This window comes from Epargyreus clarus, unplaced genomic scaffold (assembly GCF_041222505.1).
Source record: "Epargyreus clarus isolate Ecla_fem2 unplaced genomic scaffold, WU_Ecla_fem_2.2 ptg000008l, whole genome shotgun sequence".
Classification (NCBI taxonomy): Eukaryota; Metazoa; Arthropoda; class Insecta; order Lepidoptera; family Hesperiidae; genus Epargyreus; species Epargyreus clarus.
In genome coordinates, this window is record NW_027332216.1 from 11,373,029 (window position 1) to 11,949,744 (window position 576,716).

General features: G+C 35.4%; 8 protein-coding genes across 11 annotated transcripts; 3 read left to right on the forward strand and 5 right to left on the reverse strand.

The window, feature by feature from the left end:
* Positions 1-430: 430 nt before the first annotated feature.
* LOC140744442 (protein eva-1 homolog C) lies at positions 431-55,739 on the forward strand. Of its 2 annotated transcripts, none has more exons than XM_073076028.1 (9): positions 431-659; positions 23,172-23,374; positions 26,359-26,497; positions 47,518-47,670; positions 50,628-50,771; positions 51,890-51,991; positions 52,444-52,539; positions 53,401-53,496; positions 54,945-55,739. In XM_073076028.1, the coding sequence occupies exons 1-9, from the start codon at positions 587-589 to the stop codon at positions 55,412-55,414; spliced, it is 1,476 nt and encodes a 491-aa protein (XP_072932129.1). In that variant the 5' UTR covers positions 431-586; the 3' UTR covers positions 55,415-55,739. The 2 variants fall into 2 exon arrangements, with proteins under 2 accessions (XP_072932129.1, XP_072932130.1); XM_073076029.1 differs by lacking the exon at positions 431-659 and adding an exon at positions 1,121-1,194.
* Positions 3,781-8,378, reverse strand: LOC140744441 (uncharacterized). The gene is made up of 2 exons (XM_073076027.1): positions 8,213-8,378; positions 3,781-8,007 (listed from the first exon to the last, which is right to left on the reverse strand). The coding sequence occupies exon 2, from the start codon at positions 7,953-7,955 to the stop codon at positions 6,873-6,875; it is 1,083 nt and encodes a 360-aa protein (XP_072932128.1). The 5' UTR covers positions 7,956-8,007; positions 8,213-8,378; the 3' UTR covers positions 3,781-6,872.
* A 69,013-nt stretch (positions 55,740-124,752) lies between the features above and the next one.
* On the forward strand, positions 124,753-131,254 carry LOC140744174 (uncharacterized). The gene has a single exon (XM_073075667.1). It carries the CDS (start codon positions 124,753-124,755, stop codon positions 130,486-130,488), a length of 5,736 nt encoding a protein of 1,911 aa, XP_072931768.1. The 3' UTR covers positions 130,489-131,254.
* A 64,758-nt stretch (positions 131,255-196,012) lies between these two features.
* On the reverse strand, positions 196,013-197,091 carry LOC140744444 (uncharacterized). Its single transcript, XM_073076030.1, has one exon. It carries the CDS (start codon positions 196,901-196,903, stop codon positions 196,145-196,147), a length of 759 nt encoding a protein of 252 aa, XP_072932131.1. The 5' UTR covers positions 196,904-197,091; the 3' UTR covers positions 196,013-196,144.
* A 21,442-nt stretch (positions 197,092-218,533) lies between these two features.
* LOC140744446 (uncharacterized) lies at positions 218,534-460,049 on the forward strand. Of its 3 annotated transcripts, XR_012102547.1 has the most exons (10): positions 218,534-218,795; positions 251,329-251,526; positions 279,893-280,110; positions 285,250-285,388; positions 286,674-286,823; positions 287,848-287,991; positions 295,158-295,250; positions 309,353-309,502; positions 312,658-315,062; positions 459,722-460,049. XR_012102547.1 is itself a non-coding variant. In XM_073076033.1 (9 exons), the coding sequence occupies exons 2-9, from the start codon at positions 251,454-251,456 to the stop codon at positions 313,173-313,175; spliced, it is 1,485 nt and encodes a 494-aa protein (XP_072932134.1). In that variant the 5' UTR covers positions 218,534-218,795; positions 251,329-251,453; the 3' UTR covers positions 313,176-315,528. The 3 variants fall into 3 exon arrangements, 2 of the variants coding, with proteins under 2 accessions (XP_072932134.1, XP_072932135.1); XM_073076033.1 differs by lacking the exon at positions 459,722-460,049 and having other exon boundaries at positions 312,658-315,528; XM_073076034.1 differs by lacking the exon at positions 459,722-460,049 and having other exon boundaries at positions 285,265-285,388; positions 312,658-315,528.
* Positions 413,762-417,327, reverse strand: LOC140744179 (ecdysone oxidase-like). The gene is made up of 4 exons (XM_073075672.1): positions 417,317-417,327; positions 416,257-416,387; positions 415,741-415,874; positions 413,762-415,420 (listed from the first exon to the last, which is right to left on the reverse strand). Exons 1-4 carry the CDS (start codon positions 417,325-417,327, stop codon positions 413,822-413,824), a joined length of 1,875 nt encoding a protein of 624 aa, XP_072931773.1. The 3' UTR covers positions 413,762-413,821.
* On the reverse strand, positions 424,185-427,475 carry LOC140744184 (ecdysone oxidase-like). The gene is made up of 5 exons (XM_073075679.1): positions 427,468-427,475; positions 427,117-427,247; positions 425,775-425,908; positions 424,585-425,598; positions 424,185-424,196 (listed from the first exon to the last, which is right to left on the reverse strand). The coding sequence occupies exons 1-5, from the start codon at positions 427,473-427,475 to the stop codon at positions 424,185-424,187; spliced, it is 1,299 nt and encodes a 432-aa protein (XP_072931780.1).
* Positions 428,348-432,545, reverse strand: LOC140744445 (ecdysone oxidase-like). Its single transcript, XM_073076031.1, has 4 exons — positions 432,470-432,545; positions 431,708-431,838; positions 430,899-431,032; positions 428,348-430,657 (listed from the first exon to the last, which is right to left on the reverse strand). The coding sequence occupies exons 1-4, from the start codon at positions 432,475-432,477 to the stop codon at positions 429,041-429,043; spliced, it is 1,890 nt and encodes a 629-aa protein (XP_072932132.1). The 5' UTR covers positions 432,478-432,545; the 3' UTR covers positions 428,348-429,040.
* Positions 460,050-576,716: the final 116,667 nt, after the last annotated feature.

A 576,716-nucleotide genomic window follows, 5' to 3' on the forward strand; every position in this document is an offset into this window, starting at 1 on the left:
AGCTAATTCGCCTCTAGGGAAAAAGGGAAGGTTTCATTGAAACGTCAAGCGAAATTGATGGGCTCGCCGTGTCGTGGCCACTGGACGAAGGGGTCGTAGCGCACGTCAGTCTAACGTCCGGAGTCAGTGTAGCCACACGCCCGCGTTTGGCGGACACGTCCCGCCACGCGGTACACACGTGACACCTGTCGCTTGCGCATTAACAAAGTTATAGTTTGATTCCCAGTTTGAATTTAATGGAACGTGACGTTTGGGAATGTGTTCGAACTTGTGGTTTGGTGACTGCGTGTCAAGTTTAAGTTGGTTTTATGTTGTGAATGACTTTGTGTGACTTTCGTTACTATGGTGATGTTTTTTATTATGTTTTGTTCCGGTGTTGTTAAATGTTATATTCTAGAACTTTCGTTCAACATTTAGTTTGTGTTTACGGTGTTTAACATTACATTACAATTTCAATGTGTAAAATAAACATTATTTATCGTTTATTTGTTATGTAAACGGAACTAAGGACAAGTAAAAGTGACTTTTGTTCTTGTAATCGTATTATAACATTAGTGTGACTGTGTTACGGGTATAATACATAAACATGTGTGCGTTCGTGGTCGTTTTAGCTCTCCTGGTGTTTCCGGACCCTTCCAGTACCAACTCAGATAACCTAGGTCAGTAGATTTATTACAGGCATAATTACCGAGGGTGCTGATGTATGACTAAGTTACTTAGTGTTACAGGTATTTCGGAAGTAATAAAGGTTGGGTGTTCATATATCATATCGTAGTGTTTATTTACAAATGTGGCATTTACACTGTACTGCGTTAAAAGGTTAAAGGGCTTCCAAGGTTGCAATCTGCTTTTTCTATAGTATAAAAAATGATGAACAAGTAAAACATTGTTAGGAATCCACGTGCTTTAGCTATCTTAACAGCAACAATATATGTGTGAAGTTTGTCAACCCATACTTGGACAGCGTGGCGGACAATGGCGTAAATCCTACTTGTGTGACCTGAGCTCTGTGCTTAGCAGTTGGAAAGAGAAGAATAGATGAAGAGTAGATGATGACTATTAAGTATTAACAACAAGCTTTGCATTTATGAAGAGCGCATATCTCTGTGAATTGTGTATATTATACTAATTTACTAAGTTAAGCGGCGGCGGCTGCGGTCGGGGATTGGATGGGTGACGGCTCGTGGTGACAAGGTATTTAAAATTGGATTGGAGGCCTTCTGTAAAGTATTAAACATTGCCATACGTTATGCACTTTTACTATTTGCACTGGAGCAGCGTGGTTGAGTATGCCCCAGGTCACATTTCATTATAGTATTTTATATTATCAACATCAACTTATTATGCTCTGGTGAGTATGGGTTTCCTTTGCAGCATGTGAAGGGTGTAGGCCATAGGCCATCTACCACGGAGGACACCTATGTATTAGTTTCATATGCTTTTGATTTTAGAGGTTTCACTATCATGTTCTACTTTACCGTTTAATTGTGTAATAATTAATGAAGAAGTAAGTAATTTCGAAAAATTACGGTTGTGAACCCCGGCCTTCCACTGTTAGTAGAATATACAAGGAAGGTGGTAGAACCCTTTGTGGTTCGACTCCAGAGGCACCACCGCCACATCTATTTCTGCCTAATAACAGCAGTGTTAGGCGCTGCGCGCGGTGGACTGCCTGCTCGTCTGGTACTCCTCAATTATAAAAAAAAAATATAAACCACTATGTTTTCGCTGCTAATGCTAATATTTTACATATTCCGAACGTATCTCTCATTATCAGTTTGGTTGTACTCTAATCAGCATTTCAGGATGAAACTAAACTTTGTGCTTGTTAAAAAGGATGGGTATAATTCCATATAATTGTATTAGTATTTCATTCAGGGAATTATAATTACGTTACGACGGCCCAATTGTGTAGTTAGCGATTCTATTTGAATTTATCGCACGTACAACCCTATTCCGTTTGTGATACGGTACGTTTTGTATTTACATTTTTAATGTAAAATGACATTGGTTTTAAAATTATAAAAATTAATCACTGTTTATTTTTGTATTAATTTGCTTAAGTAAATGTAATGGGGTAATTTTTTTTTTGATATCCTGAACAACACAGTAAAATGTGTTAATTTTTATATTATGGTTCTAGATGTTACGTATTTTTCTTTGCGAGGGTTCAATGTAGCCACGTCATTATTAATCACACAAACACACACACACACACACACATACACACACACACATACACACACACAATTGGGATATCGCCATCCAAAGCAATCTACAAAGCTACTTTTAAATTAGATTAAAAAGGAACTTTAATAATATTATAATTAAAAAAAAAAAACAAATTTTAATAACCTCTTACGTCAAAATATTTAAGATTAAACACCGGACCTCGCTTTGTTTAACCAAATCCAATAGGAAATATAAAAAACTTGTTTTTGGCGCCAACATGTTTCATACGAACGCAAACCGCTTTGAAACCGGTCTTTTAACGCTTTCATTAAACGTTTAAACCTACCACTCCATATTTCATTGAATGAAACCCGCAATTTAAGCTTTAAGGCACAAACGTGAAACGAACATGCTTAGAATGTTTCTGCAGTTGCATATAATTTCATTTCAACGAATATGTATTTGTATATATGTTACTGGTATTTAGTCCGCAAAGAACCTACGCTTTTGAATTTAGTTCACTATGTATATTTTATTTAACTACTAAGAGGTTTATAGAGTAGCGATAGTCCAGCTGCGAAACAGTTTTGCAAACGCATTTCATAAATTACAATTTTAGTAGCGACAGTCCAGCTACAGCTGAAGCAATTTTGCAAACACAATTAATTTCATAATTTGAGTTTTGAGTTGCAAAATTGTTTTCGTAATTATTACAAGTAAATTTTGTGCTACATCTTATATATAAAATTCTCGTGTCACAATGTTAGTTACCGTACTCCTCTGAAACGGCTTTACCAATTTTCACCAAATAGTAGCCGATTCTCAGACCTACTGAATATCATATAAAGATATTCAGTAGGTCTGAGAATCGGCTACTATCTATTTTTCATACCCCTTAGTGATAAGGGTTGTTCATCCTTAACATTCTTTTATTTAGGCAACACAATGTTTGCCGGGTCAGATAGTATCATACAAAAATCCTATCATATCTTACAAATGTGTTTTTCAGAAAAAATATATATTGAAAAGATATAAATTGAGATTGAATACAACATAATCTTAACATACTATATGTTAGAAAAACATCAGTAACATCCATTGTTACTTAACTAATCTAAGACTCAATTTTCTAATAACAGTCAGTAAGAAATTCTTAGAAATAGAAATGGGATGAAGTTTGCTACAAGATGCTACGATAAAGGCTACGGGCGCTACGAAAAGGCTTTCCGGCTACGACGTAGCTTTATTTATTTATTTATTTATTTATTTATTTAAGGATCATACACAAAATTACAAAATACAACAGTTCTTACAGATCTAAGTCTTAAAGTTAGTCTTTTTGTAATTTTAGTTACGTATGAACACAACATGCGTAGCAATTAAAGGTGCATTAACAAGAATCTTACTAAAAAATAGGAAATTGATGTTTATAGATAATAAATATATATAAATGTTATGCATTATTAAATGGAAATATGTACTATAACAATGAGTATATGGCATGAATAACATATATAATAAATATGATATTTATGATGGCGATGCACTTATGATATACATATAATATAATTGTGATTTAAAAAAAAAATAAAAAAAATAAAAAAAATGTTAGTGTTTGTACATATTATAAATATTATGATATTACTTTACATACGTGCTTAGATTTTATAATAATTTGGGTTCAAAACCCTATAGATTTTATTTTTAAACACTGCAAGTTTATCGTGAAAGATGTCTAAGGTGTCGTCCTTGCTTAAAAACTCTTGTAGCAATTTACACAGTCTAGGAATGAGAGAATTACGTCCTAAGTTAGTTTTGTATATTCTATGGGTAAGTATAGGTCTTGGATACCGTGGTAAATTATTTGGAACAGCGAGTGAGAAGTGATGTAGTAGGTTAGAATTGTCGAGGATGCTATTTAATTGCTTAAACAAAAATGTCAGGTCATGCATTTTGCGTCTGTCCGACAGCATCATAAGATTAAAATTTTGGAGACGATTGCTGTACGGTTCTCGTTTATTTGATCCGTGGAAATAGAAAGAAGTAAAGCGCCTTTGTATAGACTCAATGCGGTCCTTATGAATTTGGTAGGTAGGGTTCCAAATAACAGAGCAGTATTCGAGTTTACTTCTAACGAGAGTAGTAAATAGTAGCTTTCTCGTGTTTATGTTCTTAAATTCCTTGGAGTTCCTGAATAAGAAGCCTAACATACTTCGAGCAGATTTACATATGTTTTCGACATGATTGATAAAATTTAATTTGGAGTCAAATGTTACGCCTAAATCACGTATAGTCTGTTGTTGTTGGAGTTTAACACCATTTATTTGGTATGCCATATCAAATGATTTACGGTTTCTAGTGAATTTAATAAATGAGCACTTATCAGGATTAAGGAGCATTCCATTGTTACTGCACCAGTCCGATAATCTATTAACGTCGTCTTGGAGAGCTTTGGCATCCTTTTCAGATTTTATTTGTTTTGCGATCTTAAGGTCATCAGCAAATATAAAGTACTTAGAGTTACGCATGCAGTTAGTAACATCATTGAGAAAAATGTTGAAAAGGAGGGGTCCTAGAATAGATCCCTGTGGGACTCCTGATGTAGCATAGTACGGCGATGACATGTAGCCCTTAACTACCACCTGTGATGATCTACTCTCTAGGTAAGAGGATAGCCATGACAGCAACGATCCTCCAAATCCAAAATTTGAAAGCTTCTTTATAAGTAGTGAGTGATTGACCTTATCAAATGCTTTAGAAAAGTCTGTATATACAGTATCAACCTGAATGCCCGAGTCGACGGAACTGGAGACGAACGTAAAGAAGTTAGCTAGGTTAGTCACAGTAGATCTGGAAACCATGAAACCATGTTGTTCCTCTGATATAGCTTGTTGCACGTGTCGGAGGAAAAGAGGGTGTAAAAGGGATTCAAACATTTTAGGCAAAATGGATATTATTGAGATAGGCCGATAATTGGATATATTATTACAGCCACCTTTTTTATAAATTGGTACAATTCTTGCTCTCTTCCATAAATCTGGAAAGATTCCGGCTTGAAGGGATTTGTTGTAAATGATGCAAACTGGTAATGAGAGAGGCTCGGCACATTTGGCTATGAATACCGCAGGTAAGTTATCTGGACCAGCGCCTTTCCGTGTGTCAAGTCTTTTTAGTTTTTTAAAGACTTCAAACTGTGTGAAATGTACTGTGCACAGAGAGCCACGTCCAATTGACTGGATTGTATCCTTATAGGGTGGACAGTGCGTATCGAAGACCGAAGAAAAATGTTTCGCGAATAAATTGCATATACTCTCTCCATCCGTAGCCACCTGACCTTCGAGAGACATATTCGATGGATAAGAGTTAGAAGATTTTTTCAGATTTTTAAGATGCGTCCAGAAATATTTAGGGTTTTTAGATATATTTGTCTCTATAATTTGGATGTAGTTTTTATAGCTTTTTTTTATTAGTTTATCACAATAATCACGGAGCGATTCGAACTTCAGGCGATCAAGAGGGTTTTTATGAAATTTATATTTTAGTCTGTATTTATTTTTGTAATGTAATGATGAAATAAGTTTTTTACCAAACCAAATAGGATACTTGCTGCTTTTATACGAAGTTTTAGGAACATATTTTTTTATGATTACGTTCAACTTGTTATAAAATATAGCTAACATGAGGTTGACGTCCTCACAGTCAAGCAAGAGATCTAACCATGGTGTTTTATTAAGTTCGTTTATTATATTATTGTAATCTGCCTTATAAAAATTTAATCGAGAATCTAATCTTTCGGTAATTACCTTCTTTAAGTTACATGTTAAAGTTATATCTAACGGAGGATGGTGTTTATCTACGATACATATAGGATTTAAATTTTGTGTGACAGTCAGTTCATTCGAGTTTGATAATATTAGGTCCAGCATCCTTAGGTTAATGTTAGTTACTGAGTTGTACTGGTGAAGATTGTTTTCCTCAATAAAATCAATAAACATAGAATCTAAGTTAGAACTACTAGATGGGCGCAAATGATTGACGCCAGGTTGTTTTGTCCAGGCTAAGTTCGAAAGATTTAGGTCCCCTGCAATTATGACATGATCGTTTTGATGAATTATATTATTAGTGTTTGTTAAGAATGACTCCAAAATGTCCCGTTTAATGGGTGGTGGTAAATAAATGGCACAGAGAGCTATATGATTGAGTTTACCTAACCTAGTTATTTCGATTGTCACCCATAGGTCCTCACAGTTGCTTTCCCAGTGAGTCATACGTTGAGATATAAAATTATTTCTAACTGCTATAACTACCCCTCCTCCATTTTTAACTTTTCTGTCTCTCCTATAAGTTACATAACGACTGTCAAAAATTTCAGTGTCATATATGCTATCGTTAAGCCAACTTTCCGTTAATATTAATACATCAAAATTATTGTTTAATATATTGAGTTTGACATCACGGCACTTGCTGCGTAATCCTCTTACATTTTGATAGTAAATTTTTAATAATTCCATAAAAATGTGTTATAAGTAACGTATGTCTTTGTAAATATGTAAATTTGTATATAAAGTGTAAAATAAATATTAAATTAAGTTTACTGTAAATATATAATTGATTAATTTAAGATTCAATATTGTATAAGTGTGTTTATAATTAAATAAAATAAATATTCTAAATAATGTTCTAATAACAAACTCTAAATTCTACGAAAGTGATTCTAACTGACTAAAGTCTCGTATCATGATGTGTTCCGATGATTCTGTTTTTCTCATAAATATCCGACCGTTTTTCACCCAAACGAACTTATATTGAAGTTGTTTCGCCTTATCTCTGGCTAACGCGTGCAATCTCTTCGTTTCAGGAATAAGATGGTCAACGACATATATAGGTTTCTTCTCCCCTGCAATCCCGATATGACTGGTGTTTAGTTTATTATCCCGGTGTTTTTTGTTGTATTGTATTACGTTAGCCATAAATGTATCGCGAACACGAGGGTTGGAAAACTTAACCACAACTGAACGAGGGCGTTTATTTTCCGGATTAATTTTAGCTATCCTTGTGCATTTGTGTACATCTCCTTCTTGCAAGTTGTGGCCAGTAACTTTGGCTATTTGAACCATCACATTCAACAGATTTTCATTTTTATGTTCGGGTATACATTGAACTTCGAGATTGCATAATCGTGAGTGCTGCTCCATAATATTTAAGCGGTTGCCAAGGTCTTTAATTGTTGACTTCAATATACCATTCTCCTCGGTGAGTTTTTCCACCTGATCACATCTCAGTTGAAGTTGTTTTTGTATGTCTTCATGTTGCGCATTCAGGTAACTAATAGAATCCTTTATATCATTTATCTCAGAAAATATTTCCTTTGTCTTTGTTTCCACAACTTTTGTCATCCTTCTCTCCATTTTGTCCAACAGGTCATCCATAGCTTCTTGAATCAACTCTTTAACATCATCCAAAGAAAAGTCCCTTGCGCTTTGAGTGGTTGTACTGGGATTAGCGCGACGGAGGGTAACATGAGTTGTGGGGCTCACTTCGCTGGTTGTACCAGTATAGCGTACAGGAGTATTAGAGTTGTCGCCTTTCGGTACTTTCGAACGACATGTCGGACAAACCCAGCTGCTTTTGAAGTCTTGCGAGATTTCTTTGAATTTTCTCTTCGAGGTGTTAATACACTCAAAATGATATCTTAGGAAACAGGTATTACATTTGAGTTGTTCTAAGGTTAATAAATCCAGCGCACATCCAGCGCATTTTTTGTTTGCAGTTTTAGAACTCATTATGTATATCAGTGTTTAGTGAAGAAACACCGGAACACAGGCAATAAATAATCTGCAAGTTGCGTTGAAGTATAATTGCGTGTGAATAAGCAGTAGGAGCTTCCTTAATAAGCGGCAAGCAAGCCGATAAACTGGTTTAGCGAGCGGCGCGCGGGTAACTTAGCAGTGTGACATTATGCGGCTGCCAGCTGATAACGCAGCGCTACGAATGCAGTTTTATGCACTAAATGATGCAAATAGAAACTGTTGTTACTCACGAACCACTGGTTGGAAGTTTACCAAATAAACACTATTGCTTGCTTTGTAACTCGCACTACAGCAATAACTTAGTAATTGAGAATTTAGGTCACTTTTTACTAGTTTTTAAGCAAAAAACGTAAGGACGGGTTTACAATCAATGTTAATGCACCGACGGCGGGGTGCGGAGTGAAAGTTTATAAGGAATTAAATCTATTGAAGCTGCGACAGCGCCACAAGTCTTTGTTCTTGAAATTTAATCTTTTTTTACTTGTACTGATTGTTTCAATTCTAAAAATTATCTTATATTTTACTACAAAAGTAAAATATCTATATGTCTTGTTTAAATCAGTTATATCTAACTTTCGTGCCTTTCGATATCTTGTTGAAACAATGCATGCATATTTGTAAGCATTTATTTTCATTTTAGTCTAGTATTTTTTTATTAAGTAGCGTCTAGTCACAATGTGAACTCCGGGAGGGGAGGAAGGGAGTCTTAACGCTAATGTCCACAACGGCCGCTACAAAGGATTGTAGAGTCACTTAGAGTACCAAAGACTTGATTATTTGTGTTGGCGAAAGGCCTAACCTTCAAAGCGGCTTAGTTGTTCCTAAAAGTACGTTAAAAGCCAGTTTGTTATATGTGATTCCATTGTAATATATTGAAACGCATAAATATATCAGAATAGTATGGCATATAATATTGTTTTAACCTAATTATTAATTACATCACGAGGATAGTAGTGCAGCTATACTATTATTTATAGTTTACCCGTATGGTTCCAGGTATTATTCCCAGAAGTGATAAGCTTACACGTCATTTTTACTAATCTACGATACATTTTCCATGATATATTTTTAACGGCATCATTGCACAACTGATACTATCTTTCTTAAATACATCTTACGCTGTTCTACAAAAATAAAACGAAAACTGCAAAAAAATAAGGAAAACATTATCTTACATTATGGCACGGAGTTAAGAGAACAAACTGCAAAAAAGACACGATTTTATCTAACCGGGTTACCGAGGCAATTTGGGTAATAAATCCGGGAATGCTTAATTTCAGTCAACATACATATATTAGAGGGAGTCATTGTTTCTAACATGATTCAGTCACGGTATGAAAGGGGCTAAATTCGGGGTTGTCACGTTTTTAATTAATATACGAGTGGGCAAGGCCCGAGTACGCACGACCTCTTTGTTTGGTGTATGAAATTCATCAATGTTAATGTTACTAAACATAGTTTATTTTACGCGCGCACACATGTAAAACGGAGGTTATTTCAGCATTATAATAGTAGTGCTATACTATTGTGTTGCGTTTTATACGATGTGGTAAGGTGTCCAAACTGTGTCGTCAATGATAGCAATGAATCTGTGATAGAGAAGGTTATAGATCTGCCTAAGGTCGTTACATAACCTAACCTCACCTTACCTAGAGATGAACAATTGTTTACTAGTAGCAGTGGCCACTTAACGTCAAATGTCTTCCTAAAATTTTGAATGGTGCAAATTACTGAATTAGTTAATGGTACTTAGCGTAATTGTTGAGTTTGAGTTTTTATTTAAAGCGGGGAAGATAAAGTACCTTCGCAATTACTTATGGGTTTGCTGGATGCAGGTTTAAAAAGGGAGTTATCTGGTACATTCTCAACTAAGCTGCTTCAAGATTGTTGGCAGCATAAAGTAAACGTTAATAGTCAACATGTGTCCGACGATTTCGTCTGTCTTAACGTCTTCGACAATATCGAGACTCATGCGGCGACAACTCAATGCACCCATTGAAGCTCTAAACGAACTTTAGTCACTAGTTACTCGTTCAACTCGACCGCGGTAGACATTGCTGAACTTTGTAGATTGATTACATTCTAGACAAGCTGCACGGATAGGTATGTACTTCGATATCCATTTGTAATTGACTTCAAATTTAACTTCTTTAACAACACGTATATTACGTGTTAACCAAGTTAAATACTTTTGTATTGGTATGGGCTGCGTACAGTACGTAACCAGGAAAGTTAGTTCTAACAATAAAGTTGGATACTTTAATCAAGACTAACTAAATACTTCTCGCATACAAAGGCCTGACTAACTAAACTACTGGAGCAAATAATAAGAAAGTGTTCAACCAATCCCAAGTTATCAGCGGCTCTGTCTACAATTATTTTGTAGGTAACAAGTCTGAAATGTTAGAAGTTAGTTAGAGTGTTTTAATCCGTAATGTGGGTGCGACAGGTCTTCAAAATGAAGATAAATTAGCTCTAAGCTAAAGTTTGTGATAAAATCTACTCCGAAAATTAAGTAAAACTTAGTTATTATAACAATATTCATCGTAGCGTTGTACTGCATTTTAATCGAGTTATTTTAATACTAATGTATTTTTTTATGGAAATATTATATTTTAAAACAATCTACTTCGAAAATTTATTGCATTTATTGTATAGTAGAATCATATTTTAATGTCATATAGTTATATAGAGAATAAGAATTTCAATTTTCCAGGATAGTGTATTTTTTTTATGGAAATATTATATTTTAAAGCAATCTACTTCGAAAATTTATTGCATTTATTGTATAGTAGAATCATTTTTTGAAAGTCATATAGTTATATAGAGAATAAGAATTTCAATTTTCCAGGATTTTTTCTAGGTAGGTCATTTCTCTAATTTATGAATCTAAGAATTCTAACATGTTTGTATTATAATAACTGTCATTTGGCTTTTGGAAGGATATTATTGTTTTAATATGAAAACAATAGCAAGATAGGAAAATATAAATGGTTGAAATACTAGTAAGTTTGTACATACATAGATTCGAGGATGTTATGTACAATATCAGATATATTAATATTATGACCACGCAAACAATAGCTTTAGTTCCATACCTACCTGATAACTGTTATCCATTACGCTAATTGTCTCACCGCTGGTGGATAAACTACAAGCGATATATATTTAACTATCTCGGGTAGTGGAATTCGAATAATAGATACCTTTATCCGTTCTGCGTACTTATTGGCGTAATATATTTGTCTTGTGTACTATAGAGATAACAAAGCCAAAAATAAAATCGTATAGTGGTCAAGGTTTGACCAGTTGATCAAGTTATCTTGAATAACCTGACATCAAACAAAGATATTTTTTTTATAATATAGGAGTAGCAGACGAGCATGCAGTCCACCTGATGGTAAGTGGCTACTGCCGCCCATGGACATCTGATATCAACCCCAGATAGGAGTAGATATTTCTACCTGAGGTCGGCCACAGATGCGCCGCTACCCCTGAGGACTAAGCTGGAACGCCTCGGAAAAGTCTGTCTCCCTTACGACACCCTTCAATACGGAACACAGCAGTACCGAACACTGCTGTTATTAGGTAGAAATAGGTGTGGCGGTGGTGCTGCCGGAGTCGAACCACAAAGGGTTCTACCACCTTCAAATATAGGAAGAAACGAAAGTAAGATATTATTTTAATCTTATGAAAACCGCTAGCGAGCTGTCAAATGTTATGCGGTCACTGCCGCCCATAATCGACTGGAACCGAAAGAAAATAGAAAAAGACTTCTAACTAAACTTTACAGCGTTGCTTCTCCTTAGAATTTATATAGTTGCAGTTTTCAGAAGAACCAACACTGGAACGTCTCGTATTCATTCCAAGCTACATTGGTTCGTAAAGTTTTATATCTGCTCGTTGCTATTCAAGCAGGTACCTTATTCGTACTCCGGATACTGAGATAGTTATTGTTTATACTTCCTCTGCCAACGGGTTAATCGATACGATAAGACCAACTTTACCGAAATTCTCTTTTAATGATAACAAATGCAAAGGAAAATCCTGATTTTGGGTTCAATTCACATACTACGTTTGAAAGGAGTTGGGGTCGTTACGACAACGGCTAGCAGATAAGTGTTAATGGCAGTTTAAAGTCTCATTAGTTGAAGCTCTTTCGATTAGCTAAGTTTAATGTAGGTTTTTAAGCGGGTTTTTGTTGTTTAGAACCCTATTTCACGAGATGGGTTGTAACAAAAAGTTAATACCGATATTTACAATGTTTATTTTAGGTCATTGTTTAAGATTAAAAAATTTAAACTCTTTAAAGGATAAAAAATGATATTAATTTAAGTTTAAGGTATTACCATTTTTTAATTATTTATTATCACCATTTTGCTTATTGTGAGCCTATATCTTTAATTATATTTTAACCGTATATCACTATATTAGCTTTGTTGTACAGTTTTATGCGTTTTACCCATGTTTACAACATTTTCCCACACTTTCATTATCCATTTAGAACCCATTGTGGTTCGACTCCGGCGGCACCACCGCCACATCTATTTCTACCTCATAACAGCAGTGTTAGGCGCTGCTGTGTTCCAGTTTGAAGGGTGTGGTAAGGGAGACAGACTTTTCCGAGGCTTTCCAGCTTAGTCCTCAGGGGTAGCAGCGCATCTGTGGCTGACCTCAGGTAGGAATATCTAATCCTATCTGGAGTTGATTACAGATGTCCATGGGCTGCAGTAGCCACTTACCATCAGGTGGACTGCATGCTCGTCTGCTACTCCTATAATATAAAAAAAATCCATTTACCATTCACCCCACTCTTCTCATATAAAAAGAAACATTAACCATTCCAGTGACTCCTGCGGATATGGCGGCTCAACCTACAAAGAGTTCAAGCTGGACTTATAGATTCAAATTATTAATTTTCGATTTATGATTATCGGTTATTATAATCTTAATCTTTTCACAGTAAATGACATATCGAATTAAAAAAAATGTCTTCTACATCAGACATTAGCGCGTTCAATAAGCTCATTAGTTTTATCATATTAGTACTGTTTGAATATACCAATGAGTATGATTATGCAGATTTCGAATCAATTTTGAAGTATAGTAGATTTTTATATCCGTCGTTTTTATCGATGAAACGTCGGTCGGGTGTCTTAGCCCCCTTACGTAGATAAGCGTATATCATTATTCCTGTCTCGCGTCTAATGTAGGTGTACTTACCTAACCCTTACTTTCGCTAGCGAGAGATACACACATCTACATAATGTATGTAGTATTTATGAGCATTAAGTCATTATCTTCACTGAGTACCGCAACAAGAGACATGAAGGCTAAGTTTGTTGGCCTTGGAACTTGCTTATTAGTAAATGTGTAATAATCTTCGTTTGATATCAATTCTGCCTTATACATTAATGGGGTACTTGTATCTAATGTTGCGTACTTTCCAATTATTGGATCTGGTTCAGAAGTTTGCGATATGATCTTTCCAAGAAGTCCAATGTTAGATACGAGTATATAACCAACAATGTTACGTATATACGTAATATTGTTGGTTTTGATTGTTTTATTTGTTAGTGAGCTTCTGTTTGTGACGAACTTTCCCGTACATTGGACAGGATAACGTTACTTTTTGTGGCAATTTATAATTTAAAATTTATCACACGTTTAACATAGTAAAATTATGCATATTAGCAAGTGTCAAAGTTCAATTACCATTGAACCCTACCGGGTTCGTTTGGAAGGAAAAAAATAGATAGATTGAGCGTAAAAACGGGTGCTAGTTTATACCAAAATTGAAGACAGACTATAGGAGTGTAATGTTAATTTTTATAACAGCGAATTAGCAGAGAACTTTAGAAACATCTGAACTTTCGCTGATGGATGAAAGTATTCATCATTCTCGATTTACTTACATGATGCATTGTAATATAACCCTTGGAGACGGCACAGTGTTAGACCTACAATAGATTTTCTATTCTATTTGCTATACACATAAAAATACGATTAACTTCAATGAAATCCAGACGAAACAGCCGGCGGGTATTTCATTCCACTCGTATTCTTGAAAGAAATTATGATCTCAGTGGAAGATGGCATGGATCTAGTAAATAACAACGATATAATTTTATTTCTGAGTATTCCGCTTTTAATAAAATTGCAAAGGCGGCCGCTTCTTGTCACGCTTGGAGAAAAAACGCGAAGAAATGAAAACATGTAATAAATTTTGTTTTGTTTCATGCTAATGAAAACTTCTCCTCCTTTTGAGAGGCGTTGATTTACGAACTGTTGCTAGGCTTTGTCTTATGCGATTGTCATAGTAACGACGATAAGTGAAGACGAGGAGATATTTATGTTTTTATTTTTACAAAATTTTGACAATACAGTTACTTTTATAACAAGTGCGGAACTAGCTTTCCGACTTTAACGCCGCTACTAAAGGTAATCAAAACAATTCCAAAAACTAAAGTTTTTGGAAATTATTTTTAAAATAATTACTTGAGGGTTCGTTTATATAAGACATTGAATATGTCAGATATGGCCCGTGGCAGGCAAAATCATATTTTTCTATATCATATTTCTGTGTCCGCACAGTTGTGTTTCAGTACATATAATTATGTTAAAGTTATATAAAGACGTTGTATAGATAAATATATTTTTTCTATGACAGCACGCGTATGATACGCTCTAAAATGTTAAATGTAAATGTTTTGTATTTAGGTTATTTGTATTTAGGCTTATAATTTTCAAAAAATATAATCATTCATTTACCTGTTAACATGGTAATACTGGGGAACTTTATTTTTCCGTAGTATGCAGCCGACAAGTGACAAAACTCTTATTACAATAACATTATGAAGACTAAAACAGACCTCACATACTTCCCGAAACGGTTCTTCAAATATTCCCTTTCACAGGCAATTTGGGACTGCTTGAATATTTGTTCTGATGAAAGTCAATTTAAGTTTTCGTGAGTCAATCTTGATTCCTTTAGAAAACAGGTAAAGTTGGAATATCTAGAACGTACCGGATCGTGTCGTTAGAGGAACTTTTTGTAACTTTAATGTTTGGGTACGAGAAAACGTTTTCTGGTCTGAATTGAAAAAAAAAATGTAAATAAAATTAACCCTCTACTCCAAACGTTCTCAAACTTACTTCATATACCACCCTCTTTTTAGAATCAATTATTTTCTAGTGTCCCCAAAGGTCCCCGAAAAAAAAGCTTCCTATAGTAATAATCCGTCCCTGAAATAAGTTTGAAGGAAAGGTTTTATTTCTGCTTAGAAAAAAGAGACCTCGGCCTAAAACCTAAATCAACCTTAGCCCTTATTTTCGTTGTCCCCTTCACTTCACTTCACTCCTCTGTAGGCTTTTGGTGTCCATGAGAGAGTGTTATTTCCCACTTTGAGAAACACTGCTCTAGTGTAATATATTTAGATTAAACTATAAATCTAAAAAAATAAATATAACATACTTGAGGATTACTGGAGACGTAGTCTTGTCACAATTTTTTTTCTTTTTTATAATATAGGAGTAGCAGGCGAGCATGCAGTCCACCTGATGGTAAGTGGCTACTGCCGTCCATGGACATCCGTAATCAACCCCAGATAGGATGCGCCGCTACCCCTGAGGACTAAGCTGGAACGCGTCGGAATAGTCTGTCTCCCTTACCACACGCTTCAAACGGGAACACAGCAGCGCCTAACACTGCTGTTATTAGGTAGAAATAGGTGTGGCGGTGGTGCCGCCGGAGTCGAACCACAAAGGGTTCTACCACCTTCATGGTTCGAGATCTCGAGGAAAGCGCCACCTACCGCCACAGTTTTATAGAAAACGATGTAATGGTAGATGATCCCGATATAAGACGACCTTCACCGAGCTGCTTAATAGATGTAACGTTTTTTTTATATCAAATTAAATATGTCAAAAAGTATATTGCAAATGGATTGACTAAAAAATTTCAGTCCAGAATAGTTTTTTTCTTAAAAAAATTCACTTTTTTTGTTAATAGAAAAATTACATAGTAATCGAAAGTATGAAGCCTTATAATATGCAAACGTTAAGTTGATTATTTTTCAACTTGTTTTTTACCTGTTTATACTCGCCTACCCAAGGGTTGTGACAGGAAAAGAATAGTCAACCTAACATTTGCACATTCTATAGGCTTCATTCTTTCGATTGGTATGTAATTTGTCCAAAATTAAGACCAGAGAAATTTTCAAGATTTTTTTTTAATTGTAAAAAAATCATATTCCGGACTAAAATTTTTTAGGCAACCCATTTGCAATATACTTTTTGACATATTTAATTTCATATAAAAAAATGTTTCATCCATTAAGCAGCTGGGTGAAGGTCGTCTTATATCGGGATCTTAGACCATAAACGGTTTTGCTGTTTAGAGTATACGACCGTAGTGTCACTTGATTTATTGAAATTACGACAAGATTATTCCGTTTAACTCTAAATATTTGTCTCCGACAATAATTAAATTTGTATATTTTATCATAATGAAATTGATTAAATACACTATTAGATAAAATAAAATAAAGGCCGTTGTTCAATGTTTTTATGTGCCTGTACAAGAGGATTTTAGAAACGTCTGAACTGATGTTTACTGGATTTTCACCCAAATATTGGCGTAAAGAAAGGCTTGACAGGAGTGACATGGCAGGTTACTTTTTAGCAGGAACATTATCGGAATTTTGTTAAAAAATTGAAATATTGTATATAGGTTGGGCGCCACTGGTTTGTGGGTTTATGAGAAGATATATTAACATTATTTACAATTATTATGTTTTGATAACGATTTTATTAATACTATTATATTGTGAAAATATTCATCTTTAGATGAATATTTTCACAATATAATAGTTTTAATTAAAGGTTCTCAAAAGCTATATTTATATATAAATACTTTTAGATTTTTTTCACTATTTGGATTTGTAAAATATATTATTTCCTTTACAAATTAATTTCGAAATTGTTGCGAAAGTTATAACATTATATTGATTTACATGTGACAGCCTAGGTTTAATGCCTTAAACCGGGCATAGGTGACCTATATTCACCCCCTTAATGCGATAAAAATAAATAACGAGGTGAGTGATGTAGCGCCTTGGCGTTAGGGAATTTCGATGTGTTTACAGAATGTACGTAGGTACACTGTTATACTGTTGTACACAGTAAACATGGATTAAAGATATAGACAGAGTATATAATACGCCTGAATGAAGTCAAAAGCACACTAAGCGATTTGAGAAACAACAAAGGAGTATATAATCTATGTGATGGTAAGTGGCTACTGCCTCACATAGACATATTTAATCAATCTCAGATAAGATAAGAGTCCTATCTGAGGCTGGACACAGATGTGTTGCTGTCCCTGAGGACTAACTTGGAACCCCTCGGGTAAGTATGTATCCCCTATCCAATCCAACACACTCAGTGCTTAACACTGCTGTTATTAGGCAGTATAAGGTATGGCGGTGATGCCGCCGAAGTCGAAACAAAAATTGATAGTTTTTTAAAAATTTAATGTACTATTAATTATTCAGTTTTATCAGATTTTAGCTTAAAAATAAAGTCTATTAAAGGACTAGGCTATAGTCTAGTAAGCTTGACTTAATGAATCAATCATCTATCAATCTATGTTCCTAAATTCAAGGAAGTGAATTTATATTATTCAACTTATTGACCTTATTGAGAGATAATTTATTGAACTGCCAACAACATTGTCTAAACGCCCCGAGGATTTCAACCCAAAGAGCAGAGTAGAGCATTGTTTATGCGAACTTGTATTTCGAAGAATTATTGGCATAACGACGAAGTTAACTTGTTAAGAATTTTAATCAAGAAGTCGAGTTGAGCTATTCATGGTTTAACTACGCTAGGAATACTAGAAGTGCGTACCGTAGCTGTCATCATAGCGGTCTGAATTGCGGAAGTTCTAGGTTTATTTCCCGGCCTAACATACACATAGCGGATTTTTTTTAGTTCTGTTGATAATAGTTGTGTATTGTTGTGTCCACACTCCTGTATCTAAAAACAACTACAGTACCCTTACCAGGAGTTTTTACGTTTCGACAAATATAAATGTTTTGGTATTTGTTTACGTATGGGCCAATACGATTTCCTAGTTCTGATACAATCCGCTAGGGGCGCTGATTGGAATTTGTATGGGCAAATACGTACAGGTCTGTGGTTGTACCCGACTGCATCAAAATAATTAACTAAAAAAGCGTATACCGTCTCCGTTCCGTCGCGGGTAAAAAGGGAAGTAACCTAGCCTATGCAATTATGCGTAAGAGGGCGGCGTCCAATTTACATCGCTTGCGTAACAGCCCCAACAGCATCCTAAAGATGATTGCCGCTAGACCGTACATCCATTCAAAGGCACTGTATGGAGATAGCCATTGGTCTAAGATAAATGTATAAAAATTGGTATGTAAGAGATATATAATAACTAACAATACTAACATAATATAAGTACAATTGTTACTAACACACTAACGACATATGGATGTACCAACGTCTGAAATGAACGTATTATTATTATAATATGTTAAGATCCGTCAAGCCATTTGATGCAGGTGGTAGAGCGTATCGTACATATATAGATACCCCTGAAAATATTACTCCTAAAAAAGATGTTGTAGGGTAACTTAATGAGAGAAAAAACATAGTTTTGATAAATAACATAATTATATTTTGTGCTCATCTGGAATAATACCTGTTCTTTGTATTTAAAATTACATATATCCATGTACAGGATTGATGACTTATCATTTGGTAAATGACATACCCGTTTCCTACTTCTATTACTTCAAAAGCTATACGATCCTCATGTTATTTCTTTCTTATTCTAATCTTGCGCTCGGTTATGCCTTGTACGATATCGCGTTTCGGATATCTTACTACAAGTGCCGTTTTGAAGATATGAGAATTTCAAAATCTAGTTCACTTCTGAACATAGGTAAAGTTGACTGAACTTGCCATCTTTTTAGATATCTACGGTTTTAGTAGAATAATTTCACTGTCAAAAGTTACGGCTGTGCCTTGGACAAATTTTAGCTGTTCGAATGCGCTAGCCTATGTGTATGCTACATATGCATTTAAGCTGGATAACCTAGTGGTTGAAGCTCGGCCTCTCAATCAGGAAGTTCGAGGTTCAAACACCAGGCACGTACCTTTGATTTTTAAGGTTATGTGTGATTCATTTTGGATAGAAAGCCTTGGTGTAAGGATTAGTGTACTTATGAGTAGTGAAAATGCATTCTTGTTATCCGACTGTGGAGGGTAATGTTTTTCGAGTGTATTAATGTATGTCTCATTCTTTCACAAGCACAGCCCAAACGAATTGACGGAGTTAGACGTAATAAAAGTATCGTTGAACCCAATGACATTTTATATGGTTGGACCCGCCTTATTGTGTGGGAGTGATATTATAGGCATTTTTTTATTTAGTTTTTTTTTAAAACCGTCTGGTGTGTTTTTATATGGTCTAAGATCCAGAAGGATCCAACAAGATCCAGAATTTGCATATTCTGTAAGTTTCATAATTTCGATTGGTCTATTAACCAAAATAGTGAAATGTTTAGGAAATGATTTAGTCGTATTTTTGAAAATTTTTAGTCAACCCATTTGTAATATATTTTTTGACATTTTTTTATATATTTGAGCCTAACGATAAAGCAGACGTGCTACATGATGGAAAGTAGTCAACGTCGCCTATGAACATTTGCAACACCAGAGGAGTCGCTAATGAATGGCTGGCTTTGAAGGCTCTTTTTGCACTTTTTTGAACAGCCCCGTGTCATAGCGCTCTGGGAATACCTCAGGAGGAAGTTCATTTCAAATCTTGCACGTTCGTGGCAAGAACGTCCGTGTAAACCGAACCTTGGAGGACCGCCACGGGTCCAGTTGGTGTGGATGGAACTTCATCCTTCGGCGAGTTGCACGATGGAGGAATGGTGACGTAGGCACCAGGTCAAATTGTAATAGTTGGTGCATATTGGACATATTTAATTTGTTATAAAAACGCTTCATACATAAACCAGCTCTGTGAAGGTCGTCCTATACTGGGATCTTAAATACAACTATTACTATATACGAGTACTAAAATAATTGCTATTACTCATTGTTGCATTGATCTACTGTCGCCAAAATTACGTGCTCTAATAAGCAACGTCAGTTGCTCTGCACCTAATTAGATGTTACCTTATTCACTCGAGTTAACCAGCCTGATATCTCGTCTTGCACACGACTCCTACGTCTTGTAGCAATTTAATGTCTATATGACTATGGAATTGTTTCGAAGTAGTCGTAGAAACTGAGCATATAGCTCTGAAGTTAAATGTCTTCTGCCCACGGATATTTGTAAGCAATGAATGAAAGAATGTGTTACACCCTTTGTTTGTAGGCAAAAATTGCCTATAGGAGAATGTCAAAGAGATCGACTTGTTTTATTTATTTTTGGTTTATTACGACTCCATGTCAGAAATGTTTCGATATTGAATTTTTCAGTTGATACTACCAGGAACCTTTAATCTTCTACATATTTCGTGGTGTATCTAGTGACAAATGTGTTTTATTTCTTTTTTTGAGTGTTCTATCAATCTAGTGCTGTAGGATAGCTTTGAGTGCGTAAAGCAAAAATATTATTATAATTTTGCATGATGCGCTTGATTTCGATGATATTCGCATCATCACCTTTGACACCACGAATAGAATATAACAAGTTGGTTAATTGGTAGACTTCACACACCTTAGATTTCTTACGATGTTTTCCTTCGCAGTTATATCAGTCATAATTAATTTTTAACTATGCCCTGTTCTAAGGGCTAAGGGTTTGAGGGTCTAAGATTTTAAGGGTTTGAAAAAAATATATATATTGAACTTTTTTGTGAAGCGATCACATTTTTAATTTATATTTTATTTACTCAGTGCCGTACGCATTCAACGTACGTGGTCTAATATTCGCGATGCCAAGTTGGGAACCTAGTTTAGTGTTGGCTAATTCAGTTGAGTTGGCTTGCGTGTGGCGGTTATCTGGCGCGGTATTAGTTAATAATGGGCTGCAAATTGGAGTGCACCGAATTACGGTTAATGGAATTACATATAACTTTTAGTAGGACGCTAGTTTGAAAGCGTCAGTTATTGTGTGAATAGTATTGTGTATTTGGGATGCGGTTTCATAATTGATTTTGGAGGCTTATTAAATATTAAATCACTCTGTTTTACATGTTGTGTTAGCTGTAAGTAAGCAGTTCCCTAAGTTATGGAAGCCCTACGTTATATTATCATGTCATAGAGATATGTATGTATACACAGTTTTGTAAAAATATAATTAATAAGTAGGTAATTGTAAAGGCAATTACTAAATTGATAAAAGTAATATTACTAATGTTACACGTTTTTAATAAAATAAACAAAATTACTCGTCAAACTAAAAAATACCATGACAGGTGTCCGCAACGAAATAGCAAATTCTAGTTTAAATTAAAAAGTGTTAAAAGTGTTAAAATATAATAAAACTCCGTCCGCATTGTTAATACTGTATAATATTTTAAAACATTAAAACTTGTTTAGTAATGTAACAAACTCAGCCCTGGTAACGTCACACGTGACCTCTTGGGCCGGTCGCTCCCTTGGGGCTGACCTGACACGGGTCGATGGATGACAAGCGAAGCCTTTTAACACCAAGCATTAGGGCACATCACTTTTGTTTCTTGACCAATGTGAAGGTATGTTATCTACAAGATTGTGAGGTGTTACAACTGTTTTTCCATGGCTTGTATAGCTTAAAGTAAATAAAAAAGTTCAGGAACTACGACTCCGGTTGCCATTTAGATGGATGATGATATTTACGGATGATGTCTTACGCTCCCATTGTCTGCAGAGATTGAAAGTGTCAGATACGTGTTGTGGCTATGGTACTTTTTTAGAATAGTTTGAAATGCACGTCCCATGTCTTGTTGCGTTGTTCTAGCTGTCATAGGATGTGATAGTTGGAGGCCTTATTAGGCAGATAATTATATTTAGATATTTCTGTATCGTATATAGGAAATTTCAAGTAACTTATAAGGAATAGTAACGTACTTGCAGCTTTAGCCTATACTTTTGCCCTATTTCGGTTTAGTGACATATAACCGTCAATCAGTTAATTGTGCACCATTAAGATATTACTTACATCGAATAAAAAATATGACTAGTGGGATGATATGATTGATTTGATGTAAATAAGCATTTATTTCGTATGACCCTTCTATAAAGGTCAGTAGGTTATCAAATTGATTATGTACTACATAAACGTCTGTTGTCTAAACTTTTCATTTCTAACATTAAAATTAGCCGCAAAAGGGATTAAGATAATTTACGGCATTTTTGCCTTACTTGACATGGGTACTTGTTTATCTGATTTATGTATGAAAAATTAGCTTTATCTTCAAAAAGATATAGGGCTTAATTAGGAGTAACATTTAGGATCACGCAGTTTTAAGTGATTCAGTCAATTAGATAAGCAAGGCCTATTTTTGTATTCAAGCGAGACCATAGGCCGAAAGCTAGTGTAATTTCGGAAAATAATTTTATTACAAGCTTTTATTTAACTTGCTTTTTTAGTTCAGATTTGTATGAAGGGATCAAGTTTTGCAACAGAATTTTAAACCCATTTTATCAGTTATTCTTAACCGATTAGTTGAAATCTTGCAAATGTTTAGTTTTAATGACATCGAATGATTGTTAATAAGGTCATTAAACTTCATTTTTATAATGTTGGACATGCCAAGATAGTATACAATTACTTCTTGTGCACTGTATTACATGGGTATGAAAAGGGATTCCTTAGAAAATTAAAGAACAAAATAAATTAAAAATATAAAAAAAAGCTTTTTACTAACCTAATTTAGTTTACACTATTTTTGTTTTACATTTTAAGAGTAATTATTTTTGGTATTGTATTTTTATAACAAAATTCATTAATGTGGCTTGCGGTGGGAGCTGAATGGGGAAAAATCGTGCCTTGAGGAAAAAGCTATATGTCATAGGACTTTTTCCCTACCTCTTTTCGAAAGCAATTTTGCAATGAAGATTAAAGAATTTCGTTTCTTACTCAGATTGTCCAAGAACACACATACACATAATATATCAACGCCTGTGATTACACCACTAATGTATCTTTATTTCTTACAGCGCTTCTAGCGGGTACATTGAAGACGATGCAGCGTGCAGCGTGTGACGAGCAGATGGTAGCCCTCTCGTGTCCTCGGGGAACATCCATCAGCATCCAGGTCGCGCAGTACGGGAAGGCAGCGACTGACACGCACAGGTGCATCGCGGAAACCAGCCCCGCTGAGAACGAAGAGGATAAGTGCCTCTGGCCGAATTCTATGCAGGTTTGTATGTCATTTTAGTGAGTGTAGAGTTAAAATGATCTTAAAGAATAAGTAAATACATAAGTTTCATATTTTAGATTTTTTATCTCTGTACATGTAATATTAATAGTTCAGAACATTTTTGGATGTTAAACATTACATGAAGAAACTCTAAGCTACATCTAAATACAGTTACAGGTGGTAGAACCCTTTGTGGTTCGACTCCGGCAGCACCACCGCCACACCTATTTCTACCTAATAACAGCAGTGTTAGACGCTGCTGTGTTCCGGTTTGAAGGGTGTGGTAAGGGAGACAGACTTTTCCGAGGCGTTCCAGCTTAGTCCTCAGGGGTAGCGGCGCATCTGTGGCCGACCGCAGGTAGGAATGTCTAATCCTATCTGGGGTTGATTACAGATGTCCATGGGCGGCAGTGGCCACTTACCATCAGGTGGACTGCATGCTCGTCTGCTACTCCTCAAAAAAAAAAAATCTAAATGAAAACATTCACAAAAAATAATAACTATAATTATAGGTGTAGTTATTAAAAAAGACAAGCTCGACTTGGCGCCTGGAGGCACGGCAGTGCCTCCGCCAAGTGTATCAAGTAAAAAAAAATATCAAATAATGGAAGGTCTAAAAGTAGATAATAAGTTTAAGAATAGTTGTAACCTACCTGGTTGTTCAATGTATACCCAAATATTTAGGGACAATAATGACGCTTGGCATAATTACTCCGACTAGCAGATGTTACCGGGTTCGAATTAGACATGAATTTCTATTCTGGGTGTTTATATGTTCATATATATGTGTATGTGTATATCTATAGGCATCCACGGTACAAAGATTCAGTACGAAAATATTTTCTTGCAAATAATTCACAAAATGTCAGTCGATCGAACCTTCAGTAAATGATTCATTGTAGCGTAATGTTCACTTATTTCACTGTAAAAGGCGTCCTTTAATTTAATAACGTAAAATTAATGTAATTAATTGGACTCATTAAAACAGTTATGAATATAAGTCGTAGCTATTCATCTCGCTGAAAGTTTTAATGGGTTGTTCTTTCTATTCCCATTTGACACATTCTAACTGGAAAGTTAATAGTGCCGGATTATTTCGGGATGGTTCCTCGGTAGTTTTCGAAATTATTTCCCTCGAACTTCTGCTCGTATCTTCGCCCGCGTGCACGCTTGATCACGGTTTATAATTTTTTTTAATAATCGCTTATAGTTTTAGTACCTTTTATATTTTGGCAGATACTTTTCGATGTCCCACTGCTGGGTATTGATCTCTCCACATGGGAGGCTTGGAGTAAACCCGTATTTTAGCAGCGTTTTCGATATTTTGGCAAAAAGAAGTAACAAAGGACAAATCTCGTTATTAAATGGAATCCATAGACATCGGCAATTAATCCCAGATATGATTTGAATTAGTAAAGCCGCAGATGCGTTACGATGATATAATACTCTCACTTTACTATACTTTTTAAAGCAAAACACAACAGTACCCTTACCACGAGTTTTACGTTTTGACAAGTACGACTGTTTTGGTATTTGTTTACGTATTGGCCCATAAGATTTCCAAGTTCTGACACAATCCTCTAGGGGTGCTGATTGGAAAATATATGGGCAAATACGTAAATAAATACCAAAACAGTCATATTTGTCAAAACGTAAAAACTCATGGTAAGGGTACAGTACTCAAAATGCCATTGTAAGACAGAAATTGGTGTGGAAGTGACGCCGCTGCCGAATCACAAATGTTTCTTCCACCATAGGAGTAAACTATCTATCCATGACACAGGTAATACCGTAGCTCCATTCCAGCGAGCTACATGGACGGGGTAACGTTACCTACGGATCCATTTTATTCGTTCTAAGATATCGTATAATTATGTTCTGCGCTAGAAATTCTCTCCTATCGGTTTCAACTCATAGGTAAAATGAAGAGGCTTTTGTTCCTCGTGGTTTAACCCTAAGCTGAACAAAGGATACTTTGGCTCTATTCAATGAAGTGGTATCACTCCGGACGTACTAAGTGGAAAGCTCTTCTATTTTAAATAGTCCGTGTTATAGAAAAGTGAAGTATATTTCGGGTAATGTTTTAAGAAATAATTACTATATTTGGAATTTTCTACGACTATAATTCTCATATTTTGGAATGTGACTTTATGATACAGTACTGTAAGGAAGTAGACAATTAGATGATTTTTTCAAATTGAGTTTTTAACAAACGCCAACTCACATTAGAATCTAATTGAAAAATGATTGGATTCTTTCCTTGACACCTACAAATATGTTGTTAGTATGTAGGCCAAATTTGGAACACCTTGTGTAAAAGTCTCTGGCATACCACACCCTCCAAACAAAAACACAGCAGTGCTTAATAGGTATTGTGTGAATAAGTCAAAAACAACTGGGGTGATAGTATTAAGTGGATGATAGCGGAGTCAAGCTGCGAAGCTGTCAAGCTGCGTCTACCACCTTTAATATTAAGTAGAATCGACTCGTTGTTTTGAATAATATTTTCGTTTATGTTTTTCTGACCACTACTTTTTTCTTTACACACACTCACATGTACACACACACACATACACTCACTCACTTTTTTCCTTTTATAACATAGCTCTGCACCTTTTCTCCATTGTAACCAATCTTATTTTTGTAGACTACATTTAGATTTCAAATTGTTAATATCGCCTGTGTTTGGAAGAGCGGGGTACCCAGTAACAGGTTTTTCAACCCAATACAGTACCCTTAGTATGAGTTTTTACGTTTTTACAAAAATTACTGTTTTTTGTATTTGTTTATGTATTTCCCGTACATTTACAATCAGTTCTGATACATTTTGCTATGGGCGCTGATTGGAAATGTATGGACAAATTCGTAAACAAATGCAAAAACAGTCATTTTTGTAAAAATGTAAAATCTCATTTGTTTGGCGCCCTTCCCATTTGTTTTGTTTGATACTAATTTGACAGAAATAAACATTTTTTTGTTACCAGTATTCGCTGCTGCAAACGGTGGTGGAAGCGTGTCAGAAGAAGCCTAATTGCGTGTTCAGTACGAAATCGAAGCCGGGACTCGTCGACCCATGCCCTCTCGCTCGGAAGTTCGTTGAAGTCGCCTATAAGTGCCGACCATGTAAGTTTCATTATATATTTAACTATCTATGTGTTATTTATTATGCAACCTTCTGAAGGATAATGAAATATTTTTACTTTAATTTTGTATATGAGTTACCCATATATCCCTTTAATACGCGGTAATAGCTGGTAACAGCTCAAATGGACGATCCAAAAGTAAATAAAACCAAAAGGCCATGCCAAGGTATAACAATCTTGTCTCGGTAGAATATTTAGATAGATTTCAGGAAATGGAAATCTCACTCATTGAATAAATGCGGAATCCAAGTATGTTTAAAAACGAATGGCTAAAAAATTGTATTCTTCACTATATTTGACCAAAACCAAGGATTTTTAATATCTATAATTTTGAATAGGTTGATATCTGGTACTAAACAACACCGAAAACCTAAAATCAACCACCTAAAATCGTGGAAAGTGTTGTTAACTTAACAAAGAATTCAATTTAGAAGCTGCACTTATAAGAATATATTTGCGAAATGGTCGTGAAAATATGAAATGGCTTGGTCCCTATGAGTACCTAAACATATTCGGCTGTATCGAATGGAAATAATTTCCTTTCCCATTTCTGATATTACTAGTACTTTATCATTAAAATTGAATTTTCTGTTGGTGATTTAAAAATAATAATTTTATAAGAATTTCAATTGATTTGTTCGATGCCAATATTATAACGGTTGAAGTAATTTTGATAGAAACTTAAAATAATAATTATTTCCTGGAGAAATGCAATAACACAGCACACACTCACAGACCGTGCACAGTGTGTCATCATGTTTTTTTACACAATATTTTATGATACATAATATAAACGCCTTAATATATGTTGAATAGGTCTTCAATATATCCTGCTACGGCACACGCCAGACAACCTCTATGTAGATGCAAATGAACCCGTAATTAATCCTTAGTAGTGGAATGTTATACTCGTATTCCTGGTCAAAAAAGTAAATACTACTAAAAATGTTACTATGATATATCCAAAATACGATGTGAGATGATCCAAAAATATGCACCGTATATACATAAGTACTCAGTTATTGTATTAGGAAAAACGGCAACATCTAAAAACACATAAAGAAAACCATCATTAGGTTAACATATACTTACTTATTTTGAAATAGAACATAAAAAGAAACAAATTATCTGCGAGTTTTGGAAAGGATAACTTCTTAAAGAATAAAATAAGAACAACTTCTTAATACTATTCTCGGTCATTCTCGTATCGCACGAAAATATTTCACACTTTTAGATATTGCGATTCAATCCCTTTTTATTATTTTTTTTTTTTTTTATCGAGGGGGAAACCTTCAAAAGGTACCCGACAACGTGGGAGCGACGCCGGGTTATGTGGGACTTTTACCGCACTAAAACCCCCCCGGTGGCCGTCCTCGGCGCTACGTAGGGGACATAACATATACTTATTTTGAAATAAAACATAAAAAGAGACAAATTATCTGCGAGTCTTGGTCTTGGAAAGAATAAGTTCTTTTAAAGGATAACATAAGAATAACTTAATATACTATTCTTGGCTATTCTCGTATCGCACGAAAATATTTCACACTTTTAGATATTGCGATTCAATGCCTACGAAAACGTTACGGTGAATAAGTGCTATGATATTTTCCCTTTATGAGCGCAAAAGCCTATGTAAGTCGAGACCATTATTGAAAAGTTATTGCGTTTTTTGCTTTTCTTCTCTTTGCCAATGGTTTTTAGGATCTAAGGATAGATATTACTTGAGTTATGTGCAGATAAGCTTTATATTTGTAGTATGATGTCCTCCCGCGCTGTTTGTCCGAGTTCAAATCCAAGGTATAGTATAATTATCACTAGATTTAGTAGCGAAGGTAAATTGCGAGAAAATGTTATTGTATGACAATTCTTTATGCTATGTATTTACGAAAATGTGCGATTACTTCACACGGAATACGAGTATACTTAATGTAGCCCCACGGAACAATGTAGTTGTTTTTATTCTGCGTGTAGTCGATAGTAACTTAGTACAGTAGTATGTGATAGGTAGTGACATAGTAGCTCTTTATTCTCACTATTTGTGGTATGAGAACGTAGTTTTTTGGGATTAGTGGTACAATCTTGAACTGACGGTGGAGCTTATGATACTCGTGTATATCTAATTTTGTCTCCTCAGGAATTCCGTGACAAGTTTAAATGTGATAATAACAACATGTATCGTAAGCACATATGAGAGGATACACGAAGATAAGAGATTAATTATTCAGAAATACACATGATTAAATCCGGAACCCTCTGTGTGTATTATTATTACTGACACCCATACAACACAAGTTTATTAAACCATTACCTGTTATACTATTGTCTACTGAGCTGTAGACCAGCAGTCACTATCAACCAAAAGTACAGGTAGATTCCACCTCTTGAAAAATACAATAACATTACTATTCACCCTTCCTTGGTATGATTTTAGGAAAGTGCCGCGTAATCGCTTAAGCGAAACAATTGAGGGGTAGATGGTAGATTCACTAAGCTCGATGCTACGGTTATTTTGAAGGTGTTCTGATTGAAATGAATTATTCAATCCGTAACTTCCTCAGTTACTGGTTGAGTGGTTTTAGTAAGTGATTTAGTATTTTGAGCAAACCAACTCAGATTTACTTTATGTAGAAATAGTTTTGGTGTCGTCTAATTAACCACAAATTTGATTGGCGTTTTACCGTTAGGAAGTCCGCTCTGTCTAAAAGTTAGGTTAGAACGCTTACTGTGTCCCTGGTAATACATGCTTCAAACTAAAACTCATCTTAGTTTGATTTCAGAAATAGGTACAATTACAACCCAGATGATGAATTTGAAGAATGTGGTAGGTAAAGACATACTTCTTAAGGACAGCGACGTCCCCCATAGGGCCGACTTCACCTAGTACTGAACCTCTATTTGGAAATGATAACATAGATCGGCAGACAGCAGTGGCGACTAACTAATTTGAACAGAATTTTATTTCATGGTGATCTGAAATATAATTGAGAATTACAATGTAGTATCCTTCTTCCCACTCGTCGGCATCGCGATTGTTTAGCCTTTAAAAACAAAAAAAGTTTAAAGACCACTGACACTGCGTATGACAGTGACAGCTCCGGATTCCTCACTTCTTTTTCGCGCTTCCAAGGCATCGTGATACTATTTTTTCAAAGTTTTGTTAAACGTGTATAGTGAAGCAAAGCTAGTGAAAAAATGAAGAAAATGGAAACTAGGAATGAAGAATCACGTCCGCGTAGTTGTAATCGCAGTAGCAGGAATTTACGAAGCAATTCTTCGGATTGGATCACCGGTTCAGAGGTTATGTACAAATTACTTACCAGGTATGTAAGAAAATAATGCATTATTCACCTTTTACAGTATGTGTGCACGACTATAAAAATGCCTAAATAACTAACATATTCTCAGAAAGAAACTATATTGTTCGAAAAACTTTCTCGTATCTACAACTTCAAAACTATTCATGCACGCCAATCTCGCTGTTGCACATTACAGACACCAAACGGTGCTCATATTCGCCATTAACCGTAAGATGCTTGCATTTTTATGCATATAATTTAGCAATTAATGGTCCAAATATAAAATGCACCCGAGCCATTGAGTACGAGATACTCGTTGCGTCGCTTTGTCGACACTAAATGTTTCCCATGTTCACCATTAAGCACGAGATGCTGGCCCTAACATTTATATGTGGCAAATATTCAAAGAGTCACAACCGTCGAGTACGAGATACTCCTAGTGTTACTTTGTTGACACTAAACGGTTCACTCATTCGCCATTGAGTACGAGATACTCGCGCTAACATTTCTATGTGGCAAGTGGTCGAATATACAAAGCATCAGAACCGTCGAGTACGAGATACTCCAAGTGTTACTTTGTTGACACTAAACATCTCACTCATTCGCCATTGAGTATGAGATACCTGCGCTAATACTTATATGTGGCAAATGGCTTGAATGCTTCCATCACTAGCTATTGCACTAACAATACACAGTATAAAGCATGAATGATTTATAAGCACCAAGCTAGAGCTGCTACAACACAAGGTTATGCCAACCCTATAACAGGGTAATAACCAACTCTGACAAAATAATTTTCAGAACCAGCTATAATTTCAGGAATCATTCATGGAGTTATTGCAAATAGCAAAACATATTTGTAACTTTATGACAAAACAGTGTCGTAACAGAAATGGAAAATATTATGTCAACATACTGGGACAACGAGTGAATACAATAATATCATCAGAGTTCTCTAAAATTGGGAGGTATGTGTGAAGCAACTGGATGAATAACATATTCCAATGAGAACTGAGGAAATCAACCTGGTACATTTTGATGCTCTTCTCAGAATAACACTTTAACTAGTGCTACCTATAAAGGTCATAATAGGTAATTTATGCTCCACCACAATACACACGATAAAAATATGTGCAATACATGGTGGAGAACAGAAAATAGGAATCATCACATTGCTGGTGCGCTAACCCATAACAAATATAACCCCGTGCATATAAGAATCTTATCAGGATTCACCGCACAGCATGATGCTCATGAGCTCATGTATCGGAATCATACTGAAGACATTGAAACTCACTTAGCTGCATTACAAATGATAGAAGACTAACTATCTTATCAGAAAACAATGTCTAAAATAGACATTTGTGACATAAATGTTTTATGCAGCACCCCGTTGCCAATTTGAAATTGGTTGAGATTGGTCGTTCCACACAAATCAATTGTGTTATATGATATTAAAATTTAATATATGGCGTCAAGATAAAAATCTTACAACATTGATGACAAAATTATCTTTGTATACTAGTTAATCCAATGCTCGATCTCAAATGGTAATAGATGTGCTCCTCACATTATCACATACACACTGGTGTATATACATGACAACTGGTTCATGTTAACCTGAAATAGAACAGAAGGCATGCTCTCTCAAAAGAACCACCTCAGGAGGACAATGATTAAGCAAACAAGACTCCGGCTTATTGATACTGACACATATCTGTCCAATATATTTTTAGTCACATGAAGAAAGAATACTATAAGTATCTCATATATTGGAACTAGCGTCTGAAGTCCTAGCTTTGATAGTAGCATTCTGTGTTAATACCTCAACACAATTGAGCAGAGTTCATTGATTTGTTATGGATACTCTATAGTTCCTACTCAATTTCAGCTGTTTTATAAGCAAATAACAGGTATACATGGCTATACATGGCTCAAAGTAAACAATATTACATGGGTTATATTGTAGTACCTCTTACTCACATATATACAAATTATGTATAATAAAATTTAATCAGTTACCAGCTATATAAAGCTGTTTGATTTGATATCTTGTGGGCTAGGTATATGAATATCCTAACATCCAGATTAGGTGTATTTCAAGATATTGCGGATTTCAGGAAATACTTGTATTATTAAGGTATAACTCTAAGGAGATTTGTATTAAGGAGTACAATCAGAACTATAATGCACCACTTAACTACTGGTACAGAGTACCTACTTAAAGTCATTGAGCTTACATAACATATATAACTCTATTATATATAGATGTAACTTGAATTGAAGTTTTTAAATTATCTATTTAATACACTGGTTTACAGTGATAATCAATCCAGAAGTCTGGAGTTGTCTTTGGACACAAATACCTTTATGATTTATTCTAAGGCCAGGTACTATAACAATACCTGCAATACTATAACAATACAAATGTGCTAAATAATAAATGTCCATACTTGTAAATAATTCAAAAACCTTGTTTAGTATTACTTATTTATATGGCATATGTGACATAAATGCAAATATGTGAATGTCAAGAGTGAACTTTATGTACAAATGTGAGAATTTATACAAAATTAACACTTTGGATTTCGATACACTTATGTTTCAGTGACTCAATAGGAATAAATACAGTAATAATTAAAGGTTTGGAAGTTCAGTCCACAAACATATGGGTAATTATTAAATATCTGCACATATTTTTCACTTTTACATGTACAGTAAAACTGCTTAAAATATGAGGCTGATCATCATGAAAAAATTGACTAAAGATTATTGGTGCCTATGTAATGCTCTACAACAGAAGCCTGGTACTCCCAACATTACAAAAAGCAATCAAATATTAATATACTACTTATATTGTTGCTTAAACATTTCCTTTAGCAACACCAGGTTTATATAGAAACATGCATCATACATTTATACACCAGTCATCAGGTCAAAAAATAACACAGCAGTCCATTAATCCTGGAATAAAGACAAGCATAATATGAGAATTGTTATTGCACTTAAGTCTTCATAATGTCTATGTTAGTTACACTAAAACTGAAATTGTTCTCATTTCATAATGAAGCTTAGGCTAAGGGTAAATAATGTCCACCATGGTAATATGTGACACATTAATGATATAAAAGTAATAACAATATTATTATATCATGTGAATGGCCAGCCATTAATATGATATCTTCTTTGGGTCTTTTATGCCTAGTGTGTATACCTAGATGCTCTTATAAAACATAAAACAAAGAAAGTAAGCTGCATGTCCAATCAATTTTCAAATGTAAATCTAGCATCCCTAGAATTAATAGGAATTCCTTAGGGGTATGTGTGATGAATGTTACTATATAGGACACACATGGCAGACATCTGGCCTGGAACAAAGAAAACTATATTATATAGACAAATTATTATTATAATTATTATATATAGAAGATTTATCTACTTTCCTTTTCTTAAAGAATTAAGATGGAGAAAAATGTGGGTAATAACTTTATAATTTATCACTGTCAGAGTTGTAACTAGAACCAGTTGTGTTAGTAATCATTACAGGCTAAGTAAGCCAGAACCCCATGGAAGTTATAAAATATTTGACTTATTAAAACTGAATTAATCCTGGGAATGCTCAGCATAAATACTTTTGAGTCAAGATAAGCTTTTCTGGTCTAGTCATGAATGGGGTTTGAAATAATCATATACATAAATACTGCTATGAAAACTGATATCAACTTTTACATACACATAACTGATAGTTACACACATTTTTAGGAAAAGATGTTAGATGGAAAGTCAGATTGGATTTCAAAAGGAAACATATCATAAGCTTTCCAACCAACCATATAGATATGTAACTTTATAGAGGGCATGCATAAGCATGGTACAGCAAAAAGTATAAGTAACTTTTGCAAATCTGATATATACCTACAAAAACAGGAAGTCATATAAAACTAAAATGTTTCATTGATCTAAGAATGATCATGTCCCTCCGGAACATGCACACTAATATAAAGAAACAAAGTAGGTATAACACCCAATATTATACCGGGTATACCTACAACATAAAATATAAATTTATCTCACATGGGGCATATATCATCCCAAGATCAAATCAAATACCCAATCATAATTTGTCAATAAATAATGGTATTAATTCCTTAATATTCAACATGGGATGGCTTCCTATTTTAATAATATTGGAATACATACAATGTACCTACTGGTACATTTAAGTATAGTATTATATAAAAGTACATAATTATATAATGCACATCACATATGAAACATATTTATACACATATTGCTATATAGCAAAGGAAATAGTATTATTTGTGTCAATAAAATTGACCAAGTAATTCATTCTACACATAATTATGACATACTATGCAGGGTAGAAAACATATTTTCGACCTTGTATGTATTTATTTTTTGCAAGGTGCAAAAGCTTGAATTGAATAATTATTAACACTGACTAAATTACAATATTACTATTATTATTATTATTATTTATGTCTTTATTTTTCGCAACAAAATTGTTGGTATATCTACTGTTGTGTACGGGCCAAAGTATTATTATTGGCCAATTTTAGTAATAATATATTTAGAGAAAAATATTGCATTATTATTGCACTGAATATTATTTCATCTAATTCAGAGGGAATCTCACTTAGTACTATGTGTTTCAGAACATTTCATCCATATTATACAGTAAGAGTAAATATTCAGTTAGCAATCCTAATAATTATATATATTTTATAATTATACCTAATTAAGAGAAAAAACTCTTATTAATATGATATTTGTATATTGTATTTTTATATATATATATATTTTATTATTGAGAATAAATCTCACTAAGCACTATGGATTTCACAACATCTCATCCATATGATGCAGAACAAATAAATATTCAGCAATGTAATTAAATCCATATAATAATATATATGTATGGTAATAAATCTTTAATTTAATTACATGTCCCATTGTTGCAGTTGTCTCTAAACATCTACATTGTAATTCTCAATTATATTTCAGATCACCATGAAATAAAATTGAAAATTAGACGAGCTTACCTGTAAGCGAAGTCTGATTATAATTTTATGAATGGTGATCTGAAATATAATTACCCACCCTCCCAAAATCAAAACCCATACTGCAACAATAAGAACAAGAGTCTCCTAGATATAGACAGCATGCATATTATCAAGGAGACTAAGTTGGAAATGATAGACTCTAAATTAAGTGAGGAATCCGGAGCTGTCACTGTCATACGCAGTGTCAGTGGTCTTTAAACTTTTTTTGTTTTTAAAGGCTAAACAATCGCGATGCCGACGAGTGGGAAGAAGGATACTACATTGTAATTCTCAATTATATTTCAGATCACCATTCATAAAATTATAATCAGACTTCGCTTACAGGTAAGCTCGTCTAATTTTCAATTCTCATTCCCTACTTCAAATTTATGAAAAAAATGAAATATCTAATCAAAAACCGTTGGATAACCGTTCAAAAGGAACGGCTAATCGCATAGCGTTTTTATGGGGGTCCTGTGAGTGTATTGAAGTGATTTACGTTGTTATTAATTTCCGAGGCAGGTCGCCGCACTGGGCGCGGCTGGGCGCGGTGTGGGCGCGGTCGCTCATTACGTGCAATAGATGAGGGACGCTAAGGGTTCCGTGCTAAACGGAACTCTTTTACTAAGTCTGTGCTTTTTATCCGACTGCAAGCGTACGTATGTATAGTCCGCGTAAAACTACTAGTCCGCTCTGAATATAGAAATGAATCGCGTCGGCATAGTAAATTGTATGTCTACACCTGCTCGCAACAACTTTAGAGTGGACTAGCAGTTTGGCGCAGACTATACGTCTCATTCTTTGGCTGGTTGGCGTTCCAGGTCAAACGGCTTAACGAATTCTAGCATAGCTGGACACGTCTAAAATTTGGAAGTAACACATGCTATAATTTTAAGCAGTCGTATTTTTGTATTTAAAATAGTTACTGTCTATTTATTTATTGTCCTATCTGAGGAGGGCTACATCTTTTGTAAAAGTTAACCAGTTGGAAGTTAGTAGGATATGTGTGATACATACAAGAAACTGGATTTTTTAACATCACTGCTGGTCGTGGAGTGGGTGCGGTCTCTCATTACGTGAAATAGATGAGGGAACGCTAAGGGTTCCGTCCTAAACGGAACTCTTTTACTAAGCGCTGTTTGACCGTATGTTTATGCATGTCTTACTGTCTTATCTCTACAGGGCTGTATCTTTTGTAAATGTACCCGTTCGGAAGATAGTAGGATACGTGAGATACATACAAAGAAATTGATTTTTTAATGTCCACCGCATTGCTAATGGACGCGGTCTGGATGCATGTCGAGGACGCAGTCCATCTTATGGTATGCGGCCAATCAACTTCACATAAGATTAGAGTCCTACCTAAAGTCGGTCGTAGAGGCATTGCTACACTTGTGGACTAAGAACACCTCGGGTAAGTATGTCTCCCACACCCTTCAAACTGGAAAAAACAGCTTTTTAATACTTAAAATACGCTTAAAGACGCTTTTTATACTCAAACACACTAGGAGTCCCTGTATCATATATAATACATGTTTATGTATTCGTGGGTGTTTACCCAGACCCAGAATTCTAAATTCATCATTCAGATATTTGACCGGCTGGAGATTGAACCCGAAACCCTCTTTAAAGTCTTTGTTCTTCTTTTTCATAGAATATCCTTAGAGATAAATAGAGTTTGATTACAGCGAAGACTAGGTTTAAGAGTCCACATTTTAGAAGTTCAAAGCTTCGAAATAGCTGAATAGAATATCAATGAGATCTTAATTCTCTTATATTATTAACGACCAACTTTGTTCATGTAAATGAAGCATTACTGTTAGCTACTTCCGATTTTCATTTGCATTATTTTCATTTTTTTAACAAACCTTCATACCTTTATCGAAAAAATGAGCCTGTGCTAGATACTTTCTGCAAGGTCTTCTATCTTTTAAAACTGTCAATATGGGTCTAGAAATTCCTAAAATATGACTGCAAATTCCAGTAACATAAATACATTTTTAAAACTATTTGAGCTAAATGAGATTACTAATCGAATAGTACAAAATAACATTTTTTGAACATAGCAGTTATTTCAAAATCGCTGACAGCAATTCCAATTTTATTACGTACATCGGCGTTCAATCAACATCCTTACTAATATTATAAATCCGAAAGTAACTCTGTCTGTCTGTCTGGTTGTCTCTTCTTCACGCCTAAACCACTAAACCGATTTTAATGAAATTTTGTACAAATATAGTCTGAGACCCGAGAAAGGACATAAGATAGTTTTTATCCCGCAAATCCCACGGGAACTAGGGATGGCGATCTAAGATCGATTAATCGGAGAATCGATCTTTTGGACCCAAAACATCGATTATTTAATCGATATTAGTAAGGATTGAATCGTAAACTATGCATTTAATCAAGTGGATGATCTTTAGGAAAGTTGAAGGTACGAATTTTCAGTTTTATGTATGTTAGTATGTTATATTTATTAACGCGGGCGAAGCCGCGGGCAAAAACTAGTTATAACATAATTTTACTTAAATTACAAAGTTGAAATGAAATCGAAAGCATTATCTTCCAAACTTCTATAATGAGGCCATAAATTAATTAGGGAACAAACGAAAAAATATCACTTCCATCAATACGATTACTTTGATGACATTTTAATGAACGATATCCATCTCTTTCTTACAAACGGCTAACCGTTTCTAATTCCCGACTCTAATTACAGTAAAAAGGGGATCGCTTAAAGCATTTTTAATTTCACAAATCCTTTGTGCAAACGGAAACTATCGGATAATGCCTTTCCTTTTGAAGGCCAGTTCAATTTTATCTTACCCCTCTTTCAAAGTTAGATACCTACTTTTTCTTAAAAGCCGTTTCTAATAATCTTTTCTTGTTTTGAACTAGCTAGGGCTTAGGATTATGCTTGTTATGAAGATATAGAGATGTAATACATCGATAGAGAGTATCGATGTATCCATGAGCTTTTAGAAGTTAATAATATGGAAGTAGCATGTATTCAACTTGATGGTAATTGGCTACTGGACATCTTGAATACAGATGTCCCCATAGAACCCCAGATAAGATTTTGTAGAGTCCTACTTGACGTCGGCTACATATGGCGTGCTTCCCTTGGAACTTAGCAGCGCTTAATATTGCTGTTATTAAACAGGTGTGACGATGTTGCTACTTGAATCAAATCACAAAGGATTCTAACAATTCCAAGAGTTTCAGGGGAAAAATTTAGCTTTCGTCCATGGCTGTCTTCGTTGTATATGAGCTTTGTATTGTGGGTTGCATAGCCCATATTCTGGATTGAAATTCTTCCTCGTTCCAAGACAGACACGGGAAGTGTGGTCATATTCTACCTTACCTTATTATTCGATTTAACAAAGTAGATAAATATCTTTATTATAGTTACAATTTAAATAGCCAACAAGATAATATTACGCATGTAGTTTATGAATCAAATTATAACAAATCATTCCTTAAGAATAGAAAAGCTCCAAGTACTTTGTTGGAAGCAAAGTTCAAGTGTTTTTTACCGTACTCTACAAGTGTACTTGGTTATTAATGTCCTTTTTACTTTCCTAGTCTTAGCTCACAGTTTATTAAAAAGATTAACTGTTAATCTAGAGGAGTGAACTCAGTTCAGTACGTTGTTACACTTCCTAATGACCCATGTACTTTTGTAGAATTACCAAATGTGTTTACTTTGTAACATATAATTTTGGGGAATAACATTAATTCGCAATCTATCGGGTTTCAATAAATCAGTTTCAAATTAGAATTTCATGGAATTACACTATTTAGTATTATCGTTACAATATTTTGATGGTTAGTTTGATATATAAAGTGAATATTAAAGTGTGTAAAAGTGGTAAACACGTTCGTCGACAACTTTTTACTGTAAAACTGCTGGGCATGAGTTTCTTTTTGTAGTGAGAGAGGTTTAAGCTAGAGCCTGTCGCGCTGACCAATTGCGGATTCACGCAGCTTTGAAACTTTTTTAAAAGATCCTGCTCTAAGTTTGGTCACAATGTTTTCCTTTGCAAGCAAGCAAGCAAGTGATAATTAATTTCTAATATAATACGCATGGTTCAAGACATATTTGTCCCTTAAAAGTAAACTAAAAATAATAGTTAAAAATACAATTTAACAGAAAACTTACAATTATTTAAAACGAGTGACAAGAACATTTACGCTCACTTATACCCCCACATGTTGTTTAAAATGTTATACAAGAAAACTAGAAAATTTCGGAGTAAAAGTAACAATGTTCATACAAGTAAAATTCCCGCCGATTTTGGGATAGTCTTTTAACATTTTTATATAATTTTGTTGTTTCTTTCTTATTTTTAAATTGTTGTGTTTTATTTACTGTTTCACTTTTTTTTGTTTAAAAAATAACTAAACATAACAGTTAAAAGTACAATGGTGATTTTCATTACTTAACACTGAAGTTACGTACAATAGCGACTTCTATTTCTATTTCTCTATACCATCATAAAAGCAGAGATAGAGAGATAGAGCCTAGTGGTTAAGAAACTCTTCTTCTCGATCGAGGGGTCCGAAGTTTAAATCCCAGGCACGCACCTCTGATTTTTCAAAGTTATGTGCGTATTAATTATCACTTGCTAAACGGTGAAGGAAAACATCGTGAGGAAACCTGCATACCTGAGAAATTTATAAAAAAAATAATCTCAAAGGTATGTAAAGTCTATCAATAGCACTTGGTCAGCGTGGTGGACTATAGCTTAATCCTTCTCATTACGAGAGGAGACCCGAGCCCAGCTGTGGGACATCATTATTGTCCCATGTATATTTTTACCATCATATATTATTAGTTTTAATTAATTACCCAGTGACTTCCGTAATTATGCACTAAAGTTACAAGTACAATAGTAACTTATATTGATATACCCAAACACAATATCAGTAATTAATAAGCGGACATACACTTTCAATGGAACCCTTTCAAGTTTATAATGAAAAGGGTTAGCGGTGGAAATTAATATAACCAATTTAACACCCTGTTTACATTGGCAAGTAGTTTGATAATTAAGTGGTGACGGAATACGCATATTATAACCGGTATACCTTTTTAACAGAGTTCAGTAATATACATATATTTTTATTACAATGCAATATTTTGTATGTTGTGGAGGGGAGTGTTTTTCGAGTGTTTTATGTTTGTATTTGGCACGCCCTAAACCCCAAACGGCTTGATGGATTTTAACGCAAGGTGTCGTTGAATTCGTTTAAATTGTAGGAGTATAGGACAATATTTTCAAAAATAATCGGGTTTTTTTCGAATCATTTATTAGCTAGTATTTTACTTGTCTTTTTAGTAAGTGCGGGTCAAAATGAGCGGAATTTTGCATACACATCAGTTACATATAGTTTGCATGATAATGTATGATTAGCTAAATAAAATTTAAATGAACAATTGTATACCTTAGTTTTAGAATTAAAATGTAAAATACCTTTGACATCAGTAGTAAGTAACTAAATTTCAAATTTGATTCAGGTAGGTATGCATATATTCTTAATATCATCATTTGTATTTAGTATAATTAAAAATAACTGAACAAAAATTTACTACGCTAAAATTATTCAGGATGCCTGGGAAATATTAAAATCCATGCATGGCGGTGAACACAGGCTAATCCGCAAGCTTTTTATAGTAAAAAATGTGTGAATTTATTTAATTTATAGTGTAAAATTAAATACAAGCTGCAAAAACTGAAGTTAACATTTTATACTTTTATTTGCGTTTGTTCAGTTCAATTTCAAGCCAGGATAAGGTGGGAAAGGCGTTTAGGATCTGAGTGATTTTTTTAAATGAATTGACTTGCAAGATTTTGTTTCTACTATATACAGGGTGAATTTTTCAAACGGGCCTTCAGGGCCAAATCCGAAACTATAAGGATTGGCGAAAAATGCTGAAAGGAGTTACGAGGCCGATTTTGATAAAAACTAAAACTGCATCATTAGTTTTTTAAAATACCTTTTTTCTTCGCCGGGAATCGAACGAGTACATTTTGAAAAAAATTACACCCTCTATATTATTCCACTATCTGATAGTGTCGCTTATACGGATCAAATTCTGGGAAGTAATGTTATGTGACAAATTAAAGGAAAAGGAAAATTTTGAAGAAATTACATATTTTTCCATACACTGGCATACTAATTCTTAAGGATTATACATAACAAATGATTTATGTATATTTTTTTAGAAACATACATAAGTCATACAATTGAAGAATTTGTTGGTTAATCAACTAATTATTCGATGTTATGACCATGACATACTAGTATAGACATGGCTTAGTATGAGACAGTAATAGTTTGGCAAATAAGTAACCGCCGTTTTTAGGATTTATTTTTTAATAATAAAATAAATATAGTTTAAAAAACTAAAAAACACGCTTTTATGTTAAAATCAACTAAAAAGCAAAAAATAATCTTCAATCTAGGAATCAATTAAGGAACAGTAAATAGTATCATTGTGGAAAAAGTGTGGGGTGCTCCATTTATCAGGTTCGAAAAGCGCCCCACACTTTTTCCACAATTATACTATTTACTGTTCCTTAATTGATTCCTAGATTGAAGATTATTTTTTGCTTTTTAGTTGATTTTAACATAAAAGCGTGTTTTTTAGTTTTTTAAACTATATTTATTTTATTATTTTTAGTATTTGTTGTTATAGCGACCACCATCATGCATCGTTTGTAAAAAAATCAAGTGTCTATCTATTACGGTTTAAGAGATAAAGCCCTGTGACTCAAGAACAGACAGCGGAGGGTTTCGTTTTATCCTTTGAGTACGGAATCCTAAAAATCATTCTACAAGATGGCATTATAGATATGTTTCAGTACATTTGAGTTATAGGGAAATAATATTATTATTTTCCAAAGCTAAAAATCAATCTAGTAACTTTGCCTGAACGCTCCATAAGGCGCTTTCTCTCGCCTCGAAAATCGTTAATCCTGAGGATATTGATAAGGACAATGGTACAAAATTATTAAAATCGTGTATTTTCATCGGTCCTCAATAAATCTACAAAGTTTGAACGAAATCTGGCCGTTTAAAGTGGGTCAAAATCGCGCCCAAAGAAGTCGGTTACAAACATACAAACAAACATACAGGTGAAGCTAATAAAAAGCGTGTAAAAATAGATAACTGATTAAATAGTAAATTCTTGTTGTTTGTTGTTTACAACTTCGTTTCAACGTTAAATATGATTTTCTATAACTCTCTGTTATCTCTCTAATCACTCGGATTTGACTCGAAAAAGTCATTCTCGCACATTGTCAACTTTACATCTGTATTAAACAAACTCCGCCCATAGCAAGTTAAATCTATTATAATGGTCCTAAAAATAACCTTAACTAAGTCGGACATAAAAATATAAATTCTTGGAGAACAAAACATCAGTTTCGAATGATTTGAAACATTGAGCCAAAAAAAATGTTAATACGCGAAATGTTTAGATTGATGAATGGCGGGAACTTAACTGCCAAATTAATATGAAAAAATATGTATTTTCTTAAAATTGAGGCTTTTCCTTTAGTTTGTCATTTATCATTACTTCCCAGATTTTGATCCTTATAAGCAACACTATCAGATAGTGGAATAATATAGAGGGTGTATTTTCAAAATGAACTCGTTCGATTCCCGGCTAGGGAAAAAGTTATTTTAAAAAAGTAATGGTGCAGTTTTAGTTTTTATCAAAATCGGTCTTGTAACTCCTTTCAGCATTTTTCTCTAATCCTTATAGTTTCGGATTTGGCCCTGAAGGCCCGTTTGAAAAATTCACCCTGTATATTTATTGCTTATCTTAGGTGTTAATTACATCATGGCGTTTTATTTCTCCCTATTAATAGTAGTGTTAAGTGCTGCTGTTTCTGCTGCGCTGTTCTGGTTTGAAGGGCGTGGTAAGAGAGACATACTTTTCCGGTTAGGTTAGGTTAAAAATCTGGTTGATAAGTGCGTCGTAGGCCCGCGAATGGATAAGGTCATAAGGACACATTCTTCTTCTTTCCTATACATCTGCAAGATTTATAGCAAAACTCTGGCATTCCTGCTCAATTTACTTGTGAACATTGACACACATGCCAGTACCTAGGTGTATAAAACGTTGTCCCTGTCCCAGGACCAGAATAGGGCTACGGTATCCCCTGCCTGTCGTAAGAGGCGACTAAAAGTGGGCCTCTAGGGTCGCGGGTGACAAGGTTGGGAGCTCGAACCGTTCGGCCAGCGACCCCGGGAAGGACGGCTGTATGTGTGGTCGCATACCGCGGTACGCATCATACGGTGTGGCGAGCGTCTAGCTCAACGGGGCGGGCCTGACGGGGCAACGCGCTAAGAGGACTCCGGTTGCGTTCCTTTGGTGATCCCGGAGCCTTCTACGCAGCGCCGAGGACGGCCACCGGGTGGGTTTTAGTGCGGTAAGAGTCCCATATAACCCTGCGTCGCTCCCACGGCACCGGGTACCTTTTGAAGGTTTCCCCCTCGTGAACAAAAAAAAGGTGTATAAAACATGGAGATACTATGCAAAGAACAAATAGCTAAACACAAAACACTGACTCTAATTGATAAACGGATAGCGTTTACGACGCGGTGTCGGGTTGCTAATGGAAAGGGTTGCGTTTGAAATGAATAACGCCAATTTCACACCCTGTACATTAGCAAATACAGCGTGCTTTAGAACGTAACTGGAATTAATTGACATGGAATATTTTTACGTGTAATGTGTGGGCGACATCAATTACTGTATAAATGGTGTTTAAATTTACAAATTAACGATCAAAACTTATAGCTAATACAATTAATTAATGTATTTTGATAACGCAATGTTTTTGTTATTGTAAAAAAATATAATCTTTTAATATCTTGTTTTTATGAAAATTTAATCCGTAATATAAAAATAGCATTAATAAGATTAATAGGAAATTTTTCGGAAAAATGTTATTACATTAAAATTACTTATAACATTGATAAATTGAAACATTACGATTATTGCTATCGTGGGCGGGGGGTTAGACTTGTAATATTTTACCGTCAATAAGGAAAAGGTCCTGGGTTCAAAGCGACCGAGTAACGAGTAAGACGTGACTCTGAGATGAGTTTTGAAGTACGTATAAACCAAGCCAATAATAAAAGAGATTCTTAAGACTTGCGAGAAAATGTTTTCAAAGATGCGCGTTTTAATGATATTAATGTCGTTAGTTGTAAATTACCAAATTTTATGATCCTCCTAATTTTTGTCAAAAAGATTCAATCACAGTTCATTTTGAAATTAAGTCTGTCCTTCTATCACAGACCTCTATTTCCTGTAACAGATAAAAAAAATCGCAATACTTTCCTTTTATAACTGAAGTAATAAACAAACTGACATACAACCTTCCGAGTGCGTGTTCGTGTGTCTGTGTCCGAGCTTGACTCTCATTTGGTTAATCTTTAAAAAAATCAAATACAGGTGTTTGTTGAATTATTTTATGAAAAATTGCTTGTCATCAATTTATCGTTTACCAATTTAAGGTGGGACACGTCGGTAAGGCAGGGGTACAAATTACACCGATTAGGGTCTTTTATGTTAGCTTATATGGGGTCATTTGTTACACGGCACGTTTCCTTAAGATGTAATGAATTATACAAAAAACTAGCCACTTTCGTTGAATAACCGTTTTATATGGAGGTCTTATTGAAAATTTCATGGAAATAATAAAAGTCAAAAAATTTTTAACAAAAAATACAACCGACTTCTATGTCACTACAAAGTAAAAAATAATTCGAATAAATGTTGGTTTAGTACATATTTCTGAAGTCGGCGCTCAATATATTTCGTTGGATAACGATGTAAACAGCGTGTCTAATATGTGTGCGTGTCTAATTCGGCGCTCAATATATTTCGTTGGATAACGATGTAAACAGCGTGTCTAATATGAGCGCCGACTTCAGAAATATGTACTAAACCAACATTTATTCGAATTATTTTTTACTTTGTAGTGACATAGAAGTCGGTTGTATTTTTTGTTAAAAATTTTTTTTCACCCTTTTTAGTGATGACATAATAACATTTATATTAATACAATATAAAATTGTATAAGCGAGATCATGAATTAAGGTAAGGTCTGAATTTACATTGATTGGAACCGCCCGCTCGCAGGGCGCTGCCGCGCCCTGCTCGCTTAGTTTTATATTGTCTTATATGTTCCAACCTAACCTAACTAAATAGTCAATGATGAACTGGCTTTGCAATTTCATTAGAACCAGTAAATATCTTCAAACACAACTCAATTATTCCCATTGGTTGAGGAGTTACATATTTTGTCTCCGAGCCACATTATCAGACCCTTAAATAGTCAATGATGAACTGGCTTTGCAATTTCGTTAGAACTTTCACCAAATATCTTCAAACACAACTCAATTATTCCCATCGGTTGAGGAGTTACATATTTTGTCTCCGAGCCACATTATCAGATCCTCAAATAGTCAATGATAAACTGGCTTCGCAATTTCATTAGAACCTACACCAACATTCTTCAAACACAACTCAATTATTCCCATCGGTTGAGGAGTTACATATTTTGACTCCGAGCCACATTATCAGACCCTTAAATAGTCAAAGATAAACTGGTTTTTCAATTTCATTAGAACCTACACCAAATATCTTCAAATACAACTCAATTATTCCCATCGGTTGAGGAGTTACATATTTTGTCTCCGAGCCACATTATCAGATCCTCAAATAGTCAAAGATAAACTGGCTTCGCAATTTCATTAGAACCTACACCAAATATCTTCAAACACAACTCAATTATTCCCATCGGTTGAGGAGTTACATATTTTGTCTCCGAGCCACATTATCAGATCCTCAAATAGTCAATGATAAACTGGCTTCGCAATTTCATTAGAACCTACACCAAATATCTTCAAACACAACTCAATTATTCCCATCGGTTGAGGAGTTACATATTTTGACTCCGAGCCACATTAGCAGACCCTTAAATAGTCAATGATGAACTGGCTTTGTAATTTCATTAGAACCTACACCAAATATCTTCAAACACAACTCAATTATTCCCATCGGTTGAGGAGTTACATATTTTGACTCCGAGCCACATTATCAGACCCTTAAATAGTCAAAGATAAACTGGTTTTTCAATTTCATTAGAACCTACACCAAATATCTTCAAACAAAACTCAATTATAGCCATCGGTTGAGGAGTTACATATTTTGTCTCCAGAACCCACTCTGATCCTCATCATATTTAAATGGGACCAACTTGTAGCAATTGTCCACACACGAAATTAAAGGCATTAAAATAGGTTCATAAATGGCGAAGTTATGGCTGTTATATTTACATGGGTGGAGGAGTTCCCCTCTTTTTCTCCAGAACCAATCGATGGATCCTAACCATATTTAAATGGGACCAACTCGCAGCTCGTCTCTACACAATAAAAAAAGAATTATTAAAATCGGTCCACTAACGGCGGAGTAATTGCTGTACATACATAAAAAAAAAAAAAAAAAAAAAAAAAAAAGATACCGGCCGAATTGATAACCTCCTCCTTTTTGAAGTCGGTTAATAAACGAAGCGAAAAATAATTTATTATTAATCATAGACTCTATATTGATGTCTGGTATGTATTAATGTTCCACATGGGCACAGTGTTGGCAACCGTACGATAATTATCGTACATGTACGATAATTTGATACCACCGTACGATGTACGATTGCGAGTCATTATCGTACGCAAATGTACGATAATTGGCTACTTGAAACTTTTTGGGAAACTGTTTTAATGAATTCATAAACGTATTATATATGCCTTTCATTGAAAATTTTTATTACGGTAAACGGAACGCGTGCATCGCGCCTAATGATGTGCGGAGTCGGCCATTTTTGGTATTCGAGTACTTTAGTACTCATATAAAAAAGAATCGAGTCAGTACTCGAGTCCAAAGTACTCACAAAGTACTCGAGTACTTTGCACACAACATACAGTCCAATAGCACGGAAGAGCAAAAAAAAAAAAAAAAAAACGCCACTCACAACACAACATTAAACAAGTTTTTACTTGTCGAGTTTGCGTAATACTCGAAATATGAAATGTACGATAATTTTTCCGCAGATACGATAATTTTACGCCCCTGGTACGATCGGCGCCATCTCACAGGTTGCCAACACTGCATGGGCATGTTTCTCCACCGGAGAGAAATGACTTTTATATTGGTCCATCTAGGGTATATTCATGTCATAGTAGTCATAAAAGTTTAGCCAGTAGCCGGAAAGCGATCAGATTTACAGTAATTTTCCTATTATATGAGTTTAGATTTCAATTATATGTGATTTATCGGTCTTATGTGATTTTAGATATCAATTTGTAATGTTATGTATATTAAGTTGTAGTACGTAATATGTTTTTATAAAAAAATCTCTTACAAAATATCTTGAATCACTTTAGAATAAATTTTTATTTATATATTTCATTCCCTTCGCTAAATATTTTTATTTAGCGAAGGGTATTAACGTCCAAAAAACAATTTTGTGAATAACCTCCGCATTAAAACAATTGATTGGTTCAGTTTATTTTAATCGTCGTAATTGATCACGCAATAACTCAGATTTTTATTTTAGATGAGTTTCGAAGCCGAACGGGTTGCGAGGATGACGTCATCAAGCTGAGATGCAAACCCCATTCAAGGATAGCGATATTCGATGCGCAGTATGGACGGACTGCTTACGAATCTATTACGGTATGCCCCCAGACGCAAGGTGTGAAGGAAGAAAGTAAGTATGGGTTCTCTAATAGTTGTCTGAAACTATGTTTAGAGTTACGATTTTGAAGATGTTAAATACTCAGAGGATAATACCCCCTAGGGTATAATGTTACCTGGCGTTGGTTACAGACATCCATGGGCGGCAGTGGCGACTTATTACTTATTACGATGGATTGCATGATCGTTCAATATTATAAATACATTATGGCGCCTTGATTTTCTTTTGACATGAATTAAGTTTGTTATTACTAACGCCCTAAGTTACCAACCTTATCAACATTTGTACCATAACTTAGTCATACAATCGATTTCTATAATAAAAAAAGTATAATATAAATTGGACCAGTAATTCCAGGGCAAAAAAAAAATTATAACATAACGTATGTATGTAGGTAAGATTTTCGTGACTGAAGGGTTTCTCGCTATTTTTCCTGCACCGTTAAAACAAATGCTTATTGATATAAAAAAAAACATAAGAGCTTCATCCTTTTGCCCCAATATGAGGCTGTTATGCTCCCAAGCTAACAATGCTCTTCTTAATGCCACTTGTTAAGTTTATTGTGCAATATAAACCCTTTGAGACTAAGAGTAATTTTGGGCTTTGGATTTATCTTAGCATCTGAGGAATAATGCACCTGTTTCCTTGAATTCATTTCCCTCAGTGAGTCCCTTTAGTATCATTTCCTCGTTTGCCCTTTCTTTCTCTGTTAACCTTTTTCCTCATGACAGATAAGTCTGCGAAATTTCGTAGACAGTCTATTATAACGGAGTACCAAGTCTATGTTAGTTAAAAGAAAGTGTACCTACATATGTATGTGTAATTTATGTAAGCACGTGCGAAGTTATACGAGTACTTCTTTGAAAACATTAAGAAAATAATATTTATTATTCGCGCGCAAATTCGTTTCGCGCTGAACCAGTGCGTTTGAAATGTAATTTAATTTTTTTTTTAATAAACATCCCAAAGTTTTTTTTTTATTAACGGCATTTTGTACCAAGACACTCCCATAATTTGAATTAACATTTTATCATTATGTAACTTTTCGTGTCATCGTGTGATCCATTAATTTACATTAGTAGATTATTCCTATTCATAACTATATAGATTAGGTTTGTTTGTTTCAAACGATTATTACTCATTAACACAATATGACACATATTTAACACTTCGGTGATTACTTTGTTTACTTTTGATTAACTTATTTATATAAAAATAAAGTCTGTTATTTTATTTGATATAAAACTTCCATATTAAATGTAGTAAGCTTAAAAGTATAATAATATGGACAAATTTAGAGGCGAAACGCTAGTAATATTACATTTTAAAAGCACCTCCCATGTAGGTATGATCGATGATCTCGACATATTATTATAAAATCCAGCATAAAATGAAAATCCGTGTTCTGCCGAACCTATCAAATATGTAGCTGCATCTTGAAACGATTTCCCTATGGATTAAGGAGATAGGCAGCGCTGCACCGTACCGTGTACATTAAGTTAAATTACACAATGTAGGTACTCTGTTATAAAACTACATCTAGAAGCTTTTACGAAGAATTTCGTATGTACGTGTATTATTTAGTTAGTTACTGGGAAACGGTTCTAACTATTTGATCAAATTTTGTAGTTATATTCTAGAAGCTTTTTTTTCTAAAGTGTAGGGTTCTCGAAATATTTCATTTATTCTATGTTATACAACTAATGCTTTTTTTTATACTGTGTTTGTAATTTGATAGTAGCTGTGATAACGATGACGACGATGATAATGTTATCGCATTTTTGCAAGTCTTTTAAACAAAATCCGTCTGATTACTAGAAGAATAAAGCGATGATCTATCGCTTAAATATTTTTCTCAAATAGTAAGTAAAACGTATAAGTATTGCGTTAGAAGGTCAGAAAGTCATTATTTCTTAATTCCGCGGAACGTATGTAAATCCTTAAAAAATTAAGAAATTTGAAGGTACACCAAAGTAACTCACTTATTTTTCTAGAAAACAATGTAAATCGAAACACAGATTAATCCATTAACACCCTGATGTGTATAATATGCAATGTGCTTTAATGACCACTACACATGCTCTGTGAACATCAGTGCAAATGTCGTCGTGATCAGTTATAATGGCCGGACGTGTAATGCGCCATTGATATTTAATGAGTAATACTAAGACTGTCTTGGTAAATAACTAAGGATAGAAATGCTTGTACTCGTGTACATACATCGTACATTATATAGTATTGTTGTAAATATTTTTGGTTATCGTTTCAATGTAAACAATTTATAATAAAAGTTGATTATAATATTGACATGATTACTTAAAGATCTAATTAAACGATTAACGGTTTTTTTTATTAATTTTGAAAGTATAAAACCTGGTGGGGATTGTTAGTTCTTTTTCCAGAAATCCCCACTAGCTGAGTTAGTTTTATTAGTGGGGATTTTTGGCAAAAAAGATAACAATCCCCACTGGTAGGGATTTTTCGGTGGGGATTTCCGGAATAAACCTATTTATCGTGTATATCTACGATAAATACTTGTCTAAAGGTGTTTTAAACTTGTATCGGTATGCGTAGTATATTTCCATTCAATAGAAGGAGTAAGCAGATATATAGATTGAAATTGATAGTGATTCATAAAGAGTCATACCTGAAGACGACTACACAAATGTTGGTATAAATGAGGAATAAGTTGGAACGCCTTATGAGCTTTGGTATTTGCGCATTTTTCATTTAACTTAACATTGTTTTTATGAGCCTGAAATATACTTCGGCTTGGATGAATATATAACAAGCGTATAAAACATTATAAACGAATAGACCACACCTTCATGTTACATGCGCATTATCCCACCATATCTGTGACCCCATTTAGAACCCCCCTTAGAACAAAGAATCGCTACACAATCAACATAGAAAGAAACAAGGAGTGTGAAGTCTACAGCATTCACGAAGTAAATAACTATTTACAGCGTGCATAGCGCCTTACGCGGTGGAAATGGTTATGCAAATCTGCCACGGCAAGCGGCGGTGCCAAATTGTGGCGAACAGCAAGACGTTTGGCTCGCCTTGCAAGCCGGACTCCAAGGCCTATCTGAAAGTCATTTACGCTTGTGGTAAGTGAAATATGCCTTAGTTTGGTAATTTGTTGACTGAGCGAGCGCCGTTCACACCTCAGGACATAAATATGTAAACCGTGTTTCTAGTTAACTTGCGAGGTATTTTGGTCGTGTTAGTTTAGTTTTATGACGTCACCGTACCAGCCTGACGTGAGTGTTCCGGGTTCAATCCCCGGCCAGGCAGATATCTGAAGAATTTAGAGTTTGCGGATTTCGTCTTTGTGTGTTCATTGTATCCACGACTCAGAGAATCCTAGTGTGGAGCTGTGAATGTAGAAAGCGTCTCTTTATCCACAACCAAGTTAGTTTGCTTTTGCTCGACTTGGCCGGGACACTACCATGCCTCAGGATTTTAATATGGAAACGAGATTTGATGAATTACTTTCTTTTCGGTAACTTATTTCGTCTTTTAAATCCAATGTAAATATGAATAGTATAACAAAGTTTTTGTGAGCTAATTTAGATGTTAATTACTTCTTGTGAAGTGTAAATTTTCTGAATTACAGTCATATTGTAATTTATTAGCTAAAATTTTGATAGCGAACTATAATGATAATGTTAATAACTTTGTTATTTCGTAGTGTTTTAGCTTCCTTCATATTACGGTACAACTTTAGTTCAAAGCTTTATGTTAATGCATTAAATCGGAAAGTGTGTATCTCATTTATATTAACGTGTAAATAATCTAGCTTGGTATTCAAGAACAGAACGCTGGTGCACTGGAGTGCTATAAATCTTCATAATAAATCTATTAAATCCAGCGTGGCTGTAATGAGAACACTATTTCATGAACAATTTCAGGATAGATACAGTTTAAAAGTATATTATGTACTAATAGAAAATATTTTTTATCCGACTGCCGAGGGTAACTTTTTCGATCATATGTATGCATGCATGTAATGTATGTATGTATGTCTCGTTCTTTGATACACCCTGCAGCCCAAATTGTTTCACGGATTTCAATATATGAGGTATTGTTGGATTCGTCTAAATTTTATGCTTGATTTGTTTTTTTTTCTTTTTATAATAATTCTCTAAGTCTCTAACTATATAGTAAACTCTAGTTAAAGAAACTTATGAGTATTAGGTATAATTAATTATTGTTTTTGCCCCAGTTCCTCTTGGCGTGCTGACAGAAAAATATGAGAGTGCAGCAGAAAGGGATGAATTAGTAGGTGGTAAAGAAACCGAAGGAGATGATCTTTTCGACGATTCAGGTATTTAATGACACCGACCATTTTGAGTAATATTTAGATATATATATATTTCATATTCAAGCTTATTGTTTCTTTTTGTTTTTATGTAACTGTAAATTCTGTAAACTTGAAATGTGACTTGTATAAACTTGAAATGTATTGATTATGTTTCTTAAACAAATATGGGAGTGGAATTATTTTATATTTTATTTTATTTTATTATTTTTTCATTTATTTTTACTTCTCCCGGTGTCCATCTATAATGGAGTCTTAAAAAGTAATTCAAAATTTTATTTTAAAACGATTTCATTCCAATCGAAATAATATTTCTTTTAACTTTTTAGTTCTCATTTTATTAACAACCCATAAAGCTTGTTTAATTTTTTTTATTATTTATTCGTACTTTGATCTCATATTAAAATGCGAGTTTGAGGTTAGTATTGTGCTGCTGAAACGTTATAAACGATTTGCAGCATCACCGATAGCCAATGCCGCACTGCAACCACACATCGACGAAGAAGACATGCTTGACGAGAGAGAGGCCACTACAATGTTTGATCCTAGGAAAGGTAAAAAATTAATCATGCAATATACATATAAGTGAGTGAAATTGTCGCTTGCTATAATGTTGATGGGAAATAGTGCTGGAACATCTTCCTGTCTGGGAGTTTGGAAAAAATCTAAAAGGTCCTCAAGTCTATCAAATTTGCACTTGACTAGTATTTTGGACTGTAGTCCAAATAGCCCGTAGGCTATTTGGCTAAATCTTCCCACTCTGTGAGGAGACCTGAGACCAGCGGTGGGACACAAATGAGTTGATGACGATGATGATAATATAAAAGTCAATGTTAGATTCTCAATTCCTAATTCTTACAAATTGATAAAAATCTATCGAAAACGCTCCAAACGTAGACATCTAATGCAATCCAGTTTTCCGAACAAAGAGAGAATATTTTCTCAGGTTTTTGGAAGCATTTTAACTTCAAACTAAAATTAAGTTAGAGCAGGAAGGAATAGAAATGTTCCACGCCGTAGAAACGAGTTGTGCAAATGGAAGCACTGACAGGTGTTATCTGGTTAAATAAAAGAAAGAAAGTAAACTTGAAATGAAAGAGGAAGAAGATTTTTATTGTCTTGATATTTTATTTATTAGAAACATATTTTAGAAAGCTTTATCACCTTATAGCTTTTTCAGATTAAAATATGATTGTTATTTACAAATAATAACTATATTTAGTCCGTTTTTTAGTTCATCTACCCCTTTCTAATTTGGATGCCATTTATTCATAGTAACATTTGAAATAGGTATATTATTATGTACCACATATGTCAACTGTGTTACCGTTGTCTTACATATTTCTTTACCATCAACAACAATTCAAAGAGATATTAAGTTTGGTATTGGTGAAAATTTTGTGAACAAATTGCAGAATTTCCGATCATCAATACTGCGATAAAGTCAACTAAAGGAGTTAACGTGAATGCACCTGGAGAAAGAGAGGCTACATTGCACGAGAGTAGAAAAGGTATGGATTATGATAATAGTAACTATTATTTTACACAAATATTTGATTACATATCGTCACTGGCTAAAGGCTAAAAGTCTAACACACAAAGAGACCCCTTATGCGTGTTCTGTGACGATATGAACTTACTTTCAGTGAGAAGAATAAGAGTAGTTTCAGGTAGAATTTGTTCTATATGGATTTGGTTATAAATGTCCATGGGTAGCAGTGTCCACTTACCATCAAGTGGACTGCATGCTCGTTTGCTAATACAGCCTTGTGGATAAAAAGTGGTGACGGTAAAAGAAAGATATTAAGCCCGAACGAAGAAGTAATGGTTTGCCACAGTAAGCGTACCAAAGCTTTAGAAGTTAAACCATAATTTTCGTATTTTAACCAATGATGATTATATGAACTGACCGGCTTATAAATTATGTCAAGTATTAATTAACAGGATTTATAGAATTCAAATATACAATCATATGCAAATGAGGTTGGGAATATGATAACTCACGCATTGAACTCGATCAAGCACTCCAGTTCAATTTGAAAATCAAATTTGTTATTGCAGCTATTAATTTGCTTTAATTCCCACAGCATTCAACATGTAAATTAGGTTCGCTTAATTTAGGTATTCGTTTTAAATATAAAGATACATTTTATAATGTATTTAAATGCAAAGTAGAGGTTATACGAAATAAAATTGATGTTCTATTTAATCATAGTTCTTTCCATTCTTGTAAGAATACACGTAAGGCTCCATTTCCTCGTAGGTATATTTATAGACATTCAACGTAACGAGTCAGACAAAATAATATTTATCTAGCAAAACCGGTCTCTGAACGTGTAGACCGCTCCAGTAACAGAAGATATAAATAATATAGACCGATATGATGTGTTGCCACGGACCGTGTCTGATACGTACGATGTCTGTAGATGTCCGTAGATGGCTTATAGGGATAAACAGGCTTTAATCAGAATCAATCTATCCAATGTTTGCGTACCAAAGATTGGAATTTGCCAATGTCTAGAATGTTACGATCATCAAATTTCAACTTCGGTGGGTAAACTGGCGTTAAAGTACTAGAAAATTGAAAAAGAAAAGCCACACAAGTTTTTGTGAGTCGTTTGTTTCGGCCAAGTTTCTGAAACAGTTGCCTAACGTTGTTTTTATAAAGCCTTGCAGCAGTTTTAACGAAGTTACGGCGACTGCCATACAAAAAGCTGGGAGCCGGTTTGTAAACTAAGCTCAATAGTTTTTCTCATTGTTACTGGAGCTAAATAGATTTTATTTTGCTCGCAAATAGGTTAAGAGGTCTTGACATGGAAATCTATTAATTTAATTGTTCAATTAGCTGAACTTACTTAATTGAGTTGTTTACATTTCACTTCATTACGCAGGCGAAAATAGTTGAAAGCAAACGAATGCAGTTTGCGCGCTGAAGTATTTAAAAAATCTTTTGTTTCAGAGATCCCACGGTCGTACAACGTGTATATTTATATTGGTGTCAGTATCCTCATATTACTTATAATTGCTTCCTCGATAGGACTATTTTATTATATGAATAAGCGAAGAACAGATAATTCTAAAAATGGTGACATGTTTACCACAGAAACACCTAATGTCTTCAACGATGCGATGTCAGACATAGATAATGATGTTGACGTTAGTCACATTTCTGGAACGTTTTACGATACTGATCATCCTGACATGATTCTATATCGAGATGTTCCTGGAAAAGGAACACTGAGAGCTATGAGGCCACTCTCTACTATATATCCATGTGCTGGAGCTAGTATGTACGGAAATGTGGATTATGTGCCGTCCCAATCAAGAGATACTGCACCAAGGTTCACAAGAAGTAAGGAAGACCCTGAAGTAATGATGAGCCCGAAAAGCTTAAGTGGTTATTCAAATTCCCAGTTCTATTACGGCTGACAACAAGAGGCTGGAGGGTGTGAAGACACCTCCAGAACATATTGTTTTTGAAAATACATGTAGAATAGGAACAGACTAAACGTTTAAATGTTTTAAATTTACCCAAATTGTACGAAAGTGAATTAATTTTAAGACTGAAATATTTTGAAGGTACGTATCATGATGTGAAGTGTTATGGAATGTGATGAAAATGATAGGGAATCTTGGATCATTGCGAGGGGTTACAAGATTTTTTATTCCTTGTTCTGCGAACGACGAATAGGCATATAGAATATGTTTTTACTCTACTACTTCATTGTTTTAAGTGAGTGCTCGTATAATACAATACTCGTAAAATTTACTACTAAAGTCAAGAAATACATTTTTGTCGTCGTTTCAATTCTATATGTATATGTATAAATTCTCTTATTATAACAATAGTTAATTATAGTAACATCTCTCTCTCGTTGCTCAGACGCGATGAACCAAGTTTTTAAGGCCTCATATTATTAAGTATTTTTATTTAAAATACGAAACGAATTTTACCATTTTCGAATTTACATTGACTTCGTGTCAAATTGCCGCTAGTTTAAGGCTTCTCTCGTTTATCGTCACAATATATAGTATCGCACATTTACTATTTGAATGTAACGCCTCAAAACTCACACTTTATTATAACTATTGTTATTCACTCAAGCTAAGAGGTTATTGTATAAAGTTAAGATTACAATAGAAAGATATAATGTGACGGAAATTTTATTTTGAGTTGCCTAAGAATTTGATAAAATTGTGTTTTTCTTCTAATAATAATTTTTAAATATCAAAATATTCATAAACTCTTCAATTATTTTATTACTGTCTATTACCAATAACATTATTCTTCAGAAATTTATAATTATATATCACATTTATTTTTTGTTGTTACTGTTAATAATTACTGTTCTTTTTCATTGAGATTGTTGTTTTTGGTTATAAAATTCAGATTATTTTAATTTTTTGGGATAATTATAATGAACATTGTTCAAATAATAACCTGTAGTTGTATGATATACATATTGGATTGCTATGTAATATATCACAAACGTAAATATAAATGTATATACTATACTTAAATTGTCTAACCGTACTTCAAACAATCTTCGTACCCTACATGTTTCAAGAGTTTAATCACACACTACGCTGATTTTCCATTTATTTTCGCTCAACATATGTAGTGGAAAATGTACATTTTTTAATTTTTTGAATAAAATATTTGAAAGAACGTGTTTTATTTGACGTTAAGTAATAGTCAACAAGTAATGGGTCGTTAACCTTAGGGTGAGTGCAGGGAAATGTTTATTACCGTTGTTTTACTGCACGGATTTTATACACGTAGTACAGTCCGCGTAAAACTGCTAATCCGCTCTGAATATAGAAATTAATTGCATCGCCATAGTAAATTGTATGACTACACCTGCTCGCAACAACTTCAGAGCGGACTAGCAGCTTGGCGCGGACCTATACAGGTAATATGTAGTGTACTCCTTAGATGCTTCATTTTTCACATTGCACTTTTAGGACAGAGCTTATATCTCTAAAAATATCTGAAAACATAGTAATTATACTATTTTTATCTAATTATTTAGAGCAATTAGAATGTTCTAATAATAATTTTAGTATATAAATTTACAGTTATTCTTTTTTAATTTGAATAAATTTATTCATTATTTCTTAACGAACGAACTAAGGACCTAACCTTATCTAACTTAAGTACTAAGTTACTAATAAATAGTTAATTATTAGTAACTAATACTTAAGTTACTAATAATTAAGTTGTTAAGTACCCATCGTTCCATAGGAATAATAGTTAATATTCTTATATTTAGAATATAAAGTGGCTTTACGATAAAATGGATTTCTCTGTTCTCACCCTTATTGATACGCTTACTTTTTCATTTCGTCAGAAAAAGCAGTAATGGTCGCGTGTCTGCTGGTCATTATTCATGGAAATAAGGGGATGTACTGAGATATCATTCAAGAAGTTGAATGGGCAGTATTAGGGGGACGTCGGCCATCATAAATAAAGTGCATTTTAAAATTAATGTTGCGTATTAATTTCCATGATTTATATCATGATTTAATGGAATATGTTGTAATTTATTGTTTAATTATTTAATAAAATAGAGAGAATATATTGTTACGTGTAAGAAGTAGATTTAAAGTCGACTTATTGAAAAGTTATTTCTATACCTCAAAAAAGATTACACAATCTTAACCCCATATTAGCATTCGCTATGTAATGAGTGTATTAACATGTACTGGTATATCTTGATCCAAAAAACCAAAAAAGTGGTTTTATAACAATTATGTTTTCTCAAATTGTAGGTATAACAGAAATAGGAAGAAACAAAGTTTACGTCATTTTGATTTAAAATATTAATTCGTCATGTTTATTATACATATTTCGGTATGTAAAGATGATTAGTCTTGTGTTTCATGACGTGTAACTAAAAATATACAAACGAATTAAATGTAGGGTAGGTAGATTAATCGACTACCCATCAGTGTCAACGGTTCCTCTCTAGCGCAGTTACACCGTAGTCACGATCCATGCCACTGGATCGAAATATCGGTAATAATAAAATTAGAAAACCGCGCATTGTGAGTGCCTGTTACATTAATATAATATTTCAATTCCGCAATAATCTTAGTTTAAAATGATTATGTATTTCATAAAGAATACGAATACTATTATTCAAGGTAAAATGTGCACAATTTCTTAAACTATAACCAAATATAAAACGTTATTCACAATATAAAAATCTTTCATAATTTATAAGCTAAGGTTACAACATTAATGAAATGCTTATTTTTCTGGCAAAAAATATCTTCTGCACGTGACTACAAATTGACGGCAATTTAATAAAAATCGTTTGTACGCGAGAGTAATGTGCAATATGTGAAAACCTGAAATTAAGCTTTACATTTTTTATCTGAAATCAATAAGTTTGGTAATTTGTAAGTGAAGTTAAAATAATGTTTTATATAGTCCACTAATAAAAGACGTGTGTGCATCGTCATACCCAAGGACTTCTAGTATGTAAGTACCTGAGTCTTCATTTTTATATTAGAGAAGTTCCAAATTAACCAACAGCCCAATTCAGTCTCTGCCCCTTACACATCCTGAAAGTCAATTCCTGAAGTAGACCATTGATTCATTGCTATCGCTGAGAACTGAATTGGAACGTCGAAAAAATGTCTCACTTTATCACACCCTTAAGAATTAATAGCACTTATACTGTTGTTATAAAGCAGAAATGTGGGGATGATGCCTCCAGAATCAAACCACGAACATTTAACCACCATCATACAAATTCCTTAGCGTTCTCAACAAAACGCCAACAACACCTTGTAATATTCAATGTTATGATTTCGGTAAGCACACTACTTACCTATTAATGCTTACATTATACTCAATTAGTGTCAACAGATCTCAATACATATTAAATGTAGGCGTCTAATTAATAAACCCATTATCACTTCGCGAGAATGGATTATGTATTGATCAGAATAAGCACCATGAGTAGGGATTAGGTACGGGTGTTAATTATGCTAATTTCTACAGAGGACTCTTCATAATATCCTTTACGAGGCTGTTTCGGAGAATTGAGTGAGGTATTGTATTATGAGTAGATACCGTTATATTAAATTAGGGCTCATCTATACGCCAACTTCCTTAGAATATGTTTTTTTATTCCGGGCCTAAAGGTAACGGGGCCATATTACTAAGCCTCCGTTGTCTGTCCGCTTGTCTGTCTGTCCGTTTGCCGTTTTATACAAGGTTATAAATAAAGATGATTATAGTTATATCTTAAACATCTGTAGACACTTTATTTTTTATGTTTTCCTATACCTACTTTCACAATATTTAAAATCAAAATATTTTATAGCACTCTGTGACCTAAACCCGCATTTTAGCTACGCATTTCTGTGTCCAAAGTAGCCGATTTTTACACCATACGAATATTAATACACTACCCTCACAGTTGGTAAAAAATAAACATAGCTATGAACGTTTCATACTTTTAAATGCCATTTAAAAATTAAAAGTGAGTAATGAGTATTTTGTTTAAAGCTATAATTATTTTAATATTTTATTTTAGACGTATTTATAAATGTTTTTGCAATTGTGTACATACTAAGCAATAGCATCACTATAAGACTAACTATTGGGCTTTATCGAGTTTTATTCTTTGTTTTGACTGTGTATTTTCGCTACACACCATAGTAGGAGATATTTAAATTAGGAATCATTATCAAAATTACTATTAGCCATAATACTACTCCAGTAGAATCTCGACTAAGCGACCTATTTGTTGTCGTATTTGTGGCATTCGGATTATCGGAAACTTGGATAATTGAGTTTATGAAGAAAAGCTATTTAAACCGATTTAGGAAGGTGATGTTTTTCGACTATATGTTTGTTACGTATGTATTTTTCATTCTTTGGCAAACTCAAACGACTTCATTAATTTTGATACATGATGTGTCGTTGGATTCGTCTTAATTGTGGCGATAACAAAGGTTATATTTTTAGCAATCGGGTTTTTGTTTTTTATAGTAACTATTTTGTTGCGATTTGGCGACTTTCCGGAATTTAAATGCACATGTCACACAAAATATGGCTGATCTGTAAGGGTTATTACAAAGTTACTTGTTCACGTTTCACAATCCGAATAATCGTGAATATTTATAACTGATTGTCGATTTTCTACTGTATCACTAGTATTAGTTATGTATTAGTACATTATGTGATTGCTTATCATATGTTTCTTTAATACGTTAAGGTGGAGTTCCCATTATAAGTCATTGGTCTAGACGCCTGTATGTAGCCTAAATGGCTTGATAGATTTCGACGTACGTGTGGTGTTAGATTTGTCTTTATCACAAGAGCAGAATAATTACTAAATTTCAATGGTTTTGGTTGTGTCACATTTTTATTGCTTTTTTAGTTCATAATTTTTAGTTTCAATCATTTATAAGTTTCAAAATAATTATCATATTTTTTCACAAGTATAAGCGGGTTTATGTCACACGAGCTATAAAATAGTATACGATACTTGTGACAAAAGTAGCCTATTATCTGCACGGCGTTTAGCACCCTCGCTGCGCTCGGGCGCTAACTTCACGCCGTGCAAAAATAGGCTACTTTGGCCACGCGTATCGTAATGTACTATTTGTGCACACTTTGCCGATTTTATTTAATAGTATAGATTTAACAAAGCAACTATGAAACGGGTATCAACGAAAGTGTTTGCTACGAAAAAGAAAAAATAAAGTAATTTTTATAAAAAACAGGTTTTTAAATATTTATGTTCTAACTAACAACGCCATTAGTAAACACAACACAATCAATTTAAAATCATTATTTTGCGTTGATGTGTATAATCTTTGAGGTAAAATTAAACCAATTTCTCATTCACAATATTATCATGCATTAGTAAATTTAATGTGATCTCAGTTATGCTATTAATAAAGCGTGGAAATCCCTGGAACCGTTGAATTTCTAATTAACGTACTTGAAATTTCCTTCTCGGAAACAACTTGCTTTACCAGCGAGATACTAATTAATTTATTTATCTTTTTATATGATCCATTAAAAATTTTAAGCAGTAATGATTTTCAGTGATTTTACTGCCTATTCACATTTACCATAATCTCACCACACGGCAGCGGAAATATATCAGCAAGCAATCAACAATTACTTTTGAAGGTGGTAGAACTCTTTGTGGTTCAACTCCGGCGGCACCACCGTGACACTACATCTAGTGCTGCTGTGTTCTGGTTTGAAGGGTATGGCAAGGGAGACATACTTTTTCGAGGCGTTCCAGCGTAGTCCTCAGGGATACTCGTGTTTGCTTCTAGTGTCATTGTGGTCAGTATAATCGACACTTGATTTAGACGACAAAGTTTAGTCAGTATGTATGTAAATAATAAATAAACAAACACTTTCTAGACTTACAGCCCCACACTACGATTCCCTGTGTCGTGGGTGCCATGGACACACACATAGACAAATACACAAACACTCAGACCCAGAAACATAAATCTGAATCCATCATTTAGATATCTGTCTGGCCGAGGATCGAACCCGGGACCTTTTGCGTGTCAGACCGGTAAGGGGGCCGCTCCGGCAGCGGGTCGTCGAAAATATGTATGGCTCATTCCATGGCACACCCTGTAGACCATATCATGAGGAGCCGTTAGACTCGTCTTTTTTTTTTTTTTTATAATATAGGAGTAGCAGACGAGCATGCAGTCCACCTGATGGTAAGTGGTTACTGCCGCCCATGGACATCTGTAATCAACCCTAGATAGGATGAGATATTCCTACCTGAGGTCGGCCACAGATGCGCCGCTACCCCTGAGGACTAAGCTGGAACGCCTCGGAAAAGTATGTCTCCCTTACCACACCCTTCAAACCGGAACACAGCAGCGCCTAACACTGCTGTTATTAGGTAGAAATAGGTATGGCGGTGGTGCCGCCGAAGTCGAACCACAAAAGGTTCTACCACCTTCATCGTCTAAATTCTGAGAGGGCCATTGGTTATATTTTAAAGCACTGTGATATTGTTTTGTAATAATTTGTAATAATGTAAGTGTATTATGGCGCATACCAATGGCAACGATTTTAGTAGGGATTATAAGCATTAAATACTGAAAATTCTACTGTGGTATGACTATAAAAAAATAATGATTATTTTTCCCACATGCGTTTTCACTATTCATTTTACTATTCATTCGATTACTTTGAAATTTCGGCGAGTTGTAATTTGTACCCTGGTCACGATTTTTGAATTAGTATAACCATTTGACAACAGATGGCATACGATACGTTCACGCACTGCTATGTAGGTTTGTAAAACAAATGGAATTTTGCACAGAAGATTTCGTAGAATATAAATAACTGAGAACTAAGCTGGAACGCCTCGGAAAAGTATATCTCCCTTATCACACCCTTCAAAACGGAACACAGCAGAGCCTAACAATGCTGTTATTAGGCAGAAATAGGTGTGGCGGTGGTGCCGTCGGAGTCGAACCACAAAAGGTACTACCACCTTCAACACAACTTTCACAAAGAGATCTACCAATTTACTAAGTTTTTAATCGAAAAAAGACGCTATCTTTTAAGCATCATCCTATTATAGAGTGATTACTCAAAAGTTACGTTTCAGAACATAAGGCGGGCAATCAAACCAACATCAATCGAGCTCGATATTGTATCAGGTTCTATGATTTGATACGTTGACTTCGAAGCGTGTACCGCTAATGCTATTATTTCTGCGCTCAATATTACCGGTTTTCTTCGCGAAAAATGCAATTTTCTCAACTGGTCTATTTCCTAAAAAGTTACTGCAAAACACCTTATCCTTTCTATGCTAATCGATGTGAGTTCAATTCTCGATAACTGTTATTTTTAATAGTGTGTTTTCAGCTCGTTGTGACCTTATATATTCTATACGGAACACAAATTAACTATCAGAACCACAACGTTAAGAAAATTATAACCGGGTAGTGACGTCAGCAATATACTCTTTCGAACGGTGGCTCAACGTTACCCGGCTTGGAACATAAGGCGTGCAATCAAAACAACATCAATCGGGCTCAATATTGTATTAGACCCGATTCGATACTTTGAGGGGTTCCTTTAAAGATGGCAACATGAAAAATATTTTAACGAATTTTCCTTGTATCTACAAGATGGTAAAAAAATACACTTTTTTTGTAAAAATAATGTAGGTGTATGGATGGATTTCGTCACAGAGTACTTTATTACAATTCAGTATAAAAATATATCTAACTAAAACAGGGAGACGGGTTATAACAACAAGTAACTTATTCAGAATATATTATTAATAATCTGTTTTCACACTACACGCAGCAAGATCAGGTGTTTGTGATATCATTAAGTTTTCCAATATGACTCGGATTGGTTTTACAAAAATAAAGGATTTTCGATAGCATATCCTATTACTACATAGGATAATCGTTTTTTATCCTCTTAAATATTTATCGTTTCGTTGAAAAACAATATGCATGCAAACTATGCACACGTATGCACGTGGGTGGAGCTGCATGGTAAAACATATTTTTCTATCCCTGATAATTAAGATAGATAGATATTCTCATGGATTTTCTCTACATAATAAGTAAATTTTTACCTTAACCACACCCACTATTAAACACTCTTCATATTAGAACACAGCAGCGCTACAGTTTAAATCACAGAACTTCAAACAAGGAAGGGTTCTACATTTAAATATTAATTATTTGTTACCACCAGGTACTTAATTGCAACAGCTAATATAAAAAACCCATTTTCAATTTCACTCCACAGTTTTTAAGTTGCAAAAAGTGAACACGAGTTGGAAATGGCAGACAAAAATTTACGAACGCTTGTAGCATTAGTTAATTGCTTTCAGGAACGAAACCAACTATTTACACATGCTGTTTTAATTACTACTAACTTAGTTAGTACTCACAGTTAGTAACTTACTACTTATTAGGCCTTTTTTTTTGTTTTCTAGGGGGAAATTCTACCTTCGAAAGGTACCCGGTGCCGTGGTAGCGTCACAGAGTTATGCGCTGCGTAAAGGACTCCGGGATCTCCAGAGGAACGCAACCGGAGTCCTCTTAGCGCGTTGCCCCGTCGGGCTCCGTCCAGGTGAGCATGCCACTCGCCACACCGTCTGTTATACACGGTATGCGACCACACAAACCGCCGTCCTTCCCGGGGTTGCTGGCCGGGCGGTTGAGCTCCCACTCTTGCCGCCCGCAACCCCGGAAGACCCTTTTAGTCGCCTCTTACGACAGGCAGGGGATATCGTAGCCCTATTCTGGTCCCCGAACTACAGGGACAACTACTTATGAGGCCTAGTGGTTGAAATTCTGTCTTTCGATCGAGGTGGCCGAGGTTCAAATTTCAGACACGCGCCTCTAATTTTTCAAAGTTATGTGCGTAATAGAAATTTATTATCACTTGCTTTAGCGGCGAAGGAAAACATCACGAGGAAATCTGCAAACCTGAGACGTGTATAGTCCTTAAGGTATGTAAAGTCTTCCAATACGCACTGGCCAGCGCGGTTGACTGGTCTAGTCTTTCTCATTCTGCAGGAGACCCAAGACCAGCAGTGGGACAATAATGGGTTGGTGACAACTCATGAGCTTATAAAAGGTGGTAGAACCCTTTGTGGTTCTACCACCACACCTATTTCTACCTAATAACAGCAGTGTTAGCTGCTGTGTTCCGTTTTGAAGGGTGTGGTAAGGGAGACATACTTTTCCGAGGCGTTCCAGTTTAGTCCTCAGAGGTAGCGGCGCATTTGTGGCCGACCTCAGGTAGGAATATCTAATCCTATACGGGGTTGATTACTGATGTCCATGGGCGGCAGTAGCCACTTACCATCAGGCGGACTGCTTGCTCGTCTGCTACTCCTGTATTAAAAAATATATATAATAGTGAAGTAGCAACTGAACATGCTTTCCACGTCATGGTAAGTGGCCCGTGGACATCTGTCAACCCCAGATAATATAAGAGTCCTACAATCCTACATGAGTCCGGCCACCCATGAGTTACTATCAGTACGGACTAAGTTGGAAGGGTCGTGTCTTCGAAATCGAACCAAAAAAAGGTAGCGCCTTTAAACAAATAACAACTTCAATATGATTAATAATTATTACTATTAGAAAAGTAAAATAAGTAAAATTGCTAAATTTGTTGCTAAATTCACTGCGGTGCGGTGAACATAATTCTAGCACAAATAATAGAAAATATAATCGTCCAGTACTTTGGACAACATTATAGTGAATAATACTTTTTATTCTTCGAAATATTCCATAATGAGACTGGAGAACACGTCCTGTGCACCTCGGGACAGGTAATAGCCACTTAAAGGTCTCGCAGGTTCTCGAAAGTTCCGTTGAAGAAGGAATTTGGATGGCTTCCAACGACTCCAACTTAAGAAAAGAACGTTAAATCTCTTCACAGATAAAATTTTAATTTCACTAAGTCACTTCTTTCTTCTATTGATGCTATCATTTTTTTTATGTTAAAGGTCTTTGTAAGTAATATTTGGATAAGACAATGTGTCATGAAAAGTAATATGTAATTCTACAAAATTGAAGTTAAGTTTCGCAGTCTTCAGAACAAGAAATAATTTGTATCATTGACAAAGTAAACTATTCCGCGCAATGTAAGTAAAATATTTCGCACATATCAATGAAAGAACATTGCATTTGGTACAGTCAGTTTCAAAAGTAGATGAACATAGCGAGATTTCGATATTACCTGTACCATAATTAGATGCACGTCGTATCGTGCATCTAATTATGGTGCTTAGATGTTTTCAACAACTTATGTTTCGTTGTATAGATATTTTGGGAATCACAATGTTTTCATCTACTTTAGGAGCCGACTGTACGTTAAAATCAGTTCAACGTTAGACACGTCCATCTAGGACATCCGATATCGGACACTCAATGGCGACACATTCGTGGTAATAGCGGACACTTGGTTGGCGTAGTGCCAACGGTAGGTGTCTAAGAAAGGCTTCAATGAAAAGTTTTAACTTTTAGATTTACAGCTCTCGGGTAGTTAGAGATAGCTATTCCATTTTCCACTCCGCCTTTGCCAGTTAAGTTGGGTTAAGTTAGTAAAACACTTTTTATTTGTAGAGTCGAAATAAAAATGGTGTTGTATCCGGTGACATATGCGTTTCTGTACATGGCTTTTAATTTGGAATACCTTATTCTTACCTTAATTTGTTAGTATATTGACCCGCGTGGCGGAGCGGTCACCATACCGGTCTGACGCGCAAAGGGTCCCGGGTTCGATCCCCGGCCAGACAGATATTTAAATGATGAATTTAGATTTCTGTTTCTGGGTTTGGGTGTTTCTGTCTGTGTGTGTCCATGGCACCCACGACACAGGGAATCCTAGTGTGGGACTGTGAGTGTAGAAAGCGTTTATTATTATTATTGGTTTTATCACACCTTTTAAATCTGAACATATTAGCTTTAGGCTGAATTTTTTGGTAGGGGTTTTTGTGGTTCTACTGCAGTTAGACCGAAAATCCTACGAGTACATTCTACCCACACTAATTTTGATGGAGGGGTCTCTATACCAGTCTTACGCGCGATGTATTGTGGGTTCAATCCCCGGCCAGACAGACATCTGAATAATGAATTCGGGTCTGTTCTGTGTCTGGTTGTTTATGCATTTGTCCTTGCGTGTATCCATGGTACCCATGACACTTAGTGGTCGTTATTAATTAATTCTACTAATATCCAGTGAAATACAAATATTATTCGTCGTAGTAAATTAAATGATATAGTTACACTGTTGCATTTTAAGGATTTTAAGTATAAGAGACGCAAACATGATAACAACAGGAAGCTTCACTCAGCTGAATGATAGTATGAGATCAACGTAATATCAATACTTACCGGCGACAGTCCGTCTGTCAAAACTTCGGTCGCGCTAATCTCTGTAACCACTGAACGACTATGCGGTTTTTACTTACAAATAAAGCATTTTACTACTAAGAGTTTAGTGTAATCGTAGATAAATATGATATTGGTTAGAAAGGAAGTACATATACAATGCAAATGTATGTTAAAATATGTGTGTATGTTTTGTACTTGTATATTTGTTTATGAACCCACATATTTATTTATTTATTTGTTTGTTTGTTTGTTTGTTTTTTTGTTTGTTTGTTTGTTTGTTTGTTTGTTTGTTTGTTTGTTTGTTTGTTTGTTTATTTGTTTATTTGTTTATTTGTTTATTTATTTATTTATTTATTTATTTATTAAATCATAATTACAGCTAACATTACAGGTTTATACCTAATGCGTTAGAGATAAGAGTAATATTACAATGTATTTCTTAATTAATTATAAGTTTGCGTTAAAAGTTTTCCGCCTAAAAGGAGCAAGGGTTATGCGCATATTTTTAAGTAATACTATAAAAGAGAATGTGAGTTTGTTTGTTCGTACGTACGTTTGTCCGTACCCATTACACTATAAAACCCATTGTATTTATGAAAGTTTGCCCGCATGTGTTTCTTGGTTTAGAAAAGGACATAGGGTACTCTTACCCTAAAATGAGTACCATTCTCGAGGAACAGAAAAACCTTTGATCGCGAGTGAAGCTGCGGGCACTATCTTCAAGAGCCGTGTGGTGGTACATACAACATATATGTTTCACTAACAAACCCGTCATTATTAGTCTCAAAGCTCAGGCATATCTCTGCGGTGCCGTAACTGGAGTTAAACGTAAGGGGATATCTATTCTGATCGCTAATAACATTACTTTGGGTTAGCAATATCGAGTGTTCCTAGATGGGGTCGTTAATGGAATTTTTAAGCGTTTTCGTGCTTTCGCAAACTTGAGGCATGGATTGATTTTTGATTTCCTGTAGTGAGATGACATGAGGCTCTTCCACAAGAAAATATAATTTTCCTTTAAAAATATACGCCAGATTACTGGCGGTATTTTTGTGTGAAAGTATATTGAAAACTAAACACTATACTGACATGTTATTTTAAGTTGGTCCAAAAAAATCATAATTGCTTTGTCAGATAGTTATGTGAAACCATTCAAACAGACCCCAAATTTTGCAGACGAGCATGAAGTCTACTTATCGCTAAGTGGTCTCTGCCGCTTATGGATCAACTAAAATATATTCAAATTGCATGTTGTAGTAATTGTATGTGGGAGAATGCTTCATTTCATATATATAAATATTCCGTTTTTAAAATCACATGATATTAATTTCGAACTACCGCTCCGTATTAACAATTGGCTACCTGTATCATGGTATAAAAAAGGGGCGCGCAACTGTCAACAGATCAGAAGTTGTCCAATAGTGGGCACGGCACGGTGGTGCTCTGAACTGTTTGGTGTTTTGCTTGGGTGTTATTGTTACTATGGTGGCATTAACGCTTATTCATTTAATTATTTTAACTATATTTTTATAAATATTGGTTAAATTAGTTGAATCGAAATACCATTGTAGATCTACCTACCGGCGCGCCCACATCAGAATCGGGATAGGATACGCCCTTTTATTACGTAATAGTTTTAAAGTAACGGTAACAGAAGATAATCAACCGCGTGTGTAGGAAGTGTTCAACTGAAGAATTTATCGTGGCTGTACTCCTGACGACAGTTTGGGACGCGCAATGGAGGCGATATTGACGAGGCCTTCGACATTGGAGGAGCTGTGTGTGAAACACACGATGAACCGGTTACGTGAGTAACGTGTACGGTTTGTCTAAATGTTGTAATAATTGTATGTGCATTATTTTAGCTACCGCAAGCGTGTGAAGTAGCTTGGGTATGAAAATTGAGAAGGTGGAAGGTAGTCTGCATCATCCATGTTAACCGTCTTCGTAATTAAGACTCATTGGCGCCGAGACTCATTGGCGAACGATTGGCGCTCCGGTATGATCAAACCAATGGTTTTTATATTTTCAATTTTGCTATTTGAAAGTTGTTAAAGATTATAAGAATCACTAATATGAAAATATTTGGTTATGCGCGAAAATTTAACAATCACACTCGTAGGTACCGACATTTTTTTAGAAATGTTTTGGGTTTTTAAAATCTTCGAGTAATTTCAACTATGCTTTTCACAGTTTCGTTGCTTATATCAACTCTTTAAGAGTCGACGCTTGCTTATGCTAAATAAGTAAATGAATAACGATCATATTGTTTTAAATGATTGCGCTGCAAAAAATATTTTACGATTGTGAATACAAGTTCTGAAATCTACCCTTTTGTATGTACCTATTCGTTGTAATGCATTTAACATTCTTAATAAACTCCCAGTCTTAAAACTAGTCACAATGAAGATTATTATTGAAGTAAAAGGTTTGATAAATCAGGTAGCATACTTTTTGCTATCGCAATTCCATGGCCCGTGAATTTCGTAAGTTTTATTTCTAGTTTCACCTGGAACACCGTGATAGTGAGATATATTGTGCTCATTGAAAGGTGTACTCTCAACCAGCGCTTGTCATTTTTAGTAGGATGCTATCTAATAATATTTACCTAGCGCTTGTTCCCAGAATCTGTAACTAAAATGAAAGCTGCTTATTGGGGGTTTTGTAACAACACTTGACTTGTGATGGCCGTAGACGTGGACCAAAATTGAATGAAAATGTAACATTTAGATTCTGGTGGTGAGTCAGTAAGTTGTTTATCGGTAAGCGACTTTGTGCTCTTACAAATTTGTGTATTTAAAGTTATTGATAAAGGTTACAATTTGCGAAGGATACATTAAGGTAAAGCTGAAGAAAAGGAGTTTGGTAACGTTCGCATCACCCCAAATGGTGTATTGGACTAAGCAAAAAAAAAGGTGAATAAAGTTATAACTTATTAATAAACATTTAGTCTTCTGTGTTTTTTAACATTGTTTTGTGACATAATGTGTAACTATTACTTGCTATTCACTTTAAAAATTGCAGAAGTAAAGAGAATCGAAGCTTAGCTGACTGTAGAAAAAAAAAAACAGTTACTATAATGGTGCAAATCTGTAAGCATTTTGATCGGTCAAATGTGTTTAAAGGTTTAATTTAATAAAGACTATTCATCAGCCTCGCTCGGAGTCGATCAAGTATTTTTAATAATAACTTAAAGTTGAACTTGTTTTACAGTAGTTTAAATTGTTATTGGATCTTCTTTCTTATTTTGTGTCATAGTAAATAATACCTTATTATGTTGGTACCTTTAGTGAATACTTTAACAGTGGTAAGTCAACTATATCATCATGTAATCTAGCTAACAATCTAAACGTTTTAATTATTCATTGACATAAGGAGTTTAATGTTATTTTATTTAGTTTTGTAACTGTGCAGATGACGACATTACGTCTAGATATACGGCTGTGGATATAACAGATTCAGAATATTCATGCACGCAATGTTTATATTATACGAAACAATTCGGCGTGTTTTTCTTCTATTCATAATTTTGTAGTCGTTACACTCAAGCAGATAAAGGTTATAAAGGTGGTAGAAACTTTTAGGGTCCGGCAATACCAATATCATACATCAGTGTTAGGCTCTGCTGTGTTGAAGATATTGATGGCCCTCAGTAGCCACTTACCATCAGGTGGACTGCATGCTTGTCTGCTACTTCTAAAATTAGGTTTAAAGTTTTTGTGTGTGAGCGAATATTATGTATAAATCAATCCGGGACGAAATAACGGTATTCGTAGGTATACTTATTATTCTTGCAAATGGTTAATTACAATAACTTTTGGAAGTTATTCACAATTTCTGGTGATAACAGATACTGTAACGTATGTGTTATATTAAATTGAAATAGGTAATTCTATTATTATCAGATATTGTATTGGAACTCGCGGTTCATACCAGAAAATATTCGTTATTATTTTGTGCTCATACTGTTTCGACCGCTGTTTGTTATTCTACGAATTAAAATGTATATCTTTGCAGATTTATAAGTCAAAGTCAGGTTCGGACGAGCAATTATATACCTACTGCAAGTTCTGATAAAATTCGAAAAAATCGAATACTGCAAAAAGAAAAAGAGACAAGAGTACATACACTACTGTCAAATTGGACTCTGCAATGTGTGATCATTATTGTGTGGTAAAGACTTTGTTTGCAGCAATGCCTATCGCACAAACGAAGGTAATTGTAATAATCAAGGTAAAAGTAAAATGATATAAGGTAAATAATATAATGAAGGTAGGATGACTCCAATAACTTTTTACGTTTAATGACCTGGTTTTCGTTGTAATGTAACTGTGGACTTCAGAGTGTTATTTCGTTGGCATTTGACGTCATCACATGAACGGTACGAACTATAGCTCATGTTATGGTAAGGCAATAGTATTTTAATTATTTTATTAAGAATAACGACCACGGAGTACTTGCTGCTCTGATATTTTCCTTACTGTATGTAAAGTTGACATTAAAACTGTTTTGAACGTGACAATTCACTTTATTATTATTTTCACACATTTGTGTTGTAGACATTAGGTTTTTCGGTTTGAAATTAACTTTTACTTTTTTATTTTTATGCTTGTTACAGCTTATTTGTTTACAGTTCTAAATAAGAAAAGCACTCGTGCATGGTTTCGAGCAGGTCTCGAATAGTTTCGTATAAAATTCTGTCATAGTCAAATGAGTTGACTTAAAAGGCATTAATGATTTTCAAGAAATCCTGTCTGAGATAGTCAGGCACATTTACAACAAATTCGGTAAAGGAAGACATTGTGAAGAACTACACATCGGGGATCTTACAGGAAATATATTCTCAAGGGTATCTGGAGTCTACCCAGTGTACGTTTGTACGACGCAGAAGACTATGCCATAGATTTAAGCGAGCCAAACGAAAAGATCTGTAGATTTTACTCTCAAACCATGAACGAAACGCGGAGGTCTCTCGTTATTTCGTATATAATAATTGATTATACATATAATGTAATGTGTTTTCAGACTACGAGAACAAGTGCTATGGAAAGGAAACTATTTGAACATGTCAGATGACTGTGAACCCTGTGAAGCAATGACAGTATCGACAGTCAAAAATCTGGTAAAATCTTTGTGTTTCTCTTGAGTACCTGCGAACTTTGGAACGGTATGTGGATTGTAAGTTTTGTGTTATCGGGATTGTCTTGCATATCGATGATTGTCTGGCCAACAGTCACGTTTATGTTTGATAATAACCCGAGTGCCATGTGATTTGGCAATTCTTTTCATGAAATAATCAATTATGTACGTACGCTATGTGACTTAGCGAATTTATGATGTCATGTGACTTGACATCAGCCATGTGATTTGGCAATCCTTTTCAGATAATAATCAATTACGTACGTAAGCTATGTGACTTAGCGAATTTATGATGTCATGGGACTTGACATCAGCCATGTGATTTGGCAATTCTTTTCAGATAATAATCAATTACGTACGTAAGCTATGTGACTTAGCGAATTTATGATGTCATGGGACTTGACATCAGCCATGTGATTTGGCAATTCTTTTCAGATAATAATCAATTACGTACGTAAGCTATGTGACTTAGCGAATTTATGATGTCATGGGACTTGACATCAGCCATGTGATTTGGCAATTCTTTTCAGATAATAATCAATTACGTACGTAAGCTACGTGACTTAGCGAATTTATGATGTCATGGGACTTGACATCAGCCATGTGATTTGGCAATTCTTTTCAGATAATAATCAATTACGTACGTAAGCTATGTGACTTAGCGAATTTATGATGTCATGGGACTTGACATCAGCCATGTGATTTGGCAATTCTTTTCAGATAATAATCAATTACGTACGTAAGCTATGTGACTTAGCGAATTTATGATGTCATGTGACTTGACATCAGCCATGTGATTTGGCAGTTCTTTTCATGTGACACGACCATTTATTTACACTATTAGACACTGGTTATGGGGTTAACCAATTAAAGTTACGTGTTTTGTGTACCATGAGATTTGGCTTCTGTGGTTAAAATTGAGACTATATTATCCGCGAATCTAAAGTAGTTTATCCACTTCTTTAATATTATTGAATTTGATTTTTTTAAACTTTTGTTCGCGAGCCGTAACGGCTGCTCGTCAGAATGGCCGTGTGGGAGAATGCTTCATTTCATATATATAAATATTCCGTTTTTAAAATCACATGATATTAATTTCGAACTACCGCTCCGTATTAACAATTGGCTACCTGTATCATGGTATAAAAAAGGGGCGCGCAACTGTCAACAGATCAGAAGTTGTCCAATAGTGGGCACGGCACGGTGGTGCTCTGAACTGTTTGGTGTTTTGCTTGGGTGTTATTGTTACTATGGTGGCATTAACGCTTATTCATTTAATTATTTTAACTATATTTTTATAAATATTGGTTAAATTAGTTGAATCGAAATACCATTGTAGATCTACCTACCGGCGCGCCCACATGTATAGCATGTGGAAAATTTTAGTTTTTGAGAAAATCGCGGACATACAAATACAAACATACATAGCGGTCGAATACAGTACCTTTACCGTGTGCGTTTACGTTTTGCCAAATATTAATGTTTTGGTATTTGTTTATGTATTTGCCCATACAAAAACCAATCAGCGCCCCTAGCAGATTGTATCAGAACTATAGTGTCAGTAACGTAACATTAAATGTCTAAATTGAGTAAATGGCGCTTTATGTTTTATCTCTCTTTTTGCGAACATGTGAGGCAAACAAAAAGACTTGAGCACTAACTTATTGTTACGTCTACTCAGTCTACTAAGTAAACGGAACAGAATAATGGATTGAGTAAACGTTGCGTAAAATTGTGAAAACTCATGGTAAGGGTACAGAATCTCCTTTTTGAAGTCGCCTAAAAATGTAATATGTTTTGTATATTTTAGCTTTCCTAGCTGGTAGAATTAATTTACTCCGACTGCAGTGACGTCATCGTGTAACCGAAATTGAATTGTAATCACCGATATTGTGTAACATTAATTAGTTTGATGTGTTTTGGTTTATTGTGCTCGAGTACGCTTCTATTGTCGTGAACATCTCATGACATGAAATTTAGTGAATAATTGGTATGTGTTTTGGTTTGTAGAGATGTAAGCCAGTTAAACTCAACTACGTGAAGGATTCTAGGTTTGTCTTTATCTGGCAAAGGGAGAACACCGCCGAGCTAGGTGTTTATATCCGGGGAGCGTCCGTGCTTCAACAGTCTCAGCTCAGAACTTGTATATATGCAAGATGTTGAGAAAATTTCGATAGCGTGATTCAGAATATTCGTGGCGCCATCTCGAATTGCGGGAAGTCGTCACGAATAGCAACATTATATATGATAAAGTAAAAAAACCTCTTCAATTTTTAATGCGATTATAAATATACTGAGTGCGATGTAGCTTATGCTAATAATTCCACTGCCGGGTAAGGGTTGTTTTTTCATGACAAAAAGAGGCTTAGATTCTACCGCGTTGCTAGAAAATAATGATCTCTATCTAAGAGCCAATATGAGCGACAATAATCTAATACAGGCAATGACAGTCGGCGCCGGTCGTCTGCGACAGCTCGCGATAGTCGGTGGCAGTAGGCGACAGTCGCCTGCGACCACTCGCGGTAGACGGGGGCAGACGGTAGCCTTCGTCTAGAATAGCTTACGATAGTCGGCGGGAGTCGGAGGCGATTGACTGCCACAGCTCGTGATAGTCGGCGACAGTCGCGTGCGCAGACTTTCGCTGGTATATTAGAGCCATAAGCTTATAATAATATTCGCTTATTAAAAATACCGAGGGGGAAACCATAACTAGAGAAGTAAAAATCATTTCAGTACTGATGCGTACAGTAGTCACAAAACTTTTTAGCATTTACCCACCTTATTAATAACAATTGGAATAATGTAAATCTGTGTGCATTTAATAAGAGTTGTTTTTATGTGTATGCTGAACTGTACCTAAATTGTAATTTAGAATAAGTACCGAATAATAATATGTTCTCATGTAAGTGATTTTCTTGTAATTCTTAATGACAATTAAGTTTCTTAAACCATATTTTACTTAATCTTAAAACAAAACACTAGGTGACCATTAAAACCCGTTACTAAAACTACTATTGTCTTACAGCACAATCCGTATTAAAACTTGATTGTAGTTCCCGTCACTAATTCCACGATGAATTGCATTATTATCTTTCCCGCCACGTTCCTTATAAGTATTGAGCCTTGTGGAAAGTTTCGAAGTTGGACAAAAACGGTTAACGATCATCCGAGACCAAACTAAGAAAAACCGGGGAACAAATTCCTTGTGTGTTCATGATGGCTTTCCCTGTACTTTACAAGTTACGTCTCGTGTTCAGGTAATAATTACGTAACTTTTAATATTAGGATTTTATTTCTTTCTTTTGTACCTTGCTCTTGTTTAAGCAAAGATTTGAAGCTATGCGATTTTGAAGATTTGAAATGTAGTTATTATAATTGCTTTTATTAAAATGTATACCGAGACGGAAATAAAAATGACTTGCTATAATGGAGAAGGAAAACATCGTGAAGCCTACACGCCTGTGATTTTTTTTATTGTTTTTATAATGTAGGACTAGCAGACGATCATGCATTCCACCTGATAGTAAGTGGCTACTGCCGCCCATGGACATCTGTAATCAACCCGAAAGGAATAAATATTACTACCTGAAGTCGGCTAAATATGTGTCACTATCCCTGAAGATCAAACTGGAATGCTTTGGAAAAGTATGTCTCCCTTACCACACCCTTCAAACCAGAACACAGCAGCGCTTAATACTGCTGTTGTTGGGCAGAAATAGGTGTGGTGGTAGTGCCGTCTGAGTCAAACCACAAAGGGTTCTACCACCTACGAAATTCTAGACAAAAACCAAAAAGCACTCATAGGTGTGCAAAGGCTTAAGCTCCCCTTACTTTGATAGAAGACCTGTGCCCGGCAGCAAAATAATAAATCGACGACCTCTAATAGAACACGTATTTAGGACCTCTCCAGTGCTAGGCGCAACTTATAATTTATTAAACGGCGTATAAATGCAAAGGGAATATGTTATGAAGTTCTTAGTACGGTACGAAAGTATCTTAATGACTTAAGTCAATAGCCATTACTGTATATTTTGTAATTAATTTTAGCATGAGGTATCTCTTACTTTTATTCCATTTAATGTTATATATACATTTTAGTCGTATTTATATCATCTTAAATATTTTTTAATTACATGAAATTAGGCAAATAGTTGTATTACATGAATAAATGCATATAAAATTTATTTATTTTTATTTTTATGTACATTTTTATAATCGTATATTTAAGAACATTCGAATATAGTAGTAGTAAGTAGTAGGTAGGTACTACCGAGATTACTCTAATAAATTTAAATAAAAAATGTCTGTAAAGGAAGTCTATATTAGTCAAAATATACCTATATGTTACAGTTAAAACCCGTTTTTAGATAGAACGCTTTTTCCCTAGTTAGCTACTGGTGCTATTGACAACTGTAATCAACCTCACATATGATTAGTGTCCTATCTTAGGTCAGCTACAGATGCATTAAACCTATGGCCCTTGAGAACAAATTTGGAATACTTCGTATAAATATTCTCTTTTACCACATAAAAGCGCTTAACACTGATATTACTAGACATAAATGGGTGTGACAGTGGTGCTTTGGGGTTAAACCACAACGGTTTCCACCAACTTCAAACATAAAATAAGATCAGATAAGATTATATGAACTTACATATGTTCACGTTCCCAAATTATATATTCCACGCATTTTAATTATTCATCCAACCTAAAAACGTACTGACAAGAATTCTGAACTTCATATAGTATGTAACAAATGTTAACTGTTTAACAATCTTCAAACACTGGCAGTATCTTGTTATAAACTTGGGCATGAATATTATTACTTAACATCGGGCATTTTAATGTTATTACTTAACATTGGGCATGTTAATGTTATTACTTAACATAGCTATTGTTTTATACCGGAACGAAACGAAACTGTTTGCTTTCAAGATCCTTATTATTCAAATTATCTAAATTTGGAATTGTGATATCTGGTATTATTATCTTTTGTCGTCTATATGTATAAAGCTGTTGTTTGTCTGTTTTTAAAATAATGACAACAGATGACAATTGGAAAAACAAAAACAAACCTTTATTTCATTTAGAATTTAATAAAAAGCAGTAAAGTTTTAGTCAATTTGTACCTCCTACTATGCCAAATAGATAATACTGCTGGCATTAGCTCGTATACTATAGAATTTTAAAAAATCCTTAATTTTTTTTAAATCTACTTAATGTCGCCCAGGTTACATTTGTATCGCGAGTCTTAAAAAATCGATTGAAATTTAATTTTCTTTAATATACAATCACTGTACTACGAGTATAACAGATTGCCAACCGACATTGGCAAGTCGATTCACGACGCCGTATAATTTGTATTTCGACGTCACCTCTTCCCTTTTCGTTGGGAAAATATTTTCTTAACTTATAAGCGGGCCGAGGTTCGCTTAGCATAATGTATTCAGGGATCCAATATGTGAACAACACAGATCCAATAGAACTGAAAGTTGTCTCGGGGGGCACGAGACAATATACGTATCGTATATGTTTCTTGGAATATTGCTGCGCTTAAACATGTTATGGCGATCGTAAGCGTAAGGGTACGACTTGATCCCGGAAGGATTGCAGAGTTCTTTTTTAATATAGATGTAGGAAACTTGAATGCAATTCACTTCACTTCATTCAACACCAGTTAAAATTTGTCCTATGGTTTTAGCTACGTTGAGGACTTTTAAGATTGAGTTGGAACGCCTCGGATAAGATGTTTTCCTTACAACACCTTTCAAATTAGAACACATAATAGGAGACACGAGACAATATACGTATTATATACGTTGTTTCCTGGAATATTGCTGAGCTTAAACATGTTAGGGCGATCGTAAGTGTTAGGGTACGAATTGATCCCGGAAGGATTGCAGGGGTTTTAATTTTTTTAATATAAAAGTAGGATATACGAGACAATATACGTATCGTATATGTTTCTTGGAATATTGCTGCGCTTAAACATGTTATGGCAATCGTAAGCGTAAGGGTACGAATTGATCCCGGAAGGATTGCAAGGTCTTAATTTTTTTTTAATATAGCAGTAGGAGACTGGAATGCAATTCACTTGATGGTGAATGGTTACTGTCCATAGACATTTGTAATAAACTCTAAGATTTATGTTCTACGGTTATAGCAGCGTTGTGCCCCTTAGGAATGAGTAGCAACGGCTCGGAAGATTTTTTCCTAACAACATCTTTCAACTAGAACACATAACATGTAATATAGTAATGAAGAAATATACTTTTTGTTAATTAATATTAAGATATTGTATACATACGTTTTAAGAATCAGTGATATTATCCAGACATTTTCACGATAAAATTATTTCTTAAGATTTGATTTAGAAAGCACTATGTTGTTTCGGGCAATTTGTGACGCAAATTACTTCGAAATTATAGGATATTTTCATGTTTTTATTATGTAATGGAAGTGCCCTTGAAGTCTAGACAAACTAATTTGGTTTATATGTTGAGAGATAAATGATGAAGGTCAAATATGATATAATTGTCGATATACTGAAACTTGGGAGTAATTGACTACGAATCATAAAGGTTCTATATTATATGTCTAGAAACTTAGATATTGTCTTTAGATAGCATTTATGTAGATGTGGTGTTAAACATTCAAGTATTGTGAGACACCTATAAATTTAGTAATTAGGAGTTTATCATCTTTGTTTAGCGTTGGAAAAGAGAATACATTATTAATTTAAGTTGTAAACTATTTAATATTGATCCTTTAAGAACGGCCAAAGCTTAATTGCCACAAATGCCAGTAAGAATATGCGCTAAAGGTGGTAGAACCACCGCCACACCTATTTCTACCTAATAACAGCAGTGTTAAGCGCTGCTGTGTTCCGGTTTGAAGGGTGTGGTAAGGGAGACAGACTTTTCCAAGGCGTTCCAGCTTAGTCCTCAGTGGTAGCGGCGCATCTGTGGCCGACCTCAGGTAGGAATATCTAATCCTATCTGGGGTTGATTACAGATGTCCATGGGCGGCAGTAGCCACTTACCATCAGGTGGACTGCATGCTCGTCTGCTACTCTTATATTATAAAAAAAAGTACATTAATCTATAGGTAGAACCCTCTATGGCAAGACTCCAGTAGCACCACCATAACACCTATTTCGGTTTAATAATAGCAGTGTTAAGCGTTGCTGTGTTCTGGTTTGAAGGGCGATATACAAATATCCGAGGCTTGCCAACTTAGTCTTCAGGAGCAGCGGCGTACCTATGGCCGACCTCAGGTAGGAATCAAATCTTATTTGGGGTTGATTACAGATGTCCATGGGCGATAGTAGCCACTTACTAACAGAGACTGCATGCACGTCTGCTAATCCTTAATTATAAAAAATAAGTTAAAATTAGTCCAAATTGTGTGTACTCTGTTGTCCCATTCTTGATTTAAATTCCGTAGTCTGATTTCATCAGTTTGTTTTGTACATCGAGTTTCATTGGAATTAACCCCAAATTTAGTAGAAAGATTTTAACAAGTTTGTCTTATTAATTCAAGTTTTGTTGCTTTTTCGCTGGTCGCTTGTCGGGAAGTTTTGTTCCTCAGAGAAAGGATATTATGTAAAACTTGTTAAGAAGTCTGTTTACTATTTTAGTAAGTACTAGTTTCGGTTGCTGTTACCAAATAATGGAATAAGTTTAATAACTAGAGTATTATTATTAAATAAAAAAAACAAACTGTTCAAAATACAGTCTATGTCACTATAATTTAGACGATTTCTAGTTCAACTTCATATGTTAAAATCTGTTAAGCCGTTGGGGATGTAGAGCGTACTAAAGAATGAGACGTACATAACGTAAAATACGCTCGAAAAATATTACCGTCGGCAATCCAGTAAAAATATATTTCTTTATGTGAAAAATAGCGAGTAGCGTCTGTTAGTGACAAAATTAAAACGTACTCGTACATTTGGCGCTAAAAATGTATATGTTTTTTACCTTAATTGTGGGGTAACTCACTCCCTTCACACTTCACTTATACAAGAGTATAATTTGAATTATAAAATATTTATATAATTTAATATATAGGGCTTTAAGATGATACGTGTCCATAATAAGTTGTGGGGGAATTTCTTAGAAAAATGCCGACAAAGATTCTAGGTTTTTGTTGAAAGGCACATGAATATAATATAACAATAGTATAATCTATGAAAGTGATATGTCAGTCCTATCAGGGCTAGCTATAAATAATTTCTCAACATAATATCCGAAAATATAACGTAGGACATTACAGCAGAATAAAGCTACCTACACTAAAGGTCTACCTTTTGAAACTAGCAGCCATTGTGACCGCGTAACATAAATCTCGTGTGCGGCGCGACTTACACTCTTGTTTTCTCAGATAAATTGCATTCTATTATTAAAATTTATTCAGGCATGCACAAATGTCGGAAACAGTGTCGGTATTTATTTTTTCTTTATGGAAATCGAGGGCGCTTGCCTCTCTGGAGATTTTCTTTTGTAATTGCTATTTGTTTTGATGTAAGTTGCGCAATCGTAAATTTAATATTTTTATTTACTAACTTTTAAACGTGGCATTGTTCAACTATTAATATTTACAGTAATAAACAAGGAGCATAAATAGACGCTTTAAGTGTTTTTTACACTCACAGCCCCTCTCGAGGATTCCATATGTACACGGACACACACAAAGATGAAAATACAAACACCCCGACCCTGAACAGATATATATATTCATCATTCAGATATCCGACTGTCCCCGGATCGAACCTGGGGCCCTTTGTGCATCAGACCGGTATAGTGACCACTTCGCTGCGAATAAAGCTATATTCGCAGCTAACTATGAAACTTTATAAGAAAACACTGAGCACGTTTTATATAAGCACCCTAAGATCCAGTCTTATATTATTTACTCTAAACAAAAGCCAAGCAAACAATACTTAAGTAAATTTTAAATTGAAAACCTCGTAGAGAGTGGAAAAACATGTTTCGCTTCGTTCATGAAACACGTAACAGGTAGTACAGCGCTGAACGTGCGTACGACCGTCAACTGTTAATAAAGCGGCCATTGCACGTACTCGCCTCGGATCGCGTGGTATCTGAGAAAGCTTTTGGATGGAGTCATTTTGGATGTCGATATTCTATTTGGAAAATAGAGATATTAATGTTGGTGAACTCTAGTAGAAGAGAACTTACTTCAGTTCAGTGGAGTACATAAAAATACTCGTATTAAGTGTAATATTCATATTTATAAATTGCTTTGAAAAATACTTATAGTAAGGTTGAAAAGATACAGGAGACTTATGGATGGAATCTGGAAGTGAAAGACTGGAGTCAATTAAAGATACAGAGTATATACAATAATTTTTCAAACGTGTGGACGAATCTAATTAATGTGTGAAAACATATATTGAAGCCATATTTGCAGCTAACTATAATTTTAACAAATAAAGAATAGCAAGATTTTATTACTAACAGCTTAAGATGCAAAGTTTCATATTCTCTAATCAAAAGCAAAGCTAAGACACATAACTTAAGTAAATTTTAAATTGAAAATCTCGTAGAGAGTGGAAAAACATGTTTCGCTTCGTTCATGAAACACGTAACAGGTAGTACAGCGCTGAACGTGCGTACGACCGTTAACTGTTAATAAAGCGGCCATTGCACGTACTCGCCTCGGATCGCGTGGTATCTGAGAAAGCTTTTGGATGGAGTCGTTTTAGATCCAGAAAGCTTATTCTATCTGGGATATTGAGACACTAATGGTCGTGCAATTCAATATTCAGTAAACTGAAATATTCCGTTTTGTAAATAAAAATATGAATATTTAAATTTGTTAATTGTCTTGGAGAACTAATGATGGACTCATGGATGGAAATCGGAGACGACAGACTGGGCCAAATTGAAACTGCAGCGTATTTTATATAACTTTCCAGTTACCTAGGAAGACCAAGCTAAGCCTTGAATGCATTGACGAAATCATCTTAGCATCCAATTATGATTTTTACAAAAATACTCTGCACGATTTTATTATTACCACACTAAAATATAAACCTTCATAATATTTACTCTAAACAAGAGCAAAACCAAGCAAACAATACTTAAGTAAATTTTAAATTGAAAACCTCGTAGAGAGTGGAAAACCATGTATTTTCGCTTCGTTCATGAAACACGTAACAGGTAGTACAGCGCTGAACGTGCGTACGACCGTCAACTGTTAATAAAGCGGCCATTGCACGTACTCGCCTCGGATCGCGTGGTATCTGAGAAAGCTTTTGGATGGAGTCGTTTTGGATCCCGATAGCTTATTCTATCTTGGATATTGAGATACTAACGGTCGTAAAATATAATATTCAGTTGACTGATGTATTCGGTTTTGTAAATAAAAATATGAATTTTACTTTGTAGAATATATTTGGTAATGCTAGAAAGATACAGGAAACTGATTAATGAAAATTAGTGACGAAAGACTGGGCCAAATTGAAAATGCAATTTATATTAAGTAACTTCCCAGATGCATGGGAAGATCTAGCTAAGCCCTGAATGCATAGACTGAAGCCATGTTAGCAGTCAACTATGATTTAAACATTAAAATATTCAGCACGATATTATCATTAACACCTTAAGATGCAAAGTTTCTTATTATTTACTAAAAAACAAAAGCAAAGCGTGAGTTAAGTAAATTTTAAATTGAAAACCTCGTAGAGAGTGGAAAAACATGTATTTTCACTTCGTTCATGAAACACGTAACAGGTAGTACAGCGCTGAACGTGCGTACGACCGTCAACTGTTAATAAAGCGGCCATTGCACGTACTCGCCTCGGATCGCGTGGTATCTGAGAAAGCTTTTGGATGGAGTCATTTTGGATGTCGATATTCTATTTGGAAAATAGAGATATTAATGTTGGTGAAATCTAGTAGAAGTGAACTTACTTCAGTTCAGTGGAGTACATAAAAATACTCGTATTAAGTGTAATATTCATATTTATAAATTGCTTTGAAAAATACTTATAGTAAGGTTGAAAAGATACAGGAGACTTATGGATGGAATCTGGAAGTGAAAGACTGGAGTCAATTAAAGATACAGAGTATATACAATAATTTTTCAAACGTGTGGACGAATCTAATTAATGTGTGAAAACATATATTGAAGCCATATTTGCAGCTAACTATAATTTTAACAAATAAAGAATAGCAAGATTTTATTACTAACAGCCTTCGATCACAAATAAGAACTAGATACACAATCCCATACAAAAATTAACTTCAAAAGTGGCGTCAAACGTGTTTATAAAATTCTAAGCGACAGAATCTAAAATTAATGCAAAATCAACCTTATCACTATTATTTAAAGGTGTTAAAAACTGCTTACCAAAAGCAATAAATATTTACGACATAAGCTAGCTGTCATAAGCTGTCACTTTGACAGGTTTGTGCACCCAAATGTCTATTTGGGTGCTCTTTTCGCTGATTGTGTATCTAGTTCTTATTAGTGATCGAAGCTAACAGCTTAAGATGCAAAGTTTCATATTCTCTAAACAAAAGCAAAGCTAAGACACATGACTTAAGTAAATTTTAAATTGAAAACCTCGTAGAGAGTGGAAAAACATGTATTTTCGAAACACGTAACAGGTAGTACAGCGCTGAACGTGCGTACGACCGTCAACTGTTAATAAAGCGGCCATTGCACGTACTCGCAACGGATCGCGTGGTATCTGAGAAAGCTTTTGGATGGAGTCGTTTTGGATCCAGATAGCTTATTCTATCTGCGAAATTGAGATATTACTGGTAAAATTGAATATTCAGTAAATTTACTTAGATTCAGTGAAGTAAATAAAAATGTGATGTGAAATATTTGAATTTATAAATTGCTTTGAAATTCTCCGGTGTGGATGCAGCGGACTTTTAAATCGGGTCAATTACAATTTTTGAAAAATTGTAATTGTTATTTGTAATTTTCTACAAAAATTGTAATTTGTAATTGTAATTGAAATAGAGTGTAAATTTTCATAATTTCATAATGCCATATTGGTCTATCACAAAGTGTTCGAGGTTCTATTTCCGGACAAGCAAACATGTGAATGTTTTATTTAGGTTATCTATTTTGTTTTTGTACACTTACACAATAATAATGAATTAACTATTACATTTTTGACATCTTTAGGGAGGTTACTTTTTTTATCACAAAATATTCCTCGTAGGTTTTCCGTTGCACATTAAAAAGTATATCACATGTTTTCAAATACAAATCTAGCAATTTCCTTGTGGAATTTTGAGTGGAGTAGAGTTAGTTCAAAAGTAAATGTATGCTTTTTATAATAAAAGAGTAGCAGACGCATGTCCACCTAGATGCTAAGTGGCTACTGCCGCCTATGGACATCTGTAATCAACCCCAGGTAAGATTGGATTGCTACCTGAGGTGGGCGTTAGATGTGAAGCTACCCCTGAGGACTAAGCTGAAACGCCTCAGAAAAATATTGCCCTTACCCTTCAAACCAGAACACAGCAGCGGTTAACACAGCCGTTTTATGTAGAAATAGGTGTGGCGGTGTGCCGCGGGAATAAACCCCAGAGAGTTGTACTACCTTAAAATATTCCAATCGATATACAATTACCTTTTCTAATTAAAATTTTCAATTTATTGATATTTTTATCACAAGCTCTATGCTTTTCCGTATTTTACAGTTCCTGTGAAGGTAAACACACACAAAGTGATTAATGGTACTGGCGCCTGGAACTAAACCAACCTATTAATTCTAAGTTCTACCAGAATTAACCTCTACCTCTTGGACGCACATGTTCTTATATAAATGTTTATGTATGCTTTGTAGCCGTGACTTTGTAAGCTTGACTTTTGGGTGAAATGAACTGGATATAAAACAAATTAAGGATTTTTTTACTTAAATGATAACATTTAGACTATATGTGCTTGAGTAGTATGTCTTAATTTTAACTTCATGCTATGGAATCCGCTTCCGCTATCGAATATAAAGACGAATATAAGACCATCGATCAATATTTTTTGGAAATTTAAAATCATACTTTGCTTTATATGAAATTGTAAGTAAATTCGGGGCCTCTCCAATACTTAGATAATTTATAAATTATACGAAAGTTTACTGTGTCCATGATGCAAGTTATGACCCTTTAATTCAGAGAAAATACCAGTACACAATAACCAAGACATATGATCACAAAGGTTTGACGACAATTTAGTCACACAAGTGAATAAATTAAGTTATGAATTCCAACTAAGCGATCACTAAGGTACTGAAGGTCGAGCTCGTCCTAATCAGAACCGAGATGGGATCGAACAAAGCAATATAACTTTCCTTATTGGGCAGAACAGGTGAAGTCGGACTCAGTCGAACGTATAATTAGAATCTCACTCAAACTTGGACCGGCTTTGTGACGCCATAAACACAGGGTATAGGGAGTTGGTGAGTTTTGATGTGATATGCATTGTTGAGGAGTCTTAGTGTACGATGAAATTGTTGTTGTTAGCGATAAAGCGGTTTGAGACCAAAGTATCTAAATTCTGAAATAGTACAATAACTGTGTACTTTACCCTACAGTATTATAACTTTGATCGTTTTTGTGTATCGATTTTGCTTTCCATTTTTATATAATTACAAAGGATTTTACCACGCTTTTATTAGCTTGACCTATATTTATGTATGTATGTATGTAACGGAATCTTTGAACTCGATTTTTACCCACGTTAAACAGTCCGATTAATTTAAGATTTTGAACAGTTATTAAGAACCGATGGGAATACACAATTTTAATAATTTTATCCCATTCTCCTCACCAGGACCGTCAGGAATCAGGATTATCGATTTACCTTGTGCGCTTTTAGCATGGTTTTTAGTTTTTAAACTACTATTTTTTTAATTGAAGTTGTTTCAAACAAACTTGCAGTCCACCTGAAGGCAAGTGTTCACTCTCTCATGGACGTTTTTAGCCAACCGTATTTGTATTTGATTAGCGTAGACTAGTTATAGATAAGTTACTATTGAGGACTAAATCCAAATGTCTGGGGTACATGTCTCCGTCTTGCAAAACCGTTCTAGTAACACAGCAATACTCAGGACCACTGTTATAAAGCATAAATAGTCCAAAAACAAAATGTAAAAGTCCGATCCTACCGGCCTTTGACATACAACATGATATGTAGTGAAAAACTGAGAATTCTCTCATATCTTTACATAGATGATTTCACTTCCTATCTATTGATGTTCAACGTGGGATTATTTCATATTCTTAAAAAGATCAAAGGTTTATAAGAATAACTGCTCAAAGGGACCAATATTAATCCGTGTATCGTTTACTATGTTTACGAGTACACATGTTTCAGTTTGTTGTAAGGAAATGTGACGGAAATATTTGACATCGAATATTTGAAAGACTCATGTTGCTATTAACTGGATATTTATTTTTCTCCTTATAATATAGGAGTAGCAGACGAGCATGCAATTTACATATTGGCAAATGGCTACTGTCGCCCATGGATATCTATAATCAACCCCAGATAGGATTAGATTTCTATCTGAGGTCGGCCACAAATGCGCCGCTATACCTGAGGCCTAAGTTAGAACATCTCAAAAAGTATGTTTTCCTTACCATACCTTTGAAACCAGAAATACTGCTTTTATTAGCTAGAAATAGATGAGGCGGTTGTGCCACCGGAGTAGAACCACAAAGGGTTCTACCACCTTAAAAGTTGTTTGATATATTCTAAGATATTTAAATACATGGTAAAAGTAGATATAAGGAGGAAAAGTACTATCCACGAGTTATTACCAATTAGTAACAAGTTCAAAAATGCTTGTTAAAAAAAAAAGTTCAAAAATGTTTATTGAATTGTCAGGTATAACTTGTGTAAATAAAGTCAGCAAAACCAATTGGCAAAGGCTGAAAAAAAAAACATACTTTATCGACTCAATTTATACATAGTATGGAACAAGATCGTCAACTCGTTAATAATATGGATAGACTTACTACTTGTATAACTATAAGAGGCGGTCCGTATGCCTAAGCACTTACAAGTTATAGAGGTCTCCGCAAGGTTTACGGTTTGTTAATGGGCGAAGCATCTTCCACGAACCTCGTAAAAGATGTTCTACATATAAGGGTTGCTTTACCATGATTATAAATGTCTAGGGCAAGGGGTATCCTCATTTCCATAACCGTAAGATTGCCATATGCATTCAGTGTTGAATAAGTTTATGTACTTTTGAATTTCGAAGACATCGGCAAATGTATGGTAAGGATTTTGTCGTGTACTTTTTTTTTGTATGCCTAATGCCTCAATAGCGTGTGTTCCAAGTTTTAATACACTTTTGAATTTCGAAGTAATGGGCATGGCAAAGATTAGAGACGTTGTTTTATTGTTGTTACGTGTCTAATACGATAATAGTGTGTTCCAATCTTTGAATATACTTTTCAATTTCGAAGATATTTGCAAATGTGTGTGGCAAGGATTAGGCACATACTTTATTTTTTTATGTACCTAATACCATGATAGAGACGCAAAAGCGTCGATATTTACGTCTATACTAATATTATAAAGAGCTAAACTTTGTTTGTTTGTTTAATTGTAATGAATAGGCTCAATATACTGGACCGATTTTAAAAATTCTTTCACCATTTAAAAGCTACATAATCCACGAGTAACATGGGCTATATTTTATATGAAATATATTTGATAAATAGATTTTGAGGCGATACAAAGTTTGCCGGGTCAGCTAGTATGAAATAAACTTCAAACGCAATGTCAAATACTAGTTGTCTTTTTATCACATTGTTCCAATAGTTCTGTCTTGTGCACGTGTGTGCCAATGCGCTCGCGTTACGTCGATTTTTTGTGTTGTTTAGTGGGCATGTAACGTATCAATAGTTTTAATATATCATTGCCTACTACGGAAATAGTGTAGGTATATTTCAAAATTAGAATAGATTTTCTAATCATGTGTGCATTTAAATTCAATAGCACTTGGTTTATCAGTGAAGCAGAATATCACGAGGTTTAAGGACTATTAGCTTTAGCACTAAGACTGCAATTTGCTTTGACCTTTAGTTAACGACATGTTGGTATTTTACTGCGGACCTAAGACGTTTAACTGATACATGACTGGTATTAAAGGGTCTTGGGTTAGAAATCTTAGGTTTTACGATTAACATTATTAAGGTATTTTAATATAGTATGATCGATTGTCGGAGGTTCTAATTAATTAAAGAACTTTCATATATTTTTATTATAGCTGTGCCTGCGTCTTCATTCGCGTGCGTTCAGAAGTTAGGATTATATACAACGCATTTATTAAGTCACGCAACACGTAAACTGAAATTCGCGGCGTTGCATATGTATTGGAAAAAATATTTCCAATACCAACAAAAAAAAAAAATTCAAATACATTTGACTTCCGTTTGTGTCCACAACTCTACCACTACATACATTTCTATCTAATAAAATAAATATAAAGGGCTACTGTATTTTGATTTGACGCGTGAGGTGAGGGAGACATACTTATTTGAATCTTAGTCTGCTGGCAACCTCATATAAGAATGTAACTTATAATAATAATAATAATAATATCATTTATTCAAGATTATCGCAGCACACAATACATTTTTATATAACAATACAAAGATTAAAGATAAAACAAATAAAAAAATGGAAACAAGACACAGACTAAACAAATATATAATAAACACGTTAACAACTTATCGGATATCATGTGGCGGTAGTAGATAATTAACATTAGGTGGACTGCATGCTCGTTTTAATTCACATTATATGTAAAAATGGATGAAAAAGACAAAACCCACTGAGTTTCTTACCGGATCTTCTCAGTAGACGTCGCGTTCAGATCCGGTAGTAGTTTAAGAAAATTATTGTAACTGACAATGTCAGTGGCGTCGTTGGCCTATACAAAATAAATATATTTCATTCTATTCGTTTCATTTCATTTCATTTCACCCTTATTTGCTCAAGAAGCCACATGGTTGGACTGTAACACCTTGGTGAATACAGATTGAATAACTGTGTAGGATTTCTTCAAATGGTCTTTTATGGCCTCTGAAAAAGTTAAGCGCCTGCAGTACAATTTTGGCCGCTAAGACTGACGGCTAAACATGAACGACAGACTTCTGAACCACGGAATCTTAACGGAAATTTAACTAGGTACCATTCACCCTACTCTTGACCCCACCTGCAAATGCTTAGCTCTGTTATCAACTACAATTGCAAATTAGCAAAGAAATAATCAATCAGTTAGTATTATATTTTCTTTAGCGCCCTAACTTCCGTACTTATTAAACATTTAACTTTCAATTACTCAACATAAAACACAATTCAGATGGCCAGAATGCTCGGTATTAATTGGTAAAGTACAAAAATCAGCGTTAATTGGATAAAATATTTACTTAGGACCGGTTAAGCCGTGGACAAGGGCCGTTTCCGAGAAAATTAAAATTAAAATGTTCTGAACGTTTTCCAGTGCAAATAATCAATTAAAGGGTTTCGTTAATTCTCAAGGGCGTTATTTATTTTCGGAAAAGAACTTTGAAGTCGATTTCGTGGAAAAGTTTTAATAGATAATATTTAAAAATTTAAGGATGATGTCAACATATCAAGTTACGTAAATCAAGGGGTGAAGGTTGTTGTATATAATAAAGAGGACTTAGGTTTTGATTCGATGGAGCACCCAGAGACCACATAGTGAGGACGGCTACCAAGGGACTTTGTGGGTAAAATAATTTTACTAATATAAAATGACATATCTCTCGGTGACGTTACTATGATACCGTGCCCGGTATTAACTTTTGAAACTTTTCGCCCATTGCAAAAAGGGGAGATAGCACTTTAATTTTACTATACCTATATTAAAAAATAGAAGATTAAAATTTAGCTTGAATTTAATGAAAATAAAAGTTTTTCGATTTCCTATCATATATATAAAATTCTCGTGTCACAATGTTAGTTACCGTACTCCGAAACGGCTTTACCGATTTTCACCAAATTTTATATGCATATTCAGTAGGTCTGAGAATCGGCTACTATCTATTTTTCATACCCCTAACTGATAAGGGTTGTTCACCCTTAACATTTTTATATTTATATGGCAACACAACATTTGCTTATAATGCAATATTTTTGCGCGAGTGAAAAAACATTATCATCATTACCTAATTTGAGGGTATTTCCATCACTCGATATTTGGGACACAAAGTGTGTCCCTTGCGACAATATTTCTGTCCGGGCCTCTTCACATCCAAATCTTATTACGATGGTTATTGCGAGGGTTTAATCAGCCTCTAAAGGTGTCAGCACACGCGCTACTTTTTGTACCGAAATATTCATTCGGTTGAGTGAATTTCGTGTGATAAGGTATGTTTATTAAGTTTGTTACCCATACTAATTTATTAGATTTATTATTAATCTTAGTATTAGTTGTGACAACAGTAATTTAATTGAAGTAATTGTACTTTATACTGGTGTGATAGGCGGAGGGTTCCAAATGTAATCTTCTACCAGGTAGATATTTTAAAACGAGGTTTAGGTGCCTATTCTGGGTCTGGGTGTTCGTAAATTTGTGTGTATATTGCTTTCATTATATATGAAAGGAGACATGTAGTTGTAGAGCCATTAATGTCAAAAGTGTTAATATTAGATTAATTATTAATTCTCCGCATATCAACATTAATAGTCTTAATAAACATAAACATAAAGATTTTATTACTATTTCAATATTTAATATATTATACGAAAGAATCATTAAGAATCATAATATCATCATAATATTAAGGATCTCTAGTGAGTTGATATATTTATTTTCGGTATGATACTTGTGACCAAAATTGTAAATTTTAAAGTAAAAAATAAGTAGTGTGTCGTCGTCTTAACAAGGCGAAAGACCGACGAATTCTCTTGGGCGACTTCTTTTTCATGAAGCCACTTATATGGTTTATTTTATAACAAACACTTGTAAAAAGTAATGTCATAAGAATTCATATAACGTTATGCCTTCAGTTAAATTAACAATAACGTATTTATTTAAACATTTATTTTTAATCTTGAGTTTAAAGTTACATATGAGTGCAGGCTATGTATTGGAGCACTAAGGAACTTTTATTTACAGTTTTAGGATATGATTGTGAAAAATATAATTATGTTTATGAAATGTTTAGATTAATTCCCGTTCCTATTAAGTCATTTTTTATATTATAGGAGCAGACGAGCATGCAGTCCACCTGATGGTAAGCCCATGGACATCTGTAATCAACCCCAGATAGGATTAGATATTCCTACCTGAGGTCGGCCACAGATGCGCCGCTACCCCTGAGGACTAAGCTGGAACGCCTCGGAAAAGTCTGTCTCCCTTACCACACAAATGTTAATAATAATCAGTTGAAATCAATTTTACCTACCAAGATGTAAATTTGCCAAATTTTCTTGGCATAAATTGACATGTCTATGAAATTCTCAGTTGTTTAATTTCGAGGGCAAAAACTGGTCTAGATTAATAATTATTTATTACTATAATCCACTTTATAACTACATGCCATCTAATGGTTCGTAATTTCAATGATTGCTCAAGAGATGGCGCTGTATGTATCTTTTATAGAACCATAAGGATTTTTAATAGACTTCGAAAAATAACTATTTACAAAGTAAAGCGTATTTTTAATTTACTATAGAACCAAGAATTTAATTTTTACCGTCAAAATAACTTCTAGTTTAAAAATAGATCTAGGGGTCTTGCTACCTAGAGCTTATCTTAATTTACATTTACAATAAGAGAGCAGATGTTCGAAATAAACCTTTAATTTGGTGGGGTCCTTACCTGACGCGAATATTAACCATGTCCTTCCCGAGATTGACTAAATGTTCGCCTTCAGAGATTTAAATGGCAGTCTATTAATTTCTCTTATTCATTGTCTTATTGTCATCATCAACCCATTAGTCCCACTGCTGGGCACGGGCCTCCTCTCATAATGAGAAGGATTAGGCCATAGTCCACCGCGCTAGCTAATTGCGTATTGGTAGACTTCACATACCTTTGAGATTATTTTTTTATAAATCTCTCAGGTATGCAGGTCCTCACAATGTTTTCCTTCACCGTTTAGCAAGTGATAATTAATTTTTAATACGCACATAATTTTGAAAAAATCAGAGGTGCGTTCCTGTGATTTGAACCTCGGATCCCTCGATCGAGAGGCCGAATTTCTTAACCACTGGGCTATCACTGCCATAACTGTCTTATTGTGTGTCAAATTATTTCATATGCTTCAAATTACGTTATATTACGAGTATATCATTTGACAAATCCAAAAGCTTGGATTATTATTTTTTTAAGAATCTGATATACCTTTTTTTTTGTTGACTAGGGGGAAACCTTCAAAAGGTACCCGACGCTATGGGAGTGACGCCGGGTTACTCGTATGTGGGATGTTTACCGCACTAAAACCCCCCCGGTGGCCGTCCTCAGCGTTTGGTGGAGAACTCCGGGATCTCTTGGGTGATGCCCTTCTATCTCTCTGCTCTCGGCTCTGCCCTGGGATGAGCAATTTACGCTCCTATCACATCCCCTGGTGATTACAGCGATATGCGACCTCACAAACCGCTGACCTTCCCGGTGTCGCTTGCTGGACGGTTTGAGCTCCCACAACCCCGGAAACACAGTATCACATGCTCCATGAAGACGAATGTAATGACACATGATATTAAGTTGCGATACTTTTACCTAGTCGTAAATAATGATTTTTATAACATTGGGTACTACTAAAAAAGTGAATATAAATATTTGCTTTTATTTGAAAAACTTATGTAAGTGAATGTACCTCCCTATGTAGAAGTTGGAAAAAATATGCAGTCTTTGCCGAATTAATTTTAAATTTCGATAAACTACCACCCTTTTGCAGTTTCATTGTAAGAAATAAACGGCAAAAGAATATAGACATAATATACTTTGTACAAAAATAAATGAAGCCTGCATTTTATTACAGATTGTAATTTTATTTTAAAGTAGTTACATTTTTTGTAAAATAAAAAACTACATAAAAAGTTCATTACATTTATTTCAGGCGCTAAAAATACAAAATAGTAAATGGAGAAAGGAAAAGATTCGCCTATTTTTGTATTCAGCTCATGTTAAACTGGTCGTTAAAGGTATTTAACTCTGTAATTAATAGTCAAGAAGGGACTTCAAAGAAAATTGAAGCTTTTTAAATTTAATTGTTCGGTTTAAAAATAGAAAATTCATTTTACAAAGACGAATAAACTTGTTAATGTTTATTTTTGTAACATTTTAAGATCAAATGTGAATGCCACTTTTTATAATCACCATTGGAGCCCATCGACTGATGTAACTGACCTCTAATATTATCGGAGGTGGTGGAAGAACCCTTTGTGGTTCGACTCCGGCGGCACCACCGCCACACCTATTTCTGCCTCATAACAGCAGCGTTAAGCACTGGTGTGTTCTGGGTTGAAGGGTGTGGTATGGGAGACTTACTTTTCCGAGGCGTTCCAGTTTAGTCCTCAGGGGTAGCAGCGCATCAGAGGCCGACCTCAGGTAGGAATATCTAATCATATCTGGGATTGATTACAGATGTCCATGGGTTGTAGTACACTTAGCATCAGGTGGACTGCATGATCGTCTGCTAATCTAATATTATAAAAAAGTTTTATTTAATGCCGGACACATATGCATGGTTATGCCTGAGAACTAAATATTGTAATACCTTCAGATAACACAATAGGCTTCATAACTACTCATTCTATCTTACGCATATCATCAATTTAATTAATTTTAAGTAGAGCTACTGCAGGATTATATTGCAGATGTTATATTGATGATCCATTTCATGGAAATCTGTAATCCAATCCTAGACAAGATTACAGTTCTACTTGAGGTTGGCCACGGGTTCGTTAGTAACCGTGAGCACTAAATTGAAACGCTTCGGCTAAGTATGTTGTTGCCAAACCCATCAAACCGAATAGTAGAAGCGCTCAACATTGTTGTTGGGAAGAAATTAGTAAGGCGGTGGTTTCTCGTGATCTCGGACTATAAAAGGTTTGCAACCTTTAAAATATTTAGTAGTTATGTAAATATACATGTGGTTCCACGATATAAAAAGGTTTAAAATACCAAAAATCATTTCTATATTGCACTTGCCTTTACGCATCAATTCAGTAGGCCTGTCACGTTTTTGTATGAATTTAGTACAAAGTAAGATGAGTATGTGCCCTCCATTTTCCTTGTCAGGCGATCTCGACGCCGAATTTATGTTTTTACGTCACATACGTGGAGACTATTACCGAATTGTCTAACTAAAATTGGGTGAGAGATGAGCGATTAGATGTTTTCTGTCTCTCAAATGTAGCTAAGCAAAAGGTAGTAAGCAAGCAATGGTTCAAAGATCTCGAAAAAAAATTAAAAAATGTGATTTTTTATCGTAGCGTCTCTATTATTAGACCTTACTAGCTGACCCAGCAAACGTTGCGTTGCCAAATAAATAAAAAAAATTAAGTGTGAACAACCCTTATCACTTAGGGTTATGAAAAATAGATAGTAGCCGATTCTCAGACCTACTGAATATACATATAAAATTTGGTGAAAATCGGTAAAGCCGTTTCGAAGGAGTACGGTAACTAACATTGTGACACGAGAATTTTATATATATGATTATGCTAGTTTTGTTTCATGGTAAAAATGTATTATTATTGTACGAGTATGTATATAAGATTGACGCAGAAAACGAGTTTACAATCCATCTGACGGTGAGTGGTCAACGGCATCTGTGATTGACTATCGATAGTCAATCACAGATCGACAGATAGTCAATCCCTACTCCCGGGGACTAAGATCGTCGCCTCAGATAGTCAGCCGGCACCCACACCATTCAACCGAAACGCTAATATTGGGTGAAGCGGTGATCTTCCTGGTACCATCACCTGGTACCAACCATATTGATTCTACCCGCGACCCACGTGGCGGAGTGGTTACCATACCGGTCTGACGCGCAAAGGGTCCTGGTTTCGATCTCCTGGCAGACAGATATATTGATGATCAATTTAAATATTTGTTCTGGGACTAGGTGTTTGTGTATTTGTCTTTGTAGTGTCTATACTCGTAGCTCCCACGATACAGGGAATCCGAGTGTGGGGCTGTGAGTGTGGGGCTGTGTCTTTTATTTATTATTTACGAGTCTGTTACGTTATTTAGTCCTTGGCTAGCATTGCTTACGTCAAAAGTAAACAATAATCTATTTTACAGTTTAAACTAACAATTTAGTTACTAAACTATTGTGTAACTTGTAATAACTGTATCAGAATAACAAATAAAACTGTTACGTATATATTTTACCTTTTTGATTACCCTTGTAACTCCGGCGGCACCATGGGCGGCAGTAACCACTTTTTTATAATATAGGAGTAGCAGTCGAGCATGCAGTCCACCTGATAGTAAGTGGCTACTGCCCCCCATGGACATCTGTAATCAACCCCAGATAGGACTAGATATTCCTACCTGAGGTTGGCCACAGATGCGCTACCCCTGAGGACTAAGCTGGAACGATTCGGAAAAGTCTGTCTCCCTTACCACACCCTTCAAAACAGAACACAGCAGCGCCTAACACTGCTGTTATTAGGTAGAAATAGGAGTGGCGGTGGTGCCGCCGGAGTCGAACCACAAAGGGTTCTACCACCTTCATAATGCCACTTACCATCAGGTGGACTGCATGCTCGTCTGCTACTGTTATATTATAAAAACACGTTTTACATATCTAGTGACCTTATCGCTACTCGGTCCTCGTCCGCGGTTGCGACATCCCCTAACATTGGGACAGAAATGTCAAATGACGTTTCATAATAAAAGGTAAATTGTGCTTGGCTTGCGTTAGATAAATTTAAATTGGGCTGCGCAAAAAATACCTTAGCTTTTTGCTTAAACGGTTTTGTTTTGTTAAACGTACGCTCGAAATAAAGAAGATCTGGATTTACGTCTGCGATCTGGAGACCCAGGTTTGAATCCGCGGCAAATTTATTTTTTTAAGATATTAGAAATGAAATCTCACTTGTTTTAATGGTGAATCAATTGAAATAGTTAACAGTTACAAGTAAAATATTATTATAATGTAAACCAACTACTCTATAATTTTTTATGAAGCACGACGGTTTAGTCTCTTGCAAAAACGATGTGTATTTTCGTAAATAATGTACATAATTGTTTATTTCAATCTGGATCATTGTTTATTATGTGATAGAGATGGCATTAGAATATAAATAACATTCTCTAATAGACTTTAAATACGTACGAAATAGTTTCGCTATGTTCCGTATACTTGGTGCCGACCTCCGTACTTAGTTTCACGACTTTGCCACTAGATGGCATTACTAGTATGTGTACCTATGAGTGTTTTTCACTTTCGTAGTGTAAACGGGTTTATTTTGTTTTCCGATTTCTAAAGAACCTTCACCATGTTCTTTTTATTAAAAACGTCGTATTAAATTCATTTTGGTTTTCGAATAAATCATTTTTATATTAACCAAAAATGTAATTTATCCAAAAATTGAGGCGTTCTTACATAAAATATTTTGTATTTAAAGCTATATTCGTAATTTACAGCGCCTAATTATATTTAACAACTTGACAAACTTGTGAAATAAGTTTGAAACAGAATGCTAAGTAGGCCATACCCTGAATTAACACTTCTTGTATTCACTGAAACGCTGTGGTACAATTAGTTGTTATTTCCTCGTAATAATTCATCGAGGATTTGGGAATTTGTCTCGAAGGACATAGTTTTTAGTTTCAGACTTCAAAATTTTAATAATGAATAAATTAATTTGGGAATTTTGAAATTATTTATGTTTCTTTCTTAATTAGGTTCTACTTCTGCCCTAAAACAGCAAGCTCGATAGCGCTGCTTTGTTTATGTTTGATATACAGGGTGAATTTTTCAAATGGACCTTTTTGAGCATTTTTCGCTAATCCTTATTATTATAGATATGTATTCGACCCTGAAGGTCAATGAAGTATAGTTTGCTTTGGTTTTTGTTTGGAGACATTCTAGCTTAGTTCTCCATCATATCGTCTTCCATCATATCAATTTATAGAGAGTATTAGAACACCATAATACTCTCTATATATTCGGAAGGAAACACGTTTCCATCAGAGATATGCGAGGTAGCTATGACATCAAATCCACAAACTGTTGCTGGATTTCCATAGAACGTAACTCAACTAAAAGAAAATAAACACGTATGATATAAAATGAAATATATTTATTTTGTATAGGTCTGAGGAGGCACTTACAAATTGTCATGTGGTGGATTTCTTACATAACCATCCAACCAACCAGCTAAGTTAAACAGCTTCGCACATCTCTTGAGGAAAGGCACCCACAAAGAGGTAGTAGAATCAAGCCTAGTCACACCCACATTATCGTCACGTGAAACTATCTAGTTCTTAGTAAGATTGAGCACACAACAAGCTATTCGTTTTCGATAGCAGAAATCATTATTTATTATTATTGCGCCCATTCCACCCGGAGTCGCAGTACTTCGCTTCCGATTGCTTGACCGTTGTTTATTTTCGTTAAGGCATGATATTTGACATTTATTCGGGACCGTATAGGCTCCTTTATGAGGCACTTGTCTCACCTTTTGTGGAGAAGCAAATTCCAATATCATTCTCTAAGGAAGCAATGCATGTATTATGTTTTCGAGAGGTCCGGTTGAAGCTAAGTTCGAATTTAATGAAGGATTTTTGAAGGTGTTAGAACCCATTGTGGTTCGACTCTGGCGACACCATTGCCATTATTTTACCTAAAGATAGTAGTGTTATGTACTGCTGTGTTCTGGTTTGAACAGAGTGGAAAGGAGGAGAAAGAGAAAAGCGTTCCGACATAGTCCTCAGAGGTAGCGGCGCATTGTGGCCGGCCTCAAACAGGAATTTAATTTTTCTGGGTTTACAGTATACAGACGTCCACGGCCGTCTGTAGCCAATTACAATCAGGTGATCTGTTACTCCTATGTTATAAAAAAAAACAGAAATACGCTTCATACTAAAATATTGATCTCAAGGCAAAAATAGATATGCAAATGACAACGCTGCACGCTGCAGCCAAACTACAAAGAACATGTCACCTTGAAAATCTTTTGAAATTTTATTAACGGGTCAAATCGTTTGTTCGCTAGTCTAATCGCAGTGAAACAAGTACCTAACTCTTGGCTTACTACACGCAATGTTTGCCCAGTCGAATATTGTAGATGATCAATGATATGTTATTATTTTTCTTATTGGATGCGTGGAGATGTTACTTGCTTGACTTTCCTCAGTTGCCTCCAACAATATTTGATGTAATATACATGATAGGTAATGAAATATTTTCGCCGTCACTAGGCCTTTGACGCCAATATAGAAATAATGGGATATTTTCCTTTCATTTCATATGTCTGAAGTTCTACTCTACGGACTGTAATAATTATGTACTATGTACTAATAAATATTGTTATAACGACAAATTTCTAAATAATATTGTCGTGGTTATTAAAATACTCGTTCAATTAATATTTTATTTGTTACTAGGGTTTCGTTATTCGTTTAAAATACCTCTAACAATATTATAAGATATCTAAATAAACGACGTAAGAAAATCATTATACTAAAGTTGATAATATAATATCACATAAACATGTACAAAACTGACATTTTATAACATTTTTCATTAAAATATAAATATACCTATAGTTTAGTATCGCTAACTATATATAATATAAATATATATTAGGTATGTTTGGACATATTTTACCGCCACATCTATTTCTAATAACAGCAGTGTTTAGCGCTGCTGTGTTCCGATTTGGTAGTGGTAAGAGAGACATACTTATTTGAGGCATTCCAGCTTGGACCACAGGTAGCAATGCATCTGTGGCCGACCTCAGGACACTATTATCTGGGCCTGCCTACAAATATCCATGGTCGGCAATGGCCACATACTATCAGGTGGACTACAAGCTCGTTTGCAATAACAAGCCATCCATTGAGGGGTTGCAGTCAGTACAGCGTTATAAGGTTACTTTGGAACTTGTTGCATGGTTCAGATCACGCGTCGTATCTGTCGAGCGGCCGCCACGTTGCGTTATAATTGCGTTTTCAAGCGCATCGGTATGAATTAGTATTCGCACGGCGTTGCTAATAACCACGCGTTCATGCTATGCTAGTTATTGACCATAGTGCTCATTCGAGTGGATTTTGTATTTAAAGTACCATTGAATTTACTTTTAAATAAATAATAATAAAATACTATAATGGTCGGCATTGGTCTCTTCTCAGAATCAGCAGAATTAGAAGATAGTCCACCGTACTGAAGGCGAATTGATACATTTCACAAAGCTTAGAGATTTTTTTGTTTTATATTTTTTAATAATATCAAGTCTGTAGGTTTCCTCGCGATGAATCTTCACCATTATAGCAAGTGATCATTAATTTCTAACCTGCACGTAACTGAAAAATCATGTTCGTATCTGTGGTTTACAGCTCGGGTCCCCCGATGGAGAGGCCGATTTTCCACCATTTAAGCTAACTACTGCATAATATTCATCAGTGGACGATAATAGCACCTATTATAACGTTATAAGGTTACTTAGGAACTTGTTGCATGGTTCAGATCACGCGCCGCATCTGACGAGCGGCCGCCACGTTGCGTTATAATTGCGTTTTCAAGCGCATCGGTATGAATTAGTATTCGCACGGCGTTGCTAATAACCACGCGTTCATGCTGTTCTAGTTATTGACCATAGTGCTTATTCGAGTGGATTTGGTATTTAAAGTACCATCGGATCTACTTTCCATGATATTACTGTCCCTGCTGGGCTCGGGTTTTCTCTCAGAATGAGAGTCAGGGAAGGTACCACTGTCACACCTATTTCTAGCGTGAAGCAGTTCTACGTATTGATGGAAGGGTATATATGGGTACTGGCTAACTTACGGTTGCCTACATCAGGTCCTGAAGACCAAGACGGCCACCACAAAGGTCCAACGCATTTATGTTCGGTTTTAGGTAGACGCCTGTTCTATAATGGAGATGGTTACAGATGTCCATGTGCGACGGTGTCTACTAACCACCTTGTGGACTGAATGCTTGTTTTATATTTTAATCTTATAAAAAAGGTTACAGTTTTCCATGTTCTCATAATACCAACGATTGCTAAAATCCACAGATAGGGAGTGTGAGCTGTAAAAGGATATTTTCCGGGATAAGTACACGTTCTGGACTTATAGCCCACTTTTTATCCGGGCAAATCGCACAGGTCTCCGGGGACAACTCAAAAAATCGGTGTCAGCTGTTTGCGGCTACATATTTTACGCTTTAAATCTAGAATTTGCTAAATTTATGAGTTGTACTAAATCGAGTAAGTTTATAAATTAAAATTATTTTTTACACTAATAGCAGATATAAGTAATGCAAATGTAAGATGTTTCTTTATTTTTATCTCCGGATAATATCATCCTGAATTAGATATCCAATATTGTTCATTCTGTGTGAGCGATATTTTGCGATAACAGTAAAAATATGTACTTAAATATTTTTGTATCTAATATTATTATTTTGAATTGATCCAAATTATTTAAACATGTTAGTACGTGTACGTATGTTATCACTTATCAATATATCAATATATCCATTTTTTATCTGCCAAAGATCCACATTTGTTTGCAACAATTGATAAAGTTCATTCTTTGGTAGGCGATATTTTGGATGAATGATTGGATTGGATTGTACAGATTATATGTAACGGGCATTAAACAGTTGCGAATTTAAAAAAGGTAAAATAAACAGCAATACTAAAACAACACTCCGTTTAATCTTCCTAACACTTGGCGCTAATGGTAGTTCCTTCAATTCATTATGACTTCAACTTCTAAAGAAAAGTTAAACATTTGCTGAATAGACACATGAGACTTACACTGTCTGCAGATTGAACGTGCCACGGTCATCAAATTGTAGGCCATGATGAGTAGAGAACCAAAGACACTAGAAGAGACATGTGAAAGTATTAAAAACAATTAAAGTAAGTGTTTATAATGGGATTATACTGAAGATAATAATCATGTAGGATCTTATAGTATAAATGAAAGATACATTTAAGTTCAGTGTAGTAGTAGTTTTGAAACCAATTTTAGAATTTTGAAACTTTTACAAGTTATTAATATTTATTTGTATATGTATGTATATCAGGTTTTTGTCGACTACGGTATTATTTTTGGTGGAATAAAATAAACCTAGCGCCTTCGTTGTATTTTTTTTCACTTAATGACCTTGTTTTTGTTTTATGTTAAAAAATGTTTTTTGTGCAAAAGTATTTTTTGTAAAGAACGTGCAAAATGTGTCGTGTAACAGGGGGAAAGATACTGCGTAAACAGTCTTCAAGAAAAGTGCAAAAAAAAAACTTATCCTTTAAAGTCAGACATTAGCCATTCCTACTATACGATACTCTGACTGCATTCCATTCGATAGTGTGTTTTGTTTATCAATAGGCTACTCTCTCATAAAAGTTTCCAGAATGATACTTGAATATTAAATGCTGCAAATTCTCTTCATCCACCCATGGTTGACTGGTAGAGAATGCCATCAGGCATTATGTTTGCCCTTTTGTACATTACTTTTTAGAGGTGATGCAATAATTTTTTAAATAAATAAATAAATGAATATTAAAGGCAGTTCTAGAATGTCTACATCATTGGCAGCTTCAATTTGATTGATGTTGCGGCGTGTCAGTGCGAGAGGCGGCGGTACATCGCGCAGTGATTGATTACTCGGAGCCGCCTCTGCTCGCAACTTACTCAGTTTCAGTTAGTCTGGTATTGCAGTCGAACTGCTATGAATATGGCATAAAATTTTGTCTTTTCTAGAGGATGACGAGTTGTTGAGGTACCAATCCTTACTGGGATATTGTTCGGACTTGTGAAACATTGAAGACGTATCTAGTGAATCTAAAGATTTGAAAAAAAGATAAAATACCGTTTTTTTTTTAATTTAATAATATAATATTGACACATATACTCACATACCTATATATATATTTTGTCTCTCACTTTGACACACCCATACACAATTGTTTACATATTGTATCTTTATTAATATTGAGCTTAAGAAAATGGTATACTTGTACATAATATAGCATAAAAATCAATAATCAAATACTTTGCCTGTAAAAAATAAGTTACTTGGTTTATTATAAAGTATTGTAATGAGAGATAGATACGTCTGAAATCTTTTTAACGTGTTTGATCAATAAAAAACATTTTGAGTACTTAATATACAGATTACACACCATCCAGAATATTTTTATCATCTGCAGTGTCACTTTGATTGATGACGTGTGTGTCAGTGCGAGAGGCGGCTCTGCTCGTTTCACTTTGCTCAATTTTAGCTCTTTATGCATGCGTACGCTGGAAGGGTTTAAATTTGAACTAAGGTTTTTCTGAACAAAAGATCATTTACATAAAAAAAAAATTTAGATGTTTACATTAGTTTTTTTATGGTAACCCGGTATTTTCTTTTTATACGTGTATGTTACACACCAACCAGAATATTTTTGTCATCGGCAGTGTCACTTTGATTGATGACGCGGTCTGTCAGTGCGAGAGGCGGCTCTGCTCGCTTCACTTTGCTCAATTTTAGTTCTTTATGCGTAGGATGTGTTGAAATTATGAATTTTAGACTAAGTTGTCGATTTATGTACAATATTTTTAAGATGTTTTTTATCAGTCATTGATATCTTAGTATTTTAATGACATTTTTTCTTCATATCTATCTATTAAATGATAAGTTCCAAACTATCGGAAAACGCGAATATCCAATGTGAACGCGAAGATCCAATAATTAATTAATTAATTAATTAATTAGTTTTATTTATTTATTAATTAATAAATAAATAAAACAAATTATTAATTATTATTATTATTAATTATTTTTGTTTTATTAATTAATTAATTTGTTTGATAATCTCATCAATTAAATTAATTACTGTTTTTAAAAATAGAGTATTGGCTTTAATTAATGCAACCATTTCGTTTGAAAAGAAAATCAGTGGAGCGATTTTCTTCCTTCCATTGAAATTTACAACGATTTTATTCTAATTTGTAAGAAAATAAAGAACTAGAATAGTGTCGCAGGTGTCTCAACGACTCCCGGGAGCAGTTCCCATGATTGAAAAACAAAATGAGGGTCAGAAAGCACTTACGGTTGCCATAAAATAGACCTCTTATATTTGCTGAATGACACTAGACCCGTACTTTTCCGTGATTCTTACTAACTTTTATGGCTTATGTAATTGGATGTCTATAGGCTTTTAGTATATCTTGAAGGTAGAACACCAAATTCTGTTGCAACACCCTTGCTTTTTCTACTTCTAACAACAGTTACTGTGGTCCGATTTTAAAGTGTGGAAAGCGAGACATATTTATTCAAGGCGTTCCAACTTAGTCCTCAGAAGTAGCAACCCATCTGTGGCCAAATTCAAGACGTAGGAGTCATTCTATCTTTTTTTTTTCTTCTCGAGGGGGAACCTTCAAAAGGTACCCGGCGACGTGGGAGCGACGCCGGGTTATGTGGGATTTTTACCGCGCTAAAATCCCCCGGTGGCCGTCCTCAACGCTTGTTGGAGAACTCCGGGATCTCCGAAGGAACACAACCGGAGCCCTCCAAGCGCGATGCCCCGATCGGGCTCTACCCTGGGGAGCCGATTTCGCTCCTCCCACATTATGTAGTGTTTACGACGGCATTCGAGCACACATACCGCCGTCCTTCCCGGGGTCGCTTACTGGACGATTCGAGCTCCCGCTCTTGTCACCCGTAACCCCAAAGGCCCCGTTTTAGTCGCCTCTTACGGCAGTGGATACCATAGCCCTATTCTAGTCCCGAAACTACAGGAACAAGGAGTCATCCTATCTAGGGTTTATTAGATGTCCATGTGCAGCCGTACCTGCGTACCTGAACACTGCGCCGCCGAACACTATGCTTAATAGATACTTTAATGTTAAAAATAAGTATATATATGGTGAAATTTATGATGAATTTGCGTGATAAAGCTCTTATGAAAGCTCAGAAAAACCGCAAAGATTCCTCAAAAGAGTACTATCGAAATCTCAAAAACTGGGTGACGGCTACCATAGAGCGCGAACGAAAGGCATACTTCAACTACTTTATAAATAAAAACATAAAAAAAACCCTCGGCATTGTGGAAAAACTTAAAAAACGTTAGTCAATCATGTAATAAAATTAGCACAGATTTAATACCCGACCATTTAAATAACCCAGATGAAATTAATGACCACTTTTTGAAACTACCATCTAAAAAAGATCTTGGAAAAAAAACAATTACCATTGAGACATCACCTCTACATGACACATTTAAGTTGAGACCGACGACAGAGATTGAAGTGAGGAAAATTATTGACAACATTAAGACAAAGGCCGCAGGACATGACGGCCTCGATATAGAAATGATTAAGCTAACTCTTGATGTTACGCTTCCCACTCTGACAAGGATATTAAATAAGTCAATTGAAAGTAACATTTTCCCATCTTGCTGGAAAAGAGCACTAGTCAAGCCAATACCGAAGAAAAACCCTGTTACCGAAATAAAAGATCTACGGCCTATTTCAATCCTACCAGTCCTGTCTAAAGTTTTAGAAAAAGTAGTATTGGATCAACTACTGAATTATTTAGAAAATAAACCCATTATCCCCAAATTTCAATCCGGCTTTCGCAAACAACATGGTACAGAAAGCGCTCTTCTACACGTTAATGATGATCTCACGGAAGCCTCGGACATGGGTTTAAGTAGCATACTGGTTTTGCTTGATTTTTCACGAGCTTTTGACTGCATTCTCCCGGAGTTACTCTTACCCAAGCTAGAGCATTACGGTTTCTCTAAAAATGCCTCTCACTGGTTTAAAGACTACCTTACAGGTAGACAACAAGTTGTGATGACAGATAACAAGGATGGTTCTAAAAGATATTCATCTCTGAGATCAGTCCAATGTGGTATGCCTCAAGGGGCATTATTAAGCCCAATTCTCTTTTCAATATTCACAGCAGACTTACCAAAGGAAATAAAAAACTGTAAGTATCACTTGTATGCCGATGATACACAAATTTATTATTCCTTCAATAGTAAGGACACACAACATGCCATAAAGAAAATTAATGAAGATCTCAAAAATGTATATGCCTGGTCCCAAAATAACTCGCTAGTTCTTAACCCGAGTAAATCTCAAGTGTTGATTTTAGGCACTAAAAACCAAATAAAAAATGTCCAAGCCTATGAAGACAAAATAAATATCAACAATGTGGTTCTTGAGCAAGTAAACTCTGCGCGCAATCTAGGTGTTATTATGGATGGGCAACAAAAGTTTACTGAACATGTAAGCGGCAAAATTCGAACTGCTTTCTTTAGATTGAAGACGTTATATAAAATAAGGCCATATATTAACGAAGAGCTTCGTCTTATTTTATGTAACTCTTTGGTATTGTCGCATTTTAATTATTGCAGTTCTATCTTTGGACCAGGGCTAAACACAAACTTAGAGAGAGCCATACAGCGGGTTCAAAATGCCTGCATTCGTTTTTGTTTTAATGTGCCAAAAAGAGAATACATTACCCCATACTTGAATAGGAAAGGCATCCTAAATATGAAATCGCAAAGAGAACTGCAATATGCTTGCACTGTTCACAGGATTATCTGGAATAAAAAACCCGAATACCTTTTCGAAAAATTACGTTGGGCAAAAGATACTGGTAATAATAGAGGTTTACGCTCAAGTTCTAAAAATCATTTAAAAGTGCCTGCACATAAGACTACCCGATACAGAAGGTGCTTCAAGTTTACTGCAGCAAGTATATGGAACGACCTGCCGCCTCCCTTAAGGAACAAAATGAGTACGGAATGTTTTAAAATAAAATATAAGACTGCATTGTTGAGAAAGCAACTTGCTGCCGTAAATTTGAATCACACTCACTGGAAGCTATTATCATTAAAGAATTTTTTCGACCCTAAATAATTCATTACTCACACATGTTACATATACATACACGCGCGCACACACACACACACACACACACACACACACACACACACACACACACACATATATATATACACATACACAGTCACCCCGTACTCGAAGAGTCATATTATTTTTAATATTTAGTGTTGTAGCTTGTAGAATGTAATTATTATTAGTTGTTACCCAAAATATGTTATTTAGTATTTATCTTCATTTTTGTTTGAAAATGAACGAATTGACCGAGGTAGGGGAGCCAAGTCCTGAATTCCCGCATAACAACTCAGGGAGGAGGGAGTGGCTGAAAAACAGCGCTCCATGGGATTGTAATCCTGTGGTAGCAATAGCTGAGGCACTTCCTTTTGCCTAGATTATAACCACAAGTAGTAAGCAAGTATTATTATTTCTTTGTTTTTTATCTCTTTTGTGTATTTTTATTATGTTATATTTAAAGAAAAAACATGTTTAATTTTAAGTTTAGATTATGTTGTTGTAATTTTTAAGGCAATAAAATGTTTTTATTTATTATTATTTATTTATTTATTTATATATATATTTTTGGGATACAAAACTTCAGCCAGCAGATATGTGGAGTGCATCCGAAAATTTCAATATCCTTGTACAAAGTGAAACGTTGTGAGTGAGTTCGGGTTAGTGGTTAGGAACTTGACCCGTTTACCTTTGAATCCTTTGGCTTTTAACCAAAACTGTAACAATATTCCCTGCCCGATGTACCGTCCGAAACTCTTTTGCTTTTTGTAATCCAAAAATGTTTTGGTATTGCAGTAGTCATGCAATACTGGTCCTTTTTACTAGGAAGCGTATCTATCTCAGTCATAGTGATGGTATAGAATGGCATCGTTGCACTTAGTTTTGATCCTTACATATAAAAACAAGCTGACCCGTTTTGATATAAGTATCATAATAGGTATATTAAATAAATTAACAATATTTAAGAGTTAAATGATAAATGAAATAAGTGAAGGAATACTGATAAAATCAATATTTTATTAAAATTATGAATATAAACATTTTGTTTTAATTATAATCGCGCGCGTTGTCACTGTCAAGAGAGTGAGAGAGAGACCGAATAAGTCGAATCCTATACTCGGCCTGTAAGTTTAGTTAAGTATAAGTTCTATGACCCTTATCCATCTTCTTGGAAACCAACAAGTGAACTTGAAACTCGACGCAGGAAATCTGTACACGGCTTCGCAGCCCAATGATTGATGCAGCATTCCTAATTAATCTTGCTCAAGTCAGTTCGGCTCTTGATTACGCCTGAGATATTCGCACGAGTCTATCCGGTATGATAATTGAGAACCATTCTGAGGCGTCTATTCGAAAACGAGCAATCAATTCTCACTAGGACTCCAACTATTGCCCAGACTATTACCAGTAGTAAATCTCGAACTGTACGTACCTATTTCAGAATTCAAAGATTAAATTAATTGTTTGAACAAGGTACTGAACTATCCATTATAAATTGGTCGATGAGTTCATGATCGGGATGTCTATAGTGCATCCGTTTATGAGGTTTCGGATCCGACTAAAAAGCTTTTTCTATTACACCGTTATGAAATTTAAAATAACCACATGTAAAACGTCGTCTATTTATTTTCGGACGGGATGAAAATTATTTAAAGTGGGGTTTAGCTGTTAAATAATAGCAATGATTTTCGAGCGTATGTATGTACCTATGTTTCATTCTAAACGTTATTTTTCTTTTCTCTACAGCTCAAAAGGCTTATGGATTTTAACATAATATGAGGTGGAGTTGAATACGTCTCTGTTGTGGAGGTGACATAAACTTTAAGATTATTTCATAAATTACTCGATTGGATTTTTTGTTTTTACTATAATTTTGAACTTTATACAACCACCATGGTTTATAAAGAATGAGTTTTGTCAAAACGTGAATCAAATTAACGCTACCTCACGAAACTGAAAAGGCAAAGTATTCGTGTTCTAAAATTCAATTCGCAGTACAAACTTGTACAAAAGCTAAACAAGCAATTAACTCGTACGCAAAGTTGCAACGATCTCACGCGAAAGTTAACGAAACTTGAAGATGTCATGCGAGAAAACTGAATAAATGTGACAATAGAAGCCAAGTTCAGTATTAAGATAAACGTAGATACTTAACTAGTTGACTTCACCGAAATAATGGAAATGTGATGGATACAAATTCTGTAGGTGATCTTGAAATTTCAGTTATAGAAATATACAATGTAAATGTATGTAAAATAGATTTATATACAATTTTACGTTTCACTACTACATATATCAAATTTCGCTATTATATATACAAAACATTTATTTAACTTAAGATAAATTAAATTTCTCGCTACTATAACTGCTATTTGGTATTAGAACTTGTCAAATTTTATCAGTCTATTATACACACGAAACATTTATTTAACTTACGATGTATTTTAAGGGCGAGATTTTATCCCCTTTTTGAGGACTTGGCTGCCACACTACCGCGTGCCTAGATGTCATGCGAGAAAACGGAATATATTAACCGACGATATTGTAGGACAACATCTCGATATTAGGTCGTCCCTGAATATATTAGGCTAGACTACCAAGAAGGGTGGAAAGTCAATAAGATCCGATCGAATTTCATGTCATACATAAAATTATATTTGTATTCAGCGATGGATTTGAGAGAGTTTAGTAACTAATTTCTCTGGTAAATTATACTTAAGTTTGAAACTTAGTATTATAATTGAAATTTTACTATTAAGGTTTAGTGGTACATAAGTGATGTGGTATAACAAATAATGCGGTGCATGATTAGTTTTGGACTATTTCAATTTCATTTCAATCTGTTTATTACAATATTATATTATGCTGACATAAAAAACACAATTTGAAAATGAGAGATAAACAATTGTAATTTGATAGAGTAATAACATATTTACAAAAATAACAATTATATACCGATTTTATGTTTATCCTATAGGAATAAAAGACTCAGAATATCACAAACCCAAAAATCCCAAATTTTGAAAGTGTTACTTTTTGTGCGAGAATTCATTGTAAGAATTTTGCATAGATAGTATAGATATCTCACCATCAAAACCATCCCATCCCAACCCATCGAATGGCTGACTAGGTGTCAACCTGTGTTACGTCTCCGACTGTCATGGTGTAATTTACGCGGAACAATGCCGACATGTGCACTTGTGCAGTTAAGTGCAAAAATGAGAGATGACAGTGACAATTTCAATTGTCAAAGCTGGTTACATTTTATTGTTAGGAGTGAATAATCTTTACTAATCTATGGAATTTTCGTGTTGTTTTTGCACTTAACTGTACATGTTGACATTATTCCGCGTGAATTACACCATGACAGTCGCAGACGTAGTGGGAAAACAGTCGGCCATTTTATGTATGTGTCAACCAATTATGACTTCCTTCAATTACGAGGCGGTGAGAGATCTATACTTATGTATGATTTAAAGCGAAACCCACCTAGATACTTACTTACTTAAAAAGTTCGTTTACAATTAACTCCACAAATGCCTTGAAGCGAGTCGTTTCAACTTTTATTGTGCCTACATTCCACTTACAAGTTACTTCACTCAACGAGTCCTTTGTTAAGATGTTAATAGGATCACAAACAAGTAAATAAGATTTTATTTATTCATTTATTCAACAAAATCCACAGCTACTTAAATGACATATATAATACTTTCTATGTTAAACTAATTAGCCAATTACGGATTTACATTTTACGGACTATAACATTCAATTGTACTGCAACACTAAGTATAATCTGGCCTTTTGTGCGCATAAGTAATATTATAAGGGTGTGTGTGTATGTGCGCGCGCGCGCGTGTGTGTGTGTGTGTGTGTGTGTGTTTAGACAAGCATTTTTGTATGGGTAAGTTTGTTTGTGTTGTTTGTGTATAGCAGTGATGACCTAGTGATTTGAAGCATCTCTCATGTCCAAAGTTCGAATCCCAGATTCTTACCTTCCTCAATTTTTTTTAATATATGCGTATTAGTAATAATGGATTATCACCAATTTAATTGTGAAGGAAAATATTTTATGAAAGCTACATACTTGAAAGTTTAGAAATGGCCAAGTGCGAACCGGACTAGCATATGGAGACACATTTTTTTTATTTCCCAGTGTAAAGTAATCGAATGTTTTGTTGGTACGGTTTAAAAGGTAGACAATTGAATGAGACATACATAGATAGTATACTCAATAAATATTCCCCTTCGCAGGGTAAAATACACGAAAAGAAGGTGAATGGAAGGTGGTAGAACCCTTTGTGGTTCGACTCCGGCGGCACCACCGCCACATCTATTTCTACCTAATAACAGCAGTGTTGTGACCTCAGTTAGGAATATCTAATTCTATCTGGGGTTGATTACAGATGTCCATGGGCGGCAGTAGCCTCTTACCATCAGGTGGACTGCTTGCTCGTCTGCTACTCCTATATTATAAAAAAAAAACAAGTAAGACTTCAATCCTACGGTTAATTATCTGGTTCATAATTTTCATTTTTCAAGTGCTGATGAAGTTATAAGATAAGCGTAAAATAGTTACATCATATAGTACGTGAAAACAAAATAAACTTTAATATTGAAAACGGTTTTTAATTGAAGATCCATTATGAGTAAATATTTTGAATTCAATCCAAGCGAAAATTGATTGCGCATTTTCGAATGGATCTGAATGAATCCCAATTATCATAGTGGATAGACTCGTGCGAATATTTCGGAGTGGCTGGGTACAGGCGTAATCAAGCCGAGCTGACTTGAGCAAGATTAATTAAGATTTGGAGCATCAATCATTGGTGCGCACGGATTTTGCGTTTCAAGGTCACGTAACCTACGGAAGAGGCTATAGGCAACCCATTAATGTCTGCTGGGTATGAGTTTTCTCTCAGAGAGAGGGGTTAAGGCTATAGTTCACCGTATTAGTGAGTGCGGTGGTGGTTAGTGTGTGGTAGACTTAAAACATATTTTGAGATTTTCTAAGAACTCTAAGGCATTCTTCTCGATGTTTTTGTTCACCATAACGATAAAGGTGAAGCAAGTATTTTTTTCTAATACGCATATATTAGTAAAGATTACTCACTACTAACAAGAAAACTATATTAGTGTTTGAAAAATATTAAAAAAATGTAGTTTTTAGAGCATTTACGAATGAAACAAAATTTCTCCGCACTTTTTCTTCGATTTGGTGTTTTTGCGCCACAGTTGTGCAGTTAGCACATGTCGGCATTGTTCCGCGTAAATCACACCATGACAATCGGAGACGTAACACATAGGCTGACACCTAGTCAGCCATTTTATGGCTTCCTTCAATTACAAGGCGGTGAGATATCTATACTTATCTATGCTAATATGCATATTATTTTGAAAAATTACAGGTTTGTACTTCCGACCCCTGATGAGGAGGCTAAGTTTCAACCGCAGTCACTGCATTCAATTCATGCTAACATACGTATCATGTCGTAACTAATAATAAATATACTTCAAAAAACTAAAAAACACGCTTTTATGATAAAATCAACTTAAAAGTAGAAAAGTATTCTATTTCATTCTTTCATACATGCAGGGTAAGATAAGGATGTATGTTGATTTCTTTCTACTGAAAAACGGAGTTACTCACTGACAAACATACAAGTGAAGCTAATATAAAGCGTGTAAAAACAGTTTTCATTAGTATATCATACCATATCTGTATAATACTTAGACATATCCAACTGTTTTATAAAAACTGCGTCAATGAACGTACAATAAGCACAGACAAAGGGGGTTGTCTATCTCAATTCTCATGTAAGACATGAATATTACGAATATGAATATTCACTACGCTCTTCGACTTTTGACACCCGCTTCTGAGAAAGACGTCAAGTGAATGTAGGTAATTGAGTTTGCAACTGAATTTACCAACTGGATATCGGTTACAAGCTTTGCTCAAATTAACGATATAAGAACAGTTTTTTTTTATGTCGATATGAAAACCGAATATCGACTATGTAACCGTTTTCAAATAAAACTGGAATTTATATTGTTTAATCTTTGACAACTTATTGTTTAAAAAATCAGCAAAGTTGTACTTTGATGTCGTTTTCTTTAGTCGCCTTGCGCTCAGTGAGATCATACAGACGTTCTGTACCCTTACCATGAGTCTTCAAAACATCTCACAATATTACGTTACGTTTACTCAATCCATTATTCTGTTCCGTTTGCTTCAGTAGACTAAGTAAACGTAACAATAAGTAAGTGCTCAAGTCTTTTTGTCTGCCTCACATGTTTGCAAAAAAGAGAGACAAAACACAAAGCGCCATTTTGTCAATTTAGACATTTAATGTTACGTTACTGACAATATAGTTCTGATACAATCCGCTAGGGGCGCTGATTGGTATGGGCAAATACGTAAACAAATACCAAAACAGTCATATTTGTCAAAACGTAAAAACTCATGGTAAGGGTACTTGTACTGCCCTATCGTCCCGGTTTTGCACGTGAACCAGTGCTACCGCGTGTGCTTAGTAAAGCGCAGAGACTACTCAGCAACTCCTACCCGTCGTCCTACTTCTTTCCCTACTTCTACTTCCTACCTACTTCTTTGACTAATGAGGAAGCGCCGTGACATCACTCCTGAGAAGATTTGAGTCTACAGACAGACTTGGAAGGCAAGGTAAGTGGTTTTATCTAAAACAATATACTGTCACTCGTTATTTATAATAAATCTATCCAGTGATGTCCATTATGTGTTAATTTTATAATAATAAGTTTCATTTATATAATCACTGGCTGGCAAGATTTTATGAGTTTGCGTAAAAATGAAAGAGTTCGGGTAGTACTTTGAGCGGAAATAAAAAAGTTGTAGCTTTATTGAAGTAATAGTTTTATTTTTACAACTCAGAAGTGGGATAATGTCAACATAGTCAGTTGCTATTGTGTCGTAGCGTAACGGTAATAAGTTATAATAATAATAATAATAAACGCTTTCTACACTCACATCCCCACACTAGAATTCCCTCTGGGTGTCATGGACACACACATAGACAAATACACAAACACCCAGACTCAGAAACAGAAATCTAAATTCATCATTTAGATATCTGTCTGGCCGGGGATCGAACTCGGGACCCTTTGCGCGTCAGACCGGTATGGTGGCCGCTTCGCCACGCGGGTCGTCATTAAGACCACACAGTTAACTAAATGAACTCAGCTACCTAAAAAACACTCAGTAAAGTTACATTTAAGTTAATCGGTGAGATAAGCTTGGTTCTTTAAAAGTTCTTTAAATCTAAACAGTTTGATAACTTACCTAAAGTAGAATAAAGAGTATTTTATCTAACATATGTTTATTTTAGAATTTCACAGTACATGTACGAATCCCATGTAACAGGACATGTACAGGACATGTCTCTAAATTGTATTTAAATGTATAATTTAAATGTGTAAAATTATTGTATAGTTGTAAAAAACAATAACTTTACCATTCGTTTATCAACTATATCTGATGTAAAACGAAGGCGGTTAACTAAAGCTAAAATATTAATAAAAAAATTGCAGTAAAATTATAGTAAAAACCGAGTAAATGAGACTGATGATAGAATAATACAGGTATGTTGTTTTTCAAAATAAACACGTCTGATTACCGGCGAGGGAGATAGTTTTTAACAAAATCGGCCTCGTAACACCTTTCAGCATTTTTCGCTAATCCTTAAAGTTTCGGATTAGGCCTTGAAGGCCTATTTGAAAAATTCATCCTGTATACCGTTAATGTAGTAAAACTTCTCACACGCTTTAATACGATACATTTCTTTATTTAAAAGTGTCATGTAACTTTACAAACCAAATTTGACAAGCAAATTTTTTATCCGTTGTACATTCCGTACAGAATAATTTTGTTCGTCAAAAACCTGCGTTTGTTATTTTGCTAGCGAACAATTTCTATTTTCTTTGTACTCGCTAAAGCGGGGTATGGGTGACCGAAAATATTGCGTGTACTGGCAATACACAACGCAACACCCAATACATCGGCATCACGAGGGAACACCAATATATCGCCAGATGTCACTGGCACACAAATAAACGTGATATTGCAAGGAGCTGGCAGATTTGGTGTGACTTGAAGAATCGTACTATTTCTTTTTTTAAGATTTAAGTGGCAAACATCAATATAAATACAGAATTGAAGGTTGAAGGTGGTAGAACCCTATGTGGTTTGACTCCAGCGGCACCACCGCCACACCCATTACTACCCCATAACAGTGTTAAGCGCTGCTATGTTCTGATTTGAAGGGTGTGGTAAGGGAGACATACTTTTCCGAGGCGTTCCAGCTTAGTCCTCAGTGGTAGCAGCACCTGTGGCCGACCTCAGGTATATTTAATCCTACCTGGGGTTGGTTACATGTGTCCATGGGCGGCAGTAGAAACTTACCATCAGGTGGAATGCATGCTCGTCTGCTATTCCTATGTTATATAAAAAGTATATTTTGTCCGTTTGTCTGGCACGTTCACTGTCTGTAGATATATATTCTAATTAATTAAACGCTTTCTACACTCATAGCCCCACACTAGGATTCCCTGTATCACGGGTGCCATGGACACACATAGACGTATACCCCAGACACATATAGACACCCAGACATAGAAAAAATATCAAATTCATCATTAAGATATCTGTCTAGGATCGAACCCGGAACCCTCTGCGCGTTAGACCTAATAGAAAAAAATAAAGCTTTTATTGCTTCCTTAAATCTTATGTAAACATGTCATCTTAGTCGATTTTAATTTAAAAAAAATATTCAAAATTAAATATTGATTTAATATAATTTTGATAATATAATTTTAATTCCATTTAATACCTAATTTATTTAATTTGATTTTATTTTTATATTATTATTTTTATTATTTTTAATCTACGTGTATGAATACCTAGTTAGAATACCTAGCATTTAACCACATTACAAGTAAGTTACAAATCAGGGTGTGGCGATACTCCATCACCACGATATTCCACTGTGGTTTTGAACTTGAACCATCTGCGTGACTCGAAATTCAAATCAACGAGCTTATGCTATACTAAGTAACCCGCAACCCGGAATCAAGTATTCCGCAGGATCAAATTTCCGGGATAAATTGTGGCACAGATGTTCCAAGAAACCGTTCATGGAGTGTTATTAAAATTTATTCCGCGATGTAAGCACCATGGAGCATCTAACGTGTTATGACTTTATTTTTTCAGTGCGTAATAGATGGCGCTGTGCGTACAACATTACGTTTTATATTTCCTTTATGTTGCTTTTTGTAAGTATCGCCGTTTGAATAACTGATTTTGCTGAGAGGTAGCCTGTTGTTTAAAAAAGGATTTGATAATTACCTAACTTAAAAAGAAATAGACTAAAACGGTAAAAAAAAACTATTTAACTTGCTGTGTTACTTCAATGTACGGGAGGGTCAAATCTTGGGTTGAACTTTAAATGATTAGTCCTCACCGATTGAGCTGAAGTATATATACGTTCAGTTTATTTATATTATGACCTTAGTTATACCAAATGCAATATGGTGGAGGCCATGAGATAGCGACCAACTATTTTTATGAACCACCATAATATTTTTTTTATAATATAGGAGTCGCAGACGAGCATGCGGTCCACCTGATGAAGCCCAGATAGGATCAGATATTCCTACCTGAGGTCGGCCACAGATGCGCCGCTACCCTTGAGGACTAAGCTGGAACGCCTCGGAAAAGTATGTCTTTCTTACCACACCCTTCAAAACGGAACACAGCAGCGCTTAACACTGCTGTTATTAGGCAGGAATAGGTGTGGCGGTGGTGCCGCGGGAGTCGAACCACAAAGGGTTCTACCACCGTAATAAAATACAAGAATATCCGCAAAATATAAGCTACAAAACTGATGTATAACATAGCATATAAAGTAAAAATAATTTAATATAATAAAAGCATGAAAGCATCATCGCAATTCCGTTGCAAAATATAGACGAAGATTTTAATACAAAGTAATTTGCTGAAAGGCTATATTTATGTATCTTGCTAGCTTTGGTCACAAATAATCCTCATAAAGGTGGAAACCGCAGGAAAATCCGCCTGTCGTGTAATCGGCTTAGTGTTTTGTGCAATCAGAGACAAATTATTTTAAAACATCCACTGTAATGAAGAAAATATATGTTGTGTGTGCATTCGCAATATGGATACCCTTGTTTTCTCTGTACGTTTTAACGAAATTGAAGTAATGTGGATCTGAAGTAACATTACAAAGAAAGTTGTATCTAATCTTATTATAAAGTCTAATTCGGTAACAATGGAAATATTAAATCAGTAGTTGACGAAAAATACAAATTACCTATTATTGAAAAATGCATTATGGATAATTTTGTGCAATTATGTTGCATTCAAAATGATTGCAGCAATTATTAATATAAACAAATTGTCGACATGAATAATCACAATGTAGGAGCCATAGCATTTTTTTTCAAGAAAGTGGGTTATAATAGAAGTATACGCTACTGATTGTAATAAAATTAATAGTAATCGAATGCTGTGTTATAAATATTTCGAACCGAAATAATTTAGAGAAAAATATATACTTATATATTATTACAACATATAAATGGTGATAAAAGGTATACAAAGCCGTGAGCAATATCTAGCTTCTGATATTCATGAAGAGTAACTTAATTAAATTTCCATTGGGAGATGAATAATCTTTTATAGGTATTAAAGATTTTTCTTAATGAATTACTGTTACTACCGCAATGTTATTTCATATTCGATTTAAATATTATTTCCAGGTAAATCTCGTTTTAATTTGGTATAGCTGAGTCGGTACTATTTTAGTGTCTATTGTTTTTAGGGTTTCGTATTCAATGGGTAAAAACGGAACCATATATTACTAAGCCTCCGCTCTCAGTCCATTTATTCCTCTGTCCGTCAGTCCCTCTGCCACAAAGCTTTGGCTTATTTCTTGTGTGAACTTAACTACAGAATCTTCTAAACAAGCAATAAAAAAACACCTAATGTGAAATACATTGGGTATTCCGCATTAGGTGATTTCGCATTCGTTGCCTAAACTTAGTCAAATAGCAACACTTTTGTAAACAGCTAACGTGGTTTCCTTTTATAGTTTAACTCTGGAGACACTCAGTGCGTTCAATGATGGTCTGATGCGTAGAGGGTTCTGGGTTCAGTCTCCGGCTGGACAAATATGTTAATGATGAATTTATATATATCTTTTTTTGAACTGAGTGTTTGGGTTTTTGTCTGTGTATGTCCATAGTAGCCACGTCACAAGAAAATTCCTAGTGTCGAGATTTCAGCGTACAAAACCTTAGTAGTATTAAATCCCGGAGCGAAGTCAGTCAAACTACGAGCCAGTTATAACCCCAGCTATTACATAGAAAATCCATAGTAATACACTCAATTTACCTAACATATTTTGAGAGGTGAAGCACGCATAAGTAAGATGTTCGTTTTCAATAATATTTCGTAGCGTATTTTCGTATTTATATTTTGAATATCGCACCCTCATCTTTCACGCTATCACAATGGGTTTGTCGATATTTCCACTACTACGTATTATCCTGTCGGTTTCAAATGAACCCCATACATCCCCTTCGAGTTTCCTGAGTCATATTTTTCTTCCATTTCATCCTCCACGCTCCATGTGTTTTGAACGAACTGTAATAATGGACAACTTTTTTATTGATTTTTTTGGGACAATTTTTGATTATTTAAAAAAAAGAAAAAATATTTAAATAAACATTTTAAGGTAAAATTAAAATTAACTGTATATAAAATTCGATCAGTTGTGCCCTGAAAAACATCCTAGATATGCCGTGATTATAAAAGGTAGAAAATCTATTAGTTAAGTGTGGCGGTGGAAGCCACATAGGGGCTACCAGTTTTAGGTGGGTTGTACTGTACTCGTATGTTAGGTAATTTTAACTAATTAATCATATTTTATTTACCTTATTACCTTACCTTATTAATTATATTTTATCGAATGATAAAATTAATATGTCCAAATTAAATTAAACTTCGCAGTAATAAATTTGTAAAATATTTCACCTGTTACCCAGGCAATAAAATAGTAAATGTGTCAAATATATTACCTCCCCCAATTCCAGCTTACAGGTCCCAGCTCTAAATACTAAATATAAACGCGTTTGGAGCGTCTGCTGAAACTAAACTTAATCTGCGTTACTCCGCTAATGAGCTTTGTACAGGTGTAAGACGAAACTCAGCGGAACACATTGTGATAGAATCTTGTGTAGTACGAAATTCTCGTATGGAAGTAATTATTCATATTATAATTAAATTTGAATACTATAATTTAACTAGTAGTTAAAATGATAGTGATAGAAAGTCGAAACTCGGCCTTTCAATCGCGGAGGAGATTCAAATTCCAGGTACTTCTGATTTTTTTAAGCTACGTGCGTTAATTAACAAAATAATTGTGCCTTGGTGGACCGACCAGGTAGACCGACGACCTGAAGAACACGGTGAGAAACCGCTGGATTCAAAGGGCACGGGACCGGTTGGAGTGGCGCTAATTAGGGGAGGCCTATGTCCAGCAGTGGACCTCAAAAGGCTGATGAATGGCTGGATTGTCACTTGCTATAACGATGAAGGAAAATATCGTGAGAAGAGAGTTCTTTACAAAAACAGTTCACAAAGGTGTGTGAAGTCTACCAAAGTAAAGGGTTGGCGATGGATGGACTATTGGTATTTATGGAAATGTGTACTTGAATCTACTTGAATTTTGAGGTCTTTTAATTTGTGAAACTTAACCATAAAACGTTCTATTTACCTCAAGTTTTTGAAGACGGAAATGGATACCAGATTTCAACTGATCTTACTGAATAATATGTAGTTTGTATTTTATAGGATACTACAGGAATAAAATAATATCAAGAAGAAATCATTAAGATGTATTTATTTTAAGACAATTAAATGACAAGTAAAAATCTTCTAAAATGTACATATATGCCACTTACAAGACACAAAAAATAAAATAGCTAAACCATTGCAATTGGTCTTTCCAAAGATCTCGTCAATTAACTTCTCAGTTAAGTTTGTTCTTGTTGATCACAGACCACATGGAGTGGCAGTTGCGTGGCTTTAGCTAACTCTAATATATGCTGCTACGGTCCACATCCAAGTCTTAAGACCAGTCTACTTGAAGTAAACATTTCTTGACATTACGATAATGGAGAAACAGCTGTAATTATTCAAGAGCATAAATACAGCTGTTAATATCAATATAAGATACATATATCGATCTAAACAGAGCCAGGAAATGATCGAATTAAGCGTAACAAGATTTGACACTATTTTACATTTTTTATTTCGCTCCCCAAAGTCACCCCTGAATTAAAAAATCAGTTGTTTGTGTTATACCTTCGTCTTTGGATCACAGAAAAGCATATGAGCACTAATTTTAAACTTTTTTGGTCCAGTATTAACAGACCAAATTGGCTGTGATAGATGAACGGGCAGATGATCAAGATTCGGGGCCACAGTATCGTATTTTTTTGTAAATGCTTTTTGTACGGAACCCTAAAAAGATAAGAAAGCTCAAAAGAAAATGTTAAAGACAATTTTCAATCGAGGAGATTGAGGCCGTTGAGTGAATGCGGCTTAAGCAAGTCACATCTCAATGGCTCAAGTTGGTCAATGTAGTTGCAAACTTCCTCGAACTGGGCGACGCGACGGTTCGGAATGTAACTTTAACCTTGTTAAATGTTCGGTACAGCTCCCAATTCAGCAGCATTTTACAGCTCTTACTTATCTTTCGGTTAAGCGGTACCCTAGCGTATAATAAATATTCTTGTATTGTTTTATTTTATTTCGGCGATGTTTTTAACCTTTTTGGGTTTAAAGGGCGTTGTAAAATTATGGGTACTTGGGATTGTAGTACTGAACGTGCTACAAAATATTATTTTGTTGTAATTTTGTAAGGTATATTGACATATACTTACTAAGGGTTTCCAACATAGCCCTTGAGGGTCGCATTATAACTGTGATTAAGATGGAGATTTTAGGATAGCAGTTCGTGGGCTTTGAAATTTCAATATCAGTGATTTTTTATCCCTTTTCCACTTCCAATTTTTTATTTTTATTTTTGCTAATTCCGTGTAGGATATAAATTCCGATGCCAATTCTAATATAACTGCCTACTCATCTTAATTCTGGAATACAACCGTAATTGAGATATGCTACGCAAAGCTAAAAAATCATGTTAAGAACTAAATTGTAACGTTTCACTAAAGTTTAACGTTTGATGCTACAATCAAACGCAAAATTCCAAGTGGCCTTATATCGGTGATATTTATATCAGCGTTTACATTTTCTATAAAATTTTCAGATCAATATTACAAAATGTAGCATTTATATTTAGCAGCTCAAACGAGGAAATAATAAAACGTACCCATAAAGAAATACATTTGAGTAAATGTGAACTGCAATTTCGAAAATTCATGAGAAAACTACGTGAAAATAAATTAAAAATATCCAGTGAATTTAAGTAGGGAACGAATTGCCTACTTAAATTCACTGGATATTTAAAAGTTTCTCAACAGAAATGCCTACAAAATACGTTCGATTATAACTTTACCGCAGTTCTGAAGTTGAATGGAAAATTTATATGAACCGGCTTCCTCGAGTTTATCGTATTCATAACCTGTTTGCCAATTTTTTGATGTTTTTTTATGAAATCGGGTAGGAAACACGCTTGGGTAAGAAAATATTTACGTTTATGGACTTACGTAAGCCATTGTGAATAGGATGGAAATTTTGCCTAATAGTTATTTTAAGCGCTGCTATGTTCTGGCTTGAAGGGTGTTGTAAGGGAGATATACTTATCTAAGGAGTTCAAATTTAGTCCTTGCCTAAGCCTTTATTACCTGACCTATGTCCTCCACCAAATACACAAAAGGTGCTTAAACCTTTATATACCATTTATATACAATTTCAAATATACTACTTGGGAATAAAGTACGTGTGAAATACGCATTTATCACCAATATAAGAAATAATTTTGAAGAAATTTTAATGTTTATATGTTGTGTGTTGTGTGTGTATGTCAGTAATATTCGAATTGATATGATTGTAAACTGTTAAATCAAGGTTATTGTTAAAAAAATCAAAGTGTATAAATAATGGGTAACAACAAAAGTACCGATAAGGTCCAACAAAATACCTATAATAAAACTCAAACACCTAACATCTAAATAACAAAGAGCGGCCTAATCAGCTGAAGAAAATTGGGATTTTAATAAAGCCAGTCGTCCCGCGACTTCAAGTTCTTTTCATAATAAAAGAAAATTCAAAGAAAACAAAGCCAGAAAATCACATTTCCTTATCATATTTTCTTTTTCATCCGTCACAGAAATGTTAGAGTGCTCTTTCGCGTTTCATCCGATAATTAAATTAGATGATGGGGGTTTTAATGAACAAGCCAGCCATTAATATAGCTGAGTTTATGAATAACATTATTTAAATTGATACTGGAATCCTAATGATAGCTATAGATTATCTTAATTATTATTACCTGGTGAATTTTTGGTGTATGTTATCAATGTACTGAAATTTAGGTGGGAGAACCCTCTATCCCTGTAGTTCCCATAATAGGGCTACGTTATGCCTTGCCTGTCGTAAGACACGACTAAAAGGTTACTTCTGGGGTCGAGGGTGGTAAGAGTAGAAGCTTGAATAGCCTGGCCAGCGCCCCCGAGAAGAACGGCGGTATGTGTGGTCGCATACCGTCGTACGCACCAGACGGTATTCCGAACGCCAAGCTCACTTGGGCGGGGTCCGACGGGGCAACGCGCCAAGAGGACTTCGATTGCATTATTTTGGAGATCCCGGAGCACTCTACGCAGCGCCGAGGACAGCCTTCAGGGGACTTTTGTGCGTAAGAATCCCACATAACCCTTCATCCTTACCTACCTTTTAAAGGTATCCACCTTGTAAACAAAAAAGAACCCTGTGTAGTTCGACTCCGGCGCTTATTATCCGCCGGTATTAAGCGCTTCTCCTAGTTTATAGAGTGTGATAATAATTAATCATCACACAGGGATTCGCAGTTCTGACTTAAAAACGGTAAAAAACTAAGAATAAATTTATTTTATTCTAAATAAATACATTCGTTTAACTTTCAATCTACTTTAAACTACTGAGGTTTCTCTCAGTAAAGGAATCTCAGCAGTAATTACCGCGATAGCATAAGAAGAATCGCTGTAATGATCGCTTACCGCTTGATTGCCGACTGCACGGGCTCCTCGTAATTACGTTGCTCTAGCACTTTCTTATATCAATGATATTATTCAGTCCATATCATAATAAAGTTTGAGTTGTATGTTTTTTTGTTTTAATTAATAAACCTTAATACTTGGAAATTAATTACAGTATTCTCAATGAGTTAGCAAGTAGTAGAAGCAATTTAATTAATCGTATCAATAGCACTAATACGAAGGATGCACTACTTTAGATCGTAATCTCCCATTCTGATGAAAACGAAACTTTCATTTGACGATGACGATGTTGTATCTATAGAATTTTATATTACCTTTCGCTACATATATTAGAATTCACAAAATGTATTCCTACGTTTCGTATACTTTCATGGATGAATATAACAATAATTATATTAGAATGTAAATATTTGTTTTTGCGAGTTCTTGTCGCAAAGTTTCTGTTCAAGATGGATTAGTTCTTGAACCTGAAAATCAACGAGGCACCTGTCTTTTCACAGCTTCTCAGATAGTGAATAATTTAAAATTAAGTACTTTATCAAGTTTTATAGAATGAAGAGAAAATGAAGTAAGTTATATAGAATGGACTGAAAAAAAATTGAAGTGAATTCATGAACGTTATTTTTTACGCTCACTACCTCACCTACACTCACCTAGCTTTTTCAGTATTTAAAAAAGAAATCGAAGAGCTAAAGTTAACACTCTAACAGGTTATACGAGGTACCGGGTTCGATTCAGTGCAGTAAATACAATAAAATTGGATATATCTTCAGTTCATAAAATTATTATTGTACGTATTTATAACATTTAGGCCACAGAAAATAGTAGATAGCTTATTTTTATTTCAACAGAGTGAGAATACTGCAATAACTTCAACAATTCTACTGCGTCTGTAGCTGTTAAATTAAACGGGCCTCAATAAATACTCACTATAGTGAAGTTTAATTATTCCGCAGTTCAGTTTGTTCCGGTCATCTTAAATTTGGAGGAATTGGGCAATAAATTACGAGAGAGTTCTTGACGAGAGATTGATAAAGCGAATATCTGAAGGAAATGGGGAATTTATGGGAAATGAAATTAGAGCTTCCTTAGCAACAGTAATATCAAAGTTGCTTGGAGAATGTTTGGCTGCATTTCTTTTTCCCTCTAGGCACGGATCTGTTCCCACAAAGTGAGCGATTTCTTTTTTTTTTTATAACATAGGAGTAGCAGTCAAGCATGTAGTCCACCTGATAGTAAGTGGCTACTGCCGCCCATGGACATCTGTAATCAACCCCAGATAGGATTAGATATTCCTACCTGAGGTTGGCCACAGATGCGCTACCCCTGAGGACTAAGCTGGAACGATTCGGAAAAGTCTGTCTCCCTTACCACACCCTTCAAAACAGAACACAGCAGCGCTTAACACTGCTGTTATTAGGTAGAAATAGGTGTGGCCGTGGTGCCGCCGGAGTCGAACCACAAAGGGTTCTACCACCTTTCAAATATAGGATTTTGTGCGGGACGACGCGAACAGCTGACTCAAGATTCGACGTAATTATAAGTTTGAAATTGTTTACTTAATTTATAGTTAATAATAGTTCATAAGTTGTAATAAATAAAGACTTCATTATTCGTAACACACGATCAGCTGATTAATATTGTATAGTTCAATGGCCGACGCTAAACAGCTGACTCCAACTCGATCAGCTGATCATAGCAGTAAGACGTAGTTACGTAAACAGCTGATAGTTTTTAATGTAATTTATTGATGTTTTTATTATGTTTGAATAGTGTTTTACTTATGTTTTATTGTTAATAGTATATAATAGGATTTAATAGAATAGGGAAAATAGATAATAGTTTAAGTTTTGTAAATGTATTAAAATAAATATTTCGTAATAGTTTATAGGGCATAGGTATAGGTGTCATTTATAATGGGTTTTGCAATAGTTTAGGTTTTAATAGAAGTTTAAATAGAAATATGTAAATTCCTAAACAAAGTAAATAGATTATTATTATTATTATTGTGAATCGTCGATTCAAGGCCACAGTTTGAACAGGTTCGTACAGGTCCGTACAGGTTTAGACATAGAATAACGGGAAATAGTTGTAATTGGCCAAAAGGCCTATATTCCTGCCTAAACCTGCTTCTAGTTGTGGTACTTGAGTCGGGGATATAAATAGGCCAGATTTTCAAATTTTCATTCAGTACTGGCAATAGACCTATGGAACAAAGGAATAAATGGAACAAGAACAAAACAAGGGATTTCAATTCTTCCAACCCAGCAATTATAGTAATGTGCCCCTGCACATTTAATGGTCCTTCGAAAGCCGGATATTGAAGAAATTGAAGAATAGTAAGTAATATTATCGTTCCAATTGTCATTTTGTGTATTAGCAATGCCGATCACACGCTCCGTGGGAAAAGAACGCCGAGACTCGACGGAAACGAAGCCCTCCTCGTCTGACGCGACCACTGGGACCTCCGCTACGGGCACAACAACAGAAACGTCGGCCACGGGAACCACCGCGACCGACACTACTGGGGGAACCTCCGCTACAGACACGTCCGTCACGACGAAGGGTACAGTAGCGTCAGTAGCCACTGGCACCACGATGGCCAGGCCGGCTGCGACCATTTTCAAGAATTCCGTCGAGCTCACCGCCAGTACTGAGTCACCTACAGTAATACAGAAGCCTTCAGAAGCACATAGTCAGCATGGTTCGCGCGCTCCGAGTCGACGCGCCGGATCCACGCGTTCAAGGACAAAGGTTTACAAGATAGCCAAGGCCAAAGAAGAGCTTATACGTCTGCAAGTGGAACTTGCAACAGCACGCCTCGCCGTTATAGAAGCAGAAGACGACGATGACGACGTCTCCGAGTACTCAAAAACAGAAGCCGACACCAGGGTCGACGAATGGTTGGAACAGCAAGCGCAACCGAGGCTAGCCATAGCCGACGAGCCGCACCTACCTCTCCGCGAAATAGAAACAGAAATAGAAGCCATCACGGAAGAGACAAGGCCGGTTCAACAGAATAATAGTACAGCGCACCATACCCAACCAGATCCGCGAGTACATACAACGGCGGGAGCTCAAGCACCGGCGGGAGTCCACGCGCAGCCAGACTTCTCTCAACTTACGTCAGCGATAACACAGGCCATCAAAGCTAGCCAGCGGTCCTCAAAGTTTGTTGAATTACCGACTTTTAACGGTAATTATCAGGACTGGCTACCTTTTAGAGCAGCATATATGGAAACAGAAGAGTCTTTTTCAATAGTAGAAAATATTAATAGGTTAAGAAGACATCTAATAGGAAGAGCTAAGGAAGCAGTTGAAAGCTTATTGATCACCAACGCACACCCATCCGATGTTATGAAGACCTTGGAAATGAGATTCGGTAGATCGGAGATGATAGCAATGGCCGAAATAGACACATTGAGAACACTGCCGCGCCTCTGCGAGTCGCCTAGGGATATTTGCGTGTTCTCTACTAAGGTTACAAACGCCGTGTCTACACTTCGGGCATTGAAATGCGTCTACTATCTCTACAATCCGGAGGTATCTAAGGTAATGGTGGACAAGCTTACTCCTACTTTACGTTACAGATATTACGACTTTGCTGCAACACAACCGAAAGAAGAGCCTGACTTATTGAAGTTTGAAAAATTTATGAAGAGAGAAGCTGAGCTGTGCGGACCCTATGCACTCCCCGAACAGATGGCACCGCCGATGTATAGTAATAGACGTCCTCAGAAGACACATACAGTATTAGAAAAGCAGTCTACAGTTATACAGAAATGCCCCGTATGTGAAGAAACAGGTCACATCGCGACGGACTGCAAACAGTTTAAAGAAGCAAACGAAAGCACAAGATGGGATATAGCAAAGAAGAAACGACTATGCTTTCGGTGTCTACGCTTCAGAAACAAGACTCACAACTGCCGAACGAAGCCGTGTGGTATTAATAGTTGTAAGTATTTCCATAACAGGTTACTACACTTCAACAGAACAGAAAAGGCAGAAACAGAAGAGAAGTCAACAGAGGTCATCAACTCCGCGTGGACTACAGCCAGACCTACAAAGAAGCAAACTTATTTGAAGATAATCCCGGTGCAGGCAACAGGTCCCAAGAATACGGTCAACACTTACGCGTTATTGGACGATGGATCTACAGTTACGCTGATAGACGACAGCCTTGCCTACGAAATAGGGGCAAAGGGACCCATCGACCCATTACGTATAGAAGCAATCAACGAGTTGAAAACAGCTGAAACAAAGTCAAGAAGAGTTAGCATCACACTCAACGGGTTGAACAATCACACAGCAAGCATTCAAGCGAGAACTATCAAGAACCTGCACGTGTCGCCGCAGGAAATAGCAAGACAACAGATAGAAGAATGTGAACATTTAAGAGATCTTAGTGACGTACTCTCCTATGAAGATGCGAAGCCTACCATACTCATCGGTCAAGACAACTGGCATCTCCTTCTAGCATCAAGAGTGAGAAGGGGAAAGAAGAACCAACCGGTAGCGTCTCTCACGCCACTTGGGTGGGTACTTCACGGAAGCCACAACCGAATTATTGGACGTACCGCTAACTTCGTGTCACACATTACAGAAGCGCCGCAGGAAGATAAGCTTGAAGATCTCATGAAGCATTACTTCGCAATGGACTCGCTATGCATCAACCCAAAGAAGCCACAGTCGGACCCTGAAGAGCAAGCCTTACGTATCTTAAAGAAAAATACAACCCAAACAGAAGAAGGAAGATACGAAACCGCTCTACTATGGAAAAGAGAAGAGGTCGACTTGCCTAACAACTACGACAACTCGTTGACACGTCTTATGCACATAGAAAAGAAGCTTGACCGTAATTCTCAATTAAAACAGAAGTATACAGAACAGATGGACGCGCTTATCAAGAAAGGATACGCCGAGCCTGCACCGAGGACGAAGACTCCCAATAGAACTTGGTATTTACCGCACTTCGCGGTAGTGAACCCAATGAAGCCAGATAAACTCCGAGTGGTACACGACGCCGCAGCGAAGACTAAGGGTGTCGCACTCAACGATTTGCTGTTGAAAGGTCCAGATCTACTGCAATCACTTCCAGGGGTCGTGATGAAGTTCCGACAGCATATGGTTGCAGTAACAGCTGACATTAAGGAAATGTTCATGCAAGTGAAGTTGAGAACAGAAGACAGAGACGCTCTTAGGTACCTGTGGCGAGGAAACCGTCGTGACGATCAACCACCCGAGGAGTATAGAATGACATCACTCATCTTCGGAGCTTCAAGTTCGCCGTCAACAGCAATATTCGTCAAGAACTTGAACGCTAAGAAGTATGAAGAGACCGAGCCAGAAGCAGCCTCCGCCATTATAGAGAAGCATTACGTCGACGACTACCTGGACAGCTTTAGAAGCCTCGAAGAAGCCATACGTATCACTTCAAGCGTGCGTGACATACACAGAAGAGCTTGCTTCGAGTTGAAACAGTGGAAGTCTAATACGCCCGCGCTACTACAAGCACTAGGGGAACAGGAGTCGTCACAGAACATAGAACTCTATAAGGCGGGTGAGCAGCTGGAACGTGTGTTGGGAATCATATGGAGACCGGATACAGACGAACTTACCTTCAACCTCAATTTAACGCGTGTGCCTCGTGAACTTATAGATGGGAAAACACCGACGAAGAGAGAAGCCCTACGTATAGTTATGTCGCTTTTTGATCCGTTAGGCTTTGCTTCACCAGTTACTATAAGAGCTAAGCAGATTTTACAGGAACTCTGGCGGCGTGGGACATCGTGGGACGAGAAAATAGAAGATCACATAGCGGAACAGTGGCGCGACTGGATGGTACATTTGAGAAGCCTCTCGAATATAGCAATACCAAGAAGATACCTACAGTACAGCGACGCTACATCCCTTCAGCTCCACGTGTTCACCGACGCCAGCGAGTCAGCCTACGCAGCGGTATTGTATTGGAGAGCAACGGCACCCAACGGCGACGTCAGCATATCACTAATTATGTCCAAGGCCAAGGTGGCACCTTTAAAGTTAACATCTATACCTAGGTTAGAGTTACAAGCTGCAGTGATGGGAACTCGCCTCGCCGACGCCGTCGTTAAAGAACATCAACGAAAGCCGGACTCAAGAACGTTCTGGACGGACAGCCGCACAGTACTCTCATGGATCAAGGCTGGTTCGCGCTCTTACAAGTCGTATGTGGCACATCGCATAGCGGCTATAGAAGAAGGTACAAAGGTAAGTGAGTGGCTCTGGGTGCCAACGAAGTCCAACGTGGCGGACGATGCCACAAGAAATGTCCCAATAGGGTTCAATAAGAACCACAGGTGGTATAGGGGACCGGACTTCCTACACGAGGATTCGAGCACCTGGCCAATAGAGAATTCTGCGTCGTATCCATCAGAACCTACAGGTGAAGAAAGAACACACAACATAGTAACAGAACGAGGTCTGAAGCTGGCTGAAGGTCTACCGGAGATGTCTAGATTTTCAAATTGGGATAGATTACGTTTCACTACAGCAAGGGTTTTACAGTTTATACAGCTTTGCAGGACGTCTAAACAGCGGGTCAATTACAAGAGGACTAGACGAAACGCTCAAGCGGACCCCGACTGGCGACGTCAAAAGAAGACACCGGTGGCTCCACAGGTAAAGCATAGAAAAATAGAACAAACCAAGTGTTATATCTCCGTGCCCGCAGAACTCCTCCGAGAAGCAGAAGAGTTATTAATGCGTTCATCGCAAGAAAGTTCATTTCAGGTTGATATAGATAACATGAAACGTCAGAAGCCTATAGACAGAGATAGCCGATTACATCGATTAAGTGTCAAGTATGAAAATGGTGCCCTGAGACTCCGAAGCCGCATCGAAGCAATAGAAGCCGTCACAAATGAGGTCAAGAACCCCATGGTGTTGGACGGTGACCATCCTACAGTCAAACTATGGATACACAGTATCCATAAACAGATGCACCACAGCGGAGTCGAGGCCACGGTAAACGAGTGTCGACAAAGGTATTGGGTTCTACGGTTACGTCCGGTGACGCGCACTATAATACGACAATGTCTCAGATGCCGAATGAAGACTCAAGCACCGCCGTACCCGAGAACCGGAGACCTACCATCGTGTCGCTTGGCACATCACAAGCGACCTTTCACATACACAGGAGTCGACTACTTCGGGCCGCTTACAGTAACAGTCGGGCGTACCAATCAGAAGAGGTATGTAGCTATCTTCACCTGTCTAACCACACGTGCTATTCATCTAGAAGTTACAGCATCGCTCACCACCGACTCTGCGGTGATGGCGCTCCGGCGGATGATGGCGCGCCGTGGACGTCCGGCGCAAATATGGTCGGACAACGGCACCAACCTGAGGGGCGCTGACAAGGAACTACGGCAGGCGATCGACGCAGCTACAGCGGAGGAGGCTGCTAAGAAGATCATCTCGTGGCGATTCATCCCACCTGGCGCGCCCTTCATGGGAGGCGCGTGGGAAAGGCTCGTGCGCTCCGTGAAAACTGCACTGCAAGCAACGCTTCACGAACGACATCCAGCAGAAGAAGTCCTCACGACGCTCCTGGCAGAAGTGGAATATACAGTGAACAGCCGACCTCTCACCCACGTGTCAGTGAGCGCCGAGGACCCAGAAGCGCTCACACCGAACCATTTCCTACTCGGCGGGAACGGAAGAGTATCGACCCCGGGAGAGTTCAACGACCGCGACACCATATGCAAAAACAGCTGGCGTGCCGCGCAGAGATTAACCGACATATTCTGGACAAGATGGCTTCGAGAGTACCTTCCTGAGCTTCAACACCGGCGGGAGCCCCACGGAAGAGGGGCAACAGTGAAGATCGGCGACTTAGTACAAATATTGGATAGTAACCTACCTAGGAACATATGGGTTCGAGGTCGGGTCATCGCAACATTTCCGGGTCCAGACAACATAGTAAGAACAGTCGACGTGGCAACCAAGGGAGGAGTTCTACGCCGGCCAGTGAGGAAGCTGGTAGTGCTGCCTATAGAAGACGTCGCCCCAGCACCGACAGAAGATGCAACACAGCTGCACGGCGGGAGAAATGTGCGGGACGACGCGAACAGCTGACTCAAGATTCGACGTAATTATAAGTTTGAAATTGTTTACTTAATTTATAGTTAATAATAGTTCATAAGTTGTAATAAATAAAGACTTCATTATTCATAACACACGATCAGCTGATTAATATTGTATAGTTCAATGGCCGACGCTAAACAGCTGACTCCAACTCGATCAGCTGATCATAGCAGTAAGACGTAGTTACGTAAACAGCTGATAGTTTTTAATGTAATTTATTGATGTTTTTATTATGTTTGAATAGTGTTTTACTTATGTTTTATTGTTAATAGTATATAATAGGATTTAATAGAATAGGGAAAATAGATAATAGTTTAAGTTTTGTAAATGTATTAAAATAAATATTTCGTAATAGTTTATAGGGCATAGGTATAGGTGTCATTTATAATGGGTTTTGCAATAGTTTAGGTTTTAATAGAAGTTTAAATAGAAATATGTAAATTCCTAAACAAAGTAAATAGATTATTATTATTATTATTGTGAATCGTCGATTCAAGGCCACAGTTTGAACAGGTTCGTACAGGTCCGTACAGGTTTAGACATAGAATAACGGGAAATAGTTGTAATTGGCCAAAAGGCCTATATTCCTGCCTAAACCTGCTTCTAGTTGTGGTACTTGAGTCGGGGATATAAATAGGCCAGATTTTCAAATTTTCATTCAGTACTGGCAATAGACCTATGGAACAAAGGAATAAATGGAACAAGAACAAAACAAGGGATTTCAATTCTTCCAACCCAGCAATTATAGTAATGTGCCCCTGCACAGATTTATAATATAGGAGTAGCAAACGAGCAGGTACCTACGTCATGATAAGTTACTCATGCCCGTAACGATATCAGTAAATTCGTCTAAAGTAAAAATAGACCAACAAAAACTAAGTTCATGAAAAATAGTCCACTATGCTGCTTGAATGTGGATTAGCAAAGAAAGGTACGGTTAGTAGCTCAACCTTTCCAACCATCCATGAGGCCTCCGACAAGGTTCAACGGCTGCTATCCAATAATATCAACCGAGATTGACGTTTAAACGTGCCTTTTGAAACACGGAAGTGCGTATGAAATTTAGCCGTACAACGCTCGTCCGCGTCGAAATTTCCTTGATCTTTAAGAGTAATTTCCTTAATTCTATAGAATTTTTAATTACGTTTATGAAAGTTAATTATAAAAAATGCTTGAAACGACGAGAGCCAATAAAGCGGATCTGCGCTGGAATATCCCACGTCAAGGCCATTTATGGGGAATCATAAAAGCTTCCTTAATTATAGAGATGGTAATTATAGAGATGGTAATACGGCTTCAAATAATACCCGGATATTGTAGGTTTCTAAAATAATGGATTAGAATGGTATGTAATAAGGCATTGGTTTTGAAAATCATATAATAGAATTGTTAGTATACAATAAACTATTTAATGCTGTGGGATTTGATATAATGAATTTGCGCTGTCATATCCCACGTCAAGGCCATTGAAATAGTTGTAATGAAGTTTTCTTAACCATAGTGATAGTAATAAGGGTAGGCAACACGTAATGGGTAATTCGTAAGTTTTAGATATAATTGAATTTCTAAGATAAATAATAAATAACTTAAAAAGTATTTGACTCCAGAGACATACTGGAATTAATCATTGTAGTTTCCTTAATAGTGATAAAAATATGTAATTGCAAAGATTTTTTTAGACTAAAATGAGAATAAAGAATGTGCCATTTCATGTTGCCAACAGAACTGGCCAGTGAAAGAATACAGACCAATTTTAACATGGTGACAACCCTATTAGATGCAACCGTCGATGATAATTTATGCCGTTATCTCAACAATATTACGGTTCCTAAGTAAATTTTGGTTCGATCCAAACCAACCGAAGCCCAAGTTAATCGGATTGAAAAGTTTAAAGTTGTTAATAAAACACGTCGTCGTGTATAAAATTTGCGGGATTCAAGTCTTATCCGTCAGTTATCCTTTATTATTACGAAATTGTGAGATGATCAAAGTTTTCTCATAACTTGCCCAGTTAGGGCTGTGAAATGTTGGAAAAACTGAGATGCATGTTTGAGATGTAAGTGTATTTTTTAAAAAATAATCAATTAATTACGCAATACTTATAAGTAGGCAAAGATAAATTCTAAAGATTATAATATTAACTCCGAACCGGTCTCCGGTCTCCATACCGGTCTAACGCGCAAAGGGTTCCGGGTTCGATCCCCGGCCAGACAGATACCTAAATGATGAATTTAGATACCTGTTCTGGGTCTGGGTGTTTGTGTATTGATACAGATTATCCTAGTGTGGGGCTATGAGTGTAGAAATCGTTTAATTTAATTAGTTTGATAACGACATTGGAAGCACGTTAAATTAATAATTTTCGCAAAATGTATCCAATACACATACAGACTGTCTAACCACACGGGAAATCAGTTGTAGTTAATTTAGTTTGATTCCATTTCCTCCGTGCAAGTTGGCAAGTTCCGACGTGACAGCCCTGACTCGCCGCTCGTTTAAATTCCACGTAAAGGACGCCGATCTCAATCAAACTTCGCCGCCTAAGCGTAGGGTTTTGCAAACAGTTCCCTAACTTATGCAAAAACGTGTCTTCAGGTAGTTGATCAGAATAATTGCTTCACAAACATTTTCAATCCCCGTTCATTTAAGCTTTTCTTCCTCGTAAGGTACGAATTTTGTTTTGCATCGGATTAATTTTGATTACGGTTTTAAAAGGTACGAAGGATAAACGATTTTTTATAGTAGGGCTTACTGGATAAAAAACGGCTTACTGGATCGTGGTGCTATGTATACACAATGACATGACGAATACATTTAAAGTTGAAAATTTGGTATTTGCACTTAAATCATTTGCTGAATTAACTGTTGAAGTTGTAGGCCAATATATTGGAGTTGAAATTAAGAGTAAATAGTTTGAATTCAAATTAAAGATGTTGAATTCTGATCACATTTATTTAGCCACCCAAGACACAGGTATATGTTTCGGGGGCGGCGAGAAGACTAGTAACACAACGTTCCCACGAACCAAGCGAATATGATCGCCATTGCTAACCATGCACATTGCACTTCATTCGTAGAATCGCTTGTGTCCCTACAAAGTCTTAGTATCCATCAGTTTACCCCATGGGATATTTCAGCGCGAAGTGAGCCGCTGAGCGATCTGTCAAAAAGTGTTCATAAATCCCTTTAACAGAATAAATTATGTTGACGTCTTAGTTTCTTTCCCACAGCTCGAAGGCATATTGCATTCACAATGTCTTAGAATCATCTGTCACTCCGTACAAATTTCTCCGTAGCATCGAATATCCCAGCGCAAATTGATTCGTCTATAAAAAAAGGTAAATAAAGATAAACAGAATAAATTATTTTAACGTCTTAGTTCCCATAAGACTGTGGAAGGCATATTGCGATCACAATGCCCTTGGATCATCTTTCACTCCCCATAAATTTTCCCAGCATCGGATATTCCAGCGCAGACCGCGCTGCATCAAACTGCATTGCACTGTCCATAAAAACTATAAAAATAAAGATAAACAGAATAAATTGTTTTCACGTCTTAATTCCCATAAGACTGCTGGAAGGCATATTGCGATCACAATGCCCTTGGATCATCTTTCACTCCCCATAAATTTTCTCAGCTTTGGATATTCCAGCGCAGACCGCGATATATCAATCTGCATTGCGCTGTCCATAAAACTATAAAAATAAAGATAAACAGAATAAATTGTTTTCATGTCTTACTTCCCATAAGACTGCTGGAAGGCATATTGTGATCACAATGCCCTTGGATCATCTTTCACTCCCCATAAATTTCCTCAGCATCGGATATTCCAGCGCAGACCACGCTGCATCAAACTGCATTGCGCTGTCTTTAAAAACTATAAAAATAAAGATAAACAGAATAAATTGTTTTAACGTCTTAATTCCCATAAGACTGCTGGAAGGCATATTGCGATCACAATTCCCTTGGATCATCTTTCTCTCCCCATAAATTTCCCCAGCATCGGATATTCCAGCGCAGACCGCGCTATATCAATCTGCATTCCGGTGTCCACAAAAAAGTATAATAATAATAAATAAACAGAATAAATTATTTTCATGTCTTAGCTCCCATAAGGCTGCTGGAAATCACATTGCGATCACAATGGCCTTGGATCATCTTTCACTCCCCATAAATATCCCCAGCATCGGATATTCCAGCGTAAACCGCACTATATCAATCTGCATTGCGCTGTCCACAAAAAAGTATAAAAAGAATGAATAAACAGAATAAATTATTTTCACGTCTTAACTCCCATAAGATTGCTGGAAGGCATATTGCGATCACAATACCCTTGGATCATCTTTCACTCCCCATAAAGTTCCCCAGCATCGGATATTCTAGCGTAGACCGCGCTATATCAGTCCGCGCTGCACCATCTATAGAAAAGGATAAATAACGAAAAACAGAATAAATTATGTCCACGTCTTAATTCCCATAAGACTGCTGGAAGGCATATTGCGATCACAATGCCCTTGGATCATCTTTCACTCCCCATAAATTTCCTCAGCATCGGATATTCCAGCGCAGACCACGCTGCATCAAACTGCATTGCGCTGTCTATAAAAACTTTAAAAATAAAGATAAACAGAATAAATTGTTTTAACGTCTTAATTCCCATAAGACTGTGGAAGGCATATTGCGATCACAATGCCCTTGGATCATCTTTCACTCCCCATAAATTTCCCCAGCATCGGATATTCCAGCGCAGACCGCGCTATATCAATCCGCGCTGCGCCGTCTGTCAAGAACTAGCTTGTAATTTATCGCTCAATTCCTCTAAAGTTAAGATGACCGCTACAAACGGAATTGGGGGAGTAAATAATTAGATCCAAGCTTCTGTAGGTATTTGTTACGTTTAATTTAATGCAATAGTTATAGTTTGAACGCAATAGCGTCTGTAATTTAAATGGAATGGTGGTTATTGGTATACTGAATACTTGATATGAGTTGAGATTCATTTTATTATGCATTGGAAATAGCATTTGAAATTGCTCGCCATATTATAATGTTAAGTGGTTGTTGTGGTAATTTAAGCCCCTTATGCATTAGGACAGGTATATTTAACGCACGGAATTTGATTTAACGATACAAATAAATTGACTTCAAATGCTTCAAGTACACTGACTAGTCAATTATAGAAACGTTATATTTGAAATATGTTACGTTGAATGTATATGTTATCACCCTTACACAATACACTTTACACCCTTACACTTTCCCAAATTTCCCGAAACTTCTTTTTTTCAACCCATTCATGTTCAATAACTGGACCTATTATGGTCCATTTATCCATTGAGTAATTTAGTAAATTTTGTTGCAATAACAGATTTCGAGCTTACTTCCATCATGATCATCTCTACCACACGGAGTAGGTAAGGTACTAGAAGTAAGTAACTAGAAAGTAAATTCATACAATTTATAACAGAAGATTAATAAAACATAAATTAGACACTAGATTTACTTTTTTACATTAAACTAAGCTAAGGGCAATTTGCTTTGCTAAAGTACTTCTACAATAGCCATTTCCATGATCGCTTCTGCTTCAGACAGCACATCTATCAGCTGGTCCCGTTTGATATTAGCTAACATATGCAAAGTCTGGTCTTCGGGCTACAAACCCAGACGAATTGGCCCCTAAGATGATTATGTTCTGATGATCGTGTATAGTGAAGTTGCATTACCCTTTATCATCAACTCGTTATTGTCCCAATACTGGGTATGTGTCATCTCCCATATTGAGAAGGTTTATCGCCATAATGTAATACGCCGCCCAAGTGCAGATTAATAGACTTCTTTAAACTTTGAGAACGTCTAATAAGAAGTTTTAGGGATTTAGGTTTCACCACGCTGTTTTTCTTAACCGTTGAAGCGAGTATATAGAATCTAGCAATCCTTACTTTGTCAGCGCGGTCGACTACGGCCTAAACATTTTTCAGTCTAAGAGAGACCCATGTACCGAGCAGTAGGACAGAAGCGTTGACGAAAGAAGAGTTGTATAGTATAAGAGTATAAGTACGGACGAAATAAACAAAATAAATTTTCTTTATCGTCCATCAACAGAACATTCCAATTGAGTCATCTCTCACCGAATCGAATCGAGTATATCGTTTGAAGGATGAACAAGTTTATACGTCAATAAAATGTCCCCGGAATAACACGTTGTCGAAACAAAACTCAGTTTTATTATGACCATTATTTGGGTTTTAAGGGAACCGTAAATCCATAATGGATTTTCCTTGTTATATATGACGGGTTTGGAGCGAAAATTGACGTTCGAGAGGTTCCCTACATCACTCGGCTTGATACCGATGAGTTAAGTATGTGATGGTAGAAATTATGTAAGTAGTGATGGAAGAATGGAACGCTCATATTTAATCTGACTTGGTTACAGCTGAAACTATTTTGATGAGACTTAAATTCAATGACAAAGTATCTATTATTAATAAAGTCTATGCTATTATCATAGTTAGTAGCGTAGACTTTATTATTGAATTTCGTTTGAACCCGTGAATTTCGTTGTTCTAGTATCAGTAGTATAGCCTATGCAATAATGTTAGTGTGAATCTTTTCGCTTGACATATGTTATTTAGACATTTATATTATGGCTTTATAAGGAATCCGATTCTCTTCTACTGAATGAGGATACATAATTTCTATTTCTTTTTGCTTTAATAATTATAAATCAAATAACAAAGGTTTTCAATGTTCATGTTAATATAAGTTTAAGCTAAGATACAGTTAGTTTTGTGTCGAGATACGAGTATGTAAGGTAAAAATGGACGAACTAGATGTCAGGTAGCTTCATCACTAGTGCTTGTCAAAGACTCCACCACCGCCGTTTCGTAAAAAGAAATAAAAAAAAATATTTTATTATAATACATCACCTTTATACGAGTATTTTTTTGTAAATTATACTATCACAAAACAAAGGGTGTTTAGCACAAGTTTCGCATTAACCTTACCTTCAGATCTTGGCATTGGTATGAAAATTATCTCAAATATTATCTTCCCTGGGTCAAAGCCAAGTGGATTTGCATATTGTATGCCACTGAGTTACGGACGAGTTGCTGGCAAATGTTCATGGAGCTTTGCACTCTTTGAGTTCAAACGCCACGCTCAACTTTGTGTAAAACGCTCTTGTTCAGAGATACTGGCAACGTATGTTACGTGTGGTGTTCGATATTTATGTACTCGTATTTACTAGAACATTTTGCCCGCGGTTACGCTCGCGCTCAAAGGTTTTTATCTATCTTAAGGTGGTAGAACTTTCTGTGGTTCGACTTCCGAGGCGCCTCCGCTACACCTATTACTGTCTAATAACATCATTGTTAGGCATTGTTGTGTTCCGGTTGCAAGAGTGTGGTAAGGGAGACTAACTTTTCGGAGGCGAATCCCCAGGCGACGCATTTGTGGTCGATCTCAGGTAAGAATCTATACTTATGTGATATAACTGATATCCATGGGTGCCAGTATCTATTTATCGACAGGTGAACTGCATGCTGTCTGCTACACCTATTTAATAAAAAAAAAACAAGAATGATTATGGGACCTAACACTTCTTCCCAAATTCACTAATATGTGTGAAGTTTTCAAATCAAATCAAATCAGTTTATTTGTGAATGAGATAACAAATAATGGCTGTTGGACGTCAAAACAATTTTGGACGATCTCTTATTCTACCACTGAGTGGCTTACAAATATATATATATATATGTAGGTTAAACATAAATATATATGTGGGAGAATGCTTAATTTCATATATAAATATTCCGTTTTTAAAGTCACAATATATTAATTTCGAACTACCGCTCCGTATTAACAATTGGCTACCTGTATCATGGTATAAAAAAGGGGCGCGCAACTGTCAACAGATCAGAAGTTGTCCAATAGTGGGCACGGCACGGTGGTGCTCTGAACTGTTTGGTGTTTTGCTTGGGTGTTATTGTTACTATGGTGGCATTAACGCTTATTCATTTAATTATTTTAACTATATTTCTATAAATATTGGTTAAATTAGTTGAATCGAAATACCATTGTAGATCTACCTACCGGCGCGCCCACATCAGAATCGGGATAGGATACGCCCTTTTATTACGTAATAGTTTTAAAGTAACGTAAACAGAAGATAACCAACCGCGTGTATAGTGCATAAGTGTTCAACTGAAGAATTTATCGTGGCTGTACTCCTGTCGACAGTCTGGGACGCGCAATGGAGGCGATATTGACGAGGCCTTCGACATTGGAGGAGCTGTGTGTGAAACACACGATGAACCGGTTGCGTGAGTAATGTGTACGGTTTGTCTAAATGTTGTAATAATTTTATGTGCATTATTTTAGCAAGCGTGTGAAAGCAACCGCAAGCTTGGGTATGAAAATTGAGGAGGTGGAAGGTGGTTAGCATCATCCATGTTAACTGTCTACGTAATTAAGACTCATTTGCGCCGAGATTCATTGGCGAACGATTGGCGCTCCGGTATGATCAAACCAATGGTTTTTATATGTTCGATTGTTAAACTTGCTATTTTTTGCTTTTTGAAAGTTGTTAAAGATTATAAGAATCACTAATATGAAAATGTTTGGTTATGCGCGAAGAAATTAACAATCATACGTGTAGGTACCGACATTTTTTTAGAAATGTTTTGGCTTTTTAAAATATTCGAGTAATTTCAACTATGCTTTTCACAGTTTCGTTACTTATAGCAACGCTTTAAGAGGCGATGCTCGCTTATGTACATGTATGTACAGTAGATGAACAACGATCATATTGTTTTAAATTAAGTATTATGCTGCAAAAAATATTTTACGATTGTGAATACAAGTTCTGATATCTACCCTTTTGTATGTACCTATTCGTTGTAATGCATTTAACATTCTTAAATAAACTCCGTCTTAAAATAAAACTAGTCACAATGGAGATTATTATTGAAGTAAAAGGTTTGATAAATCAGGTAGCATACTTTTTGCCATCGCAATTCCATGGCCGTAAATTTCGTAAGTTTTATTTCTAGTTTCACCTGGAACACCGTGATAGTGAGATATGTATTGTGCTCATTGAAAGGTGTACTCTCAACCAGCGCTTGTCATTTTTAGTAGGATGCTATCTAATAATATTTACCTAGCGCTTGTTCCCAGAATCTGTAACTAAAATGAAAGCTGCTTATTGGGGGTTTTGTAACAACACTTGACTTGTGATGGCCGTAGACGTGGACCAAAATTGAATGAAAATGTAACATTTAGATTCTGGTAGTGAGTCAGTAAGTTGTTTATCGGTAAGCGACTTTGTGCTCTTACAAATTTGTGTATTTAAAGTTATTGGTTATTGGTTTATAAAGGTTACAAGTTGCGAAGGATACATTAAGGTAAAGCTGAAGAAAAGGAGTTTGGTAACGTTCGCATCACCCCAAATGGTGTATTGGACTAGGCAAAAAAAAAACGGTGAATTAAGTTATAACTTATTAATAAACATTTAGTCTTCTGTGTTTTTAACATTGTTTTGTGACATAATGTGTAACTATTACTTGCTATTCGCTTTAAAAATTGCAGAAGTAAAGAGAATCGAAGCTTAGCTGACTGTAGAAAAAAAAAACAGTTACTATAATGGTGCAAAGCTGTAAGCATTTTGATCGGTCAAATGTGTTTAAAGGTTTAATTTAATAAAGACAATTCATTAGCCTCGCTCGGAGTCGATCAAGTATTTTTAATAATAACTTAAAGTTTGAACTTGTTTTACAGTACTTTAAATTGTTATTGGATCTTCTTTCTTATTTTGTGTCATAGTAAATAATATCTTTCGAGATGACGTACATCACGATCCTAGACTTTGCGTGTGAAATTATATTATGTTGGTACCTTTTATACTTTAACTGTGGTAAGTCAACTATACAATCATGTAATCTAGCTAACAATCTAAAGTTTTAATTATTCATTGACATAAGGAGTTTATTGTTATTTTATTTAGTTTTGTAACTGTGCAGATGACGACATTACGTCTAGATATACGGCTGTGGATATAACAAATTCAGAATATTCACGCACGCAATGTTTACCTATATACGAAATATACGAAACAATTCGGTGTGTTTTTCTCCTATTCATAATTTTGTCGTCGTTACACTCAAGCAGATAAAGGTTATAAAGGTGGTAGAAACTTTTATGGTCCGGCAATACCAATACCATACAGCAGTGTTAGGCTCTGCTGTGTTGAAGATATTGATGGGCCTCAGTAGCCACTTACCATCAGGTGGACTGCATGCTTGTCTGCTACTTCTAAAATTTGGTTTAAAGTTTTTGTGTGTGAGCGAATATTATGTATAAATCAATCCGGGACGAAATAACGGTATTTGTAGGTATACTTATCAAGAACTTTTGGAAGTTATTCACAATTTCTGGTGATAACAGATACTGTAACGTATGTGTTATATTAAATTGAAATAGGTAATTCTATTATTATCAGATATTGTATTGGAACTCGCGGTTCATACCAGAGAATATTCGTTATTATTTTGTGTTCATACTGTTTCGACCGCTGTTTGTTATTCTACGAATTAAAATGTATATCTTTGCAGATTTATAAGTCAAAGTCAGGTTTGGACGAGCAATTATATACCTAGTGCAAGTTCTGATAGAATTCGAAAAATTGAATACTGCAAAAAGAAAAAGAGACAAGAGTACATACACTACTGTCAAATTGGACTCTGCAATGTGTGATCATTATTGTGTGGTAAAGACTTTGTTTGCAGCAATGCCTATCGCACAAACGAAGGTAATTGTAAAATTCAAGGTAAAAGTAAAATGATATAAGGTAAATAATATAATGAAGGTAGGATGACTCCAATAACTTTTTACGTTTAATGACCTGGTTTTCGTTGTAATGTAGCTGTGGACTTCGGAGTGTTATTTCGTTGGCATTTGACGTCATCACATGAACGGTACGAACTATAGCTCATGTTATGGTAAGGCAATAGTATTTTAATTATTTTATTAAGAATAACGACCACGGAGTACTTGCTGCTCTTATATTTTCTTTACTGTATGTAAAGTTGACATTAAAACTGTTTTGAACTTGACAATTCACTTTATTATTATTTTCACACATTTGTGTCGTAGACATCAGGTTTTTCGGTTTGAAATTAACTTTTACTTTTTTATTTTTATGCTTGTTACAGCTTATTTGTTTACAGTTCTAAATAAGAAAAGCACTCGTGCATGGTTTTGAGCAGGTCTCGAATAGTTTCTTATAAAATTCTGTCATAGTCAAATGAGCTGACTTAAAAGGCATTAATGATTTTCAAGAAATCCTGTCTGAGATAGTCAGACACATTATAACAAATTCGGTAAAGGAAGACATCGTGAAGAACTACACATCGGGGATCTTACAGGAAATATATTCTCAAGGGTATCTGGAGTCTACCCAGTGTACGTTTGGCGATGCAGAAGACTATGCCATAGATTTAAGCGAGCCAAACGAAAAGATCTGTAGATTTTACTCTCAAACCATGAACGAAACGCGGAGCTCTCTCGTTATTTCGTATATAATTATTGATTATACATATAATGTAATGTGTTTTCAGACTACGAGAACATGTGCTATGGAAAGGAAACTATTTGAACATGTCAGATAACTGTGAACCCTGTGAAGCAATGACAGTATCGACAGTCAAAAATCTGGTAAAAACTTTGTGTTTCTCTTGAGTACCTGCGAACTTTGGAACGGTATGTGGATTGTAAGTTCTGTGTTATCGGGATTGTCTTGCATATCGATGATTGTCTGGCCAACAGTCACGTTTATGTTTGATAATAACCCGAGTGCCATGTGATTTGGCAATTCTTTTCAGATAATAATCAATTACGTACGTAAGCTATGTGACTTAGCGAATTTATGATGTCATGGGACTTGACATCAGCCATGTGATTTGGCAATTCTTTTCAGATAATAATCAATTACGTACGTAAGCTATGTGACTTAGCGAATTTATGGTGTCATGGGACTTGACATCAGCCATGTGATTTGGCAATTCTTTTCAGATAATAATCAATTACGTACGTAAGCTATGTGACTTAGCGAATTTATGATGTCATGGGACTTGACATCAGCCATGTGATTTGGCAATTCTTTTCAGATAATAATCAATTACGTACGTAAGCTATGTGACTTAGCGAATTTATGGTGTCATGGGACTTGACATCAGCCATGTGATTTGGCAATTCTTTTCAGATAATAATCAATTACGTACGTAAGCTATGTGACTTAGCGAATTTATGGTGTCATGGGACTTGACATCAGCCATGTGATTTGGCAATTCTTTTCAGATAATAATCAATTACGTACGTAAGCTATGTGACTTAGCGAATTTATGATGTCATGGGACTTGACATCGGCCATGTGATTTGGCAATTCTTTTCAGATAATAATCAATTACGTACGTAAGCTATGTGACTTAGCGAATTTATGATGTCATGTGACTTGACATTAGCCATGTGATTTGGCAATTCTTTTCAGGAAATAATCAATTATGTACGTACGCTATGTGACTTAAGCGAATTTATGATGTCATGTGACTTGACATCAGCCATGTGATTTGGCAATTCTTTTCAGATAATAATCAATTACGTACGTTAGCTATGTGTTATTTATTTACACTATTAGGCACCGGTTATGGGGTTAACCAATTAAAGTTACGTGTTTTATGTACCATGAGATTTGGCTTCTGTGGTTAAAATTGAGACTATATTATCCGCGAATCTAAAGTAGTTTATCCACTTCTTTAATATTATTGAATTTGATTTTTTTAAACTTTTGTTCGCGAGCCGTAACGGCTGCTCGTCAGAATGGCCGTGTGGGAGAATGCTTAATTTCATATATAAATATTCCGTTTTTAAAGTCACAATATATTAATTTCGAACTACCGCTCCGTATTAACAATTGGCTACCTGTATCATGGTATAAAAAAGGGGCGCGCAACTGTCAACAGATCAGAAGTTGTCCAATAGTGGGCACGGCACGGTGGTGCTCTGAACTGTTTGGTGTTTTGCTTGGGTGTTATTGTTACTATGGTGGCATTAACGCTTATTCATTTAATTATTTTAACTATATTTCTATAAATATTGGTTAAATTAGTTGAATCGAAATACCATTGTAGATCTACCTACCGGCGCGCCCACATATAATCTAATAAAGTTTATTTCGCAGCTAGTATTCTATACCGCGGAAACCCACGATAGGATACCAGCACTTAGAGGGTAATCAAACTTGTCATCACACTGTTTGTCAGAGCAGACATGATTAGAACTTCGATTCAGGTAACGTCTCGCTAGTTTCTGAGATATTGACTCAAATCAACCGGCACGTGATTCCTAGGAAACTTCTCTAACTCTTGCATTTCAGTTAATAGTTTGGATTTTGGAAACGATGTTGAAGTAAAGCTAATTGACAAAGTTATGTATATAATTATATAATGACGTACAGGCAGTTGTGGATTACTGGTAGTGACCTTGACTTCTCATTTTGAGAGTCGTGCCCAGTAGTGACTTAATAATGGGTTCACGATGATCTATGTATGTTACAGTTTCATTCCAAGGCTGGAAGTAAACAATAACTGCTCAAAAAGTATGTTCAAAAATATATACTACTGTGAAAATCCATGATCTTCATAGATGACGGCAATCAGCTCTTTATAAATTTGATTTAACTGAGTCTTTGTATTTTGTTTTTCAACCTGTCACTTTAATCAGTGAGGCAAAAAATTGAAACAGGAAAATAAACACGCAAAATATGGTGAGTGCCGAGATATTTAGTACAAAATTACATTTTTTATGAAACATTCCTCACATTTATCAAAGTAAAAATCTTTGACAAATAACTTCCTGTAATATTAAAAGTATTATAATAATCCCTTTTCCAAACCTATCTATGAATCAATGTATTGTCAAGCATCTTGATTCAAAATCTTCGTCACCTGCTCCACGCTGTCACCGTATTGGAGATGCAATCTGTCAAAGTCGCCGACTTAATACGGGGAAAATATTTTTGCACTTCCTGAGAAAATAAATTATAGGGGAAACGTTGTTCACGCAAGATTAAATTATTGACAACCATTTCACGTCGCTTTCAAGGGTTAGTCATTTGTTTGTTGAAACGTTAAATGAATAATACGAGGCTTACAACACACCAAGAACTCAAGGGTTGTACCCCTTTGTGGTTCGACTCCGGCCGCGTATCTGTGGCCGACCTCAGGTACAGATGTCCTTGGAGGGCAGTAGCCACTTACCACCAAGTGGACTTTCTGCTCGTCTGCTCCTCCTATGCGCATATGGAAGGCAAGCGGCCACGCGGACGACCTCCTACGCGTTGGACCGACTTAATAAAGTGTACCACACAAGCGTCCTAAAGGATGGTCTTCAGCGTGACGCTGAAGACCGCAACAAGTGGATGCGCATCGCAAGGGCGGCATCATCTAGAACGACTAAAACGAGAGAGAGAGAGAGAGAGCTCCTCCTATATTATATAAAAAAAACCTAAGTAGCTAAATGTCCAAGTACCCAAAATGTCTATTGAGCAGTACGTCTAATAAGCAAAAAGTCCAAGAGGCCAATAGCTAAAGATATTTTCATATACACCAATTTGTAGTAAAAGAATAACATCGGTTCAATCGGTTGTACCATTTGTATTTGCAAATATTGAAATATGTCGTCAATAATAACGATAATTGAAAGTTGTACATATATTAGTATATTAAAGTAACGCTACATGGTATCCTGAAAACATAATGTATTCTTCATGTTGATCCTGATATATAAGACGTTATAAAAGCTACGGAATATCTCCTTCTGATCGCAATTTATGTTCATGGATCTGCTTTGAGATCTGGAGCAAGTCATGTGTATTTTCTGACTGCGTTTAATTCTGCCTGGATACTACCATAGTACTTACATATTATAATTTCGCGATTGGTAAGGATGAATGGGAAAATAAGATATTTAAAAACAAGTCAACAGCAGAGGTTGCTGCATTTTGATCTTATAATCAGAAGGAAAGAAAAAAAATAGAAACCGCTGAGTTAAAACCGTTGGATAAGACAGTAGAGGAGAAGAACACGACTTTTAATTTTTATAGCTAAATTTATAAAAATGATTTGTGTATGACGAAGTTTAAACTATTTCTAAGTTTCTATGACATCGTGGTTAAATAGTTTTAATTGCTATCTTTAATTAACCTCAATTTGACTAAAACAAAACAATATAAACAAGAATATTATCTGATTAACAGAATTAGTTTGAGAAAATTTTCCTCAGAACGTACTTAACCTTAATCCACTTAAAAGTGCACTACTTCGGCGAACATCCAAAAGGTATTACTTGATCCATTTACCCGTCGAACGAGTTTAGTATTCTCGACAGTAAATTCAAGACACTATTCACTAAGCCACAACTGAGTCGGAGTAATTCTACAAATGGCAAGCGGATTCCTTGACGCTAAAACGTTTGAGATTAATTACCTCAGAGGAATTCGCGATTAATCCCAGTATTGAGGTCATGAGCCTACTTTACGTGTAGCTGGTTAAGCAGATTAAGACAATATAGTCGTGAGGTCGTATTAGCGGTCTGATATTTATTTCTTAGAAGACATACATATTTATCTAGTGTGCTATATTTCATAACGCTTAAAGATTTATTTTATGTCTGCAATCTAAAGCGGTTGAAATGCGTTTGTGAAAGAAGATTGGTTGGCAAATCGTTGTGTGAACATAATACTATGCTATTGCTGGGAAAGGTCCAACGGTCTTACAATAAGAGATGGTTAGGCCATAGTTTACCCCAATGGCTAAGTGTGATACATACCTTTGAGAACTTCTTTTTTTTTTAAGAACTCTCAGGTGTATTCATTTCGTTAAGATATTGTCCTTCACTATTATGACAAATTATTATAGCTAATTAATTTTTAATATGCTCATATTTTTGAAAAATCAGAGGGTTATGTGGGGTTTGAACCTCAGACCTCTTTGTTGAAAGGTCGAGTTTCAACCGTAGGATATTAGAGCTTTGCAACTTTTTCAGCTATCATTTATGTCCTTCATTGGCTCAAAGTTAGCACACGCAGAAACACGCATGAAATTCAGCCGTTGGTCACCCGTCAAATTCCCGACCACGACTGACGTTGCTTAAGTTATAGGTTAGTCTGAGCTGGGGATTAGACACACTTCCTACGTGTAGTCATAAAGGTTATGCAATATCACGCTCGAAGATCAAAGGAGATCAGGAGGAGAATCATTATCTACGGCGCATTCTGTCGTCTCGAATTATCTGTGTCATAAAATATTGTGCTTTCATCCGAGCCAATCAGTGTACGTTCCTATTCTTGCAAGATTGTATATTTTTTATTCGATTTATATTAGATTCACTTAAGTAACAAAGGAATAACGTAATCAAATCTTGGAAGGAAACTTTAACCTACTTCTTATTGTTGTATCGAAATTGAACTTTGTATGTATATATTTTTTTTTATAATATAGGAGTAGCAGAGAAGCATCCAGTCCATCTGACGGTAAGTGGCTACTGCCGCCCATGGACATCTGTAATCAACCCCAGATAGGATTAGATATTCCTACCTGAGGTCGGCCACAGATACGCCGCTACCCTTGAGGACTAAGCTGGAACGCCTCAGAAAAGTATGTCTCCCTTACCACACCCTTATCACGGAACACAGCAGCACCTAACACTGCTGTTATTAGGCAGAAATAGGTGTGGCGGTGGAGCCGTTGGAGTCGAACCACAAAGGGTTCTACCATCTTCGCATATGTTATGGATTATGATAATAATTTCGTATGTGATGAATTAGTGGATGATGGAGTGTAGGCTCTTTTGATTCACTTTGACGAGTCGTATATTGAGTTGGGTAACAACCGTCTGATGATGGAGCTGAGTGGAACTCTTTAGTAGTTTTTGGGAAACCCGCAGAATTAAGGCTCATATAATTCGTTTTGAAGAGTCCGATAGAATAGTGTGAGATAAAAGCTTGTTTTTTTAATTATTAAAGCAAAAAAAACCAAACAAACCAGTTTGGTTTGGTTAATTTTTTTTGCTTTGTGAATGTAAATAGATAAAGTTGCATACAGACATTTTAAAATCTAAATACGAATGTTACCTGAATTTACAAAAGTGCCGTTGCCTCTGGGGAAATAATAGACTCGTTTGTTTTACTCTTAAAACTTAAAAGCCTCTAAAAGTTACAATGTATTTTTATTTTAGTCATTTTATGATGGAGTGCATTACTACTGCTACAAAGTAATAATCCTGAGGATGTTGGAGTTGGAGTTGGAGGAAGGACAATGGTACAAAATTATTAAAATCGTGTATTGTAATCGGTTTTTGATAATTCTTAAGAAATAGAATTAAACTGAACGTTCAAAGTGGATAGAAATCGGGTTCAAAGATTCCGTTACTTGTTACTTACATACATACCTACATACGTACAACCCAAGCTAATAAAATCGTGATAAAAAATACTCGTGATGGTAGTGCCATTGCAATTGAGCCACAAAAGGCATAGTATATAAAATGCTGAAATAATTCAAATACTTATATATCAGAATTAGTTACCAACATGTTTTCAACATGATACCATCTTGCCATAACTGACTTCCAGCTGGTGAACACCAATATAGCACTTGAAGCTATCGATTTTGACTTTTCTAAATAAACAAGGGTTCATAAATGGTACATGTTCTAAGTGAAAAAATAGTTGTTTATTTTTGTATATAAATTCTAAATCATATTTACATCGTTACAATGCAGTATTATATATTGCTATGTAGGAACCACATGGCATCGTGCATATATGTTATTATTAATAATGCAGGAGGATTTCTAATTTAATATGAATAAGTAATAGTGGTAGAATCTCTCCCTCTATTGTTCGACTTAGGAGGCACACCGCCATATCTACTCCTGCCTTATAGCAGTAGTATTAAGCGCTGATTTGTTTATGTTTGAGAGTGTGTTAAGGGACTTATACGAGGCATTCCAAGTTAGTTCTCAGGGGTAATACTTCTATAGCCGCGGTCAGGAATTTAATCCAATGAGATTGTTTATAGATGTCTACTGGCGGCAGTGGTTGGTATACTCATTTGCTATCTATAGGTATTATAATAGTTATAGTTTAAAAACTAAAAAACACGCTAAAATCGCAGAGGGAAAATCGGTAATCCTGATTCCTGATGATCCTGATGAGGTGAATGGGATAAAATTATTTAAATCGTGTATTATCATCGGTTCTTGATAATTGTTCAAATTTTTAAATTAACGGATCGTTCAAAGTGGATAAAAATCGACTTCAAAAATTCTGTTACGTCCATATATACAGGTCAAGCTAATAAAAGCGTGGTAAAAATAAAACAAGCAAAGCATAATTTACAAAACTTTCCACAAACAATAAGTTATAATTAATTAAAAAAATCAAAAACCCGACTGCACCAAAAAGGCTGAAGTAGATTTTCCAAAAGCAGTGAAATAGGCATTTCATTATTTTTAACCAGAAAGCAAAATACAAAGTTTCATAGTAGGTGTCTGCTTCAAAAACAAAAGATTCAAACAATATTATCCTATTTTATCCTCGTAAATGAGCACTAACGCTATATAAAGAACCTATGTGTAACATTCCAGCACGCTTAAGTTCAGCGGTTTCCCTTTGTGTTGATCTCCGGCACAGCAACTCACTCATTTAGTCAGACAGTCATCTCGATGTGTATATACGAGTATATATGTACTAGCTGACCCGGCAAACGTTTTGTCGCCATATAAATAAAAAAAAATGTTAAGGGTGAACAACCCTTATCACTTAGGGGTAAATAAAAAATAGATAGTGGCCGATTCTCAGACCTACTGAATATGTATATAAAATTTGGTGAAAATCGGTGAAGCCGTTTCGGAGGAGTACGGTAACAAACACGAGATTTTTTTATATAAGATAAGTATATTATATAATGTTTGTGTAATCTCCTCTTAATTTCCTTTATTTTGACACCCTACTCGATAGGTTTGGTTAACTTATTTTAAAACGTGCTACTATTTCGTGAAAAAAATCCACCATTTACGGTCTATAAAATATATAACTTCAGTAATTCATTGTTTCGGTCATTATTTTACTTCGTTAGAGGTAGAATTTCATTATTTTTATCCAACAAGCCTGATACAAAATTTTATAGTGTTTGCTTCAAAATTGACGGTTGTTCAAATTAACTTTTAACCCTTATTTTACCGTCTACGGGGTTGATTTTTCGGAGAGGGATAAATAAGTGCGTCTTTGTTCCTATCTAGAAAGGCAAATACAAAATTTTATAGTAGTTGCTTCAAAATTAAAGGATTTCAAAAAAACTGTTTTCCCCTATTTTACCATCTTAAGGGTAGAATTTCCAAAAGGCCTTTCTTAGTACTTATTCACGCTATATAGAGAACCTGTGTGCAAAATTTTAGAACTGTAAGTACCTTGGTTTAGGCTGTACGGTGATTTCTGAAAAATGAAAAAGTCATTTAGTTAGTCAGTCAATCAGTCACGTTACTGTTTTATATATATACAAATATGTTTTCATAATCGCCGTTTAATTTCCTTTCATTTGATACCCTACTCGATAGGTTCGGTTAACTTTTTTTTTTAAATGTGTTACTATTTCGCGCCAAAAATCCGCCATTTTGATTTTTTTTTACTTACACCTATCTAAGGACACTCGGGTCATTGGGACAAATATAATGACACCTTAACTGTTGAAATTCATCCAGCCGTTTATTAGATCCGATCAAATAAAGAAAGACAAACATACAAGATACGCGCGAAAAACATAACCCTTCCTTGGCAGTCGGGTAATAACATCATCCATTAATAGCTCAAAATAAACCCGTACAAATATTTTGCCCGACCTACTCCTCAAATAAAATGAGACCTAATTTTGTCTCAAAGATTAAATTACGGCCCGGCCAGTAAAATATACCTCTATTTGGATCTTAGAATATACAAAATACCAGAAACCGTGTCTTACAAATCAAATGATAATTCATATCTTTAGTAATTAAGGAATATCTTGACTTAAACAAGGTTCGAGTACTGTAGTATATATTTAACCTATACTTTCAAAAATAATTTGTATTTATTTTATACTTTATTTTCATAGCACGTCGTCAACCCATTATTGTCCCATTGCTGGGCACGGGTCTACTCTCAGATTGAGAGAGATTAGGCCATAATCCACCGCGCCGGCCAAGTGTATATTAGTAGAGTTCACACACCTTTGAGAATTCTTTTTTTATATGCAGGTGCTTTCTTCACCAGTAAAGCAAGTGACAATTAATTTCTAATACTTTAAAACATCAGTGCCTGAGATTCGAACCTCATAGCACAATATCAAGAACAACTTGTGCCATCTAGTTTTTTATAAATTCTGAGTATTGAGAGAGTTTGATATGAAATCGTAATAAAATTATCTCTAAAATTAGTTTATTTTTAGTTTAGTAAACTCTTTCGTATTATTTCGGTTTTACAAATGAATTTGCATCAAATGTAGCGTACAAGTCGTACAGAAAACTCTCTGCATATACTCAACATCACGTTTATCACTACGCCGGTTATAAGTCATAGCTAGTTAGTTGCTCTCAAAAATAATATATCTTTAGAAGGTGACAGAACCCTCTGTGGTTTCTGCCTAATAACAGCTGTTTTAGGCGCTGCTGTAAGGGGAACATACTTTTCCGAGGCGCTCCAGCTTAGTTCTTAGGGTTAGCAGTGCATCAGTGTCCGACCTCAGGTAGGAATTTTTAATCAAGAGTTGATTGCAGATGTCCATGGGTAGGCGTAGCCACTTACCATGGGGACCCAAATATCAGGACTGCATGCTCGTCTGCTACACCTATACTCCTTCTACATTATATTTTAAAATTCGATATATTAGGACGCCGGTTATAATTCATAGCTGCTCTCAAAAATAATCTGCCTTACATTATTTTCTATGCCTTTTTATACCTTACATTCTTTTATATGCACACAAAGAAGGGTAGACGTTAAAGTGGCATATTAAATTATGCGTGACGCTGAAAGTAAAGAGGGATAATCCTACAAAAGTTCCGCTTCTTTATTGGACACGGGACGTATTAGGTTTTTTTAACGTCATCCAAAGTACGGGGCATAAAGAGACTACGGCTTTTCTACTTAGCGTGTTTACGCTGATGCTTTGGACTAATTTGTATGTGAAAAATTCATCCTTGTTATGGGATCAGCTTTAGTTTGTATGTTCGTTGGAATTTACACTGGCAAGTCACATAAGAATGACGTTGTAAAATCAGCTTTTAGATACCGCAACAGTTCTATAATGTCCTTTAGTTAAAAACACTGCTCCGTATAGTGTGTACTGTCCCACTACCTTCTCTTTTGTTTACTTTATATTATTAAAAAAAATCCCGCGAAAGCGCCTTCTACATTATATTGTAAAATCCAGATTATTAGTACTTTGGTATCATTCATAGCTAGCTGCTCTCAAAAATAATCTACCTAACATTATTTTACATGCCTTTTTATACCTTACATTCTTTTATATGCACACAGAGAAGGGTAGACGTTAAAGTGGCATATTAAATTATGCGTGACGCTGAAAGTAAAGAGGGATAATCCTACAAAAGTTCCGCTCCTTTATTGGACACGGGACGTATTAGGTTTTTTTAACGTCATCCAAAGTACGGGGTATAAAGAGACTACGGCTTTCCTACTTAGCGTGTTTACGCGCTTTGGGCTAATTTGTATGTGAAAAATACGTCCTTGTTATGGGATCAGCTTTAGTTTGTATTCTCGTCGGAATTTACACTGGCAAGTCACGTAAGAATGACTTTGTAAAATCAGCTTTTAGATACCGCAACAGTTCTATAATGTCCTTTAGTTAAAAACACTGCTCCGTATAGTGTGTACTGTCCCACTACCTTCTCTTTTGTTTACTCTATATTATTTAAAAAAATCCCGCGAAAGCGCCTTCTACATTATATTGTAAAATCCAGATTATTAGTACTTCGGTATAATTCATAGCTAGCAAATTCATAGCAAAAATAATCTACCAATTCATAGCAAAAATAATCTACCTAACATTATTTTACATGCCTTTTTATACCTTACATTCTTTTATATGCACACAGAGAAGGGTAAACGTTAAAGTGGCATATTAAATTATGCGTGACGCTGAAAGTAAAAAGGGATAATCCTACAAAAGTTCCGCTTCTTTATTGGACACGGGACGTATTAGGTTTTTTAACGTCATCCAAAGTACGGGGCATAAAGAGACTACGGCTTTTCTACTTAGCGTGTTTACGCTGATGCTTTGGGCTAATTTGTACGTGAAAAATGCATTTGTTTTTTGTTTTATGAAGGTGGTAGTACCCATTGTGGTACGACTTCGGCGACACCACACCTATTTCTGCCTAATAACAGCAGTGTTAAGCGCGCTGTGCGCTAGTTTGAAGGTAGGGAGATATGATTTTACGAGGTGTTTCAGCTTAGACCTTAAGGATAGCACCGCATCTGCGGCATACCTCAAGTAGGAATATCTAATCTTATCCTAGGCAGCAGTAACCACTTACCATCAGATGGACTGCATGCTCGTATGCATTATTTTAGTTAGTGTCTCCTCCTATAAAACCAGGGAAACATATGGATCGTAATCACACGGCACCGTTTACATCGTTATATATATTTAAAAGTAATAACATAACAAGCAATTATTTGTAAGAAGCTCTATATTGTAGAAGTAATTGAATGTTTCAGTACATAAAGCGACATTTTTGCGCTTTCTAAGGCCTCGTAAGAACGTTGTTAACGTAACAAGCTAGCAAATGTCCTTTTTTAACACTACAAAGCAAGAATTGCTAGGATGTGATTCAAGAATTGCAGAATTGCATAACAATACATTTAAGAGTAAATTTACACTATTTTCTTAAGACACTTTATTTTATATTTAATTATGACTATGTCTACACAAAAAAAACACTTTTGGTACTTTAAGATGAAAGAACCCTTTGAGGTTCGGCTCTCTAGGCATTTCTGCAGCCTCTATTTCTGCTTAATAGTTAACAGCAGTGTTAAGCGTTGCTGTGTTCTGGTTTGAAAGGTGTGGCAAAGGAGACAAACTTATCCGAGGCGCTCCAACTTGGTCCTGGAAGTTAGCAACTCTCTGTGAACGACCTTCGATGGGACATTAATCTTATCTGGGATTGATTATAAATATCAATGGACTCCACTAGCCATTTCCCGTTGCTACTTCAATATTATAAATAGGTAAATAAAATATGTTCCATCTATATATTTTAAAATCTAAAACTACACAACTTAACTTTTAAAACCTTTTAGTATACGTATTGGTAAAATTTAATATAATCCGGTATTTTCCTAGCTACTTGAATTTTGCAACTTTTGCATTTTGAACGCAATTTGCAAATTTTGAACGGCAAAGTGGGAATTTAGATGTAAACTATTTCCCACTAAAACATTGTGGTTTTACACTACGTTTAACACAAAGTATGTTCGCTGGCTTCATTACTTCCCTATTACAGCGAATGAATATATTCTCATTAGGGTTTTTATTCTAAGCTTAAATATGAGAGCCGTGCTCGTGTCTACGTTTTTATCCTTGAATAAATGTGGTTAAATTATTTCACATTCTAATTACAGAAGTATGCACCATGCAGTGGTTTTGATGTTAAGTGGATATTATAGCTTACACAGGTCAACAAAAAATAACTTTTTGTTTGTTGCCCTAGATATCTCTTTGGATTTATTTACTTTCAAACTTACAAAATTCCAATATATTTATAAAATTGCTGAAGTGGCTCTTGTTTTTTTTTAATTTGGCATTTTATGTTTTTTAATTATTTTTCCTCTGAAATCGATATTCCAGGTCATGCAAATTATAATATCATAATAGTTATGTTTTCATAAATGTTAATAGTTATTCTTATGCAGTACAGAGGTCGATACATAAACGTCACGTGACTCCCCCTCCCCTCATTTCGTGTAAATACCGTCTAAATCAGTGTTTCTTTAAGGTTAAAAGACGCACAACGCGCTTTTGGGTAAGTTGCTAATACTTGATTTATTAAACATTTCCATATTGTGTTTTTGTATTGTTTGTTTATATTTCCGTGTAGTAAAGTACTTTTTTATTTTGGTTGATATAATATTAATGTTTATTTTGTTCTAGAAATATGAATACTACGCGAAGAAAATGCAAATATAGCCCAGACGTTTTTTGTTACATTCGTGGTGTTTATATAACAATAAAACAGACGCGAAATATTACAGACTATATCAAAGAGGTACATACAGAATATTTTGGTTTACATATTGAAAAGCAAGATTAGTCGTGGGTTCCTCATAAAGTTTGTAAGTCTTACGTTGAGTCGTTACGTTTGCGGAAAAAAGGAGAACGCCGCGGACTAGAATTTGGTATTCCAATGAATCTGGATGAAGCCGAAAAATCATTTTGATGATTGTTACTATTGCGTAGCGGATGTTAAAGGTTGTTTAGGTAGTAATAAAGCAACAAACTACGAAGAAATAGTACAGAAAATGTTGAGGAGCTTTAAGAATTTAGGAGCACACACGAGTATAAAATTGCTATCTCCACAGTCATTTAGAGATAGATTTCCTGAGAATCTGGGAGATTATAGTGAAGAACAGGGAGAGCGCTTCCACCAAGACCTTAAAGTTATGGAAGAAAGGTATAAGTGAAGATGGAATAGCCATATGATTTCAGATTACTGCTGGTCTTTAAAAAGAGATTATCCTGAAAAAGGTCATAAAAGACAAGCATATAAAAGATATTTTTCAGAGATTTAACATAAATATACATATGTTTTTTGTTATTTGTCACTTGTTTTTACCTTAATTGAATTTTAAAACTTGATAATTTATAAGAATTTTTAATAAAAAAAAGATTTTTACTAATATACTTGTTTTTGTTCTTATACTGACTGCCTCTTTTTGTATAATATAATATTGATGAATTAAAAAAAAACTAGAGCCAATATTCAAAAACTGTTTTTAGTTTCTTAAATTAATAACATAAAAGTATTCGAAACCACTCTCACATCAAGGGCAACAAAACCACTGTTGACCAGTGTTATTCTTATAATACACTAGTAGTGCCCGCGGCTTTGCCCGCGTTTCAAAAAAATAACATGACATGCATATAACTAAAAATTTGTACCTTAATTGGATTGACAGTGGCGCCATCTGACGAAAATTGGTAGTACCAACTCAGAAACCTTCGTGGGCTCATGCACAACAATTTTGCAAAAGATCATCTCACATGATTAAAGCTATGCATTTAATCATGTGAGATTTACATTACAGTTCTATAAATAACATATAGACAAACATTCATTTTTACATATATAGATTATTTAAATATTTTAATAATGTTGAAGTAGGAAGTAAGCATACAGTCCAGCTGATAATAAGTGACTACTGTCGTCATTGGACAATTGACTTTGGTAATCAACCCCAAATAAGACTAGATTCCTACGATTGGTAGGATGAAGGTGGTTGAACCCTTTGTGGTTCGACTCCGGCGGCATCACCGCCACACCTATTTCTGCCTAATGACAGCAGTGTTAGACGCTGCTGTGTTCCATTTTGAAGGGTGTGGTAAGGGAGACATACTTTTCCAACGTAGGCGTTCCAACTTAGTCCTCAAAGGTAGCCGCATCTGTGGCCGACCTCAGGTAGGAATATCTACTCCTATCTTGGGTTCATTACAGATGTCCATGTAGTTTGAACAACTTGGATAAATATATCTCCCTTACCACACTATATATGTATTTACTACAAAAGTGAGGCACTCTTTGTATAAAATAGTAAATCGATTGCAAATACAAAAATGTTATTATTAGCACCAACATATTGTTAAACATGAGTGTTTACTGAAAAATATTTTGAAAACAGTGATTTAACTGTAGAAAGCTCGAATAGGGTTAACTGAAGTTTGTAGTGCCTTGAACGCGGACTGCGGGCAACAAATGAGTTTGCATTTGTAAATCAAGCTACCAAATAATGCTACAGTTACTGTATGTGACAATAATAAATATAGTCAATATTAAATTTAAATTTGACAAGTTTGTAAGATCGTACGTTAAATTATATCTTTTCTCGGATACTAATAAAATAATTACAATCTTCATTATTTTATGTAAAGAGGATAAACTTTATAAGTAGGTGTATAATTATTGTGTCCTTTCAGTATACAGATTTTTATAACACTGTAGCGACTTGCCATACTCGTCAAGAGAGGGCGCTGCTGAATCACGCTATCGATGTTTCCTAAAACATCTTGCAATTTAAACAAACTCCGAACGGAGACTGTCGGAGCACGGCCGCTTGGCCCGGCCCGGGCTTGATCACCTAGCCCGGCGGGAGATCTCCCTTTGCCAAAACACTATGATTTGTACGGTAAATATCCAACGAGAATCTAAGTAGATTTTTTTATTTTTCAGTATAATTATTATCTTTTTAATACCGTGTTATAATTTTCATCAAAAAAGTCCTACTTTGTGTAATAAAATTGTCCGGTAAATTTAATTTCGTCCGGTCACGAAATGCGGTCACTGCGGCCACGAGTGCGGTAAATAGACATGATGCATACGATGTGCATTTTATGTTCTTTGCAATGATCCTCTTCAATAAACAACTATTGCACCGCGGATAATGTGCACTGAATAAATAAGTACCTACATTTATCTAGGTATTATCCGAACCAACAGTGAGTGGAATAAAAGATAACATGTGCCTGGCAAAGTATAGATAGTCTTGAAATTGATTTATTAAAGAAATTATCTAGAGATTAATAAAATAATTTTGATTTACATTTATGTCTGGCCTCACAATTATGATTTACGTCAAAAAAGAGTTCTTACTTCGTATAATATAAAATTTTCCGGTAAATTGAATTTCGTCCGGTCACGAAATGCGGTCACTGCGGCCACGAGTGCGGTAAATATACACGATGCATACGATATGCATTTTATGCTCTTTGCAATGATCCTCTTGAATAAACAACTAGTGTACTGAGAATAATGTGCACTGAATAAGAAAATAACTTTTTATCTATCAAGTACAGTTGCAGTCAATAAAGGAGATATATGACTTCAGACTAATATTATCGCGGAATTGATGCATTTTAATATGTAACGGTTATTAAATATCGGCAACAAATTAATTAAGAATCACGTATCGTGTGTATCCGTTGCGTATTAAAATAAAGAAGACACTAAAATACGAGTATAAACAGCTCAAAAATATTAAATTATTTTTATAGGCATTAATAAAGCTGTCCCTGTAGTTCCGGGACTAGAATAGGGCTACGGTATCCCCTGCCTGTCGTAGTAGGCGACTAAAAGGGGGCTTCCGGGGTTGCGGGCGGCAAGAGTGGGAGCTCGAACCGTCCAGCAAGTGACCCCGGGAAGGACGGCTGTATGTGTATGTATGCATATCGTCGTAAACACTACATGGTGTGGGAGGAGCGAAAACTGCTACCCCAGGGTAGAGCCCGTTGGGCATCGCGCTTGGAGGGCTCCGGTTGTGTTCCGTTGGAGATCCCGGAGTTCTCCAACAAGCGTTGAGGACGGCCACCGGGGGGTTTTAGATCGGTAAAAATCCCACATAATCCGGCGTCGCTCCCACGTCGTCCGGTACCTTTTGAAGGTTTCCCCCACGAGAAAAAAAAAGGTATTAATAAAGTATTTAAGAGGCAAAACTTGAAGAAAGTTTGAGATATTTTAAGTCTTTAAATGTTAAATATACTTATTTCAATACTCAGCATGTAGAATAATTAAATTCTTCAGAAAATTTAACAGAAAATATTTTTGGGAATAACAGACGGGCGCTCTGAAACAAAAAGTAAGAAAGAACATAATTAATCAGATTCTTAACATTTTCGTTGAGATTACTTCAAAAAGTTTACTAAACACTTCATGGGAGAGTTAAAAGTCTAATAACAGACTTAATTATGTACGAAGTTATCGCCCTTAAAGTTTCAACAAATTAGAGAAGAATAAATCATTTCAGTAATATTTTTCTGGAATACTTTTAAAACAATAATTGCGAACGGAACGAGATCATTGTTCAGCTTTACGTATCTGTATTTTTGAGTCATGTATTGGAATTAATTAATTTAGTGAAGGAAAATATCGTGGTCAACCCATTAGAGCACCGAGAGCCGTTAAGTAGTCACGGTCAAGTTTTTTAAAATCATAAATCATGAAAACACCCCAAAGTTGTGTGAGATCTCAATTGTTACTAGTCCATATTTCTTAAATTATAGTATTTTTTTAATGATTCATATCAATTAAGTTTTTCAAAGATGAAAACATTTTAGTCACCTCTACATGGCCTTTGCTTTTGAATGTTACTCTATGTGCTTAAACCTGATTCAAGTATAAAAATAATAATTTAAATTTTCACTTTTCCGGCCATCTTATTCATTAATTAATGTCCAGTGTAACTCGTTCAAACAAGTTCTCGACTATTGAAGTTGTTTTCCATGAACATGATAATGACACCACTAACGTGCCGTTGAAAAACAATATCATATCTAGAACAAAGCTAGAACGGCGACAACTATTTCCTCCGAAGAATTCGAGCTGAATTGCCAAACAAGTTGAAACAAGCTCCGGTCTGAGCACCTTCTAACGACGTCATTTCTTTTCTTGGAGGGTTGCTACTTGTTTAAATGAATGTAAACACGCGTTGTGGGGCATAAAAGCTGTCATGTTGATTTAATGGTTAGAAGGCATCTTTGAAGGTGGTAGAACCCTTTGTGGTTCGACTCCGGCGGCGCCACCGCCACACCTATTTCTGCCTCATGATAGCAGTGTTAAACGCTACTGTGTTCTGATTTGAAGGGTGTTGTAAAGGAGACATATTTTTCCGAGGCGTTCAAACTTACTCCTTAGGGGTAGCGGCTCATCTGTGGCTGCCCTCAGGTAGGAATCCTATCTGGGGTTGATTACAGATCTCCATGGGTGACAGTAGCCACTTACCATCAGGTGGACGGCATGCTCGTCTGCTACTCCTATATTATAAAAAAAGTTATTATTGAGCTGCTTCTAGGCACGGACCTCCTTTGAGAGTAAGAGGGTCAGCTATCGCACTGACCAAGTAGTGATTGATAGACTTCTCCCATCCTTAAGAACCTTTAAACTTGTAGGTTTACTCACGATTATCCTTTACTGTGTATGCGAGTGATCATTTTAAAAAAATCACAGGTGTGTGCTTGGGATTCGAACACTTAGATCGTTTGTCCACTGAACCGTCACCGAGACGAGGCCGAGAACGAGATTATTTTGGGGCCGATTTTAATATGTCGTGATGACGATAGTTTGTCCACCGCGATCAATATCGGCGGTTTACTTTGTTCGATCGGCGTGTGACGACAGTGTATGGACAAATTCCAACGTGTTTTATATTGCTGACACATCGGCCCGATAAAAACTCGGTGCCGATCTAGCGGTCACGCCGATCTACTCGATATATCGTCGGCCGGGATGACGGTACTCGGGTGTCGGACGTGCGATGGACACGCGGCTATAGCAAATGTATGTGCGCTACTTCGGCGCCGTCATTAATTATCGGTATCGGCTCGGTGACGGTTGCAGTGGACAAACAATGTCAGTTGAGAGACCGAATTTTAAACCACTAGGCTATCACACTATTTGGCAGTATATTATTATAACCACATAGCTTATATTTTGAAATAGGTATTTATGATGATTGTGTAAGATCTTTTCACAGAATGGAATATTTCCAACAAGAACATCAAAGATTATTAGTTCAACTGTAACTTAAGAACTAGGTACTGGATTCACAACCCTACACAATGCTGTAACTACTGAATAGGAGTCACGTCTTCCAATGAATGAAGCTGTATTGATTTATCTTCGCTTGGATTCAATGGAGTCGATTTTCTTTTAACGTTACCGTTATAAACGTAACTAGGTATATTTTAGAGCTCTATTTAGGATAAAAGTTCTCGTACTATGTACACTTTAAAAGAATATGATATCATGAACGTCAATCTTATTTATCCCTCTTCAATTTATTCCTAATTTTGTTTTTAAACTGAACTTTTTGTAGAAATGCGGTATTATTATTTGTGATAATTACATCTATTGTCACCTGAGATCACCTTCTGGATCTTATTTATTCTGCTTTGATTACCTGGGTGACCAACCGTCATTTTATAATTGGTAAAAGGAGGAAACCGTTATGATTTTTCATCAGTTTTGTTTATCTCTTAAATTTTTTCACCACAACGAATCTGACAAATTTATAAACGGCATTATTAAAACTTCCATCGTGTGTAATTTATATTTTAATTCGAAAAGCTGTTTTTTTTCTATTCATTTCTCATTCGTTCTCTTTAATGTCATGTCTTATTTATTTTATATAACAATCATTATTTAATCGAGTTATTACATAATCAATCGCACATGCATATTCGTGCCATAATCCCCTTAATGTGTGAGAAATTAATAAATTTCTCAGTAAACGTTTAATGTAACTGCAATGGCAAACTCACCACATTTTGTGACAGAAAGACGTGTGAAAATAAGGTCAACCATTTGGCGCCTCCAGTTAATCAGCCAGGTAATTGAATGCCAGTTAACGGTTCGATGTACGAGTACAATATAAAAATACGGCCGCAGCAATATTAACGTATGAAATCTGCAGACATTTAACATGTCGCGGGTAACGCGCGTATCATTTATTTATTGGCCACGTTTTCATAATTAAGTGCTCTGTAACCACTCCCAGAGCAAGTATCGACATTTTCGGAATGAACGCTTCTTTTATTTTTTAAACTAGCTTTTACCCGCGGCTTCGCTGGCGGACACGACTCAGTGACAATAGTTATTTTTATCTATCCCTCGAGAACAGTACTTTTATTCGAAATTAAAGGTACTCTATGTCCCTGACAACGTGTGTATATAATTAATCAAGTTATACGCAAACAAATATTGTAAATTTCGACTGCATATTTGTGTCATAATCCCTCTAATGTATGCGAAAATCAATGAACTTCTCGATAAATGTTTTATGTGACTACGATCGCAAACTACCACATGACCACATAAGACCAAATTTTGCGGCAGAAAGAGGTGTGAATATAAAGCCAACCATTTCGATTTGGCACATCCAGTTAATTCAGCCAGTTAATTAAATGCCGGTTAACGGTTCGATGTACAATATAAAAATACGGCCGCAGCAATATTAAGGTATGATATCTGCAGACATTTAACATGTCGCGGGTAACGCGCGTATCATTTATTTATTGGCCACGTTTTCATAATTAAGTGCTCTGTAACCACTCCCAGAGCAAGTATCGACATTTTCGGAATAAACGCTTAATTTATTTTTGGAAATGAACAAAAGACAGTTTTTATATTGTAAAAGATTGATGTAATAAATAGTTAACCAATTCATGGTTAATAGTCAGTACTGCCCATGTAAGTGTGTGACCAGCTCCATATACATAGAACAAGAGTATAAACTTATCAGGAGAGTCCCGAAACCTTGTAATCTAACTTATTTTTGTTTACATAAAGGATGTTTGATTTTGAAAGAGTTCCATCTAAATCCGATTACAGATGCATTTCCACTCTTGAGGAATAAGGTGCTATATAAGACTGCTATATAAGTTCGGAGGTGGTAGAATTTTTGTGGTTAGACTCCGGCGACACTACCGTCGCACCTATTTCTGCCAAATAACAGCAGTGTTAGGCGCTTTTGTGTTCTGGTTTGAAGGGTGCGGTAAGGGGGACATACTTTTACGAGGCGTTCAAACTTATTTCTTAAGAAATCCGCAGTCTTCAGGATTGGAATATTTTATCCTATATAGGGTTAAATACAGATGTCCATAGGCGGCAGTAGCCATTTACCGGGGACTTAAGGTGGACTGCTTGCTCGTCTGCTGCTTCTATATATTAAAATTATATGTAACACCCTTCCAACAACATGCAAGAATAGTTTCACACTACAAATAAGTGTAGCGGTTTTATAGGTGGTAGAATCCTTTGTGGTTCGACTTCGGTGGCACCACCGCCACACCTATTTCTTTCTAATAACAGTGTTAGGCGCTGCTGTGTTCAGTTTTGAAGGGTGTGGTAAGGGAGACAGACTTTCGAGGCGTTCCAGCTTAGTCCTCAGGGGTAGCGGCGCATCTGTGGGCGACCCCAGGTAGGAATATCTAATCCTATCAGGGGTTGATTACAGATGTCCATGGGCGGCAGTAGCCATTTACCATCAGGAGGACTGCATGCTCGTCTGCTACTCCTATATTAAAAAAAAAAACTCTGAAACATACTGATTACCACATTTAAAACAAAAAGCATTATCATTATATATATCGTATACATGCATTAGTCCTTGTCTTTTACCAAAGGAATTAAATGTTAAATTAATTTGTATCACTAACAATCAGAGCTTGCTAATGACGTCATATTATGTTTCTAACGCGTGTTACCATATTATGTGTGTGCTCAATATGACAAATGAATTAATTATGTTATTTGAATGTACAGAAATTCTAACGCCTTCATGGTTTTAACACCTAAAGTCTATTGTTTTAAGAAGAAAAAATATCGAAAATAGATAATAATGCGATTAAATAAAACTAAAAAAAGAAACATAATTTAAAAACAGATACAAAAAGATAAAATAAAATAATGAATTTGCTTCAGCGTTGTGCCAAAATAAAACCAAATCCGTAAATTAATGAAACCATGAACCGGAATTTCGTCATTGTTCTCTTAATACACTAAAGATTATGAGTAAAATATGTGTCATTATAATTTGTTAATTTTCATGACTTTGTTATAATGTATAAAAACATGTAGTTAAAAATGTAAATTAATTATTTTTATTTTTTCATTGAATTTTAAAACATACTTGGCACTCTACTTTCGTATTAGTTCGTTCATTAGTTCACTAGAATATGAAAAAATTTTGTTATTGAAAATGAAGTTAACATCAATTTGGGTAGGTCGTAGGTACCATGATCTACTTCTACCTGTTGGTAAGTGGCTACTGCCGCCCATGGAGATCTGTAATCAACCCCAAATGGGATTAAATTCCTACCTGAGGTCGGCCGCTACCTCTGAGGACTAAGCTGGAATACCTCGGAAAAATATGTCTCTACTACCACACTCTTAAAACTAGAACACAGCAGTGCTTAATAATGTCGTTATTAGGCAGAAATATGCGGCGGAGATGCTGGAGTCGAACCACAGAAGCTTCTGCAACTTTCAAAATTGCAAAATCAAGAATAGTTCAGGCTTTTCTTGACTTTGCATTATTTTATACACAGGAATTAAGATCCCTGTGTATAAGATCCTCATAATAATATCTTCGGACAGTCACGTTACACGTGGAAGGTAGTATGTAGTAGCTATAACAATATAATTTGTTTGTTTCTAACGTTCTATTGTGTGCGAAACTCGATATAACAACAACATTCTTTGTGTTATTATGAGATGTGGACTTGTGGATAGTGGTGTCAGTGTCACCTACGCTTGCCAAGATCTTAGGGTGCCTTCACACTTATAACAGAGAAATTTTGGACGACGAAGTGAGGCAAAACAAAGTTTATAGACCAGTTCAGATATGTGTTAAGAGACCTTTAGACTTTCTTGAAACAAATAAACACGTTTCTATTATAGTTATTTTGGTATCCGGGAAGGATACGCTGCCACAATTGACCTTATTACAAACATAAAGAATAACATCGATGATAAACGTATAGCTCTTGGTGTTTTCATTGACTTAAAAAAGGCATTCGATACAATCAGCCACGAACTACTCCTCCTAAAATTATATGACATTGGAATCAGAGGGAAAGCTCTTGAAGTATTTCGATCCTATTTATCCAGTAGATATCAAGTCGTTAAAATTAGTGGTGTCGTAAGCAAGCCCGAACCAATAACCTACGGGGTCCCGCAAGGCTCAATTTTAGGGCCTTTGTTATTCTTAATCTACATTAATGACATTCATAGCCTAAACTTGAAAGGCGATATAACACTTTATGCAGATGATACCAGTCTATTTTACTTTGGTAACAAAATTGAGTCCATCACAAATCAAGCCCAAGGTGACTTAGATCGTCTTTACTCGTGGTTCCAGGATAACTTACTTACCGTTAACATTTCCAAAACAAATTAAATAATTTTCAGTGCGAAAAATAAAAAAATAGAGTGTTACCAACCTCTTACGATTAATGGGAAACCATTAACAGAAGTTGCTACAGAGAAATACTTAGGCCTAATCTTGGATAATCGCCTCACATGGAAACCCCATTTAGAAAAACTACAATCTAAACTATCCTCACTCATGGGCACACTTCGCGGGACATCACGTTGTTTCCCAAAGCCAGTTCGTTACATCATATACAACTCCATGGTTAAGCCACATCTTGACTATCTAATAGAGATTTGGGGTTCAGCAGCAAAGACACACCTAAAATCCTTACAAATAACACAAAATAAAATGATTAAACAACTATTTCATTATAACTATTTAACTCCTACAGATAAAGTATATAAAGATACAAAATTAATGACTCTTCTCCAAACATACAAATATAATACATGTATGCTAGTTCATAAAATCTTTAATAAAAACATACACTCCAAAATATCATTCACTAAAAAAGGACAAATACTTAAACATAAAACTAGACAAAGCAACAACATATGTCTTAGGCCGCCGCGAACTAGTTACGGAAAGAAAAACATATTATATGAAGGAGCGCAGATGTATAATAAACTTCCTAGCGACATTAAACAAATACAATGTTTTGCACTATTTAAAAAAACACTTAAGTTCCACATCTTGAAGGATTTTGTAAGACACTAAGTAATTATTTATTAAACTCTAAATAAATATATGTTTTAATTAAAAAGTTCCGGTAACACTAAATATGTTAATAATCAATAATTAAACTTAATTCATTATTATATTTTTCCATCACAATTTCTATTTAAACGAGTTCTATCAATGTCTATCTAAACCATACTTAATAAAGTAGAAGCATTTTTGATTTTTACCCACATGTAAATTGTTAAACTGCTAACCGTACCTTGTAATATTCCACTATTCTTATTGTTAATAATGCAAACCTACCTACAATTGTAAAATCTCAAGAATTTTATTTTGTTCCGATGCTTGATGTATTTATTTGAAAATGAACATGTATTTTCTTACGTAAGTGAGTTGTACTCTTTTAGAAAATAAATATCTTAAACCGTTATTTTTATGCGGAGAATTTTTGGATTTTACTATCGTCGAATTAGAAATAAATAATTATCTAAAGTTAGGCTAATCATACATGTAGTAAACTTAGAATGTCTTCCTAGAACTTTACTTTCTCTTTTTACTACTACCTACTTTCATCATAACAGTGAAATAATCACTTTTAACAAAGCTTCGTCGCAATGACGTCAAAACACCACGAATTTTAATGTGTAAAGTAGGTATCATATCATATTCATAATTCATGTACATATAACTACACGAACTAATTGTTAAAATACCTTCTTACCACTCGACAGTTCATCTCGTGTCAACCAATTAAATATTAAATGCACAAAAATGAAATATCATTCGTGAGAGTAATTATATATGTCGCTCACAAGATAAGTTCGTACGAAACCACATAATTAACATATTAATAACACGTTTATGTTTGACAAATTATTAATGGAAAAGATTTTTTTTAAATATAGGGGTAGCAAACGACCATGTAGTCCACATGATGGTAAGTGTCTACAGCTGCGCATGGACAACTGTAATCAATCCCAGATAAGAATATATTCCCACCTAAGCTGCTACCACTGAGGATGGATAACCCTGAGGATCAAGCTGCAATGTCTCGAAAAGTACCCATCAGTGTTAACATCAGTTCTGAAAATTACTGTTATTAGGCAGAGTGCTTATCTATATTGCTATAATTCAGTATTTATCTTTGAATATACAAAACGAAATGTTAGTCAACTTTGTCAATGTCAAAGTACGCGTGAGGTAAGCATCTACGCTTATTTCTCTAATCGCCTAATTTCTCTTGGCAAGTTTAACGGGCGAAGTTAAATGACGGGTAATGGATGCACATCACAAATGGAACGCCACCGGCACTTAGTCGGTGCCGAAACACTTTGGGAACGCGAGCATCACTACTTTAACGAGCGTTACGTCGAAATTAACTTGGTTTTGGTAAATTGTTTGCTTAGATATATCTTGGGTTAGTTTGGGTACGAATAAATAATGTTTTATGCGATGATCACTTTGCAATTACTATTTAACGCTTTATTGTCCATCAATTACAGTATTTTTGACAACAAAGTGTTCTCGAATTGTTATATTTCACTTAAAGTGGAAGTCGAAGTACGCGTGAGGTAAGCGTGGGTTCTAATTTCACTTGGTAAGTTTAACGGGCGAAGTTAAATGACGGGTAATGGATGCACATCACGAATGGAACGCCACCGGCACTTAGTCGGTGCCGAAACACTTTGGGAACGCGAGCATCACTACTTTAACGAGCGTTACGTCGAAATTAACTTAGTTTTGGTAAATTGTTTGCTTAGATATATCATGGGTTAATTTGGGTACAGATAAATAATTGAATATTCTACGAGTATGTTCACTGTGGAAATTTGGTTAAACGTTTAGGTGTCTAAAAATTGGCACATTTTGATAATGTAGTGTATTCGAATCGTTATACTTCATTTAAAATGGAAGTGAAAGTATGTGAGGTAAGCGTAGATCCTAATTTCACTTGGCAAGTTTAACGGACGAAGTTAAATAACGGGTAATGGATCACATCACAAATGGAACGCCACCGGCACTTAGTCGGTGCCGAAACACTTTGGGCACGCGAGCATCACTACTTTAACGAGCGTTACTTCGAAATTACTTGGTTTTGGTAAATTGTTTGCTTACATATATCATGGGTTAGTTTGGGTACGAATGGAAATGGAAAAGTATATCTCCCTTACCACACCCATCAAATTAGAACACAGCAGCGTTTAATGCTTATAATTAATTTTAGTCCTTCTTATGCATACTATTCAAAAACGCGCGCACACATACACACATGCACACACACACAAACACATACATGAGCACGAACGGATGCACAAACACACATCGTATATTGTCTGTGCAATCCTGTTTTGGCTTATTCTACGACCTACTGTGTATATTGTGGAGAAATTGTATGTATCACTGATGGATTACTTAATAAATATATAAACCCAGCTACGTAAACATTAATGCTATTAAATAATGGTTTGGCTTAAGAAATGTCGTTTAAATCTAAAGGAATCTACTAGGTACGCATAAGGTGGCCCATAATTTCGCTAGCCGAGTTTAACGGGGGAAGTTAAACGGTGTTTAATGGATGCATTCGCACCGCTACCTCTTATTTGCTATCTGAATTACTGGCAACACTAGCATATTGTTAGTTTAATAGGGATTTCGTATATACACATTATCTTGGTGACTGTGGTCTGTGGTTTTCAATTATATTTCTTATCATTATTGACTGCAAGTTATCGACTGGTATGGCGGAGTCGTCGTCATACCGGTCTGACGCTCAGTGGGTCCCGGGTTAGATCCCCAGCCAAACAGATATAAAAATGATGAATTTATATTTCTGTTTCTGGGTCTGGGTTTTTGTGTAGTTTTCTATGTGTGTCCATGGCATCTACGACACGTACGTAGAATGCGTCTTTTAATACTATTTACATACATACTACATACATGTGTTTGAAAAATATAGTAGTTACCTACCTACCGCAGTTGAATGAAAACAGAGGTGAGAATTTCTCGAAATAAAATAGACAAATTGTCGCAACAAAACTACTTAAAAACAAACCGTATTAATCTCTCAAGTTAAACAGATTCACAGGTGTTATAACTCATTTAGGACACTTAAAAATTCCGAGCCGCCCGAATTATATATGGCTGTCGTAGTAAATGTCTTCAGTCAACGCCGAGTGTTTTATTACAGAGAGTAGCTTCGGTCCGTCTCGTCTCCTAATTATTTCTTTTCATTTTGTCAAAGAGAAAAAATATCCCAGCGCGTTTAAGCATCAGATTTTGTTATAAATTTAGCTCCCCTCTTTTTGCTCGGCTATAATTAACGCCTCTGTCTTTCATACGAAATGCAGCTTTTCAAATTTCGTGACTGGAAATCGTGTCTTGCTTTGTTTTGTACGAGTACGATGGTTCTATCGTACGGTTCTATGGTTTTATGAACAAATGGAAAAGGAACAAGAATATGTGAATACTTTTAATTATTCGTATGGATTTTGTGTAAAAAATAAATAATGTTAAAAATACTTTTAAGTAACTGGAACTTCATTTACAAATTGTAACATTAATTGTAATAAATAATGAAACTTTTTATTTATGTAATCATTGTATGCCAGGTAATAAAAAATATTATAATATTAACTATGTATAATAAGGTACTGACTTATACAATATACTGTAGATATATTATTTATATTAAAAAAGGGGTACCTACTACACAAGTAAATACATGTGGCACTAACTTATTGGTCACATTACACACATATGTGACCTCAAAGACACTACTACAGTTATCTTATTTATCCATGATTACTAAATATAAGGTGGATAAGTCACTTCTGTCCAAAATATAAAAAATAATCCCAATGATAAATCGAAGAATAGCTGAACATGTAGCAATATGTCAGTATGGCCAATAACTAGTGTCCAAACGACATCCGCTCGTGTTATTGCACTGTCCAGGTGCCACTAAGCATTTTTGGTATTGAAATTATGCCATAGAACGTGCAAAAAGTGCCCACTTAGGCATATACGTGCGTTGAAAGTAATATTGTTTTTGGTTTGCATAAAATATAATTTAGATTTTGCCCGTGACTTAATGTACTTATATATATACGTAAACCGCGGCTTCGCTCGCGTTACGAAGTAATATTTTTATCCCCTATTTTATCCCCTCGGGGGTAGAATTGATGAAAAACCTTTCTTAGCGGATGCCTATGTCATAACATCTACCTGCATGCCAAATTTCAGTCCGATCCGTCCAGTGGTTTGGGCTATGCGTTGATAGATCACTATGTCAGTCAGTCACCTTTGAGTTATATATATTTAGATTATAAAAAAATCAAGCACATTATTTTTTTCTAACCAAAACCTGTTTATTAAATTTCACGTTTATAACTTTGAAACTCGCCGACTCTCGTAGAACGTTTAAGCACTGTTTTACCCGGTTTGTTGTGATACCCAAAAATGCCTTAAAATTTCTTACTATTTGCTTACGTTAAAAGACATGTATAATAACCCTTTAAACGAAATAGTCTGTTTCTAGATTGTAACAGTTATAGCTTATATTCAATCTTCAAATAACATTATGTCGAATAAATACAAAGTTTTTCAATTTGAAAGCACGCGTTTATAAGACCATCTTCAATAATTATGCAACATTTAAAATCTAAATTTGGAATTTAATTTGCCTTTGTTCGTTCGAAAGATAACTTAAGATAAAAACATAAGCTAAACCCACACGTGTCTCAAAGTTCTAACGCATTCCACTCGCGTCTCTATCGTAAAATTTACGGGGAGTTCCGCGGACGAGCGTGGCTGACCTGCCGTGTTTCGCTGTTTATCTTTGTTTTCCTGTATTTGTACCTAGAATTGTGCTGATTTACGATTTTTAGTGGAATAGGAAATGCGTTTCGTAGGCACATCTTTAAGGGTGGTAGAATCCTTTATGGTTGGAGTCGGAAGGCACCAGCGGCACACTTTTTTCTGCCCAATAACAGTGTGTTCAGCGCTGTGTTCCGGTTTGAAGGTTGTGGTAAGGGACACATACTTATCCAAGACGTTCCAACTTAGTTCTCAGGGGTAGCAACGGATCCGTGGGTGACCTCAGGTAGGATTTGTTCTTGTTTTGGGTTGATTATAGCCACCACGAGTGGAATTCGTGTTAGTTTAAAATTAGGAATTTCATTTGCTTTCGTTTGGATAAAAGATAACTTAAGATAAAAACATAAGCTAACCCCACACGTGTCTCAAAGTTCTAACGCATTCTGCTCACGTCTCTATCGTAAAATTTACGGGGACTTCCGCGAACGAGCGTGGCTGACCTGCCGTGTTTCGCTGTTTATCTTTATTTTCCTTTATTTGTACCTAGAACTTGTGCTGCAGAAATGCGCTTAGATGCGTTTAATAAAATGTAGAGTGGTAAGAAATTCGGCGTCTTATTAGAGAGGAGCGATATTCAAATCTAAGGTACTACCTCTGATTTAACAATCTCTCAGGTACCTCTGACGACAATGACAATTGAATAACTTTAATTTGCGTATGAGAAAATTAGAAATTTCTTGACACTTTTTTAACATCTTAAGGTAACCTACACGTCTGAGGGTTATTTGAAAAAAAAACTTCGTAATCGTATGTGAGATCTATAAATTTGACTAGCAGAGTGCACTATGACCGATACTCCTTACACTTTGAGACGACACCTGCGCCCAGTAGCATTACCATGAGTTGGCATAGAAACGCCACTATAGAAATGGTAAATAGAAAACTATTGTCATTTTGCTAGTGAATAACATAACTACTATCGTTACGGTATTTCTTGACAACGTCTGTCAAATTAATGACTCATGGGACCGAATTTGTATGGCAATAGAACATAATGACATTCGCTAGTGATTTGATTTCGATAGGTTTTTTACGTATCGAGTTACGTCACTACGGATTTTAGTTCTACGAGTAACCACCAGAGGCGCTGTACAATTTTTCATACATTTATTTTACGCAGTCGCTAGCGAGTAATACTTTTGTAAACTCATGGTAGTCCTACTGGACTGCGAGAGTAATGGGTTGACGAATTTACTGTAATTCAACTAAAGTGGTTACTATCACCCATAAACATTTATAACCATTCCTACATATGAATGAACTTATTCTTCAGGCTGACCTAGACCAAAATACCTTAGATGATTTGTTTTTTAAGTTCTCATGTTAAGGTTTTTTCCTAACTAACCCTTCAAACTAGATCACAAGAGCTTATAACACTGATCTTATAAGACAAAAATATGGGCCTGGCGTCTCTGCAGTCGAACTACAGAGTTTTAACCGAACTTCATATAATTTATTACTTCGTATAATATATTATTTCACCCTTACATATGAGAACTGTGAGATAATTGGAATTCGACTTCAATTACATTCGTATTAGACTCCTCCAGTACAAAGTTAATTGTATGTCAGCTTTGTAACTTGTAGCTTATTACTTGTCATACCACGAACATTTACGCGATAAGCTATGCTATAAAAGCTAGCCGCATAATAGCATAATAAGTGTGAATAAAAACATTAATTAAGAAATGTTGAAAAATATATATATCTTATATATTTAATTCTCGTGTCACAATGTTAGTTACCCTACTCCTCTGAAACGGCTTTACCGATGTTCACCAAATTTTATATGCATATTCAGTAGGTGTGAGAATCGGTTACTATCTATTTTTTATAACCCTAAGTGATAAGGGTTGTTCATCCCTAACATTTTTTTATTTATATGGAAACACAACGTCTCCTGGGTCAGCTAGTATTATATAAGCCCTGCATAACAGTTAATTCATAGTTTTGTGGATATCTATAGTATTTTTAAAGATTTTTTGGAATAGCTTCATATTGGCTACATAGTTACAAGACTTCAATTTCTGTTATGTGTATATAATAATTTCTTAAAGTACTAAAATAAACCAATTCATCAGAGCACATTAATAAATTTTGCTTAAAAAAAAGAGGATTTATTGCATTAAACGGATAAATGTTCACTTCACTTATCGCTTATCGTTACTCGTTGTCTACAAAACAAGATCCTCCACCTTATTGAAAATAAGGTTAATATAAATTTATGGTTCTCCATTTGATACACTTTTCCGTCGGTTGCCTACTTCAGTTGATTAAAAATAAAATTGGTGGCTAATTTCATTGGGCCTTTAATAAAATTTCGGTCAGACTTATGGCTGGGGCCACACCTCGCGAATTTCCCCAATATCGCTGAAAGAACGAGGGGCATCGGGCTCTTCTTACTGCGACGACACGACACCGACACGGTATTGGCAACGACTTTAGTGGACATATAATTTTATGAAATTGTACTGCATGCTGTCTTATTGGCCCGGTATGACACCGTCATTTTGTTGCAGCTGATGGTTTCTTTTCACATAGACGGCACGACATGTCACAGCACCGACGCCGACAACACTATACCAGCAAATATTTTTTTTATAATTTTTGATCGACAACGACATACCAATCAATCGTAAAGCGTCTCGCAACGACTCCTTTTTTTCAAGCCAGTGCCGGTGTCGTCTCTATAAAAAAGAAGCCGTTGATAGGTCGTGTCGTCCCAATAAAAGAGATCCCATTATATTCCTTTTGTTTTATGTCCAGAGAAATTATATCCGGTCATGCAATCGGGCTGAATTATTATTTTATCGCCGCTAATAAAATTAATAGGAGAAACCTTTCCTACCGCATTAGCTAGCTACAATTGATGGCTTTTGTATCTCGGTCTCATTTATATCGTTCCTAGGAACGGCTCGGGATACTCGTGGGGTGTACGAAAATCCGCTGTCCTCATTTATTCTTACATCATCATCAACCCATTACTGTCCCACTGTTAGGGGCGGGTCTCCTCTCAGAATGAGAACGATTAGGCCATTGTCCACCGCGCTGGCCAAGTGCGAATTGGTACTTCACATACTTTATTTTACTTTACTTTATTTTTATTCTTACACCAATACGTGAAATATCTGTATGAATGAGTACAATTGAGGTGTCTATCTCTCTGTGACGAAAAAAATATATAAGATTGTGATATTCTTATTTACATAATTTATTAGCGCAGTGCAAGTTGAACTCATACACTGAGGACCGTACCAAAATTGTATTCCCTTTTGCTCAAAGCACGCTCTATTTTTACTACTTAACTTAAAAGCTTTTTTGTCATAATTACATCAAGTTTCACGTTTCAAAATATTTACGTTTTTACAAATTCAAATTCAAAGCATTTATGCCTAAAAATGGGTAGGTACAAATGTTCGACGGTAATAGAAAAGGTTTGCCAAATTCCACCTGTCGAGGCATGCAATTTATAAGAACTTAGATTAATAACTAAGAAAAAAGATTTCGAGTATGTAGAACTGTGAAAATATACTTAATTTTCATAAATAGTAAATACCAATTAGATTATTAGGTGTATTATTTTTGGGCATTTGTTTTATCTTATAGGCTTTTCTTAGAAACTTATTAAACCAATTTTCGTTCATGATATTCAGGCAAATAAAGAGTCTTTCCAGAAAGTAACAGACTACTTGAGTACTAAAGTACTGACCCTTACCATGAGTTTTCAAAACATCCCAAAATTTTGCGTTACGTTCACTCAATCCAATATTCTGTTCCGTTTGCCTCAGTAGACTGAGTAAACGTAACAATAAGTAAATGCTTAATGTCTTTCTGTCTGCCTCACATGTTCGCAAAAAAGAGAGACAAAACATAAAGCGCCATTTTGACTATTTAGACATTTAATGTTACGTACTGATACTAAAGTTCTGATACAATCCGCTAGGGGCGCTGATTGGAATTATATGTGGTATGGGCCAATACGTAAACAAATACCAAAACAGTCGTATTTGTCAAAACGTAAAAACTCGTGGTAAGGGTACTGAAGTACTCAAGACCTGTATAAATATAAAATATCTAACAGAACCACACGAGGTATCTTGTTCTCAATAAATAAGCCGGGAAATGTTAATTCGCTTACCAGCTTTTGTATAATTTTATTGGTTTCACCGTTAACGTTACAAAATAGAGGTCTCAGGATATTGAGAGTCCTCTTTCGAGGACTAAGTTAAATTTCTTGTGCATATATATTCACATACGAATTGGTAACCTATAACGTTCGTATATATATAAATGATCGTTGCAATTTATGATTACATACGATTTAGTTTATCTTATATATAAATTCTTGTGTCACAATGTTAGTTACCGTACTCCTCCGAAACGGCTTTGCCGATTTTTACCAATATATTTATATGCATACATATTCAATACCTAGGTCTAAGAATCGGCTACTATCTGTTTTTCATACCCCTAAGTGACATAATTTTCCGAGGCGTTTCAGCTCTGCTACTTCTTTATTATAAAATATATAGTTACAGTGAAACAAACCTCTTCTACTCATAAAACAAAAGTAACATAATTATTTATTTAGAGGTAAAGATAAATTTTAAACCGATAGAACCTAGTAAGAGATTCCTGTTACCAAAGCTCGAAATAGCCTCTAAATCACTTTAAATCGATGCCCAATTCAGAAGAGCCCATTTAGCGATCCAGCTAGATTTGATTTGACAGCCGAATCCCGGAATAATGTGCCGCACGTGACTGTCCAATAGCCGATAGTTTTGACGTGAATAGTGTTATATGATACTTTCATTCAGCTGGATTTATTGTGAGTGAATGGAAATAGTTTTAAAAAGATATTGGAAAGAACTGAAATATAATTGATCAACTTGGGTACAGTGGTTATTTAATTGCTAGCTTACTCCTTCCGTTATATAAAGCAAGCAAAAATGCTTAAGTTTTTGCTCAGCCACTAACTAATAATCTTTAGTCGGCAAAATGGATAGATTCGTTATTTAATAATCGTAAATAAATTTTGTTATTCCCTTAGGAACTACTCGTGTCTCGGGTAAACTCCCACAGGACAGCATTTTGATTGTTCTTTAGTGTTTTTATACGTTTTTATCTACTTTCAGTTGCATAATTATTAAAACAAGCGTAGTAAGTGATTCCTGTTACCAAAGCTCCAAATAGCCTCTAAATCACTTTAAATCGATGCCCAATTCAGAAGAGCCCATTTAGCCATCTAGCTAGATTTGATTTGACAGCCGAATCCCGGAATAATGTGCCGCACGTGACTGTCCAATAGCCGATAGTTTTGACGTGAATAGTGTTATTTGATACTTTTATTCAGCTGGTCGAATAGATTTTTTTCCATAGAAAAGGGGAATAACTGAAATATAATTGATTGATGACCTTTGGTATCGTTTTCAATTAATTGCTTGCTATTTTATTGATATAAAAGAGCAAAAATCGAAAAGCTTATCACAACCACAAGTACCAGTTATGAATAAATAATCTTTAGTGGGCAAAATGGATAGATTGATTATGTAACTAGCGTAAGTAAGTTAGGTTATTTATTGCCTTAGAGACATACTTATTGTATTCAATTTATTCCTTGCTATTTTCTTGATACAAAATAACAAAAATACTAAAGCTTCTCTTAGCTAAATAAGTTAATGCTAAAATGAAAACTATTTCATTGGGTAATGCTGCTACGTAGATATGATTCCACTGCGGCGCGTTGATTTCGTTTTTATTTACTTTATGCCTCTATGGCCGATCCCAGGCCTCTCTTATCTGGGTTGATTACAGATGTTCATGGATTTTCTGTGGTGGCAAACCCCTTGGACTGAAGTTATATTAATTTAATTAGTAAACAAAGTAACTTTTGATTATGATATCTACCGAAAAACGAAAGTGAACTTAATGCTGAAAAAATTCACTAGAAGTCAATCCAAAAATAAATCTCTATAAAGGGAATATTTTCTCATTTCATCTTGCATACAATTTCTATTAAAAAGTATCGGATGTTTTGTGTCATATTATACCTGATCTGAATTTATTGTCGTATTTGTAAGCTTGTAGTTTGCTGCAAAAACCTCTACAAACATAGATATACTACTAATAAATTAGTAGTTAGTAATAAATTAGTAATATATCTATGTCTACAAACATTTGGCTTCATAAAAGCTATACTACAAACGCTTACAAATCTACACAAACCAAGTCACACGCTCTATCCACACGTTTGAATTTGTAACGTTTTGGAAAGCGTTCCGACACGCCATATAAAATCCTCATTGATAACTTCATTAAGATTTGTGCAATTAAGGTAAAGGCACATATTAATAAATAGTTACGTATAGGGCATAATCCTTTTTTATACTTAGAGGTGGACCCATACCCATGGGACATATGGGACATACATATGGGACACGGATGATTTAACATTTTGTTATACTTATTCTAATATTTCTGGTGTGTTAATCTATCATCTATTTATCCATGAATAGTCCAATGCTGGACATAGCCACACCGACCGCTATTCGCACACCGAGTACTAATCTAAAATGTCATTTTATTATCTGGAAATTCATGAATATCCACATTGAAATATGAAATTGGGTTTCTTTGAAAGTTGTCAGCACCGGTGCCTCAATTTTGGATGTAGCGACGAGATGAACTGTTGTGTGTGAGAAATTCTAACGTAACATTTTTGGGCGGTATTCTGAGGGAATTAGAATTCCAAACGACGTGTTTTCTTTGTTTTCGAAACATGGGTTCATTTTTCATAATTTCCGTCGACTCAAATTGAGAAAACCAGGTATAAATATAACAACAAACAATTAAATTGAAATCCTTTTGATACTTTACATATCATTACTAAATAAATTGCTTTTACAAAACACTTTGTTTTCTTATTTTGTTGGCTTGGAAACCATTAATGAAATAATGATTAATAAGGTATCTTTTTTATAGGCAACCAATTAAAGCTACTAAGTAGACTCCTGTACCCTTTCCATGAGTTTTTACGTTTTGACAAATATGACTGTTTTAGTATTTGTTTAGTATTTATTTTGTTCATACAAATTCCAATCAGTGCCCCTAGCGGATTGTATCAGAACTATAGTGTCAGTAACGTAACATTAAATGTCCAAATTGATGCCTCTGTTTTTTGCGAACATGCAGACAAAAAGACTTGAGCACTTACTTATTGTTACGTTTACTCAGTCTACTGAAGCAAACGGAACAGAATAATGGATTGAGTAAACGTAACGTAAAATTGTGGGATGTTTTGAAAACTCATGGTAAGGGTACTGTTAAATTTAAAGAATTTGCCGAAGAGTAAACAGGATAATTAAGCAAACCCTTTGATAATTCTAAAGTCATAGGTACATAGAATTCTTTATTCTTACAAAACTAATTCCTGGAACAACATAACAAATTATTACAATCAAGTTTAGTCACTTAAAGCAATAAAACTTTTCTATATATTCCCTTAAGTAAATAAACATTAGCTACAGTCGTAACGTACTGGACTAATTCGATTTTCCAACATACCCTCGTAAAACCGAAGGAAAATTGATCGCAAATTGTATTTAAGACCGCAGGTACTTTGTGAAGAACCAATTTTTTATACCCTTTACCGCCGGGCACTTCAAATTAAAATTTAAATAAGTTAGAGGTATCATATTAGCTTAATACTTACTGGAGGTCTATGGGAGATAATATAGAAGCTATTTAGCAAAAAAAAAACAATATTTTTTCGTACTTTTTAAAAGGGCCTCGGGGCTTACAGACTATAATAAATATTTTTTTAATAACTGTTTTATGACGACATGAAGAAGGGATTTGATTCATAGTTTCAATATTTTAAAAGTAATTAATAGTAAGTTAACATGTAGCTATGAAATTTAAAATAATTATATCAAGTTTTTGTTTTATTTTAATATTTATATTTAGACCCTTAGGAAGTTCCATCGGCTTCAATTATTATGGAAGGTATTTTTATGCTTATTATTTTAGACCTTCGTTAGGGACAGAAATAAAAAAAATGTTAGGAACAAAATCAGTCTTTAATTATTTATCAGTATCATTTTCGAACTATCAATGGCATTATTTTTCTTATGGTTACAAAAATAGAGTTTAATGATTATATTACTTTAAAATATATTTTTTTATTAATATGTCATGAAATAAATGCAATGAACCTATTTGCCGACAAAGTTATGTAATTATTTATTAAATGCAACACAGTTTAAGATGACAATATTTTACATCTTTACAATTTATTATCAAACGAATAAGAAAACAATGTTCAATAAATATAACTATTAATTAACATCCAATCAGAAAAAAAATAGAAACAAGATTTCTAACAAAACAAAACAACACACAAATAAACACGTAATTTTCTTCAAACAAAAAATATGCAAATTAAAAAGATTAACAATGAAAATCTTTAAAACAATTTCTATCCCTCACGATACACAAATGTATTTGGCAACTTCCACACATCATCCAGGTTTTTTTATGGCACACCCTACATTTATTTTGGCTTTTCGCAAACTCAGGCATATGTCTGGCACTGCGTTTTCTGTATGAAAGTGACGGTGTGGGGATTAATGGTTTCTTGCCTCTTTTTACCGGAGTATTAGGATTATCATTTTCGTCAGACTCTGATCCAGTTGAGGTGTCACAATGGCTGTCGATCAAAACTTGACTCAAAACCATTTTAAAACCACGCAACTGAAGTATATTTTTTGGGATAACTCCTCGAGCTTTGAGATCTTCTTTGTAAGAAACCCACGAATTGGTGACAGCTAAGTCAAGCATATGACAGAAAAACCTATGCGTCCATTTTCTAGTTCTATGCCGGCTTGGACAAACGGATAGGAATCTGTCTGCTAAATCCACGCCACCCATGTTTGTGTTGTACGCTGTTACGACTTTTGGCCTCGCGATATATATAAAGCTCCCTAAGCTTTTACTCCACCTTTTACAAATATCAGTAGGTTCTTTGGCATACAAATTAGACATAAGCAAAACGGCTTTATTGTCTAACCACTGACTTATCGCTAAACTATTGGCAGAGTTAGTTATTACTCGACAAGCCCCACGGCCTTCAATTTGCAGATCACGCGTATTGTTCTGTAATAAGGCTTTAGTTTGGGTTGGAATACGATTTTTCTGGATTGTTCCAGTAGCTATCAGATTTCTGTTAGTGAGTTCCTTCATTAATTTTACGCTAGTAAAATATCTATCAAAGTAAAGTTTATGACCAGGAATTAAATCCTCTGTAAGATTTAAAACAGCTTTATCACCTAAACCGAAATTTGTGTTTTCATAGGTAGGATAGGTTGTTTTCCCCTGATATACGTCAAAATTACAAACCAACCCTTTTGGGTCAGCCAATACAAAAATTTTCAAGCCAACAGGGTTCGGTTTTCCGGGACAATATTGTTTTATCCCGCAATGACCCGTGAAAGGCACAATCATTTCATCAATACATAGGTGCTTATTTTTGGGTAGTGACATGCAAGCTTGTTTTATTGCAGTAATTATTGGTCTTACTTTCCACAGTTTATCGACTTGTCGGTCTGTATCGGAAATATCGGCATCTACTACAAACTTAAGTTTATTTCTTAGCAATAAAAATCTATCACGAGTCATTGCGTCACATATTAAGGGAACTTTATATTTTCTTTCCCAGTACATACGAATCGTCGGATAACCAATACATGACATTGCCATGACTATACCAATGAAGACGTATAATTCCGAGGTCGTCAAATTCAGTTTAGAACCGTTTTCTTTTTCGTAACTGAGATTAGACTTATTAACAATATTGATGACTGTGTCCTCATTTAGGTACATCAATAAATAATCAATTTCGCTATAACCAACGCTATTTAAAGGCATATAAGCGGGTGTTATAAATTGTACTATACTCGGCTTGAAGTCTCCGTTAAACCATTCTTCATTATGATTGTACTGTACTCGTAGTACTGTAGATGCACGCCTTTGACAGCGTCCACCATATCTACTTTTTGGCCTTCCTCTCTCTCGCCTTGCCTTAATTTCTGAAAGAGGTATATATCCCTCAGAATCAGAACTCGATGATTGGTCGTATGGAACATGTCCTTCAATTTCGTCTGAATGAAGTTCTAATTCATTTCCAGCAGCGTTGAATAATTCAGAAAAATCATCATCAATGTCTTCCAAATCGGACTCATTTAAATATTTTTCTAAATTTTCTTCTAATTCCTTTTCAGTGAGGACTAAAAAGAGTAATTATAAGATTTAGTACTTTTAAAAGTGAGAAACTAAAACCGGTAGTCCCTTTGAAGGGACTATATGTTTATGAGTAGATTTCATTAAAATGGCAAATGCTAATGATATTTTATATGTTTAATGTAATGAATTGATTTAAAATTTTATTATTGCAAAAAATAAAATCAATAGAAAATATCCTAGTAAAGGCCGACAGTCCCTTGCAAAAGCTTATAAACTTTAACTTTGAAAATAATCGGGAAATAGTCATTAAACCCGTGAAATAATTACGTCAGAGTTTTGAGACACTATTAAATTTTAATTAATAAACATTGTTTTGTAAATATTCTTACAGATTTTATAGAAAACAAAAGATTTTCTTACCATGTCCGCGTGTTCTCTCCATCGTTGCCAGTAAAATATCATTTTTTGACAGGTGTCATTATTTTTCAACTTAGATGACACCTCTCAAAGACAGGTAATGCTTCGAGTTCACAGACAAAAAATATATTTTTTTTGTAGGCGCGAATATTTGAATGTAGTTGACCGGTATAGTTTTAGTACTTTTAAAGGGCCGTTCGGTTTTAATTAAAATATGTCCATTCAAAATTCCCGGTTTTAGCGACTTTCAAAATTAAGTCCCTTTAAAGGGGCCGGAGGTCTTACGAGGATACACAAGTAAACACTTCGATATTGTTGGCGGAAATAATTAACCTTCTGGTGAAGTCTGTTCACACATCGAGACAGGCTGCAACTTTTCTCACGATACTTACATTACAGATTGGTGAAGCGAAATAAAGAGAATTATTTTGTTACGAAATATTTACTCAAAAGGAGGTGCAACTACTTTAGTCGATCAGGAACCACCCAGGAATCAGATCAGATCAGTAATCAGGTATAATTACTATACTTCTAGCGTCAAGCAGAAGAGTGTGGACGCACTGACCCGGCTAAGGTTGTGTTCTCATATAAATAAAAAAATGTTAAGGGTGATCTTCCCTTCCCTTATCACTTAGGGGTATGAAAAATAGATAGTAGCCGATTCTAAGACCTACTGAGTAAGCATATAAAATTTAGTGAAAATCGGTAAAGCCGTTTCGGAGGAGTACGGTAACTATAATCTTGTGAAAAAATCTATTAATTTGTTTCACGCCTGCGGCTCTTGCTTGGTTTGTAGTAAAACTAAACAATAAAAGTATTTTAAGACAAATATAGTATGATCATATTTATTCAGGACCAGATTTTCAGCATATAATATATCGTGCCATAATAAAACCCATCTCTCGGAATTTGTAAAATTGAATATCAAAAATTACCATCAAAATATGTATTTATTTATTTATTATATAACAATTGTAAGAAAACTCCCAGTTCTAGGTTCACATATAGTTTATTTCCATAGATACACCAACACTGATCACGTAAATTATTCCAACATTTTATAATTAAATCCACAGTAATTTGGTACGGTATATTTCAAATCCGAACACTATTACAGCACACAATCCAATGCTGACAAAAATGCGACTCCCAACCAATTGACCACAAATACCCCACAAATAATAATTTTCTCATTTTCTTACATTGTTATCAATATCGTTTACTCGTATTTTATTCTAATTTTAACACAGATTAAATACATAATATTGGTAATATTCTTTACAATATTTTAATAAATATTTGATAACATAATCCCTAACTCTTACACAATTATAACCATTTTGCTTTTTATCGAACATTATCTTACAAGTATTCGAAGCGATAACACGAAATCAAGTGTAACCTCTTCACGCGTATGAAAATATTTTATTGAGTACCCTCAACCATATGTTCAGAGCGTGGCAATAATAGGGAAGATTTGAATTCATGAGCGAACCCAGTCACATCGGTGCTCCAATAAAATCATCTCACACTAGTATTCCTTGTATCGTGGGTGCCATGGACACACACAAAAACAAATACACAAACACCCAGATCCAGAAACAGAAACCTAAATTCATCATTTAGATTTCTGTCAGGTCGGGGATCGAACCCGGGATCCTCTGCGCGTCAGACCGGTATAGTGACCGCTCCGCCACGCGGGTCGTCAACAACAGTGTCAGTGATCACTTACCATCAGACAATTGCCAGCTCATTTACACTACAATTTCTTAAACAAAACAAAGTAATACCGCACCCAACACTCCAATTACAGTCCAAACTATAAAGTTCCTTACCGATCCACGTACAAACGGACAAGTTGCAAGTTTGCGTGCAACTGCAGACGATACATTTCCTTCAGTCCTGTAAGAATTGCCACCTTGCTAATTAAATTAGAAGCATCGTAAGGATATTAGCCATAAGACAAATGGCCTCGGTTCACGCTTCCTGCTAGTTAATTCCCGTAATAGCGGTAAATAAATTCGTGTTCTTTACAATTGATTACCGGGAATATTTCTTTGTGAATGGAATTCGTAGTTTCCTTGAAGTTTTAATACGCGGTAAAAGTTTAGAGTTTCATATTAACCTAAAAATACTATATAACGTGTTTATTGCATATAATTTCTTAAAACATGTGCATAGTCTATATAATTATGAGGCGAAAATTTGCATAAATTGTTACTATTGGCTTAGGGCATTTTCCTGTCATACGTACACTCGTGTCTCACATGGACATGTAAATGAAGTTTGAAGGTGGTAGAACCTTTTGTGGTTCGACTCCGGCGGCACCACCGCCACACCTATTTCTACCTAATAACAGCAGTGTTAGGCGCTGCTGTGTTCCAGTTTGTAAGGTGTGGTAAGGGAGACAGACATTTCCGAGGCGTTCCAGCTTAGTCCTCAGGGGGAGCGGCGCATCTGTGGCCGAGCCCAGGTGGGAATATCTAATCCTATCTGGGTTTGATTACAGATGTCCACCGGCGGCAGTAGCCACTTACCATCAGGTGGACTGTATGCTTGTCTGCTACTCCTATATTATAAAAAAAAAGGGATGAAGTTGCTGCAGTCTCTTCGCAACCGTCGCGGCCAGATATAAACCGGCGCACTCATGGCAGGTTACAAGTAAAATATCACAATGACACAATAAGTAAAGGTAAAGTAAGTGGCACACGTGCTCGTTCGCCACGTGTGAAGACACGTGCCAGGAAATAGACCTTAAGATGCCGTGTAACAAAATATTGTAATACAAAATGGAGGTATTTTCTTATACAAATACAAAATAATAAAATAGAAAAATATTTCTCGCTCATATTATAGAGAACGAGGAATAGGAGAAAGCGTTATTTTGTTTCACAACTTTTATTGTACTTATTCATAGATTGTTATCTGCAACTTCAGAGTAAATACTAAGAATAATAATTTATGAGAATTTGCGAGAACACAATGACGTGTGTTTTAGGCCTTGTTGTAAATATGAGGGTTTGGGACATCCAGGACATCCAGGGGTTTGGATTTTCCAGATAGGTATTATTAGGTACCAGGTCCTATTTATTCCATATTGAATTGGTATAAAGGTTCATATTCATATATACATTTCTTTATTTGTATACAATTGTATTACTGAACCTTATTGAATCCAAGAACTGTAGTGATTGTGTCGTCAACTCAGATATTGGATCACAGTTCGATGTGACCCTTGTACCCAAATATTCAATTTCGTCCACTAGACAACACCTGTCAGGCTTCATCCCTGATCAAATAACTATTGGGAGGTGTGTTTTGTTTTATCCTCTTTATAGGTCACAAATACGAAATGGACCCGGCGGCAAAGGCTATTATGTCGTAAATATATGACATTATGTAGTATAGATGAAAATGCCGCAAATGTAGGTAATGGTAATCTTATTTGTATATCGGTCAACATCCACATTATATTATTAACCATCATGACAGGGTAATGTTTTCCAAGCACATGTACCTATGTATGTATGTATGTATTTATGTATACAGGGTGAATTTTTAAAACGGGCCTTCAGGGCCAAATCCGAAACTATAAGAATGAGCGAAAAATGCTGAAAGGAGTTACGAGACCGATTTTGATAAAAACTAAAACTGCATCATTACTTTTTTAAAATAACTTTTTCCCTAGCCGGGAATCGAACGAGTTAATTTTGAAAAAAAATGCACCCTCTATATTATTCCACTATCTGATAGTGTTGCTTATAAGGATCAAAATCTGGAAAGTAATGATAAATGACAAACTAAAGGAAAAGCCTCAATTTTAAGAAAATACATATTTTTTCATATTAATTTGGCAGTTAAGTTCCCGCCATTCATTACTTTAAACATTTTTTTTGGCTCAATGTTTCTTATCATTCGAAATGGACGTTTTGTTTCCCAATAATTTTTATTTTTTATGTCCGACTTAGCTAAGGTTATTTTTAGGACCATTAAAATAGATTTACTTGCTATGGGCGGAATTTCGTTTAATACAGATGTAAAGTTGACAATTTGCGAGAATTACTTTTTAGAGTCAAATCCGAGTGATTACTTAAAAAAAGAGATATAGAAAATCATATTTAACGTTGAAACGAAGTTGTAAACAACAAACAATAGGAATTTACTATTTAATCAGTTATCTATTTTCATTAAAAAATAAATCCTAAAAACGGCGGTAACTTATTTGCCAAACTATTACTTTCTCATACTAAGCCGTATGTCATAGTCATAACATCGAATAATTAGTTGATTAACCAACAAATTCTTCAATGGTATGACTTATGTCTGTTTCTAAAGAATTATACATAAATCATTTGTTATGTATAATCCTTAAGGATTAGTATGCCAATGTATGGAAAAATACGTATTTTCTTCAAAATTTTCCTTTTCCTTTAATTTGTCACATAACATTACTTCCCAGAATTTGATCCTTATAAGGGACACTATCAGATAGTGGAATAATATAGAGGTGTAATTTTTTTCAAAATGAACTCGTTCGATTTCCGGCTAAGGAAAAAAAATATTTTAAAAAACTAATGATGCAGTTTTAGTTTTTATCAAAATCGGCCTCGTAACTCCTTTCAGCATTTTTCGCTAATCCTTATAGTTTCGAATTTGGCCCTGAAGGCCCGTTTTAAAAATTCACCCTGTATATGTGTGTATGTATGTATGTATGTATGTACGTTTCATTTTTTGCACTTGTAGCTTAAACGGCCTGATGGAGTTTAACATATGACTTTGAATCGTTGGATTCGGTTTAATTTTCGGAGTAAGGAATAAATTCTTAAGCAGTCGAGGTTTCTGTTTTATAATAATACTCCTAATGATTCTAATTGATGTCCTGAGTAAAATAGATTTATTCCATGCATATAATTGTTTAATCAATTTACAACGTTATTGATTTTCGTAAGTGACTCTTGTTATTCTTAAAGAGAAAAAATTAAAAGCTTTGATTTCCGTTTAATTAATATAAAATCAAATTAAATTAAAAGTAAAAAGGAACGATGCTAAGAAAGGAAATACGAAATTCTCGCGATAGAAAAGAAAATACAACAAATTCCCGAAAATTCCCTATGGCATTAATTCCCACGACATGGTGATAAATTTCCCAACGCATCGTCAATTTTTCAGTGGGAATTTCTGGGAATTCTGCATACAGAACCAGGAAGTAATTTGCGGACGCTCTATCTCAATCATTCTGTCGAATGCCGCGAACTTGGTTTGAGAAAGAAAATTATAGCTGTTGATTGTATGAGACTAATTTTTATGACGTTTATTGGTTTTTAAATAAATTAAAATGTATAGTTTATCATTTTTCCACGGACTTAAGGCTGTTACATGTTTATGTAAACTATATTTTAAACTCTATGCGATTTAATTTAAATTATTACATGTACACGTTTGGTTTAAACGACAAATTATAACATTAGTGATTATTCTAACTTTAATACAGCGGACGCCTTGTAATGGCGAACCAATTATTTTTATGTAGTCCCATTAAATGTTATGGGTATCAAATAAAAGATATTTTTCTGAGAAAAATTCGAAAAAAGCTGAGTTTTAAAAACTTTTTTAATATACATTTACTTTTTATTTTATGGCTTATTGGTAATTTTAACGAGCAGTGGTGAAATATTGAAGTCATCTGAAACTACAACAAAAACAAAATAACTTCTTAAAAATAGTGAGTGGCGAATCGCTCAAAGTGGGCCGTTATGATAATCCACATAAAATATATTTAAATATCACATCCTAAAGATGGCGGAGTTGAGAACAAAATAAAACGGTAACAGAAACAGTCGGTAAAAATCCATCCATTGTAGAATATTTTAACTATTTTAGAGTTGAATAACTACTTAACTACTAAGTAAAAAACTCTAACCATGCCCATTATATGTTAAGTAATAGTAATATATATTTCGATTGGGTTTGGACAGTACGGACACAAAAACAATATTACACCATTAGCGACTTTAATAAAGTCATTTCGTAAATTATCTTAGGAAAGTCCTATAACACAATGTTTTCTGGAATTACACTGGACGCCGCAAGTCCATTAGTAGAATCTCCTTCCAATAATAAAGGGAAGCGTTTGCAAGGGTTGCGGGTAGTTGCCGTGAAATATGGAAGTCATATAATTTTAACCGCTTTTAATGCTGTTTTATTGGAAGTCGTTTATGAAGGTTGTATCTAAATGTTCAATTTTGAAGGTATTGCCATGATTTGCGGAAAATTTCTTGAGTATTTAATTAAACTAATTATAAATGAACTAATTAAATTAATTATAGCCTTGATTATTGAATTTTTCACTATTAGATGCGAAAGTGCATTAGTTCGTCTTAAAATGGTGGTGGCGGATCGAACATGATGGGTTGTGATAATCCTCGTCTAAAAATATTTAAATATCAAATCCTAAAGATGGCGAAGTTGAGGACAAAATAAAACAGTAACAGAAACAGTCGGTAAAATCCATCCATTGTAGAGTATTTTAATTATTTTAAAGTTTAATACTTAACTACTAACTAAAAACTCTAACCTTGGTCTAACTTAAGTAAAAGTAACCTATACATCACGACGGTCTTTGCATAGTACGAACACAAAAACAATATTACACCATTAGCGACTTTAATAAAGTCATTTCGTAAATTATCTTAGGAAAGTCCTATAACACAATGTTTTCTGGAATTACACTGGACGCCGCAAGTCCATTAGTAGAATCTCCTTCCAATAATAAAGGGAAGCGTTTGCAAGGGTTGCGGGTAGTTGTCGTGAAATATGGAAGTCATATAATTTTAACCGCTTTTAATGCTGTTTTATTGGAAGTCGTTTATGAAGGTTGTATCTAAATGTTCAATTTTGAAGGTATTATAATGATTTGCGGAAAATTTCTTGAGTATTTAATTAAATTAATTATAAATTAACTAATTAAATTAATTATAGCCTTGATTATTGAATTTTTCATTATTAGATGCGAAAGTGCATTAGTTCGTCTTAAAATGGTGGTGGCGGATCGAACATGATGGGTTGTGATAATCCTCGTCAAAAAATATTTAAATATCAAATCCTAAAGATGGCGAAGTTGAGGACAAAATAAAACAGTAACAGAAACAGTCGGTAAAATCCATCCATTGTAGAGTATTTTAACTGTTTTAGAGTTTAATAATTACTTAACTACTAACAAACTATACTTAACTACTAACAAACTAAAAATCTTTAACCTTGGCCTTTATAAGTTAAGTAATAGTAATATAAATTTCGATTGGGTTTAATATTAAACTTCCAATAATAAAGGGAAGCGTTTGCAAGGGTTGCGGGTAGTTGCCATGAAATATGGAAGTCATTTGATTTTAACCGCTTTTAATGCTGTTTTATTGGAAGTCGCTTATGAAGGGTTGTATCAAATGTTCAATTTTAAAGGTATTCTAATGATTTGCGGAAATTTTATTGAGTATTTAATTAAGTATTGTCTCGATTTGATTTTTTTACAATTAGATGCGAAAGTTTGTTAGTTTGGAGTGATTTATATGCAGATGTATGGTGTAGGTATAGTTTAGTAAAGATTACTCTCTCCTAACAAAAAAATGTAACCTTTTGACAATTGTCACTGTCAATTATTTTCGTGTTTGAAAAATATAAAAAATGTAGTTTTTAGATCATTTACGAATGAAACGATATTTATTCGCATTTTTTCTACGATTTCCTGTCTTAACTGCGCATGTCGGCATTATTCCGTGTAAATTACACCACGATAGCCATTAAACGGCTGACAGAATTGTCAGCTGTTTAAGTCATTTTATGGCTTCCTTCAATAACAAGGCGGTGAGATATCTATACTTATCTATGGATGTAGGTGACATAGGTAAGGTAGATAGGTAGGTAGGTGTGTGACACAGTATTTTGTCGCAGATGCCTCTATATATAAGTGGTATACTTATTTAGCAATATTTAGCAATTCAAGGATTTGGTCCTTTATTAGATTTGGTCCTTTATAAGATACCATATAAGTTTGGTTTTTAGCTGGAAATTGTTTCTTGTATTTGTCACTTGATCCCTAAAGCGACCGCTTATCTTGCTATAGCCCGGTGCTGAGATACCAAAAAATGAATTGAAATTATAATTATCACAGACACAGACTAACTTCAATTTTGTTTATATGTCTACAGTTGTAGATATAGTTACGACAACATGAACGCAATTCAATATCTAAAGTACCATATTCACGAGGCCTTGAGATAAGTCAAATTACATCTTTGGGTTATATTACTTCTCGACAATGTCTTAATAATCTTCCTACAATATTGTAATCTGATGTAGTCTTCGAAGGACTAACTACACGCTTGAAACATAATACTGTTATCTGATGAAGTCTCTTGAAGTTATCATTTGTGACATAAGAAGCTGATTTTACATTACATTAATGATTTATTGAATTTTATATGACACTATTAAATGTGACTGAAATAGCATATTTTGTTTCTTGCTTACTTGTTTTGAGCAAGTCTTCATCAACCATTATAGTCCCACTGCTGGGTATGGGTCTCGTCTTAGAATGAGAAAGATTAGGCCATAGTACACCGCGTTGGCGAAGTGCGTATTGGTAGACTTCACATACCTTTGAGATTTTTTTATATAAACCACTCAGGTACGCAGGTTTCAACACGATGTTTTCCTTCACCGTTGTGAGCAAGGCGCGAATAAAAATGCAAATTATGGTTCGAACGGCGAAATATCATCACCACACCTATCGTTAGAGTTCTTGCGTTTTATTGGAAGGGAATGGATACCAGTTGATTTAGTATGACACGACGTTTTAGCCCTAAGGCTTCAAATAGATATTTTTATGTGCAGTTGGTTACAGATGTTATGGCAGTGACCACTTACCACCAGATGGCCTGCATGAATGCTCGTTTGCTATTATAATTTACATTAACAAAATCCAATAATTTAAATGTCCAAGTAAAATTGTACAGAAAATTTCTTCTTTCCTCCAAAAATTAAAAAAAATACGCGTCATTTAACCGCCATAATGTCATTATTCTGGCCGACCAAACAATGCACATTTGTGATTTACAGGCGTCATTTGTTGCGAATGAAGCAAAAAATACTTTTGAATGTCTCCTGGGCGTTATGATAGGAATATCTAAATACAGTGGCTGCGGTATCGTGGACGACCATTTGTTATCTCCACAAAAAATAAACGTCCAGAAAAATAGGACATGTACCGGCAATATGTCTGCGTACGTCTTGACAATGTGGACATACGCGTAAGTGCCACTTACGCCTAATGTTTGTGGTATTTGTGGCAATAAAGAGTATTGGATTTCTTAAACGCTGTACGGACATTTTTTACCCGACTGCGGAGGATATTTTTTTCGAGCTTATTTTTTAAATAAAGCATGCAGTCTATCTGATTGTAAGTCGCTACTTCCGCCCATGGAACGTCCAGAAAAATAGGACATGTACCGGCAATATGTCTGCGTACGTCTTGACAATGTGGACATACGTAAGTGCCACTTACGCCTAATGTTTGTGGTATTTGTGGCAATAAAGAGTATTGGATTTCTTAAACGCTGTACGGACATTTTTTACCCGACTGCGGAGGATAACTTTTTCGACCGTATTTTTTTAAATACAGCATGCAGTCCATCTAATGGTATGTCGTTACTGCCGCCCATGGAGCGTCCAGAAAAATAGGACATTATTTACCAGGCTGTAGCGCGGAGCGGCCCAGAATATTTTGTGAACGGCACGCCCTATAGCTCAAACGGCTTGACAAATTTTATTATATGGGGTGACTGGGATAACTACAAACTCAGTGGTCGTCGGTTAGATACGTGTCTAGGTTTGGGTATTTGTGTATAATAGGTCTTATAATTAAGATTCTATGTAACTGTAACACTCAATAGTGTAGGTTTACGGTAAGGCTTTCTTTTACTTATATTTCTAGTTATTTAATATCTCCTTCATTCCAAATATCCTTTTCCATCGAAATAAGTCTTCTACGTACCAAATGTTGTAATTGGATGTAACTTACCTCCAATTACCCGATCATGCTGAAATTTAATGATAATTTTCTTTCATTGCTAAGAATAATGAAAGAAAATATCGTTAATGATCTTCCATATTATCTTAGTTTCATCTACGTCTATTTGACATCTATCTGATCGCATTAGGCCAGGCATTGGTACCATTGGCACTAATGAGGTGATTATGAAAGTCATTCTATAGTCCTCATAATTATAAATTGAAGTCGATTTTCTCTCAATCATATAACGGTAACGATCGCACTTAACGTGGGTTCCTAAACGTTTTAACGCCGAATATAAATTTTAGCGTGGCGCGGGATATGTCGACCCTTATCTGTTACCTATTCGAACAGTTAAGGCTGAATGCACAGTACTCTGTTAACTGCTTTGTATTAACACTTTATTGATACTGTGCTAAAGTTTGTGTGTTTGTGACTCTTCAGTTTTAATCGTACTTTGATGAGTGAGTGTAATAAGGTTTTAGAAGATTATTATTAAGCGTTATAAATATTACTCAGTACCACGATAAGTGAAATTGTCCGCTTATCATACATACCTTGAAAAGTAACAAAAATACCTTTGACTTTGTAATAACTTTTCATAACGTCGATAGATTTAAATGAAATATAAGTCATCATACGGACTATGAATACATTGATCCATTAACATTTTTGAATTAAATTTAGTACTATTGATGTGATGCGTTTTACAAAATTGGTTTGAGTGAGACAGACAAAAATTCTAAAAATGATATAAATTGCTATTCCTATATTATTTATTCCCTGTTGTCTTAAGTATTGTTTTGTAAATATATTTTATATACAGACACGCAAAGCTTATTGATAATATTATATATTTAACTTAAACTTAGAGTCATTGGATATGAGCTAATGACGTCTCGCCAAACGCTATTTGTAAAGTACGAGATATCAAATAAGTCATATACTGAACTTCGTAATATCTCTTTGATATTAGAACTTCAACACTTATGTAGTGAAACTAATAGATATGAAAAGTACCTCGAATAAGTCATTAATATGTACGACCGAAAGTTGAATTGAAAGGGTAATGACGTTAGATTTTTTAAGGTGATCTACAGTCATACGTGTCCTTTCGATAATAGTAGGATATGGTTTAGAAGACCATAGGATAGAAGTATAGAATTACTTAGAAATTAAAGGCAAACGGTATAAATGTAGGAGGCCATGGATAATAAGTTAAAACAATACAGGAAAGCATGCAGGAAAGCATACGGTAGAAGTCAGAACTATTTAAAGCAGAATAATGAACGGTACCATGATATAGTAGGTCATGACCTCCCCATACGTCTCATATTGCATGTAAAGGAAACTACAGTGGTCAAAGAATTTAAGAAAAAAAGGATAATGAAGGTGGAAGAAGAGTACAAGGTAGAAGTAGCGTAGGTAGTGTAGTTTAGTTACAAAAATAATGAAAAGGAACTGGAACTATACGGTCATTTCTCGGGACAGTTCGGTTGTTCAGTACAAATTGGTGGACTTTTGAATTAATGGCCGTGACGATAACCGGAAGTTTGGAAGTCGCTCGACAGCCTCCGCCAAGGTTTAATCGTTACATAGTGATAACATCCGGGAGAGATAAACGTGAACTCCGAACTATGGAAATGATTGTTATGAATTGCCACTAGTGGTTGACCATTTAATTACTGAAAGGGTTTAGGGATTTCTTAACATGAAATATTATTTTTTTAGGTTAGGTTAGGTTTATGGATCTACTTCAACATCAATTAGTCTGTTTCACTCCCTTGGACTCAGTTCGCCTATCAGAGTTTTGTTATTAGTTTTAAAGTTGGATTACAATTTCGACCATAGTTTTCCGTACTTTCCAGGCACAATTACGATTACGATTTCCTAAAACATTGAGAATGTTAGGTTATAATAAAATACGTCAATTTTTTATAAAACCAAAATTTGAAATAAGTTATTAGATTATAACTATCATAATAAAATAAATAAAAATAAAATAAAATAAGCCTTTATTACTGCACAAGTTACAAACTAAGTATTTTGAGGTTTTACACTTTGAAATTTACACATGTATATGTTTTTAATGTTTTGTTATTATTATTGTTTTCTCTTTTTTTTTTCTTAAATTCGGCAAACTTTATTCCCCTGTAGCAGCTTGTCTTCCGACAAAGGCCTCCTCTAAAGATTTCCATTCATCTCTATCCTTAGCTATCCTGATCCATCGTGGGCCAGCTATCTTTTTAATATCGTCTTCCCACCGTTTCAATTGTCTTCCCCTTTTTCTTGTCGCCTCTCGTGGGTACCATTCTGTTATAGATCTTGTCCATTTCTCTTCCTTTTCTCTTAACATATGCCCTATCCATCTCCATTTAAGTTTTTTCGAGACTGTCTGTACATTTTTAAATTTGGTTTTGCTTTTGATTTCTTTCAGTCTTATTCTGTCTCTTCTCCTAACTCCAATTACACTCCTTTCGATTCCGTTTTGACATACATTTAATTTATTGCATAGCCGGTCTGTCAATGCCCATGTTTGGCAACCGTACGTCAAGCAGGGTAAAATGCACGTGTTATATATTTTACTTTTATATGCTATAGGTATTTCATTGTTTTTCATAACTTCACTTAGAGACCAGTATCTTTTCCAGGTATTTGTCACTCTTCTTTCTATTTCTTTTTGCATGGAATTAGATGTCGATATCAGTTGTCCTAAGTACACATATTCATTTACATATTCTATTTCTTGGTTATTTATTCGTATAGTATATGTTTGTATGAAATTTGTCATAATCTTAGTTTTAGATGTATTTATTGATAACCCGGCTTTAGCACTTTCATCCGACAACTGTTGTAACATTTGCTCTAAATTTCTTGGACACTCTGAGAATAAGATCAAATCGTCCGCAAAACGAAGATGATTGAGATTTTCCCCATTGATATTCAGACCGTTCTGGGACCAATCCAGGGCCCGGAAAATCATCTCCAAAACCGCAGAAAATAGTTTTGGAGATATCGGATCGCCCTGGCGGACACCTCTACCTACTGGGAATTCCTCTCCTGTTGTTTCCAGCCTAACAGTTGCAGTGCTCTTTGCATAAATATTTTTTAAAAGTCTAATGTACTTTGATTCTACACCCTGCCTACCTAGTGCTTCCCATATGTATTGGTGATCCAAGCAATCGAAAGCCTTGTTAAAATCAACGAAAGCTAAGTAATAATGTTTGTTATATTCTTGGTATTTCTGAATAACTTGTCTTACTACATGGATATGATCTATAGTGGAATAGTTGCTTCGAAAACCCGCTTGTTCTTTCGGTTGGTTTCCATCGAGAGTCCTGGTAATTCTAGATAGTAGTATTTTGGAGAATACCTTGTAAATGTTCGAAATCAAACTTATTGGCCTATAATTTCCAATATCACTTTTGTCCCCTTTTTTGTGCAACAGTATTATTGTTGATTTCGTCCAGTCATCTGGGATATACTCAGATCTTATGATTTCATTAAATAGCTCTGTTAAATGCGGAGTAATGGCTGATACTGATATTTTGAGAATTTCGTTTGTAATTCGATCTGGGCCGGTAGCTTTCTCACGTTTCAAGGAATTTATAGCTCTGGTTATTTCTTCTTTTAATAAGTCAGGTGGATCCTCTTGTTCTACTATTGTTTGTTCTGACGCGGATTTTTTTAGATTGTGATTCTGATACAAATTCCGATAGTAATCTGTAGCAATTTTAATAATTTCAGATCTTTTTGCAGTGCGATTTCCGTCCTTTCTTAGCATATTTGGCATCCACGTCTTTATTTGGTCTAATTCTTTAATGGCTTTTGTAATACCGCCCGTTCTTTCAATATATTTCTTCATTACATTTATTCTTTTTGATTTTCGGTCTTTTCTTATTTGCTCATTGATTTTTTTACTAATTTCAGTATTTTTTTGCCGGTTTATATTTGATTTGTTCCTGCTTATAAGTTCTTTCCTTTCGTAAAGCAAATTTTGAGTTTCTAACGATATCATATTTTTATTGGTTGCATTTGTTTTTCTAGTTTCTGACTTAAGTATATTTACTAGCCTGTCGTATTTTTCTTGGATTGGTATATTTCCTTTCATTTTCTTACTTAATGAACTGTTCAGGTTATCCAGATATGTATCGCTATTCCCAGTGAATATAGGAGTTATATATTTATTGTGGAACTTCCTACTTTTCTTTATATTCCCAGCCGTGAGTGTTGCTCGAACCATTCTATGGTCCGTGTTAAAGTTTAAATTTTTGACTACAGTTACATCATTAAAAGCTTTCGGATTATTCGATAAAATGTAATCAATTTCGTTCTTGTACAATCCATTGGGGGCGACCCATGTCCATTTCTTCGCAGTTTTCTTCTGAAAGAAGCTATTTAGGATGCTTAGTTTATTTTCAGAACAAAATGTGACTAGTCTTATGCCATTATTGCTTCTTTTACCGTATCCGTGTTTCCCTATTATGTATTCTTCTCCCTTATTGCATAGTCCGACTTGTCCATTGAAGTCACCCATTATGATGATATTCTTGTTAGCACTATTTAGAGTAGTTTGCAATTGTCTGTAGAAATTTTCAGTTTTTTCGATATCCTCGGGTTTGTTAGATTCGGTTGGTGAGTATGCTTGGATTATGGTCCACAATGTATAGTCTTTCTGTGTTGGTAGTTTTATATTAAGAACAGCTATTCTTTCCGAAATTCCTTTGATTTCATCTATTTTGTCCACCATGTCCTTTTTTATAAGAAATCCTACTCCATGCATTCCTGGTGTCTCACCTTTATAGTGTAGAATATATCGTCCATTGTCTATTATACCTTCTCCAAGTTTTCTTACTTCGCTGATCCCTAGTATATCCCAATTTAGATTTTCTAAAGCAGTTTCGAGTTCTAAAAGTTTTTCCGGGGTTCTTAATGATCTAGCATTGAGGGTAGCTATGTAGATATTAGTTGCTTTTTTGTATATAATGCAATTCTTCCTTAGAGGGTCGTGGTCATTTTCCCCCACGATGACCAGTCGGCTTGGGGGAGGTATGTTGTTTCCAATTGTTTTATTTCCTATTTCATTGTTTTGTTTGTTTTCCCGTTTGCCGATGTTTAGTTGCTATTGGTTTTTTCCTCCAGGGTAAATTGAAAGTGAGTTTGATCTGCCACGCATTATATCGAAAGCATTCGTGCGATTTGCTTTGGATGACGTAAATGTCTGTTGTTTTTTGGGTTGGCTGCTAGATTGAGGCGACAGAGATACTTCCCTTTTTCTTTTGTCTTTGTTTGATTTATTTTCTTTAATGATTAGCTTGTCATAATGTATGTATGCAATGTTACCTTTACTTCTTTCCTCGATTACTTTAGGTTGTAAAGCTTTTCTTATTTCAATAACTTCTTTAGGATAATCTTCTGTAATATATATGCGTTTGTTTTTAAGTAGGTTCTTCTTTTTCATTATCTCTTTCTTCTTCAAGCTATTCACAAATGAAAGTAGGACAGGCCGTGGTTTGTCGCTCTCCTTGTTTATTTTCCCAATTCTGTGGATTTTGTTTACCTCCCATTCCTCCACATTTAATTCCAGCCTCTCCCTGAAAATTTTCAAAACAACGCTTAGGAGTTCTAACGTGGAATTATTCTCCTCCTTCAAACCAAAAATGACTATATTGTTGTTTCGCTTTTCCTTCTTTAGATACTCGATCTCTTTTTCAAGCCGTTCCACTTTTAATTTCAAGTTTTTATTTTCTGCTAGGATAGGTTCCAATTTCATGTCCATTCTATCCATTATTGTTTTGGTAATAGTCTCTGTTTGTTGTGCTGATTGAGTTTGCATTTCAATTTTCATTTTATCAAATAACATTAAAAATTGTTCTTCCATTTTTAAAAGCGTGTAATGGAACGTATTACTAAGTTCTGGCAACACTGATTTACCTCTATTGTCTCTGTCAGTTTGCTGATGACTTACGTATTATGTTGTCAATGTCTTGTGACAAGTTCTTGACCTCACTTTTCGATATTTTCAACTTAATTTCTTCAGTGTGTTGGAATTATGGCGCGACTTTTAAATGTAAACTGCACTCCACGATACTTCAGGTTTTTATTCTGCACTGATTAGTTGTTACTGGGAAGCTACTATTATTTTTAAATGACGTTTTAATGCAGACGGACAATACTGTGATGTTTACGCTTTGAGAACCGGAAACGGAAAAAACTATCATATGATATAACAAATCCATGCAAATTAATGCTTACCGTATTTTTTGTTTGTGACCCAAAAATAACTCTCGAATTGTGACCCGCAATTCTGTGGAATCACCTTTACAAGTCCTTTTTATTAGGGCCGTATGTTCTCCCTAATGAGTAAAAATATTAATAGCCCTGTTATTAATTACAATCGCGAGAGTAATTTATTATGTTACTAAGACCAGCTTAATCGTACGTTGGGTCATGGTGTTTTCGCCCTTACACCCATTAATTTTGGTGTGCAAATCCCCTGAAGAAATAATAAAGATATGTTATTCATTAATCATGTAGGTGATATAGAAATCTTTAGATAGGAATTAGGTAAGGTTTGGGTATTGTTTTTATGGCTTAATGGTATTTGATGCTTTAATCCAATGTATACATCTACGATTGCCAATTTGGCAAAATATAGTTATCGATAAATATGTTTTCTTTTTTTCTTTTTGATAATAATTAGGTAGCAAACGATTATGCAGGTAGACAGGTAGTGCAGGTCGTCTGCGTACTAGCTGGATGGTAAGCGGCTGCTGCTGTCCATGATCATCTGCAATCATCCTCAGATAAGATCATATTCTTACTTGAGGTTGGCCACAAATGCGTTGCGACTCCTGAGGACTAAGCTACAACGCCTTGTATGAGTGTGTTACCCTTACCACACCCTTCAAACCAAACACAGCAGCTGTTAATCGAATTTTTATTCGAAATTTTTATTTTTTATTTTTTTTTGTGTTTTTTATGTGATTTTGTATTTTGTCATAATGATTGCTGTAGTCCTTGTTTTCGTGAATAAATGTTATTATTATTATTATTATTATTAATACTGCTGATATTAGGCAGATATAGGTGTAGCATTGTATCGTTGGAGTCGAATCACAAAGAACTTACCATCTATCATCTACTACATTCTATCATCTAAGAGTAACTATGGATTTGGTCCGCTTTACCTTTTTTTTTATAATATAGGAGTAGCAAACGAGCACACAGTCAACCTGATTGTAAGTGGCTACTGCCGCCCATGGACATCTGTAATCAACCCCAGATAGGATTAGATATTCCTACCTGAGGTCGGCCACAGATGCGCCGCTATCCTTGAGGACTAAGCTGGAACGCCTCGGAAAAGTCCGTCTCCCTTACCACACCCTTCAAAACACACCTTAACATCCATCGAATTATTGACCACACAGTGCATTTTAAATCCCGATTTTCACATGTACTTTTGAAACTGACAAAATTTACTGCATGTTGTAGTGCAGCAAAAAAATGAAGTCTACAGCAGCTTGCGATAGATTTCACGGAACTATCTTTTTCGAAAATCCGATAGCGCAATTTTTCGTGAACTGTCGAAAAATGAACCATATTTAGTTACTATTTCTTTGGAACATGACGGTTACTGAAACATGCTACCGTATTGTGGGATGTAAAGACTTTATTGTAATGATTCCAACCTTTGTAGTGTCCCACGACCTTATGGTGGCGCTCGAGTTAATCGAGAGTTGCATTCTGGTCGAAGACTTCAGCAAGAGCAATCGAACAGAGATATAGTTTTGATACCTGTACACACTAGTGATTAGTGTGTACTTACTTAGGTATAATTGTAATATCGTTATGTCACGTCACGTTATGCTGGGCTTGGTCTCCTCTCAGAATGAGAAGGATAAGGCCATAGTCCACCGCGCTGGCTAAGTGCGTATCGGTAGACTTCACATACTTTTGAGTTTTTTTTTATATAAATCTCTTAGGTATGCAGGTTTCCTCATTATGCTTTCATTCACCGTTTTAAGTAAGTGATAATTATTTTCTAATACGCACATAACTTCAAAATCAAGCGCCTCTGGGATTTGAACCTCTGATCCCTCGTTCGTGAGGTCGAGTTTCTTAACCATTAGGCTTTTGATGATTTTTATTTATATCGTTATATATGTACCGCTTATGTGACTATATTATTTCAAGATGACTTTGATTGACACATGTGTACTATGTACTTACGCCGACATTTCGAAATCATACCTAACCTGTGGTCCAAGCAGATCAAATAAAACAAATTTCCAAACGAACAACGCACATTAAATTCGTTGCAATAATAAAATGTGAAAATGTTTGACGCGTTAACATTTTAAAGCCTCGTAAAATATCGCCGCATTTTATTTCATTCGAGTCCAATGTTGAATATTCATACGTTGTATGCACGCGGTCGAAATTTGGAATTTGTTAAATAATATTTGATACGACACAAGATTCGGTTATGGAATTGGTATGTAGGTAATCATATTACAATATCGTGCTTTTAAAAATTTGCAATCGTGGAACTTTATATGCAACTAAGGATCTGTGCTCACTGCAGGTACGGTATGGCAGATAAATTTTGCGCGAATAAAATTGCAAGTCGGCAGTACGAAGGTAGAATTGAAATTTCAATGTTTATATGGGTCTAAAAAATAATCGCTTTCCGTGCCGAAACTGAGAGCAGGCCCTATCTCGTCTGTCGAAGGTTTCTTTAACGTCTACCCAGAGGCTTCACTTTCCAGAAATGTACTTACAATTTTTATGTCAACAAAGATTTAATTAATAAATAATCAACGCCTATATACATTCGACAAGGTATAAATTTAATGTATGAGACCTATGATTCCGACCGAAATACTATAACGCCCTTCAAAACGAGTCACTCAATATAAATTTTGCACAGTCTAGCCACCAATCAATTATTTACATTACCGCACAAAATTGAATTTATGGTTGGATGATGCTGAATTTTAATATGCCAGCGCGTTAAAACATGTAGTGATAGTCGAATAGTTGAAGCTCCACCTCTCAGTCAGGGTGTTCGAGGCTCGAATCCTAGACACGAAACTCTGTTTTTTAAAAGACTATTAGAATTTAATTATGACTTGCTTTATTGTTTAACGGAACCGCCATAAGGAAAACCCTGAGAGCTCTTAAAACAAATTGTCAAGGGTGTGTGCGACCTACCAATCTGCACTTGTGCAGCGCGGTGAACTAAGCTCTAAATCCCTCTTACTCTAAGAAGGGACCTGTGCCCAGCTGTGGGACAATATTGAGTTGACGCTTTGAATGTCGGCTGACGCTGAGTTTCAACAATTGGCTTACACTGATAAGATGCAATTTACACTAAAAATTGTATTTTTTACAAATAGCTTGTATGTGACTTGCTGCTTTTATAATAGAAGACACTGGAAAATGAAAAAAAAAACTTTTTTAAAATTACGAACAAACATGGATGGCGTCAGTTAAAGCCGTTTCAATATTTCCTCGTACGTACTTCACGCATGATAACATATAAACACAACGTTTTTAACATCAAATGAATCGTACGAAAATATAAAACTCCCATTCAATTTAAAACATGCTGAAATGCAGCTTAAATAAAATATTTTGACAAAAAACTTTCGCGAAAACAGAAATTCGTTTCCATCTCCGTTCGGCAAACATGAACAAATTTAAATATTTTATATCATTTTCGACTAATCCTCATTCGTTGAAAATCCTGGATCTTCTTGATTTAAGCGCAAAGGAATCTTATGTTTAATATCTTAGCTTACGACTTTTTGATAACCTTTTCGATTTTACATATGTAAAAAAATTATGGTTTGGTTTGTACGTGCCGACTGACTCACATATGGGGTGACTATCTCTGATCAGGTTCAGGTAGAACCACTGCTATATATAGTTTGTTGTCAATAGGCATGATAACTGTATTAAAAAAATCAAAGAATAAATGATTTAAGTAAAAACAATATATTGAAAGGATTCTCAAATTGACCCAGTTTGAAAAAAAACCTTAAGATTTATTATATTTTCAATAGAATGAAACTATAAAGTATTGCAGTCGGCCATCTTGTCTGAAACGCTAATCGGTGCGCAAATGGCGTCACTTTTGGGTGTCACTGAATTGCTTGAACTTTTGTATGGGATGTTCTAATGTGACGTCACCAACAGACGCCATGATACCCGCGAGCGTTTTCGCCCTTGATTCAAAATAAGTATACAAATATGCTATTATTTTCGTTAGTACTGAATTTATTGCAGCAATAATACGATTTTTGGAATCAGTAGACATGCACGTACATTATATGTAGAAGGGGTTTTCAAAATTTTACATCATACCAATTGGACTGTAATGACCACTTACCATCAGGTGGACTGAATTATCGTTTACTACTTCAATCTTATAAAAAAGATGCGTAGTATATGAAGCATTTCAGCTTTCTGGTACTATTTAACTGAGAGTTTGTCTATAGGCACCAGAGACTATTGCTTCTATTATACAAAACCAATACTCGCATCATAACTGTTAATTGTAATGGTATAAACTGTAGATTTTTGTTAATTTATTTCAAATGGGCTTATAAAAGTTAAATTTAGATATGTCTCCTAGGCGTCCTTTTCTGTGAATAGGGCTATAAAAATATTAAGTATATAATATAGGTACGGGAGCATAGCGGGTTTACGACTCTTAAATAAAATAACAAAATATTTCCATTTCAGAAAGTGTGTATAGCTGTCATAATCTTTACGAGGTACGCAAATTCAATACGTCTCAACACATTATTCCAATTCATAGACGGCTACAGATCGGAGCACAATTTGCGGGGTTATCTCCACGTGGGTCTCGACTACGCTGTATTCCTGCGTATCCCTAAATCCCATGATAAATTCCTAACTTACGAACTTTATGAGGCGAAGAGCGCTAACGACTACACGTACAGGCCGCGGCTTCTCGCGATATCTAAAGTGCCGGTGGACTACATACGAGAACAGCTGAAGACGTTCAGACAAGAGCTGTATAGAGCGAAGTATGTTGATGACAATGTAGTGCCTGGGACGAACGTGCAGACGCTCAGGGAGTGGCAGATAGAACGAGCAATCAATTTCAACGGTCGTGGTTTAGCCGTTCATAGCAAACCTTATATACTGCGTACAGTTCTTTAGTATCTCATTCAGCAATTAAGGAATATTGAAAATAAATATGTGAAGAAGTTTTAAGGCTTCAAACTTGCTGAATTTTGAGGCGAAAATAAAACAAAAATGTCAAAATTGTGTATTAATTTTCCTTTCGCAAAAATAAATACAACAATTTATGCAGAATAAACTTTAAAAGCACTTGCCGTGTAAAATTATTCAGCGACATTCAGGCAGGAGTTGTAAAGTACGTGGACGGCAACATGTTTCCGGGGACGAACGTGCAGGCGGCAAGGGAGTGGCAGATAGACCGCGCAATCAACTTTATCGATCGAGCTTGGTCAAGCCTATTATGTCATGTTCTACAGAACTGCATAATACTTTTAAGCTTTTATTTAACTTCTCTCATGTAAATCTATATAAATAAAAATGAATTTCCGTTCGTTAGTCTCGCTAAAACTCGAGAACGGCTGAACCGATTTGACAAATTTTAGTCTTGAAATATTCGTGGAAGTCCTGGGAAGGTATAAACGATGAGAAAATATAACAAAATTGCAAGGAAAATACTAAAAACGACAATTTGATTTTCCCATACAAACTGTTCTTACCTGTCAAACAGTTAAGTTGACGATCAATTTTATATAAATATAAATGATCATGTAAGGTTAATATACGATCAATTTTATTGTATCACGTATTGTACAATATAAATGATCGTGTAAGATTAATATTGAAGATTGCGAAAGGATTCAAGAAAAGTTCGAATGAGTATATATATTATTACTAGCTGACCCGGCAAACGTTGTGTTGCCATATAAATGAAAAAATGTTAAGAGTGAACAACCCTTATCACGTATGGGTATGAAAATTTTTTTATTTATATGGCAATACAAAGTTTGCCGGGTCAGCTAGTATGTCTATACTTTTATTATTGCTTAATTATTATTTATGGCTTAAGATTCGAATGCAATGCGCGCACATCTGATTAGTTATCTCTTACTTAAACGGCGAAAGAAAACATCGTGGGTAATTTCACGACTGAGAATTCTTAAAAGAGAAAGAAAAAATAAGGGTCTGAAAAAACACCCAACAGGTACACATTTGGCCAACACGGACTCCAGAGCCCGTGACGGCTAATATTATAAAGCTTAAGATGTTTATTTTAATGCATTAATTTTTGAGTACCAGTCAGCCTAGATTTTTTTTATTTGAGTATGATAGGCTATTCCTGGAAAATTTAGACGACGATATACATCACGGTCCTATCCTAACAAAACACTTTTTTAATGCGTGTAAAACCGCGGGTCACAACTAGGAATTCGTCAATGTACGACGGTTGTTAATTTTAAGTTATTTCTTATTAAAAAAACACTTAGTAAAAAGATATTAGAAGCAAATAGGGTTAGAGAATTTAGTGCTTATTTGAAATTGGGTCGCGATATATGGCAAAAACAAATTAGGAATTTACTAGAAACCATTTTCCGATTTGCTCGATTTATTCCGAGCGGCGCCGCAATAAATGTAGGTTTTGAATCCACCTAACCGCTATTCAACAGAAAGGGTATATTTTTCACGTTTAATTTAGTGATCCATTCTAAATTTTCAAAAAATAATTTCATTTCGATTAAGATTGCCGTTATTGTGATTTCGATGAGACCATATAATTAGATTTTGATTGTATGAAGTTTGTATGTCGGTTTTTTTATTTTATATTATACTTGAACGAACTTTATTCATATTGTTTTAACCAAACCTTCAAGTCACGAAGTCAATGTAACACAACCTTTATTTTGTATCTTTAACTCTGAAAATGCTTTTAAACTCAAGTCTTTTTAAGTGGCCAAATTGTAACATCATACAAAAGACTAAAACGTTATGGGGCCGTATTTGGAACATGTCAGACAAAATAAATAATTATGCAATGGTGTAGAAGCCATAATCATAATATTTATTAATTAAAAACTAATTAGTCTTCAAAGTTTTTAAAGAAAAGTCCTGACTTAATAATAGCAGAAATGAGAGTTCTTAATCTGTTTAGCATAATTTATCAGATTCAGGATAAACGTACAAGTTTTGTACTGTAAGAAAGTAAGATGCCAGAAATAAGCAAGGGTTAGTAATTCATAATATTCAGGGGTCGACGATCATCCATCATTCTAGTTGTTCATAACACTTTGTTGGCCCCAGTTTATGTGAAGGCAAAATCTGTCTCAGATTAACTTCTCCAAGCATATCGATACGAAGCATTTGACTTAATCGTATGAAGGCAAAATCCGTCTCAGATTAACTTCACCAAGCATATCGATACCAAGCATTTGACTTGATCATATTATTACCGGGTGATAGAATTTCTTAAATCGTAGAAATCATAGAAATTAATTATCACTTGCTTAAACGGCGAAGAAAAACATCGTGAGGAAACCTTACCTGAGAAATCTAAAAAAAGTTTTCACAGGTATGTAAAGTCTACCAATACGCTTCCTATAATCCTTCTCATTCTGAGAGGAGACCCGTGCCCAACAGTGGGACAATAGGTTGATGATAATGAATCATTTTGTGGTTGGACTCCAGGAGCTCTACTGCCACACCTATTTCTACCAAATAACAGCAGTATTCCGCGCTGCTATACTCTAGATAGAGAGTTGTGGTGAGGGAGACATATGTACGTCTTATTTCAGAATGTTGATAAATTCATTCCTCAATAAGAAAGTCTGAATGATCGAACATGGTCATACTTATGGTATAAATGCTTATCTAAGTTACCTACCCTGGGTTTCTAAGTAGATTATATTTTATTTTTGTATTAAACTTATTTAACTCATCAATCTAAATCTTACCCATAACGTGTTTTATATGACATCAAAATGATCCAAATTTTCCACGTACACACAAACTATGGTACTTTCGCCTTCATTACATCGTAATTTATTGCTTCCACTAACTCGAGAAATGGGATCATCAGGCATGGCATCCCGTATGGGGAAGATGGATCGGTGCATTGTTGCGTTCTATCCTGGAAGTAATTTATAATGCTCGATGATTTGTGATATTACGTAAACGAGCATTATGTGTTGTTTAAGAACTTAATGTTATAATGTTTCTTTTTTTTCTTAATAATTGGTACGAGTATTCAATGTATATTTACTTTCATGCATGGATATTACAAGTATACTTTTATTATGATGATAATGATATGATTTTTTTCTTTTGAATTCTCATCATCATCATCATCATCATCAACAACCCATTACTGTCCCACTGCTGGGCACGAGTCTCCTCTCATAATGAGAAGGATTAGGCCATAGTCCACCGCGCTGGCCAAGTGCGTATTGGTAGACTTCACATACCTTTTGAGATTTTTTTATTTTTTTTTTATTATAAATCTCTCTGGTATGCAGGTTTCCTCACGATGTTTTCCTTCACCGTTTAGCAAGTGATAATTAATTTCTAATACGCACATAACTGTGAAAAATCTGAGGTGCGTGCCTGGGATTTGAACCTCGGACCCGTCGATCGAGAGGCCGAGTTTCTTAACCACTAGGCTATCACTGCTTCAATTAAATTCTCATTATTTATTATAATTATGGTGTAATCTATTGTCACAGATAATATTTGTGTTATATTACCTATATACCGTACTGATGTCGGCGAGAAATTATGAAGAAATGCCTCCGTTTAGTCCTATATGATAAGTATGTATAGTTCTTTTTCCATTTGTTATATTATAAAACTTTGAATAACGGGATTATAATACATAATCAATAATACATTTTACAAAGTCATTGTAAATTTGACATCTCTGGCAAACTTTTCTTTATCTGAAAAACACAAAGAAAATGTAACGATTTAATTTACGAAAGATACTGCGCGGATATTCCAATTTTATGTTACGGCCGACATTCAAAAACTTCGTCCCATGGAAGTTGCTCCATATAATTATTGATGATCGCAAAAAATCACCCCGACCTCCTTTCCTTTGAAAACAAAATAAATGAACTACTTAGATGCAGTTTTATCCGAAGCTTATCCCGTCTAAGAATATTTTCCTTAGACTTTTTATTCAATGGGTGTTTTCACGAGAATCGGGAGTAAAGTAGACAAATAGCGTCCTTCATAATATTTTTCTTTCCCTTTGTTTTGATGAGATCCATTTATTTCGACTCGTTTTCGTTTGCCATTGTTTTTGGAGCAATAACATTATCACGAATTAACACCGGATTTTTATCAGTCTCATCAGTAACGGCTATTATGTTTCCAAAGTTTAGCTTTCAGTTTGCGAATTTCATTACGAATTCAGCGTTTCATTTTAGGGTTCCGTGACGTTAAATGGAAATCGAGTAAGCTGGGATGCCTCGGATAAATATGTCTCCGTTCAAACCAGAACACAGCAGTGTTTAACATTGCTGTTATTACGCAGAAAAGGGTGTGGTGGTGGTGCTGTCGAAGTCGAACCATAGAGGGTACTACCACTTTCTACCATATTAAATTATTCCCCAAAAGCAAACAGGCTGCACTATATTCTCTGGGCAGGCGGTGTTTTCTATATTCTGGTTTAAGAAACTTTATTCTCATTAAGAATTACAAGAAATTCACTTATACGAGAACATACGAGTATTTGGTACTTTTTCTAAATTACAATTTTGGTACAGTTTAGCATACATGTTTATTATATTTAGTAGCAAGACATTTTCTCGTAACTAGTATATTGCAACATATGTAGATACTTGTAAATTCAAATCTCTCTAACAGAATCTTATTTTTCTTTTATCCTTATTAGAAGCAAACATTAGTATACCGGCGTGTAAAACATTTTCCTTACAAATGACGTATGTATACTGTTTTTAGAAAATACTTCTCTCCAACATAATTTCCTAGTACTTATTATCATCAAAATGTAAATGAGCCAAATTGTCAAGTGGAAAAGAAAAATATTGTAATACCCCTGAAATACGGCAACTTAATTGGCTTGAAAGGAAAACGCTGGATTTTGGAACTTCGTATTTCTTATATCTCTAAGGTATTTACTCGCGTCCATCAATTATCCAAATAAAATGACATATTATTACTCAAATGGAATTTATAGGAATAATTTCATTAGAACAGATTTTTGGAGATTGATTATTTATTTGGAAGAACGAAGAAATAATATTTATTCAACGCGATACGCTATACGTACAATGACACTTTTAGATAAATGGCAGAATAATTCAAAAATTTTGATACCGACCGCTAACTTTCTAACGTGAAGCAGTTCTTACCTTTTGTTGGTAGGTTTGATGTTAGCTGACTTACACATGAAGCGAACAATTCAGGAGGACTCAGGAGTGGTAACTCATCAGTAATCGACTTCAGGTAGGAATCTTGTTGAAAAACCTAATTAGTTTGTTGTGTATTCAGATTTATTCAGATGAATCTGACGTTTAGATCGTAAGGAATCGCTCTACTGCTTTGTTACCATTAATAAGTTGGAGCAGCGTTTTACCGCACCATGCCCAAACTAGAACATAGTGCTCAACACTGTTCTAACAATCATAATGTAGAAATAAGTGTGGCAGTAGATCCTCCTAAACCTTAGAGGGCTTAACCACCTTCAACATGTTCTTGTATACACTGTTTTATCCATCATTCCCAATGTTCAGAGAATTCTAGGGATGGAACTAGAAAGCGTCAGGTTAAAAGCCGTTGAATTGTAACTGACATTTATAGCTCCGAGATCGGGTATTGGGACGGGATCCGTTATCGCACTTCCGACTGAGTTCCTCGCATCGTCCCGCGCCTTATCAGATACTGCAATTTGTACGCGTGTCCTAAATCTGGCTGTGATAAATGTTTCTTCAGTAGCTATTTGTGTTTTTTCATCAACCCATTACTGTTCCATTGCTTAGCGCGAGTTTTTTTTGGGAATAAAGGGTGTCGGCCATAATCAAGTACAGTAAAAATTACCTTTGAAATGATTATCAAATTTTCCACCAATGTCTGCGTCTTTGAGATTGGCGAAAGTGAGTAATATGCATTTTACATACCTGAAGATGCAGATCCTTGTCTGAGATTCAAAACATTGACAGCCGAAGCAGCTGAAAAATTTTAAGAATTTTTGCCACCAGGTTATCGTATAGAGAAGATAATCATTTTTAAACAACTGAACTAAAATCAACCATACCATAAATAACTAACGAGAAACCTGTTTTAAATAAGCGTAGCATATTCAAATTATTTCATCAAATACTGAAAATAGTATTTTATTATTTGTTATCATGACAGATATTGAAATATTTTAAATAGATATTTCATTATGCTACATCCGCGAGATCCACTCGCACTTCGCCGACTATAAATACAAATAAAATGCCGATTTATTACGAATATAAAATGAAAAGTATGTAATGAACGTAAATAATTTTACTGTTAGCACTTCTTTTAATTAAGAGGAAGCATGCAATACAATAAACTGTAATTTTCCGTTGTAAATATTTTCTCAATATTCCGATAGGTGTTGGTTCCTGGAAAAAGCAAATATGCGGCTGTATTTTAATCGTATTTACAAAAGAATGTTGTTCCATAATAATTAATGTTTATCATTAAATCATTATTCATTTTTGGGAATTGATCACCTCTCGGAATTCTTTTTTTGTGTCAGTAAGATTTTTTGTATAATATATTAGTAGCAGATTAACATGCAGTCGACCTGATGGTAACTGGCTACTGCCACTCATAGACATTTATGATCAACGCCGGATAAGATTAGTCCTAACTGTGGACGGCCACAGATGCGTCGCTACCCGTGAGAACTTAGCTAGAATGTCTATGTAAAGTATATCTCCCTTATCACAACTTTCCAACCGGAACACAGTGCCTAATACTGTTGTTATTAATCAGGAATAGGTGTGGCTAAGGTGCTACCGGAGTCAAACTAAGGTCAGCCTTAGATATGTTGGTCCCATGAGGACTTAAAGGATCGCTTCGGATGATTATATCTCCTTTACCACACCCTTTAAATCAGAACACAGTGTTAACACTGCTGTTATTAATCAGATATGATGAAGATTAATGAGATTTGAAGGTGGTAGAACCCTTTGTGGTTCGACTCCGGCAGCACCACCGCCACACCTATTTCTACCTAATAACAGCAGTGTTAGGCGCTGCTGTGTTCCGGTTTAAAGGGTGTGGTAAGGGAGACAGACTTTTCCGAGGCGTTCTAGCTTAGTCCTCAGGGGTAGCAGCGCATCTGCGGCCGACCTCAGGTAGGAATAACCAATCCTATCTTGTTGATTGCAGATGTCCATGGGCGGTAGTAGCCACTTATCATCAGGTGGACTGCATGCTTCTGCTACTCCTATAATATAAAAAAAGATATACTCGTAGGTATGGCGGTGGTGCCGACGGAGTCGCACCAGAAAATGTTCTGCCTTCTGTTGTATATAAATTGCTACCAAAACTTCATTACCGCTCATAATTATTACCAGACATTAATGGAGTTGTCAGATCTGTGATTGTGAGGTCGTTAGCCTCAAATATTGTAATGAAAATCCCGTGCTGTAGGATTTACGGGCTGATAATTATGGCAGTTAAGTACGTATTGTATAAATAAATCGATCCCTTATGTTAAAAAGTAATGCTTTAAATATGTACCTACTTACTTTTTTGGTTAATGGACGAACTTAGAATTACCTGTGTTATTATTATTATTTTATCATATTGAAGGAGCATGACATCCACTTAATCACTGGCAAACCATCAGGACCCGCTGGACCTATAGGACTAACAGGACTCGCTGGACCCACTGGACCAATAGGACCCACTGACTGTGGCAAACCATCAGACCCGCTGGACCTATAGGACCAACAAGACCCACTGGACCAACAAGACCCGCTGGACCCACTGGACCAACAGGACCCACTGACTCTGGCCAACCATAAGGACCCAGTGGACCTACAAGACCAACAGGACCTGCTGGACCAACAAGACTGCTGGCTACTGTCGCCAATAAATTTCACTAATCCACCCTAGATAGGAGACCTATCTGGGTTCGGCCACGGGCACGTTGTTACCCCTGAGGACTAAGTTGGAACGCCAGTCCAGTAAGTACCGTCGTGAACACCAGATGGTGCGGGAGGAGCGAAAACTGCTCCCCCACGGCAGAGCCTGATCGGGGCATCACGCTTGGAGGACTCTGGTTGTGTTACGTCGGAGATTCCGGAGTTCTCCAACAAGCGTTGAGGACGGCTACCGGGGGGTTTTAGAGCGGTAAAAATCCTACAAAACCCGGCGTCGCTCCGACGTCGTCGGGTACCTTTTGGAGGTTTCCCCCTCGTTAAGAAAAAAAAAACAGGGTGTGGTAAGGGACACATACCGGAACTTAGTCCTCAGGGGTAGCAAGGCATCTATGACCGTCCTCAGGTAGCTTATACTTATCTGGGCTTAGTTACAGATGTCTTTAGGCGGCGGTAGCTCTTACCATAAGATAGACTGAATGGACATGAGTATTTGTCACTTTTATATACTTTAAAAAGCTTGTAAAAAAATACCTTTAAGCGCATCCCTAACATCTCCCATTAAAAGGTTCGTTTAATTATTTTATTTACGTTAACATTCATTTACTTTATTTAATTCCGCATAAAATTAACCACCATCGTAATTACACTTCCGTAATGAAGCTTGTGTAACGGAGCATGAACCCGGGGCTCTCCTTCAACGTAACAAACTCCCGGGAGATTCCTAAGATTCTGACCCATGGCTTACGTACGTAATTACGTAGCGGAGATAAAGTAGTGTTGTACCTATGTCTATATAGCAATGTTGTTATAACGATTGTAGGTGGTAGAACCCTTTGTGTTGTTTGAAGGGTGTGGTAAGGAAGACATACTTTTCCGAGGCGTTTTAGCTTAGTCCTTAGGTAGCGGCGCAAGTGGCCGATTTCAGGTAGGAATATCTAGTTGACTACAGATGTCCATGGGCGGCAGTAGCCACTTACTATCAGGTGGACCGTGACGGTGATCATTTACCATCGCATTGACTGCATGTTTATTTTCTATTGCAATCTATACTTCTATACTATATGTTTATATATAATATTGTGAAGAGGAAAACTTTGTTTGTTTGTTTGATTGTAATGAATAGGCTCAAAAACTACTGGACCGATTTTAAAAATTCTTTCACCATTCGAAAGCTACATTATCCAGTAACATAGGCTATATTTTATATGAAATATATTTGATAAATAGATTTTGAGGTGGTACATAGTTTGCCGGGTCAGTTAGTCATATATAAAAATGTATATAGAGAACTCTTAGGCTTATAAGTCTCTATGTTTTCCTAATCCGTTAAAGCAAGTGACAATTAATTTCTCATATATACTAACTATTACCAGTATTATAGTATTTTTATTATAACGCTTGTAGCTCCTCCATTTCCTTTGTATTTCCTCCCTTTCCCTAGTCCCTTTTTACGTAACTTACGTAATTACTTTACGGAGATGAGACCACGTGCTACTTTACGTGCCCATCTATTATGACGTGTCAACCCTTCGGTTACCTCACCTTGTTCATTTAGTTTTTTCCTTAGAGGTATGTTTAACTCCACATTATTTTTTTCTAAAATTTACTTACTATAAATTGCTCCTTGATAAAAAATGTTTTCACAAAATTACAAGTTAGAATTATTTGTCCTTAAATTTTTCGCAAAGAGTAAGTAAGTAAGTCTTATTTATTACAGTACAGTTATTTAACATAGTATTATAGAACTCATCTATTATTTTTTTCCTGAAAATAATGCGAAAAATGAAAGTCGTCGATTTTATGGAATAAAACGTGAGAGTAACTTTTTCTTTACCATTATCAGGTATACTATTTAAACGAAAACCTTGTCAATATTTATCATGTTTATGTATTATTTCCGTATTACTCGTATATTTTCAACTTTAACAACTAAAACTCATACTTCATTCACAAACGCAAGTTGTATATACAAAACGCAGGTAATTAGCACTTCACGTCAAAAATACTTTGACGCGTGTAGCAAAGTTTGTCGTAAACGGTTCGAGAGTTTTACCATTAATGCCGCATCCGCATGCTTGCCAAACCTACACAATTCAAACGTGTGGATAGAGATACACTGGGTTTGTGTCGGTTTGTAGGCGCTTCTGGCATAGCCTTTGATGAAGCTAAACATTCGTAAAGGAGTCTTGCGGCAAAGGGGAGCGAGCATAGAACTTTCCACCTCACTTCTTCCATAGTCTGTCGCTCATAATGAAATCACATAATTCCTATAAACTATTCGCTGACGAACACTTGATTGAAAAACAAACACTTAATCGGCTATCTCTATGCTAATTTACATTTACGATCGCTCGAACAAAGCTATTCCGTCTAATACCTTCCATTTTATCTCTATCGTGCTCTGAGAATACCAATACGTATCATTTCACATTTTGTTTACATTATAAAATAGATACTATAATGTTTATATTTTTAAGCATTTATACAGTTACATTTTAGATTAACCAACGGCTAATTGCCTGGCATGTTATTTTTATTACTTTTATATTGTGTAGTTTAGGTTGGGTTAAGTTACATTTATACTCGTAGGGTAGAGACTTCGACACATTCCAATCCTACTTAAAGTTGACTATTGATGTCCACTTACCATCAAGTGGACCCCATACTAGTTTGCTTCTTAAATTTGTTTAAAACACTAGTGCGAAAATACATTTTATTATTACACGAATACTCATGATAAGGGTTGTTATACGCCGATAGTTCGATACCAAAACTTACTTTTTATACGAAATTTCATTTCAGCACAATTTGACAAGTTAATATACGTGCTATTAGAAATGGGGCACCCTTTACACATTTTCATATAACTACATAATTCGATCACCCTTTCATTTGGCTTCAATTAACAAATTATCGTAGCCGCAAATTGAAGCGGTTTCAGTAATAGGAAACAAATTGCCAGCGGAATTATGAGTTTTCTTGTTTATTCCGAACAAATATTGAGAGGTCTGCATAAAGAATCCTCATTCATTAAGTTCAATACACCAGTGAAAGGGAATCCATGACCCGTGGATAAAAGCGTATCGTCCTAGACATAAGTGACTTGTCATAATGATAACTAGTAACTATGTGTACGTAATGAGCAGTCACCATACTTGTCTCACGTGTAAAGAGTTCCAGGTTCGTTCTCCGTTCAGACAGATATCTGATGAATGATAAATTTACATATCTGTTCTGAGTCTGCATGCTTATGTTCGTCTTTGTGTGTCCATCGCCTTCTAGACACGGGGAATCCTAGCGTTGGGCTTTTGGGATAGAAAAACGTCTATAGCGCCTTTACTTATGAGCAACCATTTTTATGTTTCACTGTTGTAAGCTTGTAGAGATCTTTTCGCACCGCTGGTGGAGCCTTGAGTCTACTCAAATGCAAATCGATGGAAGATTATTTTTTACCATCTGTGGGACGTCCACGACCGCTATTTTATGATAACAATGGAAATACGGAAACGTGCATAAAATTTATGTAATAGCGATTACTTATCTATCTCCCGACAGTGCTCAATGTTGTTAATTTTGAAGATCAGCTACGATCTACACAAGAAACTGCGTGCTTTCACGGGCTTCTTATTTTAGAATAGTGTCCATTCTGAGGGACTTACTTGGAAGTACTTACAATGCATTGTAGGAATTGGATAAAAAAGTAACACCTAATTCCTAACACCTAATTCTGTAACATATCAAATAAATCCAATGAAATAAAACTGTTTTCTACTTTATGATGATAGAGTAATTATGTTTAGAATGAGAATAGTAACATGGCCAAGTAGGCAAGTCGTCAACCAGCCGAATATTAAAAAAAATAGAAGAATTTTCACGTAACCGTAATCGTAATATCTGTTACTGTTTATAGCGTTTACCAAAATATCTTTCATCGCCGTCATTCATTCGCGGTCGGACATATTGGTTACGACCGGAAATTAATTCTGTTCACACAATCATGTAATAGCTCCATTTCAAAAATTGTGTCCCGTTTCTGACTGTTTAATTACGTATACGATGCTCCACTGACACGGGTTTTTATCGACTATGAGAATATGAGAGGTTTAATTGGCGTTTTTTCGACCCTTATGGCGTGAGTGGGCGGTTATTTTTATACCGGTGCTGCTTTGGTTTATGGCATGTTATATACCTAGTACGGTATATTTTAGTGGTATTTTTTAATTTTTAGGCGTTGGTAAGGACTGAATACGAAATAAGAAGTATTATTTTGTGACTGGAGTAACGTTTCGAGCACATCTTTATACTACTGACAGTAACAAGTCCCACAATGCGATCAGCGGGTATATTTTTAGTTATTCATAAGTATATATTCTTATCGATTGTAAAGAACTATTTATCATTCGACAATTCACTATCATTTTACAGTACGGTACAGTATTGATAGAATAGAAACAGGATTGAACAATTATAGTCGATGTGGCATTAGCCAGCCAGATTCTAATTTGTGTGGGGTTTTCGACTTTACCGGATTATACTAATTAAGAAATTAAAATACATTGCGTCGTCAGTAAAGGGATAGGCTAATGACGACGATTAAAGAGTGACCCGCGTACCATGAGAGTAGTTATAATTTTTCGCACTTTATACGTACCTATAGGTTGGCCAAAGAAAAGGTCGTCTCCCAAACTTGTGATCGGACCCTTTCACCACAGTTCTACCCAAATTCTGCGGCTTATCTGCGACGATACCAAAGAATACATAATCAATTGCTCTTCGTAACCGCGATATTAGGCATTGTGGTATATTTCGAAGAGGAAAGTAAGGCACTTAAGAATTTCAACGTCGTTCTTATAAGCAAAGTATTTGTTATCGACTTCAAATAGTTCGGTCATCCTATTGAGTTTATCACGGTATACCGTACACAATAGATAAGTTGTGAAGTATAAATAAATCGAAGAATTTATTTATCCTATATCCATTGTTAGAAATGAAAGAAAGAAAGAAATAAACATTTTATTCGGATAGTTGCAACACAAAAAGACAAAAAATAAAAAAAATATATATGGACTTATGAATGTATAATTAACGCTTTCTACACTTACATCCCCACAGTATTTTTTCCTGTGTCATTGGCACCAGGGATCGAACCATGAACTCACTGAGTATCAGACCGGCATGTGGACCGCTCCACCAGGCAAGTCGTACTTTATATTATGATTTTTAGCCTTTGTTTATAACAATAAAATATAATAAAGTACGCTTACAAAAAGCGGGTGAAAGTAAAATTAATATAAAAACCAAATACACCTTTCTACTAAGCTCTTTACGGTGATTGGGTAAAATAAAATTAAAAGGGTCAAGTAATTCCAGGTATTGCTGATGAAACACAAAAGACCTAATAAAAACATAAATCTAATCTAAAAAAACTCTTTTAACACTAATTAAATTACATTAGACAAGTATGTTTAATTTTTGACCGGCGTGGCGTAGCGGTCACCATACCGGTCTGACGCGCAGAGGGTCCCGGGTTCGATCCCCGCCCAGACAGATTTCTAAATGACTAATATAGGTTTCTGTTTCTGGGTCTAAGTGTTTTTATTTTTGTCTCTGTGTATGTCCATAGCATCAACGAGACAGGGGATCCTAGTGTGGGACTGAGTGTAGAAAGAGTTTTATGATTATTATTTACTTTAATCAATTAGTCAAATAATAATTAACTCCCATGCAAAATTTTTACTTTTAAATCTGTTACTGTTCATGAAAAATTATTATCATTAAATTTATTTTAGCTATAGACAACATAATTAGGTTAAAATGTTACAAAATGTAAATAAATGTTACCTTATTTATATTTCACAAACTAAAGTAGTCCCTTTAGAAAATTGAAACTGAATATCACAATTACAAAGGATATTGAACCTTCCACTTGATATATGTGACAAATACATAACCGAAACATCGAAAACACATACTGAACAGTGTATGTGTGTACGACTATACGTATAACAATGTAATATACTTATTTTATATTAAAGTAGAGCAGCGATCGACAACCTGTGGTCCGCGGGCCGCATGTGGCCTGTGAATCCTTCCTCGCGGACCACGGACCATCCCTTTGTCGCGTTAAAATTAAAAAAGAACTTCTGAATGCGGTTCAATTATCTCATTTAGGTATTATGTGGCCCATCTTGCCAAAAAGGTTAACTACCGTACAACTAGAGGCTCCTCCGCATGTGCTCGTAGGCTTTGTTGTTTGTAATAACTTAAATACTTCGGACTTCAGCTATCTTTATTAGTTTCTGTGTGCGTTTCTAGTTAAACTATCTCTGCTATTAGTTTTAGATAGTCAAAGGGCGTTTAGTTAGTATCCAATTTGTTGTTAATTTTCATCTAAAACCAATTATAGTACGTTTGACGACTAAGAAGCATTTTGTTGATATTACTACAAAAGATATGTAAAAATGACTGCGGTTATTTTTCTTACTTTTCGTTTTAGTTTCCAGCCTGTGTTATTCCACTGTAGGTTGCAGATAACGTTATAGGTCAAAGGTTAATAAGATAATAATTCGTTCTTTAAATATTATTATTAAACGATAGCAATTTTTAAATAATATGTTTATTGAATATTGTAGTAAAAATATGTAAATATGTATTTGACTATCTTTATTATTTTTTAAGTGGCAGTTGTTTTAAGTTGCACTATCACCGCTATTTATTTTAGATAGCGTCACAGGGTAGATTCAGTTCATTGTTTATTTTCGACTACAACAGGTATTTTGTTTAACGACCAAAAAGCAATTGGTTGGTATTGTAAAAAATAGCTTTATAAATTTGACTAGGAGCTATTTCATCGTACCGTTACTTTCCCACTGCTGGGCAAGGGTCTCCTCTCAGAAGTAAAGGAATAGGTTAGGTTTGAATATTTATGTAATATATACGTGCTTACCTTATATTAAACTAGAGTACCAGTCGGCAACCGCGGTCCGCGGGCCGTATGTGGCCCGTGAATCTCTCCTCGTGGCCCGTGAATCCCTCCTCGCGATCCGTGGACCGTCCTCTTTCACCGTTAAATTTCAGAAACAACCACTAAATACGATCCGCTATACTTATGTAGCTTACATGGCCCTTGTTACCATAAACTTTATCATTATCATCAGCCCATTACTGTCTCAATGCTGGGCACGGGTCTCCTCTCAGAAGGAGAAGGATTAGGATATAGTCTGCTGCGCTGGCTTAGCGCGTATTGGTAGACTTTCGCATGACTTTAAGAAATTTTGTTTAACCATCTCTTTGGTATACAAATTTCCTTACAATTTCTTTCATCGATAAAGCAAGTGATAATTAATTTCTATGTACATTTGAAAAATTAGTGTGAATCTCGGATTCAAACCTCGGAAACCTCGATGGCGAGGCCGAGTTTTAACCTCTAGAACATTTTTACTTATCAACTACATATTGGTTTATTTTTCATCATATCAGTCTTAGTTATCATTTCTATTTCTAAGATAACTTTTTTTCTAGATATTCCTTTCTAACTAGATAGCTTTAAAGGATGTTTAGTGATACTCGAATTTGTTGTTCATTTTACTAAAACCAATGGTAGTACATTTAATTTAACAAAACAATTTAACAAAACCTAAAATTGTTTTTGATTGAAATCATCAAACATATCACCCATGTTCGAATGCACATATCAATATTTTCTATTCAAATGTTGTTGTGCATGAATAGAGATAGATCAACGACATTTTTTAACCAGAAATTTTATTTAAAAAATAGATTTTTACATTTTGTGAATTCCCATCTTTTCTAGATACCTGGTAAAACGAATGTAAGATAAAAATGTTGTAATACCACAAACATATCGAATGACTTCCTATAATTCTAGATTTTTGGTTTGTATTTTTTTTTTGTAAAAGCACGAAAGAACAGATTATTTATTGTTAATTATTGTTATCGAGAATGATTATAGTTGTTGTAGTTGTTATAGTGTGATAATTATTGTTAAAGAGAGTTATAAACATACGAGTAATGTTCGCAAATTATGAAAAGACAATATTAAATGTTACTATTGATACTGTGAGCCGGATTTTTACTTATTGACACAACTTTGACACTAAACATTTATTTAGGATTAATGATTACTTGAAATCATAATTTTAACTTACTGCTACATTTAAAAGCCTATTAAAGCCACCAAGGGATTCAATGAATAACGTTTCATTAACGCTCCTGAAAAACGTTCAACATATACAATATTAATACGTATTTCATAACAAAGTTACCGCTCTGCGCAGTTTGATCCGAAGGAAAGCTCTGAAACAGATGAGTTTCAGTCGCCCGCGCGCCGCCGCCGTCGTTACCCGCTGCCAGAGCTTTCACGCAAGCTCCCCACAACGCGAGCTTTAAGAACTTTTCGCAATACTTATAATGTGACAGTGAATAGTGACGTTATCTGTGAGTTATTTGAGTGATTTGCGTTGCGTTGCTAACTTGGTTTGTTTGTCAGTGTTGATATGAAAGGAGTTTAATTTTGTTTGCTAATTACGCTACTGGGTGGATTTTTGGCCAAACGGTGAAGTGACGGTTTCTCAGCTGATTAAGGATTTTGAAGTAAGTCGTAATTATTAATCTAAATACCAATTGTCATTTAAATTTTGATGAATGATTTTATAAATGGAAATGATTGCCATTTACAGACTGGTATTACGTATTTATCTTTTTACCCGACTGCCAAGGAAGGGTAATGTTTTTCGCGCGTATCTTGTATGTTTGTCTTTCTTTATTTGATCCGATCTTACAAACGGCTGGATAAATTTCGACAGTTAAGGTGTCCTTATATTCGTCTCAATGACCCGAGTGTCCTTAGATAGGTGTTAGAAAAAAAAAACAAAAAGGGCGAATTTTTGGCGCGAAATAGTAACACATTTCAAAAAAAAAGTTAACCGAACCTATCGAGTGGGGTATCAAATGAAAGTAAATTAAACGTAGATTATAAAAACATATTTGTATATATATAAAACAGCAAGATGACTGACTGACTGATTAATTAAATGATTTTTTCATTTTTCAGAAATCAACGTACATCCAAAACTGTTCAACTTAGGGTTCTGAAATTTTGCACATACGCTTACTATATAGCGTAAATAAGTACTAAGAAAGGCCTTTTGGAAATTCCACCCCTAAGAGGGTAAAATAGGGAAAAACTGTTTTCTTGAAATGCTTTAATTTTGAAGCAACGACTATAAAATTTAGTATTGAGCTTTCTGGATAGGAACAAGGACACACCTATCTATCCGCTTCCGAAAAATCAACCCCGTAGAAGGTAAAATAAGGCTTAAAAGTTAATTTGAACAACCGTCAATTTTGAAGCAAACACTATAAAATGTTGTATCAGGCATGTTCGATAAAAATAACGAAATTCTATCTCACCGGATAGATCTTTTATAGATCATAAATTGTGTTTTTTTGCGAAATAACACGTTTTAAAAAAATACCAAACCTATCGAGTAGGGTATCAAAACAAAGGAAATACTCATAGGTTATTTATATAGCGTAATTTCGCACTACGAGGATATAATAGGATAATATTGTTTGAACATCTTTTGATTTTGAAGCAGATACCTACTATGAAACTTTGTATTTAAAAATAATGAAACGCCTATTTCACCGTTTTTGGAAATTCTACTTCAGCCTGTTTAGTGCAGTCGGGTTTTTGATTTTTTAATTAAATTACTTGTTATTTATGTTTGTCCTCCTATATATAATTATTCACATTCTGTTGTAAATGTATGTTATCGATTAGTGAATATGTTGTTGATTTTAAATATATATATTTTTTGATTTCTACAAATAAAATTATTATTATTATTTAGGTAAGCAATTATTAATAACATTAGTAGTCCGTCTGTTCTTTAATATTTATTGGAATAATACTTACGACATTATCATAATTTTTTTTTTATTTCTGTGGATTTCCACGATAATTGAAAACGGCTGAACCGATTTTAATGAAACTTTAAAGAAGATATAATATTTTATAGGTTTTTTTCCTCGTATTTTATTAAGAGGTTTAACAATATTTCGACATGCTTCATGAATCTTAAGCGAAGCGCAACAATTTATTTTTAAAAACGAAGTAAAGATTCAATTTTGTGTTATGTGTAGTTGTGATATTATAGCTAAAAATAAATATCTAAATATACTCGTATATTGAGGATCGATACCCTAGTCATTGGAAGGGCATTTCTGTGTATAGAATCACTTAACAGAGGTTTATCTCGTTTGGTTGTGCTCGGGTGGGCTTATGACTTGAATAAAGTCTTTTTACGATATAGTTTACTCCAAATTTTGTGATATTGTGATGTAGTGGAACGTCACTTAGAATTTATTTTCTGACGTAATTGAGTTAACCCTAAAATGCCTCTAAATATTATCTGGTCGACCAGGAATTAGCTGAATGATAATGATATAATTATTATATTCGTATAAAAATATAATTATTCACTATCCTATAATGTTACATGTATTATATAGTATTACTAACAGCCAGATAAGTATTATCTTACTATAATTGCATCTAAGGGTCAAACATATATATTATATTTATATATCTATAGTTATAATTTGTACACTTTGTAATATAGCTAAATATCACCGATTCTTACGCAAGTAAGGGTGGAAAAATAGGATGAAATTTTATACAGATCTCGTTATTTGTTTCTTGATTGTGCTGACATTTACTTGTAATCGGTTTATCAATATTTTTATTTAGAAGAGTACATTTCCTGTAAAAAAAGGTCCCTTTGAAATAGAAGAAAAAAATCATCCCTAGTAATGTATTAAACTAACATTTTATTTAAACTAATTTCTACTTTCTAGTTACATTCAAGTCGGTTTTAATTTTGGTTAAGTATATATTTTTTTCAACTTTTTGGTGTATGATAAAATTACCTTTTGCTTAAATTTGGTTTCAAATTAATGGAATAAAGTGTATCTATAATGGAATGAAGTGACTCATAGTACCTAAAGACGCATATTGGATTGAATAAGTAATTTTTCACACGTCTATATAGCTGGCATATCAAAAATGGCGTACTATAAAATCTCACGCTAATAATTCGTTCTCGTGGCACAATGGCATGGTCTATCACAGTATGCAAAATAGGAAATAGATTGCAGTATCGCAATTTAAATTATGATGATATATTTCATTTAGTTATTATCAGATTACGCAGTGATAGCCTAGTGGTTAAGAAATGCGGCCTCTCGATCGAGGGGTCCGAGGTTCAAATCCCAGGCACGCACCTCTGATTTTCAAATTTATGTGCGTATTAGAAATTAATCACTTGCTTAAACGGTGAAGGAAAACATCGTGAGGAAACCTGCATACCAGAGAGACTTATAAAAAAAAATCTCAAAGGTATGTGAAGTCTACCAATACGCACATGGCCAGCGCGGTAGACTATGGCCTAATCCTTCTCATTCTGAAAGGAGACCCGTGCCCAGCAGTGGGACAGTAATGGGTTGATGATGATGATGATATTCAGATTAGGGTGGCAATGGATATTGATATTGAATTTCAAAATTAGTAGTAGTATTTTAGGGTTATGTACCAAAAGGATAAAAACGGGAACTTATTACTAAGCCTCCGCTGTCTACCCACCCATCAGGGGTTTATTTCTTAAATAGTCATAGATGAGCAATTCTTTTTTTGATAGTATCTTATGAAAGTCGGTGTAAGAACAAAAAAATAAGAATAAAATAAGGGGTGTTTTTCAGGTTATCTTCTAATCCGTGATAGCTAGATACTACTTTATATTGTAATATATCAAAATAATACTGGCATAGATAAATGTCTTTGCAATGTAATAACATGAAAAAGGAATAATAAATGTCGTCTATGTTCGCTACTCAAATTGTTTTATTAGGTTATGGGCCCAGCACGCTTCCACTGCCCAGTCCCATATTTCGCGATAAAAACCCGTTAATTCGTTATAAAACCGATTAATATTAACTCTCAGTAATTTCCTCGAGTGTGAACTGTGTTTGCCAGACAGATTTGTTCAGATTAAAAACTGTAAAGTTCAAACTTAGTGTTCTACGGTTACGTGTTTTTTGAACAATGGCCGGCAGCTACATTGTCAACGTACCGAAGCTCAAAGGTCGTGAAAATTACGACGAATGGGCGTTCGCCGCAGAAAACTTTCTCGTCTTGGAAGGAGTGGATATAAAGAAAAGTGCAACTGCCGAAGCTACAGGAACAGCAACTATTCCCGATTCTGATGCTCTTAAGGCCAAAGCTAAATTAATAATGACCATAGATTCGTCTCTTTATGTCCATATTAGAAACGAAAAAACTGTCCAGGACGTGTGGAATCGTTTAAAATCTCTATTTGACGATTCAGGATTTCAAAGAAAGATCAGTTTACTAAGGCATTTAATTTCAATACGATTAGAAGATTGTGAATCTATGACATTATACGTGACTCAGATTGTAGATACGGCTCAAAAATTACGAGGAACGGGTTTTAATATTACTGATGAATGGGTTGGATGTTTACTATTAGCGGGATTGACAGAAAAATTTGCCCCGATGATAATGGCCATAGAACATTCGGGAATGGCGGTTAGTACAGATATGATTAAATCAAAATTGCTTGATATGAGTGCTGCGGTTGGCAACAATGGAGGAGAAGGCGCGTTTTTATCGAAAGGTTGGCAGCAGCGTAAGAGAAAAGATGGCGCTGCAGTTGCAGAAAACTCGAAAACGTCAAATTCAAAACAACCTGTCAAAACAATTCGGTGTTACAAATGTAAACAAATCGGACATTATAAAAACCAGTGCAGTTTGATCAAAAACAAAGATAATAAAAACAGTACAGTGTTTAGTGGATTTTTCTTCAACTCGACGTACAAAAAGACAGATTGGTACGTCGACTCCGGCGCCAGTACTCATATGATTTCAAGCAAAGACCGTCTGTCAGATATTTCGTACAATCCAACAATGAAACAAATTGTAGTAGCTAATGAAACAACAGTACCAGTATTATGCTCAGGAAATACAAAGTTGACAACTATTGTAGATGGTTCAGAATATGATATTACTGTGAAAAGAGTTTTGTGCATTCCTAACCTCACAACTAATCTTCTGTCAGTGAGTGAGTTGATTCGGAACGGAAACAAAGTTATTTTTGAAGAAAGTGTTTGCAATATATACAACCACAAAAATATACTTGTCGGAAAAGCACATCTAGTGAATGGAGTGTACAAATTGGCCATAAAACAGGATAGTTTCTTGGCAGGCTCAGCAATGCAAGTGAACAGTATGTTGTGGCATAGAAGGTTGGGCCATATAAACAGTAAGGATCTGAACAGTATGAAGAATGGCGCTGTAGAAGGGGTTTCATTTCCCGGTAAGGCTGAAATTGACAAGTCCCAGTGTATCACGTGTTGTGAAGGGAAGCTAGCGAGACTACCTTTCTCGCATACAGGTTCCAGAAGTGACAGTGTGCTAGAGGTAGTTCATGCGGATGTTTGCGGTCCCATGGAGACAGTCTCGATTGGTAAGTCAAGATATTTTCTCCTATTTATTGACGATTACAGCAGAATGGCATTCGTATATTTTATGAAATCTAAGAATGAGGTGATGATGTACTTTAAAGATTTCAAAGCTATGGTTGAGAACCAGAAAGGTAAGAGCATAAAAGTACTAAGAACAGACAACGGTGGAGAATTTTGTTCTTCTGAAATGGAAAGTTTTTTGAAGAAAGCAGGTATATTGCATCAAAAAACTAATCCATATACGCCTGAGCAGAATGGCATGTGCGAAAGACTAAATAGAACAGTGGTGGAAAGAGCTCGTTGTCTTCTATTTGATGCTAATATGGATAAGCATTTTTGGGCTGAAGCAGTCAATACTGCAATATACTTACGAAATAGAACATTAGCATCAGGTATACAGAAAACTCCGTATGAACTCTGGACTGGCAAGAAGCCAAACCTTAGCCACATCCGCGTATTTGGAAGCACAGCAATGGCTCATGTCCCTAAAATAAAAAGGACTAAATGGGACAAGAAGGCAGAGAAATATATTCTTCTCGGATATGCAGAAAATATAAAGGGATATAGGTTATACAATCCTCTAACTAAAAGCATAACCACCAGCAGAAATGTGATTATCATGGAGACCAAATGCAACTCAGACATGATACCAGCTGTGGTAGAAGAAAAAGATAAAGAAATTGCAAGGGAAGAGGAACGATCTGAGGAGTCGGAGGTTGATCTGACAGATAAGACATATGTACCGGAGGATGAGGAAACAAGGACTTCGTCTGAAAGTAGCTCAGAAATATATGACAGTGCTTCTGATGAAGGCTTAAAGAATCTTGAACCTATTAGCGCACCTATCCAACACAAGCGTATAAGGAAAGAACCAGAGAGATTTGGGTACAGTAAAGCATGTGTGACTGTAGACAGTAATAATGAGGATAGTCTTACCTATGAAGAGGTCATGAATGGCACAGAGCAGGCACAGTGGGTTGAAGCAATGGAGCAGGAGTTACAATCGTTTCGTGACACTGAAGCTTGGGAGCTAGTGGAGAAACCTAGTAATGCTAGAGTGGTTCAGTGCAAATGGGTGTATAAAAAAAAACTAAATAGTGATGACACAGTGAGATATAGGGCCAGATTGGTAGCGAAAGGCTTTACCCAAAAAGAGGGAATAGACTATAAAGAAACCTTTGCCCCGGTTCTAAAGTATTCCACTTTAAAATTGTTATTTGCAATAAGTGTTAATCTAGATTTAAATATTACCCATTTAGATGTCACAACCGCATTCCTCAACGGTGATCTTGATGAAACTGTGTACATGCAGTTACCTCAGAATTTCAAACATGAACAGAATGTAAACAAAGTTTTAAAGTTGAAAAAGGCCATTTATGGATTAAAGCAGTCTGCTAGGGCTTGGTATAAAAAGGTTGATTTTTGTTTACAAGAATTTGGGTATAAAAATTCTGTTTATGAACCTTGTTTATTTATAAAATCCTATGAAAAAGTAAAAACTTTTGTAGCTTTGTTTGTTGATGACTTTTTCATATTTTCTAATTGTAACAAAGAAGTTGATAACTTAAAAAGTCAGTTAAGTACCAGATTTAAGTTGAAAGACTTAGGACAATTAAGGCAATGTTTAGGTATGAATATTAAGATTGATAAAGGCAAAATTTGTGTAGATCAGGAACAGTTTATAGAAAGATTATTGTGTAAATTTAACTTAGAAAATTGTAACACAATAGATACTCCTATGGAAGTTAATTTAAAACTTATTAAAGCAGACAATGTAAACAGTAAATATCCTTATCAACAGCTGATAGGAAGTCTCATGTATCTTTCAGTAATGTCAAGACCAGATATTGCCTATTGCATAAGTTATTTGAGTCAGTTTAATAATTGTAATAGTGAAACACACTGGAAGCACGCCAAAAGAGTCTTAAAATATTTAAATTCTACAAAATCTTATGGTTTAATGTATTATAAAAATGATTCAGATATAATTGGATATGTTGATGCCGATTGGGCCTCTGACACTATGGACAGAAAGTCATTTACTGGATTTTGTTTTTTATATTCTGGATGTGTTGTTTCTCACGAATGTAGAAAGCAACAGACTGTGGCCTTGTCGAGTACAGAGGCCGAGTATATGGCTGTCTGTGAGGCCAGTAAAGAAGCTATATTTCTAAGAAATTTATTATATGAACTTATTAATAGGAAAAATGTACCAATTTTATTGTATAATGATAACCAAAGCGCTCAGAAACTTACAGAAAATAGTATGTATCACCGGAGAAGTAAACATATCGATGTTAGGTTTCATTTTATTAGAGAGGCTGTAGATAAGAAATTCGTTAAAATTGCATACTTAAATACTACAGAAATGCCAGCTGATTTATTTACAAAAAGTTTATGTAAAGTAAAACATTACAAGTTCTTACATAAAATAGGTATTGTAAAAGTTAAATAGTATACTGTAGGAACAGTATTAATTAGTTGTGTTTTGTTTTTGGATTATTTTAATAAGTGGTGGTATTGTAATATATCAAAATAATACTGGCATAGATAAATGTCTTTGCAATGTAATAACATGAAAAAGGAATAATAAATGTCGTCTATGTTCGCTACTCAAATTGTTTTATTACTTTATTTATCACAGTAAATATGTATTTATATAGCTAAGTAATAACGAATGTAATAACGAATATCAAAAATTGAAAAGATGGTGTTACGAAACTCAGTGTCGACTCTTCGCGATTGCGATTGCGCCTTGCACTTGAACAGTTTTTTTACAGTCGATTTATCAGCCCACGTAATTTTTCAGTTACTTTTTAAAATCAACTTTGGCTTCTCAAATGGCCTAGAAAAATGTCAGTTACTAAATTTAAAAATGAAATTGGCTTTCCAAAATAGATGAAGTAATGAAATCGTGTAGCTCAATGGAAATAGAAAAAATATAAGTTGCCTATAACCCTAAAATAAGTTATTATAGTTCCGAATGCGGCCTATATCAACCCTTTGGACGTCCACTGACAGGCACATAATACGAGCATTAATCTTTCTGATCAAAAAGAAGGTTAGATTCTGGTTTTATTATATTGGCTACACAGCATTCTCTCTTTTTCTAAAAGGACAGACATAAAGGGAATATCTGATTATTTCGTGGGCTATCAATGATGCCTTTGGTAATCATTGAGCCAATAATGTTTCTAGAGGTTTATTTATTTACTCTTTATTGACCGTGTTAAAAACAATGTAGTGCAAAAGGCGGACTTAATGCTAAATAGCATTTTCTCTCAGTCAACCTTAGAAATGTGCAGAAAAATTAAATTAATTAAGGTTATGCCAAATTTAAGAGTCTTTATTATTTATACTTATAGGAACACAGCCATTACCTACATAGTAAATTAAGGAAATTAGTAAAATATAATTTTTAAACGAACGTACAGTCCACTAGAGTGCTGTCTGGTCTAGGGTATATTTTGTAATCTACGTCAAATAGGATAGTTTTATCTGAATTCGATGCCAGGGGCTATTTCTGATCAATTGTGCGGCAAGATGGGAATGGAACACGAAATGTTCCAACGTAGGCCTTTTGGATAGCGATACATACGTGAGCGACTTCAAGTACAGCTTTAATAATTTTTTAATTTGGTCCAGTGCGGCAATGAGTTACCATCAGGTTGAATGTTATTTTTATAATAAAGGAGTAGCAGACCAGCATGCTGCATGTCGCAGATGCGCCGCAATCCTTGAAGCTACTGGCTACTAAGCTGGAATGATTCGAAATAGCATGTCTTTCCTTTACCATACCTTTAAATCAGAACACAGCGGCGCTTATTACTGTTGTGATTAACCAGAAATAAGTGTGGCAGTGGTGCCACAGGAATCGAACCACAAAGGGTTCTACCACCTTCAATGTAATGCTCGTTTTTTATTTTAATTCTATAAAAAGCGTCTAGCTAAAAGTTTTCTGCTACTTTTAGCTAAATCCTATAATAGTCATAGTGGCCTCTCGACAAACTTGATGACCTCGTTTCCATTCTCAAAGATAACAGAACTTTACTCTACTTATATTAAAAAGAACAAACGGATTATACTCTAGGATTATCCGATACATAAGCCGCGATAAAAAATAAGCCGCCAATTTATTTTTACTCTTTTAATAATAAAAATGTATAACAGTAAATTAATACTCTGCTTATTAAAATGAACAATATGATTATTCCCGATAAACAATTCACGATAAAAATAAGCTGTCAATTTATTTTTACTCTCTTAACAATAAATGAAATAGAAAATTAATACTCTGCTTATTTTTAAGTGGTCAAAAGGATTATTCCGGATAAACAAATAAGTCATCAATTTATTTTTACTCTCACATAATATTAAAGTGTTATATAAAATTAATATTAATAAATAAATATTTATAAATTAATATTCTGCTTTATTTTAAATGGACAAAAGGATTATTTTCCTGTTACATGAACCACAATAAAAATAAGCCATCAATTTATTTTTACTCCCATAATAATAAAAAATGTTATTATTTCTAATAAGTGAACAAAAGGATTATTCCCTGATACACGAGGTAAAATAAAAAAATATGCCATACATTTATTTTACTGCTATTATAATAAAAATGTAAACGTATCCCAAAAAAAAAAAACATATTTATTCGGGCAATATACATATCATCTCAATTTTCCTTGTTTACATTATTCGCTTACATTTATCGAAGCATGATTAATCCAAAGTCTCTTTACTTTGTCCCAAAAATGTTTACATACGTTTATCTATAATGTATGACTTATTTTATGTTGATTGAAGGCATAAATAAAAGTAACATTTATCTTTGGTACTTTAGGGAAAATATAGATAACATATTAATACAGATAACATATGTAATATGTATTATGATCATAGTAACAGTTGTTTATTATTTAGGTTCATTCAAGAGCACCGTCCTTGGAGGATTCCGGTTATGTTCCGTTGGAAATTACAGAGTCTTTTACGTAGCACTAAGGACGCCTACCTTGAGTTTTAGTTACTAAAATCCCACCAAAAATCCTTGAAGAACGTTGAAAATTGTATGGCTTATTATCGCACCACTTTATGATGTTCTACTGGGTATGAATCTCTTTCAACTGGGCAAGCTGGCACCAAACTTCTCTAGCGAAAAGATTTTGAGATTGAGATTTGCTCGATGGATTTGTAGCAAACCCGTGTTAATTTTGTAGATAAGTTACTATTACAGAAGTGGCTTTTTAATACCTCCTTCACTTATAAATTGTCCCTTTTACATCTAATATTATCAACAAACTCAAATTATTATTCTATTTTACAGAAGATAATCTTACTTTGAGGCTGTACGTAAATAGAGGGTCTAATATAAAGTTTTTGTTCAAGAACCTGAAATATAGCAACTAAACATTATTTTTTATTACTAGAGAAGACGATTATGTAAATATAAATGTTATTACACTAAAGTCCTTTAGTAGGCTTTCTAGAAAGCCTACCAAATGCCTACGTTAAAATGATCTATTACCTTAATAATCCTTAAATTGTACCTCAAACCGACTAAGCTATTTACGGAATATTAAATTATATTCTCCATTTTATTCGTATTGACGATTGTAAGGCGAACAAATTACTTTCTATAATTAAATTAAATTCTAGAATAAGTTTTTAATAATAGGCTAGAATATAAAAGGCTTTTCTAACAAATTATCAAGTTTGGGAAAATTTTGTTATATATTTCCCTGAAGAGGTAAAAATAGGCATCGCTATTCCAGGAACAAATCTGTCATAAAATTTTCGTAAAGTACTTATCTATAGTCCGACAACCTTTTTATGAATGACTGAGATAAATTTGAAGGTGGTAGAACCCTTTGAGGTTCAATTCCGGCGGCACCACCGCCATGACTATCTCTGACTAATTACAGCAGTGTTAAGCACTGTGTTCAGGTTTGCAGGGTGACATACATTTCCGAGGCGTTCCAGCTTAGCGGCGCATCTGTGGCCGACCTTAGGTAGGACCTTAGTAGGGTACCTTAGTAGGGCACCTTCAAACCTGTATAGAAAATTATATTACTCGTACTTTCAAAAAAACTCACAATGCTTTGAAACTGCAGGTCTTTTTCGAAAGAACTAATACGTTTAACACACATAACACGGTCTGCATTCAAAATGAGGTTCTAGTCTAGTTTGCATTCAACTGTTGTTCCTATCTTTGTCAGTTTGTTCACAAAAAATAAAGCAAAAAAGCTCACTTAAGCTTGAAATGAACTTAAGAAGTCCTCATACGTATTCATCTGTGTTAAATTTATCTCACCAACTAGTATTCAGCTATTGTTATATAGTTTATTTTTGGCGATAATTATATTTATTACTAGCTGACCCGGCAAACGTTGTGTTGCCATATAAATAAAAAAATGTTAAGGGCGAACAACCCTTATCACTTAGGAGTTTGAAAAAACAATGGTAGCTGATTTTTAGATCTACAGAATATGCATATAAAATATGGTGAAAATCGGTAAAGCCGTTTCGAAGAAGTACGGTAACTAACATTGTGACACGAGAATTTTATATATAAGATTTATCTATTGGTTTCTACGTATCCAACTAGTTTTCTTATAAATTGATTTGAATATAAATACCAAATTACGTATGTATATAGACTAATTAAAAAAAATAGCAACATACATCATTGTAGTAAATTTATTGGTTTATATCTCTCCGACTTTTGGTTATCGGAAGCAATGGTAGAACTAATTAAAACTAACAAAAGACAATCACTTCAATATATATCTTGTAGTTTGAGCAAACTTAATAACTTATAACGAAGCTTGCTCAAAGAAATGTGCTTAAAGCAATTTATACGTAAAATACTTCAGGAAATAAAGTTAGGAAAAAAATAGTTTCTTTTTTATAATATAAGAGTAGCAAACGAGCATGCAGTCCACCTGACGGTAAGTGGCTACCGCCGCCCATGGACATATGTAATCAACCCCAGATAGGATTAGATATTCCTACCAGAGGTCGGCCACAGATGCGCCGCTACCCCTGAGGACTAAGCTGGAACGCCTCGGAAAAGTCTGTCTCCCTTACCACACCCTTCAAACCGGAACACAGCAGCGCTTAACACTGCTGTTATTAGGAAGAAATAGGTGTGGCGGTGGTGCCGCCGGAGTCAAACCACAAAGGGTTCTACCACCTTAAAACTTACTTAAGTTACAGGTATGAGGCTCACATTAAGATTTAGGCTTTTGCGGCTTAGGTAATACTCAGCTGTCGCGAGAGATACTAACCAACCTTACACAAAAATACATATACTTAAATAAATATTTATGCATATACTTAAGTAAATACTTGTATTCGTTTGACTCCGTTGGAATACAGATTCCATATGTGTCCTAATTTACTAAGAAATGACAAATCTGATGGTTGTTGTTGTTTTAATTCATAAAACTTACGTATTTGTTTTGTCAGCAACAGATTTCATTTGAACTTGCTATTATAACCGATATAATGTGATTAATCAATATTGTGATGATAATAAATTAGATGGCGAAATAATTATGTTTACGTAATTTTTTTTGCATCAAATGAAACAAACCTATTTGTACTTTTATTTCCATTTTATGTACTAGTTTATACCAGAGTGCGAAAAAAATATGACATTAAAAAAACATTACATTTATACTCAGTTAAACGTTAATTAACCGAGTTGTAACCAAAACACTGTACCTAAATTAACCCAAAGCTTTTACGTACAAACATAAAACAAACCTGGAAAACTACACACATAATACGGTCTGCATACGAAATGAGCCTTATAGTGCCTAGTTTGCATTCAACCATCGCTCCAGCTCCTGCCACTTCCATTCACGAAATCTACGAAACCGTTGCTCCAAACCAACTTACGTTTTTGGTCTTTTTGGGTTACGGTAGTTCTGCTTCGTTGACTACTTCGTGTTATTTTTAAAATACGAGTTTAGAAGTAATGGCGAATATTTTATGTTTTTAAAGTAGAAGAGTAGTATTTTGAAGGTGGTAGAACCCTTTGTGGTTTGGCACAACCGCCACACCTATTTCTGCCTAATAACAGCAGTGTTAGGCGCTGCTGTGTTGCGTTTCGAAGGGTGTGGTAAGGGAGACAAATTTTTCCGAGGCGTTCCAGCTTAGTCCTCAGGGGTAGCGGCGAATCTGTGGCCGACCTCAGGTAGGAATATCTCTATCTGGGGTTGATTACAAATGTCCATGGGCGGCAGTAGCCACTTACCATCAGGTGGACTGCATGCTCGTCTGCTACTTCTATATTATAAAAAAAAATACTATAATACGATTATTTGTTAAAATACTATAATAGTGTTTTTCTTGTCGCTCGTGTTAGTGCACGCGCGTTTCAGCCGCAGTCGTAAATTAATTTGCTGCAATCTCTTCAAGGCATGTGTGCGTGTGTGTGACATGACGGGATACAAGACACGCGTGTGGCTAAATGCGTGCTACGTAAACACGCGCGACAAGCGCTATATTTTCATGTTTTGACTTTATTATTAATCGCACGTTAAATTCTTTAAGTTTTTAGTGCCATATATAATAAAGGTTATATAAACACGCAAACTCAAAATATACGCATAGTTCAGTTAACAGTTAGTTGTTCAGTGTTTAGTTGAAATCAAACTTGGAACCCTCTAACCCGTACAATACTGCAAACATTTAAAAGTCTTGCCTCTTAGTGTGTGTAATAATTTTGGAACTGTACGTGTATTTTGTGAAAGCAGCTAATAATACTTCCAAAAACATACTTTATCTTTAATTTATTATAAGGCGAATTGTAAGTAAAGATATATCGTATACAATGCAAACTTATCTTTTGTAGGGTTGTTGATCTTACAACAATATGCCTACTGGTACAGAGGACTAAGTTAGAACGTCTTATTTAAGTTCTGCCGGGCTCCTAGAAACGGGCAAAGGGAACTTTGCAGAACATAATCTAAGGATTTTTGTAAATACAAGAAGTAAACGAGTACTGTACCCTTGGGCAAATACGTAAACAAATACCAAAACAGTCATATTTGTCAAAACGTAAAAACTCCTGGTAAGGGTACAGGTCCATTCATGGTAAATGACCTCTGCCTATGGGTATCTGTTATAATCAAGAACCAATTAATGTCCCGCTGCTGGGCACAGGTCTCCTCTCAGAAGAATCATGCCTCTCAGAAGGATTATGCCATAGTCCACCGCGCTGGCCAAGTGCGAATTGGTAGACCTCACATACCTTTGAAAACATGTATTTTTAACATTTATATGCAGATTTCCATATTCATGATGTTTCTCTTCATCGTTTTAACAAGTGATTTTTAATACGCACATAACTTTGAAAAATCAGAGATGCGTGCCTGGGATTTGAACCTCGGACCCCTCGATGAGTTTCTTAACCACAAGAGGCTGAGTTTCTTAACCACTAGGCTATCACTTCTATGGGTATCTGTAATTGACCCTAAATAGTAATAAAATCGGATCTCGGGTCAATGACAGGGACTGTGTCCTAAATTTATATGCTCCATTTAAGTGGCCATGAAAGGTTTTTCGCCTTAAAATACCTAGGTATATCAGTGGTGGAGCAGCTTCTAAATAATAAAAAGGTCTCGTCGCTAATCCAGTGTTGTCTTCCTGCTGGATTTACATTTTCTTTCGGGATGAGTAGTTAAGTCCACAGTCCACCACGCTGGCCAAGAAGGGGGTAGCGGTTTTTTTGACGCCCCCGTGGCGGAGCGGCCACCATACTGGTCTGACGCGCAAAGGGTCCCGGGTTCGATCCCCGGCCAGACAGATATCTAAATAATGAATTTAGATGTCTGTTTCTGGCTCTGGGTGTTTTTGTATTTGTCTATGTGTGTGTCCATGGCACCCACGACACAGGGAATCCTAGTGTGGGGCTGTGAGTGTAGAAAGCGTTTATTATTAGTTTATTTATCACACTGTTGAGAACCTTGGATGTGAATGTGGATGTGAAAGTTTTATTATTTTTTCTTTTATGGATATTTAAAAAAATCTCGAATATTAAAATGAATCCTGATATTAAAAACAAAACGCCTGTGCCTGAATTCAGATTCCTATTGTGAGGCAAATTCATACAAATAAGTTATGAGAAGCAAGCACAGATATCTGGAAACTTTTAAGTGCCCTTAAATTTTTAGTTCATAATATAGGAGTAGCAGACGAACATGCAGTCCACCTAATGGTAAGTGGCGACTGCCGCCCATGGACATCTGTATTCAACCCCAGATAAGATTAAACATTCCTACCTGAAGTCGGCCACAGACGCGCCGCTACCCCTGAGGACTAAGCTGGAACGCGTCGGAAAAAGTATGTCTCCCTTACCACTTTTCAAACCAGAACACAGCAGCCCTTGAAGCTACTCTTATGAGGCAAAAATACGAGTAGATGTGGGGATGCTGCCGCCGAAGTGGAACCACAAAAGGTTCTCTACCACCTTTGAAGTTGTCAAAGTACGGGACAAAATTGTAATGAGTGTCGCTTGTTAATATGTTATTTCCACAAGATATACTTATAAAACGTCAGAGAGGGCGTGTTAATTGCCTTCTTCTAAGGCTTTGGTTTCGAACACGCAATCTCCTCATTAGACGGTGTTTCTCAAAGGCGTTATAATTTGACAGTTTCGGTACAAACGCTTTATAAATTACTTAACTTAGCTTCAACAGATTTCAGCGTATTCACGCGAGGTACTCAAATATTGTAATTTAATTTGTACTGCGAAACGATCATAATTTTTTTTGAGGATTCAAATTAGAATATTGTAATATATTTATTATAATTATGGTGAAGCGCTTTACCCACAAAAGTATATGCAACAATGAATTGTGTGGAAATTGATTACTAAATTATTTAAAATAATATGCAGGAAATAATATATTATTGTAGTGTGTAGTGTTATACGAGTATAATGAGTAGGTAGACATTACTCAGACTTTTCTTATACATCTGTGACGACTTCCAGCAACTCAGAAGATATTCCACCAGCATTTTTGAATCACACTTTCGAAGTTTTCTAAATATTTTGCATATATACAAGCTCCGAATTAATACTATCGGAGCATGGCTGGTATAATTACCTGGCGGAAGATCTTTCTTAGCCAAATATATCGTTTTATGAGATTGAGCATGGGGTGAGGGGCCCAATGAGGGCCTAGTGGTTAAAAAAACAAGTAAAAGCGTCTACTTTTTCGCACTTGGTCAGCGCGGTGGATTATGGCCTAATCCTTCTCTCTCTGAGAGGAGACCCGTGCCCATCAATGGGCCAGTAATGGGTTGATGATGATGATGAATATGTGGTCAACATCGCTCATTTATTAGATTTCCGCTACAATATACCTACAATAGACGTGCTATATAATGGAGTACTCTAGGAGTCCTAAACGAACGTATACCTACTTATAACTCGTATGCATAGATTGCACCCAAATGTTACTAGCTATATCAACATATCTAACGTTAATTCTCAGAAGAAATAAATATCTTTTTCTTTACTTCACTAGACCGAATCTTTCATTGCTCTATTTTAGGTAAAAATTTGAAAACGTACAAATTCCAATTTCTTAAGTGTACCTGTTGTAATAGTAATGTAGGTCTAAGTATTCGAGCACACTCCATTACTTAAAACCATCCCTTTTCTTAAAAGGTTTTGAAACATCACCTTCAATTTCTTCAAAAAATATCTGTCCAAAATTTTTAACGAAATTTCAACACAGATGTTTCAAGTTCTCAAAGGGACTTGCCTTTTTACCTTTTAGGGTATAATCCTAAGAGTTCATAATCTCAATTTTCAGCGTAACTACGTCCAATTTGAGCTGAAGATCGCATTGTGACTTTAAAAGTTCAAGAGGGTATTTTTCTACTCAATTCGGCTTACAAAAGATACTGAAGTCCGGAAGGCTGCGTTGAAATTGAGGCGAGTACTTTGTTCAAAGCGGGATGGTTTCCGACGTGTCATGTTAGAGTGTTATATAGCAATCACGGTTATGACAAGTCGTCATGGTCTTAAATATTTATGTACTAGATGACCCGGAGAACATCGTACTACCAAAATTGATGTCATAAGTGGTATTGAAGGTGGTATTGAAGGAAGGGGTCCGGAGGTACCGTATCCACGCTTATTTGCTTAAAGACAGTATTAATTGCTGCTGTATTCCGCTTCGAAGAGAAACATATTAACAAAGCATCTGCTGCCAATGTCAGGTAGGAATATAATTTTATCTGAGGTTGACTACAGATGTCAATGATCGCCAGTAGCCTCTTATAATCAGGTGGAAAAAAGCAAGAGATAAAGATCTTTACAAAGTGCAAAACTGCTCTATTATATTTCCAAATCTCTTCTTAAATCGCTTTTATTTGAACGATACTTTACAAAGTAAATAAAATTAGTGATTGTTACAACGTTTTTCACGCAAAGAATTTTCCAAGTTGTTTGAACGTGAATATTTTGAGGCCGAATCATTACTTTCTAGTGAAGGCCTTAAACCGAGGTCTTTGATCTGTATCGAACTAATGGACCTGAAGAAGATAACACGCAAAGTAGTGCTAAGTAAATTTTAGTGGAAAAAACTTGACCGAAAGTTAGATAGAATCAATATACATTTACAAATATTATACTGATAAGTTCTGACAGATGTTGTCCAAATGTTTTAAGGTCTTGATAACAGTGTTACCTGTAGGATCTAAAAGTCTCCCTTATGACAGCCTTCAAAACAGAACACAGCACTACTTAACATTGATTAATAAGCAGAAATATTTATGGCAGTGGTGCCGCCAGAGTCGCACCATGGATGGTTCTACTTTCAAAAATATCGTAACTTTGATAACTTTAACGTGTTCGTTGAAGGTTCGACTCCGGCGGTACCACCGCCACACATATTTCTGCCTAATAACAGCAGTGTTAGGCGCGGTTGTGTTCCATTTTGAAGGCTGTGGTAAGGGAGACAGGCTTTTCCGAGGCTTTCCAGCTTAGTCCTCAGGGGTAGCGGCGCATCTGTGGCCGACCGCAGGTAGGAATATCTAATCCTATCAGAGGTTGATTACAGATGTCCATGGGCGGCAGTAGCCACTTACCATCTGGTGGACTGCATGCCCGTCTGCTACTCCTATGTTATAAAAAAAAACCTATACATTCAAACGTTCGTAAGTAGCTAAACACAACTAGAATCATAATTAAACGAACGTCGTAAATATTCAAAAGTAGATGAACACTACAGTGTCAAAAGTAGCTGAACAGTGACATATCATATTAGTGACGTTAGCTATTTTGCACATGCGGTGTTTAGCTACTTTTGACGCCTTAGTGTTCTTATAAGTTTGAGACTTTAAGATGTTCATCTAATTATGATGTTGAGCTACTTATGAACGTTTGGGAATATTATCTTTGAAATTTTGATCTGCTCATCTACTAATGAAGCTGACTGTACCTCTCCTGTCTAACCATACAGATTCCAATCAAGATTAAGATATATATTATATTGAATTCCGTTCGTCACACTACCATATAAATAATTTTGCCAGCTTACCTCGTAGACGTTTTTGGTTTCAATTATCAGTAAGTGATGATTCTGACATTTCTGATTGAAGTCTGGATATTTGATAACTAGGTGTAGATATTTAGTAATATGAAATACAAAATCGTTAAGCATTTACCTACTATTAATACGTAGTTATTACGTAGAATATTTTAATAATTAGGTAGAAACTTTTAATGTAATCATAGCATACACAATAACATTATTTGTGCTGTGCTTGTAAAATGTTTATTATTTTTCCAATAATTACATAATAGAAATGTCACATTTACCACATAATTGGTTATTCATAACTATATCATAAATTAAAGTCGAAACATTATTTCGAAATTGGCCAATTATTGGAGCATTCACCCAAAAACGAAATGCCCGAGCAGTCCAGCTAGTTTTGCCCGATTACGTATTCAATTAGAAAATCGGCGTTTTATGCTGAGTTGAAATTAGTTTAGCGGACTGAATTCTGAATTAAGATAGGAGGGTTACAGATTTAATGAAGGGTAGTATTACTAGACTAATTCTCCATTGTTATAATGTGATGCTTGTAACGTGTATGAAATTGTTATAGCGGTATAATGTCAGGATTAGACTATATTTAATGTTGGAAATTGTTAAGTAAATTTTACTACCAAACATAATTTACCACATAATTTGTTATTAATAACTATATCATAGATTAAAGTCGAAACATTATTTCGAAATTGGCCAATAACTGGGGCATTCACCCAAAAACGAAATGCCCGAGCAAACCAGCTAGTTTTGTCCGATTACGTATTCAATTAGAAAATCGGCGTTTTATGCTGAGTTGAAATTAGTTTAGCGGACTGAATTCTGAATTAAGATACGAGGGTTACAGATTTAATGAAGGGTAGTATTACTAGACTAATTCTCCATTGTTATAATGTGATGCTTGTAACGTGTATGAAATTGTTATAGCGGTATAATGTCAGGATTAGACTATATTTAATGTTGGAAATTGTTAAGTAAATTTTACTACCAAACATAATTTACCACATAATTTGTTATTAATAACTATATCATAGATTAAAGTCGAAACATTATTTCGAAATTGGCCAATAACTGGGGCATTCACCCAAAAACGAAATGCCCGAGCAAACCAGCTAGTTTTGTCCGATTACGTATTCAATTAGAAAATCGGCGTTTTATGCTGAGTTGAAATTAGTTTAGCGGACTGAATTCTGAATTAAGATAGGAGGGTTACAGATTTAATGAAGGGTAGTATTACTAGACTAATTCTCCATTGTTATAATGTGATGCTTGTAACGTGTGTGAAATTGTTATAGCGGTATAATGTCAGGATTAGACTCTATTTTATGTTGGAAATGGTAAAATGAATTTAAATAGGTATCGTTCGTTCGTACCTTTAAAATCGTTTTTCTTGCGTAACTATAAAATACAGACAAGTGCAAATTGAACTGACGGAGACAGGGTTCGGTATGATAAATATGTTTTCTACTGACGTTTTTGTGGTTAGGACCATCGACTTCTTATAAATTTTTCTAAAGAACTTTTATTGCAAATTTTCTGAAACACAACTAAATAAATAAAGCGCAAATATTGAACGCAAATGAGTTAATTTCATCTGTTTTTCTAAAATACTTTAGTATACTTATTAAATAAAATATTATAAAAAGTATTTTATCTGTCAGAACAACACACATTTTACGGCATATTAAAATGGCTTTGATAGACAAGCCTCTATACTGCATACGTTTGTGGTTGACTTGTATTTTTTATTAAATATCTACAACCACAAAGTGGATTATATTTAAAGTTAACGTTGTAAACGTACGCAGTATACATTTTTTTTTTTTTTTTTTTATATGTAACCTAACGATAAGGCAGACGGGCTGCCTGATGGAAAGCAGTCACCGTCGCCTATGGACATTTGCAACACCAGAGGAGTCGCCAATGCATCGCCGGCTTTGAAGGAGAGCTCTTTTTACACCCCTCTTGAAGAGCCCCATGTCATAGTCCTGAGGGAATACCTCAGGAGGAAGTTCATTCCACATTTTGCACGTACGCGGCAAAAATGATCTATTAAACCGAACCGTGGAGGACCGCCACGGGTCCAGTTGATGTGGATGGAACTTCATCCTTCGGCGAGTGGTGCGATGAAGGAAAGGCGACGTAGGCACCAGATCAAACAGTTCCTCAGAACACTCACCATTGTAAAGTCGGTAGAACACGCAGAGGGAACCTATGTCCCTCCGAAGGCTTAAGGGTTCTAACCGATCAGAGATCACTGGGTCATCGACGATTCGCACCGCGCGTTTCTGTACGGAGTCAAGTGGGTTAAGTTGGTATTGTGGTGCCCCTGCCCAGAGATGCGAGCAGTACTCCATGTGGGGCCTCACTTGCGCTTTATAAAGCAGCAGGAGTTGCCCCCCAGTGAAGTACTGCTTGGCTCTGTTTAGGACGCCCAGTTTCTTTGAAGCCAACTTGGCTTTAACTTCCAAATGACTCCGATACTGCACGTCGCACGAGATGTCGACTCCCAGGATCCCTACACTTTTACCAATGGTGAGCGGGGTACTTTGGAACTTAGGCGCTATGACGAATGGGGTTTTTTTAGCGGTAAACGCGCAGACTTGTGTCTTCGAGGGGTTGAACTCAACAAGGTTAAGACGACCCCATTCCGAGACCCGCTCCAGAGAGTTCTCGATTTCAGACACAAGTCGGATTCTGCTTTCTTCCACGAATGTCCGAGAGGTGTTCGCACGGCCTGTGTACACAGCATCTCCCGTGCTATCATCTGCATAGCAATGAATGCCACCGATTTTTAGCAGCATATCATTGATATGCAGAATAAAAAGCGTGGGAGATAATACAGACCCTTGGGGCACGCCAGCGTTGATGAGCTTCGTGTCTGAGCAGCACCCGTCAATTACGACCTTAATATGCCGCTCAGACAGAAAGCTGGCAGTCCATGTGCACAACCTCTCGGGAAGACCGTAAGATGGTAACTTCGCGAGAAGGGCCCTATGCCAGACCCGGTCAAAGGCCTTAGCGATGTCCAGGCTTACGGCCAATGCCTCCCCGTTGCTCTCAACAGCCTGCGCCCAACGGTGAGTGAGGTACGCAAGAAGATCACCAGCTGATCGGCCCTTGCGAAAACCATATTGGTGATCGCTGATCAGCCGGTGCTCTTCCAGGTACCTAAGGAGCTGCGTGTTTACAACACGCTCCATAGCTTTTGAGAGCAGGGAGGTTATCGCTATAGGCCTATAGTTGGCCGGGTCGCTGCGGTCACCCTTTTTGGGAATAGGGTGTACAAGGGCAACCTTCCACGAAGACGGTACTTGTCCTGTGGTGTAGGAAAGCGAGAATAGGCGCGTTAAGACGGGAGCCAACTCGGGAGCGCACGTCCTGAGCACCACTGCGGGGATTTCGTCTGGCCCGCTCGACTTCTTGATATCGAGGGACAATAGAGCTCGCCTGACAGCCTTCTGCGTAAAGCGAATATCCGGCATAGAGCTCTCACACCGCGGGATGGTAGGCGGTGTGGCCCCTGTGTCATCAAGAGTCGAGTTTGAGGCAAAGAGGGTACCAAGAAGATCGGCTTTCCCCTTTGCCGTGTGGGCCAGAGAATCATCTGGTTTCCGCAGGGGCGGTAGTGAAGACCGGCAGAAATTACCCTCGACAGCTTTGGCCAGCGACCAGAAGGCTCGACTCCCGGAGGGGTAACCAAGTAGCCGCTCGCCAATTCTGCCGATGTGCTTAGACTTCGCCTTGGCCATATGCTTCTTCGCTGAACGGGAGGCAGCATTAAACGCGGTTCGGAGCTCGGGGGTTTTTGGGTCCTTGCTAGCGTGTGCTGATGCCCAGGTTTGGAAGGCCTCCTGCTTAAGGCTTAGCGCTTTAGCACAAGACCCACCAAACCAGGGCTGACTCCGCCCGCCGACGGACACGACAGAGTTTGGAATGAAACACTCCATACCCTGCCGTATCACGTCGGTTACAGACTCAGCACACGAGCTAGGGTCACCCGAGACGAAACATAGCTGCCTCCACGGGTACGAAGCCAGGAACTCCCGGAATCCGTCCCAGTCTGCTGACTTGTAATGCCAAACTTGTCGTCTCCCGGGGGGACGTGTCTCCACGGGGTACGACAAGGGCACAGTCGAACTTACCAAGCAATGGTCAGAGGATCCAAGGGGAGCCTTGACCATTACTTGGTAGTCCACCGGATGGGTAGTCAGCAGTAGGTCCAGCAAAGAGGCAGTATGGGTCTCTACATCAGGCACCCTAGTGAAACCAGGTACGACCTGAGAGAGCCCATATGCCAAGGAGAAGTCATATGCAGATCTCCCGGCAAAGTCGGTGGTCCGGGATCCCAGCCAATCAACATGATGAGCGTTGAAATCACCGAGAACCACCAACTCTGCCGAAGGACACTGCTGCAGCATTCTGTCGGTTGCCCACTGGACGTGCTCGAATAATCGAGTTGTCTCCACGTCTCCGTTATAGGACCTATACAGGCACGCGTAGACACGGGTAAGACCTCCGACGTCCGCGCGCAGCCACAACAATGATAGGTCCTTGTCTTCGAGAAAGCTGAGACGGCGATAGCAGACGTCCCCCCGAACATACACACATACCCCGGCACGACGCCTGAAGGCATGTTCTAAATTGTAACCGGGGTATTCCAAATACGATGTATCGTCCGGGGTAGATATCTGCGTCTCCGTCAAAAAGAGAAAAGCCGGCTTTACCGTCTCAAGGTGGTGGTGGACGGCATTCAGATTGGAATGGACTCCTCTGATATTGCACATATCCACAGTAAATGTGGAAGAGGTCGCCGCTGTGCAACTTTTCTTCTTTTTATTTGGCTTTCTCATAGTTGGTGGTTGTTCCAAAAAGGGCGGGAATTTGAAAGGATTTGCAATGCTCCGCCGACGCCTCACGGGACAAAGTATGAGTCTCGTGACACCGAGCCTACGGAGGTGATGTGGGATGCTGGCGCGGGGGACGGAAGGGCCCCCGGTCCCCCCCGTGCACGACTACCCGGCTCCACTCCGGTCTCTTACTCCGGCAAGGTAGCCGCGCAACGGGATTTTTCGCCGGTTGGCGGGACAGCCTCCCGGGCCAGAGGTTAACAGTGTTGCCCGGGTTCGGGTCCCCAACTAACCGGCGGGCGGCCAGCGGACAACCGTTTCACCGGGTCTCCCTGGCCCCCGCGCCAACACACCACGCCCCCGGGGGCAACGATGCTTAAAGAGACTCAACGGACCCGTAAAGTACGCCGTCGGAAGCACCACAGGGGGATGGGAAGGGAGGGATAAGGGGATGAACTGGCTCCCAGGCGCACTACCGAAACACGACGAGTCGTTATTAGCGGTAGACTCCGACCTGAGGGTGGTAGCTAGCCAGGCAGATCCCACGAAGAGATCTTACCACCAAGCGAGACACCTTCGGGAATTACGCCAGGCGGTGTCAGACCCAGCAACCAGTGGGACCGTCGCAGTAGGATGTTAAATGCCCGAGTAGACGCTGCTGCCCATCTACCCGGTAGATGCCCTTAGTCGGCTTCTACGACACCCACGGGCAGGTATGGGGTGGTCTATTCGCCGCCGGAGCCACACGGCACAAATCATTAATACCATACAATAGATTAAGCTTAATTCCACTCTTATCTATATTACTAACTAATGTTTCTAAATCGGTCCATAATTGGGGCATTTACCCGAAACTGAAATCACTAAAAGGATTCTGCTACTCCGAGCCAATTACATATTCAATTAGAAAATCCTTGTTTTATGCTTCCAAGTTGAAATTAGTGTTGCGGGTTGAATATTAAAATGAGTCTTAATGACAAGAGATTTAATGTAAAGATACGTACCTAAAATAATCCATTCTCATATTAAGTACTTGTTTTTTAGGAACTAATAAAGGATATATCGTGAGATCGTTAAAATAAATAAAAAATAGTTAAAATGAACACATGGGTATAATTTCTGGTAAATTAAGTCAGATTTGATAATTTGTCAGATTTTTTATAAAGGCAGTAATAATAAACGGGATTGCAGACCACCTAACGGCATAGGTCAACTTCCACCCATGGACATTCGTTATAAATCCCTGATAGCTATCGAGTCCTATCAGAGGTCAGCCATATGTGCATTGCTATTTCTGAAAACTAAATTATAACGCCTCATTTAAGTGTCTAATTCTTAACATACCTTATAATCCAGAACATGGCAGCTCTTAACACTTCTCTAATAAGGTAAAAAGAAATGGTAGTGGTGTCTACAGAGTCATTCTATAATGCTTCTACCATCTTTAAAATTGTTAAAAGCAAATGTAGAATTATTCAAAACGAAGATTGATTTATTATTCACATTGCTGGAACTAATTTAAGTCAATTTATATTAAAACTTTATTATAATTTATGGTTCAAGTACTTGTATTATATGTATTAGCTTTCCGCTGAAGCGTCATTACAGTTGTGGTTTAGACGATGCCTTAGTTCGCTTTCCAGTGAAGCTTACTCAGTAATGAAAGTTTTATATTAAATCCTATCTGAACGCTATAATTCTGAGATTAAACAAAATTGGGCTAGGTTTTATTAGTATGCAGGAGTAGTACGAAGGGCAACTGCCTTTTAAATACTTGCAGACGGGTTTTATTGTTTAAGCTAAAATTAATATATTTTTGTTTTAAATAAATTCATTAACTCGTCAATACATATTCTGTCTTAATACTAGTATTAGGCTGTAGTCTTTTACCATCTGATAGACTGAATAATCATTTGATAACCCGCGTGGTGGAGCGCTTACTGTACCCGTCTGACGCACTAAGGATTCCGGGTTCGATGCCCCGCCAGACATATTATATTTGAACAAGGAATTTGGATATCTGTACCCTTAGTATGGGTTTTTACGTTTTGACAAATATTACTATTTTGGTATTTGACCATACAAATTCCAATCAGCTCCCCTAACGTATTGTATCAGAACTATAGTGTCAGTAACGTAACATTCAATGTCTAAATTGACAAAATGGCGCTTTGTGTTTTGTCTCTCTTTTTTGCGAACATTCGAGGTAGACAATAAGTTCATAGTCACATGAGCACTTGCTTATTGTTACGTTTACTCAGTCTACTGAAGCAAACGGAACAGAATAATGGATTGAGTAAACGTAACGTAAAATTGTGGTATGTTTTGAAAACCCATGGTAAGGGTACTGTTCTGGGAGTTTTTGTATACGTATTTGTCTATATCTATGGCACTAGAAATCATACTGTGGGGCTTTGAGTGTATAAAACCTCTTTTCATTTGCTACATATAACAGATAAGTATATACGATATTGTACAGTAATATTAATGGATATTCCTTTTCCAATCTCAATACAAATATAGTTCAAACAGACACGTATTTTATTTTACTCACGAGAAGAAAAGATTTTTCGAAATAAATGAAGGCAATTGTGACCGCAATTCCTTTATTGCGAGACTGCGGTGTAATGTTACAATAAATGGCTGTTGTCGTCAAACGACTACTGTAATTAAATTCATACAATTGTTTCCTTTGTACTTCTTCCTCTTTTCAATTAAAATGGGAATACGGCAAATAAATTTATATACACGTACTGGAATCATTCATGGGAGAATTAAAGTTAATTTTAAATTGAAAATTGTTTTCTTTTTACTCAATAAATTATTTATTTTATTAAATCAATACAGGTAAATTGTTTTAGTTTTGTTTATAAAATGTTGGGTTATCTCTTTGCAATTTTCTAAGAACAAATTAAGACTCTCTTTATTTTTTGAGACTGCGGTGTAACGTTACAATAAGTGGCTGTCGTCGTCAAACGACTACTGTAATTAAATTCATACAATTGTTTCCTTTGTACTTCTTCTTAGTTTCAATTAAAATTTAAGTTCCGTTAAGTTTTTTTATTCAACAAATTATTTATTTTAAAAAAATCAATAAAAGTTAATAATGATTTGGTTTTTTATACAATGTTGAGCTTTCTCCTGGAAATCTTATAAGAATAAATGAAAACTCTCCTTATATTCTGAGACCGCGGTGTAATGTTACAACAAGTGACTGTCGTCGTCAAACGTCTACTGTAATTAAATTCATACAATTGTTTCCTTTGTACTTCTTCCTCATTTCAATATTTTAATTGAATTGGAATACGGCAAATAAATGTATATACACGGACTGGATAAGAATTATTTAATGGGGGAATTGAATTAAAGTTGTAATGCTTTCTTTAATTTTATATTAAACGAGCTTTTTCATCCCCTATTTTATCCCCTTGGGGGTAGAATTGTTCAAAATTCTTTCTTAGCGGATGCCTACGTCATAACATCTATCTGCATGCCAAATTTCAGCCCGATCCGTCCAGTGGTTTGGGCTGTGCGTTGATAGATCACTATGTCTGTCAGTCACCTTTGAGTTATATATACTCGTATTTAGATAATTGGCCAAATGCGAGTCGAACTCCCACACTGAGGATTCCGTACCACTAAACTTTCATTTTGTAAATGTATACATTTATCCTTGTTATATGGCATATATGTTTTTGTTTTATAGCAGCCATGAAAGTGAATGCCATGTGAAAAATTCCAGTATCTATCTATTATTGTTCCAGAGATAGAGCCCCGTGACAAACAGACGGACAGACAGCGGAAGCTTAGTAATAGGGTTCAATTTTTATTCTTCCAGGGTACGGAACCCAATTTTTTTATGACAAGTTATATTTTAAAAAATCAATACAGGTTATTAATTTTTTTTTATAAAATGTTGAGTTTTCTCTTTGCAATCTTCCAAGAATAAATGAAGGCTCTCTTTATATTCTGAGACCGCGGTGTAATGTTACAAATGGCGGTTTTCATCAAAAGGCTGCTGAAATTTAGGGTTATCCATTGTTTTCCCTTATACTCCGCCTTTATATTACAAGGAACGGAAGATAGTAGGATTTAGAACCCTCGTATATATTTTTGAGCACCTCAGGGAGGGTTGCATCATGTAACTTTAACATTTACGGAAGCCAAACAAACCGTCAAATCCATGGTTAAAAAATAATTAGTTGCATCATTTTAGTTGAGGATGAAATTACGTCATAACTAATTAACTTTAACCGCTCGAATTTGATCGGTTAAAGTTACTGTATTTGTCAACTTCCCCATCTGTCAATGTCTAACAATTGCGGTGATAGCGACATAAATGACGTTAATGACAAATCAATGCAACACAGAATTTTTACATTCCATCGCTACCGTCAAAGATACTGTTATATGTAACTTTAACCCGCCCTAAGAGTGTTAAAAAAAAGCTTGAAATATCTTTCTCTCTATTAAAAACTTCAGAGATATATATTTTTTACAAATACCTGATACATATAATATTTGAAGCTCAATAACTGTTTAAACGAATTGACTCTTAAATCTACGAGTAGGTCTAAAATGTTATTGAGATTTTGGGAAGTTACTAAAATGTACGATGGTGGTATGGTGGTGTATATTTTCAATATTTTACATCAGCACGCATCCTTTAAGGGACGGAGGGTGGTACATACTGTATGATTTAAAATATATGCCATCATACATATTTGTAGCGGATTGTTGCGAAGTAGTTTTAATCTTAACTTAATAGTATGGATTTTCGCATAGTGACGCCTGATACAATTAACTAACTGAAATGTATGCTTAGAACATAAGAGATAGAGGTAGTCAAACTCTACGTAATTCTATAACGTTATTAGCATCACGTAGCATATCCTGCTATGCAGTTACTTATTAATTTCCAAAATTAATAAGTATGATTTAGTCCCCGTTTATAAATAAGTCCTTATATAAATTAGGTTTTTATTTAATTGGTGTTCTCCAAAGTTAGTACCAACCGTTCTGTAAACACTTTAAATCAATTTATTCTTGAATACTAGTTTTTGCCCGCGGCTTCGCCCGCGATTAAATGAAAATAATATGACGTGTTAGTACGTCATATTATTTTCATTTAATCTTCATTTAATACATAAAACTGTAAATTCGTATCTTCTTTGGAATGAAAGTGGCGCCATCTGGGGAAAATTGGTCGTACCAACTCTAAAACCTTCGTGGGCTCGTTTTGGATTTATAATATTAGTAAGGATCAGTAAGGATTAAAACTGAAGTTTTATAAAACAAAAGATTCACGACGAAATGTTACATTTTAAGAGTATCTGGCGACATTATTTGCTCATTCGCTATTTGTTTTCTGTGCTCACCCGTATGTGAGAAAGTTACAAAATCCTGTGTCTAAGTTAGTTAAGTGTTTAAAATAGGAAGGCTGTTTCTTTGATAATTAAAATAGAAAGATACTTCAGCGCTTTGAAATTGAATGAAAGATGATTTTATCCTTTATTACTTGAACTGTTAACAATTAGAAAATATTTTTAGAAAAAAATAAAGTATAAATTATCAATAATACGTAATTTACGTAATAAATAAATAAGTTTTTCAAACAATGAAGAGACATTTTAGAACGGAGACGAGGCAACACTTTATTTACGCACATAACCTTAATTTTCAAAACTGGTTACACTTTCTTGTTAGGAGTGATCAATCTATGTATTTTACTTATATAATGTCTGTGGTTAGAGCTGTAGAACCACTTAGTAGTATGCTACTACTAGGCGGTGTGGAGGAATTTTTCTCCCACTTTATATTCTCACTATGTTCTTGATAAAAACTTAAGACTGACTTACGAGTAACTACGTAGGTGGTGACGTATCTCTAGGGGCGGAAGCGCATTTGCAATTGTTTTTCGAACTGTAGCATTACCATGAGTTGGCATAGAAACGCCACTATAGAAATGGTAAATAGAAAACTATTGTCATTTTGCTAGTGAATAACATAACTACTATCGTTACGGTATTTCTTGACAACGTCTGTCAAATTAATGACTCATGGGACCGAATTTGTATGGCAATAGATCATAATGACATTCGCTAGCGATTTGATTTCGATAGGTTTTTTACGTATCGAGTTACGTCACTACGGATTTTAGTTCTACGAGTAACCACCAGAGGCGCTGTACAATTTTTCATACATTTATTTTACGCAGTCGCTAGCGAGTTATACTTTTGTAAACTCATGGTAGTCCTACTGTTCTATTTGGAATTAGTTTTATGTTGTTTCTAGTGTTGGATTTCTATGAAATGAATTTGAAAATGAGCGTACAGTTCACTTTACCCATTATTGTCCCACTGCTGGGGGACGCTTACAAGTCTCGTCTCAGTATGAGAAAGTATAGGTAATATTTCATCGCACTGACCAAGTGCAAATTGCTAAACTTTACATACCTTTTTAATTATTCTGGTCCGAAGGTTATTTCATGATGTTTACTGTCACCGTCAAAGCAACTGATGATTAATTTCTGATTCCCACATCAGTATAAAGAATACAGGTGCATGCCTCGGATTCGAACTACGGACTCCTTGAGCAAAACGCCGCATTACACTATGCTATCAGTGTTTTAGCATACGCCGGCTCGTTAGTTGCAACTCCCAATCTTTGAACCCAAAATTAGATTAAAATGATTTGAGATGCGGATGCGTTAATCCGAGTACTAAGGTGGTAGAACCCTTTGTGGTTCGACTCCGGCGGCACCACCGCCACACCTATTTTTACCTAATAACAGCAGTGTTAGGCGCTGAAGTGTTCCGTTTTGAAGGGTGTGGTAAGGGAGACAGACTTTTCCGAGACGTTCCAGCTTAGCCCTCAGGGGTAGCAGCGCATCTGTGGCCAACCTCAAGTAGGGATATCTAATCCTTTCTGGGGTTGATTACAGATGTCCATGGGCGGCAGTAGCCACTTACCATCAGGTGGACTGCATGCTCGTCTGCTACTCCTATGTTATAAAAAAAACTAAGTTGAAACGCCCCGTTAAATACACCAAGCTTTGCCATACCTTTCAAATCAGCGCACGACTGCACTTAACACAGCCGTTAAAAGGACAGGAATATAAATAAAAGATTCGTAAATGTACAGCTGTTACACTATACGTGTTTCTCTATCTTCTGTGGAGATTTAAAGCTCAGTGCTAGCCTCGAATTGTTTTATCTAGGTTATCCAGTGACCTAACCTAGAATTGAGGATTTTAGATTACTCTACTTTTAGATTACTACATTTAATTTACTGTTTTTTTGGGAAATGGGAGTAGGTATACGAGCATGCCGCCCAGCTTTTAAGTGGTCACTATTGCATACAGAACCCTTACCATAAGTTTTTACGTTCTGAGAAATATGACTGTTTTGGTATTCGTTTACGTATTGGCCCATAAAATTTCCAAGTTCTGATATAATCCGCTAGGGGCGCTGATTGGAAATTGTACGGGCAAATACGTAAACAAATACTAAAACAGACATATTTGTCGAAACGTAAGAACTCATGTTAAGGGTACAGACATCAGCAATCAACTCCAATTGAACAAGAGTTCTATCTGTAAAATTAGCATATATGCAAACATCCCGCCTACCTGTTGTTAAGTGCTATTGCCTAGATACATACGTAGTCGTATACATATAAATAAGAGTCCTGTATGAAATTGATAAAAGAAAATTTGCGCTTCCTGAGAGTAAGGTGCTTTTGAAAATATAAGCCGGCCCTTATTCACCCTTTGAACAAGAATACAAGCGCTAAAAAGTTGTAAGGGAGAAAAAGATGGGGTTATAGCCTTGGGGGCCTACCACCATCTTTTAAAAACCATCATAGTTCAGAAAAGTATTATTTCCTCCTTAAAACAGTAAATTCCGTCATACACAGTTGAACAAACTTAAACCCTTATTAATTTTTCGATTCTCCATTGTATAAAACCAACTAAAATTGTCATATTTTGCTTAAAAAGTTAAATTTCCTGCAAAAAAGTAAAAGTATGATTAAAATAATATTGTGTTGAGACATGGTAGTAACCTCCCTGAACTTTAATAAGATCTACGTCACTTACAACTATTTGCATGTATTTATTTATACATTGTACGTCACTGGAATCTCTCAAAGTGCTTAAAGGTATGTGAAATCTACTAATCCGATTTGGTCGGTATGATGGACTATTGCATAAGCCCCTTTCAATCTGAGATATATCTTGCTCTCGTAAGCAAATCGGGCGCATAGCTTTAAATTAGACCAGGTGCCTTATTATCAAAGACATTCAACATAGTATATGGCGGACCCGACTGGATAGAACCCTTTGTGATTCGACTCCTATTTCTGCCTAATAACAGTGTTAAGCGTTGTTGTGTTCTGTTTTAAGTTTTTTTTTAATAATTTACTAGTGGTGCCCGCGGCTTCGCCCGCATTTTAAAGAAATAATATGACATACATAAAACGGAAAATTTGTACCTGCATTGGAATGACAGTGGCGCCATCTGTCAAAAATTGGTCTTACAAACTCCCAAACCCTCGTTGGCTCTTGCCAACAACTTTGCTAAATATCATCACTTGATCAAATGCAGTTTCCGATTCTATAACTACTTACGAATTAAAAATTAATTAAAAAACCTTTTCCCACGGACTAAATTGTAAATCTAAACCATTCTCAAGTCCCCTTGAACACGCACAACAAATTTCATCCAAATCAGTCCAGTCGTTTAGGAGGAGTTCAGTGACATACACACGCACATAAGAAATATATACTCGTATATAAAGATTTGTTTGTTTCGTACATTTTCGCACCTTAAACTACATAACCGATTGTCACAAAATTTTGTACACACGTTGTCAAGGGTTCAGAAAAGGATATTTATTCAGAGAGTTTGATAAATTCTTTTGACCACGAGCGAAGTCGCGGGTGAAACCTAGTAGCTTCATATATTAATCTCTTTGGTTTTTATCACTATCATATTCACTTTCATAACTCTGTTACGTTTAAGCTATAATTATTGACACTTATAACATTAGTATCTTTACTTTCTGACATAAAATAGGATAAACCAATTTTCTTCAATCCAATGTTGATTTTAGTGTCAAACTTAACATCTGTTTCAATCTTTGCAGATCTGTCGGCGTTAGTGGAACCTGTGTCATCTTATGAGGGAACCGTATTTAAATTAGTGTTAGTAATTAGAATGTTGGAACTCGGTGTTGTGAACTAAGTGTTTAACGAATGTTAGGGTAGTATAATGGCTCGTAGGGCTGGGCTGTGGGTGGTGCTGTGGGTCGCCATCATACCCTTACACCGAGCTGATAATTTGGGTAAGTACGGTTTATTTTTCATTTATTTATTTTTGTTGTGATATCTTAAAATAACCCATATTTCAATACTTTGGGAGTAGTTATTGGACGTATTTAAAAAATAGTTATTTTGCAGGTTTATGATGTACTATATTTATAATATTATTCACATACAAATCTATAATAAATAAAAATTAACATAATAACAATAAGACTAAATAAATCAATAATACTGTATATTAATTTGATTTAGTTTCATAATATTTAAAAGTTAGAAATAAGCATATTTATTACACTAGATACTCAACATCATACATCAAAGTATTATAATTATTTATTTACCAAAAATAAAAACAGTTGCATTTAAATAAGTGTGTATTTAAGACATTTTATAACTTGAAGTATGTATGCGTTTCTAAGATTATTACAATCATTAAGATATCATTAAGATATCATTAAGATATCTTAAGAACTGAAATTAATATAAAATATCTTAATATATTCTTAAAACATCTCAACTATTAATATTTAAATATTATTAGTGAAAAGCTTCTAATAGCACATTGATAAGGTGTTGAAGATAATATTTAAAAAGGTATTTTAAAAATATGTTAAAATTTAAACGTAAAAAGTTTCTAACAGCACATTAACGAGCTGTTGAAATATAAACGGATGTATCTCGTCCACTTCGGCCAATTAACTGTTTGGTCAAAGTTCCCAGTGAAGGAATAAGTTAATTTCGGTTTCTTTGTTTCTTTCTTTTTTCTTTTTTTGCCTAGACGGGGATGCCAGCCCACATTAATCTTAATTTAGTTGACGAATCTCGGCAACGAATTGTTTTATTGGATTAGGTGCTGGCGTTAGATAAGACAGGCTCACAGTACAAATATGGACCAGTATGGAAACTAAGCCTAGTTGATAAAATAATTACCTACACTTCACTGAAGTCATAAGGTTGTCACTATATTATTTTTTAATAATAGTGTTATTTACTTCTATTTTAGCATTTATTGTTGTTGTAAATCATGCAGCACTGCGAAAACCTCTTAGGGCCCTCGTCGATGCGCATGTTTGTGTGAGTGTGCCGAACGCTTTGTAGTGAGTTTCCATACTGTTTTATTTCTACTGTGACAGAATGCTATGAGGATCTGCCCCCGGCTTTGTTCACGCGTAGTTCCTGTTATTACGTAATGTTATAAGTACCTTGTTTGCTATTTAATTGTTTTTCTAACAAACTACTACGGGAAATAGGAAACATATAATTCTGGTAATGTTTTTATTTTTTAATTTTTATACAGATAGCGTAAATATTTTAGTATTAATTCTTTGCTAAGTTCTCTATGATGATATTATTAATCTATAAATGTGAATTTTCCGTTGTATTATGTTATCATTTCCAAATTAAGTATAACAAAATAAGTGATGACTAAAATCTAAAAAAACGATTTAAATTTTTGTTCTCGGGAAGATAGCATAAATATAGAAAGGGATTTGAAATCATAGACTTAAAATTAAGTTATATTAATTACAGAAATAGATTTCGAAAGTTTGTCCAAACGACCAAGTACCGTCACTTTTAGCAACATGTTGTATTTCCATAAAAGCTCATTAAGATAGCGTTTCCATTTACTAAGTAACATTTTCATACAGAACTTTTTTATAATAATATTGTTAACAAAATCTTATTCCAAAATATCTAAAAGCAACAAGTATCACATTATCCTAAAGCGCTTTAAATATGCACTGAGTACAAAATTGCCGCAAATAGTTTTACTGACTCAGGGACATTATTTATTTATTTATAAAGGTAGCGTTTCCCAACCTTTGTCATTAATCCTTTACTAAAACAACAGGTACAGGAGCCGAATTCATTCAATTTTCAATCTTAGCGTTCTATTTATAAGGGCCACAGAACTTTGAGAGACATTAAGTGTTTACAATGGTTTTTGATGCATAATAATGCTAATGCTGTAATGTTTACTTAGGTCCCGATTCCTAGTTTAATTTTAATGTTTGCTTCCATGAAACTAACTATGTAACAAATTCAGGTAGAATTTGTAATTAAGTAACATTAGAAATTGTATTGTTGATGATGATAAAATAAAATTTAATTGTCATTGCTGCCCTTGGACCTTTATGATACCAACGGATATGATATTGTGGGGTCATCAGACCAATTACATATATGTATATAATGCTGCCCTTGAGGACTAAGACTCATTCAGGACTTAAATAAAATCAGGTAAAACTAATTGTCTATGGGATAATTACAAATTACCATAGATGTCAGTTGACATATAACTAATTAATTGAATTACTTACTTTTTTTTCAAATCAAATTAAATATTTTTTTTTTGTTCAAAATAGGTTACTTACAGAGCATTTTTTGAGTGTCAATACAACTACCACCACTTCACAAGGTGTTTCGTTATGGAGAAGAAGCGGCTGTATACTCTTAATTTGGTTATGGCTTTCTTAATTCGGCTGTATGCTCATTTGTCATTAGTCAAAACACAAAAAATACTGTTAACACCAAATAAATAGCACATAATATAATGGGTATGTAAATTGTACGAGTATGTTATGTATGTGTGAGTATGTAAGGGTTATTACAGTTACATTCATGAGTACAATGCACGGCAAATTATGCATGCAATAAATCGTAATATGCATGTATTTGGACAGATAATGTGGGTTTATTCAGGACTAGGCATGTTAGTCCGAGCAATACATTAGCTAGATCATTTGCACCATATACGTGGATGATTAAAACTATAATATGAACATAACACTTTGCTTAATAAATTGTGAGGACCATTTACAGTTAATGGTTAAGTTTTTTAATTGAAGTAGCAAACGAGCAGTAAGTGGTAGGTTTGAAAGTGGTAGGACCATTTGTGGTTCGACTCCGGCGGCACCACCGCTACACCTATTTCTGCCTAGTAACAGCAGTGCTAGGCGCTGCTGTGTTCCGTTTTGAAGGGTGTGGTAAGGGAGACATACTTTTCCGAGGCGTTCCAGCTTAGTCCTCGGGGGCCGCGGCGCATCTGTGGCCGACCTCGGGGAGGTATATCTAATCCTATCTGGGGTTGATTACAGACGTCCATGGGCGGCAGTAGCCACTTATCATCAGGTGGACTGCATGCTCGTCTGCTACTCCTATATTATAAAAAAAGTGTCACTGTCGCCGAGAATATCAATAATCGACTCTATCTAGAACAGAAGTTCTGAAACTAGGAAGAACTGAGAACTAAGATGGCCGTCTCATATATAAGTTACAGTGAAGAAACCTACATGAGAGACTTTTAAGGTAAAAATCACTGCCTGTCATAGACATTTGTAATCCAACTCAAAATAGAATCGGAGTTTTCCCTACAACTGGTCATAGATGCGTTACCACTTCCGAAGACTAAGACCTCTTATGTAAGTTAAGAGATATCCATAGCTACACTCTTCCACCTATACAAGAAATATTTCACGTTTTACCTCCGCCTTCACACCAAAGGTAGAATTTAATTTCAAATAGTATCTGTATTGTTATACTCTTTCAATAGTGGGCAAAAAAACTCGAGTATTTATGTTAGTAGGCTATAATATGTTTTAAATAAACATGCTTATATATTTAATGATTATAGATTTTCACACAGCATATTGGTGAAAAAATCGCTTCTGAAAAAGGCCATTTCGCAGTTAGAGCTACGAGCCAATAAATTTTCATTCAATAACCGTATGTGGACTTTACAAAACTTGTTAGTATAGTATGTAAAATATATCGAGATCCATTTACAGTTCGCGGAACGCAAATATTTTTTGATAGACTAACGTTTTTTGAATAACATTTGCATGTCACCGTATTTTAACATGGATAAAAAAATAAATTGATGACGGTAAATCTAATAACATTTACACGTTTTTGGATTACTACACGTAAAATAAATAATTGCAGTATTTTTTCTGCGAGTTCAAAATAATCAGTATTTTCTAAGCCCACTTGTTTGTTTGGTACATAGATAAGTTTAGATATCTCACCGCCTTGTAATTGAAGGAAGCCATTAAAAGGCTTAAACGGCTGACAATTCTGTCAGCCGTTTAATGGCTGTCATGGTGTAATTTACGCGGAACAATGTCGAAATGCGCGACTATTTTAGCCCTCAAAACATGATCAGCTTCTGGTAGAATCCCCTGAGCGCTGTGACATGGGGCTCTTCAACGAGGGTGCAAAAAAAGCTCTTCTTCAAAGCGGGCGATGCATTGACGACTCTGGCCTATAGGCGACGGTGTCTTTGTTTCGTCAGGCAACCCGTCTGCCTTATCATTAGGTCAGGATAAAAATATAGAAAACACCCCTTTTAACACGCTTTTATTAGCTTGGGTTGTACGTATGTATGTATGTATGTAGGTAACAGTAACGGAATCTTTGAACCCGATTTCTATCCACTTTGAACGTTCAGCTTAATTAAAAATTTTGAAAAAATATTTACTATGAGGCCAACTGCATGCTCGTTCGCAACTTCAATCTCATAAAAAAATGCAGTACCAATCCCAGTAAAGCACCATATAAAAGCACCGTAGCCATTACAAAACGCTGAATTCAGCTTCAGAGGGAATGATGCTCCCATAAATGAGTAAATAACGTTAATGTGTGTCATTTATATTCAAGTGAAACACATCTTGCGACAGGAGGGGAATACTACCTCCATCGTTTCAAATAATCACGGAAGTCCCGACATTTAACGGTCATTATATAGATATTTACGCGGCAAAAGGTCTATGTATGTTATTCTGAGTTACTCCTTTCCGGGATATGTTTAAGGTCATAGTGATTATTGTATATCTAATTCTTGTGTTCTAACAATAGTATATGTGGAAGTATTTTTTGTTTCCTCTTTTATTTAGACAATAAGTATGTAAAGTCAGTTGTTTGCTTCTGATTAACTAAAATAAGATGCTAGATTTCAAGAAAAGGATCATTTTGGGGCACAAAATGTTTTGGTTTTGAATGTCTCGCAAAAATAGTTGACAGGCGATATTTATATAGGCGATACAATAAAAATATTTAAACAACACCTGGCTTAAATAGATAAAGTATTGGATATTTAATCTATCTAATAAAAAGAAATATTTAAATCAATTCAAAAGCTGATAACCACACACACAAAACATCCTAATTAAGTTATTTTTGTTTTACCATAGTTTCTGCGTTACTTCTGTTCTGTATCACCCGAAAACAAAAAACACAACAAATAAAAACAAAAAACAGTACGAATAAGCCATAAACCCTAGTAGATTTAGCTATCGATTGGCATAGCCGCGGTTTTCTTGAAAATCTTGTACGTGACGTGAAGCCCGGATAATCCTCTTGGAACAAAACCCCACTCAGGGAAATAATGGGAGGAATTTATCTGACTGGCCACGTAATCCCGCCCATAGATGGCACGATAAGTGATACTGTTATTTAGATCGGGAGACTAGATTGCGATATCTGTATTTTATTGGAGGTAGGAATAATTTCATATTTACTTTGGGTACACTTTTTTGGGTTCTGAGCGAGTCCGATGGCAAAGGCTCTGCTGTCCGTCTTTCTGTCACAGGACTCTGTCCGTTTGTATGTTTCTAAAGCTATATCTCTTGAATCGTAATATGAAGGCATTTAAAATATTCATAAAGTGTAATATAGCTCTAGTAACAACAAAAAAAAGAAACAGAAATAAAGTTGTTCGGAGGAGTTTCCTAAATGCACATAAATGATTTTGAAGTTTTTCTAAGACTAAGTATCTTTGATAGATTTTAATGATATTTTTCCTTAGTACGGAATTCTTTGTACCCAACTCTCACTCGGTCGGTTTTTATAGTCCATTGCTTGGAACATGTTTCTGGAAAAGCCTAAAAAGAACTCTATTTTAACCTGTCAATATGAACCGACTGTCATAATTTTATAGTTCTGGCTTAAGTAGTTAGGCTTTCCGATGATTAGCTAGTAAGTGACAATCCTGTCTCTTTTACGTTTGTAGATTACAAACAAGATATTCAATGTTAAGACTCGACTCGACTTCGGTGAATCCAGTCTTTTTCTCTTATAGGGCGACTTATATCAGAATACACATCTTTCCTTAAATACAATGTACGACATTTCCTCCTTCAGAAGACCTCTTTACGGAGAAATTCATCTGACTTACCGATAAGAGCTTTGGTTACTTCGATCGACACGGTGGGGATGTTTGCTTTCTATATTTCGATGTTTCGAAAATATAAGGGATTGTTTTACTCGTCTCCAAACGATCACCTTCTGCCAAGACCCCTGTCCTCAAATGGTTTGTGTGGACTATTTGTTGGTATTTCTGAGGTGGTAGACCATAACCACACACCTATTTCTGCCTGATATCGGAACAGAGCGGCGATGTTAAGCGCTAGTGTGTTGTGGTTTGAACGTTAGAGAGACATAATTTCCCGAGGCATTCCAGCTTAGTCTTCAGGAGTAGCGGCGCATCTGTAGCCGATTTTAGGTAAATCGGAATCTAATCTTATCAACCACATAGTAGCTATGAGGTGAACTGCATACTTGTCTGCTACCCCTTACATTATATAAAAATGGTGTCTTTACAATCTTATTTTTAAATAGTTTTTCATGTATGTAACTATCTTTATCAATCATTAAAACCTTTACAGAAACGTGCTAAGTGCAAATTGAATGCTTTAGATTACTTCACTGTCAGATTTAACGTAAATTCTAGTACAAATGTGTGTGCGAACGTTCTAGATGCTTTCCACTTAATCTCTTCGGAGTGATTGTGTTTCGAACGAAATACTGTGAAGTAGAGAAAACGTAAGTAACGTTGCGACTATAGAGGATATACAACGTAGAAATGGCATGTGCACACGTGCTTCTTTCTCATATTGTTTTTGCACTCTTTTTATGTCCCACTGCTCTATATGGGTGTTCATACTAAACTGAAGAATAATGCAAATTGGTGAACACATTACTTTTTTTTTATAACATAGGAGTAGTAGACGAGCATGCAGTCCACTTGATGGTAAGTGGCTACTGCCGCCCATGAACATCTGTAATCAACCCCAGATAAGATTAGATATTCCTACCTGAGGTCGGCCACAGATGCGCCGCTACCCCTGAGGACTAAGCTGGAACGCCTCAGAAAAGTATGTCTCCCTTACCACACCCTTCAAACCGGAACACAGCAGCGCCTAACACTGCTGTTATTAGGTAGAAATAGATGTGGCGGTGGTGCGGCCAGAGTCGAACCATAAAGGGTTCTACCACCTTACTTTCTTTTACATTAAATTAATTCAATACTTTTAAAATAATTAAGTCATTTATATCTTCCTCTGCTATTATAGAATTTCGTGTTATGTCACAGGAGACGACGACTTTCTACTCACGTTTAGAAATAGATAGAATTTTGCAGCGGTTTTAGTAAGTTTAATTCTGTTACCTATTTATGTGTGCTTGGTATTTATATAATTTGAATGAACTATAAATTAAATAAGTACCATTTATAATTTATAAAAGGAGAAAGTGTGTGTGTGTGAAGAAGATTTGGATGCCATTTAAAGTTGGTCATAGATATTAATACGAGGACAAATAGAAAAAGTAATAATTGGGATTCCAATAGCCAGGTATTTTCGCACTGGCTGGTTTTAGCGCAACAAATTTTCATAACCAAAGCATTTCTATTCCGTATTCGTTCTGTAAAAACGCCAGTGAGTTGAACGATCGTAATCAGCTTAAAACGTCGCATTATTAGGCACTCTATGTATTGAAAACTTTTTAGGTTTTCGGGTCCTGCTATTTATTGGAAAATAACAATAGTATTTATTTTTCTTTCCTAACTTTTTATGCTTAATTCCCTATTTATAGAGAAGCTATAAATAAATAAATTGACAGTTAAAATGTTTTAGAGTTAAGCGGTTTTGTATTCTCCTTAAATTCGTTCATCTAAAACCCAATTCATTGGGGTGCATAAAATATAGGTCCGCTTTTTTTGGCGTCTGCCATAATGACGTCACCAACTTAGTAACGTCATTGTGGCAGACGCAATGGCAGAATCATGCATTATAATCCGAACCAAACGAGTATGCAAAATTTCATTTGAATCGATTGGGGTTTACTGGCTCAAAATTTGATTCTCATATACATATGTATGTAATGAGGAACTAACAAGGTAAGTTAAATAAAAGTGTTTATAAGTAAAATAAAACTTTGTTTATTCAACCGAAACCAACATCGTAACCGTACTGACCTCTTAATAAATTATATGATTTGAGATCTTAAATTTAAATACACCTCCGTTAATTAAATTGGAAACTAATGTTAGAAAACTTTTCAATAACCCCATTCATTACCATGATGGTTATGAAAAGACTGAAATTAATAGCAGCAACTTGTTTATTCGCAAATGAGACAATACAAAAGCAATTTCTACAAAAGAAAACGTTGGATTTGCAAAATCCAAGCAAATCGCGTCGCCTGATTGACCAGTGCGATTGAAGATCCGAATTTCAGTATCGAGGTATTATTTTCCTCAATTTTCTACTTCTATTCGAATATAACGAGATTGGAAGAAGATTAGACCTTGATTATGTTTTTGAGAATGTTTTTGAAAGCGGGATATCCGATGGAGATAAGATGATAAAATTTTAAATTTTGGTCCGAGTGCTTTTGGTTGTATATTTTGTGGTTCTAATATATTATTGATATTTTATTTGTTAGGTTAGTTATGTGCTTTACCTTTTAGGCTGGATTTTTACTTGATTTTAAAACTACTTCGTCAAAAAGGTTTTTATTAAAACGAGAAAAATATCTTCGTGAAAAATCATCCCCAAAAATTTGTCGATGAAAAAATGAGTTCATGCCGTTTTTCGTCGCGTGCCATTGTTGGTGCCAAATTTTAGAAAACCTTAATATATTTCTTTTCACGATTTCGAAACGTTTTTACCTCAAATCTCAATCTTATGGGATCTGGGCTGGAAAACCTTTTATTTTTACTAAATCACGACCCCATCACCTACAATTACCGAAAAACATTCATAGTTGCTAAAATATTTTGTAAACCCGAATTCCGAAAACACGCAAAGCCCTGTTCGTGACAAAGTGAAAGGGGTCGAAAAGATTGGTAAGAAAAAATATAAGATAAAATAGCTTCGTCAAATGGTGCCAATATTTTCTTTCACCGATTTCCGTATTCCCGCTAGTTTCTTACCTATTTTCCTGTAACAGTACATAATGGGAATAGCGTGTCAAGATGTGGATTTTTAAAGGAATTGATAGCAGACGAGTGAATTTGAAAGGTTAATAGTAAAATGAGGAGAAGTGAGGAACTCTCCAGTATTATTCAACTGGGCATCTATCATAAAACTGTTTCTGCGTTTCGTTTGGTATGTATGCCAGCTGACCTACCTTACTTATGAGGGTATATTGTGATGGTCATCATCATCTATAATTAACACAATTTACAGATGGCTTTCGGTTTCGTATTGGTAGACTTCACATACCTTTGAGATTTTTTTTATAAATCTCTCAGACATGCAGGTTTCCTCACGATGTTTCCCTTCACCGTTTTAGCAAGTGATATTTAATTTCTAATACGCACATAATTTCGAAAAATCAGAGGTACGTGCCTGGGATTTGAATCTCGGACCCCTTGATCGAGAGGCCGACTTTCTTAACCACTAGGCTATCACTGACTATATATATATAAGGTATGTGAAGTCTACCAATACGCAATTGGCCAGCGCAGTGGACTATGGCCTAATCCTTCTCATTCTGAGAGGAGACCCGTTTCCAGCAGTGGGACAGTAATGGGTTGATGATAATGTGATGATTTCGGTTTCTGTTTTAAATGAATAGCCCTTGCTACGTGTACGAGTATACTGAAACGATTGGTAACATTGGTACCATTATAGTCGAACCACTAAATTTCCTACCACCTTGAAACGTCAAAATGATTACGCAATATTCCTCTCTAAAATTAAGTCGATTTTTATCAAGAAAATGCACGATATCGTATTTCAAAGCGCTTATTAAAATTTATAACATAGTGTATATTTTTTTAACGTAATAAATAGTTTCCGCTTCCAGAATTAACTTTTATCGTTGAGTGGGTCTGAAAAGAGGTTACAGTCAATGTTATAATTGAATCTGGGAACGAGGAACTAAAGGATAGTTCGGAGGAAAGCTGTTTCATTATCAGAACTACTATAGTGTTACCCGACCTCTGTGCAAACTTCGTTAGGACTGTTTCTGTTTGTGAAGGTAAGGCGTCCTTTACATGAAATCGAAGGTTGTAAAAAAGTCGTGTTTTTGAGAGTGATCATATTATTATGGGATAAACATAAGATCCCTACTTAAATAATATTTTTGTATTTTATTATGACGGTAAATATATTGTAATAAATTTATTAGACGAACAAAAGTAAAATAAAATTTAAAATTAGTAGGCTAAACTTTAGTCTTTTTATTACTTTAGTTATTAAACTCCAGAATTACCTGTTACCGTTGAGTGGGTCTGAAAATAATGCAACGTTATAATTGAATCTTGGAACGAGGAACTAAAAGATAGTTCGGAGGAAAGCTGTTTCATTATCAGAACTACTCTCGTGTTACCTGAACTCTGTGCAAACTTCGTTAGTACTGTTTCTGTTTGTGAACGTAAGGCGATCTATACACTAATCAAGGTGGTAAAAACAGTGTTATTGAGATATTCGTATTAAGATCTGATTCTAAATTAGAATCGACAAGGTTTGTTACGATGATAAATAAGTTATGACGAATTTATTGGACGAAGTGCCACCTAAATTTACATAAATTGTTTGTATTTTGTTTCGATGCAAGATAATCTTTGGCCAATTTTTACATTGACAAAAGGTACAGATACAAAAATGATTCGTAGCTGAAGTAATAATGTAGCTACATCACTCGGTGGCAATCAGTGGAGAAGAATGATTCTTCTTCATTCTTCACTGCTTGTCAATATTTCTAAAGACGCTTTATTAAATATGTTTAATAAAATGTAATGTGCATTTAAGATTATCATTTAATTATAACAAAAACAAGGTGCCAATCTTCATCTAGGCGCTAATCCTTAAATTAATAAGAAAATAACGAAGGCAGTTGCAAAAAACGTTATTTTCGTACACAAAATATGAATATCAGGAGAGATTTTATCATTATAAAATTTATAACAATGAATGCAGTATAGTACATTACGATACGCGTGGCCAAAGTAGCCTATTTTTGCACGGCGTTAAGTTAGCGCCCGAGCGCAGCGAGGGTGCTAAACGCCGTGCAAAATATAATATGTAATGAATGCAGTAAAATTGTTTAACTAGTCCTGCATCATAGGTAATTATGGAAGCCAATTCGAAATGTAGGTTGATATTGTTATAACTGGTGTAAAAATTGACGTCTGTATAATGATGCTATATTCCTATGTTTATTACAAATTTGGTAGGTTAATGATGAGCTCGTAACGTATAAATATAATAATAATTATATAATGATTGTCAGTTCGTTACTGTCTCACTGCATGGGGCTTTACCTTGAATGAAGAGTTCCGACCATAGACCATGATGCTGACCAAGTGCAGATTGGTAGACTTTACTTGTTATTCAGGACTTTTTATACAGCTTTTAAACATATTCTTTATCGTTAGAGCTTGATTATTCGACCGCAGAGGAATCACCATGACGTTGAAATAGTCTAGTGTGAAACAATTCTTTTATTTCCACGGATGGGTGTGAATGGGTATTGACATTCATATGAGGCGACTATCTTAGCCCTCAGAAGTAGCAGCGCATATGAACGACTTCAAATAGAACACTTGTTCCATATATAGAATTGGTGGCCAGATACTGGGTGGCCAGTGAACACTTAGATACTATTAAGTGGACTGTATGCTCGCTTGCTACTTCAATGGTAATAAAATACTCTGGTATAGTCTGTGCCAAATTGCTAGTCCGCTCTGAATATAAAAACGCGTCGAATAGCAAATTGTAGACATTAGCGGGACGAAGACAGCGCGGGTCCCGTCCAGGCACTCGTCCGTTGCCCGATCTCGCTCACGGGTACATAGCTGCGTTAGTGTGCCCTTTTGTTGCTACAGAGTATAGGTACGCTTGTAGTTGTGCACAACAACTTCAGAGCGGACTAGTAGATTGGCGCGGACTATACAAAAGTACAATGTACATACATACGTATCGTAAAGTATTATAAATTATAGAAAAATATAATGCTTAATGTAAGTATCCATTTTTATCTTCTCTTCTCATTATTCAATTATCGTTTTTTAATAGTCCAGTAATGAAACGAATTTATTTTTTAAGATTTTCCTTCGTTGTTTTCGTTTATTAATTTATTAAGTACTCACTTACCGAGGCACTTCAAAGGAAACAAAATTCTATAATTAGAAAAAATAATGGAATATCCTTAATTACGTTCCTCTTTTTTATCTCAATCTTGCTGAATGTTTGTTATATTTTTTAGGCTTCATTAAATATAAAATATTATGTAATTCTTCGTAGAAATATTAAAGTTACATTTTAGTGGTAAAACGGATAGCGTACATGTGTTCGTATAAACAATGTAAGACCGATGAGTTCTTTGTTAGTAACTTTTAAGTGTGGCAATAAATAATTAAAAGGGTAAGGTTGTTTAGCGGTAACGTAAATAAAGGATTCTAGTGATTCCGCTTGTGACTTAGATAATCGTCTGCGATTTTTTTTGATTTAACTTGGAAATTAGTTATCGGTCTACCGTCCATTGAAATCTATAAACAGTTTGTACAAAACAGGGTTTTATATTCTCACCGTTTACTGCGCATGTAGTGGGTACAGTCGCATATGAGCGCGCATGTATTCTTTTCCAACCCAAACATGCAAGCCTGCACACTGAACATGCGTCATTTTTAGCGGACGTCCTTAAGATAAGACTATTTATAAGTCTATTACTAAAAGACGTTAGATATCTAAATCGCTAAATAAACAAAGGTAAGCCGCTGCGTCACAACCACAACTAACCAAAGACCTGCTTAAAATGTAAACCAAAGTTTACAAAACAAGTCGTTAACACGCGTATGTCCGCAGCTGGGGCGTTTTTCAACGGAACGCCACTAAATCAGTCGTTTGAAACAGTTTCTCCTATTGACCATGTAGGCTCGTAAAACGTTTTGAGTTTTGATGGGACGTAAGCACACATCCCGGGACATTAATGTCTCTTGAGAAGCGTTCACATTGGAGTATTAGAGCGAGTGGAGCGGAGTATGTGAGTTATGTAATGGACCTATTAGGAATCACTATGAATTTAGTTTTAGAATTTTCTTTTTTTTTAAAACTTTAATTTGTTTGTTGTTAGTTTTAATATCAAGAAGATAAAATATGCACATTTTTTAAATAAAATTTTGGAGATATCTTTAAAAATTTGTCCCACTACTGGGACACTCGCAACAAAATAGGTTAGACTGTAGACCAAATACTGTTGGGTCATTAGAGAAATCTTAGTCATAATTAATACACGTACCCTATTATATGCCGCCTAAAATATGGCACATAGAATTTTTAAGTGTAATATTAAGATAAAGTTTTCGTCAGTAGTAAAATTAAGTAAATCTTTTTACCGCTCACACTTGTCACTTTCACAACACTTTGTGTGGCCAACGCCTTACAATCCTTCAAAGTTTTTTTCGTCCGTAAACCGATCTCTTTGATTCATTCCCGGGAATAGAATGTAAATAATTTAGTCCTTATCTGACTTCAAAAGAGTTATTGTGCTATTGTATAAACGTTTGTGGACTATTCTAATAACTGCGTTTGATCGCTGGGAAGTGTTTGAAACACAACTTATTTATTGTTACTTTCATCTACAGTCTGAGTGGTATAGTTTCTGAGCCCATTTTCTTTGTAGCGTAGAAACTAGTGTCGCTTATTTCTTGTATTCAAAGGGACAGGCTAAATTAAATTTCCTTTATTGTTTTTGAAAATGTTTATTTCGAGAAAGAAGTTATAATTTGTTCAATACAGTTTCTATGGTTGTATATATGTATTTATTGGTAAGTCGTTGGTTTCAAAGATCCTACCAAAGTTTTGATAGTTTTTAAATTATGATAATATTAGCTTATCGTTTATGTAAGGAATATTAATAATATTTTAATGTATGTTTTTTCAGCGCTTTTTTTTTGAGATGTTGTCCACATGCTGCTTATCGACATGTTTCAAATGTTGTTGTATGTGGCTAGTTTTTTCTATTTTGTTATATTTGATTTTTTTAGCAATTTTATAACACTGAAGTAGCAAACGCGTTTGCAATCCGTCTGATAATCTGGTAAATGGTCACTTCTGCCCAAACATCTTAATAAATAGAATACGTGTTTCTATCTATATATATGTTACCACCCCAGGGCTGAGAGAGACGGTTGCCCTATATATACTTACGTAAGTCGTTGTATATTTTACTATCTTGTCTCGTGTATATGTATATAATTTAACCATTAAATTTAATGTACGTAGTTTTTAAGCTCATGTGGTTAGAGCATCGGATTACAACCATTGGATATTATTGTTCTGTAAAACAATTTATTAACAAATACACTAACTATTTCGAACCATGTAACTTTGAACCATTAACAGAAGTATTTTATGATCTTGTTTTGAATTCGTTAAAGAAACTTTTAATACCAAACATTGAGCGAATTGAAAATTTAAAATACATAATCCAGCAAAAAAAATTGATTGAATGAAAAAAATACGTTCCGTTATTTTTTTATAGGAATCTTTCATCTTTCTCGTATTTTGATTAATGTTCTGCCTTTCGAATTTAATTATCTTCCAAGAGATTTCCGGGTCAGCTCCTACCTAAAATAAAATCGGATCCCAATGAAAGGTTAATTTTAGGGAGATTATAAGAAAAATAGGTTAGTTTGCTTTGTTATCGTATATTTATTATTATGACATTTGCTTATGTATATTTTTCTTGGTAATGTTGGCAAAAATCTTTTGCGTACTTCATCTTAAGACGATGTTTATCTAGTGTTCAGTATTTAGATTATAATATTAAGGTACTTACTATACTTATGACAGGTTTGAGTATTTTGGCTTGGTATAAGCCATGCTTGGCTTGGCTTAGATGTATTCGCGTACCTAAGTCGAAACACATTTTTGATTTCGACACCAAATTTTAAAATCCTTTAAAAGTTCTTTATCTATCTAATTGATAGTGAAATTTAAGTAATTACTAGTAATTATTAACAAAATAGATAATTTTAAAATTTTAGGTAGTCTAACTTTTTGAATAACTAACGACCTAACGACGTAAGTTGATACAATTTTGAAAACATTATTTGTTCCATGTATTTTAATTGCCACAGAAATTATAAAGAACTAGCTGACCCGACAAACGTTGTGTTGCCATATAAATAAAAAATGTTAAGGGTGAACAACCCTTATCACTTAGGGGTATGAAAAATAGATAGTAGCCGATTCACAGACCTACTGAATATGCATATAAAATTTGGTGAAAATCGGTAAAGCCGTTTCGGAGGAGTACGGTAACTAACATTGTGACACGAGAACTTTATATATAAGAAGATTACAATGTTAATATTTTATTCGACGCTAACTTTATGCTACTTTCAATACAAAGAGTATGTCACTTAGTAGGTAAGAAATGTTTCTGTATAATAAATCAAAATGATAAAGCGTATCGGTAGTGACTGGGAATAATGTCACGCATTAGATAAAATTGAAAAGAAAATAAGTGACCTGATTTTCTTTGGTAATTGTTTTTAGAAACAACTCGCCAATTTTGCTGAAGTTGAGATAGACTTCTATTAGACTTTATGCCACGGTAGACTCTTTTTGCCTCTTTGACGACCCGCGTGGCGGAGCGGTCACCATACCGGTCTGACGCGCAGAGGGTCCCGGGTTCGATTCCCGGCCAGACAGAAATTTAAATGATGAATTTAGATTTCTGTTTCTGGGTCTGTGTGTTTGTGTATTTGTCTCTGTGTGTGTCCATGGCACCCACGATACAGGGAATCCTAGTGTGGGGATGTGAGTGTAGAAAGCGTTTGTTTTGTTTGTCTGTTTGTTTGCCTTTCAAAGGTGGCACCCTGTGTCGTTCGACTCCGGCAGCGCCACCGTCACACCTATTATGGCCTAATAACAGCATTTTTGACCGTTGCTGTGTTCTGCTTTGAAGGGTGTGATCATGGAGACATACTTAAACGAGGCCTTCCAACTTTATCCTGAGAGATAACAAGCAACGCATCTGTTGTCAGCATCAGATAGGATTCTAAATTAATAGGGAGTTGATTACAGATCCCCATGAGCAACAGCAGCCACTTACTATTGGGTGCACTGCATGCAAGTAGCAATACTTCAAAAACATAAAAAGATAAAAATATTCGTAAGAGAACAGACATATAGATGTTATCATCACCATGACATGAGTTCCATCGCAGAAGAATAATATTACGTGCCGGTGACAGTTTCACAACGCTGTCATATTTCTCGCAATATCGAATGTCTTTCGTCATAACTAGAGTCACCTTGTGTCCGGATTTTACCGGACTTTTTTAGTTTTTTAGACACGTTGCCAAATTGACGTTTGTCACGTGACACTTCTCCTGTGAACTTTTTGTTATTGTTGTATTGGTGTTTTTTGTATTGGTAAAATAGAATATGACACAAACTAAATTAGAGCTGTTTGAGTATACATAAATATAAGTACCCAATAATTTATTAAGTTTTGAAAAATATTTCGGGCGTTAAAAAACGAGAGACAAAAAAGTACCATGTCATGTTACAACGGTATATTTGAAAGGTCCATAAACAAAATATGGTTTATATTGTATATAGGTAAAAGAAAGTGACTGTCAATAAATTTATGGCCGTTAAAAACTTACACCAAAAATTTCTCTGACTTTTGGGTCAAAACGTGAAACAAAATTTCATGTCCGCATTTTTTATAAAACCTGGCGCCTCTAGCCACGACACAAGACATTTTCGACTGCATCCATCGAGTATTTTTTGTAGCACCTTTTTGTTGCAGCTAAATTACTTTGACGATTGAAACAGATGTTCGTACTATTTTTGGATAACAAGGGTGTTTCAGAAATAAGTTCTTGAGTGCGCATCGCTTTAATTTCTACCGACATCCCTTTCTTCTTGAATGAGCATGTACAATTAACTTTGCCTTGAGGAGTTTAAGTTCACATACTTATATAAACTTCTTATGGATGGCCTCTTAAAAATTGTCTTAACTTTTTATCAGTCAAACTTTTTACTTTCGAAATTCTTTTTGTGTTTTTATTTTTCCCTATTGCCGTTGTGTTGTACGTTTTACAAATTTAGTGGAACCAATAACGTTAAAAGGATCTTTGTATATTTATTAAGAAGTTGATTTCTTTTCTATTAAATTGCTGGTTCTGTGATACACAGGGTAGTTGAAATATTTATCACCTAGGATACCACTTGGGAATTTATTTCAGGAAGATTTTAAGTATTTGACTCTCCTCTTAAATGCCAAATCCGACTCTCGTGTTAAATAAAAGGAAAAATAATGTTATTGTTGTCCATTAAAATACAGTATTGATGACCACCGAATCTGCCAAAATCCCTACCTCACTACTACCTACTTAATACCCCACACTATAAAGAAGAAATAATATTTATCATGAAGAGCAAAAGTACCTCTAGGATCCACATACATTTCAGCTTATCTAAATATAAGCTAAATTTAGTAATAACTGGAATTTGATCTACCAAGCAACTGCAGCAACTGCAGCTAAATGCGAATGTAATTGATCTGCCTGACATAGGAGCACACTTGCTGTTCATTCAGTTAATTATATTAATTCTAGCTCTATTCAGGTGTTTCACAAGTTTCGTATTGTGTTATGATTTTGCTTGGAAAATTCCGTACCAAGTTAATAAGTCGAAAATGCACACTTTTCAGCAGCTATTCGTACTCTTTGGTGAGAGTTATTTAAAAAAATACAAGTTGTGTGTGGTAAAAAGGCCCGTAATTTTACCTATTTATTGACCCTACAAATTAAACAATATTAATGATTATATGTAGGTTAACTTCAACATTCTCTCGTCTATTCAATTGTCTTACAATCCTCAATTTAAAAGCTTATTGCCAATTCTGTACCATATTATCAAAGAATAGATAGACATTGTACGACATACGATTTATTTCTGCATTAAGTTTGATTTTGCGTTTTTTTTATATGATATAGGAGTAGCAAACGAGCATGCAGTCCACCTGATGGTAAGTTGTTACTGCCAAACAATGTAACAATCAAGCCCAGATAGGATTAGATATTCCTACCTGAGTTCGACCACAGATGCGCCGCTACCCGTGAGGACTAAGCTGGAACGCCTCGGAAAAGTATTACCTTACCACACCCTTCAAACCAGAACACAGCAGCTCTTGACATTGCTGTTAATAGGCAGAAATTGATGTGGCGGTGGTGAACCACAAAGGGTTCTTTACCTTACCACCTTTAGAAACACCTTTTTAGCGTTTAACGGACCTCAAGGAAACCAACACCAGTAAGAATCAAGAAGAGGATTAAAAATACATTATCCTTGTATTGTCATAATTGTAACAATACCATTAATCTAATAATAAATATATTATTAGATTGACGATATTATCTTTAAAACACATTAAGAAACATTACAACTAGATTCGTTAGATTTTGAAAAAAAAGATAGATAAAATATAAAGAAAACGCTGGTAATATATCAATAAAATTTATATCAGCGTTTTCAGCGAGCTTTCAATTCCCTTGTTCGATTAAGTTTTTCAGGGTAAGATAAACGAGTAAATAATTACTCTGGAGAAGGAAAATTGTGAAATACTTTTCTTGTTTATTTCAGCAAAAAATGTTAATTTGAAATAGATTTCTGGTTTACTCAGCTAAGCCTTTATTTATGTGTGGTAATGAATTTTCACTTTGCTGATGAAATTTCTGGAGATGTTAATAGATACCTATTACCTACTTAACAAAATTAGTTTCATAATATGTCAATACTATGACTGTAATGTATAATTCTCTGCTATATAAGTTCTGAATGTAAGCACAAGAACAATAAAATGTAAAAAATGTATCATAAAAAATCTTAAATTTATAATTTCCGTTTTAATAAAAATTGTATTCAAAGTATTCGAGAACAGAAATAGGGTTCTAGGGTTCACTGGAAAAGGGTAAAATCTGGACCCTATTACTAAGCCTTCCATATCTATCTGTCAGTCACAGGGCTCTATCTCTTGAACCGTAATAGATGAATACTTGAAATTTTAACAGAGTGCTACTATGACCGTTATAACAAAAAATACTGAAAATAAAAGTCAAAAATAAAGGGAGTTTCTACAAAAGAAACCAGTATTTTCCATCGTTTTCGTTATTTCGTTAAACCGTAATGGGTAGACATTTTAAATTTCAACAATGCCTGTACTTCTGTGTAATTGAATGTACTTTACAATTTACATTTTAACAATACAGTATTTCTGTAATTGCTTGATGGTACTGAATCCTTTGTGTGCGAGTTTGACTCCACTTGTCAAATTTTTAACACTAAATCAACACAAATTCCTGTAAAATAGAACATTTTCTACTTATTTACAAATACCTCGTTTGTTGAGCGTAATACCCAAAATAAATCTAATCACGTCATTCTAATTCACAAAGCTTACATTAGCTGTGTAGTCACGGATGCGTGGTTCAAAATAAACTTATCTCCTAACACGGCCATTCAGTGTATCCATATTATTAATATTGACTAATAAATCCTTAATCTCAAATCTTCCATCAACACATTAATTACATTATAACTCAGAGTTAATAGCTTGGTGTAAATCTCGAATGTTTATATTCTATAATTTAGGGCCAGGAGGTCTTGTCGTACCGTTTACGGATGGCGAGTAAGCGAGAAATACGTGACATTCATCTGAAAATTAGTGTTATATCTTATATGTAAATTCTCGTGTCACAATGTTAGTTACCGCACTCCTCCGAAACCGTTTTGTCGATTGTCACCAAATTTTTTATGCATATTCAGTAGGTCTGAGAATCGGCTACTATCTATTTTTCATACCCCTAAGTGATAAGGGTTGTTCTTCACCCTTAACATTTTATTTCTTTATAGGAACACAACGTTTGCCGGGTCAGCTAGTAGTATTATATTTTTTAATTATTTAACTAAAAATATGTTTTGTGCAATTGAATAAATAATTAAGGAGTTAGAAGTCATCGTAGTCCGACTTTGAAGACACAACCGACACACCTATTTCTGTATAGTAACAACGATGTTAAACACTGTTGTTCTGGTTTAAATATGCATGTAATAAGGGAGATACACTTATACAAAATATTAAAATTTAGTCTTCAATATAGCTCCGGGAATGTAATGTGAGTAGGAGTGGCTTCTTAGTGCTTATCTGAATTATATGAAAAACTCCTGTACGTTCATAATTTCATGGTAAACCTAACACTTCAAGTTACGCATTATCGTCCGTCGTAATTAGAATCTTAAATAAAAAAATGAATCGCTTATCATTTCACCGCTTTCAGTGAAACCATAACCCTCTTTAGAACTTATGGTGGCCACACACTCACGCCACGTGTTGCTGATAATAAAAGTTGTAGGATAAAAATATTTACAACAGACAACTGTTCTACAAGCCGTAATCCCGGTCCTCAAACAACGGGTCATTAGGGTGTGGTGCTATATATAACGGTGCTCGTATTTCATACTTGAAGAGGCGTAATAGGCCGCACGTGGCGTGATCGCACCGAGCTAAGCACTGGGTAAGTCATAAGCGAAATGACTATAGCGAATCATTTATGGGATAAGACAAGCGTTCGGAGTTCAAAATTGGTACAAGTCGCTTGTTTAACGGCAACGCTTATTTCTGTCTTGTAATAGTCGTTTTGTTGAATATTTGGCTAATTGTTTTGTGAAATATTGTCAGCAGAATATTTTCGTAAAGGAATATAATATGCACGTATAACTGCCATTGTATTTTTATTTATGTTGATTAGTTTTAAAAGTTTCGCTATTCATTTTTCTGCATCACCAAAATGAATAGCGATATGTATAACTGGTTACACCGATATGTGTAGTATATTACTTGTATGTAAGACTTTTACGTAGTGTACCGAATTAGTTTAGCAACATATCTATGATCTGTTTTTGGTAGGATGCGTTTTCTGTGAGAATTCGAAGTTCTAAGCATTTTTACAGAAAACTATTTATTATTGGTTCATCGAAAAAAATGGTTTTCCGTACTTACTCAACTATATATAATAGGAAAAGTATATCACTTAGTAACTAACATGTACTAAACACATTTTACTAAAAAGCAATAAACAAAAACAAAATTCTTAGACCCCTCCTTTAATTCTATAGAAAAAAATATTCCCACTAACCGTACCATAAAACTTGACAGTAAAACCTGCGTCCAAACAAAGTTTTATTCCTCCATACAAACAGTAGTAAAACGGGTAATAAATCGTAACACTTGCACCAAACGCTAAGCATATGCTCCGATGCGGTTACATGCATCGGAGATAAGATTAAATTAAATTATTACAAATCTTCCTCGACGTTCTTCAATTTATTTTCAATCTTGTTTCCTTCTTCATAACGAGGTAGCGTACCTTTGTGGAATGAAACAATTACTTTAATATCTATGGTTTCAAAGGTTGTTTCTTATCTGTGCTAACCTTTACCTTTTTACTTGGGGTCGTATTTTTCTGTGTAAGTCTGAAGCCTGTCTGAGTTTTCAACGCGAAGAAAATGTTTGAAAATATAAATCTGAATAAATGTCGATTAAAATATTCTGGATATTAGTTTAGATATTCATTTGGAAAATAATTTACTGTTTTAAAAAATATAAAAATAATAATAATAAATGCATTTAGCATTTAGACGTTGTTTATTTTTACAGTTATTTTCACAGCTTTAACAAAAAACATCTTTTCAAAGTCTAGAGTCAATATGCCAGGCATCGTTTATATATTTTTAGAGTTTGCCTACTCTTATACAAAAATGTAATGAATGAATATGTTTAACAAGTACTTTCAACAAAGCTTTCAATGAAGATAAAACACACATAAAAGCTCTTGTGTTATTTATTTCGTGAAATAAATCTTTTCAAAGGGCTAGTGAGCCTGAAAATTTAGTATAAAGCTGAATCGTAGGCGCGGATTACAACTTTTATAAACTCAATAATTCATCGTACGATACTCTGTCTAACTTTATTAATCAGAATTTTGTGATAATGTACCTACTCGCACCTATAGGTAAAACGCCTGACAGTGGAATTATTGATTGAAAATTATTTTCCTTTATTTTTCTTAACACACAGTAATTAAAATACTACTTAGATACTATACTGATGAAAATACGAACAAAATATTTAATTAGTTGTCTTGACTTTTTCTCGCTCCTTAATAATAATATACCCATAATAAAACATTACATTTCACTAAATTAAACGCTGGAAAAAGTAAATTAAATATCATTTGTGTCTTTACGTTTCGATTGGATATAATAAACAATTCAAATTTGCAAAGTCCACTAATCAACGTCAATTTATAAATTTTTACTTCATACCAAATTTTTAACTCATAATCAATCTTCAAAGTGTCAGTACTGTAATTAATTTAATTCAATGTTCAGCGATGCGTCGTTATTCTTTTTTATCTCAGCTGCCTTCCATCTAAAATTAGAACATTTTTTATATCACGGCGTGCGTAAATTGACGTTTTACGCACGCTTCGCGTGCGCAAAACCCCCATTTCCGACCCCGTAATATAATAGTACATTACAATACGAGGACGAAAAATTTTTTTCTGACAAGTGTGAGTTTGCAGGCCGAGCCGCAGGCGAGGACTGCAATCACACGAGTCAGAAAAACATTTTTCGTCCTCGTATCGTAATGTACTATTTGCTAAATAACGAGATACTCAATAAATAATTCCCATTTGCAACATCAACAAAATTTACTTCAGAATACAAAATTGACCCCATCAATCATAAAAGCGCTAGAATCCGCGAGGTAACGCCTTTTTATGACAGCTTCTAACTGTAGGACTACCATGAGTTTACAAAAGTATTACTCGCTAGCGACTGCGTAAAATAAATGTATGAAAAATTGTACAGCGCCTCTGGTGGTTACTCGTAGAACTAAAATCCGTAGTGACGTAACTCGATACGTAAAAAACCTATCGAAATCAAATCGCTAGCGAATGTCATTATGATCTATTGCCATACAAATTCGGTCCCATGAGTCATTAATTTGACAGACGTTGTCAAGAAATACCGTAACGATAGTAGTTATGTTATTCACTAGCAAAATGACAATAGTTTTCTATTTACAATTTCTATAGTGGCGTTTCTATGCCAACTCATGGTAATGCTACTGAATTAAAACGTCAGTTAACAAGCTAAATATAAGCTGCCCAAAAAGTTTGACATCTGCACACATGGCACAGCTGACTTATAATAAGGCTAAAAGTGCTAACTACCCGCATCCGTAAGAAGTCGTAGTTAGCACACCATCAATCTATGTCGTGGGCGTGCCAACGTATTTTGGTACTCCATGGAATTTATGGAATGTGAGGCGCTTGCGAGTTTTCTTGCGAGTATACACAAGCTTATTTTTGGATACAAATATGTTTCGAATTGGGATAGATGTATTATAAGTGGACATATCATCATCAACCCATTATTGTCCCATTGCTGAGCATGGGTCTCAGAATGAGAAGGATTAAGTCATAGCTGGCCAAGTGCGAATTGGTGGACTTCACATACCTTTGTTTTTTTTTAAGATTTTCCAGGTATGCAGGTTTCCTTACGATATTTTCCTTCACCGTTTAGGCAAGTGATAATTAATTTCTAATACGCAGATAACTTTGAAAGATCAGAGGTGCGTGCCTGGGATTTGAACCTCGGACCCCTCGATCAAGAGGCCGAGTTTCTTAACCATTAAGCTATCATAGGCTATCACTGCCAAGTGGACATACTTAAAAAGCAATTCATAACGATGTTGCTTATTAATATTTACTATATTTTAATTTTCAAGCGACGCAGAGGGAAGGCAACTGATATAGTAACGTTAAACCCTTTGAATTTCCATGCAGAAGTTCCACGGTCACATACCTGTTTTGACCAAAGGGAAGCCTCTATAATATATAGTATAGTATCCTGAAAGGGACACCGGATCATATGGGATTTTCCACTAAACGGGTGGCCTAAAGGCTCCTTTACACCAGGTCGTCAGCCAATTTCGCTTGGTCGCACTAACTCGGTGTAAACTCTTAGTCGTTTAACGCCCGAGTTCACAGTCGAAAGTCGACCGTCGATTGTTCAAGCGCCTTCGACAAGCGACGGTCGACCGAACTTCCTTGAAGGCTGTCAACAAGTGCTCTCGGCAAGTTGAAATCTTGATGTAAACAACTCGGAACAGCCACTTTCGGCAACCGACGTTCGGAACGGCTTTCGAGCAGTGTAAACGAGCCCTTAGTGTTTATAATCGTGTGATTGATATATATATTTTTAGAACTAGCGAACGTCTGTAGTCAACTCCAAATAAGATTAGTATTTCTGAGGTCTGAGCGTTGTTGTCCGCCGGACTAAGTTGGGATGCCTTGGAAAAGTATATTTGCCATATCACACCCTTCAAACGGGAATATAGCATCGTTTAACACTGGTGTTATGAGGCAGAAAACTACGAGTACTTTACAGACACTACTAAAGTAACTATAAAGATTCTACCGCCTTTTAAATTATTTATATTTTATCACTTTAATAGTAGGTTACATTTAAGCGTATCAAAGTTATAAAGAGCCAAAATACAGCAGAATAAATCAAACAATCATTATTATTCATCATTAATTTTGTTGGAAAGCATACGTACCGCACGCAATAACGAATAACTAACTGCGCATTAATTAATCGTTCGAGCATGATGCATGAGATCCGAACGTGATAAGCCGTGATACATGAGTTTCCTATTATTGTTAGTCCAAATATGATCAACGAAATGAAATTTATTTTATTACAAGAATGTAAAACACAAACATGTTTACAACAAGAGAAGTTCGTATATTTTACCATTACAATGGAGTGCAATCATGACAAATTGTAAAATTTATAAAAACATAAAAATAAAAAAATACTTAGTCATATTTAATTATTACATGTTATTATTATTCTGTGTATTAAAAATATTCATTGATGGTCATAAAAACAGTGTTACATAAGCCATTCGGTATTTCTTCTCTTAAAAATGCTTATTAAAACTAAAATCATACTTTAAAAACTGCTAATAAAGTGAACAATTCAACTGATTTGAATAAAATGCAGTAACAAGAAAAGCTTAGAAAAAGTACTACTGGGACCGTACTCTGTGACATTACATTAATTATCTTGTCTTTGTAATAAAATGAAAATATAGGGCCATTCATTTGGAATTAATCTTCTGAGTAAACTAGATACTTGTATTTACACTTACCTCTGCTATATATGCTGTATAAATGATACTACTAATTACTGCATTTCACATTATCAGCTTATAAAAGCTGTAATAGTTAATAAGTTATAAAAGACAAAGTAATGTCTGATATTGCAGATCCGAGGATAAATTCCAAAGTGTCGTTGACTCCTCGAAGTTATGTAGAAATTATTTATCACTTATGCATTGCTCCGAAAGCTGTAATATGCCTTATTCCTTTCGATAAAGTTCTCAAGGTGGTAAAACCAGTATTGTTTTATCGGGTACCTCACCATTTCTAGTGTGAAGCAGTTTTTATGTTCTTGTGGAAGGATTGATGTTGATAAAGAGTGGAAGTGACTAGCTTAGTTCTTAGGAGTAGCTACGCATTTGTGATCTGCTTCAGGCTTAACCCCTGTCGTGTATGGAACTGGTTACGACTGCAATGACGACTAACCATAAGATAGACAATCTTATAAATTATTGTAGTGTAGTGTCGTATGCCTAAACCTTTTTTCTTAAACGACAATTCTTGTTTAGTACATTGATAATGCTAACATAATTAATAGTTACTGCAGGCATTTCCATGTAGCTATCCAAGTAATGACTGCAATAATTAACCGTTCGAACGTGATATACGTAACGCTTACGTGATTTGCAATATACTTCGCTATTTCTGTCAAACAAATACAGCTGCTATTGTTTGGGCGGTTTGAACGGTCATATTTGTGACATTTATAGCTTTGCAGAATGTTGAATGTGCTATCCGTGCGTTTTTGTGTTAATTGGGTTTTAATAAGATTTTAAAAAGTTGAAATGTAAGTGATGTGTATAATGCGATGTATTGTACTACCCACCGTTTGTGTAACAAATGTAAGATTGCAACTTGCCGGTCGACTCAAGTCAGTTCTACTTCGGTCGTGGCGAGAGACGGACGTGTCGCAAACGCTCGAATTATAAATTGATTTTTTCCTTGAGTTCCAAATGCTATGATCGAGTTACAAAACGCGAGATACAACTATTTTAATGTCCAGTTTTGTAATATGACGGGGCAACAACGGTTTAAGCACACCTTGATCAATTACATACTAAAATATACACAGCATTGAAAGTAGAATGATCGAAAATATTGCGACAGTTATTTTAAAAGAGTTTGTCATTTATTCAACGTAGAATTTTTAGAGGAATTGAAAATAATTTACGAGTATTCAGTCTATCAAGAACAATTGAAATCAAAACGATATAGAATTCGCTGAAATAGGTATGGCGATGGTGCTTTTGGAGTTAACCACTTTAATAAGCACTAAAGGATAGAAAATTTAAGCCCTTATAAACCTACAGTTTACTCACCACAAACCAAACTTTAGAACCTAAAATTCATACTGACAGCAAAACGTAAAACTGAATAGAACCGAGTAGGTACCGACATTCCGCGAAAAATACATGAACTGTAAGAAAATAAGAATGAGCGAAGTTTTCACAATGCATGAGTGAATGCCGCTGTCAGCCACTATGTGGAAATGGGGTTGCAATTCAGTCTTTTGTTTCCTTCTTCCCCTTTCGAATAAGGTAATTTTTATATAACGTTTTATTTAGGACTGAAAACACTTTCAAATTCGACTTCGGTAAAACACTGTCACAGTTATATTTTATTACAGTTGTGAGGGTTGCTGTATTGGGGTTTAACTTAAAGAATTTATTTATTTTAATTTAAAGAAAACGTATGCGAGTCGTTGTTAGTACTCAAGGGTTGGAACGCATATGGCCAACCTCTTTTGCAATCATATAAATAATCAAAGTTAAAATTGCATTAAATATGGTAACTTAATAGAGAAATCAATAAAAGCAAACGCTGTTATACCAACGCTATTTTAAATTTATTATTATTATTTATTATATGTATTATTTGTGCTCATTAATTCATTTATAAAATTTTAGTAGTTTTAGTTTAAATATTGTTTATTGTGTTGTTATTATTTGTTATTAAATAAAAATAATTATTTGATAACTGGTTACTTAAAAAAATATTATTTCAATAAAAAAGGCGCTACTGGTGTATTTAAATCTGCAGACAAAAATAAAAGTGTTTTTGTGTGGCAACACTTCAAATGCGCGCAGACTCATTGAAAACTCAAAAAATGCCTTTACCTTTATTTTACTTGTTCCTTTTTGTTAGACTGAGGCATTACTAAACTCACTAATGACTAGACTTGAAAAGCGTATATAGTAAAGCCGTAAATAGGAATGGTATATAATATATGTACCATAGAGAGTTTAACCATCTGCAAGTTCCCAAGGTTCTCCAAGTTTCTCAAACTTTTGCTTATGCGTTCCGTCGTAAAATACAGGTACAGTACCTGTAGATACAATATGAGCTGTTATAACATTTATGTACTACTAACTATAATCTATATTTGGAAGAGTTGTTATTAGATTTAGCGGTAGAAATCATCGATTTATTAGTTAGTTAAGACATCTTACTTGCTCCATTAGATTACAGTACCTATTTAATATCCTTTATGTAATATAATTTTATTAATATAATCATTAATAAGCGACCATGGAAAAATCTTTATATGTGAATCAATGAGTTATTTAAAAACTCAATAAATCTTCAAAATTGAAAAGGTGCCTATATCTTTTTACCCGACTGTGGAAAATGTTATTTTGGAGCGTATAGACCTATCTAGTATTCCCTATCCTAGACCTAGTCCTATCTAGATTTTAATATGTAAGATGACGTGGACTTGTCTAAATTATCGGAGTGACAGCTATACCATAGCAGTCGATTGTTTTTGTTATTGTAATAATTTTCTACTAAAATATTATTTTTGTAATAAAATGACTAACGTTAGTTTTCTTTGCCCACAGAACTGCTCTTGGGTACGCTCCGGACCCACCAGAAGGCTGCTTGCGACGAGGAGATGGTGACTCTCATCTGTCCACGTGGTACCACCATCAGCATCCAGGTGGCGCAGTACGGTGCCTCAGCATCACAGAGCTCCTGTTCCTCGGAGCTGGCGGAGTACCAGCCAGTTGCCGTCGAGGTGGTTGGAGACACGTCGTGCACCTGGCCTAGTGCACTACAGGTAGACGAATTACCTTTGCATTATAAAAATCTATAGACTCATGATTATCTATACCTATAGAAAGACTTGTCCTGAATGATTCATTCATCATCGCAGCGCCTAAACTACTGAAGATAGAAGCGTGAAATTTGGACAATACTTTCCTTTTATGATATAGGCATTTAGGTTTTTTAAATACCACTTCTAAACACCAGAGCCAAAGCCTGCACATTCATATATCATTATGTATGACATATTTTCTGGTGTATAATATATAATCATTGATGTAATTTCCATAAATCTATTTTTACTCAATTTTAAGCATTCTTTGCTTATATTGTATACCTAAATATAGGATGATATCACATATTAACTTTTTTGACGTACCAAATACGCTTGAAATTTACCCAAGCTCACCATAACGCAAATTACTTGTAAATCAGCATCATACAGTTATACGAGTATCAACGGGCGGTCGACCGGAAACGTAAAATGGTTACGCCGGGATTATGAGGATGACACAGCATAGGATTTGGTTAGTCATGAAACGGTAATTTTATAGAAACATAATTCTGAAAAACTATTTATTAAAAAAATGGTATCCTATTTTGCAGTCTATAAAATTATATGTCTCAAAAAGGTTTAGGATTAAACAGTTATTTTTAATAGATTTTTCAGGTTATTATTTAAAAACGCTTGTTACCCTTATATTCCCATATTATTAGGGATTCTTTGTGTTGTGTACAATTCGAATACATAAAAATACTAGTAAATAAACAGTGAGACCTTACTAATAAATCTAATTGTCTCATTGCAATCTCTGTCTGTTTCGAACCACAAGTCGATTCCAGAACTGTCTACGTTCAAATTAGTAGTGTGTGTGCTCCGGTGCGGTGGTCATAAGAATACTTTGAAATAACACCCACCAAAACGAAAATTTCATGTAAATCAGCATCATACAGTTATACCAATGGGCGGTCGACCGGAAACGTAAAATGGTTACGCCGGATTATGAGGATGACGCAGCATAGGATTTGGTTAGTCATAAAACGGCCATTTTGCTGAAACATATCAGAGAATATGCTATAAAAATGGACCTTACCGTAAATCTAGTCTAACGGTTAGAGTCGAAAGTCAACTTTGTCTTGATTACGCAGCAATTTCATGAAGAAATTTCTATGCTTCGTCGTAAAGCTATCCCAATGCTGGGCGCGGGTTCTCACAGTAAGAGTGATTTAAGCCATAGTCAAACACTAAGTTCAAATTAGTATACTCACCATTGCGAACTCTTTTTTAAAAAACTCTCAAGCGTTTAAATTTTCTCATGATGTTGTTTCATTCGCCGTTTAAGCAACTTATAATTTATTATTAATATGCATAACTATTAAAAAATTGAGGGGTATTTGAACGTTGGACCCCCGATTAAGGGACTGAGTTTTAACCACTAGGCTATCACTGCTCACGCTACGTTGCTTAGATAGAAGTATATAAATATTTCAGAAATGGACTTATAATTAAATTTCGTTTAAGCGTATTTCACATCAAATGTTCAAAAGACGGGCCATAACAATATTTTTAAAAATCAAAGACGTTTTCAAACCTTGGACCCCCATTGTGAGGCTGAGTTTCTACCACTAGGCTACTTACGATATAACGCGTGATAAGGAGGATATAAATATGTCTGCCACCTGAGCGTAAAATAGAATAAGAATTAAATTTCGTCTAAGCTTATTTCTCGTCAAATATTTAACAAGAAGGCATACAGAAAACTGCATGTAAATCAGATATCAACATCCCAAAGGGCGGTGGAGCGGAAACGTAAAACGACCGTTAGGCCGAGGTTATAGGGTTGCCGCGACATTGGATTGGTGGTTCGTCGTAAAAACGCCGTTTCGTCGAAACATATCAAAAGACGAGCCATAAAAATAAACCTAACGGTAAATCTACCGTAAATATGTATAAAAGAACTACTTAATCGCTACTTGTACCTCTATTATGTGTCGCCCTAAACGTTTTTATAACGTAAATCCATGATCTGATACTTTGATCCTTAAAATAGACATTCTATTTAGTAAATAAACAAGTGTTTATTTCAATATACAAGTATATTCAAGATATTAATAAAGAAGCCTATTGTAAATGTTTGCCTTTGATGTTCGGAATAACAGTTGATACAATTCTGTTATTTAGATGTAAATAATATACGGCTCTATTCTCAGTTATGTAAATGCTTATATTTGTACATATTAAATATATGAGATATTTGATATCGCTTGGTTCACTATTATACCTATCTAAATATTACACATGTCCATTTTAATTTAGTACATAGGCATAGTGAACTTTATAAGACCGTAATTGTATGATTTATCCTGAGGATTGTTTACACAACAACAAATGACATAGTTAGACCACAGCAACATATGACTTTCCATCAGGTAGCACGTCTGCTTTATCGTCAGGTTCAAAGATGAAAAAAAAGTAAGGCATCATTAGGGCTTGCCTATAATAAAAACGTATTTGGTAGTGGGTCCCTATAGTTCTATAAATTTAATAAAGAGATATTACAGAAATAATATATAAAGAAAAAATCCCGAGGGCTTCAAAATATAACCGATATTACTCAAACAATTTGGACGAATCCTGTTCTTATGTTAAAATCAATTCGGCCGTAAGGTGTGCCAAAGAATAAGACATACATGCTCGAAAAACATTACCATCTGCATTCGTGGAAATATGGCCCTAAAGTTTAGATACTAAATTTTAATGGTGATGAAGATTGTTTTTACACAACATGGAATAGCAGACGAGAATGCAGTCCACCTGATAGTAAGTAGTTACTCCCGCCCATGCAATCAAGCATAGATAGGATTAGATATCCTACCTGATGTCGACCACAGATGCGCGCTACCCCTGAGGACTAAGCTGGAATGCCTTGTAAAAGTATCCCTTACCACACCTTTCAAGCCAGAACACGGCAGCGCATGTCACTACTGTTAATAGGCAGAAATAGGTGCTTTAAAACTTCTGATACACAAATTACATTCCACCAAGAGACGTAATTGTATATGCAAGATTAATAATAATTGATTAGTCTTTCATTATGTAGACATAATATATTAATGCAATCAACTCCAGAGGTATTCAGCAACGTATCAGTGATATGAAGGGTTATAAGCTTAATGGAGCGAACCGACTAATAGGTTTGTGAGTTAGATTTATTATAGCTAATGAGCTAGGCATCTCAGTTCGGAATTGTGGCTCATTATTTTAGGGGATTCTTTATCAGGTTTTTAAATCATATGATAAAGCCATTTGCATACATAATGTGATAGGTGGAGCATTGAGTCTCGTCTTTTGCATTTCGGGTTTTAATCCGGGGGTTCAGGTTTTTGTGCTTATCAGAAAGTACTTAGAATTACGTACTTACTATAATGGCGAAGAAAAACATCGTGAATAAATCAAACCGGTTCATTTCATTTGACCAGTAAACTAATTAACTTTATATTATGTGTAAAATATTTTTGTATGTTTTATGGTAAAGTAATAAACGAGCATAGAGTCCACTATGGTAAGCGACCACTGTTGCTCATGGATATAAGTAATGAACACCAAATAGGAAAAGGTCTATCTAAGGTCGCCCACAGATGCGTTACTATCCCTTAGGATTAAGGGCTCGAACACAAAACTGCGATGCGACGCGATGCGAATTCGCAACGCAGAAAATTGCGATGCGAATTGCTGCGATGCGATATCGTGCGGCGTAGCGTCTCTCAGGGTGACCAACAACAACAACCACTGTGCGATGCGAATCAATTCGCAAGTTCTTGCGATGCGTCGAGGGAGCTCGCAGATTTTTGCGATGCGACGTCGCATCGCAGTTTTGTGTACGAACCCTAAGTTGGACTACCTCGTATAAGATCTTCTTAACCACACCCTTCAAACTTCAAAACGGCAGTGTTTAATACTGTAATTTAAGGCAAAAATAGGTGTGGCGGTGCTTCCTCTGGAATTAAATCATAAAGGGATTTTCTATTTTTTAATTATCATTTGTAAGAATCAATTTGCGAACATAGGCTCCTAAAGGCATTACTCAAAATACATTAGTATTATATTAATAATAGTCATTTCAGTGTACGTACAATTAGCTTAATGACTCACTTAACTGTACAAACAACCATACAAGTGGCCCATTGTTCTAAATCTTTGTCAATACTATCTAGTGTTTCAATGCACAATAATAGGTACAATGTACATGAATGATGAGTTATATCTATCCTTTGTTCTTCGTATATCAATAACGTAATTTCCACGAATGATGGCTAATAATATCTACGTCAAATGAGGAATAGTCGTCCACTAAACAAGAGGATAAATAATGAAGCTTGTGAAAACTATAATAATAATATCTACAAAGGAAATTCTATCTTTTACGGACGATTTGTTTCGCTGTTGGGGTGGTTTATGACATTCAATGCTATGCAAACAACATAAATCTTCAAAAAACAAACTTCATTCGTATCAGCTTAATTAGTACAGTAGGGCTACCATGAGTTTACAAAAGTATTACTCGCTAGCGACTGCGTAAAATAAATGTATGAAAAATTGTACAGCGCCTCTGGTGGTTACTCGTAGAACTAAAATCCGTAGTGACGTAACTCGATACGTAAAAAACCTATCGAAATCAAATCGCTAGCGAATGTCATTATGATCTATTGCCATACAAATTCGGTCCCATGAGTCATTAATTTGACAGACGTTGTCAAGAAATACCGTAGCGATAGTAGTTATGTTATTCACTAGCAAAATGACAATAGTTTTCTATTTACCATTTCGATAGTGGCGTTTCTATACCAACTCATGGTAATGCTACAGATTAAGGACTAACTCAAATTTGTCAGTTTCGATTCATTGTTGTAATTGTAAAAAAAAAACACTTATATTCTTTTATAGGGCGGTATAAAAGCAGCTATAACTAATACTTACCCGGCATTCCATTTTCCGACTTGTCCATTTTAGGCAGAGTTTTGTAATAGGGGGTGGCAGAGATTACAACAGACTTAACATGAGACAAACATTTAACAACAAACAAAACAATTTCCACGTTAGCTCAGCAAGTTTTATCAAATCAGAATCGGCATACTAACTAATATGCGGCAGTATTCTTTGTTACAGACGGTGGTGGAAGCATGCCAGAAGAAGCGACAGTGCAAGTTCCACACCAGCCCCAAGGCGTTCGGAGTTGACCCCTGTCCAGGGTCTCGGAGATTCGTCGAAGTTGCTTATAAGTGCCGTCCATGTAAGTTACAAGAACTGTTGAAGGTTAGCTCAAAATATCACCGCTCTTATGAAGATTATAGGAAATTACTTTGAGCTCGATAAGAAACAAATAGAATTGATATTGCACCTCAATAATAACTGCTGTTATTTTTTGTCTACCAATTGGATGTAATTTATTAAAGCTCTTATTCAATTGTTTCCCTTAGAGTTTCATACTTTGAAGAGATTTACGTAAAACATGCATGCAGATAAAAGCGTGGTAAAATACTCGTAGTTCAGTTTTAGCAACTTTAACGAAGATTGACTAATTAACAAGTATAATTATCATATTAAGTAATCTTAGTAATATCGAGGAAATTCACAGGAAAGACAAAATAAACATTCCAAGCCATTAGAAGACCGATAAATAAATTACAATTTAAAAATTACATCGGATAATGTCTTCGCTAAAGCTTTGCTTTGCGATTTTATCGGTCTATTAGGAATTCTACGACTCACCCGGAGAAATGGAAACAAATTGCTCTCAAAGGGTCAAGATGAAAAGTAAACTCAAAAGAACAAGCTTCGCAACAATTAACCTAAAAGCTGATTTTTCTTAATTCGTTTCTTAAAACATTGTTCTGAATTCACTCAGGGAAGTTTGAAGTTCTTGAAAGCTGTCGCAACAATGAGCGGAGTGGATAACAAATGCGGGATCTTTATTTTTGTCAGCAGGATCGGCTTATGCAGATTAAAGAGTTTTATGGAAATTGTCATTTTATGAAAGTGAAGTGACGAACTGGGTTTCTGCTTTCTCGTTTGGTAATGGTGTTGCTACGCAGCAGGTTACAAAGCTATGAACGAGTTGTATTAAAAATGATTTTACCATTCATATTTTTGTTACTCTTGCCATCCGAAGTAAGAGATTGGATTTCAAGGAAAGATTAGTGTCCAGGCATTTTCCTTCCACATCTCACCAAAGAGGTGTAGTTTTTTGGTCAAATCTGAAGTCTATGAGTTTGAGATTTCAGTTAAACTTGTTGACACAAATAAAATTAATATACTTAAAGCCAATTAATATATTTTCAAATTATTTTACCCCACAAATAAACCAGCGATGATTTACTTCTATCACATTTGCTAAGGCTATTTAACTCTGTTTTTTATATCACGCGACGGTAAAAAATGGTTATTGTTCAAACTCAGTACAATCTGTCATTCTTAAGCCATCCCCCGTTGACTGTACTCTCTTCCTAAATCCATTTCATCTTCAAATTATCTGCAATAACTTGTCAAATTATCTCAAATTTATTTTCGATCAACAGATGAATTTCGAAGTAAAGTGGGCTGTGAGAACGACGTGCTTCATTTGAGTTGCAATCCTCACTCCAGAGTTGCTATTTACTCAGCACAGTACGGGAGGACTGAATACGATTCAATACAGTGTCCGCAGCCCAGAGGAATGAAGGAAGAAAGTGAGTATCTTAACTTTTAGAACTTCCATAGTATTGGTTTGATTAGTAAGACCTCCTACTTCACAACGTCAAAGTGAAGTTCCAAATAAGTCACTTCGAGATTATGTACACCAATTGATTTTTAAAATCTTCAAATTTTACTCTTGCTAAATGACAAAAAATATGTAAGGTTTAATTGTAAATACAATCCGTCAAATAATTTAACTGAACAATTTTACTTCGATGTCATGAAGGAGACCCTTAGTTACGAATATTATGTTCATTACTTATTAAAGGTGTATGTGTTAGAAATAATAAGTTTTTCAACCCATGTACCCACATTAAATTTCAAAGTAAAATTTTAAATTAATCGAACAACATCTTGCTATTTTGGTCGATTAATACTCTTAGAAGCTTATGCATAAGACAAAGACGCCGGCAATAAAACAGAATAAACATTATAAGCTTTTATATATTTGTAATAAATGTCCAAAAAGCTTTCCCGGGAATAATATACCGCAGTACTTTGATCTTCTAAAGGGAGAGAAAACCAAATCTTTGACATATTAAGGAGATAGCAAGCTTCCACATTTTTCCCTTTGTAAATCAATTGGATGTTCTTCGGCTTCCTTTTGTGTATTTCTGGACCCTTTTGTTTCCCTTTAATATATTATCGAGCGCTGTATAATTGTTTAGGAATTTGTAGTCTTCGCAATTCTTTATTGCAGAAAACAATATTATCTTCGTAACGTAGTATCTAATTATAACCTAACCTTGATATTTAGGTGCCACCAAAGCGTTAATTTCAACGAAATTATTTACTGGTTTCGAAATTGTGCCCGGCAACAAAGGTCTTCACCTGAATACTTGATCATTTGTTAAAAACGTCAAGATACTAATTTACAAATTTAATAAAAGCCTTTTCTTCCAGCCCCTTTCCGCCTCTCGTTTTAACTTCCTCGTTAAATTTATTTAGTTCAGTACCTTGCGAACTTGTAATTTTTAAAGGATGGTCGGGTTCATCAATCATTATTTTCCGTGACAGCGTGCTTAGAGCCGTACGCGACGGAGACGGCGATGAGGGAGTGTCACGGGAAGCGGCGATGCGTTCTGTCGGCGGATAGTAAAATGTTCGGGAAACCTTGCCGGACCGGCAGCCGGACATACCTGAAGGTTGTTTACACTTGTGGTAAGTTTTTAAACATGATTTTTAACTTCACCTATCTATTATGTTATCTTTAAAATGATCATGAATTGTTACTGCTGACACTTATTTTCTCGCTTATTTATATTGTAATCGCTTGTTCTGTTATTCGTTTTATTCTAAAACCATACCAGTTTATTTTACAATACTCAAGTCCAACGCTTATGCTACGAACAAAGTTGTATGAGAAATACAATTTAATGTGAGTATATGAGTAAAAAAGTACAGTTGTTCATTTTGATAAAGGCAATACACAACTCCACAAAAGTATTCCTATCAAAACATAAAACACTATTATAGTGTTACAAAACATCTCGACACTAGAACAAAACTGAAATAGGAAGTCAGTTCGCGTCGAGAGGAAACCATAAATAGCGCTGCAGACTAAACCCTTGAAAGAATAGGCTCTTGTAGGCTTACTCTTGACTGGGCTTACAACGAAAGCGGAACTTGCCTTAAGTGGCCTATTGGATGAGAAAATTACGCTTCTTGATAGTAAAAGTATAGTTTGCCTTTACTAATAAAGGATTTTAGATAATATCGGTCAAATAGATACTAAGTAAGAAGTAGTTGTGCCAATAGATTACTTTATTTACTTCCTATAGCTCTGTAATGTTCGAGTTATAAAGTTTTAATTAAGGTGGTAAGATAATTATAAGATTTTGCGATGAATACTCTTAAACTCTTACTTAAAATATTGAAGCTTATTAATCATTTTGCTTTTGTATGTGTTGATTTATAACCAAGAAACCCAAAATTAGGTTGTACTAAGACGCTTGATAAATTCATTTATTAACGTGAATACTTCTTCGAGACATTCCAGTTTAGTGCCCAGGAGAACATTTGTGGTCAACCTAAGGAAGGAATCTCATCTTATCTGGGGTTGATTACAAACGTCCACGGGCAAAAGCCACTTACCATCAGGTGGACTGCATGCTCGTCTGCTATTCGTATATCAATAAAATATACCATAATATACCAATAAAAAGCTTTCCACAAAGATCAGTGCGACATGTATATGCTACTAAACACATATGGAGTAAGTGGATTTTGCTATTAGTTGAAGGGTTTGTCCTGAGTCATATTCTGAAGAGTTTTGCATAACAATGACCCGACCTCGCCGTCGATCACTATTTCCTCTTGAAGGGTCACTTGAAGGGTCCTTGTGTCATCGCCATCAAAACCATTAACACAACGTTAAATGGGACACCCAATATTTGGGTGTATTTTGAGTGGTTCCGTAAAATATATTTTAGAATAGTTAAAATATTCTTTATAAAGGATATGTATACATATCTTTTTAACACGCTTTTATTAGCTTGGGTTGTATGTAGGTGTGTATGTATGTACGTAACGGAATCTTTGAACCCGATTTCTATCCACTTTGAACGTTCAGTTAATTCATAATTTTGAAGAATTATTAAACGAAACCCTCCGCTGTCTGTTCGTGAGTCACAGGGCTTTATCTCTGAAACCGTAATTATCTATTACGGTATAGTATAATTGTGGAAAAAGTGTGGGGTGCTTTTCGAAAACTGATAAGTGGAGCACCCCACGCTTTTTCACAATTATACTATTTACTGTTCCTTAATTGATTCCTAGATTAAAAATTATTTTCTACTTTTAGTTGAGTTTATCATAAAAGCGTTTTTTAGTTTTTTGAACTATATTTATTTTTTAATGCATTATCATAAGTTTGTTTTGATTTTTACGGAATATGGTATGGTCCGAGAAAGACAAAAAGTAAAAGAACGGACAATTTTTCATTGAATTTGGAATTTCAACATGCATAACTGGTTATGAATAGTATATTTAGTATAGTATATCAAGTAATGAAAAACTGCAAAAGTATTCAAAATCGTGTGTTTCCATATTTGATTAAATATAAAAGCAAAACCTACGATATATTTTTTAGGACTAGGCTTTTTAATTCTACGATCTATTTATCCGAAAGTGTTCTCGATTTCAACTGGGAAATACGAATTCAACACGAGCTAAATAGAATATAGGTCGCGATAATAGTCGTATTTCGTACAAAATGGAATGAATAAAGTCTGTAAGTGCAAGTATACGGCGCATATTGTTCTTGCTTCGAGGTGAATTGTTCGTAAAACATAAACCTATATATTTTTCCTCCGACGTAATTTGTGCCAAATGTGTTTTTTTGTCCTTAAATTTTCATTTTCATGGTTCTTGCTGTACCCTCCCCTGCATTTATGCTAGTTTTGCTGCGTAACGTTACATAATTATTCAAAACTTGATATACGTATATAAGTACGTTGTTATTTCGTTTTACATTGCGGTAACTTTTTCCAACTCATATAATAGTTTCAAAATGTTGATGAATTTATTAGTACTGTAATATTAAATCGATGGAAACATTAGTACATTTTACTATTAGCAGGATTTGATTAATAATTTTGTATTAATAACATTTAAAACCTTAAATACGAGTATGTTGTTTCCACATAACTTTTATCAATCAATATAGTGTCAAATACCGAGATTAATGTTTGTTTAATTTCAATCTAAAATGTCATTTTTTCATTGATAGTTTGGCAAAGTGACCATTTTCGAAGTCCAATATCCAAAGGACAATATAAAAATGATATCAATTTGCAGTGGGTACAATACAACAACTTTATGACTTCTCGTATTATCCTTAGCAGAACAATTCATCTGTTTCTCCGCCTCAGGATTTATTCCGTTGAATCTAACAAAATCTATTCTTGTTTTCGCTCATGTCGGCAGCCTTGTACAATTTTTCATTCCGTTTTCCTATTGGAAAAATTTGCGGCCGATCAGTCAAAACTTTGCGAATGTTTATTCGTGTTTTTTATTATTTTGTTTTCTTCGCTTCAACAACGGTTTTCCTGCTTAACATTTGTTTACCGGAGGTTGGACGCTGAAAACATTTCCTTCAATGCTTCAACATGTCCATTTGGCGTTCCTATTTTTGTTACCTATTTATTTTTTACGTAGTTTGATTGATGTCGGCCGTTTACTGTTTGTGATGTTCACTCATAACTTCTGCCATTTATTCTATTTGTAATTCTCGAAATAAATTGTTATTATTTAGGATAAATGTATTGCTCTTCAATGAAATCGAGGAAATGTTGTGCTTTATTTGAAACGATACTTAGCTTTATTGGTCGGCGGCTTAATTTAGAAATATGATCGCTATTGTGAATCTTCGTTACACTTTCTTAACTCTAGCGTTTCTCCCATTAAATTTAATAGCATATGAAATAAATGATATTATTATTTTATAGTGTAATAAGATACATATAGCCAAATATTATAGCAATACAAGTGCGGATTTTAATTATGACGATAGCCATTTGATATAGTCTGATGATCGTATTTAGTAGTATTTTGTTTATGAAAAAGCAAAAAATATATCTACAGACAAACGACGTTGTACTAGCGTATGACGTAAGACCAATAACGAAACTCATAAAGGAATACAAAGAAAATCACTTAAATCAATACAAAGTAATGTATACGAAGCCGATCATAAAATGGGTCCGACAGAAATGCTGATGAAAGACTCTTTTGTATTAGTATATGGTATTTGTTGTTTTATAGACAATTAGACAGTCATTTCTGATGTTATGTTCGTTTTTGTAGTGAATATATGTCGAGGGGATACTCTACAATCGGTATTAGTTGTAAAGGTTAATAATGATGAAAGAAAAGAAACTAAACATACATAAATAACTATCAATGGAAATTGTCAAGATTGTCATATAAAAACTTTGAACCCGTTTCACGCTAAAACGGGCTCGGATTGATTTAAAAAGTCCTTAAAGGTGTGTGAAGGCTGCAGTTTCGCACTTGACTAAGTGGAACTGTAGTCCGGTGAACTATTACCTAAACCCCTCTCGTTGTGACAGGAAACCCTTACCAAGCAGTGGGACAATAATGGACACTAAAATATAAAATATCTTCAGGTATATGTAATGGCTGGAAGCCTCAAGATATATTTACTTCTTTTCCTTTAGTGTTGTATAAACATAATAATGTACAAAGCGTCGTAATGAACCCGAATATCAAAGATATAAAGTTACAGAAAGTATTACAGTATATTAGTGCCGAAGAAATATTCTCTTGATTTGGCTGAAGTCTTGACTTTACTTGTCGACTTTGATAACCTAGTAATATCCAACTTTGTTACGTTGTGTCTTATTAACTTAATATTTTATTTATTACCTGAGAGCGGAGGTTAGTGTTTTACGAGCATATATGTCTTATTTTTTGGTTAGGCCATACGAAATAAAGTGTTGTTGGATTCGTCTAAAATATGGCAGTGCCGTGGGCTACATTACTCATTTCTGTTTACGAACAATCACCAGTAGATTAATATTTTATACTAGTTATTTCAAAATAAAGAAGTAATTATTCTATAAAAAAATATATGTAATTATCTACTCTAACTAGCGATAAGTGCTATGACATGGGGCTCTTCAAGAAAGGTGTAAAAAGAGTTCTTCAAAGCCGGCGATGCATTGACGTTTCCTTTGTTATTGTAAATGTTCATAGGCGACGATGCCAACTTACCATCAGGTAGTCCATCTGCTTCATCGTTTAGGTCAATTTTAAGAAAAGTCCAAAGGTCCCTAAATAAATAAACTTTTTTAACTGTTATGATATGGAACCCTAAATTACCACACCGCAAGGAAGCAGGCAAATGCTCTCAGTTTTATTATCTTGCAGCACTTTTTAGTTTCATGTCCATCAGAAACGTTTCGTAGTTAGTAGTAACTTTCTTTAACAGCTTTTCTATGTTCATTTTCTTGTGGAGTTTTCAAACTAGTTTTTACTTTAGTTTTATATTCAGTTTCATAATTTATTTGTTCGTAAGTTCACCGGGGATTTCAAGATTCGGATAAAATTTATTTTTGCAGTTCATTTATAAGGTTCTAGAAATAAACACTAATTACTATTTATAATTTTATAATTATATTTTAATGAACGAGGGCTTTTAGAACTCCGTATGTGACAATGTATTATGTGTTAGATAATGCTACAGTAGCCACAGCGATAAAGCTTACGTTTGTTTGATGCAATGTAAAAGTCTAATTATAACCATATTAAAAAAGTTTTTAATACAGACTCAGAAACCATAGAACAAATGCTTCCATGCTTTTATAGAACAAACAGATTTAAAAAATCCGTAGGCATTTGTTCGCAATTTGCTTGCATAGCGTGAATAAAAACTGGAATATCTAAGTCCTATGTTAAGGCTCGCACAATGGGGTTGATTGTGATCGTGCCCTCATTGTTTTCTGCGTAGTGCAGCGAAATGATGATTCTATATCAGGCAGTGTACACAGTGACAGTCGGATTTAAATTGTTAATTTTAACATAGAAAATTCTATGTCGTTCGCTTTTAAAGATACTGCAGCTATAACTACTCCTGCCTTATTATCCTCCTGATTTATTAAGAACTTTATAGGAACCGTCCCAGCTTTGTCAACAGATAAAAGTAATTAACTTGTTACTAAGTCTGACCATATTATAACATTTTGTAAACATCAATTTATAAAGTCCTTTAAAGTCACAAGTTTATGTACCAACTAAGAAAAAACAATATCCCTTAGCACAACTGAACTTATTTTTGTTTTTTTTTTTGTGAGTAATTCAAGTGAATGTTTTTTGGTCCTCTAAAGCCCCAATGACGCATCGAGTCTATAAATACGCGATTCAGCCACGCTTCCCATCTCAGATGTGTTTAACAAGTTTGCTTATAAATCACATTGAAAGTTAACTTTAGTACGGTGGAAAGAGATTAGAAAAAAAATGCAAATGAATCGGAAATATTCTAGTGATTCCTCATCATCAACAACCCATTATTGTCCCACTGCTGGTCATGCGTCTCCTCTCAGAATGAGATGGATTAGGCCATAGTCCACCAAGCTGGCCAAATGCGTATTGGTAGACTTCACATACCTTTGACATCTTTTTTACGAGTATATATATAAATCTCTCAGGTGTACAGGTTTTCTCACGATGTTTTCCTTCGCCTTAGTAAGTGATGATGAATTTCTAATATACACATAACTTGGAGAACTCAGAGGTGCGTGCCTGGGACTTGAACCTCGGACCCTTCGTTAGAGAGGCCGAGTTTCTTATCCATTAGGGTATCTAGTGATTAAAACCACCTAATTTTAGGCACAAAGTACATGTCTTAGTACCTAATTTCTTTGTCCATACTAAAATAACATTTATCCAAAACAACCGTAAAATTGATGTAATACATGGTGTCGTCAAAAGAACACCTGTAACATTTACAAATACATATAATTTTTTTAAACTGAAATATTTATTTTGCAAGTAGGTGGAAAAACTGTGCATCAAAGCTTTTTTCAAAACATCAGTTTTGTCACGCGATTCATTTTTCGTTTTAATCATGCAGCATATGAAGTTATTTCAATCAACCATTTTGTAACAGAATATTCTATCAAAGTAAAATATTTTGATTTTTTCATCACAATATCTGACATACTGTTGGTTTCAATAAATTTTGTAAAGGTAAAATTTTTGACATTAATCCGAAATTGTGTTGATTACCTATTCTATTTTTTATAATGTCGGAATAGCAGACGTATGCAATCAACCTGATGGTAAGTAGCTACTGCCGTCCATGGACATCTGTAATCAGTACTAGATAAGATTGGATTCCTACCTGAGAACAGACGCAGGTGCGCCGCTATCCCTGAGGACTAAGCTGGATGGCCTCGGAAAAGAATGTCTCTCTTACAGGGTGTAAAACTAGAAAACAGCAGCGCTTGGAACTCCTGTTATTAGGCAGAAATAGGCGGCGGTACCGACGTAGAACCACAGGGGGTTCTTTCTTCAAACTTATTAATATTTTATCTTTGATGGATTTTGGGCAAACATTTGTAGCATTACTGTTTAGACGGATAAACATGAGTCAGTCACGTCCGTCGACTTGAAGCTTATTTGAAAAATAAAAATAACTAGTGGCTCTTGTGGCGAGAGCACTCTGAGAGCCGAATCGGCTCAAAAATCTAAATTTAACATGCCTTTTTACGTCCAGCGTAATAAGGCAACGAGTAGACCACTTGAGAAATTTTAAGCGAAAAGGGATCTTATCTTTGGAATCTAAAGTGAATGTTTCGTTGCAGTACCGAGGACGGTCCTGAAGGAGAGGTACGAGAGTGCCCCAGAAGAGGACGAGGTAGCTCACGACGTGTCCGATCTTGAACACGAAGACGTCGGTAAGTGCTTTTAAAAATCGGTCAAGTGTGAGTTCCTCGTGAAACGAGGATTCCGTACACTATACGTGGTAAATGATTAAAAGCACCCGCCGCAAATTATTAATTTGTAACAGTTCGCTGTTTTATTATTCGACTATACATTAACAGGGTTTTTGAATTTTTCCTATATATGTGATTCAAGAAATTTCTTTTGCCAAATTTGAAGATTCATCAAGATTCATCAAAAGTCATCGAAAAGGACCTTGGTGTTGTGAAATTGCAAAAAAAGCGATATAGGATCTTTTTATCACGTTGACTTAAACTTTTTTAATTTTATTGTATTCGAGATAATTTGTAACCATTCTGCGTTTTTTTACTGTATTTAGATAGACAGACAACAAAGTAATCATATTAGAGTTGCATTTTTATTTTTAGATGCGGAACCCTAAAAATTAAATATACTTCAGAAATGTAAACTTGAGTTGATGGTATCTGTAATGAAGTCTTAACTATTTAAACAGCTGCCAATAAGAACGGTTTTTTCATTTACGTTAAAGTGCGTTAGGGGTGATTGATTGTTTATACTTATACTAGAAGCCGCCGGAAATACTTAAAAGCCATCTTGGATTTTTAGTTTTCTTTCTATCTTAGAGATCTTTTCTGTTTCAAAATAACTAAGCTTCATAGATATAGTGGGCATGGTTAGCTTCAATTCGACTGAATTCAATATTCGAAGTATTAATTACGAAAACATTTTCGTTAAATGTTACAATGTTTCAAGACGTTTTATATTGATTTTATATCGGACATAACCAAACTATTTGTAATATTGCGTATAAAGATAATTTGAAGTAGATTGTTTAACGCTTAAGCCCAACTATAAGGCAAAAGGACTTTTTGAAGGAAAGTAGTCAAGCAGCCCATAGAGATTTGCAACACTCGTGAAGTCGCCAATGCATCGCCGATTTTAGAGTAGAGCTCTTTTTGCACCTATTTTGAAGAGCGTTCCGGGAATACATCGGGAGAAATTTCATTTCACATCTTGCGCGTGACAGATATACATTTAATAAATCAGAAATACTCCGCAGAATTTTAAATTGACTTCCGAGATTGCACAGGGTTGTAATGTTATTTATGAACGATTGTAATCTGATATGCAGACGTAACGAAGACGAAACATTATGTCTAAATTACTTCGGAATTAATACGGTCATTATTTTATATGCAGATTTTACTGTCTAAAGATAGTTAATGAATTGCATACACATTTATCACACCACACCTATTGCTGCTGTATTCTGGTTTGAAGGATGTGGTAAGGAAGACATACTTTTCCGAGGCGTTCCAGCTTAGTTCTCTGGGGTAACGACGCATCTATGGCCGACCTCAGATAGGCCTCAAATATCTAATCCTGTCTGGGGTTGATTATAGAAGGGCGGCAGTAGCCACTTACCATTAGGTGGACTGCATGCTCGTCTGCTGCTCCTATATTATAAAAAAATATAGTATACGACGTATGGCAGGAGAATCGGGATAAAAAACCTACATGTTAAACGCAACAAAGAGTTAGCAAAGTTGGGATCGTTAAGGGAAACTATTGGAGCCAATAACGTTCCGAGTAATTCCACGAATCGTTTTAGGGTGTGGGAAGTTTTATTGTGCGGTTATAAAGGTGTTTTAGTCGTGATAAATCAGCCGGACAAGATGTAAGGTCCCGTTGCGGCGTGAACCACCGCTTAAGTTACAATACTTACTACATGATATAGATTTGGAGCGATAGTATAGTAGACTGGCTTGATTAGGGTTCTGAGGCTCAGATCTTACGTTTTTATGGAGAAAATTAGAGATGCTAATTTGATTTCATTGAGATGCTAATGTTATTCAGGACATAGAATATAATTCTATCTGGCAACACCTCATGTGTTGTAAAATCTTTCAATACGTTTTGTAAACGCTCGAAAAACATTACCCTCCTTCAAACGAGTAAAAACATACTCAATCTAGCATGAATGAAAGATATGACCTAATACACATTATTCTGAATGAATATTTTTACTGCGCTGAAAACAAAAATATTTTCCCTCAGTGAAAAGCGAAGGTCATTCGGGCAATTATTCCGTCAATAAAATTCGCATCGCTCAGTCAGCACTAAGTATTTTCAAGCTGGTAGCCATTGACATATTTGCAGCGATTCAAACGTAATGGCCTAACGTAATTTATACAATTTAAAGTGTTTCAAATTGCCGTATCGATAAACTGTCAGCAAAATAAGTGCAGAAATTAAATGCAATTTAAATATTTTAACATTATTGAATTGTAACGATTGCGATCGTTACAATGAATTGAATGTTAAAACCTTGTCCGTAGAACAAGAATTTCGAGAGGATTGATATTAAATTGGTTTAAATTGAATTACTACGTTTTACTCGACTGCATCATTATTTGCGGCTTGACAAACTTTAACATAAGAGGTGTCGTTGGATTCGTCTTAATAATGGGAATTATATGGGCCTTACTTCCTTTTCAGTTCATATTTTTTTGGAATTTCATGCTAGAAAATAATTACAGCTTGTTTTAACAGCATATGAATATTCATGAAGAAATCTACAATTTTGGGGATTAAATTTTCGAAGGTGTACTAATTGTTAATTTTGTTTGTTTGTACTATGTGTGAAGGAAGGTTGTCTACCAATTCCTTGATTAGCGTGGTCAACTGTAGCATAAAACCTTCTCATTCTTATAGGAACCTCGCGTCCAGCTGTAAAATATTTAAGTTAGGATGATCGTAACGATGATTTTCACAATATATATAGCTTAACACACATATAATATTTACATGCACATACAATTAACATCAAATCGACATTGTATACGTAAGTACTCAGTATCAACTTCTGCCCTCTTCACTTTTATCGTTTAATTTGATCTGCACCATTGAACTTTAAAATTGAAAACGGTGAAATGAAATTGCTTCCCAATGATTGGCTCCAAGATGTTACCTATTTGGATAAATCGAAAAGCAATACGCTGAGTACTGACCAATTATCTGAAACTGCTTATGAATTTCCAGATAATGGAATGGCATTATAATACGGAAGCTAGCATAATTATGCCAAATGATTCGTTGGTTATGCAACATCCAATTACATTAAAAATTCAATGTAGCTCGGAAGTGCCGGCATCATTAGTGTAAATGATTTAGGAACATACAGCATCGAATAATGTAGGATGGCACATCTATATAACAATTTCTTCTGACCACGGCTCTGCTCTTATTTTAAGAAGTATGAAAGGCTGAATAGGCCAACTGCTCATTGGAAGTGGACTTCATAAATTGCATAAGAAGACTTCATAAGAACTTTGTCATACAATTCTCCTCGTGATTCCTTTATCGTTGAATTAAGTATTAATCAATTTCTAATCCGCACATAATTTTGAAAAATGACATGTGTTTTTGAACGATTAATAATCTCTTTTGGTTTTTAAGGACTTTAATCTTATATATAAAATTCTCGTGTCACAATGTTAGTTACCGTACTCCTCCAAAGCGGCTTTACCGATTTTCACCAAATTTTATATGCATATTCAGTAGGTCTGAGCATCGGCTACTATCTATTTTTCATACCCCTAAGTAATAAGGGTTGTTCACCTTTAACATTTTTTATTTATATGGCAACATAACGTCATGATGATGATAAAGATCATGTCGGAAGCATATGGCAATTTTGAGAAGTTTTTGTGCTTAGCCGTCTAAGGTAAAATAATGTACGTGCTTCAAATGTAATGTGACTTCAAACCTTCTATCTTAGTTTCATGATAACTTCAATTACTATCTGAATTTGGTTTTAAAAAACTTTATGAAAAACAAAGACCAGAAGGATTATTGTTTAAATTTACTATATATTTGTGTAATGATCTAAATAAATTTGCTAAATCGAAGCACATTAATTAATTCATTCGTAACCACTAAATTGATAAACCGAGTATTATCAGACTATTGGATGAAACCAAATAGACGTGATAGAAATTATAAATGCGGTTTATTTATTTCGTAACCGAGCGAGTTCAATGTAAATGAATAATGTTGTCTGGTTGCTTATATTGGCTTATATAGAGTAATGTTTCAAACTCTTGTTGTAAACAAGATTGTTGTTGTTGTAAACATTTAGATTACCGAATGGTAAGTGGCAACTGACGCCCATGGCAAGCAACTTCATATAAAGAGGTTCTACCTGAAGCCGATCCCATATGTACTGGCACTCCTGAGGACTCTGGTAGATGCTTTACATATAAGTCAGCCACTTCCACACCATTTTACATAAAATCAAGAACTAATTCACGCTAGAAATAGGTACGGTGGTGATACAAGTACGGAGTAGGAACATAATAATAATAATATACTTTATTGTACCCATAAACAGAATAAAAACACATGGAAAATTAATAATTTTAAAAATACAATAGGCGGCCTTATCGCTAAGCAGCGATCTCTACCAGGCAACCTAGGTGCGGAGTTAAAGTGAAGAGATATAGAATGACAGGTAGGGTGCAAATAACAGATTGTAGAATTTGGCATAAAATATAATTTTGGAACAAATTATAGGAAGGCATACGTATTTAAAAAGAAAGTAGCAAGATTTAAAAGAGTTGTGACAGATTTAAGATTTAGATAAACAAACATATTAAATTACAGATAGCAAAAGCGGATAAAATGAAGGACTTCCTGTAGTAGGATGTTGAGTGGAGTGGAGTAAGGAGAGCATGGTTTTCAGTGGAGCGAAGGGATCAGTCATTGGACAGATGGAGAAACTGAAATCGTTGCTTTTCAAAAGAAGTTGCATCAAAAGAATCGTTGCTTGAGGTATGGAGGAGAAATCGGATTAAATAGTACACAATATAGGAGAGATAGAATGTGAGCATTACGGCGAAGGCGAATTCACACGCACGGTATTCTGAAACATGATCATACTTACGTAACCCAAATATGAACCTTATACATAAGTTTTGGAGACGCTCAAGCTTATTTAATTGCTCCTCAGTAATGTCAGGATAGCACACATCAGCATAGTCAAGTATTGATAGAAGTAGAGAATGCGCAAGCGTAATTTTAGGGGGAATAGGTAAAGCATTTTTCAGCCTACGAAGAGAGCCCACTGCAGCAAGGAGCTTCTTGCTGACTTCAGTGATCTGTGATGTGCACGTAAGATGCTGGTCCATGAGGATGCCTAAATTTTTGACCTTGTTGCTATAAGGGATGAAGTTGTTATCCAGTGTTATTGAAGGTACCTGGTGCCAGTCAATTCTGGAAATCAGAATCGGACTCCCTATGATAATTGCCTGAGATTTAGTGGCATTTAGTTTAGAACATACTGATTCTATCACCTTCAAATGGTACTCGTATCATCGTTTTATTCGCTTTGAAATGTGTCTATGGTTTTATCTGCCTGGAAATTTCTAATCATAAAATAACCATTTCTCAACACTATATAAATATGTTGTATGCCACAAACACGGTAATCTCATAAGCAGTTCATTTCGAAATTACTAGTTGATATGATATTTTGTGTTGTAGCTTTAGAAGGCCTACATAATGTCGGTCAAGGACATGTTCGGATAGTTGAAGACATTGAAAATCTCATACAAAGTCTTCTCAGAACGAAATCCATCATTTTAATCGGAACAAAAAATAAAAACAAAAATATATTTGTCAAGGCAGTTGAGTCGTATAAAGTTATAACAACTTTAAACCACGTTTATTATACACTAGAATATATAGAATAGAATATTATTATAACGATGAAAGTTTTGCTGAAGTTTATTAATATACAGCACTCAATTCTAAAATTATTAAAATACGACTAGATACGCCACAGCTTTGCGCAATCTGCTTGAATATTTGATTGTTTCTCGGGTTTTAGAGTAAAATTTGAAATAATCCTTTAATATTTTTTATTTATTGAAGTAGCAAACGAGAATGCACTCCTCTTGATGGTAAGTGGCTTCTGACACCCATGGATATCATCATCAACCTATTATCGACCCACTGTCCCACTGCTGGGCACGGGTCTCCTCTCATAATAAGAAGGATTAGGCCATAGTCCACCGCGCTGGCCAAGTGCGTATTGGTAGACTTCACATACCTTTGAGATTATTTTTTATAAATCACTTAGGTATGCAGGTTTCCTCACGATGTTTTCCTTCACCGTTTAGCAAGTGATAATTAATTTCTAATACGCACTTAACTTTGAAAAATCAGAGGTGCCTGGGATTTGAACGTCGGACCCCTCGGTCGAGAGGCCGAGTTTCTTAACCTATCATTTCTATCCAATCACACTTAAGAGTAGTTTTTTGCCTGAGTTTGGGAACAGATGCATTGCTACCCCTGATGACGAAGTTGGAAGGCCTCGAATAGAGAGAGAGAGAGTCAGAGAGACCTCAGAGAGTCTACCACCTTAACCACAAAGGCTTCTACCATCTTCAAATTCCACTAAATTTCAACTCTACTAACGTTACACTAATTATGTGATATGTGAAAACCGATATTTATACGAATTTATGAAATCTTCGAGTACCTATTTCTCACATTTTCCACAATAAACCGGATTATAGGTTCTTCGATAATTCCTTTCAGGGCTTAAAAGCTCGTGAGCTTTCAAACTTCGAGACTATTAGAGACGTTATTAGTGTTATGTTCTCTCCAAACATTTTCCTTTATTTGACAAACATTATTATGTTCAGAAATGCTTTTGTGAGAAACAATCTGTCTTTTTCGAGACTAAGATAATTGTTAGATTTTCAATGTATATGTCAATGATGCGTTTATATGTCAATGATCTTTGGCTGTTTTATTTTTGTTTTTATTACCTACTCTATTTATCTGGAGGCACGGCAGTGCCTCCGCCAAGTCGAGCCAAAGCCAAAAAAAGCGGCACGGCCGTAGCATACTTTTCTCGAAGCAATTCGGCCCATTTTCGACCCCCTGTAACTTCGTTGCATATGAAGCTAGAAGCTTGAATTTTCAGGAGCCAAGCAAGCATTGTGTAGACACGGTATATTTCAAATTTCATTAAATTTGAACCAGTAGTTTAAGAATTACAAGTAGTCAAAGTTCGTAATTTTGTCACTCACTCACTGACTGACTGACCGATCATCAAAACTTTAAGGCACTTCTAGCAGACATAGAAGGTTGAAATTGAGAATACAATTAGTGTTTAGTATATAACTCATGGGAAAACTAAAATATTTTGCAATTTCTGTCCAGTTATCTAGATACACCAACTACATTAAATAACTTTGTATCCTATATAAGTTATATAGGATGACAAAGTTACATTTGCCGTTAATGAATCTGTGTTTCTGTCCGCGAAATGTAAGAGTAGTAGGGGAGCCGATGATGTTAAATGGGTAGAAACTCGAGCGCCGATAGGTCCTATACGATTGTGTAGATTACACGTTAGAGTGAAGAAAAGGTTGTGTGATATTTTTCGATTCACCGTGGGAATAGTGTCTAGATGATTCGAAAGATGTTAAAAGCAGAGTCAGACATACTCAAGGCGCGGCAGGTTAGTGATAGAGTATATATCTCTGATGCCGGAAATATGTTTATCTGCTGGTTTGGGATAGTCATACGAGAGGTAAAAATGGAAAAAAAAGTAACCAGCGCATTAGATTTTCAAAGGGGATATGAAGCTACCTCAGATGAGTCGCCCATTCGAAAAACTGACGATTCGATTCGAAAGACTGTCAGTGACTCTTCGAAGATTATTATACAGGATAAGATTATTATACAGGAAATTCCAACTGATGTTTTACTTATCATAACCCTTCATCTGACGATTTAGTGGAGGGGTTTTCTATACTGACGATTTGAAAAAAAAATAGAATGAGAATGTATGAAGAATAATGTATTTTCCATAAAATTTGCCTTTTCCTTTAGTTTGTTATACACCATTACTTTCCAGGGATCCAAGCTAATAAATGGCGCTATCAGATAGTGCATATTTTCTAGCATTATTTCCTTTATATTAAAAAAATTACCGCACTCGAGTATGTCCAGGTATAGATTTTTTTGCAACCTTATTACTCCCTAACGCCGCCCTCAAATCATCAGATTATAAATTTATTGTTTTCAGAATGTAATTAAGCTACTATAGATAATACATTTTTTTATTAATAGTCTGATGGACTTCCCTGGTTGAACCCCCCAAATGGATAGTTTAAGATACTCTATAGGATGTAAGGTATCTCCCATATCTTAATCTGCCGCGTTCGAGTCACTCTCGAAATCCCGTCTTGGGCTCCCCTACTATTATAGGCGACGTCAATTGTTTTTATTCTCGAGACAAAAGACGTTTTCAATTCCAACTTCAATTTAAATTCAATTCAAATAATGGGTGAAGTGCGAATCGAACTCGTACACTGAGGGTTCCGTACCACAAAAACATTTGTTTATTTTATTTTTATTTTTACTAATTGATATTATAGCAGCCATATAATGCATTGTGAACATTTCAACTGTAACATCTATTACGGTTCAATAGATAAAATGAAAAACGCCAAAAAATAGCAGGTCCTTATATATTTGTCCCTGTAGTTCCTGGACTAAAAAAGGGCTTCGATATCCCGTGCCTGTCGTAAAAAGCGACTAAAAGGGGGCTTCCGGAGTTGGGAGTGGCAAGAGGGAGCTCGAACCGTCCAATAAGTGTCCGCGGGAAGGACGGCGGTATGTGTAGTCGCATACCGTCGTGAACAAAGTGTTTGAAGGTGATAGAACCCTTTGTGGTTCGACTCCGGTGGCACCAACGCCACACCTATTTCTACCTAATAACAGCAGTGTTAGGAGTTGCTGTGTTCCGGTTGAAGGGTGTGGTAAGGGAGACCGACTTTTCCGAGGCGTTTCAGCTTAGTCCTCAGGGGTAGCGGCGCATCCGTGGCCGACCTCAGGTAGGAATATTTTATCTTATCTGGGGTTGATTACAGATGTCCATGGGCGGCAGTAGCCACTTACCATCAGGTGGACTGCATGCTCGTCTGCTACTCTTACATTATAAAAAAAAAAAAAAACACCGGATAGTTTAGGAGGAGCGAAAACTGTTCTCCCAGAGCTCGATCGAGGCATCGCGCTTAGAGGACTTCGGTTGCGTTCAGTCGGAGATCCCGGAGTTCTCCGACAAACGTTGAGGACGGCCACCGAAGGATTTTAGTGCGGCTAAAGTCCCACATAACCCGGCGTCACTCCCACGTCGTTGAGTACCTTTTGAAGGTTTCCTCCTCTTCATAAAGAAAAAGAAGGTCTTTGTATGGCAACTCTCCTTTATTTGAAAGTTTTTCTTTTTACTTTTATTACTTGTTGTTAAAGCGGCCACCATTATAAATATGCCGTAAAAAAATTTAAGTTTCTATCTATTAAGGATCCAGAAATAGAGCTCTATGTCAGACAGACAAACGGACAGCTTAGAAATAGGGTTCCGTTTTTACTCTTTGGGTATGGAACCCTAAAAAGTTATATAATATCAAAAACATTCCGAATTTCTGACAAATGTCATAAGAAGAAAACTAGATGTTACGGCTAATGTGCCTAAATCAGTTAAAACGCAGATTAGCTTGTCCATTACCTAAAGTACAAAACGAAGATTGTATCAATTTTTACCCCTTGACGTCGACCCATGCATGCTATGATGCGTCGTCGTGTCATGAATTTACGACAAACTTTGTATATTTTCACGAAACAATATCGCTTTGCGGCACGATGTCGCTATGTATCACACTACGTCGTCGTGTCGTAAAAAGGCATGTGTTTTAGTCCTAAGAACAAGTCTGAAAAGATGTTTCAAATTTTAACTACATAGTTAATCTGCATATTTTCTAGCTAATCTTAAGACTGCCTAGTTAATGTGTATGCTAACGTATTCTACAATCTAACGGCAACATACACAAAATACAATAACTGTCGTGAGGTAAAGCAACTGTCACCGTATTATAAAATAATAATAAGTTTGTTTCCAAGGAAACAAGTGTTTAGGCAAATTTCGGCCTTATTGCGCATAAATAAATGTCTATGAAAATAAGCTTACATATAAAAATTTACAATGTTCACAATGGAAAATCCCTAATAACTTCTAAAAGGATTACCCTAATTACACAATTCCTTTTGCCCTATCCGTTTTAGACCTAAACCTACCAAATGGCATTAAAGACAAACCAATATATATACGAACAAAAAATCATGTTTTCAACTTACGTAATATTAGGTACCTAACATTTCAACGCAATATTACAAAAATTTAGTTATATTCATTTCAAGTGATTCGAAATAGGAAACTGTTATATAAATCGAGCTTAGATAGCCACTTTATAACATATTCTTGCCATGATCACCAAAAATATCAGCTCCTAGTGGCTTGATAATTGATAGCTATAAAAAAAACGAAAATCCACAGTTTAATGTTGAATTTAAACAACCGTCCATTGCACAATTAGGGTATTTTTTTGCTCCATTGCTTGCACAAAACAGTTACAAATGCGTGTAAAAATGAACTGACGAGTCGAGTCGAGTCCCCCCGAGATAACTAGTCGGTAAGTGGTGTCTATGTGTGCGTTACTCCAGCCCACTTTGTATGAAGATTGACTTCTGTTAGTTTTTATTTTGTGGTAATACCTACCCGGAAAAAACGTGGAAACTATTATAAGAAACCTTTTTAATATAAATTATTTGTAATCTATAATAGCTATATATAAAATTATATTGTACGGTGAGTTAAGTTTTAAATAGAAGTGAATAAAAATATAGTCTAGCTGAAAATATGTATTATTAATATACTCTGCAAATAATAATTCTAAAAATAACTACAGTTGAATGCAAAAGACAAATGCAGACTAATAATTTTAGTATGAATTTGTTAGCGGTGAGTAAACTTATTGAAAAAGGATTTACTGTTAATTTCTTGAAAAACGGTTGCACTATTAGTAACTCTATGGATAACATCATCGCAACTGGCCACAACGTACATGGTATATATAAATTTAAACAATTTGTCAAATCACCGATATGATATTTGACAATGTCAAATAAATATTGGCATAGAAGACTAGCCCATATTAATCCGGAATATAAGAATATTATGACCGGGCTTGATGATGTGAACATTACGACGGATATGACGACTAGTAAGAAACCATTTCCAAACCTCTGAACGCGAACGAACGATATACTGGAGATCGTACATACAGATTCATGTGGTCCCATGGAAGCTACTTCACTCAACGGTTCAAGGTACATGTTATTATTTATCGACTATTATTCACGAATGACACATGTTTATTTTCTCAAATATAAGAGTGAGTATTTACGAAATTTCAAAAATATAAAGTGTTGAAATGGGAACTAGCAAGTCGAACAAATGTAGGTATGAGATCAGATGGATGAACAAAATTTTGTAATAGAGCTTTCAATATTTTCTTATCAACAAATGGAATTCTACATCAGAAGGCGATGCTATATACCCCTAAACAAATTGTTGTGGTTGAAACAGCTAACAGAACTATTATTGTAAATGCGAGAAGTTTAAAACGAATGTTATCATTATTAAATAAACATTTCATTTAATTTCATTTCAGAAGTCAGAAGTATATTATAAATTGAACCGAATTTGAGCAAGAGCAGTAAATACTGTGGTTTATATAAAAAACCGGAGTCCGACGAAGTCAGTGAAAGATTACCAATGATTTTTGTCGGATATTCAGAAGAAAGTAAGGGATGTCGATTATTTAATACGAAGACACGTTAAATCACTATAAATAAATAAATAAATAAATCACAATCAGTAGAGATGTTTTTTCCTGAGGACAATGGGAATAATTTCAGTTGTCAAAATAGTAACTTTTTTTGATTTAATTTATTGTCATGTTCGAATGAAAGTGATGATGAATGGCAAGATTATTTACATAACTACAAAGACTAACTACAAAAATTTAATTGGCTTTAAAAAATCTGTTGTTGAGATTCAACTAGTAGAAGGTACCGGAAAGGAAAAGAGTAGAAATATCTACAAAAAGGAATGAGATGCCATCAAAAACAATGCTTGTAAAAAGATCCAAGTCTCGCCATTCAGTTCTTCTACCGTAAAAAGTTTTGAGATCTATGTAAAACCAAGCCGGTAAATGTATGCAGTCCCTACTTAAGGGACCTTCTGTCTTAAGGTATTATCTCACTATCTAACCTAACAACATCTCATGGGACCATACCAATATTAAAAATCTTTTATGTTCTAAATAAATCGACGTGGCAATCGTACTAATGTTACCTGTGTGATGCGATATGATAAGATGAAAACACAATGTGACTTGCAGTACGATTGCCACGTTAATTTATTTAGAACATAAAAGATTTTTAATATTGGTATGGTCCCATGAGATGTTGTTAGGTTAGATAGTGAGATAATACCTTAAGACAGAAGGTCCCTTAAGTAGGGACTGCATACATTTACCGGCTTGGTTTTACATAGATCTCAAAACTTTTTACGGTAGAAGAACTGAATGGCGAGACTTGGATCTTTTTACAAGCATTGTTTTTGATGGCATTGTAACATTTATATCAACTTGATAGAATGGAGATGTTTTTAGGGCTCCGTACCCAAAGGGTAAAAACGAAACCCTATTACTAAGACATCGCTGTCTGTCAGTCTGTTCGTCTGTCACAGGGCTATTTCTCCGGAACCGTAATAGATAGACACATAAAATTATTAACAGAGGATGCATAACGGTGGCCGCTATAACAACAAATACTAAAAATAAAATAAAGTTGAATATCAAAGGGGGTCTTCATACAACCAACCGGACTTTTTTTTGGGTTTTTGTCGATCTAAGTGTTAAACCGTACTAGGAAAAGTGTTGAAATTTTTACAACCCGTGAACTACTATGACTGGTATTAAAATAAATACAAATAAGAACCATAAAACATATTGTATATTTTTATTTTATTATACGTTGTTTACGTATCATTCATCATCACCTCAACGCCATGACATAACTAATTATGTCACACAAAAATTATGTGACATAATTAGTTATCACACAAACATAGATAGCGTTGAGGCAAATAATACTTAGGTATTATTGCCCCAACGCCTTCTATTGTTGTGTCATATAACTAAGTATTGTTGGAAATAATAAAATGAATAAAAATAAGTTAAAAATAATGAACATTTGGTGGTACGGAAGCCTCCATGTGCGAGTTCGACTCAAAGTTGGCAAATCATTCTATTTACGCATGTTTCACTGTACGATTTAGATATTCAAAATTACTAATTTGTTAATTGATTTAAACTTACATTTTTACCAACTTCATATATTCTTCGTCTGATATAACCAAAAGAATTGGCTATAAACTATGAAAGTAGCACTGCTGGATTTTGGTTTATTAGGCAAAAATGTACCACTCGACTTAGGCAAACAAGACCTATTTACTAACAAGATTTAATTATAAATTTTCCATTTCCTTTCAAACGCATCTGAATAGAAAATCTCGTTTCAAACATCGCCTCTATTTAATCCTTTCAAACAGTAATACTTACAGCAATACAGTTGGTGACATAACAAGTCTCAATTAAAGAGGAGACGCTTTAGCTAAACACGGCGATGTAGAAAGCTTGTAATTATAATGTTAGAATACAGTTTCCACTGCAGATACTGTACCTACATAAATATCATGTATTATGAGATAAGTTTATATTTTTATTAGACATTTTTAAAGATTGACCTTTTAACAATATGTGCATAGCAGACGAGCATGCAGTCCACCTGATAGTTAGTGGCTACTGCTGGCCATGGACATGTGTAATCAACCCCAGATAGGATTAGATATTCCTATCTGAGGCCACAGATGCATCGCTACACCTGAGGACTAAGCTGGAACGCCTCGGATAAGTATGTCTTCCTTACTAACTCTTCAAACCAGGACGCAGAAGTGCTTAACACTACTGTTATAAGGGAGAAATAGGTGAAGCGGTGGTGCCGCCGGAGTCGAACCACAAAGGGTTAAACTGACTGTCTTCGTATATATTATTTTCTATTGTCTATTCCACTCTGTCGTCATCTTCAAGTCTAACTTCCATCTCTGTTACAGACGAGTCCAGCGACAGATGGTGGGGGGAGTCAGCGGTGCCACCAGCACCGGCGGTAGCAGTGCCTCCTCAGAGACCGTCGATCCCTACCTTCAACATAACTAGGGAAGAACCTTCTGTATCTCCTCCTAGACACCAGTTGCCTAATGATGGTATGTGGTTTGTTTCATCCTCTTCATCCTGGAAATTAAAAAGTAGTAATATTTGCTTCTTGTAATTTTAGTCATTTAAATATTTTAACAGATTATGACATACGCACTAAGTGCTATTTATATTTTGGCTTCAAGAATGTAGTATGGTAGCATGAGGTGTTCCAATTTAGTCCTCAGGGATAGCAACATAAAATACACATCAATTGTCAACCTTCGGTAAGATTTCAGTTCCATATGGAGTTAGTTCGATAACCAGCCACTCATATCAGTATTATTTCACTTAAACCGTATATTCTTTCTGTAATTCTATTAAAAAACTATTAAAAAGCTTGAACATTTAGAACAAAGCAATTTTGAAACAGTTGTTCTCAAACCAACACTGCTGCATACAAACGATTTAAAATAATTCAGCCTAATTATCATATTCAAAAGCATTCGAAGAGAAAACAAAAGGGAAGTTTACAACTAACTTATTTTTTAAACCACAGTTGGTTTTAAAGTATGCATTTTCCTTATTCCAAATTTGCATTACTATTTATATCCGCAAGCGCTGTGGCTAGGGAGTTGTTGTGGCTCAATACGAATAAAAAGGAACAGGGCTTATTTCTATGTAAATAAAATGTATTCTGCTTTAGGTTAGAGTAAACAATAAAGTAAATTTGTGTCCAAATAAAACTACGTAAAGTTGGTAATAGTAAGTTATGCTAAAGAACTCGTAATAAGATGCTTATTTTATTTTTTTGTAAGTAGATACAGAAAATGGTTCTTAATAATAACAACAATATTTTTATTGAATTAACGATTATTATATTCAATTACTGGTTCTACGGCCACGGAATCGGATAAGGCCTTACCAGACAAGCCACTTTTGATTTGCGTTTTGGAGATTGCATCTATGCTGCGACACGATTTGTCGACTTGGCGACTCCCTCCGATCACATTATAGAAAACGCGTTTTAGTGAGAGGTTTAAAACTGTATCGAATTCTGGAAATTTGTAAATGTTAAAATAAGCTAAATGCTAAAATCGATACTAAAATAAGCATGCCTGTTACCCTTAGGCGCCTCCATAAACTCCGTGAACTTGATGAAAACATAATCGTCAGTATAAAAATACCTTACAAAAATATCCGCAAAAACATCGAAGTGAACTCTATAAGTGTAGTTCATTTATTAAAAGTTATAATAATAATCAATTACTTTAATACAGACGAAACAAGTTAATGTTTAATCCTCTTAAAAAGTTTTCATATTTTCTTTAAGATGTTCAAAAGAAAACTCGTAAAGAAATTTAATGCTGGGAGTTTTGGACTAAGTAAATTAGATATTGGTACTTGAATGGAGAGATATTATCCCTTAAATAAGGTAACTGTTACACCGACAGCGATTCACGAGAAGCTACTACAGAATAAAGTAATGATTATAATTCAGACATTATAGATTTTGGGATATAATTATATAATCGTAGATTTAGATTAGAATTATATTGTCATATAATAAGATGATGTATTTCATAGAAAAATTACCAATATAGGATTCCTATATGTAGGCATTCTGAATTAAATTTCTATCTATAATACACAGACACAGTAACAATTCAAAAATACCAAGTAGATGTGTATATTTATATTCATGTCTTTATTCATTAAGCTTAGGAAACAGTAAATCTTTGAGATAAGCTACATATCAAGAAAACATTTTTTAGCTTATCAGTGACATAGTTTATCGTTTCTCGCTTCTCCACTCGTAGTGTGACAAACTAATAATACGGTAAAACTTTGGTCTTTGCTTCTTTTTTCTTTATTTTCTCAAGTTGATACCCGTTTCTTTAAACAAATAAAATAATTTCGTATAGCCCTGAGTATTCTCTTCTAAGGTCAAGTTGCTTTTCGGAAGGCATTCTAAAGTTGTAAGAGCTGTATTGTAATCATTGAAAGTCTTGGGATTATGAATTATAGGGAGACGATAGAAAACCTAATTAGTCTTATTTTAGACTAACTTTATCTTATTTGACGCTTGTTTGTTTCGTTTGCTTGATTATTTGCTCTCTCAGCCTTTGTATCTATGAATATTCAATCCTTATTTTATCTAGTGTAATTTTTGACTTTTCTAGTACGAGTATAAGCCAAAACACATAAATTTTGTCTATGCACTGCTTAATGGTGCGGTTGAATTCATTTAGCTTCAACTATATTAAAATGTATGTTGGCTATCTATATTTACGATAGATTCAGTGGGAATCCTTTTTACTTCAAATTCTAAATTGATTTTGGTCAAATCATAAGATATTTTAGTGTATCTATAATTATAAATGTGATAGCTTATTCACAAGTTTTTTTATAAGATAAGATCCTAGTTTCTTAAGGCACTAATTAAATTAAGGATTAATTCATTGATCCCATTTCAAAACCACTATGGTTTAGTAACTCCCTTCAGAATTTTTAAATGTAGATAATATAATATTATAAATTAAAATGAAGCACGAGAATTACTGCACATACTTACTTCTAAATATTCCTGTAATTAAAAATTCCGCGGACGAAGTCGCGGGTAATTGCTAGTAAATCATATATCATCAACCTAACTTTGATGATATAAATTCCGAAACACTTCCCCATAATACCATATAGTATATACCATATAGTACCAGAAACAATAGTTTCCGATAAAGTTACCTACACACTCACAAGTGCTATAAATTACCTCATGGGTCTGTTGATAATATTTATTAGGTAACGGTAAACTTCTGTACGCCTCAAGTTCCGTACTTAACCAATGTTAGTTATTAATTACCTAGGAAGACTACTAAAGGCTATGAATTATCAAGTTTCGATAGCTAATGAATTGGATGAGGTTAAGTGTAATATTTTTTAAGCACGAACAGTATTGATAGATGATTATAAAACAGCAAAAGGGTATGTATGTATAACTAAAAATGAGGTGAGGTGATTAAAAGATCAGTAATAGTTATCGACACAGGAGTAATAATCTTTTATATTATGGTCAATGTACAATTTTCCCATGCAAAGGATTTGACTCTCTATGCCGGACTTCTTAAATGTGAGGCTGTTAGCGGAGATAGTTTTATTTGGTTTAAAAAAGTAATCTTTATTTACAGTATATATTCTTGCGATAATATGAGTTTTTCTTCAACAGATCAATTTGACATCATGTACGTCTACATCATTGGCGGAGTGGCAATGGCGTTTGTGCTTTGCGTCATACTTGGCGTGATCCGATGCGTTCTCCACAAGCATAACTCAGAACAACCGAAAGGACCTGACGTATCCGCTACCACAGAGATCCCAAACGGATTCAACGACAGCATCTCAGAAGTCGACAATGATATCAACATAACGAGTCTCTCCGGACCTGTGGACTCAGTGGACACCGGTCTCAAACAAGAAATGCAATTCACGAACGTAGCACTCAGTCCCAAAATCAATCGATACGTAGGACGACCAGTGCCAAACACATATCCTCATGTGAGTAGCAACATGTATGGCCAGGTGGCCGAATTCCCTATAGAGATGCCACTCAGAACTATGCCACACGGCACGTTAGGCCGCGGTGTTGCGGTGAAGACCCTACCCAGAGTACAAATGCAACCCGACAACGATCCTAACACACGGAGTTTATATCGATATTCCAACGCACAGTACTACTTCGGGTGACAAGACGACAACGGCCAGTGTTCGGACGTATCGAGGACTTACTGTTTCTAGTTGAATCGTGTAGTGAAAGGAACTTTGTATTGTCCTACTTTTAAATACAGAAACTGTGATATTAATTGAAACTTTCCTATTGTACTGCAAACTGTTTTCAAAGTGTAGACACAGAAACGCACTGTGTTGCATTGTGATTTCATTCTTCAACGCCTATGTTAAGTTCAATGAAAAGTATTGATTTATAATACTTTTAAGAGCGTTTGAATTCGTTTTATCAAACTTCTTTATATGCATAACATTGTTGTTTAAAAGGATTACATTTTGAGTCAATGCGCAGAATTTTATTTGAAGCGAAATAATCGCGTTCTCTTTAAAGGACAAGGGAGACTTCTATTAAAATTGTGTTGACTAGTTTTTCATCTCATAACTAAAACTATACAAAATTGTTTTGTGTCGTAAAGATAAGATGCTTAAGAGAAATAAATTATTAAATTCAATACCTTTGAAATTTCATACTTTGCAAGATTTGAGATCAATGACCGCAGACTAAGATGGACTTAGCTAAATCAATTTTGAAGACTTATTTGAATTGAATTACGAGCCAAAAACAATTTGCCTTGTAACTCCGCAAATGAATTGGGGAGAGCAAGTTTTATTATCGACAGCTCTTCTGTCAACTCAATAGATTTATTTGTATACTTAGCTTGAGATCTTGATGATAGCCAAAAACAAGTTATGTTAATATTTTATTTTTAGGTATTTATAATAATAGAATCCTCAGATAATCCAGTAAATGAGTCCAAGATTATTAGACACTCAAGCGAGACAAAAGTTTATCTATTTTTATCGCTGTAAGCTCTGTCATGTGACGGATCAAGTCTGTTTTGGTAAAAATGTCCTTTACAAAGTACTTACTTATTTTTAGAGGTTATAAATTATAATTGTATTTTACTTTCGTTAAGTAGGATAGCTAACTATAAACATATCTTTTGGTAGTTGTTGGCCACTATTATGTATTGAGTATTTTTTAATAATTTCACCTGTGTTTAAGTAATGTAACTACGTTAACACAGTGTGTTTCTAGTGCCTTATGTCATTTACACAGGACATTCTGTCACGATGTTTTCTTGTAAATGGATTTTTGCGTATTTGTTCCTTCCCTCATTAGATACAACTCTGGATTGCTCATGATTTTGTCTCATATATTTCTGGTAATGTTCTCCGCGCATAATTAAACATCGTGACATAATTGATATGTGTAAAGGGTCTCTTATTTAAAAAAGCTACGGAAGTTGTCAAGTGGAAATAATTTATAACTGTTTAAATTTTAGAACCATAGTTTAATCTGAGTTTTATATTACCTACTTCTTAGTTTTGTAAAAATAATTATACGAGTCTGTAAAAAATCTAATGTTGGGTCGGTATGTTTTAAATTAAATTTTAGTATTAACAGATATTGCAAGGGGGAAAGCGTTAAATTAAATTATAAAAAATGCTCTAAATTCCTAATACTTGAAGATAGTTATATACTCGTATTAATGAATCCTATTAGAACCAGAGTAAATTTTCGTACGTACTAAAGTCTAGAAAAAATGGTTTTTATGTTATAATAATTGCGTATTTAAAATTTATTAAACTAACTGATTGTCCCGATTTAGGCAAAGTAACAGATTGAAATATTAGGCAACGACGAAAGATTCCAGCTGCACTTATTTCTGCAACAAACCTTTAGCATATTCCATTACAAATGACTTTAAAAAAAGTTCTCAAAGGTATACCACCAATCCGCACTTGGCCAGCGCGGTGGACTAATCTAATCCGTCTCACTCTGAGAGGAGACCCGTGACACTCGTGAACAGTATTGGGACAGTAATAGGTCGTTGATGATTGCAGGTCAGTGCAGTAAGATACGGGTTAATAACCGACTCGTGTCGAATCCCATGAGGTTAATAAGATTTCATTATTGCTATCTGAGAAAAAGGGATCGATAGTTTAATAATACATCCAAAACGTAGATGCGCGCAAGAAATGAAATGCATACATGTTTTGCCACTAGCTATAACCCATGCATGATTGATTATGTAGATTATTTACGACTTATATAAGACAAAGCTAAAACTATATAATCTTGCAATATCTATTAAGTACTAAACAAACTGAGTTATTCAGACGAGAACCATCAAGGCCAAATATGTATAGAAAAAAATGTTTAGAAAATAGGTGATGTATAATTAATACCAATGTTTCAATGACTGACTCTAACATCCAAATGACCTTGATTAGTTTTTAATTAAAATATGACAGTGTACAGATAAATTTTTATGTCGTACATCGATTTACATTAAAATAATTGCACAAATTTTGTCTTTTTATTTCTTTTATCACTCACTCAATGAATGTTTTCGATTTAGTGTTAATCTTAAAAATATATATACATGTGTACTAATTTCAGCTTCTTATAATCACTTTGTATATATTTCGAGATAATTTATTATATTTAAAATTCTTGTTTGACTTCTCAAGAGTACTTACTTAAGGTTTAGTATGATATAATCATTACGATTAATGCAGGTAATAAAAAAAACTAATTGTTTACGATAATACTACTGTAAATAGTTAAAACGTAGTGGTTATATTCTCTTTGCGCTTACGATTCATACATTACTTACACTTTCTTGCTACTTTCACATTTTGTGCTACTTATTATTCAGTTTCAAAGTATCTGATCATCAAGAAACTTCAAAGAGCTCATCATCTTTGAACTACAGTTTCGAACAAACGTAAGTCAAACACGCCAATTTTCGCCTTATGAATTTTTAACGAATTCATGCCTTTTGTTTCCTCGTTTCCATCATTTTCACGAATTTTAGAATTATTTTCTGGATATAAAACAAAGAAGAATTTTAGTAGGAAGAATTTTCTATTAAAACAGTGATTAGTTTTAAACATGCCATGACGAAAAATACTATTAATAAAAATGAATAATTGATCCTAAAGATGTGATTTATTTCAATTTCTCGTTACGAATTTCAAGTACGCAAGGCTAAGGAGACATCGCTCACATAAATACATAGAATACATACATACGTAGTACGATAGTTTTGCGAAGAAAACCTTTAATATTGATGTAATAAGAGATATTTCTAAACTACAATTGAACCATAAATCCTTTAACTGTATTTCTTTAGTTGGCATAAAAAGGTAAACAGAACAGAAATCAAAAGGAATACTGATTTATAGAACGCAATAACCTGAAAAGAGAAGCAAGACGAATGTTTTGACAAGCTCCACCAAATCACAACAAGCCAGAGGTAATTTATTTTTAATATTATATCCAACGTTTTTCTGGCAATAAATATGGGGAACGTAAACGTGGAATCGAAAATTCCCAGCGTTATTGGGGTTGCCACAAAATAAACAAGAAAATAATTTTGTGAGTTACACAAATCTTAGATGGGGATTTTGCGTGCAGTGATGGAAAAGTGATATTAATCGATTTTCTGGTTTCCATCGTTTTAAACTAAGCTGGATTTTTAGGAATTTGTATTTATAAAAATACTGACCTATTTTTCAAAAAAGAAAGAAACCTGACCACCAATCCATACTTCGCCAGTGCGATTGCCTGTAAACTAAAACTCACTTTTTTTAGCAGACATGTATCTGCTAAAAAATAGAATAAAAAAATTAAATATACGAGTAATGATTGTAGCTTCAGGCTTAGGTGGACGAAAGTCGCATTTTTTTTAACTTTATTATAATGTTCTAGAAATGTGCTGTCATAGAAATAGTCACGAAAAAGAAATAAGTTAATAAAAGCAATTCGTGCTATAAAGTCCAATTTATACGGAAAGGAAACTAAGTGTGATTATTTTTAAATAAAAATAACTTTTTTTTATTATAATGCTCAAAATACACGATGCCAATTTCAAAATTTTCGTTTCACCCTCATTCCAATCGTATGACAAACATATTTCTCAGAACGTCGAACTAACACCGTTCCAGTTTTTCGTGATCTATCACAATTCACAGATCTTCCAGGAAGTCAGAAAATAGTCCAAACTAACAATGTGTCTTTCCTATCATTCGATAATAAAATAGCTGTAACGTGCCAAGGCGTGCTACATGCCAAGTTTTAAACTTAATAGTGTAAAGAACAACACTGGCTTGAAATATTGGGAACGAAATACTCGTAGGTACACCCTTTGATAAGTATAATAGAAAGATACTTCACTGCCTTGAAATTGAGTGAAGCCACAAAAGGATATTTTTTTCATTTATTATTTTAATTCTTGACAAATAAAAACATTTTTAGGGAAAATTTACGTATAAGTAACTAATACTACATAATTTACGTAATAAATAAGTACTTCAAACATTTTAGGCACATTACAGAAAGGACACGAGGCAATATTTTATTTACGCAACTTCAATTCTCAAAACTGTGTACACTTTCTTGTTAGGTATGATCAATCTATATATTTTACTCATCTACGGTACACGCAAGATTGGTTTGTTCAATAAACGTATTGTTTATTTTTAGTTCTAGGTTCCAGAAATATACCTGGCGGCCCGACTTCGGTATATTACGTATGTAAACCATCTTTTTATCTTTTTTAGTTTGCAATACTTTTTATTTGGTTATATTGTAATGATTTGTTTCTTTTATGTAGAGTTATGTTTTTGTAGTCGTTTTAATATCATTCTAAAAACTTTATTGCTTATGTTTACGCAGTTAGTCCATAGTTTAGTTAGAATAAAGTCTGATTATTTTGTTTTTGTGATGAAAACAGTAAACAAACATGCATCCTTAAAGACTAATTTGTAAATCATAATATATTTGCCTTTAATTCTACTTAAAACCAGAGCATTCGTTTAATGCCAATATAAGTACACAGTTCCCAAAATCGCACTTCCGACAAACTACCAAAAATAATGAAAAAGAAAGACAAATCCAATAACTAACCAATAAAGGAAGACGAGAAACAAATTTATTTCAATACCACCAATTTATGCACTGCAGCACCAAATCCTGTAATATTTGGACGCGACGCAGTGCGACACTATAAAATCGGAATATTCTGAGGCCGCATGCGTAGCTATAAATTGCTTTTCGTTGTATCAAATCCTAAATGAAATAAGATACAGATCCATACTCAGTTTTAAGATAAATTTCATAAAGATTGGATATCACTGATTTCGAAGTTTTCGTTTAAATCATTTCAAGATTTAAAAAATAAGTTCACAAAATTCTTAGTTATCTTCAAAATGATATTTTGTTTTAGACTTCCACCTCATTAAGGAATTTTTAATTGGACACAAAAAATATATCTCGATATTTATATACCTTCTCTTCCATTGCCATCTCGTATTTTTTCTTTTTAACAGTATCGGCTCTACAGAGTTGAATCGTAGTTTCCAGGAAATTCTTGTTTATTCTTTTAGTTGCGTACTTGTGCCTATTACGGAAACAAACTAAAACTTTGCTTCTTTATAAAGGCCCGCTAGGCCTTCTATCAATTCTTCGCGGGGTTTATGGTTCGATTCTCGATTAAAATTTTGAATTTAGATTTTTGTTCTAGTTGTTGTGAACGTTTTACAAGGATTGGTTTTATTAATTTATTTATATTTTAATTGAATACTACAATACTCACGTAAAATCGTTCACTGTAGTGCTTACTTTATTAGCCGAGTAAGTAAGCGTCGTGTGCCAGTTAAATAAACGCCTATAACAAGTAAACGCCATGATTTCGGTTGACTAGCAATTTTTTGTTTGCTCTGGGAGAAATTTTCAAAAGATACCGGATCTTTTGGTGAAGTTTGGATTATGTGAGATTTTTACTCACTAAATTCTCCTCGCCTCTTCCATACAAACGCTCAGGTGCTTCAGTGATCCTCTTAAAATCTCCTCGGAGCAAATAGCCCTAGTCCACGCTTCATGAGAACTAACGAATTGGTGCCTTCTCAAAAGTAGAAAAATCAGGATTGGGAGGCTCGAGCAGCTAACCTACTCCCGTTGTTAATCTATTGAATGTGTTGCCTTCACAAGATCGACATATGACACTTACTGCATATATTGTCATTATTCGACCATTGGTAGGCAAATATTCGATAGTTTGATAAAATATTAAAAATGGAAACTAATTTGTCCTGTCATGTTATAGAAATTTGCACAAAAGAAAACCTTAGATATTTCTAAAACAAAACACGAAGCCATATTATTCCTTTCGGCGTATTAATTTTTAAGTAAATATACCTACAAAGGACGGTCACGTAGGCGTTTTTATCTCTCTTCAGGAACGCTAATTGTGGAATGCCGAATGGAAAGTTTTATGGACGCTTTATCGTTTTATTTTAATGGTCATTGTTTTTGTTTGCTCATCTAAATTATTTTTAGTACTGCTTGCGGTGCTTCACTGTAATAATGTTGTTCATTAAAATTGTAAGCTATTTTAATATAGAGACTAGTTTCAATATCAAAGTTCGTATTCTAATTAACTTAGTTAATTGGATTACGTATATAAGGTCAATTTCGCAGTGCAACAAAGATTTTCAATTTTTTGAAAAGAATACTCAGATGAGGAAATATTATTGAGTTTAAATATGTCCATTATATACTACCGGTATAGGTACTTTTATTCATGCTCAAATGCAAATTGTTAAAGATCCGTCATCAAACTATATTATAAACAAATAAAGAAATTGCAAAATCCTGCCATTTATAACGCGTTGTTGCGTTGAAGGCTTACGTTTAAAATGCGTTTTGTAAAAAATCCTTTGTATACTTTTTTTGGAAAATTAGAAAGCGAAAATCTGAACGAGTCTATAAACTTACCAAACTTTTGAAATTCAATCAATAATAGGAACTTAAATATTACAAGCACGTACAAAATAAACAAAAAAAAAACACTTATTTACACTTATGAAGTGCATGTATTTAAGGCATAAACATATCACACCTTTAAGGGTCTCACAAAACATTGTGTTAACCCTTAATAAGCCATAGGACTATTATTTCCCACCTCAAAGTTGCCCACAAACTTATTTTTCTTTTTTTTTATTTCTACAGATATAATAAAATAAATCGAACGTATATTAAGATCGATAGTTTTTCTAAGATTTTTTCTACCAACGCTTCTTTCTAAACGTCAACTGTCAATGTCAATGGTCATTCAAAGTTAAAAGTTCATTTTAACGGTCATTTTCTCCCAAAATTTGAAATAGTTTTTGAAACTACGCCCAGAAAAATTCCTCTAAGTATGCAATTGTTTTTATTTCGTAAAGTAGAACATGTATTTTATCTATTACTATAAAGATAATGTACGAAATAAGTTACGTTGGTATATTTTTTCTAAAATAGTGGGAAATTATTTACCTATAATAAATTATTTACCTAAAAAAAAAACTACTTGCTACCTACTAATTTTTTTTTTAGTATTCAAGTCTTTAATCTCAATATAACCTCGTACTGGTATATTAAAATCAACTTGTTTGAAGCCATGGCCGATTAAGGGTTAACCAACAAAGTTGGCGTTAAATATATGATATGAGGAGACGGAGTTGTGAAATTTTTACACTTCGTTAAGCTTAGGCGCCTCCGACATCTACATATTTAAATTAAATCTCATGTGTCCTGTCGTGTAATACTGTAACAGGTAGGAAAAGGTTTAAAACGAAATTCAAAAAAGGCTTGATGAAAACTCGGTGTTTGCTGACAAAATATTTATATAGATGGAAATGGGTGAGTGATTTTAATTATAAAGAGGAAGGGAAATAGAATCAAACTTTAATAAATATCACGCGTATTATGTTTTGTCTGCAAATAAATAGGCAATTAGTAAATATCTAGAGGGCAATTTCCAAAAGGTTAATTAAGTATATTGTTTTTATAATATTGTTACTTGAATTTACTAGAACACGGTATCCGCCTTTTTTTTCGTGGGAAAACCCTTCATGGGTTCCTCTCAGCTGCGGGGGCAGTGGAGAGGATATGCCGGACTCTTACCGGCTAAAACCCCACGGTGTTCCTCTGAACGCTCTTTGTCGGGACCACGGGTACGCTAATAGCACTCGTCCGCGGTCCCGACAGCACACGGTATCCGCCTGAAATCAAAACACTAAGCTTAATTGTAGAATAGTCGGTAGTCTAATATAATAATAAATGAAGTTTTTTTGTTTTTTTAAGATAACTGACAATCTCTCTGACTTCGTCATTAATAACCCTATATTTTTATTGAACGCAACCCTTTTATGTCTCACTGCTGCACTCTTATTTCTTACTCAAATTGGAAAGAACATAAAGCATACTTACGTTGCGTCTATGGGTTGGTTAATAAAAAAGATGATTATTAGCTAACCCATTTTGGATGACTACAGTATAACAATAATGACTTGTGGGACTAACGGTTTAACATGCACTTCAAAGAACGGAAGAACGAGATATATTCACTACTTGTCATACTTACAACTAACAACACCAGTTGCTTAACTTTGTACCTAATATGATCTACTCAAACAAAGCCATAGTCTCCCATTCTTACCAATAAATCACGTAAAGTAAAATTTATTCATGAAAAATTTTGGAAAGATAAAAATTAGCAACAACAATTGAAGGATTTCCTTAGTTTCAATTTAGGAGCGGGCTTAGCGGCAATATATCAAGATGACTTTGGCCGCTGATTTACGGCGCTGGCGGAGTATGAAAAATTAAAACTCCCTTTGTTCCTACCGCTTAACATCCTGAACAATTTCAGTATCCTTTGTACTTATTATCTTCCGCACCCGTTTGTGGTTAATATTTTATATTTAAGGAACAACAGGGCGCAGTTGTGTCCGTCCACGAAATTATTTTAGATTACCTCCGCCGTGTGTAGTTGCTCTCGCGGAAGTTTATTAACAATGAGAATGCTTAATGGATTTGTAGCGGCTACAGTTGAATAACGCTTTTTATGCACACCTAAAATTAGTATTCCCTGTAGATGTCATGTTCATACAAATACAAGAACATACATATGACTTCATATACACTGATCGTTTCCATATCTAGGTGTGGATTGAATTTTCTCTGTTGTTCACGGATGTTCTAACAAGTATCATGTGGTTGTGTTCAAAGGAAGTTGAGGAAAGAATGGGGTAGACTATAACTCATTTTGATTTTAAACCACTTTAAGTCTTTCGAAAAAATATGTCTACTATTCGATTTTCCGAAGCAAGGAAGTGCGTATGAAATTTAATTACTAGCGGTTACTAATCCAACTCCCGACTGCGCCTGATCTTCCTTAACTTTATAAATTATCATCATCTACAGAACTATACTTTTAGCTTTCGTTCTAGCACTTATTTACCTTTATATAATAAGCATTCATATTCCACAAATTACTATATAAGCTTAATAACAATACTTTTACGTATTTTTTACTTTAACATTGTCCTTGGTTAGTGGATTATTTTATATTTGAGAAACAAACGGTGCACAGTCGTGTCGTAAGCGCAAGAACGTGACATGATAACGAAGTATGGAAAGCCCGGAAATATTTTGAGCTTCAGCTACTTGCTTTAAAATAATATACTATTGTACGGCTGGGAATGTTAAAATGTTTGTTGTAAAAATTTTGACTGTGGTAGCAATGACAATAATTTTAACGTGTTGCATATTGTAAAGGTGACGCTTGACTTTTTCGAAACTAACCCCATAGTAGGATTGTGAGTAAATACTGCCTTTCATGAATATCTGTATTAAAGTTGACAAAGAATAGATTTCACGTCGATCGTAGTTGCAATGCTATTCTGAAGATTTGATATAAAACGCAAAAGATCGAATCTGCCTTATGAATACTGCTGCTATTAAGGACTCGAATGAATGTTGGGATTGTGCATTTGCAGGATAAAGTTACAAGTTCTATCATATTTTGTATAATTTGGAAGTAGCAAACGAGCACGCAGTCCACCTGATCGTGGCCCATTAAAATCTAATCAATTCCAAATAAGATAAAATTTCTACCATGGGTTAGCCACAGAGGCGTTGTCCCCTGAGGACTAAGTATGACTCCCTTACCACACCGTCTAAACCGGAATACAGCAGCGCTTAACATTGCTATTAGATAGAAATAGGAGTTGCGGTAGTTCCTGTTCCGGTAGTCGAACCACGAAAGGTTCTACCTTAAAATATTACTAATTCAGTAGCATTTGCTTTCATTTTTCATTGAGAATTTCAGGTAAAACTAGGGAACCCTTAGAACTCAAATAACCATCTATGTGTTGATAATGCCAAAACCCAAACTTAAGGTTAAGACCCGCCATATAGTAAATATCATTAAATTGCGGGTCGCGCTTGACCGCAGGTACCGACCGCAATATCCTAGGCCACTTTATTAAACAAGTTTCTTGGAAGATTTCGTATTTCATACAACATTTTTGAATGTAATTCGTAAATTAATAAACTTTCTTTTATTCCTTAAAAACTGAACCAATGCAATCCAACTGTTCAGTATTGACTGTCCTATATTTTAATCTATCCTTAATAAATAGAAATCTCTAAAACCGATCACACCCCACGGGTTAAGACTGACGGTTTGATCACAACCAATGCATTAATACCTTTATTTTAAGTTTCTCATCTCATTTCCAACCAATTTTGAAATCTTTATATTTTTAAATCTAGGATTTCCACCAGAAAAGTTCTGTAAAGACACATCAAAATACTCGAGAACGCTCTAAAAGCAGTCATAAGTCAACTAGTATGCAGAACTTTAGTTAACGTAAACATTTTGTCTTGAAATATGACATGAGCCGCAAAGCTTATGAAGCAATGACGCAGACCTTTTAAAATTCTTGGCGATCCTTTTACGAGTGTACGTGTCTGGCGAACAAATAGCGGATCTATTCATGAAAGGCATGATTTCAACTGACCTCTTCAAGATTTGGCAATAAAAATGGAATCCGAGGTATAATTTGAATGTTTACAGTCAGCGGTCATATAACTTAATTCATTTTGGGTTTTATTGCTTGTTGGGTTTAGGTCTAAGCCGTTTAGGCTCACGGTACGGGTATAACTATGTCTTATCTAATATACGGTGCGAGCTTTCAGTAGTTTAACAATGGTTTAGACAAAAAAGGATGTCAATGCCTTACAAAAATTGCATTGAAACACAAGTTATTCTTGTGTGATTGACTTTAAAACCGCTGGCAGATTTTGTGGATCTGAACGTTTATGTGTTTTTCAAGATCAAAAACTAAACCTAGGTAAGATTAGATTCCTATTCGAGGTATGTCACAGATACGTTGCTACCACACGGGACTAAGATGGAACGCTTCGAAAAATAATGTCTCCCTTACCACACCCTTAAAACTAGAAAACAATACCGTTTTACACTGGTGTTATTAAGCAGAAACAGGTGTAGCGGTGATGCTACGGGTGGTGCTACAAAAGGTTTTACCAACAAAATCTACCTACCCAGAGTACCCCGGTATATACATCTATAAATTATACAACTAGTTACAGTGTTTACATAAAGTCTCGTTCCCGAGATTCAAATAAACATTTCTAATTCAGTTCTCGTCTAATCCCTAGCTTACGAAACGTTTACCCAACAAGATGTTACTGTTCCTAAAACCGAAACACTTGTACAAGGCTTCTGTAAATGTAGACTGCTGTTCTGTACCCTTACCATGAGTTTTCAAAACATCCCACAATTTTACGTTACGTTTACTCACTCCATTATTCTGTTCCGTTTGCTTTAGCAGACTGAGTAAACGTAACAATAAGTAAGTGCTCAAGTCTTTTTGTCTGCCTGACATGTTAGCAAAAAAAGATACAAAACATAAAGCGCCATTTTGTCAATTTATACATTTAATGTTACGTTACTGATACTACAGTTCTGATACAATCCGCTAGGGGCGCTGATTGGGAATTGTATGGGCAATGCGTAAACAAATACTAAAACAGTCATATTTGTCAAAAAGTAAAAACTCATGGTAAGGGTACTGTACGGTTTTAATTTACGGCTACGTTTTTTAGGTTAGACGGCAGCTATTTCGAGGCGACCATTATAACAAGACACCTGAGCTTGATTATCTAGGTGTTCCAAATGGCTTTTTTCTTACCTAGGATTTAAACCAGTTGTAATTAAGCTTAATTTAAGTAAGTACTGGATTTAAAACATAATTTTGCCTTGAATTAAACACTGTCCCACTGCTGGGCAAAGATCTCTTATCAGGAACATCAATGCTCAAGTGTGGATCGCTTCTCTCAAGCTCAAGTCTTTTCAATGAATACAAATAATTTCTTATAAAAACATAATTTTGGGAACTATAAAGATGCCTGGGATTCAAACCTTGGACCTCAATTGACAATTGAGAGGTCAAAGAGGAAACCTTTGGGTTATTCCTGTTTATACCACGATTTATACAAATTTCAAAAAGAACAAAGATATTATTATGATTGGTGCATCCAGAGAACATCAGAACAGATCACTACTACATTAAATTTGCAAATACATTCGAGGCGCCTCCAGACAATCTATAAAGACTATCTCTACGAGGATGTTAACTTATAGCATGCGGATATGAAATTGTTTTTGCCTCCTTTTTCTCTTTACAAATATTTCCGAGGGTAACATGTAAAACGAGGTAGGTAGTATAAAAATAGTTCTTTACGTTCTCTTGCTAATATTGCGGTTCTGAGCGGTCAAGCGCAGCGGTGTTTGTTAATCTTTACTGGGCTTTCCTCCTAAACCCGACGACATATTTACCTACAGCGAAGGCAAAAGAGTAAGGTAAGTGAGAAATTTCTTCCCTTTTCGAATATCACAGCAATTCGAGGCTTCACCCGACATATTGCGGTCATGCTCAAGCGTATACGGTCAAGCGTTGCCCGCTATTTATTAATCTTTATTACACATCCCTTCCCGGGCTAAGGGACAGAATTTACCTGCTAGGAAACCCTGCTCGCGTACAATCATGTTATTGAACAGTTATTGGACATCGAAAGTTATTGCATTGGGTGCTTGGGTAATAATTTTGGTCCTTCGCAATAATGTACTGGTAAAATTGTGCTCAGAAGTCACTTAACCCTCTTAACATAAATAATATGTCAGGGTGATATGATTTAAGTATTTTTTGCACAATAATTTCAAGATCATTTGTTATGATTTTCATAACAGAGTTGTATCCTTAATTATGTTTAACAATATATCAAGAAGAAAGGTGTGCGTAACCAAATTCTTATTATTTTACGCACAATGAAGTTCATAGATGTTCAGGTTCATATGTCCCCACAAATAGTGACTGACTTGTGTCAAGATTGACCACGATCAAGACCTCAGGTCCGCGTAGAATTGCACAAAAATTAAACATTTTTTATTATTTTATTGTACAGATTATAAATCTATAATTCTATCAATAGACTAGTCCATAAATATTTGAGCTTCAATAGCATAAATGAAATCGGATTTTGATAAAATTGTTCGAAACCTGACAATACAAATAGGGCGGTAAGGCTTATAGCCAGGCGCGTTGCCAAGTCGCCGAGCTCAGGTGTCTAGTTATAATGGGCGATACACGTAAGGGACCATTTATAAATGATGCCTTCCTGCTATAGAACGGCTGCAAGAATTGTTACAGGGTAACGGGCTAGGTCTTTTTATATGTTAATAGGTTGGGATATACATATATAAACATTTGTTTTGCTTCATTTATTGACGTAATATACCTATAATTATATAGCGGTTTATTGTCAAATGATGCAACATACTTATAAAATAAACTAATGTAAAAAAAACAAACAATGTCTTAAATGCATTAAAAACAAAAAAAAATAACTCATAACTTATAAAGGCAAAGGAAAAAAATATATACTTAAAATATTATAATTATTACGTCATTAATAAAAGAGTTGTAACTTAGATATTGCTCTTTTTTCTTTTTGCAAATGATTAGATATCAGAGAATTTGGCTAATTGCCGATGATAATACAAGTTTACTATCTTTATGCTTCTTTTCTATTCAATAGCGTACACGTAATTCACGTAATCATAATAAATTTCCTAGTATGTGAGGGTTACTGGATCACCTGTGTCGCGACTAGGGACTAAACCATTATGTGATGTTATTTATGGATAATCTGTAATGATGTACGCACTTATACATTAAAGTAAAGCCTTTTATGAGCAATACATTATGTCATAATAATTTATCAGCTAAGTATCCAGATGCGACCAACATAAGCGCGGGGACTTCATAAAATAAACTTATGTGTACTGCTTATGTTTCTTTAAAAAAGTAGTTTAAGTATTGGTTTTGATATGTTTTTCTAACAGCGCTTACCGTATACGACCGTTAGTAATAATAATAATCAATCTGTGTTTTATCTGTCACAGATTGATAGTTGACAATATTTTCATACTAAGCCGGCATTGTCAATATAGCCATATTTGGGTACGAAATAAAATAGACAGATTAACTCAATAATTAGATAATAACTCCTGCATTCTTAACAATTTTGAAAAACCAGTCTTAGTTTATTGTTTGAGATTATTTTTTTAATCATCTTTTCCACAAATCTTACCGTGCCTACCAAAATTAATCATTTAATTTTCATCTACCCTGCCTTTGTCAAACTACGATCTTTCGGTAAAACATTGGATACATTTATTATTAATAACGGGTAGTCTACAACGAATATAAAACCAGCAGACAAATCTCTCAGTCACTTTGTAAATTAACTAGGTCTAGCATGTCAAGGAGAGGTCTAGTTAAAATGGACGGCCTATATAATGTTTTTGCCTAACCTAAAGAGCGCGCGAGGTGTAAATTAAAAAGAATGACATACGAAAGCATTCCTACTTTCTCTGACCTGTAAAATACAACGTATTTTTGTCTAAAATCTTAGAAAGGTTCATTTCAAAAAAGATGTTTAGCCTTGCTTTTAGTCTAGTCACTTTTTTGGCGACATAACTTTCAAAACAAAACTCACTCTTCTCAAACGCGTGCATCAGTATTATTTTTGAAATTGCACGTTCCGTTTATAGTTTGCAGGTGAACACATAGTTCTTCAAGAAGGATATATGACAAAAAAAATAGGACAGGGATTTAGATATCTAGATTAAAATACGGTCCAAAGATTCACACGCATCGAAAGAGCCATGTGGTTGTTCGTCCTATATAAATTGGTAGAAACTCGAATCGTCGGAATCCACCATAGGATGATAAAACGATATAAACTTGTTCTATGAACAAATGGTATTTTTCCCTTACTCCGAAAGATATTTTTTTCGAACATACTGGTATACTCGTAGACACATACATACAGTATGTGTCTACGCGTATGTCTATCTTTGGTATACCCTACAACACTAACGGCTTGATGGATTTTAACATAATATTAAGAGGTGCTACTGAATACATCTAAATTCTGAGAGTGATATTGGTTACATTATTTCTCTCTTTATTTGCCATTTTTTTAATTCGGCCTTTTTTTATAATACAGATCAATGGGCCTACCACCATCTTTTAAAAACGTCTTTATAACTTAAACTTATATCCTCCTTAAAACAGTAAAATATTCCGTTATACACAGATGAACAAACTTAAACCTTTATTAATTTTTCGCTTATCCATTGTATAAAAGCAACTGAAATTGTCATATTTTGATTAAAAAGTTAAATTTCCTGCAAAAAAGTAAAAGTATGATTAAAATAAAATTGTTTTAAGAGATGGTAGTAACCCCCCACTACGAGTTTAGTAACACGACGTGCACATAACAATTTAAACATATTCACGGCATTTTATTTCATCTGTCACAAATGTCATTGTTTGTTTTCAAATTAGAAATTGGAATGCAAACAAAATCCTGTCACAAACAACGTACTAATGATTGCGTGTCATAATAATTACGTCCCGTCAATTTCAGATCTAGTTAGGTGTGATATTTTCTAGGGCTGTTGTAGGAAACAGGTTTCGGATACAGATACGTATTCTAATTGAAACTCCCGTTATTCGGATAATTTTCAAATTAATAATCGCATCGAAATGAAATTGTTGCAATTAATTATTACATATTTTTTGTAAGAAATAATGTTTTGAAATTGAAATCAATAATTTTAATAAAATTGTACTAATAACTATTTCTATTATTATGAAGTTTTATACAAAAAAAAACAGTGCTAGTCACAGACTTGTAACACATGGTGATATATAAATTCCGGTCATAACCGCTATAAGTAATTTTTTATCATGAAATCAAACTTTTCATTTTAAGAAGGTTAATCTAATCCTACTTTAATTATAGCTCTATATCAGTGCGGATTCGGACCTTTTATTGTATATTTTACATCGAGTCGTTTTAGTAACGGTTATGAAATTCTGTAACTACCCTAATATTAACCGCATACACAAACCACAACGCTCGATTGGAGTTGACGTGACATAATTAGAACAGTTCAAATAGCTAATGCAAATGGACCATGATTTAAATATATTAGCAATCATTTGTAAACAAAACTTAATTACTTATAATAGTATGAACATCATTTGCAATACAATCGAGGGTGGCAGATTTGTATGTAAAACGATTGTAATGTAACCGCATTAATTTTTTCAACTGTTACTTTTAAACGGTTAACAGTAAACGGTTTAAACTGTTTGATTTTTTTATATGACCTTTCTATAACGCCTCTAGTTTAATTATTGTATATTTAAGTGACTGCTATCCAATGAAAACAAATGTAACCGATAGCTTAATGCGTTTTCCGAAGCACAAAATCTTGTATAAAATCCCATCAACGGTCACCCATCCGACACTAAACCATGCCAGACTTTACTTATATCACAGATCGTTTACGGCCAGCTCTATCCGCGGGATACACGCTCCCTTAACACACTTACTATATGGCTATTGCGAAAATTTGGCAAAATTTACGCGAATACAACGCGAACATTCACAACGTTGCCAAGAGCTTGCTTACTTCCAAACAGTCCATATGTATGCTCTTTACACTGAAAATTATGGCAGTACGTTTTGCCTATGAAATTTTGAAAATCTGATCCAAATTTCCGTTCCTTTGTATGGAATTATTAAGTGAGCTACTGCCCAACATTTCAGGTATAGTTGTTTCGTGCCTATGGACCTACATGAGCCTGATATTTCAAAAATAAAAATACCACTGATTCTACTGAATATCTTGTTATATTTAAAGCAATATTAGGTACTAAGACTGGCTTATAACGAGAAAATAAAGCTAGGTTTTCATATAGTAAAATCTTAAAATAAATAATAATTTAAGAAGAAAGTATGTACTTTTTTCTACTTTTATATCTCTTTTTTCGCTACAGACACAAAGACAATTACATGAATAAATATATTAAAGGTGGTAGAACCCTTTGTGGTTCGACTCCGGCGGCACCACCGCCACACCTATTTCTGCCTAATAACAGCAGTGTTAGGCGCTGCTGTGTTCCGGTTTGAAGGGTGTGGTAAGGGAGACAGACTTTTCCGAGGCGTTCCAGCTTAGTCCTGAGGGGTAGCGGCGCATCTGTGGCCGACCTCAGGTAGGAATATCTTATCCTATCTGGGGTTGATTACAGATGTCCATGGGCGGCAGTAGCCACTTACCATCAGGTGGACTGCATGCTCGTCTGCTACTCTTATATTATAAAAAAAAAAAAAAAAAAAAAAAAATTTAGAAAAGTCATTTAACCTTATAAGATTACCATATACCCCCAATTACAGAAACCGGAACCTTCTATACCGCTGTCAAATTAGAAGACGAATCAAAATTTCTAATTTGAAAGCATATTTTCGCACCAGTTGGCTAATTAACAGCAAATCTAAATACATTTTCAATTTCATTGTACAGTCAGCTCCAGTAGTAGATGAGCAGATCAAAATTCCATAAATACCTATTAGGTACACCCATACGGTTGTACAGTCAGCTCAGTCAAAAGTAGACAAAGTAGGTTTCAAAAAATATCTATACAGTATACAAACAAGCGTATATATGTAGCTAAACACCGTATGTGCAAAATGGCTAACGTCACTAATATGATATGTCACTGTTCAGCTACTTTTGACACTGTAGTGTTCATCTACTTTTAAAACTTTAACACGTTCATCTAGTTGTATTTAGCTATTTATGAACGCTTGGGTGTATGGATATTTTAAAAATAACCTGAACCTTAACCTGTTCACCTACTTTTGGAGCTAACTGTAAAACTGAGTAGATTGTTCACATTATACTACTTGTGTTTAGCTATTTACGAACGCTTGGGTGTTTGGATATTTTTGAAACCTTAACCTGTTCACCTACTTTTGGAGCTAACTGTACGACTGAGTAGATTGTAAATATTCCGTTTAATTTCAACTTAACTCAAACTGTCATTCAATCTACAAAAACGTAACCTGGATATTAATCTTCCCTTATAAAATGATATCTTGCATGCAGAGTATATCTAAAGATTAATTGCGCCTGGCACCGACAACCTTTGATCGGGGTTCACAGGGTCGCAAACAACATGAACAGCTAATATTGGCAGATTATAAATTTTCAGTTTCATTAGCAAACTCATAAAACATTACCTTATAAATTTTCCTGTAAAAAGCAGGTAAAATCGAAAATTAAAATGGCATGGCAAGGTTAAATTGTTATTTTAAAGCTTATTATTTTTGCTCTTTTTTCACAAAACCAAACTGTGCAAGGCAATTATATTATTTTTTCTTAAACTGTATTGTAGGCACGAAAGTGGAACCACTGTTAATAAACACTGATTTTGTAAGAAATATTAGAAAAGAGGGCTGAAAAGTGCCATATTATCGTGGCATAAACATGTGGGCGCCCCCGTAGATAGATCTTCAATGGTATTTCGATTCAACTGATTCAACCAATATTAATAAAAATATAGTTAAAACATTTAAATGAATAAGCGTTAATGCCACCAGAGTAACAATAACATCCAAGCACAATACCAAACAGTTCAGAGCACCACCGTGCCGTGCCCACTATTGGACAATTTCTGATCTGTCGACAGTAGCGCACCCCATTTTTATAACATGATTCCAATTATTACATACTGAGCGGTAGTTCGAAATTAATATCATGTGATTTTAAGAAAAGGAATATTTGTATATAAAATTAAGCATTCTCCCTTTATTTACTGTGTGTAAATAAATATTAAGTAAATGATGATTAATCAAGTAATGACCTATCTGGGAAATTATTAAAATACCATATATTTCTGTCGAAATAATTCGGCCGCTCTCAATATAGTTGCTACACCATATGAGAGTACATGTATTCTGTAGTTGTAAAATGTATGCATATTTTACGAACCTAAAACATGAATGCCAGACCATCCTCAAATACAATTCTATTTACTATTACCATTTATCGTAACAGAGCACACTCACTTGTTACTTTAATTCCACAAAAATGTAACAATGAATATTTGATATCACAAAAACCAAGTGATTTGCTATTAGAAATTTATTACAGAGAAGCCAAGTCTTTATGTACGTAACGCTGAATAATGTGCCTAATAGCGGGCCACCTCGGCCCTTTGAAAAGAAAATTATTTCCAGCGATGCTTTGACCCGCCTAATGACGTCATTTGGCGATATCATTCCATCTGTATGGGCGATGAGTCGTCATTGCTGTCTGTTTCCTATAACGGCGCCGACTAAATGGGAGGCGGTTATGTTAGTTAATAAAAATGAACCGCCTAACCTTTTACGACAGATAGATAGATATATTTACATTAGACCAGCACTAAAAAAATCGTTTTGTCCTTAGAAGAAATGCATTCGTTATCGATTTTAGATGTACAATATCAAGTTTGTCTTAATTATATGAGATATGAGATAAAATTATTTACATCTAGTAATTAATTTTACAATCACATCATAATGGATTATGTGCAAGTGCAAAACTATGTCTGTTAAATCAATTAAATACTTTTTCTATTTTATATTTTTTGAATATGCAATCTTGCTTTGAGTCATGAAAAGTCATCTGATTTTGAATAAGTTGACGATTGTAAAAAATATATTATACTGTTAAAATCCCTTCTGTGTTTCAGTAATGGACACTTAAGATAGGATAACGGTCGAATTTGGCAATATTACGAGCAGCAAAGACAATTGTCAAGTGGATTTCAAACTAGCTGCTTTTTTGAATAATAAGAAACTATAGCACTAAATACTATAGCCATTATGTCAAGTGACCAAGGCAACTCATAGATATTCAATAATACGTTGCTACCCCTAAAATCGGGAATAAATATTCATGAACACCTCGCCCTTCGAATTATAATACAGCAGCGTTAACTCTTTTATATGGCAGCGTGGGTTTATTTTTTTATAAGTAGATAAAATATTCAAATGACCATCTGAAAGTATTTTTTTGTATTTGTACAAAAAAATACTTTCAGATGTCCGAGACATTTTTTGCAAAGTGGAAGTGACATGCTATGTGCGAATAAACATTTGATTTTTGCCAAGTTCTTAGTTTAATCCATTATTACTATGGGCTACCAGTCATATTATATTATTTTTTCTTTAACTCGTCTAGTAAATGACTAATGTGTTGATAATAAGGATAAAGGTCTTGTAAAAATTAAAAGTTCATTGTAAAAACTATTATTTCTTGCAATTTGCATGCTCACATAATTATGTTTAATTTATTTGCTAAGGAGTAGGTATCTCTGTAAAAGGCCAAATGAAAGATAAATTGCATGATAATATTTTAAAAGCTTCCATATTACTAAAGTACAAAAAAAGAAAAGCAAAACAAAATCGTTATGATCGTTAAATGGAATACGGGTTCTACCTTTTCCTAATTCTTTGAAAAGTGACTGTATGTGACTTCTATGCTCATCGCATCATTTGTAGAATTTATAAATCTCATTGCCGTTGAAATATACCAGTTCCTTGAGAATCATATTAAACTATGGAGAAAAATCTTCATTTATTCTCAACAAATATATAATTTACCGTAAAGTAAGTATTACTTAAAATGTAGAGTATATTCTCTACAAATTATCTTATAAAATGCTAGAGAATTCTGTACACAACATTATTTTTACTCTATTTATTTTATATTTTGTTTCAAGACGTTTCTACAATTCAAATTAATGCGTTGAAAGACAGCTAAAGCAATCTCCGCAAAGTGGAAAAGGCGACAGTTTCACAAATACAGACAGATTTACATATGCGAACGAAACGTGGTATGTTTTTCTCATGTTTTTAGCTCAGACTTGAGTCAGTGGCCTGTACTATAATCATAGACGAAGGAAAGAAACAGACCGCTAAAATTTGTTTTTACTTTTATTTAAAAACTGTTTAAAAAAAACATAAATAATTCTACAATTGAGCAGAGGCTTACACGGTGATTGAATTCAAATGAACGGTATTAAGCTCTGACAAATGAATTAGGTATCTGCACTTAGATTGGCAGAATGCCACAGTGCTTACATGCGATCAATTTGACAGATGTAACACCAGAAAGTGTGTCTTGCATTAGGGGTCGATTTAGTTAGTTCGTCTATGACTGTGATTGATGGCGAAAATAATAAATGGTTTATTTATGAATGTCGGATCCATCTAAGAAATATTGCCACGAGCGATTATTCTTAATGCTATATCGCTAGTGATTGCCTTCCTCTTCGCTTGTCATATCTAATTTCTAGATAAATTATGATTTCACATTTTACCAATATCTATTTAGTTACTCCCGTAGATACATTTTTAAATAAATTATCATTAAATTTAGTCTGATAGTAAGTGGCTACTATTGTCCATGGGCAACTCTTATCAACATCAGCCACAGATGCGTTGCTTTCGCTTAGGGGTAACTTAATTCGCCTGGGATAATTTATATGTCTCCTGTACTCCTTTGAAGGTGGTAGAACCCTTTGTGGTTCGACTCCGGCGGCACCACCGCCACACCTATTTCTACCTAATAACAGCAGTGTTAGGCACAGCTGTGTTCCGGTTTGAAGGGTGTGGTAAGGGAGATAGACTTTTCCGAGGCGTTCCAGCTTAGTCCTCAGGGGTAGCGGCGCATCTGTGGCCGACCTCAGGTAGGAATATCTAATCCTATCTGGGGTTGATTTCAGATGTCCATGGGCGGCAGTAGTCACTTACCATCAGGTGGACTGCATGCTCGTCTGCTACTCTCATATTATAAAAAAAAAAAAAAAAAAACCCCTTTATACCAAACCACCGCAGCGCTTATCACTGTTTTAATAAGATCGATAGATACAGATGTAGCGGTGGTGCCATGGAAGTCAGATAAATCACAGAGATTAGATAAATTTAAATCACAAAGATTTTTCCCACCTTCAACATAGCAATCTACATCACGGACTAGTAGATATTATAACACCATATCCCAAATTTCAAGTTAGCCGCTAATAGAACCTATCAAAGGCATTGCTCACTTCGGCACGTGGATCCTAAGCTCACAGAAAGTTTAGAACCTCTGAAATTACGGAGATGAGGGTGCACGTACTAAGGTTCCATAATATATCATATATTATAGATGTTATGAGCTGCTTAGTATTTCGGTCTTATACTTTTAACCTTATCACAAACTCAGGCACTCAACATGATATAGAGGAACCTATACTTAGAGTTACGTGACAAAGTTGGTAATGATGATATCAAAAATTATGATGATATCCGTAGACGAACAAAAAATACTGGTGTAGCACTCAAAATTAGCATAATACGAGTAAAGTGACAACAGGAAGGCAATATTACTCGAGAAGTTGATACAACGTGGTGTAACTCTTTGTAGTTCCACTTTGGTGGCACCACCGCCACAAGTATTTCTACCTAATAATAGCAGTGTTAAGCGCTGCTGTGTCCTGGTTTGAAGGTTGTAGTAACGGAGACATAGTTACAAAAGAAGATGCAAGGAACACAGAGATCTGTGGTGTTCACACTTGGCGACACTTGGTGTTCTCTCGTTGATATCGTTGGTTTATTTGTGTTTGGGTCAAAGACAGTGATAGGCTAGCAAGTCGAGCGGTCCAAGGTTCGAATTGATACAACGCTGAAGCAAAACAATATGGTAGAGATTTTTATAGAAGATATCAAGGATTTGTGAAGTTTACCAATTCGCACTTAGCCAGTTTGGAAGACTATGAACTTGACTCCTCTCTTTTAACCCATGTCAGCCGTGAGACAATAATGGCTTGACGATGACAGTATTTCCACCCAAAATTCCCAAGCGTTCCCTTTACAGTTTTAATGAAAATCCCAACAGTAATAGTAATAGGCTGGTGAAGACGATCACACATAAATACTTGTAATACTTGGAAGGAAGAAGTTCGGTTTAATATATGTCAAAGTTTCTTGACTTACTATCGTGATATTGACAAGTAACAATAGTGAATAGTGCTTCCATATAAAACACTAGTCTTTATAATTTATAATTAGACTAGTTAATGTAAGAAAAATAAACTTAGTGTTTTAAAAAGTGAACCTTCAATTACTTTATTTAGTTTTCTACGATTACTTTCTGGAGTTTGATTCTTTTAAACGATAATATAGCTTTAATAATACAGGATGTTTTTTCTTCAGAAAGAACTAGCTCGAACCTCAGCCACAAAAATCATTTTAATCTCAAATTACCATCCACATATTTTTTCTTCAAACTTGCGACTATTATAGGCATTTTTAACTATCCCTTTACTTTCAGATTTAGCCTTCTACGACCAATAGAGAAACTCACTGTGTACACTAACAGTAAACTGCACGTCCAAAACGCCACTATATCCCGTATCACGCAATAAATGCCAAAACAAACGAGCCCATTCCGACTTCACAACATGACGTGTGGCAAAAGACTTGGTCTTTTTGCAATACTCAATACAAGGCAATAGCAGATGTATCGCTTTCATTTGTTTGTTTCTGTGCTATTTGTGTTTACAGATGGATGTGCGTACAGATGCCTGAGGATAGCAGTGGTTATTTAACCAGGTGGGCACGATCGGTTGCTATTCTTATCGCTAATGAGACATGTTATCTCTTATGAGATTTTCCAACTCTTATGAGACATAAAAATATGCTAAACCTAAATTTTAGTTCCGATGCTGTCCACGGGAGCACTGTATGGGTGAATTGGTTAACGTTGAACGTTTTCGACAAACGTAAAAACTCTAAGGAGTTGCGTCTAAAGTTTTTAAAATACTTACATTGTTTACAGCATTCTTTTTGTCCGTCAACTACCTATTCTTATTGCCACTTTGCAAGATATTTGTTTAATGGAGGTCAAGCGCCAAAGAAACTCCTTATAATATCTCTTTTTTTTTTTGTTTTCGGGGGGAAACCGTATCTATCTTAACCGCCCATTAAAGAGTTATTTTGCCGTCACGTGGTATAAAAAACGAAAAGTAATATCAAACTCAAAATATTACGCAATCTAGTCTTAAAAATCCGTCAAAGAAACTCAGTTTAACAAATTGAAAGTCTGTTGAATCGACGGCGTAGGGTCTGACTCCTTTGATATATCGCAGGTAATATCTTAAACGGTCACCCGTTGCGGTTGCAAACGTTGGGAAAATACGCTGACAAATCTCGGAGGACGGAAAACAATTTCTTTAAAACGTTCCGTATTAGGATAAATGCGCGCTCTATGTGCCTTTTATACTGGCTGTTGTACACGTCATCGTGACGGATAGCTTCGGGAATGCTTATTTTAGCTAGCTAGCTTGCTTTTTATGGTTTTATTTTGATGCTATTTAACGTATGTATTTAGCTTTGCCTAGTTTTAAAATTCGGCCTCGTACATTGAAGAATCGAGATTTAAATTGCAAATAGATTTCTTACGTTATATATTTGTAAGCAATTATCACATGCTTTAAGGATGAACACTATAATGAAATCAAATATTTTTTTTACTCAAAATAGGTTCTTTACAGAGCACTTTTGGAATGTCAATACCTCTACCGCCATATTTTTTTTTTTTATAATATAAGGGTAGCAGACGACCATGCAGTCCACCTGATGGTAAGTGGCTACTGCCGCCCATGGACATCTGTAATCAACCCCAGATAGGATTAGATACCTGAGGTCGACCACAGATGCGCTGCTACTCCTGAGGACTAAGCTGGAACGCCTCGGAAAAGTCTGTCTCCCTTACCACACCCTTCAAACCGGAACACAGCAGCGCCTAACACTGCTGTTATTAGGTAGAAATAGGTGTGGCGGTGGTGCCGCCGGAGTCGAACCACAAAGGGTCCTACCACCTTCAAATCAAGGTGTTTCTTTATGGAGAAGCTTATAAAAGCAGCGTTAGACGTTGCTGTGTTCTGGTTTGTAGTTTGTGGTAAGGTAGACATACATCTGACCGACCTAAGGACTCTACATGGGTCGATTACTGTTGTAGCAATGGCCACATTCCATCAGATGAACTGCCGGTTCGTTTGCTATTTCAATATAAGCTGCATCAAACGGCATTGAAGCTTAGTCCAGTTCCAATCGAGAGAGATATTCAACCGTAAACAAACAAACAAACGCTTTCTACACTCACAGCCCCACACTAGGATTCCCTGTATTGTGGGTGCCATGGACACACACATAGACAAATACACAAACACCCAGACCCAGAAACAGAAATCTAAATTCATCATTTAGATATCCGTCTGGCCGGGGATCGAACCCGGGACCCTCTACGTGTCAGACCGGTATGGTGACCGCTCCGCCACGCGGGTCGTCACAAAACACAAAAGAATATTGCAGTATGTCAATAGCCGTTATTATACAAAATGGATAGGATTACTGCATGACTGCATAACTGAAAGAGCTAGCGATTAATCACTTCGCTTCCCATATCGTTCTTTGTTGCGTTAGCTCACTTTGTAACAGACAGTTTAGTTTCGACACAAACTCGGCTCAAATGAGGTCCGATGATCTAGTATTGTACCCTTTGATTCAACGCTTTATGATATTGAGTGCCTATTTGGGAAATAGTACGATTCTCTCTGGCCATAGTTTCTGTTTAATAGGACTAGAGAGAACAAAAAGCCGACTGCTTAAAATATGTCCTATGTCATAACACATGACATTTTAGACGAATTCAAAGATATTTAATTTGTTAAAATCCATGATACCGTTCCAATGGCAGGTTTTTTTTTTTGTAAAATAGGAGTAGCAGACAAGCATGCAGTCCACCTGATGGTAAGTGGCTACTGCCGCTGATTGACATGTGTAGTCAACCCCAGATAGGATTAGATATTCCTAAATGACGTCGGCCACGGATGCGCCGCTACCCCTGAGGACTAAGCTGGAACGCCTCGGAAAAGTATGTTGCCCTTACCACACCCTTCAAACCAGAGTACGGTAGTAAATACTGCTGTTATGAGGCAGAAATAGGTGTGGCGGTGGTGCCGCCGGAGTCGAACCACAAAGGGTTCTACCAACTTCCGATATGTAATAAATGAGAAATACATACACTTAAAAACATTTACGTCCGTAGTCGCTTAAAATACACTTGTAAGAAAGTTATATTCAATTTATAGTTTATACTTATAAAAAAATATATAAAATACTTATTATACTTTTTAACTAACTAATACTGGTATGGCCGAGCCACCATACTAGTCTGCAACGCAAAGAGTTTTAAGTTCATTCTCGGTCACAGAGACAGCTAAATGATGCATTTAGATTTCTGTTATGTGTATGGGTGTTTGTTAACTCCTCTTCATAAGACTGTTGGTGTAGTTAGGTTTGTAGGCGGCGTATGATTATAGAGAGTGTAAAAAAGCAACATTTTTCTATACTAATATTATAAAGAGGAAAACTTTGTTTGTTTATTTGGTTGAAATGAATAGGCTCAAAAACTCTGGACCGATTTTAAAAATTCTTTCACCATTCGAAAGTTACATTATCCGCGAGTAATATAGACTACATTTTATATGAAATATATTTGATAAATAGATTTTGAGCCGGTTCAAAGTTTGCCGGGTCAGCTAGTCTTGTATAAAAATATAAGCAACTTAATGGCTGTAGTGTTTTAAATGATACTTAAAATTTTAAATTGTACTTCTTGGTGATAGTTTTAAAATTTCAGTTCACTTAAACAGTGGAAACGTTTTAGTATTTCGACGCAAACTAGGCTTTGAGGCTGTGAATCCGCGCGGCACTGTTTAAATTGTTCTACTGACATAGAAACGTTTGTGTCAAGTTTAGCAGACCGTGATCGTTAGAGTACGAGTAGAACAGTTTTATCTATTAAAAAGTAGAACACTAGTATAGTTATCGCCAAACTGCTAGTCCGCTCTGAAGTTGCTGCAAGCAGGTGTAGTCATACGATTTGCTATGGCGACGCAATTCTTTTCTATATTCAGAGCGGACTAGCAGTTTTGCGCGGACCAGAAAAGTATTTCCGACCTTTGCATGAACCCGACGCAATCCATCTAATTTCGTGGAATGAAAAAATAAATATTGGTTTTAGTTACAATTTTGTTACGCAGTTACTTGATTTAATTTAAAAATAGAGAATTAGTAAATTTGCACATTCAACAGATTAGTTGTCATAGATAATTCAATGAAATTTGTAATTAGACTGGAATAATAACTGGAGTAATTAGTTATTGTTTCGTCATGATTTAATCCTAAAATGTTAAATGTTAATTAGAATCAACTGGTCTATTTGAAAATTAGGTTATAATCACTATTTTACTCAAAGAATGCCGGAAAAATATGGCTAAATTTTAAAGGTTTAAATTATGAAAATATCCATACTGTATATTTTCTTTAAACCCTACTCGGGAAGATTCAAATATAAATAAGGAGCGATAAAAAGTTCCCTCAGAATAAAAAATCTTCCAGTTCTTGCAGTGCAAAGAAAATCTTGAAGGCATCTCACTGTAGTATTATTTTTCATTAACAAAATGTTACGTTAGTGTTAATTAATTATGATAACGACGAAAATTATTTTCTAAAATTTGTTAGTTAAATGTTCTGTAGCTTTTCTATATTATCTGTACCGTATAATATGTTAAAATTAATCAAACTGTTTGGGCTGTAGAAATCATGTTACATACATACATACATACATACGCACGAAAAACTTTTCAACAGTCAAGTAAAATGGACGAATAAGTAAGATGATAATTTATCTTTCACAAAAGTGTGATTTAAAAACAAACTAAATATTGAGCGAATTTTTAAAACGGGACTTTTAGGCTAAATCAGAAATTACAAAGATTAGCGAAAAACGCTAAAAGAAGTTACGAGGGCGATTATGATAAACACAAAAACTCCATCATTCGATTTCTTAATATCTATTTCCCTAACTAGAATTTAAATTTATCGGATAGTGTCGCTTATAAGATTCAAACACTGGGAAGTAATGATAAATGTCAAACTAAACCGTTTAAATAATCCTGTTTATAAGAAAACTTCGTTTTTAAACGATCACGTTGGAAAGAATCAGATTTTTTGCACTAACCACAAACGCAAACAACACACCTAGATCTCAGAGTATCCAGTTCAGAAACATCACGCAGCACAATTAGAACTGGAACGAGGCTGTTCTAATCTACATACGGACGGGATCAAATGAGAATGGGAACTGGAGATTACCATAACTGTGAGGCTGTTACCTCTTGGGTGTTGATTGTTGGGACTTTCCAACGCCATGGATTTCGCACATAATGTAGACGTATCTACGTACTGTAGGCTAATTATGCCTGAAACAGCTCCATTCTTTATTTTCTTTGACATATCCATTCTATGACATCTTATTACCTAAATAATATAATATCCTTCTTTACTTTTATAATGTTTCTGACTGCTACTCACCAGGAATTAAATAGAAAATAAATTTTAAAATAATTAAAAAAGCATTGTAATGCTAGCAAAATATATCTTATAAATTATTTACCCATACAGTACGTACAAGTACTTATTTGGATCAAACTTATACAGTAATTATTGTCAGTGTGGATTTTGTACAAATACTTACATATACACAATATCAGTCTAACTTTAGATAAACTTGAGACTTTAGTAACTGAAATCATGTCAAGACACAGCTGTTGCAGCAATTAAGAATCCGAAAAATGGTGCTGTAGTCAAGTTATTAATCTAATTTCTCAGTTTCAAACAACACATATAATTAATTAAGACCCAGAATATAGGCTGAACTATATCTTACCAGGCAAAAATAGGAACTTGCTACTTATTACGGAAGTGACAGTATAAATATTTAAATTTTAGAATTACAAAATGTGACCACATTTTGTTAGTAACTTTACTTACAACTATGTTAGTAACTTACACAAATACTTCACAACTCCGAACACGCCTAACAAGCTAGTAGAGACAGGCGTCAACAATACAAGAAATTCAGTGCCTGCAATATTACGTAGGCCAAAATGTATGCACTACAAATGTATGACTGCCTTTTAAACCTAGGGAAAGTTTTTTTTTATAATAAAGGAGGAGCAGACGAGTATGCAGTCCACCTGATGGTAAGTGGCTATTGCCGCCCATGGTCATCTGTAATCAACTCCAGATAGGATTACATATTCCTACCCGAGGTCGGACAATAATGCGCCGCTACCCCTGAGAACTAAGCTGGAATACTTCGGAAAAGTATGTCTACCTTACCTCAACCTTCAAACCAGAACACAGTAGCGCTTAGCACTGCTATTACTAGGCAGAAAGAGGTGTAGCGGTGCTGCTGCTGGAGTCGAGCCATAGAGAGTTAACACCACCTTCAAATATTCATATATTTGATTTGGATATTTAAGACACCTAATTATTTCGAGGACATAAAAAATAATAGCGAAAATATGTACCACTAAAGATAGAATTTCTAAATCGCAGTACAATAAACACAATCGCTTACAAATCGCCGACTACAAGCATTTAACTTGAACAAATAAACAATTGCTAAACACGACAGACGGACAGGCAATAAGAAAATACAAACTTAAACAATAAATAAAACTGCATTTAAAAATAGAAGCGTACAAGGCGCCAGATTTGCAAGTTGCAATGTAGCACTGTTGGCTGTGACTGTACACTGAGTCACTCAACTGACAGGAGTTCTCTTTTTTATCTGTCAAACTGACATTTGTAACTGGCAACATTCGAGCAGTTTGAATTTATTGGGCATTTGGTTATGGTAACCTTACAAACGGGTTCATACGAGTAATATTACAAGTTCATTGGTTTCAGATGAAATCATAACCCCTACGTGTAAAGTAAGTAATCTTTAAGTAAAAACACCTTTATGAATGATAATAGAAAATAATATGGAAATGCCCTGTGATATATTTTGCGTGCATTTTTTTTTATTAAAGCTACAAATTTAAACAACGTAACAGCATATTTATTAAATACGTTTAAAACATATAATAATACTTAGGTAAAATCAATCCAAAAGGTCCAAATCAATTATGGAGTTTTTTTTTTAAATAGTCCTCACTGCTATAGTTTCGTACGCTCATTACATAGGATTAAACCTTTATATTATTGACGTCATTATTAATAATTGATATCAATATCGCATTTGCATATTATCCATATGATATATTCGCTGTTGAAGACGGTAATTGAAAAAACCGCATTTGCGTATAAATAAATTGTATCATGTAGAACGCAAGTAAATTAATCCCGAGCGTGGATTTTAATTAAGTATCCCATATACCGTACAATAATTCACAATTACAGCCTGACAAAGAGATGTACCCGATGTACGGTTTGTTAAGAGCATTACATCCCGTTCTCGTCCCATTTGCAGATAGCTTTCATTGGCTTTCAGGTGGAAATATAGATGGCTTCACTAACAATGTATCAAAATGAAGGATATCTGGATCGGACATTATTGTTAGGTATATGGAACTACTACATTCAGTGGAAATATTATCAACAAAAAAATTGGTACATACGTTTGTTGAAAGCAAGAAAGAACCGTTGCCACGTTTAAGTGTACTTTACTCAATTATTCACTTAGAGAAAATACAAAAAAACATGTAACAAAGTTTTCGAAATTAGCTTTTTAGTAACGTCATTTTTTTTTGTATTTTTCTCATAATTTTTTCATCAGAACCCTATAAAATAATTGACCCGCCATATTGGATTTAAAAGTATAGTCCGCGTAAAACTGCTAGTCCGCTCTGAATATAGAAATTAATCGCGTCGACATAGCCAGTTGTATGACCACACCTGTACCCGATACAATTTCCAATCAGCGCCCCTAGCGGATTGTGTCGAAACTTGGAAATAGTATGGGCCAATACGTAAACAAATACCAAAACAGTCATATTTGTCGAAACGTAAAAACTCATGGTAGGGGTACTGCTCGCAATAACTTCAGCGTGGGTTAGCAGTTTGGCGCGGAGCATACGACTCTAAGCTATATATTTTTTTGTCATTTACTAAACGTGTATGTAATTACAACTTAATCAGGGAATCTAAACATGTTATAGGTAAATTCCGTTGCAAGATTTGACACTCACGAACTCAGAAAGCAAATTAAATAATGTATAAGTTAATAAAAACCTTTTTTTTGTTAACGAGGGGGAAACCTTCAAAAGGTACCCGACGCCATGGGAGTGACGCCGGGTAATGTTGTATTTTTACCGCACTAAAACCCCCCCGGTGGCCGTCCTCAGCGTTTGGTGGAGAACTCCTGGATCTCCAACGGAACACAACCGGAGTCCTCCTAACGCGATGCCCTTCTATCGGGTTCTGGCCTGGGGGGAGCAATTTACGCTCCTCTCACATCCCCTGGTTATTACAGCGATATGCGACCACACAACCCGCTATCCTTGCCGGGGTCGCTTGCTGGACGGGTTTAGCTCCCACTCTAGCCGCCCGCAACCCCGGAAGCCCCTTTCTGATACCGTAGCCCTGTTCTGGTCCCGGTACTACAGGGACAAAGTTAATAAAAACCTACCAACCGGGAAAACATTTCATCAATTTGAACACCAAAATCATAACCATTTTATTTAAGCTAACAATAACAATTAAATTCAACCACAACAATTTAATGTTTCCGCGGTTACATTTCCCTAAAATATATAAACGCGGTTTATTCGTTTATTCATACAATAACGTAATATAACCATGCAAAAGGGTAACCAATAAAAGGCTGGGCTATGAACCAGTCTAAAGGAAAAGGGTCTATGGATCAGATAGTTATCTCCGTGCATTGTCGTGAAGAAATATATAGTTATGAAAAAAGAGTCGAGTTTTTTCGATATTTGACTAAATTTCTTATATATTCCAATGTCCCGAATATGATATGGAAATGATATGGAAATTTTGCTGTTTAACAAAAGCAAAATCGTAGTTATTTCGAAATACGAGTATGCTAAAATATTTTCATAGATCTATGCCATATTATTTCCGCGGCATTCCAGCTTAGTTCTCAGTGGTAACGCCGCATCTATGGCTTTTCAGGTAGGAATCTAATTTTATTTGGGGTTGATTACAAATGTCAATAAGTGGCAGTAGCCACTTACCGTTAAGTAAGCTGCATACTCGTCTGCTACTTCTATATAAAAAATAACGTCTTTTCCGAATCTGTTTGTGTGTGTCCATGGCAATGACACAGGAAAATACCTAGTGTGGAGCTTATACGTATAGTCCGCGCCAAACGTTTAGTCCGCTCTGAAGTTGTTGCGCACAGGTCTCATAAGCATATACTCCGTAACGTAAGAGCACGCTTTTTCATCCCGGTAATATCTACAATTTCCTATTGCGAAGTAACTCGTTTCTAAATTCGGAGCGGGTTATCAGTTTGGCGCGGACTCTACCTTTTTTTTTTGTTTACGAGGGAGAACCCTTCAAAAGGTACCCTATGCTGTGGGAGCGGCACGGGGTTATGTGGGATTCTTACCGCACTAAAACCCCTCGGTGGCCGTCCTCAGCGCTACGTAGAGGACTCCGGGATCTGCAAAGGAACACAACCGGATTCCTCTTAGCACGTTGCCCCATCGGGCTCCGCCCAGGTGAGCTTGACGATCGCCACACCGTGTGGTGGGCACCACGGTATGCGACCACACATACCGCGGTCCTTCCCAGGTTCACTAGCCGGGTGGTTCGAGCTCCCACTCTTGCCGCCCGCAACCCCAGAAGCCCCTTTTAGTCGCCTCTTACGACAGGCAGGTGATACCGTAGCCCTATTCTGGTCCCGGAACTACAAGGAGAGGCGTGGACTCTACCTACTATATAATTATGTATTAAGTCTTACATAGACTAAACATTATTAAGTAGATTAAATCTTACAAAACATTCCTTTATACTTTTTAAGAGTAATTAATTTTAGATGGATTCCGCTCTATATCACATGATTACAAATTCCCAGAGTTGCGATGTCAAATTGTCATTGTTAGAATATCCGCCATAATAACACATATTCGGTGAAAATGTCAACTACCAATTACGAATCAAAGCATTCGACGTTCAAATATAGGACAGTATTAGTATTGACTGTTGATTGAAGGTTTTAGTACTAAAATTACCCGTATAGGCACTACATTTTCAGTAAATTGAAATTTGACTCTGTTTTTTTAAATATAAAAGTAGTAGACGGGCAGTCCACCAATAAAAGGCTACTGCCGCCCATGGACATCTGTAATCAGTCCTAGATAAGATTAGATTCCTACCTGAGGTCGGCGGCAGATACCACCGCTACCCCTGAGGACTAAGCTAGATCGCCTCGGAAAAGTATGCCACCCTTACCACACGATTCAAACCAGAACACAGCAGCGCTTAACACTGCTGTTATTAGGTCGAAATAAGTAAGGCGGTGATGACGCCGGAGTCGAACCACAAAGCGTTCTACTTTCAAAATCAAAGCATTCCCTATTAAATGCAGAACACTAGTATTAGTATTCGTATTAACTGTTGATTGAAGGTTTTACTACCAACTATTACGTATAGTCACTTCATTTGTGTGTAGACAATTAATGAGGTTATTCTCCTTCAAGACTCCTTAGATCTAGCTTAGATCTCAAAGGGATACGACAAACTAGACGGAAGATTGGATTCGATTCCGCCTTAAGAATATATTATGTTGCTACGGGATCTGTTCTACATAGTATGTATATTGTATGTGTTATTTTTTAACAACTTTTTGTTTATGTGTATCTCTAAGGCTACCGCTAAAACTTTCATGTGCGCACGCCCATGTATATACATTAAAATTTTCATAATATTTGATTAGTATTTTTTGAGTATGTCGTTATTTCTAAATTATGTAGCAAATAAGCATGAAATATGTATTTTACAATTGTATAAAAGATGTGTGCTATACGCTTTGGTAAGTAAAGGTACTTTGCCGCCTTGAAATTGAATGAAGCCACAATAGGCTGATTAGTCAGTTATTTTTTTTAATTAATGACAAATAAACAACATTTTTAAAAAAAAAATACGAAAAAGTAACTAATACTGTGTAATTTACATACTAAATAAGTAAGTATTTCAAATAGTTTACGGATATTTTAGGCCGGAGACGTGGCAAAACTTTTTTACGTAACTATTTCAATTCTTAAAACTGGTTACATTTTCTTGTTAGGAAAGAGTAATCTTTACCAGCTTGTATCGTAACAAGATTTATCGGTTTTGATGGAAGTTTCATGCAAAGATCAGAGAGGACTTCGCGACATTCGCCACTATACGCGTAGAAGTTGAAACAGCTTCAGAGATAAACTTTCTGGAATTTTCGAGATATATCTAGAAATGTATTATGTTCAACGTTCTGCGTGGAATTTGGCACAGAAATACATATGATCCAGTAACAAGACAAACTATCCGAGGAAGGAAAAACAAGATGGCGTACCGTCTGGTATCTTTGAACGATCTTGGAATAAAACGTCGGGCATTCTTGAATAAGTCAAACGCTAACTGCATAGTTTTGACTGCATTTTTGGAATTCTGTCCCGCAAGTAGCTTTTACAATTAAATAGTTTTCGAGTTAAGAATTTGGTTTTTGTGAAAAAAGTAAAGGAGCTTGAAGCCCTTCTTACTTAAATGGTCACTATCGCTTATAGACGTCTGTTATCTTCTGAAGTTTAAGATAGAATGCCGGAAAGGTTATACCTTACCTTTCTAACCAGAATACAACAGCGCTATATTCCTGATATAAGAAGTAAGAATAGAGTAACGGTTCTACCGACCCAAAATATATATAAATTATATCAATCAGCTCAAGGTGCTCAAGATAGGATTTAAGATCAGGGAAAAAAATCATAACATTGTTGATAACATCCGAGTCCATTATTCATAATTGCAAAAACATTCAAGTTAAGGTAGCAATAGAGCCAACATGGGGAAGAAAAGTATCATCTACAAGTTATTATTAATTGGTAAAAAATATTTATTCCCTTGATTTATTGTTATTAAAATATCTTATAAAAGGATAAAAAGCACTACCTGGTATTTGGAATAAATATTTTAAAATAATATTCAGAGAAAATATTATATTTATCATCAGAGAGAATTTTAAAACTACAACGAGGTAAGAATTTCATTTAAATAGAATGTTGGTTAAATAGATCTTTTTGAGTAACATTTTCTAATTAATTATACTGTACAAAAGCAAGTGCTGTCAACATGCGAAAGTATGCAAATAAGAATGATTCGATTGTAAGTATGCCAACGGTACTTGTCCTTTGAGGAATTTATTATACGAAGTTAAATGTAGTAGTAATAGCAAAAGAGTTTCCAGTGCAGTTGATAATAGGTGAAGTCCTTAATTATAAATCACAACTAATTGAAGAAAGATTGAAAATACGAGTAACTTTGAAAGTGATAAAACCCTTTGTGGTTCGACTCCGGCGGCACCACCTCCACTCCTATTTCTACCTAATAACAGCAGTATTAAGCGCTGCTGTGTTCTGGTTTGGAGGGTGCGGTAACGAAGACATACTTTTCCGAGACGTTCTAGCTCAGTCTTCGGGTGTAGCGGCGCATCTAAGGCTGACCTCAGTCATAATTCAATATTATATCTTGTTGATTGTTACGACGCATCCTAGAATGAAACATACTTTCATACCCATATCCATTCAAAAAACATTACCCTCTGATTTCGGGTAAAAATATTTTTCCTTTCAGTATTTTTGCTTTTAAGCATCAACCTCGATTAATATATCCGTGAACATTTTAACATGCCAATTAAAACAGAATTTGTCGGCAGTTACGTTCGGGCCATTAAATAATTGTCAGGAACATAAAAGAGTTTTATTTCATTTAAATTGTACTATTAACTGCCAAAAATTTTACACTCCGCACTTTTGATCGTGTGTATCAATCCTGAATAAAACATCAGTTGTTTATAGAAATAAAAAGTTGTTTTTTCTATTTAGCAAAGGAGCATACATTCCATCAACGTCATCATCACCATCAACCCATTACTGTCCCACTGCGGGGCACGAGTCTCCTCTCAGAAGAAGAAGGATTAGGCCATAGTCACCGCGCTGGCCAAGTGGGCTTACATACCTTTGAGATTTTTTTTAAATAAATCACGATGTTTTCCTTGACCGTTTAAGCAAGTGATAATTAATTTCTAATGCACACATAATTTTGGAAAAATCAGAGGTGTGTGCCTGGGATTTGAACCTTGGACCAAGGGGTAAATCTGGGGTCGATCGAGGGATCGCGAGGCCGAGTTTCTTAACCACTAGGCTATCACTGCTTATTAGTAGCTATCTATTGCAGTATTGCAATCTATAATCAACCCTTGTTCAGTTTAAACTGCTATTAATAATTAAGGACGGCTGCAGATTCGTGGGAACCTCTGAGGACTAATTTGATATCCATCCTTAACTTTATTTCCTTTACTGGACTTCTCCTATCTTTAACGGTGAAAGAAACCATCAAATTGAAACGTAACTCTACAGCTTTTCGTAAAAAACATCTCAAATGTATGAAAGGTTTATCAAACCACACTTTGTCAGGGGATGACCTATGGCCTGAATTTTTCTCATTCTGAAAGGAGACTCCAATCATGGGACAGTAATAGATTGATGATGATTTCTTATTCCTACGTGATTTTACTTTTTTACGTTTGATTCCTGGGGACTCCTTCCTTTTTCCTTTCTAGTGACTCGTGGGTACCTATAATTTGTGAAGAACCCCATATTTTTACCAAATCCAAGCCATACTCTTAAAATCAGAATTAGTTAATACACCATTTTATAAGTTAGTAATAAGTGTATTATGTATCCCCATAGACAAATCACCAATATTTTTTCACTTATCGATTTTACATTCTAGAACTACGTAAAAATAAGTAAATAAAATTGTATTTCCAGTATGTCATATTACTCCTGGAACTTGATTCTTAATGGAAATTTGATTCCTGATAGGAATTCCTTAACAAGTCTAGTGCTCATTCCTTATATTCTTATTACTTATTTTTTACTCCCGAAAAATCTCCTTTCTCCTCTCGTGTTAAGGCTCCGTTCATCATATTACATTGGAATTGCATTTAGGTTATTTTATTAACGTTATTTTCGACATCGACATCGTCGTAGTAAATTAATAAACTTGAATCAAATTTTTTTCATGGTTATAACATATCGTTGCTTTGTTTCAGCCATTTCAGTATCAGATAGAACAAAATTCGCGTTTGAAACTTTAGCCTTCTAGATTTCATTTGTGAGTATAGTTATCTGTTACAGTTACAGAACTCTTGACCTATTTAGATTAAGTTCGAATAACGTTTACCACTCTCCAAATAAATGCAGATACATTACTAGTTGTGGCAAGAGTGGAAGCTAGAACCGCCCGTCAGCGACCCCGGGAAGGACGGCTGTATGTGTGGTCGCATACCACCGTACACACCAAAAGGTGTAGCGAGCGTCAAGCTCACCTGGGCGGAGCCCGACGGGGCAATGCGCTAAGAGGACTCCGGTTGCGTTCCTTTGGAGATCTCGAAGTCCTCTACGCAGCGCCGAGGATGAGGCAAATAATCTACTGGCCTTTCAATCGAAGGACCTAAATGAATTGAATCTCAGATCTTTGATATTTCAAAATTGAGCGGCTTAGAAATAAATTATCACTTACTATAACAGTGAAGCAAAAATATCACAAGGACACATACAAGCCAAAAAGTTAAAAAATACGTTCTTGAAGATATACGAAGTCTACCATTTCATACTTAGCCAGCGCGATGGCTACGTTCCTTCCCTCTGAGAGTACACCCGTGTCCAGCAGTGAGACAGCAATAGTATGATGACGACTCTAAAAAATAGCAAAAATCTTCACTCACATTATAACAGCATCCTAACATCTACTTAGTCGTATCACGTACAAGAGAGTACTAAAATCACATACCTACTCCTTATTTCAATAGTTTCATGATATAAAACGGCATGACAAGCTGGAAACTCTCAAGAATTTCTTTACGACACAATTGAACACAACTTGAACATCTTGCCTTTGTTTCCAGTTCTTGTGGCCTTAACCTACTGTTTTTCAATATTTACACAAGAGTCTTATTTTTGGAGTAAGAAAATAAAGCTGGCGATCTGAGATCGATTAATCGAGGAATCCATCTTTAGACGAAAAAAAGCTATTATTTTAATCGATCTCAGGCAATAAGACCGATTCAGTGAATTGATTGATAGATAGATAGATAATCGAAATAACATTTTTTTCGAGATTGATTGAACATTAACAATTATAGTTGTAAACATTATTTGCTGACGAATACGTATTTCAGTGGTTGTTTGGTCTCAACGACCTTTTCTTCGGTATCTCGCAGGGTAAGCTCCCAAAAACATATCGAAGAACGATTTTTAGAGAATCCATTCTTTAGACCTCGATTTTTTTGTGGGGCGATATCACACTTCGATTCGCATCGATTCAAGAATCGATCTTTTTTGGAAAGAATCGTCACCCTTATAAGGAATTGCCTAAGATACCCTGCGAACCCGTTTTAGTGATCCCGAAATAAGTGAGTTCTTTCCGAGCAAAGCCCCTTCAAACAGACGACGAAATGTCAAAAACTTATTTTAGGTTTTGGTTTTGTGTACTTTGAAAATTGTTATTGACATTTTGTACAATAGTGACCCACAAAAGGATATCATGGGAAGCCACCCACACAACTAAGGACAAGTAAATAAAACCCAGAACAGAACAGAAATCTAAAACCATCGCTCAGATGTCCGCCTGCCCGGGATCAAACTCGGGATCATTTCAAACAGTATAATGACCACACCACACAGTAATTGAAAAAAATCTGCCTATATTGAACTCACTACAGACAGTTCGCATATTTATTTGGTATAATAATATTATTATGGTATATGCTTTCTATTTGTCAAATAATATAGCGCTTCCTCAACAATATATGGGAAATCGTATCCGGAAAGATCCGCGTGACTTAGCACGAATCAAAGATTATTTGCAAACACGTATTTACACTCAGAAAGTCAAGCGTACGTAAATATATTTACATTCCAGCTTTATGCGAAACCCCGGATATTTAATATGAATGTTTAAGGGTTGTAGAACCCTTTTTGGTGCGACTCTGGACTCTGCCATACCTATTTCTACCTAATATGTATATGATGTGTTCCGCTTTAAAGGGCGTGGTAAAGGGGATATACTTAACCGCCTGAGGACATCTGTAATTGATCCTATGTAGAACCACTTCGTTAATCGTAGCACGTTTCCACCTTGTGAACGGAGTTATAACGTCTTATACTTAAATAAGAACATTACACCTTTCCAGTAGCTATTAGGAATAAGTGTGACCTTGGTGCTTTTGCAATAAAACTACGAAGCCATTAGATTTCAATCGCTTTTATAGAGATGTACTAAATTGTGTATTAAAAATCCAATATTATTGCATGACATCATATATATACAATTCTCTTGCACAATGTTAGTTACCGTACTCCTCCGAAACGACTTTACCGATTTTCACCAAATTTTATATGCATATTCAGTCGATGTGAGAATTGGCTACTATCTATTTTTCATACCCCTAAGTGATAAGGGGTTTTCACCCTTAACTTTTCTTTATTTATATGGAAACGCAACGTTTGCCGGGTCAGCTTGTTATCTTTAAAATATCAAAACAAAGCATTATTACGCTTCCAAATTTACCACTTAAGAGTGAAACGAACCCATTATCTTTACCTTCATGGAGACTGTTATACGCGGCGAATAAAAATAAAAACACCTAAACAAATAACAGTCCTCAAGGTTGTAAACTAGCTGTGCAAAGAGCACACTCGCACTGGATTAACGCTGTGCGAATGTTTGCGAATCGTCTTTGATTTGGCGCATTCGTGCGGAAGCACCGGGGCCAAACCGGGATCACTTGATATCAATGACTTTGGATTACTGAATGTTCGTTGTAATTTTTACGTCTTAAGTATCTATGTTCTTCTATCTGCTTTTCGATCATCATTGCCTGACTTTCCATCAGCCCATCCATTCGTACATCTTATTCTTTCTTAATTTACTCTAATCTAATGGAGCATAGAATCTAAGAGCTTTTTTACACGTATTATGGTGGCCAGTCTACGCGGGTGAGTAGGAAAACTTAACACCTAAACAAACAACACTCCTCTCGGATCTAAACTAGCTGTGCACAGAGCACACTCGCGCTGAATTAACGCTGTGCGAATGTTTGCGAATCGTCTTTGATTTGGCGCACTCGTGTGAAAGCACCGGGGCCTAACCGGGATCACTTGATATCAATGACTTTGGATTACTGAATGTTTGCTATAATTTGTTCATCTTAAGTGTCTATCTGCCCTTTATTTCTCTATCTGCCTTTTGTCTTTGTATTCGATCATCTGTCTATAAACCCAACCAACCGTACATCTTATTATTTTATTAATTTACTCTAATCTAATAGAGCATAGAATCTAAGACCTTTTTACCTGTATTATGGTGGCCAGTCTACGCGGGTGAGTAGGAAGACCTCTAAACAAATAACAATGCTCTCGGTACTGAACTAACTGTGCCAAGAGCACGTCTTTGATTTGGCATTTTATTGATAGTTTAAAAATCCGACTAAAACGTGTATTTATCAAAACTAATAACATTAACAAAAAATTAGTCTAAAGGAATATAATTTTGCCAGACTTTGCCTTCATAACATAGATGAATACTTATAAAAGTTATCGGAAAATTATTTCCCTAAGAGGTCTTATTGATGGTAGAAATTGCTTCTGAGAATATTATTAACAATTAATATACTTACTTACGTAAATTGATGTAAGCCTTACAAAACGTCTAATATCCTTTCAATTGATAAATCTGTAGAAATTATTAGAGTGGAAATAAGTCGAAGAGGTAATGCGGTTTTGAAAAAGCCAACGTTTTTACAAATGATAAGAGCCAAGCCCGTAGCAATCCGCTTAAGAGCCACAGGTGAAACGTGTTTTGCAAGACAGCAATAAATTAATGGAAAATCTGATAAGATCTTACTAAAAAATATATATTTTTTATAACTTTGCAATAGCAATCGAACATGCAGCCCACTTGATGGTAAGTGGCTACTGCCGCCCACAGTTGCCTTTAATGAAACCCAGATAATATTAGAATTCTACCTGAGGTGGGCCACAAGTACGTTTTGAAGGTGGTAGTACACTTTGCGGTTCGACTCCGGCAGCACCACCGCCACACCTATTTCTGCCTCATAACAGCAGTGTCGAGCGCTGCTGTGTTCTGGTTTGAAGGATGTGGTAAGGGAGACATACTTTTCCCAAGGTTCCAGCTTAGTCCTCAGGGGTAGCGGCGCATCTGTGGCCAACCTCAGGTAGGAATATCTAATCCTGTCTGGGGTTGATTACATTTGGGCGGCAGTAGCCAGTTACCATCAGGTGGACTGCATGCTCGTCTGCTACTCCTATATTAAAAAAAACGTTGCTGCCACCTATGTTGGCTCGTCAGTTTCAAATCAGAACACAGCAGCGCTGAAACTGCTGTTAGTAGGCAGAAGTACGTGTCGCGGTATTCCTTCCGGAGTACCACCATCAAAATATTACGTAGATTGCATACAAATTTGCACTTCTATTGCATAAAAAGAAATTGCCACTCGACTCGACAAATTAGTACGCGAATATTCAGAAGCATTTCCATTTACAAAGCTGGAAAAAACTCATTCTGCATATTGGTTTCACTGACAACATTACACCGTGTGCTTTTAAATGCACCGAAAAGTATGTCTTTAGGGTTCCTTATGTACCTTAACAAGTTTTTTGAACAGATCATTTTAGTATTGAAATGCTCGACATAGCTGAAGTTTCATACTTAATTTACTTAAGTACTAAAAATAAATGTACTACGGAAATGCAGAGATGTTTAGACATAGGTGTAAAGTAAAATTCTGTTTAAGTGACCCCAATCATAAGACCATAGTGTAGTTATAGAATTACTTAAAATCCGTAAATAGTAAAAACTTTTTTAAGCTGGATTTTGACAATGTATTTTTCTTTTATTTAATTTACCGATAAGCTTTTGGTTCTTCCTTTTTTCAATGTGTTCATAAAAACTAATAATAAAGAAAGTTATTTGGACTTTATTATAATTCTCTATTTGAGTCGCCCGTAAGTCTAATAATGCCGTTCAGATCCATAATCTACCTCAATACTTTTATAACTCTATAATCTATTCTAGAATAAAACGCAAGAATATACCAGATACATTTCAAACAAGTTTCCTTTAAAATTGTACGTTACGGAACCCGTTGTACAAAGAAATGTTTTCGCCAATTTTTAAAAACGCCTCCCATTCCGACAGAGCGGCCATTACCGAAAACTAACAGCGTCTGTCCTACATTATTCCCTTTCGCCAATAATCTGTCCTAGAATAAAACGCAGATATACCAGATACATTTCAAACAAGTTCCTTTTAAATTGTACGTTACGGAACCCGCTGTACAAAGGAACGTTTTGGGCGTTTTTAAAAAAACTGACTTCCATTTTCAGAGAGCGGCCATTACCGAAAACTAACAGCGTCTGTCCTACATTATTCCCTTTCGTTCACCAGCTGCGTGGCTTTATTTCTTCGTGGTGTAGATTTTAATCACTTCCGACATCGCGCTCGACACCGGATCCGTCTCGCTTCGGTTTGAATAAACAAGGCAACTGCATTTGTGGCACGTTCGCTCGCCGAGGGAAATGTGCAGTGATATGCCTGTTATGAAAGTTTTAGGCTCGCGCGCACGGTCGACTAGTAGACATTTCAGCGACTTTATCGTGGTATTCGTTAACAGTAACCTAGACAATGATATAACATTGTTCGTATGGTTATAACGTCAATATACACTAATTGTAATGAAGTACAGAATATTTCTAATAATTTACTACTTCCGTCATCGCGCTCGACACCGGATCCGTCTCGCTTCGGTTTGAATAAACAAGGCAACCGCATTTGTGGCACGTTCGCTCGCCGAGGGAAATGTGCAGTGATATGCCTGTTATGAAAGTTTTAGGCCCACGCGCACGGTCGACTGGTCGACTAATCGACAATTGACTGTTATGAACATGCACATAAGAATGCATTATGAATTTCAACATGAGATTATAAGCCCGCGCTTACGGTCGACTGGTCGACAATTGAGCGAGTTTACCATAGGCCTGCTGATTTGAAGTTTTGAACTCAGTGATTGTTGCCGTGGTCCAGTCGTGACCCAGACAATAATATACAAATGTTCATATCGTTAAAACGGCAAAATACAGTAATTGTAGTGAAGCGTAAAATATTTTCAATAATTGTACTTTCGGCTCCGTCTACAGATATATTTTTTTATTAACCAAGTGAAGTTTGATATCCGACAAAGCTTAACATTTGTACGCGTGTTGAAAGACAAGGACAATACAAAAGCCCTTATGAAAAAAAAAACATTTGCACAATATTTCAAATATAAGTCGTATTGTCGGCGGATTGTAGAAACCTTAAATGTCGTAGGAGATGATTTAAAACTTACTTTTATTGAGAGAGTGTGAGCTCTTGATTACACGGTATAAAATCATACTTTCATAGCGCTATGTTAATAATACTTTTACAGAATAACTTTACCTAGGTATTTATACTCGTATAAGGTTTTAAAGGTTAAAACCTTGTGTAGTTCGACTCTGGCGGCACCAACATTATATGTATTTCTGCCGAATAGCAGCACATTGTTAAGAGCTGTGGTGTTTCGCTTTGAAGGGTACGGTAAGAGACCCATATTCGAGGCGTTTCAACTTAGTCTTCTGGGGTAGCAACGCATTTGTAGCCAACCTTGTATCAATCAAAGTCATCTTAAAGGCCTTGAAGTCATGTAATACGTAATATAGTCACTCTAGTTTTTGCCCGCGGATTTGCCCGCGTTTAAAAGAAAATAATGAGACATACTAACATACATAAAATTTAAAATTCGTACCTTCATTGGAACGACAGTGGCACCATCTAGCGAAAATTGGTTGTACCAACTCTGGAACCTTCGTGGGCTCATGGACAACAACTTTGCTAAAGATCATCACTTGATCAAATGCATAGTTTACGATTCAATCTTTACTAATATCGATTAAAATAATCGTATTTTTTTCCAAAAGATCGATTCTCCGATTAATCGATCTTAGATCGCCATCCCTAGTTCCCGTGTTTTTTGAGCCTATGTATGACGTCAAATTCTTCAGCACAACCTAACCTAACCAAAACAGCTATGTCGTTGTATTCGTGACGAGCGACAATGGAAACATCAATATTTAAATAATATACAAAAGGGTCATTTAATTTACCTAACGATACACGGTACGGTGTAATAGGCACTTTACCGTGTTAAACGTCGAAAGACTTCGTCTAAACGGAAAAGTCCGAAAAATTATAACGTTTAAATATTTCTTACAAATTAAGGAAAATACCAAATGAAGTTATTCAATTTTTTTTTGTGAAATTTAAAGGTTCCGCTAAATATAAAATGGCTTATACCTGCAAAATCATAAAGCGGGTTAAGATGCTTCTAGGAAAAACTTCCTCAAATAATAATTAACTTTTTAAATAAGGAAACCTAATTTGCCCGTCAAGTGCAAGTTGACTGATTCGTAAAGGGATCCGTTTTCAAAAATTATTCAAATGTTTGTTTAAATTTGCAAACAATATATACCTAATGGTTCAAAAACTAAATTAAAATCTTAATAAGTAAATGTTAATTACCATTTTTTAAATGTTCGTAGCGTTGGATTTCAACCTGGATCCCAGTGATTGAAAGACTTACTTTCAAAACACTACACTGCCACTGCATATACGTTTGTAACAAACTTTGTAACAAACTTTAAATGTAACATGTAGGAATCTAAATCTTCTCCTATTACCTCTCCCCGTTAATCCGCACTCTACTAGCATGATGAATAGCTCCAGGCTATCCTAGCTTCTAAGTAACCGTGGAATTTCGTTAAAAGAGATTTTATGCAGAATCATCGTTAACCATTAGTGTCACATTGCTGGGCATGGGTATTGGGTATCCTCTCAGAGTCGGGTAGGTCATAATCCTCCTTGCTATCCCAGTGCAAATTGGTAGACTTTACATACACTTGAGATTTTTTTACGAACTCTCCAACGTTCAGGTAACCTCACAATATTATTCATGTTGTTAAGCAAGTGATAATTATTTTTTAGTACACACATTATTTAAGCAGGCGGTAAATTGCTAAAATGCTATTTAGCATTAAGTCCGCCTTTTGTACCACACTGTTTGTAACATGTTCAATAACATTGGCGACTGATCTGGTGTTGCAAATGTCCGAGGCGACGGTGACTGCCTTCCACCAGTACCCTTAACAAGATTTTTTACGTTTTGACAAATATTACTGTTTTGGTATTTATTTACGTATTGGCCAATACAATTTCCAAGTTTTGATATAATCCGCTAGGGGCGCTGATTGGAAATTGTATGAGAAAATACGTTAACAAATACCAAACAGTCATATTTGTCAAAACGTTAGAACTCATGGTAAGGGTACAGGTAGCCCGTCTGCCTTATCGCTAGGTATACTTACAAAAAAACTGATTTTTGGTTCTTTTATATATGCATGCCTGGTATTTGTATAGCCTGGCATTTGAACTTCAGGCCCCGCGAAGAGAAGCCAAGTTTCTTATCCACTAGGCATCACTGGTACCAAAGTTTCCACTAAATACTGTTCATTAATTATAACCTTATTAAATCATCTCAAAGCGGTTTATTCCAGCAGGTTAGTCAAGAAAACCATTTATACTAGATTTGAGTAACCTTTGCAAATGAGCATTAAAATAACATTTGCTAATGTTAAGTAAGAGAATTAGTTCATCTCACATGAATGCTCCAGTTAATATTCAATTTACATGAAACTAATCGATCTTGATAAGTAAGGTAACGTAGTCAACTCCGTCGACCCATTTGACTTCGTAATAACATTCAACTTTTTATACGTGCTTTAAACTTGAAGTGCAATTTTAGAAATTTACGATAAAGTCAACGTTTTTATACGTTCAAACTTGAACATCATTTTTAAAAATTTTCGATAACGTTTTTTCGATAAATTTTCATTTTAACGCTAGATAAATCTTCATATGAGATTATCAATTATCGATTATCAACATCAATACGAGATTTTTTAAATAAAATATGCGTTTATTTTTCTAGTTCAGAATAAAACAACTCTTTTTTATTTTCTTGTTTATGTATTGGGGATTAGGTAATCAAGAAAATTAATTTTAAGTAAGTACCTATTCATTAACCATGACAACTATAGTTGCATATTTATGTTGTGTTTTAATGAAAACAATACAGTGATTTCTTAACCTTCGTAACAAAATATTCAACGGGACTTTACGCGCATATATTTGTCATGACTAAGTTTTTGCAAGCCGGTGAAAGGGTGTGATTGCTGGCTGACTTACATATGAATCAATCATCTCAGACCTCAGGAGGCGCAACGCATCTGTGATCGGATTTAGGTAGAGCACTTGGTGTATTTGTAGTCGTTTGCATATACCATTTAGCAGACTGCATGCTCATTTGCCACTTCAATCTTTTGAAAAAAAAACTGCGCTCCGGAACTGTTATTTATTACAGTTAATAACTTAAAAGTTATAGAACCACAGCGTCCAAAAGTTTAAGTTAACGATACCAAAAGTTGAAAAGTTTCTGCTTTATAGCGTTTATATATAGCATTGGCCATGCTATATTACGGCCTTCATTCAAATATTTTCTTGCTTAGCAATCGAAAACACATTTGGCCTGTTTTGGCAAATTACCGAGTCAAGGGCAATTCGCAAATTATTCCGCGAGCAACTATCATTAAAATTTGGCAAAACTTGGCACAACGCCGACTCTGTCGAACAATGACAGTACAATTCATTTGTGTATCATCTTATTTTACCTACCCTTTGTTATTTTATGTTAAATAACATAATGTGGCCTTAGTTGTAGTTAGACTTCGCACCACCGTCATAACTATTTCTAAGCCTAATTTTACTAGTGTTAGTCTGCTAAATTGTTTGAAGATGCAGCAGAGACTACCCAGATATCCTTAGGGGTTATATCAGTGGCAAAGGTAGTGAAACCTCAATCCTATTGATTACAAATGTCTAGGGGCAGCGGTGGCCCCTTACTATTAGGTGAAGTATTTGCTTATTTGTTACTTTAACTTTATAAAAATTAACATCATTAATGCCCCCTATGAGCATTTCCTATATCATCAATACAGTGAAAATAACAACATCTTACAAACACATGTAAAATGTTACGGATTTGTTAGAGATCAGGTAAATTTGAACGTGGTAGAACCCTTTGTGGTTCGACTCCGGCGGCACCACCGCCACACCTAACTGAAGGGTGACATACTTTTCCGAGGCGATCCAGCTTAGTCCTCAGGGGTAGCGGCGCATCTGTGGCCGACCTCAGGTAGGAATATCTAATCCTATCTGGGGTTTATTACAGATGTCCATGGGCGGCAGTAGCCACTTACCATCAGGTGGACTGCATGCTCGTCTGCTACTCTTATATTATAAAAAAAAAGATCAGGTAAATGTAAAAGATTCATTTAGGTATTATTTCTTGAGCTACATTTTTTCGAAATATATCCAGGATACACAATACAATACAATTAAGTACCATAAAAGTATCTGAGTATTAAGTGATTTTAATTTCAAAGGATTAAAGGTGCCACAATACCAACCAACAACAAAGATAAAGATCTAATGTAGGTTAGTAACTTTACGATTAAAAACTCCAACACCTACACGTTGCCTTAAAATCCTATATTATCCCGAAGTATCCGCGCTAAGCCGGGGCCTGTATAGTTGAATACAAGATGACTTTACATCTAAAACAGTGAAATATTACACGTATAAAAACACAAAGCCTTGAATAATGTTATGATGCCCCGCTCTTCTTTGCTGTAATAAATCTCTTTCAGAGCTTGAAATAACGGAATCTGTATGCTTTATTTTCATCTTATTTGATGTGGGGGCGCGAATGGGCACCATTAAACGCACAAAACCAACAGAATAACGTTTAATAGGCGATACAAGTCGAAATTAAAGTCGGGCAATCAAATTCCCTTTAATAGCCAACGTTTGATGCCATACAAATTTACTTTATTGCTCTCGGAACATCGACAGCTTTCTTTCAAAAAACTTTTTACTCAACACAACGAAAATGCACTCTTTGCTTTTGGAATTAAGTTGAAAACTGCGTACAGTCAGCGTACGAAATAGAACAAGTTTGTGCTCATTTTTGGTGAAACATTTTCGTTATTTTTAGTGTAACGTTATATTGTGAAATTGTGAGCATTTATGGGTTATGCGCTACGGAATTAAAATAAATACATCATGTTTCGAAACAATAAAACGAAATAACTAAAATAGCATTCCAATTTCAATTACTAACTAAATGTTACTAAGAGAATTTCTAAATGAGTTCATTTAAATGTAAATTCGACAAAGACAAGCTTACAAATGTATTTATGTAGCCGACATTTTTTAATGTTGTAAATAAAAAGCATTTTAATTAAAGTTTTCGAGCAACTAAGTCGTCTGAATGTCACGAGTAAAATTGAATTTTTAAATTTAGATTACTTTAACTATTTATTTGGGTCTTTAAACTGCTTTTAAATAATAAGAAGCTAGAATAAGTATTTTTAATTAAAAACAATCCTTAGGTGCTATTTATAGACTGTTGTCTGTATATCTAAAGCTTTAACACCAAAAATTGATTGATTTAGTTGATGGCTGTCTTAAAATTTAACTCTTCTCATGAAACTACTAAACCAATTTCCAATTTCTAAGAATCGTTCTTCGATCGTCCGCGATAGGATGATCGCATATATTTCGAACGATGGCTTCCGCCGGCGCCAAATAGACGCCTCAACAGAAAACAGCTTCGTTGCTTGGAGGTGTCACGTCGCATCAAGTAAAATACATGTAATGTCCAGGGTATAAAGAATACAGTATGCTTCTTAGTGTTGAAAGTACCTTTCTTCAACACCCGTAGAACTATTTTAGACTCTAGATTTTATTATTATCTATTGCCGTACAGGAATCCGTGTGTAACACTATGAGTGTCAAGTTTTTAATTTGGTTTACTTTTATTTAAATATATAACTCTTTGATTCAGTCTGCGCTCGACACTACGCTTTTGTACGAAAAAATATGTTATGTTTGTTTTTTACAGTTTTGGTTTTTTGTAGACATTCTAGAAGGGTAATAGGATGTGGAAATATAAATTTCATAAGTTAAAACGCTTTCTACACTCACAGCCCCACACTAGGATTCCCTCTGTGTGGGTGCCATGGACACACACATAGACACATACACAAACACCCAAACCCAAACAGAAATCTAAATGCATCATTTAGTTGTTTGTCTGGCCGGGGATCGAACCCGGGACCCTCTGCGCGTCAGACCGCTCTTCCACGCGGGTTTCATTTAATTATTGGGGATTATTGGGGTCTTTAAATAAAAGAAAAATGGTGGTAGTGTTCACTTATAAGCCGGCCAAGTGTACTGTAAGTACCTACTTATTTACTGCTTTCCTTATATGTAGGTAAAAATAGAAATATGTTTCACGTATGTAGTTTCACAGACCGTGGTGACATGTTACTCCCGGCACCTGTCATGTCCGCTCAAAACGAAAGAATAAAGGACAGACAAAAATAAAGCCTCCTGCACGATATGTGTTGTTATTTTATTATTTATGGTACCTGGGAAATTCAGTAATTACTTGAGTATTTAGTATTTAGTTAAGTTCTTATTTAAGGGTTAATATAGAGATTTAGGTTGTATTTAGTCGAGGACAGAGGGTTAAATAATAAATATTATACACAACGAAATATTAGACGGCCAATATTGTATTAAAATGAGGAACCTGTATGTCGGCGACTAATGAATGATATTTAATTAAGAATTGTAATTAAGCATTTTTTATAAGTCTGACTAAATATGTTTATATAAGTTACGTAAGTTGTAAGTTTAGGGATAAGACACGGTAGATGGCGCTATCGGTCGCATTTATTGTATTTTATTCGAGTTTTTAGGTATTTTTATGAAAAAAGTATTGTAGGTTAAGATTTTGAGATTTATACATGTTTTATGTTTTTAAAGTTAATGTTATCTCCTTGAATATGTTTCTAGCTTCATATTGATGTAAGAATAGTAAGAATCAATTGTGATAATTTCGAGATAATTAGGAATATTGACATGTAAAATTACGTAAGATGTACATTTTTGGAATATTTTCACGAATAACTTTATAACTAATTTAGGTATGATAATGTAACTTATGTAGCTAGATAGGGCTAATTATGAGGATTCCAACGATGTATAATACATACGTGTAAATTTTGGGCATTAAATAAAGAAAGGGTGAAAACTAGGTCAGCCAAAGTGAAAATGACACGAAAATGGGCCTAAAAAAGCACGGCTCTCTTTACGGTATTGCTCTGGGGTAGCTCAGAAAACCAGTTTTCCGGCCTAAGCCGGCCTGCGACTGCGTTCGGCGCTGCTCCAGAGCTGTGCACACAACCCCCCACACGCGCGAGTGCGACGACCGGCGTAGCCGGCTAAGCTTACTTGGCCCCCCAACACCCACCCTTTGATGGCAAAGGGGACCGGTGTTGGGAAGACCTTCGCGATAAAATCGGCTGTTTAAAAAAGGCGGTGGCGGAAGATTCTGCAACTACCCCCGAATGGACCCTGAAGAGGGAGAAGGCGGGAAGGAGCGAGACGGAAGGAGAAAATCTCGCCCTACCCCCGGATTGGCGGCAGAAGAGGGAGAGGGCAGAGGCGAGCGAGACGGAAGAGGAGCTTCTCGCCCTACCCCCCAACTGGCGGCAGAAGAGAGGGAGAGTAGTAGACGAGTGAGCGGGACAGCCGCGGAACTCGCTAAACCATCCCGACTGCCCCCCAGGAAGATCGTGGTGCGTGATATCCTCACAGGCGCCCACGTTCCGGTCTCGAAACCCCTGGGGGCGCAGCTCGATGAAATTGTGGCGCGAAGAGGATCCGGGAGGCCCCTGAAGTTCGCCGGCCAACCCAAGACGGGAGAAGCCGGCGCAACAGCAAGACCCCCGAAAACCCGAAGGGAGCCATCTTCATCACCGGAGTCTCAACAACTCCCGGCTAAGGCCATGAGAGTGGGCGCCGCGGATGACGAAAGCAGCTCTACAACATCTACCCCAAGTACACCAACCTCAGAATATGAAGAGGCGAAGGAAGAGGGCGCTGGCGTGGAGGCTGATACTGCTGTGTTTGTGGTAAGACGCGAACGCACTTTTAGGTCCCCCCCGCGTTCCCCTACCCCCCCATCTCCGTCCACAGGGACCGCGGCCATGGACGCCGGGCTGGACTCGACGTCCTACGCCGCTCTGGCAGCGACGCCGTCGCCGGCGCCCAGGGCCGCGACCCCACCAATCCGTCCACCCACGCCCCTCGCTCCCGCATCCCCCGTAGCCACTTCGTCACGGATGGGGTCGTATGCGGACCCGCAGCCAGGGACGTCTTATGCCGCGGTGCTGACTACGCCAGCACCCCCGCGCACATCGTCACCGAAGGCACCAGTACCTTCACGAGGTAACCCCCCCTCCCAGCAGGCCTCGAGTGCTGCAGCGGCCGGGAAGGCGTACCCCCCCCTGGTGGTGGAGCGGATGCCGAACTGGCCCACCCACTTCGCGGCGCTGCGGGACAAACTGGGTCGCGCACCTAACGCGCGGCCCTTCGGACAGGGCATAAGGTTTATGCCAGCGACGGCGGAAGAGTACCGGGTTGTCCAACGGTACTTGACGGACTTGTCCGCCACGGAACCAGGGCTCTCCTGGTTCTGTTATACTATGCAGGATGACCGCCCCACAAAGGTGGCAGTCAAAGGCCTGCCTAGTATGACGGACCCGGATGCAGTCACCGAAGCCCTAAAAAGGCTTGGCTTCCCGGCTCGTTTCGCCCGTCATATTCCACCTAGGCGAGGTAAGCCCGGCTGCGTGTACTACGTGCAGCTGGACCGGATGGCCGAAGCAGAGCTCGCGCGCCTCTACGGGGTAAGCGAGCTCCTGTTCATGCCGGGGGTGGTCATCGAGGCGTGGAGGGGTCGTTTCGGCCCCCCCCAGTGTCACCGCTGTCAGGCGGTGGGGCACTCCTCGGTGAACTGCCACCGGCCGGCCAGATGCGTCCGCTGCGCGGGGTCACACGTAGTCGGAGACTGCCCCGAACCGAGGGACGCGACCCCTAAGTGCGTCAACTGCCGCGGGGCGCACACGTCCAATAACAGGGCGTGTGCGTACCTGAAAAAGATGGCGCGCGTCAGGGGGATGAACGTCCCTCCGCCCCGTCCACCCGTCCCAGCATCAACATCTGCCCGCAAGCCATCCGCGACCGCCGCCAGGGAACCAGTACCCCAGCGAGTCGTGGAGGAGTTCGCGCCCACCGAGGGCGCATCACTCATGGCGCCGGCCAACCTCCCTGCTCCGCGCGGCACGAGGGCGCAGGGCAGCAGGAGGAAGGCCAAAAGGCACCAGCGGAGGTCCGAACAGCAGGTGGAAACACAGGCTGCGCGGCCTCCGCTGCCTAAACCGAAAGCGGCATCTCAGCCGCGCCCCCCGGTGGTCAGCGCTCAGTCCGCTGCCGCACCGGCACCGACTCCGGCAGAACACCGGCCACCTCCTCCAGCACCGACTCCAGCCCCGGTAGCTGCACAGGCGGCCTCCTCCTCCCACAAGGGAAAGGGTAAGGGCAAAGGCAAAAAGTCGCAGCGGGAACCGGAAGTCCCCACGGCCCCACCGAGTCCCACCCCGCGCCCAAGGACGGTATATCTACCGACCCCTGCCCCTCGCCCCCTGCAGGCTCTGGGTATTAATACGCCGGCCGATGAACTGGTGGAGGCAATCGCCGCCATCAGCGAGGCTATTGCGCGTTACCCAGACCTTGTAGGGGCGATCAAGAATGTTATATCGAACACTCTCGGGTTCCAATATGGCAGTACAACTTAGGCTGCTGTATTGGAACCCGGGAGGCAACCTCCCAAAACACCAACACGGGCTCAGGCGTCTCGTCCAGGAGCAGGACGTTCACGTGGTGCTCCTGGGCGAGACGAAGCTGCGCCCGGCCCAAGACTTCCGGTTGCCCAACTACTTCGTGTACCGCCGCGACGAAATATCACCGCAGGGCATAGCCTACAGGGGCACCGCCATAGCGGTTCGTCGCGATGTGGTACACGATGTACTACCGCTCCCGCCGTTCACTCACACACGTTCCATCGGGGCGGTGGTGAGTGCGGCGGGCCAGGAGCTGCGGCTGTTTGCAGCCTATAGACCGCCTGGACCCCTCTTTGACCCGCAGGACATCCATACCATCCTGGACGATGGTGCTGCGACCTTACTGACCGGCGACCTCAATGCCAAACACAAGGCTTGGGGATCCAGAATCGCCAACCAGGTGGGACGCAAGCTGTACGAAGACTCTGAGGCGAATGGCTACGAGGTGATTGGGCCAGAATCACCCACGCACATTCCCTCGGACGAGTCCCATCGTCCCGATGTCCTGGACATAGTGCTCCACAGGGGTCTCCGTTGTCCCGTCCATGTGGAGGTGCTGTATGATCTGGACACTCAGCACCTCCCCATACTCATCACGCTTGGCCTAGGGGCCGATTCAGTGGCATTCCAGCGCCAGTCTCGAAGGGTGGACTGGGGAGCTTTTCAAGCCACCATGGGTGGCGTTAAACTCACCCATTCGCTGCACACGCCGGAGGGGGTGGAAGCGGCGGCCAGCGCCTTCTCGGCTTCAGTCCGGGAGGCGCTGGACGCAGCAACCACCCTCACACCGAAGACGCACAGACGCGCGCGGCTCCCAGCCCACCTGGAGAGGAAACTGGCATACAAACGTTTATTACGCCGTCTATGGGCGCGCACCCGCTGCCCCCGGGTCAAGCGTGACCTCAATGCCGTGGCGGAGGAGTTGACTGCTGAGATGGCGGAGTACCGTGGAGCCACCTGGGAGGCGAGAGTCGACCAGGCTGGCGAACACGAGACCTCACTCTTTCATCTCAGCAGGCAGCTCACCCGAGCCAAAGCACCCGTCTGCCCACTTCTAAATGGGGCGGGCAGGCGGTGCTACGCACCAAAGGACAGGGCGGAGATCCATGCGGAGCATCTAGAAGAGCAATTCTCTCCTCATCCCGCATCCGCCGCCGTCGCCGAACACCACGAGATCGTGGAGGCGTGGGTAGAGGACTTCCTCGGGCGTCCGACACCGCCACCCCAGGGCTTGGAGTTCATCTCCCCCTCGGAGACGCGGAAGGTCGCCTTGCGCCTACCGAAGCGCAAGGCGCCAGGCCCCGATGGTGTGCCGAATATGGCGTTGGCAATGCTGCCAAGAGGAGCTCTAGTCACTATGACTAGGCTCTTCAACGGCATACTTCGCACGGGCTACTTCCCTTCCATCTGGAAGCTGGGGAAGGTGATAGTTCTCCCGAAGCCGGGGAAAGACCGCCGTCTCCCGGCTAGCTACCGTCCCATCACGCTATTGCCCACCATAGCGAAGCTGTTCGAGAGGCTGGCGCTGAAGCGACTGCAACCGTCACTTGTTTTAAGGGACGAGCAGTTCGGCTTCCGCGCCGGTCACTCGACTACGCTTCAGCTCACACGGGTGATCCACCACCTTACAAGCGAGGCCAACTACGGACGACACACGGTCGGCGTCTTTCTCGATATCGAGAAGGCGTTCGACCGCGTATGGCATCCTGGTCTCGTTTTTAAGTTGTTGGAGTCGCCCGTGCCGGCTTTGCTGGTGCGGTTAATGGCGTCGTTCTTAGATGGGCGGAAGTTCTATGTATCGGTAGAGAACGTCGCCTCAGACCCCCGCCCAATACGTGCGGGCGTGCCGCAAGGCAGCTGCCTCTCGCCACTACTCTACGCACTCTACACAAACGACATTCCCACCCTCGAAGGTCACCTCGAGGAATGGGAAAGGGACGTGGAACTCGCGTTGTTCGCGGACGACAGCGCGTACTTCGCGTCCTCTCGTGATCCTGTGCTAGCAACACGCAGGATGCAGCGCTTGCTGGACCTGCTCCCAGAGTGGCTGGACAAGTGGCGTATGGCCGTCAACGTCGGTAAGACGGTCGCGACACTTTTCAGCCGCAGGCGTACTATGCCGCCGCCGCTACGTTTCCGTGATCGGGAAGTAGCTTGGCAGCCCACAGTTAGGTACTTGGGATGTCACATTGATCGCTCGCTGCACATGAAGCCCCAGGTGGACCACGCGATCCGACAGGCCCGTGCTGCACGAGCGATGCTCCGACCAGTGCTGGCATCCCATCTACCGACCCGCACCAAACTAAGGGTGTACAAGCTGTACGTCCGATCACGCCTAACTTACGCGGCACCAGCATGGTACGCTCTGGTGTCAGAGTCCAATCGCAAGCGTATCCGTTCCGTGCAGAGCCAGGCCCTGAGAACGATCGTGGGGGCGGGCCGCTATGTTCGGAACGACGTGTTGGAGCGCGACCTCAAGGTTCCGACCGTGGACAGGTTTGTGGCCAGGTTGGCGCATCGTATGTACGCATGCGCCGACAATGGGCCACATGCCCATCTGAGAGGTTTCGCGCCCCTTCACGCTCGACCCCCCGACGGTCGCCCGCTCCCTCGTGAACTCGAGGGGCAGGTGTCCTCCGACCATCTGGAGGACTGAAAATCTGCACACGCAGCCTAGCACAGGTCACGTTAGGACCGACAGCTGCACCGCTGCCTCACGGCAGCCTACAACACCGGTGGGCAGTGTACCCACTGAGGAGATTGCCCGGGTAAGGAGGGATCCCTCGAGGCCCGTAGACCCTGCGCCAAGCGGCGAAGTCACGCCGCGGCATAGGACGACCGCTTTCGTTTCGTTCGTTCGTCGGCCTAAGCATGGGACTGAATATGGCGTTGGCAATGCTGCCAAGAGGAGCCATAGTCACTATGACTAGGCTCTTCAACGGCATTCTCCGCACGGGCTACTTCCCTTCCACCTGGAAGTTGGGGAAGGTAATAGTTCTCCCGAAGCCGGGGAAAGACCGTCGTCTCCCGGCCAGCTACCGTCCCATCACGCTATTGCCCACCATAGCGAAGCTGTTCGAGAGACTGGCGCTGAAGCGACTGCAGCCGTTACTTGTTTTAAGGGACGAGCAGTTCGGCTTCCGCGCCGGTCACTCGACAACGCTTCAGCTTACACGGGTGATCCACCATCTTACAAGCGAGGCCAACTACGGACGACACACGGTCGGCGTCTTTCTCGATATCGAGAAGGCGTTCGACCGCGTATGGCATCCTGGTCTCGTTTTTAAGCTGTTGGAGTCGCCCGTGCCGGCTTTGCTGGTGCGGCTAATAGCGTCGTTTCTAGATGGGCGGCAGTTCTTTGTATCGGTCGAGAACGTAGCCTCAGACCCCCGCCCAATACGTGCGGGCGTGCCTCAAGGCAGCTGCCTCTCGCCACTACTCTACGCACTCTACACCAACGACATTCCCACCCTCGAAGGTCACCTCGAGGAATGGGAAAGGGACGTAGAACTCGCGTTGTTCGCGGACGACAGCGCGTACTTCGCGTCCTCTCGTGATCCTGTGCTGGCAACACGCAGGATGCAGCGCTTGCTGGACCTGCTCCCAGAGTGGCTGGACAAGTGGCGTATGGCCGTCAACGTCGGTAAGACGGTCGCGACACTTTTCAGCCGCAGGCGTACTATGCCGCCGCCGCTACGTTTCCGTGATCGGGAAGTAGCTTGGCAGCCCACAGTTAGGTACTTGGGATGTCACATTGATCGCTCGCTGCACATGGTGCCTCAGGTGGACCACGTGATCCGACAGGCCCGTGCTGCACGAGCGATGCTCCGACCAGTGTTGGCATCTCATCTACCGACCCGTACTAAACTAAGGGTGTACAAGTTGTACGTCCGATCACGCCTAACTTACGCGGCGCCAGCATGGTATGCTCTGGTGTCAGAGTCCAACCGTAAGCGTCTCCGTACTGTGCAGAACCAAACTTAAACATCATTTTTAAAAATTTTCGATAACGTTTTTTCGATAAATTTTCATTTTAACGCTAGATAAATCTTCATATGAGATTATCAATTATCGATTATCAACATCAATACGAGATTTTTTAAATAAAATATGCGTTTATTTTTCTAGTTCAGAATAAAAAAAACTCTTTTTTATTTTCTTGTTTATGAATTGGGGATTAGGTAATCAAGAAAATTAATTTTAAGTAAGTACCTATTCATTAACCATGACAACTATAGTTGCATATTTATGTTGTGTTTTAATGAAAACAATACAGTGATCTCTTAACCTTCGTAACAAAATATTCAACGGGACTTTACGCGCATATATTTGTCATGACTAAGTTTTTGCAAGCCGGTGAAAGGGTGTGATTGCTGGCTGACTTACATATGAATCAATCATCTCAGACCTCAGGAGGCGCAACGCATCTGTGATCGGATTTAGGTAGAGCACTTGGTGTATTTGTAGTCGTTTGCATATACCATTTAGCAGACTGCATGCTCATTTGCCACTTCAATCTTTTGAAAAAAAAACTGCGCTCCGGAACTGTTATTTATTACAGTTAATAACTTAAAAGTTATAGAACCACAGCGTCCAAAAGTTTAAGTTAACGATACCAAAAGTTGAAAAGTTTCTGCTTTATAGCGTTTATATATAGCATTGGCCATGCTATATTACGGCCTTCATTCAAATATTTTCTTGCTTAGCAATCGAAAACACATTTGGCCTGTTTTGGCAAATTACCGAGTCAAGGGCAATTCGCAAATTATTCCGCGAGCAACTATCATTAAAATTTGGCAAAACTTGGCACAACGCCGACTCTGTCGAACAATGACAGTACAATTCATTTGTGTATCATCTTATTTTACCTACCCTTTGTTATTTTATGTTAAATAACATAATGTGGCCTTAGTTGTAGTTAGACTTCGCACCACCGTCATAACTATTTCTAAGCCTAATTTTACTAGTGTTAGTCTGCTAAATTGTTTGAAGATGCAGCAGAGACTACCCAGATATCCTTAGGGGTTATATCAGTGGCAAAGGTAGTGAAACCTCAATCCTATTGATTACAAATGTCTAGGGGCAGCGGTGGCCCCTTACTATTAGGTGAAGTATTTGCTTATTTGTTACTTTAACTTTATAAAAATTAACATCATTAATGCCCCCTATGAGCATTTCCTATATCATCAATACAGTGAAAATAACAACATCTTACAAACACATGTAAAATGTTACGGATTTGTTAGAGATCAGGTAAATTTGAACGTGGTAGAACCCTTTGTGGTTCGACTCCGGCGGCACCACCGCCACACCTAACTGAAGGGTGACATACTTTTCCGAGGCGATCCAGCTTAGTCCTCAGGGGTAGCGGCGCATCTGTGGCCGACCTCAGGTAGGAATATCTAATCCTATCTGGGGTTTATTACAGATGTCCATGGGCGGCAGTAGCCACTTACCATCAGGTGGACTGCATGCTCGTCTGCTACTCTTATATTATAAAAAAAAAGATCAGGTAAATGTAAAAGATTCATTTAGGTATTATTTCTTGAGCTACATTTTTTCGAAATATATCCAGGATACACAATACAATACAATTAAGTACCATAAAAGTATCTGAGTATTAAGTGATTTTAATTTCAAAGGATTAAAGGTGCCACAATACCAACCAACAACAAAGATAAAGATCTAATGTAGGTTAGTAACTTTACGATTAAAAACTCCAACACCTACACGTTGCCTTAAAATCCTATATTATCCCGAAGTATCCGCGCTAAGCCGGGGCCTGTATAGTTGAATACAAGATGACTTTACATCTAAAACAGTGAAATATTACACGTATAAAAACACAAAGCCTTGAATAATGTTATGATGCCCCGCTCTTCTTTGCTGTAATAAATCTCTTTCAGAGCTTGAAATAACGGAATCTGTATGCTTTATTTTCATCTTATTTGATGTGGGGGCGCGAATGGGCACCATTAAACGCACAAAACCAACAGAATAACGTTTAATAGGCGATACAAGTCGAAATTAAAGTCGGGCAATCAAATTCCCTTTAATAGCCAACGTTTGATGCCATACAAATTTACTTTATTGCTCTCGGAACATCGACAGCTTTCTTTCAAAAAACTTTTTATTCGACGCAACGAAAATGCACTCTTTGCTTTTGAAATTAAGTTGAAAACTGCGTACAGTCAGCGTACGAAATAGAACAAGTTTGTGCTCATTTTTGGTGAAACATTTTCGTTATTTTTAGTGTAACGTTACATTGTGAAATTGTGAGCATTTATGGGTTATGCGCTACGGAATTAAAATAAATACATCATGTTTCGAAACAATAAAACGAAATAACTAAAATAGCATTCCAATTTCAATTACTAACTAAATGGTAAGAGAATTTCTAAATGAGTTCATTTAAATGTAAATTCGACAAAGACAAGCTTACAAATGTATTTATGTAGCCGACATTTTTTAATGTTGTAAATAAAAAGCATTTTAATTAAAGTTTTCGAGCAACTAAGTCGTCTGAATGTCACGAGTAAAATTTAATTTTTAAATTTTGATTACTTTAACTATTTATTTGGATCTTTAAACTGTTTTTAAATAATAAGAAGCTAGAATAACTATTTTTTATTAAAATCAATCCTTAGGTGCTATTTATAGACTGTTGTCTGTATATCTAAGCTTTAACACCAAAAACTTGATTTAGTTGATGGCTGTCTTAAAATTTAACTCTTCTCATGAAACTACTAAACCAATTTCCAATTTCTAAGAATCGTTCTTCGATCGTCCGCGATAGGATGATCGCATATATTTCGAACGATGGCTTCCGCCGGCGCCAAATAGACGCCTCAACAGAAAACAGCTTCGTTGCTTGGAGATGTCACGTCGCATCAAGTAGAATACATGTAATGTCCAGGGTATAAAGAATACAGTATGCTTCTTAATGTTGAAAGTATCTTTCTTCAACACCGGTAGAACTATTCTAGGCCCAAGATTTTATTATTATCTATTGCCGTACAGGAATCCGTGTGTAACACTATGAGTGTCAAGCTTTTAATTTGGTTTACTTTTATTTAAATATATAACTCTTTGATTCAGTCTGCGCTCGCCACTGTGCTTTTGTAGGAATAATTTTGTTACCTATGTTTGTCTTTTTTACAATTTTGGCCTTTTATAGACATTCCAGAGGGGTAATTGGATATGGAAATTTATATTTCATAACTTTCATTTAACGTTGATTATTGAGGTGTTTAATAAATGTAAGCCGGTGGCAGTGATCATTTATAAGCCGGCCAAGTGTACTGTAAGTACCTCACTGCTTTCCTTATATGTAGGTAAAAATAGAAATATGTTTCACGTATGTAGTTTCACAGACCGTGGTGACATGTTACTCCCGGCACCTGTCATGTCCGCTCAAAACGAAAGAATAAAGGACAGACAAAAATAAAGCCTCCTACACAATATGTGTTGTTATTTTATTATTTATGGTACCTGGGAAATTCAGTAATTACTTGAGTACTTAGTATTTAGTTAAGTTCTTACTTAAGGGTTAATATAGAGATTTAGGTTGTATTTAGTCGAAGACAGAGGGTTAAATAATAAATATTATACACAACGAAATATTAGACGGCCAATATTGTATTAAAATGAGCAACCTCCTGTATATATCTAACCTGAAAGCGTTGTGGTGTTTATTTTAAATATTTGTTTATTTTAGAATCTATTGTATAATTCTTTATGATTTTATTTTTTATTATATTCTATTTTAAATTTTTATGTTTTTTATTTTTAAATCTTTATATATTTTTTATTTATTATTGAAAAAGTTTATTTTATAAATTTTATTCGTGATTTAGGAAATCACGAGCTAATTTTTATTATATTTTAAAATTTAATTTTACAGTTTACCTGACTAGTACGAAAATCGTGTGGAAGCTGCTTTAGTGTGTTACATTCAGAGGCAATATCGCGAGGCTGTTGCGTCATACGCGGGAGAATAGAAAAGTTTTTATCGCCTGGACACTGCTGCCGTTGTTCTGTTTTAATCGTATTTTCGCGCTTTCACGGCTAAAGTTAAAAATACAGCACACTAAAAATATTCGGGAGATTACTTTACGTGTGGACTGTAATAATAAATGGTAATACTATAAGCGGTGTGTACCTTTTGGCTACAAATTATTATCCTACTTATTAAAGACATTTATTTTAGAATTAGTGGACATTATGACTTTCATACACTCCCTGCGTCCTAGCACTTCCGTGATAATCCAGTCAAGTCCGTATCGCTCCAACTTAAAGACTTAAAGGAAGGTCCTAAATGATACCTGAGCCACAAAGAGAGTGGCAGACTTTTGTGATGTAGTTTTTCCTAACTTTGTTATTGACAAGGTTTAATAGTATCTAATTATAACTACCGGGCTTGACGCGGCGGTTCAACCCTTGACCAAGTTAAGTTAAGACTTTTAAGATCAGTTTTGTCATCGAATATTAAAAACAAAAATATTGTTTAAGTTTTGGTTTCAAGCAAGGAATAGTGTCGGATAATGGATCTCTTTCGACTACAATAAGAACGCCGTTCTTACCTAATACTAATCAATGAAAATATCATACATTAGTATGCTATTTGCGAAGTGAGCATGTGTGTGTTTATAAATGCAAAGTTTATGTCTATGTGTTTGTTTTGTACGCGTACATAAAGGTACCTAAGCGGTTTTGCAAAGGTAAATCCCATTTATATGTTAGGAGAATCATTAGTGTTTTTGCTTTAGGGTATATCACTACCTACTGAGTACTGTAGTAGCACTACTCACTACACTTAGTTTTACTACTGAGTAGAGCCTTTTATACTAAGTAGGACCCTTAACCTGGGTTACAGGGTTGAAGGGTTTTTGCTTTGCAACCCTTGCGTATGTTATGTGTTAATTGCGCGGTATGCTTTTTATGTTGTAAGTGAAGGGTCGCTTGCTTGGTAGGACTCATGTAAATGGTATTTATAATATTTGTTATATTATAAACTAGTTTTTGCCCGCAGCTTCGCCCGCGTTTCAAAGAAAATAATATGACATACTAACATACATAAAACTGAAAATTCGTACCTTCATTGGAATGACAGTGGCGCCATCTGGCGAAACTGGCATTACTAATATCGATTAAAGTATTCGATTTTTTTGGTCCAAAAGATCGATTCTCCGATCAATCGATCTTAGATCGCCATCTCTAGTTTCCGTGGGATTTCCGGGATAAAAACTACCCTATGTCCTTTCTCGGTTCTCAGGCTATCTTTGTACAAAATTTCATTAAAATCGGTTCAGTGGTTTAGGCGTGAAGAAGAGACAACCAGACAGACAGACAGACAGAGTTACTTTCGGATTTATAATATAAGGATCATACATATCATTCATCATTCACTCATTTTACTACATTGGTGGAATCTTTTAAGACTGTTTTGGAAGCGGCCCTAACTATTTTTAAGTTCGCATACTGGACACGGGTCGACTCAAGTGACTGAATATAGAAGTAGCAATATCCACTTTACATTAAATGAACACTCAAAATTCGACAATTTTTATCGACTCCAAATTTTAATCCTTTTTAGGCAAAAAAATATTAGATTTGTTATAAATAACGATCAATTTCTAAGCGCGCATGAAATCTTGCCACTAACAGTCACTCATTCACATTATGACCGCGCTCAACGTTGCCAAACTTTGTAGATTGATTAAAATCTATATATAGCTCCGAACGTACAAATAGCTCGTAAGACAAAAACAGCTTAGCTGCAATGCAATTGTAAGCCGCAGCCGCAAGCCGCATAGCTCGCGAGTAACCATTAGCACTGAACGAGCAAGCAAATAGAGCGGAACGTGTAAGAACGTCGTTAGCTTTGACTCGTTTCAGAATGTTTTGAATGTTGCTATCCCTGAAGACTAAGTTGGAACGCCTCGGATAAGTATGTCACCCTTTGATCTATTATAGAAAACAGCAGAGCATAAAACTGTTTAACTATTTAACAGAAATAAGTGTGGCGGTGGTTCCTCCAAGACCCAATACAGTGTTATTTCATCCTTATACTTATAAATAATACTTATACTAGTGGTGCCCGCGGCTTTGCCCGCATTTTAAAGAAATAATATGACATACATAAAACGAAAAATTTGTACCTGCATTGGAATGACAGTGGTGCCATCTGTCGAAAATTGGTCTTACCAACCCCCAAACCCTCGTGGGCTCTTGGACAACAACTTTGCTAAAGATCATCTACTTACGAATAAAAAATTAATTAAAAAAACCTTTTCCCACGGACTAAATTGTGAATCTAAACCATTCTCAAGTCCTCTTGAACATACACAACAAATTTCATCAAAATCAGTCCAGTCGTTTAGGAGGAATTCAGTGACATACACACGCACATAAGAAATATATATATAAAGATTCTTCAAGGCAACGGCTTAGCTGTGTAAATTGCAATCGTAAGCCGCAGACGCAAGCCGCATAGCTCGTGAGTAACCATTAGCGCTGAACGAGCAAGCAAATAGAGGGGAACGTGTAAGAACGTCGTTAGCTTTGACTCGTTTGAGAATGTTTTGATAGCACCTTTAATAGAAAATTCCATATCAACTTCTTAAGCCAACTTGTTTATAATAGAATAGTGTTACGTCAATGCTTCTTAGTGATATTTTTATATTTTAGAGGCCTATCTCTATCCTAATATAACCTAATAAAACCATGCAGTCTAACCGATAAGAAGCAAATGCTCTCCATACCTATGGAGACATCTATCTATAAATTTAGATCCTTAGATAAGATATATGCCTAGGTCGATCCGCCTACAGATGCATTATAACCCCTTGGATGGCTTTCCAACTATTACTAAGGATTAAGTTGGAACGCTAACCGCCCTTCAAATGTAGTAGCGCTTAATACACAAATAGGATACAATTCCTATCCATCACCCATGCTAACGCCTTAATTCTCGAATTTGAACTCGAATTATAACTGCTAATACCTTAATATATACCCATATAGGTCTTTATATGTATATACCTATATTCCAGGCCAGATAATAATTCCTGAGACTCCTCTCATTCTCTTCTCCCGGTCTTCCCGGTTTCCCGTGCCCTGAAACTCTTCTAATGGATTTGATAAAGTAACAATAAAGAGAATTTTATTTTATATCGTTTCGTCTCGTCTCATTTCGTCTCATTTATAGAAAACTATGAGGATGGAACTCTTACAGGTTTGAAAAAATCTATTGAAGTAGACTTATACATATCCCAATTATTCACATAACTGAAAACTTCCCCGGATTGCGAACAAACCAAAAAATAAAGTGAAATTTCCGTAAGTCTAAACGCCATCCAACTTTTCCCATCCTAAGATATATTCCCAGGGGTGGTGCCAAGTTTTCAGCTGAAGAATGTACTAGGATGTATTGACAGAACGGCTTTGGGCGGATCATGTCGGTGATTGATAAATGCGTCTCGATGCGGCATGATGTGACCTAGAAAAGAAGACTATGTTAGATTATAAATTATTGTTTATACTTAAAGTAGGAAACTACTTGGTAAGCAATTTGAAGTATGATAGTCAATTGTAATAGCAGTTTACTTTTTAGGATGTTTGTCGGAATTGCCTATCAAAGTATGCTCATTTAAGAACTATTAGAGAAATTAAAGATTGAGAAAAATTCTCAAGGGTATGTGAAATCTACAAACCTTGACTATGGCTTAATACTTCTCATACTGAGAGGAGACCCGTGCACAGCATTGGGACAGCAACAGTACAGTAGGTTAATGACAAAAGAAACAAAAAAAAATATAGGTACCCCTTGCCTGTATGAGTATCAATCTATATTGAAGCATCTTTTTGGGAAGCTTATATGGCTTACGGATAGCCTAACAAGGGACATAAAAAAGGGATTACCGCCAATCCCTATACACCTCAAGATTGCCCTTTCATCGTGGTTGCTATGAATATGGAACGAGAGTAGGTACTAAAACACCGACTTCCGTAACCAAAATGTAATAAATTATATACTAGGTGGTAAAACTCTCTGAGGTCTGACCAAGGCGGCACCATCGCCACACCCATATCTGCCTAATAACAACAGTTTTAAGCGCTTCTATGTGCTTGTTTGAAGGGTTTGGTAAGGGAGACATACTTTTCCGAGCCGTTCCAGCTTAGTCCTGTAGCCTACCTTAAGGTAGGTAGATAGGTAGGAATATCTTATCCTAACTGGAGTAAATTACAGATGTCCATGGGCGGCAGCAGACACTTACCATCAGGGATTGCATGCTCGTCTGCTACTCCTACATTGTAAAAAAAACTTCTACTGAGGTTCGAACCCAGAACTGTTCAGGTCTCAAATCGGTATGGTGACATCACAACCACACGAATCGACGTCTAGAAACTTCTAGTGTATACACGATAACAAATTGTAGATAACCAAATTGACAGAGTAGCAAGTTGTGTAATATTTACAATTGAAATCCATTCGTGTTGCAAAACATGCAACGGTTTGAAATTCAGAGTCATAGAACATTATATCCACTAGACAAGTCTGGAAAATCAAATAAAATATATCAAGATTATAATATATATTATATTTTTATATTTTTATTATATTTATTATATTTTTTGTATATATTGTATATAGATTTATAGTTTGTAAATAGTTAGATATATTATATTTTGTAAATTTAATTAATTGTGATAAAAATAAATGATTTTTAAAATTAAAAAAAAAAAATATACGTAATACTAGATTATAACATAACAACATAAAAACTATTGAGGGTATTCATAACATACTTTTAATTAAAAAATAGAACTTAAAACCAAGATAGGTAGTCAAACTAAAAAGTAATCATTGTTGCAATCAAGTAACTTTACCATGAACTTTCTCTAAAGCGCTCGAACACCGCCTCGAAAATCATAAATCCTGATGATCCTGATAAGGACAAGGGGACAATATTATTAAAATAGTGCAATGTCATCGATTATTTATAATTGTTTAAAATTTTTAATTAATGTAATCATTCAAAGTGGGTAAAATTCGAGTTCAAAGATTACATTACATACCCATATACATACACTAGCCGATCCATGCCCACTTTGTCGAGCGTTAATTATATTTTGTTAACGCAATTATGTTGAGAACTTACAGATAACAACATTTTAGATAAATTTATGTTCGTCTATACCAAACCGTTTAGTCAACGCACGCCGGTAATACAATCACATCTTTCCCAATTTCCACTGACTTGATACATATACCATTATTTTTTTTTAACTTTTTGTTCAATCATAATAAAATAAAGTTTATAGCACTCCTGAATAGTGTAGTTTTCTAATTGTGATAAGATTTTCAGAATCGTTTCAGTATTTCCGAAGATTAGCCCTTACAAACAAACAAACAAAGTAACCTCTTTATAATATTAGTATAGATAGATAGGTATATACAAGTGAAGCTAATAAAAGTGTGGTAAAAATAGAACTCTTTGTACATCGAATCTGACAGTATATTTTTGCGTAGAAGCCCGAGAGGATTAAGTCGGAACGCTCTAAGTATTTATGAATTGCCTTTCTACACCCTCCCGAAATGTTGCGTGGGTTTTCCATGGATTTGGCGTATATATCGTGCTGTGGAGATATTAAATGTCTTTGTTCAGATTTTGGTATGACATTTCCTGTATCCTCCATAGAAAATCAAAAAATACACGATTGCGGGATAAGTATTATGTTTTAAATAGTACGTAAATTTACCAATGCAACATTTTTTCATTACATTATATACATACCTATTAACATACGTCGTTTGATAATAATAACAGTGATTGAAACTCAGCCTCTTGATCGAGAGTTCCAAGGTTCGAGGCACGCACATCTGATTTTTCAAAGCTGTGCTTATTAGAAATTAACACTTACTTTAACGGTGACGAAAAACATGGTGAGGAAACCTGAACACCTGAGAGATCTTTAAAAAAAAGTTGTTAAAGGTAAGTGAAGTTAACCAATACGCACTTGCCCAGTATGGGGGACTATGACCGAATTCTTCTCATTCCCTGAAAAGAGCCCCATGCCAGCTGTGGGACAACAATATGTTGACAACGACATCTAATGTAAATTAATTCCCGGAATGTTTCATATCTTAAATATCTGTGAAATCTGCGTGCTGGACTTTTTTTAGTATTTGTAGCATTCTGAAGTCTCATTTCTGAGTATCATGTCTATACGTTGTAAGTTCTATTTTCATAACTGCATACCGATATCCCGCGGGGTAAATGTACGGTAAACGGCTGCGCTTAAACGGTGGATTATACTGCTGAAAATAAGCATAATTTTAGGATTTGGTTCACGAACGAGAATTCCCAAGTATCTTTATGTAGCGCATGACTAAATCTGCTAAGTCCAAATACCGTTTTCTAAGTCAGTAAAATGAAAAGTTTACTTAAAGTTGAATATTTTAAAAGACAATATATATTTTTTTATTATGTTCCAAATACGGCAGGTATTCAGGAATTACATTCTATTTGTTTTATTTTGCTGTTGCGTAAAGTGGCTTATCATATATATAAAATTCTCGTGTCACAATGTTAGTTACCGTACTCCTCCGAAACGGCTTTACCGATTTTTACCAAATTTTATATGCATATTCAGTAGGTTTGAGAATCGGCTACTATCTATTTTTCATACCCCTAAGTGATAAGGGTTGTTCACCCCTAACATTTTTTTTATTTATATGGCAACACAACGTTTGCCGGGTCAGCTAGTAAGACTATATTTACTACTTAAGTGATACATAAGTGATGGTGTCTACCACTAATCTGTAGTAATGGTTGAAAGCTTAAGCACAGAGTAGACATTTAAGCATTTTTCTTATAGCTTTTCTTACACAAATGATTTTTAATACACAATGACTTTGATAAATCCATAAACTTTAATACGTGCATAGGATAGAAGTTAACCCATAGAAGGTCGTAATTCATAACTTCTACGAGTGTAGTTCTATAACTTACTACATTTGACATGTACATGTACATGTACATGGGCGGCAGTAGCCGCTTACCATCAGATGTACTGCATGCTCGTCTGCTACTCCTATTTTATAAAAAAAAAAGTTACACATATTATGAGAGCAATATTTTTGTAACATTGGAGTTGTTTGTTTTCTTTTTATTTACAACAATCAGTTATTTTAATTACACAAAGTAATTAATTATATAATTATATATTGTAGACCTCCAACAACAATTACATTCCTTTAACAACAATAACAACATTTACAACATTCCTTTAAAATAAAGTTTCGATCACAGCATCGTCATGTACAGTCGTGAGGTTAATACAAAAACATTAGTAACCCACAATCGACGTCAAACAATACAAATGGGAGCAACCAACAGCTCACAAAGCAAAGTCCTGGTCGGTTGCACGATATTAATCATAGCCCTCGGAACTCCTAACAATGGGCACCATGAAGATAAGGGTTCTAGAAATAACGAGCAAGGGATCGCTTAATTATAATTATGGGGTCTCGCTCTAAAGTGCTTCCTGAAGGAAATGCTATTTTGAATTTTTGGAATCTTTTACTGTTAAAGGTCTGTATATGTTAGTTTTGGATGTCTGTTGAGCATTTAGCGTGAATGCCGCATCTCTGTTACGGAAGTTCCGTATTGAATCAAATGTTTCATACAAACACTAATATGTATACGTCAGTAACTCAGTACCGATCATTTGACGCGATTTAACATATCACGAGGTGTCGTTCGATGTCGTATAAGTTGTGGGAGTAACCTTTTATTTTTAAGCAGTGAAGTTCTTTATTTTCTTTTTAGTTACAACAGAATGTTATTTTTAATTACACAAAGTAAGTAAATGTTATAGACAACAACATTTACAACATTCATTTAAAATAACAAAGTTTCAATTACAGCATCGTCATGTACAGTCGTGAGGTTAATACAAAAACATTAGTAACCCACAATCGACGTCAAACAATACAAATGGGAGCAACCAACATCTCACAAAGCAAAGTCCTGGTCGGTTGCACGATATTAATCATAGCCCTCGGAACTCCTAACAATGGGCACCATGAAGATAAGGGTTCTAGAAATAACGAGCAAGGGATCGCTTAATTATAATTATGGGGTCTCGCTCTAAAATGCTTCCTGAAGGAAATGCTATTTTGTATTTTTGGAGTCTTTTAGTGTTAATGGAAACTGATCTGTATACTTGTATGTTAGTTATGGATATCTGTTGAGCATTTAGCGTGAGTTTCGCATCTCTATTACGTTCCGTATAGCATTAAATGTTTTAAACGAATACTAATATGGGTACGTCTATAGTACCTACTAAATCTTAATCTTAATCATAATACCTTAGGGGACTAACGTCACAGTTTTTCTGTAAGTTTTATTCTGTTTTCATTTGTTTCTATAATGCTGATCAACGAATTATAGTATTATTACATTTTAAAAGTCCCAATTATATATGTCGGAGCAAATACGGCAGTTCTCCTATTATAAAATGAAATGATTAAACACCTGAGGTAAAACAACCCGCATCTTCAATAGGAAAACAAGTGCACGTGCGCCGGTCCTATAAAAAGGGCCGTACTGGCGACATCGGGACATTACTGCTCGAGCTATGGAACAGTGCGGACCTCCTTAGAACGTCGTTATGCTGCCCGAAGAATAAACGAAGCTCAACAATTCTGGTGTGGTTTGCTTTCGAAGGTTTCATCGCGTCATTCATCAACATCATAACAATAATTATGACGTCAGCGGTGCTGACGTCACGCCCTTTTTAAACTGTTACTTCGTTATATAAAACATATTTTTTGTAAAAAATAATATTCAACGTTTATACACAATACCAATGATATAGAAACAATTTCTCAGTCAAATTTCTACAGTCATAACAATTTTTGTGACAAACAAAATATTTATTACAATTTTCTCGTACCGACAATTTATCTTCATAACCAAGTACCTTCGTTTAGCCACAAATGCCTAAACATTTATAACAGACGGCATATCATCCAGGAAGGCAAATATTTCCCGTTGACAAAGTAGGTACTGGTTCATTGAGTGAGATGCGACAAGCGCGGGATTAGACCTTCAATTTATTACTTCGGGGACTTGTTTAAGAATGAGTGGATAACTATTTACGTCGATCTTTAAATTGATTTCTGACGTTTATGTTAACCCTCTGGTAACTTTTAAGTGACTACTACCCCAGATATGACTAGATTCTTACTACTTGAACATTTGAATGTGCCTTACCATGCACTTCAAACTTAATTATGATGCTGCATTGTTGTTATAAGGAAGAAACAAATGTGGCAGTACCGCCGCCGAATAATATCAGTCTTTCTGTAAGTTTTATCCTAATTTCATTATTTCTACAATGACGGTCGTAATATAAAACCCCATTTCAAAAAAGGTCTTCTAACACTAAATACAACAATATTCATGTTTGTTTATATGAATTACTACAATTAGAACAGACAAAAAGTCGAAACGAAATATTTATAACAAATCTCTAGTATCGACAATTTATCTTCATAACCAAGTACCTTTTTCGTGTAGCCACAAATGCCTAAACATTCATAACTAACGGCATATCGTCCAGGAAGGCGAATTCCCGGTGACAAAGTAGCTACTGATTCATTGAGTGAGATGCGACAAGCGCGGGATTAGACCTTTAATTTATTACTTCGGGGACTTGTTTAAGAAGCGACTGGATAACTATTTACGTTGATATTTGAATTTTATGTTAGTCGCCGTGGCGTAGTGGTTATTACCTGACGCGAAAGATTTTGGATTCGATCCCTGGCTAGACAGACATCTAAGTGACGACTTCAATATTCTGTTCTGTGTCAAGGTGATTAGACAAGTACTGTCGTGCATAATAGACCAGTGCCGAAGCCTTTAAAATGGTAAAAAATGAAAAAAAATTACAATAGAATGAAACCCATTGGAAAAGGAGGGGAATATGATCAAAATGAAAGAAAAAATAAATTACGGTCGATCCGAGTTCGGGAAGTGGGAGGGGGTGAGTTTTTAAGGGTAAAAAAGGGTTTATCTTGATTTCCGGCTAATCTACACGTCCTATGCGAAAAAGTTAAATGACAAAGTTGTAGGTAATAAAAAGATCTACAACTTTTGTATTTGCAATTTTTTCACATAACCTCAAAATTTGGGTGAAAAATTCAAACAACCAAGTTTTTGGTTTTTTATTTATATCTTTTTCAAAAAAAAAAATTTTTATACGAAATTTGGTGAAAACTTACCTTATTATGTCCCAAATACACTGTAATTTATTTGATTAAAAATATTTATTTTTTCGCCTTATTTTCACTTAATATCAAAAAAGCAGCCTAATTTTCAACCGAAAATTCTGACGTCAAAATATCAGCTTTTTTCAAAAAGTTTGGGGGCTTTTTGTTCGTTGAAATATCTACTTTCTGATGGTGTAAAAAAAATATACATTACTATAGGAAATGTTCTCAGAAAATGCAAAAAATTGAAAAAAACCCAAATTCGAAAAATATTTTTATATCATTATGTACAATTTTGAGGTATTTATTAAAATTTACATTTAATTACTCAAAAAACGTAAGATTTCATGTTTTATTGATAAATGAAAAAGTTGCAAATTAAAATATACTTCAATAATTAACAAACAAATAAGTTAATAAAGTTAATATTTAATAAGACATCTACAATATTTTGAAAAAGTTGTAGAATCTTATTTAAATAATATTTGTAGATGTCTATTTACTGCTGTTTTAAGATAATTTATATACCTGAGTGACCTTCGGTAAATTTTAGCCCATTGTAAGTTATTTCATAGAGAAGTGGGGACGGACCTAGGAGGGTCTGGGCCTTACTACATACCTGCTATTTCGTAGCAGCTGTAAAAACCGTTAGCCAGTATTCGAGATACAGAGCAGTGTACAACATCGTTTTTAAAAATACACGTGCAGGCTCAGTTACTCTAAGTGAATTGTGAGAAATTTAGTTTATTCAAAAAATCGTTTGGAATCTACATAGCAAGGTAAATACAATCTGTATTTTAATGTATATTAATCAACTTTAAAATAAAAATAGTAATATTTTCTTTCATAAATAGTATGTTTAACATAACATAACCTAAAAAATTAAAATTGAATGATATTTTAGTACAAGAATAAAAAATAGTAATTTCGTTTATTTTATACAAACAAATTTAGTTATACTCATCATGATAAAACTTTGAAGGCATTATTAATTTAATTTTGTCTTTTCAGATTATCAGTATGGATGGATCTGTTTGTATAATCTGCAATAAGTCAGATGACAAGCAAGTGTATGAAATAAAAAATCAGCTTTGAATCGTTTAGTGGAGTCTAGCAAGAAGAGAATCGACAATAAATACAATTGGGTTTTTTTCAATTTTTTGCATTTTCTGAGAACATTTCCTATAGTAATATATATTTTTTTTTACACCATCAGAAAGTAGATATTTCAACGAACAAAAAGCCCCCAAACTTTTTGAAAAAAGCTGATATTTTGACGTCAGAATTTTCGATTGAAAATTAGGGTGCTTTTTTGATATTAAGTGAAAATAAGGCGAAAAAATAAATATTTTTAATCAAATAAATTACAGTGTATTTGGGACATAATAAGGTAAGTTTTCACCAATTTCGTAAAAAAAAAAATTTTTTTTGAATAAGATATAAATAAAAAACCAAAAACTTGGTTTTTTGAATTTTTCACCCAAATTTTGAGGTTATGTGAAAAAATTGCAAATACAAAAGTTGTAGATCTTTTTATTACCTACAACTTTGCAATTTAACTTTTTCGCATAGGACGTGTAGTTTAGTCGGAAATCAAGATAAACCATTTTTTACCCTTAAAAACTCACCCCCTCCCACTTCCCGAACTCGGATCGACCGTAATTTATTTTTCCATTCATTTTGATCATATTTCCCTCCTTTTCCAATGGGTTTCATTCTATTGTAATTTTTTTTGGTTTCAAAAACTATCGACCCTGGTCTATAACGGGACGGTGTCGCTTAAACATAAATACTTTATTATTTTTTTTCATTTTTTTTTTTGCCTGATCTCCATTTTATAAAGAAGTAGAAAAGTAGCACCTGATGATAAGCGGCTACTACTCCAGACAAAACTATATTAAACTAAACTAAACGCACTAAACGCTTTCTACACTCACAGCCCCACACTAGGATTCCCTGTATCGTGGGTGCTATGAACACACACAGAGACAAATACACAAACACCCAGACCCAGAAACAGAAATCTAAATTCATCATTTAGAAATCTGTCTGGCCGGGGATCGAACCCGGGACCCTCTGCGCGTCAGACCGGCATGATAACCGCTCCGCCACGCGGGTAGTCAGCATATTCGTCGTCATATTAGATTCCTACCTGATGTTGTCCACAGACATGTTACCCCTGAGAATTAGATTGTAACGCCGCGGATGTCTCCTACCCTTCCAAGTGGGATGTCACAACGCTTAAAACCGCTGTTAGTAGCCCGAAATAGGAGTGGCAGTGGTGTCATCTGAGTTGAACCAAATAGGTTTTTACTACGTTCAAACCTTCAATATTTGTCAATACATAATATCATGTTAACAATAATAATGTCGCTAATACAATAAGCTCCTACATCATTGTTTAATATTATTTTATTAAATAATAGTCATCTTGAAGGTCTTGAAGGCGTGTAATCTTATAGTCACATAAAAGGTACAGAGTAACGATATAATAACTATACGTAAGTAAGTTCACACTAGTGATTAGAAGTATTATAACTACACAAGTATCTCCGTTATTCGACTGTTCTTGCTGAAGTCTCCAACCAGAATGTCGCTCTCTGTTAATTCGAGCGCCTTTAAGGTGTCGTCCCCACTTCACCTACCCGCATCTGTTTTTAAACTGTAGTATCAAATGCGTCACTTATTACTTTAATGTAACGTTATAAAAATGTGATATCGTTAATATCCAAGCTTCTTATTAACGACGATAACATTCGGCCGTCCTGCTCACACGTTCGTCCTCGATCGTGTATGGTCTGATGCAAGAGCTGCAAAAGAAAACCAGTTTTTAATGCCTAAGTCCAGAAGAGTTACACATTTTCTTGTAATACCGACTCGCACGTAAGAGGCCCGAACTGTTTATCAAAAACATGGCTTAAACTATACGCATTTTCTTGCAATACCGACTCGCATGTAAAAGGCCCGAACTGTTGATCCGAACCAAGGCTTAAACTAGGTGATGTTCATATAGAATCACACTAGTTGTATATTACCTAGGTTATAAATCTGCCCCAACAGTGTTCACCACGGATTTCTGTTGCAGGCATAGTTCATAAGGACTCTTTACATGAATGTCATATGCGCGACAGGTATTGAAGCGAATGCATTAGACCATTGTTAAATAATAAAAAACACGGTTATAACTAGGTGATGTTCATATAGGATCACTCTAGTCATGTATCACCGCAGTTTTTGTACCTTGTTTACGATAACATTCGGCCAGTGCTCAACTCAAATTTACTCCAAAAATGCAATATTCACTTAGTGTCTTCAAGGTACTCGATGCCTTGGGTCAACCCAACCATATGCATCACCAAGAGACACCCGTGAACATCACACTGCTCGAGGCATCTGCACTAATCCATCTTAACTCCAGATAAATAAAAATCAAACCACAAAGTTTCCTACACCTACAGTAATGACAACATCTAGCTGCCCACTTTATTTATGCCTGGATTCTAAGTCCAATAGTTAAATCTCTAACAACTATTGATTCGATAAAGTTACGCATCAGAATAACGACGTTTATCTTATTAGTGCATTTCGGAATGCTCAACAACCTGTTCAATAACTGTTATACTGATAGATAGATAGATATATAGTTGGCCACTAAATGAATCTGTGCGACTCAAAATACTATTATAACATTATTATATTACTACTTAGTACTTCTTTTAATTATTACAATGTTATTTTATACAAATAGTTGCCTTTCCAACGTACGTCTTTTATCAACTGATGAAGCAGTATCAAAATAATAATATATCGTTTATATTTGAAATGAATTATATTAAAGTTAAAAGACTAAATAATGGTAAACCATGAATTTCACACAATATAACACGTAATAAGTTGTATGAACCCATTTTTTTTTTACGTTATTTATCACAAATTCAAATTATTTCTTTCAAAGTAGGGCTACATAACCCACTTGAAAGTCAGAAAGAAAATTCAATACATTAAATTGAATTTATATTCGGTTATAATAATACATACTATTACATGAATTTCAAAGCTTAACGGACCCATGCGTTCACGTCAGCGACATACTTGTCAATTGTGCAATAATCTTAACTACTTAACTTTTTTTTTTTTATTTCACCAAAAGTTTTAAATTAATATTCCCATAAGGAAATTATGGTTTGGGGGCTATTTTATTGTAAAAGTTATGCATTATACTAAGAAAGATTTGCTAGACTTTACGTAAACGTAGTTTTTTTTTAAAAAAAAATATCAAATAATGTTATGGAAAGAATAAACACATTAAAATGGTTCGTTAATCTAAACGGAGTTTAAACAGAGCTTGTCTTACATTGAGTTCCTCTGAAGCGGATTTTTTTTCCGTAGTTATCAAACGGATAGTGTTATTGAATACATACTCGTAAACTACCTACCAAGAAAAATGACTTCAGAAACCGGCCATTATTTAACTATACTTATTTGTGTCTACAACTGATAAAATATTTTTTTAAACACGCTTTTATTTTTGCCACGCTTTTATTAACTTGACCTGTATGTATGTAACGGAATATTTGAATCCGATTTTTACCTACTTTGAACGGTCTGATTAATTTAAAATTTTTGAATACTTATGACATGACATGATTTTAATAATCTTGTCCAATTCTAATTTTGTCTCATCAGGATCGTCAGATTTAAAACTATAACTGTTTTACATAACATGTGGCTCCTTATCAATCACAACCTAAAATTTCTATGACCTGAAAAAGGTATTTTAAAGTTGATCATGATTTTATACCAGCCAGCCAAACAAACAGTTAGTCAAACTATCTTATGATGCACCTTATTACCGAACAATTCATACTTATTATATATATTTCAAACGCCTCGGCTTCACCTGACTTTTATATAGTTTGTAATAAAAATTATATTAGTGCGTAATATCTGTATATATTATATTAATATAATATGTATCATTTACAACCAACACTCTCAAGGAGACGCTCGATGTTTCTATAGAGAAAACCTAGACATGACGCAATTGTGAACCGTATGAAATTTATATGAAAAGTAAATTATTGTATAAGAAAATCCCATCGAAATATACCTATGCTTTTATTTGATTATATTATTAAACAACATTATTATTCATTTGGCTATGATATACCTATAATAAGAATGAAATCTTCACGTGTTTACATCGAATATATTTGAAAAAGAATTTTTTTCTGTCGGTTTGTATGTTTGAAAATGCATTAAAACCGAAACTACGAAGTTGATATCAAAAGTATACATTTTTTTAAACATTATATGACCAGGTAATGGAGTATTCCAAATTACCAACGTACTCCGTGATCTTGACAGACGGCATTGTATAATTCACATTATATTTTGAATCCACATGAACAAAGTCGCAGGCAAGACTCGTTTTAAAAATGCTGAACAAAGTCGCAGGCAAGACTCATTTTAAATATGGTATACAAGAGACTATCTAAATTTATGTAGGCTTCAGTGACCGTTTCTCACTTAATACGTATAATAACTTAATTTCTGTTACTTGTAAATAGAACTAAGCGCAAGTTATAAAAGCATCAATTAATTATTATTATTTTATTTAAAATTATTTATTCTGAATCCCATACAAAGTGGATCCCGTTTATCATTTCGTAAGTGGCTCACATAATTGATAATATCGATAGTCTAAGCGTCTCAACGTTTAAGGTACAAAACTTCATTTACCAGTATTTGATAGTGCCCAATTTTCAAACAAAAAGGACGTGTAATGTTTCAAATTCAAATTTAAAGTTTTCAAATTAAGAGATGTAATGAAATATTAATACAAAACGAAGCGTTGCATAATTAATTTAAAATAGACATCTAATATTCTGTATAAGTGAGTCAGTCAGAAGTAGAATGGGAGACTTTTTTTTTTAAATATTATATTCCAAAGACCGCAGCGTATAAGTTTCTCAGTTTTCTTATAGATCATTAACTGATGTGCATTTATACTTTATGGGTGTCAAAACACAGTAGTACACAGTACTGCGCGAGATCGCCTAGAATTGATGGAAAGCTCAAATTTGGCGACGTACTCCTTGCTTCTTTCATAACAAATACGTATCAAGTATATGAAATCAAAAGGAAACTTTCATTGATCTATAAAATGAAAATGTGAACAATGTAGATGTGAATGCCAGTTTATTTTTAAATAAAGCCAATTTATATCCATATAAACATAAAACCTTAAACTCATTGACCATTTCCCTCGTGGGTACAATCAGCCACTCAATACGGTGGTCGTGATACTTATTTGCAGCCAGTTAAATATTTACCACGTAGATATTATATATTTCTGTACAATTATGAATAATCAAAATTTTGCAACCTAATAAACGTGTCAGTTATATCAAGTAGGTATACTGTACTCTGTAACTGCACTTGTTGTTACCGCATAGTCCCTTCCATACAATAATAACAAACGCATATACGTAAATCTAGTTGATTCAACATTAAAAGTTATCAAAAATAAATACAAGTCTAATCTGTATGCAATTTATGGCGTACATTAGCCTATATTAACAACCATTAGGTTCCCATATATGCCTCTCTATATCTATACAGCCTGACATTTAAGAATAAAGACCCTTAAAATATTTTCATAAGTTGGTGTATTTATATATATTTCATAAGTAGGTGTACCTTTAGACCAATTAGGATTTACTTTTCACACCACAGACTATAGCCAAATGATCAAAGTTACCACAAGGAATGCTTTGCAAAAAATTTTTTTTTTTTAGACACTCACAGAAAATGAACTTATTTTGAAGTAAACTCTTCAGTTTATAATGTTAACAAGTAATTTGAGAAGATTAAAGTTTGTATTGTTTTCAGAGGGTATTAACATATCATTTAATTATTAGTTAATTTATGTAACAATTAGGACAATTCGTTCCAGTATTAAGAATTATCGGTATGCACAATTGTACTATATATATATTTTTAAATTGAGCCTCCAATTATAATAGCAACAATAATTATATTAATCAATTATATCTTGTTTTCAACATACTAGTCTCAATCTATCCATTCAAATACTTTGCCCTTACATCAAGACATTTATCTACCTTCATTTTTACTTATTACCGAGATTGAACTCACATATGACAAAATAATGTTTTAACTCACGGTTTTTAGTCCTGTGTCAAGGATGTTCGTACTTACGAATCGCCGTTCATGATTGCGAGCTGGATTCTTCACGAGCACTTCTGATATTAAATAATAGTCATCTTGAAGGTCTTGAAGGCGTGTAATCTTATAGTCACATAAAAGGTACAGAGTAACGATATAATAACTATACGTAAGTAAGTTCACACTAGTGATTAGAAGTATTATAACTACACAAGTATCTCCGTTATTCGACTGTTCTTGCTGAAGTCTCCAACCAGAATGTCGCTCTCTGTTAATTCGAGCGCCTTTAAGGTGTCGTCCCCACTTCACCTACCCGCATCTGTTTTTAAACTGTAGTATCAAATGCGTCACTTATTACTTTAATGTAACGTTATAAAAATGTGATATCGTTAATATCCAAGCTTCTTATTAACGACGATAACAATTTTAACCGTCAAAAGATTCTCGTTACTCGCATAACCAGTCCCTATAGAACAAACAGGAACGGTGGGAGAAAACGGGGATTCCATTGTGTTAAAATACGACGTCACTGATCCTAACGGAGTTCATTGCGGGATTTGGATAGGGGTGAAATTTCCGATGAGTTTCCTCATGTATCTAGATTAGTAGATTTGAATTTAAAGCACTGGATTCTAGGTGATAGTTTATTCAGATTTCAATAGTTATTAAGGTAATCTACAGTACTGCAAAGCGTTGCGGTTTTACTTGAAATTCATGATGTGAGCATGGAGCAAAAATTGTGTGATTTTTCAACATTAAAAATACGGTTACTGTTAGATAATTTATAGATGTACAAAATCTGATATCACATTATAATAATGTTTTCTTTTAACGTCTTTCTTTCTCTTGGATTCTCTGTGAGACACCAATCTGTTCACAAATGATAAGTCAATTCTAATTTTGTTTTACTTCAGATAAAACTTTAAAAAATACGACCTAATTCCGATTTCATATGAGCTTTCCGATTTTTTTGAGGCAGTGGGTAAGATGATAAAACGTATGACGTGTCACCAAATGCTGCATTCACTCAATTTTAGTTTTAGTCAAAGCTCTTTTATCTCAAAAATAAATAAACGCTTTCAACACTCACAGCCCCACACTAGGATTCCCTGTATCGTGGGTGCCATGGACACACACAAAGACGAATATAACACCCAGACCCAGAGTATATATCTAAATTCACCATTCAGATATATTCTGTCTGGCCAAGGATTGAACCCGAAACCCTTTTTACGACAGACCGTATTGGTGACGGCTTCGCCACGCGAGTCGTCCTCTGCGACGGTCGAAAAAGAACTCGACTCCAACCATATATATAAAGATTACTCGCTCCTAACAAGAAAATGTAACCTTTTAACAATTGTCACTGTCATCTATTTTCGTGTTTGAAAAATAAAAAATGTAGTTTTTAGATCATTTACGAATGAAACGATATTTCTTCGCACTTTTTCTTCGATTTCGTGTCTTAACTGGGCATGTCGGCATTATTCCGCGTAAATTACAACATGACAGCCATTAAACGGCTGACAGAATTGTCAGCTGTTTAAGTCATTTAATGGCTTCCTTCAATAACAATGCGGTCAGATATCTATACTTATCTATGACTCCAACAGACTAATCAATAATAACTCAGTTTTCTTACTACCATGCGGCATTATTCACATCAAAGAGATTTATATACAACAGAACCGCTATTCGTTATGCAAGCCGATCCTTTCAATCTGTGCGGATTATTTGCATCGTGATTCAGCTATTTATAGTCTGTGCGGTGAAAGAGCAAACCGTAGATAATGCGGAGAAACAAGGTCCTTTCATTCATTTCAAGTTGTACTCAGGATATTGTGTTTGTGCTTCTTTCGTTCCAATGTTTTATAATAGTTAAACCATAGTTAATTAAAATATGTCTATTCAATACGCTGAAAGTAAATTGAGAGTAAGTACATGTAATTATATTGCACATAAATAGTTGGTGAGAAACAAAATAAGATTTTTGATTTGATTTTCCAAATAAATGTTGTTCTTTTTAATGAGTTTATTTATAAGATCTTTTATATACAAAATTGTTCCTTGTTTCACTGCGACAGGAAGCTTAGTGACATATAAAGTATATGTCGTTTCACCTTCAAAATACATACGTAAAACGTCCCTTTACTTCGCTCATCTTTCTATAATCCATCCAAATATTCCCGCCGTATTTAATCTTACCGATTATACGTATCTTACCCTAAAGGTCACTCCGCCCTCCGTAATTATTCCGCACACCTCCCCTTATCCGTGTTAACAATATTCTCGAAAGGAAATTATTTAAACATTTAATACCCTATTATAATTCGTAAAACGACTCCCTAGTGACTACTGGAGGCACTGACATTTCCTTTTTTATATTTTTTCATCTAACAAATTTGTGTAATTTTCTGGAATTTGTTTTGTCTTATGTGCCTGACAAAAGTCCTCCTGATCTTATATAATGTTTATTCCATCCGTAGATATCTTGTTAATTACATCCAATTAATATATTATCCTGTCCACTTGATAGTAAGTGGACATAGATATCTGTAATTAATATCCAGATAAGACTGGAATGGTATCTGAGATCGGTCACGGATTATTGATTTTTGTGATAAGCCTAAGTGTTTTCAACAATCTTCGAACCAGAGCACAAAAGCACTTAACAATGCTGAAATTCGAAATGGCAAATAGGTGTGGTGATGACTCTGAAGATGAACCGAGAATTGGTCTATCACCCCCAAATATAAAGCACAAATCACAAATAGCATTGATCATAAATGTTGCTTCTGCGATAAAACTAAGATGAAACGTTCTAAAGTCGACCGGAAATAAAACATAAGACCTACAAGGAACAGTTAGATTTGAAGATCAAAGCTTAGCTTAGAACCAAGCAAATATCATCTGTGATAACACCTCTGCTCAAATAGACTGGAAGTATTAAAGGAGGCAAGGTAAGAATTATACCTGTTTCATCTATCATACAAATATTGAATCCCACAGACCATTCGCTTATTACGATAATAATAATAGAAATGATCGGAAAAAGAATAAACGTTTTTTTGATTTTGTTTCATATTTTGTTAACCAACATAACCTGCAAATTATTTTTATACAAGGTTTACCGCTTGAATTTTTTCTTTTATTGTCGTTAAAATATCATTTTCTTGGCTTATTGATTGTTCTCCATTAGTTATTTAGAGCAGTGAACATTTAATTAATGTATGATCATTGATCAACTTTATGGATTTGTAGTTGCTTATCGAGTTTTTAATGTCTTGACATCTTCTCATATTTTCGTTTTATATTTGGCCACTCTTATGTTTCAATATTACTTATTTTGTTTTTTTTTTGCTTTCTATTTTATCTCTATAGTTCATCCATTCATCTATTTTTATTATATTCATGTTCCTTCCCATTTTCAATTTTTATCATAACATCCCTGCAAGCAACACACAGCACCGACATAAATGATTCAAAAACACCTAGAAAGATTACATTCGGATAAACTGCAGACGTTTCAAAACTTTCTGAATATTGTATGTGGCGGACCACACGTCCGTCGGGAAATTAGGCTTCATTACCACGAGATGGAGTCACTCACTAAAAATGTAATATCCGTGTTAGCGCCCTCCTCCGAACCCTTTTGGTGCACCGCAGAAATTGCTACCTTAATAAGTATGTTATTATTCATAAATGCAGGATAAGCTTCAAAAATAGACAACAAATTACTTGTATGAAAGTACTGCTAAATTATGTACAGGTTGGTGTCTATTAATATTCTACGTTTCGTAGTCCCATGGGGGAAGTACTGCCAAAACTGTGGTTATAAAAGCAGTGTTAAGTATTTCTGTTTTAGGTTTGAATAACGTTCTAACACTTAGACATTCTAACTTAATCCTTTAAGTAGACAGGGGTCTGTCAATCTCAAAGCCAACTTCAATCTTATCTGCTATTGAGCATAGATGTCGATAACGGTAGTTACAATTGCTTATCAATTAGATTACATCTAGATTCTAATCAATGAAGGAAACATCGATACAGTATACTCGTAGAGTTATATGCAGACCATTTGTATCTATATAAAATGAATATCTTTCTACATAATCAATGTCAATGTTCCTATCATTTTGGATAATAAAAATATAAATATGTTTCTCTTTGAAAATAAAAATATGTTTCTCTTTGCAATTTTTCTTCTATGTAAAACGTTTATCCAACATTATTCAATGTTCAGGTTTAAAATGTGTAACGCTCACCCCAAAATATGTTAGGGTCGGCCGAAAAAAATTAACGAGTAATTGAACGTAAATGGCCCAGGGTCACGTTCAGTAGGTATAGATTTAGCCGTTCTGGCGCAAAGTTGATAATTAATCGTGTACCTTTTTTCAAACCTTGACGGGTTAATAAGGGTGTTCTTACATTTATCACTGTAAACTCATGTTTATCGAAACAGCAAACGCGCATGTCCACTTGATGGTAAGTGATCACTGTTTCCCATGAATACCTGTATCAAAGTGAATATTGAACAGGTCGATTCTATTTGAAGAGGATCACAGGTAAACGTTTTTGACGTTTTTGAAGATTAAGATGGTCACATCTTGAGTATGTGTGTATTGTTGGATAGATACAACTATGCATTGTATATTATATATGTAATCCTTCAGGACAGAGCCCAATAGGGGCACCGCGCATGGAGAACTGCGGTTGTGTTTAGTTGGAGAGTCCTGGAGTCCTCAATGTTGCTTAAAAGACGGCTACCGAGAAGGTTTTAGTAGGTAAAATGTTCACGTTACTCATTGTCGTTTCCACAACACTAGATACCTTTTGAAGGTTTCCCTCTTGACAATCAAAACCGGTATGTATACCCAATTTATTAAGTGTAAACCCATATTTATTAAATAAATCCTTATCTTTTCTTATAATTTCATCCTATTCCCCCTTTACGCCTTCACGTCTTTCTGTATTGCAGATATATTACACGGAGACTGCTGGCACTAAGCCAGGTGTTTTCTATTAACGGCTATAATTTTGCTAAATATATTCAGTATCTATTAGCTTGTTCAGAAAATCATTTCTATTTTCTCTGTGAATACGAAGGACGACTCTTAATATTCTTATTGACTCAATTCTATTTTATTGAATGATTTATGTCTATTATATTCTATTCCTATTTTAGTCCTGTACCTTTTGCTTTTTGGCAATAGGTGCATTCCACGCTCATATTATTAACCTTCTTATTTAAAGCAAATTGCTATGTTGTCCCTTAAAAGTTCATAACAAGTAATAACATGAGCATTTGTAATCTAAATGAACATGCTTTACCTCAAATGCATCGAAAATGATGTGTTTCACTTTACATACTCATAGAATATTTTTTATGCAAAGTAGCTTTGGTAAAATAGTTTCACGAATAATAATGGCTAATTATCCGATGTGAATGTGAATTCGGCTAAAAAAATTAAAAATGTTGTAAGTAGTGGGGCAAAGGAAATAATTTTCTGAACAACCGATTTATTGTCCTCTGATTTAATACTTTTAAGTGTAGACACTCCCTAATGGAGTCTGGGTGAACGAGTGTCGACTGGGACAGATTACAGCCGCACTGTTGGAGGTTTTAATGTAAGCGAGCCTTAAACGTAACGTCGTAGAATAAATAATTTAGACGGTGAGTGTCTTTCGTGTAAGTAATGCCTTTTAGGTGAGGGCGGAATTACTTTGATGGGAATAGTGCGGCTTAGTTGAGTTTGAAGGATATTTTTAGAAGGTTTTTAATATTGTTTTTTTTATTCGAAGATTAGCCTTTATGGTTCGATTCCAAAGGTACCACCATTCAACCATGTCTGCTTAAAAAACGCTTTCTACACTTACAGCTCCACACTAGGATTCCTTGTATCGTGGTTGCTGTGTAGACAAACACAGAGACAAACACACAAACACTCAGACCCAGCTAAGCACTGCTATTTTCTGATTTGAAGGGAAAAAAGTTTGATATTATTTTAATTATACTATAAATATAGTTATCAAAATCCCACGCTTATTTTACATATTCAAAATAACAACCCACCCATAAATCAAACCAACCAACCCACAAGAAAGTTTTTACTTAAAAATATATTTCACTTTTATTCGACTGTAGTTTGTATAGTTATATTTGACTATATTCATACCTATCTTTTTTGCTTTCAATCGTTAAGAAATGTGCGGTAAACCCAAAATAATTAAAGACCTATTTCTTGACCTAATAATAAAAATACATCTTTAACCCTCTTTGTACCAAATATCAATATAAATCAACAAAACAATTGTAATCCCATGGCCTCGTATAAATCACGTTGTTATAAATCCTCACGTTCACGGATCAGTAATTATCTATAAATTATAATACATTATTTATACATTACTGATAATCATTTGTACTACTATTGTATATAATAAAGTACACTTGACAAATACTATTTAAGTTTTTTTTTTAAATCTGACAGTGAAATAAACTAAAATAGGAATTTCTTATCCATCTAGACACGTAAACGGTAAAAACAAAGTCAAAAGTGAATAAGCGATTTATTTACTTGATGATATGATGACCGAAGCCGACCTAGGTACTCCAGAGAACTAAGATTCTCGCCTTATATATAAGTTTGCAGGCATCCACACCCTTCCACCGGAATGCAATAAATGCTTGACACTAGAAGAAGCTAAGTGTTGTGATATTATTTTGCAGTCGAACCACACTTGTTCGGCTTTTAATTACGAGTACTTTACTATCCTATGTCGTACCTTTCGTCAATAAATCTATAAATCAAGGGAATAATATATTATTTGGTATAGAATTAACGACACGCAAACTACGGCCTCGTATTAATCATGTCACCGAGAGGGCACGCATCACTGGCCCTCTATGGAAGGTTCTTAAAAGTACTTATAAATAATAAATAAAAAGCTAGTAATTTGAACACTATGTCAATATCTCTGTAAATCATAAAAACATAAATATTATGTCACATCGCGTCACGTGATATCTCATCACATCATATCATACCTGTCGTCAATAAATCTATAAGTCAATGGAATAATATATTCTTTGGTACAGAATTATCGACACGGAAACTACGGCCTCATATTAATCATGTCAGCGAGAGGGCACGCATCACTGTCCCTCTATGGGAGGTTCTTAAACGTACTTATAAATAATAAATAAAAAGCTAGTAATTTGAACACTATGTCAATATCTCTGTAAATCATAAAATCATAAATATTATGTCACATCGCGTCACGTGATATCTCATCACATCATATCATACCTGTCGTCAATAAATCTATAAGTCAATGGAATAATATATTCTTTGGTACAGAATTAACGACACGGAAACTACGGCCATATATTAATCATGTCAGCAAGAGAACACGCATCGTTGGCCCTCTATGGGAGATTCTTAAAAGTACTTATAAATAATAAATAAAAAGCTAGTAATTTGAAATCATAAATATCATGTCACATCGCGTCACGTGATATCTCATCACATCATATCATACCTGTCGTCAATAAATCTATAAATCATTGGAATAATATATTCTTTGGCACAGAATTAACGACACGGAAACTACGGCCTTATATTAATCATGTCAGCGAGAGGGTACGCATCACTGGCCCTCTATGGAAGGTTCTTAAAAGTACTCCTTACGACTGCCTTCACGTCAGTAATAACATCCGTAACAAAAGAATTCATTTGCAATTCGTACAGGAAATATAATGTTTTATCCAAGGTTTGTATTATTTTTTATGGACAAGTATATACTATACAATGTAAGTCAATGATGGATAAAATAAATCCATGTGTTTTTAATTTTAAAGTATTCACTGTTAAAATTAAAAATATAATTAGCAAAGGTCCTCTATAAATAATTAATATTTTCATGGAAAAATATCTACTGCAACAATGTTAGAATACTTTAAATAATATATTCATCAAGTAAGATTATTTAATTTCCTAAATATTTAAGTAAAATGAATGATATTGATAATAGTCTAATCACAGTACATTGATATATAAAAGTATTGCCAAAAATTTTGCTCATAAATCGATTTTTGACAAACAGTAACAAATTTTGATGCATGCATTAACATACCCATTGTTTTTATGTGTCAATTACACTAACCAACATTTCATCCAATACCCCTAATATTATAAATGCGAAAGTAACTCTGTCTGTCTGTCTCTTCACGCCTAAACCACTGAACCGATTTAAATGGAATTTTGTACAAGGATAGTCTGAGACACGAGAAAGGACATAGGATAGTTTTTATTCCAGAAATCCCACGGGAACTACGGATGGCGATCTGAGATCGTTTTATGTATGTCATATTATTTCTTTAAAATGCGGGCGAAGCGGGCACCATTAGTAATCTATAATTCTTGGGTACTACTACTTAAGTACAAGGTATAAAAGAAAAATACGTGCTTTATCAACTCAATTACATAATCTTTAATACACAGTACCAAACAAAACGTCGTAATTCAGCGATTAACTTTTCGCAGTACCAATAATGGGTGAAATTAGTTTTCCTAAACCGAATCAGTTACGACATAATCTCTTATTTATCGCAAGCGAAGGAGCGACATGCTTAATCCTATGACCAATTTGGCACGACCGCCATGTGGCCGATCTTAGGCTTAGAACAGAGTGACTACTTTAGCTTAGTATCTGCGTTAGCAAGATAGCTTGTTTTATTATTTTGCTACAAATGTTTATTACATTTACAGTCCCGCATGACGACCCGCATGGCGAAGCGGTCACCATACCGGTCTGACGCGCAAAGGTTCCTGGGTTCGATCCCTGGCCAGACAGATATCTGAATGATGAATTTAGATTTCTGTTTCTGGGTCTGGGTGTTTGTGTATTTGTCTATGTGTGTGTCCATGGCACCCACGACACAGGGAATCCTAGTGTGGGGCTGGGAGTGTAGAAAGCGTTTTGTTTGTTAAAGTTCAGTTTACACGATAATTTCTAGCTCGAACATTTACTATGTTGAATTATACTTCTTACCAAACCGAGTTTTTCAAAAAAGGCGCAATAAGAGCTCTTCACCACACTTCACCGGCAATGCATTGGTGACTTTTACCCCTTTTGGTTTTCTAACATCATCTTATGACATGGATAAAGCTGAAAATATCAATGCACCAACAACTTAGAGTATCTTGTAAGCTCCAAACCACTCCAGATTATGGATGAGACCTTGTCCAACATTGGCATTGAAAAAAGGAAATAGACAAGCATTTTGCATAAGCAACTAATCAATTACTTGCGAGCTTGCATGAGTGTAATGTACGTAAGAAGATAAACTTGTCAGAAATCTAATCATGTACAAAATATGTGCCTTAGTGTTTCATTTTTACAAAAGAAACAGTCGTGTATGTGTACCGACCCTTAATGGACTACTGCCAAATAATAGGGCCTACTCCACCCCTAATATTTCTAGTTAATTGGTAATACAACCCACATAGGGATGATTTCCTACCCCCTTAATGTCACGCGTTGCTCCTAATCACTCTGGATCTGACAAATTCTTGATGTTAAGTGCTTTAATACAAAAATAATGGCCAAATAGTTATTATCATTTTCACCTGAAAAATAATAATTAATTAATTATTCATATGAATTGAATAGTGTAGTATCAACATAATTGCTGCTTATTTATAATTTAAGTTACTTTTAAATATTTTGCTTTTTATATTTTTGAAATATTTAGTCTTGCTTGGAGTTATCAAACGTCATTTGATTTTTGCTTATAATGGAAGTGTGATAAATAAGTGTTTAAAGATGTATTGTAAATGTTGATGGTTATGGAAGTTTGATTGACAAATTAGACGAGCATTTATTATTAAAAAAACTTTAACTAAAAATCGTTTATGGTGACCAAATCTCATCCACACCTCATTTAATTTTTGAGCATCAATGTCATTAAGAGCTCAATCCCGCAATCCTAGTGACTTGAATCTCGATTAAACAGAACATAATAGGCAAATGGAACATTTAAACGGGCTAAAGGCCGCCTAATCTGAATGAAACGATCTCGACGTAGGAATAAATCGCTTGATTTAAACACAAAGCGAGGCCAAGGCGAGTGGGTAACCGATTGCATGCGGTTTTAACCAGTTTCATCTGGATGTATGTGTAGTCGTAGATGATTTATTATAGATTCCATATTCTTTACTTTTCCATAAACTTAATATTTAGATGTCATCGATAATTAGAAATTAAACGAACTTACCTAAGTGAAGTTCCAATTTCAATTGTACGAACTGCATAGTCTCGAAATGATAATGTTGACATGTAGTACACCGCCAGTCGTCAGCCTTGTGTCACGTATATTCAGAGCAAAAAACCTCGAATTCAAATAATTTAAAACAATATCCAACCTACTTATAGCGCCCCCTACCGGTAAATGTCATTAAGTTTAGAGATCCTGGGGTCAAGATGTAAGTTCATTAGCTCGATTATTTTACAACATAGATGATATTATGGGTAATACTTATCGTATATAAGTATGGGTGGGTGGGTTATAATATCATTTCGAGACTATGCAGTTCGTACAATTGAAATTGGAACTTCACTTAGGTAAGTTCGTTTAATTTCTAATTGTACTTCACTGCATAGTCTCTTCAATGATAATGTTGACATGTAGATGTTTAGAGATTTGTAAAATAACGAGCCTATTAAACAAAATACAAAAACATTTAAATCCTATTATTTTTAAAATTCCTAATTTAATATATCTATTTAAATATTAATTACAGTTATCAAGTATACGTTTGATGTAACGTCTCTACTACAAAATTGAACTTAGATCTGATCCATTCAGCTATCCTTCTAAGAGGGTCTTAACTGACACTCATATGTTTAGACGTCAGCGTAGCAGCGTGGTAATGCGTGCTCTCTAATGGTATGTATTGTAAAAAATGATATATCAATGCCATCATCCTCCGTGGTTGATAAAATCTAGAAACTGTCGTCTGGGAGGTCACTGTATTATAAGATTACATAAAAGAAATAAACTTATTCTTGTAACTCTCAAGTGTTACTAGGCCTATCTAGGTGATTTTATTAAGGATGTGCTGGACAAATACTATGATTACTATGAAATAATGGTAATACTAGATTGTTTGAACACTGGTTATAGTAAGGTTTAAATTCATGTGGCAATTTAATATACAATATCTTCCGACAAGCAATTTGGTTAATATACAATAATGTTATTATTATGTTTATGTATACTTTTTAGAAGTCTCGACTCAGATGTAGGCAAATCGGTAGTAATAATGGCATTCACGGGCTTACACCAAGTGAACGTCATAATATATACGATATCTATTGTTTTTATATATTACTTATATATATATGTATTACTTATATATTATTATTGTTTTTTTTTTTTTTTTTTTTTTTACTATATGAGTAATTACAATAACCAAAAAAAAAGTAAATAGTATTTTTTCTTCATCTCCACTAAATAATATATAATATTTTACACTTAACTCGCTAAAAATATTTATACATCAGATGTAACTATCCCAAGTAATAGCATACTTGGGATATGGAGGATAGAAAACCTAAATATGCATTTTAAGAACAAAAATAATTCTAGATATATATATATAAACTCCTTTGCAAAAAAAACGGGCACCTTACACACACACTTTACCTTAGCTTTTCTATGGGTAAATATTATTATATTTTTAGTATGTCATTAGCTTGGATGACTAGAAATTTCTTATTATCAATGAGAATCTAGTTTTTTAACACTTTTATCCTGGTATCGGTGTTTTAGTCAATGTAAACAGAGAGCCGTGTTAAAATGGACATTTTTATGGGTATAATGAAATTAAGACTACGAGTATTTTTATGGTATTTTAATAAAAGAGACATTAAAAAATAAAAATTAATAACGAGTATGACCTCCTCTTGCAGCGATTACGGCATGTAATCGTCTTGGCATGCTTCCCACCAGGCTTTTGATGGTGTCCTGTGGAATGTGTTCCCACTCAGTCGAGATTACACGTTTAAGCTCTCTGATGTTTTGTGGAGGTGGTTGGACAGATCGTACTCGCCTTTTTAGGAGGTCCCAAACATGCTCAATGGGGTTAAGGTCGGGGCTCCGCGCTGGCCAATCCAAACGACGAATACCGACCTCTTGCATATAAGCATCTACGTCGCCAGAACGGTGGGCCCGAGCATTATCGTCCATGTAAATGGCATCTTCACCAATTACAGTCAGTGCGGGTTGTGCATTTTGAGAAAGGATTTCTGTTATGTACCTATGCGCATTTAGTGAGCCATTTTCTATGAATACTATCTCGGTACGATAGTTGGAAGTTACGCCCGCCCAAAACATAACGGACCCTCCACCATAAGGGGTGATTTCTTCAAAACACACATCGGCATAGCGTTCCCCTGGTCTTCGTAACACTCGCCGACGTCGGTCCTCACCATGCAGACAAATTCGAGCCTCATCGGAGAAGAGTACGCTACTCCAGTTACCTGGTGTCCAAGATAGGCAATTTCTAGCGAACCTCAACCGCGCAATCCGGTGCTCACGGAGTAACTTGGGGGCCCGCGCTGGTCGTCGACTACGTATATCAGCAGCTAAAAGTCTTCTCCTCACAGTCCATAGGCTAACTTGTGCTCCTCGTACCTCTTCAAGGTTTCTTTTGAGGTCTATGTAACTGCATTTGCGGTTCCTCAGCGCCTGAGTCACTAAAAAGCGATCGTCTCGCGGCTGTGTGCAACGTTTTCTCCCAGAACCTTGCCTTCTCTGAACGGAACCTGTCTCTTGGTATCGAGTCCAGGTTCTTTGTACGGTTGAACGACTCACGTTTAACCGCTGTGAGACGTAACATTGGCTACACCCCTCTTCCAGCAGCGCTATAATTTTACTAGCTCTCATTGCTTTTTCTGCCATTACGATAGACACAAAGATATCTGTTTTAAGTCACAATAAGGCAGAATTATGCGATAAACATAAATTGTTGTACTAAAAATAACGAAAAGTTACTTTTAGTTGCTTGATAACCTTTTAACCGCAAACCCGCGAAAAGTGTCACAAAATGAAAAAGGGATTAATAATTTAAAAAACAAAAGTTTTGAATTTGGAATGAACTTTTTTTCATACCCAGACTCTTTATTAAGTGCCAGTAACATAGTTTGGCTATTAAAACCTCTGAAGAACTAAATTATTACCAATAATGTTAAAAAATCAAACCCGCCCGTTTTTTTTGCAAAGGAGTGTATATATATATATATATATATATATATATATATATATATATATATATATATATATATATATATATATATATATATATATATATATATATATATATATATATATATATATATATATATATATATATATATATATATATATATATATATATATATATATATATATATATATATATATATATATATATATATATATATATTTTTTTTTTATTTTTTTTTTTTTTTAATACTATTTTTTAGGACTGTCTGGACCAGTCTGGTACTACCACAACTCCCCAACCGTTCAGAGATAATCTTTAACAACAATTATTTTATTAGAAATAAAATGAATATATCCATTTAAATAGTATAACCTTAGTCATGACATGTAAGTCATACTTCTTGTAGGTTTCCTAGTAAATAAATCTATTTAAAAACCTTCAAAGTGTTCATTCGCAATGTATAATCTTGATTTAGTGATAGCAAATTCATTCTGAAATTATTGAATGTATTAGGGAAATAAAAACATTTTTTGGGTATTCAATAAATCCAATATGTGCCTTGATATTACGGTTAAATGTGGGTATTAAACACCATGCTGTTTCTATATGAGATAAATGTGGAGTTGCCTACACGTATTAGGGTTTCACCGTGTTGAAGATGATTATTGAAAAAATATCTTTAAGCACAAGTAACGCTGCATTTAACTTTAAATGGTTGATCGGATTTGTTATTATAATCAAATAACAAAAATACCGAGAATAATGACCATATGTTACATAACTGATTGTGTCCTGATAATAAAAATAATATGACAACTACCACCTGTAATTATATCTATCTGTAAGAGGGATAGTATTTTGATAAACATTATTAAAATTGTTATATATATATATATATATACATATCTTTGCATTTATTATAATTTTTATTTTTTAATATTATTATTTTATATATATATATATATATATATATATATATATATATTTTATTTCTTTTTATTTCACCCTTGTGTTGATTTTTTATTTATTTATTGCTTGTATAATACAATGAACAACCTTAACAGTTGTATTATTTCCAATTATCAAACTATCTTTTAAGTAACCAATAAATCCTAAGGAATGATATAGCTTATTATGTCTATGATCCTAAATTACTAAGTGTCGTTATTGTTCCTTGTCCATTATTATGACATTTCAAATAGGAACTATGTTATATAAATGTATAACTGACACAATGTCCCTAGATCTTAATCAGTTATGTATGGTCTTGTATCTTTTAAAAGGTTAGTAAAAACATAAATATAGTGTTCTGCTCAAACCAAAGGAAAGAACTTGAAATGCATAGAATTTCCATTTAACCATAGACATGTAAACACTGTTTAAGGTAATCATGAATTAGTATCCAAATATGCTTCCTTGAAAACAATAGTAAGTAGTGAGTGGAATGCCAGGCTTTATTTAAAGCTCAAGATTAAGACCAAGATATTCAATATAAACCAACATCGCCATCATCAGGTGTTGGTAAAGTAAAATTATTGTAAAAAATTGGTTAAGAGTAAACAATATGTTATCACTGATGTGAGAAGTCTTTCTACACACATACCGAGTATATTTCGAAAAAAAAATCTTCATTCCTTGAGAATAATGAGTTTAAGTGTTTATACAAATAGACTCTTAAAGCTAACCACTTGCAAAGCTTGGGTCAATAGTTATTTGTTACAACTGGTCTTTAAAATTATAATTATAATCGACCACATTATTAACCACTCACCTAAAAATCTGTTGTGATTGAAGATTTATTCCAAAGGAAACTTCGATCAAGCCTTTCTGTGACACAGGTATTTGTGCATGAGGCTTGTTGTAAGTCAGATAATGACCCTATTTGGTATGAGTATCTCAAACTTTTGGATGAAGTTTATCATAGGATGAAGTGTAAATATCTTCGTTATATTTGTTATTATAAAATATTGTACTATATGTATATGAATTGAACAATCATTGTTTCTTAAACCATTTTGCCGATCATTTGTTCCAGTACTTGTACATAATAAATGACCAGCACCAGTAATAAGATAATTGATAGCAAATTATCTTTATAAAGGCAAATAATTTAAAATTATTAAGAAACAATCATGTCAAATGCTCGAGAGCAGTAAGCATTCGCCTGATGTGGCATGGCTTTTGACTCTTTACAGCTACAATAGTAACTGCGACTTGTGCAACTTTTAAAGTCTAATCATGTGTTATCCGTCCCACAGTTTCCTAGAGGCTAGTGTTCTTCCTTTAAACTATTTTTTCCTTTAGTCTATCTATCACCATCTAGATAGATAGATAGTTCCTTTAGTAAATTACTCTTTAATATGCTGATCTACCTAGATACCAAATTCTTATGAATGGTTAAACCAAATTTAGGTTCTTCTAGAGCAGGGGTTCCCAAAGTGTGCGCCGCGGCGCCCTGGTGCGCCGTAGAAAGTAAAGAGGGGCGCCGTGAGTCGCTCCTCTAATCATTGGACACCACAAATATTGGCGTTTTGGTCATCGATTCAAAATGAATATCCAAATTTAACATCCAAAGCATTAAAAATTTTCATTCCGTTTGCAAACTCATATCTATGTGAAGCTGGGTTTTCAGATGTAGCTGTGGTAAAGAACAAATATCGGATCAATGTGGAGCAAGAAATGAGAATAGCAGTGTCAAGTAATATTCCCCGCTTTGAAAAACTGCACGGAGATCACTTAGCTCACCCTTCACATTGATTTGACTGAATAAATATTGTCTTTCTTCTTGTTTTCCGTTTAAATTACTTTTATTATTATTTGTACAATTTCATATTGTGGTGTTTTAAATTCGTTTCGATCAACCTAAGGTAACTACTATTATTGTAGTTACCTATTTCTTTCGACTGTCTTCTTCAAATAATTAGCTAGGACAGGGCACAGGGCGCCGTGAAAGAATATTAAACTTGTAACTGCGCCGCGGGTTACAAAAGATTGGGAACCCCTGTTCTAGAGTATTACAATAGGATATAAATTGTCATCTCTATATCCAGTATCATGGTACATTATTAATCTGAATGATTCTTCAATAAAATGTTCATTCATTAAAATCATTACATCCACTCAATGGTAATAGTTGTGTCTATCTACTGATTATTAGTATTTTGTTATATAGGTTATTTACCCAATGTAAAGGACATAATATCCTATTAGAATGGGTGAATATCTGTTGTATCCGTCTACTTAATAGTAGTATCTTGTTATAGTTGTTATATAGGTAAATATCCAATATGTAAGGGTCCCTTATTTGAACGGATGAATATCCATTAGGTATATTCTACTCAATAGTAGATTATTTTATGTGAGTAAATACTCAATATAAACAGGTTAGTACCCATGAACGGGGCTAAATAGCACCCTATTTCTTGTAATGTAGGTAAATATCCAATATGTAAGGGTCATAACCTTATTTGAACGGGTGAATACCCATTAGGTATATTCTACTCAATAGTAGATTCTTTTATGTGAGTAAATACTCAGTATAAACGGGTTAGTACCCATGCACGGGGCTAAATAGCACCCTATTTCTATGTTCATAGCTTTATATAAGCGAGATTTATATAAGGATTTAAATAAGCGAGATCACCTAAATAGGTGACAAGCTTAGTTAATAAACATAAGACGTCAAATTCCTTGCTACAGAACAATATGGTAATCTAAAAATCCTTTGCTTGGAAAAATATATATGTAAAAACTTACCTTGTCATTCCTCATTAATATATAAGATTATCATCTTATCTTTAATAAATGAAAATAATACATTTTCAATTTGCGACGGCATTCGTAATGGCCGCCTAGTACAAGTCTTCAGAATAATTTCGTCAAAATTCTTTATTTTCCATTGTAACTTTTCTGCACAATATATCACACCTACGTCTTTTATAAATTATTAATTGACATATTTGTTATAAATTAACAATTTTTACTATAAATTACTTATTTTATTTCTTATTTTGAAAAATCATAAATGTACACAGGCTGCACGAAAAACGATAATGACATTTACCGGTAGGGGGCGCTATAAGTAGGTTGGATATTGTTTTAAATTATTTGAATTCGAGGTTTTTAGCTCTGAATATACGTGACACAAGGCTGACGACTGGCGGTGTACTACATGTCAACATTATCATTGAAGAGACTATGCAGTGAAGTACAATTTTATGATAATATACTATTTGAATGGTGGTAGATTCTGTATTGTTTAACAGGGTAGGAACCATAATCACAATCAATTTTTACACAGGGGAGAACCCTCTGTGGTTCGACACCGGCGGAACCACTGCCACATCTATCGCTGCCTAATAACAGCATTGATAAGCGCTGCTATGTTTTGGTTTGAAGAGACATACTTTTTGGAGGCATTCCAGCTTAGTCCTCAGGAATAGAAGCGTATTTATGGCTGACCTAAGGTAGGAATCTAATCTTATTCGGGTTGATTACGCATGTCCCCTTGGGCGGCAATAGCCCCTTACGTTCAGGTCGACTGCTCGTCTGCTGCTCCGAAATCATAATAAAGTACGAGTAAGTTATATAACCTCATGTAACTGTCTGTCCGAACCATTACAAGACTCTAACATAAGGGAAAAATATTTGCGACGCTTTATCCATCGAATATTTGAATTCAATTCCGACGTAAAAATCAATAGATTTTCAATTGATTCAGCAAAGGAATAAATTAGATTGAATCAATAAAATCTCGCGCGCTGCTAACTCCACGAGGAACAGAGCATTCAGGCAAATAGCGAAGTTCAAGAGGTCACTTGAAGCGAGAGGCAACTTCCCGTCGAAGTCTGATTCGAAACTCCTTACGATCAAAATCGGTCCATTTTAGCAGCAAAAGTCAAAAATGTAGTGAAGTCAGTTTTAGTAATCGCAATATTTTTTATGGAAAATTTAAATTAGAATTTTGTTATATTAGATTCGCAAGATTTGAAAGTAACTTGAACACTTAAATCTTCCTCCAGACCTGTGAATATCTGGGATCAATTCCATATACATAGATCAGGTTCTGTCTGAAGCCGATTACAGAGTCGTTGTCGCTTGCCACTTCTGAGGACTCACTTGTTGTACCTTTTAATTTCAATTATGTTGCACCCTTTTATGAATGGAAACTTCAAGGTGAAATAGCGTGAAAAGTTTCATAGAAGTGCAATAAATACTCGTAACTTAAATGAACACTACTAAGAGATTATGGGAAATTCATCAAAAGTTCAAAATTTGTATGAAAATTTGACGCTCGATAAAAGGTGATTAGTTGCATCCATTGCATGTTAAAATATGCAACATTTCTAAGTATGAAGTCGTGAGCAAAAGCACGTAAAAATATATTAAAATCCCCTGCAGTTCAAATGCAGAGCTTGGTTCAGATTGCTGGCGCGTATTCAATTGCATGTGGTTTGAAGCTCGTTTGCTCATGAGAGCAGGGAAGCAGATTTATTGAACACATTTTGCACCAGTCGCAACGGCTCCTACATTTAAGTAAATGTTTTTTTTTAGCTGACTACTTAGTAAGCTGAGCACTTAGTTGCAATAGTGCTTATAAACATGTTTATGCGACGAACGCACAAAGCTCTGTTACTGGTCTGTGTTTGTAAAAAGGTAAGGGTCCGATAAGAGTGGTATTGACTGCAAAACGCTGCATCGTACATTCTTAAATAACTTAACAAATAAAAAAAATATATTTTCAAATTTATTAAGAAGAACACACCAACACACAACGACACAACTTGTAACGTAACGTATCAAATTCCTACCAGAATAACTATCTGCGAGTACATATTATCTGCAAATTTTATATTTAGAACCCAACTTCATGGTATCGAGTTTTTTTAATCTGTCGGTATTCTAAAAATCACTGTCATAATGGTTCACAAATGCCGCAAAAGAAGAGATACTTCAAAAATATGTAAAGAAAATATATTTCCTTTATTTTATCGTTCTAAATTATTTACTAAAAACCTATGTTATACAAATGTTGACATTGATAGCGCAATACGATTATTATATTATTATCTGTGGTAGTTATGCCAAAGAAAAGGTTTTTAATGTCTGTCAAAAAACAAAGAACACGTAAAATTTCATACACAGTATTGGAAATTAAAGGACATTTAAAAAGGGAATTTGGAATTGAAATAATACACTTTAATCGTCGTTTCTTTGTTTTTACAGGTAACATATAAATTTATTACTGATAAATATGTGTAAATATTACGTTTTGTGCTAAAATAAAACTTTGTTTTTATAGAGCAACACGTGGTTATTATTTAGCGTATATTCCCAACAAACACATTATAAATATTTAAAAGTATGCAATCAGTGTATCGTGTTACCCCTGAAAACCATCATTATCATCAATACCAGTACAATTATCGTCATTCCCAAGAGAACTTCAATCCGATTCTATAAAGTGAGTTGCAAATCTAGATCTAACAAAATTAATAGGGAAATTGAACAGTTAATGAAGCGATCTCGTCGTAGAAATAAATCGTTTGATTAAAGTGCAAAGCGGAGCCAAGGCGAGCGGGTAACCGATTGCAGATGGATTTAGGTCGTTTCATCTGATACCATGTGCGGACAAACTATTTAATATTGCCCGATAGCTAAATAGTAGAGATGTTATAATTTAGGGTTATTTTTAGGTAATCCTATTATTGAATATATTAGCTATCGTATATCGTGTATTATACCATACCTATTACTGGGTATTAGTCAAATATTAGTGAACCGATAAATATTAGCTACTCAATGTAATATTGATACCTGCGTAGGTAATATTATCTACAATCATTAATATGAAATACAAGATCTCGAGAATATGCACGATATTAATCATGCCTATTACAGAAGTAAACCGGTGAAGGTGATTAAATTTTCCTTAGGTTTAGTTGTTTTCAGGTGCATGTTTGTGTGAGTGTGCCGTTTCGAACGCTTGTAGGGAGTTTCCATATTTCTACTGTGGCCGCACGGCGAGTGAATGAGAGGAGATGACCGCGGCCGGCTAATAATATTGTCATAACGAGGCGACTCGCCTGCTCGACTCGCTATTACGCGTCTCTATTATTTGACTAATACCTGGTAACCTGTTACTCTATATTCGCCTATCCTAATATGAATATACATGTCTTGTATTATAATACCTGTACCTATTACTAATTGATTTTGAAAAAAGTTGATTATCTAGACTATTTTTATTTAATATTTGATTACTGTATTACAGTCGTCCGTATTACATTCAATTAGTTGTCACTTATTGACTGTAATACATTCATTGATCTCGTATGTCGCTTTAAAGAAATGGCACAAGAAACTCCGTAAAGAATTAGTACATACAATAAGTAAACGTAGGTATTCCCAAAGTATATCTGAGATACTAATTTTTTTTATAATTAAATTCTCACAGCGGGATCTCTTCATTCGTAAGATGAAGAATAACACACGGCCCAGTTAAATTCCTGCATTTTCCTGGCAATTTATTTAATAGAGTCGTGCGGTTAGCTTATATTTTCACTCCCAATCCTTCACACCCTGTGAAGGATTGTCAAACAAAAGAAATTGATTAACTGCAGAGACTTTTACTGTTAACAAATTACTTGTAATATATGCTAGGTGATAGCCTACTGGTTAAGAAACTCGGCCACTCATCGAGGACACTCTGATTTTTCAAAAAAATATGCGTGTATTGCAAAAAAATGTGCGTATTAGATATTAATTATCACTTTCTAAACGGTGAAGGAAAACATCGTGAGGAAACCTGCATTCCTGAGAGAGAAAAAACAACTCAAATACGCACTTGGCCAGCGCGGTGGACTTGGCCTAATCCTTCTCATTATGAGAGGAGATCCTTGCTCAGCAGTGGGACGGTAATGGGTTGTTGATGATGATGATGATGATATGCTAGGTGAATAAATTGATATAAAATTCGTTTCTTAAGTTATGCATAGGACTAAAGATTTCCATACTTTTTTATTTTGCAACAATAAATCTAAAAATAGTAACTTTATTTTAAAAACCAAAAAATACTTAGTGCCAGTTGAACAATTTTAAACACTTTTACGTGTATCGTCTTAAGTAATTCTGAAAATAGAATTCAATATGTTCATAAAATTGGCAACAATGTTAAGTTATGTGATAAAGAGGAAAATAAAACCCATTGTAGATTTTAAATATATATTATTGTACAAAGAAACATACTTTTAAACATGGAACCATATCAAAATAATAAATAAAGTAGTTATTATGTTCACAAAAACTTTTAATACAAAATTTTAATCTTCCAACATCTCTAAATATTTCAGTGTTCGCATTTTTGATCCCACATGCTTAACTACTAACTCTTAATTTTACCCTGTACCTGTTATTTACCTTAAACCATATTAATAAGATTTCTATTTTATTTTCTCACATTCCCCTCTAGTTATAACACAGTGATCTTCTTTTATGAGTTCTGCCCCTCTTTCTGCTATCATCATAACGGGAGCGAGAACATTACCACCTGTTATATTTGGCATTACACTAGCATCTATAACACGTAGGTTCGATATATGATACACTTTTAAACGAGGGTCCACTACAGCAACATTTGGAGTAGGACCCATTCTACAAGTGCCAACAGGATGATAAAGGGCAAATAAGAAATTTAATGCATAGCATTTCCAATACGCATCACTATCCATCTCATATTTGTCACACGGCTCCCATTTAATTCGAGTTACATGAGAATTGATAGATTTAAAGTATCTTGAATTAACAATTTTCGTTAATATCCTTATACCATCAGCAGTGGCCTGTAAATCTCTTGGGTCTTTTAAATAGTTGGAATATATAAGCGGATGATCATAAGGATTATCTGACCTTAAAGTCATGGTACCTCTAGAATACGGATGCAGTAAAAGAAAGAAGAAAGTGTAAAGCGCATGATTCTTGTTTTCGTTCATTAGAAAATCAACAACTTCTTTCTTATAACCCACAACCGTCGTCAAGTATCGATATAATGTGTCAGAGTTTTTCCAGAAAATCTGAAGTTGATTTTGGAACTCTGCAAGCGTTGCATCTTTAGACCGGGAGTAGAATGCTGTGACATCAGAAAAACTATTTTGTGCTAATCGTCCAGTTTTATTATGAAGATACTTCAAGTCGTCGAAAAACTGTTCATATATATTCATTTCTTCGGGCTTGGCTGCAGCCACGAATATAGGAACACTTATATGTTCCTGTAAGTTTTTACCAACTTGCGGCAAATTAGCTACACACTTAATATTCTTAGAGGTCAAATCTTCTTTGGGTCCTATTCCGGACAAAAGTAACAGCTGGGGTGAGTTTACTGTCCCAGCACTTAAAATAATCTCGTCACTAGCCAAAAAACGTTGTTTTTTACCTTTTACATCTACTTCAACTCCATATGCTCGTGACGAATCATCAATAAGTATTTTCGTAACAAATGCTTCAGTTATAATTTTTAGGTTACGTCTTGTGCGAATGGGAACTAAATATGACTGCGCAGTGCCTGCACGTCTTCCTTTATAAGCGGTTACTCTACAAATTCCGGATCCCATAGCACCAGCGACGTTTAAATCTGGCACAGTTTTGATTCCAATGTCATCCCATCCACTAAGAACATACTCAGTTAGTTCTCTGTATGTGCTATCAAATGTACTTATATTAACCGGTCCACTATCACCATAGAATTCCTTGATATAAGGATTTCTTGCCAATTTCTCATCTTTTAAATTTTCTAATTTCCTAAAATAACATTCCGCGACTTCAGCACACCAGTCTGTATTACCAGCTGCAGCCCACTGTTCATACTCAAGTCGGTTTCCTCGAATATATATCTTCCCATTAATTTCGCTGGACCCACCAACCATTTTCCCTCGAGGCCAGTAGCAGGAACCATTGATGGTAGCTTGATTTGTTCTACCATCGTTTTCAGTAAAATACTGATAATCGTATTCGGTGCGGTATAATCCTTTGTCCATATTTGGTATCTGTTGATATTTACATATTATTTTATAAATATGGCCATAACATAAATTAATTATGATAAACGTTATCTTAAAGAAATATGTACGTCTATGAAGGTGCATTTTTTTAACTATAATAAGTGACTGAATTTGTATTATAATAAGTTCTTTAGCCATAGTACAAAAATAATAATATATCTTTTAGATGTTAAGTATATGTTATTTCGTGATATCTTGCCGTTCGTTTTGTTGTGGATACCTAATTGAATAATAATATTAACTTTTCATAATATTTTAAGTAGGTACAATGCAATGATTTTACTCATAACACGAGAATAACTTACAATAGCTTCGACGGGTGGATATTTTCCAGCTTCTAAGAGTAGAACATTCCATTCGGGCACTTCGCTTAACCTATTTGCAAGTATACAGCCAGCAGTACCACCTCCAATGATGATAATATGGAATTGTGCAAAATCTGGAATGGATGAAAATATTTCAGAGTAAAATATTCAATTCACCAAACATTCAACGGTCACTCCCGTCCATACAAATTGATAAATTTAGATGAACCACTAGTTTAATCACTAAAATGGCCCTTGTGCACTTCAATCCTCACATTCATAAAGCTTCAATGAGCAAATGTAGTAACGGTAGTTTTACCAAACAGTTTGAATTAAATAGTTTCCTACTAAATCTATGTACTCGTATTAAATAGTTTTAAATCCACTTCTTCCACTAATGTAAGTTAATCATGTAATTTTACGTATATATTTTTTAAATTTTTTTATCACCACTTCGTCTCTGTAAAAATAAACCATATAAAGCGGTTGTTAATCTCAAATCGCTTATAAACTTACTTGGGACACAAGCTTCAGGAGGCCAGTCCTCTTTTATAAGACACTGCGCTGCGATGATGTAGTTGATCGCCGCTGAGAAAGTATCCGCCGCATACCCGGTTGTCGGCGACGGGCATACCCCGCTGACGTCACTGGATAATTTAAATAAGGAACATAAACTTTTATGTCATTTAAAAACTGGATAAAAGAACACAATATTTTATTTTTTTCCAAACACTTTATGGAAGCGATCATCCTTACTAATATTATAAATCCGAAAGTAACTCTGTCTGTCTGTCTGTCTGTCTGGTTGTCTCTTCTTCACGCCTAAACCACTGAACCGATTTTAATGAAATTTTGTACAAAGATAGTCTGAGACCCGAGAAAGGACATTGGATAGTTTTTTATCCCGGAAATCCCACGGGAACTAGGGATGGCGATCTAAGATCGATTAATTTATTTTAATCGATATTAGTAAGGATTGAGTCGTAAACTATGAATTTGATCAAATGATGATCTTTAGCAAAGTTGAAGGTACGAATTTTTAGTTTTATGTATGTTAGTATGTTATATTATTTTCTTTTAAACGCGGGCGAAGCCGCGGGCAAAAACTAGTAAAATTATAAGGCCATAAAATCTATTTAAATGAAAACCGCAGTGGGATAGAAAAGTTGATGAAGATTTTTTTTATAATATAGGAGTAGCAGAGGAGCATGCAGTCCACCTGATGGTAAGTGGCTACTGCCGCCTATGGACATCTGTAATCAACCCCAGATAGAATTAGATATTCCTACCTGAGGTCGGCCACAGATACGCCGCTACCCCTGAGGACAAAGCTGCAACGCCTCGGAAAAGTATGTCTCCCTTACCACACCCTTCAAACCGGAACACAGCAGCGCCTGACACTGCTGTTATTAGGCAGAAATAGGTGTGGCGGTGGTGCCGCCGGAGTCGAACCACAAAGTGTTCTACCACCTTGTAATAGGTGTGGCGGTAGTGGTGGTAGTATTGCAAATTGGTATTTAATTATATTTTTTAATAATGCCATAAATAAATAATAACATAAATAATAATTACTTACCAACATGTCATCCTCACCGATTAATAAATTAATGATGATAATGTGTTTTTGTAATATTCAAAACATTTCAAAAATTAAATCTGCATGATGAGACCCAACTAGTAAATATCCTAATAATACAATATTATTTTACAATAATACAATGCAAATTAATATTATTACCAAATACCTAACACACATTTAATAAGTTAGACACTAATTGATGGTGTTTGTACCTTCTGTTTTACGATGCAATTTATATACATTATTTATTGAAAAAAAAAATAGCTATCATCAAGTGTTCTTGTATTAACTCAATAAGTAATTATCTAATGACATAAATATGCAAATCGAAAAATAAAAGTGAAATTTCTGTAACCATGTATGTAGATGACGTCAGCCGTCACGTACTGGCCAATTAGTTCTTCTTCACTGGAACGACACGACACGACACGGCACCGACACAATAAAAAACGATAACTAAAGCTCTTTTCGATATATTCATTTATGTATTTTTTTTTATTTCAGATTGTTACTCTTTAAATTGGGTTTACTCGGAGAATCACTAAAATGTCCTGACGAAGTTACAATAGAAATAAAGTGGCACGCTTGATTTCGTACAGATTTCTAGCGCTATCTATTTACATTTATGTCTATGGCCAGCACTGACAAATCTGACAGAAATTTAATGTCGATGCTGTGTCGTGTTGTTCCCATGTGAAGTGAAGTGAAGAGCACGTTCAGAGCCAAGCCGATTTATCCTAAAGGTTTATCTTTATACTTTACACTATGGCATACGACTACGACTATAAGAATATTTCCTTTTATCTTATTTTTTTTTATAATATAAAAGTAGCAGACGAGCATGCAGTCCACCTGATGGTAAGTGGCTACTGCCGCCCATGGACATCTGTAATCAACCCCAGATAAGATTAGATATCTTACCTGAGGTCGGCCACAGATGCGCCGCTACCCCTGAAAACTAAGCTGGAACGCCTCGGAAAAGTATGTCTCCCTTACCACATCCTTCAAACCGAAACACAGCAGCGCCTAACACTGCTGTTATGAGGTAGAAATAGGTGTAGCGGTGGTGCCACTGAAGTCGAACCACAAAGGGTTCTACCACCTTCAAAACTTTTTAGTACGCTATTTTCTAGTGTTAGTTTTTTTTTTTTTTTTTGTATTGCAACAATTTAATCTATATTATGTGCAAGTTTTATATAGATGCACCAGTGTATACCGCATACGACCGTTCGATATATTTACGCGGGAACCCTATCCAGTTTATTATCTATGAACATAAATTCAGTCGATGTCAGTAGCAGAAAAAACAGGCAGATAATAATTAAAATAACATGTTTTTTTTTAGTTTTGATATCGTTTATTGTAGAACAACGAATAATATGCCTATAAGTTTTAGATTGTTCGACCTCAGTTAGGAATATCAGGAATATCATAGAATACAGGTGGACTGTATGCTCGTCTGATACTCCAATATTACAAAAAAAAAATATATTTATGTTTTTCATTTTATGTGAAATTTGTTCCGTTTTTGAAAGTCATACTGCAAAATTTCATAGGGCACGGTGTGAGCGAAAATATAAACGATGACCATCTACGAGTAATCACCAAAATTCATACAAAGGGTTCAGCGACTGACATGCGTCAGTTTTAATGGACAATACAAGTATTTAATAAATGAAGTCTTTAGTATTCATAAAACAATTGAAGTAAAAATGTCCCGATATACACAGATAATTTAACCATCCTTTGCACTGTTAATGATACTTGGGTTGATTGTAAGGGAGACATAGGTACTTATTGGAGGCATTCCATATTAGTCTCCAGGTGAGAGAAACGCATCCCAGACAAATTACATGACATAGATGACTATAGGTGTTACCATCTGGTGGACTACATGCTCTTTTGCTACTACCATTTTATTATAAAAAATAACAGTTAGTACAAAATACATTATAGAAAGTTTTATAACTATACCATGTTATTAAAATGTCTACATAACGAATACTTGTATACCCAAGTTTACAACTAAACCTCGCACCAACAACGTACAAGATAACAGGAAACTTGCTGAAAGTGTTACGGAAAAACTGGGACGGATTTCCCGAGCGTGACCCGAATACTGTTTGTAAACTTCACAAATGTACGCTTGTTTAAATTATTCTTCAAAATATTGGAATTTACTCTAATAAACTTCTTACACTGAGAGGGCACTGAGCCTTACCGGAGGGCTTACCTTATGTAAGCCATACACGCTACGGTCTTTTTTTTATTTTCGAGGGGGAAACCTTCGAAAGGTACCCGACGCCGTGGGAGCGATGCCGGGTTATATGGGATTTTTACCGCACTAAAATCTCCCCGGTGGCCGTGATGGGTTCAAAAACCTGCTCAAGTCTATTCCCACACACACGGTGTAATCTACGTCTCCGGTGCACCGTGGTGTGTATGGCACTAACGCCTATTATTAATAATCAGTCCCACCAATATTTTGCTTGCCATTTGATATTTTTGCATACTAAAAATTTTGAATTTCTGATCTTTGGTGGGCAAATTTTGGAAACACTTAAGAATAGGTTAGGATATCAAATAGGTATTGCCTCAATTCTTTGAAATAAGCTAAAAATGTTTAAAAGTAACATTGCATTGCCTCTCTCGTCAATAAACGTTAAAAGTTCTTTACCTATCTATCAGATCGATCCTTACAAACTGGATGCTGCCAAGTCATTTGCAATTCAAACGTGCTAATTAAAACACGAACGTCCGTCATTAGCGGACTTCTCTTATTTGCATCTGTCTAGTTAACAACTTTAGTGTAGGACCTATAGTTATTTATACTTCAGTATACCTAAGTATTATAAATTACTAGCTGACCCGGCAAACGTTGTGTTGCCATATAAATAAAAAATGTTAAGGGTGAACAGCCTTTATCACTTATGGGTATGAAAAATAGATAGTAGCCGATTCTCAGACCTACTGAATATGCATATAAAATTTGGTGCAAATCGGTAAAGCCGTTTCGCAGGAGTACGGTAACTAACATTGTGACACGAAAATTTTATATATAAGGTAATATAAAAACTTATGCGAAAATATAAACAACGTGTATTTTTCAAATATTTAAACACGGAATTTCATCAATTTATTATTTTTTAACAAATTAATAAAATAAATAAAGTACATTTATTTAAATAAAAAAAATACGCCAAGTACGAGTTGAACTCGCACATGGAGGCTTCCGTACCACCAAATGTTCATTATTTATATTCATTTTATTATTTTCAACAATACTTAGTTATATGAAACAATATTTGGCTTTGGGGTGATGATGAATGATACGTAAACAACGTATAATAAAATTAAAATAACTGTATTAAAATATGTTTTATGGTTCTTATTTGTTACTTCTTATTTATTATAATACCAATTATAGTATTAAATGGATTGTAAAAAAATCAACTGTCTTCCTAGTACGGATTAACAGTTAGATCGAAAAATACCGGTTTGTTGTATGGGGTCTCCTTTTAATATTCAACTTTATTTTATTTTTAGTATTTGTTGCTATAACGGCCACCGTTATGCATCCTCTGTAAACATTTCATGTGTGTATCTATTACGGTTCCGGAGATATAGTCCTGTGACAGACGGACAGACAGCGAAGTCTTAGTAACAGGATTCCGTTTTTACCTTTTGGGTACGGAACCCTAAAAATGTAAAGATCAAAATGTTATAATTTAATTTCCGTTCATTTCTGACCAAAAGACAATAATAATTTTCAAAATGTTATCTAATATTAGTTTTTGAAATATTTTTATTTGACTGGTTACTTAACGATATTTTCTTAGTCGTCGGAGATTTGAACCTCAGACAACAAGATTGAGGGGCCGAATTTATAACCACTACTTTCACTGCTTCGGGGTCATAGATCCCCTCAAATGTCTTTGTACTTTATCACTAATTTATAATAATATAAAAAACAAAACAATGACACAAAAAATATGTAAACGGTTATCATAATTGTGTGCAATGTTGGCATACTTACGAAAATTGGTTATCAACGTATAATTAAGGAGGTGCATGTAATTTATCGAAACACTTGAACTGTTATCATCGAAAAATTCGTTTAACACAAATTATGTTTTAAGAAATTGTTTTCGTCTAGTTTACTGTTGCTTAATGTTCCCATAGTACTCGCACAAAAAAAAAGGTTGTCATTATATACCACGGTCCCACTCTATTATAGTCCTACTGTTGTTATGGGGTCCAATTTTTTAATATAAACTAATTATAGTTTCGTAGGAGGAAATAGATACGGTTATCGCGAGTAAAACCTTCCCAGTAGTTGTATGCAATTTCGCTTGAATATCGATTTCAACCTGAAACCGATTGAAGTTACGTTGCCACTTCTTAGAACTAAAATGATCTCCTCGTATTATGTAAATGAGCCGGCATCCACACCCTTACACAGAGACGGAAAAACTTCTTCACACTTTTTTATAATATAGGAGTAGCAGACAAGCATGCAGTCCACCTGATGTCAAGTGGCTCCTGCCGCCCATGGACATCTGTAATCAACCCCAGATAGGATTAGATAATTCCTACCTAAGCTCGGCCACAGATGCACCGCTACTCCTGAGAACTAAGCTGGAACGCCTCGGAAAAGTATGTCTCCCTTACCACACCCTTCAAACCAGAACACAGCAGCGCTTAACACTGCTGTTATAAGGCAGAAATAGATGTGACGATGGTGCCGCTGGAGTCAAACCACAAAGGGTTCTACCACCTTCAAAATTTTGAAAAAAATGTTCATCTCCACGCATTTCAACACCAGTCTTTATATCAACTTCAACTTTTATTTTTCGTTTCTTTTATTTTCACGGCACTTCGAGGTATAATCTGTACAAAAATGGTGGTAATAAAGTCGAATCAACATCATGGAACAGCACAACCAACACAATGTATTTATTTTGTTAAAATTCTTGCAACAAAATATAATAAACTATAATAGCAGACTGCCACTTTACTTCATTAAGCTCGAATAAAGGGGGAGATGACAAAAGAAACACAAAAGCTCACATTTAATACACCACTATTGAAACAAGTTTGAAAAGAACCATTTTCATCGCATTTCCAACGAGATAGTAGCACGAGCTCTCGTATATTACTATGGAATCACGTATTGGTTAAGGTGCAGAAGTTAAATATAAAGTAAACTTTAAAAACATTGTACTGTATTAAATAGCTTCATAACCAGCTTGAAAAATAGTTCAATATTCAATGGTAATTGAAGGTGGAAGAACCTTTTGTATATCAACTCCGGAGGTACCATTGTCACGCTAATAATTTAATAATAATAGCAGTTTTAAGCGCTGCTGTGTTCTGATTTGTTTGATTTGTGTGGTGATAGAGCATAGATAAGTACAGATATCTCACCGCCTTGTAATTGAAGGGAGCCATTAAATGGCTTAAACGGCTGATAAACGTGTCAATCATGTAATGGCTGTCGTGGTGTAATTTACGCGGAACAATGCCGACATCTGCACTTAAGTAGTGCAAAAACATGAAATCGAAAAAAAAGTGAGGAGAAATATCTTTTTAATCGTAAATTATCTAAAAACTACATTTTTTAAATATTTTTCTAACAGTAAAATAGATGACAGCGACAAATTCAATTGTCAAAACTAGTTACATTTTCTTGTTAGGAGTGAGTGATCTTTACTAATTTATGTGAGAGTCATAATTATCCGAGGCGTCCAAAGTTTGTCCTTAGGAGTAGCAATGCATCTGTAACCGTCTCAGGCAGAAGTCTAATATTATTTGCTTGGCAGTAGTAACTTACCATAATATTACCATCAGGCTACATCTATATTATAAATAACTAGCTTTCGCCCTCGGCTTCGCCCGCGTTTAAAAGAAAATAGTATAACATAGTAACATACATAAAACTGAAAATTCGTACCTTCAACTTTGCTAAAGATTATCACTTGATTAAATGCATAGTTTACGACTCAATCCTTATTAATATCGATTAAAATAATCGATGTTTTGGGTCCAAAAGATCAATTCTCCGATTAATCGATCTTAGATCACCATCCATAGTTCTCGTGGAATTTCCGGAATAAAAACTATTCTATGTCCTTTCTCGGGTCTCAGACTATCTTTGTACAAAATTTCATTAAAATCGGTTCAGTGGTTTAGGCGTGAAGAAGAGACAACCAGACAGACAGACAGAGTTACATTCGGATTTATAATATTAGTAAGGATAAGGAAGTAAGGATTAGTAAGGATAAGAGTTTTAAAACTGCAACGTCAATACACTTAACTCAGGACAGTCGTAAATTTGAAGACAAATATTGAGAATTGTCATATTTCCTGCAGTTCAAATTTATTCTTTAATCTAAACTTCTCAAGAAAAGGTAGTCCAAAAAAAAATACGTAATGGATTGTTTGAAACTTTAATTACTGTCAAAAGCGAGATCCAATTTATTTTAACAAAACGAATACATACTTTATGAATACATACTATAATTGTAAAGTTAAATTTTCATTAAAGATATATTAAGGGACAGTGAAGAATAAGTTTAAGTTGATATAGAGAAAATGTATCTTAGTTCAACCCTAATTAGTATATTTGAATCTTTGATTCTCTTTGATTTGATTTCTGCATTGATGATGTACTATTATAATTCTACTGAGGATTTCTCACATGATCCCTTAATTATTATGCCATGATCTTCCTTTATGAAATCAGCAGCTCTTTCTGCTATCATCATTATTGGTCCATTAATATTCCCACTAGTTATGTTTGGCATTATACTACCATCGATAACACGAAGGCCCTTTATAAGATGTACTCTTAAACGAGGGTCCACTACAGCGTCGGCTGGATTAGGGCCCATTATGCAAGTTCCAACAGGATGATATATAGTATATAAGAAATTCAAAGCGTAACATTTCCAGTAAGAATCACTATTCATTTCAAATTCGTCACACGGGGGCCATTTAATCCGACATACATAAGCTTTTATTGATTGGAAGTATCTTGAATGGACGATTTTCGTTAACATCCTTATACCATCAGCAGTAGCCTGTAAGTCTCTCGGATCTTTTAAATAATTTGCATCTATAAGCGGATGATCATACGGATTATTACTTTTTAAAGCCATTGTACCTCTTGAGTGTGGATGTAGTAAGTTAAATACAAAACTATAAAGAGCATGGTTCTTATTTTCATTTAAAAGAAAATCAACAATTTCTTTTTTGTAACCCACAATCGACGTTAAATATTGTTTAAGATTGGTAGAGTTTTTCCAGAAAATTTGAAGATGATTTTCGAACTCCGGATAGGATGCGTTTTTATCACGGGAATAAAACGCCAGGACATCAGCATAACTATGTTGTGCTAAGTGTCCAGTTCTATTATGAAGATATTTTAGGTCATCGAAATGCTGTTCACGAAGATCTAATTCTCCTGGTTTGTCTGCACCCAGAATTATAGGAACACTGAGATGGTCCTGTAAGTTTTTACCAACGTGTTGCAAATTAGCTACACAATTAATATTCTTAGCTTTTAATTCTGCTTCAGGTCCTATTCCGGATAAAAGTAAAAGTTGAGGTGAGTTTATTGTTCCGGCACTTAAAATTACTTCTCGCCTAGCATAAAATCGGTGTTTTTTGCCTTTCACATCAACTTCAACTCCATATGCTTGTGAGTTCTTAATAAGTATTCTTGTGACAAAGGCTTCTGTTAAAATTTTTAGGTTTTTTCTTGTCCGAATAGGAATCAAATATGCCTGTGCAGTTCCTACACGTTTACCTTTATATGCGGTAACTCTAGTTATTCCTGACCCCATAACACAGGCGACATTTAAATCAGGGACGGTTTTAAATCCAATGTCATCCCATCCAGTAAGTACATATTCAGTCAGATCTCTGTATGTGCTATCATACGTACTTATAACAAGGGGTCCGTCGTGCCCATAGAACTTTTTAGTACAAGGATTTATTTCTAATTCTTCATCTTTTAGTTTCTCTAACTTCCTGAAATAACATTCCACGATATCTGGCGACCATCCTGGATTACCAGCTGCCACCCAATTTTCGAAGTCAACTCGGTTTCCTCGGATGTATACCTTTCCATTAATTTCACTGCATCCACCAAGCATTTTCCCTCGAGGCCAGAAGCATGTACCGTTGACGTTTGCTTGGTTAGTTCTGCCATTGTTTACAGTATGGTACTGATAACTATACTCGCTGTGGTATAATGCTTTATCCATATTCGGTATCTGTTGGAAGATATTATCATTTTTAAACAAAAAATGCACTTTTCTATATTAGAATAATAGTTACTTTCACATTAATAATTAAAATGTTCTTAAATTCAATAGTGAAAATAATATATTCCTGAAGAAATAAGATTCAAAACCGTAAACCAGTTGTTTAGCTAAGTATAATAACTTACAATAGCTTCGACGGGTGGATATTTTCCAGCTTCCAGAAGTAGAACATTCCATTTTGGTACTTCACTTAACCTATTTGCTAGCACGCAACCAGCTGAACCACCTCCAATGATAATGAAATCGAATAGAGCGAAATCTGAAATTTATAAAAAATATTGTTGCAAAGTTATTTTGAAAATTCTAGAACGCTCTATCGTTCCACTTGCCAGGCACCACCGCCACACTTATTTCTGCCTAGTAACAGCAGCATTAAATGTTAACGCTATACGTTAAACGCTACAATGTTCTGATTTGCAGGGTTTGATAACTGAAGCATAGTTGTCCTCGGTATTCCATAGTAGTCCTCAGAGGTAGCATTGCACCTGTGGTCGACCTCAGTTAGGTCTCTTATCTTATCTAGGATTGATTACAACTGCCAATAGATCGCTGTAGTCACTTACCATGAGGTATAGTGCATGCTCCTTTCCTTCTTTACAATAATAAAAAATTAAAACGTGTTCACGCTACTTTTTAATTATGGTGTGTTTTTAAATTTAAAAGACGCAAAAAAGCACGCAAATAAGAATGGAGGTCAGTTTAGGTCATACAAATTACAGCGCTCCTATTATATAATGTGTATTTACTATATGCCTTTTAAACTTTGTCCCCCGAGTAGCATTTTAGAAGAAGATCAAAGCAGAATTCTCTGTGGTTCGACTCCGGCGGCTATTTCTACCCAATAACAGCAGTGTTATGCGCTGCTGTGTTTGTTTGAAAGGTGTGGTAAGGGAGACATATTTTCCGAGGCATTATACCTTAGCCCTCATGGATAGCGGCGCAACTATGGCCGACATCAGGTAGGAACCTAATTTTATTTTACAGATGTTTGCAGATGTCCATGGGCGGCATATTCACTTACCATCAGGCGAACTGCATGTTCGTCCGCTACTTCTATAATATATAAATAAAAAAATTCAAGGGGCGTAAAAATTTTAAGTAGGAGGATATTTCTTGCTATATTTCAAATACTATTACTGAGAGACAGTACTCGTATTACCTACTATCGATTGCCACCAATATTGCCTAATATCTATCGATTGACCGAAATCGCTATTGGGTTGGGTTGGGTAGACAATAACGTACGTAAGCTACTGCACATTTGATTAATCCGCTGCTGCTCGGGCGTCCAATTAATAGTTTGAGCGACTAAGGGGCGGTATTATATCTTTCGTTTATTCCGGAATTTTAAAATCTGCCTACAGTTGACTGTCTATTGGTCTATGGTCACCGAACTTTAAACAGTTCCATTAATCACTAATATATCATCAACGTACGTACGTATGTCTAGTATACTTGTCTACTTACTTGGGACATCACGGTTAGGAGGCCAGTCTTCTTTTATAAGACACTGCGCTGCGATGATGTAGTTGATCGCCGCTGAGAAAGTATCCGCCGCATACCCGGTTGTCGACGACGGGCATTCCGCGCTTACATTACTGGATATGAAGAAGTTCACTATACATATTATTCAATGAGATGTCATGTTTTTTTTTATTTAAAACACTTTATTGCATACAAAATGTGCGAATATTTTTCATACATACTTAACATGTGACAACGCCTGTATTTTCTTCGAACGCCTAATTTATTTTCTTTTGTAAACAAATTTGGACATTTGATTTTAACATGTTTTGTTTAGGTAGAAAAAAAACTTACCAATACATTTTTGTACAACAATAAAATGTTATTTTATTGTTAAAGACTTATCATTTAAACATTTCAAAAAGATAGAATTGTCGGATTATCCCCAATTATTATCTATCTGCAACATTAAATGCTGGTCAAATTATGTCTTCACAAAATTATATTTCTTTTTAATGACTGACAATTTTTTTACGCACAAAAAACATAACACTCAGTCATTAACTTAAGCACTATATTCATATGGTATTTATACCGTTACACAATTATAAATATTCATTATTCAACAATTCTTTATTTTTTACTCTCATTATTAGGTACGTTCAATATAGAAATAAAGAAAAGTAACGTTGAAGTCTGTTTGTTTATAAATACTTAAGTATTTTTTCAGCATATTACGCGTCTCCAACTAAACCACTGATTTTCATCAAATTGAGTGTGGAAATAGTAAGCACATTGGCTATTTTCAAACACCAACCCCTGAGGGGTGGTGTTTATAAGTGGTGTTGAACTGTGAAATGAAATAAGCTTTTATGTTTTAAAGTTGAAAATATGAGAGACAGCGTGTAAAATACTGTGCATGTAATATGTGCGTGTAACTAAGAGGGAAAGTGGGACATGACGGTATAGGGTAAGTTATGTTTTTAAACCACTTAATCCCGAGGGAAAATATCGGTTGGATCAAACGTTCAATGGGGATTGATACATAAAACAGTAAGTAATTGAATGTATACGTTAATTAATTGAAAAACAGATTGAATTCCTAATAACAGGAAACTTTTATTGGCTCAAAAAATGTACGACGAAAACTATTCAACAATAAAACATCTTGATTTCACAAAATGATTTTATGATAACCAATATTATTTATTGCTTAAACGTTGTGTCCAAATTATATAATAACTTATATACATAACATATTTTTTATTCGTCAGAAAGAAACTTAAGTTTCTTTCATCTTCAAGTTATAATTATAAAAAAACCCGTCGTTAAAAACTCAAGGGAACAAAATCGGGGATATAACTAGTTTTAAAATTAATGCCAATTATAAAAGTAATAATTATGTTATGCACTTACATGATATCGAAACGAAAAAAACAAGTTTTTAATGTGTTTGTAAGTATGTCTTTGTCTGCTTATCGATTTCAACTAGATTTGCAATAAACGATGCAAAATTGTATATGTTCTCATTTAAATATCGAGACTACCTTGCAATTATTCTGAAATTATACTAAAAGTTTCGACTTTTTTAGAACAGAACGAGATGGAAGGGAACGGTATAGGACTTACTTTTTTCTGTAATACAATACTTGTAACCTTATGAATCAATGCGGAAGTCGATAGTAATCTAATAGGTATTTTATGGAATATTTTAAAACTAAACTAGGGATAGTGATCGAACACTGTAATTTAAGACCTCATTGCCTTCAATAATATTTGCAACGTAAAATATAAGAGAACTTTTTTATAAATCAATATGTTTAGAGAATTTATATAAATGAATGACTATGCAATGTAACAATAGTATGGAACCTCTACTTAAATCTACATACTCGCTTAGTTCTTTTTTTTATTAAATGTTGTAATATTAACATTTTAACGTGGATCGTTTTTTCTCACATGCTCCCTTACTTATTACAAAATAATCTTCTTTTATAAGATCTGCAGCCCGTTCTGCTATCATAATAACTGGTCCATTAGTATTACCACTAGTAATAGTCGGCATTATACTTCCGTCGATAACACGTAGCCTCTTTATCAGATGTACTCTTAAACGAGGGTCAACTACAGGATCAGCTGGGTTAGGGCCCATTCTACAAGTGCCAACAGGATGATATATAGTTAATAAGAAATTTAAGGCATAACATTTCCAGTAAGAGTCACTATCCATCTCAAATACGTCACATTGAGGCCATTTAATCCGAAATATATAAGCATTTGTTGCTCTGAAGTACCTTGTATAGACGATTTTTGTCAACATTTTTATACCATCAACAGTAGCTTGTAAATCTTTTGGATCTTTTAAATAATTGGCGTCTATAAGCGGATGATCATAGGGATTATTACTTTTTAAAGTTATCGTGCCCCTTGAATGAGGATGTAGCAAATTAAATACAAAACAATAAAGAGCATGGTTCCTATTTTCATTTATAAGAAAATCAACAATTTCTTTTTTGTAACCCACAATCGTTGATAAGTATTTTTGCAATACGGTAGAGTTTTTCCAGTAAATTTGAAGATGGCTTTCGAACTCCGGATACGAGGCGTTATTTACACGGGAATAAAATGCCAGAACATCAAAATAGGTAGCGTGTGCCAAATGTCCCGTTCTATTGTAAAGATATTTTAAATCATCTAAATACTCTTCATGAATATTCGATTCCCCTGGCTTGTTTGCGGCCACAAAAATAGGAACACTTAGATGGTCTTGTAAGTTTTTGCCAACTTGAAGCAAATTAGCGACACAAGTAATATTTTTATCTTTTAATTCTGCTTCAGGGCCTATCCCAGATACAAGCAAAAGCTGGGGTGAGTTTATTGTGCCAGCGCTTAAAATTACTTCGAGGCTAGCATAAACACATAGTTTTTTACCTTTTACATCTACTTCAACTCCATATGCTTGGGAGTTTTTGATAAGTATTCTTGTGACAAAGGCTTCAGTTAAAATTTTTAGGTTTTTTCGTGTTCGAATAGGATTCAAATATGCCTGTGCAGTCCCTACACGTTTACCTTTATAGGCTGTCACTCTAGTTATTCCTGATCCCATAACACCAGCTACGTTTAAATCAGGGACGGTTTTAAATCCAATGTCATCCCAAGCACTAAGTACATATTCACCAAGTTCCCTGTACTTGTTATCTGTATCATAGGTACTTATATTAAGCGGCCCAGTTTGCCCATAAAACTTCTTAATATACGGATTTTTTGCTAATTCTTTATCTTTTAAGTTCTCCAACTTCCTAAAATAACATTCCACGATATCTGGCGACCATCCTGGATTACCAGCTGCCACCCAATTTTCGTAGTCAACTCGATTTCCTCGTATGTATATTTTTCCATTAATTTCACTGCATCCACCAAGCATTTTCCCTCGAGGCCAATAGCATGTACCATTGACGCTAGCTTGGTTAGTCCTGCCATTGTTTACAGTATAGTACTGATAATCGTATTCGCTGAGGAATAATCCTGTGTCCATATTCGGTATCTGTTTGGAAATTTATTATTATTTTTAAAAATATTTTACTATAAATATTAACATTATTTTATAGTACTACAAATATTTTCCCAATTTTTGTATAAATTTCAGATTAAATCTACTAATAGTGGATGTCCAAATGAAAAACATTTATGTATTATACTTATATACATACTCATTGATAAAAGCATAGTAGCACGAATGTATGTTATCGTAAATATGTAAGACTACAAATGAACTAATAGCTTACAATAGCTTCGACGGGAGGATATTTCCCAGCTTCCAGAAGTAGAATATTCCATTCGGGTACTTCGCTTAACCTATTTGCTAGCACGCAACCAGCTGAACCACCTCCAATTATTATGAAATGGAATTGAGCGTGGTCTGAAACCGATGTAAAATATGTTAGCATACGACAAATTCTCTCCATAATCGGTGATTAAAAATATTTTATGATCTGTAAAAAATGTATGCCTATTATTACATGGGCGATACGTATAATGTGGGAAAGAGATTGATTCATAAATTGATCATTAATCATTATCGATTAATTGAGACTAAAATATATCACACCTATTAGTAACGGACTATTCCGGAGTAGTTTGTGCCTCAACTTCATGAAGCCCTAAAATGTTCTAAAAACTTTGCTTACAATATGTTTTGTTACACATTTTTATATTTAACCTAACGATAAGGCAGACGGGCTACCTGATGGAAAGCAGTCACCGTCGCCTATGGACATTTGCAACACCAGAGGAGTCGCCAATGCATCGCCGGTTTTGAAGGAGAGCTCTTTTACACCCTTCTTGAAGAGCCCCATGTCATATTCCTGAGGGATTACCTCAGGAGGAAATTCATTCTTCATTTTGCACATACGCGGCAAAAATGACCGTGCAACCCGAGCCGTCGAGGACCGCCACGGGTCAAGTTGATGTGGATGGAACTTCATCCTTCGGCGAGTGGAGCGATGAAGGAAGAGTGATGTAGGCACCAGATGGAACACTTCTGGGAAATGCCTAATAAATTAATACGTTGTTTAATATATGCTTGTCTACTTACTTAGGACATTAGCATTAGGAGGCCAATCTTCTTTTATAAGACACTGCGCTGCGATGATGTAGTTGATCGCCGCTGAGAAAGTATCCGCCGCATACCCGGTTGTCGGCGACGGGCATACCCCGCTGACGTCACTGGATAATATGAAGAATAGTTCTGGTTTACAATTGTTTTTTCTTAAAGGTAGAAAACATTGACCAATACAGAAATTTTCGATCATATAGTGATGTTTTATACGTTATTTAAATACCGTATTATATAGGTAGCCAGAGGACGATGGTATTATCTAGTTTATATACTTTTCGCTATATAAGTACATTGACTACATAAGAATACTTTAGTAATCAAAATATGGTTATGTAGCTGATTCACTTAATTATATATAAACTCGAGAGAAGTCAAATCAGGTACATAAACTCGAGAGAAATCAAACATAAGTTTTTATATTAATAACCATAGATTAGTAAAGATTACTCACACCTAACAAGAAAATATACCCGGTTTTGAGAATTGAAATAGTTGCGTAAAAAGTTTTGCCACGTCTCTGTGCTAAAATGTCCCTGTGCTAAAATATTTGAAATAATTATTTATTTATTATGTAAATTACGCAGTATTAGTTATTTATTCGTAAATTTTCTCTAAAAATGTTTTTATTTGTCAAGAATTCAAAAAAAGAACTTACTTAAAATAAGCCGTTTGTGGCTTCATTCAATTTCGAGGCGGCGAAGTAGATTTACTAATCTATGTCAGTAACAAACAACTTACCAATACATTCTTGCTGAATTTTAATTTGTACTATGTGTCCTTACGATCATTTAATTACTTGAAAAATATGGCAACCGTAATAAATACTATGTAGAAATTCTATACTAAATTTTGTTAATTTATTCTATTGATATTTATATAGTAACAATTTATTTTACTGAAAGATATTTCATTGTCTTATCCTGTCTTTTTTAGGTATGCCAAGTATACAAATAGTATTACATGAAAAAATAATTGATGAATTTGTTTGTTCCCATACTAAAATGAGGAAATAATTTTGTCTTATATAATTTCAGACAAGAATATAGCTAATAGTTGCAACTCAGCGTCTCAGTGGAGGAGTTGAAAAATCGAATCTTTGCACCTTTGATTATACAAATTATTCAACATTTCATTGACCCCTGATTTTAATGAAACTTTTAAATTATGAAATTAAAATTCTAAAGCAGACATACTACGTTGAAAAAAGGAAATAGGGTTTAAAACAAAAATCCTTTTTTTTAATTATTATGGAAAATAATTATTTCTCATTAAACTGCAAAAAAATAATCATTAAAATATTTTTTACAATTGGTAAGTGTATATTTTAATCTCTTGGGAGCACCTAAGTCATCCAGTCTCTTAAAATTCAGCGATGAAAGTCGAGGGTACGGTTAGTTTAGTAAATTGTCTATTTAGAAGTCATTTTTCTTGTATAAACGATAACAAAACACAAAAACCTAAATTTATCCATATCTACTTCTAATGCATTAATTTACTCCTATACAAAAAACTATATTTAAATAAAGAATTATTATAAAAACAAAAAACTCGCCTGCTTAATAGATATAGTCTATCGCTCTCACAATTTAGATAAATCCCAATACCTCGTTTGTTAAAACCGTCATCCGTTTGGGCCGCCGGGAGTGCAAAAAAGAGACATCTTATATATAAAATTCTCGTGTCACAATCACGTTACCGTACTCCTCCGAAAGGGCTTCACCGATTTTCACCAAATAATATAAGCATATTCAGTAGGTCTGAGAATCGGCTACTATCTATTTTTCATACTTCTAAGTGATAAGCGTTGTTCACCCTTAATTTTTTTTATTTATATGGCAACACAACGTTTGCCGGGTCAGCTAGTAAATACATAAAAAACGCTCAAAAAATATTACCCTCCGCCGCCCAGTAAGAATGAGAAACCTAACTAACATAGATTTTCATACGGCTTAGTGAAAACGTATCCCAGGCAAACAGGAGTAGAATTCTAGGTAGCTACGAGCTAAATGCAATCTTGATAAGATCGTTTCGCTTTACAGTTTAGTGCGCTCCAGCTTGAAAGAAAACAAGGTTTAACGTCTCGAAGATTTAGTTTAAAATATAATTGAGGACATGCGGGTAAGTAGCTACGTACTCGTCCACAAAGAGACCGTTTGTGTAGACCTTATCTTTTAAATGTCCATCGAATCTGAAACCATGAATCCTAGTGCGCTACGATTGATGGCGATATATTATTTTCTAAGGAATACGGCTTTAAATCCTTATTACCTCCCCAATAATAATCCCCTAATCCTTATTAGCCACTGTGAGGCCCATGGTTTATATTTTAATCCCTTTCTTACTATAATTTGATTCCAAGTGTTGCCAAGGATTCAAAACCTGAACATTCAGTGCCAAAGTCAAAGTTTGTTTTCGATTAAATCTGAAAATAATGACAATATGAGGAACTTGAGGTAAAAAGGACTCTTTAGAACAAAAAAATATATTTGAAAACCAAAATCAAAATGTTTGAAAACGACTTCTTATCATAACGAGATTGCCCTCCAAAATACCTACCTACTCTATTGTTGCTTAATTTTATTTCTCTTCATGATGTCGACATATTTCATGACAAATGAGCGTAGTGATGGGTAAGGGCGGTAGACGCAATTTAGGGCCATGAAGGCTTTTATCGCACGAGGCCCAACCCAATGGGCTTTTAGGGCAACATTTTTATTATTAATAATCCGCACTTTATAAGATCAAAAGCGAAATATCTAGAGATTTTTATCGATAGGAATGGGCCTTTGAGATATTTCTTTGATGTTATCATTTAGACTTAAACTACTAAGAAAAATAAATGAAAGAGAAAAGTAAATCTGAATGTCTTTTTACAATTTTATGAATTTTATTTTGTTAATCTTAAGTTATCAATACCATTTATGGCCACCTTTGTCCACTTCATAGGTGGTCATAGGCTAGAGATATGATGACGGTAACGTAATGAGTCTTGACGGGTTGTAAAGTATGGTTCAACTGGGTAGGACAGATTTACATAGACAGTATATACGGTATACCATCAAGTATAATTATTATTCATATTCATTTGCTACTTGTATCTTATAAAAATACTATGATGTAATTAATATAAAAAAGTCTGTAGTTTACTTTACAGCTACAAAACTATTCAATAAGCTTATTAAGTTCAAAAACACGACTAAAGGTCGCGCTGTAGTCGCATAGTCGAGTATAAGGCCTAGTTCACTGTATGCTAATGACAGGCTCTGCGCTAGGCAATTGCTAGCAACATTGCTTTGAACCCCACGTTTGATGTTGTATGAGCATAGCACAGACGCAGAAAAGGCTAACGTGGAATTTGAAAATGCAAAACCTTTTGAAAATCGCTTGGCAACCACGCAAAATCTACACCTTTGACATGTTCCAAATGTATACTCCTATAGTCGTGTTTTCAAAATTGACGGGTGTTATATTGTACGTGGATACAGTTATCTGTTATAAAATACAGCTTTAAGAATACTTAAACAGAAACCAATCATGATTAATAAATCATGATTGTTTTCTATAGTTCAACACAAAATTGGTATTTTATTTAGTTTCATATCGACGACTGTTACCGACAGTCACCGACGACTGATAGCGACAACCGATCACAATCAGAGTCTATCTCTGATGACAGACAATAAGAAAATTTTATAATACATAATATGACGACACATTTTATTTACAGTTGTTTAAAAATCCGTAAACAAAACCTTGAATAAATTAGACTATTCAAGTATCCGAAACGGAGCTATTGAAACACAATGTAAATGAAAACGAACTGATACAGACTACGGGCAACGTTGTTACATAATTTGGAGTTGGTGTCGACTCTTGCAAACTATGAAGATTCATTATTTAATCTCAAGATTTATCTCGATATTTAAATTATTGTTCACTATTTTCAAAAATATTTTAAACTGAATATATGATGCAAATATACTTATACAGTACAACTAGCTGACCCGGCAAATGTTGTGTTGCCATGTAAATTAAAAAATGTTAAGGGTGAACAACCCTTATCACTTAGGGATATGAAATATAGAAAGATAGATTCTCAGACCTACTGAATATGCATATAAAATTTGGTGAAAATGGGTAAAGCCGTTTCGGAGGAGTACGGTAACTAACATTGTGACACGAGAATTTTATATATAAGATAATACAAAACCATATTAGTACAGTTTATTAATGCTCAAACTATATGCATTTTTAATTCACCAATTCTTTCCTCTTATTTACATAATTTATTTCTCCAAATTTACAAAAAAAAAGCCTAGTAACATAATCGTTTATTAAGATAGTGCATTTAATGTCATTTGCGAACATTTATAAAAAACTCTATTTTACAGATTATGCAGACCGGACGAGATCTGACGTCTATTTTACAGATTATGCAGACCGGACGAGATTTGACGTCACATTTCACCATTCGTTCCCAGTATTGGAACCAGTTTATTCACATCCATCTGACCCCGATATCCCCATAGCGACGTCAATTTCCCTCTAAACAAAAGCGCGAGCTTAAACAAAGAAACCGGAGCTCATATAGTCGGTTCAACTCCACGACATTACGCTACAAAGAGTTTCATGTCGGAATCGAATGTCGGGCAGACATATCTTTAGACATAAAGGTGAAATACCTTTAAGGTTCGACGAAAGTACCACACCTTTTTCAGATTAATAATAATAGTGTTCAGCGCTGTTGTCCTCCTTATTTGAAGGGACAACTTGGTCCTCCGGGCAACGCCGATCTCATGTGTCATGTGTGATTTATCACACAATCAGTTTTCATACAATATCTGTATGAATAGCGACGAATTTCATGTTTGACATTTTTTGTCATTAACTCCGTGTTTGACAAACACTTTTGTGGCAAACTGGATGTATGACAAATTATATGTGTTGACAAACTGGTTGTTTGGCAAACATCGTGACAAACTGTATTTATGCTAACTATGTCAAAAAAGTGCAAGTAAGTGACAAATATATTTAACTGTATTCGTGTCACAAACTGTTTATTATGTTCGTGAAGTGCATATTTGACAAAGATGTTCGTGACAAACTGCATATATGGCAAAGTAAGTTCGTAAATTCATATTTGACAAACATATTTATGACGAAGTTCATGATTGACAAATATGTTTGTGGTGAAGTGCATGTTTGACAAATATGTATGTAAAGCGCTGATGAATGACATTTGTCCGCGCACCACCACACCACCAATAGTAGAATGTCAAAAGAGTTGCAACGAGATAAAGTATAAATACTGAAACAAAAAAGCTCCTAGATAATAGAATGCTTCGCAGACTTTTAACAGACTAAAGCTGTACATTCCGTTTCAGCATTTGCAATCCAGTGCAGAAGTCAGTTTATTCCATGTGATCTCACAACGATGTCGATTTTATTTTCTGTGTGAGTTGTGCGTCGAAAATTGAGTTTTTAACAAAGGAGCCAACGCCCTGCAGTGACTTTGATTCGACAACGCATCGCTACAGAGTGTTTTGTGGCGGGATAAATAGCAAATATTAGAAAATCTGATGACTTCATCGGATTTTTTTTTTCTAAAAAAGGAAGCAACTTTTAAAAGTGTTAGAATTCTTTGTTGTCTGACTATAGAAGCGCCACCGGCACACCTATTTTTGATTAAGAATAAATAGTGTTAAGCACTGCTGTTTTTTGGTGTTAAGGGTTTAAAACGGAAAACATCCATATTCAAAGCATTCCAATTTAGTTCCCAGAAGTGACAACGTCCCTTATCCCTGTAGTTCCGGGACCAGAATAGGGCTACGGTATCCCCTGCTTGTCGTAAGAGGCGACTAAATGGCGGCTTCTGAGGTCGCGGGTGGCAAGAGTGGGAGCTCGAACCGCCCGGCCAGCGGCCCCGGGAAGGACGGCGGTATGTGTGGTCACATACCGTCGTACGCACCAGACGGCGTGGCGAGCGCCAAGCACACCTGGGCGGAGCCCGACGGGGCAACGCGCTAAGAGGGCTCCGGTTGCGTTCCTTTGGAGATCCCGGAGCCCTCTACGCAGCGCCGAGGACGGCCACCGGGGGGGTTTTAGTGCGGTAAGAATCCCACATAACCTTACGTCACTCCCACGACACCGGATACCTTTTGAAGGTTTCCCCCTCGTGAAGAAAAAAGAAGAGGACAACGTTTTTGTTACCCGTGGTTGATTGCTGATGTTGACTATAGTCCATGAAAGGGCAGTAGCCACTTACCGTTAAGTGAACTCCGTGATCTTTTGCTATTGTGTTATAAAAAGAAGCATGTTTATTTTATAGGGGTTATCGATTATCTTTTGCTGTCGTTATCAAATCTAAATTTTATAATTACAAAGAGAATAATTAATTTTACTTGTAATTACAACGGACGTAGTAATTTTATTTTAGTTGTAATTTAAAAAACTACAGCACTAACTCTTATTAACTTTCTTAATTAAAGAGCTCTTTTGCAAGTGCGATGAAGTAATTCAAATGAGGTAGCTACTTAAAGTTCTTTTTAACACGTTAAAATATATTTAGTCTAAATCTCAAAAAATAACTGTAGTGTCAGACAAACATACAACTCCATTGATTGTCACTGTATATAGGTGACACTGACAACATAATCAATATCAAATAATCAGTATTTGATTTTTATTTAATTGGGTCTCATAAATATGTGCTGCTACCCATGGGGTTATAAACGCTTTCTACACTCACAGCCCCACACTAGGATTCCCTGTGTCGTGGGTACCATGGACACACACATAGACAAATACACAAACACCCAGACCCAGAAATAGAAATCTAAATTCATCATTTAGATATCTGTCTGGCCTGGGATCGAACCCGGGACCCTTTGCGCGTTAGACCGGTACGCTGGTCGTGGCTGGTGGTGGAGGTGGTGGCTGGTCTGGTTGATAGAAATCTTCTTATAGATTTCACTGGTTTACCTTCAAAACCAGCAACGTTGAACACTATTGTAAAATCTCACGGAGCGTACAGTCGCGGGCGATCGCTAACATAGAAACCAATTTCAGTTGAAATAGGATATAGGAGAATTCACCCATAGACACAATACATCGCTGGACCATTTCATAGATACGCAAAGATCCAATGTTTGCTGCACTAATCCGTGGATTGAAGTGAATAGCGCAATTCAATAGTGCAGCGATCGCGGCCGTCCGGCGATTTGAAACACTCGCGTGCTACGCGTACTCGAGTGACTTTGAAAACGAGGGATTTTGTAGGACCAATATTGTATAAGTTGTCGAAAATGGAATTGTTCAACATTTATACACTCTATATCTATGCTATCACGAAAATGTTTGTTAATTTATTTTAATATATATGGAACCATTTTATAGATACACAAAGATGAAATGTTTACTTGACTAATCCATAGATTGAAGTGAATAGCCTAATTCAATCAATAGTGCAGCGATCACGGTCGCCCGGCGCTTTGACACAATCGGATGCTACGCGTGCTCGATTTCCTTTGAGAACGAGGGGATTTTGTAGGACCGATATTGTATAAGTTGTCGAAAATGGAATTGTTCAACATTTATACACTCTATATCTATGTTATCACGAAACTATTTGGTTGTTTATTTTAATATATCGCTGCACTATGTCATAGGTACGCAAAGATCCAATGTTTGCTGCACTAAACCATGGATTGAACTGAATAGCGCAATTCAATAGTGCAGCGATCGCGACCGCCCGGTGATTTGAAACACTCGCATGAATGCTACGTGTGCTCGAGCACTTTTGAACAGATGGGGTTTTGCAGGACCAATATTGTATAAGTTGTCGAAAATTATTCGGTATTTACTAGGTATATCTATTATATTATGAAACTATTTGTTTATTTACTTTAATATATCATTGCACCATTTCATAAATCCAATGTTTATTGCACTAATCCATGGATTGAAGTAAATAGTGCAATTCAATAGTGCAGCGATCGCGGCCGCCCGGCGATTCAAAACACTCGGGTGCTACGCGTGCTCGAGTGCCTTTGAGCACGAGGGGATGTTGTAGGACCAATATTGTATAAGTTTTCGAAAAGGAAATTTTTCGACACTTCTATATCTATTATGGCTATATCTATGTGGGAGAATGCTTCATTTCATATATATAAATATTCCGTTTTTAAAATCACATGATATTAATTTCGAACTACCGCTCCGTATTAACAATTGGCTACCTGTATCATTGTATAAAAAAGGGGCGCGCAACTGTCAACAGATCAGAAGTTGTCCAATAGTGGGCACGGCACGGTGGTGCTCTGAACTGTTTGGTGTTTTGCTTGGGTGTTATTGTTACTATGGTGGCATTAACGCTTATTCATTTAATTATTTTGACTATATTTTTATAAATATTGGTTAAATTAGTTGAATCGAAATACCATTGTAGATCTACCTACCGGCGCGCCCACATCAGAATCGGGATAGGATACGCCCTTTTATTACGTAATAGTTTTAAAGTAACGGTAACAGAAGATAATCAACCGCGTGTATAAGGAAGTGTTCAACTGAAGAATTTATGGTGGCTGTACTCCTAACGACAGTTTGGGACGCGCAATGGAGGCGATATTGACAAGGCCTTCGACATTGGAGGAGCTGTGTGTGAAACACATGATGAAACCGGTTGCGTGAGTAACGTGTACGGTTTGTCTAAATATTGTAATAATTTTATGTGCATTATTTTAGCAAGCGTGTGAAAGCAACCGCAAGCTTGGGTACCGCAAGCTTGGGTATGAAAATTGAGAAGGTGGAAGGTGGTTAGCATCGTCCATGTTAACCGTCTACGTAATTAAGACTCATTGGCGCCGAGACTCATTGGCGAACGATTGGCGCTCCGGTATGATCAAACCAATGGTTTTTATATTTTCGATTTTGCTGTTTGAAAGTTGTTAAAGATTATAAGAATCACTAATATGAAAATATTTGGTTATGCGCGAAAAATTTAACAATCACACTCGTAGGTACCGACATTTTTTTAGAAATGGTTTGGGTTTTTAAAATCTTCGAGTAATTTCAACTATGCTTTTCATAATTTCGTTGCTTATATCAACTCTTTAAGAGTCGATGCTTGCTTATGCTAAATAAGTAAATGAATAACAATCATATTGTTTTAAATTATTGCGCTGCAAAAAAATATTTTACGATTGTGAATATAAGTTCTGATATCTACCCTTTTGTATGTACTTATTCGTTGTAATGCATTTAACATTCTTAATAAACTCCCAGTCTTAAAATAAAACTAGTCACAATGAAGATTATTATTGAAGTAAAAGGTTTGATAAATCAGGTAGCATACTTTTGCCATCGCAATTCCATGGCCCGTGAATTTCGTAAGGTTTATTTCTAGTTTCACCTGGAACACCGTGATAGTGAGATATGTATTGTGCTCATTGAAAGGTGTACTCTCAACCAGCGCTTGTCATTTTTAGTAGGATGCTATCTAATAATATTTACCTAGCGCTTGTTCCCAGAATCTGTAACTAAAATGAAAGCTGCTTATTGGGGGTTTTGTAACAACACTTGACTTGTGATGGCCGTAGACGTGGACCAAAATTGAACGAAAATGTAACATTTAGATTCTGGTGGTGAGTCAGTAAGTTGTTTATCGGTAAGCGACTTTGTACTCTTACAAATTTGTGTATTTAAAGTTATTGATAAAGGTTACAATTTGCGAAGGATACATTAAGGTAAAGCTGAAGAAAAGGAGTTTGGTAACGTTCGCATCACTCCAAATGGTGTATTGGACTAGGCAAAAAACAAAGGTGAATTAACGTAAGTTATAACTTATTAATAAACATTTAGTCTTCTGTGTTTTTCACATTGTTTTGTGACATAATGTGTAACTATTACTTGCTATTCACTTTAAAAATTGCAGAAGTAAAGAATAATGGTGCAAAGCTGTAAGCATTTTGATCGGTCAAATGTGTTTAAAGGTTTAATTTAATAAAGACAATTCATCAGCCTCGCTCGGAGTCGATCAAGTATTTTTAATAATAACTTAAAGTTTGAACTTGTTTTACAGTAGTTTAAATTGTTATTGGATCTTCTTTCTTATTTTGTGTCATAGTAAATAATACCTTTCGAGATGACGTACATCACGATCCTAGACTTTACGTGTGATATTATATTATGTTGGTACCTTTAGTGAATACTTTAACAGTGGTAAGTCTTCATTAGTCTTCATTACTTATTCATTGACATAAGGATTTTATTGTTATTTCATTTAGTTTTGTAACTGTGCAGATGACGACATTACGTCTAGATATACGGCTGTGGATATAACAAATTCAGAATATTCACGCACGCAATGTTTATATTATACGAAACAATTCGGCGTGTTTTTCTCCTATTCATAATTTTGTCGTCGTTACACTCAAGCAGATAAAGGTTATAAATGTGGTAGAAACTTTTATGGTCCGGCAATACCAATACCATACAGTAGTGTTAGGCTCTGCTGTGTTGAAGATATTGATGGGCCTCAGTAGCCACTTACCATCAGGTGGACTGCATGCTTGTCTGCTACTTCTAAAATTTGGTTTAAAGTTTTTGTGTGTGAGCGAATATTATGTATAAATCAATCCGGGACGAAATAACGGTATTCGTAGGTATACTTATTATTCTTGCAAATGGTTAATTACAATAACTTTTGGAAGTTATTCACAATTTCTGGTGATAACAGATACTGTAACGTATGTGTTATATTAAATTGAAATAGGTAATTCTATTATTATCAGATATTGTATTGGAACTCGCGGTTCATACCAGAAAATATTCGTTATTACTCGTATTTTGCGTTCATACTGTTTCGACCGCTGTTTGTTATTCTACGAATTAAAATGTATATCTTTGCAGATTTATAAGTCAAAGTCAGGTTCGGACGAGCAATTATATACCTACTGCAAGTTCTGATAAAATTCGAAAAAATCGAATACTGCAAAAAGAAAAAGAGACAAGAGTACATACACTACTGTCAAATTGGACTCTGCAATGTGTGATCATTATTGTGTGGTAAAGACTTTGTTTGCAGCAATGCCTATCGCACAAACGAAGGTAATTGTAATAATCAAGGTAAAAGTAAAATGATATAAGGTAAATAATATAATGAAGGTAGGATGACTCCAATAACTTTTTACGTCTAATGACCTGGTTTTCGTTGTAATGTAACTGTGGACTTCAGAGTGTTATTTCGTTGGCATTTGACGTCATCACATGAACGGTACGAACTATAGCTCATGTTATGGTAAGGCAATAGTATTTTAATTATTTTATTAAGAATAACGACCACGGAGTACTTGCTGCTCTGATATTTTCTTTACTGTATGTAAAGTTGACATTAAAACTGTTTTGAACGTGACAATTCACTTTATTATTATTTTCACACATTTGTGTTGTAGACATCAGGTTTTTCGGTTTGAAATTAACTTTTACTTTTTTATTTTTATGCTTGTTACAGCTTATTTGTTTACAGTTCTAAATAAGAAAAGCACTCGTGCATGGTTTTGAGCAGGTCTCGAATAGTTTCTTATAAAATTCTGTCATAGTCAAATGAGCTGACTTAAAAGGCATTAATGATTTTCAAGAAATCCTGTCTGAGATAGTCAGACACATTATAACAAATTCGGTAAAGGAAGACATCGTGAAGAACTACACATCGGGAAATATATTCTCAAGGGTATCTGGAGTCTACCCAGTGTACGTTTGGCGATGCAGAAGACTATGCCATAGATTTAAGCGAGCCAAACGAAAAGATCTGTAGATTTACTCTCAAACCATGAACGAAACGCGGAGCTCTCTCGTTATTTCGTATATAATTATTGACTATACATATAATGTAATGTGTTTTCAGACTACGAGAACATGTGCTATGGAAAGGAAACTATTTGAACATGTCAGATGACTGTGAACCCTGTGAAGCAATGACAGTATCGACAGTCAAAAATCTGGTAAAAACTTTGTGTTTCTCTTGAGTACCTGCGAACTTTGGAACGGTATGTGGATTGTAAGTTCTATGTTATGGGGATTGTCTTGCATATCGATGATTGTCTGGCCAACAGTCACGTTTATGTTTGATAATAACCCGAGTGCCATGGGATTTGGCAATTATTTTCAGGACATAATCAATTAAGTGCGCTATGTGCCCTAACGAATGTTTTTGATGTCATGTGACTTGACATTAGCCATGTGATTTGGCAATTCTTTTCAGGAAATAATCAATTATGTACGTACGCTATGTGACTTAGCGAATTTATGATGTCATGTGACTTGACATCAGCCATGTGATTTGGCAATTCTTTTCAGATAATAATCAATTACGTACGTAAGCTATGTGACTTAGCGAATTTATGATGTCATGTGACTTGACATTAGCCATGTGATTTGGCAATTCTTTTCAGGAAATAATCAATTATGTACGTACGCTATGTGACTTAGCGAATTTATGATGTCATGTGACTTGACATCAGCCATGTGATTTGGCAATTCTTTTCAGATAATAATCAATTACGTACGTAAGCTATGTGACTTAGCGAATTTATGATGTCATGTGACTTGTCATTAGCCATGTGATTTGGCAATTCTTTTCAGGAAATAATCAATTATGTACGTACGCTATGTGACTTAGCGAATTTATGATGTCATGTGACTTGACATCAGCCATGTGATTTGGCAATTCTTTTCAGATAATAATCAATTATGTACGTAAGCTATGTGACTTAGCGAATTTATGATGTCATGTGACTTGACATTAGCCATGTGATTTGGCAATTCTTTTCAGGAAATAATCAATTATGTACGTACGCTATGTGACTTAGCGAATTTATGATGTCATGTGACTTGACATCAGCCATGTGATTTGGCAATTCTTTTCAGATAATAATCAATTACGTACGTAAGCTATGTGACTTAGCGAATTTATGATGTCATGTGACTTGACATCAGCCATGTGATTTGGCAATTCTTTTCAGATAATAATCAATTATGTACGTAAGCTATGTGACTTAGCGAATTTATGATGTCATGTGACTTGACATCAGCCATGTGATTTGGCAGTTCTTTTCATGTGACACGACCATTTATTTACACTATTAGACACCGGTTATGGGGTTAACCAATTAAAGTTACGTGTTTTGTGTACCATGAGATTTGGCTTCTGTGGTTAAAATTGAGACTATATTATCCGCGAATCTAAAGTAGTTTATCCACTTCTTTAATATTATATTTTTTGATTTTTTTAAACTTTTGTTCGCGAGCCGTAACGGCTGCTCGTCAGAATGGCCGTGTGGGAGAATGCTTCATTTCATATATATAAATATTCCGTTTTTAAAATCACATGATATTAATTTCGAACTACCGCTCCGTATTAACAATTGGCTACCTGTATCATTGTATAAAAAAGGGGCGCGCAACTGTCAACAGATCAGAAGTTGTCCAATAGTGGGCACGGCACGGTGGTGCTCTGAACTGTTTGGTGTTTTGCTTGGGTGTTATTGTTACTATGGTGGCATTAACGCTTATTCATTTAATTATTTTGACTATATTTTTATAAATATTGGTTAAATTAGTTGAATCGAAATACCATTGTAGATCTACCTACCGGCGCGCCCACATCTATACTACTATGAAAGTGTATTTTTAATAACTTTGATATTTTTAAAACCTCTTTGTTAGCCTGAAGAAGAGATGCTGCGATGATGGTAGCAAGCAACAGTTACAATTATCAAGTTACTATTCTTCAAAAGACAAATCAACCATTATAAATTGAGCTCCCATTAAATAGCCCACGTCAACATATAAGGCAATGACCCCATTTCTGATGAAAAACGCAATCATCCAATATTTGCGCTAATGTTACGTTGATCGATGCAAATATGAGCCTATTTTTATTGGAAATAGTAAACATATATACCTGGTTATTTGAATTTACATGAAGTTCATAGAACTACACAAAAATATAAGTAAAATAAAATACCTAAACAATTTATGCTGCAATTTTCAGCTGTTTTCCATTATAAAGTTTGACCCGCAAACAAGCTATATTGTGTAAACAAGGTCGGACAAAACAAGAAAATATATCTCAAAATTGTAGGATAAATGGCGTTGCTCCGAACAACTACATTCTAGGATTTCTTGTGAAAAATTAAAATACGTAGAACCAGTATAGAAATGCAATTTTATTATGTTTAATGGTTGGTTTATGTTTGACTGACCAGAAATTAAACCCAGAAGCATGTTTTTTGATATAGTCATCCAAATCAAATGTAGTATATGTATCTATATCGTAGTATGTATATCTTTTATAATGTAGATGGTAAATGGTTTAACACCATATAATTATAATTGTCCCACCTGGGGGCGTACCACCATCTTTTAAAACCATCATACTGCCCAACTAAGCGCAAAAGCGGTAACTCAAAGAAAGCGAGTTTTGAGATAATTGAAGTTATGTAAAAATAGTTATATATATACTTTATGTATAGTTTTTTTTATTTGTTAAATATTATTTATATATTATATAGGGTGTATTTGTTATCACATTAGTTAAATTATCAAAAATGTATAATAATATACTTTATTCATGAGATACGGTTACACCGCTTAGTAAACTATAGAATTAAAATTGAGATACCGCTTTTTCGTTAGCTCTTCTCAAACATGTGTGTATACAAAAAGGAATGTATTTTCTATCGAATAAAATATGTATTATTTGAAAAAAAAAACAATTAAAGTATATATATAACGTTTTTTTATTATTAAAATTTGAAATTACATAAAAAAATATTTAAAAACAAACGGTTTTTGGAAGGAATTTTAGTAGTCAAAAGTAGGGAGTTCTCTCCAAAAGGACATTCTATTTTGTGGTATTATATTTTGAAAAGATTTCAAAATATTTTCTTTTTTGTTTCTTGAAATTCCTTCCGGAGCAGTTTTCTTTTTTGGTGGAGGCAAGACATGACTTTTTAAAATTTTTTTTCCTATAATGCTAGCAGTAATTGCATTTTGATCGAATCCTGTTTTGTAGGTGATATCAAAACTGCCTCTTTTAACTTCAACTTCAACCATTTCGCTGACATATGGACGCGGTTTAATTCGAGACAGTGCATATTGTGTGGTATAATCATCCCAGTCATAAAAGTCTTGCATGTTCATCTCTTTAAGTTTTACATTTTTTCCTGCAGTGCTAACTGCCTGAGAAAAATCTGCGAAATCATAAATTTTGTTTTTCATGCGTTTTATGGACAGCTCTACCCTATGATGGAAACTATCAGCTGACATAAAGGTGTGGCCGGATTCAAAATATTTGATGACAATCTTGTCGGCGTTGATATCCTTAGAATTTATAATATAAATTAAGAAAGAAAAAAACGTCCAGTTTTTGTTCTGGGAGGAACAATTATCAACCCATAGTATGATATTTTTTTTATCCCGATGAAAAATAAAAAATTGATAGTATGCACTTATAATTTCGGCTTTGGAACGTCCAAACAACCCTTCATACCATAGTACAGGAAAAACACTCAAATCTTTTCGGCCTTGACCAGTTGGCACGAAACTTTCGTTGTAAACCACTATCCTATGAGTAAAAATAGCAGTTTTGAACATGTCTATCCTGGGCAGCATGATAACTTTTTGTAAATCAGCAGAATATACAACAGTATCAGTTTCATTTAGCTCACTGTCTAATTTATACTGCTCTCTGGACATGTATGCCCGTTTGTTATGACTTTTCCACTTCGTGCAACCTAGACAGTCTTCTTTAAGGTTTTCTTTGGTATGTGTATCATCGTGTAAACGGAACTCTTCACAGTCCTCACACTCTTCGTGGCCAAGCTTTACAAAAGAAATATTTAATTCTGCGACTACTTCTCGATATTTATCGTAAGATACTTTGCAAGACGGATTTTTTTCTAAAAAGTCTTTATGCATCGCACTGATTGTCAAATCACTGGGTAACTCATTACTGATTTTACTCATCCTACTTACCGCTTATCGGCTAAGCAAAAGTTGTGTATTTATTTAAGAATTTTAGCGATATTTAAATTTGCGGCTGGTTGCCTACGTAATATTAATATACCTCTAACACCCTTAGTGATATATGGTAAAACTGAGATAGAAAAATCTTTCTTAAGGTTTTTTCATACGTTTTGAACAAGATAGTGCTAAATGGCTTAGTCCAGTAGATGCGTATTTTTTAAAGCTATCCGATGGCATAAAAATCAATTTTACGATTTTTTTTGAGATACCGCTTTTGCGCTTAGCAGGGCAGCATAGTTCAGGAAAGTTTTATTTCCTCCCTAAAACAGTAAAATATTCCGTCATACACAGTTGAACAAACTTAAGCCCTTATTAATTTTTCGCTTGTATTGCTTCCTTTGTATAAAACCAACTGAAATTGTCATATTTTGCTTAAAAAGTTAAATTTTCTGCAAACAAAGTAAAAGTATGACTAAAATAATATTGTTTTAGGATATGATAGTAACCCCCCTGGAGTCGGCCACAGTAGCCATGCTACCCTTGAAGACAAAATTGACACAATTTACATAAGTGTGTTTCCCATACCATATCCTTTACCGAATACAGCAGTGCTTTACAGAATGTTTGAAGTTAAAAATACTTTCTAAAATAAGTTATTACAATTTTAAGATTAAAAATATCTCCTAGCTATTTAATTCCCCGTTTCTCCAATCTTCGCTGGTTAAGTATTCCATTACTTCAACAATATTGACTGTCCTAGATTTTGGTAGGGAAGTGACAGCGAATGATAAAAATCGACTACTAATAATATTTTTCTCTTCCTGAAAATAAATCGATTAGAATGTTTTTATTATTATTATGTATTTTAATGTTATGTTAATTATTCAAATTGTAATTTTTATCAATCATTGTTCATTACTGTAATTGGAGTAATCCGTACTAATTGACTAAATTAATAAATAAATAAATAAGAATGATTAAACATTTGAAAAAAGTTTATTTTAGTGGAAATAATCGATTAATAATTAGGTAATTTTCGACACTGAATTCAAAATTAGCAAAGGGAAAAAAGAAGATCGCCAAGAATCCCAGTGTAATGTGATGATCCCAGTGTAAATAATTCGCCAGGTACGAGTCGAACATGGAGTTGCATGCACACACCAAATGTTCATTATTTTTTACTTTTTTTTATTAATTTTATAATTTTCAATAATACCTAAGTATTATTGCCCCAAACACATCTATTTTTGTGTGACATAACTATTTATGGTACAAAAATATAGATGGCGTTGGGGTGATGAAAAATGATACGTAAACAACGTATAATAAAATTAAAATAAGGATATTAAAATATGTTTTATGGTTCTTATTTGTATTTATTATAAAACCAGTTATATAGTTATAGTAGTAAACGGATTGTAAAGAATTCAACCGTTTTCCTAGTACGGTTTAACAGTTAGATCTAAAAATGACGAAAAAATCCGGTTAGTTGTATGTAGACCCCCTTTAATATTCAACTTTATTTTATTTTTAGTATTTGTTATTATAGCTGCCACCGTTTTGCATCCTCTGTAAAAATTTAATTCTGTAAAAATTTAGTGTGACAGACGGACAAACGGACAGACGGACAGACAGCGAAATCGTAGTAATAGGGTTCCGTTTTTACCCTTTGGGTACGAACCCTAAAAAATCGTCGTCTCGAAATTTGCTCTCATATTATAGTCGATCACATAATCGATTAATTATAAATAATCTCTTCAGTAAAATCTATTATTTAATTATTTAATAAAACCATTACTTACAAATATCACACAAAAATAATCGATTATTGTGGAAATCGATTATGTTTACACTACACATCCCTATATTTTGGATGCGGGATTGAAATAACCAAGTGCATATTAAACAACGTTGTAATGAGATCTCGTTTTATCGTCTATTTTGTTCGTTACTCATTAATTAACGGTATATTCTGGCTTTTTTATCAGCTTTCAAAGGAAAATTGATAATGTACGAGTCGAACTGTACCCTTACCATGAGTTTTTACGTTTTGACAAATATGACTGTGTTGGTATTTGTTTACGTATTTGCCCGTACAATTTCCAATCAGCGCCCCTAGCGGATTGTATCAGGACAGGACTATAGTGTCAGTAACGTAACATTAAATGTATAAATTGACAAAATGGCGCTTTATGTTTAGAAGAGAAAAAAGAGAGACTTTTTTAAGCTATTACATAGCTTTTATCGCGGGCTTTGAGCGCGGCGACCGAATCGAGAAATTCCGTAACGAAAATGAATAACACCTTTGTTGGATATCAAGTCTCCAGGCAACCGAGTTGTTGACTGTCAATAGAAAAATATGGATATAATTGAATAAAGTATTATTTTACATTCCTTATTATTTAATTTGATATTGGCGACGAGATGTCGAATGAACTAAAAAACAATAAGAAAATACGAGCCTCATTACGTGGGTTAATGAAACGAACCGAAAATTACATTTCGGGAATAGAAAAAATTGACAATGAAGAAATAAATATACGACTGAATTCTTTACAAGAAAATTTGAACAAATTCTACGCAATTCAAGAAAAAATTGAATGGCTAACAGAAGAAGAAAATTTTGAAGAGGAAATAAAATACAGGTACGAATTTGAAGAAATATATACAAAACTAAAATGTAAATTTTTGAATGTACAAAAAGAAAATAATCGGCTAATACCTGAATGTTCTTTTATATCAGCAAGAGCGGAAGTTTATTTGATAAACTGTTAACTGTCAAGGCACGCTTGAGACGTACACCTAATACAAAAGGGTTATCACCTTATCTGTTAATGTTCGACAGAGAGGTAAGAACCTATATGCATGCCTTATTTAAGAAATCCGCCCCACTATCCAGATTACATTACAATGCACCGCCAACGAAGGAGTTCGGACAAGGTGATAAGGTACAAGTCCGCAGTTACACCAACCCAAGAGTTAAATGGGAGTTCGGAGTCGTCATCCGAAGATTAGGTAGACTCCATTATGAAGTCAGAACTGAAAATGGCATACTGGTGCGCCGTCACCTTGACCAAATGCTGCCGGCGCCCCTGGTGGTGTAAGTGAAAATAGCGGTGGAGGACTGTTGGATATCAAGTCTCCAGGTAACCGAGTTGTTGACTGTCAATAGAAAAATATGGATATAATTGAATAAAGTATTATTTTACATTCCTTATTATTTTATTTGATTACCTTAATTCGTCAACACAGATGGCAGTAATACACATTTTTTTATAATCCGTGCGGAAATCTTAAAATTGCGTGAAGTATATTTTATATTCCCATTATAAAATTCAAAATTATATTACCACATTATCCAAATAATATATTTTATCAACATAAGCTATGTTGAATTCTGGATTAATAAAATAACGTAAAAGAGTGTTTGTAATTTTTAAACGTACAATTACAACTGACAGACTTGACAGTACAAAATCAAAACACCATTACGATTTATGGTACAAATAATTTGTGTACAAAGTGTTTTAAATATGAACAACCAGCAATATAAATGGATCAATGCGATGATGCATTGATCCATTTATATTGCTGTTTCTTAATACTTTACGTCTCTTATTAAATACTTTTCTATTTTATATTTTAGAATGTTCATGTCTTGCTTGGAGTTATGAAATGTCAGCTGATATTTGCAATGTCTTATATAATGGAGATATGATAAAATAGTGGATAAAGATGTATTAATGTTGATGATTATGGAAAAATATATTGTCTTTCTGAAATTCCTTCTGAACGTTTTCATAGCATAAAAAATGCTATGCAATAGCTTTACCGTGGCAGTCTCCGAGTGCCACACGTATTTTTTATTTATATTTGAGGATATTGAGGCAGACAGAAAGACTTGAGCACTTACTTATTGTTACGTTTACTCAGTCTACTGAAGCAAATAGAACAGAATATTGGATTGAGTAAACGTAACGTAAAATTGTGGGATGTTTTGAAAACTCATGGTAAGGGTACGGGTCCGGACCTGATCCCGTTCGGTCTCCGTGGTTTAGTTCTTATTTTCTGGTGGTACATCGGTCAATCAAACAAGTATGATAAATGTAACGTAACAAACAAGTATTCAGTCTACCTGATGGTGAGTAGTCACTGTCACCAATGAACATCTATGACCAACTCCACATAGAAGTAATTCTACTTGATACCTTAGGACTCAGATTGTCACCTGATACACGTAAGTCAACCGACATCCGTACCCTTCCACCGAAAGGAGGAACTGCTTCAAGCTAGGCAATCGCGGAGATACTCGTATTATCTTAACTTTAAAGGCCTGGCCGAACAGAACGCGTATTTTAGCGCCGCGCTAGGCATTAGCGCTAGAAGAATATTCTAACGCCGCGCTCTAGCGCCGAGTTGTGTTGTACCACGAATTTTCAAAACATCCCACAATGTTACGTTACGCTTACTCATACCATTATTCTGTTCCATTTGCTTAGTAAACTAAGTAAACTTAACAATAAGTAAGTGCTCAAGTATTTTTTAAGAGAGACAAAACATGAAGCGCTAATTGGAATTTGTATAGGCAAATACGTAAACAAATACCAAAACAGTCATATTTATCTAAACGTAAAAACTCATGGTAAGGGTACTGTTGCGGCGCTAGGCGTTCTTGTCTCTGGGCGTTGTATTTTTAGAGCTTTGCGGACAAGCGACATTATGTGGGAAAAATTACGCGCGAGCGTACGAGTACGCGCGTACACGTACGCTCTGTGTGGGCGATACGCCGGGCGCTAGGATTTACTTCTAGCATTGACGCCCTAGCGCGGCGCTAGAATACTCGTTCTGTGTGGCCAGGCCTTAAGAGTGGAATACAAAACGGCAGAGGATTTTTTTTATATAATATCAGAGTAGCAGACGAGCTTGCAGTCCAGCTGATAGTAAATGGCTACTGCCGCCCATGGACATCTGTAATCAACCCCAGATAGGATTAGATATTCCTAACTGAGGTCGGGCACAGATGCACCGCTACCCCTGCGGACTAAGCTGGAACGCCTCGGAAAAGTCTGTCTCCCTTACCACACCCTTCAAAACGGAACACAGCAGCGCCTAACACTGCTGTTATTAGGTAGAAATAGGTGTGGCGGCGGTGACGCCGGAGTCGAACCACAAAGGGTTCTACCACCTTCAAATATTTTCATTTCAAAAAGAATTAGTTATCCTATGTAAAATAATTCAGAAGTGTAATCAGGCGAAGCGACGCTGGACGCTCAAATGACAATACAATTATATCCATTACAATACATCGAAATTCGTTCGAATACCTAAAGTTAAGTCAAGTGAAGATCCCTCTGATAAGGTCTTACGTCCATCTTGAACGTTGACAGCTCGGTAATGGAAATATTGTCCGGCAGCTCATCTATTTCCTTTAAGTTTTTATACTACCAACAGTAATACGAGTACTGTTGTTAGAAACGAGACTTGGACCACGGCTTTGTCTGCGAATGGCTTTAAAGATTTTCTGCTTCTCATTTAGTTTAAGTTCGAAAATTTATTTTAACTCAACTACTGTTTTTCAAGCGAATGTATGTACTTACCAACCTATGTATGTCTTATTATATGGCACGCCCTTCAGCCTAGACGCTTGGCAGATTACCAAAATTTAGGTGTCGTTTTTTCCTCTAATTGATTTGAAAGAGACTTAATTTTAGGCAATCAGTATTTTTGTTCATATAATAATTCTGTATCAATTGATATTATTCCGTTTTCCAAACTTTAAGCATTTATTTCAACTACAGTATACTGTGTCGCTGTTAAGTCTTACTATCTTTGCACTACAGACAGTTGAGTTAAAGTTTTATTTTATTGCAGCAAATGGCGATTTGATCACGCTTGCTTTCCTGTGGACGAGACGTGGTTGACAACCGAGTAAATAATGGCAATACAATACTTCCGGGAATGGCATTGGATGGTCCGTTTTTATTAGTGTTAGCTATTTTTTTTTGTTAAATGGTTTTCATTTTTCCTGTTTTTTTCATTATTCGGTTGTTTCTTCTTATTATTAGGTATAAAAATCAAATTACTCGTCTTCTCACGTTTTCTCCTAAAATCAAGTTTAAATCGTTGCATACTTCGTTTTATTTTTCCAAATTATTATAATTGTTATTTCAAAAGTTTTTACCGTTACTTTCTAATTCTTACAATGTTTGTACTAGAGACAGTTGAGTTAAGTTTTATTTTATTGCAGCAAATGGCGATTTGATCACGCTTGTTTTCCTGTGGACGAGACGTGGTCGACAACCGAGTAAATAATGGCAATACAATACTTTCGGGTATAGCATTGGACGGTTCGTTTTTATTAGCGTTAGCTATATTTTTTATTAAATTATTTACGCAAAATAACAGAGGTGTTTTTTTTATTTTCCATTTCTCCTGTTTTGTATTATTCGTTTGTTTTTCTTTTTATTATTATAGTTATAAAATCAAATGACTCGTCCTCTCACTTTTTCTTCTAAAAAAACAAGTTTCAATTTTTGCATACTTTGTTTTATTTTTCAAAATTATTATAATTGTTATTTCAAAACGTTTTACCGATAGTCTCTATTTTTACTGTTAGTCTTACAATGTGTGCACTACAGACAGTTGAGTTAAAGTTTTATTTTATTGCAGCAAATGGCGATTTGATCACGCTTGTTTTCCTGTGGACGAGACGTGGTTGACAACCGAGTAAATAATGACAATACAATACTTCCGGGAATAGCATTGGCTGGTTCGTTTTTTATTAACGTTAGCTATATTTTATTAAACTATTTTTTTCTGTTTAGTTCGTACAAATCCTAATAATTTAGTTTGTTATTACGAGTACTTTGAAAAGAGGGCTGTTTCAATTATATTTATGTTTGTATATTTTTACTTTTGATAATACTTACATGTAAGTATAGTAGTGGGCTAGTGCTGTAGCCGACAGGTTTTCAGTTTCAGTAATAATTAGGCATTTATTTTTCTTTATTTCCTAGGAACAAAATAAGAAAATGTTTTTTTGTTGACAGTGAAGATCTAAGAACTTTATTCTTTGGGACTTAGCCAGCGTTTAAAATATAGACTTAATAATTTTAATAATTAATTTAAATTTTAATTAATTTAATTAATTAATTTATTAATTTTATAATTTTAAAGATCAAAACGCCTTTTTTTTCCACAATAGTTAACGGCATTGTAGAGTAGACCGTATATATTCTCCTTTTGCATCCTTTTTTGTTTTAGGTTTTTCCTTGTCTGTTATTTTATTATATTGCAACTAGCTGACCCGGCAAACGTTGTATTGCCATATAAATAAAAAAATGTTTAGGGTGAACAACCCTTATAAAGGGTAAAATACTAAAGGGTATGAAAAATAGATAGAAGCGGATTCTCAGACCTACTGAATATGCATATAAAATTTGGTAAAAATCAGTGAAGCCGTTTCGGAGGAGTACGGTAACTAACATTGTGTCACGAATTTTATATATAAGATAGTCTAATAAAAAAATCAATCTTTCATCCTTCCTTTGTGGCGAAACATGTGCCCAGTAGAAGAACATAAAATAAAACCCTTTAGGTCTGAAAGATTAAGTTGTTTACTATATCAAACGGCAATCAAGCCTAATCATAACACTGTTGCTATCAACTTGTTTTTCACTGAAACTGAGTCTAGCTATAAAATGTAACACCAATAGCTTTCCTAACAACACTCGTAAAATATCGATAAAATAGCAGTTATATCAATAACTAGTTATAACTAACCTAAGAGGTAAAGGAATAAAATATTTATGTCACAATGCAAGGAATATTGTTGGGAATAAAAGTGTGTGTGATTATTCTGATGGTAGGTTTTTATTGACTTTACTTACGTTTTGGTGGGTAGGTGTAATTGCCAAATGACTTACAAATTACTCAATTAATCCTCAAGGTAATGCATCTTTTTTTGCATCTGGAATCTAACATAGCCCCTCTTTTATAATGAGTTGAAGGTAGAACTCTTTGTGGTTCGACTTCGTAGGAACCTAAGTTGCAAGCCACAATGGGTGTGCCATTGTGATAAGCGCCATACCTGTGTCCCTGTAGTACCGGGACCAGAATAGGGCTACGGTATCCCCTGCCTGTCGTAAGAGGCGACTAAAAGGGGCTTTCGGGGTTGCGGGCGGCAAGAGTGGGAGCTCAAACCGTCCAGCAAGCGACCCCGGGAAGGACAGCGGTTTGTGTGGTCGCATATCGCTGTAATCACCAGGGGATTTGAGAGGAGCGTTAATTGCTCCCCCTGGGCAGAGCCCGATAGAAGGGCATCGCGTTAGGAGAGGTTGTGTTCCGTTGGAGATCCCGGAGTTCTCCACCAAACGCTGAGGACGGCCACCGGGGGGTTTTAGTGCGGTAAAAATCCCACATAACCCGGCGTCACTCCCATGGCGTCGGGTACCTTTTGAAGGTTTCCCCTCGTCAACAAAAAAAAAAAAAAAAAAGCGCCATACCTATCCACGGTGTGCCAACATAGTCCTCAGGAATGCAACTCATCTGAAGCTCAGGATATCTTATCTGGGGTTGATTACTGATGTCGACAATACCACTTAGCATTAGATGCACTGCATGCTCGTCTGCTACATCAATCATGCTGTATGCATCTTCATATTAAAACAATGAGGGATCAGTCGTAAACAATACTAAACTTCAAATCAAGGCAGTTAATGACCTGAAGTCATTAACATGATGCAATTACAATATAGTAATTAACATCGCGTTGCGAATGACAATTAAATTTAGTTTCACATTCATATACTTGATAACACTTGGTATGACCCTAATGTAACTGGCATCCTTGTTGAATGTTTCAGTAATTGTGTTATATATCAGTTATACGTTATTTGTATTTGAATTGGTTTATTTAATTTGGAAGTAAATGTTTAATTACCCGATTGCGGATATGACGGACTGCGAAATAAATTTACGAGTAGTTTTGTTAGAGTATTTTGGTAGAGTTTTTCGAGTGTATGTATGTATATCCCAGTTTTTGGCACGTCATGCAGCTCGAACGGCTTGACAGATTCTAAAGCCCGCTCCACATTCTCGCGAGAATGTGGAGCACGAGAAAAGCACGAGACACGAGAATGTGGAGTCTATACGAATAAGGGTTTTTCTCGCGTTGTCGCGAGATTCTTGCGATATTCTCGCGAGAATGTGGAGCGGACTTAACGTATGAGGTATCGCAAGACACATTGACAATTGAACAAATTGTGAGATTGAACTAGACTTAAAAGTTACCTTTAAGAAGTCAGGTTTGTTTTTATTTATTAAAGTTTATCATTTATTTATTTATTGCTTTAGGTATTATATTTTGTGTATACAGTATAATTAACTATCAAAACTATGACTATACCTATAAATATTACACAATTTGTGAGGCGGTATAACTATACTATGGCAACACCAGCGTTAATTAATATTTTACTAGCTGACCGGGCAAACTTTTTACCGCCTCAAAATGTATTTATCAAATATATTTCATATAAGATACAGCCTATGTTACTCGTGGATAATGTAGCTTTCGAATGGTGAAAGAATTTTTAAAATCGGTCCAGTAGTTTTTGAGCCTATTCATTACAAACAAACATACAAACAAAGTTTTCCTCTTAATAAAAGTAGTTTAGATAAGAGTGGCTTTGATTTGTGACACAATTTTTTCTATATTCATTCTATAACATAAAATACAGATCTCTATGGTTGTATTTTACTTTGTTTAAAAAAAATGCAGGTTGGACCTAAGAAGGCAACATCCATACAGGATAACAAGTTCAAATTCCTGGAGCATATGAGCTATGTGCAAATAAGGTAAATAATATTAGCCTCAGTTTATGTACCTACGAGCTTTCTCCTGCGGCTTCGCTCGCGTTATTAAGTAATATTTTCATCCCCTATTTTATCCCCTTGGAGGTAGAATTGATCAAAACCTTTTCTTAGCGGATGCCTACGTCATAACATCTACCTGCATGCCAAATTTCAGCCCGATCCGTCCAGTGGTTTGGGCTGTGCGTTGATAGATCACTACGTCAGCCAGTCACCTTTGAGTATATTTAGATATATTTGCATTTGAACCACAAAGGGTTCTACCACCTTATGTACATAATACTATCGGAATACGGAAAAAGATCACACAAACCTTTGTGATTCACCTAGGAGGCACTATTTCCTTGTATATTTCTGCCCTATAGCAATTTTATATAAGTGATACTAATGGTTAGTAACTTGACCTCTCCGTCAGAAAGTCCGAGGTTCGAAACCCATTTTTTCAAATGTATGTATTAGAAATTAATTATCACTTGCATAAAGGGTGAAGGAAAATATCGTGAGGAAACCCATATGCCTAAGAGACGTATAAAAAAGTTCTCAACACTCCCACTCTCACTCTGAGAGGAAATCCGCGTCCAGCATTAATAGGTTGACGACATAATATATATTTCCATTTTGTATATCTTTTTATTTCAGTCCAAGAACGGAAGCCATTATAATATTTTTAGAATCAGTATTATCGCAGAAAACAGGAGATCGACCTGTGAAAAGATATTTTGATAAATACGAGACGCCCTTCAATGATTTTGGACATGATTAAATTTTTAAGACATTAGTAACTACTTTTATTTCATTTCTATATGTTGATATAGGTACTAATAAAAAATGATTATAATTACTAATGTCAATTTCCATGCCAATCCGATCAAACCCTTACATTTACCCTAAGCCCTTAGCCATACCCTAAACCCTTATTTTGGATATTGACGTACAAAATACCGACGTATGGTGTAAAGCACAATTTGTACTGAGGCGTTAATAATGTTTTCTGATACATTACATCTGAGGATCATAAGCCGATCACCATTGAAAGGCATAATACAACATACATATTTACTTTCGTTAAGGATGTGAAAGTGAAATATAACATTAATAGACATTATTTTTATAAGAATAAAGTAGCAAACGTTCTTGCAGTTCAACTGATGGTAAGTGGCCACTGTTGCTTATGGACATCTGTAACAAACTCCTTATAAAAAAGGGGTTCTATCTTAAGTTTATCACAGTTACTACTCGTTTCAGTATCAATCAGCCAGTGTACACCCTTTTCATTACACGCAAGATCTATTTTGCGCAAGAAATAGGTGTTGTTCCTAGAAATAAGTAGCTTCTGGTCTAACTATATTATATCCACCATGTTTATAATAATAAACTTACAACTCTATAGTAACCTAGCAGTATCTGTACAAACAAAAAAAACTCACTATCCTACCTCAAACTGTCTATAAAATAATATATAGAAACTAGCTGACCCGGCAAATGTTGTTTTGCCATATTAATAAAAAAATGTTAAGGGTGAACAACCCTTATCACTTACGGGTCGGAAAAATAGATAGTAGCCGATTCTCAGACCTACTGAATATGCATATAAAATTTGGTGAAGATCGGTAAAGCCGTTTCGGAGGAGTACGGTAACTAACATCGTGACACGAGAATTTTATATATAAGATATAGAAATTTATAAAACGTACCCTATAAACGATTGCATAGACTATGTTTATTTAGTCATGGATATCTAAAAAGATAAAACGTAGGCATTTTGAACAGCAAACCGTATTTGTATGCAAAGAATTAGAGTACGAATGAACATTCATATTCATACACTATCACCGTTAACCCATATTCCATGTCCATTCCATCACAAAACATACCATTGCAGATTCTACCCTTTTTGCATTTTAAAAACTTTTGTTTGGAATACCAAAGGTAAAATTCATGAACAACATTTATAGTTTGCAGTCTTTGACATGGATTTCTTCCGTGCCCTTACCATGAGTTTTTACGTTTTGACAAATATGACTGTTTTAGTATTTGTTTACGTATTTGCCCATACCAATTCCAATCAGCACCCCTACCGGATTGTACCAGTAGGACTACCATGAGTTTACAAAAGTATTACTCGCTAGCGACTGCGTAAAATAAATGTATGAAAAATTGTACAGCGCCTATGGTGATTACTCGTAGAACTAAAATCCGTAGTGACGTAACTCGATACGTAAAAAACCTATCGAAATCAAATCGCTAGCGAATGTCATTATGATCTATTGCCATACAAATTCGGTCCCATGAGTCATTAATTTGACAGACGTTGTCAAGAAATACCGTAACGATAGTAGTTATGTTTTTCACTAGCAAAATGACAATAGTTTTCTATTTACCATTTCTATAGTGGCGTTTCTATGCCAACTCATGGTATTGCTACAGAACTACAGTGTCAGTAACGTAACATTAAATGTCTAAATTGACAAAATGGCGCTTTATATTTGGTCTCCCTTTTTTGCGAACATGTGAGGCAGACAAAAAGACTTGAGCACTTACTTATTGTTACGTTTACTCAGTCTACTGAAGCAAACAGAACAGAATAATGGATTGAGTAAACTTAACGTAAAATTGTGGGATGTTTTGAAAACTCATGGTAAGGGTACTGTTCTGTATAAAGTTGATTCTCGTATGTGAGGTTGAAGTGAAGTTGAGTGAAGTTTCTGTTATATGAAGACACTTTGTATTAAAAGTACCTATTTTTTTACAATATAATATTTTAGTAGTGAACGAGTATGCAATCCATCTGATGGTATGTTGCTATTACCGCCTATGGAAATCTGTAATGTACCCGGGTTCGAACCAAGGTTTCTACCACTCTTAATACAAAATTTATTAATTTAGCATTATTTGATCAGTTCTGCACTAGAAAACGTCTTGAAAATTCTATTTCCATGAAATGACATGAAATAATGGAGTGAAATGAAACGTCTATTATTATAACAATACTTGCTTATCGTAAAAAAGCAAAAATAATAGCTATTGCACAAACTAGGTTATAAACAACCGAAAAGTTTTTCAAAAGTTACGACCGCAATTTTCTCAAAACTTGCGATTGTAAAAAACTTTTAATTACTCAATTTGATACTATTTAAATGTTGCATAGTTTGGTATAAGTATAACATTATCTGTTGTATGTATATGTTGGGTCTGGCAGGTTTTGTATATTTTACAGGTTTTGTATATTTTTAAGCCTTAGTGTGGAAAAGCAGTACTTACGAGTATATAAGGCCTAGAATGAAGATACACTTAAATTACGAGTATCATCTAATCTAATCAATCTAAAAAAGAAGTTTAGGGACAAAAAGGTACAATTCATAATTTTTCTACCTCTATTTCCTTATTTTATAAACTTGTACTGATGCCAAAGATTCTCAAAAGTCATAAAAAATTCCACACTTTCTGTCATTTGGAGTCTTTTCCCGTCACGCCAGGTTATTTGCCCGCGGATCTGTCCGGATGCATGATAATTTTGATGCAACCTTTTCATACATATTCCATTCCACAACGGAAGTATATATGACACTATTTTTTATATAATATAGGAGTAGCAGACGCTTGCAGTCCATCGTCCATGGACATTTGTAATTAACCTCAGATAGGATTACCTACCCCTGAGCACTAAGCTGGAACGCTCTGAAACCGAGGTCTTCTTACCACAATATTATAAAACTCGATAGTATAAAACGTTTAAGTCAATAAAAAATGTATATTTGCACATGTCACTGAAATGAAATCATTATTACTTACGAGTACATACATCATACGGTATGTTAATATTTTCGAGTCCTTTACGCCATATCACGTCGGAACTCATATTAAAAATTACACGAATTCCAGTACTCATACCTGATTTCAAACGGAACGCTTAATATAGTGAAAAACGACAATAAAAAATGAAGGTTGAAAATTGTTGAAATATTGAGTTTCTGGTGCAAAATACAAATCGAATTACAAACTCTGGACTAAGATATAAATAAATAGATCTAAAAATTGTAAAAGATAACATTTTGATTTGAACACAAATAGGTGGTCATTGTAGTGTCATCGGTTCCGCATATAACATGCATGGCGCATATTATATAATATGGTTTTATGGACCTTATGAAGTTGCCAAACTTGTTTTTAATAGTTTTAATTAATATCTTCTGTCTTTTTGTAGAGGTGAATATTGAATCTATTCGGCAGAACATTTAGACAAAAATAGAGGACAGACAATGGATCTAAACTACGCAACTATTTACCACGAAAACTCGCGGGTATTTGTCTAAAAATAAAAAAATGTCTTATGCGGGTATATTCGGGAAATCTCGCTTGCGGGGCTCTGCTTGATGTAGGGCCCCGGGGCCTCCACGAGAGATTGGACCCCGCAAAAGAGAAAAAGGTAGGTACATTCAAATTTCAACGGATCAGCGAATTAAAATATTTTTTCAAACAGTATTTTTTCTCATTTCTACCGGGAATAGTTGTTCTTAACAAATTACAACACTCTTTGTTTATTATTATTTTATTTCTTGGCACAAATTTTTTGAATAAAATGTTTGAAAAAAAACCTTTTTTTATTTGGAAAATAATTAGGGGCCTACCCTGTTGTAGGGCCTCGAGACCTCCAAATCCGGCCCTGTTCCCATGTACCGACGAAGTAGTTAACTAGATGCGACCAATATGCGTCACTATGCATATTATATGCGACACCGATGACACTACGGCTTAATCCGAGCCAATAACTATACGATAATATAAACAGATTACTGCTGCAGTTTGGCTCACCGGTGGCATATTGTTGAACATTATTCTGCATGCATATGCAGACCGATTTTATGTGGAGTAATAATTGACTATGCATATGATTTTATGTTAGATCTTTAATGGATTAAAACTATGACAAACAAAGTACATTTGCGTCTTCAATTTTTTTACAATGAGACACATATTTTCGATAATGTATCAATTAATATACGTTATAGGGTAAAATCTGTACATAATTGTCATGCCTGATGATATAGATCATTTCACGTTGTCTATCACTCAGTGTTTAACTGGTTTATTAAATGTAAAGAGCCAATTCCTGAGATTTTTCACGTAGAGACGAAATCTCAAAAGACATCAGAGTGGATTCATAACACGAGAATTTTTTATCTACACAAGCAGCGACCTAACCTCAACTACCTAACCTAACCTAACTAACTAACTTATAGGAAAATAACCGTTTCTAGTTGTATTAACAACAGCAGCATATCTAAACCACATTTATAAATAGCAGTTCCACTTACAATATTTCTACAAAACACCGCGTTTCTCACCTGTTCAACCAATATTAAGTTTCTTTTCTCCTTCGACCAATTTCTATATTGCAAATGCTGCTCAAGAGGAAAGGTCTGCGTTTTCTCCACGACGTTTGTGATTTACTACGATATCGCAAGATATTATAAAACGGAATAAATTCTCGCGATAATGCGGTACGGGAGAATGCTTCTTAACTGTGAATAATAGGGGGGAAGATCCTGTGAAGCTGAGACTTAACCGGTAAAAGAAATGATATATGCGACTCTGCAACTTACGGGAGAACCTATTAGTCATAACTTTGTATTGCACGGGATTTTAATGGTTAATTTTTGTTTTCTGCGCAAAGAATCAGTGCCAGATGTGTATAAGATATACTTATTTACAACACTTATATTATTACTTGCAATGGAGTGTAAAGTCGTTCTAGGAATCTGGGGTTCGAATTCCAGGCAAACACCTTCCATTTTTATATTTAACTGAATTAAAAAGAAAACGAATTATCACTTACATTAATAATAAACAAAAATATCGTTAGGAAGTTTAGTAGAGAAAGCTTGAGAATTCTATAAAGAAGTTCTCAAATGTCACTGTCACTTGGCCAGCGTGGTAGATTATGGCCTAAACCCTTATGCGAGCGCCATGCCCAGCAGTGGGACATCACATGGTTGATGATGATAAATACTTAATTGTATGAATTAGTCTTTATATGTGATGGAAATAGCAAACATAGATACCAAAAGTTAAGTGGACACTACCTGTCAGCCATCTGTAATCAACTCCCCATTCCCCCATTCCCAGCCATCCAAATCTAAAAGCTGTGTAATACCTGTTCTTTTTTTCTTTTTTTTAAACTTTAGGCAACCTTATAATTTCTAATGTATTTTTATTAAATAAATTTGTAATGTATTTTTTGTCATGTTATTAGTTGTGTACATCTATGTGTGTTTATGTACTCTTATATGCTAGCTGTCTTCATTTCTAATTGAAATTCCATGTTATTCTTTTTTGGCCTGTGTTATCTATAAGTTTTGTTGCATGTAATTTTGTTAATGAAGCTATAAATAAATAAATAAATAAATAAACTCAAAATTGCGCATAGCCCCTGGGCTTGTGTATAGGGATGTAACGACGAATCGTAAATTCGATAAAATCGACAATGTCAACCTAAAAATATCGATATTTTAATTAATATTGGAATATTGGCGATACGACATTGTCATATCGAAAATATTGAATGTCCATATAGATTTGCGATAATAATTAATATAATGAATGTATAGTATACGACTAAGTCGACGATAAACAGGGCGTCAAAATTGTATAATCTTTCGAAATATGTCAATGAAAAATATTTGTTTTATTTAAATATCGTTTAAAGTTTAGAATTATCGTTATATCGATTATATTAATTATTAATTTTAAATTTCGATTTAATTAGTACGTAATATTTTAGGATACCTAAACATTGATATTCATATCGATAATTTCACCAAGTCCCATCCCTACTTGTGTAGACTGTAACGTATCTCGAAAATTAAGCAATTTTGAACGCGATTGGGAGATGAATAGATGATCACTTTTGGGTAAATTTACATGCATTTCCCAAAATTGATGGTTTCCTTAAAATCATAGGACCCTGTTGTAACATTATTGGCCGTATTGTAACCTTGTTGGTGGAACTAAACCTCATGGAACTAAATGAAATACATTTATTACAAGCTTTATTGTATTGGCCTGTGGGGGCAATTACAATTACAGTTACAATATTTTTCTCTTACACTACTTTCGACTTAGAACACGACCTCAATTAAGATCTGATAAGAAAGCCAGTGAGTTTCTGTTTTTTCCATTATTATATTTATTACTTTCATTTTTCATTCTTTTATGCTATGCTATCATAGCATAAAAGGAAGCTATAAATTTAATGAACCTGTTTCTCTCTCCAACAATTTGGAGTAGCGTGGTGAGTATACCGGTTACCGTGCAGAGAGAGAGTATTAGAAATTAATTATCACTTGCTAAACGGTGAAGGAAAACACCGTGAGGAAACCTGCATACCTGAGAGGTTTATAAACAAAAATCTCAAAGGTGTGTGAAGTGTATCAATACGCACTTGGCCAGCGCGGTGGACTATTGCCTAATCCTTCTCATTATGAGGCTGGGGTTGCTGATGACCGCGCAGAAGGTCCCGGGTTCGATCCCTGGCCAAGCAGATATCTAAATGATGAATTTAGATTTCTGTCGCGACTGGGTATTTTTGTATTCGTCTATGTATGTGTCCGTGACATCCACGGAGTGGCGCAGACTAGGGGAGGCCTATGTCCAGCAGTGGACTAGTAAAGGCTGAAGGATGGATGATATAGGTAAATAGTTACTTTTCATGTCAGGTATAGTCTGCGCCAAACTGCTAGGCCGCTCCCAAGTTGTTGCGAGCAGGTGTAGCCATACAATTTGCTATGGCTATGCGATTCATTTCTATATTCAGAGCGGACTAGCAGTTTTACGCGGATTATACATCAATTTCAGTTACGAACTAGTCGCTTACATTTTAATAACTATAGTTATAGTTTACTAGCTGACCCGGCAAACGTTGTTACCATATAAATAAAAAAATGTTAAGGGTGAACAACCCTTATCACTTAGGGGTTTGAAAAATAGATAGTAGCCGATTCTCACACCTACTAAATATGCATATAAAACTTGGTGAAAATCGGTAAAGCCGTTTCGGAGGAGTACGGTAACTAACATTGTGACACGAGAATTTTATATATAAGACTAGTTATTGCCCGCGGCAACGCCCGCGTTTTAAAGTAAATAATATGACATACTAACATTCAGAAAACTGAAAATTCGTACCTTCATTGGAATGAAAGTGGGGCCATCTGGCGAAAATTGGTCGTACTAACTTTGAAACCTCGTGGGCTCATGGACGACTTTGCTAAAGATCATCACTTGATCAAATGCATAGTTTACGATTCAATCCTTACTAATATCGATTTATATAATCGACTTTTTGGTCCAAAAGATCGATTCTGCGATTAATCGATCTTAGATCGCCATCCCTAGTTCCCGTGGGATTTCCGGGATAAAAACTATCCTATGTCCTTTCTCGGGTCTCAGAGTATTTTTGTACAAAATTTCATAAAAATCAGTTTAGTGGTTTAGGCGTGAAGAAGAGACAACCAGACAGACAGACAGAGTTACTTTCGGATTTATAATATTAGTAGGGATATAAGACTTTTAAGAACTAAGGTTGCTTGCTTATGCGAGATTATTCCGCCGTTTCCGATACTCAATATTAACACCATAAAAATCTATTCGCAGTTCCCATAGTCCCCATAATCCGCTATCCCTCGCAAGTATGGCGTTACCAGAATCACTTGCCGACCGCTCTTATCTTAATAGTTACTGGGGGAATGGCTACTGCTCATAACTAGACCAACGGTAATGTTTCTATATATTGAAAATTCATGTGATATGTACTTTCTTTTGAATACGCTGTGTGGTTGTCGAGGTTCAGTCATTACTGTCCCAGAGTTGGACACGGGTTTCTCCGAATGAAATGGGCTCAGGCAATTGTACTACTGGCCAAGAGCGAAATACTAATCTTAACACATCTTTTAACACTTTTAAAGTTGACTGATTTAGTCTAAAAAGTTTCCTCACGGTGTTTTCCTTCACAGCAAATAAAAATTATTTTTTATAAAGCTCCTAACGTCCAAAATCGGGTGTGCGTACCTGAGATTCCAACGTAAGATCCTACCATTATGAGGCTGAGTTTCGTATCCTGTTAGACTTATTAAAGTAAGATATGATGGATAGAAGGATTTGTCAATACTCGCCAAAGGATGAAGTTCCACCCACAGTAACTGTACAGTGTACACGTAGTGGTCCTCTACACTTCGATTTGCATACAATTTTTGCAGAGGCGGACAAGGCAGTTAATAAAATTCCTCCCCTGATATTCTCGGAACGCTATGACATGACATGGGTACAAAGACCCAAGAAGATGGTTTGACGACCCGCGTGGCGAGCGGTCACCATGCCGGTCTGACGCGCTGAGGGTCCCGGGTTCGATCCCCGGCCAGACAGAAATCTGTTAAATCGTTAGAAAGAACATTTCATCCTCAGAGCCTGCAAAATATCAGCGACTGCTCTGGCAGTGCAAATGTCCATAGAAAACGATTACTTTTCGTCAGGTAGCATGATTGCTTTGCCACTAGATTTAGTTATAAAAACATGCTACACAGGTATAATATAAATAAATGCAGTACGAATACCACTGCCTAAAAAGTATCGATTTCAATATTCGGTATATTAAAAGCTGGATTTTGCTCGAGCAAATAATAACAACAATTGAGCTCGGTACCACTAGGCTCCATTTCTCCAGCTCACATGCGGCTTGATAACTGTAATCTAACTCAGTATTCCCGTACGCTCGAAAAGGCTAGCGATTGTTGAGCCGAACTGAAATACCACTGGATTTTTATATACATACGTAATATCTACAATATTTTTCAGACAAAAACATATTTTTTCGGCAGTATTCTCATAATAACAGTTATCGATCCACAAAACCTATTTATTAGACGGGTACATATTAAAGAGTAAGAAATCCCACGTCCTATGATAACATACCCATTTGTATATTTACTCAATGGCATATCCTTCAATTTTCCTACGATTATTTGGATTTTTAGGGTAACACAAAAAACACTATTTTTTTAAAAAACAAAGCGTTAATAAAACCAAAAGAAGTAACTAGAAAACAAAATGTTATTTTTTTAGAAATGGAGAAGTTATTGCTATCTTCACGATATCGATATCGAAATGAACAATCAAAGAAAAATGTATTTCTTTCATAACATCTGACAAATTTTGCTGTTGGAAATCTAGGAATACAGCGATCGCAATGTATATATGTTATGGCCAGTGTGCAAAATCCGGTGATTTATATATTAACCTAACTGTATTAAATTACATAATGCTTAAGATATTCGATATTGTGCCAATTTATTGCCTAACATTATTACGGGTATCATCGACCCATTACTATCCCACTGCTGGGCACGGGTCTCCTCTCAGAATGAGAAGGATTAGGCATAATTTACCACGCTGGCCGAGTGTAAACTAGCAGACTTCACATACCTTTGAAATCTTTTTTAGATTTCTCAGGTATGCATTTCCTACGTTTCCTTCACTGTTTAAACAAGTGATAATTATTTTTTATTTCGCACATAATATTGAAAAATGAGTTGAGTTACTAGAATTTGAATCCGAGAGGCCAAGTTTCTTAAAGATTAGGCTATCACTGCTTTGACTGTCACTGTTAAGAACATATTTATTTTGAAACTGATTATTATTTTAAACTGATTGAGACCTGTACCCTTAGTACGAGTTTTTACGTTTTGACAAAAATGACTGTTTTCGTTTTTTTTTACGTATTTCCCATATATTTCCAATCAGTTCTGATACAATCCGCTAGGGGCGCTGATTGGAAATGCATGGGCAAATACGTAATCAAACACCAAAACAGTCAATTTTGTAAAAACGTAGAAACTCATACTAAGGGTACTGTACCCGCAGAATGCCAGACAATTTGTAAAAAAACCGTTCTCCACATTTTGACGTCACATGTAAGCAGTACGCCTATAATATTCATACAGCCACGGGCTGTATGTAATATGAGAACCCCAATAACGAAACCAAATATACTATTCACGAACGTATATCGAATATAGGGCTTTACAAATTCAAATAATCTAGCCGGCGAATGACATCGGCCAACCTCAATACCGTTTATTTGATGTCTTTTTTGACTAGATATTACTAAAGTAGAGTATTCGCTGATGAAACATTATGTCGAAAGTAAATAGAATGTCTTAAACAAAATTATCTTTTTATGTGTAATAACAAGAAATTAGTCACTTTCAAATTTTACATTGATTTAAAGGTCCCAAAATTATTTTGTTAATAAATTCTTCATTAGCAAAAAATAATTTAACGCATTTAGAACCTTCTTGGATAGTATAGAAGTAGCAAACAAGCCTGATGATAAATAGCTACTGATGTCCATGGAGATCTGTAATCAACCCCAGGGGGGTTACTACCATCTCTTAAAACAAAATTATGATTTAAATTTTACTTTTTTTGCAGGAAATTTAATTTTTTAAGCAAAATATGACAATTTCAGTTGGTTTTATACAATGGATAAACGAAAAATGAATAAGAGTTTAAGTTTGTTCAACTGCGTATGACGGAATATTTTACTGTTTTAAGGAGGAAATAAAACATTCCTGAACTATGATGGTTTTTAAAAGATGGTGTTAGGACCCCAGGTCTACCTGAGATCGGCCACGAAAGACTATGTCGAAAGGAGTATGTCGCCCTTACCACACAAAGACAGCAAAACAGTACGGCATTGAAAACTGCTATTTAGCAGACAAGGAAAAACGTACCACCTCGGACTCGTGCCACATGACAAGTACCAATGTGTTACAATAGACTTCTAAAGGCTGATGATGTAATCCTCCCAAATCAATATATATTTAAGCCACGGCTAATTTATGTAACAACTTCATCAACAAAAAGGCTCCCAAACGCAAACTCTATACAAATTAAAAACAAAGTTCAAGTGAAGCTCACCAAAGACAAAGTCGAAGTAAAAACGCAATTAATAGTTTTCAACAGTACCACTTTAGTCAAGGGTTTAACTACCGGCTAAACTAACGCCAGCGAGACAAAGTTTTAAGCCTAGTTGTGTCCGTAAGGCACTTGTCTTATTGCCGCCGTTTTATTTGTAACGAGCTCAGCGATGTTATAAGAAGTTGATATATTTCCATGAAAATACATAAATTATGAAAACTATATTCTATTTGCTATTAAGTGCTTACTTTTTTATAATATAGGAGTAGCGGACGAGCACACAGTCCACCTGATGGTAAGTGGCTACTGCCGCCCATGGACATCTGCAATCAAACCTAGATAGGATTAGATATTCCCACCTGCGGTCGGCCACAGATGCGCCGCTGCTCCTGAGGACTAAGCTGGAACGCCTCGGAAAAGTATGTCTCCCTTACCACACCCTTCAAACCAGAACACAGCAGCGCTTAACACTGTTGTCATTAGGTACAAATAGGAATATAGCTTACTGCTGGCAATGAACATCTGTAATCTACACGATATAGCATTGGAGTCAATCTTGTTTGTTTTGAGTCACTAATAAAAATAAAGCGATATGTCGAAAAGGTAATTGCCTCTTGACTACAATCGCACTTAACACTGTGATTATATCAAATACATGTAGTAAGCGTACCGCCGCAATCGATCCATGAATCAATGATCAATGAAAAGTCAAGTCAAAGCCAAGGTGGAATGCAAACTAACGATATAAATATGAAGTGTGTTAATCGTACTATACGTCATTCAGTTAAAATACTAAGATAGGTAAGGTAAGTGCAACAAAAAAATCAAACACGTCATTAATAAAAGTGGAATTATAAGTCACCCGCAAACTATTGTATCTTTTACGAGAAACTAAGGTCAATACTGAAGCGAGGATATTAAATGATGGTTCTTGCGAACGATTTCGAATAGCACTGGAGGATATAAGGCACAGATTGAAATATATCTAAGGTACATCATATTTCTATTCTGAGAAATAGATTCTCGTTGGAGATAAGACTGCTACCTAAAAGAATAAGGGCGGGATAGCTTTGTACGGTGATTTAATTGCTTAATCTAAATTGAATCTATGTGTGTGTATTTCTTCGTGTATCAGAGAGTAAGTGTTTCTTAAGTAGTAAACCCCAATTATTAAGCTTTGTTGAAGGCCGTCTAAAAGTTACATAATTAAGTACGTAATTACGAAAAATACAAGTTAACTTTATTATGTTTAAACATGTTAACGATTAACTATTGAGTCATGGTAGTAGTGAAAATTTTAATTAAATAAATAGGTAATGTATAAAAATCTTAAATTACTAATTTAGTATATAATATATCAAAGCTACTAACATACTATATGTAAGAATAAGTTAACAAAGGCATGTTGTTCATATGTTACTAAATATCCGTGAAATCTAATGTTATGTTTAACCGTAACTCGATCATTTTGGAAAGTGAATGATGATGATACATTGAATTCAATTCCTATTTGAAAAGTTCATTTCTGGGTCTCTTATAGTCTAGGTGCTTATGCTTTTTGTCGTTATTCACTTATGACAAGTTAATATTATGTCCCATTTATTATTTTTCTGCTTCAGATAATTCCTACTGGACAAAAAAGGTATCCGATATAAAATCTAAACCATTGCACTGCAGATAAAATTGTTTCGTTGGCAAGTTGTGGAGTAAAAGTAAAGCATTAAACCGCACCATAGAGCTTAATCAATTAGAAATGACACCAGTACTCTCTGTATGATGGTTATCAAAGATTTTTTAAGATTGAAGTGTCCATGTCAAGCATGACATCTCATACAGAACATAACCAGTTGATACATAGTTATGTTTAATCACATGCAAATAGAACAGTACTTCAACTTGCAGCCGATAACAAATGTCATACTACTCCTGAGGACCAGGATGATCTCCTTATAATTATGTAAGTTAGTCGGCATCCACACGCTTCCACCAAAACGCTAGAACTGCTTCACGGTACAAATTTGAAGGTGGTAGAACCCTTTGTGGATCGACTCCGGCGGCACCACCGCCACACCTATTTCTGCCTTATAACAGCAGTGTTAAGCGCTGCTGTGTTGTGGTTTGAAAAATGTGGTAAGCGAAACCTACTTTTCCGAGGCGTTCCAGCTCAGCCGTCAGAGATAGCGGCGCATCTGTGGTCGACCTCAGGTAGGAATATCTAATTCTATCTGGGGTTGATTGCAGATGTCCACGGGCGGCAGTAGCCACTTACCATCGGATGGACTGCAAGCTCGTCTGCTACTCCTTTATTATAAAAAACCTTTTATTCAATTCAGACACATCACTAAGCCGTGTCTATTTATTCAAAGGTCTATAACCAACCATAGCTGAGTTTTTGCAAAGCCTGCGGTTTTAATCAAGTTACTTGTTACCAATATCTGCGCGAGCTGAAGTTAAACGTTTGTACCGAACTATGTTCGGGAGTAAAACTTTATGGGTAGGTTATATACCTACCTTCATAATAGAAATAACTAAAAGGTCTTAAAAAGCGAGATATAATGACCCGCATGACGTAGCGTCAATCTCGTAAGGGTAAGATAGGACAAGCAGAAGTTCATGGTTCAATCGGGATTTAAATGAAGATTTTTGGAGGGTGATAGAATTATTATTGCTCAACCTGGGAACCACCGTAACACATATATATAGTGAGGCTTCTTGTGTTTCCATGGTTTTATGCGGATGTCGGGTGATAAAAATATTATTTTTGTGAGGGGAACTGCTTAATTACCTCCGTTCTTTATAGAGCTGATTACAGATGTACATTAACGGCAATGACCACTTACCATCAGGTACACTGCATGCTCGATTGCATTTTCAATCTTTAAAAAAACTCTCGCTCTCCCAAAAACCTTGATTGAACAAATTTCATTTTAAAAAGAAAAGGCCGTATAAAAGCAGCATTTATTTGTGACTCCCATAAATTTTGGTAGCTCAAATAATATTTTTCGACATCCCAAAAACCGTTGAATCAGCAAACTGTGAATGAACTCGCTAAAGGTGTGAAAAAAGCCATTTTTATAACCCACATTGTGAATTGTGGAAATGTGACGAATATTCAGTGAATTCGTCGTAACTATTCGTAATTCGTCGTAGTCAAAAAACCCTTTGCTGTTCGATTCCGGCGGCACCACCGCCACAACTATTTCTGCCTCATAACAGCAGTGTTTAGCGCTGTTGTGTTCTGGTTTGAAGAGTGTGGTAGGGGTATACATTTCGGAGGCATTCCAGGTTAGTCCTTAGAAATAGCGGCACATCCGTGGCCGTACTCAGGTAGGAATCTAATCTTATCTGAGGTTGGTTACAGATGACCCTGAGCGGCAGTAGCCAACCAGGTGGACTGCATGCTCGTTCACTACACCTATATAGGTTTTTAATATTACAACAAAGAAATTCCCGTATTTTTGCAATTGTTCGTGATATTATAAAATATTGACAGGTACGTGTCAGAACACTAACGAAGTTTTACGCTTTGTTAGTGCTGTAAAACCTGTCCATTTCATAGTAACATACAAAATAAATGTCCCGAAATCACAAACGCGGTGTGTCATAAAACGGGTAACATTGTACTCAAATATTTATTTTCAATTAAATGTTGTGAAGATGAAAACTGTACAGATTGAATTATTGAACGAAAGTTTATCTTTTTTGTATTGAATATGTACTTTACTAGGTAGGTGTGATATAGCAGTGATAGCCTACTGGTTAAGAAACTCGGCCTCTCGACCGAGGGGTCCGAGGTTCAAATCCCAGGTACCTCTGATTTTTCAAAGTTATGTGCGTTTCAGAAATTACTTATCACTTGCTAAACGGTGAAGGAAAACATCGTGAGGAAACCTGTCTACCCGAGAGATTTATAAAAAAAAATCTCAAAGGTATGTGAACTCTACCAATACGCACTTGGCGGACTTGGTGGACTATGGCTTGATCCTTCTCATTCTGAGAGAAGACCCGTGCCTAGCAGTGGGACAGTAATGGGTTGTTGATTATTATTATGATTATAGGTAGGTGTTGGTGTGGTTTCGTCGGCAAAGGAAAGTGTTATTTTAATTACCCGACTGCGGAGGGTAATGTTTTTCGATAGTCTCGTATGTAGTCTCGTATGTATGTTGTAGCAATATTTGGCATGGCCTACATCCCAAACGGTTTGATGGATTTTAGCATATAAGGTGTCATTTAATTCATCTTGTGAAAATACCTAACGGTGATGTAACCCACGTTAATATGGTACGCCAGAATTCTGAAGCCCGGCGACGTGAACTCAAGGCATAACGGTGAAACCTGACGTACTTGCTTACCCCACTAAATCGTCCTAGAACTTCCATATTGATGACTTTCAGCCAACCAGCTTCACGAATAGATTGAAAAGAAAAAGAAAGAAAGATTAAATGTTGTATTTCTTAGAATTAAATGTATGTAATTTAAATTAAATTTATGTACATAATTTTTATCTTTCACATATTATATTTTTTATTTTTTGTATTTCTTATAATTATTACATGCCCGCTTGCGGCGGGAATGTAGAGGAATATTATTTTATGACTGTACCTAGCTTACTTACATTCCATAATAAACGAATTTGATTTGATTTAATTTGGAAAAAATCGCCTCGAGATAATAACTTATATCATATCTCATATCTTCCTCCACCAATTCGCATTTGATGAATGTGGTAGAAACCTCATCTGGTATGGACTCAGCTATAGCAGCATCAGCATCTGGATGGAACTCAGCAGTAGGACCAATAAGGTCTCAGTGAATCTCTTCCAATTTATTATTCATAAACCCACATCATATAAAACTCCCTCAAAGATCTTTAATAATAAACTAAATCACACATTCAAATAAAGTTTTAAGATTTAAACTACACGGGTAAAGTCGCAGGAGATAGTCTTATATAAATCCAGATTACTTTTATTTTTATAGCTGGCTGGATGTCGGACTGATGCTGAATCCAGCATTTCCCTCGGGATACGTTGCGTGCTCTACAAATAAGTTGAATCTTTTGGTTTTATAATATTTTCGATTGCGAAAAAGGTTGGATTGTGAGTTTATTCTAACGTATCAGTGGTAACAGGTATTGCTGATCACAGGTATTTTAATTGATAAATAAGAAATAACATGTTAGTAACCAAAAGGTGGACAAATACTTAATGAAAAAGCAAATTTTAAATCGTCGTCAACTCATTATTGTTACTGGGTAAGATTCTTCTGGAATTCAAACCTCGGACCCCCAATCAAGGAGTCGACTGTCTAGTCACTAGGATATCAGTGTTTTACAAATTTAAATACAGATTTTTTTATATATCCGTCTTTGACAGTGTCTAAAGCCCACACAGCAACCTTTACCCACATCAGCACAAATGCAAAAGTGAGATCTACTTACAGGCCCAGACTATACGGAACACGCAATGTACTTTAATTTTATTTACTTTAACAAATTTTCCCAAACGACCCCTAAACTAAGGCACTACAAAATTAAGTCCCCTTTCATTTGCACCGTGTAAGTCTAAAATAAATTCACCTAAACGAACCTTGCATCTTGCACTAATCCATCCCGTTTCCAGAATAATTGGTTTACTGACGCAAACAGATCCCAATTCGTCTGCCCGGGATGAGTGGGTCAGTGAGGAATAAACAAAAGTCGTATCGTATCACTTCCTGGTCCCGTAGGAACAGTTAACCCGTAATCATGTTGCTGATCGTAAAACCATTTTAGTGAACCGCACACAAATTAACGGATTTAACTGCTAATAAATGGGACAATGGCCTTTTCGATCGTTTGTTTTTGAATACTGAACCGTTATTTTGGATTCGTCTAAGGAAATTCATATAGTGGAGCTTCACTTGGTATATGTCTCCTATACTTTACAATACGTCATAATAATACGTAGTACGTTAGAATGTATTGGCTTTTTTTACGCGTATATTGGCAAAAGGCATAATTTCCTTTTCTCATCTGTTGCTTCTTACCACTAATTAAGAATATATCAAAAATTACATTTGCAAAATTATTAAAATACATTACAATACAGAAAATAATCTGTGGATGTACAATAGCATATCTTGATGTATGCTTGTAGCAAGTACATTACATTCCAAATGTAATCGAAGCCTTCTTGAAGGTAGTCATGTATAAATATAGTCACATATACGGTACAGAGTAACGATATTACAATTACACGTAAGTAGGTACACACTAGTGATTAGAGGTATTATAACTATTCCCGTTATTAAACTGTTCTTGCTGAAGTCTCCGACCAGAATGTCGCTCTCTGTTAACTCGGGCGTCGCCATGATATCATCCCCACTTGACATCCCCACTGCATCTATGTTTGAACTGTAGTAATCAAATGAGTGACTTATTATTGACGTGATAACGTCTTATAAATTGATAATCACCAGCAAAATTGAAAAATAGTAACGTTCCGCCTGAGCCTGTGCGTGCAAGCGAGAGCGCGCAACAAGCGATAGAGAGGCGCGATAAAACAAACGATAGAGGCCTAAGCGTTGGCTTGTGACACACATATCTTTCTTCTCGCGTGACGTTAGAGCTAGCAGTTAGAATAGTTCTGCTACTGGAACGCTGCCACGCGAGCTTCTTCGAGAGCTTTTACAATAACCTCCGTTCACCTCGACGGAAGCTATTATTTGTAAACAAGTGATGAATACGCGACAACGTGTTTTGTGTCTATTTCTATATTTTGATAAGATTTAATTGATTTCCTTCATTTAATCACCTCAGTTAACTGTTTTTCTCAGAATAGCGACAAAAAAGGTAATTAATTCTTCCATTTTAAGAGTAATATGATTAATAATAAATAAATAATAATATGACTATAACTAATTGTTTGTGATTATATTTAAACAAATTGTTTAAATTAAATTTGAAAAAACTGTAAATAATATTTGAAAATTAAAAATTAATGTTTATAACCAGTTTTAAAAATATTTATGTCAAATTATATCAAATTATTATTATTGATAATATTAATAATTAAAAATATTAATTATAAATAAATAAATTAATAAAATAATTAAAAAATTATAAAAAAACACTCCCCTTGATTTCGTACTTTTCCTATCATCATCCTATCCTTAACAGAATAATGCAGATTGGAGAATCTTAAATACAATACATGTATATAAGTTGTAAATAAATTGTTAATAGCACATTGTTACTTGTAATTAATCTATATAATTTAAGTAAAAAAAAATTTGAGTTAACGCATGTAAATAAATGTTAATTTATCTAAAAAATTGTAATTTTCAATTAACTCCTTTTTTGTATTACAAAAAATAATGATTATGACGTTATCACGTAAATCTATCGTCCGTAAACCGACTTTACAGACAACCAATTATTTTTTTTAAAGTACTGATATAAAAATGCGATATCGTTAATATTCAAGCTTCGTATTAACGATGATAACACAAATGTATCATACATATGTCGTGTGACAACATGTACAATACACGTGATAAAAAACAAAAATATTTGACAAATGCACATACAGGCCAAGTGAAGTTCCACGTTCCACACATTTAAAAACACTTTTTAATGTTTACCTCACATTTTTGTAATGATTTTTGTGCGACTGTTGTGCACTATTTTCGACTTCAACGCCGGAAATCTAGTTATTTACGGATAGAAAGTAGCTAGTCGCTCCATGTAAACTTCCCTTTGACTAAATGTACCATCAAAATCGCTTTACCAGTTACCAAAAGTAGGCCGTATGAACGAAAACTTTTCGAGTTTTAACGCATCGTAAAAATAAACAAAAGCAGTACTTACGTACAGTCAGCTTCAAAAATAGATGCGCAGACGAAGATTCAAAAAATACCTAATTCACCCAAGCGTTCATAAACAGCTGAACACTCTTAGTATCATACTTAGATGAACATCGTAAAATGTCAAAAGTAGATGAACATTAACGAGTCAAAAGTAGCTGAACACCGATAGTACAAAACAGCTAATGTTGCTAATCTGATATGTCATTGTTCAGCTACTTTTGACACTGCAGTTAAGTGATTGTTGGTTCTGAACCTTTTCTTTCGCTAGCTCCGCCTCTGAATAGATCGAAGATCGATTTTTGGAGAATCGATTCTTTAGGCCTCGATTTTTTGGGAATCGATTTATTCGATTCGAATCGATTCAAGGATCGATATTTTTCGGAAATAATCGCCATCCCCAGTAGTTGTACTAAATTTGTTAGATAGATAGCTGGTTTTAATGCATTAGATAGATTCCTTGTGAAGCAACGTGAGGATGGAAATAATACGTCTGTCTCCACCATTACACTACAAACTTCCGTAACACGAGACAATGTTTGTCAAACATCTTGCACGGAAAACAGTGTAGAGCAAACAAGTCACCGCATTTGTTGTGAGAATTCTAAATATAGAATAAAATATATCATCCAAGCGTGTCCGTTAAAATATTTGTTAGCGAGGTACTAAAATATGAAAATATATTTAATTTATGTCTATCAATCATTGTGTGTAATGAAAGTTAAATAAACAAGCATGCACTCAATTTTTTTTTTATTTATTTATTTTGAATTTTTTTATAACAAAGGTAAATGGTTCATAGATACAAACAGAGGAATAATTACCTACAGTTTTCACTATTAAATTTTACAATAAGTTAAAAGGCAAATTAAACATGAAGTATCACAATGAAGAGGAAGATAAACACATACATTAAAATAATGAATAAAAAAAATCTATTAAATGATGTATAAATCTATTTAAGTTTTCGTATTGTCAATTGTAAGTTGTTCAAAGTTATTTGTTACCAACTAACATAAAACAAGGGTTTCTACTGAAATCAATGACAGATGCTTTGCCACTCTTGAGGACTGAGATAGTCACCTCATACGTGAGTCAGCTGGAATCCGCAACTTTCCACCGAAACGCAGAATTTCTTCACGCTAGAAATGTGCTTAGCGGTAATACCTCCTTGGCCGAGATTGTCAAATAACAGGTCAAACATACTAAAATTCAACCAGGAAGGACTACCTTTTACATTTATGGAATTCTTGTCAAAATAACTTCTGCTCTTTGTCAGTGAGTTTGTATTGTTGTCCATATAATTACATACCCATCGCGCTCACATCGCAACTCCAGTTTAGTTTATAACATCACTCAATTGCTAACTTACCTCAATTTACCCTAACAATAGCACCGTCAAGTATAACATGTTACCGGCAAACGTGGTTCTAACTTTCCGAATATTTCGACTCCATAAAGTTCCGACGGTATGATTACGGCAATTCCGAGAACTTTGCGGTATCTCCAAGTGTCGTTTTGGCGTTTAGCTCTTCACTTTGCTACCTTTGGTGATACCGGGAATTAGGTAGAGTGCGGCATTTTACGTTTAGTATTGAAGTAGTGCTCGTTGTGCTGTACATTTTTAAATAATCTGATTTAAATGGTAAATAAATGTAATTAGGCTGATGTGATATTAGATCTCGTATCGATACAGTTCTAATCTTCTCTAATCTTCCAATTCCGAGAACTTTGCGGTATCTCCAATTGTCGTTGTGACGTTTAGCTCTTTACTTTGCTGCCTTTGATTACGCTCGGAATTAGGTAAAGTGCGACATTTTACGTTTAAAATTAATATATAAAGTGGTGGTCGTTATGTTAAACATTTTAAAATAATGTGATTCATAGTGGCGTAAGTGATACATAATCAAAATTATGCTGTCTCGATATTTTTTCTTATACAGTTTTACTTGTGTTCCGACGGTATGATTGCGGCAGTTCCGAGAACTTTGCGGTATCTCTAAGTGTCGTTGTGACATTTCATTCTTCACTTTGCTGCCTTTGGTTATGCTGGGTATTAGGTAAAGTGCGGCATTTTAGGCTAAATATTAGAGTGGTAGTTATGCTATACATCTTTAATAATCAGATTTGTAATGTGAATGTGAATGCGGTACATAAATAAAAGATGATTGCGATATGAGTTTCAATACTGTTGTCCATGATGTAACTAAGAGAAATATAAATAAACATGTATCCAGGAAGGAATGAAAAACCATTAAGTGATAAAAAAAATGTATTATATTACTTAGCTAACAATAAATAAGTTCCACAAAAAAATACTTCAAAATAATAAATATATCTATCTTCTAAAATGTTAAATCGACTAAAACATCCATGAGCAAATTTTGCTTAAAAGATTTGGTTTTATAATATTCTAGACTTCAATTTAAATGAATCTAGACGTTAAGCTCAAAATGGCTACCTGGTGCAGTTAAGCCTTAATCCACTAAATGGCTAATTGTAAGTCGAGTTGGGACAAGTTCAGACAAAAATACATCACCACCACCACTCACATTTAACCTGCAAAAATATTGTCATCCTTTATGGAAATTCCGTAATGAAATGACACGGCGTATAATTTTATTCACTGTAATGAATAAAAAATGAGTCAAAAGCGAGAGTCCTGCGTTTGTACTTTATATTACAACATTCTTTTTCATTTCAGGTTTTTATATCAAAATTAAATCACTTCATCAGGAAGACTCAAGTTGAATATGAATGTTATGGTCCTCACAGTCCGAAAATCTTTCCTTTGAGTATTTTCAAAATATTTTAATAATAATATTTTGGCCGTGTGGTTCCGGCGGCGAATAGGCCACCCCATGTCTGCCCGTGGGTGTCGTAGAAGCCGACTAAGGGCATCTACCGGGTAGATGGGCAGCAGCGTCTACTCGGGCATTTAACATCCTACTGCGACGGTCCCACTGGTCGCTGGGTCTGACACTGCCTGGCGTAATTCCCAAAGGTGTCACGCTTGGTGCTAAGATCTCTTCGTGGGATCTGCCTGGCTAGCTACCACCCTCAGGCCGGAGTCTACCGTTAATAACGACTCGTCGTGTTTCGGTAGTGCGCCTGGGAGCCAGTTCATCCCCTTAACCCCCCCTGCCCATCCTCTTGTGGTGTTTCTGACGGCGTAACCTTCGGGTCCGGTGGGTCTCTTTAAGCATCGTTGCTCTCGGAGGCGTGGTGCGTTGACGCGGGGGCCAGGGAGACCCGGTGAAACGGTTGTCCGCTAGCCGCCCGCCGGTTAGTTGGGGACCCGAACCCGGGTAACACCGTCAACCTCTGGCCCGGGAGGCTGTCCCGCCAACCGGCGAAAAGTCCCGTTGCACGATTACCCTGCCGGAGTAAGAGACCGGAGTGGAGCCGGGTAGTCGTGCACGGGGGGGACCGGGGGCCCTTCCGTCCCCCGCGCCAGCATCCCACATTACCACTGTAAGCACGGCGCTACGAGACCCGCACTTTGTCCCGTGGAGTGTCGGCGGAGCACCGCAAATCCTTTCTAGTCCTTCATCTCTTTGAACCACCAATGAAAAGGCAGAAAAAGGAAAAGGTATTCACAGCGGCGACCTCCTCCACACTTACTGTGGATATGTGCAACATCAGGGGGCTCCATTCCAATCTGGATGCTGTCCACCACCACCTTGAGACAGCAAAGCCGGCTTTCCTCTTTTTGACGGAGACGCAGATATCGCCCTCGGGCGATACATCGTATTTAGATTACCCCGGCTACAGTTTACAACATGCTTTTAGGCGTCGAGCCGTGGTATGTGTGTATGTTCGGGGTGATATCTGCTGCCGCCGTCTCAGCTGCCTTGAAGACAAGGACCTATCTTTGTTGTGGGTGCGCGCAGATATTGGGGGGCAGACCCATGTCTACGCGTGCCTATATAGGTCCTATAGCGGAGATGTCGAGACAACTCGATTATTCGAGCACGTCCAGTGGGCAATTGACAGGATGCTGCAGCAGTGTCCTTCGGCGGAGTTGGTGATTCTGGGTGACTTTAATGCCCACCATATTGAGTGGCTGGGCTCCCGAACCACTGACTTTGCCGGAAGAACTGCGTATGACTTCTCTTTGGCATATGGGCTCTCCCAGGTCGTACCCGGCCCTACAAGGGTACCTGATGTAGAGACCCATACTGCCTCTTTGCTGAATCTTCTGCTGACCAACCGTCCTGAAGACTACCAAGTAATGGTCAAGGCTCCTCTTGGATCTTCTGACCATTGCTTGGTAAGTTCTTCTGTGCCCTTGTCGCGTCCCATGGGGGCTCGACCCCCTGGGAAGCGACAAGTTTGGCACTACAGGTCAGCAGATTGGGACGGGTTACGGGAATTCCTGGCATCATACCCGTGGAGGCAGCTGTGTTTCGTCTCAAGTGATCCTAGCACGTGCGCTGACTCTGTGGCCGACGTGATTCGGCAGGGCATGGAATGCTTTATTCCAAACTCTGTCGTATCCGTCGGTGGGCGGAGTCAGCCCTGGTTTGATGGGTCTTGCGCTAAGACATCACGTCATAAGCAAGAGATCTACCAAGCCTGGGCGTCAGCGCACGCGTGCAAGGATCCGAAGACCCCCGAGCTTCGAACGGCTTTCAACGCTGCCTCCCGTTCAGCAAAGAAGCATATGGCTAAGGCGAAGTCTAGGCACATCGGCAGAATTGGCGAGCGGCTACTTGGTTACCCCTCCGGGAGTAGAGCCTTCTGGTCGCTGGCCAAAGCTGTCGAGGGTAATTTCTGTCAATCTTCACTACCGCCCCTGCGGAAACCAGATAATTCTCTGGCCCATACGGCAAAGGGGAAAGCCGACCTTCTGGGTACCCTCTTTGCCTCAAACTCGACTCTCGACGACCGAGGAGCCACACCGCCTACCATCCCGCGGTGTGAGAGCTCTATGCCTAATATACGGTTTACACAGAAAACTGTAAGGCGAGCTCTATTGTCTCTTGATGTCAAGAAGTCGAGTGGGCCGGACGAAATCCCCGCGGTGGTGCTGAGGACGTGTGCTCCCGAGTTGACTCCCATCTTAACGCGCTTATTCTCGCTTTCCTACACCACAGGACAAGTACCGTCTTCGTGGAAGGTTGCTCTTGTACATCCGATCCCTAAAAAGGGTGATCGCAGTGACCCGGCCAACTACAGGCCTATAGCGATAACCTCCCTGCTCTCAAAGGTGATGGAGCGTGTTATAAACACGCAGCTCCTGAGGTACCTCGAGGATCACCAGCTGATCAGCGATCATCAATATGGTTTTCGCAAGGGCCGTTCAGCTGGTGACCTTCTAGTCTATCTCACACACCGATGGGCGCAAGCCATTGAGAGCAATGGTGAGGCATTGGCGGTTAGCCTGGATATCGCGAAGGCCTTTGACCGGGTCTGGCATAGAGCCCTTCTCGCGAAGCTTCCATCTTACGGTCTTCCTGAGAGGTTATGCGCATGGGTAACCAGCTTTCTGTCGGAGCGGCACATCAAAGTCTTCGTCGACGGATGCTGCTCTGATACGAAACCTGTAAACGCTGGCGTGCCCCAGGGCTCAGTCCTATCTCCCACACTATTCATTCTGCATATCAATGATATGTTGCAACAAGTAGGTAACATACATTGCTATGCAGATGATAGACCGGGAGACGCTACGTATACAGGCCGCGCAAATACCTCTCGGACTCTCGTGGAAGAAAGCAGAATCCGACTTGTGTCTGAAATCGAGGACTCTCTGGAGCAGGTCTCGACATGGGGTCGACTTAACCTTGTTGAGTTTAACCCCACGAAGACACAAGTCTGCGCGTTTACCGCTAAAAAAACCCCATTCGTCATAGCGCCACGGTTCCAAGGTATCCCGCTCACCATTGGTAAAAGTGTGGGGATCCTGGGAGTTGACATATCGTGTGACGTGCAGTACCGGGGTCATTTGGATGTTAAGGCGAAGTTGGCATCAAGAAAACTGGGCGTCTTGAACAGAGCGAAGCGGTACTTCAGCGCGGGGCAACTCCTTCTGCTTTACAAGGCGCAAGTGAGACCCCACATGGAGTACTGCTCACATCTCTGGGCAGGGGCGCCCCAATACCAACTTAACCCACTTGACTCCGTGCAGAAACGCGCGGTCCGAATCGTCAACGACCCGGTGATCTCCGATCGGTTAGAACCTTTGAGTTTGCGGAGGGACATAGGTTCCCTCTGTGTGTTCTACCGGCTTTACAATGGTGGGTGTTCCGAGGAACTGTTTGACCTGGTGCCTACGTCACCATTCCTCCATCGCACCACTCGCCGAAGGATGAAGTTCCATCCACACCAACTGGACTCGTGGCGGTCCTCCACGGTTCGGTTTGCACGGACGTTCTTGCCGCGGACGTGTAAGATGTGGAATGAACTTCCTCCTGAGGTATTCCCGGAGCGCTATGACATGGGGCTCTTCAAAAAAGGTGCAAAAAGAGCTCTCATACAAAGCCGGCGATGCATTGGCGACTCCTCTGGTGTTGCAAATGTCCATAGGCGGCGTTGACTACTTTCCATCAGGTAGCACGTCTGCCTAATCGTTAGGTTATAGGATAAAAAAAAAAAAAAAAAAAAAAAAATTATCCATATTTCGTAAAGTCATTCGTCATTAAGATGTTAATGACTCATCTTATTAAGGTAATAAATTGTTATAATCAGCGACTGACTCATTATAGTACAGTTGCTGAGCATGGGTCTTCTTAGAATGAAACTTCACCACGCTGGCCATGAGTGCCTCATCTTCATATACCTTTAAAACTTTGTTTAATGAACTCACAGGTAAGTGTCTTCTTAACTACTTTCTTAACCCACAAACTACGAGTATGTACAAGTAAACGACACATACCTAAGTATGGAAATCAGAGAAATGCTCTATTTTTCTTTATCCGCAGATGAAAGATTGTTTCAGATAATGTCAAATACAACATCTTATCTCAAAGAACTTACTGTTATACAAAATACGAGATGAAATAATCGGTATAATAAGTATCTTTACAGTTTTGAATGGCAAAGCTTCAGTGTAAGTTTTGGAGCGAGTCGAGATTAGCGCCGGAAGGGTAATAGGGGATTTGGGACAGTGCAAAGATACGGATTTGTCTCAATACCAGAGAGACAAGATAAAAGAGAGAAGAGATCAAAAATAAAATTTAAGTCAAAACCCCATCCAAATTGGATGAGTAGTTTTTGAAAAAATAGCGGACTTCCAAATATATATAGACACACAGAGGTCGAATACTCCTTTTTTTGAAGTCGGGTAAAAACATATAGTGTCTGAATAAATTTGACTTATACAGAAGTATATACAGTCCAGAAGGTCACCACTGAAACATACACAAACACAGAAGAGATCTAAATACACCATAAGACACCTTCGTCATAAAACTTCGTAAATAAAGTTTTACCATCTGCACGGTAGCCAAAACTCTGACATCGGATAGATATTGTGAGTATCATTGATACAAAGTAAGGTATTTACATATCAAAATAATCCTTTGGCTTCGCTCTATCTAACAATCTAATCCACTACCACTATATGAGATCTAGATTTACTATCGATCACTGAGCTTCGTTTAATAATAATACAATTAAGTCTGCTTTGAAACGTACGTAGCCTTTGGCTTGCACAAATCTGACTGCAACTGACCCACAAAGTGTAAAGCAACATCGGATGCGATAGGATTAAATGGGTTACATCCTATCCTATAGTTCCTTAATTTCATGCTCAGTACCCGGTTACCTTTGGATAGCAGTTGTGTGCCATACGAACATAACACACAAATCGTAGTAACTAATATTTTTGAAGGAGGTGGGAAACCTGAGACCTGGGTTTGAGATATTACCGATACACCTACTTCTGCCTAATAACAGCAGTAGTAAACGCTGCTGTATTCGGGTTTGAAGGGTGTGGTAAGGGAATCATGCTTATCTGAGGCGTTCTAAGTCCTCAGGGCAAGCAAGGCCTCTGTAGCCGGCCTCACTCAAGACTCTTATTTTTATATGGATTAATTGTAGATGTCCAGAGGCGGTAGTAACCAATTACCACCAGGACTGCATGCCTGTTTGCTACCTCAATAATATAAAAAAACTTAGTATGTTTCACCGTCAAGTACTTTTATTATTATGGCCTCATCTAACCACCCATCTTCATCATTCTTTAATATTTTTCCTCTTCTCTATTCTTAAATCGGCTGACTCTTATTCGTTTCTAGTCATACAAGTCCTTTACGAACATTTGTCGATCCCGGTGGTAAAGATAGCTTTTTAAAGTTATTGTCTGAACCACGATTCTACCCTCCAGTGTTTAAATTCTCCTAGTTGTGAGACGAGTTTTATCTCAGTGAGATTAGCTGCTGAGCTGAACTAGAGCAAAAAATAAAGAAGATTTTGGGGAAATACGGGCTCGTTTAACTTAACTACTTGACCTAGGTACAATGTCACTGTAAGGATATAGAAGCAGTTAGGTAAAGAACCTAGAAATATTTCCATTGCAAAAACAACATCTATGATTATTCCATCTGTTCCTTTAATTTCTATTTTAGGTTATTTAGTAGGTTACTCGTAATGACTCCTATCATCAAGTGTAAACTGTATACGCCAAAACAAAATGAAGTCTCATGGGCATGTAGTAATGAACATCTGTGATAATCATCTTACTGAATAATAATATTTTTTATCTACGTACCTTCACATAAACACACATAATATAAACCCAGGCCGGGAAATAAAATTCATCATTTATATTTGGCTGATTGATGATTGCACCTGGAATCGTGTCTCAGACATAGACAGATCTAAAAATAATAATTAAGAAATATTCCATATTTAGTCAAAATATTGTCTTTACGCATACTCACATAATACAATTTGTGCCTTGAATCCTAACAAAAGCCAGGATAATTCTAATTCTAACAAATCCGAACCAGACAATCAGATCTCAGATAGCTATCGTGCAAGCCCAGAGCTATTAGCATCAGAAAGCCTCAATCGATCGAAACTTCCCGATGCCATTAGTTCGGAATAAAATAGGAATAATTCTCTCCAGAAGCCTTCTGCACAATATCAGGAAGGTAATAGGTAGGATGCTTGAAGGGATAAATAGGTTTTGTACAATTACGTTTATAACTTCTTCTTAGTACAAGTATGTTTATGCTTCAAGGTTACCAGAAAATAAAACTTTGGGTAATTGTGACGTACCTATATTAGAAATAGCGTCAGTATAAGGTAGACGTGTAGCGCTGCGGTGGGTAAGTTTGAAGAACATGATTGTTGTTTAAAACAAGTCATTTTCTTATTCACAAGGAGTTCCAACTTTCTCAACGCATATTAGATCAAACTTCAAGTAAAACTTTGTGATTTGATTGCAGATGTATCTAAGCAAAGGCTTACTAACACAAAGGGTATTACTAACATTAGTCTTTTAAGTACAAATTGTTACTAACCAAAATATGGATTTACGTCCGAAATAAATTATCATTATTATTATAAAGGCCGCTTTAATTCAGATGTTATTTAATTAAATACTCATTTTAAATAATTTTATCACGTCATCTTAGGCTGTGGAGGTAATATCTTCGTCTCCTTCCTTTAATTGATCTCTGGAAAGTCACCACTTACCGTTAAAGCTAATTAGGGTTGAAATGCGTCGGAAATTTAAATGCGGTGTCATCTCTTTTTATTTTACTGCGAAACATCTGTAAGCTTGTGGCTTTTACTGGTTTAACAAAACGCAAATTTAATTAATTCTTATCCAAATCATGTTCACTTTCTGCCTTCTCTTACACCATTTATCACTTATAAGTAAAAGTAAGTACGGTAAAGACCCTTTGTATGAAAGTCCTATTAAAATCTACTCACCCGGTAACAACAGACAGATATACATATGTCTAATATTTGCCATGTGTGAGTTGTACGTACATTATATTTTCCTTTGTTTCTTAAACGTAGCCTGCAAACTTGCAGGGGTCTTATTAGCAGTTGCTATAAACATAAAATCGGCAATCAACTATGCGTTTGACTGTACTTACTAAGTACTAAGTACGTTTGACTGTACTTACTAAGTACAGTCAAACGCACTCTGCGCAAGTTGGAACGCCGCTGATACTTTTAGAAATTCAGTACAGCGACTGAACGCGAAAAACGTAACGTTACAAATGAAGCATTAATGCACTCGTTAAATCGCACGTTTTTTATAGCACAACCGAACGCAAGTCGCCCAAACGTGATGTAGCATCGTTGCAATTTGCAAAACGCGAACAGCTGATACTTAAAGTAGTTAGCCTCTTAGACCCATAAGTAGGAAGCGCACAACATGTCCACCGTCGTTAACCAACAAAGTGTCTGTAAATAGCCTACGGAAGGTTAACTTTACCGCAGAAAGCTGCCTAATTCTATTTCACTCGGAAATGTTGTTACGTTTCGTGATGAGAACTCTACATACACTACACTACTTTTTTTGTTTTCTAATGACAAGTGCTCAGTTAAAAAAATATAAGGGTATATTTTAACTTAAAGCATTTAAAATAATTATGTATATTAAGCACACAGATTAGTAAAGATACTTCGCCGCCTTGAAATTGAATGAAGCCACAAACGGCTTATTAGTAAGTTCTTTTTTTGAATTCTTGACAAACAGATTTTTTTTTATAGAAAATTTACGAATAAATATCTAATACTGCGTAATTTACATAATAAATAAATAATTATTTCAAATATTTTAGGGACATTTTAGCACGGAGGCGTGGCAAAACTTTTTTACGCAACTATTAATTCAATTCTCAAAACTGGGTACATTTTCTTATTAGGAGTAAATAATCTTTACTAATCTATGTTATAACCCGGTAATTTTGAAGAATATGTCTACTTATTGTATAAAATCTCTTTATTTGTAGGAATGTATTTAAAAGTGTTTGCAGCGAGCCCTCGTAATTTTAAGTTTAATTCCGAAAAGAAGTTTCTAAAGGATTATTCTTGAAAACTTGGAAGGATTATACTCGAATTACGGTAGTGGCTCTAAAATTAAAATGCCGTGGCTAAACATTTGAAATCCGCAAAAGTTTTAATTAAAAAACGAATGTATGATATCTTGAAATTTTATAACTTTCAATTTAAAAATTCATTAAAGTGGCGTGCCACGGAATTAAAACTTTAGATATGACTTGATGGTTTATTTCAACATTTTATTACGATATTTTATTACGTGTTCTCAATAGAAATTTTGTTCTTTTATATTATTGCTATATTTCACGTGTTTAGGAAAAAAACAGACGGCGTTTTTTTTTGTTTTTAGGCTTCAATACAAAAAAAAAAAACATAAAACAGATCTCTTATTTTTTGTGGCATAAGTACGAGTATAAGTATAGCATTTTAGAATATAAATATGTTATGTTATTTAACATATACTATTTTACATATCGCTAAGCATTATTGTTGAAGCCCAAAATGTGGTTTTCTGCAAGGAAGGGATACATATGTAGGACCGAGTTGTCCAACTGTATTTCACATACTTGCTCGTAAGTCATTCTTGTTCGTCGTTAAACCCAAAAACATGAAGATAGAGACCCTCGTCACGAACCTGCGTCCGTTTATGATTTCCACACCTCGCTGCACTGATCCTACTTTGGGATGCCGCGTCGAATATGTTGGAAACCGCTGACTATATTCCCTAAACAAATTTATTTAATGTTTACATGTGAATATTATCTGACACATTCCTTCCCATTACAACGACCTTAATATTACTTATTAAGCTATCGACTTACGTCAGACAACCTTCAATAAGAGATTTAAGGTCCTTAAAAAGATCTTAGGTATCACCATGTTAAGTTTTGTGGAAAGTAGTTCTACAAGTTTACAGAAATAACATGGGTGATGACCTGTTTCTTACACCATCTTTGAGTTTTCCTTTTCCTGACAAAAATGCAGATTCTAATAGTTTGTGATCCCATTACGTTCGAGATTGATTTGTCGGTCAACAATTTTACGCAGCGTTTAGAAGGTACTCGTAAGTACTCTTTTGGGCCTACGACTGAGTTTAAGTATGTTCATCTGTATTTTATATACGTGCTGTAAATCATCCTGGCTCGTCGTTAAATCCAAAAACATGAAGATAGAAACCCTCGTCACGAACCTGCGTCCGTTTATGATTTCCACACCTCACTGCACTGATCCTACTTTGGGATGCCGCGTCGAATATGTTGGGAACCTCTGCCTTCATCACGGAATTATATCCCCTTAACAATTTTATTACGGTAAACTATTTTTAGACACATCGCGTTAGTTACTCACGCGTAGTATCTTACTAACTAAAAAATATTATTAAAATTCAATAAATATATTTAAACAAGAATTGTACGATCATGGCATTCAATAATCTCTTTTAAAGGGATGAGTTGTATCTGAAACTGTTGTGGTATAAAATTAGTAGTTGAGCCCGCGGCTTAGCCCGCGTTTAAAAGAAAGTAATATAACATACTAACATACATAAAACTGTAAATTCGTACCTTCAACTTTGCTAATGATCATCACTTGTACAAATTCATAGTTTACGATTCAATCCTCACTAATATCGATTAAAATAATCGATGTTTTGGGTCCTAAAGATTAACCGATCTTAGATCGTCATCCCTAGTTCCCGTGGGATTCCGGGATAAAAACTATCCTATGTCCTTTCTCGGGTCTCAAACTATCTTTGTACAAAACTTCATTAAAATCGGTTCAGTGGTTTAGGCGTGAAGAAGAGAAAACCAGACAGACAGACAGACAGAGTTACTTTCGGATTTATAATATTAGTAAGGATGATTGTATGCGCATGGACAAATAGAGAGTTAAAACGATTTGTAGACCTTTTTTAAGACGGCAGCTGCGGTACAAGAGTTGCGACTCTACAAACTTGGATTAAGTTTTACACTTCTTGCCACCCAAAAAAATAGAATTACGTCCGTTGACTTTTACAGGGCCAAATGTAACTTTTCAATACACTTGTGGTCCCAAAATTTTTCAGTCATAAAAAAACATTTGTCGTATTTTATTTTTGAAAAATAGGATAGAAAATCAAACCACAAAGATCTTGAATTATAACGGAATATTAGAACAGGGTTCTTAAGATAACTCGGAACTTTGCAGTTAAGGTTTTCTGCGTAGATTGATAACGATATCGAGCATTAATCAAGTTTCCTTAATACCCTGTTGACAAGGGTTTAGGAAATTTCCTCAGTTATCATAGATTTGTTTTATTAAGATTTGATAAGGTATTGTTCTTAATAATGTTAAGGGTGATAATGATAGGTTAATGGTTAGAAACGCGACATCCCAATCGGGAGTCCAAGGTTCAAATATCAGACATGCATCTGTGATTTATCAGTTACGTGTTAGAAATTAAAGGCGAAGGAAAACATCGTGAGGATACTCACACGTCTGAGAGTCCATTAAATAAAATTAAAGGTGTGAAGACTTCACACCAATGCGCACTTGGCCAGAGCGGTGGCCTATGACTGTACCCAGCAGTTGAACAATAACGGGTTGATGATGATAATGCAGATGACATATACATAAGTCAACTTAATCGGTTCTTCGACCATCTGTTGCTACGTAAAAAACATATGATTTTACTTTTAAAAAGACGTCATGCCTTTTATTTCACTTTTTAAGATTTATTTTCTAAACTTTGTTTTCATTAAACTTACTGACGTCTAACCAAAGTTTGAAATTTTGAATTTTGGGCTAGTATTTTCAAAGTTAAACTGATAACTCTAAATAATGTCGAGAATTCTAACATTATGAAGAATTTTGAACAGACACCAGAGATATCTAGTCTGGATACTTGAAAGTTAGTTACAATTTATTCGAAGGATGAAATTTATGCAGTAAGTTCACTTGTAATTTATTATGAAATACATTGACTACGTGTTTGAATGAATGGGCGTAGTGTAGTAGTAATTCAACTAGAAACTTGGGTCTGGGTGTTTGTGTATTTGTATATGTGTGTGTCCATGGCACCCACGACACAGGGAATCCTAGTGTGGGGCTGTGAAAGTAGAAAGCGTTTATTTATTTATTATTTATTCACAATTAAGTAACGGAGCGGCGTGGAGAAGTATGGCCCAAGCTACAGACGGACAGATTGGTTATCAATTTCAAATAAAACAGAAGAGCTACCTGAAGTCCATCACAGACTCATTGCTATTCCTGTAAACTAAATTCGACAATAACCTAACCTAACCTACCACGTTCTTGTCGGAAGCTTGTTGATTACAAAAAAAAAATTGGATTTTAAAATAACTATAATATAAACAAATCAATATTACACTACCAAATACGTCTTTAATACGACAACCATCCTAAATTATTATTTTAATTATAAATAAAGTCTAAGTTATTAATAATTTCATTTCACCTCACTTTATCTCAGCTCTCCTTTTTTCAACTCACCTCACCTTACCTCACCTTACCTCACCTCACTTCCTTCACCCATCCCACGTCACCTCACCTCACCTCACTTGACCTACTTCGGCTCACCCTACCTCATAACCTCACCTAACTTAACATCATTTCACAAATATAACACCCCGGGCCCAGATTATTTAACAATGCCCCGAGGATTGCATAAATTACCCATCGATAATGATATGGCAATCAGTCTATTGAATTACTGCTGATATGCTCGATGTACGAATTTATGTACGTATAGTATATTTATTTTATTTCAGACAAAGTCCATTAAATGTTAGTATATTCTTACGATCTATGTTAGTACAACAAATTAAAAATACAAAAGAAATACAATTACATTTACCTACATTCAATTACATTCATATATTACTATTACTACCATCCATATATTATTATCCATTTATTACTGTACTAAAATAAAAATGATTAAAGGTAAACTAAAGCAACATCACCATTGCATCTGTATTTGCAAATTAAATAGAAATGTACTACAGCTGTTGGAAAGAATTTGAATCGTTCAATTTGAAGGTGTTTGTTAACGACAGTTAAACGGCTCGCCTGGCGAGATAACTTATATGAAATAAATAAATAACATTAAAATAAGTATAATATTAAATAATGTAAATATAGATATATATATAATAATTCATAAATAATAGAGTAAGTAGTACCCGTAATGTTGGTAACACCACGCCGTTTTCCCGCGCAAAGGGACGGCGCGGGGCGGGTAAAAAGCGCGCGCGCACCGAGTGTGGCTGACGAATGCTTTGAGCGCGCACTCGCGTAGTGTCTCTCACGAGTGTATTGTAAAATAAAGTTACCGTTATCCGTTGCTTTCTGTGCAGTGAACACCATTGTTAAACTGTCGCTGTGTTGTGTAAAATAAATAACTCTTTTACCTCCTTTACCTCTTGTTTTGTTTACCGACCTACTATCCGCTACAGTGTTGTACGGCAGTCTTCAAGAATAGAAATATATCCCTCATCGATATTATGAAAACTCTCACATTGTATGAAATTATTTATACAGGAACAAGGTAGAGGTGTATAGCAGGCAGTGACATGACATCAGCTATTCTGTTCTACCTTTAAGAAACAAACCTTATAAAGTTTAATTAAAATAATAATTTTAGGTTTCTATAAATAACCAAAGTGCCTTAAATGGTACCATTCGTTCTTAAATGGTATCAACATCCAGCACTAGGGAAACTCCCAATCGATGATGAGACAATGCCATTTAAGAAAGATAACTATTTTCTTAAAACAAATTAAGAATTTTAATATTCGGAGTCTATTCAAAAAACCAACAACACTTTACCATAAACAGGAAGCTAGCAGCACAATCGACGTCATTTCCAAAACGATGTCTAAATGATTATACTACCGCGATATGACAGCGTCCATTACCGAAGTTTAGCTTTACGATGTACTGTAATTACGTACTGACATTTAGAAATCAGCCGTCATTACCATGTTTCATCATAATCATTTGTACTGACACTAAAATGTCTAAACTTGTTATGATAAAAGGGTTAGCAATTTAATTGATTTTGCTGTATATTCACAGTATGTCTATCACACTTAGCTTACATTTGGCATCCATTAGTGGCATTAAATTGTGATGACAGATCAAAAGACTACACCAGACTTCAGAGTTAACATTTAATTTAAAAATAGTAGATAAAGAAGACAATTAATAAATAAGAAGAATATTAAGAAATGTCAAAATTATAATTATTGTTCAATCAATTTCACCTGTAAATTATTTCAGTTGTGTCATTCTACATTATGTGCGTATTAGAAGTTAATTATCACTTGCTTAAACGATGAAGGAAAACATCATGCAAACCTGCATACCTGAGAATTCTTAAAAAAAATCATACGTATGTGAAGTCTACCAATTCGCACTTGGCCAGCGTGGTGGACTATGGCTTAGTCCTTCACGTTCTGAGAGGAGACCCGTGCTCAGCAGTAGGACAGCAATGGGTTGATGATGATGATGATTCTACACAAAGAACATGTTACCTATATTAGCAACACAGATAAATAAAAAAATATTGAAATGTCACGTCGTGTCAAATGAAGTTAAAGGACTTCACCATAAAATTCCACAAGAGCATAGACCTTTTAAATTAAGCTTTACTTTATTTTCAGCTCACGTTCATTACAGAATTATTCGCATCCCTCAAACTTAAAGGACAAATAGCAGATAAAATAACTTCATCACAACACTGAATTGAGTCCGCCAGGTGTCTCTAGTGTGCTTATTAACGAAATAATTGCACATACTATCTCGCTTGATTTATCAGTGTTTGTCCAACTGTTCATACAACGCGGGATTAATTACTGGGGTGAGGGATCGGATAAGTACTCCCTCTTAACTGTTAGCTACGATGTATGGAAAACTATGCCCAGTGGATAAAGTTTTAATGTGTGTATAACCGTACTTACAGATCGATTGTATATGCTTTATACAACTTTTGATTTGGTTTTTGTTTTTCGATTTATTTATTCTGCCAAAATTGTAGTATTTGTCTATGATATCTAAGTTATCATGAATCTTACATGTTTTTCATGATAATGGCTATTTAGCTTATTGTAAATGTAATAATGAATATATTCTTAATGTTTAAAGCATTTATAATATTAATCGATGATTAGGGACATTGTTGTTTCTTCTTATTTTTAGAACTGGGTCCATTTTTTATAGAAAATACTTGAAGGACAGTAACTTCACAAGAGTAAATTGAGTCCGCCAGGTGTCTCTTGTGTACTTATTAACGAAATAATTGCACATACTATCTCGTTTGATTTATCAGTGTTTGTCCAACTGCTCATACAACGCGGGATTAATTACTGGGGTAAGGGATCGGCTAAGTGATCCCTCTTAAACTGTTAGTTACGATGTATAGAAAACTATGCCCAGTGGATGAGGTTTTGTGTTTAAATGTGTGTATAACGTATCGAAGTTAATTGTCTAGTGTCTATGTCTTCGATTTTGTTGTCTTTTCAATTAATTTATCCAGCCATTGTTAAAGTATTTGTCTATAAATTCTAAGTTATCTATGAATTCGAAATATAATGTTGTCTACGGGTTTTTAGGTCATATGTTTTGAGTAAAATATAACTTAATATTCCTTTATGATAAAAAAATGTATATGATAGATTGTGGGTATAATATTTTATCAAAATTCATTTTGATAAAAAAATATATTTATCTTCTCAGAATAGACCAGTAGCACTACCATGAGTTGGCATATAAACGCCACTATAGAAATTGTAAATAGAAAAATAACATAACTACTATCGTTACGGTATTTCTTGACAACGTCTGTCAAATTAATGACTCTTGGGACCGAATTTGTATGGCAATAGATCATAATGACAATCGCTAGCGATTTGATTTCGATAGGTTTTTTACGTTACGAGTGGCTCACACTACGGAATTTAGTTCTACGAGTAACCACCAGAGGCGCTGTACAATTTTTCATACATTTATTTTACGCAGTCGCTAGCGAGTAATACATTTGTAAACTCATGGTAATGCTACTGAAGGACAGTAACGTTTTGATAGTAAAGCATTCAAATTTGATACCTATTAACAGAGGTTTATAAGAGATGTCTCTATATTCGTAAGTTAGGACGTCTCTTGAACTGCAATCTAGTACGCCTTTTAGTCAAATTAAATCAACGAACGAAAAAACACTTCTATCTTTTAGTTACAGTCGTACTTACTATTCATGTACGGTCGTTATTAACAATCGAAAACCAAAGATCGAAATTTTGCATTTAAGAAGCCACAATATCAAATTCCGATCTTGGTAGTCAAGATATTAGATAGAGTGATAGATTGATTATAATTACAGACGTAATTATAATAATATTATAAGAATTATAATAATATTATAAGAATATAATTTTACTTGTACGGATACTATTATAATATTGATACCTTGATTGATTGATCACTTATTCCGTACTTTGATATTCATAATTATTCAACGTTAATGAAGGCAAAACTATTAACCAACCAGATAGTTAAACGGTTGGGTTAAATTATACCCGGCGGCGTCGTTAAATGCTTCCAATTTTGTTTGAAACAATACATGCTTATTATGAACTTGGGTCATGGAGTATGTCGTGAATATTTTCATATGATATGATTCACATCTGTACTTTCTTTCCAACTAACTTACACACACACGCACACGCACACACACATATACACGCTTCAATTTACACAGGTCCACTAATTATCAAATGGTCATGTGTATGATGATATTATGTCTGTGATGGATATAAACGTGTAGATTTCGGAAAATTGTATATATCCTAAGGGAATAATAATAAACCGTTATTTACATCCATAAAGACGAATTCTGCTGAAAATATGGAAACTAATGACGGTACACTCACGAGCAAATAAATTAATGATTAATACGACAAAGTTTCAAAATATAAATAAGTCATTAAGATTATTATAACTATTATTGACATTATATTTTACTCACTATTGTCCAAGAGACCGAGATGAATCAAATAATAAAATACACATGATAGATAAAGCAAAAATAATAATTCGCGCAATATAGAAACTAGTAATCATAACGCATCAACAAAAAAAAACAGCCGATGAATATATTTTGTAGACCTTTTAATTTTTAGATTGTTTCAATATAAATCTGATTAATATCTTTATAAAACCTATAAGTTTATAGACTGTACAGGATTATTTTAATATCACCGGCTTGGTGTGGCTTCTGCCTTTTGAGCAAAATTTATTGCTTTTGTGAGACTCTTCCTTTTAAACAGACTTCCTCCAATGAATGTTTACTACTGCAGTAGGAATAAAGGAATATTTTTGTTTTGATCCTAGTAATAAGATTGGAAGTGAAGCGGGCAATGGTTCATAATGTATTTATTAGTGACAACCACGTACAATCAAAGAACCGACACAGCAGCCATAATTATTACAGATAAAAAAATATCTTTCATTCTCTTAAAGATATTTTAACGAAACAAAAAAGATTATATTACAAAAAGTAACATTGGCCTATTGCCCAAGAAATTACAGCTAAAGTTACTGTTGCCGTAATCATATTAAAAAGGTGTTGTAGGCCGCTGGCATACAAACGATAAAGTAATTACGTAGAACCCTCGTTTCCGCAACCGATGTCGTGATGTCGCTAGGGATGCGACAACGAGTGAAAATGTCGTTTAAGTAATGTCGATTAAGTAATGAGTGAAAATGTCGATTTTTGAAACTGAAATTAAAATTGGTCGGTGAAAAAAGGTCGTCAATATTTGACGAAATTTGACGGTGAAAATGAAATCTCGTTTTAGGCTGCGCGTTGCGAAAGCTCATTCATAATAATCAACCCAATAATTGATTTAATCGAATATTACACTAAAATCAGCTGACCCGGCAAACGTTGTGTTGACATATAAATAAAAAATGTTAAGAGTGAAAAACCCTTATCACTTAGGGATATAGAAAATAGATAGTAGCCGATTCTCAGACCTACTGAATATGTAACTAACATTGTGACACGAGAATTTTATATACAAGATAATCGGCTATTTTTTCACATCCCTAGATATCACTAACTAATATAAATACTGGTTACTTTGGTTACATCGATTTATTTCTGGAAATGTGGTTCGAGGAGTACTCGTACCTTCTTAAATCAAATCAAATTATGTTAAGAAAATCGAATAGTCTTGAATCGAATCTATCAATTTTTAAATTCCTTTAAGTTATGTACAATATACGAATTGTGATTAATCACCTTTTTTCCTGCCCTATCCTAGGCAGGGCTTTCCGATTAAGAATGGCTTGGATCCTCATTCTACAAAGAACCGGTATAGTTCTATCGATGAGGGACACCGCCACACCTATTCCTATGGTAAAACGAGGTGGAAGGGAAGGGTGGGAGGTGGAAGGGTGTAGGGCATCTAACTTACAGAATAACTTATGAGGCGATCATCTTAGTCCTCACGAATGGAAAGACCTCTGTAATAGGCTTTGAAGGTGGTAGAACCCTTTGTGGTTCGACTCCGGCGGCACCACCGCTAATTTTACCTAATAACAGCAGTGTTAGGCGCTGCTGTGTTTAGGTTCAAAGGATGTGGTAAGGGAGACAGACTTTTCCGAGGCGTTCCAGCTTAGTCCTCAGAGGTAGCGGCGCATCGGTGGCCGACCTCAGGTAGGAATACCTAATCCTATCTGGTGTCGATTACAGATGTCCATGGGCGGCAGTAGCCACTTACCATCAGGTGGACTGCATGCTCGTCTGCTACTCCTATATTATAAAAAAAGGCTTTAAATAAAACCCCTATTATATAAGAAGTTTGTTACTGATATCCATAAGTCCACCATATAAAAAATCCCATAAAGATATAACCGCGATACATCTTTTATTAAGATACGAGTTCATAAATATGGATTGCAGCCAAACACTCCTGTCCTACGGATTGTCGTAAAAATAAAAGAAAATAAAGCGGTTCCCGTGTTTTAAATTTCAGTTGAACCGTTCCAGGTAATGGCCCCCAATTAGTTTTAACGATAACGTGGTGACGTTCCGAGATCAATTAAAGACAGGAGCGGATAACGAGGGCCTGGACTTGATATTGTGCAGGTGGGTTCTGGGGAAATCCTATTTTATGCGAAACTGGACTAAGGATGGGTATACACGGTATTGTCACAAAATAAATAGGAAGAGTTGTGCTGCACGTTTTTAGATAAGATTTACTCGTATATCTACACATTTAGAAAGTTTCGTGTCAGATAGAAATCATATTTTAATACAAAAGTTTTGGCAGTCACGCACACATTTTATTTGTGCGGTAATTAAAAAGTAAATATAAATACGTACATTATACATACTTTTCGGGGGGCGTTCCAGCTTAGTCCGCAGGGGTAGCGGCGCGTCTGCGGTCAACCTCAGTACCCTTACCATGAGTTTTAACGTTTTGACAAATATGACTGCTTTAATATTTATTAACGTATTTGCCCATACAATTTTCAATCACCGCCCCTAGCGGATTGTGTCAGAACTAGGAAATCGTATGGGCCAATACGTAAACAAATACCAAAACAGTAGTAAAGATACCAAACATTAGTAAAGATATCTCGAGACAGATATCTCGAGATATCTATCTCGAGATATCTTTACTAATCTGTGCCCGTGGTATACTAATATCGTACCGTGGCAGTGCCGTGCCGTGTCGTCATAATGAAGAAGCGCCCTATACCGTGTGAACCCAGCGCTATGTCGAAGCACGATCGATTGGGGCTTTCTCATGCTAATACCGGGTTGCATGATTATCGTATCTGGAGTTCGAATAATCTTTTATCTTAGCGAAAGTCGAGTAATTTAAAATTCATCCTTTTTAGTCTTCTTTTCATTTATAAAATTGGAAATGAAGCAGAAAGAAGTGGAAGTAATAATTTTAGGTTTCAAAAAAAAGTTGTTTTAAGATAATATAACATTTTCCACTTGATATTACACGTAATAAAATCTAAATATATATAACTCAAAGGTGACTGACTGACATAGTGATCTATCAACGCACAGCCCAAACCACTGGACGGATCGGGCTGAAATTTGGCATGCAGGTAGATGTTATGACGTACGCATCCGCTAAGAAAGGATTTTGACCAATTCTACCCCCAAGGGGATAAAATAGGGGATGAAAATATTACTTCGTAACGCGAGCGAAGCCGCGGGCAAAAGCTCGTTTTAATCATAACATCCCTACTATGCATTTTAAGTGTGGTACCAACACTACTTGGTGGTCTATACCAGCAATCAGCAAGCCTTGGCGTGCGGGCCACGAATCTTCCTAAAACATCTGATTGTGGCCCGCGGGCCTTCGTAAAGGCTAATTTCTGACCTACCATTACGTCAAATGGTGTCTGTACCATTTTTTCGTCACCACAGACAAGTTGTGTTTATACTTGCTGACCTTTTTTCACTGATAGTCTACAGTACTGAACACAGATGATGTCCGCCATTGCCTCATATAGCTATATCTGAACCATGTTGCCAAGAAGTTTGCCGACCAGTCAAGACCACCTTTTACAAAAGTTGGTCAAAACTTGGACTATCAACTTTTATTAAATTGACAACGCTAGCGAGAAAAGGTAACAGAGTTGAACTCTTCACGACACCGTTGTAAGTAACGACATCAGAAAGCTATCTCACTCACTAACGGTGGTAAAGCTATCTAACCGGTTCACTAACGGTCGTAAGTCTCCGATCGACGACTATCGGCAATCTCGTAGAAACTTTGCTGAATATCTGCCATCCAAATATAAGATCGTAATTATACCGATTATTCAACCGTCAAGTTTGAACAGTGTAATGACAAGTCTTCTGCACATTTTCGAAGGTCGGACTCTGTGGTTCGACTCCAGCGGCACCACCTGTACTCCTATTTTTGTCTAATAACATCAGTGTTCAGTAATGCCGTGATCTGGTTTGAAGGGTATGGTAAGTGCGACATACCAACTAAGACGTTCCAACTTAGTCCTTCAGATTCCAACTTAGTCAAACTCAGGAAGGAATCTTGTCTTATCTTGGGTTGCATACAGATATTAATCGGCGGCAGTGACCACTTAACCACTTAGCCTAGTGGTTAAGAAACTAAGCCTCTCGGCCGAGCGGTCCGAGGTTCAACTCCCAGGCACACACCTTTGATTTTCCAAAATTATGTGTGTATTAGAAATTAATTATCAGTTGCTTAAACGGTGAAGGAACACATCGTGAGGAAACCTGCATACCGGACAGATTTACACAAAAAATATATATCAAAGGTATGTGAAGTCTACCAATACGCACTTGGCCAGTGCGGTGGACTATGGCCTAATCCTTCTCATTATGAGAGGAGACCCGTGCTCAGCAGTGGGACGGTAATGGGTTGATGATGAGTGACCACTTACCATCACGTGTCATACCCGTTTTCTTCTTCAATACTATTAAAGAGTGAATAAATAACTCCGAAAATATTAAAACTGATTTTGTTAACATTAATAATTAAAATTTTGTTATCATTAATTAATTTACCCTCACAATGAAAATACCTTTCCATTGGAATCAAGACAATGAGTCTCGTTATTCCAGTTCAGAAACACGAACTTGTTCAAGATGAGACTCGAAAAGCAAACTCGATCAACGTTTGTCAGTTAAATAAAAGTTTTAACGATAAACCAGTTAAAGTCGCGGTAAACTCATTAAAAGTAGGAAGCAGTGTTCGAATGAACAACAGAATTGTATGTACGAGTAAGACAATTTTCAGGTAAGCAGACATCGGGATTTTAAGTATGATATGTTTTTCCATGTTGTCAAGTGGTAGAACCCTTTGTGGTTGGTATGCGGCACCACCGCTACATCTATTTCTGACTCATAACAGCATTGTTAAGTGCTGCTGTGTTCTGGTTTGAAGGGTGTGGTAAGGGAGACATACTATTCCGAAACGACCCAACTTAGTCCTCAGGGGTAGCGGCGTATCTGTGGCCGACCTCAGGTTGGAATCTAATCTATCTGGGATTGATTACAGATGTTCATGGGTAGCAGTAGCTACACCATCAGATGGACTGCATGGCTTTTGCTACTTTAATACGAGTATAATAAAAAAAATAACAAAATTGTATAATGTTAAAGTCCGAATAGGAATAACAGTGATGCCTTATTAACCTAAAAACAGATACTAGAAACTCCCCAAATAACGTACAATGCAAAAAGTTATCACAAAATTGTTATTTACGTGCATTTTTGCAACATTATTCATATACCCACACAGTGTAAAAACAGAAGTGCTGTAATTTTGGTTAAATTATATGAACTGCGTGCATTTTTCCCCACTTTAATATTAAAAAACATAATATATTTTAATACGGATGTTAAAAATCCGCAATAGGTATAACAGTGATGCCTTATAAACCTGACAACAAATACTAGAAACTCCCCAAATAACGTACAATCCAAAAAGTTATCACAAAATTGTTATTTACGTGCATTTTTGCAACATTATTCATATACCCACACAGTGTAAAAACAGAAGTGCTGTAATTTTGGTTAAATTATATGAACTGCGTGCATTTTCCCCCACTTTAATATTAAAAAACACAATATCTTTTAATACGGATGTGAAAAATCCGCAATAGGTATAACAGTGATGCCTTATAAACCTAAAAACAGATACTAGAAACTCCCCAAATAACGTACAATCCAAAAAGTTATCACAAAATTGTTATTTACGTGCATTTTTGCAACATTATTCATATACCCACACAGTGTAAAAACAGAAGTGCTGTAATTTTGGGTAAATTATAGAGCCGAGTGTAGCTAAGTACCGGATAAATATTCAGATTTCGTTTCAGCTGTTATTTTCGGGAAGTTGTGTGTTTTTAAGTGACTCGGTGTATTTTAAAACAATATGAGAAATACTGTTGGCATTTTTGGGTAGATTTGTTGGGTAGAGAATGTTCATATTTTGGATAGAGTTGTTGGTTGTCTGAATAATAATATATAATTATGGATTGTAAAGATGGTAAATTATAAACATTATTAAATAGCTTCGCTAATAGCCGACCAAGTGTGAGTTGACCATTTCATTTATGTTGGATGTATTATAGATATTATTTTATGTTTGATTAGTGGCAAATAGCAAATAATTACTATATTTTCTAATATTGCCCTATGATGCAGCGTTGTGAACTATGGCTTCAAATACTTATATTGAAAAGAGAGACATCTATTAAACCGGGACATAAATAGTGGTTAAATGACCTCTCAATCGAGAAGTTAAAATCCCAGTTACCTCTGATGTTTGTATTTTATGTGCGTTTTATTTATCAATTGGTTTAACAACGAATAAAATAAACTTGAGGAAATATATACGCCAGAGAGTTAGTTAAGAATAAAAAATAAATAAAAAATTGTCTAAGATGTCTGAAGTCTACCTACTTGCACTTGACTTCGTAAATCCTTAATACTGTGTGTGTAACCTCGTTCCTAGCAAATAGATAGTAATGTGACGAAGAACACTCTCAAACACTGTTTCATATAGCCTAAGGTAATCACGTAAACTCCTACGGATTCTGAATTTCGTTATGGAGATACTAATTGCGATACCACGATACCGCCCGCAATCACTGAATTACAGAGAAACGTGACTTCATATACGGTTTTAAAGCTGTACGAGTATCTTATCATATCCTAATAGAGATTGTGTTGAAATAGAACATTTTCGAAAATAACTTATAACAAAACAAAATATGTAACATGATAAGTAGCATTTGAAATAACAAATTATATAATGTTTCTAACTGACCCGTTTTTTAAATATTAAGGCTGAACACTTAGGGGTATGAAAAATAGATAGCAGCCGCTTTTCAAACCTACTAAATATGCATATAAAATTTGGTGAAAATCGGTAAAGCCGTTTCGGAGGAATACGGTGACACGAGAATTTTAGATATAAGATGTTGTCATGAAAATATTATTATTATATAAATATTGCTCTAGCGAATTTTAATCTAGTTCTAGTCTAGTTAATTCTAGTCTAGTCGACATAAAAATCTCTAAAGCATAATAAATAATAAGCACAAAAATAGCGTTGTAAATAACGCATTATAAAACGTTACAAATTACGCTGTAATAATTAAATCTAAAATAATGAAGAAAACGCCTAACTGAAAATAATAATGATATGAAATGCCACCGATTCCGTATTAGGTAATATCTAGTGCACTTTAAAACAAAAGAACGTAGAAACGTGAAAAAGATTGGTCTATTATGCGAGTGGAGCAAAGTTGAAAATGAAAAGTTCAGAGCGGCTTAATTTTTCAATAACGCCCCTACATGAGGGAGTTTAGCTTGATCCGGAGATGACACATTTTCTCCACTAACGATCTAGCGATGCGAACAAAGTTTTTTGATTGAACAAGACTTATTGGATCACTAATGCTATTTGTGAATTATATCTAGAATAACTGAAGGGTTAGGCTAGGATTCTGTTGCCAAATGGGAGAACGACGTTTTATACTATGCTTCGCTGGCATATCATTAAATAGGTCCCAAAAACTGATGCGCATATTTTAAATTGGTTTGAATTACATAAATTTAATACTGCTTCTGAAAGACAGAGTATTTTCAATAGCACGCTATTTTAAATTTTACGTAAATAGAACTATATAGCATGATAAATAGCACGGAAAATAGCGTTATAAATAACGTAGTTTTAACAGTTTAATCTCTGAAATAATGAAGAAAACGCTAAAGTGAATATAATAATGACATGCAATGTCCCCGATTCTATATTAGATGCAATTTAAAACAAAAGAGTATAGAAACGTGAAAAAGATTGGTCTATTATGCGAGTGGAGCAAAGTTGAAAATGAAAAGTTCAGAGCGGCTTAATTTTTCAATAACGCCCCTACATGGGGGGTTTAGCTTGATCCGGAGATGACACATTTCCTCTAACGATTTAGCGATGTGAACAACTTTTTGGATTGAACAAGACTTTTTGGATCACTAACGCTATTTTTGAATTATGTCTGGAATAACTGAAGGGTTAGGCTAGGATTCTGTTGCCAAATGGGAGAACGACGTTTTATACTATGCTTCGCTGGCATATCATTAAATAGGTCCCAAAAACTGATGTGCATATTTTAAATTGGTTTGAATTACATAAATTTAATACTGCTTCTGAAAGACAGAGTATTTTCAATAGCACGCTACTTTAAATTTCACGTAAAAAGAACTATATAGCATGATAAATAGCATGAAAAGATAAATAACGTAGTTTTAACAATTTAATCTCTAAAATAATGTACAATAACGTACAATTTAATTTCTAAAATAATGAAGAAAACGCTGAAGTGAATATAATAATGACATGCAATGTCCCCCATTTCATATTAGATGCAATTTAAAACAAAAGAGTGTAGAAACGTGAAAAAGATTAGTCTATTATGCGCGTGGAGCAAAGTTGAAAATGAAAAGTTCAGAGCGGCTTAATTTTTCAATAACGCCCCTACATGGGGGGTTTAGCTTGATCCGGAGATGACACATTTCCTCTAACGATTTAGCGATGCGAACAAAGCTTTTTGAATTAAAAATACTTTTTGTTCACCAACGCTATTTTTGAATTATATCTAGGAGAAGTAGAATGGTCTATTAGAGCTAATGTAAAATTTAGGGTTTTGTTGCCAAATGGGAGAATTGCCATTTTATCCTGTGCGACGGTAAAATATACTTAAGGAGGTTCAAAAATATATATAGATTTCAAATTGTCAATAAATAAGATAAACGTTAAATATCATTTGATGGATCTATAATATTTTTTTAAAACATGCTATTAAATAAAAATCAAACAAAATTACTCATAATTATGTAATCTTGCTTGCGACAATAGCAAATATAATTAAGGTCAAATAACATGTTATGAAATGATAGCTAAGATTATATTTTCCCTTTAAATACTAAAACAAAAACCAGACCAAAAATACAACAAGACTCGTTTCATTGTAAATCCGGCAACGTTGCAACTGCGATCTGTTGGTTTACAGCTTAGCAGGTGCAAATGCTTACGCTGTTTGCTCCCCGACTGCGCTGTGCAGGTGTGGACGCAGCGTAATGGGGGACAAACCGAAACGGTTGCTTTGAATGATTTATGGTCGCTGATAGATCTCAATATGTGATGTTGGAATGCAATCAATAAGAATTTATCAGACACATTTGAAGTCTGTCTGAAGTGTAATAAAAAATATTATTGTATAATCAAATTAAATATTACTTATAAGTAATCAAATAAAAAAATACTTATGCTTACTTTTTGTGTTATTAATTATTAAAGAAGTAAGTTTAAGAAGTTATTCAATTTGTTTATATCTGCTTAAACGGACTAAACATTCTAGGGTCACTCAGCCTATATTGTCACTCAAATAAACGACTTAATAATAGAAAGACGACGAAATAATAGAAAGACTTTATATTCGTAAACACTATTATAGTTGACTTAAGGACTACATATAAGTATTACGTGCGTTTAATGATATACAAAAAAAAAATAAAGCAGTACCTAGGTAATATCCACATTTTATCTTTAAAATTATTTAGAATAATGATTATTATAAAATATCCAAAATATTTATTATTCTTGCGTTTCCACTTCAATAGCGTGCATATTTACTAAGACACAATATAAATTAAGCGGGAAACGCACAAATAAAATTTAAAACCATTACGTTATTTTTGGAGTAGCAAATCAAAAGCCTTTCGACTGCGGTTCACAAATGAGGACACAGCCTAATGGGTCATGGAGACGGGGCGACGCCACTGCAATAAATGAATTATGTTCGCTGATTGATCTCTCTAGAGTCGAGACTAGACTCGTCTAGACAATCTACTTCATTATTTATCAGCGTTCAATATCATGATGTTTCTTTTTAATATGTTAATAAATTTTAGCGTCGTGTGTATCTTACAATGAATGTATTTGTATCTGCCTTAAAAAAATTAAAAACTCATACTTTCATAACAACATAACCAATATCAGTCATATTCTTATTATTAGTCACTTATTATAAACAAATTAAATTAAACAAAGTGTTATCACAGCAGTGTTAAACAATGATTATTATTTAAGCCTTTAACAGCAAGCTCACTCCATTATTCATTAAATTTCGTCGCATATAGAGACAGCTTATTCATTCAAGGATACAGGGCAACGCCACTGCATTAAATTAATTGTTCTCAGATTGATCTCTCTAGAGTCGAGACTAGACTAGTCTAGACGATCTACTTCATTATTTATCAGCATTTGATATCATGACATTTCTTATAAGACAATATTATATTGGCGTCGTATGTCCCTACAAAATATATGAGTTAACTGAAACATAAATTGATAAATGACAAACAAAATTATAGAAGAATTATTTCCAATCGATGGTTATAATTTGCAACGGAAATTATTTTATTCTACGTCACAAATTAGGTCACAGTCTAATGGGTGGTGGAGACGGGGCGACGCCAGTGCAATAAATGAATTATGTTCGCTGATTGATCTCTCTGGAGAGTCTAGAGACTAGACTAAGACACTTTATTATATGACAGTTTTTTGTTCTCTGAATATTCGTTCTTTTGTATTTTTTTTTTTTTAGTATTTTGAAAAGTTAGTCTAGAGGCACGAACGTCAGACCTATTTCTGCTTTAAAACAGCGTTGTTGTATTACGAATAGAAGTAAACGAGATACAATTATCGTGCAAAAAAGGCATCAATGGCACACTCAGGTAGGACCCCTATCGTAACGAGGGTTGATTACATATATCATGTGGATTTCAAGCTCGTTTGCTGCTTCTACGTAAAAAATATATAATAAATACAATGTAACAGAATCCTTTGAAGTCGGACTTCGGAAATACCAACATCACACTTATTTCTGCTAAGGTAGCAGAGTAAAACGTTCTACTAAGTACTAATTTAAATGGTGTAGTATAGAATAGACACACACAAAAAAACTAAATCCCCGGGAAGTAACTCTAGGTTGACTTATCGTAGAATTGCAATACTTTGAGGATGTGTCAATCAGCAGATATATAAGCCTTACGTTAACATTAATTGTAACTTAGCCGCGCTTTCAATACATGATCAAAAGGATCCCTCTAAACTCCAGACAAAGTGAAAATATTAAATTGTAACGAAATTATGCAACTAATATAACAAAAATGACAATCATCCAGCAAGTTAGACGCGTTAACGTTCGACAAAGCTATGATAAAATTTCCAACGCCGGCCCAAAGCGTCATTCGCGAATTATTAAAATTGTTCCGGCATTTTGTCGAACGCCATATTGGCAAACTTTGTGCAGGCCGGAAGTTTTGCGTCAAATTAAATGACTGGACGCCGACAATATTTTTTACAACGGAATTATTTTTATTGGCTGAATAATTTTCATATTGGTTCGTTTTACGCATTTTGGGCAAGGTAACAATATTTTAAATAATGTTGCTCTATCCAAAATATTTATAAAACCTTTTTTTTACTTGCAATATTGATGAAACAATGAAGCATATAGTCCACGTGTGGTCACTGCTCCTTGTGGAAATATGTTGTTAGGGTCAAATTAAACAGCCTCCCAAGACAACAGGGCATTATTTGACTGGTCTAGGACTGAGATAATCAATAGAGTGTAAGAGGTAGATTTTAATTTTAAATTTGGAGATCTCTTTTCAGCCCCAGAACACCATCCTCTTCCTGTCGTGTAGGTCTCCAGGGCCCACAAACAGTCCTCATCGTCCAATGAATGAGAAACACTGGCAGATTTTGATATGCAAATAATTTAGCCCACCTACTATTTTACATAACAATAAATATAATCCATTTGGCTTTATATCCCAATCCGAATCATTTCCGTCACTATTCAGCCAAATATGACAAATGCACGATTACACATGAATCTTTTGTTGGAAATATTATGTACATTTCACTACAGTCTATTGGGTACGAATTTCTTTGAAGGCAGCGTCTCCTAAATTGTCCGTTGACATTTTTCTAGTTTATTTGCATGTTAGAATTTTGTAATATTGAAATATTGTAATACTCAAATCAATTTATGCAATATTACACTACTTAACTCATTAAGGTTTTATCATTTTAATTAACTGCATTTTGTCAAACATTTAATAAATAAAATTGACTAACGCAAACATTATAACAAATCTATTTTATTCAATATTACGCTACTTAACTAATTAAGGTTTTATCATTTTTATTAATTGTATTTTATCAAACTTTTAATGAATAAAATTGACTAACGCAATCTTTAAAATATATACTATATTTATGATTAGAATAATAATATATTTTTTTTACATTAAATATCAAAACAAAATCTACTTTTAAGATATTTGTTTATGTATAAGCTAATATTCAAAACAACTGAGTTAACTTTAGCCTAAATTTTAATAGAGACATAAAGTAATAAATAATCTATACTAATATTATAAAAAGGAAAACTTTGTTTGTTTGGTTGTAATGAATAGGCTCAAAAACTACTGGACCGATTTTTAAAATTCTTTCACCATTCGAAAGCTACATTATCCACGAGTTACATAGGCTATATTTTATATGAAATAAATTTGATAAATAGATATTGAGGCGGTACAATGTTTCCGGGTCAGCTAGTATCTTATATAGAAGTCTAATATTTTAGTAAGTATGCAAATCATATATTAAAACTATTCTTATGTAAAATTCTTGGTAATTATGCAGTTTGGTTACTATTGCGAAAATCAATGCAATAATTTTTTTTAGCATGTGTGGCTTCAATTAGTCACCATTGATGATATTCCGTCGGGGGAGACTAACATTGCATAATTACCTTTTTTTCACCCTTTTTAGTGATGACATACAAAAGTCTATATTAATATAATATAAAATTGTATAAACGTGATCATGAATAAAGGTAAGGTCTGGATTGAACCCACCCGCTCGCAGGGCGCTCCCGCACCCTGCTCGCTTAGTTTTATATTGTCTTATATATTCCAACCTAACCTAACCAATTCAATAGGAAATGTTAGTCTCCCCCGACGGAATATCATCAATGGTGACTAATTGAAGCCACACATGCTAAAAAAAAAAATATTGCATTGATTTTCGCAAAAGTAACCAAACTGCATAATTACCAAATTCTTGTGTAAAAGTAGAAAATTTGGGCAGGGAACGCAAACGAGCGGAATCGCGCGGACGCTCGTGATGTAATAGTGAATTGGTTAGTTCTGCATGCACACATCCATTTTATATGGACAAGTAAACTTTCACGAGAATTGTTGTGTGAGGGACAAATTTGAAATGGCATATTTGAGAGAAATAGAGTATATACAAAATTAAATTTTAGATAACTTTGTAGAAAATGTAGCAACGGTAATTGTCAAAGAAAAATTGTCCAAACTCAAAGTCAATGCTAATTTTGCAATAAAATGACCACAATATTACGAATAATATATAGGTAGGTACATCCACGTCTATATGGAGGAAAGAATTCTATTCTTCTATTTAAATATCTACCCCGGGGATGTACAATGATATACACATACAAATATATAACCCGAAACCTTCTGTGTACTTACACTGGACCTTATTTTAGCAAATAAGAATTATTATGTTTAGTAAAATAGATAACTCAGAAATGTGCACGAACTCACCCACCCTACTCGCTTTGGCGCCAAAATATCGTAGAACGATTTCAATCTACACCTTGGATAAGAACTAGTTACGCGACTATAAATACATTAAATAGCGAATTTTAGTGTTTAAGTTTGTAATTTCAGTGCCTGTATTATAGCACTAATTCCAGCATAATACCTCTTTGGAACCGTGCTGGCATGTGCATAATCGTGTTTAAATGTGTAACAATGCTTTGCATATGCTTTAAATAATACTCGCTAAGTACCCTATGCTGCTGCTACTAGGTTATGATTTGGGATAGTTTGTACCCTGCGATAGAAGGAGGGTTATCTTGGAGTGTGTCGTCGTCAACCCATTACTATCTCACTGATGGGCGCGGGTCTCCTCGCACAGTGAGAGGAGTTGTAGCCAAACTCCACCATGCTGGCCAAGTGCGAATCCGTGGAATTCACAGAAAGATAACGTTTTTTTAAAGAACTCTAAGTAATGTAGATATCATCACCATGTTTTCAAATGTCCGTTACCCTGATTTTAGCAGCGGAAAGTACAAAGTTTTCTATACTTTATTGCTGTTTTGGAACAGCAATATCAGACAGTGCTGTGGTTAAATGGTCCAACGACACATCATATGTAACAATGCGTCAAGCCGTTTGAGCTTTTTTTTATAATAGGCGAGCCGCAGACGAGCATGCAGTCCACCTGATGGTAAGTGGCTACTGCCACCCATGGACATCTGTAATCAGCCCCAGATAGGATTAGAGGATTAGATATTCCTACCTGAGGACTAAGCTGGAACGCCTCGGAAAAGTATGTCTCCCTTCAAACCGGAACACAGCAGCGCTTAACACTACTGTTATAAGGCAGAAATAAGTGTGGCGGTGGTGTCGCCGGAGTCGAACCACAAAGGGGTCCTACCATCTTCAAAAGGTTTCACGCTTCACGCTCCAGGGTAAATCACGAGAAATACAGTCAAACACATGGTCTAAAAACATTACTCTCCGCAGTCGTCTTAAATTCTCGAAAACAAAACATCCGTAACTGGTAGACGGAATAAAATGATAAACCCCCACATTCCATAGTAATAAAACATATTCGCCTGCACTGACCCACAGGTCCACAATTACATAAACCAAAAAACTCAGCGATAACCCTGATATCGTACAGATCTTATTTTCATGACCCCATTTGGCAACCCTACGTACGTAGATCGTAAAAGTCCCAATGACTCTGCTTTATACAAACAGGGTTGGATTACATGTGTGCGTGAATGAGTTTGTGTATGTAGTGCGTATGAATATTTCGAAGTAGAAGAGAGACCTCAGATGTAAAGTGAAATGAAAAGAACAAATTGTTATTAACATATACGTTCATATAAATATTGAACGTTGACGACTCTGGACACTATACTGTTCTGACTTGTAGATGGTTTTAGGTACCAGAATAAGGCAGGTAAACATCTTAATGATGAATATATACTTTGTTTGTAAATGGTAGAACCCTTGTGGTTTGATTCCAGAGGCACCACAACCACACCTGCTTACAACAGCGCAAAGAGCGGCTGCCTACCGGTTTTACAGGTGTGGTAAAGATGGTAATCTATGGGGTTTCAATTTAGTCCTCTGGGGTGCCAATGCACCTGTGGCCGACGTCAGATAAGACTCTAAGTTTCAATTAATCATAGATGTCCTTGGGCGGCAGTAGGCAGTCACTATCAAGTAGGCTGTATGCTTATTTCGACTTCTTTATTTAAAAAAATCCTAATATCTACTTGCAAAAACAGTAGGAGATATATCAACTTTAACCGACGCAAAACTATCCACGCAAATAAGTAAAATTAAAGTGCTCACTGAGACTTCCAAATTACCCACTACTGCTCCCATTTTTAGGCACACTTCGCTGCCACATCTAGTCAACTTAGTAACATGTAACTGCTCGATCGTCTCAAACAACAGTCATCGTAACCCAACGTCGCTGCTTTTAATTACCGACGAATTCAAAAGTTACCGCTCGTTGCCGTGTTACATTGATACAATATGTTACAGTTACTGCGTCACTATACATGTATTATTATCTGTATTATTCCGCGATCTTATATACATAGATATCGTTCCATGGACAAGATAGTTAGCAAATTGTTGTTGGTTGTAACAAATAAATATGCACGGTTGCTTTGAATAGTGCAACTAACTTATTTCCAACGACTAGGAGGTTAAGTAAGACGAGAAGACGAAGGAGGCGACTAAAGCCAGTTATTAAAAAAAAGTAACAAAAATATATAACCGACTTCTATGTCACTACAAAGTAAAAAATAAATTAAATAAATGTTGGTTTAGTACATAGTTCTGAAGTCGGCGTTCATATTGGACACGCTGTTTACCTTGCCTAGCTTGCCTGTACACAATGAAAAAAAAATAAATAAAATATATACCGGCCGAATTGAGAACCACCTCCTTTTTGGAGTCGGTTAAAAAACAATTTATCAAGCTTTACTTACCAAAGACCAATATTTGATGCTTTCTAGTAGCCGGAAATAGTCAAAGTTCGATTATTGCTTCTAATAATTTTATTTTTTGCCCGGGGAGCGACCGTACTCCAACAGTGAGTTCGAAACTTGTATATATACAAGATGTTGAGAAAACTTCGAGGGCATGATTCAGAATACTCATGGAGCCATCTCTTAACGAGTACCGGGAGGTCGCCACAGCTTAATTAATTAATAACGTGCGTAATGTTCTACATCTAAAACATAGATAGCATTTACAATGTTTTGTTTACAATGTTTCGTGTTTGAACAATCATCAAGCGTAGTGGACGCCTTAAATCGCTCTCACTCTGAGAAGCCCAGCAGTGGGACTGTGATGGATTTACGACAATATTGTGTCAATATACAATTACTTGTATGATATTGAAAAAGTGCTCTGTAAAGAACCTATTTTGAATTAAAAAAATTGATTTGATTTGATTTGATTTGATAGTTATGCTTCAATAAGCATAACTATCGATATAACTATCATACGAATAACGTTGTCATACGAATAATTGTCAAAATAAACAGATACCATTTTAGTACCAAAATGTTAAACATAAATTGCATGTACCTGATGATTTTCGAAACTCAGCTGATTGTCATCCCAATTCCGCGAATTAGGCGAGATTTCAGCTGGATTTAGTTTATATTTAATATAACAAGGATACGCTAGAGTTATAATCATAATTATATTATCAACACCGGCTCACGGGCTTATTTCCTAAATCTATCTAAATCTAATCTATCTAGATGGGTTATAGGCGTCATTTACGAAGCTAGTTAAGGGTTGTTTAACATCATATACATTTAAGATCATAATTGAAGTAACTTAACAATCCACGTGATGGACAGCACACCGGTCTGACTGGTCTTCCTGGCTAGACAAATATTGGAGTGATAAATTTAGATATCTATTCGGGGTCTGGGTGTTTGTGTATTTATCTTTGTGTGTTCATGGCGCCTACGACACAACGAGATCTAGTATAGGGCTATGAGTGTATAGTAAGTGTTGTCTTAATGTAAGTTATATGACGATAGTGATATCGTCGTCGTCACCACATTACTACCCCACCGGGCACGGGCCTCCTCTTAAATTGGGTTTAGGTTACACTACCGCGTTGCCAAATGCGAATTCTTAGGCTTCACACACCTTTGGGAGATTTTTTAAAGAACTTTCAAGTGTGTTCGTTTTATCATATTTTCTTCACTATTACCTACTAGTAAGTGATATTTAATTCCCAATACGCACATAACTTTGAAAAACTGAAATGCGTACCTAGGTTTTCAACCTTTGTCCCTGTAGTTCCGGGACCAGAATAGGGCTACGGTATCCTCTGCCTGTCGTATGAGGCGACTAAAAGGGGCTTCTGGGGTAGTGGGCGGCAAGATTGGGAGCTCGAACCGCCCGGCCTGCGACCCCGGGAAGGACGGTATGTGTGGCCGCATGCCGTTGTACACACCAGAGGATGTGGCGAGCTTATGCTCACCTGGGAGGAGCCCGATGGGGCAATCGTGCTTAGAGGACTCCGGTTGCGTTCCCTGGAGATCCCGGAGTCTTCAACGCAGCGCCGAGGACGGCCACCGGGGGGGTTTTAGTGCGAGGTTTCGAAGCTTGAACCGCCAATTGAGAGGCCACTAGGTTATCACGAAATGTTAAATACACTAACTAATTAATCCTTCATTTTCATCCATCAACTCTAAGGCCACACCTAATAATTTATTCCACGAGTTAGCCTATCTAGTAGCATCTTAACAAACTAAACGGTATATTTGTCATGCGCCGGAATCCAAGTTACATGTAGTCGGGGAAGCAATTAATCATTTCTTAGCATAGAAACAGACCTATTTGTGGCAACATGAATAACAACTTGGAGAAAGCGTACTTAGCGTTAGAAAGCAATCTGTGGTAGACGAGATTCGTATTACGAGAACTGTACCCTTGCCATGAGTTTTCAAAACAAAACAAAACAATTTTACGTTACGTTTACTCAATCCATTATTCTGTTCCGTTTGCTTCTGAAGACTGAGTAAACGTAACAATATGTAAGTGCTTCAGTCTTTTTGTCTGCCTCACATGTTCGCAATAAAGAGACAAAACATAAAGCGCCCTTTTGTCAATTTAAACATTTAATGTTACGTTACTGACACTATAGTTCTGATACAGTCCGCTAGGGCTGATTGAAATTTGTATGGGCAAATACGTAAATAAATATAAAAACAGTCATATTTGTCTAAACGTAAAAACTCATGATATTTATTACTTCACGGACTTCGAAAAATCGAAGGTTGCTGACATAACTTTAAATTTTGATCAAATGATTTATATAGTAAAGACATGGTAAAGTAATGCTCACAACTAACATATTGCCTTTCAAACCCTGAACTAAAACTCAGTATAATACGGTATACTGAGTTTTTAATATATTAACTACTTTAATTAATATAATAAAAACTAATAAATGCAAACTGTATTTTCTCAAAATGACATCAAAATTGCAATGAAAAAAAATAACATTATTTTATTTTAAACTAAAAGTTTTTATATTATATTACAGTATGGTTAGACCAGAGAGTTATTAGGTTATTACCGCCTCTCCTTAGGTTATCTCCTCCAACTCATAATGATGGGAAAGGTCGCTGGAAGACGGAAGGTTGACAGGAGAAAGAAGACGTGGTTACGTAACATCCGAGAGTGGACCGGAATAGCCAGCGCCGCTAAGCTATTTCGCAGAGCTAAAAGCAAGGAGGATAGCAAGAAGCTGATAGCCAACCTTCAATAGTATGGAGAGGCACTTTAAGAAGAAGACCGCCTTTTAATAACCCTAACGCGAAGAAATTAATTTCTTTCGGAGGAAGATTACCCATGTCCATGGGCTGTACTGACCGCTTACCATGAACTGGACGGCGCGCACTTACTGACTCAATCCTATAAAAATACTGACGTATGAGACAAACATTCATGCAACTAAATTATTACTAATTTATACCTTTTACAAATATAAAAACGTCTACGTTAATTACACAGACATAACTAATTTAGTTAATTTGTCGACGATAGCGTTTTATTTCAATTTCACCAATGCAGACGTAAATGAAACTAATTTTAACCGGCCTTCGATATAGTTCGTATCAATTTCGATAATAACTGCTTTTAAATTTAACTGCAATTCAATGCTGAAAGGTTAATTAAGTATAATGACATTGTTTGTACTCGTTCGTTAATATACATATGTAGACTTTTTATTTTGGGCAGTATTCAATTTAAATAGGCGGTTTCATAATGACAGATGAGTTTAGATTTAAATTGGACATGTGCTAAGTTCGACAACATTTATAAAATTATTAATAAAGAAAGAGAAACATACAAGATACGCGCGAAAAACATAACTTCCTTAGCAGTCGGGTAAAAAGAAGTATAATATTTAAGTAATTTGTAATTGGAAGGTTCTACTAATATCTACTATACATTTAAATAAACCATCTGTTGGAAATATATCTAATATATACGGCCTACTTAGTTAGATTTTTCTTCAATTCTTAACTCCTTATAAGTACCCGTGCTGTTAAAAGGGCCTGGTAATTAGTATTCGGATAGTATATTTACATATTATACGTACTTCAAACAAATAATTTTGCTCTTATAAAGAAAATTTCACATCAAATTAAATTAAACTCTCAAATACGCTAGCATTTATTCTTCCTGAAAATCTTTTAACAATTTAACGTTAACATTATATTTCTCGTTTTATTCCCGAGAAACGAATGGGAATTTATCGCGTCAAACAATATGAATCACGCAGATAAATTCACAAAGCGCTTGTACAATCGTGACGCAACGTTATAAATCTCCGGCACCGCTTAGATCTGACTCAAGTCAGACAAAGAAGCGCACGCTAACAAGACAATATTGTTTGTTACTTTTAACATTAAATTAACTCAATTTTAAGAATAAAATTCATTTATAGTGTCTACTTTTTCAGAAAAAAAATTAACAACTTGGCTTGCAAACAATTAAAATGATGACAATCTACTATCTCAGAATAAATATTTTTATTCGTTCGTCTAACTGCACATATTTATAATAAATGTTTTTATATTATCCTACCCAGAAACATTTAATAATTATAAACCATTAAAAACCGTATCTACACTACGCGAGCATTTAATCCCCCGCAAGATCTCTCGACAATTTAACGTTAACATTATATTTCTCGTTTTATTCCCGAGGAAGGAATGGGAATTTATCGCGTCAAACTATATGAATCACGCAGATAAATTCACAAAGCGCTTGTACAATCGTGACGCAACGTTATAAATCTCCGGCACCGCTTAGATCTGACTCAAGTCAGACAAAGAAGTGCACGCTAACAAGACAATATTGTTACTTACTTTAAACTTTTTTAATAAAACTTTCTATACCTACATTTTAAAATCTAAATATTTTTACAATAAGTTAAAGGAGCAATTAGTATTGTAATTACTACTCTAATTCTGTAAAACACTAACACGATTTTGATATATGGTAGTTCCACGGTAGAACCATTTGTGATTCGACTCCGGCGGCACCACCGCCACACCTAATAACAGCAGTGTTAGGCGCTGCTATGTTCCGTTTTGAAGGGTGTGGTAAGGGGAGACACACTTTTCCGAAGCGTTCCAGCTTGGTCCTCAGGAGTGGCGGCGCATCTGTGGCCTACCTCAGGTAGGAATATGTGATCCTATCTGGGCTTGATTACAGATGTCCATGGGCGGCAATAACCACTTACCATCAGGTGGACTGCAGGCTCATCTGCTACTCCTATATTATAAAAAAATGAATTCGTGTTTGGAAAACAATGAAACAGTTAGAACCATATTGAAGAGATGTTCATGATAGTTTGAGAGAGATTCATGATAGCTGATATTTAGCTGCAATTTTTGCGCGATAACTTGAGATCGGTATAGAAGTTTTGTAAAAAACGCATTTTCAACATTATTAATCGACACTATAACGTTATTTATTTATACAGATTATATTACTTAACTAGCCACAGATGTGTCTAATATTCTGTAGCTGACAGACTAAACAAGTAAAATCAAGAGAAGGGTAAACTGCGTCGATTTCAAATCACTTTGTTCCCCGGATAGTAATGTTTTGGGGCGATTGTGATCCTATCTCAATAGCGGTACAAAGCAAATGGTCCAGTGGTATATATTTCAGGTTTCCACTAGTCACATGCAGAAGGTGAGGTGATGGAGGAGTGCCCAGGGATGGGACCCAATCTTTTGAAAATTGCAAATGTGAACAATGCTTGGGAGTTAGCGCGATGTTCATGGTATGGTTCACGGTATGGTAAACGCTTCCAAGCATTTCTTATTTATATAAGTAAATGCTATTTGTCGTATTAGCAAAACCTATGCATGGAAGTTAGATAATGTTCCTATAAACATTATCTATCTCCCATGCATACCATTCATTATCATCATATCATTCATCATCATAAAGATTCCAAGTATTTATCTCTATAAATGGTATTTAGCATACTTGTTTTCTATTTCTATTGCTTCTATCTCGCGTATGTATGCTTGGCTTTTGCCATAAAATTCAAATCTCTACAAACATTTGACTTTATCTAAAGCTTTACTACCGGCGCTTGGAATCCAACACAAACGAAGTCAAACATACTTCTAAGGACTAAGTTATATCGACCTCGGATAAGTTCACTCCCTTCAAAGCGGGACACAGTAGCGCTTAACACTGCTATTAGGCTAAAATAGATTGAGCGGTGGGACCCCGGGAGTCAAACATCAAAAAGTTCTACCACCTTCAAAATTGAAATTATTTACACGTTTTAACTACTGTTCTTTACTGATCTCTCATCAACAAGCAAGAGAACACCAAAATTTCTTTTATCAATACACAGTGGAACACCAAAATAACCCAGTACCGATTTCAATTCGTTTGTTACTAGATCACGATGTTTTGAGTCCATTATGATCCTATCCCAACAATGTCAGAACAAGGCAGCGAAATGGGGCTTAAGTAAATGTTTGAAGATATCTTGCCTTTAATGAGCAATACTGTTGTAGTCAGCGGTGGTTTAGTTGGAATTGGGTTGTGTTTACGTTTTCAAATTGTATGGAATTGTGTACTTGTAAAATTAAATTAAAAATGTAAAAATAGATGGATTATAAGGCCATTTGTCCACCACCACCGTCACAGAACCGTTACCGAGAACGAGATGACGGCGCCTAAGTAGCGCTACATATGCTATAGCCTGTCCACCGCACGTCCATCACCCGAGCACCATCATCTCGGCCGCCGATATTTCGAGTAGATTGGCGTGACCGCTAGATCGGCACCGAGATTTTGACGGGCTGATGTGCCGGCAATATAAAACACGTTGGAACTTGCCCATACACTGCTGTCACACGCGTGACAGCTGTAATACAATAAACTGGCGATATCGGTCGCGGTAGACAAAGTATCGCCGTCACGTCATATTAAAATCGGCCTGAAATAATCACACTCGGTATCGGCTCAGTGACGGTGGCGGTTGATAAACGGCGTATTTATATTTGTAAAATTAAATGCCGTTACGATGGAGTGGAACACTGAAATAACCCAGTACCAATTTCAATTCGTTTTGTTACTAGATCACGATGTTTTGAGTCCATTATGATCCTATCCCAACAATGTCGGAACAAGGCAGCGAAATGGGGCTTAAGTAAATGTTTGAAGATATCTTGCCTTTAATGAGCAATACTGTTGTAGTCAGTGGTTTAGTTGGAATTGGGTTGTGTTTACGTTTTCAAATTGTATGGAATTGTGCTTGTATAAACTATAAAGAATTATAAAATGATTATAATAACACATTAAAGAGAAAGAAAATAATAAGTAAGAGATGTGTACAATACTATAAAGTATAAAATTTTTGTATGAAAATCTTGACATTAAATCCCTGGTGTAAGCCATGTTTGTGTAATTTGCGCCAAACTGCTTGTCCACTCTGAAGTTGTTACGAGCAGGTGTAATCATACAATTTGCTATGGCGCCATTTTTATATTCAGAGCGGACTAGCAGTTTGACGTGGACCATAACTTAGTATTTAATACGACTGTTTATGTCCGTAGCAATTTATGCAACGAAAGGTACAAATTATCGACTGTCATTAAATAAAATTGATCTTTTAAAGCAACCCAATTGTAAAACTTATGTCTAATTAATTTTAAAATATTACACGTAAATGTAATTTTCTTCCATCTTCCGTGTAGCACAGCTTAGATTTAATGCAATTAATCCTTGTGAATCTACAAACTTACTCAAAAGGAGGGAAGCACAGCCGAATGCTTTAAGCCGCTGAATTTAGCACAGATGTAGCGCTTGTAGCTGCACGGTACAAATTGGAATCTGTTACTTGATTTAGATTATAAACAACATGAACTAATTTGAATATTTCTTTAATTTTAGTACTTTGTTAAGTTTGATAGAGAGAATGATTACCTTCTACTGCAGTGAAGGATAATGTACATACATAAACAAAGAAAATAGAGACCTACTGAGTTTCCTGTCGGATCATCTCATTTAAGGTAATTTTGCAATCCAGTACTATTATAACATAAATCTATATAGGACGTAATTTTTGTATACTTTTCAAAAACCCTTTTATTTGATACTCATATTGTAGGAATGCATAAAAAAATAGGTCCGCCATTTTGATGCGTCGCCATATTGAATTTAGGAAAGTCTAAGTTAATCATGCGTTGTCATTTGTCATCCAAACCAAAGTGTATCAAAATTTCCACTCAATCGGTAATCTGCAATTCTTTTGCCAGATTTGACCCACATCTCAATATGTTAAGACTAACAAGGCAAGTTAAATAAAAGACAAACAAGTAGTAGTAGTACTAGTGCAATTTACGTTTTTTGCTTTTCAGTGGAAAGGTGAGGGTGTCAGCCGACTTACGTATAACATACTAGTCCTCGGCAGTAGCAAAGCATCTGTAATTCGTCAGACTGTATGAAGACCACTCCACCACCTTACTCATAATGTTTATGTACTAAATTAATAATCTTATATTTTGCTCTACAGTTCCCACGATCCCAAAAAAATACTAATAAAATAACATGATATTTTTTCGTTATTTTTTAGCATTTTCCTCTGGTGTTATTTAATTAAAATGTTTACGTCCTCAGAATGGTAAAACGTACCTACAACATTGTATACTACGTGCTATCATAATGTTGAAGGGAACGTGCTTTGAGTCGATGAAAGTTATGATGTAGATTTAGTTTAGAAAGAAAATTGTCACCAAATAGCACTATTAAATAAAGGTGATAAAACTAACGCTATGTAATGTACATTCAGAAATTTGACGATTTTTCTAGAATTATCTCATTTCGATCTTTAGTAGGCAAAAACATTAGATAGATTGATTATCAATAAGGGACGTAAAAGAACGAATCGATCCACGTTTAAATTTAGACAAATGTAAATAAAGATAAAAATACGCTTTCTACACTCACAACCCAACACTAGGATTCCCTGTGTCGTGGGTGCCATAAACACACACAAAGAAGAGTACAAAAACACCCAGACCCAGAACAGAAATCTTAGTTCACCATTCACCATCTGTCTGGCCGGGGATCGAACCCGGGACTCCGCGTGAGACTAGTTTGAGAACCTCTCCATCACGCAGGTCGTCGTGATCAAAAAACGTGCAGTTCTCTAGATGAACGAATTTAATAGACATCTAAAACAAGACAAACGATATAATAGACCACATTGCATACAACGATTCACAAAACTAATAGATTTACGTTCATAGTATTAGCAGGGTATCCCAAACAGCCCTGAGATTGGTGCAAAGCTTGCCAAGACAAATGTTAGGCTGACGGCAAACATTTGTTTTGGTTTGGGTTCGTGTCCTGTACGTGCGTCTATTTACGGACCCTAGGGCATTATGGCCAGTCTAGATTCTATTTAGGTGCCTTCAATATTTTAAGCGCTTAAGTATTTATGTGGGGTGCTAATGTAAATGTACGGTGCGTGGTCGAATTTGCTTTAATAGTTACGCAGTCTACCCTTTTTTAAAGGATTGATGTAGTTTTAAGATGGTGATGGTTGTGATTCGACTCCGGTAGTACCAATCCCACACCAATTCCTGCCTCATAACAGCAGTGTTAAATCCTATCTGGGGTTGATTATAGATGTCCATGGGCGGCAGCCACTTACCATCAGGTGGGCTGCATGCTCGTCGGCTACTCCTATAATATAATGATAAAAAAACACGGAAATATTACTTCTGAATACAATATGTGACATATAAATTCTTAGAAAGCCAAATAGGTCCGGAATGTAATTGAGGCCGATAGCTATTATTGGTAACCTGGACAGTTATTATTCTGTGAATATACACAAGATATTACCGATATTCAATTATGTCATAGAATTGACCCAAATTGTAACGAACCTACTTATGGATATCAAAAGTCTCTTAACTTCTAAATAAACCCAATTCGTAATAAGGTGGTAGAACTCTTTGTGGTTCGACTCCGGCGGCACCACCGCCACACCTATTTCTACCTAATAACAGCAATGTTAGGCGCTGCTGTGTTCCGGTTTGAAGGGCGACAGTCGTAAGGGAGACAGACTTTTCCGAGGCGTTCCATCTTAGTCCTCAGGGGTAGCGGCGCATCTATGACCGACCTTAGGTAGGAATATCTAGTCCTATCTGGGGTTGATTACAGATGTCCATGGGCAGCAGAAGCCACTTACCATCAGGTGGACTGGATGCTCGTCTGCTACTCCAATATTATAAAAAAAAAAAATAATATATTTTTTCAGTTAATCTGCAGATTTCTAATACATAAGGTCATGTTAACAAATATAGTAAGCTGCGTGCAAGTTCTGGTAATCCAATGACAAAACTAGGACAAACGTCAAGCGGTCACCCATCCACCAAATGTCTACGAGGAAGCTTAGCGATGAGAGAGGTTCAAGTCCAAAGGCAATAGCTAGTCAAGATCGGTTTAAAAAAGTGGAATAATCTCTGATTTTTTTTCTTAACCTAAGCTACGAACAAAGACGCTCAAACTCGAAGCTGAGCTTTGTATTGCACTCGGTAACATACGCAGTACGTCTGCTCTAGTCTGCACAAAACCACACCGGCCACAGAGCCATAGCATCCTACTGAGAAACTTAGATATGCTTAGAATGCATCCATCCGTATTAAAAACATAGAATTGCTAAAGAGACATGTAACTCAAGCAATTATTTTGGTCGATCCGCCATATTATACAGGTCTCACACATTTATAAAGGAAAAGCAGCCTCAAGCTAAGACCTTCATAAAGTGCGGGACTGTACAGTGTACACTTTTCAATATTAAGAACAAGCACTCCGTGCGTAAAAGGAGGCTCTATTGACTTACAGTTATACAATTATTACATTTTAAATAAATAACTAAAACTTAATAGGGAAAATAAATGCCTGATAATTATTTCATTGATTGACAGCACTTATCGCGGAAGTACAACTTAAAATCATTGCGGTAGATATCAATTAACATGAATAATTAGCTCGCCACTGTTTGCGAAGTGATATTAAATACATCTCTCATTAATGATTAATCAATACAATATATTACGTAGCTTTTAACTAAATGTGGTAATGACGCGGTAAATGGCAGTTGCGAATAATAGTAGGGGAGCCGACGATGCTAAATGTGTACAACTCGAGCGTCATTGGGACCTATACGATTGTGTAGATTAGACGGTAGAATGAAGAAAAGGTTTTATGTTATTTGTCGATTCAGCGGGGGGTTTTCTTATTCTGACGATTTGAAAAAAAAAATAGTATGAGAATGTATGAAGAATAATGTATTCTCCTAAAAATTTGCCTTTTCCTTTAGTTTGTGATACATTATTACTTCACAGGGATTCATGCTAATAAGTAACACTATCAGAAAGCATAACAAATCAACCTGTATAAGGTTGGTTTTTTTTTTTCAAAATGAGATTTTTTTCACTACCTCGACCTGTGGTAATCGGCAGATTATGATGTTTCCCGTTTTGAAGCATTATTTCCTTTATATTAGAAAGAAAATTGACCGCACTCGAGCATGTCCAGTAATCGATTTATTTTTACTAATCTGGCGGGCTCCCCTGTGAAAACCCCCGACATAGAAGGCTCATTTATGGTTAAGGATACTCTACAGGGTGTAAGGTATCTCCCACATCTTAGTCTGCCGCGCTTGAGACACTCCCGAAATCCCCTCTTGGGCTCCCCAACTATAACATCCACTATTCATGTATTCGTGGCCAGCTATGGTTGGACGGTGATTATTCTTTTCAGCGTTGAAAACGTTCGTTCAATCATAGGTTATAAAAACTTTATACTCTAGGAATATAGGAAAAATCATAATTCAAGGAAATAGGAACAGAGTGTTTAGAATTTATTACTGTTAAACTTACAGAACGCAATGTACAATTAGAAATAAAACTAGGTATCGCGTGGGTGCGCGAGCTGCAAGCAGCTCGCGGGGAAATGTCTTGTTTAGTTTTGCGTGCAAGATTTTTTACAATTTTTGTTTCTATATATTTATTGAAAATTTGTTAATTTTTGGGGCCGTTTGTAAAGGATATGAGTTAATATTTGCAAAATACCAAGAATTTGGGACCTGATTTTTTTGTCTATAAGCCATACATTTTAAAAACATAATGAGACAATAACTTGAAATATTACATACAAAAATACTTATTTATAAAACTTGTTATTTTTTGCATGGCAATACTAAAATATCTTTTTACCAAAATGTGTAGTCTATTAGTACATACGCGTCATTCATTATAAGGCGTTCAAAAATATACAGCAACTTGAAATATTACATAAAATAGTGCATATCGACCCAGGAATGCGTTATTGCTGTTACGCCAAAAAGTCTGGAAATACGTTATATACATATTTGGAATCAGATTTTTTTCTGTGTTGAATGATCTAACACTCGTGTAGCTCTAAGAGCATTTTAAATTCATTTACAGCGTAGAAAATTTCAATGAAATGTTTTTTTTCGACCTTAAATTGCAGTAACCCTGTAAAAGTCCTTCGTTTTATTGTACTGCGCCTGTTACACTAATTTCACTATCAAAACATTTAAACACAACACGGGTTACAGCGTTTTCGCGGTCTGAGAATTTTAGTCCCAGCTCAGTTACAGTATTTACGCGGTATGAGATTTAAAGGCGAATTATAGTTACAGCGTTTATATGGTATAAGAAATACAAATATGTCATATTTAAATCCTTAATTATGTAAAACAAATCACTAAACTTTTAATCTTGTAATGGACACACACATATAAATATGGACATAAAAACTATACCTAATTACTTGTAATGGACACAAAAACATATCTTACAACATTTTAAAGGCATTCAATATTTAAGTTTCACAATATTTACGATATTTTTAAATGTTACTACGTGTGCTCGCGCCCTTTTGATGGAGGCGACGAAAATGTTCCATTTGCCGAGCGGTAGGCGAAGTGGCAGGACGTGTAAAGTGTTCATTAAAGTAAATTTAATTATTAAAAATAAGAAGCATTTTAGGTATAAATTGAATATTATAATTACAGTCTTTGTTTAGTAAAAAATTTAAGCTATTAATGTCAAAAAGTGCTAGGTAGGTATATTTAAAATTATTGCTTCTACCCATTTTTTTAACGCGGAGAAATCCAGAAGAGCATCCATGAGGATTCTTGCATATCAGATCATAAAATCGGGGGAACAGTGGTATGTCAGACTTTTACCAACTATAACTCCGCGGCGTTCCTCTGGACGTTCAAAGACGGTTCGCGAGAAAGCATTAGCATTACGTTCACGACCCGGCAACCAGACATTTCCAACCATAGCGCGAACCACCAGCACTATCTCTAACGTGTGCTGGGCCATCTCTTCGAGGTAATCGTTACAGTGATGGCATCTGGCCGTCGACACCCGCCCGATCCAGCACAAACAATTCCAGAAACAACCATATACCTAGAGTACGTGTGTCCGACGGAAAGACAGGACGCCCTTGCGCTTACATAACCACTTCTTAATAACACACGAATTTTTGCCATGATTGCCATGAAGCACAGTTTCGGATTTTTCAATATTTTTAAACACAACCGCCGTATGCCGTCCACTATGAATACCGTGCAAGCGGTGACGCGCAGGAAAGCATCCCTATGGTTTCCACTACAGACAGTCATCAGGGTGTCGTCTACATAACGAACTATGCTGACAGCCGGAAGGGGAGCTCCTCGCAGCACTCAGTTTTAGCCGATATTCCACAAGAGAGGACCCAGCATCAAATCTTGTGGAACTCCGCACCATATTTCCCGCTGACACCACCGGTCTTGGCCAGGGTATTCCACCATACGCCTAGATAAGTAGTCCCCGACAATCTTCTCAGGGAGAACCTCCGTGGTAATGGGACGCTACCCTCTTGCAATTCCAGGGGCGGGTGTCAAACACGTTGGCCATATCAAGTGATACAGCCAACATTACCTCACCCCGGGTAACTGTATTCTTCGCCAGGGACTTCGTCTACTGTACCACGTCTGCAGTGGATCTCCCTCTGCGAATACTCAATTGGTTGTCAGACAGATCCAGATCGACATCCTCGAGGTGCCCGTCCTCGTCAAGCAACACGACGGAACGGTACGCGGATGGGGTTGCGCTGGACGCCCTGCTTTCCAGGAGGACCAGACGATCTGTCTTCCACTGTTGTAGTATTCTGGACTGATACCCATCTATAAATCAAGGTTTAATGCGACTGTTGTGAACGCCTTTGTCGAGTGGACGTCTAGACTAAAGTATAGAGATTTTTTTGCGAGCTTTGATATATAGGTGTATCTAGAGGTTGTTTGCATGATCGGCTATTGAAACCACGCAACATACGCCAACGGTTGGTCAATGCTATCGTACCGAACTTTCGGGCTTTGCTCTTCGCGAAAGGTCATGCAACATACCGGTTGACCCGGATACTCACTGGACATTGCCGTTTCGGTGAGTATTTAAAAGGGATAGAGGGTGATGACGGCATAGCACACGCTGCAGTACTGCCCAGCGTGGGAGTCTAAGCGGCGGTTCCTCTTGACAAAAGTGGGACCGGACCTGTCTCCAGCACCATTATTGGAGCTATAGTTAAGCGTAGCAAAGCCTGGGACGGCATGATCGCCGAGCGAGCTAGCGCACAGCTTGGAGGAGGAGTCGCCGCGGGCATACATAACTCCCATCTGTCCCTGTAGTTCCGGGACCAGAATAGGGTTATGGTATCCTCTGCCTGTCTTAAGAGGCGGCTAAAAGGCCTTCCAGGGTTGCGGGCGGCAAAAGTGAGAACTCGAACCGCCCGGGCAACGATTCCGGGAAGGACGGCAGTACGTGTGCTCACCTGAACGGAGCCCGACAAGGCAACGCGCTAAAAAGACTTCGGTTGCGTTGTTTTGGAGATTTAAATTTCGAGAGTTAAGGTATCATTATATTCGTCTCAATGACCCGAGTGTCCTTAGATAGGTGTTAGAAAAAAAATCACAATGGCGGATTTTTGGCGCGAAATAGTAACACATTTAAAAAATAAAGTTAACCGAACCTATCGAGCAGGGTATCAAATGAAAGGAAATTAAACGGAGATTATAAAAACATATTTGTATATATATAAAACAGCAAGGTGACTGACTGACTGACTAACTAAATGACTAATTCATTTTTCGGAAATCAATGTACAGTCGAAACCACGGACCATAGAGTTCTGAAATTTTGCACATAGGTTCTCTATGTAGCGTTAATAAGTACTAAGGAAGGCCTTTTGAAAATTCTACCCCTAAGAGGGTAAAATAGGCAGTCATGTCAGTTTTTTTTAAATCATTTATTTTGAAGCAACTACTGTAAAATTTAGTATTTGGCTTCCTGGATAGGAACAAGGACATACCCATTTATCCCCTTCCTAAAAATCAACCCCGTACAGGATAAAATCGGGATTGAAAGATCATTTGAACAACCGTCAATTTTGAAGCAAACGCTATGAAATTTTGTATCTGGTTTGCTGGAAAAAAAATAATGAAATTCTACCCCTAAACGAAGTAAAATAATGTTTGGAACTTTAAATTACTGAAGTTATATATTTTATGGAGCATAAATTGTGATTTTTTTTCGCCAAATAGTAACACGTTTTAAAAAAGTTCTACTTCAGCCTTTTTAGTGCATTCGTATTTTTGATTTTTTAATTAAATGACATGTTTTATATTTTCTTTCATGTTCTAACCTAACCTAACCTAACAAATTCTACATACCTACTATCTTTTTCTGTACTAATGTTACAAAAGTAAAAGATTTTTTTTTTTATCATGATTCAAATATATATAGTGGTTGAAGGTGGTAGAGCATTTTGTGGTTAAACCTCATAACAGTAGTGTTAAGCGCTGCTGTGTTCTGGTTTGAAGGGTGTAGGTAAGGGAGACATACGTTTCCGAGACGTTCCAGCTTAGTCCTCAGGGGTAGCGGCGCATCTGTGACCGATTCCAGGTAGGAATATATAATCATATCTGAGGTTGATTACAGACGTCTATAGGTAATAGCCACCCACCATCAGGTGGACTGCATGCTCGTCTGTTACTCCCATATTGTGAAGTGTAAAAAAGTGAGCGCTAAATGGCCGAATAGACAGGTGGTATCCCTGTATCATCAGGATTAAAGAGTTTAATATTCAGCTGCTGGTTCCAGATGTTAACATATATGTCTGGTGAAAACCTCAAAAAATATTGTTTTAAAAATTAACAGTTTTAATGTTATTGGATATCCACAACCACTGTTTTTCTTATATGAACTAAAGCATTTGCTTAACCTATTCGACTTTCGTTATTATATCGGACCATCGAATCTATATAACCTTTAAGAATCTAGACTGTATTTTGAACTTCACGTCAAATTCAATTCTGGGAATTCTGGAATATCAAATTCTGGGAAGTAATGATAAATGACAAGCTAAAGGAAAAGCGTAAATTTTAAGAATATACATATTTTTTCATATTAATTTGGCAGTTAAGTTCCCGCCATTCATTAATTTAAACATCTCGCGTATTAACAATGTTTTTGGTCTAATATTTCAAATCATTCAGAAGCGGACGTTTTGTTCTTCTAGAATTTATATTTTTATGTTTGACTTAGTTAAGGTTATTTTTAGGACCATTGTAATAGATTTTCAACTTGCTCTGCGCGGAGTTTCGTTTAATACAAATGTAAAATTGACAATTTGGGAGAATGACTTTTTCAAGTAAAATCCTAGTGATTACTTAACAAAAAGATATAGAAAATCATATGTAACGTTGAAACGAAGTTGTAAAAAATAAAAAATAAAAATTTACGTATTTATAAATTATCTATTTTTATTTAAAATATAAATCCTAAAATAAACTTAGTTGCCAACCTATTAGTTAGTCATACTAAGCCGTATGTCACGGTCATAACATCGAAGAATTAGTTGATTAACCAACAAATTATTCAATGTTATGACTTATGTATACTTCTAAGAATTATACAGAAGTTATGTGTTATGTATAATCTTTAAGGATTAGTATGCCAATATGTATTTTAGTCAAAATTTTCCTTTTCCTTTAATTTGTCACATAACATTACTTCCAGAATTTGATCCTTATAAGCGACACTATCAGATAGTGAAATAATATAGAAATTTATTATTTTCCAAAATGAACTCGTTCGATTCTCGGCTAAGGAAGAAGATATTTTAAAAACCGAATGATGCAGTTTTAGTTTTTATCAAAATCGGCCTCCTAACTCCTTTCAGCATTTTTCGCAAGTCCTTATAGTTTCGGATTTAGCCCTGAAGGCCTATTTGAAAAGTTCACCCTGTATAGGTGTATCTGGAGGTTGCTAGCATCATCAGCTATTTGGACCACGTAACATACGCCAACGGGTGGTCAATGCTATCGTACTGAACTTTCGGGTTTGCCTCTTCGCGAAAGGTCATGCAACATACCGGTTGACCCAGATACTCACCGGACATGGCCGTTTCGGCGAGTATCTAAACAGGATAGAGGGAAATGACGGCCCTACGAGGATTCCACATAGCACACGCTGCAGTACTGGCCAGCGTGGGACTCTCAGCGGCGGATCCTCGTGTCAAAAGTGGGACCGGACCTGTCTCCAGCGCCATTGTTGGATAGCTCCAAGATATAGCATGATCACCTGCGACATTTTCAAGTCCACGAAGGAAGGAAACATTCGATAATCCTATTGAAAATGCATTTGTATGAAAACTTATCTTTTGATTATGGCAACATTGGATATTGTATTTTTACGTAACGATCATTTTAAGTAAAAAGTTTATCCTCTGTCAACGGTTCTCCCTCAACTATTCAAAAAGTGAAAATCATGAAAAAAAATCTGTATGCCAGTGTTGCCAGTTGATTAATACGAAAATGGTCAAATGTCATTACGGCATCATGAAAATGCCCAAATATACATCATAGATTATGGCCCTTCTTTAGTAAATTTTATATTTTAACCCTCTTTAATAACTCACAAAAATGTAGAAGATTATTACATTTTATATCCTTTACATGAGTACATACGACATCCATAAAATCTGTTTCTCTGTGTCTGTTAATAAATAATTATAAATTATTACGTAAGAAGAGAATCTAACATCTTACGTCCCTTCCCACTATGTGCATGGTAGGGCAACACTCCAAAAAGAATAATCACGAGTAAAATTCATATAGGTAACGTAAGCCACAAACAATTTAACACATACAAACAATTTAACTCAAATAAATAGAATACTCAAAAACTCAAGTCATAAATAATTTCAAACCAGTTATTGCTTTCTTAACATACCAATAAGTTAGCTAATTAAGATTGAATCATATATGTACCTTTTTAAACGACTCATAAATAAATTTCGAAATATACTTATACTTATAAACCCTGTAATCGATAACCATTACTTCTCTCCAAATAATTTAAGCAATTTGTCTTGCTTTTCTTCTTTCATATCTTATGACCCTTCTATGAACTCTGACTATGAATTCTTCTCCTCCGAAATGGTAACAAGTGATTTAAATACTTTAGTGTTTAATGCCCAGTCCATTATTATTACATTCCAAAGACCACAAGTATTCTCCATTGTTTGATCCAATATAAACATGAAAACAAAAATAAAACTTGCAATTAATTCTATTTAAAAATGTAACTAAGTAAGTACAAGCTGTAACCATACTTTTCCAATTGTTAGTAACGTAATGGATACTTAGGAATAACGCAAATAGAACAAAAATTCAGTAACCTAATCCCTGTATTATTATTATACGGATAATATAATGTTAAACAATATAACATCGATAACTTTAAAAATCAATATTACTTTCGAATATTATCAGCACTATAAGTCCTAGTACTAATATAGGACTGTTTATAATTATTCGTAATATATATATACGTATAAATATTTTAACACAAACTCCGAAACGTTAAGTGTTAAATGTATGACAAAATATTAATAATTTGAAGCATGCAAAAGTTGCCTTATAACATTAAAGTTCTTCTAAACAAATATAACATTTGCTCATAACAACGGTACTGCCATTTTATATCTCAACTGTGTAAGTAAGAACTTCTAATATGATTAATATTTAAAAATTAAATTATGATTTATATCAAAATAAGGTAAGGAAAACATAAATATTTGACCCAATCAAATTCCTGTAAAACGGCCGGCTAAGCTACTACATGCCTATTTAATAAACTCAGATAGCAAACTTAAGACAATCTGTACCAACCAACATTTGTATCAATTCTTAATTTGTTGTATTTAAATATATCCAATAAATTAACTTACGCAGTTTTACGCAGGATCCCACTGGCTAAATTGTTGGGGGTGTCTCCAATAAAAGGCTTGAATCAAGCTAGTTATTTTTATTTAATTTCAAGACCTTCACAAACATCGTCCTTGACATCTGCCGTTTCCCGCCATAATACCCTTTTGTTTTTTTTTTTAAATCACGAGTACAGCGTTACAGCCAATTAAATATGTGGCCAGCATTATTTTTCGAGTGAAAGGTTTTAAACTAATTTTAATTTAGTTTATTTTTATAATGTTGAACTAACGCAGTAAGGTATAATAATAGATGTGACCTTACAATAAATACTAAGAAAAATTAGTGGTCATTAAAGTGGGAGAAGAGCCTGAAACTTTGCATACAAAAATGAAAATGTATGAAAAAATATTTTTTTTGTTTGACAATTTTGATATATTTTTTTAACAAAATGATTTTTTTTTCAGACTATAAATACCTACAAACACCTCATACTTTGTAATGATATCATATGAATACAAGTTTGAAATATTACATACAAAAATACATGCATATGAACTTTTGTATGACAACACTGATATAATTTTTCACCATAATATTATTCAAACTGTTAAAATCGACAAACACCTCATTAATCGGAATGACGTCAGAAGGAGACAGCAGCATGAAATATTACATACAAAACAGCATATGTATTTTTTTTGTATGGCAACACTGAAATATTTTTCCACAAATTTGTACAGTATATATGTACCATTTAACGCCTCATACAGAAAAAAATACGTCAAATGGTGCCGGTCATTAAAGGGAAACAACAGCCTCAAAGTTTACATTCAAAAATACAAATGTATGATTTTTTTTATATGGCAGCACTAAAATATTTTTTCAAGAAAATGTGAATTCTATTAGTACCTACAATCGCGTCATACATTATAAGGCAGTCAAAAATATACAACAGCTTGAAATATTACATACAAAAATGCATATGTATGAAAATTATTATTTTTTGTATGGGAACACTGAAATGTTCTTTTACCCAAATGGTAAAACTGTTAGTATCTACAAACGACTCATACATTAGAATGACATCAGAAGGAAACAACCGCTTCAAATATTACATACAAAAGTGCATATGTATGAAAAAAAAATGTTTTCTGTATGGCAACACTGAAATATTTTTCCACAATTTTTTAAAGTCGTTAAGTGCCATTAAACGCCTCATACAGAAAAATGACGTCAAATGATGCCGGTCATAGTGGTGATGATCATTAAAGGGAAACAACAGACTCAAAGTTTACATCCAAAAATACAAATGTATGAAAATTATTAATTTTTGTATGGCAACACTAAAATATTTTTTTATCGAAATCTGCAGAATACTCATACATTCTAATGATATCAATACAAGACAACAGCTTGAATTATTGCATATAAAAATATATACATATGAAAAATATTATTTTTTGTATGGCAACACTTAAATATTTTGTTACCAAAAGGTAAAGTCTATTAGTACCCACAATCGCGTCATACATTATAAGGTTGGCAAAAATATAGTAAAGCTTGAAATATTACATACAAAAATGCATATGTATGAAAACTATAATTTTTTGTATGGCAACCCTAAAACATTTTTTTATCAAAATATGTAGAATATTAGTACCTACAAACGTCTCATACATTGAAATGACATCAAAAGGAAACAACAGCTTGAAATATGACACATAAAAATGAACTTGTATGAAATTTTTTTTTTTTTTATGGCAACACTGAAATATTTTTCCACCAATTTATACAGTCTACAAGTACCATTAAACGCCTCATACAGAAAACTGACGTTTAGTGATGCTGGGCATGGTGGTTGTCGTCTTTAAAAGGAGACAACAGCCCGCAACACCACATACAAAAATACAAATGTATGAAAATTATTATTTTTTGTATGGCAACACTAAAATATTTTTTTACCAATATGTGCAGATTATTAGTATCTACAAATGCCTCATACATTTTAATGGCATCAATACAAGACAACAGCTTCAAATATTACATACAAAAGTACATATGTATGAAGATTATTATTTTTTGTATGGCAACACTTAAATATCTTGTTACCTAAATGTGAAGTCTATTAGTACCTACAATCGCGTCATACATTATAAGGTTGGCATAAATATAGTAAAGCTTGAAATATTACATACTAAAATGCATATGTATGAAAATTATATCTTTTTGTATGGGAACACTGAAATATTTTTTTACCCAAATGTCTTAACTGTTAATATCAACAAACGCCTAATACATTGGAATGACCTCAGAAGAAAACAACAGCTTGAAATATGGCATACAAAAATGCACTTGTATGAAAATTATTATTTTTTATATGGCAACACTGAAATATTTTCTCACCAATTTATACAGTCTATAAGTACCATTAAACCCCTCATACAGAAAACTGACATTTAGTGATGCTGGGCATGGTGGTGGGGGTCTTTAAAGGGAGACAACAGCCCGAAACACCACGTACAAAAATACAAATGTATGAAAATTATTATTTTTTGTATGGCAACACTAAAATATTTTTTAATCAAAATGTGCACAATATTAGTACGTACAAACGCCTCATACATTCTAATATTACCAATACAAGACAACAGCTTGAAATATTACATACAAAAATACATATGTATGAAAATTAATATTTTTTGTATGGCAACACTAAAATATTTTTTTACCAAAATGTGCAGTCTATTAGTACATACAAACGCGTCATACATTATAACGTTGTCAAAAATTTACAACAGCTTGAAATGTGACATACAAAAATGCACATGTATGAAAATTATTATTTTTTGTATGGCAACACTGAAATATTTTGTTACACATTGGTACAGTCTATAAGTGCCATTAAGCGCCTCATACAAAAAAATGACGTCAAATGGTGGCAACAGCTTGAAATCTTCGATAATCCTGTAGAATATGCATTTGTATGAAAACATTTTTTTTGTATATGGCAACATTGGATTTTCGATTTTTTACATAGGGTCCATTTGAAATAAAAAATATCTCCCATACATTACTTATATGCTCTGTCTACGGTTTCCGCCCAAGTACTCAAAAAGTGAAAATCGTGAAAAAAAATTCTGTATCCCAGTGTTGCCAGTCGATTAAGATGAAAATGGTCAAATGTCATTACGGCACCCAAAAAAAATAGTCCTGTGAAAAAAATTCATTAAAAATATTTCTCCTTCTACTTTTTACATTTTTGAATGAAAAGTTCCAAAAAATGTATGAACGATGAAAAAAAAAACTTTACCTGGCAACACTTCGAGTCGAGCTCCATGACTGCCCGATACAAAGCGACTCGCTCAAATGTTGCCAACCTCAAAATATTTCACTTCGAAAAATGCATTTTTTCGTACATTTTACAAAATGGCTGACACAAGGTGCGCCATCTGATTAAAAAAAATAATATTGCCATATGATAAAATTGAGGATACAATCCGGCCAATAAATCAAAAATATCGAAAAAATATTAATAAAACCACCGCGCTACGACCCCACAAACACACCTCGAAAAATGAAAGATTTCAAAGTCAAATATCTCGGCGGCCATCTTGTTTTTCCAATTTTTTCTAATTTTATCGTAACAGTCGTCCCACAATTAGCCGAAAATGACACCAATCTCAGGTAGCGCGCAGAATAAAAAAAAAGTTGAAAATCGCAGGAGGTTCGCCATCTTGAATTTTGTATGTTTCCCATTTTTCCTATAACCACCATAATATACCAAAAAAATATCTCATACATTATTACTACTCCCCACCAATAGTTTAGGCTGGGCTACTCGAAATGTCAAAAAAGTGAAAAAAAAAATCTAGCTCCCAGTGTTGCCAGTTAATTTGGATGAAAATGGTCAAATGTCATTACGACCCCCCTGACAAATACCCATGTAAAATATTTTCATTAAAAATGTTTCTCCTTCTACTTTTTACATTTTTGAATGGAAAGTTCCAAAAAAAGTATGAACGAAGAAAAAAACTCCTAAACCTGGCAACACTACAAGTCACGCTCCACAACCGCCCCATACAAGGCGATTCGCTGAAATGTTGCCAACCTTAAAATATTTCAATTCAAAAAATGCGTTTTTTCATACATTTTACAAATTGCCTGACCGACGATCCGCCATCTGGTTAAAAAAATAAATAAATCCGATTTGGTAAAATAGAGGATATATCCGAGAAAAAAAAACAAAAAAAATTAAAAAATATTTAAAAAAACACATCAGTGCCACCCCGCAAACACACCTCGAAAAATGAAAAATTTCAAACTCAAGTATCTCGGCGGCCATCTTGTTTTTTCAACTTTTTCTAATTTCATCGTATCAGTCGCCCTCAAGTTAGCCGGAAACGATACCGATCTTGGATAGGTGCAAAATAAAAAAAAAAGTTGCCCAATCCAGCTCGGCCGCCATCTTGAATTTTGAAAGTTTCAGATTTTTCCCATAGACACGGAGGCAAATAAAAAATTCCACTCATACATCAAACCCACCCCCCACCACTCCTTCAGGTCGAGGAAGTCGATTATTCGTAAAACTGAAAAAAAATTCCTGCGGCCAGTGTTGCCAGTCGACATCGACGAAAATGGTCAAATGTCATTACGACAGCCAAAAAAAATATTCCAGTGAAAAATTTTCATCAAAAATATTTCTCCTTCTACTTTTCATATTTTTGAATGAAAAGTTTGAAAAATTGTAAGAGTGGGGAGAAAAAAACTCAAACCTGGCAACACCTCGGACCGAGCCCCATGACCGCCCCGAACAAAGCAAATCGCTCAAACCTTGCCAACCTCCGAATATTTCACTTCAAAAAATCTGTTTTTTTCATACATTTTACAAATCGCCTAACAGACGACCCGCCATCTTGTTGAAAAAAAAAAAAATCCGATTTGGCAAAATTGAGGATATATCCGAGAAAATTTTAAAAAATGGCAACAAAATATTAAAAATGCCAAGAGATACGACCTCCCAAAAACACCTCGAAAATTGAAAAATTTCAAACTCAAATATCTCGGCGGCCATCTTGGTTTTTCATTTTTTTCCAATTTCATCGTAATACCCACCTGAATATTATTCGAAAAAGAAACAAACATCAGCATAAAGTCAATAAATGAAAAAGTTAAAAATTTTAAATCGGCCGCCATCTTGAATCTATGGCATCTCATATTTTTCCCTTTGCCTCGGGGGGGAGAGGAGAAAACCCGCCATAGACAACAAAGTCGCTCCTAGACGGCAACATGGAGAACGCACGTCATTCCTTACAGGATTATATATATATAAAATAAAATATATAATTTTAAATTAAATATAAAATTAAAAACGTAATTATGATCCAACTGCTGAGCATTGATCTCGTCTGATAATAATGAGAAGAGGAGCTAAGTGTTATTCAACACTTTAAAACCTAAATTACATCCTCTGTAGATTATTAATGCATATCAAAACGAACAAACGAATAATTTTCGTACAAAATAATTTTCCGTAAGACACCGTCCCATTTGGAATGGCGTCCGGCATTTCCTATTCATAAATTCCCGGCGGTGGCTGTAATGGACAATTTTTCCCCGATAGCCTCATCTCATGTTCACTCTTTAATGGCCGAATTGAAATGCTAATGTTCCGCTCACTTACACTTTGACGGAACATTTAAAAACCGTTAGATCGTTGTTAAATTCCCTATAATAATGGTCTGAAAAAGTATAGTTAGTCAGTAGTAGTCAATAAGTGAGTTAAGTCTCAGTTGGTGTAAGTCACTAAAAAAGTTGTGTACGACTTAAAATGTACGATGTGTATTTGTTTGTTTGTGCGTGTGAGTGTGACATGCATAATGCATTCATGAATTCTGAAGAAAGACAGATTCAAACAACTTAAACTAAACAAACAAATAACGATAAAACCAAAATTGTATTTCATAAAGACACGTTTCCTGTCAATATATGTATGTACTTCTGAGAACCGCAATCACGTTCCCTTTAAATACAAGAGATCATTAATCAAAATCAAAACGAACAAACGAAGAATTGTCGCACAAAATAATTTTCCGCAAGACACCGTCCCATTTGGAATGACGTCCGGCATTTCCTATTCATAAATTCCCGGCGGTGGCTGTAATGGACAATTTTTCCCCGATAGCCTCATCTCATGTTCGCTCTTTAATGGCCGAATTGAAATGCAAATGTTCCGCTCCCTTAAATATTGACCGCGGTTTTAAAAATGTTAGATTGTTGTAAAATTTCGTATAAATGTGGGCTGAAAAAAGTTTAGTTATTCAATAGTAGTCAATGAGTCAGTTAAGTCAAAGCAAGTCTACAAGTCACCAATAAAGTTGTGTACAACTTAAAGTGTACGATGTGGTTGCATGTGTGTCGGGGTGTATGTATGTGTGATTCATATGGATTCGAAAAAATATTCAAACAACTTGATGAAAACAAAAAAAAAACAATAAAAAGAAAAGAAAGAATTTCCATTGCAATTTTTCTGAATACACTTCTAAAATCCAAATTACGTTTTGTAGATACAAGATCATTAATGCATATCAAAGCGAACAAACTAAGAACTGTCGTACAAAATAATTTTGGAATGGCGTCCGGCATTTCCTATTCATAAATTCCCGGCGGTGGCTGTAATGGACAATTTTTACCCGATAGCCTCATCTCATGTTCGCTCTTTAATGGCCGAATTGAAATGCAAATGTTCCGCTCCCTTAAATTTGAAACGAGCGTTTAATAGACGGTGGTTTGTTGTAAAATTCTTAAGAATGGAAGCTTAAATTGATGTAAAATAAAGTTACTACAGTATACAATACATAGTTACAACTTAGTCTTTGCAGTCTTAATACTTCAAATGCCATATCTCCACTGTCGACCCGTAACAAATGTTATCTTTATATATATATTTCTTATGTGAGTGTGTATGTTACTGAACTCCTCCTAAACTACTGGACTGATTTTGATGAAATGTGTTGTGTGTGTTCAAAGGGACTTGAGAATGGTTTAGATTCACAATTTAGACCGTGGGAAAAGGTTTTTTTAATTAATTTTTTATTCGTAAGTAGTTATAGAATCAGAAACTATGCATTTGATCAAGTGATCATCTTTAGTAAAGTTGTTGTCCAAGAGCCCACGAGGGTTTGGGAGTTGGTAAGACCGATTTTCGACAGATGGCACCTCTATCATTCCAATGCAGGTACAAATCCGTTTTATGTATGTCATATTATTTCTTTAAAATGCGGGCGAAGCCGCGGGCACCACTAGTTTTCTATATATAATACATGAAAACTAGAGAAAATAATTGTATTATTAAAAAAATATAAACCAAATTTTAATTAAAGAAATTCGTTTAAAATTTTTTGTTTTGTAATTTCTGCGTCTAATTATTGTAAATTTTCTTTGATGTCTAAAAGTTTTTGTGTCTTATATTACTTTCGATGATTAAGAAAATTCAATTTATTTAGACATTATTCTGTAGGTGGTAGAACATTTTGTGGTTTGACTCTGAAGGCACCAATGTCACACCCATTTTGGCCAAATAACAACAGTGTTAAGCACTCTTTTTTGATGTGAAACATCTATAGCCGCACGTAAAAAAGATTTCTGGCGTGGCGACGATTACCTTTAACTACATAGACAAATGTTCTATAAGGGACAGAGCTATTAGAACAATGTGATAAAAAAAGACAACTAGTGTTTGACCTTGCGTTTCAAGTGTACGCAAACGTAAATATTGACCATGGAATATAGTGACCAATGATTACTTCAGTCAAAACGGGACATCGTTTTTTTATGTCAAATACTTTTTACTTGAAAAAATATAGTTAGAAATAATAAAAAACACGCTTTTATGATAAAATTAACTAAAAAGTAGAAAATAATTTTCAATCTAGGAATCATTTAAGGAAAAGTAAATAGTATAATTGTGCAAAAAATGTGGGGCGCTTTATGAAAACTGATAAATGGAGCACCCCATGTTTTTTTCACAATTATAATATTTACTGTTACTTAATTGACAATGGCAACGGTTCATTTCGGAGACAACGGCACGAAGCATCGAAAAAAGGGACTGTCCCGTTAAAAACGGGACGTATGGACGTATATTTCTCATTGATACTCATGCTTGTCAAAGACAATGAAATAATGGAACAGAAGGTAAAAAATGTCCAGAACTGTCGATAATAGTTTTAGTACATCGTTTACGTAGAAATGTTATAGTACAGTTTAACTAAATAAATTATTATTATATAAATATATAATTTGATGAAAGAATGTATCTATACAGATGTATCGAGTGGTTTAAAATATACGATTTAAAAATTGTTTATATTTATTATCGTATATTAGTAAAGATTACTCACTCCTAACAAGAAAATATACCCAGTTTTGAGAATTGAAATAGTTGCGTAAAAAAGTTTTGCCACGTCTCCGTGCTAAAATGTCCCTAAAATATTTGAAATAATTATTTATCTATTATGTAAATTACGCAGTTATAGTTATTTATTTGTAAATTTTCTCTAAAAATGTTTTTATTTGTCAAGAATTCAAAAAAAACTTACTAATAAGCCGTTTGTGGCTTCATTCAATTTCAAGGCGGCGAAGTATCTTTACTAATTTATGTTTATTATTTTCAGTTTTATTTTACACACGACCATTAATTGCAAAGTTGTGTACATTTTATAAATGTACTAGCTGACCCAGCAAACATTGTGTTGCCATATAAATAAAAAAAATGTTAAGGGTGAACAACCCTTATCACTTAAGAGATATGAAAAATAGATAGATAGTAGCCAATTCTCAGACTTACTGAATATGCATATAAATTTTGATGAAAATCAGTAAGAGCGTTTCGCAGGAGTACAGTAACTAACATCGTGACATGCGAATTTTATATAATCTTACCGTGGTCTTTTTGAGGATTAATTTCTGGCTATACAAAGATTGTTTATTAAATTATGTTTAGGTTAATTTATTCAATTAAAGAAATTTTAAAATACCGTATACTATCCTATATAAATTTTATGGTAATATTTTTTATTATTTACCACAGATATCGAAGAAAATTTAGAGATTAGGATACAGAATTTCCCATATATCGATTTTATTTTATTAAAATAAACTATAAAAAGTTATATTTTGACTAAAACACACTAATATAAAAATTAAGCAGTGGGATCTTAAACTATAACATACACGTATGAACATCGTGAGCTTCAATAAAATGTCACTTCTGTTCTGTTGATCTATGGTCATAGATCAATGAAAATTTTTTCATTGATCTATGACAGTTCAATTCAATCAATGAAAGTTTTTGTCAATGAAAGTGATAAAGACGCAAAATGCATGGTCATGCATTTTGCGTCTTTATCACTTTCATTGACAAAAACATACTTTGTCTCTTTCTGGTTACTCATGTAATCATGGCGGATCGAACACGAAGAATAAACAAAATTTAATAATTTCTCTTCATTTACGTGTGATAGGTGATTCCATGAATCTTGTTTCTTTTTCGAGCATAATTTTTGCATTTATGCATTGCACAAGAAGGCATTTTGAGGCTTAAAATTCAAAATAATGACGTTTAACGTGTTCAGTGACATTCGTGTGTATTACTACGCCGCGCGAGAGCGACTGGAGTCGTTTTAACTCGTTTTACACCACTTGACGTATTTTGTATGTTTTAAGTATTGCCCGCTTATTTTTCTGATAATAAAATGTCTGACCGTGATAATTTAGAGAGTGAAAGTGATCAGCCTTCTGCAAAGAAAGCAAAATCACACTATGACACACCATCAAGTCATCAGTAAGTTAATTATTTTTTTATAATTAAAGTATGCATTTATCTGTGCATTAAGCACGCGTATATTTGGTGTGTTTTGAGCGCCAGCAAATGTAAAATCTACTATCTTGGTAGATTAAAATTCACATAAAAATCATTGCATACAATGTTTTTAAATTATTAATTAATTTTAATGTCATTCTTCTCAGAGAATAAATTTATTAAGACTGACAGAATTGTATTTCAAAATCAGCTGTTGGCGTGCAGCGCACGAAAGTTTTTTCTTATTTGTTATAAATATGAACATTAAAAAATTAATTAATTTTTCTAATCATAGTGGCATTTATTGTGAAACATTCATTATTGATACTTATAATTTACGATTTTAGTAATATATTGAAATAACTAGCTAAGATTCTTGAGTTTACTAATATATTGGAGCCAATTTATTTTTTTCTGTATATTTTAATAATTACAAAATAATGTCGATGTTTCACATCTGCCAGGCGTCCCGTGACGGCTCACATTTTTTTTTATTTAAAGGGAGTATTAGGCCAAGGCGTTCTAACTTGATTAACTATTGAATAATATGAAATGTCCATGAGCGGCAGTAGCCACTTACCATCAGGTGGACTGCATATTCTATGTTAAATAAAAAAGAACATTAGCATAAACACCGGCTTGAAAAGAAAACTAACTTTGCCATTCTTGAAATATTCGTGTCATAGCGTTCCAAGAATATCTCACGGTATCCTAAATTCTCATTTTCGGACAACTATCGTAAGAGACGCCAATGAAAACCAATAAAAGCGAATATATGAGTTAGAACAAATATCATTTCTCGATGCCCACAGTATTCTTTAGGATTATTTATTGCCAATAAAAGCCAAACGGTTAAAATGACTATAACGCATATGTGTCATTTTACGAATAGCGACAACTATTGTTCTTTTATGCGGTAGAATTTTTAACAAAATACTATAAGACTCTTACCATCCTTTTTATTTTTTTAAATATAGTTTTATTGATACACACATTTACAATTTTCTTACACGACAAATATTTTTTTCATTATTTTCTTGTACTCGTATTATTTTAATGATTACTTTTTTAACAATTTAATTATTTTTTAGTATTCAAATAAAAATAATTTGGATATATTCTTGAAAATATGTTTAACATATAATATATATTTTTTTTAAATATAAGAGTAGCAGACGAGCATGCAGTCCACCTGATGGTAAGTGGCTACTGCCGCCCATGGACATCTGTAATAAACCCCAGATAGGATTAGATATTCCTACCTGAGGTCGGCCACAGATGCGCCGCTACCCCTGAGGACTAAGCTGGAATGCCTCGGAAAAGTCTTTCTCCCTTACCACACCCTTCAAACCGGAACACAGCAGCACCTAACACTGCAGTTTTTAGGTAGAAATAGGTGTGGCGGTGGTGCCGCCGGAGTCGAACCACATAGGATTCTACCACCTTCAAAAACTTAATAGTTAAAAACAAACATTTAAGAACAAAGAATTCTTGTTACCATGTTAGCTCACCAGCTGTATCATAATACATCACACAACCCTACACGAGCTGCTGTCAGCGGTGTGATGTATGCGCCTCTTAACACTATGCAATTTATGTGCCTCTTCGCAAAATAGAGCCACTTTACAGTTCTGAAACAGAAATAATGAAGCTTTGTTACATAACTAATTAAGAGACTAGTGAGCATACATTGATGATATTTGGTTAACATTGCTACATGCAAAAATACAAGAATTTACGCACTGATGGCTTTTCAAAATAAGTGAGTACAACAATCGGTTTATTGAAGAAATTTTGAAAGAAAATTCGTCGCTTTTGACTCATCTGACTAGTTTTTAGCAATTTAGTGTCAACTACCAACCACGCATACGAATGGCGCTTTGCATGTCACGCGTGTTTAATGCACGCATGCGTGCTACTTGCATCCTAACGTTTCCTACATACAGACACGGTCACACGGCTCATGAAACTGGAGCAAGTTAATTTATGTATACGCGTGAGATGTGCGGATATAAACACGCGCGACAAGAAAAGGGTCCCAAGTCGCTTAAAGCTAAAATGACTTATAACTAAATATAGCAATGTGATTGTATAAGATTATGTTAATTAATCACCTGTACAATCTCATGTCGTTCTCATTTCATTACTTTTATACTTAAAAGTAATCTATTTCAGAAAACGATAACATGATCACGTTATCCAGCTAGATAAGCAATGAATATTCAACACTTGACTGTGTGCGCTGGTAGGTAAAACATCTTAAGGCGAACACGTTTTAAATAAAATGGAAACAAAACTGTCGTTTTGCACACAATCTTCTAAGGGTTGTAGAGTTGCTAGTTTAACAGCAGTAGTATGTGACACCGCAAATATTTTGCTTTTAACCTATTTATACATTTCAGTTATGATTTGAAAGGTATGGTAAGACGAAAAATTAATGTATTAATTTATTTTTTAATAAAAAAAATACTGTGATAAACTTCAACTTTCTAAGTAACAAAGTACGTTGAAAAGCTTACCTGTAGCTTTACCATGAGTTGGCATAGAAACGCCACTATAGAAATGGTAAATAGAAAACTATTGTCATTTTGCTAGTGAATAACATAACTACTATCGTTACGGTATTTCTTGACAACGTCTGTCAAATTAATGACTCATGGGACCGAATTTGTATGGCAATAGATCATAATGACATTCGCTAGCGATTTGATTTCGATAGGTTTTTTTACGTATCGAGTTACGTCACTACGGATTTTAGTTCTACGAGTAACCACCAGAGGCGCTGTACAATTTTTCATACATTTATTTTACGCAGTCGCTAGCGAGTAATACTTTTGTAAACTCATGGTAGTCCTACTGAGAATATCTTCTTAATTTAATGTGAAAAGTCTACAAGTAATAAAAGAAAATATGAGATACAGCGGCCGTGTTATAGAATCCATGTATGGCGCTATGGGCGACTATCACAATATGGACTATTATTAATTTCGACAATAAACAAAAATCTTTACGGAAACTTAACTATCAGTAGTTAAGTAACATTTTCATTAAACACGTTGTATAAACAAAACATCACAATATTACTAAATATAGGATTAAAACGAACGCACAAAGCCACGTAGTGACGCCTTATTGAATCAAGAAATCTTGTTATCGCCGATACCGTTTCTTCGCTTCTAACAGATATATTTAGACTGAACAGGCATTAAGCATAACATTATATTAGCTTACTGAAATTAAATAAAACTTTGGACTATATTATTATCTTAAGCAAACAGTTTAGACTATAGTAAATGAGAAAACAAACAGCCAAAATAATTAGATAAATTACGCTACCGTTTCGAGCTACATTTAAAATTAGTCATTTACATATCCTCATTTACAAGGATATCCTTAACCGCGTCTGCACGCTTGTCAAGCCGTAACAAACCGTTACAATTCCAACGTGTGGATAGAGTGTTAGACTTGGTTTGTATACATTTGTAGCCGATCCGATGAAGTGTCAGTTTTTTAATAAATCATCAATTTGGCGCAAGCACTTACAACGCGTCCACACTCTTGTGCGATTATAGAGATTTGGAGTCAGCAAGTGCCAAGTATGTGGATGCAACATTACAATACCAAGTAGGTACTTGACACCAAATACAGTAATAAAATGAAGGGCGCTCAAAGCCACGTGGTGACGCCTTATTGAATCGAGCAATCTTGTTATCGCCGAAGCCGTTCTTTTGCTTCGAACAGATATATCTAGACTGAACAGGCATTAAGCATTATAGAATAACTAAATAAATTATAACTATGATAATTATCAAAATAAAATCGTCAAAATAATAATGTAATGCGAACTACTCGTATTACCTGATTAGTTATTTACATACCTCCATTGACATTAGTAACAAAATAAAAGACAATTTTTTCATATGAAAATATGCCTCCAAACAAAACTACTTAATTCATAAAAGTTATCCAAATCATTATAATTATATAATTTTTATTTGTATGCATACTGTCTATATCTTCTGACTACAATATTAGGTACTTGATACCAAGTAAGTTTGCAAGCCTTGTAACAAATCCGATGAAGTATCAGTTTTTTTTAGCGCCGCAAATGCTTACGTGTCCACACGTTTCTGCGATCATAAAGGATTGGAGTTTATAGCAAGTGCCAAGTATGTGGATGCAGCAGTACAATACCAATACAATAAATTACATACTTGACACCAAATACAGTAATAAAATGAAGGACGCTCAAAGCCACGTAGTGACGCCTTATTGAATCAAGCAATCTTCTTATCGCCGATACCGTTTCTACGCTTCGAACAGATATATTTAGACTGAACATGCATTAAGTACAAACCAACAGGTCAAATTAACAAAAAATATATAAAATACAATGCTTTTGTTTATTCCTCTTATTTATGTTCTACATTGCAATTATAACTATAATAACCTCAATTTACTCCAAACTTTAGTTTTGTACTTTTTCTTTTCATATTTGTATTCTATCTGCCCTTCAAAAATGTACAAGGATATACAAAAGATATCCTATGCCGCAACAGCACGCTTGCCAAACTGTTACAAATCGAACGTGTGGATAGGCCGTTTGACTTAGTTTGTGTAAGATTGCAAGCCTTGTAGCATATCCGAGGGAGTGTCAGTTTTTTTTCAAATCAAATCATCAATTTGGCGCAAGCGCTTGCGATGCGTCCACACGTTTGTGCGACCATAAAGCATTGCGTTTTCAGCAAGTGCCAAGTATGTGGATGCAGCAGTACAATACCAATACATTACATTACATACTTGACACCAAATACAGTAATAAAACGTAGGACGCTCAAAGCCACGTAGTGACGCCTTATTGAATCAAGCAATCTTGTTATCGCCGATACCGTTTCTTCGCACCGAATAGATATTTAGATTTAGCTCTACGGGCTGGAAAGGCATAAATGTTGAGAAAATTCCTTTATTTTGTTAGGATCTACGCAAATTAGTTTACTAGAATAAACAGTAAACAGGTTTCATGTGAATTTTTGAATATCGTATGTCTATATATTATAGGTTGTAGAACTTTGTCTGCGGTGGCATCACCCCTACACATTTTCTATCTTGTGTCTTAAAATCAGTGCTAAGTGGGTTAAGGTCTGAAGAAGCATTAGTTACAGACCTTCCAACTGAACCTTCAGAGGTAGCTAAGCAGTGTCCGACCACAGAACGCCAGTGCTATATGGAGGGAGAGAAAATATTCCATACTAATGCGAACTTAGCCGGCAAGCTTATCTATTCCTCTTATTCTAAGTAGAGATTGGTGTTCAAAGAACAGTAATGGATTGAAGTGATATAGATACGTTTCTACAGATTCTTATCAAATTAAACCGAGTTTTAAAGCGTTGAATACTATTTGTACTCTTTGTATTATCGATACCCCACTTTTTACGTATCTTTTTGTACGGAATATTCTTGGAAATTGTAAAATGCAGTTTCACAATAACACAGATTTACAGAGAGTGACATCAGTTTCCTTTTACCCGGAATATATACAAGGTCCCTGTGAAAAATTAAAACGCTTTAACGAGCCCAGCAGTTCGTATTCCGCGTATTTGAGTTCACAAAACTCAAAGAAGTACCTACAAAAATGGAACTGTAATAATTAACTTACAAAATAATTATTATATTATAATGAGCCAAAGCGTAAATGGTTTACTTTAGTTCAACATGAAAACCACACTGCCTAAAAGTATATACTGTCTGACTCCTTATATATGTAGTAAAATCCGTCATACTTACATTATGTACCTATTATTAGGTACACATACATACATATATAGATTAACCCTTCTTTTTTAACGAGGGGGAAACCTTTAAAAGGTACCCGGTGCCGTGGGAGCGACGCAGGGTTATGTGGGTTTCTTACCGCACTAAACCCCCCTCCCCCCGTGGCCGTCATCGGCGCTGCGTAGAAGACTCCGGGATCTCCAACGGAACGCAACCGGAGTCCACTTGGCGCGTTGCCCCGTCGGACTCCGCCCAGGTGAGCTTGACACTCACCACACCATCTGATGTTTACGACGGTATGCGACCACACATACCGCCGTCCATCCCGGGGTTGATGGCCGGGCGGTTCGAGCTCCCACTCTTGCCGTCCGCAACCCCGGAAGCCCCCTTTTTGTCGCCTCTTGCGACAGGCAGGGGATACCGTAGCCCTATTCTGGTTCCGAAACTACAGGGACACATAACCCTATAGTCGAGTTGACGCAACACAGAACGATCGTATCGGTGATAGCGTTAAACGTCGTCGAAAATGATTTCATTTCGATATTTCGTATTTCCCCCACATAGTTTCTTCTTACATATTTTGTAAGATTTAATTCATTACTTTCGCACGGTCATGATGATTCAATCGTTTTACAAATTACACATTTCGGAAGTTATTTATTGAATTATATCATTTGCCTTTTCCCAAAAATATCCAAGATATCTTCGTAAAAATTAAAACCACACCGACCATTACCAGAAACATTAGTATAACACCAGTACAAGTTTAAAATAAAACCCATTTTGGCCTATTTGGACTATCTTGGTCATGATTTCTTAAATCAACTTCGATGTAGAAGCACGATACCAAGAAGACTCAACCCCCAACTTGGCAAGCGACGCATAAAGTTACATCGGTGTCCCATTGACCGCGTTAAACTTCGTCGAAGATGATTTCATTTTAACTTTTCGCATTTCCTCTACGTAGTTATCTCTACAGCTACACTGGGTAATTTGACGCTAGTTTTCCTAGTTTATATTAAATTTCCGTATAGTAAATAAATTTAGAAAATACAATTGTTTAAATACATTTTTTTTACGCAATCATTCACATTATTATAATTTTTGCACCTTAACAATTTTCAGTAAAGGAATGAGGTAGTTGACAAAATAATTTAAATTACTTTAATCGCGACATTATGATATTGTTACAGATAAAATGTTAAAGTAAATAAAAATGAACTATAGTTTAAGAAAATAAAAATGAACTATATTTCTGGTAGGTTTAAATATAATGTAATAAGGTACATCCGTTACCACCAAAATTACCGTTTTAGAAAATCTGTGAGACACGAAATTTTGTATCATATTCGCAAGATATTTTATGAAAGTACAAACATACTCTTTAACTTCTCAAGTACGGTGTCTATATCTTTTCTGTGTCATTACTTGCATTATTTCTTATTTCCTTAGACTAAAAAAGAAGACAACCCTTCGTAAAACGCCTTGCGGAATCGCATTGAATCACAACTTCCACTTAATAATTTGAAATTTATTATAAAGTCGAATTTCGTTATAAACTGTTCATTTAAAGACACACGATTGCATCTTATGTCCCAAAAAATAAATAATATAACTCATCTGAAATTCTGCATGTTCATCGTAATCGGCTATTTCGTATGTTATGAATTCTTATTCGTTCTCGAAATATTTTTTATACTTCGATATTTTATTCGAGAGAGCCTAGGTATATTTATTAGTGTACCTACGAGGAATTTTTCATCCTTCGGTATTGTATTCGCGAGGTTGAGTCTGACTTTTTTTTCTGAGTTCCCTAAAGAAATTTCACTTACAAACGCGGCTTTTCAATTACGAGAATGCGTCGTACAACGCGGCATTACTATGGCGTGTAAGAACAAATAGAATTTCCACATGGATGAGAATAATACGAAATACTAAAAGAGAATTGTCATCAAATGTATGTACTTTAACTGTTACTTTATATTTACTTTTACTCTATTATTATATAGGATGAAATGAACGAAATATACATAATATTTTATATTTACTTTTTCTATAATTATACAGTATGGAACGAACGAAATATACATAATATTTGAAGGTTAGCACACTTCATGGTTCAACTCTGGCGGCACCACTGCCACGCCTAGTTCTGCCTAATAACAGCAGTGTTAAGCGCTGCTGACTTCTGGTTTGAAGGGTGTGGTAATGGAGACATACTATTCAGAGGCCTTCCAGTTTACTACTCAGGGGCTACGGAGTGTCTGTGGCCAACATCATAAAAATTTAATCTTATCTGGGGTTGATTACAGATGTCCACGGGCTACAGTTAGCCACTTGCAACTTCAGAGGCATCAACGTTAATTCCATAAAACAAAAATTAAAATCTTTTCATAACTTTATCGCCGCTAAAATATGGACCTGATCAAAACTTAGATAACACGTAAAGACGAAAAATATGATCGTATCAATAATTCGATTACACGAAAAGACATAAAATGAAGAAATCCCCGGATATTTCTGCATTATGCAATCTCACGCAGATCCGGCCCCATTTCCCCGGATCCATTCTCCGGGGCGGCCACTCTGAAACATCCGTTCCGTGAACGCTGAATATGCATACAGTTGCAGGAATCCTCGGTACTGATGGTGGGAATTCATGTCACTAACCGCTCATATCAGGTTATTTTAACCGGCTTCAAAAAAAGGTAGTTTTGTGTTTGCAGCCATGCAAGTATGTATGCAAGTTTGTATGTATATTATTTAAGAAAACTTGGTATCTATTTTAATCTAAGTAGCAGTGATAGGCCTAGTGGTTAAGAAACTCGGCCTCTTGATCGAGGGGTCCAAGGATCAAACTTCACCTCTGAATTTTTTTGATTATGTACGTATTAGAAATTACTTATCACTTGCTTAAAATATGAAGGAAAACATCGCTAGGAAACTTGCATACCTGATAAACCTAAAAAAAATAAAAGTTTTGAAAGGTATGTGAAGTCTACCAATTCGCACTTGGCCAGCTTGGTGGATTATGGCCTAAACCTTTTCATTCTGAGCGGAGACACGTTCCTAGCAGTGGAACACTAATGAGAAGATGATGGTTCTAATCTATCTTATTAACAAAAAATATTTTCAAAGCCCAGTAAAAAAATATAAAGTACCTACGCAAAAAATCACTTCATTCATTAAAATTTAATTAATGATAAAAGAAAATGTAAATGTTTCAACGTTTGATTTATTATGATTTTTATTCAATCATTACTTTTCGAAGCATTCATTAGTATTTGATTACTACTTTAATTACAGTCTTATTATTTTTCCGATAGACAGGTACTTGAATAATTGAGTGTTATTGTATTAAGATAATTATGTCTCCTTTACCATACTTTTTTGATAACGGGACGCAGCAGCGCTTAACACTGCTGTTATGATGCAGAAATAGGTGTGGCGGTGGTGCCGCCGGAGTTGATCCTCAAAGGGTTTGGCCACCTTCAAAATTTCTTATTTACTTCAATCTTACTTATTTTAGATTAAACTATTATAGATAAATAGTAAAACAGTCAAAGTATTTCACTAATGAAAAAAATATACCCGCATAACACTCCTGACTCCCTCTGCCTTCATCATCATCAACAACCCATTATCTACTGTACCACTGCTGGGCACGGATCTCCACCGCGCTGACTAAGTGCGTACTAGTAGACTTCACATACGTTTGAGATTTTTTCTCTAAATCTCTCAGGTATGCAGGTATCCTCACGATGTTTTCCTTCACCGTTTAGCAAGTGATAATTAATTTCTAATACGCACATAACTTTGAAAAATCAGAGGTGCGTGCCTGGGATTTGAACGTCGGACCCCTCGATGGGGAGGCCGAGTTTCTTAACCACTAGGCAATCACTGCCCTCTACCTATTCAAATATATTAAAAAAGTAAAGTAAAAAAATGTTTGAGTATCCAACGTTTGTTATAAGTTAACAAAAATGTTCCTCAATTTAAACTTAAATGTTGAAAATGTAGAAAATGCCTGTTAATCCCGAGACAAACAAAAATGACAAACGATCTCCCGCTGCGAACTAATTTGGCTGCGGGAGCTCGTGTTGCTAGTTTGTTACCGTTTGACTGCAGTATGCTGCCAATGCAAGCCGTACCAAATATGCGTACTTTATTATTAAGCCTGAAAGGAATAAAGAAAGAAATAAACTTTCAAAAATAAAGGAAAGAAGTAAAATATATTTTATTGACTTAATTAAAATTTTTCGTATATCATTTTAATTTAAAAAAATCCCAAAAAAAAAAGTACACCGTACCAAATAGAATTGGACGACTACGTAATGTGGACCACAAATGCATTACTACCGTAATAACAACATAAAATGTGTCCGTTTTATCAGAAGCTTTAAATCAAAAAAGCAACGCTTAGGGAGTATTGTTGTTTTGTCCCTGTAGTTCCGGGACTAGAATAGAGCTACGGTATCCACTACCTATCGTAAGAGGCGACTAAAAGGGGGCTTCCAGGGTTGCGGGCGGCAAGAGTGGGAGCTCGAACCGTCCAGCAAGGTATCCCGGGAAGGACGGCGGTATGTGTGGTCGCATACCGTCCTAATCACCAGATGTTGTGGGAGTAGCGAACGCTCCCCCAGGGCAGAACCCAATCGGGGCATAGCGCTTGGAGGACTCCGGTTGTGTTCTGTCGGAGATCCCGGAGTACTCCAACAAGCACTGAGGACGGCCACCGGGGTGGCTTTAGTGCAGTAAAAATACCACGTAACCCGGCATCGCTCCCACGTCGTCGGGTACCTCATGAAGGTTTCCCCCTCGAAAAGAAAGGTAGTATTGTTGTTTGCAGTAAAAATTGGTGCGACATTGATGCTACAAGCTATAAAGAGTTTTACCACTATCCAAATAACAAGAATAATTCACGTAAACACAATAACTGAAACCAATTACTTTTAAATAACCAAATCAAAAATTTCAAACGCTCAAAATTCAATCAAGCATTTACCACTTGGCTCAGTTAACTCTAACCCCAAGTTGCTCTTAACAAAAACTGAAATTCAAAATTCAAAATATGCGCATTGTACCAAATGGAAGCTCCTCTAGAATTCTATCAAGCTGAATGCCCGAACAAAATGGACTTCGATTATAAGAAAAGCGGGGCAAGTGAGAAAGTTTTGCAGTGGCGCGGATTGAACACTGTAAGATTCAGAATTTCACCTACGCCATTATTATTTTTATTCGTCTAGACATAGTAATTGAATTTTACTGCTAAGTTACCTGTATGAGTGACACGTACAGGCAGTAAATTTGTAACATATAGCTATGTATAATTATATGAAAGGTCGTAGGAGTAGGTAAAAGCCTGAAGAAACTCACATGAGACTTTTTGAACAGGATCAATTTATTGTCACTTGATTTAACACGTTACGATACGTTCCTAATATTTGTCAATGATAAATTCAGTCTTCGGCAACAAATTTCTTTGAATTTACAACCCATGTAAATAGTAAGTAATAAAATAAACCTTATAAATCAAAACAGCTCGATAAACAGATAATCCGTGTTCCAATCCACCATGAGTTCCGGAACAAGAATTGTCATTGACCTCGAGGCTCGTGGAGCAGGCAATATTTGCCGCCATATTGCCTTCACTGTATCCAATATCATTAGAATTCCGTTAACAAACGCGGATGCCTTAAAATTGCTTAGAAGTGTGCCCGCACTTCACCCTCTTGCAAATGTTGAGTGTTGCTTGTTGGAGAAAATTGACTATCGAACTGTCGGCATACTCTACACTTTTAGTCTACTCGTATTTCTATTAGTTATTCAAAAAAAAATACGTGTCCGTACTTATGTTCATCGTAATTAAATATTACTATTATTACAAAATGATTGTTGCATCATAAAGTATGATATTGTATTCTGCTATGGCATTCAGTTTATAAGGCATTATTTACCAAAAAGAAACATTTTACAACCTAACCATTTGTAAATAATAAAAAAACCTAAAAAATAACAGTGCGATAGACAATTTATCCATGTTCCATTCCACTGTGAATTCCTGAACAAGAATTGTCATTGACCTCGAGGCTCGTGGAGCAGGCAATATTTGCCGCCATATTGCCTTCACTGTATCCAATATCATTAGAATTCCGTTAACAAACGCGGATGCCTTAAAATTGCTTTGAAGTGTGCCCGCACTTCACCCTCTTGCAAGTGTTGAGTGTTGCTTGTTGGAGAAAATTGACTATCGATCTGTCGGCATACTCTACACTTTTAGTATATTTCTATTAGTTATCCAAAAAAAAATAACCATCCGTTCATCGTTCATCGTAATTAAATATTACTATTATTACAAAATGATTGTTGCATCATATCGTATGGTATCGTTATATCGTATCATGCTATGGCATTCAGTTTATAAGGGAATATTTGCCGCCATATTGCCTTCACTGTATTCAATATCATTAGAATTCCGTAAACAAAAGCGGATGTCTTAAAATTGCTCTGAAGTGTGCCCGCACTTCACCCTCTTGCAAGTGTTGAGTGTTGCTTGTTGGTGAAAATTGACTATCGATCTGTCGGCATTCATCTATACATAAATAAAATTGGAGTGTCTGTTTTTAATTGAAATAACCGCTTTTTACTACATGCATATGAATATACATACGGTACATACACCAAAATAACACTTTTTACAATTTTTGTCTATCTGTCTGTTTGTTCTGGCTAATCTCTGAAATGGCTGGACCGATATTGACGGGACTTTTACTGGCAGGTAGCTGATGTAATAAGGAGTAACTTAGGCTATTTATATTTTATGTCAAGTATATTGTTAGATTTCTTTTTAACGCGGGTGAAACCGCGGGGCACGGCTAGTAGACAATATCAAGAATACTACATCAATAATATTCGTGTCTTGTTTGTTACATGGATGGGTGTGTATTCTCATATCTCGTTATCATATTGCCTAAACAATTTTTCAATATTTAATTAGGTAACGGTCATGTAGTAGAACAGATGGTAAGTGACTGTCGCCCACGGACATCTGCAATCAACTTCATATAAGATTAGATTTCTAGGTTTCTGAGGTTGACCATAGGTGAGTCGCTACCCTTGAGGACTAAGTGGAAACGCCTAGAATTCGTTTATCTCCATCTTTTAGTATTCTACTACACCACGCACAAGATTTGAAAAGATATTTTTTAACAACCAGAAACCTTTCAGTATAAAACCATCCATATCCTGTACGAAGTACCAGGACAACATAGCTATAAGAAGCTATAGCGCAGATAATCAACTTATCCAATACATTGACCTCGCCGAGCCCTCGACGAATGCCATCATCGAACTCTATCCACATAAACAAACATCCACACTGCCAATATTTGTCCACGCATTGCCTTCCGATGCTTATTTACCAATCTAACATGACTTTAATACACTTATGACTTACTGTAGCTTATAAGTGTTGATAGAAAATGAGCAGCAGATCCTTTGTTGCACAATTATATTTATGATTGCAACAATATAAGATCTTGTTTTTATTTTCATATTTTATTCAGGAATATTCCAAAACAAAGTTTATTCTTACTCAGAACCTTAGAAGTTTGATTTGAATTTATTCAGTATTGCTCAACATGAAGCTATTTCCACACTAATTTAGTACTTTTTTAATAAGACTAAGCTAGAATACCTCGGAAAAGTATGACGCTCTTACCACACCTTTCAAAGTACAACACAGCAGCGCTGAACATTGCTGTTATTATACAGAAATAGGAGCAGTAGTGCCGCCGGAGTCGAACCACAGAGGGCTCTACCACTAACACTATTTCTACCCACAAAATAACAAATAGGTTTTTCCGAAATATTTTCCTACATTAAAGGTATCAAAGCAACATTTCCTGTACCCTTACTATGAGTTTTCAAAACATCCTACAATTTTACGTTACGATTATTCAATCCATTATTCTGTTCCGTTTGCTTCAGTAGAAATAGTAAACGTAACAATAAGTAAGTGCTCAAGTGACGATGAACTTTTTGTCTACCTCACATGTTCGCAAAAAAGAAAGACAAAACATAAAGCGTAGCCATTTTGTCAATTTAGACATTTAATGTTACTTTACTGACACTATAATTCTGAAACTATCCGCTAGGGGCGCTGATTGAAAATTGTATGGGCAAATACGTAAACAAATACCAAAAAGGTCATATTTGTCAAAACGTAAAAACTCATGGTAAGGGTACTGTTCACTTTTTAGTCATGACGAAACAGAACTGGCTACTGTGGAACGAAGGCGTGAACACAACTAGAGGAATATTAAAAGGTCCACTGAACAGCAGTCCGTATTAAAACGCAGAAAGACATTTGGAATGCAGGAAGCATCGTGGTTAGCTGTATTGTGAATTTCTTTTTGTGTTGCAAGAACAGCTTTTTCGTACTATTTGTGAAAGGAATTTTTAGAGATATTCAATTTTTTAGTAACTTACTATTAAGTTACATAAATTATTAATGGTATAATGTACTTATCTTATAATATTTTTTATTTTTATTTACATCATGTTTTTTTATATTATAGCAAAATGATACAAAGTTAAATAAATCGTATTAATAAATGATAAATAAAATAAAATGAAAAATAAAAATAATTAACTAAATCAATCCATAACAATAAGACAAAATATTTTATCACATTATTATATTCCCTAATTCTTATCCAACGACAGACAGAAAATTTCATAAATAATTTTTAGTAACTTAATAGTGATACCTTAAAATCGGGAGAATCTTGTAGTTAACACAAAATACAAAAACTAACCACTACAATGTAATAGCAGCGAAACGCGAACCACATTTAATATTAAAAGAAATGTGAAAAAATCTGAATGCATAAGAACACTCATTAGGGACGGGACATTGCGGAAAGTCCAGAACACCGGCCTTAATATTAAACGGGGGTGAATGAGGGGGTGAAAAAAGCATTCGGAACGCAGGAGGTGAAGAGGCATTAGGAGGTGAATTTTGCTTTGTGCGGAGACAACGCACACTTTTTCAGGAAATTCTTGTATATTCGTTTATGTAAGACCAGTGTTAAAGTCAAATGTAATAGGATTTTAAAAATGTAATTGTAAAAAATATTTACGCTGATTTCAGAGTTTATGATGATTTATTTTACTATATCTTTAACATTTTTAGTATAATATAGAGGTACGAACGAACATGCGGTTCGCTATCAACTCTGTGGCTTCATAGGCTACAGATGCTCTGCTACGTATGAGGACTGAGTTGGAAGACCATCTGCAAGAACTGTTGGTGCTCCTGGTAAAAGAAAACCCTTGATGCATCCTTCAAACCAAAATACGGCAGCGCCACCGCTATTATAATATAAAAATAGGTATGGCCGCTTACAAAACGTTTTATGTACTTATAACTAGTATATAGTATATACATACGAACGACGTTACTACTACTACAATACTACTAGTATGTATATACATATTAACTACAGACATACTAAAATCAAAACCACAAACGCATTGGTACTTATTTCATAATTTTGATATATGCCTAGCCGAGGATCGAACTCGCGACGTTTTGATGCGTATTTATTACTCAGTTTCATAAATGTTTCCACCGTGCCACAAAGTACAGACTTTTTTATTTTTAAATTCCACATCAAACTTTTCTCTTGTTCAGTAACAAAAGTTCTAAATGTTCCATTACATTTCAAAAAGAACTTGACTTTTTATACTAAAACAGAAAAAAAGAAAACATTTTTAGAATCCATTTATTTCCACAGTATTTAACACTAATGATGTGTGATGGTTTCACTCGCTTTCATTACTTAAACATTCACATGAATACTCCCTGCTTGCTACGGAAAGCTTTTTTCTTCGCAAATCAACTGCAATGTCAAAGACTTAAATATACGGTTCTAGATATGACAGCATTCAAAAAGACAGTTTAAATAGTAGACTGGCGCACCTGTACACAAATTTTTAGTGTGAAGCAGTTCTGCGTTTCAGTAGAAGTCTGTCAATGCGGGAACAGTTACATAATATGACTATCTTAGTCCTCGGCATATGTGATCCCTTACCAGGAGTTTTTACGTTTCGACAAATATGACTGCTTTGGTATTTGTTTACGTATTTGCCCATACACATTCCAATCAGCGCCCCTAGCGGATCGTGTCAGAACTAGGAAATCGTATGGGCCAATACGTAAACAAATACCCAAATAGTCATATTTGTCGAAACGTAAAAACTACCGGTAAGGGTACAGTTGATGGCGTATGAAGTTGATCACAGATGTTCATGGTGAAATGGCGCTTACCATCAAGCTCGCTTTCAATATATAGGTACTTCAAAAAGCAAAAAATAAATACTTTCAATATAATTATTTTCTTCTTTTTGCAATATCATTAATGCATTATGTATCAAATGAACATTAGTAATTATTAGTGTGTTATTCTGGGAAATGATGACGGTGCGTTACGGTACTTTGAATTCGGACGAAAACTGGTCCACCATTGTAGTATTTGGACGTTTTTGAGCTCACAAAGCTTGTTAGTCAGCGCAGAACATCCATGTAATCTAAATCCCTGGCATGTCGGTATCTGAAACGACAGGTACTCTCATTATATGCGACAGAACTGCTAACCATTAAACTGTTCGCTTTGAATAACTTTAAACTTTTATTCTTCACTTTGCTCAACCTTTTTCTGTCCTATTTTTTCCGACATTGCTTTTTATAAGAGAACCATGTCATAGTTTCGTCGTTATTTTTGCCGACATTTATTGCAGATTCTTAAAACGATGTCTGTTCTTAAAATACATCTATTGCATTTTTATTTTTTATGTTAAATGCTGCCGTTTATAAAGGAACTCATAAACGTGCTAGATTTGTGATCACTTCTTGTGCTAGAACATAATAATAGCTATAACAGCAATATTCAGATGAATATTGCAATAATAGGTGCAAACTCAGTGTAACCTAATGCCATTAGCTGTAATACTGCAGTAAAGATTTGTATGTATATAGCAACATTGCATTTTTTGTCTAGTGAGTACCAGTGAGATCGCGGGCAATATTGCCCAGCTACAGTTTTCAATGATATTGCCAGCAACATGCAATTTTTATAGCCCCATAAACAAAGAAAACAGAATAAACAAAGCAATAAGGGTAAATAAATATGACGCGTGAATATAGTGACAAAATGATCATAAATAAGACAGTAATCTACATTATGGTGTCAATAAAAACATGTTTCACCCTGTTATGAAACATATACGAGTATGTCAAACAGTCATAGCGCTATCGTCTCAGTATTACCATTATTTATTTATTGTTATAACACAATATTCTTTCTATTATTTGTATAACAATATCTCTTAAAAGTACTGCTACTTACTTCTAAATATGTAATTTTTTGGTCCCCAGATTTTAGTTAATGACATGTTCAACCTATTACATCAAGCCCATCACGTCATCGACCGATCACGTCACTTATCGCCTAACACGACATGAGGGACATCATTTTACGTCATACATTCAAGGGAGAAAGGGATTTAACTAAAATATTACAAGCTTCGTGGCATCACATAAAATGAAAAATACGTTTAATAAATAGATAAATGCCAATATAATATTGTATCGGCAATATTGTCAGACAAATGACACATCGCAAAAATTTGTATGACATATCTGTTTTTGTAATTTTATTTGCTTACATGAATTTCAATCACAAGTTTTTTTTCGCCTTCTACCTATATTCACTGTAAGGACGTGTTTAACATCGGGTTAATTAGTGCACCATAGGACAGTGAATAGATACAGCACAGGGATACGGTCATTAAAACTGAAATCTTTCCGATAAGTCTATTTGATTGCGCTTGTGATCCTGCATATCACGGCATGTGTAAAACTAAAACAAAATTCTTATATTTCTGCTCGATCTACTTGTATATCACGGGATGTGCAAAAATTAAAAAAAAAATCTTATATTTCTGCTCAATCTTCTTGTAACTAATGAAGAACACAAGCCTATGTTAGACCCCATAAAGGCGATCACATAAGTAGGTACAGCACCTGTTTACTAAGGAGAAACCTTCAAACCTTAGGTCGTGGGACAGACACGGGATATGTGGTAAGCGCATTACCCCGTCGGGCTCTTCCCAGGTTAAAATACCCACACATGCTGACGAAGCGGTTCAAGCTCCCACTCTTGCCGCCTGCTACCCCAAAAGCCCCCTTTGAGTCACCTCTTACTACAGGCAAGAGATACACAGCCCTATTCTAGTGTCGAAACTACAGGGACAAAGTAGGTGGAGTACCTACTTAACTTCCTTGGCAAAAAATATAAAATTTCATCTGCATATTTAGCAGACATCTTGACAAATCGGATTTAATAAAAGTGAGATCTAGAATTTCTCTTAGAAACGGTGGCTAAACTAAAATTCAAATCCTGAAGTGTTGAATAAAATCTGGAATTCTGCGGCGAATTGAAATGAAACTACGGTAAGCGCTTACGAGCCTCGGGAACAACTTTTATTACGTTACCTGATAGTAAATCTTTTCTCGAAGCAAATATTAAGCGAACAAGCTTGTTGTCTATACTGAGTCTACGGCTAGAGCTCGTAGCTATGAAGTACTGGTATATCGAAAAACATAAGAGTTCATAGGAACAAAAACTTTTTTTTGAATCCCTAATAATCACTCGTGTAATAGATTTACAGTCAATATATTTTTAAATAAGCTTTTTATATCAGGTATTATTTATTTTATTTTTATTTTATTCCTTTAAAACGTTTTCTAATTAAATAATAGCAAAGGCAAAAACTTAACATAACATGATATCGAAATGCAGTTGCACTTGGCCACTTTAGTGTAAAGAAGAAAGCCGTGCCCATCTGTGTGAGAAAAGTGGGTAGATGAAGATTATAATAAATACAGATGCTTGAAAAACTAATAATTTCGGGTAGCTAGCTGCTAGGCTAAAGAATGTTTACCCTTATGAAAATAATATTCACAACCGCAAAGCCAATGCCAGTTTTTTCAATTTTCTCGAAGTCCCCTTACCTCCTTTCCTTTAGTACGAATTGAAAAAAGAACTGAAAAGCCAAGACTGCGAAGAACGACATTTCTTAAGAGTTTGTGAACGAATATTTCTATATTAGTCTCATTCTCTCTTTGAAGGTTAAAAAATATATAACTTGTTTCAATAAAGATTGTATGATAAAATAGCGGTTATTGTGTATAAAAATTTTACACTTGTACATTACAAGAAACGAGTGAGAGGTCAATAGAAATTCCGCTGCTTTAGTTTACTATTTTTATCGAATCTGTGTATACATTAGTATAGATCACAATAAGATATACCTACATACAAACTCTCAAAGCAGTGATAGCCAAGTGGTTAAGAAATTCGGCCTCTCGATCGACCCAGACCCAGCTCGGGGTCCGAGGTTCAAATCCCAGGCACGCACCTCTAATTTTTCAAAGTTATGTGTGTATTAGAAATTAATTATCACTTGCGAAACGGTGAAGGAAAACATCGCGAGGAAACCTGCACACCTGAGAGATTTATAAAAAAAATATCTCAAATGCATGTGAAGTCTACCAATACACACTTGGCCAGCGCGGTGGACTATGGCCTAATCCTTCTCATTATGAGAGGAGACCCGTGCCTAGCAGTGGGACAGTAATGGGTTGATGATGATACAAACTCTCGAGTAACATTTCACTCCGCAGTCTGATAAAAACACATATCTGAAATTTAAATGAAACAGAAACTCGATCTAACCCCAATTTCTAAGACAGCACATAAAAGACAGGAAAATTAGACATTTCTCCAAGTAAATTATATACAACTTGTTACCGTCAAAGCTTTACACAATACGAGTCGTGGGTTATAATTAATTACACAGCGCTTGGCTTAAACTGAGCTTCGAGGTTGTAAAGGGACCATGTCTACGAATTTAATAAGAACAGTCTCGTAATAGCTCTTTTTTTAATAATAACTCATAATTTAAACAATTTGATTAAAAAGCCTTGTGGTTGAAACTCGGCTGCCGACTGCTGAAGTCGTGGGCTCCAAGGTTTCCAGATCCCAGACAACAATTTTCGTAACATAAGTGAAACGCCTGAGAGTTAAATAAAAACAGGTTGCCAATGGGGCGTGAAGTGAGGTGGTAGAACCCTTTGTGGTTCGACTCCGGCCACACCTATTTGTACCTAATAACAGCAGTATTAAGCGCTGCTGTGTTCCGTTTTGAAGGGTGTGGTAAGGGAGACAGACTTTTCCGAGGCGTTCCAGCTTAGTCCTCAGGGCCAGCGGCGCATCTATGGCTGACCTCAGGTAGGAATATCCTATCTGGGGTTGATTACAGATATCCATGGGCGGCAGAAGCCACTTACCTCCTAGCTGCTACTCCTATATTAAAAAAAGAGGTCGACCAATTCACACTTGGCCAGCGCTGTGGATTAGGAACTTAATCTCTTTCACTTTCAGATACCCGTTCCATGTAGTGGAACAATAATTGGGTTAACATTGGGCTTGTCAATAATTATGAAATGATTCGATACTGAAGAAACGTATAATATTCGAGTCTACCGCATTGCAGTATGATGACGACAAATATTAGCATTCTGTTTTCGTGGATGTCGTGGAGGACACCTTAAAGTTTAAGTTAAAATATTCTAGCAAGAGTCTTTTTGTGAAGTGACTTTTCTATTCCAGCAGTCATACACAGTCAAGCACATGGGGGAATTATTGTAATTTAGTTTTCAGAAACTCATGATTTTTTGAAAATAATAGTAGCTAATTATGGAACAAACTTTTAGTAAAACTAAGATATGGTTTTATAAATTTTATCAATAGTAATATTAATAAAAAATACCATGTTAATATGAACACCCTAATTATTTCGATAGTTGGAAGTTGGTTGAACCTTTGGTGGTACTACTCCCGAGGCGTCAGTAACAAAAGTACTTGAGTTTTATTTTCATGAGGTTTAACATAAAACTAGTCTTTACAAACAACATCATAAGTCAACAGCGTTATTATCAAAGATCGTTTGTAGGCAACCGAAACGAAATTCTCAATAAGACGATAACACCGAAAACTAAAAAGCAAGTATCATCAAACGGCCTGAATTATAAAGTTTCCAAACAAAGCTCCGACGTAAAGGAGCTTATCTGTATAATTTATCCCACTTCCTTGGGAAAAGTTGGGAGAATCAATTAATAATATTTTATTCTAATCTCAACGCCTTCGAGTTGTCACACCGCAAGCAATGAACAAGAAGAATGAAATTCTGTGTAATTTTATGTAGCGAAATCACAAACGACGTCGTTTGTTGTTGTCAGTGTTTTTTTTAATTGTGTAGTTGCTGGTAGCTCTAGCAACCTTCCCAGCTTCACCAGGTTTTGGATATTAGCCTATTTTATATTAAGTAATAAACAAGATGCATTCCACCTCATGGCCACGTACGCCCATTAACGTCCCACTGCTGGGCACAGGTCTCCTCTCATAATGAGAAGGATTAGGCCATAGTCCACCGCGCTGGCCAAGTGCGTGTTGGTAGACTTCACATACCTTTGAGATTTTTTTTTATAAATCTCTCAGGTATGCAGGTTTCCTCACGATGTTTTCCTTCACCGTTTAGCTAGTGATAATTAATTTCCAATACGCACATAACTTTGAAAAATCAGTTTGAACCTGGGATTTGAACCTCGGACCCCTCGATCAAGAGGACGAGTTTCTTTACCACTAGGATATCACTGCCTATGGTCATCTATAATCCGTACGTACGCCCATGGTCATCTGTAAGCAAATACAGGACAGAGGGGTCGCCTCATATGCAAATCCTTCGACCAAAACGTCAAAACTGCTTCATTCCAAAAATTAAAGGTAGAACCTCATAATAGCAATCTTAAGCGCTGCTGTGTTCTGGTTTTAAGGGTGTGGTTAGGGAGACATACTTTTCCGAGGCGTTCTAGTTCTCAGGGATAGCGGCGCATCTATGGCCGACCTCAAGAAGGATGCAAGGACTGATTACAGGTATCCATGGGCGGAAGTACCCACTTACCATCATGTGGACTGTTTGCTTGCCTGCTACTTTTATAGTACAAAAAAAAGCTATGATTGTGGTACTTCTCCGACCGAATGATGCTGCGTCTAACTTTATAAAACAGTAATAATAAAACTTATAAAATGAAAACGTTGTTTAATGAGTATCCGCTACGGCTACTAAAATGAAAAAACTGAAAAGTTGAACTAATGAAAATGAAATCCTGCACTTAATTTCTGATCAAACGAGCTCTCCGAGGTTAGTATCATTAAAACTATAAAGTTCCGTACACTTGGAAACTATTTTTCGCATTTATTGCATTTTCAACTTTTTTAGCGAGTATATTTTCGTTACAGTTTTGCTTCTCCGAAGTACTGTGGTTGATAGTTAATGATTGCTATTATTTTGCAATATGCGTTGTGTTAAAGTATAAAAATAATGTACTAAGCCAGCCAGTTTTTGGTTTTATAATTATCTCTAGTATTCTAAAGATTTTTAGTCATATTTTCAGTTAATCACTAATTTGTAAGATTTCTACTTTGGTAGATATTACTATACTAAATAAAAAAATGGTTTTGATTTCATGAATGGAGAATAGAGAAAAAAAGTAATGATTTGTGAATAAAATTCCTATATTTAACCCCATTAAAGGCTCCTCAGGCCATCATAAAGGCCTCAAAAACGTCATTTACTTTAGCAATTACCAAACACCCTGTATAGAAAACGTCATTTACTCAACCATTTACCAAACACCCTGTATAGAAAACGTCATTTACTTAACCAATTACCAAACACCCTGTATAGGAAACGTAATTTACTAACCAATTACCAAACACCCTGTGTAGAACGTTATTTACTTAGAACTGGAGCCAAAATCAACATTCCATTTCAACTCAGTAAGCGTTATGACCAAGTTTTACAACTAGTTGGTTAACTTTAAACAATTCCGAGTACCAGTACAGTATTCATGGACGCCGAGTACTTGAAATTCTAATTTCCACTTTGTGAATTCACTCTTTTATTAACTTCTGTTAATTTATATACAACTAGTCTTTGCCCGCAGCTTCGCCCGCGTTTAAAAGAAAATAAAATGACATACTAACATACATAAAACTGAAAATTCGTACCTTCATTGGAATGACAGTGGCGCCATCTGGCGAAAATTGGTCGTACCAACTCTGAAACCTTCGTGGGCTCATGGACAACAATTTTGCTAAAGATCATCACTTGATCAAATGCATAGATTACGATTCAATCCTTACTAATATCGATTAAAATAATCGACTTTTTGGTCCAAAAGATCGATTCTCCGATTAATCGATCTTAGATCGCCATCCCTAGTTCCCGTGGGATTTCCGGGTTAAAAACTATCCTATGTCCTTTCTCGGGTTTAAGACTATCTTTGTACAAAATTTTATTAAAATCGTTTCAGTGGTTTAGGCGTGAAGAAGAGACAACCAGACGGACAGACAGACAGGCAGGGTTACTTTCGGATTTAAAATATTAGTAAGGATTTTTGTAGTTCCACTTCAGTATGACTATGTTAAATTAATCATTCGACTTCGATGTGATTTTTACATATTTCGCCAAGACCGGGTCGAAATCGTACACGGAGGGTTCCGTACCATCAAATCATTAGGTTTTATTTTTATTATTTATTGATTAAGTTACTTTGGCGGGTATAGAAGTACACGGTGAAAGTTAGAACTGTCTTCCTGTTACGATTCAATAGTTAGTACGGAAATGCCATAAAATACCCCTTAGGGACTCACTCTTATTTACTTATATTTATTTTTTTAGTTTTTCTTATTATAGTGGCCAAAATACACACCCTATAATTTTAAGTGTCTGTATATCACGGTTCAAAAGTTAGAGCCCCGTAATAAATGGACAGAAAGATAGACAGCGGAGGCTTAGTAATATGACTCCGTTTTTAGCCTTTGTGGACAGAACCCTAAAAATAACGCATCGAAATTGGATTATCCCTTCTAGAGGCAAGCATTATCGGGCAGACATATTGATTGAGGTAACACCAACATAAAACGCCCACCTCGTCGCGTGGGTGCTGAATTAGATTTATTGAGAATCGAGTGTCCACATTCTGCGTGACAATAATATATCAAAGACATTAATTTCCTTAATAAAACGGAACGGAAACAAAGGTTACATAATAAGAAGTAAAATAAATCTGGCTTTCCAGAAACGATAACGAATTACTTAAACAGTAAATAAAACTAATATTGTGTGATACAAGCGTATGTTTACGCAATTTATCAATTACAAATAGGCTTTATAAGTTCGTGCACGAAGGTGATGGTGTGGTAAGAGAGACATACTTATCCGAGACGTTCCAACTTAGTTCTCAAGCACAGCAACGCAGTAAGGCCAACTTCAGATAGGAAGAGGAGCATGCAGACCACCTGATGGTAAGTGGCTACTGCCACCCATGGACATCTGTTATCAACCCCAGATAGGATTAGATATTCCTACCTGAGGTCGGCCACAGAGGTTCCGCTACCCTTGAGGGTTAAGCTGGAACGCCTCGGAAAAGTACGAGTATATCTCCCGTAATACACCCTTCAAACCACAACACGGCAGAGCTTAACACTGCTGTTATTATGCATAAATAGGTGTGGCGGTGGTGCCGCTGGAATCGACCCAAAAAGAGTTCTACCACCTTTTAAAACGTAGGCAAAAATACTTATATTTATTGCAACAGATATCTATAGATTAATATTAACCAAGATTTATTACACTATTGCGGTATCGCGATAAAAAACCTAATGAAAATCTGAGACAAAGTTTTAACGATCTTTATAACGATAGCTTGAATTTCAAAGCTACAAGAGAAATTCATTGCAGCGCAAAAATAATGTAAAGTAAGACCAATTACTGTGTATTTTTAGCTTCTATCACGCCTTTGGGTATTATTATTTCAAACTTGATTGAATTTTATTCAAGCAACTACTATCATTAAGACCTACATAGGCTATATATGGAGTCCTTTTACTGTCTTTATTTTTCTGTCTTCTTGACTTTCCCGCCTTTAGCCCCGTGTTATATGTAAAATCATTTTTTTTTTTAAATTTTATAATAGCGATTTTACAATAAAATGACTAAGGCTTTCCATACTATTCCATTATTACATAATTTAAACAAAATTAACGGGCTGCCTTAAAATTAAATCTAAAAATTTTATCACCAAAAATTTTAAATTTTTTTTTGATATAAAGAAAATCTAAAAAAATATTACAACTATGGCCATGAGCAATAATACCTTTTATGAAAACAAATGTAGCCTAGTATTTATTGCATTTATAAAAAATACCATTTTTAGTTGTAATAAATATTTTTTAAACAAAACATGGTTGGATGTTTTGACAGCAATGCTTACGAGTAGATCATTTTTTTGGATTCGCAAAAACAACAAAAAATGTACATCTCTTGCGTACGGTATACAAAAAATAAACACCATTTTCAGCTGTTAAATAATTCATTGGTTCACAAGTTTCAATGAGTTTTTACGTCGTCCTGTACGTTTCAGTGTACTAAACAGCTTCACATATCACGGACGAACTTAAAGCGGCTTATGCCATAAACTTTAACAGCAGCTGTGCTCCAACGGGAATAAGCAGAGATCTCGAGATTTAGTACTTATAAAAGATTCATTGTCTCCTTTACAGTGCAGGAGACAAAATTTTGACACAAATAAATATTTTATATCTTTAGTATGAAATTTTACAACTTTGTATGAAATTTAAAACATATTTTTGTGAACATATTTTAGAAGGGTAAAAGATATTAAAAATGACTATTTCTTGTCAGTTTATTGACTTCACTTAATGTAAATATATATATATATATATATATATATATATATATATCCCCATAATATTTTTATTTTATCAAAGTTAGTTATTCTACGAAGGTGGGTGAAAAATTTAAAACGGTTTTATGGCCAATTGTACCAATTGTATTATTGCCCAAGATTAAATGTGTCTCTCATGTTAAATCACTATTGAGAGATAAGAAGGAACTACGTGTTTTTAGATAGATTAACCAAAAAAAGTGACCCTATCACTAAGCGTGTTAAAATTTAAAATAAGCAGAAAGTCAAATATTTAGTGATAACTACTGAGCACAGTAGTACTCACTTATTTATCATATATTTTATAGCTTTTTTAATGGGTAATTCTTCCTTCTAAATAGTATTCTTCTCATAAACAAGCATCGTCACAGGCAGAAGCTAGTAAATAAATTATAAGCCAATTCAAGGGTCATAAACCGTCAATCTGAGAAATGGCTCAGATATAAACTCTTTACGGTCTATGATATATATTATTTTATTGGGCTAATAAGATAAAACCAAGTTGACGGTCAGGAGTCAGTTAGTTACTTCTTTGTCCTACTTTGTAACTAAGTTACGTGTTCCACCACAATCGAGGAAATATAGTTAATAAATATTGCACAAAGTTATCATAATAGTATATAATCGAATTCCACGTATCTCAGAACTCTTTTGACATAGATTTGTTGTTTAATATGAATAATTATGTGTGTATAAGAAAAACACTCATTGCTCTTACATCCCATACTACTATTAAAATGCGTAATGTTTTCACATTAATAGGTCAATTAGTTAATCAGCAATCCTAATATAATCATTCTATTCCCGAAAGAACTAAGGTAGAAGGCTTATGTTGTTTATGTACATACAACATTTAGACTACATAACTGTACTATGGTACATGAAGGCAGAAACAGTCGTAAATTGCGGTTGTTACCCTATAGAGTAAGCTCTACCAGGTACCGAAAATACTTTTATTATATTCATTCAAAAACTTTCTAACTTTCCTCAATTAATAAAGACTGAATTAAACACCACAAAAGTGAAATATTTCAATGCAGTTCATTCAAACTTTTACCTTAGCTGCACACTATTATAGTAAATGAAGAAAGAAAATTAAGTACTGCAAGTTGAATTTATTTAACTTCTAAAGAAAACTTACCTACCTTTTACTTTCTGCTTATCTTTTGCCTTACTTCGTCTATTTAAAATTAGTTGCAGTCCAACTGGCAGTAATACAAAGATCCATAAGCGGGTTAATTTCAAAGATATATAATATATCCCATATTAGTCCTTTGATTGTCAGAAGACATTTCTAAAATGAACAAAAAAATATCGGCACTAAAGAAATTAATAAAACCGCGTATCGTGAGTACCCGTTACAAATTAAAATGTGTCAATTCCGCGAAAATACCCACGATTTCCTAATCCTGACATAATCCGCTAGGAGCGCTGATTGGAATTTGTATGGGCAAATACGTGAACAAATTCCAAAACAGTCATATTTGTCAAAACGTAAAAAGTCCTGGTAAGGGTACTGTACTCCGTAGTTTCCTTAAACGATAAATACTTACGGTTTATTTCAATCTAGTATATCACCGTCACACATTACCCGCAAACCATTAATAATTTCGTAAACTGCGAACAATAATTTACAAATCTCACCCCACTACCGCTCTAACCGCAAGCCCTCTTGTAATTAATTGAAATGAAGACGCCATTTTCCTCTATTCATTATCTTTAAACACGAAGACTAAGTTCTACGGTTGTAATTACACGGGCTCGGATTCGAGTTTAAAAAGATAACGCCTTAATTTGCAGTGCTTTTCTTAATACCTTTTAAATGGTTTTATAAGTTTCTTTTGGTATACACAAACATCTGCGAAGTATTTTTATATTTATAAGCTATAATTTTAATAAAATAAGTGGTATTTTCGTCTTGTTTGATTGTAGTCTGATGTTCAAATCCTACGCACTTTCAACTTATTTAAAAAAAAAAAATATTGCAAATAAATTGCCGCTTGCCGTAAGCTTAAGTAAAGGAAAAGGAAGGAAAGAATTTACCTAACCCTATAAAAATATGTGAAAATATAAATATGTATAAAAATAAACTGAAAAAAATTGTATTAACTAGAAAAAATATATAATAATGTATCCTAAGTTAGTCCTTACTACATATTGGTAAAATTTACTGCTCCAGAGGCAGAAGCGTTTTTGTAATCAGTTATTTCTTTTTATATCTCATTGTAAATGAAACTCTGTTTTGTATGTGAGTAAATTCTTTAAACTTAAGAAAAGGTTTAAGGAAAGTTAAGAACTATGACCCTTTAGTTTAGGTCTTGATTTATAATTTTGAGAGAAAACACGTGCCGAGTACCGTAACAGGCTGAAATATCACGCTAATTCACGATTTTTTTTTTGTAGATAAGACGCTAATTTAAAGTTCGGTACTGTACTGCAATATGTAATAGAGGCATCTACCTTAGTACAACGACAACGAAATCGCGGATCAACATCATCACCCATTACAGTCCCACTGCTGGGCACGGGTCTCCTCTCAGAATGAGAAGGATTATGCCATAATCCACCGAAATCGCGGATAGAAACTACTAAATATGTATGTGTCTTCGCAAAACTTTTACAATTCATCACTAGTACTTTGCTCTCGCTTTGAGTTTGCTTTGCTTTAAGCCTTTATCGAATGACATTTTGACTCACTTTAACATGTTTAGTGAACTTCATGTTCACTAAACATGTTTCGGTTTCACTCGGTTTCATGAAAACTCTATATCTCTTTTCATAAGGATCATATCACGAGTGGTATACGTTTGACTAAAGGAACCAGGCTTCCTCCGCAGTTGAGTTAAAAATTCTGTTTACCCTGTTCTGTAAATCGAAATTCCCAGTTCTCTCCAAAACATTTTAGGCTAAAATGCAACTGCATTGTTTCTGGTTTTCTGAGTTGTAACAACAATGAGTTCTTATAGGTCATTATTAATAGATATTTATGTTAATAGGGGTGTCTTTGGCGCCTATCAGTATATGGCCGGTTTTATTTTCTTTTCGAAGTTATCCTTAATTTATGTTTAAATCAATATTCAAAGTTTTATTGCATGGTATATAAATAACAATTGCTTTCAATCCGTTTTAAAAATTCAGTACAACTTTTTATTTATTATTTAATTTTTAATAGAACTACTTTCTTACATACTATACACGCACATAAACGTACTTAACATAAGAAAATAAATTAAGAACAAACGAGGACATTTTCTCGCGTTCCTATAAAATAGAGCTGAAAGGATTACCATTAACTTACCTCCCCAAACAAGTCCCAGGGGAAGGGTATACCTTTCCCCACATTGGGGGAGTCTGGAGCTGAAACCAGCGCAGCATAAACCGTAAAGCCGTTCCGATCAAACGTAATGAAGCACGTTTTCGGCGCAAAGATATATTCAAAAAGGTGTTGCCACACTAGTCGTATTCAGTTTTTGCGAAGTAATGACAATTAACTATAATTAAGTTAACCTTATGTTAAGTAATGAACAATTCCAAATAGACGGACTTAACTCATATGTTAAGCTTGTTTCATTCCGTTCAGTTAGAAATGATATGAGCCAAAAATTGGAGTACAAAAATAGTCAAAAGTCTTTCCAAATTATTTAAATCTATTTTACATTTTAACATATATGTGTAAAATGGCATATGGATTATATCAATCTACAAAAGTAAGCAGCCCCATTGACTTGTACCCCTCACTGATTCTCATTCTCACTCTCATGCTAAATTAGAGCAGCATGATGGATTGTGCTCTAAAAATTTTGTATTTTTTTATTTTATTTAGTCATAGAAATCTTGACTCAATATAAAATATATTAACCCAATAGTACAGACCAATGTGACACCACCCTAACCTCTTCCACTCATGAGCACGCGTAATTCTATTAACATGACACATTTCGCTCGTGTCCCGAGCGAACCGTACGGGATTAAAAGTGTCTCGTATAATCTATATTGCACGGATAAATAAAAAATGTAACCAACACGGCCATTAGAGTAATGACTCTAATGACCAAGGTTACGTGAATTATTTCCGCCTGTTTCTGTTTCTCGGCGAAATATCGTACAGCGGATAGCGGGAAATACGTTTGGGAGAACGTTTATTTGGGTAGTTAAGTGTTAAGACAAGGTGCTTAGATATATGTGTTCATTTGATAGTAGTATGTGACACGCGGTTTGCGGATTTATGAATGTATCGAAGTAGTAGTTGATAAATAGTTTGGTTCTATTAAACTATGAAGAAACACACGCGTACATACACACACATAATCACACATGGACTCAGCGCATATGCACACGTATTAAGCACGCATATATCGTATTAGTTGATAAAAAGTTCAGTTCAAACAATTATGAAGAAACACACAACCTACGCACGCACCCACACACGCACGTGCGTATGCATGCACTCAGCGCGTAGGCACACATACCTGCTCACACACGCATGCTCACACATAAACACATCCAATGAGTGTGATCTTTTTATAACTGACTGTGTCTAATATAGTTGTTACTTTTCATTTCCACTATACAACTCAGAATACATTAATGTAATATCGCCAATATATTTAAATAAATATACTTTACAGTTAATTCGTCAAACGTAATAATGTTCACTTACATCACTAAGATATATAGGTATACAATTATACATATATCAAATACATTATATCTAATATGTTTATATCAATATACCTCTACTCGTTGCAAAAGAAAATCATTACCTTACGGTATCCCATTTTACATTCCACAAAACGTACAAACGCCTAACCGGCTGTCAATCCCACCCAATTTCGGAGACACATGTCTGTCTGAGACTGATAGATCAATTTAGTTTCATATTGTAATTTCCGAAGGTGTCACAGTGTCGCGTAGAGTACGGTTTTGACAATATTCGAATAACCTGTGTTTGACAACTACTGTATCATATTGATTTGAATATGACAGTAAAACATAATTTATTTCTTTATTTTTCTGTGAATATTTTGACCTGGAACCAACATCATTATAAAATTACAGCAGACGAACTTATATACCGTCAGATTCTAAGAGTGATATAACCGAGCTTTGAATCATGTAAAATCCATAAATAATATTGTTTGATTTTCCTTACATAGGTATAAGTGGAAATAGATATAATAGCTCTGTAACTTACCTCGCTCACCATGAAGCTACCTTGTATACAGCTGAAACCGATGCGGACAGAAAACCGATCTAATTTCCAACCATCAACTACCTTGAAATACACTAGTGCGTGTGACTTGATTTCGCTAATCCTAATAGATTAATTATGTCAAATAGCAACAAAATAGCAGATAAATACAGTCGGACACAGAAACAATACCATTACCACCCAACCGGTATTCCTCTCAGCTTTCACAGATACAGATACGATATCAATGCCCGTAATGTTGATTCTGTGTGTGACAGGAATGATACGGCGCTTTGTTCGGACGAGAATTAATTGTCGCCGCGAGATTTTTACGTGAAAATGATCCTTGTCACGCGGGCAGCCTTTGTTTCGCTGGCCGGGAATTAATACGTATCTATATACGACGTGACTGAGCGAAAACGGCTTGTTGATGCTTTTCGAGCTTGTTTGTTCGTCCATTTTTTATATGTGTAGAATAGTGTGCGGGTTACCTGATGACAAATTACCACTGTTACTTTTCATTTATTTTTTATTTATTTAAATCATATTTACAGCTAACATTTTAGGTTCATGCCTAATTCCTTATTCCTGCCTAAAAACAGCAGTATTCCGCTTTGATGTTTGGGGTAAGGGAGACTTATACGAGACGTTCCAACTCCGTCATCAAAGATACTAACACATCTGTGGTAAACCTCAGGTATGAAATTAATCTTACCTGGGGTTGATTACAAATGTCCGTGGACCGCAGTGGGCACTTATAATCAGATGGACTACATGAAACATTTTCTCTCTGTAAAGCATATTTTTTACTAAGGTTTTGTGTGTTACAGTATAATTTGAATAATTCTCGGAATGCCAGAAGAGTAACTCGAAATTTTGAAAAACTGTTGAGGCTATCTTTTTCAAAGCGAATATGTGAAATACTTTTTCAGTGCTCTGTGTGATCTACCGAAATTCAGGCCAAACTAATTCATTGTGAAAAATTGCTAAATTTATATTCTCAGTCAGTATTCCTTGCATACTTTTGTGAATTATTTCTGAAATTCATTTGAAATTTTCCAATTCCAAATTAGTTTTAATACATGTACGAGTTTTACACTCATAATTAGTCACATTTTTTGTTAAAAAGTTTTCTTGTACCATAGCTACTAGTTACTACAAACGATGGTGAAAATTGTTTTAATGTGTGAATTCCAAATATTTTTTTATATCACGGCGTGCGTAAATTGACGTTTTACGCACGCTTCGCGTGCGCAAAACCCCAATTTCCGACCCCGTAATATAAAATTTTATACAACACGCGGACGAAAAATGTTTTTCTGACTCGTGTGATTGCAGTCCTCGCCTGCGGCTCGGCCTGCAAACTCACATTTGTCAGAAAAAAATTTTTCGTCCTCGTATTGTAATGTACTATTACAAATACGTCCAACTTTTTATACGTTTACTTACAATTGTTTTTGTAATAAAATTTTATGCATTTAACCAGGTCAAACCAAAACGAAAACCGCTGACGCCGTACAAAGGTCAAAACCGGACTTCAGAACGGCGGAATAAAATGGAATTCCGGTCGTAAATAACGTCCGGGGTATCATTACACGTGCAAGTACTATAATGACTACTTCTTAACGGACGATTTCGAAAATTTGTCGGAATGTTTCAAGTCCCAATTAATTTAATATATTCGATATTATTTTTGTGTGCAGAGTAAACATTAATAAGCTTACTTATATTTAAATAAACCAGGTCAGACCAAAACGAAAACCGTACGAAAGTCAAAACCGGACTTCAGAACGGTGGAATAAAATGAAATTCCGGTCGTAAATAACGTCCGGGGTATCATTACACTTACAAGCACTATAATGAACTAGTTCTTTATAGATGATTAAGAAAGTTGTGGCAATTTTTAAATTCCATTTTGTTATACATTCAAGATTACTTTTAATGGTTCATCATTAATAAGCTTACTTTTATTTAAATAAACCAGGTCAAACCAAAACGAAAACCGCTGACGCCGTACGAAGGTCAAAACCGGACTTCAGAACTGCGGAATAAAATGAAATTCCGGTCGTAAATAACGTCCGGGGTATCATTACACGTGCAAGTACCACACTCCGACTTTGTATTCAATTGTGGGCATTTCAACGTGAAGTATTGCCCCAGAACAAATAAAAGAAGCCTGTAATGTGATTTAGTACAGCCCCTATCAGAAGATGCAAGGGTCAAATAGGGGCCGAACCGCGCGATAAATAATCTCACTTTATCGCCCGAAATAAGGAACAAAATAAATACATAAAGGTTTTATTGTGTTACATATTGCCTCCGTATATCTTTTGTTTCGGAAGGATCTTTTATTATTGTGTAACGCCTTCAATTTCAAAATGCGGTACAGTTGACGTCGAAATTAGTTGAATATGTTGTGTTAATGCAAACGAGAACACATTCAGTTTCGTTGTGTTAACAATCTGCAGAAACAAAAAAAAATGAATAATGCAAAGTAAATATAAATAGCGAAGTGACATGATTATCAAGTATAGAGTGTAACCAAAATACTAAAACTATAAATTATTTAAATGCAATTATAATATTTATTATATTTAAATTCCAATTGTTAATCTTTTGTTACGTATCAACTTGTTTAAAGTTAAAATTAATGAAGAGCGCATTTTGAGCAAATATAGATTTTAATCTGTGTTTAGACAACTAAGACTAAAATAAGCTTTAGCCTAATTTATAGTCTTCACGCGCCATTGGTAGTTCTATTACCTAATAGCCAAAATAGGCAGGAATAGACAATATTAACTTAATATCGCTAATAGTTACATTACCTAATTAGGGTTAATGAAGTGGGAGAACCATATAGCTCTCAATATAATGGAGTGGTCATTGAAGCGTCTGTAATTATCTTGAACAAAGTGCTAATTATAATTATCAATAAGCACATAATGTGTTGTTAAAGTGTATTGAAGATCGGCTTTATTGTTTTACAGGACACGGCGTAGCAAAAGGATAAAGACAGCTGAGTAAAATTCAGCAAGAAATTACAGGTTATTTTATCTATTTTTAAAGGGTTAGATCAGTATAATGCAAATTGTTGACTTATTTCTAATCTACTGCTGAGTACAAGTCTTCTATCAGAGTTAAATTTGTATAAGGCTATATGCTAGTAGACTTGACCTTTGAGATTATTTTTAATGAAAGGCGTGTAGCCCTTCTCTTCGGTTCTCGAGGAAAGTTATCAAAATGCATTTATAAAACCTTCCTCTGCAAAAAAGTATGTTCCATATAATACAAACAGCACTTACATTTACATTTGCGTAAACCATAATACTAGCATAACTGTACACCTTTCTTTCTTGTATATGATTCTAGTAACCCTAGTTACGTTCACAAAGAGAAATCTTCCACGCTTTGTGATTTCTGACGTTGACTGTACAAAGCAAAGGCCACGGCTTTCCGCACTGGGTGCAAAGCTTTGGTGATTGATGGAATTTTCGGTCCCGATACTTATTTGCTTGAATTAGGTAGTAATAAAATTTTGTATAGAAACACTAGTTTTAGTTATAAATATACGATTTCAAACACTCTTTTTTATTATTTTACTACAGGTTGTGTAAATTATCATATGTACGACTATACGTGTACGCATTTTAAAAACTTACGCCAATAAGACTCTTTCCTAGTTAAAAATATTTGCCAAAACAGAACAACATTTACAATGTCAATTAAACACATTTTTTAAATTAGTGAGAACTTACATTTGCGTAAACTATAATACTAGCATAACTGTACACCTTTCTATCTTGTGTATGATTCTAGAACCAAGTTACGTTCACAAAGTGAAATCTTCCACGCTTTGTGATTTTTGACGTTGACTGTACAAAGCAGAGGCCACGGCTTTCCGCATTGGGTGCAAAGCTTTGGTGATTGATGGAATTTTCGGTCCCGATAGTTATTTGCTTGAATCGGTTCTATAACATTTTTATAGAGAAACACTAGTTTCACTTAAAATAATATAAAGAGTTTCAGAAACAACTTTATTCGGACAGAGGAGGCCTGGAGTAATGTGTATATGTATGTACTTGTACGTATGTACTCGTATATGAATTTTAAAAATGATTTCTTCGATTTGAACGGCTTTGATTATTTAAAATATTTTACGATAACTCACCTTTAATATGTTAACTAAATAATTTACGATCTTACTTACACAATATTTGGTACACTACACAATATAGGGTGAAGACACAAATTGACGTTAAATAGTAACCGGTCAGAACGTTTACCCTGAAACAAGATATATTGTGGCGAAGCCTTTGTAGATAAATGATCATTTTAACCGTATCGGCTCACTAATTTAATTTGAAGCAGTTTGTCCGCTACATAACACTTAATTTTGAACCCATTTCAATCCCAATTATTGATGGAAATTTGAGGATCTTTTGATAAAA

Bases quoted from the DNA above. Each gene is read 5' to 3' on its own strand.
- LOC140744442 (XM_073076028.1), top strand. From the start codon at position 587: ATGTGTGCGTTCGTGGTCGTTTTAGCTCTCCTGGTGTTTCCGGACCCT. The intron at 23,375-26,358 runs GTTTGTATGTCA...TTTTGTTACCAG, and splicing joins TCTGGCCGAATTCTATGCAG to TATTCGCTGCTGCAAACGGT. The intron at 50,772-51,889 runs GTAAGTGAAATA...TTTTTGCCCCAG, and splicing joins GAAAGTCATTTACGCTTGTG to TTCCTCTTGGCGTGCTGACA.
- LOC140744441 (XM_073076027.1), bottom strand. From the start codon at position 7,955: ATGAGTTCTAAAACTGCAAACAAAAAATGCGCTGGATGTGCGCTGGAT.
- LOC140744174 (XM_073075667.1), top strand. From the start codon at position 124,753: ATGCCGATCACACGCTCCGTGGGAAAAGAACGCCGAGACTCGACGGAA.
- LOC140744444 (XM_073076030.1), bottom strand. From the start codon at position 196,903: ATGGAAGAACAATTTTTAATGTTATTTGATAAAATGAAAATTGAAATG.
- LOC140744446 (XM_073076033.1), top strand. From the start codon at position 251,454: ATGGCTCGTAGGGCTGGGCTGTGGGTGGTGCTGTGGGTCGCCATCATA. The intron at 280,111-285,249 runs GTAGACGAATTA...AATATGCGGCAG, and splicing joins CCTGGCCTAGTGCACTACAG to TATTCTTTGTTACAGACGGT. The intron at 285,389-286,673 runs GTAAGTTACAAG...TTCGATCAACAG, and splicing joins TGCTTATAAGTGCCGTCCAT to ATGAATTTCGAAGTAAAGTG.
- LOC140744179 (XM_073075672.1), bottom strand. The intron at 415,875-416,256 runs GTAAGTTTATAA...CATCCATTCCAG, and splicing joins TCCTGAAGCTTGTGTCCCAA to ATTTTGCACAATTCCATATT. The intron at 415,421-415,740 runs GTAAGTTATTCT...AAATATCAACAG, and splicing joins ATCCACCCGTCGAAGCTATT to ATACCAAATATGGACAAAGG.
- LOC140744184 (XM_073075679.1), bottom strand. The intron at 425,909-427,116 runs GTAAGTAGACAA...TATAAATTTCAG, and splicing joins TCCTAACCGTGATGTCCCAA to ATTTCGCTCTATTCGATTTC. The intron at 425,599-425,774 runs GTAAGTTATTAT...ATCTTCCAACAG, and splicing joins ATCCACCCGTCGAAGCTATT to ATACCGAATATGGATAAAGC.
- LOC140744445 (XM_073076031.1), bottom strand. The intron at 431,033-431,707 runs GTAAGTAGACAA...CATCGGTTTCAG, and splicing joins TCCTAATGCTAATGTCCTAA to ACCACGCTCAATTCCATTTC. The intron at 430,658-430,898 runs GTAAGCTATTAG...ATTTCCAAACAG, and splicing joins ATCCTCCCGTCGAAGCTATT to ATACCGAATATGGACACAGG.